The sequence below is a fragment of the Hemicordylus capensis genome, chromosome 13, assembly GCF_027244095.1.
Source record: "Hemicordylus capensis ecotype Gifberg chromosome 13, rHemCap1.1.pri, whole genome shotgun sequence".
NCBI lineage: Eukaryota > Metazoa > Chordata > Lepidosauria > Squamata > Cordylidae > Hemicordylus > Hemicordylus capensis.
This window is the reverse complement of record NC_069669.1, coordinates 6,223,755-6,800,470: the sequence shown is the minus strand read 5'-3', so window position 1 is coordinate 6,800,470 and position 576,716 is coordinate 6,223,755. Positions and strand designations below refer to the sequence as shown.

Here is a 576,716-nt window from a genome sequence, read left to right as displayed (position 1 = left end):
CCACATCTTTCATTCGTCAGGTGAGCGGGAAATGGCCCAGAAAGCAGATACACGAGAATCTAATTGCCAATTAGGAAATCGTCTAGCTCTGGCAAAACTCAATAATCTAATAGATGTCTTCAGTTTCTCACCTCTGCTATTCGAATATAAGAGCTGTTAAAACGGTTCTGCTTCTGCTTTGCATGCCTTGTTCTTTTCATAGAGGAAGGAATGCCCATGGCTATGTAATTAAGGGATGAGTAACTAAGGGAGGAGAGCTGGTCTTGTGGAAGCAAGCGTGAATTGTCCCCTTTGCTAAGCAAGGTCCACCCTGATTGCTTTTGAATGGGAGACCACATGTGTGAGCACTGCAAGATATTCCCCTTGGGGGATGCGGCCTGTAGCTCAGTGGAAGAGCATCTGCATGATGGCATAATGAAGGTTCGAAGTTCCCTCCCTGGCAGCATCTCCAAGGTAGGGCTGAGAGAGACTCCTGCCTGCAACCCAGGAGAAGCTGCTGCCAGTCTGTGTAATGATGACGATAATGATGATGTACCAAATCCAGTCAATAACATCTGGTAGACTGTGTGTAAATAGATAATAATAATAAAAATAATAATCAACTTTATTTGTTAGTCACCCCATTACAAATTGTTCTCTGGGCAGCTCACAACAGAGGATTAATACATACAATAAAAACACATAAAACATTAAAACATAACAGACAAAAAAAGTGAAAAGAAAACACAAAATACAATCCAAAGCAGCATTAAAAACTTATTTTAAAATTAATTAAAAATCAGATCAAATCTGAAAAGCCAAATTTAAAAACCCAAATTTAAAAGCCCTTGGTGAACAAAAAGGTCTTTAAAGTTGTGCTGTCGAGTCAGTGTCGACTCCTGGTGCCCGCAGAGCCCTGTGGTTGTCTTTGATAGAATACAGGAGGGGTTTACCATTGCCATCTCCCACACATTCTGAGATTATGCCTTTCAGCATCTTCCTGTATCGCTGCTGCCCAATATAGGTGTTTCCCATTGTCTGGGAAACATTCAAATTGTCTGGGAAACATACCAGCGGGGATTCGAACCAGCAACCTCTTGCTCCCTAGGCAAGTTACTTCCCCGCTGTGCCATTACCTGGCGTCTAAAAGAACAAACTGATGAAGCTGAGTATTGTCTGTGTAGACAATACTGAGCTAGATGGACCAATGGCCCGACTCATTATATAGCAGATTCCTATGTCCCTATTTTCCTAATTCGGCTGACAGCTTTGCAGCTCTGATTGTGCTCCCATTGCATTGGTTAGAGCACAAGTCACCAGCCTGGGCTTCTTCAGTTGTTGGATGACAATTCCCATCATTTCCAGATGCAACTGATTATTAGTATGAGTCTCAGAATCGTCATCCCTGGGCTTGAGGATGGTGAGAGAGCCTGGCCTTTATGGGATTGTAAGTGGGGGAAAATATATAAGGGAGGAGAGCTGGCCTTGTGGTAGCGGGCATGAATTGTTCTCCTGGCTAAGCAGGGTCTCCCTTGGTTTGCATTTGGATGAGTGGCTACATGTGAGCACTGTAAGCATCCCTTTGCGGTGTGTGGGGGGACATAGCTCGGTGGAAGAGCATCGGCTTCCATGCAGAAGATTGCTGATTCAGTTCCTGTCAGCATCTCCAGGTAGGGCTGGGAAAGACTCCTGCCTGAAACCTGCAGAAGCTACTGCCAGCTAGATGGACCAGTTGGACTTGGTATAAGACAGATTTGGTATAATGCAGCTTCCTGTGTTTCTAAAGGAGCACAACTGGTCTTGTGGTAGTGAGCATTAAGGATTTAGTCTGAAAATGGGTCATTTTGAGTGAACCTGGGGACAGGACCTTCATTTGAAGGGTGATCTGTTCCAAGCTCGGAACGGAATGACCCCATTCCGAGTCAGAATGTTTCAAGTGTTCCCAGCACCACTTTGGACTCCAAAATGGCTTTCTTTTGGCCTCTGCACACATGCAGTCACCATTTGTGTGGTCAGCACCACCATGCAAATGGCTGCCGTGCATGTGCAGAGGCCAGAAGAGCGCCATTTTGGAGTCCAAAATGGCGCTCGGAACGTTCCGAGTGTTCTGAGCTCATCGCGTCAGAACAACTGGCTCGATCGGTCGTTCCGACGGAACGTTCTGGGCATTTGCGACCCATACCAAGCTCGGAACGGAACACAAATATTGTTCCGTGCACACCCCTAGCGAGTGTGAATTGTCCCCTTTGCTAAGCAGGGTCTGCCTTGGCTTGCATTTGGACAGATGGCTAGATGTGAGCGCTGTAAGATATTACAGATATTGTAAGATAGCTCAGTGGAAGAGCATCTGCTTTGCATGCAGAAGGTCCCAGGTTCACTCCCTAGAATCTCTCCAGAGCTGGGAGAGGCTCCTTCCGGAAACTATAGAGAGCCACGGCCAGTCATTGTAAACAAAACTGAGTTATATGGACATATGGACTGACTCAGCGTAAGGCTGCTCCCCGAGTTCCTGTGAGTGTGATGGTGTCGGGATTCGCAATTGGCTCAGAGAATAAAAATGAGCTGCTCTTGGATTTTTAAAAATAACGTTGTCTGCTGAGTTCAGCTCCCAATCGATCTGTGCAGAGTTTGCTCATGACTGATCACACGACAGATTCGCATAGGGTGATCGGAGGAAAGAAAAACACCTCTAGGTATGCTGGCAAAGCTTCTCGGGGTAGCCAGAAAAACGTGAAAGCAGTGAATTATTCAACAACCCACTGACCTTTCTGATCTCATTCTTCCATAAGGAGGAGTCAGGCTTGACCAAAGGTCTCAGATCAGGCAGAGTCCATTTTTCAACACAAGACCTGCAGATTCTTCTACTTTGGTTGGAATATTAATTAGGGACAGAGGGGAAGGAAAGGTTGGCTTTAAAAAAAAACACATCCCACAGCAAAATTAAATTAGACCATGACTGGAATTCTCAGAAAATCACCCTTAACATGATGACTCAACTGGGTCTATTCAACCCTGGGTCTATTCAGCTGGTGTTTTGCTATATAAATCAGTGTGAGAACTTTTTTGCATGAAAAGAGGTGCATACTATCATCGTGTTGGACATACATGCAGCAGTATGCATCAGATCGGGGGCAGAGCTGCTCTTGTGGGAGCAAGCATGACTTGTCCCCTGTGCTAAGCAGGGTCTACCCTAGTTTGCATTTGAATGGGGTACTATATGCATGAGCACTGTAAGAGATTCCCCTTAGGGGATGGGGCCACTCTGGGAAGAGCATCTGCAGAAGGTTCCAAGTTCTTTCCCTGGCAGCATCTCCAAGAGAGGGCTGAGAGAGACTCCTGCTTGTAACCTTGGAGAAGCCACTACCAGATAATACTGAGCTAGACGGACCAATGGTCTGCATCAGTATGAGATAGCTCCCTGTGTTTTTATGTTCCGAAAATGTACTGACAGCTGAGATGTCTGGCTTCCAACCAGATTCTATTTGTACAGTGCTTCACAGAAAAAACATGTATAGAGAAGCCTAGATGTATGCACAACTGGATGAGCATCAAGCATCTGTATGAACCGATCAGAAATCTCTGAAACCCAGAAGGTGTCATTCAAAAGACCGTGGTATGTAGGTGGCAGGCATGCAATTTAATGTTGGGTTTTTTTGTTTTTTTAATTATATCCTGCTCACACAACATGTGAGGAGAACACATGTTGTGTTCTCCTCACAACAACCCTGTGAAGAAGGTTAGGCTGAGAGATATGTGACTGGCCCAGAGTCACCCCGTGAGTTTCATGACTGAACGAAGATTTGAACTCAGGTCTCCCTGGTCCCAGTCCAGCACTCTAACCACTACACCACATTGGCTCTCCATTTCTCCTCATAGACAGGGGTAAAGAAATGTTGGCCCAGTTTATCAGCCAAATAAAATATTTCACTTGTCGAGCTATGTTGGTACATTGCTCATCTGGACTTGTTTCACTTGTCAGGTATCATTTTTCACTCGTCACAGACTAGTAGACTAGTGGATTTCTGCAGCCCTGCTCATAGACATTGAAATTCAAAGTGGAAGTTCTCCCTAGATCTCCTTAACCACACCACTGCCTAGGTCAAGACCACCCTTCTCTGACATCACAGCTGGTAAGCCAATGGTTTGAGATGAGAGGTTAAATACAAGTTATACCTGTATTTACCCAAAAGAAAGAGGAGTCTGAATATAAGATGACTCCCTCTGCCCCGCAATATTTAACAGGAAACAACCAGGGGAAACTTCATCTTGGATTCAGGTAAATCTGGTACATATCATTTGTTTAACACAGATGTGTTTGTGGTGGAAAGTGATAAAATGGTTTATTCATTCTTTATCTTTGATTTCCCTTCCCTTCCCACGAGGCCTTTAAAGTTCCTGTTCTTTGCAATCAGAACTGCAAACATTTCAAATTATTTATGAAAATGACCTCCTTAGTCAGGAAAACATAAAGGGAGTCTGAGCATAAAGTAAAATTTCCCTAATTAATACCTCAGAGAAATATTTTTTGGTTAAAAAAATTAATGATTTCTTAATGCTAAACTGTCTTTAATATTATGGTAAAATATGTTAACTACTTTGCTAGTCTGGCTTGATGGATGAAAAGGAGAGAAAAGTAATCTCTCACCTGTGGTTCTCAAATGATTCTGTGCTCTGTATTTACATAATACCAAAACATTTGGCTTAGTTACTAATTGCATCAGCATCAGAAAGAGATTCATCTTCAGCCAGGTTCATCAGCATGGAGCTTCCTACACAAGAGACTGGTATAAACAAAGATGGCAACAAACGTTACCAACCCCATATTTTAAAACCAGATGTGTGGCGTCCTTGATAAATTGATTTTGGACCCGTCTGGGTTCCACATTGCTGAGTCATAGGACTGTGGTTGTTGAAGATGCGTTGGCAGAACTGTAACTGAGCGGACATGTTCCTTAAGAACATAAGAACAGCCCTGCTGGATCAGGCCCAAGGCCCATCTAATCCAGCACCCGGTTTCACACAGTGGCCCACCAGATATTCCTGGGTTAGGGTTAGGGTTAGGGTAACCCTAACCCTCTGAGGCTGGAGGTGGCCTATAGCCTTCCGACTAGTAGCTGCTGATAGACCTCTCCTCCATGAATGTATCCAAATCCCTCTTAAAGCTGTTCAGGTTGTTGGCTGTCACTACATCTTGTGGCAGAGAATTCCATAGGTTCATTATATGTTGTGTGAATTTTTTTTCCCTTTTGTAGGTCCTATATTTCTTGGCAATCAGTTTCATGGGATGACCCCCGGTTCTAAGCTTATGCGAGAGGGAGAAAAAATTATCCCTATCAACTTTCTCCACATCATGCATGGTTTTATAGACTCCATGCATGATTTTATCATGTCTCCCCTCAGTCGTCTTTTTTCTAAACTAAAAAAGCCCCAGGTGTGGTAGCCTTGCCTCATGAGGAAGGTACTCCAGGCCCCTGGTCATCTGGGTTGCCCTCTTCTGCACCTTTTCCAGTTCTACAGTCTCCTTCTTAATGTATGGTGACCAGAACTGTACACTGTCAGCGTTCTGATAAGGAGGGCGATAGCACTTTAGCCTGCCCCCTAACCTGTATCTTGAAGGCTGCGGTCACAGATATAAGGAAGTTCTTCACCAGCCTTTTGGAAGCCCAGTTCGAGGCACCAAAAGGGAGACGTGGTATTGTCTAACACACTGGGTGTGGACAAGAACACATAATTTATTTGTGTTCCCATGTAAACTGCTTTGAGAACTTTGGTTGACATATTCGTAGTAGTGGTAGGGTCAGGTGAACGAGTCTATTAAGCTATAGTTTTGATCTTATCACACAAGTGCTTCGTCAGCTGCTTCGTCGGTCTGGGCACTCCTCCGACCCTGTTTTGGGTCATGGGAACTGGCCTCATGTATAGCAATCAGTGCTGCAGAGGTGCTGGATTTCTGCCTGGACATGAACTATAGAAGGCAGCATTTGGAGGAAGCACTGTGCCTTGTGAGTTGCATTAGGCAGCACTTGAGCAGATGCCTCTTGAGCAAGTCATGGGGAAGCTGCACCTGTTGAATTTCTGCCTGACCACATCACTTCCCAGCCCAAGGTTGAGCTGAAAAACCATCGCAAAATGCAGGTGCATCGAGTGCAACTGGTAAAGCTAGAAAATTATCCATGTGAGCCCTGGAAGATTTCCCCCTGAGGGCAGTGGTGCCCAACCTGGATTCCTCCAGATATTGCTCAACTACAACTCCCATCACCCCTAGCCACAATAAATTGTAGCTGGAAATGATGGGAGTTGAAGTTCAGCAATGTCTGGAGGAACCCTGGTTGGGAACCGCAGTCTCAGGGGATGGGGCCGCTCTGGGAAGAGCACCTGCATGCCTGTATGCAGAAGGTTCCAAGAAGGTTCTCTGGCAGCATCTCCAAGATAGGGCTGAGAGAGACTCCTGCCTGTAACCTTGGAGAAGCCGCTGCCAGTCTGTGAAGACAATACTGAGCAAGATGGGCCAATGGTCTGACTCCGTTTAAGGCAGCTTCCTACGTGCCTAAAGTGTTTCTGCTTATATAGTGCAGAAGTTAAGGTAACCATCCCAAATCATCATGCTCTTCAGAACATGAATGAAAACAGTAATAACCGCCTCAACTCTCATCTGAAACCAAAAGTTTTTGTTGTTGTTTTTGAAATTCTCATCTTTTTGAATGGCATTCCTCTACTGTGATCCTTTAAAGCACTTTACAAAAATACGAACTAATCTTCCCTCCGACAATTTTGATGTTTTGATTGCATCAGGGCAGAGGAGCAGCAAGGCTGTCATAAATCTTCGTTAAAGTAAGACGCATGTCAAAATCCTTTGCAGAAACAAATTCTCTTTTTTTATGACGTCTGGGGCTGTCGTGGCATGGAATGAAGTAGCAAAAATGTGACAGGCCTTGCTGTCTGGAGAAATCTGGCAATCTTTAGCATTGCCGGAGCAAAACACCTTCAGAAAGTAAGGACTAGATTACATGTTCCTGTATCCACTCCTCAGCCAACTCCTGGCAGTGACCTTCTATCACGACCATATGAAACCACTACACCCTTTAAAAAAAAATGGCCAATTAATCCTATGAGATCTAGTCAATCAATCTAAGCAATTGATGAAATGAGCATACATTTGCAGGATGGAGGAGTCAAGTCACAATTCTAAAGCAAAGCCACATGGAAAGGCTGTTCTCATGACCCTAATCAGGATTGGAGGGGCACCCAGCTGTAGAATCCAAGGGAAAGAGCTGTGATATGGAAGGACAAGGCAGTGGACTGGAATCAGGAACATTAATAGTTTAATGAGACAGTTATTATGCACAGAGAGGCACATGCAGACTGCTTTTCCGGGCTCTTGCTGCTGGCCGTTTGTTAGCCCCACCTCTACTCCGGGACTGGAAGACAATTAATTGAAGCCCCATTCAAAAGCTGGCCCGGATCAAGGAATGGATCAACCCCAAACACCACACCAGCCAGGATAGAGAGCCATGCCCACTCCTGATTGGTGGCTGTGCATTTGCAAAGATCAAAGTGGGCAGAGGGGAGTGCGATTGGCTGGGACGCGGGAGCTGGGTAGGGCGGGCACCACCAACTGAGATTCTATCCCCAGCATTTTATTGAAGGTGGATGAAAAGCCATCTTAGCCAGCTCCCACATGATCACTTATGCCTCTTCTCACCTTGATCATTACAAACACATGGTCACCATTTTGGGAGTGTATATGACTCTCCTACCCTGGCTGGGTGCTCTGTGGATAACTCACATTTAACTAGGATAGAAAACCAGGATCTGATCCTGGTTAAATGTGCTTTAACCACAGTGGGTTTGACCAGGATTGCCCAGGAAATCGGCATTCTCACAACCAGCTCTGTGGGGTCCAGCAATCCTGGCTAATTCTTTGATCGGAATAACTGTGATTGTGAGAACCTAGCCTAAATTGAGTTAAATAAACTTGTTATGTGATCCCTGCCCCCATCAAGCTTGTTTTAAATTGTTTTAGTTTTGTTTGCTTAAAAAAAAATTATGTAAACCACCTGGAGATGCATATATTACAGTAGATGGTATAAAAAGGTGATAGACATACAAACATAGTCAGACCATTGGTCCATCTAGCTCAGTATTGTCTACACAGACTGGCAGTGGCTTCTCCAAGGCTGCAGGCGGGAGTATCTCTCAGCCCCACCTGGAGACACCAGGGAGGGAACTTGGAACCTTCTGCATGCAAGCAGGCAGGTGCTTTGCCCAGAGCGGCCCCATCCCCTAAGGGGAATCTCTTCCAATGCTCACATGTAGTCTCCCATTCAAATACAAACCAAGGCAGACCCTGCTTAGCAAAGGGGACAATTCATGCTTGCTACCTCAAGGCCAGATCTCCTCTGCAGATCAACTCTCCCGGCTGGTCTAAACCATGAGATAAGCTTGATTTTGTACCCTAATATGAACTTTGCAGAATACTCTGATTCTCTTCGAGGCTTAAAGAGTTTCCCATCACCAGTACCCAGCTCATATGTAGGATGTTGACATCTAAAGATGCTCTAAGGCTGCAATCCTGTGCCCACTTACTTGGGTGCATGCCCTGTTGAACGCAATAGAACTTACTTCTGAGTAAGTGTGGATAGCCTCAAGTTGCTCGTCTTTCACTACAGAGTGAGCAATGCACCATATTTACCCGAATAGAATATGACTCCAAATTGAAGATGATTCCCTTTAAAAATACAGATTAAATACAGGATATACCTGTATTTATCTGAAAAGAAGAGGACTCTGAATCTAAGATGACCCCCTGATTTCTAATATCAAAGAACCTGGAAGAAACCTAGTCTTGGTGAATATTCCGGTCAAGATTCAGGTTGGAAAAAACCTATTCTTGGATTCAGGTAAATAAGAGTTGACGTGTCACCTCTGCTGAAGAGATCCTCTGTTTTCGTGGCAGAGTTTTCGAAGTGGGGTGGGGTTGGGTGGGCTTAAAGCAATTCATTCTGTAAGCCTATAGTTACCATAGGGAGAAACAACAACAAAAATCTAGTGCCTAATTATACAATTAGGAATTTAGTAACCAAGAATAAATTAGGAAAATGATTCTCTTAATAGGATAAGCAACTCCCCGGGGAGCGAGGCTGATGGTGTTTAGACCTGTAAAGGATTGTGTTAGTGAACTTGGCAGATCTTGCCAGCGACAGATTGCTGGTTGCTAAGGAAAGATCCAGAAGTCAGGGGCTGAGGTCTTGTCAAGACATGCATCTGATGGCGTTAATTCTAGGGCGTGCATGAAACTCTCTGGTCTGGGCGGCTTGCAAGGAAGCATGCAGGAAACGTGCCACAATTATCCTCTAAATTTAGCCCCCTAATTATAGGAAAAACATCAAGCAGAAGAAGCTTAAGCGCTACTGGTGAAGCTCGACATTTACGTATTTTTTAAAAAGAGAGGCATGCTCATCTGATGTTTTACAGTGTGACTTGGGTGTCCAGATGCAAAAGAGATTGGCATTTAGTGCAGCTGTGGCTTTCGGCAGCTGTGGCTGATCGGGAGGAAGAAGAAACGTTCGCCGCTAAGTCACCGCAGACAGTGCCACACGTGGGATTATGGCGAAGGAATTGGCAGACGGAAGGTTCTATGTCAAGGAAGGAGCAAGTGCCTATAAGGGATGACTGTAGAAAGGCCTGCTCAACTTAGGACCTCCCCCTCCCCACAGCTGTTTTGGACTACAACTCCCATAATCCCCAGCCACAGCAGCCAAGAGCCAGGGATTATGGGAGCTGTAGGTCAACATCTGCAGGAGGGCCAAAGTTGAGCAGCCCTGCATATAGAAGAATTAGTTTACAGGAGAAATGGGGTGGCAATGAAGAGCTGGTCTTGTGGTAGCAAGCATGAATTGTCTCCTTTGCCAAGCAGGGTCTGCCTTGGTTTGGATTTGAATGGTAGACTAAATGTGAGGATGGCAAGATATTCACTTTCGGGGACGGGGCTGCTCTGGGAAGAGCATCTGCAGACTTGTGAGCAGAAGGTTCCAAGTTCCCTCCCTGGCGGCATCTCCAAGATAGGGCTGAGAGAGACTCCTGCCTGCAACCTTGGAGAAGCCACTGCCAGTCTGTGTAGTAGACAATACTGAGCTAGATGGACCAATGGTCTGACTCAGTATGTGGCAGCTGCCTATGTTCCTATGTACCATTATTAGGGGAGCATAGATTTTCCTATTCATTATATACTTATAGAGGTAAGGTAAATCATGTTGTTAGGTTATTTCTTTATTTGACGCATTTATATACTGCCCTATATAAAATCTCAGGGTGGTTTACAATCTAAACAAACATCAGCTAAATCATCAAAATCATATAAAACATTTAAATTACTGTAAATAACACTTTAGATTTTTAAAACGTCATAAACTAAAAGCCTGATGAAAACAGGTGTGTTTTCAAAGGCCATTTATAAACAGCCAGCGGTGGGGAAATTCTGACGTCATGTGGGAGGGTGTTCCAGAGCCTTGAGGCAACTCTAGTGAAGGCCTGGTTTTGGGTCACCACCAAACGAGCTGGTGGCAACCACAACGAGACCTCCCCTGATGATCTTAATAGGCGGTGGAGTTCGCTACGTTAGCATAGCATAGTGGTTATAGTGGTAGACTAGGACTGGAAAGACCCGAGTTCGAGTCCCCATTCAACCATGAAACTCACTGGGAGACTCTGGGCTGGTCATGTGTCTCTCACCCTAACCTACTTCACAGGGTTGTTGCAAGGATAAAGATAACCATGTACCACTCTGAGCTCCTTGAAGGAAGTGTGGGATACAAGTGTAAAATAAAATAATAATAATAATAATAATAATAATAATAATGAATGAAAGAAAAAGCTTCTTCTTCTACCTTATCAATGAAGCTTGCTTGACATTTTCAAATTTGTCTTTATGGACCAGATTCCTTTTAGAAAATATGTCTTTTGGATTTATTCCAATCCTCCCAGTCTGCTTTCTAGGTTAATTTCCTATTCCTGTCCAAGACCATGTGGAGTTATACTGAGTCAGACCATCGGTCCATCTTCCTCAGTAGAGCCTACACTGATGGGCAGCAGCTTTCCAAGATTTACGACAGGAGTCTCTCCCAGGTAGGGAGTCCCTGCCCTACCTGGATATGCCAGGAATTGAACCTGAGATCTTCTACATACAAAATAAATATTGTGCCACTGAGCATCTACGTGCCCCATCCCCAAAGTGGAATTTCTTATAGCAGATAGTGCTCCCAAAGACCCATCCAAATGCAAACCAACATGACCCCTGCTTAGCAAGGGGGACAATTCATGCTCGCTACCGCCAGACCGGTTCTCCGCATACCATAAGGAACCCCAGCAGGCTAATTTCACGGAGGACCTTCCACCTGTGCATTGAAGCAAAGCAGAAATCCCTGCATGCAGACAATTTGAGTTGGCTGCTAAAAGGATGCAGTGGATTAAAAATGCTGATGATGCTGTTCTAAAGGAGGCTAGAGTCATAATAGATGTAGAACAGATGGATTCTAAATGTCATAACATTGATACTGGTAGCGTGCATGTACGGCTATGGGAGGATTATTCATTCCCAAACATTGCGCACTTATAATAAACAGCAGTAGCAGACTCGTAACCATGCTGAGTTATTGCCTCTTTCATTTGCTCATTGGTTTGTCCCATAATCCAGAAAATAGGGGTGTGCACAGAAATGCATCTACTGGATTCCCTTTGCAAGCACTCGAACCAGTCAAACTGGGCTGAATCAGTTCGATCCGAACTGGGCCCGGTTCAGATTGAACTCAGCCTGGCCCCCCTTTTGGAGGGCTTGTCCAATTTGAGCTTGAACCGGTTGAACGGGACCGGTTCGACTCAAACCCGGTTCAAACCAGTTCGTACACCCCTACCAGAAAAAAGTGACCAATTGCTAAAAGGTTAGATAGATACCTATACAAGGTATTCAGGACTGGCCTGGGGGTTCAGCCCTGCTTGGGCTGCTTATTCATGGGGTCAAATGACCAGCCACGCTGCGTTGAAGCTACCGTGGGGGAGAGTTCCCAGTCTATTATGGGGGCAAAACTCTAACACTGCAGAGATGAAAAGATGCTGCTGTTCATTTGGGAATCCACTCTGAGAGCATCCCTTTTGGAAATGAATGAAGAGGCAGGCAATTTGTATTCCAGAAAGGGGCAAGCTGTTTATTGGGGGCTGAGGTGCAATGAACAAAGAAGACTGTATTTGGGGGTAGAGAATGTGCAAGCCATTTGGGGGAACAGGGGGCAGTATCAAATACTATATTTTTGCACCACTGTGCAGTACAACTGGGAAATACAGTTCAGGGATGCAGTACAACAGGGAGAGAAAGAGGCTAGTCTCACGATTGGCCAAAAGCGGGCTAAGGGAGCCTAGCCCACTTTTGGGTGAGTGTGAGACCCACCGGGCTTGCAGGTGAGCCCGGTTTCCTCAAAGCGGGTAACCCGCTTAAGTAGCTCTCCCCTTAGACAAGGTTAGCGGAGCGAGTGCTCCGCTAACCCCGTCTATTTATTATTGATTTGATTTGATTTGATTTGATGAGCCCCTGGTGGTGCAGTGGTAAAACTGCCACCCTGTAACCAGAAGGTTACAAGTTTGATCCTGACCAGGGGCTCAAGGTTGACTCAGCCTTCCATCCTTCCGAGGTCGGTAAAATGAGTACCCAGAATGTTGGGGGCAATATGCTAAATCATTGTAAACCGCTTAGAGAGCTTCCAGCTATAGAGTGGTATATAAATGTAAGTGCTATTGCTATTGCTATTGTACACCGCCCTTCCAAAATAGCTCAGGGCGGTTTATAATTAAAACAAACCACCATAACAATAAAGAGCTAAAACAAATTAAAAACAATATAACAACAATTAACAATTTAAAAACATTTTAAAACAACCATTAAACAACTACAGTGATTAAAAGCCCCAAAATCGGGTTAGAATATTAAAACCAATTTAAAAACCCTGGAAAGCCAGGCTAAACAAATACGTTTTAAGGGCTCTCCTGAAGGCTAGTAGTATTTGATCGTGTATTGCTGTGGCGTGGCTCCACACCACGGCAACACATGAGGAGACCCCTGCCACTAGGCTGAAACAAGCCTCCCGCCCCTGGGGGTCTCTCCAGGATGCCCCACGCACTCACGCGGAACATCCTGGAACTTCCAGAGGCTGCGTGGCCCCCGATCCCTGCAGCTGCTGCCGGCTCCCTCTCTCCCTGCTAACCCCATTCAGGCACCTCCCACTGCTCGTGAGAACCGCCTCAATGAATAATTGGTAGTGCTGTATTTTTGCACTTTTCATGTGCCCCTTAAGACCTGGCGCCCTAGGCAACTACCTTCGTCTGCCTATTGAATGGGCTGGCCCTGAAGATATTGGGCAATAAGACCTTGTGCTGGAAAAGAGAATGGCTGCATATGCAAATGAGTTAGGTTTTAGATGATTGATTGTACATATCCTCTGGGCAAGGAACTCAGTGGGTTTTACTACTACCGTAAGTGTGCATAGACTCGGGCTCTTAATATGAGTGGTTTAATCAAACTGATGGAAGGAGTTCAAGCCAGAAATCTTAAAAATCATACAGTGTTGCTGAGGGGGGGGGGGAATCAAATAGCACCAATCAATTATCAAGAAATGGAGAACATCATGTTCTATGGTATAGTTGTTATTTCTTGGGAGCTGCCTCAAGCCTGGTGGACTGTACATGGTTTAAATTCTACATAGTTTTGAAAGTCATTTTATGCTAGCCTCCAAATGGATAATTCCCTTTTCCAGAAGGAAAAATGGGTTGGGGGTGGGTGGGATGAAAAACAAGGCTAAATGGCCATTTGTATTTGTGATTTGTGTGACTTTGTTTCTACACATTCCAACAACCAATACATCATTTCACAGGAACGGGCAAAGCTTCTGTGCTTATAGCCCTGGATAGATGGGGAACTGAGCATGCAAAATGATGTTAGAGGCATGATTTCTCAGCCCAACTGAGCAGCTGCGGTACACTTACTTTGCACTGCAGATCAGGAGGGACTCCATGGGGTTGGAAGTAGCTAAGGTAATGTTGTGCCATCAAGTCGGTGTCGACTCCTGGCGCCCACAGAGCCCTGTGGTTGTCTTTGGTAGAATACAGGAGGGGTTGACCATTGCCTCCTCCTATGCAATATGAGACGATGCCTTTCAGCATCTTCCTATATCACTGCTTCCCAATATAGACGTTTCCCATAGTCTGGGAAACACACCAGCGGGGATTCAAACCAGCAACCTCTTGCTCCCTAGGCACGTGACTTCCCCATTAGGGGCTACCCCTCCAAAAATATGACCCACTCTCCCTTTCACTTCCCCATCCATCAGTATGGAACTTGACAACAGAGTGTCAGACAATGCAGTCCTAGTACACTCACTCACTCACTCCTTTATGATGTTCATTGACCAGGAAAAGAAATACTACTACTACATTGACAAGAAAAAGAAATAGTACAGACATAGTCTACTATGACCCCTTTAAAAAAAAAATGCTGTTGTTCAAAGCAACCTTGTCCACTCATTTCTCTGCCCCAGAATAAGCAGCAGAAGTCAGTGCAGTCAGGTAGAAAGGAGACTCCTCCAGCCTCCCAGCAGCCAGGCCAATCCCTTCGCTTCCTTCCTGGCAGGAAGTGGGTTGGGTGAAACCATGTGTGCAGGGGGTGCAGGGGCATCTCCCCTGCGGAATTCCACTGGCCTGGTACTGAGCTCTCCCCCCACCCCAGTCTTTCCTGTCACATGATCTTGGGCAGGAAGAAAAAACTAGTTTGGAAAGCAGACTGGAAGGTTTGTCCGAATAATAATAATAGTAAGACAGTAAGGTCGTTCACATAACCTTTTGCTGGGCCGTGGAGGGTGTGCCGAGGGAAGGCAGGAGAGCACCTACCTTTCCCCCAGATGCAGAGGCGTAACTATAGGGGGGGCAAGGGGGGCACGTGCCCCGGGTGCCATCTTTTTTGGTCACATGGGGGGCGCCGCCATAAAAAATTTTTTAAAAAAAAATTTTAAATTTTTTTTGTTAATACAAATGTTTCCTGCTCAGTGCAGCAGCGCTGCAGCAGTCAAGGGAGCGCGTCGGCGCCCCTCCCCCATGAGCGGTCCCTTCCGCGCCGCCCGTGCCCCCCCCATTGCTTTGCTGGCGCCTGGTGGCCAGTCAGTGGCCTAGCGTGGCGGTGGCGGCGGGCACTTGTGAGGAAAAACCTAAGTATAATGTAGTATGTTGGGGGCGCGGGGGGCGCCATTTCAATGCTTGCCCCGGGCGCCGTTTTCCCTAGTTACGCCTCTGCCCAGATGATCCGGCAGTGATCCCAGCCGCTGCTCATGCAGTGCATTTTGGGATTCCTGGAAGCCAGGACTCGTTTACCGTCCTCCTGTGATCCGCGCTGCTCAGCGCGGCATGGATCCGGCATGGATCGTGTGAGTGCATGATGGCACAATGAAGAGGAGATCATCAGTTGTGGGGTGGGGGGTAGGTTCATCCCTGCTTTGCCCCCTGCCTGCCCTATCCGCCCTCTCGTGGTCATGTGTACAACCTTAATGTGTTTTCTCTCTACCAGTGAGGCAGAAATGCATGCCTGCTGTTGTAGGAAGAAGGAGGAGCCAATACACCTTGATGAAAGAAATCTGTCCATTATCTGCTCAGTGGCGTTGAGTGTCTTGAAGCAGGGAGAGCTGAGTCAGACTGAGTCATTATGTCACTGGATCTGCCGGCACCCTTCCCTCTTTTTTGACAGCTAGTGTAAGTTTGCGAGAAAGATTCCTTAAGAAAACTGACTCCAAACAAATGGTGGTGATGCAGTTGTTGGCTTCCCAGGTCTGCTTCTTCTCTCTGTGCCCCCTTTGATCAGAGAGGACTCCATCATCATGCATACGCTCCACTGATGCATGAAATGAACATCACCCTGAACATGGAAAGATGATTTAGTTTCGTTACAAGTCCACATGTCCGAACAAATGGTCTGATTGGACTAAAACGAGGCAAATAACGAGATGGTCTCGTGAAGTGTTTGCCTTGCGAATTTGCAGCTAGGTTGCTGACTCCAGTTCAACTTACTCCTTTCTCCAGGAAAGCAAAAGTTATAACATGAGCAGTGGTTCAGCACAGAACACAATCACTCCAGCATGTTTTGATTTGGAGCATGGCTTTGGGACCAGACCATTATTCCCTGATTTCCAGATGTTGTGGACTACAACCCCCATAATCCCAGCCAAAGGCCATTGCACCCGGGGATGCTGGGAGTTGTAGTGAACAACATCTGGGAATCCCTGTTAGAGGGAACAGTGGTCCAGACTTCCTTATCATTCTGTCTGTGGTGTTTTTGGTTAATCCATTCCTTGATCCCGGCCAGCTTTTGAATGGGGCTTTAGTTACTTGTATTCCAGTCCAGGAGAAGAGGTGGGGCTAACAAACAGCCAGCAGCAAGAGCCCAGAAAAGCAGCCTGCACCTGCCTCTCTGCACATCATACCTATTTCATTAAACTATTCATATTCCTGATTCCACTCCACTGCCTTGTCCTTGCATACCACAACTCTTTCCTCTGGATTCTGCACTGTCTCTTTTGTTACGTTATCTCAGAACACCATGCAAAGCAAAGTGGGCTCCTGCTAATGGCACAGCGGGGAAATGACTTGACTAGCAAGCCAGAGGTTGCTGGTTCGAATCCCCGCTGGTATGTTTCCCAGACTATGGGAAATACCTATATAAGGCAGCTGCGATATAGGAAGATGCTGAAATGCATCATCTCATAGTGCGCGGGAGATGGTAATGATAAACCCCTCCAGTATTCTCCCCCCAAAAAACAACAGGGCTCTGTGGTTGCCAGGAGTCGAAACCGATTCAACAGCACACTTTACCTTACCTTCTTTGTCTATGAATTGAATGAGCACTGAAATTTCGCACTGAGTGAATTTTGCGGCAAATTTCAGTGTTGTGTGGAAGAAGAAATACCTAGGAGTTTTCAAGGGGGACTCAATGAGTTTCTATATGACAAGTTCAATTGCCACAAGTTTATTCTGCGACAGAGTGGACTGGCTACAATTTTGCATAGTCATCTTTAAAATAATAATTTTAAAAGGCCTCATGCTTCCGGTTACTGCTCTCAGCAGATTTCCTCCACAGCCAGTGTTGTTTTCATGGAGCACATTTGAAGGTCCTGCTTGAGACAGATAAATTCATGGAGGAGAAGTCCATCAATAGCTACTAGTCTTGATGGCCAAAGGCTACCTCCAAGTTACCTCCAAGGATGCCTGTGCGAAAAAAGAGCTGGGGAACAACATCAGGAGAGAAGCCATGCCTTCATTTCCTGCTCATGGGCTCCCCAGAGGCCCAGGAACACAGGAAACTGTCTTATACTGAGTCAGACCATTGGTCCATCAAGCTCAGTATTGTCTACACAGACTGGCAGTGGCTTCTCCAAGATTACTGGCAGGAATCACTTTAAGACCTATCTGGAGAAGCCAGGGAGGGAACCTTATCTTCTACATTTTCATTCCTCTCTTCCTGCAAGGAGACCAGAGCAGCGCACATGGTTATGTTTATCCTCACAATAACCCTGTGAGGTAGGTGAGGCTGTGACTAGCCCAGAGTCACCCAGAGAGTTCCAAGGCTGACATGAACTCGGGTCTCCCCGATCCCACTCCATCACTATTGGCTTCACCCTGCTGGCTCTCACAGGGCCAGGGGCTGCCTTCAACTGGGTCGGACCATTTGTCCATCTAGCTCAGTATTGTCTACCCAGACTGGTAGCGGCTTCTCCAAGGTTTCAGGTAGGAGTTCCTCTCAGGCCTATCTGGAGATGCCAGGGAGGGAATTGGAACCTTCTGCATTTAAGCATGTAGATGCTCTTCCCAGAGTGGCCCCACCCCCTAAGGGGAGTATCAGCATGGTGTAGTGGTTAGAGTGCTGGACTAGGACTGGGGAGACTAGAGTTCAAATCCCCATTCAGTCATGACACTTGGTGGGTAACTCTGGGCCAGTCACTTCTCTCTCAGCCTAACCTACTTCACAGGGGTGTTGTGAGGAAAAACTTAAGTACGGAGCACACCGCTTGGGGTTCCTTGAAGGAAGAGTGGGATATAAAATGTAATAAATAATAAATAATAATAATAAGAAGGCTGTGGTAGAAAAAGACCCAAATAATCCCAGTGGTAATTGGCGCCCTAGGAGCAATTCCAAAACAACTTGAAGAGCACCTCAACACCATCGGGGCCACAGAAATCACCATCAGCCAATTACAAAAAGCAACTTTACTGGGAACAGCCTATATTCTGCGACGATATCTATAATAACAGCAACAACATTGATAATAAAATTCAGCCATCCCAGGTCCTTGGGAAGGACTCGATGTCTGGATAAAACAAACCAGTCAATAACACCTGTCTGTGTAAATAAATAAATAAATAAATAAATAAATAAATAAATAACAGTACTCACACATGTAGTCCCCCATCAAATGCAAATCACGGTGGATCCTGATTAGCAAAGGGGACAACTCATGCTTGCTACCTCAAAACAATCTGGTGGGCCACTTTGGGGAACAGGATGCTGGACTAGATGGGTCTTGGGCCTGATCAAGAGGATTCTTATGTTCTCATAGGTGCTGACACATAGCTCTGTCCCCAAACTACCTTTAGGCAGAAAAATTTAAATCCATGCAGGAGACACAGTGGGTTAAAATGAGTTTCTTTTCCCAAGCCGAGGGCTGAAATGCACTTTGCGGACCCTGTTTAGATTTTCATTTTATTCACCTGCTGTGAATAATGGGTCTGTTTATCATAAACCCTTGAGAAATTGGGTTGAGAATAGCAACGGCATCTCCACCCGCTCCGGAACGACGCAGCGGCAACAATGCACAGCAGATAAGGGGAAAGAAGATTACAGGCAACATGCTGACAGCGAGGGCATCCTTAGGCACTCAGAAAGAGGACAGAGGAGTCCTGCAGCCTAAACATCACACACACACCCCCGTCCCGCTCTTTCTTCACTAATGTCCCCCTTCTTGCTTTCTTGATCAGGCCACACACATGACATGGCAGGGGGGAAAGTGTGTGTGTGTGTGTGTGTGTGTGTGTGAGAGAGAGAGAGAGAGAGAGAGAGAGAGAGAGAGAGAGAGAGAGAGAGAGAGAGAGAGAGAGATGGACACAGAAAGAAAAGAGGCGAGGAGGGAAATAAATATTTGAAGTAGAAACACTCTACGAAGTCAGACCCTTGGTCCATCTAGCTCCGTTTTATCTATCTCCGTTTTATCTATCTCCGTTTTATCTTTTATCTGGGAGAGCAGTGGCTCTCCCAGGTTTCAGGCAGGAGCCTTTCCCAGCCCTACCTGCTGATGCTGCCTGGGATTGAACCTGGCCAGAGCCTGGGACCTTCTGCAGGCAAAGCAGATACTGCACCATTGAGCTACGGCTTCTAAATGCAAAACAGATGCTCTACCCTGAGCATAAAAGCCGAGCAACTGGAGAGGTCAGTTAGGGAGGTGCAGCCCTTACAATATCTCCCTTAAATCCCAAAATTAAATACCAACTTCATGGGGGGTGGTTGACTGACTGATTGATTGATTGATTGATCGATCGATCGATCGGCTGATCGCTTGATTATAGTCCAGGACCAGAAAACAGAAGTCAAAACAAGAAAGAAAAATTTACAATTACCCAAGAATTTATACAACATAAAATTACGTTACATCAATTTACAGTTTAGCAGTTATATTAATTCAGTTCAGTACTCAAAAAGCGACACTCTCCCGAGGAATTAAGATGGATACAGATTTAATCACCCAGGGAACTTTTCCAGGGATTTAATTTTACCAGGGAATTAAGATGGTTACAGATTTAACCATCTGATTCCTAATAGAATAAGCCCTGGAATAAAAATCTGCAGCACAGAAAGCTGCAAAACCTGTTAGAATCTGAAAGGAGAGCAGTAGAGGATTTATCCAGGGTGTGTGTGCATGTGGATAATGGTGCAAGAACCTTTTAGCTCCTCTTTTATCCCATCCAGAGTCCGACATGGAAGGGAGGAGTTGAAAAAACCCACATGGGCCAAAGTGGAAGGCAAAACACAACTCACAATCAGCACCTGCCCATGGGTTCAGCCAGTACAGTTTTGTGGTCTTGTGGTAGCAAGCAAGACTTGTCCCTTTAGCTAAGCAGGGTCCACCCTGGTTGTACGTGAATGGGAGACTTGATGTGTGAGCACTGTCAGATATTCCCCTCAGGGGATGGATCCACTCTGGGAAGAGCAAAAGATTCCAAGTTCCCTCCCTGACAGCATCTCCAAGATAGGGCTGAGAGAGATTCCTGCCTGCAACCTTGGGGAAGCCGCTGCCAGTCTGTGTAGACAATACTGAGCTAGCTGGACCGATGGTCTGACTCAGCAGATGGCAGCTTCCTATGTTCCTATCTTACGGTGTTCTCATGTAGTCTCCCATTCAAATGCAAACCAAAGTGGACCCTGCTTAGCCAAGGGGACAATTCATGCCTGCTATCACAAGACCAGCTCTCGTCCCATGATGCTCCATGCTGAGCTAACTACCCCTTCTAGAAGCTTCTGCCCTCTGCCATGAGGATCTGGGATCCCCCTTGTTCACAAATGACACCCATGCACCTGTTGCTGAAAATAGCAGGCATTCACATATGTCTGCTAAAGTGCACACAGCCAAACATGAAAAAGACAACTAGAGTCGCTTTGAGGCCCAGTCAGAACGAAATGAGCCTTTCGCAAGTGCGCATTACAGTCATTCACAAGTGAACACAAGGGTGTCTTCGCAATCGCTGCTAAGAATAGGACTTGCATTTCCTGTGTTGGTAAATTAAATGAGACACTTGATTGGAATGAAAATGGATTCTCAAATGGCTCTCTTCCACTTTCAGTATCAAATTAACCACACCAAGAGGTGGCACGTTAGCGATAAAATATGTTCTCAGGAGGGATACAGGCGTTGGAGTGGTGAGCCAGTCAGTGTGGAGAGTACCGAGCTCAAGGGATCAATGGCCGGACTCGATATACGGCAGCCTCCTACATCCCACACTCACACTTCAGAAAGGAAAGCAGGGAGGGAGGGAGGGAGGGAGGAAAAGAAAAAAGGAAGGAAGGAAGGAAGGAAGGGTGGGTGAGAAAAAGGAAGGAAGGAAAATAAAGAAAGAAAGAGAAAGAAAGAAAGAAAGAGGAAGGAAGGAAAAGAAAGAGAGAGAGAGAGAGAAAGGAAAGAAGGGAGGAAAAGAAAGAAAGAAAGAAAGAAAGAGAAAGAAAGAAAGAAAGAAAGAAAGAAAGAAAGAAAGAAAGAAAGAAAGAAAGAAAGAAAGAAAGGGTTCTGTTGTTTCTGAGGTGTTCTGAGTGTGGATTCTATGATAGCAAATGAGATTTTCAATGAGACACCATGAATCCACTCTCATTTGCTATCATAGAATCTACACTCAGAACACCTCAGAAACAACAGAACCCTGTACCCCATGGGTTAGAAACCCATGGGGGTGGTTGGCACCCTATATGCACTAGACCACCACTCGCACTGGGCCACTTATGGGGCTGCTGAAAGCTCCATTATACTTTATGAGGAAAAATCTTAAAGACGTGTAAACTTCAACAATTCACCAAAAATCAGCCCTTTGCCCAATCACTCTGCAGTTGGGGTGGTAGCCTCCACCCATTAGGCACTACCACCCCACCCCACTCTTTTGGCCCAGATCCCACGTTATGCCCCCAATCTGCCCCAAAGACACTAAAACTTCAAAAATTCACCAAAAATCAGCCCTTTGCCCAATCCCTCTGCAATTGGGGTGGTAGCTTCCACCCATTAGGTACTACCACCACACCCCACTCTTTTGGCCCCAGGACCCATTTTTAATCCGAATTGATTCAGATTCGGATTAATTCAGATCCGAATCGAATCGGGGGTGATTCGGAGGGGCCAGATTCGGCTAAAAACGAATCGGAGGTGTTTCGATTCGGATCCGAATCGAAACACCGAAAATCCAAATTGCACACCCCTACCTGACACTGCATGGAGACTTTTGCAATGCTTTTAACAGGCTGAAATAGTCTACAGAACTGAGCCGTACTGAGGATCCATTCCCCACCCACCCTCATCGTGTCTCGATAACTTATGGCACTCATATTCCCACTGAAGACAAGAGGTTCCCCTCTCCACTCTTCAAACTGCCAGAGCTGCAAACTCAGCCAAGGTTATGAAAAATCCAACTGTATCCTGGCTGTTTCTTACAACCTCAGAGGTAATAAAGATTCAGTATGGAGAACCGGACTGACAATTTTGTCGCTGATGAACAAGGCAGAACAGAATTCATCTCCTTATTGCTCAGAGCTGCAGTGCTGATGGTACAAATGTGGAGCATATACACAAGGGTTGAAGACAAATTGAAAGTTGCATCCCGGAAAGGTACAGTACACACTGCTTTCCTCAGCGACCCTGGAGATGTGGCTCTTTCCCAACAGGCTGTGTAGCAATCCTTCTTACAAACTAGTCCATTATACATTTTCTTATGTTTACTGTATTTACCCACAGCTAAGACAAGTTTCTTTCGTGTTAAATATTGTGTGGAGGGGGATCTTGAATTCAGATTCCTCTTTCTTTTGGGTAAATACAGGTATAACCTCTATTTCGCCTCTATGTTTTAAGGCATTAAAACATAATCTGGATTACATTCAGATCTGACTTCTATTTTGGTAAATATGTTGTTGTTGTTGTTGTTGTTGTTAACATTTTATAACCCGCTCTTTCTCCAAGGAGCCCAGAGCAGTGTACTACATACTTAGGTTTCTCCTCACAATAACTGTGTAAAGCAGGCTCACCATCAGTTTCTCCTCACAAGAACTGTGTAAAGTAGGCTCACAACCACACAACAGGCCGCCCACCCACTGGATAGGCCGCCCACACACTGGGCGGGGGCTGGGGAGCCCTGCGTGAGCGATACTGGGGAGACCCCCCCGGAGCTGGGTCTACTCGTGAGTAGCTGCGCCGTGGAGCAGCGCCGCGGCTACTCACGATCGGGGAGCTCGGGTTTGTGGAGCACTCGCTCCGCAAACTCGGGCTTAGAGGAGGGCTACAAAAGAGGGCTAGCCACTTGTAAGCCACTGGGCTCACCTTAATGTGGTTTAAATGGGTTTTAAAAAAAAATGTTTCATTACGTGCTTTTGATTTTAATGTAAACCGTCCTGAGCCACTTTAGGAAGGACGGTATATAGAATGAATGAATGAATGAATGAAATCAGTGTTGACACTACTGAGTTAGATGGACCAGTGGTCTGGCTTATCAGGGGGGAAGAAGATACAGATGAGGTTTTCATGAAACTGCAACTCCAGACTGGACCCAACAGCCCTGCTTATGAGGATACAGAAAGCAGAAAGGGTGTGCTTCTGGTTGAAAAACAACTCCCGGAAGACAGCCCCACTCCTACAGTGTTTAAGAAGCCCTTCCCCTTTGAAAAAATGCTGCGCCGTCTTTGGAACAGTGTGTGTGAATGTGTAAAACACCCCAAGTAACACCCCTTATAACTAGGGCAAGGAGAACTTTCTCCGTTACTATGGTGATGGTGGCTGCAAAACTCTTTCGATAGATGGATGTGCAGAAGAACAAAAGACTCTCAAAAAGACTTCAGGATTTCACAGGATGGATATGGGTTACCTAGGCAGGCATCGGAAAGGCTTCAGAAAACTGTTCCAAAGTGGATAACGCTCCAAAGCAATAACATGTCTTGGCAAGTGGATGCAAATTCCTCTCCATGAGAATCGATCCGTGGGCACAGAAGTTGGGAGTCCGTCAGGAACGTGGCTCTTTCCCCATGCCATGTTAACATGCACTTCAGTCACGTATTTGTCAAAATAGGTGTCCTTTAGTGTTCGCTCTAACAGGGATTCCCAAATGTTGGTGACTACAACTCCCAGAATCCCCAGCTGCAATGGCTTTTGCTTGGGAATTCTGGGAGTTGTAGTCAACAGCATCTGGGAATCCCTGTTTGAGGGAACACTGGTGTCAAGCGCCACACATTATTTTATTTAGTTGTACCTTTATATCCCACTCTTCCTCCATGCTTTTGTACTTCCTCCGTGGTTCTCCCCAGGGCTCTGAGGCAGCGTGAAGCCCTGTCTAGGGGAGGGAGCCAGAAGCTGACACCCTCCTAGAGGGAACACGGATCGCCTCCAATCCCTTCTCTTCCCTCAGATCCTTTTCAGGCACACAGGCAGAGGGCTCACGAGAGAAGTGGGTCTTCTGTCATTTGGACTGGGAGAGGGAGTTGGTAAGAAAGCAGTGGAAGCCCTCTCCTCCTGCTGAAAAGGAATTCCTGCTTTTCTTACCTCCTCAAAAATGGCGGTGGAAACGAGACCTCTGGGGAGGAGAGCAGTGGAGCATAGAAACCTAGGAAGCTGCCATATACTGAGTCAGACCATTGGCCCAGCTAGCCCAGTATTGTCTTCACAGACTGGCAGCGGCTTCTCCAAGGTTGCAGGCAGGAATCTCTCTCAGCCCTATCTTGGATAAGCCAGGGAGAAAACTAGAAACCTTCTGCTCTTCCCAGAGCGGCTCCATCCCCTGAGGGGGATATTTTCCAGTGCTCACACTTCTAGTTTCCCATTCATATGCAACCAGGGTGGACCCTGCTTAGCTAAGGGGACCAGTCATGCTTGCTACCACAAGACCAGCTCTCCTCTCCAGTGTGGTGATGGGCATCCTGCTTGCCAGAGGGCTAGTGGCACCTGCCATTGGTGAGCTGGCAAGTGGATTTGTAGATACCCACAAGTAAAGTGTGAGGACAGCATCTAAACGATACTTTGAATAAGTTGCACAGACAGGGATTTCCATTTTCAAGCTCGAAGAAGTCCCTGGTGGTGTTTCCAGCATGTCAGCACTTTGCTAGTGTTGGGGGCCAAGAGACTAATGAAGTTTTAAAAACCTCCTCCTTCGCCTAAGCATGTTGTGATCTCCGAGATAATGGAACACAGTAATTATTGGAAGCCTCCGAGAGACTCCTCTTTGGGTGGAAGAGGTTTTAATAAAGCCATTAACTTTGCACGTGGAGTGAGCAGTCTCTCTTGCAACTCTCTTTGCTCCCAATTTATTTTGTGCGCTCTTAAAAGACAGTTTGCAAGGTGGGTCCCGGGAGTGCTTTTATGTTTTAAAATGTGCTGAGTCAAGTTATGAAACTGACTGGAAGAAGAGTCGAGCATAAGAGTGCATTTCCCCGTATACTGCAATTGCAAAGACTTCAGTCTTCCTTGGAAATTACTTTGCATCTTCAGGGGCAAAGGACACCCACCATGAGAAGGTGCAACCTTTGCAAAAGTTCAGTCATGCTCGTGCCATTCATTGATGACCTCAGGGGCGGGTGTTGCCACCCCAAGGCTTTTGAATCTGCTTCCTGCTGGTCCATATTTTGTTTTAAAATGTATACATACATACATACATACATACATACATACATCTACAGTGAGGATATGACCTCAGATATTTGGAGTGAGATCTGATCCCATGAAGGCTATAGAGGCTTTTACTACAAACATCTTACTACAAAATTTCTACAGCTTATATAATTCGGTGAATGCATCATGTATGAATTATCCGGCATTAATGGTTCTGCAGAATCAGGCTGCATCTGGAATGATATTATGTTTTTTCAATACATTGTGTATGAAATGATTTGGCAGGCAGATAATTAGTTCTCACATTATCAACAATTTATGCCTCCCCCCCACCCTTCTTTTTAAAAAGGAAAGTAGAAAAGCTGGCCAAAGTTTACAGACTGGATTCAGGTCACATTGGGATTTATGAATCAGATTATTTTCTTGCTATGTAAATGCCGTGCCAGGCTCTTGGCTGTGTTGCAAAAATTGGCAGCCCTCTCAAAGGAGACCAATAATTGCTCGCGGAGTGAGGAAAATATTGCTGGGGCCTCATCAGATGGAAGGGGGGAAGTGGTGACTCAAGCTCTGTGCTGAGGGCCAAGGTGGGCAAAGTGAGTCTTGGAAAGTTAAGTCACTAGACCTTAAGATAACGTGGCCACCAGGCCATCTGAAATCCTTCACCATGAAAACCATTCAAATCTAAAGTAGAAATGAACTTTAGATTTAGGAGGAGAGCTGGTCGGGTGGCAGCAAGCATGACTTGTCCCCTTTGCTAAGCAGGGTCTGCCCTGGTTGCATTTGAATGGGAGACTACATGTATGAGCACTGTAAGATATTCCCCTTGATGGGGCCACTCTGGGATGAATACGAATATGCCGAATATTTATATGCTGCTTTTCAACCAAAATCCCCAAAGCAGTTTACATAGATGCAAATAAAATAAATAAAAGGGCTCCCTGTCCCCACAAGGCTCACAATCTAAAAAAGAAACATAAGGTACCAGCAACAGCCACTGGAAGGATGCCGTGCTGGGGATGGATAGGGCCAGTTGCTCTCCCCTTGATAAATAAAGAGAATTGCCACTTTAAAAAGGTGCCTGTTTGCCAAGTTGCATGTTGAAATGTTTCTGCTAGTGCGTATTTGCGTAAATAGACCTGTTTTATACTCTTACATTCTTGCGAGTTCAGTTGCTGTTTGTGCCCTCAAGAACCTATGTTTTAAAAATGCTGTGTGTGTCACGTCGTGCGTGTGTGTTTGTGTCACAGTTGTGTGTGTGTGTGTGTGTGTGTGTGTGTGTGTAGGGGGGATGATGCTTAACTTGTGGGAGTGGGGGCCCTCAAATGACCTTTTCAGGCTCCAAAATTACCTAGGTGCCCCTAAGATGCTGCTGAACTTCCCCTATAAAGGTCTCCCCTGCACCCACGTCTGGTCACAACACACCCTTCTGTGTTGAAATGATTCTGAAATATGAATGGTGGGGAGGGATGGCTGAATTATTTGAAAATTGGGAAAGACACCTTGAAACTGATGAAATTGCAATCCTTCAAAGTCTTGCCACGTCAGGCTTTGAACATCCCAATCTTGCCAACTTCAGACAATTAAGATACTTCTCTGTTTTTCCCCTTTGTCCTCCAGCCTCCATTCATAAGGAACGGGTATTGTTATCAGTTCCCTCAGTTCCAGGAGAGAGGTCTTTAAGCTATCTGAACACTCTGCATGCTCCATTAGCTCACATATCGAAACTGCTGACGTGCAGCCATTCATTCAGGTGTCAGGGACACACGGCCCTGCTCTTCCTTTTAAGTGAGCTTCTTCTTTTAAGAGTCTCGCTTTCCGGGTCCAAATATTCTCACCTGCTTGAATTTCTCTACAGCAGGGTTTGACAAACGTCGATCTTGCGGGTTTGCCCAGCTGGCGAAACTAACTTCCGAGCAGAACACAGAAAGATGCGATGGGCAAAGTGATGGTCCATGGCTTGGGAGGATGTTGTTGGCTAATTCCTCTCTTGACAACATTCATAAGAACATAAGAATGTAGGAACAGCCCTGCTGGATCAGGCCCACAGCCCATCTAATCAAACATCCTGTTTCACACAGTGGCCCACCAGAAATGCCGCTGGAAGCCTACAGGCAGGAATTGAGGGCAAGCCCTCCCTCCTGCTGTTACTCCCCTGCAACTGGTATTCAGAGGCATCCTGCCTCTGAGGCTGGAGGTGGCCTATAGCCCTCCGACTAGTAGCCATTGGTAGACCTCTCCTTCATGAAGTTATCCAGACCCCTCTTAAAGCCATCCAGATTATTGGCTGACACATCTTGTGGCAGAGAATTCCACAAGTTGATTATGTGTCGTGTGAAAAAGTGCTTATGTTTGTTGGTCCCAAATGAATGTGGGATTCCAGGGCCCTCCTGCTCCTCAGAAGATCTGGTCTTATGATACAGAAATGTTCGTGGATTTTATGAGCTGCTTCAGACATCACACAGAACCTCAGTTAGAACTGGGCTCTGTGGCCACCGTCAGACGTAATGCAGAACCGTGGGTCCAATGGGCCTGTGGTTTCCGCGCCCCTCTACCCCACTCTCCCATCTGAATTCGGACGTACTGGAGAGCAATCTCTCTGATGAAGAGAGGATGGGGAGCTGATGGGCGGGCTTCCTTCTTTACTGAAGGGCAGCCCATACAGTCAATGATGCTGTGACTGGAGCTTCCTCTCTCAGCTCCAGTTCCAGGGGAAGTCACCTGCAGTTCCAAATTTGGACATACTGCAGGCGGCCTGGAACATCGGAAGTCACTGCAACCCGAAGGTTCTGATTGGAGTTCCAGATCGGAACTCTCAGTTTCATTGCTGTGCGTAACCCGAGTGACCCACATTCTGGTGTGATGTCTGCAGAACCGTAGGCCCATTTGACTGCGGTTCTGCGTTATGTGCAAATGCAGTCTTCTGCATGATGTTCATGACCCTCAAGAACATGTGCTCCCCTGTCCCATACCCACGCAATGATCTGCTTCATAAGAACAGCCGTTCTGGATCAGGCTCAAGGCTCACCTGGTCCAGCCAGATGCCTCTGGGAAGCCCACAGGCAAGAGATGAAGGCATGCCCTCTCTCCTGCTGTTGCTCCCCTGCAACTGGTATTTAGAGGCATCTTGCCTCTGAGCCTGGTGGTGTCCTATAGCCATCAGACCAGTATCCCTTGATAGCCCTGCCCTCCATGAATCTGTCTAACCCCTTTTAAAGCCATCCAAGCTAGTGGCCATCCCCACATCATGTGGCAGAGAATTCCATAGATTAATTACGCGCCATGTGAAAAAGTGCTTCCTTTTGTTGGTCCTAAATTACCTGGCCATTGGTTTCATGGGATGACACCTGGTTCGAGTGTTGCGCGAAAAGGAGAACAATTTATCTCTGTCAAGGCCAAAGGAGCTAGCCCAAAGCCAGTCGTAACTCCAGGACAATTTGGAAAAATGGTCTGCAAACAGCTCTAAATGCAATGTGGGGAAATGCTACATTCAAACATCCACAGCTTTCCTTATCATTATTCCTCGGCTACGGCAAAAGATTATTGTGGGACTAAGATACATTTTTTAAAGGGTGTTTCTTTTTTTTAATGAAAGCTTGAAGGGCTTGAAATACACACACAAACTTCCCGCTGTGCAACTGTTCAAGGCTGATTCTTTCTGGCTGGTTTCCAAGGACCACAAGCTATGAATATATTTCAATACTGAGATGGCTGCACAAGTAATCTCCCAGAATGGAGCTGTTCATCATCCAGAACTGGAATTCTCAGAATTTGTTAAACAGAGGGGCCCAAGTGACTTACTCTGCGGCAGTTGATTGAGATTCCTTCAGGGTAAACCGCATCAACAACAACAATCTCCAGACCTGAGGCCACAACCCAGGTACTGCAGAATAGGAGTGTGCACAAAACCGGAAAACCTGGCTCGGTTCGAGAAGAACTGGACTCAAACTGAAGCCGGTCCGGTTCGGTTTTGTGCACACTAGAACCAGTATCGGTCTGGCTTGAGTCCGAACCAGTTCAGGACCGACTCGGGGGGATTTTTTAAACGAAAAAGATGGCGGAATTACCGCCATTGCGAGGCCTCGGGGGATGCTGCCGTGGCCATGGTGGTGTATGTCTCTCCCCCCCCCCCCAGTCTCAAACGGCCCATTTCTGGCCACTTTTGTCCCATTCTGGGCCTCTCTGAGCAGGCGGTAGCCATTTTGGAGGCTGCTGCACATGCACACTGGCCATTTGTGTTGCCAGTTCATGACCCGGATCATGACCAGTTCGAGTGCAAGCCAGCTTCACCTCGAGCCAGCTCGTATATCCCTACTGCAGAGTAGCTCTCATCAACATGAGACAGCAAGGTTGTTCTCACGGGCAGGCAAAACTGGGCTAGCGAAGCCAAGTCTGGTCTTGCCTGCGCAAAAGACAGCGGGATCATGCCCAATCCCTGGGGTGCCTTGGTGGCAAACCCAACAGCCACCCTCTTAAATGGGTTAAAAGGAGTGAGTGCTTTCTTAACCCCGTTTTTCTGATCGTCCGCCATCCCTGGCTCCTTGCAGTCGGGGCTGGGAAACTGTGGGGCTCCCGGCCAGCATTGGAGGAATCCCCATAATGCACCGTGCACTCCATGCGGGAATCCCAGGGAGTGGGGCTACACTTCCCAGTACCCTGCCAGAGAAGGCAGCGGCACATCTGGGCATGGAATCTCCATGCCCAGAGAGCGCATCTGTGGGGGAGGTAAGCAAATCAGTTTACGGATCAGCTCACGGACCGTGAGAAAGGGCTCAGCAGCTGGCATGCCTATGCATTGCCACTATGCATGCAAGTAGCAGAAAGTGATGGCCCAATCCAAATTCGCAGGCACGTACCAAGAAGACATCAAGGAATCTGAAAAACTGGGTAACCGGAGCCCTCGCAGGAGAGAGGGAGGCAACAGCAGACTTGGGGTAATCCACAGATATGTCTAAGTGGGGCGGGGGGCAAAGCGTCCAGCCCAAACTGCCCTATGTAGCTCAGTGGAGCGGAATGTTCATGGATTCAGAGGGCACTTAACAGACCACCAAGTGGATGCAGTTGATGGGACTCGGTGAAGAGGAGCAGGGGCAAAGTAGGACTTGGACTTAAAAAAAGACCCAGGGAATTTCTCGGCTTGAATAATACTCCCTCAAGATGCTCACAACTCCTGCTTCTGAGGGGGAAAGGTATCTAAAACCTTCACCATGCAGAGGCTCAGGTAAGCACATGCAACGCCAGGGCAGGGATATACTCTTGGGGGTTTGTGTGTCCATGTTGCCACTTATTCAGCCCAAACCTCATCACACATGACTGTCTGCGTGCTGTTATGGAGTCGAAGTAGGACAACAGGTGCATTGTTGGCAATCTCCAGCCTGCAACATTTCCCCTTCATTATCCCCAAGCTTCTAATCATCTCTGTAATGGATGCTTCTCCAGTGCCAGTTTGAATCTACAAACACGTTGGCGCTCTGTATTAATATTACATTATATTAATATTACATTGAAATCAATGAGCCAAACGTCCCAGCGATTGCAATAAAACATTACTGCTTATTATTACCAGCTGTAATGAAAGCAAATGTGCCAAGGACGATTACACAGAAAACAGAGTAGCTGCCGGGATGGGTTTGATGATTATTAGCATTATTAGTATTAATTCCAAACTGATAAATAGGTCAGTAGAGATCTTCGTCGACACCAAGTTTTACCAGCAGTTTGTAAAGCAGTGATGGGGAAGGACCATGTTTCAGTGGTGGAGCACAGGAAGCCGCCTTACACTGAGTCAGGCCATTGGCCTATCTTGCTCAGCATTGCCAACACAGACTGGCAGCAGCATCTCCATTGCAGGAAGGAGTCTCTCTCAGCCCTGTCTGGAGATGCCAGGGAGGGAACTTGGAACCTTCTGCATGAATGAGGTCGTTCTCATGACCAGCTTTACCCAGATAGGACAGTGCTAGCTTGGGCAAGGCTGGTCACAAGAAGGAGAAGGCTTCCCCGCGGGGTAGCCCAGCTGTTGTACCTGAGCCAAAAGTGAGGTCAGAGGATGTGCATGCCTTAACTCTTTAACCTGGATAGTTAAGACCTGCATAGCTGATTGTGAGAAGCCAGATTTGCTGGGCAATGCTGGTCGAAGAGCGGAGTTGAGGTCATTCGCACAATCAAAAACTGGGTTCCACCTGGGTTTGGGAGCTGTGTGTGCTCACAATTTTCAGTTGTGTGGAAGCAAGGTAGGAGAGGAGAGAGGAGAGCTGGTCTTGTGGTTGCAAGCGTGACTTGTCCCCTTAGCTAAGCAGAGTCTGCCCTGGTTGCATATGAATGCGAGACTTGATGTGTGAGCGGTGTAAGATATCCCCCTGAGAGGATGGAGCCGCCACTCTGGGAATAGCAGCAGGTCCCAAGTTCCCTCCCTGGCAGCATCTCCAAGATAGGGCTGAGCGAGATTCCTGCCTGCAACCTTGGAGAAGCCGCTGCCAGTCTGTGAAGACAACACTGAGCCAGATGGACCAAAGGTCTGACTCAGTATAAGGCAGCTTCCTATGTTCCAAGGTAGGGGAAAAAGCTCCCCAGGTTTCCCTTCTCCCTTGCTTCCACACAATCACTTCTACTCAGGTTTTCCTCTCTTGCTTCCACACAACCAAAAATTGGGAGCACACACAGCCCCCAAACCTGGGTAGAACCCAGTTTTTGATTGTGTGACTGGCCTCGTTAACTGTTTAACTCCTTAACCAGGATCGCAGTGATTATGTGAACCACAGTGGCTTCTCTGTAACAACAGTGACGTTTGGATTCCGATATGTGTGTCTGCATGTAGTTTTTAGTTGGGCATGATGAGAGAAAACATTCAAGAGCGGATATAAAGCCACAGTGTTCTTTCACCAGGACCCAAATCACTTCCTGCCACATGAGGACAGAAAGTGGCCATAAGTTAGGAGTCCGCGTTAAAGGCAGTTCAGTGGGGGATATGCAGTCGGCTTTGTTGTTCTGATAGCACAGAGCTCAAAATAGCATCGCTGTGATTGACTCTAAGCATCACGCTACGGACTCCATTCATAGAATTAAGAGATCACACACATGTGAGACGTGCATAATTTAAAGACATAATAGCTGTAATCACTGCCACAGCAAAGGTCACAGGGTCCATCATTACTGCGCGTCCATTTCCCCCTCATTTCCCTCTCTTTCAGAGATCGACGTTACCACTTCAGTGCTTTGTCCACGCCTCGTTTGGAACAGTTCCGAGGCTCACTTGAATTGTTCTTCTTTTGTCTGTTCTTGTAAGAACAGAAGAACAGAAGTACAGCCCTGGTGGATCCGGCGACGGCCCAGCCAATCCAGTATCCTGCCTCACGCTGTGGCCCACCAGAACCAAGTGCATCCGGGAAGCCCACAAGCCCTTTTGCTCCTATCTCCTCCAGAATGGAGGGTGTGCAGTCACATTTCAGGCAGAAATGTGATTTACCCCAATGTCCGTGCAAGCTATCGGGGAGCATTTCACGCACGGTTCAGGTTTTTCATTGCTCATTAGAGTGTAGCCTGATTTATATCCAGGGTTAAAAAATCCACATTTTGTGTCAGTTTTTTGAGATAATTTCAAGTTTGCAGTAAAGCTGCACAGTAAACTCACGGTAAGGTCTGCTGTGTGGAGAATGCCTTGGTGTTAATCTCTGATCCTGATGGAAGTCTATGGCTACCAAGGCTAGTAGCCACTAAGAGGCCTATCCCTCCCTCTCCAAGATAGGGCTGAGAGAGAGTCCTGCCTGCAGATTGGCAGCGGCTTGGGGAAGCCGCTGCCAGTCTGTGAAGACAATACTGAGCTAGATAGACCAAGGGTCTGACTCGGTATATGGCAGCTTCCTATGTTCCTAGGGTGTATGCATCAAGAAAGGATTAAGCAATGTCATTTCATTGGGTTGTTGTGTTAATTCAACAGAAAGGTAGGTGTGTGTGGGTGTGTGTGTGTGTGTAAAGAGAGAGGAAAGGACGTAGCTCAGTGGAAAAACATCTGCTCTGCTTGCGGAAGGTCCCAGACTTCTTCTCTAGAATCTCCAGGTAGGGCTGGGAAAGACCCTCACATGATCACTCCCTGCCGACCTGAGAAGGATTGCTTCCTTCCCAAGCAATCTGTTTCCATCATGACCGGCCATCTCTAGACCTGCACAGCTCCAGAGGCAGGACTGTTTTGAGTACCTGCAGACCAGTCTCTAGACACTATTGAAGCGGTTCCGTTATCAGGTGGTAACATTCCTTTTAATAAATCAACACTTGATTTACCCTGCAGGCAATGAGGTGTCTCTGCGAAGCTGTTTGATCCTTAAACACAAAGGCGATTATGCATGTCAGTGCCCATAAAGCAAGATCAGTCCAAGGAAGAGAGAGAAAATAAAGTCTTTCCCTGAGAATTCAGTGCCTCGGCGGGTTTTGTTCATTGATGCATCTGGAGTTGATGGCAGTGCCCCAGATTGTTGACGCGAACAATGAAAATTGCCACTGAAGTTTGCCTAAAGCAATTTTCTAAAATGTGTGTAGTAACAGGAAGTGCCAGATGTTGTTGACACTCCCAGCATCCTCAGCTACAGTGGCTTTTGGCTGGGGATTATGGGAGTTGTAGTCAACAACATCTGGGAATTCCTGTTACAGGGAATACTGCTTTTGAGGTTCCTACCATGAGAAAAACACCAAAGAAATTTTCAGGAGTTAAAAAAAGAAAAGAATATTGATAAGTTGTTCTGGTAAGAACGAATCTGACTACTTTCCTTTCACTGTCCCTACAACTGGACTAAATTTGGTCCAAATTGGTAAGGCAGTTCAGAAGTTAGACAACTTGTGCCTCAAACGTTCACGTGTCTGCCATCTTGAATCGGAGTGGATGATATCATCACAAACTACACTGTTGAGGTGTCCTTATGTGTCCCTACAGCTGTAGCAAATTTGGTTCAAATCAAGCGGTTCACAAGCTAGCCCTCTTGTGCCTCAAATGTTCATGTGTCAGCCATCTTGCATGGGGTGGATGACATCATCACAAACTATGCCGTTGAGGAGTCCCTTTTTGTCACTCACTACAACTGCATCCAAATTTGGTCCGAATCGGTTAGATGATCCACAAGTTAGTCCACTTGCACCTCAAACGTGCATGCATCTGTCATCTTGAATCAGGGTGGATGGCACCATTATAAACTATGCCCTTGAACCATCCCCATGTGTCCTTACAATTGTAGCAAAAGTGGTTCAAATCGGTTTGGTGGTTCACAAGCTAGCCCACTTGCACCTCAAATGTTCACATGTGTGCCATATTGGAAGGGGGGGGAATGACATCATTACAGACTATACCATTGAGGTGTGCCTACTTCTCACTCACTCTAATTGTACCAAATTTGGCTCAAGTCAGGTGACAGTCCACAAGTTAGCCCACTTGTGCCTCAAATGTTTACACAGCTGCCACCTTGAATTGGGGTGGGTGACATCATCCACCCTATGATTGGCCATGAAGGAGCTGGAGATGGACCCAGCCATGCTGAATCAACTCCAGCTACAGAATCATAGAGTGTGCTTTGCAGAGTGGCAGATCCATGGATAGCATGTCTCTCTTGTTTCCAGGCCTATTGTGTCCCAGCGGCAGAGTACGGGAGGTAAGTGGATCCACACAACCAGAAAAGAAAGGTAAGAGAGCACTCTTCTGCTCCTACCTTGGTTAAGAGCAGGGGTCAAAAGCTGTGCTACTCTACTTTGAGCAACCTGGGCTGGTGGGATTCTTGTGAGTCTGCACAATTATGCAACCAGGATAGAATGCCTCCCACCCTGATTTTGATGACTGTATGAAGAGGCCTATTGTCACTCTTTCCTGCTTTGTTCTGCTTCTCCATGAGGTCATCTACACAATCAAAGAAGCTCTTCCCACGATCAAGTGGGAAGGGCTACCCTCTTTTGCGGGGAGGAAGCCCAAAAGCGCTTACCTCCACACAGATTATTCTCCTTCTGGGAGATCCGCTCGTCTGGGCGGATCGCCCGACCAGGCGAGTGGTGGCTCTCCTGCCGTCTGTCCACACCTCACCGGGCAGCTCTGGGGATCGGGTGAAGGGAAGCGCTGCTGCTTGGCGCCCCCCACCTGGAGACCCAGTAATGCACCGTGCAAGTTTGCAGTGCATTTCTGGGATTCCCCCCTCCCTCCCCTGAGTGTGTCCAACGTGGCTGCAAGCAAAACTAAGTTAGCAGAAAAATGAGGCATCAGAGCGCTCCGTGCCTATGTCCCTATGTTCCTAAAGGGCTGACCCTACTTACTTTACTTTACATCTGGTCTGGTGGTAGCAAGCATGAATTGCCCCCTTTGCTAAGCAGGATCCACCCTGCTTTGCTTTTGAATGGGAGGCATGAGTGAGCACTGTAAGATCTTCCCCTTAGGGGATAGGGCCGCTCTGGGAAAAGCATCAGAAGGTTCCAAGTTCCCTCCCTGGCAGCATCTCCAAGAAAAGGCTGGGAGAGACTCCTGCCTGCAACCTTAGAGAAGCCACTGCCAGTCTGGGTAGACAATCCTGAGCTAGATGGACCAATGGTCTGACTTGGTAAAAGGCAGCTTCCTATATTCCTATGCTTTCAGGGACTGAACCTTCTGCGCACAAGGCAAATTCTCTACCACTGGGCTATAATCCTAACCACCAGCTCAAATTTTCTCAAACTCTGGGTAGCCTTGGATATATTGCAAGCCCTCCAGCTAACCACCTAAAAGCCTTATTGCACAGATCAAAACCACTATCTACATGGAACAGCGCTAATGCAAGGCTAAAGAATGGCTGATTATCCACTACAGATAGATGAAGATGAACTGCATCTATAACGAATCGCTTGAAGCGATTCAGAAGTCGCCCATCAAACGGAGAAGAACGCTTCATGGTAGATGTGGAAATCGAGCTTTCCTATTCGACACTGTATTTTTTAAATCACAGCAACTTGGTTGCTAAGTTATTAAGAAAAGGCAAGGGGAGGGGAAATGAAGGGACGTCTGCTATATTGAATATGACAATTATAATCCACACAGATTTATCCATGTGAAATTTTGTATTCATGTCACATTACGCAGGGACTGGGGATTTTGGGGCACGGGCCTTATTAAAACCAAAAGCAGAGTCTTCCACTGTGTGTGTGTGTGTGTGTGTGTGTGTGTGTGTGTGTGTGTGCGCGCGCACATAGTGAAGTACATCTGAAGTCAGAGCATAAATCCCTTTCAGATGGCTCGCACCTGAGGATGCTTCAAAAGTTCTCCTTTGAAGTTTGGGAAAGTCCTTTGAAGTTGTTAAATATGCAAAGATATTCCACTTCATTAAGTGGTTTCATAAACTTAAAAAATTAATAATAATGAAAAGAGGAATGCCTTGCTTGATTATATTTTGAAGGATTTGATTGCTCGTGGGCTAATGAAGGCTCTCAACCTCTCTTGCAAAGAACCGTGGTTGCAGCTGAACCCGGATCCAGAACAGTTCTGGAGAGAATGTGTTAGGCTAGACATGGACCGTACAGAATCCAGCAGATTTTGTCACAGGTCCAGATGGGATCAAGGAACATGACTAGAGTTCACTGGACTAGAGTCCAGAAGCCTCCTGGGTCTTTCCCAGACAGCAGGATTTACCGTGGGGTGATGTGGGGTGAAGTACTGAGAGTTATGCGGTATATTGGATCTTTTCAATTAGCTCAAATAACTGATACAAAAAATGGAATTCTTTTACCCCAGGCATAAATTGGGCAAAGCTCCAGTCTGCCATGAAAAACCCGAATCGTCTATGGAGTGTTCCCCGATAGCTCACAGGGACTTTGATGTAAAGCTGGGACAATATATGAGCGCATGCCTGCCCCTCCTGTGGTGAAGGAAAGTAAAATCACAGTCTGGGATTGGCCCTGCATTGAAAGAGGGCTGGAGAGGAGGAGTGTCCAGCCAGGCTCCAAGCCCTGTGGGCGATCCCGAGAAAAGGCCACGTGTCGGCAAAGATCGCGGTAGGAGGAGGTGGGCGTGATCGCTGCTAGTTCTGATCCGGGTCGGCCGCTGGTGACCAGACCACATCGTGTACCTAGCATTGTATCGAGGGCAGAGGAAACGGACATCCTGCCCCATCATACCCAGATTGTGGCTACCACACAATTACTTCCCCCCTCTTTATACTGCTACTGCTACTATTACAACACATAGAGAAGGCCACACTACTTGGGACAGCACAAATACTACAACACTATCTTTAATTTTTCTTTAGTTATCCTAGACCCTTGGAAATGACCCAATAATTAAAGTACCAAATCCAGTCAATAACATCTGGTAGACTGTGTGTAAATGTCGTCGTCGTCATCATCATCATCATCATCATCATCATCATCATCATCATCATCTTTTTACCCCACCCCTTCAGTGTGCTGCTGCTTGGGGTGGCTTACAATATTCCTGAAACAGATACAATATAGAATAAAATAACAATAAGGTTAAAAAAAAAGTTAAAGGAGATGGCTAAAACCACAATTAAAATAACAAGGTTTAAAAACTGAAATCAAAAGTTATCAATGAAAAGCTGAACACTAAGAAAATGTCCCTATGTTCTTTAAAATAAATAAATAAAGGGAGGAGAGCCAGTCTTGTGAAGACTGAGCATGGACTGAAGCGAGCATGAATTGTCCTCTTTGCTAAGCAGGGCCCACCCTGGTTTGCATATGAATGGGAGGCTACATGTGAGCACTGTAAGGTAGTCCCTGTAGGGGATGGAGATGCTCTGGGAAGAGCATCTGGTCCCAGAGTCCCTCCTTGGCAGCATCTCCAGATAGGGCTGAGAGAGACTCCTGCCTATAACTGTGGAGAAGCAGCTGCCAGTCTGTGTCAACAATACTGAACTTGATGGACCAATGGTCTGACACAGGAGAAGGCAGCTTTCTAAGTTCCTATGATGGGGATTCTCACATCATAAATTTTAGAGCCAGCTTGGCAGAGCTTACTGCAGAGACAGAGAAGATAACTCCTGCTGCAGCCAGGGATGGTGGCTGCATTCCAGGATGACCTGTTCTTTCTTTGCATCCCCTTTTCAAAAAACGATGGATTTTCTCTGCCAGTCAATGGCCTCTGGCTTGTTTTGTGTGTGTGTTACAGTCATCTCTTCTCTTGAACTAACTTCTTAATCTTCATCTTTATTGCCAGGTAATTACATGACAGCCTTAAGCAGTGTTTAATGAACTGTTTTAGTGTTCTCTGTTCGCCATGAATCACGAAGGGTGCTGTTCTTCTCCTCTCCCCCCAGTTTGGTGTCTGAGCACACAACTGGTGTCAATACTTGGCAACGTATTCCGTCGCTCCAAAGGAAGTGGTTGTATTCTATCCAGTAATCTTTTGTGTGTTGCTTGTTTGGACATTTGTCCCAGTGGGGATCCTGTAGAGCAGGGCTGCTCAACTTTGGTCCTCCTGCAGATGTTGGCCTACAGCTCCTATAATCCCTGGCTATTGGCCACTGTGGCTGGGGATTATGGGAGGATTGAAGCCTAGCTCTCTTGGGTTTTTGTAAATAACAACAACCAAAAATTATATACCGCTTTTCAACAAAAGTTTCCAAAGCCCCTGAATTGTAAAGTGCACTAATATTCCCAAACCTCTTCTTCTTGCAAATAGCCCTTGTATTATGAATGAATTATATATTCTTTGTCATGAACCCTGCCGCCCTTTACGATCTTCTGGAGAGGTCCGGTTGTGGTTGCCACCAGCTTGTCTGGTGGTGACTTGGGACGGGGCTTTCTCTGTGGCTGCCCCGGGGCTTTGGAATATGCTCCCCACTGAAATAAGAGCATCTTCTTCTCTGTTTGTTTTCAGGAAGACCCTCAAGACTCACTCGTGCTTGCAGGCTTTTAATTAAAATCCATTCTAATAGTTTGTTTTGATAACTGTTTTGTGCTATTGTTTCTATTGTGTTTGGTGGCTCTATCTGTGACTTTTAGATTGTTCTCAATTTTGTACACCACCTAGAGATGTGTATATCAGGTGGTATAAAAATATGATAAATAAATAAATAATGTTAACCATATGGCATTAATATTCCCCAAACGTCATTATTTTATCAATAGGATTTCTGTGCCTGCAAAATCCCTATGCATGGAGAAGGCGCAGGGTCAAAAGTTCATGCTTGGTTTTCAGCAGTTTGACAGTTGATTTTTGGAGAGGGGAAAAAGAGGTTGAAAAATGGAGGGGATTTTTGTTTGTTCTGATTGAGGAACTGGTTCAGGAACTGTTGGGCCAGAAAATGATATATATGGATAGAGTTAGACATGAGCGTGGAGACATTGATCGGGACTGCGAGCAGGAACGCTGCAGCCCAGCGCACCCACATTTTTGGAGAGTGCCGGTGGGGGGAGTGGTGGGGTGGGGGCTGACAGGTAGGCAGTGCCTTCCTTGCCCCTTAAAGCAATGCCCCCGCCCTTCGAAGTGGCTCGAACGCCGGCGGACCGAACTCCAGGAAGGGAGCCCTGAACTGGTTCTGTGCACATCTCTAGTGGGCAGAGAGAAAGGGAGAATTTCTCTGAACCAGAGCCAAAGAATTACCAGCACCGGCTGAAAGAGTCAGTACTGTGGCTGCAATCAGAGCTAAAACCGAAGAAGAGCTGGATTGAGCCCCAGACCTGGATTGAGCCCCAGACCTGTGCTGTGTCCAGGACAGGGGACTGCCCAGCAAGCCAGATGCTAAGAGGAGAGAAAGTACAGAGGACTCTGGGTAGGAACTAGCATAGAGCGATATAGTAGATGCATTTCCCCAGCCTTTTATTTTCCCTGATATGCTCTTAGTAACTGTTTTGAGTTTGCATTTTTGCTGTAAAAGTTATGCTTTAATTGAACGGATTTTTTAGAAGTATACTTTCTTGTAATATAAAGATCAGAAGCTTGTCGATTTGCCTCCACCCCACGCTTCTAAGCCTTTCCACTCTATTTTTTATTATTAGAATTCAATTTCTATACCGCCCTTCCAAAAATGGCTCAGGGCAGTTTAGACAGAGAAATAGTAAATAAATAAGATGGTCTCCTCTCCCCAAAGGGCTCACAATCTAAAAGAAACATCAGATAGACACCAGCAACAGTCACTGGAGGTCCTGTGCTGGGGGTGGAGAGGGCCAGTTGCTCTCCCCCTGCTAAATAAAAGAGAATCGCCATCTTAAAAGGTGCCTCTTTGCCAAGTTAGCAGGGGTATAACTTGGTGGGTTAATCTACTGAGTAACTCTACTGAGGTGGGATTTGTTTTGGTTTTGGGTGGGGTTTTTTTTTGTAATTTTCGGATAAAGAGGAAGGGCTGTTGTAGTGGACCCAGCCATACAAAAAGGTTGCTTGGTGTCAGCAGTTGACATGTTAGGAGGAATCGGCAGCTGTGCGTCCACATGTGGTGGCGGGGGTGGGATAGAAAGCTATTCCTCCACAGAGTCGTAGTCCAAAATCAGCTAGGAGGGGCTAAGTTGAGCTGGCCTGCTGTAGAGAGTGTGGAGGAGGAGTCAGAAAGGAAAGGAGAAGGAGCAAATGGAGTTGTTGCTGAATAAACCTCTAGTTAAATCTACAGAAGATTTCTTTGCGTGTATGAGGGAAGCGGCTATAAAACAGAAGTCAAATGGCCTCTGGAAACTGCCACCCTCAAAGCAGAATGGGAGCTATTTCCTTGGATTTCTACCGTGGCTGAATCCGTAAATTTTGTTTGGATTGCGTCGCATGAGTGGAACAGCCAAACAGCACCGTTTCTCCTAACTAAAATGGTTCGCACATTTGTCACAGAGGCTCATCTGGCATGTGCCCTGAACAAAGCGGCCACCTGTTGCTTCAGAAATTATGTTTTTTCCAGACGTACCCATCACATATTTTAGTTGCACCCTCAGGTGTGTGTGCATAACAAATGCAAAAGGCACATAATGCATGCCGTTGGGGAAAGTGCAGATGCATAAATATTAGGCACAGCATTGGAACAGATCCCAGTTCCCGAGACTCCAGACTAGGGCTGGGCTATTGGAAATGAGGCAAGTAAGAGAGTGACTTCTTTGGCATGAGCCCTGTCACCTACTAAGATCATCTGGAGAGATCCGGTTACTGTTGCCACATCCGGGACCGGGCCTTCTCGGTGGCTGCCCCAGGGCTTTGGAATATCCTCCTGTCAAAATAAGAGCATCCTCTTCTGTGTTTGTTTTCAGAATGACCCTCAAGACATGCCTGTTTTCTCAGGCTTTTAACTCACTCACTCAAAACACAAACTGAAGTGTTGCAGTAAGGGAGATCGGCTACTCCAGTCACGGGTTAACATCACACACTACACTACTCATAAGCAGTCTTGTTGAAATTAAAGAGACAAGTTTATTTGTGAGCCCTTTGGGAATAGGTGACCATCTTGTTTATGCATCTACCTAAGTAAACCGCTTTGAGAACTTTGGTTGAAGAGCAGTATCTAAATATGATTATTTATTAATTATTATTGTTATTGTTATTAGTAGTAGTAGCAGCAGTAGATATTATTAGTACTACTACTAATAATAATAATAATAATTTTTAGGTTATTTCTCTGTGTAAACTGCCCTGAGCCATTTTTGGAAGGGCGGTATAGAAAGTGAATTATTATTAATAATAATAATAATAATAATAATAATAATAATAATAAGAAGAAGAAGAAGAAGAAGAAGAAGAAGAAGAAGAAAGAAACAGAGGGTTTAATACTGGCTGCACAAGAACAGGCACTAAGAACAAATGCAATAAGAGCAAAAGTAGAAAAATCAACAACAAACAGCAAGTGCCGCCTTTGTAAAGAAGCAGATGAAACAGTGGACCACCTAATCAGCTGTTGTAAAAATATCGCACAGACTGACTACAAACAAAGGCATGACAAGGTAGCAGGGATGATACACTAGAGCATCTGCAAAAAATACAAGCTACCTGTAGCCAAAAATTGGTGGGACCATAAAATTGAAAAAGTTGAAGAAAATGAAGATGCAAAAATATTATGGGACTTCCGACTACAAACAGACAAACATCTGCCACACAATACACCAGATATAACTGTAGTCGAGAAGAAAGAAAAACAAGTCAAAATAATCGACATAGCAATACCAGGGGATAGCAGAATAGAAGAAAAAGAAATAGAAAAAATCACCAAATACAAAGATCTACAAATGGAAATTGAAAGGCTGTGGCAGAAAAATACCAAAATAATCCCAGTGGTAATTGGCGCCCTGGGTGCAGTTCCAAAAGACCTTGAAGAGCACCTCAACACCATAGGGGCCACAGAAATCACCATCAGCCAATTACAAAAAGCAACTCTACTGGGAACAGCCTACATTCTGCGACGATATCTATAACAACAACAACAACATTGACAATAAAATTCAGCCACCCCAGGTCCTTGGGAAGGACTCGATGTCTGGATAAAAAAACCAGTCAATAACACTTGTCTGACTGTGTAAATAAATAAATAAATAAATAATAAAAGTTGCTTTTTGTAATTGACAGAAATCACCATCTGTCAATTACAAAAAGCAACTTTACTGGGAACAGCCTACATTTTGCAACGGTATCTATAATAATAACAACAATATTGATAATAAAATTCTGGCATCCCAGGTCCTTGAGAAGGACTCGAGGTCTGGATAAAACAAACCAGTCAATAACATCTGTCTGACTGTGTAAACAAGAAATAATAATAAAATACTTGTCAGATCTTCACCTCCATCCCTCCCCTTCTGCAGCAGACACATTGCTGAGGCCACATCGACTTCAAGATGGTGATCCTCAGATAGGGAACAAATAGTGCAGCTACAGCAAGTGGGGGGGGGGGCAAGAGGGCTCTGAGTACAGCCTGGGAGCCCTTCAGTTACCCCTTGGAATACTAGTAGCCCCTACTGGGAGCCCCTGAAAAAGTAGCACAAGAGAGACGCTGCAAGTAATTCAGTGTGGTCAATCAAGGGCTCCCATCCAGTGGTACTCCAGATGTTGCTAAAATATAACCCCCATCACCAGCAGCTAAAATGTATTGGGGCTGGAGATGATGGAAGATGCAGTTCAACAACCTCTGGAGTACCACGCTGAGAACCCACGGGGTGAATTTGACAAATGGGAGTCCCTCCGTGGAAGGCCTTCAGGTACCCCTAGGGGTACTGGTAACCCCTGTTGGGAACTCCTGCATTAGAGGGCTGTAGGATGGTAGGAGAGCTGGTCTTGTGGTCGCACACATGAATTGTCCCCTTTGCTAAGCAGGGTTTGCCCTGGTTTGCATTTGAATGGGAAACTCCATGTGTGAGTACTGTAAGATATTAGGGAATATGGCAGCTTTGGGGAAAGCATCTGCAGGCTTGCATGCAGAAGGTTCCCAGCTCCCTCCCTGGCAGCATCTCCAGACAGGGCTGGGAGAGACTCCTGCCTGCAACCTTAGAGAAGCCGCTGCCAGTCTGTGAAGACAATCCTGAGCTAGATGGACCAATGGTCTGACTCAGTATACAGCAGCTACCCCTGTTCCTACGGCTTTCTCCTGCTGTCCTCACGCACCCAACTGCTTGCATCCAGGAACATCCTGCTTTGGTATGGAAATGCCATGTGCCCAGGAGGATTCACTGAGCAAGCTGCAGCAGACAACACACAGTTTGGGCCAGGAGGCACATTCCAGGATTCTTAGAAACGCCACTTGGCTCATCGTATCACATGAAAGCGAGGGTGGCACTATAGAATCCCTTGTTTACATAACTCTTGGCTGTTTATATAAATTGCAAGGCAGGCGCATAATTGGTATAAATAGGCGTGATTGTGTAACGACCTCTCCGAAGCACTACGGAAATGATGCCTGCGACAAAAGGCAGAACAAAATCCTCCTGACACCTTGCAAAGGAGTTTTGTAGGTGGGGAGAGGCTCTGAGTGCCCCATCGACTCATTTTCGGCACAAAGTCAGTCTTGCCAGGTTCGTCACCCAGAAAACTAATCCACAGGAATCAAGGAAGCCGCCTTATACCAAGTCAGACCTTTGGTCCCTCTAGTATTGCCTATACAGACTGGCAGCAACTTCTCCAAGGTTACAGGCAGGAGTCCACACTGATTGGCAGCAGCTTCTCCAAGGTTACAGGCAGGACTCTACACTGACTGGCAGCAACTTCTTCAAAGTTACAGGAGAAGTCTACACTGACTGGCAGCAGCTTCTCCGAGGTCACATGCAGGAGTCTCTCCCAGCCTGAACTGGAGATGTCAGGGAGTAAGCCTGGAATGTTCTGCAGATGCTCTTCCACTGAGCTACGTCCCCGTCCCCTAAGGGGGGATATCTTACAGTGCTCACGTGCAGTCCCCCATTCAAATGCAAACCAGGGTAGACCCTGCTTAGGAAAGGGGACACTTGATGCTTGCTACTACAAGACCAGCTCTCCTCCTCAATGAGGTCATGTAGCTGTTGAGCCGCTAACAATCAGTGTAGACAATAATGAGCTAGATGGACCAGGGGTCTGACTCGGTATAAGGCAGCTTCCTATGTTCTGGGAAAGGGGCTGTAGCTCAGTGGCAGAGCACCTGCTTTGCATGCAGAAGGTCCCAGGTTCAATCCCTGGCAGCATCTCCAGGTAGGGCTATGAAAGACACCTGCCTGAAACCTTGCAGAGGCTCTGCCCGTCAGTGCAGAGAGCTTCCTCTGTTCCTGTGTCAATACAAAGGTGTTCAGTTGTCACCACGGTGGAAATATCTAGGATTGCTGCGTCAATGTGCAAGTGTATTTCTAGAATTCTTGCTCCATACATCTTAACAATCACCCTTCATGGTTGGCTATTAATCTTCTTGTTTTGTAGACTGCAGAACTCGCACATCCCAATCCACACAGACACAATTCAGAGTGAGGCTTTCTACACAGATCCGGACCAGATTCGAACCAACCCAGTTCAAGGATTCCCCTTACAAGCATCCCCGAACCGGCCTGCGAATCAAAACTGGGGCGGTTCAAACTCAGCCTAGCCAAACTGGTTCGATTTGAACCGCAGTACGAATCAAGCCAGCTCGCACAACGCTAGATGATGCAAAGAGAGCTCAGTGCTGAGTCGTGATAAACTTATCACACAGGTGAGCCTTGAAAGAGTTTTTGTGTCTCTCTCCGTCGGATTCCCTGCATACTGACAATGTTTTTCAGCCTTTAATTAAGGGTGGCAGAGCTGGTTGTTTATCATTACCAAATACATTAATCTCTATTTTTCTTTCGGAAGGGTAGACTGAAATTCAATAATGACACCCTTGCCTGGTAGAAGCTGGGGTGATTTATAGTCCTTTGGAAGCAATGATTTATGAGGCTGCTGCTATGAGCACAGAAAGTGACTCCAACTGTGGGTGAATTATAGCCCACGGTTTGACCACATAACATCTTAAGTGTCTGTAAAAATACAGATGACAGCTTGGAAGCGCTGATGGAAATAGAGGCCAGGAGAGATAATGCCATATAACAAGCAGAGATAGCCCAATCAGTGGAGGGGAATCAATCAGAACTGAATTGTAACATAGTATGGATTGCAAACTCAGAGCAAACTTTTTCTCCATTGTGGATTCATTGACATGAGGGTTGGTAGGTTTTCACGGCTCAAATCCAGCAGATTCAATAATGAGGGCTTTCCCTGAAGATTGAATTCTGGTTTTTGTCAAAACAAGAACTTATCATCTCTGGCTGCTTTTTAGAAGACCCTTAAGACACATCTGTTTTCTCAGGCTTCTATCTATCTATCTATCTATCTATCTATCTATCTATCTATCTATCTATCTATCTATCTATCTATCATATTTATATACCGCCTGATATGTGTAAACTCTGAGCGGTGTACACAATTTAAAACACAAAGAATATATAACACAGTGAAAAACAATGGAAACAAGTTCACAGAATAAGTAGTTAATTTCATGGGGATAAAAAAACAACGAAACCAAACAAAGCATAGCCATTGCTGTGCTGCCCTTGGCATTGTGAGCAGTGGAGGAGTCGAGTGGTTTTCAATTCCTGTCCTCCTGTCTGCCTCCCCATGCCTCGAAGAAGTTGGAGCAGCTCTGTGCTTTACCTTTTCAACAGTGTCTCTGCCTCAATTCTGGATCAGTGTGAAAATGGAGTACAAAGAGTTACGTGCAAAGGCCATGGAAATACTGACTTCCTTTGCTTGGTCCCTGCTTGTGTGAATCGGGAGTGTTCAGAGGTGCTGCCGCAACCCAAGTGAGGGAGTTCAATCTTCAAGAATGGCAGCCTTAACAATCTACTCTAACAACATATTAACAAGGGTACTCCAAAAGAGAAAAACAGGGACAGGGAGGGGGCCCAGACAAGCTCTGCTCCAATAATGGGAGCATATCGGCAGGGTGCATGTGCTATATTTTTGAATGCTTTTCTGGGGCAGCGGGGAGCTCAAAGCAGATCAGGATAGTGGCCGCATTAAACCATTACCCTGAAGTGCTAGATCACTACATCTAAGGATGAGCCTGTTCTCATGACCACAGATTCCTTGGCAGGATGGGGTTAACCCAGGAATCCATGTTTGTCTAGGGAATCGGGACACCTCCCAACCAGGTTCCCTCTAACATGGATTCCCAGATGCTGTTGACTTTGATTGATTAAGTGTCGTCAAGTCGGTGTGTCGACTCTTAGCAACCATAGAGAGCGATTCTCTCCAGGATGATCTGTCTCCAACTTAGCCTTTAAGGTCTCTTTATTGCTGTCGTCATCGAGTCCACCCAACTTGCTGCTGGTCATCCTCTTCTTCTCTTTCCTTCAACTTTTTCCAAGAGTTGTAGACAACAACTTCTGGAAATCCCTGTTAGAGTGCTCCCAACCCAGCAGCTATGACAACACTAGACACTATGTTGTTGTGTCAACACTATGACACACAACACTAGAACCAGGGGTCACTCCATGAAATTGATTGCCAGGAAGTCTAGGACCAACAAACGGAAGTACTTTTTCACACAACGCGTGATCCACTTGTGGAACTCTCTGCCACAGGATGTGGTGACAGCCAACAACCTGGATGGCTTTAAGAGGGGTTTGGATGACTTCATGGAGGAGAGGTCTATCAATGGCCGCCTCCAGCCTCAAGGGCAGGGTGCCTCTGAGTACCAGTTGCAGGGGAGTAACGGTGGGGGAGAGGGCACGCCCTCAACTCCTGTCTGTGGCTTCCAGCGGCATCTGGTGGGCCACTGTGCGAAACAGGATGCTGGACTAGATGGGCCTTGGGCCTGATCCAGCAGGGCTGTTTTTATGTACCCGGGTAGCCCAGATCTGCTACCTGAGTTAAAAGTGAGGTAGGATGAAAATGGAGCCCACCCTACTACTACTACTACCTCCTCCTCCTCTTCCTCCTCCTCCTCCTCTTCGTCAGCAGCTGCATGGTTTTAAACTCCTCCCAGGCAGCTGGCAGACATATTTATCATAGAGTCCTGTGGCTTGCAGGGCCAGGGAGAGGAGAGCTTCTGCATTACAGAAGGATGCCTCTCAGATCAGTATTGTCTTCTTCAACTGGCAACAACTCTCCACGGCTTCAGACAGGAATTTTTCTAAGCCCTGATACCAGGATTGAACCTGGGACCTTCTGCATGCAAAGCAAATGCTCCACCACTGAGCTACAGCCCTGATAAAGGTGTCAGTGGGAGTCTGATCATTCATTAACAAGTGTTCGGACTGCTCAATATATCTCCATTCTTAACGGGCTCTTGGCAGAACCCTCATCCGAAGGAGGAGAATGGAGATTTGAAAGATTTTTTTTAAAAAAGGTGTGTGTGTCATTGATGGTGGCAGTGAGAGGAGGAGATTGGAATAACTCGCTGTAGGGGGGGAAATGCTACGTGAATAATGAGCTCCAAGTTCTGAAACGTATGTTCAGCCCGTACATCAATGAGACAGATTGTGTTCTGAATAATGTATTGTATATAGCAAGGGTTCTAAATAACTCGAGTGGGGGGGGGAATGGAGCAGTGTGATGTGTGCAGGACAATTAAAAGGAGTTTTGCAAATGGCTTCTCATCTACCTCTGAATGACATGCATTATTTACAACCGAGTTCCAATCACATTAATATTTATGGGACCACACACTTGAATAGGGAAGCCAGGAGAGGCAGGGTGGCTGAGCACGGAGTGATTAAAAGGTAGCAACTGGTGTCCTGAAGCAGCCGCGCTGTGATTCCTTGTGGCAGGATTTGCTGGGAGCTGTCTCCATTGCCTTTCATGAGACTCCTCAAAAGTAAGTCACGGGAGAACTGCGTTGTTCGTGGAACTGCTATTCATGATTCACATATTCGCGAGGTGTCTAACAGACACTCATTTTTTGGTATCCGAAAGATACGAAAGGGTTAAAACACACATATCTGTGGCTCCTAGAGGGCCGGAAGTGACTGCGGAGGTCACTTCCGCCCGCCATTTTGTCTAAAGGAGCCATTTTGTGGCTTGTTTCTTTTAAAAAATGGACTTTTCCCTGTGATTTTTCATGGTTTGGGGGCATTTCATCCTTTGGGGGGGCACTCCTTGGCACATGGGGGGCACTCCTGGGCACTCTTACCAAGAGCTCCCTGAAGCTTGGTGCGGGCCGTTCTTCCTGATTCCTATGAGGCTGATGGCCATGAAATTTAGGACCAACAAAAGGAATCACTTTTTCACACTGCGTGTAATTTCATCTATGTAATTGTCATAGGATGGCCACTAGCTTGGATAGCTTTAAAACGGGCTTAGACAAAGTCATGGAGCACAAGTCTATCAATGGTTACTGGTCTGAGGGCTATAGGCCACCTCCAGCATCAGAGAGGCAGGATGCTTCTCAATCTCAGTTGCAGGGGAGCAACGGCAGGGGAGAAGGCATGCCCTTACCTCTTGCCTGTGGGCTTCCCAGAGGCATCTGGTGGGCCACTGTGGGAGACAGGATGCTGGACTAGATGGGCTGTGGGCCTGATCCAGCAGCTCTGTCCTTATACATTGAATACGGATGTGATTATATTTATATAATGCTTTTCAAGAAAAATTCCCAAAGCAGTTTACAGGGATATAAATAAATTTTAAAAATGGCTCCCTCTCCCTAAAGGGCTCACAATTGAAAAAGGGAAACCGAAGATAGACACCAGCAACAGCCACTGGAGGGATGCTGTGCTGGGGTTGGATAGGGCCAGTTGCTCTCCCCCTGTTCAATAAAGAGAATCACCACTTCTCAAAGGTGCCTCTTTGCTCAGTTAGCAGGGAACGAACTTGTGTTCTGACTGTTCTTACGGTGTTCCACTAAGAGCACAAAAGCATAAACAAGAGCACAGGTCTGTGGCTCTTAAGGACTCTTCTGACGTATGCAAAACCAGAGCAGAATGGATTTGTTGTGTCCGCTGCAGAAACGGCATCGCTCCTCAATTATGTAAGAGTCTGCACTGGTGGCAGGTGAGATCGATCATCCTGCCCACTTGAGCTTTTTTCAATCTCAATCACATTCAGTGAATAATTTTGAAAAGGACGCCAGATCTAGAATGGTGGACAGATTCCTAGGGATATTACCTTCCTTCGCCAATTAGTGCTCATTTGGCCTCTTCCCCGGCTCTTCAGCTCCTTCAATCCACTTAAACACTTGACAAAATGTTCTTCCATTGATCCGAGAGTGCCTGTTATACTTCCCCAGTGAACGCCTTGTGAGGATTCCAGCCCGTGCGTGTGGCTCAAAGCGCTATCGATCTCCTCTCGAGACCTCTGCTCCCCAGCAGACTGAATGCTCTTCCTCCAGGAGCTTTCCCAGACAACAGGTTTCACTGCGGGTTGACTGTGAGGCGTTACTGCGAGTATGACATTGCCCCCACCAACCTGATGTAAAAAGTGGATTTTACCTTGGATATAAACCGGGCTACACTCTAATGCACAATGAAAAACCTGGATTGTGTGTGAAGTACTCCCCGGAAGCTCGCAAGGATTTGGGGGTAGGTCTGGCCCAGGAGTGGAGGGAGGCCAGTTCACCCACAGCCAGGGGCCCCCTAGCCACGCTCCCTACATCTGATGTCAGGTGCGACATCTGACATCAGACAAAGGGGACGTGATTTCGCTCGCAAATGGCGCCACACGCCCCTTTTGTGAGCAAATTCCAGTCAGCGCCGCATTCAACGTGTGGCCAGGAGTAGCTCTCCCTGCTTTAAAGCAGAGAGACGCATTCCCGGCCACACTGTGAACACAGCACTGGCCGGAATTTGCTCGGAAACAGGGCGTACAGCACATTTTGAAAGCAAAACATCCCCCCCCCGTGTCTGACATCAGACACAGGGGCGTGGCTGGGGGGGCGCAAGGTGCGGCCCCTGAGTGTGGCGGCCCGGGTTCTTTGAACCCATGTGCGCAATGGTGGCTCCGCCCCTGAATTGGCTGATATGTGAATGCAGCCACTCCATTCGGGAGGAGATGCGAACTAAAAGCCGAGTGTGGAAAATTTCCATGCGGCCTTGATAAGCTGCTCAGGAAGACCTAAAACTGATTCAGTTCTGTGTGCATTTTATAAAGGAAAGCCTTAACTTGTTCACAAAGCTTTAACTTGTTCACATGACTGCCAGCAGGGTAGGGGAAGTGCCCAGCCTGGGGAAGTGAGTCAGGTGTACGCCTGAGTTCGGGCTGTGTGCTTGCAAATATTATGGGAGGAGGCAGGGGAAATGATGGTGTGCGAGGCGGCCACTGGGTAGGACAGAAAACACTGGGGACGGAATCTGGGTAGGGTGTGCTCATTGTACCCACCTGCCACCTCCCACACGATCGTTCTCCCTACCTCCTGCCTTCCATTTATTTATTTGTTTGTTTTTATTGTTAGATTTTTATACTGCCTGTCATTAAAATAATCTCAAGGTGGTTTACAAAACATTTAAAAACAATATAAAACCATAAATAACTTACACAGTAAGAATTCAAATGGAATGTAAAAATCCAAATCTAATTAAAAGTTAGAAAAAAACCCATGCACAATATAACCATAAGGTAAAAGCAACAGCGAACAAAACTCTCATTTAAAAGCCGGGGGGGGCGGGGAGGCAAGATTTTACTTGCTTTCTAAAAACTGTGATGGAGACTGGGGAGCGGAGGCCCACTGGGAGAGCATTCCAAAGTCTGGGGGCAATGACTGAGAAGGCCCTGTCCGGCATACACGACAGGCGAGCCTCCCTCATTGTCGGCCCATGGAGCCCCATGAGGGGAATATCTTCCAGTGCTCACACATGTAGTCTCCCATTCGAATGCAAACCAGGGCAAACCCTGCTTAGCAAAGTGGACACTGCATGCTTGCTACCACCAGATCAGCACTTCTCCCATTGTTGACAGCAGACACAATTGCTGATAGCAAGCAGGCCGTCTCCAATAGGGTTGACTCTGATTTACTGAAATGATTTCTCTTATTTCTACCTCGAGAAGCCTTTTCTTTCTGACTTTGAAGTCTTTGGGCTTCCCCCTCCCTTTGGTCACACGCAGCATTCCTGAACGCACCACATGCATCTGAAGCTAAAGGAACGGGGCGATGAGAACAGACACTTTAAGGTCTGCGCGAACAATGCTGATGGCACCGAGGGAAACAGATAAAGCACGACGGCAAACACAGGACTGCCCTTTGCGATTAGGAAGGAGCACTGCCCTTGTTAGAGGTTAGGATGACCTCTCTTTCTCAGCCGAAATCCCACGGAAGGGAACAGGAACCTTTCTCCCCTTCAGCTCAAGATAAACCGTTAATTCATATACAAGCGATCCAGATCAGATCAGCTTTACAAACCAGAGAAACAGACTAAAGTGAATGCTACATTCCAGGGGTCGGGGTGCCGGGGCGTGTTGCCTCTCCTTGCCTCGCCCCGTATCGCCTCGCCCCCACCCCCCACTGCTCCAACAATGCACCATGTGAGAGTACGGTGTTTTGGGGGGATCCCCCTCCCCTCACTGAGTCTTTCAGCTGCGGCCGACGCATGAGCGGCAAAATGCTAACCCCGTTCCGAGGGGAAGCTTTGTAGGCGGGCTTGCCGCCAGGATGCTGCCAGGATTGGGCCCGATCCCAGCAGTTCACATGTGTGTGCCAAACCGGGCTGGGCGCCCTTAGCCCAGTTGTGCACGCACATGTGAACAGCCTCATTCTGTAACACGTGGAAGCTAAGAAGCTGCCATATAGTGAGTCAAACCATTGGTCTATCTAGCTCAGTATTGTCTGCACAGACTGGCAGCAGCTTTTCCAAGATTGCAGGCAGGAGTCTCTCTCAGCCCTATCTCGGAGATGTTGGGGATTGAACCTGGGACCTAAGGGGAACATTGTACAGCGGACAGTGCTCATATGTAGTCACCCATCCCAGCAAGTAGACCTTGCTGATTATTATTATTTATTTATTATTTATTCGATTTCTATACAAATTTGATGTCTTAGCAAAGGGATCAATTCCGGCTCGCTACCACAAGACCAGCTCTCCTTCCATAGACCAGCTCTCATGAGGAATAAGTGGTAACCAGAACATCCCATTCACACTCCGGGAAGCAGAGTCGTACAATTGATTGGGCTACCAGAAATACCTTGTAATATATTGAAATACCCTCTAATGGCAAAGCTACCAAGGTAGGCAATGTAATCCTGCTTGATAACCCATGCTGATCCTCCTCATTTTCCTGTCCAAGTTGATAAGTTGGCCTCCTCCTACCCCCTGGGCAGTAATAATTGTAAGAGATTGAAATGGGGGATATAAATGGGGGAGCCAGCACAATGTAGTGGTTAGAGTGTTGGACTAGGACCGAGAAACCCGAGTTCGAATCCCCATTCAACCATGAAACTCACTGGGTGACTCTGGGCCAGTCATGTATCTCTCAGCCTAACCTACCTCACAGGGTGGTTGTGAGGGTAAAAATAAGCATGTGCACCAATCTGAGCTCCGCAGAGGAAGAGTGGGATATAAATGTAATAAATAAATAAATGATGATGCCTACACTCTCTGGGCTTCCTTCCTTTCTTGGCAGGCACGACATCTATTTATTGAAGTGTGTGTGTGTGTGTGTGTGTGTGTGTGTGATATTATATATATATATATATATATATATATATATATATATATATATATATATATATATATATAAAAGCAGGACATTTTGTGCAGAACTTCAAGGTTGATTTAAACTCTGAGCATGAATGGCCTGACCCTGTCCCTTTCATACTGTTCTGCTTGAGTTTGTGCTAAGTCAAATGGGAGTGACAAACAGGTACGCACAAAAATAGCCCCACTGAAGCCCTTGTGTGTATTTAATTTGTCCTGACAGGGACCTCTAGCAGTTCAACATTTGGCAAACAATAACCTAACACTAGTTCAAGGTGTGTTCGTAAGGCAGGGATCCATTTTATAAAAAAGTTTGTGCTCTGTACTTTTAGCCTACATTCTGAATGCACTCAGGCTTATGACTTCACAGTGTTGATCAATGATCTTCTCTCTCTCAAAGAAATTGTAAGTGATTTTCTGCCTTTGTTTCCCCGCAATTTTGTGATGGTGGTGATTCAGTTATCAATAGAACCTCGTGTGGATAGTGATTTTCTAAAAAAAACCACCATTCAGTTACCCTGATTTGTTTTTGTTTTTTTAAGGTGCCAAAACAGGGTCGAATCTATTCAAATTCTATTTGAATTTGAGTCGAATTTTTGGACCAGATTCAAATTTGATTCAAATTTGAATTGATTTTTTTGAATCCGATTCAAATTCACAACAGATTGAAAAATTCAGTTCTTGCACAACTCTAATAGTTAACTCCACCAATGCAGCATTCACAAGTTACTGACTGCCTGGGATTTTGAGGGACAGACAGGTGAATGTTCCATATTTCCACCCCTGACTGGGTCACCAGTCTGGGTACTCTTAGATCCTTACCTCATCAGAGGCTTCAGCTCCACCCAGATCAGGATACAGCCCTTCCTGCTGTCTAGTGGAGTACAGCAGAGACAGAAATGTAGCACCTCAGAGTGAATGGGGCCTTGAAGAATCTTAACTGATATCTACTAGCGTCTGTGAGTCTTCTCTCTAGGCATAGGTATATTGCATTCATGGAAGAGTGCCTTTCTCTTCCTTTCCTGGTCTCCTCAGAAGTAAAGCAACAGAACATTCCTCTGAACAGTCATAAACCTGCTTTACTGGCCAATCAATTTTGGAAACCAGAAGAAAAATAAATGCTTCTTTCTTGCCAAAGTTGGAGTGAGAAAATGATTTTTTATGGCCTTCCCATAAGACTAGAAAGGATTAGCATGCAACATTTCAATCTTTGTCTGCTTTGTTCCAGGGTGAATACAGCCAGACAGGACGATACCATTAAATAAATGCCCTGTTTCATAACATGGTGAAAATGTTACTTCTGGGAGAAAATACAGACAGACGTTTCTTAAGCTTTAGGGGACCTGGGTAATCATTTCTTCCATGGAAAGCAGTCTGCTTGAATACGTTTTTAGAGCTGACCACACTGTAATTCAGTTCTCCCATCTCCAGAGCTACAATGGCCACTGGACCAATTTATTTATTTAGAATATTTTTATCCTGCCTTTTCATAAAATCTGCTCCAAACAGCATATAACACAAAGTTAAAAACACTAAACATCGCCACAGCACTTAAGACAATGAAAACCAGACACATATCATCAATTAAAAAATAAAAATAGATAGAAGTTTTTAAAATAAAACAAAAACAAAGACTACTAATACTACCATGCCATTATACAAATCTATGGTTAGACCATTTGGAATAATGACTGACATAATGAGGAAGATTATTATCATACTGGTCATTGCTGCATATGGGAGGAGAACTGGTCTTGTGTTAGCAAGCGTGACTTGTCCCCTTTGCTAAGCAGGGTCCACCCTGGTTGCATCGGAATGGGAGACTACATGTATGAGCACTGTAAGACATTCCCCTCAGGGGATGGACCCGATCAGGGAAGAGCAACTGCCTGCTTGCATGCGCATGCACAAAGTTCCAAGTTCCCTCCCTGGCATCTCCAAGATAGGGCTTAAAGAAACTCATAGGAACATAGGAAGCTGCCATATACTGAGTCAGACCATTGGTTTATCTAGCTCAGTATTGTCTTCACAGGCTGGCAGCAACTTCTCCAAGGGTACAGGCAGGAATCTCTCTCAGCCCTGTCTTGGAGAAGCCAGGGAGGGAACTTGGAACCTTCTGCTTTTGCCAGAGCAGCTCCAACCCCTGAGGGGAATCTCTTACAGTGCTCATACTTCTAATTTCCCATTCAAATGCAACCAGGGTGGACCCTGCTTAGCTAAGGGAACAAGTCATGCTGGCTACCACAAGACCGACTCTCCTCTACGCTTCTCCTGCCTGCAATCTTGGAGAAGCCGCTGCCAATTTGTTCTGGTCATCACATGTCAAAAAGAATGTTATAAGGCTGCAAAAGTGCAGAAGGCCTCAACCAAAATGATCAGGGACTGGAGTACCTTCCTTAAAAGGAAAGACTACAACACCTGGCGCTTTGTAGTTTTGACAAAAAGCACCTAAGGGGTGGAACACATGGCTGAAGCTCATAGCATTATGCATGGTGTGAAGAACATGGATCAAGAAAAGTTCTTCTCTCTCTCTCACAACACGAGATCCGTTTCATTGGGGTCATCCAATCCGTTTTCATTGGGGTCATCCAATCCGTTTCATTGGGGTCAACCAATGAAACAGATTGGCAGGAGGAGAAGGAATTTCTTCTTCTCACAACACATGGGAACTGGCCTTGTGGCTTGTCCCCTTTGCTAAGCAGGATCCACCCTGGTTTGCATTTGAATGGGACACGACATGTGAGCACTGTAAGATATTCCCCTTAAGGGAACAGTACCTGCAGGCTTGCATGCAGAAGTTCCCAAGTTCCCGCCCTGGCAGCATCTCCAAGATAGGGCTGGGAGAGACTCCTGACTGCAACTTTGGAGAAGCCACTGCCAGTCTGTGTAGACAACACTGAACTAGATGGACCAGTGGTCTGATTCAGTATATGGCGGCTTCCTATATTCCTGTGTTCCACTGCTCTCCTCCCCAGAGGTCTCGTTTCCACCGTCATTTTTGAGGAGGTAAGAAAAGCAGGAATTCCTTTTCAGCAGGAGGAGAGGGCTTCCACTGCTTTCTTACCAACTCCAGGTTCCCTCCCTGGCGGCATCTCCAATTTGGGCTGAGAGACTCTCCTGAATGCAACCTTGGAGAAGCCGCTGCCAGTCTGCCTAGACAATCCTGAGCAAATGCACCAACAGGCAGCTTCCTATGTTCTTATACTTGGCCAAGGGGACAATTCATGTTTGCTGTCACAAAACCAGCTCTCCTCCTCATAGCTCCCTGGTTTATAACTGCCTTTTAACTTCTTCTTCTTCTTCGTCCTCATCCTCTCTGAAGATGCTTCTCTAAGCCACAGCTCTGCCTTTTCTTCTCCCTGCCCAAATCTAATTCCTTTTCTTTATTCATTTCTTCCCATCTGTGCTATTCGGCGTTGACAATCAGCCATGAACAAAACTTCTGCTCTCCTAGGTCCCTTTCCCAGAAATTGTCCGTCTTTGCTCTCCTTGAAACCTGACTGAATGGCCTTCTTTGGCATTTTTGTCCCCGCTGCTCTTTTCTTCATGACTGCTTCTTTCTCTCACACCCCGTCTCCCTTTAGCGGTGGTTGGCCTCCTCTTCCGCTCTTTCTGTGAGCAGCCTTTAATCCTCCCCCCCCCCACTTGCTTCTGTTCATCTTTCAATTTCCAAGCTGTTAACTTATTTCAACCTGTTAAACATGATCTTTGCTGCAATCAACTGCCCTCCCTGCTCTTTTCTCTCCAGCTTGGATTCACGTTATGCCATTTTGATCTTCCCTTCCAGGGATGGACCCAACATTGAGCGACAGGGTTCAAAGAACCTAGGCCACCAATGAAAAGGGCCACCGTAGCCCCCATGATGGAGGGAGAGGAAGGGAAATAAATGCTGCCAGTCAGCAAGTGCGGGCTGGAGATGAGTTGGAAGAGCTCGCTCAGGGCTTTCCGGAGTCCGGGCTATGCTCCTTTTTCACGTGATGTCACATATATGTGGGTGTGGCCAGGAAAGCACACAGGGCTTCGCTGGTGGGGCCGCCAGCGGGGCTGGACACAGGCCACTCTTTGGCTGGCTCTGCCACTGTTCCCTTCTCTCCCCGCTTTCATTCCGGGGAATTCTAGGGATTTTGTGACACACTCTCCATAGGAACTAGGGATGTGCATGAATCAATTTTTTCGATTCGATTTGTACCCGAATCGAATCACCTCTGATTTGTTTTGGGTCTGAATCTGGCCAGCTGGCACAGGGGCAATATGTTTTGTCCACAAATCACCCGAAACAGGTAGATTCAGGTACAAACTGTTTTGAACCCAAATCGATTGGCACAGACAGCAGGTGCAGGGAGTGATTCCCTCAACAGCAGGAAGTGGGTGGGGAGAAATATCTCTTCTCTTTTCTTCAATCAGGAAAGCAGTAACAAAAAACAGAGAATCCACTCCAGGCTGCAGGCAGACAAGGCAAAGCAAAGCTCCTCTGGCTCGCTCTCTTTCTTCTCCCACAAGGCAGGAAGGCAGAATGGTGGCTGCCTGCCTCCTTAAGTACATTTGAAAATCCCTCCTTTGAACTCTCCCACCCTCGTCCCTTCTTTGACCCTTCCCCTAGCCAATGTGGGGTCATTCACGCCTGGCAACACAAGATTTGAATGGAGACGAGCCAATCTGGAACCAGGGGGGAATCGCCAGCCAATCACTGCACGCTGTAAGTCACCAATCTGAAGCTTGGGAGGCTGGGATAATTTAAAAAAAAATCCTCACACAAAATGGAGACAGCAAGAGAGATCGCCACAAAATGGAGGTCTGAATCTACGGATTTTTCGGGTCCAAAATCTGGGTGATTTGTTTTGGATCCAAATCTGGCCAGCTAGCACAGGGGCGATTTGTTTTGTCCACAAATCTCCTGAAACATGTAGATTTGGGTACAATTTTTTTTGTACCCAAATCAATTCGCACATCCCTAATAGGAACATGGGATACAGACATGCATACAGATATCGGTCCATTTCCTGTTCTTGGCATCTCTGACCTTTGTTGGTCCAACTCAGACAGCAATGGCACAGAAAGCCACCTAATGGTGCAGTGGGGAAGCAACCTGCCTAGAGAGCAAGAGGTTGCTGGTTCGAATCCCCGCTGGTGTGTTTCCCAGACTATGGGAAACACCTATATCGGGCAGCAGCGATATAGGAAGATGCTGAAAGGCATTTTCTCACACTGTGCGGGAAATGGCAATGGTCAACCCCTCCTGTTTTTTACCAAAGACAACCACAGGACTCTGTGGTCACCAGGAGTCAACACTGACTCGACAGCACACTTTACTTTACCACAAGGCCAGATTTCCTCCCCAGATGAATTCTCCTCTATTCATCTCAGCAATCCGAATTTCAAGGGCAATGCTACCAGATCTACTTTCATTTGGATGCCACTGCACTACAGACTTTAAGTGTCTTTGTCATGTTTGTTTACAAATATATAAACAGAGCAAGGCAGAGCCGTGGAAGTAAACAGACGCCCACAGCAGGTAGCACAACCAATAATCCCTGTTTCAGATCCAAATCCCCCAATGTAAGTGACACGGTGGGTCCCTGGCAAACACTCGGGCTGCTTCCAGCACTGCTATTTGAAGCTTTCTCTGCCTCTTTATGCCAGTGGCTGGCATCCTAATAAACCCAATGCTTGCAGAAGGACATTGTGAGAGTGCAAAGCAATTATATTGTCTCTTTGTGCTTATGTTCAGTGGAGTGATGCCTTATGTTCTTATGGTGTAGGAAGCTGGCTGGCATAGGAACATAGGAAGCTGCCATATACTGAGTCAGACCATTGGTCCATTTAGCTCAGTATTGTCTACACAGACTGGCAGCGGCTTCTCCAAGGTCGCAGGCAGGAATCTCTTTCAGCCGTATCTTGGAGATGCCAGGGAGAGAACATTGAACCTTCTGCTCTTCCCAAAGCGGCTCCATCCCCTGAGGGGAATGTCTTACAGCAGGGTTTCTTAACCTTGGGCCAACAGATGTTGTTGGATGACAACTCCCAGAATCCTCAGCTGCAATGGCTTTTGCTTGGGGATTCTGGGAGTTGTAGTCCAACAACATTTGGGGGCCCAAGGTTAAGAAACCCTGTCTTACAGTACTCACACTTCCAGTCTCCCATTCATATGCAACCAGGGTGGACCCTGCTTAGCTAAAGGGACAAGTCATGCTTGCTACCTCAAGACCAGCTCTCCTCTCCGGAATAGAGAGCCACAGAACTCTCTGATAAAGATGGCAGTTGGTTGGCTGCCGGGAGCTTCTGAAAACAGCACTAGCACCCTCAGGACCAAGCTCCGGGGAAAGAGAGCTGCTATTTTCACCCGGCCTCGGTTAAGAACAAAAGTCAGGTTATGCCGCTTTGCAGGGGACAGGTTGGCAGGATTCCCCTGGCTCCACACGAGCCTGCATACCTGCATTTCCTGCCTCCTGCTCTGAAAACGATGGTCGTGAGAACAGCCATAATACTGAGCTTGATGGGACAACGGTCTGACTTGGTATAAGGCATCTTCCTATGTCTTCCTATGTATTTGCAGGCGGGGAACTTGTCAAGGAAAAATAGATGGTTATGAAAGTTGATACTGAACATCTGTTAAGCACGATCAAGGTGCAAAAAGAAAGAAAGGATCACCTTCCTTTTTCAGATCTCAAGGTATCAAATTAGTACAACAACAAAACAACATGTGCTGCTGACATATTGTGATTATGCTCAATTAAGACTTTTCTATACGTCCCCCAGACCATTGCAAGATGACACAACTTCTATTTTGGTTGTTGCTACAGACAGCGCAAATCAGACCACGCTGGTTTTTGTCTCGTCATCTGTTAAAATGGTTCATTAAAAGAATGGAAGGAATTGATTTTGTAATTTGTATGGTGCTTAACCCACGATAGGAGGTAGTATCGGGGCAGATCTATATATCAGGGATGTAGCGAGGCGTGAGTGGGCCCATGACACAACACAATAATTTGAATCTAGTTTAACTCAGTAACCAACATTAACATGATCGTGTGAACCCATGTCAAGGTGGTAATCTCAAATTTATCTCAGGACACAAACCGACACTGGTAATCTTGATGTGGGTTCACACTGCATTGCTAATATCAGCTGCTGACTTTAAATCTAGATTCAAATGATTAAGTGACCCAGGTCTGAGTCAGGCCATTGGTCCATATAGCTCAATACTGTCTACACTGACTGGCAGCAGTTCTTTGTATTAATGGAACGTTATTTAGGGTGCAATTCGCACCCGTGTTTCTATGGTTCTCTCTTCAAGATTAGTAAAGCTCCCCTAATCACCCAAAGAAAAAGATTTTGTCTAGCAGAAGCAAGGTCAAACTTCTTTACCATTTCAAAGTGTCCCTTAAGTGGATTTTTAAAGTACAGTAATTATATTCCAAGGAGGAGTATCCTAACATTTTCTACAGACAATCTTTGCAGGAGACAAGAAGTCTTCAGGCAATCGTAGTATTATTTAGACTTTAACAGGATTGGCAAGAAATCTTTGTTCTAGAGTTATTTGTGCATGAGTTACACTGAATGCCATTAATTGCACCTCATCAAGCTTTAAATTTCAGAGCCTTTGGGGTTGTCTCCCACTGCGCTAGACTGATAAAATTATTGCTCCACCTTCTGTGTACATAATTTGTCTTTAAAGTGTGGCACGCATATGGTACATGATAGTCCTACGCAGGTTTGGGAGCTGGGCACACCCTCATTTTGTGACTGTATATTCATTCATTCCATATTAGATAGGAACATAGGAAGCTGTCATATACTGAGTCAAACCATTGGTCCATCCAGCTCAGTACTGTCTGCCCAGACTGGCAGCGGCTTCTCTAAGGCTACAGGCAGGAGTCTCTCTGAGCCCCATCTGGAGAAGATGCCAGGGAGGGAACTTGGAAATGGAACCTTCTGCATGCAGGTGCTCTTCCCAGAGCGACCACATCCCCTCAGGCAAATATCTTACCAGGCTCACACATGTAGTCTCCCATGCAAATGCAAACCAGGGTGGACCTTGCTTAGCAAAGGGGACAATTCATGCTTGCTACAACAAGACCAGCTCTCCTTCATCCATACAGAATATTAGCTACAAAGGAGGCAGGGAGCTTGAGTTAAACTGTAATTGTAGGGCAGTTTATTTTATTTATTTAATAATGATTAGATTAGATTAGATTAGATTAGATTAGATTAGATTAGATTAGATATGATGTGATTCAATTTGATTCATGTTGTTACAGTCAAAGACCAGCATCAAAAATTATACAACCATACATTTAATAATAATAAACCATTTTATATCAATATGAATATCTACATCTATATATCTATATCTCTAGATTTAGATATAGATCTTGGCAATGTACATTGTTTAAAAAGACACAAAAGTAAAAATGACAGCACAAAAACAAACAGCTTTTAATAAGTGTTTGTAACTCAAAGCCTGGAAAAACAAGTGCATCGTAAAGGATTTTTTTTAAGGCAGCCAGATTTTGAGACACTCTTATTTTGACAAGGAGTGCATTCCAAAGCCCTGGGGCAGCCACAGAGAAGGCCTGGTCCTGAGTCACCACCAAATGAGGTGGTAGCCCCCCCAAAATGATCTTAATAGGTGGGGGGGCTCATGACAGAGAAGGCTCTCTCTTAAATATCCGGGACCCAAGTCATTGACTGAAGTTTGAAAATCCATTGGAAAGAAAGCCTAGAATGCAATAGCTTACTGCCTGATTTTCCTGAAAGCAGGGGTGTTGCTAGGTACTATAAAGATCCAAGGCCCAGCCCCACAACCCCACTTTTGAGCATTAAACTCACTCATATGCCACCCCCCAGAATAACTATTTTTTTTTTAAAAAAAAAATGCTCTATTATAATGCAGCCCCTATGAAGGTGGAAGCAGCAGAGAGTCAAGTGAAGCTAGGAGCTCTCTCCTGTGCTCTGTACAGGTGCCCCATTGCTGCACTTCCTTTCTGAAAGAGGTCATGGAAGAAGAAGGTGTCTGATGAGATTTGGGGCTCTGTGAGATTCAAATTTGCCCATTCCCCGTGGGCCACCCCCCCCCCCATGGTGCCCCTGTCTGAATGCAACTTGTTCCCAGTTTACCTGAAGTACTACATGTAGCACTTATTTTTTTATTCATCAGCTGTTGAAGGATCTAAAGTGAATTCAGCTTAAAGCTGTGGCATGCCACTTTCATGATTCCTTTCCTTGCCTGTTGAACCAGATATTTCACAACACTTGGAAATAATCCAAAAGCTGGTAGCCATTTCTTAAGGCAGAGGTTCCTAAGCTTGGGTCTCTGGATGTTGTTGAACTACAACTCCCATCATCCCCAGCCACAAATGTCTTCAGCTGGGGGTGATGAGAGATGTAGTCCAATGACATTTGGGGACCCAAGCTTGGGAACTCCTGCCTTAAGGCCAAGTAAGGACTGACAATCAATGTAATTAAGCAAATAAAAGATTATGAACTTAAGATGACCCCCCCTTTTAAAAAATACAGGTTATACCTATATTTACCTGAAAGGAAGAGGACTCTGAATATAGGACACTTCCCCAATTAGGGATGTGCATGAATCTCGCTCAAATCAAATTGAATTCGAATCGATTTCAAACTGATTCGAGTGGGATTCATGCGCATCCCTAATTGGGGAAGTGTCTTATATTCAGTCCTCTTTCTTCAAATTGAATTTGAATCCATTCGAGTTGGAAACCATTGAACAGAGTGGAGATTTGCTCAAATCGATTCAAATTTGCCCGAAGTCGAATTGAATGTGGTCGAACACGAACAAATTCAATTCGACTTTGGGCAAATTCGAATCAATTCAAGTGAATCTCCAGTCTCTTCAATGGTTTCAAACTCGAATTGTGCACATCCCTATCCCCAATTGCTAACTTCAAAGAACTTGTGGGGAGAAACTAGTTTTGGATTCAGGTAAATGCAGTAGGCTGGGCATCGTCTTCTCTGTCACTCCTGGAAACTTGCTTCATTAACTTCTGACAACTTCTCCCTTCTTTATTATTCCCTTTTCTTGAATGCATGTCTAACTGCTCAACAGACAAAAAGAAACAGGACTTCTGAAGAAACGATTCTGCTGCCTTTTAAATGGGCACATCAATCACTCATCTCAGATTAAGCCTACCATGTTCAACTAGCTGTTATGCTGCTGGTCTGATCAGGAAAACTGCATTATGGGCAATAACTAATGTAGCATTTATGGTTATTGATGCTGGCAAACCTTCCCAAGTTCAGGTTCAGAGTATCAACACTGGTGAGCCACTGTGTGAAACAGGATGGTGGACTAGATGGGCCTTGGGCCTGATCCAGCAGGGCTGTTCTTACATGTTTATGTAAAGAGAATCATGCTGTTTAAATCCCCCAGATTTCTTTTCTGCTCACCCATTCCCAAACCTTCAACATCATCTATCAAGAAACAGATCAGAATAAAGGGGGGGGGGATTTTCATCCAACGTTAAATATTTATATATTGCTTTTCAACAAAAGCTCCCAAAGTGGTTTACATAGATATAAATAAACAGAATGGTTCCCTGTACCCAAAGGGATCACAATCTAAAAAGGAAATGCAAGATAGACACCAGCAACAGCCGCTGGAGAGATACTGTGCTCGGGATAGATAGGGCCAGTTGCTCTCCCCGTGATAAATATGAGAATCACCACTTTTCAAAGGTGGCTCTTTGCTTAGTTGGTAGGAAGACGTGATTGGCCCAGAATCACCCAGTGAACTTCATGGCTGAATTGGGATTCGAACTCAGGTCTTCCTGGTCCTAGTCCAACACTCTAACCATTACACCATATTTACCACATAAATAATGGACATAAATAATAAACAATGGATCAAATAACCCCCTTCAAAAACTGGTTTTGTTTATCTCAAACCTTAGGTCCCTCTTTAGCTCATAAATGTTGCCTTTTATTGAGTAAGACCCTGGGTTCATCTTGCTCAGTATTGTCTATACTGACTGGCAGAGGTTTTCCAACGTTTCAGGCAGGAGTCTCTCCCAGTCATACATGGAGATGCCAGGGAGGATACTTTGCATCCCTCCTTCTGCATGCAAAGCAGATGCTCTTCCACTGATCTATAGTGTCATCTTCTAAGGGAGATATCTTACAGTGATCACATGCAGTCACCCATCCAAATACAAACCAAGGCAGACCCTGCTTAGCAAAGGGGGAAATTCATGTTCGCGGCCACAAGACCAGCTCTGCTGGACCTTATTAGTTACTTGCTTGCTTCCCCTCTTCCATATCGATGATGCAATGTGGGGAGGAGGGTGAATTCCCAGGTCAACACAGAAAGAATATGTTTGTATTAGGGATGTGCAAATCGATTCAAATTTGGATTGATTCGACTCGAATCTGGATGATTCAAGTGATTTGAATTTGAATCGAATCACCCCTTCAAAAGGCAATTTGATTTGGATTTGAATCAATTTTTTGAAAGTCAATTCAAATTCAATTCAAGAGCCATTTGGCACCTTTAAAAAACCATTCAGCCCCCCTGATTGGTTTACAAGGGTGCCAAAACAGGGTCTAATAGATCCAAATTCAAATTGAATTTTCAGACCAGGTTCGAATTTGATTCAAATTTGAAACAAATTATCAGGATTTGATTTGAATTCAAAACGAATTGAAAAATCCATTCTGTGCACATCTCTAGGCTTCAAATACTATTCTTCATTCCAAATGTGTTTTGATTTTTTTTCCCTTCAGAGGGAGAAAACCACTTATCTTTTCTTCTCCCAATACATATAATACATTCCTACAGCATGATAAGAAACCGTTCAAACATCCATTACGGCTGACACTAACACAAGCAGGCTGCCTTGTAAAAAAAAAAAAACCAAAACCAAAAACAGCTGCTTTTGTCTCTTCTTGTAAATTCTCTAGGGCCCCATCTAATTCAGAGAGCAGTCTCTCTAGGGGTCTCTTTCACCCCTTGTGCTCTGCCAGAGTCCCCCTTGAGGACTGTCGGTGGATAAGGAGAAAGAAAAATAGCTTGACAGAGGTTATTTCCTTTTCAGAAAGAGAGTGAGTTGGGGAGCTACTCGGCGCGGGGGGGGGTGTCTCTTAAAGTAAGAGGAGACGACTGCATATCCCTGGCCCATTTTTCAAGCTGGGATTCCGGATAGCCCCTGCTGCATTGCAGTGTCTAGGGACAGAGATGCCGCTTCTCGGCTGTCCTAATTCCGAGACAGTCTCGGAAACGAAGTGCAAAAGGCATCCTCGGGGTGGCAAGAGCAATAACATCCTTTGCTTGGGCTCACCTCCTTGCATCTCCCCCTATCCTTTTCCCACAGCGGAGGAAAGGACTCCAATTCCATGCAAGGAAATTAAGCCCCTGGGACCCCCCAATGCAGAAGCTGCGACCCCAAGTTCCTAATGAAAGTTCTATTACCAGGAACTACTACCAAACATTCGCTGCCTGTCTGCATCACCTGCGCACATCGGTCCCCAGAAAAGTTGGCTTCCAGTCCATCCGACAGCCCAGCCAATCAGATCCCATTCTACGCCTGTTTCCTAGGCAACCAGCACATACTGTATCTATGAGAACTCACTGCGACACTGTTTTGGGTTAAAAAAAAAAAAGAGAGATGGGGGGAAATGTTCCAGGGCTTCCCCCCCCCTCCTTTGAAACAACGTGGAAGTAGTGAAATGCATTGTTAAGAGAGCTGAGTATCGGTTGTAGGGGGGATCACAGCTTGGATCCTATTGCTTGTAACATTAATTGTCAGGCTTTGTCTTTTTTGCAAATGCAGAAGCCTTTGGTGATCTTCTCTCTTTTAGTGCAGGAACTTAGCATAGCAGATTGGTCTGGAAACCTGTTTTGGTCCAAGAACAGCATCAGCTACTGGATTTGGGCATATCTCTGTCTCCGTCTCATGGCCCTATGCAAACTCTGTAAATAGCACTTTTTAGCATCCAAGTGTCTGATTTTCTTAATGTTTGGGTGCATTACAGATCGGGGCGGGGCAGACAAGCTTGGCACCTCCAAGCTTCATGACAGAGAAGGTGCTATCTGGACCCAAGCTTAGATGTGAAATAAAGCAACTTATACCTGGTAACCAATAATTTTAAAAAGTAAATAAACAGATGCATTTGCTTTCCCCTTCTCATTCTCCCGCCTCCCCGCCCCCCCCCCCCGGCTTTTTAATTTTCTTTCCCCCAAAATTACCTTTCTCAGCACTCATGAAAGCTTTCCATGCTTTGTACAGTTAAGACTGATGTATATGAATGACTGTCAAAATGAATATTTGTCATTGTTCATTACTGGAAAATCAATAAAACCTTGTTCTTTTCTTTTTTTTAAAGCCGTTTATTCTGCCTTCCCCCCACATTCAAGGTGCCTTACCTAACCCACAACTGTTAAAACAACAATCCGAAAAGCCAAACCATTATCAAGAGGCGCATCAAAGGAAGGAGAGAGAACGGCTAGCACATTACAATGTACTTCCCAAAGCCGGCTTCACGAGCCAAGTTCTGAGCACCCTTCTCAAGGCAACGAGGGAGGCTGCCAAATGAAAAGCTCAAGTAGTTGAAAGAAATGTCACCGCTTTGCATTCGGCGTCCCAGATGTGGCTTGGCTTGCTCTGTTTACTCCTAACGATGGCGAGAGATCTCGCTGGAGAATACACTTCAACCAAACCAGTGAATGAGAAATTTCTTTCGTGGGTTCTTACTACCAAATCTCATTCTAAAAGAGGCCAACAGAGCAAAGAGACACCTTTTTAAAGCGGCAGGGGGGGAGTAACTGGCCCAGTGGTGGCCCTAGTTCGGGAGCTCTCCCTGCTAGAAAAGCCAGTCTGGGAAGCCGGTGCTGGCTAAGCTTCTGAAAAACAGAGCCAAGCGGGAACTGGCACTTTGAATTGACACCCCTGGTCTACACTGACTGGCAGTGGCTTGCCAAGGTTTCAGGTAAGAGTCTCTCCCAGGCCTACCTGGAGATGCTGCCAGGGACTGAACCTGGGGCATTTGGCATGCAAGCAAACAGATGCTCTAGGCCAGGGGTGCAGCTATAATTGAGTGGATGGGTTCAAAGAACCTGGGCCTCCAAGCTCCTGAGGGCCCCCCAGCTCATAGGAACATAGGAAACTGCCATATACTGAGTCAGATCATTGGTCTATCTAACTCAGTATTGTCTTCACAGCCTGGCAGCGGCTTCTCCAGGAGTGCAGGCAGGAATCTCTCTCAGCCCCATCTTGGAGAAGCAGCCAGAGAGGGAACTTGAAACCTAGATGCTCTTCCCAGAGAGGCTCCATCCCCTGAGGGGAATCTCTTCCAGTGTTCACACTTCCAGTCTCCCATTCATATGCAACCAGGGCAGACCCTGTTTAGCTAAGGGGACAAGTCATGCTTGCTACCACAAGACCAACTCTCCTCTCCAAGACCAGCCGCACCCCTCCCTATTTTCTTCATCATCTCCCTCACTCTGAGGGTCCGCCGGAAAGACAGATGAACACGGGCCCCTTCTCCCCTAGCTACGCCCCTGCCCAGGGCTGCTCAACCTGGCCTTTCTGTAGATGGTGGCCTACAATCCCCATAATCCCTAGCTATTGAGCGTAGCTATTGACTGTTGCTAGTGAGCCAGCGTGGTGCAGTGGTTAGAGTGCTGGAATAGGACCGGGGAGACCCAAGTTCAAATCCCCATTCAGCCATGTTACTAGCTGGGTGACTCTGGGCCAGTCACTTCTCTCTCAGCCTAACCTACTTCATAGGGTTGTTGTGAGGAGAAACTTAAGTATGGAGTACACCGCTCTGGGCTCCTTGGAGGAAGAGCGGGATATAAATGTAAAATTATTAATAATTATTATTATTATTATTATTAATATTAAAATAATAATATTATTAATTATTGATATTAATTATTAATTATTATTATTATTATTACTGGCCACTGTGGCTGGGGATTGTGGGAGTTGTACTACAAAAACAACCAGAGGGGCCAAAGTTGAGCAGGCCTTTTCTAGCCCCGTCCCCTAAGGGGGATATCTTACAGTGGTCTCCCATCCAAAGGAAAACCAAGATGGACCTTGCTTAGCTATAGGGGAGAATTCATGCCTGCTGCCACAAGACCTACTCTCCTCTCAGGGTCAGGGCCCCGTGTGAGTACAGCATACCATTCCACATGCTGTTTGCCTCCGTCCATAATTTATGTGACTACCATGGACAGAAAATTGCGTGTCTGGTCCAATAAGCATATGCTGAACATAATACAGGAATTGGCCTTAACAGACTGACTCATTGTTAAGCAGAAGTGATGAATGTGTGCAGAGGGCGCTGGGCCAAAAGGAACACACTTTTGCAACTCGCCCGCACCTTCCAATTCATCACCCACTGCTGCAGTCCATGAAATTTTAAACCAAACATTGTAGCACATTTAAAAATTCATCACTCTCTGACAGCTCTGATGGATCAGCTATGACAACAGGCAGTCGGCAGTGGGTCAGTGACAATCTCGGCTTATTTGCTGGACTGTATCTGCTTTGTGGAACGGCCATTATTGGGGCCCCAGCTGTTAGAAGGCGCTTAGGCTGAAAGGTATATTTGTACTTTGTGCGGAGGGTTGGACTAGAGGATCTTCAAGTTCCCTTAGGAAGATGCCATAGCCCTGCTGACTTAGCGAAGAAGCAGCTTTTACCGTGGTGATTCTCTTTATGTAGCAGGAGGAGAGTAACTGGCCCTATCCACCCCCAGCACAGTACCTCCAGTGACTGTTGCTGGTGTCTATCTTATGTTTTATGTTTATTTTTAGATTGTGAGCCCTTTTGGGAAAGGGAGCCATCTTATTTATTTGTTATTTCTCTGTATAAACCGCCCTGAGCCGTTTTTGGAAGGGTGGTATAGAAACTGAATTAATAATAATAATGTTTAAATGATTTTATTTGTTTAATTGCCTTAGTTCTGATTTTAAGCTGATTAAGTTATTTTAATTGTTTTTATTTGTTGTAAACTGCCCTGCGCCAATTTGGAGGGGCAGTATATAAATCAAATCAAACAAATCAAATCAAATATACTGAGTCAGACCATTGGTCCATCTCGCTCAGTATTGTCTACACTGACTGGCAGCGGCTTCTCTAAGGTTACAGGCAGGAGTCTATCTGGAAATGCTGCCAGGGAGGGAACTGGGAACCTTCTGCATGCATGGAAGCATTCCCAGAGTGTCCCCATCCCATAAGGGGAATATCTTACAGTGCTCACACATGTAGTCTGGATTTTAATCTTCAAATTTTGGCCCAAGATCCATTTCTCCCCTCTGGGGCTGATCCACCTTGTGCTGGCCGATAGGTTTCAATCCACCTGGACACAAGCACGACTGGGCAAACTGCCATCACTTGGCTTTTCTACTGAATATTTGTCATTATTAGATTACAATCAAGGAGATCCTCAAACAGAGGATCTTGGACACTGAACAACAGAATGTTTTAAGCTCCATTTCGGAGACCATCAGAGGGCACCTTGGTGACTTTAGCCGGAAACCTGCTAGCTACTTATTGTCACTTTCTGTACTGAGCCATCACAGGGTGTTTCCCAGTGCAAGATACGATGCCCTACAATCAGCAGTTTTACCTGGAAGGTGTGTGTTTTTTTTAAATTCCTTTGGCCAGTTGGGTTTGCCCTTGTGACTCAGGTGAGATCGAACCTGTCCAACATGTGCTGATGTTTTTCTCTTTTTATAATGATTGTCGGCGTAATCTTATTTCTCCCCAGGTATCACACTTTTCTGGCCAAACTGCTGGATTTTATGCCACACTCCTTCTTGCAGATAAGAAACCTTCTATCACCCACAACATTGCCAAATTTTGTGTGGCTGCTGTCAAGGTCCACCAACAGCTAACTTCTAGCCCTACATCCTACATGCCGCTACAAGAGGCTTCTACGCTGGTGTCCTCTGTATTACTGTAGTATTATTTGTTTGTATGTACATCTGATCAATGATCATCATAAAGCTATTCATTCATTCATTCATTCATTCATTGACACATGTAATCTCCCATTCAAATGCAAACCAGGGTGGATCCTGCTTAGCAAAGGGGACACTTCATGCTTGCTGCCACAAGACCAGCTCTCCTCCCTTCTAACTCTAACATTGTATGCTTCCATTATGAATTCTCCAATTGTTATGCTCCCAAAATTCTCCTCCAATTTCTACTCACATTTTGGAGTTCTGAATAGCTTCTTCCCATTTGCAAAGTGAAAATGATACATTGTTGCTCTAGAAACATAGGAAGCTGCCTTATACTGAGTCAGACCACTGTTCCATCTAGCTCAGTATTGTCTACACAGACTGGCAGCGGCTTCTCCAAGATTGAAGGCAGGAATCTCTATCTTGGAGATGCAGCCAGGGAGGGAATTTGGAACCTTCTGCATGCAAGCAGGTAGATGCTCTTCCCAGAGCGGCCCCATTCCCTAAGGGGAATATCTTACAGTGCCCACATATTGTCTCCTATTCAAATGCAAACCAGGGTGGACACTGCTTAGCAAAGAGGACAATTCATGTTTGCTACCACAAGGCAAGATCTCCTCCCTCCTCCCACTAAACAGAGGGTTGAGCTAGAAGATCTTCAAGATCCCTTCCAGCTCTAAAATTCTCTGAGGCTGTTCACACAACCAGAGATCCCTAGGTAGGAGAGAGTAAAGCCATGGGTCCATGGTGGGCTCTCTGGCGTAACTACAATAGGGCAAGAGGAGACAGTTGTCTGGGGGCCCACTGCCTTGGCTCCCCCTAGAGGCAAGTCACATGACTGCCTCCTCCAGTTGCACACCCGCCCGGGCTTACTTCATTTGTATTCATCCTCCGAAATTGATGTGGGTGTTAAGACCTGGAGCTACCAGAACAGCATGTCTTTCTTAAGTTAAATTAAATTATTTAATTTATTTATTTAAATTTATGTATTATTTATTTAACCATTAAATGACTTGCATCATCCACAATTTACAAAACCTTTAAAAAATAATTTAGGAAGTTTCAGTGTGTGTGTGGGGGGGGTTTAAAATCTTGTGTCTGGGCCCACTCCAACCTTGCTACGCCCCTGCTCTCGACCCAGCCCTCCCTGGTTAGCCCAGATTCGCTACTCAGTTTAAAAGTAAGGTGGGAGGACAACCAAGCCAGTCCTACCTTCTTCTGTGGTCGTCTGTTTGTGCGATCTGTAATAAAGGCAGCTCTGGCTGCTGGGGGCCATGTTTACCATAGAGTTGCAGGGCCAGGCAGAGCTGAGCTGCTTCAGTATTGAGGGCTGTTTCTCCACTACTCACAGAATGCATTGTGGGATACTGGAGGACCTGGCTCAGGTTTTTTCTCTTTCCTGGAGCACACAGCAACCCAGTCGTCTGGGGGTTGGGTAAGTTAATCCAACCAGGGGTTTGGGTCATCTGGGAGGCACGAGGCAGGAGCATGCCTCCCCCCCGCATCCCACCTCCACATGGAGGACGGGCTCTATCATTCTCTTAGGAATTCCCCATGGTTTCATTTTTTGATATCCTAAGTTTGACACAGCTTTCAGTTTCATCTGTTGACTGAGGTCTTTCCCTTCTTCTACTTTAACAACACCCATGTGGACTTTGGCAAGACACTGTGAAAAACACAATCACAGTTCAGGAGTATGTCAGAAGTGTTATCCTATGCAGATATAGAGCCCGTTCACAAGACCAGGAATTGGAGGATAGGAGGCAGCAAACCCAGCTAGTGCTGCACATGAGAACCCACAGGAAGCCCTCCAACTCGGCCCATTCAAATGTGGGTAGTCCACATCCTGCACCTGAGCTTTTACCGAGGTAGGATGAAGAGAGGACCCATCCGACGTCAGTGTTTGCTCGTGTGTTGGCACTTCCCTTTTTCTGCAGCTCCCAGCCACCAGCCACCATGTTTGTCAGAGAGTGCTGCAGCTAGAGGGACCAAAACTGCTGGTGAGTGCAATGCATTCTGGGACACCTCCCTCAATTCTTGGAGGACCCAGCTCCCTTTTTCCATACTGGAGACTATGGCTGCCACATTCATCTGGGTGCAGGGTTTGCAGAGCCAAACAGAGGCTCTGCTTGCCAGTCAGGAATGGAGTAGGAGATCTTCAGCCCTCTCAAACTACCTCCCGATGTTTCTGTTAAAGACCTTATTATGTAGAACCTGCACTAGTCACACATTATGTGTGAATTTTGTTTCAATGTTCAGTGCACATACATTCTGTGTACAGCGTATGCCCAGACAGCTCTGTATGCACAGACAGTTATTCACAACTTGTGCTGAATAACTGTTAAACTGTGATGCAATAACTGTGATGCAAGCGGTCTTCGTGCATGCGTGAACGTCACAAAAATGACATCTGTGCATGCAGAGAGGTCCAAACCGGGCTGCAGCCAGCCCGGGCTGTCATTTGGGAAGCCGGCGGGGGTGGGGGTGGTGAAGGAGTCCCCACCATCCCCGCTGATGTCACCCTCACAATCACCCCCGCCACCTACAGTTTAAAGGTAAAAAGGACCTTTTTCTTATCATCCCCCCACCTTAGGTTGGGGAATACCCCTGTACTGGTAAAGGGGAATCCTCGCTGGATTCCCCTTTACAAGTATACCCCCTGAGCCGGCCTATAAGCCGGCTGGGCCCGGCTCAATGGCCAAACCAGACTGGACCTGGTTTGACTAAGCCTGGACCCGAATCGGGCCAGGTCAGCTCGAATCCCGTCCGGATTCTAGCCGAACCGGCAAAACCGGTTCCGTGCACCTCCCTATTCCACACAGCAGGACTGTTTCCTCGTTACTACTAAGTCTAGTGAGGCCGTTCTTGAATCAGAAAGCATTCTTCAGTTTCGAGGGACATTTAGAAGGCATTTACAGTAGCCACCCACATGGCGCTGCTGTACAAATAATAAATAAAGAAGAAAAGTGAGCTGAATTATGCAGGCCTCTTGAGCCAATCAACGGCTTTTCAGAAAGGAGCTGATTTTGTTATTACGCCCAACAATTCTCTGCTAGGTTAATCCGAGGAAACCGCTATACATCGGTGCAAAGGCCTCTAACCTTTTATTTTCCATGTGGCATAGCTTTGATTATCTTTCCCTTTGGTACCAATGGCGCCTTTTTGCACAGTGGCAATTCATACCGTGAGCAGCGTTAAGTGTAATAGCAGGTCAGGGGATAATTACTGAGGGACAGCCAGCAGAAGCACATGCACGCCGGTGCTTTTAATGTCTAGACTGTATGAAAATATAATGTTCTTCCCGAACAAGGAGAAGAGGGAAAGTTCAGCGGGATCATCAAACTCAGAGCTAAATAAATGTACAGCCTAATTAGGATACTGTGGGAGCACGTTCAGCACTTGGCTCGGACCTCTGGGACAAGGCTGGCGGTTGAAGAGATGTCAATTTAGCTCGAACAGTTTAGGGCAACCTCAGGGGCAGCCCCTAGAGGAGGCAAAGTTAGGAGGTCACCATAAGCACCAGATTATTGGGGCACTGCTTTCCTAAAAAGAGGGAGGTGCACGCAAGGGGTGTGGGATTTGGATTCCTGCTGCTAATCAGAGCAGGAAGTACTGAGCTAGGTCAGACTCAGTCGGCAGCTTCTTGGATAGGGAAAGCATTCATTATCAATATGTACATAGGGACATAGGAAGTTGCCTTATACCAAATCAGACCATTGGTCCATCTAGCTCAGTATTGTCTACACAGACTGGCAGCGGCTTCTCCAGAGTTACAGGCAGGAGTCTCTTCCAGCCCTATCTGGAGATGCTGCCAGGGAGGAAACTTGGAACCCTCTGCATGCAAGCAGGCAGGTGCTCTTCCCAGGGTGGCCCCATCCCCAGAGGCGTATCTAGGGAAAATAGCACCTAGGGCAAGAATTGAAATTGCACCCCCTGTCCAAACATCTGACACCCATCTTTCAGATAACTTTATCATAATATCAGCTGAAAAATACAAGTCTGAAGGTCACATACAAGTCACATATCTGAATATGTGTACAGTGACTATATATATATATATAATTACCTGGGTCTGCAAAGGTCCCCCCTCCCCCCTGCTGGCCTCTAGGGCCTCACAGGGACCATTTGAGCATGTGCAGTGGCCGTTTTTTAAATTATTTATTTTTTTAAAAAAATGGCAGCTGAAAACAAAATGGCTACCATGCATGCTCAAGTGGCCTCTGTGAGGCCTGGTATGGCCTAGGGTATGGCCTAGGGCCTCACAGAGGCCATTTGAGCATGCGCGGTGGCCATTTTGTTTTTGGCAGGCTTTTAAAAAAAATTTAATTTTAAGAAATGGCGCCCTCTTCAAGTGGCGCCCGGGGCACGTGCCCTGCCTGCCCCACCCTAGATACGCCGCTGCCCATCCCCTATCTTACAGTGCTCACATATGTAGTCTCCCATTCCAGTGCAAACCAGGGTGGACCCTGACTCTTTAAATGTTTTTTTTTAAACTCCCTGGAAACCTGGTGCCAGGGGAGACCAACAGGAGGGGGATAGGGGAGCAGAGAGGGGGAGGTGAGTCCATGTTCCTCCCACTTGCTGCAGTGCCCCCCGCGGCAGTGTGCACGCTCAGCTTCAAGCACGCCCCTACTCACTCCCCCTGGGAGGGGACCCCCGAGCTCCCTCTCTCCCAGGACAGGGCTCCCACTGCTAGCCAGCACCAGCCACCTCCTTCGGCTGCAATTCTGGGTGCGTCCATCCGCCTTCCATCACCCAGGTACCCAGTTGAGGAGGGGTGCAGCAGGCCAGTGGGGCTGAAGGAGGCGGCTGGCAGTGTCCAAAACACAGCCCGAGAGATCCAACGATACAATTAGAAGAAAGGGTATAAGAAATAAAGATATAAATGGGAAGTATATTGTAGATTATCAAGCCATCTAAACATGAGGATAAAAATGGATCACGCCAGGCAAAAATGCTAACAAAACATAACCTGCTAAAGGGCAATTAATCAAAAAGGAGAACTAGGAAGTCCGTAATAGATATTAAAACGACACCACCGCAGCGATAACGCTGTTTCGGACTGCTTTATCAAGTGCCCATATGGGTATCCCATGAATGTCAATCCACTCTGCACTGAAACTTCAAAGCCATGTTGAGAGAGATGTTTGAAGATAAGAAATGAATCCTTTTCATAAAGAAACTTGAATCTTTTCTTATGATGCCACACTTCCAGAATCTTCAACAACCTTACTCTTCAAAAGTCTCTGGGATCCATTATTACCATCTTAGGAAAACAGGAAGCTGCCATATACCAAGTCAGACCATTGGTCTATCTAGCTCAGTATTGTCTTCACAGACTGGCAGCGGCTTCTCCAAGGTTGCAGGCAGGAGTCTCTCTCAACCCTCTCTTGGAGATGCTGCCAGGGAGGGAACTTGGAACCTAGATGCTCTTCCCAGAGCGGCCCTATCCCCTGAGGGCAAAATCTTACAGTGCTCACACATGTCTCCCATTCAAATGCAATCAAATGCTACCCCATGACCAGCTCCCCTCCCATGGAAAATTCTGCAAAGCCAGCAAGATACATGAAACTACAAACTCTTTACTATGTCCATGGTGTAGAAGTTAAGGTGGCCATGTTAACATCTGATTTCCACAGTTTTAAAAGCATGAACTGCCACTAAGGCACCTTAAGTTTATTTTATATATATATATATACACACACACACACACACACACACACACATTTATTTATGGTTACCGTTACTGTTATTATTTCTGTCATTATTTGGGGGAATTATTCTCCTGTCAGGAGAGGCTTTTCTGCTTGTTGTCTTTTTCTTACTATAAATAAGATCAACTGAGAGATGTTGCCATGGCGAAATGTGATAATTTGCTTCAAGGCATTGGTTGGTTACAGTTAAATACTGCTGCACTATCCTCACTTTAATGTGAATGCCGAGGACACTGGTGCTGATGGCAGGGAGTGTGGGGAGAGAAGAGAGAAACTGAAAGTATAATTTATCAAATCCATTCCTGGGTCTTCCGGCTTGCCTCTCTCATGAACGAAATACCAGAAGGCATCCAAGTTCACAGAGGCCTTGTGCACTCTAATTAATATTAAGAAGAAAATTAACAACACAGACGCAATTTCACATCTCTCCAGTCGAGCTGAGTGTTCAGAGGTCATAGGGGAGAGCTCTTCTGACTTTCGTCCGGCTTGTTTTGCAGGAACATTTCAGATTATAAAGCAATCTGGCTTAACAGGTGGGAAAGGCTGCCCTGCAGATTTCCTGAGCGTGGGAACTGCAAAGAGGGAAGGAACATCTCCCACCCAAGATGGAATATATTTGTATTTATTTGTACTTATTTTATTATTTACATTTTATATCCTGCTCTTCCTCCAAGGAGCCCAGAGCGGTGTACTACATACTTAAGTTTCTCCTCCAACAACCCTGTGAAGTAGGTTAGGCTGAGAGAGAAGTGACTGGCCCAGAGTCACCCAGCAAGTATCATAGCTGAATGGGGATTTGAACTCGGGTCTCCCCGGTCCTAGTCCAGCACTCTAACCACTACACCACGCTGGCTCTTGTGTGTGAGTAGTATGCCCAATAATTTGTGTAAATCATTATTGGTGAATTTCGGGTCAACCACAATAATTTACAGAAGGCCACTATCAAACTGCTACGAATGTTTTTAGAACATAACTGAAGAAAAGCCCTTCTGGATTCATCCCACCAACTCTAGCATCCTGCTTCACACAGTGGCCAACCAGGTGCATCTGGGAAGCCCACAGGCAGGAAAAGAGAGCAATTCCCCCACCCCAGGGTGGAGCTGTAATAGTGTCAATGGGTTCAAAGAACTCATCGTGCCCTATATCGGGGACCTTCAGCCCCACACAAATAGCGTAAAAGGGTCTGAATGAAGACTCCAAGACACAGACCCAACAGATCCAATGATACAATTAGAAGAAAAGACAAAAGAAATATATAAATATGAAGAATATTGTAGTTTATAAAGCCATATAAGTATGAAGGGAAGGGAAGCTGGTCTTGTGGTAAAGTAAAAGGTGTGCCATCAAGTTGGTGTCAAGTCCTGGTGACCGCACAGCCCCGTGGTTGTCTTTGGTAGAATACAGGAGGGGCTTACCATTGTGGTAGCAAGCACGGATGGTCCCCTTTGCTAAGCAAGGTCCACCCTGGTTTGCATTTGAATGGATGACTATATGTGTGAGCACTGGAAGATCTTCCCCTCATCGAGTAGGGCCGTTGTGGGAAGAGCATCTACACGTTTCCATGCAGAAGGTTCCAAGTTCCCACCCTGACATCACCAAGATAAGGCGGGGAGAGACTCCTGCCTACAACCTTGGAGAAGCTGCTGCCAGTCTGTGTAGACAACGCTGAGTTAGATAAGACTCATGGTCTGACTCAGTATAAGGCAGCTTCCTATGTTCATTATCGAACTGTAGTCCAACAACAGCTGCAGGGCCAAGGTTGCACAGCCTTGATCTAACTGAACAAAGTTCTTGTGCTGTTGAGCATGTTTGATGAACAGCTCTTCTGTGCTCCATTGTGAGATTAAATATTCCAAACACCCTTTGAGTTTTAAAAAAGCAAAAACTGTCACGGTCAGTTTACTCACACACTCTGCTTCCGAAGGCAGAGCAAGGCAAGTTGTTGTAGAGTGCACCATATGGCAGGAAGAGAAAAGTGTGCAGCAACTAGAAGAGGTGGAGGGACTGGGGAAAGAGGGGAAAAGAGGAGAGATTGGAAAATACGGGAAAAGATAGAGGGATTGGGAAAGATGGGAAGGATGGAGGGACTGGGGAAAGATGGGAAAGGGGGAGAGATTAGAAAAGATGGGAAAAGAGGGAGGGAATTGGAAAAGATGGAGATAGAGGGAGGTACTGGGGAAAGATGCAACAATATCCCAGTTCAGGGCTGTTAGAGGAACATAGGAGGCTGTATTATACAGAGTCAGAGCCTTGGTCCACCTGGCTCAGGATTGTCTTCACAGACTGGCAGCGGCTTCTCCAAGGGCTGGGGACAAATCCTCTTTAACATTTCATATGATTACAGAATCATACTGACAGATGACATAGTGTGTAAATAGTTTGAGAGAGTGATTTTATTTTATTTTATTAGATTGTAAGCTCTTTTGGAGGAGACAAGAGATGAAGTGAAAGTTTGTAAAAGCTTTTTAGCCCCTTTAAAAACTCAGTTTAAAAGCGGCCAATTTCCGGGTTTCCCTCTGAAATGCTCTGGTGTTACCTCGCTTCTTCTGCAATCTTCTGGTGTTATATTACATTTTTTCTGGGTTCCACACTGTAAGTATTTTCTGGTTACTTTTAAAATGTAATTGGATTTTCGGGGGGGGGGGCGTGACCTCCGACCCCAAAACTGATTCAGAACCCAATCCCGACATTCCAGAGGATCCAAAAGGACCCCGAACTGACATTTGAGAGATCGGATCCAATTAGGTCGGACCTGATCCCAACATTTGCAATTGACTACTTCCTTACGTCTTGATTTCAAAACAAACCATTCAACTCTGTTTCCTTTTGGTGTGGCTGCCCCTACCAACCATGGGAGTCACTTGCATAGAACAGCAGGAGGTGCCTTGCAGGAAGTAGTAATGAAATATTTATGAGAGATCAAAAATAGGAGGATTTTCTCCCTCCCTCCTTCCCTCTCTTTAAAGAAAATCCAGAATCCCTTTACATTTCTCTTTCATTCTCTTCCCGGGTTATACTGAAAATAAACAAAGATCTTTGTCTGAAACATGTGGGATGAATGGATAGGAGGTGGATGTAACCCTGCCAAAGCTGCTCCAGCCTCAGGATCATAGTGTGTGTTCTTCAGCCTAGAGCGACCATCAAGAACAGCCGCTGTAGCCACAGTTCTCTGTGGTTCCTGTACAGGAGAGGATGGGCTGGATGCTGGTGGCTAGCGAGAAGCAGAGTGAGGGTTTTCATAACTGGAATCAGGGTAGGCGGCCTGGTCTTGTGGTACCCAGCGTGAATTGTCCCCTTTGCTACGCAGGGTCTACCCTGGTTTGCATCTAAATGGGAGACTCCACGTGTGGAGTCTCGGAGCCGGAAATCATGTCTCCCTCCCCGCTCACCCGAAGAAACCAGGTCTCACGGATCGTGAGAGCCGGCTCACCATGTGTGAGCATTGGAAGATATTCCCCTTAGGGGATGGGGTCACTCTGGGAAGAGCATCTGCAGGCTTGCATGCAGAAGGATCAAGGTCTTTCCCTGGCAGCATCTCCAAGATAGGGCTGAGAGAGAGACTCCTGCCTGCAACCTTGGAGAAGCCACTACCAGTCTGTATAGACAATGCTGAGCTAGATGGTCTGACTTGGTAAATGAGTCTGGCCACTTTTAGATTATTAAATATTCCAATTTGCCTTAGGTTGCACTGCCATGGTATCATAGAACATTTAGATAATCACCGTCTTAAAAACACAGGAGAAATCCACCATAGGCTAATAGAAAGAGGCCATTTCTTTAAAAACAAATGGAATCATTAGACTGCAGTGTTAGCTCAAATGTCCCAGTAGACCATCTGACAATGTCAGATTGGCATGGATGCAGTTGTTTATCTCCTTGGGGTTTTCATGCACTAAAGACCTTTGGCTCCTGGTGTTTTTCTCCAGCATGCTGGTGCACGCTGGGAACATCTCCTACAAAACCATCAGCAGCCGCTGGCCTAATCAGGGCTGTGAGTCTCTGGTCCAGTGTGTGAGAAGCAGACATTTGGTTTGCCTGCGGGAAGGACAGCTTCAGGCAAATGTCCAGCTTTCTCTCCAGAAGATAAAGCTCCTTTAGCTGGAGCTTCCTCCAAGATCACACATTGGGGGGAGTAACCCGCTTTCCCTTTGCAGACATTCTTATCAGTTAAATTAAGCTGTAGCACTCCTACACTGTACAATATTAGGCCATGAGAGGCATTCAGGACTGTGTGCACGCCATGATCCTGAGGCTGTAATCGTCATCATAGCTCCCAGACATTATCAGGTTTCATTTTAAAAAAACAACTTGAGGCCTTCTGGCTGTGAAGATACACTTGATATTGTGTAGGCAGAGCCTGCTGCTATCTCACAGAAGTACAACATGAGATTTCCAGAGGTTGGGTAGACCTTCAAAATGCTGTCTTCAGTGTGCAAGCCAAACCTCATTTGGATATCTCCATCTGGATGGCACACACAACCAACACAACACAGAGCCTGTTCTCATGACTACACATTCCCAGGTAGGACGGAGATAACCCAGGAATCCGTGGTCATCTGGGGAGCTGGGAGGCCTCCTGACCATCTCTCTCTCTCTCTCTCTCTCTCTCTCTCTCTCTCTCTCTCTCACACACACACACACACACACACATATATGAATGAAACTGACTTAAAAACAAGCCTCAGTAAAAACCAAATTTAAAATTGCAAGTTAAGATGTGAGAAGTTCAAGACCCAGAGGATGCAAGTTGCAGCTAAACAGTTCAAATGAGAACTGCTGGATTAACACGTGCATGTCGCATCCCTTCTCCATCTCTTTTCCATGTCAGTCCTGCTGGAACTCTGCATTCTCTGCTCCCTGGTAGTTGCTAGGTAATCAGCTGGTTGTTAAGGTCTTCAGCAGCTCTACAAATGGGCCGAGCCTATTTATTTCTGTTTATGTTTTTTAAAAGCAGTCCTTTAAAAAAAAATCTCTTAAATGGTTGAGATCATTTTAATTATAGATGCCTCATTAAATGCCAATCATAAATAGCATCAGTGGCTTCCATGAACATTAAGGCAGGATCGGGGCCGTTCCATGTTGGATGAGGGGCCAAGGGCAAATGGGAATGCATGTGGGGCCCCAGCCACACCCCTTCATCCCAGCCACGCCCCTTGTGATGATGCTGGTATCAAGGGGTGGGGCCAGTCCACCTCTGTCATGTGCCCCTTCACCAGCCTTTCCTGACCTGCCTTGCATTTCGCAAAGCAAGTCAAACTGGAAGACGCCGATGGAGGGGAACGCGGAGGAAAACTCGGGCATCAGCAGAGGGAATCAGCTGGCCGCCTTCTCCCTGGTGCCCGTGCTCTCCTTGGCCTGCCACTCTGTCAGCCTCTCCTGACTTGCAGCCGATTCACTAGATGACGGACTTGCTTTTACGAAGTTCAGGGGAGGGGAGATGGTGCGGAACCCAGGATCGCGCCCCGGGTAATGGCGTGGGGCTCAGCCACCCAGCAAGAGGCCAGGACTGGGCAAGATACCTTTGAAAACTTGTCATGGTCCTGTGAGGTCCTCTAGGCCAAGGATTCTCAGCATTGGGTCCCCAGATGTTATTGGGACTTCAGTTCCCATAATCCCTAGCCCCAGTGGCCTTTGGTTGGGGATTATGGGAGTTGAAGTCCAATAACATCTGGCGACCCAACGCTGAGTTTCCCTGCTCTGGGCTGTTCCATGGCTGTGCGGGTAGTGTGGCTTCCGAGGAAATGCTTGGGTGGGGAGGTTGGGTCACTTTGCGTTCCCCAGCCCAGCTCCAGCTGTAACCGCTCAGTGGAGGCATGCCCTCCTCTCCCCGCCCCTCATCCCTGGCTGGCCCTCCGCTATATAGTGTTGCACTCCCAGCATTCCCTTGGAGTGGTGGGCCCAACACGACCCATGGGTGGACACTCCTTCTGGGAAGGCAGGGGATCACATTCTGGTTCACCTTGCCCATTCCCCACCTCCTCTTCCATGGTTGCCCAGTTGGTCTTGTGGCAGCCACCAATGATGGCTTGCGTCCTGCGCCTTATGAACATAGGAAGCTACCATATACCGAGTCAGACCCTTGGTCCATCTAGCTCAGTATTGTCTACACAGACTGGCAGCGGCTTCTCCAAGGTTGCAGGCTGGGATCTGATCTTGAAAAGAAAAAAAAAAAGATTTTGTTCATAACCTTGGTTAAAGAATTAAATAGATTCTATCAGGTGCTTCTGCACCTTAAAAAAAAAAAAAAACCAGAAGTCTCAATTCACAGGGTTTTCATTCCTGAGTATTCTCCTTAAGATATTCTGGAGGTCTGCTTGCCTCCAAGGAGCCATCTATAGATATGCAAATTATTCCTGTGTGCAGAAATTCATGAGGTGAGAATTTGTGAATTGGATAATTCTCCTCTTCAGCATTCTCCTCCCCTCTAGGTGAAGAATACCCAAAAACACAATGGCTGGAAAGTATTCTCATCCATGTGGGGCTTTATTTTATGACTACAACAGAAAGGTTGCTAAATGAGGAATAAGGACATTTTTTAGCTTTCCAAAACTAGCACCCCTCATCTATCATGGTTTTAAAAAATAAAAAAAAATCTTGGCTGGTGAATTATTTATTCTGATTAGAATTCCTTCTCCTTGTAATTACAGCTTCTCTCCTTACATTTCCATTCCCTTAATTTTCTTCTGAACTGATTAATGCCGTTAATTCTGTACTTGGAGTTTTAAAAAACCAACCCCCAAAACTAAAGTTCCAGTTGTTGTCCCGGAACAATGGAGTCTGCAAAGCTTTTTAAGACTTGGAGATGGGGTGAAAAGACATCATAAATATTGAAGGTTTAAGAGAATCTGTCAGACAGGAGACTTTGAACAGATGGTCAATAGAAATCGCAAGGCAGCTTTTTGAACACTCTTGCAGGTCTTAGAACGAGAGATTGGAATTTCAAAGACAACAAATCAAAAGGGAAAGGGAAAGTTATACAAGCCACTGGTTCCTGTGTCTGCTGCCCAAATAGATTTCTGATGTTGGGCACAAAATGGAAGAAGTCTTGTATATACTACTAGGGATGTGTACAGAACTGGTGGGGGCTGGTTCGACGGTGGGGGGCATGCAGCTTTAAGGGCGGGGGAGGATGCACTTACCCCTCCCCAGCTCTGTTTTCCCCACTGGCACACGGTTCCTTAAACATCCCCCGGGTTGGCAGCATACCTCCCTGCTGCCGCCTTCGCTATGTTTACCGGAAGTACCCAGAAGTAGCAGATGCGCCTGCACACAACATGCACGAGCACGCTCATGAGCAGGCACGTTGGGCGTGCGCACATGACGTGTGCTCGTGCGCAGGTGCATCCACGACTTGTGAAGGGGCAGCAAGGAGGGACACTGCTACCCCGGGGGATGTTTAAGGAACCAAGTGCCGCTGGGGGAAGGGTAAGTATATCCTCCCCTGCCCTTAAAGCTGCACCGCCTCACTGTCGAACTGGCCGAACCAGCCCCCATAAAGGGCCTCACATTGTATCTCACACAGGTTTTTATGCACCACAATTTTCAATGCAATATTTTCACACCACAATATGCTCAAGGAAAGGGATATGCTCAACCCACTGACCTGCAGATATCACATTTTGCATCGACAATCCTTCCAATACTTGCTGTGTACAGTGTGGGGGGGGGGAGATTGGGTGGGCTGCGGGTGGCCAGAGCACTCAGACGCTGCCCTCACCACAGTAACGCTCAGCCGTCCAGCACAGCGCAAGCCACCACATCACCCAGGATAGACTAAAGACGATTGGGGGGCCAGGGGCCGGGAGGCCCTGGACTTCCACCCAGAAGGGGAGAGTGCCTCTGAGCAAAGAGGTAAATGCAATTTCAGGCTACATTAATAACAATTAAAGCTTCCAAGTCCGGAGAAGTAAGAGTTCCACTTTGTTTCACATTAGTGAGACCTCATCGAGTACCGTGTCCCGTCTTGGGGCTGGGATGAAGATGAGTTGGAACAAGCTCAGAGCAGGGAAACGAAGATGGTCATGGGTCAGGCAAACAAGCCCTATTCAGGAAGGGTGGAACAAACTGGGTACGTTTAGCTGGAGAAGAGAAAAGGGAGCAGGGACATGACAACACTGACTACTCCTTACTCACTACTACTATTATATTCCGCTTTTCAACGAAGTCTCCAAAGCAGTTTACAAAGAAAAATAAAGAATAAATAAATAAGATGGCTCCCTGACCAGTGGTCCCTCTAATTTTTCTCTTCTCTGTGCAGAATGAGTTTTGTTCTGGGTGGCAGTATCAAGGCAGCATGGGGGCATGTGCATTCAGAATGGGGCCTTTCTGATTCGACTGGAGCGGGGTCTAAAACTAACGGAGCGGACATCACAAAACTTGTGAGCACACGCACATGTGCACGCCTTAGAGGGAACAGTGTCCCTGACCCCAAAGGGCTCGCAGTCTAAAAAAGAAATATAAGGTAAACACAAACAACGGCCACTGAAGGGATACTGTGCTGGGGTTGGATAGGGCCAGTTGCTCTCCCCCTGCTAAGAGAATCACCACTTTGAAAGGTGCCTCTCTTTGCTCACGTAGCAGGAACACTGATGTCGTCATGCGCTCTGGGAATGTAATCAAACCCAGGCTGGATCCTCCGGTATCCCACAATGCACTGCGCCAGCAGCGGAGAGGAAGCCTTCAGAACTGCAGCAGCTGCTCCACTCTGCCTGGCTTTTCTAGCACAGGACTCTGTGAAAAGCATGGCCACCAGGTCCAGGGAGAAGTTTAAAACAGTGCAGGAGCCCAGACAGCCAAAAGAAAAAAATAAGATGGGCTCTGCTTCTGTCCTCCTCCACTTTTAACTTGGGTAGGGCAAGGGGCAAGCCATGCAGCCCTCAGGAGCTGGGTGGCCTGGGTTCTTTGAACCCGTCTGCTAAATTATAGCTCCGCCCCTGCACATACCTAAGATGACCCTGTGAGCTGGATGAGACTGATATATTGTATACTACTACTACTACTACTACTACTACACATATTTATATATTACTTTCTGCATACCTTCTGTGTACCTTCTGCATACCATGAACCTTCTGCATGCAATTAATAATAATAATAATAATAATAATAATAATAATAATAATAATTTGATTTCTATACCGCCCTTCCAAAAATGGCTCACGGTGGTTTACATAGAGAATAATAAATAAATAAGATGGCTCCCTGTCCCCAAAGGGCTCACAATCTTAAAAGAAACATAAGAGAAACACCACCACCAGCCCCTGGAGGGATGCTGTGCTGGGGATGGATAGGGCCAGTTGCTCTCCCCCTCCTAAATAAAGAGAACCACTACTTTTAAAAGTGCCTCTTTGCCCAGTTAGCAAGCAACTAACTAACTAACTAACTAATATGGCAACTTTTCTTTTAAAATTTGGTTCTAGAGTTTGAATTTATTTTAGATTATTTTCTGGAATCTACCCTTGCTTTCTGGATGATTGAATTACATTTGAACTATTCCTCTTCTATTAAATAACAAGTATGTTGAAAGCACACATCTGTCTTTCGTTTGTGAGCTCTCAAGAGAAATAATTGCGATCTCTTTCTCTCTCTCTCCAAGCCGTACAGCATATTGAAAAGTTCAATCCAGCGAGAGTAATTAGGCATATTCTGCCATTTATCTCAATGAAATAAGAACCATCTCTGACAGTCGCGGAGTCTTGCATGGTAGCTTAAACCCACTCTATCACTAAAGGACCTTTAGTCAACTCAAAAGATTCGGCAGCTAAAAGTCCTGAAAGATGGTTTCTGTATTTATTCGGCCTTGGTCTCTTGACAGCAAATAAGAGACATTCTTTGGTCCTTCCTTACCGCACAATATTATGGTCTCCTTTCTGTACATATGTCTCACTGACAGAGCCCTTACAGGCAGGGGGAGGGGGGTCATCCTGGGCCATACACATAGAGGGGGGGCCCATCCAAAAGACAGCTCAGTATTTGAAATGATCGGATTGGTCATAGGAAAATAGGAAGCTGCCATATACCGAGTCAGAGCATTGGTCCATCTGGTTTAGTATTGTCCACACTGACTGGCAGCAGCTTTCTCAGGTTTCAGGCAGGAGTCTCTCCCAGCCCTACCTGGAGATATCGCCAGTGACTGAACATGAGAACAACTGCATGCAAGCATACTCAGTGATATTCTCCCACTGAGCTATGGCCCTGTGCCCTAAGGGAAATATCGCACTGCACTCACATGTTGTCACCCATCCAAATGCAAACCAAGTTGAGTCCTGCTTAGCAACGGGGACAAATCAGGCTTGCTACCACAAGACCAGCTCCTTTGCATTCAAGGCAGTATCAACAATCCATGAAAACCATTTTTTAAGCTAGTCATTTTTCTTTTCTTTCCTGCCTCCCAGCTAAAACACACAAAACAATTATCTAAGCCATGCATCACATAAAACTAGGCAAACCAACTACAAACCAAATTCAGCGCTATTAATCTCAAAAAGCACACGGAAAATATCAGTCACATTTTAAACCCAAATGCTTTAACCGCTCTGGCCAAGTATAAGTGGACTCAGAAATGTCAATAAAATCAAGGAAAGGAATCCACCTTCCTCAAACGTAATGGGGCTATGCACACACCTGTCAGGCGGGCAGGTGGGAAGACAGGGTTCAACCTACCTCCCCCCAGATGACCAATCACAGCCCTGAAGGCGCGCAAGCTGCAGGCCCACATGACCAGCACTATCAGTCTTGTGGAAGCAAGCATGAATTGTCCCCTTAGCTAAGCAGGGTCCACCCTGGCTTGCATTTGAATGGGAGACTAGAAGTGTGAGCACTGTAAGAGATTCCGCTAAGGGGATGGAGCCCCTCTGGGAAGAGCATCTAGGTTCTGAGTTCCCTCCCTGGCAGCATCTCCAAGATTGGGCTGAGAGAGATTCCTGCCTGCAACCTTGGGGAAGCCGCTGCCAGTCTGCGAAGACAATACTGAGCTAGATAGACCAATGTTGGTCTGACTCAATATATGGCAGCTTCCTATGTTCCTATGTAAAGAGACCCCTTTTAAAGTGGCATTCTCTTATATTTAGCAGGGGGAGAGCAACTGGCCCTCTCCAGCCCCAGCACAGCATCCTTCCAGTGACTGTTGCTGGTATCTGCCTCCTTATATTTCTTTTTAAATTGTGATCCCTTTGGGGACAGGGGACCATCTTATTTGTGAATTATTAATTTTTCGGCCACCTAATGGCACAGCAGGGAAGTCACTTGCCTAGGGAGCAAGAGGTTGTCGGTTCAAATCCCTGCTGGTATGTTTCCCAGACTATGGGAAACACCTATATCGGGCAGCAGCAATATAGGAAGATGCTGAAAGGCATCATCTCATACTGCGCGGGAGGAGGCAATGGTCAACCCCTCCTGTATTCTATCAGATAAAACCACAGGGCTCTGTGGTTGCCAGGAGTTGACACCGACACGATGGCACACTTTACCTTTAGTAGGAGGAGCAGTGTGGATGAATATCTGTGCTGCTCCCAGAAGCATGGGAAAACAGAGGCCGGGACCTGTTGTTCTGGCCTCTGGAGACCCTGCAGTGCACCATGCAACAGAGCACTTGTCCCCTGGAGAAATCTGGCTTCGCTCCCCGCACCCACAGCTCACCATGCCACTTGCTTCAGCTGCGATCATATGGACACTCAAGTGGCATGGCTGGGAAGGAGCGGCGGTCATGTGGGGGAAGGTAGGAATGATCCTCCGCAGTGCCGGGTGTAATGGTCATGTGAATGATCTTAGTTACTCCACATTTTTCTGCATTTCAGTTAGGAACATAGGAAGCTGCCATATACTGAGTCAGACCATTGGTCTATCTAGCTCAGTATTGTCTTCACAGACTGGCAGCGGCTTCTCCAAGGCTGCAGGCAGGAATCTCTCTCAGCCCTATCTTGGAGATGCTGCCAGGGAGGGAACTTGGAACCTTCTGCTCTTCCTAGAGCGGCTCCATCCCCTGAGGGGAATCTCTTCCAGTGCTCACACTTCTAGTCTCCCATTCATATGCAAGCAGGGCGGACCCTGCTTAGCTAAGGGGACGAGTCATGCTTGCTGCCACAAGACCAGCTCTCCTCTCCTATAACCTCTGCTGATCTTTGCTCCTGAGTTCTGTGCGAAGGGCAGCACAAGGGCAAAGTGGAAGACGAGGGACAACTCAAAACATTTCGGAACAGTCAGTAACAGTTCAGAGACCCTTTTCAAATGTATGCTTTAGCACGGCAATGAACATATGTTCAGAGTTTGTGCTACTCAAGTAACGTTATAGCTCAGCGCAAATCCATACTGCAAATTTAGACCGCCTGGATTTAAAATGCAGTCTCGGGGGTATTAAAACTTTGCTAATTAGCCTCATCAAGCCTTAATCTCCAAATTATTGTCATTCGGTGATTGCGCAGGCATCCTCCTCGGCCACCCAAGATTTCAAAGAGCTTTGTGCTACAAAGTTATTTCAAAGCCCCCTCATATATTGCTGGGAGCTTCTCAGAAACTTAGTTTGGGTTGGCTGCTTCAACAGCTGGTGTTTGAAACGAAAGCCAAAAGAGGAGCATGGAAAAGCCTTGTCTGAAGTACACAATGTCTTGCGTTAAAAGAAATGCAGGACCTCAAAGGGAATTTTCCATTAATAATCAAATGCGAGAAACAAAGCAATTATTAAGCCAGTGTTTGATCCTGCACAGCTTTGGAAATGGAATTTGAGAAGAAAGGCCAACTTCTAAATGAGGGCATAATAGAATTAGTGGCTGTTGAAATCTTCGAATTGATTTCCAGCCATCAATCGGCACGCTTATAGCTCACACGCTAAAGACCACTGAGCATTCATATTTCTCAGCCACGACCTGACAATGATTTGAATTTAACTAGACTACAGAGTTGGCTTTCAGCATTTGCTGCTTGAGGCTTAAGGAACCTCAAGTTGTCATTGCTTTACCACGCATTTGCCATAGGCACATAGGAAGTTGTCTTCTACTGAGTCAGATCATTGGTCCCACTTGCTCAGTATTGCCTACACTGACTGGCAGCGGCTCTTCAAGGTTTCAGACAGGAATCGCTCCCAGTCCTACCTGGAGATGCTGCCAGGGAGTGAACCTGGGGCCTTCTGCATGCAAGCAGATGCTCTGCCACTCAGCTACTATTTATTTATTTATTTATTTATTTATTTATTTATTTATTTATTTATTTATTTGAAAGATTTAATATACCGCCCACTCCAAAGACTAACATACAGAGCAAGACAGCATTAAAATTACATTCTAAATTAAGAACTAAAGTAACTAACAAAAAGGAAAAAACCAAATAGGTAAACAACAGGGTAAAAGCCTGGCGAAAAAGAAACGTCTTCACTAGAGATTTCAAAACCAATAAGGAAGGAGCTAGAAAGTGGGCAGAGAAGCACATCCCCACATAATATACAAGGTTGCCAAGTTATTCACGGCAGCATGTAATATTTACCGGGATCTTACTGCCAGCAAAAGTTAACCAGTCCCGATATAGCTCATACTTGTCCAGTCACACAGTTCTATTAGGGGTGTGCACAAACCAAAAATCACGGCTCAGTTTGAATCCGGACCAAATCTGAACCAAGCCGCCTGTCCCCAAACCGGTTCAATCGAACCAACCTTCTGGTCTGGTCCATTGGACTGAACTGGTTCGGCGGTTCGAGGGGCTATACTTGTAAAAGGGAATCTGGTGAGGATTCCCCTTTGCAAGCAAAGGGGTGGGGGAATCCGCAGAGGCTGGAATCACACCACCATGCAGACAGCTTCCTAAAGAGGGATCACTGTGTGTGCTTCAGCTGCACCAGCAGTGTGAGCAGTGGCACTAGCAGCCGTGCCAAGCCCATAAGAACTGAAAACTACTTCTCTTGCCAATGCCCCACCCTGGCCACCCTGAACTGGTCTGCCCAAAACGGGCTTGGTTGGGTTCAATCATGGCCAAGCCACCTCCGGTCCAGCATCAAACAGTTCATGCACACCCCTAAGTCCTACTGCTTTTACTGACTCTGCTTCTTAGATAGCACAGAGTATATCCTATTACTTTTATTATAGTTTATAGTCACTGTATTAGTCTAATAGCTTTTAATAGATGTTATAGCTTTTTGTGGATTCTGTAGTTTTTAATAGATTTTATAGATATAGGTTTATAGATTCTAGTTTTACAGCTTTTATGTCACTACCCTTTAATTCTACAGCTCATAGTCTCTAAGCCTAGATCCTGCTGTTTTTAATGTCAATAGTTGCTAATTTCACAGCTTTTATATCTTACCCTATGCTGGTCAAAGACTGAAATAAAGCTATTGTATTGTATTGTAGTGGACCCAAGCTTAGGAACTCCTGGTCTACAGTATTCAACTGTATGCTGCTATGAGATTCATCCTGGAGTAAAATTGTCTAATGAATATACTGGCCCTCAGGAAACCACATCTCCTTAGATAAAGGGAATGATTTATTCTCTGTAGACTGCAACAGACTGACTTCCTTTTGCTCATTTTTATTTTTATTTTTAAAAAGATGCCTCTGCATTCAGATAAAATGAATGAAACTGAGAATATTTGTATATCCTCTCCTCTTTTCACAGAAAAGAGGGCAAATAATTTAACTAATGAAAGGTTTAGATGTACTCACGCTCTCTCTCTTTCTCAGATTCTTTGTCCCAGTTTATGTTATTCAGCTTTACATTATAGCTGAGAAGATATGATTTTTTTCCTATTAACTGTGGCCATGGATCCAGAACAAAAAAAAAAAAGAGAGAGAGAGAGAGAACTGATCTTGTGGCAGCAAGCATGAATTGTCCCCTTGGCAAAGCAGGATCTGCCTTGGTCTTCATTCGACTGGGAGCCGACATGTGAGCACTGTAAGATATTCCACTTAGAGGATGGGCCATTGTTCAGTGATGGAGATCCGTTTTGCATTCAGAAAGGCCCAGGTTCAAACCCGGGCAGCATATCCAGGTAGGGTTGGGAAAGACTCCTGCCTTAAACTTTGGAGTGCTGCTGCCCAACAGTGTAAACAATACTAAGCTAGATGGACAATTGGTTTTACTTGGTATAAGGCAGCTTCCTATGTTCTTACTTTTTAAAGATCCAGGCTGAAATTGATGGGATTTAAATGTACTTAACTTTAGCTGAATTGGTGCATATTTCTTAGATGATGAGATAAATACAACAGCTGACAATGTTACATGGGTCTATAACAAAATCATGGTCCCCTCCTTCCCATCCTATCCATCCATATGCCTGTATACATTCTCTGTCAAATATGATGCATCACCTATAGCCTGGCGGTAACTTCAGACATAATCTTTCACACAGATCAACAGACAGTCCTTATGATTATATATCATGGCACCTGAGCTGTCCTGTCCTGTGGACAAGAGCCATGAAGATCTGTAAAGTGGCATTGCAATACCGGTTGCAGCACCACGGACAGCTCCACTGGACAAGTTGCTCCAACAACAGAAGTAGTTACATACCTTGGAGCTCAGGCTACCCCTCCTGGGCTCTACCTCTCTGCCTGGAGAACCAAAGCCTTAAAGGGGAAGCCCTCTGGAGTCTACTACTACTGCTGCTCCACTGTTTGATCCTGCCAGCTTATTGCTGACACGGACATGGAAATATCAAGCAGTGCAATGTGCCAGGAGTGGTCAGCTCTTCAGGGGACTCTGTTCCAAAGGGTTCAGTTTCAGGCTCTGCGGGTGTTGTTCTCAGCGAGTGGCTCCAGTTCTGTGGCTCATCCAGGCTCTGGCCCTGTGTCAACCAGCTCTAGTGCTGGTCCTGACTCCTCACAGCTAGACTCAGTGTCAGGGGCAGGACTCATGACAGCATCCAGCTTATCACACCAGCCTGCGCGCCCTACTTGGGGCAATGTATGTTTTAGAGCAGGGGTGGACAACTCAAATGCCCCAGTGGGCTGGAACCAACCAAGACATGCTGTGTGGGAGACAAGGTTAATTCGCAGCACATTAATTATGACATTAAAAGTATTATTAAAAATATTAAATGAAGCCCATTTTAGTTATTTGTCTACCCCACCCCTCTGTTAAGGGACCCATGATTTTTAACCAACGAAACAGGCCAGAAAACAGGCCTTATCCCTGCTGAGTTTAATTTGTTGGAAATGTGGACATTGTGAAGGATTCCAAGTTTTCATCCCTTATCAGTACTGTAAGTTTTGCCATCTCAGCATCTTCAAAAAATTTTATCAACCAATCTTCTTTTGAGGGCATTTCATTATCCTTCCATTTCTGCGCATATACTATTCTGGTCGCCGTGGTTGCGTACATAAAAAATGTTAAGTTTCTTCTGGAAAACTCTCCTTGCCTTATTCCCAGCAGGAAGAATTCTCTGGCCTCTTAGGAAATGTCATTTAAAATTTTTTCTTCAACTCATTATATATCATATGCCAAAAGGCCTTTGCCTTCCCGCAAGACCACCACATATGAAAAAAAGTTCCTTCACAATGTCCACATTTCCAACATTTGTTTGGAACATTTTTATACATTAATACTCTAATCTAATCACTTTCCAATGAGTGATTAGATGGGCAGGAACTGGCTCAAATGCTGTTTTAAGAAACCCTATCCCTAAGTTTCTCTATAATACAATTGCATATAACAACACAAAGTAACAAAATGGTGGCTCCAGAAGGGACGTCAAAAATTGCTGTTACTGTCCATAACACAATGGTTACCGTTCCTATTGCAGAACGTTTGTGCCCATGTGGGTCTGGGGAAGTGGAAGATTGGATCCACTTTTGTTGCAATTTCTGCAACGGTTCACATGATCTGGGAAGATCATGTACATTTATCTGGCCATTGCTTACGGTTTACCCTGGGAGATTTTTGGGGTTCTATTCAAAAATCTTCTTAGATCCTATGAAAGAATAAAAGTTGTCAGCTTTTTAGTTTCTGCCAACAAAGTATGTGGCTGTAGAATCCAGATGAGAGGGTTGTGGTATGCAAGGACAAGACAGTGGAGTTGAATCCGGAATATTAATAGTTTAATGAAAAGATAGATGTTATTTACAGAGAGGAAAGTGCAGTCCGCTTTTCAGTGCTCTTGCTGCTGGCTGCTTTTTAGTCCCGCCTCTACTCCAGGACTGGAATAAAAGTAACTAAAGCCCCATTCAAAAGCTGGTTTGGATTAAGCAAGAACACCACAGTGGCAAACTGATATAGTCTGTCTAATAGTTCTGATTTATTCAGAGTCAATGTTTCTGCTTCTGAATGTCCCGTTAATTTTTTTTAATGTCCTTTTTCTAACTGTTTAATTTTTGAATCAAAATATCTTTGTTATGGCTATGGCTAAACATGTAAATGGATAGATGGATGGATTAACCCAATGTGTAACTCAGACATGCTAAGCCAAATGGGAAAGCTAAAAAAGAGAAGCTCCAAAATTATTTCTCTATTTGTGTTCAGACTACATGTTTGGGCTGAAATATCATTGTCCTTGAATGTCTCAGCAGTATAATTCCCATTAATTAGAGTTGGTTCTATGCTACCAGCCAGAAAATAAATTCAGACAAGCATGAAGATAATGCAGCAATGGTTTGTAAATGTCTTGAGTGATAGAAAATGTTATGTCCCTATTTATTTGAACCTGGTCTTGTGGTAGCTGGTCTTGTGTTAGCAAGCATGAATTGTCCCCTTTGCTAAGCAGGGTCTGCCCTGGTCTGCATTTCAATGGGAGACGTGTATGAGCATTCTAAGATATTCTCAGGGGATGGGGCCGCTCTGGGAAGAGCATCCGCATGCTTGTGTGCAGAAGGTTCCAAATTCCCTCCCTGGCAACTGCAGGTTAGAGTTTAACGAGATTCCTGTTTGCGACCTTGGAAAAGCCACTGCCAGTCTGGGTAGATAATACTGAGCTAGATGGACCAAAGATCTGATTTGGCATAAGGCAGCTTCCTATGTTCTTATGTAACCTTGTCGTTAACAACCACAACTGGAAACATTTAATTTCTCTCTCTCCTCGAAGAGCACCGTAAATTTTTTTAAAACCAACATATCATCTTATTCCTTTTTTCCAACACTCACATTACAAATGCCTTATAATTTCCCCCCACATCGTGCAGAGCATTGTTTATAAGGAGTGCAATATTTAGTTGATTAATCCAGGGGTTCCCAACAGGGGTTACTATTAGGCCACTTGAAGGGAGGTACTCAGAGCCCTCCTGCCTCCCCATGCTGCAGCCACACTATTTGAGGATCTGATCTGAGGATCAGTGTCTAGAAGCAGATCCATCCTCAGCAATATTTCCACTGCAGAAGACCCTCCTCTGCTCCTGATTGCTCGGAAGCTTTTTAAAAAATCCGAATCGATTCGGATTCGGATTCAGAAAATCTGGGTACAAATCAAATCTGGGGTGATTCGGGGTGGACATTCAGACCCCAAACAAATTGGGGGTGATTCGTTTCGATTCGGGTACAAATCGAATCGAAAAAATCGATTCGTGCACATCCCTACTGGCTACCTGCTGAAGCTCAGCAAGCCCCTCCCCTCAGCCTGGCTGACAGGCTTCAGAAAACTAGCACTGAGGACTAATGAAATGAATCCATACTTCTTCAGTGTGGATGTGAGCCAGTGGTTGCACTAGCCAGTCTCATGACTGAAACATTTAAATGTGTGTGTGTGTGCGCGCACACACACGCGCAGACACAGACAGACAGACAGACACACACATATTCTATGACAGGGCTGCACAACTTTGACCCGCCTGTCAATGTTGGCCTACAACTTCCATCATCCATGATTAGTGGCCACTATGGCTGGGGATGATGGGATTTGTAGTCCAACAACAGCTGTGCAGCTCTGCTCTATGGGGTACCTGAGCTGAAGGTTCATGATAGAACATAAGAACAGCCCTGCTGAATCAGACTCAAGGCCCATCTAGGCCAGCATCCTGTTTCCCACAGTGGCCCACCAGATGCCTCCGAGAATCCCACAGGCCGGGGGCGATGGCTTGCCCCTTTCCTGCTGTTGCTCCCCTGCAACTGGTATTTAGTGGCATCTTGCCTTTGAGGCTGGAGGTGGCCTATAGCCTCATCCAGGCTGAGTGTACACTTAAGCTAAGTGTATACTAAGTGTACACTTAAAATAATTACACTTATTTTAAAGGGTTAGCCCTGGATTAATCCATTGGATAACCTGATTAAACATATTTCGATTGACCAAAAAGCTGAGCCAATGGATTGGTCTGCAGACTGTAACCTTTTTAGAAGCTATATTTTAATACAAGTACTTACACAGACATATGTACACTCTAACATGAGTGCATCCTCTAAAAGCAAATTAAGCATGCTTTCTTGTTAGGATGTGTTTTTCCTCTGATGCAAATGAATGCAGATTTAATTGATTACGCTTGCAATCCAATCCATGCTTTCTTGGAAGTAAATCTAATTAATCTCCGAAGTGCTTATACAATTAAACAACTGGTTTCTTTTGCTTCTGCATTACGGAACCAAAAGAGAAATCACCAGTGTTTTGAGTTAACAATGGGAAGCAAACTTGATTAAAATACAGTAACAAAGACCTAGAATGGGAATGATTGTTAACCTATTTAATTCCCATCCCCGGTGTGAGAGTTCTCCAACGTCATGAGCCTCTGCCCTGGGTAATAGCTTGGAATCTGACCTTAAAAGGAAGGAGTCGGGATGGAAGGACCAACCTTGAACCGAGTCACAAATCCTAACTCCAAGCAGGACCCTGGTCCAGCTAGGAACATACATTTATTTATTTATATGTTTATTCGATTTATTTATTCGGTTATTTGAAATATAGAAAGCTTCTGTCTGCTGAGTCAGACCATTGGTCAATCCAGCTCAGTATTGTCAACACTGACAGTCAGCAGCTCTCCGAACTGCAGCACATCCCTTTACATTGGAGGGATTACACATCCCCTTTAACATGGAGGAGAGCAGATCCATAAGTGCTCCTTCTCCACTCACCGCCACTTCTGTAATGAGAAGTAACGAGAGCCAGTGTGGTGTAGTGGTTAGAGTGCTGGACTAGGACCAGGGAGACTCAAATTCAAATCCGCATTCAGCCATGAAACTAGCTGGGTGACTCTGGGCCAGACACTTCTCTCTCAGCCTAACCTACTTCACAGGGTTGTTGTGAAAGAGAAACTCAAGTATGTAGTACACCGCTCTGGGCTCCTTGGAGGAAGAGCAGGATATGAAAATGTAAAATAAAATAAAATAAAATAAATAAATAAAATAATTGTGCCACTCCCCCCAGCTATGTTCACATGCCAGGAGTTCATCTCCCAGATGCCCCTGTGCAGTGCCAGCACACACATGACCTCCGCACATATGCAGAGGCTATTTGCATGGTCAGCAACCATGCTGACCATGCAAATGGCCACCGCGCATGTGCGGAGGCCATGTGTGTGCTGGCGTTGTGCAGGGGCAGCTGGGAGATGCCCCACCGGTGTGCTGACTAACCATGCTGACCATGCAAATGGCTGTCGCGCATGCGCTGGGGGCAGCCAGGTGATGCCCTGCTGGCATACAAGCATAGCTGGGGAGAGTGCAACAATAACGCCAGTGGCAATCAGCACTGCTCTTCTCTGTGTTAAAGGGGTCACCCCCCTGTTTTAAAGGGATGTGCCGCAATTTGGTGTGCCAATCACATTTTGTGCATATCCCTAATTCACTGGGCACAGCCAACATCGCTGTTAGTATGGGAAGAGGAGGAAGAGAGAAAGAATTGGGAGAAGGGGGTGTGGGAGGGAGGGAGCTAGGAAAACCATGGACAGTGGGTGATGGTGTTAGCAGGTACAGAAGACACTGGCTATATAAAGAAAAAAGAGTGAGAACATGCCACAGAGAAAAACAAAAAGAGGATGTCTTAAACACAAACTTTTACAAAAGAAAGAAAGAAAATTCACAAAAGCCATTTCCATGCAAGAAAACTCACGAAAATTCATGAAAGCGAAATATACCAAACCAGAAAAACCAACACAAGCTCCCACACAATCCTCCAAGCCCCATATCCCACCTCCCTACAGTCCATCAGTGCCCGGTTCTGTCCCTTCCTCACCAACACAGTACGAGTGATTTCATATGACATGTTTGTCGCGGGTCCCACTCGCGTATCCCATTTAAGGCCCTTTGGAGGCTTCAAACTGACCTTTCTGCTGTGCTTCAACCAGATCCTGCTTTGCATCTGGTGAAGAGGCCTGTCGCCCACAAAAGCTTGTGCCCTGCTATATCATTAAAGCATCTTGACAGTTAGACTGCACGGCGCGACCAGTTTCTCTCCTTGTTGTTACATGTGCAAGTGATTTGCCCAGACTAACCCTCGTTCCCGTCCAGTTCTGTTGCTTGCAGGCAGATTGCTTCAAAGCGTGAACCATCAGCCAGCATCCAAAGCACAAAAGAACCAGAGCAATGGCATAAAGGAAGCAGCAGCAAGGACCACGGGGGCTGATCATCAGGAATGTCAGCCCACTCATTTCCTCTTTTCAACCCGGATTGTGATGGCTTCAACCAGAAGTAATGCCGCATCCCAGAGAACCTTTAAACTCACTTTGCTGCCACAGCACACCACTCACTGGGCTTCTCATCTCTTGCCTGTGGATTTCCCAGAGGCATCTGGTGGGCCACTGTGGGAAACAGGACACGGGGCTAGATAGGCCTTGGGCTTGATCCAGCAGAGCTCTTCTTATGTAGTGATGTGCAAATCGATTCGAGTTTAAATCAATTTGACTCGAATCACTCAGATTTGAGTGATTCGAATTTGAATCCAATCACCCCTTAAGAGAACTGTTTGGCACCTTAAAAAAAACAACATTCAGGCCCCCTGATTGGGTTTATAAGGGCCAAAACAGGGTCAAATCGATTTCAATTTGAATTGAATTTAAATCGAATTTTCAGACCGAATTCAAATCTGACTTGAACTTGAAACAAACAGAAACATTCATTTCGTGCATATCTCTATTCTTATGTTCTTGACTGCAGTAAGAAGTGTCACAGATAAACCTTTCTTTTCAGGAGTGGGGAAGCAAAGCTTCGGTAATGCAAAAGTGTGAAAGACCGATAAGGTCTGAGTTTGAAAAACTGGAAAGAATGATGCTGCACACCCAGTGCATGCTGAGTGCAGAGTGTTGGCCCAGGAGCAGGCAGACCCAAGTTCAAATTCCTGTTCAGCCATGACTCTGGGCCAGTCACCTCTCTCTCAGCCTAACCTACCTCACAGAGTTGTTGTGAGGATAAATATAACCATGTACACCACTCTGGGCTCTTTGGAGGAAGAGTGGGATAGAAACAGAAAGATAAATAACTGTGAGGGGTCCTCACATTGGCTGATTTGCCCCAGGCCCTACACCTGCTCCCAGATCCTTGTGCCAGCAGAAGCCCTGACTCAGTCTGACAACAAGATCTCTCGCAAACATTTAAGAATGGGTTTAATTTTCACTTTAGGACTCCACAGAAGTACCTTCAAGTACATCCTAATGTCAGCAGCTTATAGAACTGTAATAAGAAGCAGTTGCCTGATACAGCTAGGCCTTCTGACATTTTCAATAACACCGTGTCTCATTTTCGGCAAGATTCTGTCAGACTTTTTGATCCTTTCCTAACTTGTCCCTGGCTTTAGGAAGAACTCTGATGGCAAGAGGGCTTCTCATTTGCTCAAATGAGAAATCTGCCAGGTTTCTATTGCTGGAGGCAGCATTTGAGAATCACATTTCTAAGCTTGAAGAAAAAATTTCCCCTCAATCCAAATAAGCCTTCATAGCAAACCAAACATTGCTCTTCCAGCTTGGTTATTAAGGGCCTTTTCGGATTATCAGCTGATGGTTTTGATGAACAATTGTGGGAACCGGTCCACTGCAGAAGCCCTGGTACCTGATGGGGAGGGGGGCAGACCGACAGAGCATCTGTCCTTGCCCACTCCGGACGGGTCAGCCCCAAAGGAAGTGCCATGGAAACCAGGTGGGTGACGGAACAGCCAGGCAAGCCTTAACAGTGTCTCCTCCGATGGCAGAGCCCAAGCTGTGTCGGGGGCTGCTGACACCCAATTACAGATCATGTGAACCTAAACATCGCTGGTAGATCTGTGAACCATTGCAGGTCTGGTGTGGGGACAGCGAGCAGGGGCATAGGGAAGTTGGCAGGGGGCAGGGGACAAAGCCTGACCGCCCCTGGGTGTTCCTTTGCACGTGCCCCAAGCCATGCCCCCTGTGTCTGATGTCAGAGGCAAGAGGGCAGGGAGTTCTCGGGCAGTGCCGAGAACTGGGCTGTGAATGCTTTCACTTCTCCTGTCAGCAGGTGGTGGAATAGCTGAAAGGGTGCTCCTTTCACAGCCCCATTCTTGGCAGTGGCCCTGCCCCCCTTTTTGATGTCAGATGCAGGGGAGGGGCCAATACCGGGGGTGGGGGGGTCCATCCCTTCCCAGCCTGTATGAAACACTGGCTGGAGAGCAGAGGGGTATGCCTCGTACTCCTAGCCAGAGTGCTTTGGTCACCAGGTGGGTGCAGGAGGGGGCACGGGGGGTGCCCTGGCCAAGGGTGAGGGGGATCCTGGGGAAAATTGTCTCCCCTTGCTTAATGGCCGCTACACTCCTGCCAGCAAGCACAATCTCAATCCTCCCCTGATGATTGTGCCATGCTTTAGAATGGTCATGCTGATTGTGCCGTGCTTTAGAATGTCTGAATCAGACTCTTACCACATTGCATCTTACAAATGCACCAAACAGCTTAAACACACCAGCATCAGTACAGGTGACTTGTGGATCATGCTAGGTTGTTTTCTTGAAGAACTCCAATTTTAAGCATCGTCAGACTTCAAAGCCTCTCTTAATCAGCCACTCAGTACAAACCTTTGATCTCCTGGAAAAAGGCTCTTACCACTATTCAGAGAACAATTGCAGATACTTTCGTTACACCCATGGTAGCCGTTTTTGAAATAGATTTTGTTTAAAGCACAAGAGACAGAGAGAGAGAGAGAGAGAAAGTGAGAGTGCAAAGATGCAAACAGTTGGCAGTTTAACACAAACCCTTAAATTAAAATGCATGCCAGGGTTGTGATTAAAGCCCACTCATCTTGTCACAGCATCTCACTCAGAGCTTGGGGAGAGCTAGGCAGTTCTGTGCTGGGGGGGGGGGGCAAGGGGACTATCCCTGCCCAAGACAAGCTGAGAACGTTAGTAAGGAGTGCTGGTGGTTATTTTCTCTTAAGCAATCATCTCAGGGAGGAGAGCTGGTCTTGTGGTAGCAAGCGTGCCCTGTCCCCTGTGCTAAGCAGGGTCCATCTTAGGTGGCATTTGGATGGGTGACTACATGTGAGCGCTGTAAGATATGGGGCAATAGCTCTGGTGAAACAGCAACTGCATGCTTGCATGCAAAGGGTTCCTAGGTTCACTCCCTGGCATTTCCAGGTAGGGCTAGGAGCGACTCCTCCCTATAACCTTGGAAAGCCGCTGCCAGTCAGTGCAGATAATGCTGAGCTTGTTTATTTATTATTATTTACTTAAAATATTTATACCCCACCCCTCCAGTGCAATACTGCTTAGGGCAGCTTACAACAATAACATAGACACAGGTACAAGAAATCAAATTAAAAATTTTTTAAAGTCAGATTGAAAACAATGATTAGGTTCAAATGAAAACTGGAAATTATAAAACGCTAAAGAAGCTAAAGAACCTACCAGATATAACAAAATGATGATATTAAAAAGCCTCCTTAGAAAGGTGTGTCTTTAGTTGTTGTTTTAAAACACTGATGGAGGGAGCATGGAGAAGCTCTTCAGGGAGGGTGTTCCAAAGCCGAGAGGCCACAACCGAAAAGGTCCTCTCTCTAGTCCCCGCCAAGCGGATCTCTGTCAGTGGCGGGGTCATGAGCAAGGCCTGAGATGTTGAGCGGAGGGCCCTGGCAGGTTCATATGGGCGAATGCGGTCCGGTCCGACAAGTTCCCCGGCTCCAAGCCGTGTAGGGATTACTGGACCAATGGCCTGACTCGGTCGGTATAAGACAGCTTCCTACTGTATGTTCTGCTTATGTTCCGTGAAATGGCAAGTGTACGTGGCAAAGGGCCTTGAACTGTGGCAATAATTCAGGGATAGAGGTCAAAGAATACCATATTTACCAGAATAGAAGGTGACTCTCAGTTTAAGACAATGAGCCCTTTCTCGTGGTCTGTGAGAAGGGCTTGGCGGGCGGGTGGGCAGGAAGGAGGTTTTATTACCTTACCTTCTCCACATATGATCCATGGAGGGTGTGTGCATCGCACACTCAGACAATCCTCCTCTACCTCTGGAAGCACAGAGGATGGGGGCTGGAACAAGTGGCTTCGCCTCCCCCAGAATTCCCACAATGCATCACATGATTATTTATTTATTTATTACTTAACACATTTCTATACCGCCCAAAACTCACGTCTCTGAGAGAATTGCGCAGTGCATTGTGGGTATTCCCCGGGTCCGGCCGGGAACCCTGCAGTCTGCCAGCCCTGGCTGCAAGCAGCCGGGCCTGGCAGGCGATTTAAAAAATGGGGCTAGTACATATCTATGTTTATCCTCGCGACAGCACTGTGAAGTGGGTGCAGCAGAGAGAGAAGTGACTACTCCAGAGTCACCCTGTGAGTTTCATGGGTGAGAAGGGATTTGAACTCGGATCCCAGGTCATCTCCCAGGTCATCTCTCAGTTCCCGTGATTTCAGAAGATTGGGTGAGATTACATGTGTTTGCTTTCAGAAAAGAAAGACAGAAAACTGCTGCTGAATCTTGTGGCGTTTGGGGTTAATCCATTCCTGGATCCAGGCCAGCTTTTGAATGGGACTTTAGTTACTTGCATTCCCATTCTGGAGTAGAGGTGGGGCTAACAAACAGCCAGCAGCAAGTGCCTGGAAGAGAAGTTTGCATTTGCCTCTCCGTAAATAATATCTATTTCAATAAACCATTAATATTCTTGATTCTACTCCACTGCCTTGTCCTTGCATACCACAACTCATTCCCTTGGATTCTACACATCTCAGTCCATCAGGTAACTTGCAGCTGTCCTCAAAACACCCAAAGAACACTCAAAGAAGCGCTGGAAACGTCACAAACAGAACCATGTAAGTGCTCCAGTATAGTCACCAGCTGTCATACAACATCTACTGTGTTCATGCAAATTTTATGCAAATCAGGTTAATTATTTACAAATAAAATAGACAGATAAGCCGCCAGCTCCAGGTCATAATATAATGTGCGCTCAACTGTGGAAAAAGTATCTAAAACTTGCTCTCGCCAGGGGGTGGTCTTCCTTGCTCTACAGATTTCTCAGGCCCTGTTGGGCTTCTTCTGATTCGCTGGAACATACATGTGCTTTCTACATTCGTTCGGGTTCTCCTCTCTGAGCAGCGAAATTTGAGTGGTCTCAGGACCTGGTCACACAAATCAATGGTGTGGCCATATGTGGAGTACTATGTACAGTTCCAGTCACCATGACTCTAAAAGGACAGGAAAGAGGACAACCAAGATGATCAGGGGCCTGGAGCACTTTCCCTATCAGGCAAGATCTATCTATCTATCAAATTTGTACACCGCCCCAAACATTCCTCTCTAGGCGGTTAACAATGACATTACAATGACATTTGAGACATTTGTAGTCTCAGAGATTATAATATTTGAGACTTTTTAGTTAGAAAAAAGGTGATTAAGGGTAGGGTGATATAAAATAATGTTTGCATTGGATCAGCTGGATTTAAATCCTCATTTAAATGGACATGATCTGGAGTAATGGTTACAACAGAAAGATTCCTTGATTGTACAGCAGATTGTGAATCAAAATAAAAGGTAAATCAAAGGTGCAGGCAAAGGGGTGTGTGTATATATATACGTATACATATACGTGTGTGTGTGTGCAAGGATCCGCTGCAGGTTATACTTGCACACAGGTTATATTGGTGAAAATCTGGGTCCCAATCCAAGTGCAAACCAAGCCAGACCCTGCTTAGCAAAGGGCAGATGTGGTTTGGGGTACACCTCATGGGAGGAGAGCTGGTCTTGTGGCAGCAAGCATGACTTGTCCCCTTAGCTAAGCAGGGTCTTCCCTGGTTGCATATGAATGGGAGACTTGATGTGTGAGCACTGGAAGAGATGCCCCTCAGGGGATGGAGTCGCTCTGGGAAGAGCATCTAGGTTCCAAGTTCCCTCCCTGGCAGCATCTCCAAGACAGGGCTGAGAGAGATTCCTGCCTGCAACCTTGGAGAAGTCGCTGCCAGTCTGTGAAGACAATACTGAGCTAGATGGACCTATGGTCTGACTTGGTATATGGCAGCTTCCTATGTTTTTTTTTTTAAGACCAGCTCTCCTCCCATAGACCAGGTCTCCTCCCATACTGAGTTAGATGGGCCAAGGATCTCACTCATTATGTGGCAACCTCCTATGTTCCTAATGTTTTTTAAAAAGTGAATTCAAAAGTCATGCAATATATTTTCCCCATGGATGGATTTCAATCTTTCTGGATTTTACTCTCTGTCAAACATATCCACCTTCTCTAGGATATGTGTCACCTCCAATCTTCCTCCTGCAAGACATGTCTGTCGCATAACATTTTGCCTAGGACTTAAAACTATTGTATAAAGTTATTCTTCACCTCAGACAATCTGTCGGACAAGAATACATTTCTGTCATCTCTAATCTCTCGTAGGACGCTGCACGGAATATTTACATTTCCAATTTTACGATTAGAACAAAATGTGGGATGTCCTTTTTATTGGCTGGGCTGGCTTCTTTGTTCCCCATAGTCTTTGACAACATTGCTGTTTTTGTTTTGTTTTTTAAGAATTTGTCTTTCTTTCTTTTTAATTTGCCTTTCACGAATGGTTGGGAGTTGGGTATTTTCTTTGGAGGAGAGAACTCTGCAGCCTCATTCTCTTCAAGGTTCTCTGTGGCCTAGTCCAAGGGATCCCCAATCGGTGGCACTCTAGATGTTGCTGAACTACAACTCCCATCATCCCCAGTCACAATAAATTGTAGCTGGGAGTGATGGGAGTTGTAGTTCAGCAACAGCTGTAGTGCCACTGGTTGGGGACCCTGGTCATAATTCAGTGGAAGAGCATGTGATTGCATGCAGAAGGTCACTGAGAAAAATTCCTGTCTGAAACCTTTTGGAGTTGCTGCCAGTCAGTATAGGCAATACTAAGACGGGTGGATCAATGGTATGACCAGGCTCGGAGGGAGGCCAGCAGTGGGCCGGGTTCTGCCACCGCTGCAGCCCCCTAGCCCTGTCCCTGTGTCTGATGTCAGATGCAGGGAGCAATTAGCCACGTCGTGGTTTAGCTCCCAAACGGGCCCCGTGGCCCCATTTGGGAGTTAGATCAGCCAGCGCTGCACTCACAGCATGGCCGGAGTGACTCTCCCTGCCTTTTAAAAGGCTGATTTAGCTCCCAAACAATGCTGCATGGCCCCATTTGGGAGCTAAATCACGCCCCCCGAGTCTGATGTCAGATGCAGGAGGCGTGTCTGGAGAACGAGGCGCGGCCCCTGAAGGGTGGTGGCCCGGGTTCTTTGAACCCGTCCGCTCAATGGTGGCTCCGCCCCTGGGTCTGACTCAGTTATATGGCAGCTTCCTATGTTTCTACATTCTTTCCTGAATGCATGCAGTTTCCAGCACAGGGAAGCACCTTTCGAATCGGAAATTCCCCCTTGTATGAAGCAGCCCTGGTACTTGAGGTCTTGAAGTTATACATGTTCACAAACAACAATCAAAAGTGCCGCTTTGACAAAGACTGAGAAAATGAAGTGGCAATTTACTCCCCCCCCCCTTTTTTTTTTTTTTGAGAAAGCCATTTCCAAGGACTCTGATGGTAATTACAGCTGCAAGGTTAGTCGTACTGATACGCAAAGATGCGGGGAGAGTAACCTTGGATTCTAAATCCCTTTTTATTTGCTTGTTTTAAACCTGAATTCGATGTTATGGAGTTCAGGATGTTCCCCAGATTCCGCACAAAATCCTCGGCTCCTTTCTGCTGAATAGACTTCTATGCCGGCTAAGATGCAGGCAATTGCTTATGAATCCACATCCAATATTTGAACACCTCGAGCTTAGAGCTCAACTTTCAGCAAAGTTCACGGAACGAAGGCCAACCTTCACAACACTGGAAGACACTCCTGGATGTGCAGTCAGCTAGGAAAACACAGAGGTGTTTCATAGGAACATAGAAAGCTGCCTTATACTGAGTCAGACCACTGGCTCATCCGGCTTAGTATTGCCCACACACAGACTGGCAGCAGCTTTTCCAAGGTTGCAGGCAGGAGTCTCTCTCAGCCCTGTCTTGGAGATGCTGCCAGGGAGGGAACTTGGAACCTAGATGCTCTTCCCAGAGCGACTCCATCCCCTGAGGGGCATCCTCCCTGGCAGCATCTTAGCTAAGCAGGGTCCACCCTGGTTTGTATTTGAATGGGAGCCTACATGTGTGAGCACTATAAGATATTCCCCTTAGGGGATGGAGCCGCTCTTGGAAGAACATCTAGGTTCCAATTTCCTTCCCTGGCAAAATCTCCAAGATAGGACTGGGAGAGACTCCTGCCTACAACCATGGAGAAGCAGCTGCCAGTCTGTGTGTGGGCAATACTAAGCCGGATGAGCCAGTGGTCTGACTCAGTATAAGGCAGTGTAGACAATACTGAGCTAGACGGACCAAGGGTCTGATTCGGTTAAGGCAGCTTCCGAAGTTCCTATGCCAATGCTTGGAGGCTCTTAAAATAGTACTAAGGGTGCTCCCTGCAGGTGGCAGTTCTGTTTCCGGTTCTTGTGAAAGCCTGACATCCCCACAGACACCTAAAATAGTTGTTAAAGGATACTTTTGGAGTATGCGGCCATTCAACTGAGATAAACGGTTATGTAAACAAGAGACACAGCAAAAGTTCTGCTGTTTGTGGTTTTGGCACTGCAGACTTAATAAAAATGATCATCCATCTTCTTCTGGGAAAAGGGCAGAGCAGCAGAAAAGGTCCGCAAAATCCTTGTTTACATCAATTAGTTTCATTTGCACGTAGAGGGGAAAGTGCATGTTTTGGAGAGTCCCTCATTGCACTCATCTGCATGGAGATCTATAACTCTTTCTTTAAAACGCTGCTCTCTGAAATAAATGCGAGTAGATCAGGCATTTACTTTAAGTACTCTGACCTAAATCCTACCCACATTTTCAGAACCATCAAGATCGGCCGTTATCAGCGAGAGAAGGAACAGAAACGGTGTTCTCTCTCTGGAGAGTAAACCTTAGGAGGGAATAAGATTCATTACATTTCATCCTGGCTTTGGAGTCTCCTCTGACATCAATCTCTTTACACATAGCTCCAGGAAGCGTGTATCTCCCAGAAGGAAGTGCCGAGGATAAGATCTGACAGCTGGTATCTATGTGTGGGAAATGGAAGAATGTTCTCCTTTGATTCCTGAACAAAACCTTCAAATATCCTTTTGTTTAAATCATCGGCTCCATGCTCAGAGGATGAGGAGTGTCCTATTTTTCAATTGCTAAGAACATGCAGAATCAGAACTGCCTGCTCATGAGAGCCAGCGTGGTGTAGTGGTTAGAGCAGTGCTGCTCAACTTCAGCACTCCTGCAAGATGCTAAGAACATGCAGAATCAGAACCGTCAACACTGACTCGAGGGCACACTTTACCTTTACACAGACTGGCAGCAGCTTCTCCAAGGTTGCAGGCAGGAGCCTCTCCCAGCCCTATCTTGGAGATTTTGCCAGGGAAGGAAATTGGAACCTAGATGTTCTTCCAAGAGCGGCTCCATCCCCTAAGGGGAATATCTTATAGTGCTCACACATGTAGTCCCCCATTCAAATACAACCAGGGAGGGCCCTGCTTAGCTAAGGGGACAAGCCATGCTTGCTACCACAAGACCAGCTCTTTTCTGCATGCTTGGTTCCCTCCCAGGTTCACTTCCACCTAGGGCAGGAAGAGCTTCCTGCCTGAAACCTTGGAGAGTCACTGCCAGTCAGTGTAGACAACAGTGAGCTAGATGGACTAATCGTCTGACTCAGAAGAAGGCAGCTTCCTATGTTCCTAAGCTGAGGATTGAACAGGAAACCTAGTGTGTGCAAGGCAGATGCTCTACCACGGAGCTACACAGCCCCACCCCTTCTCATTCATGGAGATTGTCAATGAGTCTCCTACTGTGTGTGCTTCGTTAAGGGAAACGGAGCCCTCTTGAGCCCCTACGCCATACTGGAGGGTGTGGACAGAGTGCTGGGAACAGCATAGCCCTTTCCAGCACTTTCCCCAGAGAGCTCCAAAAAGAGGATCCCGTCTCTCCTAAAGCATAGGGAGGCTGGTGGCGGCCCGTGCATGGCTGCCACCGCAACCTCCTACCCCCCCCCCCCAGTCTGATGGCAGATGCAGGGGGGCAGCTAGCCACACCCCCACATCTGACGTGAGACGCGGGGGCGTGGTCTCCCTCCCACAGCATAGCATAGCATAGTCTTTATTTTGGTCTCTGGCCAGCATTACAGCAAAACAGACAGAAATGGTTCAATCGACTCCTACAAAATAATAAGAAGTCTCTATAAAATTACTTCGTCTAATAAGTCGAAGAAGCTCGAAGTTAAAACTGTGAACATAAAACTATAGAGGAAAGCCAGTCAACACTCATAACAGAATGACACTGGGTATAAAGGCAGCAAGACAGCAAAAATTATGTAATTAATACAGAGCAGTGTTAAATCTCATACCATATTGTGTTCGATAGATACTATACTGGCAGCAACCTATCCAGCAAGTGGAGGCGACATACATATAGACATTAGAATATTGAGTTCTTAATGAGCTCTCGGCGAATTGTGCTAGCTCTAAGGGAGAACTTAGCCACATTATAGGATCTAGAGTCATTCTGATCTGCCCAGAGGAAATTTAGGTAAAAGGAATCAGTGCAGCCTGAATATGAGCTAATATATGAAGAGATGAGCTTATGCTGAATATCACGCTGATAGTGACAGTCCAAGAGTCCATGAGCCAGAGCCACAAGGCCGGTCTCCCTTAAAGGCAGGGAGAGTCACTCCGGCCGCGCTGCCAAAACAGCGCGGGCCAATTTCGGTTCCTAACAGGGCCTGTCGTAAGACATAGGGGGCATGTCTGAGGCCACACTTGTGGCCCCAGATTGGTGGTGGCCCAGGTTCTTTGAACCCCTTCACCCAGTGTTGGCTCCGCCCCCGCATAGGATGCTGCCTCATACCGAGTCAGACTATTGGTCCATCTAGCTCAGTATTGTCTACACCAGGTCCAGCTGTTCTTGAACAACTCCCATAATTCCCAGCCACAGTGGCCAAGAGCCAGGGATTATGGGAATTGTAGGCCAACATCTGCAAGATGGCCAAAGTTGGGCAGTCCTGGTCTACACAGACTGGCAGCAGCTTCTCCAAGGTTACAGTCAGGAGTCTCTCAGCCCCATCTTGGAAATGCCAGGGAGGGAACTTGGAATCTTCTGTGTAGTGGTTAGAGTGCAGGACTAGGACCGGGGAGGCCCGAGTTCAAATCCCCATTCAGTCATGATACTTGCTGGGTGACTCTGGGCCAGTTACTTCTCCCTCAGCCAAACCTACTTCACAGGGTTGTTGTGAGGAGAAACTTAAGCATGTAGTACACTGCTCTGGGCTCCTTGGAGGAAGAGCGGGATATAAAATGTAATAATAAATAAATAAATACAAGCATGCAGGTGCTCTTCCCAGAGCGGCCCCAACCCTTAAATGGAATAGCTTATTTTATTTGTTTGTTTGTTTGTTTGTTTAATGGAAATTTATAGGAATATCTTACAGTGTTCACATGTCATCTCCCATCCAAATGCAAGCCAGGGTAGACACTGCTTATCTAAGGGGACAATTCATGCTCACTACCACAAGTCCAGCTCTCCTCAAAGCCTGAGAGTTGATTAGCACAGGGGTTCCCAACCAGTGGCACTCCAGATGTTCTGAACTACAACTCCCAACATCCTGGGAGTTGAACAGCTGGGAGCTGTAGTTTAGCAACATCTGGAATAACCCCAGTTGGGGACCCCAGCTTAGCATACTGACCAAGCTTCACGCAAAGAGAGCTGGTCTTGTGGTAGCAAGCATGAATTGTCCCCCTTTGCTAAGCAGGGTCCATCCTGGTTTGCATCTGAATGGGAGACTACATGTCTGAGCACTGTAAGATATTCCCCTTAGGGGATGGGGCCACTCTGGGAAGAGCACCTGCCTGCTTGCATGCAGAAAATTCCAAGTTCCTTCCCTGGCAGCATCTCCAGATAGAGTTGCAAGAAACTCCTGCCTGTAATCTTGGAGATGCTGCTGCCAGTCAGTGCAGACCATACTGAGCCTGATGGATCAATGATCTGACTCGGTATAAGGCGGCTTCCTATGTTCCTATGAGCGGGGAAGCTATGTCAAGAAATTGAAATTACGCCAAGATTCCCACTGGACCGCACAGGATCATTCCGGAAAGGTGAAACTGAAGAGCCCCTGACGTTCGCCACCAGGTGAAGAGGAGAACAACTTGAAACAGATCGGAAGCCCAGCTTCCCCGTTCTCCGCATCTGCCGATTCTCGGCACTCCACCACACAGATACCCATCTGTATTTATATTCATAGTTTTCCATACATTGCAAGACAACGGCAGGAAATAATCAACATGCCTCTGCCGATTGCAGGCATATGCTCCTCTCCACTTCTACAGTATGCATTAGAGGTCTGAGCTCCCACCAGCTGAGGGGCTGAATCACTCGGCTCAGGAAGATCTCTTGGCTGGTGGGCACTGGAGCGGGGGCCAGAGGCAGGGGAGAACCTGGTCACCAAGGCAGAAGCCCACCCACCCACCCTTTCCTCCACGCCAGTGGGCTTGGGTATTTCCCCAAGCCTGCCAGCATTGAGGAAAACAGAAAGAGCAGGAATGCAGAGCAGAAGTAGGAAACAGAAAGGTTTCATGGGGTGGGGAGGAAGAAGGCAGAAAGCAAAAATGCCCGGGCAAAAAACAAGGAGAAAGTCAGAGAGCAGAAAGGAAAAGCAAAAGGCAGAAAGAGGGACAGAAGGGAGAAAGCAGGGATTGCATCTCGCCTCCCACCAAACAAACAAGCTAGTAATCAGCACTTATCAGCACTTACCTTATCAGCACTCAGGGAATACTCCGGAGCAGGAAGCTTCCTCCAACCCCTCTTCCTCTGCCTGAAACTTCCTCTTTTGGTCTTACTGGCTGGAACAGCTGCTACCAGCCAATCTGATTCCTAGGGGGCTCCTCTGGCCACTGCCCCGAAGAAGAAGGGAACAATTGTATTAAAAAATACACTCCCACAAGCAACCATTCTGTCCGTTCTTTCCGGGGGCAGTTCCAGGAGGAGCCCCTTAGGAATCTGATTGGCTGGAGCAGCCTGAGTAGCAGCTGTTCCATCCAGTAAGACCAATTCAAGTTACAGGCAGGGGAGGAGGGGCTAGAAGAAGCTCCTGGTCTGAAGGTTTCCCTGGCTGCTGGTACATCTGATCCTTTAGCTTGTTTGTTTTTGCTGGAGGGGGGAGGCACTGCCCCCCTGCCCTTACTGACCAGCCACCAGTGCCCCATTTAAAGCCCACTGATGCCCGGGATTTGGCATGTCAAGCCTTCCAATAGCATCTCCACCGCAGCTCCATCTGTGCTGTTCCGTTCACATCCGTACAGGGGGAAAGCACAACTCTTGGCCCTTGACAAGTATTGACAGGAGACATCGCAGCTCGTTAGCGAGACCAGCAGAACCAGCACAGAGAAGGCAGGAATTGCTCCTTCCATTCTCAAGAGGATTCAGACTGGAAGAGAGTGGTGTCTTGTCAGAGGACTCCATTGTTTTTCTTGGGCTTCCAGTCTGATGGGGTGAGAGTCAGACCTTCAGTCTATCTAGCTCAGTATTGCCTTCACAGACTGGCAGCAGCTTCTCCAAGGTTACAGGGAGGAATCTCTCTCAGCCCTGGAGATGCTGCCAGGGAGGGAACTTGGAACCTAGATGCTCTTCCCAGAGCGGCTCCATCCCCTGAAGGAAATATCTTCCAGTGCTCATACTTCTAGTCTCCCATTCATATGCAACTAGGGCAGACCCTGCTTAGCTAAGGAGACAAGTCATGCTTGCTACCACAAGGCAGGAGTCTCTCTCAGCCCTATCTGGAGATGCCAGGGAGGGAACTTGGGACCTTCTGCATGCAAGCAGGCAGGTGCTCTTCCTAGGGGGGAAAGATCTTACAGTGCTCACCCATGTATGAGTATATCTATCTATCTATCACATTTTTATACAGCCCAAAATGCGTAATCTCCCATTCAGACCAAGGTGGACCCAGCTTAGCAAAGGCTTGGTAAAACAAGACCAGCTCTCCTTCCCTTGCCGAAGGTCCCCGTTTCATCCCAGGTACTGCTGGGAGAGACTCCTGATGGAATCCTTGGGAGAGCCACTGCCAATCAGTGTAGACAATATCTTGGAGATGCCAGGGAGGGAATTTGGAACCTTCTGCTCTTCCCAGAGTGGCTCCATCCCCTGAGGGGGATCTTCCAGTGCTCACACACCAAGTCTCCCATTAATTTGCAACCAGGGTGGACCCTGCTTAGCTAGGGGGACAAGTCATGCTTGCTACTACAAGACCAGCTCTACTCTCCATAGACCAGCTCTATGGAGCTCTAACCTTGCTTCATGAAAGGGCCACCACACACACACAGGTTGCCAGATTGGCTTTTTTAAAGCCAAATTTTGGGTTGCGGCCCATTTGACCCATGAGTATACCCCTCGTCAGACACACACACACACACACACACGGACACACGGACACAGACACACCAGAGTCTCCTGAATGCTTGGCAAGTTCAAATTGCAAACTAATCCAGGCTTGACTTCACACTCTTAAACTTTGTGCTAATCTCATATTGACTTCTAGGGGATAATTCCCAATAGCCCATGGCTAAAGAATCAGCACTGGGCAAATTCTCCTCGGCTCCGTTTAGAAGCACTTGGTCTATGATTCTCAGCGAATTCTCAGAAATAGCTTGCTCCTTCAGTAAGAATCCTCTCCAAGTTCATAATATTGGCAACTAAGCACATGATATAGGCTTATAAAATGTCTGGTGGGGAGAGAGTGAATAGAGAGATGTTTTTTCTCTCTCACACACACATACAGCACAGGAACCAGGGGTCATCCCATGAAACTGATGGCCAGGAAATTTAGGACTTACAAAAGAAAGGACCTTTTCGCACAGCACATCGTTAATCTTTGGAATTCTCTGCCACAGGATGTGGTGATGGCCACTAGCTTTGGTGGCTTTAAAAAGGGCTTAGACAAATTCATGGAGGACAAGTCTATCAATGGCTACTAGTCCGTTGGCTAGAGGTCACCTCCAGCCTCAGAGGCACGATGCCTCTAAATACCAGTTGCAGGGGCACAATAGCAGGAGAGAGGGCATGACCTGACCTCCTGATTGAAGGGGGTGAAGGCATGACTGTGTGACCAGAGGCTGGCCACTGTCCACTAGACAGGCCTTGGGCCCGATCCAGCAAGGCTCTTTTTACATTCACATGTACGCTGATGGTACCACTCACAAGCTCATTGAGGTCATTCACACAATCAAAAACTGTGTTCTTCCCGACCTCAGTCTCATATTGCCCTCTAGGAATTGTTATTTAATATCACCTGTCCTATTCCTACCCCATAGCATCAGTCATGATTCAGAGATGCTGTTAGTTCCCACACTGTGAAGGTGAGTGGAACCTTTAATCTCATTGCAGTCCTGTCTCATTCGGCTGCTTCGATTAATCAAGTTATGGCCCCTTTCCTTCTAAAACTCTGTTGCCTCATGTCTTTATTACAAGGAAATCCATCCTTCTCCCCAGATCTCCAGTCTGCTCGGTTCTCCTTTTCTCGGAAACAAGAATTCATCATACTTCAAATGTCTAAGAACAATAAGCCAAAAATTAATTTAGAAAATACTACGGGCAGCTGGCAAACGATCCAGTTCTTTGTCCTCGTTATTATTCTAACACCAGACCGTTAATAGATTTGAATCTTAGCAAGTGGGTAATTCATTTTACGAAATCAGCAAACAGACGACGGACACGAGGCTAGCTAGTCCGTCATTCCCTGCGTATTTGAAACTCAAAATCTACAGGAGACAAATGTTTGAGGGATACGAGTCACATTTCTCGTGGTGTCCAACAAACGGGTAGCGATCTTACTATGATTTCTTACAACGGACGTTGCCTTGTGCTTTAAAATAGTACAAAGCAGTTACAATGACCCTGGTTTCTCCCTGAACGGTGAGAGAACAACATGTCCAGATTGTGCCTCAGCAGATCCTGTAAAAACTCTGAAAAGTATTTATACTTATTCATTTAAATTATTTATACTTCGCCATTCCGCCCACCAAGGGCTCTCACAAGTGCCGCACGCTCGCAACAGTAAAATCACAGTTAAGTGGAAAGAGGACACTTTTAGTTGGTGGCTGAATTTTTGGAATCTCCCGTCTGCTCACTGATCCTTCTATCTTGGAAACGGTTGTCATGGGTGGGTCAAGGGAAGCCGCAGTGCCTGCTTTTTCATGCTCTCTCTTCATAGGGGCATAGGCAGCTGCCACATACTGAGTGAGACCCTTGGTCCATCTAACTCAGTATTGTCTACACAGACTGGCAGCAGCATTCTCCAAGACTGTAGGCAGGGATCTCTCTCAGCCCTCTCAGTCAGGGAACTTGGAACCTTCTGCATGCAAGCAGGCAGATGCCAGGCCCAACAATTTTGGCCCATCTGTACTGGATAAATGCTCGTAGCAATTTTTGCCAATGTCTACCCACCTAGTGATGGAAAAGAGGTGATAGTGTGGTTGCCAGTAGAGTTTCCTGTGGGTTATCACTCCTTTTTTATCCCAACCCGCAAACAGTTAGTCAGTTTTGCACAGAAGAGAGGGTTAGGGCCAAAGTTCCCTCTAAGGCATGCACACGTGCGCACGCTCACAAGTTTTTTGATGTCTGCTCAGTTAATGTCAGATCCCGCTCAGGTTGAATCAAGAAGGCCCCATTCCGAATGCACATGTGCACACACTGCCTTGATACATGTTTTTGTGTATGTGTGTTTTTAGAACTTATAAATGCTTTTCAAACACCATTGCAAATTTGGCCACAGCAAGCCTGACATTTGGGACAATCAAAGCCTGAGTCTTGCAATGCTGTCACCTCTTTTCCATCTTGAGGGCTGGAGACCTTGTCAAAAAGTCGTAGTCCCCACCCCCCGCCGCCCCGATGGTATTGACCACTCCAGCTGACCCATGTACCTCTAGACTGTGAGTTCCCAAACTTCAGACCCCAAATGTTAAGAACATAAGAACAGCCCTGTTGGATCAGACCCAAGGCTCCTCTAGTCCAGCGTCCTGTTTCACACAGTGGCCCACCAGATGCTTCTGAGAAGCCCACAGGAGAGAGGTGAGGGCACGCCCTCTCTCTTGCTGTTGCTCCCCTGCCACTGGTATTGAGAGGCCTCCTTCCTCTGAGACATGTAGCCAATAAGTTGTGGTTGGACTACAACTCCCATTATCCCAAGCACCAAACATTGTGACAGGGGGTGATGGGAATTGTAGTCCAAGCTTTAGTCAGTTTCTGCAACTGTCACCCATCCCACACAAGCCTGGCTGAGATCAACGGAGCTTGTCCTTCCCAATGACCACACAGAGCTCGGTCGACTACACACAGCAGCAATAGGAGGTTCCTCGAAAACAGCTTTCCCTTCCATTTTGGGGATTTCTAAAACTAGGCAGTCACGGGGCTGCCTGCAAAGGATCTGCCTTCATGGAACCACTAATAGCAAGGCGTAAATACAATGCAAACACAATTAGCTACAGCCCAATTTATATTTAATGACAATTAGGAAAGCTCCGTTATTCCAATTAGAACTTCACTCAATAAAACAAAGGGAGGCTTTAATCAGCACTTTGCAGGATCCAGACCCTCCGAAGGCATTGCTGACTCCCTTCTCAGTGTTTGCACTATGCAGTGCTTTCTTCTTATAACCCGAGGACAAGGAAATTATTGCTTGTATTATTCATCGGCTTTATTGCAAAGTGCCTTGATAAGGAACTTTGAAGCAATTGTGTCTCACGCGGCATGAAAGATGCTGCTAAGCCTCAGCGATGATCGAGTCACACCACTTTAAGGCAAGGGTTCCCAACAGAGGGTACTTCAAGGGCTCCCAGGGAGTACTCAGAGCCCTCCGGCCTCCCCACGCTGCAGCCGCACTATTTGTTCCCCATTTGGGGGTCGCCGGCTGGAAGCTGTTGCATCTCAGCGATGTGTCCACTGCAGAAGGGGAGGCAGGAGGGTGAAGACCCTCCTCCTCTGCTCCTGATTGGCTGGCTGAGTGCTGAAGCTCACTTGCCCCTCCCCTCAGCCTGACTGACAGGGTTCAGAAAATAAGCACTGAGCTGAAATAAACGGGACAAGTACATAGGAACACAGGAAGCTGCCATATACCGAGTCAGACCATTGGTCCATCTAGCTCATTATTGTCTACACAGACTGGCAGCGGCTCCTCCAAGGTTGCAGGCAGGAGTCTCTCTCAGCCCTATCTTGGAGAAGCCAGGGAGGGAACTTGGAACCTTCTGCTCTTCCCAGAGCGGCTCCATCCCCTGAGGGGAATCTCTTACAATGCTCACACTTTTAGTCTCCCTTTCATATGCAACCAGGGCAGACCCTGCTTAGCTAAGGGGACAAGTCATGCTTGCTACCCACAAGACCAGCTAAGTAAACTTAGCTCATTAATTTCAGTGGGGGTGCTCAGTTATTTACTGACATTTGTTTATATTTATATACCACTCTTCGTCCACAAGACCCCAGGGTAGTTAACAATGAGATAAAAACAATTCAATTAAAAACAGAACAAAATGTAGCTGAACGTTTTAAAAAGAGAACGGGACAGCTCCTTGGCCAAAGTAAAGTTGTCGAGTCAGTATTGACTCTTGGGCGCTTTCCAGACGAGCCGCTCAAAAGCAGCAAAATGCTCCGTTCAGGCACATCACTTTCAAAACATAAAACCTGAAGGGGGAGCAGTCTCGCGAAAACTAACAACCCCCCCAAAAAACAACACCTATTTTACGTTGGATGAACATCATAGCACTAAGTCGTAACAATTAAATTCGAAACAAAGCATCCGACCAGCACCTTGGAGCTTTTGTTGGGACTGCAGTGTTACGACACAGGAAGTTTTGAAGAACACTTCAGAGATGTGTCGTGACCCCCATTGCAGGTTCTAGTCCCTGGCAACCACAGAGCCCTGTGGTTGTCTTTTGGTAGAATACAGGAGGGGGTGACCATTGCCTCCTCCCGCAGTCTAAGATGATGCCTTTCAACACCTTCATATATCGCTGCTGCCCGATATAGGTGTTTCCCATAGTCTGGGAAACATACCCACGGAGATTCGAACCAGCAGCCTCTTGCTCCCTAGGCAAGTTACTTCCCCACTGCGCCATTCGGTGGCTCCTTAGCCAAAAGCCTGAATAAAAAGAGCAGTCTTCACTCTCCTCCTAAAGGCTGGAAGAGAGGAGCCATGTGGCTGTCAAATGGAGGATCTGCTTCTTGCCTGGAGGAGCAATAAAGTCCATTATGTGGAAATGAGTACAAAACATGAATGAAGAAGTCCATGCCCTGTATAGCAAAAAGGAGCGATGAAGTCTATGAGCTTTGTACCTGCTTGTTCAAGATAATTTGCTAGAAGCAGTTGAAGAGTTTGCATAAGAAAGATTAGAACACTGGGGCACGTTGACCAATGTTCTTTGACAAGATCAACTTCCACTCAAAAAAGAGTTCCCAGGAGTTCCCAGGTGTCCTTTGCGCCCAAAGTGCCAGATCGGGCCGAGGCTTTGCAGAGAGAGGAGCTCTGTTTGCGAGCTCCTCTCTCCTTCTCCTATTGCGGGTCCCTGATCGGCCCTCCGTGATGTTGAGGACACGGGCAGCTGAGAGGGCGGTCGGCAGTCGCGGTGGCAGTAAGATAGCTTGGGCCGATTCGGCCCCAATCCGGGCGGGCGGCTGCGGCGGCAGGAGCTTGGGCCGATTCGGCCCCTAATCTGGACCATAAGACGCACCATCATCCCCCCCCCACTTTTTTTTGGGGGGGAAGTGCATCTTATGGTCTGAAAAATACGGTAAATGTTTTGCTTAAAGTGATGTTTAAGCAAAACATCACTTCCTGATGTCACTTCCCATCACTTGCCAAAATATCACTTGCTGACATCACTTCCCATCACTTATTTAATTTATTTATTTAATTTATTTATTTGATTTCTATACCGCCCTTCCAAAAATGGCTCAGGGCGGTTTACACAGAGAATAATAAATAAATAAGATGGCTCCCTGTCCCCAAAGGGCTCACATTCTAAAAAAACAACACATCAGCAACAGTCACTGGAGGTCCTGTGCTGGGGGTGGATAGGGCCAGTTACTCTCCCCCTGCTAAATAAAGAGAATCACCACGTTAAAAGGTGCCTCTTTGCCAAGTTGTTGACATCACTTCCCATCACTTGTTTCAGGAAAGCATCACTTGTTGATGACACTTCCCAAAACATCACTTGATGACATTATTTCCCATCACTTGTTGACGTCGCTTCCCATCACATGTTTAAGCAAAGTATCACTTGTCACACTGATGTCCATCATTTGCCCTTCTGGCTTTGCCTACCACCCACATATTCAAAACTCCTAGCCAGCGACAGAAAAGGTGGCCTAGCAAAAAAAAAGCTTTTTCGATCACCGTCTTCCTTTGTATCAGTGGAGTTCTCTCCCCTCCCCACCAAATGCCGCCAAGGTTTCAGTAGCAATTTAATTTTATTCCAATGGAAATATATGATTATATAGCTTTTTATTCATTTCCATGCCACACAACTTTGATGAGCACTGCATCTGAGGAGTGGCATTAATTTAGATAATTGCTATGCATGGATTGAGGACACTTTCAATGGCTACCACAAAAGGGAGTTTTATTTTAATGGTGTGTGGAGAGGATTAGTACTCAGATGAAAGGGGTGGGGGATATTCGATTGCCTTGCTCTGCACACATCATTATGGCTCCAGAGAATGGAGCTTCCAGCCTGTTTGAGCTGTGGGACGGATCAAGATTTGAAAAAGTCTTCTAAGAAGAACTAATGGAGCCGACTTTCCTTTCCTTGTAATGTGGTGGCTGGGAGAGGTGAGGTAGGAGGCCACATGAGCCATTCAGCCTCTTTTTTAGCCTGGGTTAAAAAAGACAGGTTACCCCGCTGAAGAGTGCCAGGATCAGGACCTATCCGGTGATCCACACAACCAGCCCTACCCAGGTATAGGGATGTGCATGGAACCAGCTTGCCCTGTTTGAACTGGCCCTTTAGAGACTAGGGGGGAGCCCCCGGAGACACATACACACATATCCTGCAGTTGCAACAGCACCCCCTGGGGCCACCAAACCCAGCCACGGTGGTGAGTCTAACTTTTTTTTAAAAAAAAAAAATTACACCAGCTAGCCCGCAAACTGGCCCCGAACTAGCCCAGGGGGTTCAGCTCGACCTCAAGCCAAGCTGAGCCCGATCCGGCTCAAGGGCAAGCCCTCGAATCGAGCTGGTTCGTGCTCGAACCGGTTTGCACATCACTACCCAGGTAGGGCTGTGCAAGCTCGGGAAGAGCTGGGGTTGTGAACGGACTTTATATCAACTCCATCTTGAATTTTGCAGCCAGGAGTATATAGCGATGAGCAATCCCTCAGCCCCACTGAAAAGCTTGAGCCCAAAGTATGCTTCGGAATGGAGCTTTCACGCCCCACTTTCCTGCTTTAACATGAGCCAGCGATGCAACTTCTTGAATGTCCTGATAGGTTTGTTCCACAGTTATTTGCAGGGGAAGGAAAGGTATGGAGTAACCTTAGCTTTTTTTTTTTCATGGGGGGCGGTGGAAAACCTGCTTTGACAGCAGTGTCATACCAATTCAGAGAGCTGCCAGCCAGCTAAACTCCTTGCATACCCTTCAGGGCTGTAATTCTAGGATGTCATTCTGAATGTGCAATTCAAGGGAAGAGCTCTTCCATTACACTCTGCAATTAACGACAGCATTAGAGGCTAAACCGTGCTAATAATAGCCCTGGCCCACCAGCAGGATCCCAGACTCTCCTCCCCAACATAAAGACCACCCTGGATTGGGGAGGGGAGCTGAAGCTAGGAAACCCAATAGCTACTGCTCTTGGCTAGGAAAGGACAGAACTACTGGGGAAGGAAATGTCTGTCCATATCCAACTGGACAAAAGGCCGCGCCCCCCGCATCTGACATCAGATTCAGGGGCATCGTTTATCTTGCAAATGGGGCTGCACAGCCCTGTTTGGGAGCAAAATCGTCCAGTGCCGCATTCGCATCACAGCCAGAATGGCTCTCCCTTGCCTTTAAAAGGTGCGAACGCAGCACTGGCCAATTTTGCTCCCCCTGCATCTGACATCAGTCAAGGAGACTGAGGAGCGGATGCCAGCCAGAAGAGCATTCCAAAGCCTGGGGGCAATGACTGAGAAGGCCCTGTCCCACATGCTCGACAAACAAGCCTCTCTCACCACCGGCACACGGAGCAGAGCCCCCTCTAATGATCTTGTCAAGTGGACAGAAACCCTTGGGTTTGGTGTTTTGTTTGTTTCCCCTAAAGATTGGCTTTAACAAGTTCCAGGATCAATATTTTCACCAGGCATTCCCAAGTGGAAAAGAAGGGGGACCGAAGGAGAACTATGATTTTCCAGGAACAAGATGTAGAAAGTAGGGGCTGATCCTGCTAAGGAGAGCTCATTGGAGCCTATGAAAGGGGACCACTGGAGTGTGTGAAATCATGTACTACATTAACATGACAGGGCAAGATTGCTGCTGGGAGGAGAGCTGGTCTGGCGGTCGCACGGGTGAATTGTCCCCTTTGCTAAGGAGGGCCCCCCTTGGTTTGCATTTGAATGGGAGACAGTGAGGCGGGTCTCACGATCAATAGAACCCGCCTTGAGAGGGTTAGCAGGGGGAGGGGGCTTAACCCGCTCTCCACACACATGAGCAGGAAAGCAGCCCTGGATGGCCGGATCGCCCGCCCACATGACTGTCGGCTCCGTTACGGAGCTGGTGGGGGCTGAGGGGATCGGAGCCGCACTGCAGCAACTCACAATCGTAGAGCCCGGGTTAGCGGATTGCTCATTCCACTAACAACAGCTTAGGGGAGGGTTCTTTAAGCAGGTTAACTGCTTGGAGGCCACTGGGCTCAACCGCGAGCCCGGTGGTTCTCACAGTCAGGCGAAATCGGGCTAGGCTCCCCTAGCCCGATTTCACCTGATCGTGAGAATAGCCTCAATATGTGTGAGCACTGTAAGATATTCCCCTTAGGGGATGGGGCCACTATGGGAAGAGTGCCTGCATATTTACATGCAGAAGGTTCCAAGTTCCTTCCCTGGCAGCATCTCCAAGATAGGGCTAAGAGAGACTCCTGCCTGCAACCTTGGAGAAGCTGTTGCTAGTCTGGGTAGACAATACTGAGCTGGATGTTCTGACACACTATAAGGCAGCTTCCTATGTTCCTAGGGAGGCTTGCTGAGAGTGAGTTGGTCCGGCCATGACTCAGCATATCCCAGAGCTAAATTGAGAGTTCAGAGCTGTAGTTACTGCTTCTGGTTACAGAGCCTGTCTGCCGAACCTACCAGGGGGCGAAGTGTGGAGAAACTACCTGGTAGCCCTCCAGGCCCATGTTTGAACTTGACAGCATCTGACGCCTTGGATTACTGCCAGCCCAGCGTCTAGGCAGCAATGCAGAAGCGCATATCAACAGAATGGTGCAAAGCTGCATTGATTATCTGTCTCTGACTGCATTGCTTTTTGCTTCTCCTGTCCCCTTGAGGACTGACCTCTTTGTTTGGATATAGTTCTCATTTGGGAGACGCGCTAATTGTCATCGAACCCTAATATGAGCTGTGTTTAATCTGCTGCCCATTAAATGCTTAAGCAGTAACCTGGTTATGCATGATTCTTGCATTGTCTAGAGGTGCAGAAGCAACCACAAGGACTTGATGAACCGGGGGCAGGGGCATAATCTTCATAGCCTTTAGATGTCCTGGCAAAATGGTTGTAGATTTTGCTTTCTATTTCCCAGTCACTTTTAGGGGTGTGCAGAACCGGATCAAATCGTACCTGGTTTGATTCAAACCTGCCTGGTTCAACCAGCTTGAGCTCAAACTGGAACAGCCAGTGAAAAGACAGCCCAAAATGGGCCCAGTTAGGACCGAACTGGTTTGACCCGATTCGACCGGTTCGACTGCATTGCTTGTGAAGAGGAATCTGGTAAGCGTTCCCTTTTATAAACAATGGGGGATTGCTATTTTAAAGGGGTTTCGGCGGGGTGAGCACCTTACTGGTTGTTGCGGTGGTGGCAGCTCTGTGGTGGCTGCGGCAGCAGCTCTTGGCCCCACCATCACTCCCCCTTGCACCATAGGCCGTCAGGCGGCCTGGTTCCACCCTCTGCACATTACCCCGCAACTGTGGCTGGGGGAGTTGGGAGTTGTAGTTCAGCAACATCTGGAGGACCACAGGTTGGGAACTCCTGCTCTAAAGTTCAGTCGAAATTCTGAACTTTATTCTCCAAAACTCTCATGAGGATCTTTTATTATTATTACTATTTTTATTATTATTTATTTAAAAACATATACCCCTCCCCTCCACTGCGCTACTGCTCAGGGCAGATTACAAAATTAATAAAATAGATACAAGAGAATAAAAGAGCAGGCTAAAATCTCAATTAAATTAAATCAAATTTTCAAAGTTTGAAATTAAAAGTTCTCAACAAAATCCAAACACCAAGAAACTTACCAGATAGAAGATGTGGATGAAATATTTAAAAGCCTCTCTAAAAACTTGCACCTTCAGCTCTTTCTTTAAAAATCAGAGGGAATTTTTGTTGGATTTTTTTCTCATGGAGAAGCTCTTCTGGGAGAACATTTCAGAGTCGAAAGGGTCACAACCAAAAAGGCCATGACTTTAGTCCCCACCAGTTGGATCTTCATTAGTGGTGGGGCCATGAGCATCTTTTTTTTCAACACAACAGCTGCCTCTCCAGAAATGACACCCCCACCCCCAGCGTGGTCCTCATTCAGGAAAAGAAAGAAAAAACAATAGTGACCAGCAGTCACCACGGGGGGCGGGGGGCGGGGGGCAAAAGCAAGGGAGACATCTTGGATTCTTGCTTGCTTCCTATCAAAGGGCAAAAGAATCACCTTGAGACAAGTGATAGAAAATGGGGGGAACCATATGTTAGAATGTGCACTGGATAAACAGTGAGAGGGCCATGCAAAAGTCTGATTTATTTTCATTTATGAACACATACTCTCAGACAAGGTTGGCGGAGTTCAATCCCTTCTTTGCCACCGATTTGTCCAATCAATGCTGACTGCTGTATCTTCACTCTCTCACTATCACATGTAATTGTAACTCATTAATGGAACATACGAAGCTGTCGTATACCGAATCATACCCTTGGTCCATCTAGCTCAGGATTGTCTACACAGACTAGCAGCGGCTTCTCCAGGGTTACAGGCAGAAATCTCTCTCAGCCCTATCTTGGAGATGCCAGGGAGGGAACTCAGAACCTTCTGCATACAAGCATGCAGATGCTCTTCCCAGAGTGGCTCCATCCTCTAAGGAAATAGCTTACAGTGCTCACACAGGTAGTACAAATACGAATACAATGAATATTTATATACCACTTTCCAACAAAAGTCCCCAAAGCGGTGGACATAGATATAAATAAGTAAGTAAGTAAGCGAGTAAATACATAAACAAAATGGCTCCCTGTTCCCAAAGGGCTCACATTCTAAAAAAGAAACATAAAATAGACACCAGCAACAGCCACTGGAGGGATGCTGTGCATGGGTTGGATAGGGCCAGTTGCTCTCCCCTTGCCAAATAAAGAGAATCACCACTTTTGAACGGTACCTCTTTGTTCAGTTGGCAGGGCGGAGTCTCCCCCTCAAATGCAAACCAGGGCAGATCCTACTTAGCAAAGGGGACAATTCATACTTGCTTGACCACGAGACCAGCTCTCCTCCCTGAAGAGCTGCCCTCGGGGCTACCCGCAACACTGATCTTGATATGGCTTCCCTCCAATTCCAAGAGCCCATAGCCAAAGCCCTTCCTCAAACATGTCTCTGCCACTGAGCATGTCGGCTTGAGATTGGCCACTCCCTGTGTGCAACAAGAATCTTTTCAGCACCATGGACAGGGCCGACCTCTGCACTAGGCAGAACCAGGCAGTCACTTAAAAAGCCAAATCTTGCGGGCGGGGCGGGGGGCTCACAGGTGCAGGAGGCACCACCAGCACCCCTAATAGTGAATAGCTGCATGACTCCTATTAGGAACTGGGGCTGTGGGGCAGCAGATTAGACCTTTTAAAATGCATAAAGTGCTTCAAGAGATTCAGGAGATCAGTTGGTAAAGTGAAAAGAACATGTTAAGTAAAGAGGGACAATTGATGCAAACCCATTTCTGAGAAGGCATGCAAGTCTGTAAACTTCAACTGAATGAGCCACTGATGAAGACTGCCAAGGTCGAAATGCATCTGGCCAATCTGTCACTAACGTTCTACCTGTGTTTTCGTTTTGAACTGTCTTCTCTCTGTTACAAACCACCTCCAGCTCTCATGATACATTTTGTGCAGATTGCTTATTAGATGCTTCATTTAATGTCATTTCTTTTTAAAAAATGTTTTATCTTTTTTTCCCCTGGTAAGATTTTACTCTGGTTTACTGGGCTTTGGTGCTTTAAAGGTAAAAAGTGTGCCATCAAGACGATTTTGACTCCTGGTGCCCACAGAGCCCTATGGTTTTATTTTGGTAGAATACAGGAGGGGTTTACTATTTATTTATTTATTTATTAGATTTATATACTGCCTTTCCAAAATGGCTCAGGAGGGTTCACAGCATGATAAAAACAAAACAATTAAAAACTATTAAAACACAATAAAACCAGTAAAACAGCTAAACGCCCCAAAAATCAGGGCAACAATTTAAAACAATTAATCATTTAAAACCCTGGAAGGCCAGGCCAAATAGGTAGGTTTTAAGGGCTCTCCTGAAGGACGGCAATGATCTCAAATTATGGATTTCTGCCAGGAGTGCATTCCATAGACCAAGAGCAGCTACAGAGAAGGCCCACCTCTGCGTCGCCACCAGACAAACCAGTGGCAACTGGAGAGGGACCTCCTCAGATGATCTTAAGGTGCGGTGGGGATCATGTAAAAGAAGGTGCTCTCTTAGATAACTCGGATACCATTATACCATTGCCTCCTCCCACATAGTATGAGATGATGCCTTTCAGCATCTTCCTATATCGCTGCTGCTCGATATAGTACCAGCGGGGGTTCGAACCGGCAACCTTCTGCTTGTTAGTCAAGCATTATTAGAATAAATATTTTTGTACATTACCACTGCTAACTGAGCAAAGAGACACCTTTTAAAGTGGTGGTTCTCTTATATTAAGCAGGGGGAGAGCAACTGGCCCTATCCAACCCCAGCACAGCATATCTCCCATGCCTGTTGCTGGTATCTGCCGTATGTTTCTTTTTAGACTGTGAGCCCTTTGGGGACAGGCAACCATTTTATTTAATTTGATTTATTTGTTTATGTATTTATGTATTTATTTCTACGTAAACTGTATTGGGAACTTTTGTTGAAAAGCAGTATATAAATATCCATAGTAGCATGTATGTATTTGTTTGTTTCAGCCCAAGGCCAGCAAACAAATACATACATGCTACTATGGATATTTATGACCAGAACTCCTCAGTTCAGAAGTGCCATTGGTATCCAGCTGTTGTCTGAAAGGTCCATTGTGTGCTCATCTCATCATGCCAAAGCTTGAAAAAGAAGCCGATAAATCAAGATCCAGAGGCAGGCAACCCCTTTGTAGCATCCACGGTCAACCCAGGCTGACACTGGACTGAAAAGAACCCTCAGATTGCTTGAGTAATCCAGACTCAAAGTCATTCTTTCTCTTGAGAGTTTCGTCTTGAGAATATTTACAGGCACGCCATGAAAACCAGGTTTGTCACCCCTTCTTTCTGCTCCAATTGTTTTCAGTGTGCTGAATTTAAAAGATGACATTGCTAACCCAGGCGGTTTTCTTTTGTGAATTCCACATTAATTTAATTAGTTTGGGCACTTAAGATACATGTGTAAATATTTTATTACTCTTGCTTAAATCGTTTTGAGTCATTAGAAATCCCCCACTCACTTCTCTGCTTTTCCCATAGAAACCAGTTCTTAATGAAAATACAAAAAGAAAAGAAAACCAGCCCAAACACACTTTAGCATTCTGAAAAGATTGTGCCAACATGCTGCCTTGACCACCGGGGAATGTGAAGCTAAGCGTCTAGCACTGGCTGGGATGGGAGGGACGCAGATTTAGGATTCTTTCTCAGGTATTTCGAGTATGTGGCCTTGTTTACCATTTCTAGTTGTTCTGATTGTGTTAGGATGGTCCTGAAAGTCACTGTGATAGCTGAGCTCAAGGTTTATATTCCAAGTTTATTCCCCAGCTGCACAAGTAACTGGCACAGCTTCCTCCCTACATCTCTAAGCACCTCCCAAACAAAGAAAAGGGAGATATTGAGGGATGGAGGGAGAGGAGAGGAGAAGAGAGGAGAGGAGAAGAGAGGAGAGAAGGAAGATGAAGATGAGTAGAGAGAGGCAGAGATGGAGAAAGTCAGGAAAGAGAAGAAAGGAAAGGAAAATAGAAGGAAAGATAAATGAGAATGAATAGAGAGAAAGGAAGAGATGGAGGAAAAACAGGAAGGAGAGCAGGAAGAGAAGGGAAATTAAAAAGGAAAGAAAAATGATAAATGAGAATGAAGAGAGAAAGGAAGAGAGAGAGAGAGATGAGAAGGAAGGAAGGAAGGAAGGAAGGAAAGAAGGAGATGTCTTGCAAAGAATGGGTGAAATTTTCTTCCTTCCCTAAATTACAGTTGAGGACAAAGAGTACTTACACACACACACACACACACACACACACACACTAACATGGGGGGCTGAATATCCCCTCCCCTGATTAAAATTCTGGTGACCACCAGATCCTCTGTGACAAGATGGCTGGCACCTGTGTGCTAGGAATCCCTTATTCTTGACTCACTTCCGTTTGTTTGAAACCACCTGTGACATTAAATGCACCCTAGCCCTAATGCGCATCGACTTTCTTGCGTAAATCGCAGCTGGATTGGAAGCATGGCAGATCCCGCTCAGTTGCCAGCTGTCAAGCGGAGGGGGAGCTCCCATTGGTGCAATCAGCTATATGTATGGAATGGATTGTATGCACGTCAAATGTAACCAGTGAATAGGTGAAATTGCTCTCTCAGGAGCTGCCAGCAAATTGCTTGCCCTCTTTTCTCTCTCAACACAAACAGCAACCCTCCCATCAAGTGGAAGTGAGTTCATGCCATCTTACCAGATTCTGATGGCTTCCTCCAACTTCTAAGGAAGTATGGATCTCTCTTATTAAAAGAGGGATGTGCAGGCCAGCAGTGATCACACCACTTGGGACAGTCTAAAGAGGATTTGGGGGTGCCCAGAAAGTGTGGAGCCGTGAAGTTCATGGGTAAGACAAGAGCACCACTGGGAGGAGCCAAGATGGTGATGAAACTGGAGTAGGTTTTTTCCTGCTCCTCCATTTTCCTTTTCTTTATGGGTCTTTGTTTTATTTAAGCCACAAGTTATAAGGTTTTTTTTAATCTTGTGGGTGGTTTCAGTTTTAGCTTCGTGTTTGTTCCCCCCCCCCCTTTTCGCTTGTTTTGGTTTTTGTTAGCTTATTGTAGACAATTTTGGATTATGTGTTAGCTTGTGGCGGATCAAATTCGGAAATTATATGACTGTTGGCAGTTGAAATCTAGCCAAGCTGAAAGCTAGCTAAAAGTATGTGGATACTTCAGTAGTTTGGTACAGGAGCAACAAGAATTAAATATACACAAAAATAAAAGATGGTTAATAACCAGCTCAGGAAATACAATGGCAAAGGGAAAACAATTAAAAATGGAGAATTTCATGTCAGCCAAGGAAATTGTAAGTACTTTGGATGATTTAAGGACTGGAAATGGATTTGCTACATTATAGGTAGAGTCTTTGTTATTCTGGGAGTCAAGTACACAAACTAATGAAATGCAATGGCAGAGGGATTTTGATTTACTAGGGCTGGAGAGCCTGCTAAAGGAAAACAATCCAACACTAGGGAAGCAAGCCAATGTTTCATCCTATGAATTATTAACAAAACAATGTCTATTAACAGCATCCACAGTCATCTGAATATATGAGAAAGTGAGGCTATTCACACGGTCTGCAAAAATCAGGCTAAGGGAGCCTAGCCTGATTTTTGCATACTATGTGAACCACCAGGCTCATCTGCGAGCCTGGTGGTTCCTGAGTGGGTAACCCACTCAAGTAACCCTCCCCTTAAACTGGGTTTGCGGAGCGAGTGCTCCACAAACCCGTTTTTTTTTGTTCGTGAGTTGCTGCAGTGCAGCTACTCATGAGTAGACCCCCAGCCAGGAGGATCAGAAGCAGCCTCCCAGCTTGGGGGTCTCTCGGGCATGCCCTGCATGGACCCCAAACTCCCCAGCCCCCGTCAGCTCCATCACAGAGCCAGCAGTCATGTGGGCGGCCGATCCAGCCGCCCCGGTAGGGCTTCCTGATCGTCTGCAGGAAGAGCGGGCTTAGCCTGCTCTCCCCGCTAACCAGGACAAAGCGGGTCTCACTGATCGTGAGGCCCGCCTCTTTGTCTCAAATGTTAACTAAAGTTGATGATCTCAAAGGAAATTTTGATTTATTGGAGTGGGGGGTGAAGACCGTCAGAACTGGAAAGGTTTGGAGACTCATTAGCTAACTGCTTTCCCTAAAAAGAAGTTTCACTTTCCTGCAGCATTTCATGGTCATAAGAAACCTTGCCAAGTTATGGCTTCAATGAGCGAGCAGGAGAAATTAACACAGATTCTTCAACCCACTCAGGTGATGCTTCAAATCAGCATGACTGAAATGAATAAGAATCACTGGATAAATTGCTATGTTATTAAAACATCTCTCTCTTACATTGCCATGCTAAGGACGTTGTCCTTAAGTCAGCAGCATTTTGCAGAAACGGATCTTACTTACATTTAGGCAAACAGTAATCCCTCTCATGCCAATTAAGATGAAACATTACCTAAGTAACTATCAAAACATTCCTGTAAGAGTCTTTAAGGACAATTTTGTGCAGCCACAGTTTCATTCTTCAAGGCAACAAGGGGTTAAGTCTAGTGCCATTCCTTCCAACAGGCGAGAAGCTGACCTTGGATATAACACTGTTAAGAAAACAACTGCAGCTGCCAAAAACCAACTCTGTGATTTGAATTTGTGCTAACCCTCTTGTCTGTGCAGCAGTTCATTAGCAAAGCACACTGGAGCTCTTATCTCTGTTTTGGACTCTACTACCCGTAAACTGAGAAAATAAAAGATGTTTTAAAAGAGCTTCAAATGGCATTGTCATCGATGCACAAAGTATTAGATCCACTGGCTGCTTGTTTACCTCCAGTCATAGCAAGTTGTAGCAGCAGAATGAAAGATGTGGTGCCTATGGAACAAGCTGGTATTACAACAAGAAATGGATATCAACACTGAGTACACCCAGAAACTTGTGGATATTACACAGGTAGAACTATCTGAGTGGCCTTCCCCTGGGAAAACTGGCTCCATCCCCTAAGGGGAATATCTTATAGTGCTCACGGATGTAGTCTCCCATTCATATGCAACCAGGGCAGATCCTGCTTAGCAAAGGGAACAAGTCATGCTTGCTACCACAAGACCAACTCTCCTCCAGTGAAGTACCAGACTCAAAAGTACAAGACTCAAATAAAAATAAAATAAATAAGTACCGGAATCAAAATCAAGTGGGAAAGGGGCAAATTTAGCATATAGCTCATGACCATTCTTCCCCAATTTAGCATTTAAATCACATACATACACCCAAAAAATGTGCTTGCGGATAGGAGGCTCGTAAATTGTCAATATAATTTTCCAAATTCATCCATTGCTTGGCATAAAGGAAGACTATATATACATTTACAAGGACAAATGAAAACTGAAGATCTTAAAAGGGTTGCTATAGCCATATGCTCCATTGATTCCAATGTTGTTGGTGTCACACGTAATTTAGTAGAGATTGACAAACTTATTCATTCATTCGATTTCTATACTGCCCTTCCAAAAATGGCCCAGGGCTGTTTATCCAGAGAAATACCTTGTTGTCCTTTAAATTAAAGGGAGGCCAGTGAGTTTCTGAGGAAGTTCCTGAGGCTATATTGAAACTGAGTTGCCGGTTTGAATCCCCACTGGTACGTTTCCCAGACTATAGGAAACACCTATATCAGGCAGCAGTGATATAGGAAGATGCTGAAAGGCATCATCTCATACTGCGTGGGAGATGGCAATGGTCAACCCCTCCTCTATTCTACCAAACACAACCACAGGGCTCTGTGGTCACCAGGAATTGACACCCATTTGACGGCAAACTTTACCTTTACCTGTTTACATCAGAAACACAGTTAACCAACTTGACTTGTATGGGGCTGTTAAAAGTGATCACCCAGCAGAGTATACCTTTTGGAGGACCCATTGTCCATCCACGCTGGATTATGTAATAGTATCTCAAGGTTTTTAAAATCATATTTACTCTGATAGGATTGAGCCCCGTTTGGACAGTGATCATTTTCCTACCTTGTTGTCCTTTAAATTGAAGGGAGGCCAGTGAGTTCCTGAGGCTAGTTTGTATATTTAAACTGAGTTAGAGCCTAAACCCCCACGAGTAAGATGCACAGTTAGAGCCCAAAATGGCTAATTTTTTTTTATTCTGAACCCTTTATGAGATTGCATTCCTTACTGGTAGCAGCAGCCTTCTTGGATTATTTTAAAGAATTTATTGTCAAGACATCCTTCACTCTTGGACTAAAAGTCAAACTGGAAAAGAATTATGGGGTCCTAATTCTCACCTCATATTTGCAGGAAGCATTATCAGCCCCCAAGGCCCATATTTCTGAATCAGAACGTGCAAATCCCAACAACATTTCTAGATTATTATTTTAGTCTCCTCTTCTGTCCTCACAACAAGCCTTTGTGGGCAGGTAAGGCTGAGAGAGAGGAGGCTATTCCCACGATAATTAACAGGGTAGGACAAGCTTCCTACCCAAGTTTGAGAACTGTGAGTGCTCCCGTTTTGTGATTGTGTAAGGGTTAAAAACAAGCATGGAGGTAGTGGAGGAAGTAATTGTGTGGGGAAGAACAGGGGTGGAGGGAGGCCAGCAGCGGCCCGGGTCCAGCCCGATGCTGCGGCCCCATAGCCTGCATCTGGCATCAGACACTAAGCCCCACCCCCTGCATCTGACGTCAGATGCAGGGGGTGGGGCTTACTTGCAAACAGGGCCGCACAGGACCACCCACAAAACCCCTCAGCCAGTGCCACACTCGCAGCACGGCTAGAGCAATTCTCCCTGCCTAAAAGGCAGGGAGGCCACTCCTAGCTATGCTGTGAACATGGCGCTAGTTTAGCTTGCAAACGGGGCCGCGTGGGCCCGCTTGTGAGCAAAAGCCCTGGCCAGCGTTGCCAGGAGCGGAGCGAGGCTGGCAGCGGCTCGTGTGCGGCCACCATCACGGCCCCCTGGCCCCGCCCCCCATGCCTGACATTAGACGCGGGGTCTGGCTAGCCACAGCCCTGCGTCTGATGTCAAATGTGGGGGCATGGTCTCCCTTCCAAACGGAGCCTGCGCTGCATTGGGCAGTGTGGGCCAGAGCGACTCTCCTTGCCTTAAAGGCAGGGAGAGCCATTCTGACCACGCTGCCAATTCAGCGTGGGCCAATCTCTCTCCTAAATGGGGCCATGCGGCCCCACCTGGGAGGGAGATCTATCGGCCCCGCTATCACTATTTCTATTCCCAATGCTCCTAGTGGTCATTAGGATGATTGGTGCAAAAGGTCGATGCACTTGAACTCCATCCCCAACAATCTATGGTATGAGGGTGTAGATAGGCCTGCAGTGCATTGGAAAATAGGAAGCCGCCTTCTACCAAGTCAGACCGTTCGTCCTTCTAAGCTCAGTCTTGTCTACCTCCAAGGTTAGAGGTCTCTCACAGCCCTCTCTGGAGGGAACTAGGAAACTTCTGCATGCAAGCAGGCAGGTGCTCTTCCCAGAGCTGCCACATCCCCTCGGGGGAATATCTTACAGTGCTCACATGTAGTGTCCCATTCAAATGCAAACCAGGGTGGCTCCTCCTTTGCAAATGGGACAATTTGTGCATGCTACCACAAGAGCAGCTCTTCTCCTTTTCAGGAGTTACTGGAAGACAATGGGAACAACCTACAGAACCAGTATAGAAATAGATCCGTGTTCTGCATAGCCTTGTGCAACATTTGGTTAATTCTGTATGAGACTGTTGGTCCTATGATACTCATAACACGGCAAGTTGTTGCTGTGACGTGTATAATACCAATGGCACTAAATGCTTTCAGATTGCATTGTGGTTGTGTGGTTGTTAGTTTGTTTGTTTTGTTTGGCCATTATCTCGAATATATCCACTCCGGGGCCTTTCAGTCCTGCTGAGACTCTCCCCACCCCTCCCTTCTGCCTGCCCCAGTCTCCAGAACATCACCCGGCTCTTGTCGCTCACTGCCTGTCGAAATAAGAAAAAGCTTCCCGGTGAAAGAGTGAAATCTCTGCTTTCTGACAGCGCCGTTGATGCCTCGTCGCTGTAAGGAACCGATGGATGGATTCTGAGCCAGTATTTATGCTTGCTTACCCTTCTTAACCCGCTTCCCACCCTCAGGTCCTGTGGCTGCCCATCCCTTCCAGAGCTTGTAACTGATGCTCTCCTTCGACACTGCTGGCAGCAACTTGGGCTCAGAAGGACGCCTGCCAAGTAGCATAAGTCATTTCCCCTGGGGAGCTGGAGTGTCGGGCGTCTTCCGTTATCCTCTCCTTGTGTGGCCTTTATAGGGAACAAGGCTAAATAAATGAGATGCTGGGTTTAATTAATACTCGCAAGCTTGATGCTTTCATGGCCAGCTTCTCTCCAGTCACATGATCGTCTTTGGACCGATGCAGTAAACACAGGATTTGGAAGAATAAGAGCCACCCTAAATCACCTGACATCTACTCCCACCCGCCCAGCTTTTATTTCCCTTAACAGATGCATTTCAGCCTACCTCAGCACAGAAGTTTCCTCACCTTTTTAAAAGTCACAACTTGCCTCCTGAATCTTACTGTGCTAACATTGAAGTGGCAGGGAAAGTTGACACTTTTGAATCAGCAGAATGGGTTCAATTGCAAGGTATTTATGGGGCAGTGAGAAGACAGTTCGGCTCAGTTTTTAGTTCATTGGAACTTAGGAACACCAGAAGCTGCCATATACAATGCCAGACCTTTGGTCCATCTAGCTCAGTATTGTCTACACCAGGGATTCTCAACCTTGGGTCCCCAGATGTTGTTGGACTTCAACTCCCATCATTCCCAACCAAAGGCCATTGGGGCTGGGGAGAGTCAGGAAAGCTATAAAAGGGAAGAAGACTTCCTTCAGAAAATGGAAGTGCTCTCAAATGAAGAGAACAGAAAGGAACATACACTCTGGCAAAAGTTATGCACGGAGACAATAAGGGATGCAAAAAGAGAGTTTGAGGAGCACATAGCTAGAAGTGTAAAGGGGAATAAAAACAAGTTATTTAAATATATTGGAAGCAGAAAATCTACCAGGGAGGTGGTTGGACCCTTAGATTATGAGGGCATGAAAGGGATTATTAAGGATTATTATTATTAGCCACGCAGGCTTCCTCCTGAACTTAGTGGTACCTTTCCTCCTTCTTGGTATATATACATTCCGACTGAGCTTCTATTATTGTGATTTTAAATAAGCTCCATGCTTTCTGGAGTGATTTGACCCTCCTGACTTTCGCCTTTAGCTTCCTTTTTACCAGTCCCCACTGTTGGGAATTCTCTCTGGTAAGAGATACACTTCTATTACAGCAGAGTGCACAGAGGCACAACACAGCGGAGTCTGCCTAGGCAAGAAAGGTGCTCTAGGCCCTTGATCATCTTGGTTGCCATCTTCTGCACCTTTTCCAGTTCTACAATGTCCTTTTTTAGATGTGGTGACCAGAATTGTACACAGTACTCCAGGTATGGCCGCACCATAGTTTTGTATAAGGGCATTATAATATAAGCAGTTTTATTTTCAATCCCCTTCCTAATGATCCCTAGCATGGAATTGGCCTTTTTCACAGCTGCAGCACATTGAGTCGACACTTTCAACGAGCTGTCCACCACGACCCCCAGATCCCTCTGCTAGTCCGTCACCGACAGCTCAGATCCCATCAGCATGTACTTGAAGTTGGGGTTCTTCGTCCTTATGTGCATCACTTTACACTTGCCAACACTGAACCACATTTGCCACTTTGTCACCCACTCACCCAGTTTGGAGAGATCCTTTTGGAGCTCTTCACAACCAGTTATGGATTTCACTACTCAAAAGAGTTTGGTATCATCTGCAAATGTGACCACCTTGCTGCTTACCCCTGCTTCTAGATCATTTATGAATAAATTAAAAAGCACCGGTCTCAGTACAGATCCCTGGGGGACCCCACTTCTTACTTCCCTCCATTGTGAAAACTCTCCATTGATCCCTACCCTCTGTTTCCTGTCTTTCAACCAGTTAGCAATCCACACATGTACTTGTCCCCTTATCCCATGACCGCTAAGTTTCCTCAGGAGTCGTTGATGAGGAACTTTGTCAAAAGCTTTTTGGAAATCCAGGTATACGATGTCAACTGGATCACCTTGATCCACACACTTGTTGACACTCTCAAAGAACTCTAAAAGGTTGATGAGGCAAGATTTACCTTTGAGGAACCCATGCTGGTTCAATCCCAGCAGGCCTGTTCTTCTATGTGCTTTACAATTTTATCCTTGAGGATGCTTTCCATCAATTTGCCTGGAACTGATGTTAAACTAACCAGCCTGTAATTTCCCGGATTATCCCTGGATCCCTTCTTGAAAATTGGTGTTGCATTTGCTACTCTCCAGTCCTCTGGTAATTCATGCTTGCTTTCACAAGACCAGTTCTCCTGACCACCGAGACTGTGGTATTACTCTGGTCTTCTCCATCCCCAGATCCTGCTAACCACTCACATGTTTGTGGAAAACTAATACTGATTATTCACATAGCTAATGTAAAGAAGTTGTTGCTCTAAATAACAGCCCTGTGCAGGGATTCTCCTGAGGATCCCTCAGATCATTAAATGTGCTCTGATTTTTGCTCAATTCTTAGAGTAGCAAGAAAACATTTGCTCATGCCAACTGAGTCAATCCCAGTAGAATCAGCTCTTGTTTCTGAAGCTTTCCTCTGGAACACACTGGAATAGCAAACAGCAATAATGAAGCAAAGGGAGCGACACAGAAGTGTTTGAAATTATACCAGCAAAGCAACTGGTTGTGCATTTAAATGATTTGCTGTGGAGGGTGGGGAACCCCTATTCTTATGGGCTCTGCTAATTAAACACCACTTTTAACAATACTTTAGTTAAATGTTCCAGCTATAGGTCTCCAAGAGTCATCTAATTGAAATGACAGTCCAGGCTTGCTACTCATGGCACACAAGATATATTTCACAAGAGGTGTGTTGGATTTAAAAAGTAGCCTTTTGCTTGGAAGACATTAAAGTCAAAGAGGATCTTTACCGTCTTAGAAAGGCAAAGCATTTGGGGAATTAAAGATGTCCTGGGGAGCATGCTGAAGGCTAGTGGCCTTATCACTTGATACTTCGTGCAGCACCACCTCGTGGAAGAAGACACACTTGCCAAATGCTCTTGTGCCACCATGGAAAGGAAGGACCTGCCAAATGCCCTTGGGACACCACAGAAAAGAAGGAGATTTTGCCACCATGGAAAAGGACCTGCTGACCTTTTGCCTATCGTTGTTTTAAATTTTAAATTGTTATCATGTTGTCATGTAACCTTTTTATTTGTTCTTATTGCATTGTTATAAACCATCCAGAGACTTGCATTTTGGGCGGTATACAAATATGTTAAATAAATAATAATAAAATAACAAACATGGACAAGAAGGACCTGCTGAATGCCCTGCCAAGACAGGAGGGGGAAAAAAAAGACTTGCTGAATGTCCAGGGCCACCATGGAAACAAACAACCTGCTTCTCCCCACACCCCGCCCCCCCCCACACACACACCCCGGTTTGTTGAAAAAGAGTTCAGTTTCTTGAGTCCCATTTTGAACTGAGCTGAGGGGAATTCATGCTTTGCTACACCAGAGAGCAACATTCCTACTTTCAAAATAGGTATTCAACGTGATTTGTCATCTAAGGACCATTGCCCCAATTTTTTTTGGGGGGGGGGATTTGGTATTCAAAGAAATCGTATATCATCTTGAATGATGCTTTAGAAGCCACCCAATGGCACAGCGGGGAAATGACTCGACTAGCAAGCCAGAGGTTGCCAGTTCAAATCCCCGCTGTTGTGTTTCCCAGACTATGGGAAACACCTCTATCGGGCAGCAGCGATATAGGAAGATGCTGAAAGGCATCATCTCATACTGTGCAGGAGATGGCAATGGTAAACCCATCCAGTATTCTACCAAAGACAACCACAGGGCTCTATGGTCTCCAGGAGTCGACATGGACTCAACGGCACACTTTGCTTTTTACTTTGTATTGCCTTAGAACTGAGATTCACAGGCTTGGGTCACCAGAGGCTGCTGGACTACAACACCCATCATCCCCTCCGGCCATTGCCATGTTGCAGATCCAACATCAACTGAGGGTCAAACTTGGGAACCTCTGATTTCAAAACACATCAGTGCTGTCACAGTTTCATTAATGGCCACAGTTCCTTATTCCACTTCCTGAAAAAAAGTGGCTGACGCCTGCCCAATTAGCAGTATTTCTTTGAAAAAATGTTTTTGCATAGGTGTTCAGAAGGAACACTGGGTGGGGGGGGAGACAGCCACTGAAAGGAAATTAAGCCTTTCCAGGTTTAATAACATACTTAGCAATACATTAAAATCAATATTGTGATAATCCACGGTGATTATGAATGCAACTTTGCACCACGTCTCCAGAGATTTGTTCCTATTATATCGTGCATTATCCACATCAACAATGTAGCCATTTCATAAATATTAAACACACTCAGTTCCCTTCTTGGCTTTATGTTATAATAAAGGGGCTGCCATTGAGACGCCGTTCAAAGTGAGTCATGATATACAGCCACAAACATAGATTAAAGGGATCAAAGGTAGAGAAATACCATTTGAAGTTCAATCCGTGGACAAAACTATTCAAGGGAGCGAGAAAACACATTGCATTAGTATTTAACCATTGCCTCGAGTTGGTAGGCTATGCATTCATCAACTTCCTAATGTATGCAGTCGGACCGCTCACTTTATCTTGTATCTAACAAAATCTGGTGCCAGATTGTCTGTTGGGCACAGATGGATTAAAAGGGCGATTGTTTAGTATGCAAAGGTGGTTTGAAGCTCATTGTTTGAAATTAGAACCATTCAGTGCCAGAAAATATTCTGAAAGTAAGGTGGTCCCCCCCACCTTAGCGGGTCCCGCAAACCCCACCATCCTCTGCCCCACCTTGGGTTTAGAGATATTGTTGGACTACTATGCCAAGATTTTCCATTTTTGTTCTTGAAAACAGAGTTCTATGGATCCTTCTGTTTAATCTTATGTCAGGGATAAAAGTGTGTGTCTGTGTGTGGGGAGGGGGGGCTTGCTCATGATTTTAGAAAGAAATGCTCAACTACTAACTTGCGAGATGGCCCATGCCTCCATACCTATTGTTTTATTGCATTTTATGACATTTCATTGTTTTCCTTTTTTCCCCTCCTTCTCTTTTTATTGCATTTTATAATTTTAAATCTGGACATTTACAATTTTATACTCCTCTTTTTATTTTTTTTCTGAGCATTTTTATAATAGAAACTGTATTACAATATTTTATCTCTTTTAGCTTTAGTAATTTTAGGTTTTTAGCTTATTTAGTTTTAACGAGTAAATGCCTAGGCATTTGTGCCTTGAGTGAGAATTCTGAATTGATTTGTTCTATGATCCATTTGTTTGTTTTCCTTGCTGTCCATGGTATCCTCAAAAATCTTCTCCAGCACCAAAGTTCAAACGTGTCAATACTTTTTCTATCTTGTTTCTTCAAAGTCCAGCTTTCACATCCATAGAGTGTCACGGGGAAAACCATGGTCCGAACAATTCTAATTTTTGTAGGTGTAGACACGTCACGGCATCTAAATATCCTTTCCAAGGCCTTCATCACAACCCTACCGAGTGCTAGTCTGCAGCATATTTCTTGTATGCTGGATCCTTTACTGTTGACGGTTGATCCTAAAAGGCAGAAGCTATCCACCACTTCCATGTCTTCATTATCAATTCTGAGGCTGGTTGCTGTACCCACTGTCATTAGTTTAGTCTTCTATAAATTTAATTGTAGTCCCATTTTTTCACTGTGCTCCTTGACTTTCATTACTAGAGCTTGCAGATCATCTGCATTCTCAGCCATCAGAGTGGTGTCATCAGCGTAGCACAAAGACCACTATAAGCATCCATCCCTCAAGATGAACCAATGGACAAAATTTGTGGGCGTGGCTCACAGACTATGATTATGTTGTGAATTTCAACTGGGGAATAAGGAATAGTTTTGTATCACCCTTATTATTCAAGTTCCCAGGCAGAGATTAAAAATTTTATATTGTATTTTTATTAATGCCTTGGTTACTGAAATAACAACTGATTTTGTGTGGGCTGCTATATGAACCATGCAAAGAATGGTCCCAAATCTCTGAATTGCATTTCTTCTGAGCGGTGTTACATTCTGAGTCATTTATGTACATGCTTTTTGTGCTGAATTATTTATTGGCTATGGATTGTTGATGTAACATATTCTGCATTGCTTTTTTGTAATGGCCTATGGCTAAACAAATAAATTATTCTCTCTTTCACACAGACATAGTGGGGGAGAAGGAGCAGTCCAAGTGTTTATCCCTAACAATTTCCCCCAAAATTTTGGGTACCATATACTTCAAATAAAAGGCTAGTTCACTATCAAAATCCATGTAGGAGGAGCACTCAGCTAGAGTAGGAGAGCTAAGACCTCTGTGAACTCTAAAATCAAGGAAGGAGAACAGGCTGGGGTGTAGCGAGGTTCCCAGCAGAGAGGAGACAAATTTAGACAGGGGGAGTACTCAAATGCGCGATTCGCACATGCATCCCAGAGCCCCAAGCCACGTCCCCTGTATATGATGGCAAATGCAAGGGGGTGGGGCAACCTCCCCCCCCCCAGCCTTCTCCTCCATTCGGTGAGTCATTCAGGCATGTGGCTGCAGCAGTACTGACTTGACGGCACGGATCAGGGTCAGGCGTGGGGACACCGGAGACGATGTCCTCTGTCCAGGGGCTACAGCAGATCAAGGCCAGGCAGCCCCTCCTCCATTAGCTCCTCCATGGTGCCCAGGCCAGGAGGCAGAGTAGCAGCAAGGGACTGGGAAGAGGAAGCACAGGAGTAAGTGCCACGTGCCCCAGCAGCAGCCTTGTAAGCCCCTTATGGACCCTCTGACCCTCCTGGCCAGGGGACATTTGCCCCCCTTGCCCAATAGATGCTACGCCCATGAGGAGAGTGAACATGTGCAAGGCAAGCAATAGGTTAGAAGGGAGCACCCTACTCAGAGCGTCTCCTCAGCATTTTACCAAGGGCTATGTTACCGTTGTGCAGGAAGACTTGTGAATGCCAGCATAAAATCAGCTGGAGGAGGAGGGAAACTATGTCTGAATTCAGCATATTGCTCTGGCAAAAAGGGGAAAAGCCTCTCCCAGAAGTCTTAACTCTGTCCTTGCTTTAGAGTACCTACCAAAGGGCATCCGAAGAGCTGCATCTTTCATCTGGAAGAGAACAATTCTGCAGGCCACATCTTCCCCCAGAGTCCCTTGCTTTTTCCATGAGACAACATGTGTGAAATCTGTCTGGCACCAAATCACTGGGAGGACAGAAAGCTTTTAATAACAGTGAAATAGTGATCCCTTATGATGCTGACAGCCATTGTTTACAGCAAAAAAGATGTATCACTAAAAGGTTTAAAGCCACTCTGGTCCAAGCAGATTTCCAGCTATATGCCAAAAGTGCAACCCCATTATTACATCGTCAAGTGCAAAAATGTGTCACACTAGGACCATAGAACTAGTAAGAGGCAAACTGGTGTTAGCTGAACTCAGAAGAGCTCACCAATTTCTTGTATTTAGTTATTTATTCATTCAATTTATACACTGCCCATCCCAGAATGGCTTGGGGAGGTTCACATCCAAAATATTTAGCATAACACAAAATAAAAAGCTTCGAATGAGACGACAAAGTGGCAAGGATATACATATATTCCCCTACTCCAGGCAAGATTTAAGACCTCTTTTGATGCGTAAATAAAACAAATAAAAAGGAAGATCTTACAAACTCGAGCAAAAGTGTTTCATTATTAAAACAGCATTGTCAATGCTCTATTTCAAACAGCCGGAGACTCTTAAGATTAAATAAAGCAACGGATGCTAAATAACCAATCCAAAAACAGGCATGCACCGAAGCCCAAACTGGGCCCAAACTGGCCCAGGCTAGTCTTCAGGAGAATGGCGGGTGGTGGTGGGGGGGGTTGAAGAAGCATCTACTGCTGCAGGTTAAAAAACCAAGAATAAATTTTAAAAACCTAAGAGACGACAGGAAAAGAGGAGGGTTTGCGTTACCAAATTTTAAGTTATATTCTGAAGCAATATGCCTAAAATGGATGAAATAATGGATTACATTAAAAAATCCAAGACTGTTAGATTTGGAAGGATTCGATATAAGATATGGTTGGCATGCATATCTATTTTATGACCAAATTTGAACCAAATTCCAAACTGGCCTAACCAGTTCTGTGCAAACCCTTAGTTGAAAAGAGTTTTATTGCAGCGGGGACAAACTGTCCATGCCTGAAATTATTAAAAGGTTGGATCACTAATGAAGTCTTATGTGCATTCTGTGAAACATAATTTCTAGGGACACACCTCCTAACTGAGGCTTGAAAAATTACAGCAAGATACTTAAAGTGTTTGACTTGTTCTAGACTGTGCCTGTTTAATGACCGATTGTGTACCTTCAGTCTCTTCCAGAACACCATTATCTTTGTTATTGTATAATTTATTTCTAAGGATTGCTCATCACAGTAACAGGCAAGCGAGCGCAAAGCTTGAGTCTCTCAAAGTCTGAGAAAGAATAACAGCATCATCTGCATAAAGAAGTACGGCAAGATGCTTATCTGCCGATTTTGGTGGATGATGGTCTGAGTTGTCTCGATGAGAAAAGAGAGTTGATGGAAAAGTTAAACAAAAACAGAGCCAAAATACAGCCCTGCCTAACTCCCCTTATCACTGAGATTTCTAGTAAGGTGTCCCTTTGCACTACAACGTACCCTTAAGCAAGAGCTTTCATGAAGTTTGACCATTAATTGTACTCTGAGAATACAGAAGAAAAGTTATTACACATTCAAGAATCCCAGAGGAAGTGATGTAACATGGAAGAATCTTCCACTTTTGCTTTTAAATTGCAGGTACAAGTAAAGCCGAAACACTTTTAAAAATTATTTATTTATTTATTTATTTATTTCTGCATTTATATACCGCCTTTCATTAAAAAGATAACCCCAAGGCAGTTAGGGTTAGGGTTAAATTAAATAAATGTATAAAAGAGGGGTGTTTTTTTAAATTAAAAAAAACTTATATAAATATAAATATAGCCTGGCAGGAGGGCAGAGAGGTTCCAGAAGGTAGCTTTTTCCTCTCCTCAGCCATGATCAGTGGGAGGGGGGGAGCAGATTTCTGCCACCATTTGGAGCTCCAAAATGCTCCAATTTTTCCCAAACGAGGTCAGAGAACTCAAGCCGAACTAGGCTTTCCTAGGTCCAGGTCAGAGTAGCCCCGACACCCTCCGACCTGGGCAAAATGGGACCATTTCCAACCTCCTCAATCTGACTTGAGCAAGCATGAATTGTCCCCTTTGCTAAGCAGAGTCTGCCCTGGTTTGTATTTGAATGGGAGACTAAATGTGAGTGCTGTGGAATGTTGGGGCCACTCTGGGAAGAGCACCTGCACATCTGCACGCATAAAGTTCCAGGTTTCCTCCCCGGTATCTCCAAGATAGGGTCGAGAGAGACTCCTGTCCTGCCAGCAACCTTGAAGAAGCCGCTGCCAGTCGAGGCAGGCAATACTGAGCTAGATGGACCAATGGTCTGACTCGGTAGAAGGCAGTTTCCTATGTTCCTATGACTTTGCACAGACCTAGCAGGGATACTCGGGGCAGGACCTCCCAAGAAGATCTCAAGGTCCGGGCAGGAACAAATGGGACAAGACACTCTCTTAGGTAACCTGGTCCCCAGCCATTTGTAGCTTTAAAAGATTAAAACCAGCATTCTGAATTCAGAGTGGAAACGGACTGGGAGCCAGTGTGGTTTCCTTTAGAGCCAGTGTAATCATTCCGTATTTCAACTATTCTAAAGCTAATGGGACTTTGGCCATTGCTTTCCATCCAGGTTTCAATTACTTTAGCCGAATGCAGACTGAGCTCTAAATGAACGTGACAAACTCAACTGAGCAGCCACACAGGGAAGAGCTCTTCCACTGATTTCCCAAGGAGTTGAACTGATAAATCATCTCTGACAAGAGCCATTTCAGCATCCAGACAAGATCTACTGAACTTACATTGCCCAACTCAGCCAAGGACAAGAGCCTGTGGTCCCCACTCAGGCAAAATTAGACCCGGGGCTTGTAAAAGACTTACAGACAGTTAAGTTGACAGACTGAACAATCCTCCTCTTCCTGGAATCTTCTATTTCCAAAAGAGCTGGGGATGTTCTGATCCCTCTGGATGCATAACCACAGCACTTGCAGGCGAGAAGGAAGTACCATTGGATTCAGGGTACTCACAGATGTCAGTTTCAGAAAAATCCAAGGGGAAAAACTAAGGGGGCCACACACACAACCCAAAAAACTGCCCAACGTAACTCAACGGAATGGAACGTTCGTGGACTTAGAAGGCAATTAACAGACAAGGCAGACATAGCTAATGGTAGTGACTGATCAGTAAAAGGTAGTTCCTACATAGGAAGGTGCCTTATACTGAGTCAGACCATTAGTCCATCTACCTAATGCTCTGACTGACATTAGCTCTCCAGAGTTTCAGATGGTCATTCCCTGCCCTACCTGGAGATGCAGCCAGAGATTGAAGCTAAGACCTTCTGCATGCCAAGCAGATGCTCTTCTCCTGAGCTGTGGTCCTTCCCCAAGGACAGTATGAGGTCGTTCGCACAACCTCATAGCTGCTGCCGGGTGCCCTGTAGAGAAGGCAAGAACCCGCCTGTCTTTCCGGGCAGACAATCAGCCGCCGCCTTCCCCTCCACCATGCTGTGTGCCCACATGAGTGGTGGCCAGCAGGGGCAGGAGCTGGGAGTGGGAAGATTTCCCCCCCTCCGCATCCCAGGGAGCCCTGGAACATGAGCAAGGTGGCTGCTCACAGTAGAGCAGCAGCTGCATTCAGTGCGGCGCCTCCTCTTCCCGGGCTCACTGCTGCAAATTGCAGCAGGCTGGGGGGTGGGGATTGTTTAACTCAGCGAACACAGCCCAGATGACCGCCAACTGGGATTCAGCGAACCAGGTTCAGCGAACTGAGATTAAACACCAGGTTAAAAACTTGGGCTTAGCACAGGGGCAGCACCTGTGGGATTGGTGCCCCCGATGCTTCACATGTGCAGCCTAACCCAGGCGGGCTGCCCTACTCTGAGCTAGGCTGCACATGTGAACAGCCTCCGTGTCTTCCATCATGTGGTCTCTCACTCACACACATACACACAGAGCACTACATTTTGCTTCCAAATTGGCAATTAAGTTCCTTGGAAACAATTACTGGTTTCTGCAGCAGGCTCATCTCATGGTATTCCAAGTTAGACTCCTGCATCTGTATTTTATGAAATGTAAATTAATTATATTTCACATTAACGGCTTGCAGAAAGTGGTTAAATGCAAACGCAGGACTAATTAATCAACATGGGTAGATTACGAAGGCTGAAGCATTTGTGCAGGAAATCAATGAGATGTACAAGCAGTGTCTGAGATACACACAGTGGTGGCTGGAAGCTCAGAATTCTAAGTATTAACAGCTGGTCTGAATTGGCTGAGGAGCAGTGCTTCGCCGGGACATTCGAAGTTCAGGGTGAGGAACGATGCAAAGGGGTTAAGGCCTCTACAGGCAGGAGAGCTGGTGTTTGGCTAGCAAGCAGGAATTGTCCCCTTTGCTAAGCAGGGTCTGTCCTGGTTTGCATTTGAATGGGAGACTACATGTGTGAGCATTGTAAGATACTCCTCTTAATGGATGGAGCCGCTCTGGGAAGAACATCTGCCTGCTTGCATGCAGAAGGCTCCAAGTTCGCTCCCTAGCATCTCCAGATAGGGCTGAGAAGGGGGCTGCCTGGAACCTAGGAAGTTGCCATATACTGAGTCAGACCATTGGTCCATCTAGCTCAGTGTGGTCTGCCCAGACTGGCAGTGGCGTCTTCAGGGTTGCAGGCAGGAGGCTCTCTCAGCCCTATCTTGGAGATGCTGCCAGGGAGGGAACTTGGAACCTTCTGCTTGTAAACCGCCCTGAGCCAATTTTGGAAGGGCGATATAAAAATTGAATGAATGAATGAATGAATAAGCAAGCAAGCAAGCAAGCAAGCAAGCAAGCATGCAGGTGCTCATCCCAGAGCAGTTCCATCCTCTAAGGGCAGGCCTACTCAACTTAGCCCCTGCCCCCCCCCCAGCTGTTTTTGGACTGCAAACCGCCCAGAGACGTAAGTTTGGGGCGGTATAAAGATCTGTTAAATAATACATAAACTCCCATAATCCCCAGCCACAGTGGCCAATAGCCAGGGATTGTGAGAGCTGTAGGCCAACCTCTGCAGGAGGGCCAAAGTTCCGCAGCCTTGCCTCAAAGGGAATATCTCACAGTGCTCACACATGTAGCCTCCCTTTCATAGGGCAGACCCTGCTTTGCAAAGCGGACAAACCATGCTTGTGACCATAAGCTCAGTTCTCCTCCTAAGGCCTGTTCTCCCCCCTGGGCCTGATCTAGCAGGGCTGTCCTGGTGAAATCAAAAGATCCTTCCACCGGCCTAAACGTTTTCCCCCGCTTCACCTACGATCCCCACCTGGATCTATGACGGCGGCTGTTGCTATCACAGCCCTGCTAAGGAGACAGACTCCCAGACTTCGGCAGCTGTCATACTCAGAGCAAAAAGGATTCTTGACAAGGAGACGGAGATGAGGGCATCGAAAAAATAAAGAGCCCTGTACAAATAGCCACTCATTATTCCCCTCATTTAGGAGGTGCCACTGACATGAAGCTGCCACTCTTCCAACACTGGACATCACTCATCGGAATCACTCTCTGGGCTGCATCGGACATGATGGATTTCCAAATGTGGTAAGGAAAGCAGCATTTGAGCCACAGGAAAGACATCCTGAGTGGTAATCATAATAGGGCTTGGTCTTGATAAGGGAGGACTGCAAGAGGTGGTGAGGAGGAGAGGGTGCTCCCCCCAAAAAATATTTCCTGCTCTGCCTTTCTTTCCCTCATCCACCAGACTGCAACTTTGCAGCAAAGTGTCAGACAATAATGTAATAGTAGATTACAGAGGCGCTCTTAGGACCGGGCCACAGGGATCTGGCCCGGTCCTCTGCCACCTGGGGAGGCCTCTGAACACTCCCCTCCAGGCATAGAGCTAGCACCGCCGTAGCGTGTGGATGGGGGTCTCAGTGGGGGTAGGTCCATGCTGCTGCTAGTGGCCATGCTGTATGTGCCAAGGAGGAAGGAATCTCTCCCAGCCCTATCTTGGAGATGCTGCCAGGGAGGGGACTTGGAACCTCGATGCTCTTCCCAGAGCAGCTCCATCCCTGAAGGGGAAGATCTTACAGTGCTCACACTTCTAGTCTCTCATTCAAATGCAACCGGGGCGGACTTCCTAATTGATTGGCTCGCCCTTACAGGATTGCCTATTATGCACAAACTGGGTGGAATCCACCAAACATCCCGACTAGAAAAACCCCGGGGGGGAGGAGAATGAATGGGAATAGGAAAGGATTAATGCTTGCTTGACTGCCTCCTAAAATGGCTAATGCAAGCATCTTCCGAAAACCCCAGCCACCAATTAAGACTCAGCATCATAGCATGTAAACAGAGAGCCAGAATTAAATGTCTCAGCAACTCTCTCTCTCTTTCTTTAAATACCTTTGCAACAATACAAATTATCAGGGCTTGGGAAGGAACAGTTGCAGGCCACAGCAAAACACAGAGGGTCGTAATGTGCTCTCCCATCCTCTTCAGGCCCTTTATCATCCCAATGGCTGATATAGGCTCTCCTTCGCCCACTGAGCACTCATTAAAACACGACAAATCTTCTGTCCTTAGTGGAAGCACAACGGACTCTTTCAGCAACGTATTTCTGTGTGTTTCAGAAACAGGTTAAATATGCTATAGAGCAGAGGTTCTCAAGCTTGAGTCTGCAGATGCTGGTGGACTACAACTCCTGTCGTTCCCTTTGGGCTACTGTGCTTGGGGATGTCCATCATATGAGGATCCAAGGTTGTCCTCAGAAGTGCAAGATAATGTTGGACATCCCCATGAACTATGGCCAAAATTGAGACCACTACAACTCGCACAATTCAGAACATAAGAACATAAGAACAGCCCTGCTGGATCAGGCCCAAGGCCCATCTAGTCCAGCATCCTGTTTCGCACAGTGAACCACCAGATGCCGCTGGAAGCCACAGGCAGGAGTTGAGGGTGTGCCCTCTCTCCTGCCATTACTCCCCTGCAACTGGTACTCAGAGGCATCCTGCCTTTGAGGCTGGAGGTGGCCCACAGCCCTCCAACTGATAGCCATTGATAGACCTCTTTGGTTACTGCCTTTTTGGTTACTGCGGCTGGGAATGATGGGAGCTGTAGTCCATTGACAACTGAGGACCAGTATTCCCTGTAATACGGATTCCCAGATATTGTTGACCACAACTCCCAGCATCCCCAGCCAAAGACCATTACAGCTGGGGATTCTGGGAGTTGTAGTCAACAACATCTGCTGGGGACCCAAACCTGAGAACTCCAGCCCTAGGGTCATCACGGCCGCTTTCAGACATAACGCCAAACAGGAGGCGAACGAGCCAGAGGTTCCATTTCACAGTCATCTGAATGCATGAAACCGCGGTTTCGTCACAAAAGCGACCCGAGGTTTTCCAGCCGAAACTGTAATCGGAACCTTCAGATTGTAGTGAGTTTCACTGCTCCAGCCTGAAGTTTGAAGGTGGCATCATCTTGTCTGAATTCTGCTTCTGTCGTAACCTGGGCTTCATACTGTGGCTGCTCCCAAAACCACAGAGAGGACAGCTCAGACCAGCCCAGAAACATACCAGCTCTATGCCTGCCATGCTTCTCGCTGGCCACCTCTCCAAGCACTTGCCCCACCCCCACTGTCTCTGCACTCCTCCAGCCGTTGCCCAGCAACAGGGACGCCACATCACCGCATCCCAAGCTTCAAAGGGGAAAGCCACACTGGGGAATGCCTGCTTTCCACTGTGTTTCATGTACCCCCTGCGGCAATTTGCAGGAAAGGCGATGGAGGGGTGTCCACAAATCAAGTAATGAAGTACTATTTGTACAAGCGTGTGGAGTCCCGGTGGTGCCATAAAGCAGGCAACCTGTTTGTTTCCCAACAATGATAACACATCAGAACACAGGAAGCTGCCATATGCTGAGTCAGACCCTTGGTCCATCTACCTCAGTATTGTCTTCACAGACTGGCAGCGGCTTCTCCAAGGTTGCAGGCAGGAGTCTCTCTCAGCCCTATCTTGGAGATGCTGCCAGGGAGGGAACTTGGAACCTTCTGCTCTTCCCAGAGCAGCTCCATCCCCGGAGGGGAAGATCTTCCAGTGCTCACACTTCTAGTCTCCCTTTCACATGCAACCAGGGTGGACCCTGCTTAGCTAAGAGGACAAGTCACGCTTGCTACCACAAGACCAGCTCTCCTCCCATTGGCATGGCCCCCTATAGTTGGATGGCCTAACTCATGAGAATGCAGTCTGACAAAGACTCGAAGCTCCTGGAGCCTCTGGTCCTCTCCAGTGGACTGGCCCTCTCACGAGACTGCTAATCACCGGCCGGCAAGCCAATATGGGGGCAGGAATGTTTTGGGGGTTCCTGGACTGCTTTGACCAGGACTGTCATCACAAGAGCATCTTTTGTCACAGTGGACCAGACCCCAGGGTCGTTTGCCCCCTCTCTTATATCTATTCTCTCCAAAAAGTCATCATGATCCCTTCCTGGAGTAACAGAAAAATAGTGTCCTCCTCCATCCCCCCATGCTTGCGCAAGACTGTTTGTCTGTGGGGCTCTTGCGAGGGTGGCAGTTCAAGAGGCATGAGGGAAAGGGTTTAAATACCCTTTCCCTGCCGAGAGCGGGCAGTCCTTGCCAAAAGGGCACAATCACATCAGGCACTCCCCTGGAAGATTGTGGCTAATGGCTGCTGCCCTGATCACATGCTGATGGCTTGGCTGCTGCCTGGTGATGCAAGCCCTACAGAGCTTGCTGGGATGAAGCCACAGCAGAGCAGGAAAAGGGAGGCACTCCTCTGCCCTGAAACCAGAGCTTGCCCCACCTGGGACGGGAGATCAGCTGCGGGACCATTCCCAGGTTCAAGAATTAACCGCAGGTTCGTCAACCCGCAGTTTCATGCTATGTCCAAAAGGGCCTTACAACATCCATCTTCCCCTTTCACCATTGTGGCTGGGCATGATGGGAGTTGTAGTTCAACAACTTCCAAGCTGGACAACTCCTGTGCTAGAGCCACAACTAAAAGTTTAGACATAAACTAACATTTACGTATTAGGGCGGCGGGCGAAAGGCCCTTCAGGTTCAAAATCAGCTTTTCTTTTGCTGAGCTTCAGGCATAAAAAACCTGCCAGTTTGCTACAAATCAGGAGACTCCAACCGCATCCGTCGCCCAGAAATGAGACATTCAAGCAACCTGACAAGCCAGATTTCAGCATGCATTGTATGCTGAAGGTCACAAACCCAATCCTGGGCATCTCCAGTTAAAGATTTGAGGCCGCAGTGCTGAGAGCAACTTTTTCTGAAGAGCTGCTGCCAGTCAGTGCAGACAATGCTAAACTGCAGATTGCCATTCCCAGCAGGAGCCGAGTCATTACAACCACCATTTCAAAATGCAGTCCTGGGGAAGCCAGGAGCTCACTTCTGCAGATGCCACCTTGGCAGCTGCCTGCAAGCACTCTGGCCAGTTTAAGTGGACTGGACACCCAACCGAGACTGCAGCACTCTCCAATACGGTCCACGTCGGAACATGCTCTCATTTCAAGGAGGGTTCAGCCCACGCCCTTGTAGAATCCAAGGGAAAGTGTAGTGGTATGCAAGGACTAAGGCAGTGGAGTGGAATCAGGAATATCAATAGTTTAATGAAAGAGATAATGAGCCCTTTCTCATGATCAGCAATCATCTGGGTAGAAAGCAGGCAGGAAGGCTGCTCCAGAGTTGCCAGAACCTAAGGGGTATACTCGTGGGTCAAATGGGCCGTAAGCCAGAATTTGGCTTTTTTAAAGCCAAATCTGGCCACCTAAGCTAGCACTTATCTCCCCGCAGACAATTCCTCTTCTCTTGCTAGGCAAGTGAATCAGCCGCCCAAATCATTGCCGGTTGCATCCAGCTGCATGGAGGGTCAGGGGCTGGAAAGAATCGCCCCATCATCCAAAACCCCCATAATGCACCATGCAAGTGTGCAGTGCATTGTGGGAATTTCCCCGACACCAGCTGAGGATCACGCAGTCTCCCAGCCCTGGTTGCAAGCAGTCAGGGCTGGCCAACAACTGAAAAAAATGAGGATAAGAGAACATTTGCTCTCTTAACCGCATTTTGAAGAAGGGCTCTGCAGGTGGGTTTGTGGCGGCCGCAACCACTTGCCTCTCACCGCTTGCCATGAGCAGCCAAAAGCAGTCTTGGCTGCCTTAGCCCTCTCTTGGCTGCTCGTGAGAACAGCCTCATTATGTACAGAGAGGCAAGTGCAGACTGCCTTTCCGGGCTCTTGCTGCTGGCTGTTTGTTAGCCCCGCCTCTACTCCGGGACTGGAAGACAAGTAACTAAAGCCCCATTCAAAAGCTGGCCTGGATCCAGGAATGGATTCACCAAAAACATCATAATCCTGACACTCAAGGAATGCGAAGGGACCCAGCCTTCTGCCCATGCAAATACACAGCAGAACAAATATTAGTCTTTAAACCAGGCCCACACATTTTGGCCACCGGTAGCATCTCAGGGGACAAATGCTCATAGTGATTTTTGCCAATGTCTCTGTGTGGCCCAGAAGAATCACCTATTTTTCCTTCTCTAGGGGACCACAATCACAAAACCGGGATGCACCCACCTCCCAAACAAGGATAGGACACCTGTCTTACCTTATTTCCAATCGTGCGAATGAGCCTGACTATTAACGTTGCCAGACCTGGGGATTGTGAAGTTACATAAGCACATCTTTTCTATCACTGGAGAAACCTTTTTATGACTATAACACAAATATTTATATACAGCTTTGCCACAAAGTTCCCAAAGCAGTTTACATAGATATAAATGAAATACATAGAATGCTCCCCTGTCGCCAAATGCTCACAATCTAAAAAGGAAACCTAAGCTAGACACCAGCAACAGCCACCAGTTGCTCTCCCCCTGCTAAATAAAGAGAATCACCATTATAAAAGGTGCCTCTCTTGTTCATTTGGCAGGTGTTATTATTAGTTTCTACTGGCAACTCCCGACATGGGAAAGAAAAGAATGCAAAAGCAAAAGTTCTCTTTTAGAAACACTCACATTGGCTATTCTGTTTAAATATGCTCTGGTGAAACCAACCATATATATATATATATTCAGTAATTTGCAAAGTAGCAAACATCCTTCCAACAAGATCATATATATATATGATCTCGTTGGAAGGATGTTTGCTACTTTGCAAATTACTGGAAAATGGATGCGTGCAAATCTACCCCAAGAAACTTCATACAAGAAAACCAAGAATGCCCCCAATTGAGATCCAAGAAGGCCCTATAGGAGAAAGAGAGAGATGGGAAGCAACAAGCATGAAAGGTCAAGGCAAGCTTAAGCCATAAGCATGCAGTCTGGCTGGATTAAGACATCCACCGAACACCACTCTGCCCTTTCCTAGACACACCATGGGCATTCTGAGAAGGGCAACATGGCAAATGACGTTAGGTTCTATTTGGCTATGAAGACATCAAGAAACCTTTTGCACTTATGCATTCGGAGTTTCAGGCGGCAATGGCCAGCAGGGGTCATACAGAGGGCTTCAGAGCCCATGCTGGCAACCCCCAGAAGTCCACACTTAAAAGGCAGGGAAAGTCACTCCAGGCCACACTGCCAAAGCAGCGTGGGCCAGTTTTGTTCCCAAAGGGGGCTGCATGGCCCTATTTGGAAGTGAATAACACTCCCCATGTCTGACATCAGATGCGAGGGGGGTGTCGGGGCCGCGAGGTGCAGCCCCTGATTGGCGGCGGCTCGGGTTTTTTGAACCCCTTCGCCCAATGGTGGCTCCGCTCCTGGTTGTAGTCAACAACTTCTGGCAATCCCTGTTATGTGGGACATGCTAAGACAGCCAAAGGGATTCACATGTTCCTTCAACAATCGCATAAAGCAACATCAACAAAATACTAAACAATCTTTTTAAAGAGCACAACTTAAACTCTGCATCTCTCAAAGACTGGTGCCATTCAGGTGTTTTTAATCTGGATTTTTTTTTGTTTTGGTTTTTTTTTTAAGAAACCACTTGCAGAAAGTTGGGCAGCATCAGCAAACAAGGAGAAAAAAATCATTTCAAGAGGTCAAATGAAAAAGAAAAAAAAAAGAATGATTGCACAAATAAGCATTTTCCGATTTGCAATTTGCCTTAAGTACATTTGGAGCCATTTCCAGTGTTTTGGTTTTTTTTAAGTATTGAGGATCCAACTAGTTCTTGCAGCACAGGAGAGGTGACTTGCTGAACCTGTAACTTCATTTACATCTTTGAGATATTCTTGGTGGTTATAAACATTAAAGGCAGCTAGAAGAGTAATCATCTGTCACTGTTATTTTGTACCAACTCCATCTTCTGGGAATCTGTAATTATTTGTGATGACGTCAAACACCATTTTTATTGCATCTGCCAGTAGAAAATGCATTGGTTTGCTTTTAAAGTTACAGCTGTCATGAAACTTTATCCTACTTTCACACACCATAACCCACCACTTTAGTCTCACCTTGCCATATTGAAGCTCAGGAAAGCTCCCTTCCCCAAAAGGAGAGGTGAATTTCCCAAGTGCTGAGAATTCTTCAGAAGTATTGCTATCACTCTGGTTTGGCTTTAGATGTCACCATTTGGCATCAGCATGAAGCCAAATCAGAGTGATGGCAGTACTCTTGCCCTCACTCTGGAGCCTCTTGGTTTTTTGTTTGTTTTTTAAGGGCAGCCAGAAATGTGACCAGCACAAACAGGACCACAAAATCATTTGAACATCAGAGCTAAATGTTTTTGGCTTTTTTAAAATAAGCCTGACTTTTTTTTCCTTTCCTTTTTTTGGGGGGGGGAGCAATCTCTTTCTGTAATAATGTAAATACTTCTTTCAAACAAAATCTTGCAAGGTACCCAGCAATAGAAATACACAATCATATAAAAAAGATCAGAAGCCTGCAAAAGATTTAATATACACCCAGATTCCACTGTCCCCCCACCCTGCTCCTGAAACACTCAAATTCATTTCTAAATTCATAAATTGGAGGGGGTATAAATTTGTTTTAATAAAGATTTTTTTAAAAAATAAATCCATTGGAGGAGGTTGAATCTATAAACTTAAATTTATAAATTGGAGGGAGTGAATTTAAATATCATCCAGCAATTTGATGAAGGAAGCAACTTGCGACATCAGATCACATAAAGATCTCAACAATATATCTGTGTCCAGGTTTGGGGTTTTTTTGCACATATAAACAACACATTATAAACTTGTCCACTACCTGAGAGATGTCTCTATAATTTCAACTTTGGCCTAACAGCCACAAACAAACTACTTTGCAAAAAAAATCCATAATACTTCCTTTTTGCAATATCACAGAGTATTCTGTAACACTTGCTCTATCTAAAGCTGTAATCCTATGCAGACTTACTTGAGAGTAAGAAGTTCAAATGAATGCTGTAGGACAGGGTAGGCAACCTTGGATCGCCAATGATTGTTGAACTACAACTCCCATCGTCCCCAGCCACAATACATTTTGGATGGGTATGATGAGAGTTGCATGTGCCAAGGTTACCTACCCTTGCAGTAGGCCTCACGTCCAAGTAAACACGCACCAGATCACATTGTACAGCTATTTCCTTCTACTGCCCTTGAAGTGAACCTCAAAACCGCAAATAAACTTTGATCTGAAGAAATGATTGGAGATACCTTTACTACAAGCAATGACAATATTTTAGAGCACAACCTAGCCAAACAGAAACAAAATCCACACTCGACCAGCATTTGACCAACTCTAATACACAAGTTTTAACCACTGTTGGATTCTATAATAAAGAAATGAGACACTCTCTTATTTCCAAAAACCTGCCTCCTGGTCTCCGAGGTCATAAGTATCTCAGACCACAACCCAGCAAAACACTGAGAAAGCACAACTCACGCAGGTTGTTTGTCGGCGGTCTCGTCTCCATGTTGTCATAATGCTGCACGTGGACAACGATGTTGAGATCTCGTTCCATATGATCCGTTGTGCAGGGAGCATCTGGCCGCATCACATCGGCAAGAGCTCTGAAGAATAGTGGGGAAAAGGAAAGAAGTAGATTCACAAAATGTCTCTACTTTACTGTAGAATGTCTCTGTATTCTACAGTAGAATATATTTCTGAATACAGTAGAATACATCTCTGTTGAATGTCGCTGGATGTCTCGGTATTCTTACAGATATTTACTGTGTAAAATATTTCTACTTTATCGTAGAATGTCTCTGTATTCTACAGTAGAATACACCTCTGAAATACAGTAGAATACATCATCATACAGCAGAATACATCTCTGTAGAATGTCTCTGAATGTCTCTGTATTCTTACAGATATTTACTGTAAAACACCTCTACTTTACTGTAGAGACATTTTCATGAACAAAAAGGTCGTTACCTGGCACCTCAAAGAATAAAGTGATGCATCCAGGCGAACCTCCCTGGGGAGGCTATTCCATAAATGGGGTGCCACCACCTAAAAGGCCCTCTCCCTAGTAGCCACCTGCCTCAACTCATTTGGCAGGGGCACTCAGACAAGAGCCTCCGAAGAATATCTTAAGGTCCAAGTCGGCACTGTTACCAGCTATGTGTATTCTACCTGGCTCCCAGGAGCCTCCCTGTTTGCAGTTGCGTCTCCAGGCTTGGAGACTACACTTTGGATATGCTCAGGAGCTGCACAGCAACATGAGCTCTCAGTTTATGGCACGCATGGGAAACAGGTCACTTAGCTGGCACTGGGCCAGTCCCCCTTAGATTTGGCTGCAAACAAAGCAAATTGGAAAGGGGATCAGATGCACACCCCTTCCCTATAGAGGGACCCCAGCTATGCAGACTCCCAGAAGTTGTCTATAGTGGGTTAATTGGCATCCAAGGCCACTCTAAGTTTAGAGTGAACCACCTTACTCCCCTCTCCTTTCACAGGAGATAACAACACACTAACCAGCCGATTATGCCCAGCAGGAAAAAAAGTAGATAAGGTAGTGAAGTTAATGGTCTCCCCATCACAAAGGAGATGAGTCAGTGATGTAAACCTTGAGGTGTATTTTATTGAAATTATTGATAGGATTACTAGAGAGCCTGTCCCGGCACAAATACTCTTTTGTGCAACTGTATGCTCGGATTTTCATCTGAAACAGCCTTACTTGCAAAAGGCCACCCTCCCATGGTTTCACGCAGGAAGAACGATCAGATATAATCCATTCTGTACAGGCCCAGCCTGGCACTCCTAATCAGGAGGAAAGGGCGAGAGGAATCTGCCCCCAAGGCATGTTTTGGGATATAAATATCCCCACTTCCATGACCCAGTGTGTTCCCTTGGGTATTTCTCTCGGGACTCCAACCGGCGATCTTCATGCACCCTCATATGCTAGACTTAGGACTCCATCGAGCACACCTTTTTCTCTCTCGCACCCTGAAAAGAGCTTGAAATCACTACCAGCTTGGGCGATCTACTGTCCACCCACATCACTACTGGGGATGTTCAGCTTTTCATGCCATCACCCAGATCAGTCCTTCTGCCGAACTCTCCAGCTTGCCTACACCCATAGGGAGCTGGACCCATGAGAAGCCCTTCTAGTCAGGGGTGTAGCAACGTTCTAGTGGGCCCGAGGACAAGATTTTAAAATGGGCCCCTCGCTGCTGATTAACAAAGGAGACTTTCAACGATGCAGCGTGATCCTATGTATGTTTTCTCAGAAATCCGAACCAGTTCCATAAAGTTTGCTTCCAGTTAAATGTGTGGTGAACTGCGGCCTCAGGCAGAAAATACAACCACATTCCATTGGTTTAGATTAGGTTTCACCGAAACTTTGTAATTTTCTGCCTTGAAACAAGCCACTTATAGGACTCATTTGATTTTTTTAAAATAAAAAAAATTAAAAGCCAACATTTTGTCCAATCCACTTCAATTTAAATATACATATTGCTTCCACCCTGCCCTATATCTCTGCTCAATAACAAAGCCCTATGCCAAGTTATTCCAGGTGCTCTAAAGCCTGGGGCAGCAAGGGGTGTGATTTTTTATGAAGGCAAAGGGCAAGTTCTTCCATATGGGTTTGGAACAATGGTCTAAGAGGCGGCTTCAGTTCCAGACATTTTTGTAACTTTCTGCCATGAAACAAGCCACTTATAGGACTTTTCTTGTTTTTTTTTTAATTTAAAAAATATATATTAAAACCCAGCAAATTCCTCACTCTATTTCAGATTAAATATTCAGTCTTCTCAATCTGCCCTACATCTCCCCCGATACCAAAGCCCCATGGCAAGACAATCCCTAAATATCCCTAAAGCCCGCACACTGGGATGCTCAAACACAACAGGGCAGTTACATTAACAGGACAAGAGAAGCAAGGCGCTCTCTCAGGTAACCCAGCCCCAAGCCTTTTAGGGCTTTAAAGGTTCAAATAGATACCACACAAAACTCATGTCTCTCAGCAGTTTACAATAAATCACAGATTAAAACAAAAATTAAGATAGCAAAACAAGTGAAAACCATGACGAAGTCTAGAAGTCTGAATAAAAAGGAGTCTTAACATCCCTTCAAAAAGCGGTCAGAGATGAGGAACCACTGACAGACCCGCCCACCCTCCTTCAAGAATTTGTCTAAGCCCCTTTTAAAGCCATCCAAGCTGGTGGCCATCACTCATCCTGTGGCAGGGAGTTCCACAGATTAATGATGCACTGTAAGGCACTTTGTGGAAAAAATGCTTCCTTTGGTTACTCCTAAATTTCCTGGGATGGCCCCCTGGTTCTAGTGTTGTGAGAGAGGTAGAGAAAGCCCCCTCTGTCCACTCTCCACACCATGCATAATTTTATAAGCCTCCACTTTCATGCTGGTTAATGCCCTGCCTAAAGCACACGGAGGGGTTGAGCTACCACTTCATCCGGGAGTAGGGAGATGAAGGCTTCCAATAATTTTGCACTCATCTTTGTAGAAAGTAACGGCAGTACTATAGATTCTACAGGGGTGTGGCATCTGCTTCTTCCTGGGCGGGCTGGGAGACAGCAACTGGGTTAGGAGCAGTTGTTTGGTACATCGCAAAAGACCACTGTTTGGTACAAATATAAGTTATATTAATCTATATTAATCAGAGATTTTACAACTCACAAGCAGCCTCCTTTGTTTCCCAGCTTTTAAAGTCTCTGTTCTGTTCAGAAAATCAGGACCCCACCTCCCGAGGAAAACCCAGATAAGTGCTTCTCCAGATTCCTTTGGAAGGGATGTTGCACCATCACACCTTTCCACTGGTCTAAGTTTCCCCCAGACATTCAGCATGACTGCCTGCGGACCCTACATATGACTCTTGGATAGCTTTCCCAGTGAGTGTGCAGGTCTTTCTTGATGTTTCTAGCTGCATATTGTCCGCCCAGACTGGCAGCGGCTTCTCCAAGGTTACAGGCAGGAGTCTCTCCCAACCCGATCTGGAGATACAAGGGAGAGGGCTTGGAACCTTCTACACGCAAGCCTGCAGATGCTCTTCCCATCCCCTAAGGGATTCCCTTTACACTGCACATACATGTAGTCTCCCATTCAAATGCAAACCAGGGCAAACCCTGCTTAGCAAAGGAGACCACTTGTTACCACAAGACCAGCTCTCCTGACAATCTACAAAAAAGCCAAAGGGGAACAAAAACACTCAATTCTGTTATATAGGAACATAGGAAGTTGTCTTATACCAAGTCAGACTATTGGTCCATCTAACTCTGTAGTGTCTACATTGACCGACCTTGGCTCTCCACAGTTTTTCAGGCATGAAAAACTCCTTCTCTGGCAGGAGTCTCTCCCAGCCCTACCTGGAGATACTGCCAGAGATTGAACCTGGGACCTTCTGCATGCAAAAGATGCTCGCCCCACTAGCTTAGGGACATTGGAAGCTGCCTTATACTATGTCAGCATTCACATGCAGGCAACTCTGGGCTGCCAAAAAAAGTCAACACTGCTGAAACCTAGGAAGCTGTTGTCTACTGAGTCCGGCAATTGGTCCATCTAGCTCAGAATTGTCTACACAGACTGGCAGCAGCTTCAGGCAGGAGTCTTTCCCAGACTGACCTGGGGATGCTGCCAGGGATTGAACCAGCAAAACAAATGCTCTATCACTGAGCCACGACCCCATCCCACTGGGACCCCATGTATACCCCACCTTTCCCAAGGTTGGTGAAATGCAAGAATCAAACTAAGGGGGAGTGGCGAGAGAGAGAATAAAAAAGCAGTTAAGAATGCTGAAACAGCAGCAATAACAATTCTTTAAAAGAGAAGCAACAGCAATAGAAGAGATGATCAAAAGTGCCCTGTTTTTTATTAGTGTTCCACTGATTCAGTAGCTGAGAACAAGTCAAAACAAAGCCGCAGTGAACCTTGGCACAAACAAAGCCCCCTACTGACATGTTTTCCCACTGGGAAAACACCATGTCATTTAGCGGGACCATGGTCCCCAGTCAGGCCAGTTTATTACTGAAGAGCAGCCTGGGAAATAGTGAGCCGGGCTCTGCTGGATGTTTGCAAGAGTCAAACATGCGGGGCAAGGAGTAAAAAGCTAGGTTTTGCTCTCAAATTGCTGGAAGTCTCCTTTGCTACACACGCCTCCATGTCTAGCTAATTATACACGACATCCAGTGATTCTTGACTGTGGGCAGTATTATGTCATTAAAATGTCGGATAGATTTCTGATTAGTTGGTTCTTTTCCCCCCCACCTTTCCCTCCAAGTGCTTGCTTGAGCCATTTAAAAATGCATTTCTCCGTTAGGAGAAGGTTGCTAGAATGGGTTAGAGTATTTGCAAAGGACACTTCGGAATTAGCGATCAACACTGTGCAATCCACCACCGCAGAGGTGGCCTACATAGGGAAGAAAAACATGTAGCTCACAAGAGATCACAAAGAGCTGTGTACATTTATAGGCTCCTAAGAGGGAAATATTATAATTCAGCCTGAAGTTATGGACGGATGCTGAATAATCTACAGAAACACACACGACACACAGATCCAGTCCATTTCGGCAACATTTCTTTGCAGAGACACATTGCCAAAGCAAAACAAGCAGTAAATGTTATATAAACATACTGGAGAGAGCTATTTACATTTAGGGGAGCAGAGGAGAAAGTGGGGCGGGAACATCAATGGCAAATCTTAGCTTCACGGTGGCCAATTAAGTGGGAGAAAAAAGAAAGTGGAGTTTGAGAGCGAGACGAAACTTAAAAGGGGAGCAGGTTTGGCATGGCGTTTTTGGTTGTCTGTGCCTAGGCGGCCTTTACATGCAGCAAAGTTAGGCAGTTAAATTAGGCAGCAGATTATTAGGACACCAGAGTGGCAGGATGTCCCCTGCCCCCCTGTTAGACCAAATAGCCCAAATAGCCACTAGCAAAAGGGAGGAAGAAGAAGGTGGTGGTGGTGAGCCTATAAACCAGTGAATGATTCCTGCCAGCCTCTGTCTTGTGATGACTGTTGGCTCATGATGGGGGTATGTGCATTCACCACACTAATGACTTTGGCACCAGGAGGGAGGAGGATACATTAGTTTGCCACACTAAACAGAGGAATTTGCAACAGGAGCAGACAGCCAAGTTCTGCCAGGACCCAAACCAGCCCCTGCCAGACTAAGAAATCATTGTAATTTGCCCCTTCCTGTCGCAAGCAGTGTGCTGTTCTTTTATTATTGACTCTAACTCTCAGATATCCCAGTCATGGATGGAAAATTCAGGGTCAATTTACAAGAGATACATTTTCTACATGGAAGTTTCTTCTGTGCAGGTGTTGTGCAGTAACCCATGTGTAGTATCTATTCCACCAGGGGCACAGCAAGGTTGGAATGGGCCCAGAGACAAGATTTTAAAATGGGCCCCCAGCCCTTCTAAATCCAGGGCCTCCACACACACCAGACCCCCAAGGATTCAAGTCTGATATTTCAAAATATGTATGCTGCCTGGAAATACATTTCACTGAATACACACACACACACTTCACAATATATAGTGATATACATTGAGTACTACATATTTGTGCTACTTTTAATGCTTAGAACACACTAGAAACACTAATGATTAAAATGGCCCCCTCACCGCAGATTAGCAAAGGAGACTTTCAATCATGCAATGTGAGCCTATGTCTGTTTTCTCAGAATTCTGAACAAATTCAGTAAAGTGTGATTCCAGGAGGTTTTGCACACGGGGCTTTTAAAGCCTTTTAACACACATCTCCTCTGGAATGGAGGTGCTGCATTCACATGTTGGCCAGATTTACCCTGAAGTCCCTGCGAGTTATTGGGGAGCAGTTCACACGCAATTCTGGTTTTTCACTGCTCGTTCAAGTGTAGCCTGATTTATATCTGGAGTTTTTAAAAAAATCCACTATTATGTGTTCATTCTTTGGGAGAACTTCAATTTCGCAGTAAAGCCTCCCAGTAAACTTGCAGTAAAGCCTGCTGTGTGTAAAAGTCCCAGGTAAGTGTGTGGAGAATTGCAGTCTCAGGTAGCAAATCTAACCACATTTAGCTGGACTTACTAGCAAGGAAAGCATGTCTACTTAAAAAATAAACTCCATTGCATTCAACTGCCTGAGATCCTTCCCTGGTAAGTGCATATAGGATTGCACATGCTCAGGGATGTAAACCAAACCAAACTAATTTGTGCTCCCAGCATATATTTTGTTCCCTATTGGAGACCAGTAAGTCCCACTGAAGCAAGGAAGATAGGTGGGGAGAAATAGAGAAAAGAGCAAGAATTAGCACCATTCCTCAGGAGGAAAAAAAGGGGGGGGGATGAGGAATCTGCCTCTTCTTGGTAAAATTTTAAGAGAGATGAGACATGCCAGGGCTCAAGGAAATCCTGAAGCTATGCCCTAGTCTGTCCTAAAAGTCATTCTCCCTGCTCCCCGGTGTGGAAGTCGTTCTGGTTGTGGTCTCTCACTGTACTGAGATAAAAACCACTCTCTGCAGGTGCTTAGAAGCAGGGTCATCCCTAGTGGGTGTGGGGCTGGGGGGCAAGTCAGCACACGCAGGGTCTCCTTCACATTTCATATCATTACAGAATCCTCCTGACTGATGGCATACAGTGTAAATAGTGTGAGTGAGGCTTTTGGACATGTCCAACCAGCTTGGCATTTCTAAAGAAAAACAAATCAAAACAAAACAAACAAAACAAAAACAAAAACAAAAACAAAAACAAAACAAAAGCACAACACTTGCTTCACAGTTCTCACTCAGACCTTCTGGGTTGCAAAACAACTCAGACATAAGTGCATTTATGAATGAATGAATGAATGAATGAATGAATGAATAAATATCAATATAATATTGTTTGTTCCATAAGCTTTTGTGATTTTCTGCCATGAAACAAGCCACTTCCAGGAGTTTTTAGATCATTTTTTTTTTTAAGCCAGCAAATTTTCCAATCTGTTTCAAATTAAATATTCAGAGACTTCTCAGTCTCCCCCCCCCACCCCATATCAAAGCCCTACAGCAAGCAAGCAGATCCCTATATATTGGGGGGGGGTGTTAACCACAAAAAGGAATTCACATCATACCTCCATTACTAAGCAGGCAAAGGCTGGTCTGTGTTGGGCAGAGGGTCTTTAGAGAGCCGTGGTGGGTGAGGGCAGCCAGAGCTGGTCACTCTGCCTCCTTCCTTCCTTCCTTGCTGCCTACTGGCCTACTCGAGTTCAGGCTTCAGGGAGGCCAGCAAGGAGGCCTCTCTGGAAGCCCCGCCCACCCACCAATCAGCTGAGAGGTGGGGAGAGAGGGAGCTCTAGCAGCTGGCAAGCTGCTTAGATTGCAGGCCAGGAGGTCTTGATCCACCACTGAACTCAACAGATCTTTTTAAAAGATCTTAACACATTTATTTAAAGAGGCTTTTTAATGTGTTTTGCTGTAGTCTGAAAGAGTTTTTTTTAAAAAAACTTAATCTGGTTTTTAAAATTTTTTTAATGCTACATTGTGTTTTATTTGTTATATTGTGTTAAATATAATATTACTTTTATTCTTTTACTGTTGTGAGTCGCCCCAAGCAGTATGGTACTGGAGGCGTGGGATATAATTATTTGAAACAAACAAATAAATAAATAAAATTTATTACAGCCATAGAACAGCAAATATTAGACATACAAGAAAAGCATTAAATGATATAGATTAGAAAATACAACCAAACTAGAAATCAATTTGAATCAAAGTGCACTAAAATAGTTGTGCCACGCACTTCTTATGTGAAATGTCAGAGTTCCCAACCGGTCATCCTCCAGATGTTGCTGGACTACAATTCCCATCATCCTCAGCCACAATAAACTGTAGCTAGAAATCATGGGAGTTGTAGTTCAGCAGCAACTGGAGGACCACAAGTTGGGAACTTCTGTGAGATGTGTATTTTGAAGTTCTTTACCCTAAATCTGGGATAGGCAATCTTGGCCTGCCAGCTGAACTACAACTCCCATCATCCCCAGCTTTTTACTAACTTTTTGTTCTAGGTGCTTTAAAACTGCTTAAAACAAAAAGCTCCTTAAGAACCTTTTTGAAAACAAGAAGCGAACAAATGTGGGTTTCCTTCTTGCTTCCCTTGGGTTTCGGGGGTTATTTTACTAGCATCACATGTTCAACTGCATTTAATTAGGCTATCATAGTCAGTATTTCTACTCCGAGAGTGCCCACAATGGCCTACTAAAAGTACAAAAGTACAATTAAATGAGAACATCAGCATTCTGTCCGCTCCTCCTCTTAGATCCTGGTTGATCTCCCTCGCCTTGTTACAGAAGCAATAAAGGAGAAGGGTCTGGATGGAGAAATAATCGAACCTGCACCAGTGTTCTCACAGGTGTCTTGAGACATTTCGGCTCTTTGCATCCATATGGACTAGAAGCTTAATATGTAAAATAATTCTGCTTACTCACTAGACTGTGAGCCTGGAAGCAGGGACTGTCTGCTCTGCATATGCATGGTTGCTCAAGGCACTTGATAAATAATCAGTATTCATCTCAGTGGAGATGCTCAGGATTAGAATTCCCTGTTCCTCCCATTCCCAAGTCCTCCGGAAAGTCAGCTGCTAAAGAGAGAGATGAGCAGAGCTCCACAACGGACAGAGGAAGGCAGCCATAGGCCATTCCCTTTTACAGGCACTCAAACTGGCAAACCAGCCTGTGGACAAACTGGGTTTGGTCCACTTCGATCACAGACCAGACCCCTTTCTCCAGAGCCAGGCCATGATCGAACCGGTTGAACCAGCCGATGATCGAACCGGTCAAACCGACCCAGTTCACTGCGGATTGGTTCAATCGCGGACAGGTTCAACACCCCCCTAAATTGCATTCACTGTTACCCTAACCCTTTCCTCTGTGCAAAAATGACTGCAATTTTACCCTAATGATTTAGGGACCAGGATAAGGAAAGGGTGATAACACAGAGAAAGCGGTAAGCACAATCATGCTGTCAATTATTTTCCATCTCTAGGGGGTTCAATATTGCCAAGAATAGCAATGAGCATCTGTCCCCTGAGACAGTACCAATGGCCCAAATTTGTGGGCCTGGCACACAGAGACTGCATGGCTTCCCTCAAAGAACCCAAACATTGTACTTTGGTGCATCTGCATTGTGTTAAAGATCCCTTGGCCCACTCATTGAAGAGCAGTTCCCAGGATTCCCTGGAAAGGAAAATAATTCTGATAGTGGTTTACAGGGGAGCTGTAGATACGACCTGCCTGTACAACCAGAAGTTTCCATCTAGCTGTTACACTGATGTTGTAAGATCCTTAAGTTAGGAACCTAGGAAGGTGCCTCCTACCGAGTCAGATCATTGGGCCATCTAGCTCAGTATTGTCTTCACAGACTGGCAGCAGCTTCTCCAAGGTTGCAGGCAGGAATCTCTCTCAGCCCGATCTTGGAGATGCTGCCAGAACCTTCTGCTCTGCCCAGAGCAGCTCCATCCCCGGAGAAGAATCTCTTACAGTGCTCATGCATCTTGTCTCCCATTCATATGCAACCAGGGTGGACCCTGCTTAGCTAAGGGGACAAGTCATGTTTGCTACCACAAGACCAGCTCTCCCCTATGTAGGAGAGGTGTGGTTTTATAGGAAATGCTTGAGTGGGGAGGTAGTATTACCTCCCCAGCTCAGCTCCGGACATAACAGCTTGCGGCTGTTTCAAGGGTCCATGAGGCAGTTCCCTGGAGGAATGCCTTCTACCTCTATTGGCCCCTCATCCCTGGCCAGCTCCAGCATGGTGTAGTGGTTAGAGTGCTGGACTAGGACCGGGGAGACCCGAGTTCAAATCCCCATTCAGCCATGTTACTTGCTGGGTAACTCTGAGCCAGTCACTTCTCTCTCAGGCTAACCTACTTCACAGGGTTGTTGTGAGGAGAAACTCAAGTATGTAGTACACCACTTTGGGCTCCTTGGAGTAAGAGCGGGATATAAAATGTAAATATTGGATTGGTCCCATGGCAGCTGCCGATGATTTTACACATCCTGCACCCTCCAAGAGCGACACAGGGTAGCAGGCAGACATGCCATGGAAGTCATATTTCATTTGTCAGGTGTGGGGACGCTGCAGGACCCAGAGATCAGGGATGCTGTGGGGCCTGAGACTCCTCCACTGGAGATGCCATGCCATACTCCTGCCCGTAACCTTGGAGAAGCCGCTGCCAGTCTGTGTAGACAATCCTGAGCTAGATGGTCCCACAGTCGGACTCGGTAGAAGGCAGCTTCCTATGTTCCTAACCCCGAGAGGTGGTGAGTCCTAAAACAAAGTTCAATATCATGCCCTCAGAACGGCAACAAATGGCCTAATCCTGTCAGATGCTGGCCGGAGGGCATTTCATGTCATCCCTTCTAAATTGAAAGGAGCAAGACAGCTTGAGAAACTTTCATCTTTCAGTCGGATGAGCAACAAGGAGACGTTATGTTTTAGGTGAGCGCCGTACAGCTTTGCTCCCTCAATGCTCGCTGAAACAAGCAAGGCACTGGCATTCGAATAACTGAAAGTGATAAGGACAAAAGGGCTCAGGCAGTATAGAAGGGATGTTGGCAGTGGGCGGGCGGGGGGGGCACCATACCATAGCTCAGTGGGAGAGTATCTGCTTTGCATGCAGAAGGTCCCAGGTTCAATCCCTGGCAGCATCTCTAGGTAGGGCTGGGAAAGACCCCTGCTTGAAACCTTGGCGAAGCTGCTGCCAGTCAGTGTAGACAATATTGAACGAAGGGGCTGACCTGGTAGAAGGCAGCTTCAAAGTGTGAAACCACAGCTCAGTGTCAGAGCATCTGCTTTGTATGCACAAAGGCCCAGGTTCCATTCCTGACTTCTCCAGGGAGGATTAGGAAAAGCCCCTGCCTGAAACCTTGGGAAGCCGCTGCCAGTCAGGGTGGACAATCCTGAGCTAGATGGACCAATGGTCTGACTCAGTAGACAAAAGCTTCCTAGGGGGGTGGAGCAGTGTCCCCTCTCACAGGGATTCCCAGATGTCGTTGACTACAACTCCCAGAATCCCCAGCTGCAATGGCTTTGGCTTGGGGATTCTGGGAGTTGTAGTCAACAACATCTGGGAATCCCTGTTGGAGAGAACTCTGAGATGGAGCCATAGCTCAGTGATAGAGCATCTGCTTTGCACTTAGAAGGCCCCAGCAGGTTCAATCCCTGTCATCATCAGGCAGGCCTGCGAGGGAAACCCCTGCCTGAAAGCATGAAAAGCTACTGCCAAGCAGTGTAGATGATCCTGAGCTAGGCTTACCAATAGCCTGACTCAGCAGACAGCAGCTTCCTATGTTTCAGCGTGGACTCCTATTGCAGCCCAGAGATGCCTACATGTGAATGCATGCTGTGCAGATCCTGATTTCATATAGATTATCCCAGAAACTACAGTTGTTTGGGGGAAGTTTCAGCCCACAGGATTCCTCATGAACAAGAATAGTCCATGCACATGACCCATTTCTAAATCTAAGCATCTTTGGGAATCCAGCAACCACCTAGCAGCTGAAAAAATGCTCTGTCAGAACTAATCAATAGGTCATAGAAAGGACCAAGAATTTAGGGGATGTGCAGTTTGAGCAATTGCATTTTCTCTCTCTCGGAAAGAGCTGGAAATCTTATGATCCTTCTGCACACATCACCAGTGCACCTGTGGGTGAGAGGAAGGTACCCACAGACTGAGGTAACCTGCAGATAAATTGACTGCACAAAAATCTGAAGAAAAGGGAAACAAGGAGGCCAACTCCCCTCAACATCCCCCCATGTAACTCAATGGAGCAGAATGTTCATAGACTCAGAGGGCAGCTAACAGACAACCGGGTGGGTGGAGCTAATGGAACTCTGTAGCGAGGATGGAGGAGGAGGAGGAGGGCTTAAACAAAAAGAGTGAGGATTTCTCCACTTGAATCCCTCAAGACAGTCACAACCCCTTCTGCTTCTGAGGGGGAAAGGTGCCTAAAACCCTCAGAATGCGCGCAGGTAACTCATGCATATAGTGCAACATTTTGTTGCAGGTCCATACTTGAAATAAGTATATCTTCACTGCCATCTATGTGCACACATAGGGACATAGGAAGGGATACAGGAAGCTGCCATATACTGAGTCAGTCCCTTGGTCCATCTTGCTCAGTATTGTCTACACAGACTGGCAACAGCTTCTCCAAGGTTGCAGGCAGGAATCTCTCTCAGCCCTATCTTGGAGATGCTGCCAGGGAGGGAACTTGGGACCTAGATGCTCTTCCCAGAGAGGCTCCATCCCCTGAGGGGAATCTCTTAACAGTGCTCACTCTTCTAGTCTCCCTTTCATATGCAACCAGGGTGGACCCTGCTTAGCTAAAGGGACAAGTCATGCTTGCTACCACAAGACCAGCTCTCTTTCCTGCAACACATGTTGCATCTCCTGCAACAACAACAACAGCAGCAGCAGTAGCAATAACAGAAGACAGCTGTCCCCATAGAATTTCCAATCTCAAGTATAGCTGTGGGGAAAGAACAAAAGGAACTGGAAGGAGGGAACGAACGAAAGCATCAACGGACTGATATAAGCAAACATGAGTGTTTAGATTCACAGGATGTTGGGAAGGGCATCATAGCAAAGGTGCATTTGGGGGGAGGAATTGGGGGGGAGAAAGAGATAGCACCCACTAGACATCCCGGGAAGGCATTTCAGACTTATGGAGCAACAAGGGAGAAGAAAGAAAATTGCCCTAAAGCTGCGATGTTTCAATATAAAATCTTTCCATGAAAAAGGAACATAGGAAGCAGCCTGAACAGGGAAGTCAGACCATGGGCCAATTTCGCTCAATATCAGCTACACTCCCTGGCAGTGGCTACGCAAGGTTTCTGTTAGGAGTCATTCCCAGCCCTTCCTGGAGATGCCAGGTAGAGAACGGGTGGGAGACCATCTGCATGCAAAGCAAGAGCTCTTCCACTGACCTACGGCCCCATCCCAATTCTGCATGGGAAGCTGCCTTTTACTGAGTCAGCCCATTTGTTCATCTAGCTCAGTATTGTCTTCACGGACTGGCAGTGGCTTCTCCGAGGTTTTTGTCCCTCCCAGACCTACCAGGACCATAGGGAGGAGAGCTGGTCTTGTGGTAGCAAGCATGAGTTAACTAAGCAAGGTCTGCCCTGGTTGCATCTGAATGGGAGACTAGAAGTGTGAGCACTGTTAAGAGATTCCACTTAGGGGATGGAGCCGCTCTGGGAAGAGCATCTGCTTGCTTGCATGCAGAAGGTTAGGAACACAGGAACATAGGAAGCTGCCATATACTGAGTCAGACCACTGGTCTATCTAGCTCAGTATTGTCTTCACAGACTGGCAGCAGCTTGCTGCCAGAAGACCAGCTCTCCTGCCAATTCCAAGTTCCCTCCCTAGCATCTCCAAGAGAGGGCTGCGAGAGACTCCTGCCTGCAACCTTGCTGCTGCCAGTCTGTGTAGACAATACTGAGCTAGATGGACCTATGATCAGACTCAGTATATGACAGCTTCCTGTGTACCTTTTCTGCATGGAAAGCAGATGCTCTACCACACTGAGCATGCCCCAACCAACGTGCTTGCCCCCAACATGCATGCCCCCAACCAATGTAAGAAACTGCCTTATACTGAGTCAGGCCATTGGTCCATCTAGCTCAATATTGCCTACACTGACTGGCAGTGGGTCTCCATGGTTACAGGCAGGATTCTATCCCAGCCCTACCTGGAGATGCCAGGATAGTACCTGGGACCTGATGCCCTTACCCTGAGCTGTGTCCCCATCCCCTAAGGGCTATATCGTATAGCACTCACATGCGGTGCAGTCTCCCATCCAAATGCAAACCTGGGCAGACCCTGCTTAGCAAAGGGGACAATTCATGCCTGCTACCCCGAGACCCAATCTCCTCCCCAGCCTTGTGACTGACTGGTTGTCCTATGAGTAAATGCAGCTGCTCTGATTTAAGAAGGGCTGAACAGCTCTGCTTCTCCTGTCTGTGTGCCATGCTATTTGCTACTGTTTTTCAGATCCACCTTTCACCGTAGTTGATTGTGTAGGTGCTACAGGAGCTGACACCGATTCCGGAAGAAGAATGGGACTAAAGCTGTGCCCGAGAGCCTAAGGACAGAGGACAGGACAGAATCACAAAACTGGCCTACCCCCTTGCCCAGAACTGAGTGGCTTTCAGGTTGTTGAGGGCAGGGGTTAGGAACATAGGCAGCTGCCATACCAAGTCTGACTATTAGTCCACCTAGCTCAGTATTGTTGTCTGCACAGACTGGCAGCGACTTCTCCAAGGTTGCAGGCGGGAGTCACTCTCAGCCCTTTCTTGGAGATGCTGCCAGGGAGGGAACTTGGAGCCTAGATGCTCTTCTCAGAGCAGCCCCATCCCCTAAGGGGGATATCTTCTACTGAATATCTTATATCTTGCCGTGCGTACTTGTGTCCCATTCAAATGCAAACCAGAATGGACCCTGCTTAGAAAAGGGGACCATTCATACTTGCTAGCCACCGAATGGTGCAGCAGGGAAATGACTTGCCTAGCGAGCAAGAGGTTGCTGGTTCGAATCCCCGCTGTTATGTTTCCCAGACTATGGGGAACACCTATATCGGGCAGCAGTGCTATAGGAAGATGCTGAAAGGCATCAGCTCATACTACGCGGGAGATGGCAATGGTCAACCCCTCCTGTATTCTACCAAAGACAACCACAGGGCTCTGTGGGCACCAGGAGTTGACACCGACTCGACAGCGCAACTTAACTTTCCTTGACCACAAAACCAGCTCTCCTATATGCAAGCACGCAGGTGCTCTCCACTGATCCATGGCCCCGTCACCTAAGACAGGTTAGACTTAGGGCCCCCAGCTGTTTTTGAACTACAACTCCCATAATCCCCGGGCCACAGTGGCCAATAGCCAGGGATTATGGGAATTGTAGGCCAACATCTGCAGGAGGGCCGAAGCTGAGCAGCCCTGCCCTAAGAGGAAGATCTTACCACGCTGACATGTAGCCACCCACCCAAATGCAAACCAAGGCAGGCTCTGCTTAGCAGAGGCAATAGTTCATGCTGCTTACTAACATAAGACCTGCTCTTGTCACCTTTGGCCACCGTGGCTGGGGGTGATGAGAGCTGTAGTCCCACAACATGGAGGAGAGCTGGTCTTGTGGTCTTGTGGCAAGCATGACTTGTCCCTTTAGCTAAGCAGGGTCCACCCTGATTACATCTGAATGGGAGACTACATGTGTGAGCACTGGAAGATATTCCTCTCAGGGGACGGAGCTGCTCCGGGAAGAGCAGAAGGTTCCACGTTCCCTCCTGGGCAGCATCTCCAAGATCGGACTGAGAGAGACTCCTGCCTGCAACCTTGGAGAAGCCACTGCCAGTCTGTGAAGACAATACTGAGCTAGATGGACCAATGGTCTGACTCAGTATATGGCAGCTTCCTAGGTTCCTAACATCTGCGGACCCAAGGCTGAGAAGTCCTGGTCTAGGGGTCCTCTTTGGCCCCCTGGTGACCAAGCTGGCCTCTTCCAGAACATCACTCGCACAGCATGTTAAGTTGCCTACAAATATTTCTGTGCTCTGCTTTCTTCTTTGGTAGTAAAAATGATCACCCATCAGGCAGTTTATAAATAGCAAATAATTGCTAGTGGAAGAACTGGTGATGCATTCTGAGACCTATTTTGGGTGTCTCAGTGCAGGGGGAGGCTGTTAATCACAAAGCATGCAGCAAGATCTTGGACAAGGAAGGTGCTCCAGGTGTTGTCTTCATCTCTAGCAGGGACTGCAGGGAAACAACGAGGAGATGAGGAAGTGAGACTCTGCCTTTAATGTACCAGAAAGGTGCCCTTTCCAACTCCAGGACTCATCTCCAAAGTTCCTCTAGATGCTGAGATCAATTTAACAGAGTGGTTTTTTTCTTTTTCTTTTTTTAAATGTTTTTATTTTATCCTCAAATGTTTTTCCCCATCTGTTTTGTTTTCATGTGTTGGGGATTAGCATAATGAATCAGACAGACTGCAAACTTGACAAATGGGTTTTGTCTTTGATTCCCTACTGTTGTCACAATCTGGGGGGTGGGGGGGGTGTTAGATTTTTCAGGGAGAGACAGTCCATTTGGAATTAGCTCCTCAGCTACGCACTTGCTCGGTCACCTGGCACAAGCCAGCGAATGGTTAGAACAGAACCCCACCCCTGAACCTGGAGTGCTGGTCTATGATCAAACAAACATTACTTGGTGGATGCAGAACATGGAACATATACATCCAGCCAAGTCCCCCAACTCAGCCCTGTTTTATTTCTAGGGTGGAATTCCTCAATGGTGCATGAAAATAGGGACCTTTTAAAACATAGGAAGCTGCCTTATACTGAGTCTGATCATTGGTCCATCCAGCTCAGTATTGTCTACACTGACTGGCAGCAGCTTTCCAAGGTTCCGGGCAGGTGTCTTCCCAACTCTACCTAAAGATGCTGCAATTGACTGGATCTGGGACCTTCTGCATACAACAAGACCCTTGATGCTGGATCTGTCCCTACAAACCTTTAGCAAAATGCAAGGGATCTTTGTATGGGGCTGTAGCTCAGGAGTAGAGCATCTGCTTTGCATGGAGAAGGTCCCACATTCAACCCCCTTCCCAGGCAGGACTGGGGGAAACCCCTGCCTGGCACCTTCAAGACCCACTGTCCCTCAATGTATAATGAGCTAGATGTACCAATGGTCCGACTGAGTATAGGGCAGTTTCCTGTGTATAAGTGGGGGTGGGCCATAGCTGGGAGGCAGAGTCCTTGCTTTGATTGCAGAAGCTCCCAGGTTTGATCTTTGGAAGCCTCTCCGAGTAGGGCTGGAAAGACCTCGGAGACCTGGAACCTCGCAGAGCTGCTGCCAGTCAGTGCAGATAATATTAAGCCAGATGGAGCAAGGATCTGACAGCTGACAGTGTTCCTATATTAAAGCAAGACACTCTGTATTGGTTCCCACCCTGCTGGCAGTGGAGCAGACACAGGAAAAAGCGTGAGAAGCAGCTCCTGAATTTGAAACATTGGGTGGGGGGGGAGGAAAGACACTTTGGGAGGGGGGAGAGATATGGGTTATTAGGTTTGGGGGTGTTCAGTAAAGGGGGGGGTCCTTAAGTGATCTGCATCCCTGCCTGCTGCCCTCTGCCTGCCTTGTGCTTCTTTTTACCCATATCTGGACTCTGATCTGTTTCCCAGGGTGAAGGGGTGCTGTCAGAAAAAAACGCACCTGGCTTGGGGGGGGGCTTGTGCAGATGTGGGCGTGTGTTTACATGCCTCTGCAGCGAAGTTTGCACCGCACCCGATGCTTGGCTTGCAACAGTTGGACCAGGAAAGCCAGCAGGCATCAGCACGCTTGCCCATTCCAACCCCCCCCCCATCAAACGCCACATTTGTTGCTAGCTGCTGCGCGTTTCTGTAGTGTGTGCGCGTGTGTCTCTCCCTCTCCCGCTTTCTGTGTTATCCCCCCCCCCACTCCCGGTCTGTTCACTCACAGGAGCTGCTGGGCCACCGCTGTGCCGAGGAATGTGTGTTAATCCCTCTGCAACCAACCAGCTGCTAAGATGCCAAAGAGCGACCCCTCTTGCTGCTGGCCCCATAAGAGGAGGGAGGAGGGCTGGGTGGCCCCAATGCACGGAGGCGATTTTGTCTGGAGTTCTTTAACAGGCTCCACCACAGGCGCATGGGTAGATGCAGATGGAGAGGTCTGGACCCTGCCTGTCCTTGGGCGCGGGCTGAGGTTGGGTTTGGGGACTCCCCGCCCGGTTCTGACCGAGTCTTACCTGGACATGTGCTCTCGCTGGGGCCGGTGTGCCTTCTCCAGACCCAGCTTGGTGAAGATGCCCACCAAGACCATTACGGCCACCACCCCACAAATGATATAGACGATGAGGTTGGTTTTGTCCCTAGTGGGGTCGTGGGACGGGTCGATGGGGCGGATGGGAGGCTTGCCCTGGGTCAGCCAGGGCGGACGCTCGTAGTTGGTGCAGATGCTCTGGTCCAAGCTGCCCTTCTGGTACTGGCAGCAGAATCGGAAGCCACAAGTGCCACAGCAGAAGGGGTACTCGCTGAGGCTGCAGTTGAAAGGAGGGTCCCACTGGCCCATCACGTCGAAGTAGCCCCTGCATTCCTCTGGGGTCGGGGGCGACTTGGAGGCGTTGACGCTCTGCCCCGGGCGGCTCTGGTTGCCTCCGGAGAGCAAGACGATGCTGCCCAAATGCTGCCCGGCTTTCTCCTGAGCCCGGCAGAGGAGACTGAGGAGGTCCGCCACCAAGTAGCCCACCAGCAGCCGGAGGAAGCCCTTCATCCTTCTCAGCGCCAGACCAGGCGGCCAGCCGAGCCTGTCGCCGCTGCCGCAATTCAAGCCGTCGCTCGACGCTGCTGCGATGCACCAAGATCTGCACATACACCGGGCTGGCTCGGGCAGCAGCGGGCTCAGAAGAAGTCTCCTTTCGGCACCACGGACAGCTCCAAGCGGCTCGGAACTGGAGCGCAGCCCACGCCGCCCTTCAGGACCATGGACAGCTCCAAGCGACTCGGGACTGGAGCGCAGCCCACGCCGCCCTTCAGCACCACGGACAGCCCCGAGCGCCAAGCGACCCCCCCCCCTCGGACCACGCCGCCTTTCAGCACCACGGACAGCTCCGAGCGGCCACGCAGCCTCTCCCGGCCGTCCCTGGTCAGCGCGCCGATCGGAGCGAATCTCCACCTTGGCCAGCCCCTTCGCCTCCTCCGAGCGAGGGGAGTGAACTGCGCGAGGCACTTGTAGAGCGTGGAGGGGAGAGGGAGAAGCAGACGCGGAGGGGAGGAGGGAGGGAAGGAGTGAGTGGCAAAAGCGGGGGGGGGAGCCAGCCAGGAGGAGGAGGAGGAGGAGGAGGAGGAAGAGAGGTGGGGGTTGGCAAGGTGCGGGGAGAGGGGTGGAGGGGCAGCGAGAAGCTGAGGCCTCTGGGGAAAGCTGGGTGGGGGCTGGAGGGCGGATCTGCAGCAGGAGGTGGTTTGGGGAGGGGGCGGGGAAGAGCGAGGGGGCTCCGGCAAGGGAGCTCGCCTCGCTCCTCAGCCGCCTGCCAGCTCCCGCTCTAGAGGGCTGGCAAAGTTCTCCAGCCGGGAAACTCTCTTGATAGGAGATACGCGCCCCCCCCTCCACTGCCAAACCACCAAGGAGGAATATGGGGCGGAGACTGCAGCTGAAGACTCTCCAACTGCATGGGTAGCGGGAGGGGAGGGCATCCATTCACACGCACGCACACCCTCATGCCCACTCCACCGTGAGAACCTTGGAAGAACCTGACTGGATCAAGCCGAAAGGTCTCTAGCAGTCCGGGGTGGGGCGGTTGTCGGGTCTCCAAACGTTGTTGGGCTGGGCGACATTTGGGGAGCCAAGGCTGGAAACCTCTAGACAAGCCTAGCAGCCTGTTTCCGAGAGGGACCAGACAGGTGTGTCTCCCCGCTCTCTGGCCGCTAAGCACACACCTGGGAAGGAACCGATTCCTCACCCAGATCGGCCGCCTGCATGCTAGCTCCGGGCATCTCCGACAGGTTCTTGGCTAGCGGTCCTTTGAAAAAACTCCCCTGTGAAACGCTCCTCTCTCGAGGATGGGGATTCTTCCTGTCCTTAAACCTGGAGCTACCTGGATGGCTACAAGCAATTGCCGGAGGAAGTGGTGCTTTCAAACAAAACAAAACAAAACCAACAAAAAACCTGGGAGAAGCAGCATTTTTGAAGCTATAGAGGGTGTGGAAGCTTTTGAGATATATATTAGCCTCCTAATTCAGCCTTTTCAAGCTGCGGCTCTCTTAGAGGGGGAACTGTAACTATTCAGCCTCAGCCCAGCCTCCCTCCTAATGATTCTGAGTCTCGCTGGTGTCCCCCTCCCCTCTTTTTTAAGATTATGTGAACCCCTTGGGACAGGGAACCATCCTCACGCACCTTTTGCTATTAAAACCACTTTGAGCACTTAAGTGTTGGAAAATAGCATGTATGTATTTTCATTATTATTACATGTTTGAGCACTGTAAGATATTCCCCCTAAGGGATGGAGACGCTCTGGGAAGAGCAGAAGGTTCCAGGTTCCCTCCCTGGCAGCATCTCCAAGATTCCTGCCTGCAACCTTGGAGAAGCCGCTGCCAGTCTGTGAAGACAATCCTGAGCTAGATAGACCAAAGGTCTGACTCAGTATATGGCAGCTTCCTATGTTCCTTTCTCTCATGCAGCCTACACTGCCTTTCAGCACCACAGATAACTCCAAGCAGCCACAACAGCCCTGCGAAGCAGGCCATTATTATTATACCCATATTGTAAGGGCTAAGTGGTAGAGCACACAATCCTTGCATGTCGAAGGGATTTTTAAATTTTATTGATTTTAACATTTATATCCCACTCTTCCTCCAAGAAGCCCAGGTGACATGGTTCTGTTTATCCTCACAGCAACCCTGTACTGTGGTACTCCAGATGTTGCTGAACTACAACTCCCATCATCACCAGCCACAATAAATTGTAGCTGGGTATGATGGGAGTTGTAGTTCAGCAACATCTGGAGTAACACAGGTTGGGAACAGCGTTTTCTGATTTATTTATTTTTAATCTTTGTGTGGAATGAGTTTTGTTCTAGGCTGCAGTATCAAGGCAGTGTTTGTGCACATGCATTCAGAGTGAGACCTTCCTGATTAAATCTGAATGGGATCAAAAATTAACTGAGTGGACAACAAAAAAATGTGTGTGAGCATGTGCACACACTCACACCTTAGAGGGAACACAGGGGACCAGTGTGGAGGGGACCCACAAAAGGAAGTACTTTTTCACTCAACACATAATTAACCTATGGAATTCCCTGCCACAAGATGTGGTGACAGCCAACAGCCTGGAGGGCTTTAAGAGAAATTCATGGAGGACAGGTCTATCAATGACTATTAGTCTGAGGGCTATAGGGCACCTCCAACTTCAGAGGCAAGATGCTTCTAAATACCAGTTGCAGGAGAGCAACAGCAGGAGAGAGGGCATGCCTACAGCTCATGGCTGTGGGCTTCCCAGAGACACTGTTGGCCAGTAGGGCTGTTCTTATGCTGGCCTGTACAAAGTCACTCAGTCAGGAGGGGTTTACCATTGCCATCTCCTGCACAGTATGAGAGGATGCCTTTCAGCATCTTCCTGTATCGCTGCTGCCCGATATAGGTTTTTCCCATAGTCTGGGAAACACGCCAGCGGGGATTCGAACCCCACCCTTCCCTGACCCCACCCTTCCCTAAGGAAGAAGGAGAGCCTCTTTTGTTCAGTTGGCATCAGGTAACTGAACAAAAATCCACTTCCCCCCTCACACGCATGCAACATTTTGTAAACTTCTATAATGCCCCACTCAGTCACCTTTTTTCTAAATTAAAACACACACATGCTTTAGCATTTCCTTGTAACCTGTACCTGGCCACAAACACCTTTCTGGACTGAAAGCTGCTACCAAATGTTGAGAAGCAAACCCCAGTCCTTGATCCTGCAAATTTATGAGTGGTGATTTCACACAGCTGGCAATCTCCAATATGACATCCGCCCCCAAAGACAATTTAAAGTTATTCATCATATAGATACACTTTCCCCCAAGCCAAACGTTTTGGCATTTTTATCAAAATAGGTCCCTGCCAGTGTTCCCTCTAACAGGGATTCCCAGATGTTGTTGACTACAACTCCCAGCATCCCCAGTGGCAATAGCCTTTGCTTGGGGATTATGGGAGTTGTAGTCAAGAACATCTGGGAATCCCTGTTAGAGATAACACTGGTCCCTGCTGTCTTCAGGTTACTGGGAGGGAGACATGTGATGGCGCAATATCACATAAAAATCCAGATCGTCATAAGTTTCTAACTGAGCTAAAGCCCCATCTCCATGCTGGCAATTGAACCTGGGACCTTCTGAATGAATGAATGAAGATGCTCTTTTCCCTTTCATGACAAACCATGAGGTCAAGATGCAGCTTACATTTAACCCAAGAGGTTGTGTTTGTGTTCCATGGGGCCAGAGCCCAATGACAGAGCATCATCTGTTTTGCCTGCAGAAAGTTTGAGGTTCAGTCCCGGGCGTCTTCAAGTAGGGCTGAAGAAGAAGACGCTTTCTTCTGCAGGGCCGCTGCCAGTCAGAGCAGACAATACTGAGCTAGCTGGAGCAAGGGTCTGACTCAGCAGACGGCAGCTTCTTGTGTTCTCATGTAGCCAACTCTACATGCAGACTTAACACCAGCCGGTCCCTCTCCCCACCGTCTTCTCTGGTGTTTAAGATCTGAATTGCTGATGCGTGTGGCTAACATCAGCCAACTTCCTCCCCGAAATCGTTAAGGAGCAGTAAATAAACAATAGGGTGAGTCAGAGGACAGGGCAGACAGTTGAAATTGGAGAGGGATGCAGTTAGCTAATTGCCAGCCTTGGCCTCTTCTTTAAAAAGAAGGCTGGAGAGGGAGCAGTGATGATTCCACTAAACATTTTGACAGCTAGACTGACATTCGAGGCCGGTGGGTGAGAAGTGAAGCCGTGGGACTCCGGAGCAGAAGAAAACAAGGTGTTCCATCCCGGCCCAGACATCCTTGGCATCAATATTTAATCCTTAAAACCATTACCTTTCCCCAGCCCTCCTCGGAGCACCTGCCTTCTCTACTCCCTGGCTGGTCCCTTTGTTTCCTTGGGCACGATTTATTATTTAACTGTGTAAAACACTTCGGGAGATGGTTAGGAATGAAGAGACTGGCACAAAAATAAACCCACAACTTGCAGCGGCCTCCTCTTGCAAGACACGTAGAGCTGTCCGTGCCACCCTAAATGGGGGTGGAGGAGTGCGTGCGTGCTCTCGATCCGCGGTCACGGGTTTGCAAAGGTCAAGGGGGGAGGAAGGGAGAGCAATTGGGTACAGGGGCATAGCTATAATTGAGCGGATGGGTTCAAAGAACCCAGCCCCCCCCCCAGCTCCAGAGGGCTCCACCCCTCCTTATTTTCGCCATTATCTCCCTAAGAACATAAGGACAGAAGTTGCAGATGTTGGACTACAGTTCCCATCATCCCTTACTACTGGCCGCTGTGGATGGGGATGATAGGAGTTGTAGGTCCAAAAACAGCTGGATGTTGTACAGCTCTGGCCTGGAGGCTGTAGCCATGTGTCACAGGAGGCAGGAGGAAGTACTTTTTCCACACAGTGCATAATTAACCTGTGGAATTCTCTGCCACAAGATGTGGTGACAGCTGCCAGCCTGGATGGCTTTAAGAAGGGTTTGGATAAAGTCATGGAGGACAGGCCTATCAGTGGCTACTGGTCTGAGGGCTATAGGCCACCGCCAGCCTCAGAGGCCTCTGAATACAGTTGCAGAGGAGCAATAGCAGGAGAGAGGGCATGCCTCCACTTCTTGCCTGTGGGCTTCTCGGAGGCCTCTGGTGGGCCACTGTGGGAAACAAGATGCTGGACTAGATAGGCCTCCTTGGGCCTGATCCAGCAGGGCTGTTCTTATGTCCTTATGAGGCTGCTCCAGAATCTGCCTGGAGATGCAAAACTGTCCGCCTGCCCAGCTCCACTTCTGAGATGCCCATAGCTAACTTCATGAATATCACGTCCATACAGCTTCCTTAAAGCACCAGCATGAATTACTCAGTATGAGCAGCAGCGACTGTTAAAGTCAGAAGGGAAGAGGGGGAGAATCAATTAAGAAATAATACTTATGAGCTGAACAGAACGCTGAGTGGAATGTAACGGCCTAAGACCCAGGATATTTGCTCCCTCGGGATGTCCTGAGTGCCAAGTGCAATCACCATCTCAGATATCTCCGTTTCAGTTTGCTTCATTTCACGACCACTCTCCTGGCTTCAAGGCATTCCCCGGAGATGATTGATTGAGGCAGGGTGAGATCCAGAAGCCCTAATTCCCTCCCAGGCAAATGCTAGTTCCCCCGAGGAATAGCGTACATCTCAATCATGATCATTAAGCGGGCTTTCTGATGCTATGATGATGACCACCACAGGAAGAAGCCAGATCCCAGATAGTATTTTTATATTGATTTCACACACATACACACTGTATACATCTGGTATGATCCAGCCCAAGTTAAGCATTTTTGCATCCCATATGGAAGCAATTTAAGCACATGATTAATATTCCCATGGAAATCAATGGGAATTTAAAATAATGGCCCTTAACTAGATCCTGGCCTTTGACCCTCCCAATGTTTTTAATTAAACACTCAAGTTCTCAAACTTCAATCCAGTGTTCCCTGAAACAGGGATTCTTAGATATTATTGACTACGGCTCCCAGCATCCCCAGACAAAGGCCATTGCAGCTGGGGATTCTGGGAGTTGTAGTCAACAAGAAGACTCCTGGGCTCCACAGATGTTGTTGAACTACAATTCCCATCGTCCCCAGCCATAATGGCCTTTGACTAGATTATGCCCTTTGAGCTTTCCAGTGTACACATGGTTTTCCATTAATACAGTTTCTCAAACTTGGGTCTCCAGATGTTATTGGACGACAACTTCCAGAACCATATCTATTTTCCAAGTCAGGTATACTGAAACTCTGCATTTAAGCAGGGATATAGAAGGTGTTTTGCTTCTACCTCAGAAATGATTATGCAAAAAAAGTAATCATAAAATTTAAATATATTGGGCCTCGTGTTTGTCAATTATCATAATACCTTTGCTCTCACTGGCCAGAAAACTGGAAAATTGGAGTCGCATAGCTACTTTATGGAAGAAGAGCTGGTCTTGTGGTAGCAAGCATGAATTGTCCCCTTTGGTAAGCAGGGTCTGTCCTGGTTTGCATTTGAATGGGAGACTACATGGGTGAGCACTGTAAGATATTCCCCATAGGGCAAGGTTTCTTAACCTTGGACCCCCAGATGTTGTTGGACTACAACTCCCAGAATCCCCAGACAGGGCCTTTGTGGCTGGGGATTCTGGGAGTTGTAGTCCAACAACATCTGGGGGCCTAAGGTTAAGAAACCGTGCTGTAGGGGATGGGCCCACTCTGTTAAGAGCATCTGCAGGCTTGCATGGAGAAAGTTCCAAGTTCTCTCCCTGGCAGCATCTCCAGATAGGGCTGAGAGAGACGCCTGCCTGCAACCTTGGAGAAGCTGCTGCCAGTCTGTGTAGACAATACTGAGTTAGTTGGACCAATGGTCTGACTCCATATATGGCAGTTTCCTGTGTTCCTATGTTCCTCCGTATACAGCTGGACAGACTGCAGCCTCGGTGCTTTTCCATGAGCAAAAATGAAAGATGAACATTCAGGAAAGGTGCCTGGAATGTTCCTGAAGAGCATCAGGCCCCAGGGCACTTTCCCCACTCCAGTTAGGGGGCTGAACCAATGTAAATGTAAGTTGTTAAGTCTAATCCTTGCAAAACTCACATGCCCTTACACAAGGACCTGTTGTTTCTTCCTGCTTAGCATACAGTCAACCCTCAGAATAGCACTCAAATTAACTCTCCACAGGTTTTGTTTAGCTGGTCTCCAAGGTGATACTGGCCTTGGAGAGAAAAAACACTGGTTGCCAGCCTGAGTGATGGGGGAAGGGTTAACAGATCAAAGTTTCCAAGGCAAAAGGAGCTTTCCACGGATGCCTTTTGTGAAGAGCCTTCCTCTTCCACATCAAGCTGGGATCTCCACCAGGCAGGGATTTGGGCAGAGACAGACAGCTCCCAAGGGAAGGCAGTCAGCACTTTGACTACCCCCGAGAAGGAAACCCACAAGAGCTGGGTCTAGCATCACAGAAGGGATGTTGCTCTAGCAGCTGCCTGGCACACACTGCTCGTTGTTGTGGCTGAAGTCAGGCAGGGCAAATTCTTTTTAATGGAACTTCACTTCATACCTGCAGGGATTCGAACCGGCAACATCTGGTTTGCTGGACAAGTCATTGCGGTGGAGAAATGACTTGTCCAGTAAACCAGATGTTGCCGGTTCGAATCCCTGCTGGTATGATTCCCAGACTATGGGAAACACCCATATCGGGCAGCAGCAATATAGGAAGATGCTGAAAGGCATCATCTCATACTGCATGGGAGATGGCAATGGTAAACCCCTCCTGTATTTTACCAAAGACAACCACAGGGCTCTGTGGTCGCCAGGAGTCGACACCAACTCGACAGCACACTTTACTTTACTGTAGGAAACTGTACTGAACTTTTCTGTAGGAAACAACAGAAGCACAATTAAAGCCTACAGAGTCTTTTGCAATGCCCTGGCTGCATGGGCGAAGGCTAGTGTTTCTTAGTTTACTTATGTGGCAGATAAACAATAATACATCAGTATCCACTGTAGTTCTATAACTGTATATATTTGCAGGTTCTTATAAGATACAAAGCAACTCAAAGTAGCTTTGCGTAGCTTTATGCCTTAAAAGAACCTGTTTTTCTGGGTGAATTCTCTCTTTAAAAAAATATTATTATTTATTAAAACAAATTTACAATGCTAAACAATGTTGATCCAAACACAAACAGCAAAACATAATACACCAAACCATAACTCATCAATCCATCCACACTCTAATATTTTCTGTGGTAGGAATACAACCATAATTTTCCCAATTTGGTAAAGAATAAAATCTGTACATAAAAGAATTATTTGTAGTCTGTTTTGCACGGAACCAAACAATTGCACAGAACCAAAGAGTTAGCTTTTCTGAGCATGTGATATGCCATAGGTTCTTATACTAGATGTCCACCAACAAGGTTTGATTTTTCCAGGGTCTGGCTATAGCTAACCTGGCAGCAGTTACATAGAAACACAGGAACATAGGAAGCTGCCATATACTGAGTCAGACCAGAGGTCCATCTAGCTCAGTATTGTCTTCACAGACCGGCAGCGGCTTCTCCCAGGTTGCAGGCAGGAGCCTCTCTCAGCCCTTTCTTGGAGATGTTGCCAGGGAGGGAACTTGGAACCTTCTGCTCTTCCCAGAGCAGCTCCAACCCCTGAGGGGGATATCTTACAGTGCTAACACTTCTAGTCTCCCATTCAAATGCAACCAGGGTGGACCTTGCTTAGCTAAGGGGACAAATCGCTTGCTACCACAAGACCAGCTCTCCTCTCAATTAGTTAGATTAAACACAATTAATAAGCACAATTAATTTGGGGGGTCTCACATCTGTATTAACCCCAGAAAATACATTTTTCTAATGCCAGCTAGGGGCATAATCCTATTTTCTGGTTTGTAATCCTGCACATGTCCATGAATACCTCTGTCCAAAAGGATAAGACCCAAGGATAGGTCCACCAAAGATAAAAATAGGTTTCCCTTCATTTTGCAACCACTCCAGCAAAGTGGAGAGCAACCAGGGCAGACCCGACTTAGGAGAGGGGACAAGTCCACAGCCCCATCCCCTAAGGGGAATATCTTACAGCACTCACATTCAGTCTCCCATCCAAATGCAAACCATGGTTGACCCTGCTTCACAAAAGAGACAATTCATGCTCACTGCCACAAGACCAGCTCTCCTGGGACAAGTTCTTTTGGGCACAATGGGCATTACTTCTGAAGAAACATGTGTAGGATTGGGCCACCCAACATCCATCACTTGTCCACAGCATTTTTTCTTAAACAGTGGAACACTCTAAGCATTGTTCTTCCCTGAAATGTCACTTTTAACAACAGATATTGTTTCTCTAAGGCACTTTTTAAATTCAGTGTGAACAGAATATAAATGTGTTGAGGGTTTTTGTGGTGTGTGTTTTTTAGATGTTCTTTTTAGAAAAAAGATCTACATGAAAAACAGCCTTCTTCATACGCAGTTCTCACAAATGGTTTATTTATTTACTTATTTGTCCCACCTTCTCTTCAAGGAGATTAGGCTGTTGTTCCCAGGCATATCTCATGTTATACAACAGCAGCTTTGTGGGGTAGGTAGGCCGAGAGAGGGAGAGAGGAACATAGGAAGCTGCCATATACTGAGTCAGACCCTTGGTCCATCTAGCTCAGGATTGTCTACACAGACTGGCAGCAGCTTCTCCAAGGTTGCAGGCAGGAGACTCTCCCAGCCCTACCTGGAGATGATGTTCTGACCGAACATTCCAGAGCTATTTTGTAAAGGCGGTCTAAAAATTGAATAAACAAACAAACAAATAATAAATTTGTGTTCCCTTTTGAGCTCGGAAAGGAATGCAAATGTCATCCCATGCACATCCCTAGTATTCACATTTATACAGAAAAACACAAATTTAAGTGTTGCAGAGAGACAGTCTACTCCAGTCACTGGCTTACATCCACCTGTTACTCATAAGCAGTCTTCTTGAAATTAAGGGGACAAGTTAGAGCTGGGCCGGGGGTGCAGCTATAATTATAATTATAATTGTTTATTTAATTTATATAGCACCTGACTCCAAAGGCTCTAGGCAGCTCAAACAAATAAACACAATGAAAACAAAATAAAACAAACTGTTAAAACAGCAACTTAAAACAATTCAAAACATTCAAAGAGGGCATTCACATGATCCAAAACTGTGTTCTCCCTGGGTTTGGGAGCTGTCTGTGCTTCCAATTTTCATTTGTGTGGAAGCAAGGTAGGAGGAAAACCTGGGTAGAAGTGATTGCGTGGAAGCAAGGTAGCGGGCAATGCTACTCAGGTCTTCCTCCTACCTTGCTTCCACACAATCACTTCTACCCGGGGTTCCCTCTTACCTTGCTTCCACACAACCAAAAATTGGGAGCACATACAGCTCCCAAACCCGGCTAGAACACAGTTTTGGATGGTGTGAATGGCCTCAAAGATTACCAAAAGCCAGGCTCAGAAAAAAATGTGTCTTAAGGGGCTCTTCTGAAGGCTGGTAAAGATGTTAAGCCATGAATGTTGTCTATGGGGAGCACATTCCACATCCCAGGAGTGACTACAGAGAAGGCCCGCTCCTGAGTCGTCACCACCAGACAAGCTGGCCAGCATCCAGAGATGGACCTCTCGATGATCTTAATGTGCAGTGGGGATCATGCAGAAGAAGGCGCTTTCTCAGGTAACCCGGTCCTCCTCGGTAACCCAGTCCTTTAATTGCACCAGCACTTTGTAATTGAGAAGATGGGTTCAAAGAACCCGGGGCCCCCAGCTCCTGAGGGTCCCCGAGCTTCATCCTTACTATTTTCTTCATTAGTCCAAGAGGCCACGGGGGAGAGGGGCAAACACAGGCCCCTTCTCCCCTAGCTAGGCCCCTAGCTGGGGCTCCACACTCCTCAGCTGGGATGTGTGGGGTGTGTGCCCAAATCAAAGTTTGCGTAGGGCGCCAAAAATTGTCATTCTTTGTTTTCTGGAGCAATAGAATATTGTATTCTGGAGCAATAGAATTCTGGAGCAATAGAATATTGTACTTTGGAGCAATAGATTTCTGGCTCAATAGGATATTGTACTCTGGAGCAATGGAACTCTGGAGCAATAGAATATTGTACTTTGGAGCAATGGATTTCTGGAGCAATAGGATATTGTAGTCTGGAGCAATAGACTATTGTGCTCTGGAGCAATAAAACTCTGGAGCAATAGAATATTGTATTCTGGAGCAATAGAACTCTGGAGCAATAGAAGATTACCCCTGCATAGTGAATTCAGGGACGGCGAGAGAGGGTCAATTCACCAAAATGATCCACCCTGTTCAAAATCCAACTGCAGAAATGCACCCGACAGCCCGAGACTGACAAATTTCAGAAGCACACCCGGGATACTCAGAGGATCTGCAGTGCTCCCAGACTTCTCGGAGCCTTTTGTTGACTAGATCACGCTGCTTCTGTCTGCACACGGCGAAGTTCCATATGCCTGCCACCATTTCACAACAATGGAAACGGCCTTGAATGCTACAAGCGCATCTGGAGAAGAGGCACTTGGGTTAATTTGTTGGATTTGATTGCCTTCTAGTAAAAGTGCAGGCTTTTCCCCTGAAAATCGATTCTCCTCCAGCAACAGTAGGCATACCACAGCAGGAAGGCAGTGAGTGAGATTTTCAGTGACAAAAACCACACCTTAAGTTGAGCAACACTTTTGTGCTCAGGAAAGGAAGGAGTTTGCAGAGGACAGAGGAGGAAGCCTGTCTGTCTTCCTGAAGATTCGGATCTGCCCAACCGGCATCGTCTTTACGCACGGACAGTGTTATGCTGGCACTCCAGTTTATTGATATGGCATGAGAAGCATATTAGGGGTGCCCCAGATAACGCTGGTTGGGGAGGTATCAGGGCCAGTGTTCCCTTTGACAGTGATTCCCAGATATTTTTGACTACAACTCCCAGCATTCCCAGCTGGAGTGGCCTTAATTTTATTTATTTATTTATTACATTTATATACTGCCCCATCCAAACGGCTCTGGGCAATGCTCCGCAGCAAAAATAAAACCCGCAAATCAGTCATTTACAAACAATCATTACATAACAATTTCAAGACAGTTTAAAGCCATTCGCAATTAAAACATTTAAAACAGTTTAAAAGCCCTGGAAGGCCAGGCCAAACGCATAGGTTTTAAGGGCTCTCTTGAAAGCCAACCATGAACTCAAGCTATGGATTTCTGCCAGGAGTGCATTCCACAGCCCAGGGGCTGCTACCGAGAAGGCCCGCCTCTGAGTCGCCACAAGACACGCCGGTGGTAACTGGAGACGGACCTCCTCAGATGAACTTAACATGTGGTGAGGATCATGCAGAGGAAGGCGCTCTCTAAAATAATCCGAAGCTGTGTGTGCTTCTAGTTCCATTATGTGGAAGCAAGGTAGGAGGAAAACCTGGGTAGCTTTTCCCCCCACCTTGCTTCCACACAATCAATTCTACCCAGGTTTTCCTCATACTTTGCTTCCACATAACTGAACTAGAAGAACACACAGCTCCCAAACCCGGGTAGAACACAGGTTTTGATTGTGTGAAAGACCTCAGTATGTACAGAGAGGCAAGTGTAGACTGCTTTTCTATGCTCTTGCTGCTGGCTGTTTGAGCTCCGCCTCTAATCCAGGACTGGAATGCAAGTCACTAAAACCCCATTCAAAAACTGGCCTGGATTAAGGAATAGATTAACCCAAAACTCCACACCATTACTCTGTGCAGGAGTAGGACCAGCTGGTTGAAATTGCAAAAGAGAAGATTCAGGATAGAAATCAGGAAGAATGGCTTAATTGTAAGAGCAATTGGACAGTGGAACAGCCTGCCTCATGCAGTGGTGGGCTCTTGTTTGCTGGAGGATTTCAAATAGAGACTGGCGAGGGGAAGCCAGCCTGCAGGCCCCCAGTTGTTGTCAGACTACAACTCCCATCATCCACAGCAGCAATAAACTGAGGCTGGGGATGATGGGAGTTGTAGGTCAACAACAGCTGGAGAGCCAGAGGCTGGCCACCTCTGCTGTAGCAGCTGCCTCCTGCGCTGTTCAAGGGGTTGGCCTAGATGACCTCTGAAGTCCCTTCCAAGTCTACCATTATTCCTGCATTTACCCAAATAGAAGACGATTCTGAATTTGAGGTGACCCCCCTTAAAAAGATAGAGGTTAAACACAGGTTATACCTGTACGTACCCCAAAAGAACAGGGCTCCGGATTTAGGGTGACACACATCCCACCCCCCCAACGGCCCGGATTTCCTAACACCAAAGAACTTAGGAAAAAAGCTAGTTTTGGATGCAGGTAAATACAGTTCTATAGATACTCAGCAGAAGAATCCTGCACTGAGCTGACCTTTGGAGTCCCTTCCAACTCCAAGATTCTATTATCAGGGAGGACTAGGGGAGGAGATCTGGCCTTGTGGTAGCAAGCAGAGATGGCCTCCTTTGCTAAACAGGGTCCACCCTGGTTTCCATTTGAATGGGAGACTACATGTGTGAGCACTGTAAGATCTTCCCCTCAGGGGATGGGGCCACTCTGGGAAGAGCACCTGCATGCCTGTGTGCAGAAGGTTCAAGTTCCCTCCCTGGCAGCATCTCCAAAATAGCTGGGCTGGGAGAGACTCCTGCCTGCAACCTTGGAGAAGTTGCTGCCAGTCTGTGTATACAATGCTGAGCTAGATGGACCACGGTCTGACACGGTATAAGGCAGCTTCCTATGTTTCTATGTAGTTGTGGAAGAGGGCCTCCTGTCTTTTTTTTTTCTGAGGAAGTCGGGAGTTAGTTCATCCTAGGATCTGAAAGGGCTTGCGTAGATATAAAAGGATCTTGAACACATGAGATGTGAGATTTCAGTATCTAAAGGATACTGAAGAGGAGAGCTGGTCTATGGGAGGAGAGCTGGTCTTGTGGTAGCAGGCATGAATGATGGTTCCCTTTGCTAAGCAGGGTCCACCCTGGTTTGCATCTGAATGGGAGACTACATGTGTGAGCAGTACAAGACCTTCCCCTTGGGGTAGGGATTGCATCTTCATGCTTGCATGCAGAAGGTTCCAGGTTCCCTCCCTGGCAGCATCTCCAAGATAGGGCTGAGAGAGATTCCTGCCTGCAACCTTGGAGGAGCCACTGCCAGTCTGTGCAGACAATACTGAGCTAGATGGACCGCTGGTCTGACTCGGTAGAAGGCAGCTTCCTTCGGTGTCTATGAGCACACGCAATTCCTGCCATGTGTTTGGAGCGCGCTCCGCGGAAGCCAGCCAGGGAGCAGCAAAAGGCTCGCTCCATTACCTCACTTCTCGTTGTTACAGTGAATCAAGGAATGCATTATAGGCTCTTCTTGAACAAATGGTGCCTGCCCACACAGAATGACTCAGATAAAAATCAATTAGCGGGGATTAGCTGTGGAAACAATCAATGCCAGTGGAGTCCACACCCTAGCAACCCAAGATCCGTTCTGACAAGCGCGCCACCTTTCACGCTAGCAGATGCAGAGCGCTCCGTGAGCCCGGCATCGTCCTGAAAGAAAAACGCACGTCAACCGGGGCCCTGTGGGGAAGGGGCTGCTTTCCCCACATCAAAGGACGGCGACTTCCCCCCTTTGGCTTGTGGTGTGTGCACATGCATGCGCATGAGCGAGCGCACCGGATCATCCACCCTGGCGAAGTGATTCATGTGCACGGTGATCATCTCAACGATGCTCGCCTATTATCTGAGGAAAGTTTTGTGCCTGCTAATACGGTTTAATTAATGCCAAATGGCTGTCACTTCTGCAAGCGGGGGGGGGCGGGTTCTTTTTAGCTTTGTATTGAGTGAAGACCTTGGCCAGATATGTACATAGGAAGCTGCGTTCCGCCGAGTCAGACCATTGGTCCCTCTAGCTCAGGATTGTCTTCACAGGCTGGCAGCATCTTCTCCAGGGTTGCAGGCAGGAATCTCTCTCAGCCCTATCTTGGAGATGCTGCCAGGGAGGGAACTTGGGACCTTCTGCTCTACCCAGATCGGCTCCATCCCTTGAGGGGAAGATCTTACAGTGCTCATACATGTAGTCTCCCATTCAAATGCAAACCAGAGTGGATCCTGCTTAGCCAAGGGGACAATTCATGCTTGCTTTACCTTTACCACAAGACCAGCTCTTTGGAAGGCTCTGGGGTATTTTTATCTATAAAGCCACATATTCAGGAAGGGAATTGCTAGTTGGCCAGACCGTATCCATTTTCTTAATTTCTGTGAGCACATCTAATCTCGACGAGGGATCCGCAACTTTGGCCATTTAGCTGCTTTTGGACTAGAACTCCCATCATCCCCAGCCACAGTGGCCAATAGTCGGGGATGATGGATGTTGCAGTCCAATGTCTGCAAGACAGCCAACGTTGTGCAGCCCTGGTCTAGATATCAGGGAGAATTTCCTAACTGTAGGCGCTGTTAGACAGTGGAACTGCCTGCCTCATGCACTGGTGAGTTCTCCTTCTCTATAGAGGTTTTTAAACAAAGGCTGGATAGTCATCTGTCAAGCATGTAGATGCTTTTCCCAGAGTGGCCCCACTCCCTGAGGGGAATAAGAAACAAACAAGGCGTTTGTGAGATTTCAGTATCTAAACGTGATACTGAAGAGGAGAGCTGGTCTATGGGAGAAGATCTGGCCTTGTGGTAGTAGGCATGAATTGTGCCCCTTGCTAAGCAGAGTCCACCCTGGTTTGCATTTGAATGGGAGACTACATGTGTAAGAACTGGAAGATTTTCCCCTTAGGGGATGGAGCCGCTCTGGGAAGAGCATCTAGGTTCCAAGATCCCTCCCTGGCAGCATCTCCAAGATAGGGCTGAGAGAGACTCCTGCCTGCAACCTTGGAGAAGCTGCTGCCAATCTGTGTTGACAATACTGAGCAGGGTGGACTGAGGGTCTGACTCAGTAGAAGGCAGCTTCCTATGTTCCTAAGGCGAAGCTAAATCCTTTTGCATATCTCTCGACTCGTGCCATGAAGCCTCCAAGAATTCAGTGAATTCCGGAGTTCCAAACTACTCACTTGTGATTATATCAAGAGCCGTATTTGGTGTGTCTTGATCTGTATGTGAGCTTTTGAGGGGAAAGTAAGATGCAATCAAGGAAACCCAGGCCTGAAATGGAGAGAAGCTCAAATGAGAGCATTTGTTGCCAGACACCTTGGATTAAGACAGGCTGTGTCACCTTGGCAAGGAAAATCTGCAGGCTGGTAAAATATTCATCTCCTGCAAACCCCAAGTATCTCTGCAGCTGGCAAATGGATCTGCGGCCGCACGGCAGCTGACACAGTTCATGTGAATGGGCTGTGTCAATACCTGCACCGAGCAGACAAACGGAATAAATATTTGAAGCCTGCCCAATGGGCTGTGATGTTTCCTGGCTTTTCTCATCAGGATCACAGGACTGTTAGGAAATAATGGAGTCCAGTGCAGGAAATGCAGGTTTGCAAGGTGGGAGGTTCATCTTAGGACATTTCCACACAGCCTTCAGAATGGAAGCTGAGCAGAACAGTTTCTTCAGAACCTTTTCCTCTCTAAATTGGGTCGGGGAGGAGGAGGGCTTGATTCAACATCCCCAGCCAAAAGGGCCAAAGATGTGGAGATTCCCCTTCCTAATGATCCCTAGCATGGAACTGGCCTTTTCCACAGCTGCCGCACATTGAGTTGACACTTTCAACGAGCTGTCCACCACGACCCCAAGATCCCTCTCCTGGTCAGCCACCGACAGCTCAGATCCCATCCGCATATACTTGAAGTTGGGGTTCTTCACCTATCTCCCTGTGCCTCTGGTTCACACACAGTAGGGCCAGTCCTAAAGTAACTCTGCCCTCGCGTTCCCAACAGTCCCATATTATATGGGAAGTCCCATATCGGAGGCAAAAATCTCTTGTCCCAAACGGGATGCTGTTTTCCCCATGTTATTGGCAGAGCCTGGGGCTTGCCCTCATCTCTCAATGCATTTGCAATGAGATCTTTGAAGTCTGGGTGAAGTCCATATGATCATGTAAAAGAAACAACACAGTTCACAAAGGAAGCCGCAGTTGCTCTGCAAACTTGCAGGAGGAATAGCTTGGTTTTCTTGGCATCTGGCAAGTTGCTAATTGTTTACTTATCACATGTCAATAGACCTACAGACTCCTGCTAACCGACTTGCCACTTCTGGCAGATTAAAAAAAAGCCTTTCAGTGAGGCTTTCAGTGGGGAAGGTGCGGGGATGTTGTGTGTGTAAACTGGGGGGTTCTCTTAACTAGGCTTGTGGCCGAAACGTTTTGGAGGCCATTGTGAAGTCCTCCAAAACGTTTCGGCGTTGGGGGTGGTTTCGGTGCCGAAACGCCGACGGGGGTAGCACTTTAAGGGCGGGGGAGGGTGTACTCACCCCTCCCGCCACATTTCCCCCGCCGGCGCGCTGTTGTTTCTAAGCCCCTCGGGGCGGCAGCGTTCCTCCCTGCCGCCCTGTTTCCCCCGTCAGCCGGAAGTGGCCGGAAGTCACGAGGGTGCATGCACCTGTCTTTGCTCTCTCCCTCTTGTGTTGCCCCCCTGACAGGGGTATATCTAGGGAAAATAGCCCCTAGGGCAAACACTGAAAGTGCTTACTTTGGCACCAGGAGGGAGGAGGATACATTAGTTTGCCACACTAGACAGAAGAATTTGCAACAGGAGCAGACAGCCAAGTTCTGCCAAGTTCTGCCAGGGCCCAAACCAGCCCCTGCTGGACTAAGAAATCATTGTAATTTGCCCCTTCCTGTCGCAAGCAGTGTGCTGTTCTTTTATTATTGACTCTAACTCTCAGATATCCCAGTCATGGATGGGAAATTCAGGGTCAATTTACAAGAGAAGAAGGAGAGAAGGACCTGCTGTGTCCCAGTTTGCAGGCTGCTCCGATTGTAGGCCGGAGGGCAAGGCAAGCAGGAGAGAAGAAGGCGAACAGGGCAAGTGGCTGAGGGGCCTTGGGGCTGGGCAATGGGGTGGGGGTGACAGGCACTGGTGTGGTGGGCGCCCCCCTCAGTGGTGCCTAGGGCGGGTGCCCTGGGTCCCACCCTCCCCCAGTTACGCCACTGCAAGTTAAGCATCATCCCCCTACACACACACACACAGTGACACATGCAGTATTTTAAACAGGAGAGTTCTTGATGGCACAAACAGCAACTGAACACCCAAGAATGTCAGGATACAAAACAGCTATATTTGTGCAAATATGCATTGGCAGAAACATTTCCACACTCAACTTAACATACTCCCCCTTCTGTCTCTCAAGCAGAGGTCATGCCGCTTGGCCATCGGGCACAGGCCAGTCGCGCCTGGCCACCCTGGGCCAGCAGTGGGGCTACCACACCGCCCTGGACAGACTAATGAGGATTTGGGGGCCCCCAGGGGGTGTGGAGGCCCTCGACTTCCATCTGGGAGTCCAGGGGGGAAAGCACCTCTGGTCAGGAGAACTGAATAAAGTTACTTTGTTAACTTACTTGAACAAACTTTAGTACCAACTACCCCTGCTACCTGAGCAAAGAGGCACCTTTTAAAGTGGCGTTTCTCTTATATTTTAGCAGGTGGGGGAGCAACTGGCCCTATCCATCCACAGCACAGCATCCCTCCAGCAGCGGCTGCTACTGCTGTCTGCCTTATGTTTCTTTTTAGATTGCGAGCCCCCTGGGGACAGGGGACCATCTCATTCACATCTTATTTATCTTTCTCTGTAAACTGCTTTGAGAACTTTGGCTGAAGGGCGGTGTATTATATAAATAGTCATAGTTGTTGTGGTAGTACTGGTAGTACTAGTTTATTTTTAGATCTTAAAGAACAAAAACAAACAAAAACTCAGAGGCGCAGAGTAGGTAACAGAGCACCAGCACCGAAGAATATTTACCCGATACAAATAGATAAATAAATAAAATCAATATCCTATGGCAATTACATATAAAGCAGAGCAGACTGTTTTAGTGCCACATTTTGATTTTCAAAAAAGATAAAAGTCAAGGTCAGAGGAGATCAGAGCTGCGGAAATCTGGACTGCAAGCTCGGTCTGTTCAGAAAGGCAACGCGACCTTTGCCATAACCGCGGGGAGAATTAAAGCGCCGGGCCACGCCCCCTCCTCGGGCCACGCCCCCCGCTCCTGAGTTCGATCCTGCTGTTTCCCAACGGCGGGAGGAGTTTCGTTCCGCCCTCTTCAGGTCGCGAAAGGGCGGCTGCTTCGGAGGCCTCAAGCGGGGTTCCCATGGCCGAAGAAAAGCAAGGGCCGCTCCTGAAAGCCCGGGACAGGACGCTGAGCGTCTTCCGCGAAGGTATCAGGATATTTCCCCCGGCTGCTCCCCTCTTCAGCTTGGCTGAGGGGAAGAGAATGCGGAACCTTTGCGCAGGGGGCACACTTTTGCCGCACGGATACTAATTAGAGTCGTACTCAGGCGCTATGGGGGAGAGGGATGGGCGGTGCACCGCAGTGGGGGATTGAAAGCAGTGGGAGGCAAAGGATTTGCTGCTTATGATTGAGCTGGGGGGAGTCTGTCTAGAGGGCTCCCATTCAGTGCAGGGGGGTACAGGCTGCGAAGACAGTGTGGTCTAGTGGCTAGAGTAGGAGTGGCCGACCTGAGAGGGTCCACAGAAGCTGCTGGACTACAGCACCCATCACCCCCCAGGCGCTGCGGAGAATAAGAGCTGTAGTCTAACAACAGCTGGGGAGCCTCAGGTTGTCCACCCCGATTTAAAGTGTTGGTCTCGGCCCGAGGAGGTCTGGGTAGCCATCCATCCCCAGCCAACCTCCAGGAATCTGCCTCGTTCTCCAGGAGATCTTCATGGTTTATTATTGTAAACGATAGATGGACAAGGGGAGGGGGGTGAAATCGCCAGGAATAGCTTCAGTCAGAGTTAGCTGCCCTAGCCACGACTATTTGGCAGTCTGTGCGTGCTGCTTCCTTTTCCTGCTGCCTGCCTGTTATGTGGTTCTGCTAATCAGGCTTTTACTGCTCTTTTTTATGACTTAATGGTTTTCAGGAATTGTTTTGAGTTGTTGTGAGCTATGTTGTAGGCTGTAAAGTCAAAAGCTGGCAAACACCTAATTAAATAAAATGAGCTCCTTCTGTGTGATCTTGGACCAGGTGCTCTCTGCCTAACCTCTTTCATAGGGTTGTCCTGAGGATAAAAGAAGAGAGCGGTGAGAGGAGAGCTGGTCTTGTGGTAGCAAGCTTGGCTTGACCGCTTAGCTAAGCAGGGTCTGCCCTGGTTGCATATGAATGGGAGACTTGATGTGTGAGCACTGTAAGATCTTCCCCTCAGGGGATGGGGCTGCTCTGGGAAGAGCAGAAGGTTCCAAGTTCCCTCCCTGGCATCGCCAAGATAGGGCTGAGAGAGTCTCCTGCCTGCAACCTTGGAGAAGCTGCTGCCACTCTGTGAAGACAATACTGAGATAGATAGATAGATAGATAGATAGATGACTCAGTATATGGCATCTTCCTATGTTCCCTCTAACATGGATTCCCAGAAGTGGAACACAACTCCCATGATCTCCAGCCAAAGGCTATTGCAGCTGGGGATGCTGGGAGTCAAAGTGAACAACATCTGGGAATCCCTGTTAGAGGGAACAGTGGATGAGAGCCATCTACAGTGCCCTGAAATTCTTGGAGGAAGGGGGGTGGCGGATATAAAAGTGAGAAGATAATGTGTTGAAGGGCATCTCTGAAGTCCAACGTGGTGTTGCATGGTAGCCTTGATGGGTTAGATAGAAAGATCAAGTTAAAGGAGGTATTGCTGGTAATCTAGTCCAACCTCTCGCTTGATACAGGAAATCCAGAGCTTGCATATCCCCAACAGATGGCTAACCTTTCCAGCAAGGAGAGTCCACCACTTTCCTAGGTAATTGATTAGAATCGGGCTTTCTCAAACTTCGGTCCCGGGAAGATGTTGGACTACAGTTGTAACTGGGGATGATGGGGGGTGTAGTCCAACATGATCTGGGGAGCCACGTTTGAGAAACCCAGGGTTAGATTGTAAGACAGCCCTGATTATTAAGTTTATTTTAATTTTCATCTCAAAACAGTTCTCATTAACTTAGGTTTAGCCCTAAATTAAGCTCTAAACCTCACCCATTAGATTTAGTCCTGCCTTCAGGTGGCTTTGGTGTGACAGCCCTTCCAATATTTGAAGAGGCTAAACATGTCCATTTCCTTCAGTCTTTGCAGACTCCTGACCATCTTCATTGCCCTCTAAATCTCTTCAAGTTTTTCTGCATACATCTAAAAAATGGCACTCAGAATTGGACATGGTACTCACTGGAACCTTTCTGTTTGAAGATGGGGCTGTAGATCAGTGGTAGGGAATCTGCTGTTCATTCAGAAAGTCTCAGGTTCAATCCCTGGGAGCATCTCCAGGTAGGGTTGGGAAAGACTCCTTTCTGAAACCTTGGAGAGCCGCTGCCAGTCAGAGCAGACAGTTCTGAGCTAGATGGACCAGTGGTCTGACTCAGTACAAGGCAGCTTCCTATGTATTCCAGATGAGGTCTGACTAGTTCAGAATAAAGTGGAACTATTACTTCTTGGGACTTGGACACTGTGGCTCTATGAAAGCAACCTAAAATCACATTAGCTTGTTTTTGCAGCTGCATTAGATATTTATCCTCCATTGATTGATTGATTAAGTGCCGTCAAGTTGGTGTTGACTCTTAGCAACCACATAGTGATTCTCTCCAGGATGACCTGTCTTCAACTTGGCCTTTAAGGTCTCTCAGTGGTGCATTCATTGCTGTTGTAATTGATTCCATCCACCTTGCTGCTGGTCATCCTCTTCTTTCCTTCAATTTTTCCCAGCATTATCAACTTCTCAAAAGAGCTGGGTTTTCACATAATGTGTCCGAAGTATGATAGTTTGAGCCTGGTCATTTTTGCTTTGAGTGAAGATTCTGGATTGATTTGTTCTATGATCCCTTTGTTTATTTTCCTGGCTGTCCATGGTATCCTCAAAAGTCTTCTCCAGAACCAAAGTTCAAACGCCTCAGTGCTTTTACTATCTTGCTTCTTAGGAAAATTTAATAAGAACTAGCTGTTCTGGGCGCAGAACATCTGCACCTCTAGTTTGGCCCAGCCGTTTTCTCCTGCCTGCCGCTGCCATGCTAGCTGCCACCAGCCGCCGCCTCCACCTGGCCGGCCCCCACTGGCACAGCTCCACCGGCTTGAACCCTCCTCCCACTGACGCGGCTTCCCTTCCTTGTTCTGCTGGCACGGTTCCACCAGCAGGCTGCCTCTGCAGGCCGCCATGGCTGTTTTCTTCCCCATCTCCGTGGCTATCTGGCTCCTCTCCAAACTCTCGCGAGAGCTGCCGTGCATGGGATTAGCCACCGGTACGTCTTAGAGAATTAAATATATAGATAGATAGAAGATAGATAGTGGACATTATATATGCAGTTTGTAGTTGTGTTCTTCTAGGTTTGTACCTAATATTAGACTATATTTGCGAAAGATTACCTTGGATGGGATTTTCTAGGAAGAGAACTAAGTTCTGCTCCATTGTTAGTGTCTCATAAACTGACATTTGAAAATCTCCAGAGGAGATGTTAAATCTGTTATGGTGAATGCAAAAAAGAATCATGTGACAACTTAAAGGCAAACAGATTTATGATGGAGTGGGCTAGAGACTGTGAAAGCTTATGCCACAATAAATCTTGAATCTTTTAAGGTACCACAAAACTCCTTGTTGTGTCTTTTGAGAATCCTGAGGGTGTTGGTGTTCAGGGAGCAATATGGTCTTTTTTGGCAATAAAGATGGACTGTGTGTTTATATCTGAACACAACTTTCCTGGGTTATAGGGAGTATGTTGAAATTGATATTTCAGAAGTGTTTAAACTTATGTATTGTCCCCTCTGCTAAGCAAGGTCTGCCTTGGTTTGCAATTGAATGGAATATTACATGTGAGCACTGTAAGATATTCCCCTTAGGGGATAGAGCTGCTCTGGGAAGAGCATCTAGGTTCCAAGTTCCCTCCCTGGCAGCATCCCCAAGATAGGGCTGAAAGAGATTCCTGCCTGCAACCTTGGAGAAGCCGCTGCCAGTCTAGGTAGACAATACTGAGCTAGATAGACCAACGGTCTGACTTAGTATAAGGCAGCTTCCTATGTTCTTTCCTAAGGTGATACATTTACATGTTATCAAACAGAATAAACCTAGTAAAATATAAACAGTCCAGCAATAGACTAGTAAATAAACATAAAAACAATATCCACAAAGTGCAAAATTTAAAAACTGATCCATATCAAAGACATAGTAAGGATCCACCAGTGGCTATCCCATATCAGTCCATGTCCCCTGCTAACTTGGCAAAGAGGCACTTTTTAATGTGGTGATTCTCTTTATTTAGCAGGGGGAGAGTAACTGGCCCTATCCACCCCCAGCACAGTACCTCCAGTGACTGTTGCTGGTGTCTATCTTATGTTTCTTTTAGAATGTGAGCCCTTTGGGGGCAGGGATCCATCTTATTTATTTATTTATTATTTCTCTGTGTTTCCCTGAGCCATTTTTTGGAAGGGTGGTATAGAAATTGAATTAATAATGATGATGATGATGATGATGAATGCAGAAGTCCAAGAATGATCCAGTGACATAATCACATTGAATATACAGAGATCCAGTAAAATGCTGTGTTCATAAGTAGCCAATAAATTGCCAAATGCATTTCAGCCAGAGTCAGGCCTCCATCAGTTGAGCTACTCCAAAGTACAGCCTGGAATACTAGCTGGTTCGGTATATCCACCAGGGCTAATTTCACTATGTTCACCAGATCAAATCAATCGTCCAGTAATAATTCCCATAATAGGAGAGAACGTCTCATGCAACCAACTCCTAAGGAGTAGCTCATTCTGTTGTATAAATGAGTCCACAGCAGAGAGCCTTTTCCATGGGACTCACAACCTTCCCAGATATTTAACACCAAATAAGAGTCTGTATTATTATCACTTCAAAATAGAAACTTTCCCAGACTCATGAGCATCCATTTCCATGGCTGGTAGTTGTATGTTTTTCTGGCTATCCAAAGCATGTTGCTTCCAAAATAAACATGACATGGGTTTTTTTAAATATTCAAAACAAAACCAAATCTCTGGATCCAGACTGTTTGAGATATTGCCACGTTGGTTCTGGCAATGGGTTGCCTACAGATGGTCTTGTCAGTTTGGAACAGAGCGCCTTCCATCCTGCAGAAGAGCTGGTGACAGATGGGGTCACCTAGTTACACAAAATCCACAGTGAAGTTTTATCACCAGGAATGTCCGGACCCAGTATAGTGTTTTGGAACTAGATTGGATGCTGGGACCAGAATGATGACATGATCATTAAAGTAGCATTAGAGCCGCAGGAAGTTAAAGAAGAGAGAGAGAGAGACCTTTCTTAACTGCTACATAATTACCCGCTCAGTCTTTACGCTGCGCAATTATTAGGGATGGTTACTGACCGGTTGTCTGGATCTCCACCTGTACAAATCAGGTCACAGCTGGTAGTAGGGATGTGCACGAACCGAGGTTCATGCACTGGTGCGGTGCCGAACCGGTTTGGATGAGGAAGTGCACTATTTGTGTTGCTAACCACACAAATGGCGCCTGTGCATAGGTTCTTGGGACGAGCGATACCCCAGCCGGAAGCTGCATGGGGCAGTGGAAAGCAGGTAAGGACTTGCTCTCTCCCTTTTTTTTAAAGCTCCCACTCACCGCTGCCCTTCCCTCAGTGCCGAACCGTTTTGGACCTCATCCAAACCGGTTTGGTGCCAAACCAGTGCACGAACCTAGCTGGTAGCAAGGATGGAGCAGAGTTAGCAGGAACCTTTCCTAGGAGTTAGCAGGAACCTTTCCACAGCAGTCATATGAGCTCTCCTCCAAAGATGTGTCCTTTTCCTGCTCTGCCGTCCCTTCCAATATATCACCTGTAAAACTAATATGTCTAATATATTACTTATCTAATGTATGGCCTATCAATCCAGTATATAACTTACCTAATAAATTACCTATTGTCGCCCTGTTTTAACAATTGAGGTACGGCAGGCCTGCTCAACTTGGGCTATTGGCCACTGTGGCTGGGGATTTGGGGAGTTGTAGTCCAAAACAGCTGGTGGGGTGGGGTGGATGGGTGGGCTGAGCTGAGCAGTCCTGAAGTAGTGGGGTGTTTGATTTGATTTTCAGGATTGCCAGGAAACTTAGGACGGACAAAAGGAAGTACTTTTTCACACAGCACATAATTAACCTGTGGGATTCGCTGCCACGGGGTATGGTGATAGCCCTCAGCTTGGGGGCTCTAAAAGGGGCTTAGAGAAATGCACAGAGGACAGCAGTGTTCTCTGTAACAATGGTTTCCAGATGTAGTCAACAACAACTCCTATCAGCTTCAGTGGCCTGTGGCTGGGAATGATGGGAGTTGTAGTCAACAACTTCTGGGAATCCCTGCTACAGGGAATGCTGGAGGACACGTCTATTGGTGGCTACTAGTTTGACGGCTATCGGTCACCTCTCGCTTTGGATTCGAGATGCCTCCGAATACCCGTTGCAGGGGAGCAACAGTAGGAGAGAGGGCATGCCTTCACCTCTTGCCTGTGAGAGGCATCTGGGGGGCCACCGTGGGAAACGATGTGCTGGCTAGATAGGCCCCAGGCCGGACCCAGCAGGGTTGTTCTTGTGTTCTTATGAATCTTCCTGTGCTCTAAGCATTTGTTCTGAGTCTTCAGGGCAGACTCGAGAGGGGTCAAGAACGGAGTCCCCAGATTCTACTGTGAGGGCTTCAGGGATCTCATGGGGGGCAGGATGGGGCTTATTTTCCCTCCCCTCTTCATCACTGAAATACTCCATCCTGATGGTTGAATCCGGGGCCCTGGTAAGCCATTCCGTCATATTTGAAACTGCCCTTCTAAAACCTGACCTGGCACGTCCCCAGACAAATTGTGTAACGCCTGCAAACCACTCTCAACTTTGTCCCCAGCGGGCTGAAGGGCTGGGAGGAATGTCTGTCCGCACTGTGGGAAGCAGGCAGCAGATGTGGAAGCAACCTTTCATGAGAAGCCCGGGTAGGGGTCAGCCTCGGCATGTTGCCCTTGCTACGTGGGCAAAGAGGCACCTTTAAAAGCTGCTATGTTTGTCAGTCCTAAGTTTCCTGGCAATCCTGAAAATTTTAAAAAGTGGTGATTCTCTTTATTTGGCAGGGGGAGGGCACCTGGCCGTATCCATCCCCCACACAGCATCCCTTCAGTGGCCGTTGCTGGTCTCTATCTTATGTTTCCTTTTTAGATTGTGACCCCTTTGGGGACAGGGAGCCATCTTATTTATTTATTTATTTATTTATTTATTTATTTATTTATTTACATTTTATATTCCGCTCTTCCTCCAAGGAGCCCAGAGCGGTGTACTACATACTTAGGTTTCTCCTCACAACAACCCTGTGACGTAGGTTAGGCTGAGAGAGAAGTGACTGGCCCAGAGTCACCCAGCAAGTCTCATGGCTGAATGGTATCGCCTGGAATCTTGGAAAGCCACTGCCATAGACCAGGCACTCCCCACCTGGGGGCCTCCAGATGTTGCTGAACAAGTTGTAGCTGGGGATTATGGGAGTTGTAGTTCAGCAACATCGGCAGTGCCACCGGTTGGGAGTCCCTGGCATAGACAATACTGAGCAAGATGGACCAATGGTCTGGCTTTGGTACAAGGCAAGTTCCCTATGCTCCCATTCTCTCCCTTATATCAGGAGGCATGTCCAGCTATGGACAGTCTCATCCTTGGGAGAGATCCGCTGTATTCCCTAGACCAGACTGGCGAGGATGGAAACTTCCAACATTCTGCCTGTGAACATTTCAGTTCCACTTTGCTATCGGGGCTAATACAAACATAGGAAGGTAGGAAGCTGGAAGGTAGGAAGTCAGACCTAAGTTACTCGTAAAGGTGATAAAAAGAAGCCCGTTTAGCGCCTCCCTCCACAAAGTCCATCACAAAGTCCAATAATTTTGTCGGGCATCTGTTGTCTGGCTCCTACATCTTTAGAACAGCAAAAACAAAACAAAAACCCCCTATGAATATTGGATTCACTATTTGCACAAAAACACAATCCAAGGGGAATATGAAGTGGATATATCAATATATTCCTAATCTTGGGGGCTGGCTGATAGTTCCAATGGACATTTGTCATGGCTTGAATTATTTTATTTATTTATTTATTTATCAAATTTATATACCGCCCAAACTCTTGTCTCTGGGCGGTTAAAACAATTAAAACACATTTATAAACACTTAAAACAATGCAACAATTTGAAATCAACTACAGAATTAAAACCAACAAATTTTTAAAAGCTGAAAAAGCGTGGGTGAAGAGATGGGTTTTCAGATTTATTTATTTTTTTAAATTGCCATTATGGTGGGTGCTTTGCTTTTGTATGGCTCCCATTTCACGCCCTCCCCCCTTTCTCTTCTTTTTAGATGTTGAGCAAGAATGGAAGACCCCTTTCTACTTCATCCAAGGAGCAGACCCTCAGTTTGGGCTCATGAAAGCGTTTGCAATTGGGGACTGTGACAGCGGCGGCGACGAATGGCAAGAAGAGCTCCGGTTAACGCAGCAAGCAGTGCAAGCCGTCAACCAGCTGGAGCCCAAGCCCAAGTTCTTTATCCTCTGCGGGGACCTTATCCATGGCATGCCAGGTGAGAGGGCTAAAACTGTGCACTGCTTAACATGTTTTGTTTTTCATAGCGCAAGGATGGACAGCCGACAGCCTGTGGATTATCTAGCTCCCAACACATGTTTGGGTGAATTGTTTTGTTAGGATAATTAAAAATCCAGCCTTGGTTTAAAAATAAAAATCTCACGTTTCTTTCCTCTGTTATTGGGGAAACATGTCTGAAAATATGATTTGTTTTCTTTTGTTTAACGTATTTATATACCTCTGGAAACTCATCTCTCTGGGTGGCTTATTTTAACAGAAACCACCCAGAGGCGTGAGTTTTGGGTGGTATATAAATACGTTGAATAAAACCAATATATATAAAAGGCTTAGGCAATACATGGCACGTGCATGTGTTGTATGCTGGAAATGCCTGGAGCGCCAGTGAGGACGGCCAAGTGACACAGCAGAGCAGGGCGGGCAGGTAGGCTGACAGACTGTGAGCGAGTGATGGGGCCGGACAGGGGAGCAGGCTGTGGGCGAGTGACAGAGCAAGCAGGTGAGCGGGCTGGAGGAGGGTCAAGTGACGGAGTGTTGAACAGAGGGCCAAGGAGGAGCTGATGTAGCTGGCTGAAAGCAGAGTGCCGGGCAGGAGGAGGGTGGGCGAGTGCCGGGCAGGAGGAGGGTGGGCGAGTGCCGGGCAGGAGGAGGGTGGGCGAGTGCCGGGCAGGAGGAGGGTGGGCTGAGGGGCTGTGACCGAGTGACGGAGCAGGTGGGTGAGTGGGCTGGAAGAAGGCCAAATGATGGAGCACAGAACAGAGGGTCATGGAGTTGCTGGTGTGGCTAGCTGAAAGTGGAGGAGGAGGATAGCCGAGTGACGGAGCAGGGTGGGCGAGCAGGTTGACAGGCTGTGGGCAAGTGATGGAGCAGGGCGTCCAAGCGGGCCGACAGGCTGTGAGGTGTCTGTGTTGGTGCCTGCTTGCTGGTAGCGGTGGTGGCGCTGCCTCAACAGAGGGCCAAGGAGGAGCTGGTGTGGCTGGCTGAAAGCAGAGTTGGGTGGGCGTGGAGCCTGGAGTGTGCTGAGGAAAGAGAAAGAGGCCGGGAGAACGTGGGAGGCAAAAGCGTTGGTGTCCTCCTGTGCCACAGTGCCAGAGTGGTGGGGAAGCGATAGGCAAGGGAAGCCGTTTGGGTGCAGAAGGCCTGCGTTGCACGGGGCGCTCACCACCGCCACCAATCTAGACAGTTGGGAAAGGGGAGCATTTCCGCTCAAAGCCAGTGCCGGTCAACTTTATGTTGGTCTCTCCCGAGTAAGGTCCTTTGACTCACTAACGATTGTATCAGCAAACCAAGAGCTCGAAAACTGTGTGCATAAAGAAACTGATGACACTGAACAATAAAAGCAGGGCTGCAGCGAGGGCAGTGGACAGCAATACAATACTAGCACACAGTATGCTCTGCGTGGGTAAAGCTAGTCTTCAATAAAACAAATTATTTAACACAGATTGAAACAAAATTAAAGCATGAGCCCAGCTGTTTTAAAGTAAAAACACAACAAAAGTCGGGGCTCCCATCACACAATCGTGTCTTGTCCCTTCCAGGGCAACGGGTGTGAGAGAATCCTGCTCTGCCTGCAGGGCTTTCCTTCCATATCTTTGTATCGCCTGTTGCTCTTTCCGGGTGAGAACAACGCTGTGTGTCTGGCATGCGGAAATGTGAAGCGGGCTTCCCCCCGCACCCCCCACTAAAAGAATTGCTCCTAAAAACTGTGTACTGTATTAGGATTCTAGCCGAGGGAAAGGAGCAGTGTAGGCAAGGAATAGGGAACAAGAGTGGCTTAGAATACCAAGTGAGATGTGGAATGCAGAACCGTCTATGGAGACCCCACAGTCAATCTAATCCTAAATGAACTTCTTTTTCCCACCAGCTTGAGCCTAGCATCCAAACTAGCATTCGAAGAAGCTGAATTCATTAGTCACCAGTTTCTTCACCTGGGCCTGGGAAAATCTGCATGGCAAACAAGCATCCTTTTCTAAAAGGATTATAGGAGCACAAGTTTGGACCCACAACAAAAGTGTTGCAGTATATCCCTGGGTACATATGTTGCCTGTGTGTGAGCATGGCGAGCATTTCCTGCTCAGAAGCAGAAGGCTTCTGAAGACTGTCTTGAGGGAGTATTCTTCAAGGTGATAAATTTATGTTCGGTTTCTGTTCAAACTCTCTTTCCCCCCTTCTGGCCATTGAGTTCCATTAGCTCCACCCATGTGATTGTCTGTTAACTGCGCCCTGAGTCCACAAGCATTCCACTCCCTTGAGTTTCATTGGGACATTTTTGGGTTGGCTTGTTTTTGCCCCCTTAGATTTTTATGAAAGCATAGTGTCTGTAGGTTACCCTGAATCTGCCGGTACCTCCCTCCCTCTTGCCTGCAGGTGCTCTGGTTGAGCATCTGTTTTGCATGCAGAAGGGCCCAGGTTCAATCTCTGGTATCTGCAGGTAGGGCTGGGGAAGACTCCTGCCTGAAGCCTTGGAGAGCCGCTGCCAGTCAGTGCAGGCAATACTGAGCTAGATGGATCAGTGGTCTGACTTGGTCTAAGACAGCTAGGAAGAACTGAAGCTACAATGCTTAGTTTGGGAGGGGGCTGCAGCTGATAGAGCATCTGCAGCAGGTAGCGCATCTACTTTGCATGGAGAAGGTCCCAGGTTCAGTCCCTGGCAGCATCTCCACATAGGGCTGGAGAAGAGAGCTGGTCTTGTGGCAGCTTGCATGAATTGTCCCCTTAGCTAAGCAGGGTCCACCCTGGGTTGCATTTGAATGGGAGACTACATGGGTGAGCCGTTGTAAGACCTTCCCCTCAGGGGATGGGGCCGCTCTGGGAAGAGCATCTGCATGCCTGCATGCAGAAAGGTTCCAAGTTCCCTCCCTGGCAGCATCTCCAAGATAGGGCTGAGAGAGATTCCTGCCTGCAACCTTGGAGAAGCCGCTGATAGTCTGTGGAGACAATACTGAGCTAAATGGACCAAGGGTCTGATTCGGTTGAAGGCAGCTAAAGACTCCTGCCTGCAACCTTGGATTGCTTCTGCCATTCAGGGTAGACCGGAGGTGCACCACCTAAGTACCCTAGTGGGCCAGAACCAATCATGACTTGGTGTGTGGTGGCCAAAGTCGATGTTTTGTTTTGTTTTTTGCTTGGGCATTCTGGGAGTTGTAGTCAACTACATCTGGGAAGCCCTGTTAGGGAGAACACTGCTGCCATGGCTCATCAGAAGGGCAGGCCAAGAGCTCCTCCTGGCTCCAGCTGTTGCCACAGGATACTCCTACCAGGAGGCCAGGAAGAAAGGCCGCTGCAGGCCAGATCCGGCCCCCAGGCCTTCTGTTGAACAGGCCTTCTGGAGAGAATCCTGTGCTAGATGGACCAGTGGCCTTACCTGGCATCAGGCAGCTTCCTAGGTTGCCTTTATTATATTAGGAATCTGGCCAGGGGGCAGAAGAGATGTAGGAAAGGGAGGCAAATCGGCTGTGATTGGTTGCATGTGGAGCCAGATCTTGTACCTCTCTTGCAAACATAGGGACAGGGATTGGACCTGGGGCCATCTGCATGCAAAGCAGGCGGTCTACCACTGGGCTCCAGCCCCATCTCCTAGGATTAGGAACATAGGAAGCTGCCTTCTACTGAGTCAGACCCTTGGTCCATCTAACTCAGTATTGTCTACACTGACTGGCAGCAGCTCTCCAAGGTTTCAGGCCGGAGTCCCTCCCAGCCCTAACTGGAGATGCCACCAGGGATTGAACCTGGGACTTTCATGCTCATGCTCTACCGCTGAGTCTAAGGCTTTCTCCCCACCATGAGGAGTTTGCACTTTGCAGTAGGACCCTCTTCCGTTCTGAAATCTGAGCGTTGCTGTCATGCTGACGTAACTCCAGGCAGGGGGGTGCATCCGTAGCTGGGATGCCAGATGGTTTTGTTGAATTCTTTTATAACATTAAGACTGACGTTTGTGTCGAGAGGCACATTTGATCTCTTCTTGCCCAGCAGTCATGCTGTGGGGAAGGTGATTGGGTGCTCACAAGCGCCACTCACTTCCTGTTGGGTATTTCCCTATTGAAATGAATAATGCAGTTGCTCGGATCAAGAGAAGATGTAATGCCGTTTTATCTCTGTAATGCTGCACCAGATTCAGAGGGGAGCCTCCAATTGCGATACGGAGCGAATCGGTGCTAGAAAGGAAACAATCAGTTTGGAATTGGAGTGGATCCGAGAGAGGGGCCCGTCGCTCCGTGGTAGAGCATCTGCCTTTCATGCAGAAGGTTCCAGGTTCGATCCCTGGCAGCATCTCCAGGTAGGGCTGGGAAAGACCCTTCCGTGAAAGCCTGGAGAGTTGATGCTAGTCAGTTTAGATCCAGGGTGTCCAATGGCAGCCCTCTATTTTTTAAAAAAATATTATTATTTATTTATTCAGTTTTATTTAACATAAAAAAAGAAAAACCCAGAATGATTACATAGTCATCTCTTGAGCTTCCAAATACAATGGTTATATATGAGTTAATATGAGTAGCAATCCAAAATTCCCCTCCCAGCCTTCTTCGTCCTCATCCTGTAACAAAAATTACGAACCTCTATAGATAATGAATAAGCCAACCCTCATGCTTAAGAAAAGCCAAACCTTGGGTGTGGATGCAAACTTTGTGCTATGCCCTCTAGCTGTTTTTGGCCTATAACTCCCTTCATCCCTGGCTACTGGCCGCTGTGGCTGGGGGTTATGGGAGTTATAGGCCAAAAACAGCTGGAAGGTTGCAGTCGGACATCCTAGATCTAAACTGACTAGCATCAACTCTCCAGGCTTTTAGAGGGGTCTTTCCCAGCCCTTCCTGGAGATGCCACCAGGAATAGAACCTGGAAGTTGAACATAAGAACAGCCCTGCTGGATCAGGCCCGAGGCCTATCTAGTCCAGCATCCTGTTTCACACAGTGGCCCACCAGATGCCTCTGGGAAGCCCACAGGCAAGAGCTGAGCAGTGTTCCTTCTAACAGGGAATCCCAGATCTTGTTGACTACAACTCCCAGAATCCCCAAGCAAAAGCCATTGTAGCTGGGGATTCTGGGAGTTGAAATCAACAACATTTGGGAATCCCTGTTAGAGGGAACACCGGAGCTGAGGGCATGCCATCTCTCTTTCTGCTACTCCCCTGCAACTGGAATCTAGAGGCATCCTGCCTCTGAAGCTGGAGGTGGCCTATAGCCCTCAGACTAGTAGCCATTGAAAGGCCTGTCCTCCGTGAGTTTATCCAAACCCCTCTTAAAGACATCCAGACTGGTGGCTGCCACCACATCTTGTGGCAGAGAATTTCACAGGTTGATTATGCGTTGTGTGAAAAAGTACTTCCTTTTGTCATTCCTAAATTTCTTCTGCATGAGTGTTTAGGTAATACTGAGCTAGATGGACCAGTAACTTGATTCAGTATAAAGCAGCTTCCTACATACAGGGAAAGGCTGTAGCTCAGTGGAAGAGCATCTGCTTTGTATGCAGAAGGTCCCCGGTTCAATCCCTTGCAGCATCTCCAGGCAAAGACTCCTGCCTGAAACCTCGGGGAGCCTCTTCCAGCCAGCGTAGACAAAAATGAACTAGAGGGATCAACTGTCTGACTCAAGGCATCTTCCTGTGAAGGTTGCAACGTAATGATGTTGACTCAGTATCAACTCAATGTGTGGCAGCTGTGAAAAAGGCCAATTCCATGCTAGGGATCATTAGGAAGGGGATCGAAAACAAAAATGCTAGTGTTATAATGCCCTTATACAAATATATGGGGAGGGGCCGCATTTGGAGTACTGTGTTCAGTTCTGGTCAACGTATCTTAAGAAGGACATTGTAGAACTGGAAAAGGTGCAGAAGAGGGCAACCCAGATGATCAGGGGCCTGGAGCACCTTCCTTATGAGGCAAGGCTGGAGCTCTTGTGTTTGGAAAAGAGGCGACAACGGGGAGAAATGATGGAGTTGTATAAAATTATGCAGTTTATAGGGTGGATAGAGAATTCCCCCCCCCCTCTCTCACAACACCAGAACCAGGGGTCACCCCATGAAACTGAAGGTCAGGAAATTCAGGACCGGCAAAAGGAAGTGCTTTTGCACATAGCGCCGCATTAACATATGGAATTCTCTGCCACGGGATGTGGTGATGGCCACTGGCTTGGATGGCTTTAAAAGGGGTTCAGACAAATACATGGAGGACAGGTCTATCAGGGGCTACAAGTCAGGTGGCTATAGGCCACATCCAGCCTCAGAGGCAAGAGGCCGCTCAATACCAGTTGCAGGGGAGCAATGGCAGGAGAGGGGGCAAGCCCTTACCCCCTGCCTGTGGGCTCCTCAGAGGCATCTGGTGGGCCACTGTGTGAAACAGGATGCTGGACTAGATGGGCCTCCTTGGGCCTGATCCAGCAGGGCTGTTCTTATGTTCTTACATTGCTGCCTGGCCTGGTGCATTTTAGGCTGAAAGGATGGAGGGAAAGGTTTGAATTGCTGTGGCTGCTACCTGGGCAGCTACTTTCTTCAGAGGAGGCTGAAGGGGAGGAGAACTGGTCCCGTGGTAGCAAGCCTGAATTGTCCTCTTTGCTAAGCAGGGTCTGCCCATGTTTGCATTTGAATGGGAGAGTATATGTGAATACTGTAAGATATTCCCCTTAGGGGACGGGGCTGCTCTGGGAAGAGCTTTTGCATGCAGAAGGTTCCAGGCTCAAGACAGTGCTGAGAGAGACTCCTGCCTGCAACTTTGGAGAAGACACTGCCAGTCTGTGTTGGCAAGTTTGAGCTAGATTCACCAATTAAACAGTCTGACTTGGTATATGGCAGCTTCCTATGTTCCTATGCTGAATAAGCCCCCGCTCCGATCCACCAATAAGTTTGATCCAGTGCTGATGCGGTGTGCATAGAATATATTGTTTTATATAGGGGACATTTTTCATTAGAATTTTATTTATTTATTTATTTTTACATTTGTATCCCGCTCTTCCTCCAAGGAGCCCAGAGCGGTGTACTACATACTTGAGTTTCTCCTCACAGCAACCCTGTGAAGTAGGTTAGGCTGAGAGAGAAGTGACTGGCCCAAAGTCACCCAGCTAGTATTTTCTAGTAGTATATAGTTAGAATTGTTTCTGGTGGGAAATGCCCTGATACGACTGGTATCGCATAGGAATCAAACATTGGTCTGATCCGATAAACAGCCTTGATCTATAGCACACCTGAATCGAGCTTTTCATTTCTCATATTTTGCAGGGTGTTTCTCCCCCCCAGCCCCAAGTTTGCCAGAATGTTACCAAATATACAATTTAGTTATACAACTGATAAAACATTAGATGGAACATATTGAACACTCGAGATCTCTCGTGTTCCGGATGATGTGTTTGCTCTGTGCTGTATAAACATTGACAGCAGCCTAACAGTGTTGCCGAGTAATAGCAAGGGAGAAAGCACAGGATGTTTTTTTGCTAATGGTCTTTCCTGCCGACATCTCAGCGATCGTTCTGTTGTCAGGAGAACTTTGGGCAGGGCTTTCCAAACTTAGGTTCTCAGATGTTGCTTGTCTACATCTCCCACGATCCCCAGCCCCAATGGTCTCTGCCAATGTGGGTTTAATTGACCCACGTTGGAGAACTCCTGACTTGTCTTAAATTCCTTCCTTCTGTGCACAGAAGCGGATTATGAAATCATGACCAGGGCAGCTCTACTTCAGCCTTCTGTCTGCTTCTGAACCACAACTGCCATAACCCCCAGCCCCAGTGGCCCACTGCCAGGGATTATGGGAGTTGTTGGCCAACATCTGCAGGAGGGCCAAAGCTGAGCAGTCCTGAATCTTAACTCAAGCTGATGGGTGGCTAAACTACATGCAACTAGGAACATAGGAAGCTGCCTTCTACTGAGCTGGATTGTTGTTCCATCTCGCTCAGCACTGTCTACACTGACTGGCAGCAGCTCTCTAGGAGGCTTTCTCAGCCCTACTCTCTGATGGCAACCTTCTTTATAACACATAAGGTTGTCAAGTTCTGCGTGGTGGCAGCCTGCAACATCCGCCGGGATCTGACTGCCAGCAAGAATTAAGCAGGCCCTACAGAGTTCGTGCCTTCACTGCCACCCCTGCGACCCAGTTCTACAATTCTCATCTCATCATATTTTAATTCTAATCGGAACTATTTTATAGTGTCTCATAGATTTTCGTTGGAGACTAAAATCTATGAGAAGCTATAGAATAGTTCAGATTAGAATTATAGAAAATTCTATCAAGATAGGAGATTCTCATAGATTTTAGTTAGAGACAATGAGCATGATTCTTAGCCTCTATGCATTTACTTTATATCATATTTTAATTATTTTAATAATTAATTTTGATTAAGTTGATTTTAGTTCAACATCAATAAGATTTTACCTTTAACTTTACAGTTACTGTCTCTACAGGCTTAGATGGCTTTTAATGCTATTGTTATGTTTTATCTTATGCTGGTCAAAGACCAAAATAAAGATATTGATTGATACCTGAAGATGCCAGGGAGGGAACTGGGAACCTTCTGCATGCAAGCAGGCAGATGCTCTTCCCAGAGAGGCCCGATCCCCTAAGGCAGGGATCCTCAGCCTTGGGCCCCCAGATGTTCTTGGACTTCAACTCCCATAATCCCCAGCCAAAGGCCACTGGGCCTGGGGATTATGGGAGTTGAAGTCCAAGAACATCTGGGGGCCCAACGTTAAGGATCCCTGCCCAAAGGGGAATACCTTAAAGTGGTATGGTATTCCCATAAAGTACCTCCAGTGAATGTGCTGGTGCCTATCATATGTTTATTTTTAGATTGTGAGCCCTCTTGGGGGCAGGGATCCATCTTATTTGTTATTATTTCTCTGTGTAAACCGCTTTGGAAACTTTTGTTTTGTTTGAGAAACGGTATATAAATATTTTTTGTTTGTTGTTTTAAAGTGTTCAACACAGTTGACTAGCCAGTATAGTGGCTTATGCCAGCCACTGCAAGGCTTTTGTTCCTTGAGCTCTCAGGCAGACATTCTACAGATGCAGCTGCTCCCAAGACAGTGTGATGAGTGTAAATAAAATAAAATAAAATCAATGTCCAAAGGTTGCATTCAGAGGCAAAGAACAGAAGCCCCATCTGTGCTGGAATCTGGCAGCCCTACCAGTTCAGGCCACCGATCTGTAGGTATCGGCTGCCCAAATAAACAGGTGTGTTTTTGCGTTGCCACTCAATATTGTTCGCTTTGGGCATCACTTCAGAAAACCGTCAAATGCTGACCAAGCTTTGCTGCCGAGACTGCATGTCCTCTGGATATACTAAAATGGGATCTGACAAGGGAAAGGACATCTGTCCCCATAGGATGCAACCTGCATTGGTATCAACGTTCAGTGCGAGCTTCTCTCCCTGAAAGCCAATTCCTATCTTCTACACCGAGGTAAAATCTTTAGTACGTGAGCCGGCTGGAGTGGTCATGCCATCTGGGAAGACAAATGCTCATTGTAATTTTGGGAAACAGGTGATACGTCAAACTCCCAGGGGACGTGGTGGGCTCCTAGCCAGCGTTCCCTCTAAGAGGGATTACCTGATGTTGACCACAACTCCCATAATCCCCAAGGAAAAGCCATTTTACATGGACTACATGGATCAGTGGTCTGTCTCGGTATAAGACAGCTTCCTATATTTCTATGACTTGATGAATCCAGATCTTCTGTGCATATCCTCTACCTCCTATAGAGAACATAGGAAGCTGCCATATACCAAGTCAGACCATTGGCCCATCTAGCTCAGTACTGTCTACACAGACTGGCAGCGGCTTCTCCAAGGTTGCAGGCAGGAGTCTCTCTCAGCTCTATCTTGAAGTTGCCAGGGAGGGAACTTGGAACCTTCTGCATGCAAATATGAAGATGCTCTTCCCAGAGTGGCTCCATCCCCTAAGGGGAATATCTTACAGTGCTCACACATGGAGCCTCCCATTCAAATGCAAACCACGGTAGATCCTGCTTAGTAAAGGGGGAGAAATCATGCTTGCTAACACAATACCAGCTCTCCTCCCATGATATTTAGTAAGGGCATATTCCCTTAATTTCCTAGAGGCTTTACCCTCAGGTCAGCCTGATCAGGTATTCTAGTATTTATAACTTTCAGTGGATCAGTCTTGTGAATTGAGCTTAGCTTTTTATTAGTAGTATTAGTATTATTTTTAAATAGCATTCTTTGTTCACTGCCTTCCAAAATTAGAATGGAGCAATGATAGGATGCAAAAATATTTCTGCCACTGATTGCAAGGAAGAAAATGACCTGATTAAGAAAATCATCACAGGAAAACTGGAATTAGTCTGTGAATACTTCCACAGTGTAGTTCCAAGGATTTGAATAAATCTTGTCTCCCGTTTCTTAGTATATTATTGCAAGGAACCCAGTAATTAAAACTGAGGGGTTTTTTTTGTTAATTCCAAAATAGATATTACCCCCAATCATTTTGCAAAATGTATTGAGTAGGACTGTGCGTCACATCGAACTAATAATCTGATTCGAGGTGACGCAAGCCCTATCGGACTATTTTTCTCCAAAAATTGAGCTGACTTCTTTGTAGAAAGAGGCTGCCTTCTGGCAGTGGCAGCAATTCAAATCGCCACCTTTCCCTCCATCTTCTACCCCACATTGCACTGGGGCAGGGAACAACATCATGATGTTGTGCTTTTTCCTGGTGCATTACCGGCAGGTGGGGGTGGCTGTGTCTGATAACTATAGGATATGGTCATTACTCTTGCCCCTAGGAGCACACCAGAAAAAGGACGCAAGGTCACGACATTGCTTCCTGCCCTGGTGCATTATGGGGCAGTACAATAGAGGGAAAGGCGGCTGCTTTCTTTCTGGATGTTTGCTCTTCTTTTAAGGCAAGTCTGCGTAACTTTGGCCTTCCTGCAGATCTTGGACTACAACTCCCATAATCCCTGACTATTGTCCACTGTGGATAGAAATGATGGAGCCTGCAATCCAAAAATAACTGGAGGGCCAATGTTGGGCAAGGAAGCCCTACTCCTTCCCAGTGCATCAAGCCAGTAACTTGCTGATTCTCCCAGCCATCTTGAAACTCTGCACCATCTACAGCAGTGTCCGGTGTTGCAAATGGCAGCTCCCATTGGCCCTAAGTATGGCTCTCTGACTCCTTGCGAAGCGGAATACTCCGCATGGCCCCCGGTACAGTTTAGAAGCCACGGTTCCCATTTAGCCATGGTGCGGCTCCTTGAATGGAAATGGAGCACACTTCATCCCCTGGACCATATTGGAAGGAACACACAGGATGCTGGGAAGTATAGTCTACAGAGCCAAGAGAAGACATAGGAACATAGGCAGCAGCCATTTTATCTATCTCTCTCTCTATCTATTTGCTACATTTTTATAGTGCCTTTCTGCATTAACAAAGGCACCCAACGCGGTTTGCAATATTAAAAGAAGCAAATTACAGAAGTTTAATAAAACGTCTCAGGCTGTTGATCTTTTCAGGAGCCGAGGAAAAAGAGCGCCCTGGCTTGGGCTCATACTTCCTTGCCTTCCGCTCAGGGTACACTGGTCTTTCCAGACTTTTGGGAAGGCGGGGGGAGGCTGCCCCAGCAGTCCTCACAGGCCGGAGCCGGTCTCTGTGGGGGCCAATGTCATGCTCTCCCCTGGCCGGGGCGCCTCCTTTCTTGCCTTCCTCTTAGGGCACACTGGTCTTTCTGTACTCCTGAGTCAGACCCTTGGTCCATCTAGCTCAGTATTGTCTTCACAGACTGGCAGCAGCTCCTCCAAGGTTACAGGCAGGAGTCTCTCCCAGCCCTATCTTGGCGATGCTGCCAGGGAGGGAACTTGGAACCTTCTGCTCTTCCCAGAGTGGCTTCATCCCCTGAGGGGAATATCTTGCAGTGCTCACATAGAGTCTCCTATTCATGTGCAACTAGGGTGGACCCTTCTTAGCAAAGGGGACAATTCGTGCTTGCTACCACAAGACCAGCTCTCCTCCTCTTGACCTTTCTCTAAGATCCAACCCCACCCCTCCAAAAAACCCCTGCAGCTGGCAGTAGAATGGGATTTAGCAGTTCACATAGCAGAATCTGCCTAGTCCCTTCTAACATGTAAATTTTTTACAAGTATGGTCCAGCAACAAAATGTTGCAGTACATCCCTGGCGCGCATGTGCTACCTGAGCTTGTGCCTGAGCATGCTAAAAGTTTTAAGCATCTTTTCCTCCTATAATGAAAGGGAGTTGTGACTAGCTTTGAGGGAGTAGTTGAGAGGAGAGCTGGTTTTGTGGAAGTAAGCATGACTTGCCCCCTTAGCTAAGCAGGGTCTGCCCTGGTTGCACATGAATAGAGACTAAGTATTCTTCAAGCTGAGAAATGTCCTGCTCTTTTTGTCCACCCATCTGGTTGTCTGTTAACTGCCCTCTTGAGTCTGCAAACATTCTGCTCCATTGAGTTACATGGGGAGGTTCTGGAATTGTTTTGGGTTGGTTTGTTTTTTGCCCTCTTGGGACACACACACACACACACACACCCGCCGGATTGTTGTGAAATCGACATCTCTGCTGGTTACCGCCAGTGCCTCCTTCTTGCCTTCGGGAGCTTCGGTTATGGGTCCATGAGGTTCGTAATATTTCCAGGTCCCTTGGAAACGGATATAAGATCAACTCGGACACAGAGTGCTAGAACTTCAGAAAGCAACTTGCAAAGCACAGCTGTTCAGAGCTGCTCTGATGTCGAGGCCTTTGAATGTGAGCACGGAGAAGTCTTAGGATTCCAACAGCTCGGGGCAATAAATAGCATCCTTATCAGCTAAACTAGGCCGCAATCAAGCAAAACACTTGGAGCCCATTAGGAGCCATTAAAAGAACTAAGTAATCAGTGGCAATGTCTCCGTACAGAGATGGTGATTAAAAGTGGTTTGTGCTTAGATTATTATTATTAGGATGTGAAGTTTTCTGCTTGATTGTGTGACCATGTATAGCTCTCCCAAGAATTGTTAACCTGCCATTGTGGAACTTAATCAAGCATTTTATAAGAGAGATATTTGCAGTGTCAAGCATTACCCCAGTATTTCTGGAATCTTCCCTCTCCCTGCAAAGTGTACTTTTCCTGTTTAGATAGTTGGCTGTAGGGATGTGCAGAACGTTTTGACTCAAAATGGTCCGTTTCGAGCTCGAAACTAAACATCCTCTTAAAAGGGGGCCTGTTTCGAGCTCGGAACAAAGCAACCCTATTTTGACTGAAATGTTTCGAGCACCATTTTCGAGGCCTGATTTTTCCCTTGCTGATTAGTTTTCTGGCACTGACTTCCAATTGGCTTGCGACCTCCTTGTTTCTTGGTTGGCTTGTTATCATACAAATCAAATGTTGTCATGGCAACTGTGCCCCCATTGGCTGGGAAGTAGGAGCGGGGAACACAATAGGAGGGAAATGTATTCAAAGGGACTGGGTGGCAGAGAGAGCCTTTATGCCTTTCTTGAAGAGGATACATCAGGAGAGGAGGAGGAGCAGGTTTGATTTTGTGGTTTTCTTTTCTCAGCACTGAGTATAATATGCTGTGCTATTGCTGCTAGAACTGTCCGGTTTCGCTGGATCTCCAATTGATAAAGGGAGAACTTCCTTGAGTTGTGGTTTGTTTTGTTTGTGAGATGGTGTTGTGGTGAGTAATAGACAATGGCATCTCTGTGTGTGTGTGTAATATTTCTTGGTGAGTGCTGTGATGAGCTCCATGTCTGGCCTTGAGACTAATTTGTGCTTCACTCACTGCTCTTGTCTGCTAAGCAGTCTGCATTGCAAGGTGTTGTGCCCAGTAAAAATGTGGCCTATTCCAGTAAGGCTGGTCTTCTGTCCTCTTGTAGACTTGAAATCTGTGAGAAGGAAGAAACATATTTTTCATAAAGCCAAAGCCACTGAGAAAAAACTTATAGCAACCTAAATACAGCAGTGGCTGTGGGAGAGGGTGTGGGTATGTCTAAATAGAAACGTAATAGCAAACAATCTGACAGCAGCATCGATTTGGGGCAACAGTACCTGGTTGTCGCAATACTAGTCTGAAATGCAGAATTGGCTTTAAGGCACTCGTCGGTGTAACACTTTCACTTAGTTTGTTTAATGAATTAATTACTAGATTTTCAGCCCACCTTCTAGGCCCAATTCATCACCCGGCGACAATGACATTAAAGGATTCCGTTAATCCTGCTAAAACAGCGTTGTAAAAGCCAACCAAAGAGCAGACGAAAACCAAAATAAATCAAAGCCTCATGAAAGAGCAGTCGCTGGCATCCTAACACTGCGCCTTGGCAATGAACAATGTGGCGCTAGCACAGGAAGCTCAAGTGGCTGGACTACGCCGTGGAGATTTCCAGAATTGCGCCAACGTTCTCCGCAAAAAGTGCGAAGTATGCCACTGGTTAAGCATCTTGCTATGTAAGCTAGCACAGCACTAGTCTGGAACGCAGCCTCCAGACCAGTGGTTCCCAACCTGGGGGCCACCAGATGCTGCTAGATTACAAAGCTCATCAGCCCCAGCTACTATTAGTTGTGGCCAGGGTTGATGGGAGTTGTTCGGCAGCATTTGGAGACTCCCAGGTTGGGAACGCCTGCTCCAGACAACTAGTAGCTCAGCAGCCTTGCTCTAGCACAGGAGTCCCCAACAAGGGGGTACTTGGGGCTCCCAGGGGGTATTCAGAGCCCTTCTGCCTCCCCATGCTGCAGCCGTGCTTTTCGTTCCCCATCTTAGGGTCGCCGGTTTGAAGCTGACATATCCTTAGAGATGTGTCTGCTGCGGAAGGGGAGGGAGGAGGGTGAAGACCCTCCTCCTCTGCTTCTGATTGGCTGGTGGCGTGCTGAAGCTCAGCATACCCCTCCCCCTCAGCCTGACTGACAGGCTTCAGAAAATCTGCACTGAGTACTCCCACTGAAATTAGTAGTACAACTTGTCCCATTAATTTCAATAAAACTGCTTATGATTAATCTGGATGTAAGTCTGTCACTGAAGCAGCCCATCCCATAACTGTACATTTTAAATTTGTATGTGTTTATGTATACTGTTCTCTCTCTCTCTCTCTCTCTCTCGGGAGACAGGCTTCTACAGGCACTGGATCACACCCATACTGTTACCCTTCAAACCAGAATTGGAAATTGGAAGAGCATCAGATGTTTGTTTATTACATTTATTTGTTTTATTTTTGTTTTACATTTATTACCCACTCTTCTTCCAAGGAGCCCAGAGCGGGTACATGGTTATCCTCACAATAACCCTGTGAGGTAGGTTAGGCTGAGAGATATGTGACTGACCCAGAGTCACCCAGTGAGTGTCATGGCTGACCCTTACTGAAACTCTTGGGCCAGTGGCCAGCCCAGCATTCAAGGGTACAAGACCCCAGGTGAAGCAATGCTGCAGTTCAACCCCACGTGGGCATCCACAGATGCTTCCTGCCCCTGCTCCAGAGGCCTCATCGTCATTTTGAGGAAGAGCCAGTATGACAAATATTTATATACCACTTTCCCACAAAAGCTTCCAAAGCGGTTTCCATAGAGAAAAATAAATAAAATAAAATGGCCCCCTGTCCCCAAAGGTCTCACAATCTAAAAAACATAAAATAGACACCATCAACAGCCACTGGAGAGATGCTGTGCTAGGGATGGATAGGGCCAGTTGCTCTCCCCACCCCCCCCACCCCCCCGCTCAACAAAGAGAATCACCACTTCTAAAAAGTGCCTCTTTGCTCAGTGAGCAGGGGACCTCAGTTACTTGTACGTATTAGAGGCCCCATGCAAGCAAAAGTAGGGCCAGATGCTAAACCAGGGATTTCCTGGTTAGGAACATCGGAAACTGCCCTATGCCAAGTCAGCACTTTGGTTCATCTAGCTCACAATTTTCCGAACTGACTCCAAGCTTTCAGGCAGGAGTCTCGGAGGCCCCACCTAGAGATGCCCAGTGGGACATGCAGATATTCTTTCACTGAGCTATGGTCCCATCCTTATGGCAGACCTGCTTAACTTAGCCCTCCCCCCCCCCCAGCTGTTTTTGAATGACAACTCCCATAATCCCCAGCCACAGTGTCCAATAACCAGGGATTATGGGAATTGTAGGCCAATATCTGCAGGAGGGCCGAAGTTGAGCAGCCCTGCCCTAAGGGAAGTATCTACAGCAGACGATGCTCCCATGTCATTTCCCATCCAGATGCAAGCCAGGGTTGACCCCAAACCGGGTCTTCTCTTTATTTTGAAAAGCTACTGCTTAGGGCAGGTGCTTCATGATATTTTATGCATTTCTCCGGCTCCACTGGATTGTCTGATTAAGTATAACTACATCTGCGTGCCATGACCTCCTCCAAGCTTCATTGATTGCCGAGTGAACTATGCCGGGGCTGTTAATGGCGTCTCCATAATGTGTATCATCAGATGGCCAACAGCCTCCTGGCTGAGCTTAGTCTGCTGCTAATGTGATAGTGGACAAAGGAGGCAAGGATTGTGTCCGAACAGCTTTCTTTTCTTTTCTTTTTCTTTTTTAAATAAATGTTTTATTAAAAAGCAAACAAAAAGAAAAAAGCTAAGAGAGAAAAGCAAATCACCATAGAAATAGTATAAAGCGACATCATCGTAATGAAAAACACTTTCCCCCCTAATTAATTACATCAGTAAAGATCAGAAAGGACATCAGAATCAAAATAACAGGAAAAAGAATTTTCAGACTCTTAAACATCTAAATCAAACAGTATAAATCAAGTCCAGAAAATGGGAGCAAGGTTTGACCCTTACGGATATTGTAATTTATAAAAGGTTCCCAAACAGACATGAATGACTCAGTAAGTATACCATGCACATAAACTGGGACTTTTGAAATTGAAGCGTAATCCCACACTTTCAGGAAACATTCATTTAAAGAAGGAATTTCTGAAACACGCCAGTTAGCAGCATATATGATCCTGGCCACTGTAATCATATATAAGAACAACTCATTTAATTTAGCAGGGATGTAAGATTTTGTCCTCCTTAAAAGGAAAATTTCTGGAAGCAAGGGAATCCTAACCTCTAGAATTTGTTCAATTTTCATATGAATTTCCCCCCAAGACATTTGGGCTTTATCACAGGTCCACTAATGTCTGAACAGCTTTCGAGGTAGGGCGGCACCTGGGTATTGCGGCTTCTTGTCCACCTTTGATAAAATGCCGGGGACAGAAAGTGGTCCAGCTGCGTCCATCATACCCAGCTTCTGGCTCCCACGCAATCACTCCGCCCTCCTGCTATCTTGATCTTTACAAACCCACCACTGGTGATCAGGAGGGTGCCCGGCACTCCTGCCCCTGCCGGCCACTCCTCCTACCCTGTTTAGGTCCGTGAGAACGGAGCACCGTACCTGCTGCCTCCTGTTTGGCTTCTAGCGGAGTTTCTCCAACTTTATGAAGCTTCAGGGGGCAGCTACTCTTTTTCTATACCCACTTCAGGGTAGGCAAACTTGGCCTTCCAGCTGTTGTTGAACTACAACTCCCATCATCCCCATTGTGGCTGGGGATGATGGGAGTTGTAGTCCATCAGCACTTATACCCTGCGGGCCGGGGAATATCTTTCAGTGCTCTCACATGTAGCCTCCCATTCAAATGCAAACTAGATTGTCCCCTGCTTAGCAAAGGGGACAATCCATGCTTGCTACCACAAGACTCACTCTTCTCCTCCCATCACACCAAGCACAAGGTGTGGCAAACTCTCTATTTCCACATGCACGATGTGTGTTCCCAGGCAGCTTCCATTCCTCAAATGCTAAACGTGGAGAAAATACCTTTTTAATAATGATTGCCATATTCCTTTAACAAAGTTGGCTTTCCGGGGAAATCAACATTGGTTGCGTTCGGCTGCCGTCGGACGTGCCGTCCGCATGCTCCCCTGCTTCCAAACCCGCCAAGATAACTTTCAAGTCCTTAATTTGCTAACTATAATGAGTATGATACGGCTCAGTAGAAATGACACAAATTGATATTTTTTAAGACACAAAAACTAGTTATACTTAAAGGAACAGAAGGCAGACGGGGGAAATTATCCTGGAGCTGACAGCTTGAAATAAAGCGGCGCAGCCCTGGACAGTCTAGTAACAGGAAACATGAGCGATTGTTATCAAGCATGACACCTTATTAGAGCTTTCATGGGTGGGATGTGATGCTCTAATCAGATGCCACGTTGGAAGCGGGGAAGCGATGGGCGGTTTTCAGCTAACCAGCAATACGGAAATATTTTTCTAAATTCTAAGTCCCCTGCTAACTGAGCAAAGAGGCAGGCACCTTTTAAAAGTGGTGATTCTCTTTATTGAGCGGTGGGGGGGGGGAGCAACTGGCCTTATCCACCCCCAGCACAACATCCCTCCAGTGGCTGTGGTTGGTGTCTATTTTGGCCCTGCCATCGATATTTTTTAGTGTGTGTGCATTTACTTTATCCAAGACTATGTTTCCCCCCAAGTTCTCTGCTGTTAGAAATCTGGGGTTTGTGGGGGATGGGGAGGTCATCTTAAATTCAGAGTCCCTTTTCTTTTCAGGTAAATGCAGCTATTTACCTGAATTTGCCTTCTATTTTTAAGGGAGCTGTCTTGAATTCAGAGACTTCTTCTGTTTGGGTGAATCCTGTATAAGGGTAGGGTGTTTGCACTTATAAGGGTAGCCTGAGCTCAGAAGTATTGAAAACCTGAGTCTGCTGCGGATTGCTGTCCTGTGGAGCTGTCTGTGGTTCTGAATTCAGTCTGTCTTCCAGACCTCGTTGGCTTTTGTCTGCAGACTGGAGCAGGACACATGTAATCCGACATCCCGAGTTCCTCTTGTTATGTTCAACTCAGATATTTGGCCCTCTGCTAGTCCTCCGTGTTGTGAAGAATCTTGCGATGCTGCAGTTTCCTAGCTTAAAGCTCATTGGCACGATCCTGAACAGGGGAGAGAGCCCAGCCAGGGTAGGAAGAGGGGAGAGTGATTGTGTGGGAGCTGGGCAAGCCGGTGTTTTCTCCACCCTCTGGAAAATGCTGGGGACAGAATCAGTGTTCCCTCTAACAGGGATTCCCAGATCTTGTTGACTACAACTCCCAGAATCCCCAGCTGCAATGGCTTTTGCTTGCGTGTTATGGGAGTTGTAGTCAACAACATCTGGGAATCCCTGTTAGAGAGAACACTGGACAGAATGTGGGTTGGGTGTTCCTCTCCTAGCCATATTCCACTTCCCACAGATTCACTCTCCCCTCCTCCTACCTTGCTCTTTGGGTTCTCACGGCCACTATTCAGGTGTGTGAATGGCTCAATTACCTTGGCTGTGTGCTCCTCCTGCTAGGGATGTCCACAAATCGCGGTTTGTAGCAAACCCCCGGCACCTAACAGAGGAGAGCAGGTGCATACCTCCTACCCTGTTTGGGGTCCTGTGAACAAGCCTTCCCTTTCAAGTCCCTTAGACGTCCTTCAGAGCATCCATTCTGAACCTGTGTGGGATGTGGTTTCAGTTTTAAGTCTTTACTACTGGGGGAAAATGTTTGGCTTCATTGTAAGCTGAACAGGTCAAGAAAATGAAGGCTATGGGGAGAGCTAACTGAGTATGTACGGAAAGCTCTGCCTCAATTCTCGGCTGTTTGGACTGGAGAGTTTCCCAGAGCATGGTCAGACCAGCCCAAAGATTGCTTAGCTCCCTTCCCTCAATGCTCCAGAGCTTCCTGGGTTTATTCACTGTTTGCTCGAAGCTTTAAAAATCCCCCTTGGGGATATTTCGTTGGCTCTGGTAGAGCTGCAATTAATGTCCAGGATATAGATGGATTTTTCAGGCAATATGATACAGTGCAAACTACATTACAGCTTGCATTAGAACTCTCTCTTTTTTTAAAAAAGAACCCTATTTCCCCCACGCATTCTCTAATGGTGCTCAGAATTGCCAACCCCCTTCTGAACTCTGTTGATGAAGTTCATGATTAATGGAGATGGGGAGCAGGTCTTGGGAGGAGAGCTGGTCTCTTGATAGCACACATGAATGGTCCCCTTTGCTAAGTAGGATCCACTGTGGTTTGCATTTGGATGGGTGACTACATGTGAGCGCTGTCCACTATAAGATATAGCCTTCAGGCGGGGTTAATAAACAATTAGGGAGTCGCTTCGGGTTGATGAGGCTGCCGCTGGGCCTTACAAATAAATCAGCTTCAGAGGGTCCTACTCTCTGTTCTGTCATTTGTTCGGGGGAGGGGCGGCGTGAAGAGGCAGGGCCTTTTCTGTAGTGGCACCTAAACTTAAGAACACCCTCCCAAAGGAGACCTGCCTGGTTCAATAACTGCATGTAGTACAGACAATTCACCAGGCTCAACAAGCATTTGGTTGCCGATTGCTGATCGGATTTTGTCTGCTGTTATCAGATGCTGCTGTGTTTGTGCCTACCATTGTTTGTTGTTTATTACTTTTTTTATATATCGCCCCATCCAAAAGGCTCTGGCAGTGCACAGGGACAAAACCCAAAGGGCTCACAATCTAAAAAGAAACATAAGATAGACACCGGCAACAGCCACTGGAGGTCCTGTGCTGGGGGTAGAGAGGGCCAGTTGCTCTCCCCCTGCCAAATAAAGAGAATCACCACGTTTAAAAGGTGCCTCTTTGCCCCGTTATCAGGGGTATAAAATTAATTAAACAATTAATTAAACAATTAAAACATTTTAAAACCCTAAAAGGCCAGACCTGTTATGTGTGTGTGTGTGTGTGTGTGTGTGTGAGATGATTTTATGCCATGCTTTATTTTGTTGTTTTGTGAGTCACTTCAATTGTTTTGTATTTTTAAAAGGGTAAAAATTAATTAGTACAGGAGCCAGCTGAATTCCCATAGTGGTTTTTTTGACAAGGTCCACACCCACTAAAGGTGCAAAAGAGGTGATAGCTTTGCAAGATCTTCCGCTTTCAGTGTGTACGCTTGTTTTTATTGTCCTGACCTTTTAAAAATCTTTTAAAAGCTTTAAAACAATCAAAAACTACGTACTATAAAATAGATGGCTTACTGATGTTGTCAGAAGAATGAAAATGAAAATTGGCAGGAGTGTTCTCCAAAGAGTACTCCATGGAGACAGTACAACAATTTCTTCATTGTTTTCCTAACCCTGACCTCACCCTGACCCTTTTCTCTGCACAAATGACTGCAATTTTACCCCAATCATTTAAGGATAGGGATAAATTGGAGGTGATAACACAGAGAAAGCTGTAACTGCGGTAATGCTATCACCTGTTTCCCATCGCTAGGCAGGTAGACATTGCCAAACATTACTACAAGTATTCGTCCCCTGAGATGGTACCAATCAATGTTCCCTCTAACAGGGATTCCCAGATGTTGTTGACTACAACTCCCAGAATTCCCAGCTGCAATGGCTTTTGCTTGGGGGTTATGGGAGTTGTAGTCAACAACATCTGGGAATCCCTGTTAGAGGAAACACTGGTAACGGTGGCCAGAGTTTGTGGTCCTCACTCATGGACTAAATTAAAATAAATTATGTTATTGCCTTTCTTTCTGCCTACCCTCCAGATGTGGGAACGCCCTTCTCAGGCAGTGGACTGCCCTCCAGATCCACTGCCAGGATTTCTATTCCCAATAAAATCTTTCTTTCTGAAGAGAGATGCAAAGATGTTGTTCCCCCAACAACAAAAAATAGCTATTGGGTCCGATTGCTCTTTCAGTGGAATCTTTTCAAGCTTGTTTTTTGCCATTTTTACGTAATTATAGCAGCTTCCTCTTAATTTTCCCGGAAAACCTCCAGACTAAAGTACCAGCAGTGCTGGACTGATATTGATCGAGTCAGCCAGAAATGGCTGAGGCACCCGTATCGGTTAGACGTGTGGAGTTGTGCTGAAACGAAGCATGGTGATTATTTTCACAGTGGTGGGCGAAAGAATAATCTGGCGAAATTGGTAGTTAAGTGGACGCCTGCCTAGTTGGCATCTAAATAGGTGGACCAAGTCTGCGATTGCTCCTGTATTCAGTGGATTCAAACTCTGAGGATATTTAGGCTGCCCAGAGGTCAGAAAGCTCAAACAGTGCAGGTGGCAGGAAGGTGAAGTTTAACGTAATTTAAGAAATGATTAGAAAAATGTATTATCGGCCAGCCCGGCTGCTGTATTTTTGCGATGTTTACTTCCCTGCAAAACGCCTGGAGGGGAATGCATTTAATTTGTGGGTCAGTTGTGTTTTCATGCAGAGAAATGCTTTTAAAGTAAGGGTTATGGTATATTATAATCAGACCTCTAATGCGATTTGCTGTTAAGTCGCCACGTTAGATTGCGCGGCTGTTCGTAATGGTAGGGGTGTGCAGAGTGTTTTTGAAGCGTTTTGGTTCCGTGCTCAAAAGCTGCGTGTGTGTGATTTGACCGCCTCCACCTAGGAATTTTGCCAGACTGGATCATTATCCATGCCAGGGATCATTAGGAAGGGCACTGAGAATAAAACTGCTAATAGCCTTACAAATATCTATGGAATCGATATAGCTATGGTATTTATCTATAGTGCGGCTACAGAGCCAGCGTGGTGTAGTGGTTAGAGTGCTGGACTAGGACCGGGGAGACCCGAGTTCAAATCTCCATTCAGCCATGAAACTAGCTGGGTGACTCTGGGCCAGTTGCTTCTCTCTCAGCCTAACCTACTTCACAGGGTTGTTGTGAAAGAGAAACTCAAGTATGTAGTACACCGCTCTGGGCTCCTTGGAGGAAGAGCAGGATATAAATGTAAAAATAATAAATAATAATAATAATTTGGAATACTGTTATCGGTTCTGGTCACTATATGGGAGGAGAGCTGGTCTTGTGGTAGCAAGCATGAACTGTCCCCTTAGATAAGCAGGGTCTGCCCTGGTTGCATATGAAAGGGAAACTAGAATTGTAAGCACGCTGAGATATTCCCCTCAAGGAATGGAGCTGCTCAGGGAAGAGCATCTAGGTTCGAAGTTCCCTCCCTCCCTAGTCGGACTCAGTATATGGCAGTTTCTTTTCGCGAGAGGGATATTGTAGAACTGGGAAAAGTGCAGAAGAGGGCAACCAAGGTGATCAGGGGCCTGGAGCACCTTCCTTACGAAGTAAAGTTATGACATTTGGGGCTTTTAACTTTGGTTGGCATGCAGAAGGTCCTAGGTCCACTCCCTGGCAGCATCTCCAGGTACGGCTGAGAGAGCCTCCTGGCTGAAACTGTCAAGGTCCACTGCCAGTCTGTGTAGACAATACTGAGCTAGAGGGACCAAGAGTCTGACTCGGTATAAGGCAGCTTCCTATGTTCCTTTGTTCAACGTAGGTAGGGCTGACAACTCCCAGGCACATGGAGTTATGGTGCCTAGAAATATAACCGTGGCACCTAGACTAGGATATTCTCATAAGAATAATCCCATAGGAAGCTTCCAGCTACTGAGTCAGACTATTGGTCCATGTAGTTCAGTGTTGCCTAGCTCTTCAAGGATTCAGGCAGGAGCCTCTCCCAGCTCCACGTGGAGATGCTGCCAGAGATTGAACCTGGGGCCTTCTTCATGCTAAGCAGATGCTCTGCCACTGAGCTTCAGCCCCAACACTATTCAGAGGTCAAGTTGTTAAGTTGAATCTTGATTGTCCCAAGCAGCTCAGTTGCTCTTCTAAGTAAAGTGTGCCGTCGAGTCAGCGTCGACTCCTGGCGCCCACAGAGCCCTGTGGTTTTCTTTGGTAGGATACAGGAGGGGTTGACCATTGTCTCCTCCCAAGCAGTATGAGATGATGTCTTTCAGCATCTTCCTATATTGCTACTGCCCGATATAGGAGTTTCTCATAGTCTGGAAAACATACCAGCAGGGATTCGAACCGGCAACCTCTGGCTTGCTAGTCAAGTCATTTCCCCGCTGCTCCAGAAGTACATTACTTATAAAGAAGATGAAGAGAAGTCCATTGTCCCTTCCACCTCCATAATGTGTCACCAAGTCTAGTAATTTTGCCAAGTGTCCATTGTTTGCATTCTAAATCTTTGGACAGGCTGCTATATCCAAAGAAAACTTGTCAAGGCCTGGCCTGAGGCAAATCTACCTCTCCCTCTCTTCCTTCCTCCCTCCCTCTTTCTTTCTTTCTTTCTTTCTTTCTTTCTTTCTTTCTTTCTTTCTTTCTTTCCACCAGTGCCCAACCTTTCTTTTCTGACATAGCCCAAATATCACTGGGCATTTCCTAGGGCTTGCTTCAATGCCCTTCCTTCGGTATAACTAACTGGAAGGTAGATTTCCGCGTATCCCTGTTTCACAGCGGCAATGCCCTGGTGGCACTGGTGAGATCGAAACAGTGGCTCATGTTCTTTTCTCTGCTGTTCCTATCACAATTTGAGATTTGATTTGATTTTACTGTTATTAGTGAAATTTCCAGGACATTTGGACAATTTTTGTGCAAAGTTTCTTTTAGAGGATAGGGATTCCTATGTCACCTATAAAGTAGCTTAAGACACATCTAGGGCATGCCATATGCTTATCTAGTCAATATGAGGAACAAAGATAGTCATTGATATTCGTATGATTTGTATAAATGCGTTTATTGTATTGTCTTGCTGGTCACTGACCGTAATGAATATTGACTCTTCCCTCCCTCCATCTTTCCTTCCTCTCTCTCTCTCTCTCTCTCTCTCTCTCTCTCTCTCTCTCTCTCTCTCTCTCTCTCTTTCTTTCTCGCTTTGTATCTCAATCTCAAGTCCTCATCTGCACTATAAGGGATAATGATTCTGACCTACCTCACAGGGTTGTTGTAATCCTTCCAAGATACTGAACCAAAAGATATTGAACCCTCTAAAGCGAGTATAAAATGTGAAGTGCCATGTGCTTCGCTCTTAGAATGCAGAGCAGGGACAGAGCCTCAGTTTCCAACACGAGGCGATACTACTCCATTCCCGACGGGTCCCTCTTGATTAAAACTCTAATACGCACCGGCAAGAGACAGGCGTAGCTGTAGGAGGTATCTGTGGCTAATGCATTATAAATGGCTCCACTTTCTAGCCACACGCCCTCTGCAGCGTGACCAAGGTCGGCGAAAAAGTGGATTATTAGCAAAGGGGTTAGCACTTGGGGAGAATAATCCGCCAATTCCACTTTTGCTGACTGCAGCAAGCTTGGGCCGAATCAGCCTGGCTCCCGTCTTGCATTTTTGGTACCTTTTTAATGAAAGGTTGGGGATGGGGCTGTAGCTCAGTGGTAGAACACCTTATTTACATGCAGAAGGTTCCGGGTTCAATCCCTGGCAGCATCTCCAGGTAGGGCTGGGAAAGATGCCTGCCTGCAACCTGGGAGAGCCACTGCCAGTCAGTGTAGACCAGGGGTTCCCAACCTTTTTAAACAAGCCTACCCCCTTGTGTCAAATATCTTCAGCTCAGTTAGCCCAGACTGCCTATGAGTAACTTAATAACTTAATTTTCTGAAGCCTGGGAGTTGTAGTTCAACATCTGCAGGAGAGCCAAAGTTGTGCAGCCCTGGTCTCGAACCTGAGCCAGCTGGCGTGGTCAGCTCTTTGTGGTTTCCAACGAGATCTACATCCCCGGAGATGGGAAAGAGATGAAAGCACTGCAAGACTTTTCAAGTCTGGCTGCCTTGGGCGGCCGCCTGCCTATCGGCCGGCCCCTGTGAGGGACCACAGGATCCGGAGTTGGATCCGCGAGATCCCGAGGTCTCGTGGGGTTTCTGACAAATGTCCGAGATCTTGCGAGACCCCTAGCGAGATCTCGGAACAATATAAGGGACTCTAGGCCAATGATGAGCAGCCAGACTGGGGAGATCAGCCTTCGGGGAAAGGGGCTCAGTGACCCAGAAACTAGGGGCAAATTGAAGCCGGCTAAGAGAGAGGTGGGTGTCCTGTGATGGTAACGGGCAGCCTATGGCCCTCTAGGAAGACCGGCTCTAGGCTCTGAGGCTGGAGGCTCACCACGGGAGTAGGCATGGGAAAGAGAGAGCACAACAATTGTCAGACGAACGGAAATGAGAATTGGCAGGAATGTCCTCCAAAGATTACTCGATCTTTGCAGAGAATACAGCAATTTGTTCACTGTTACCCTGACCTTAATCCTTCACTGTGTGCAAAAAGGACTGTAATTTGACCTTAATTGTTTGAAGAACGGGATAAGGAAGGGGTGAGAACACACAAAAAACTGTTAAGTGCAACAGTGCTATCGCCTTTCCATCTCTAGGGATGGCCGGTGGCTGAAATGTGTGGGCCTGCCTTAAGGGCTAATACAAATTCTGTACTCGGAAACCAAGTCTTCTACATTCCTATAAAGCTTGGGTGTTCCTGGAAAAACAGCCCTTAAAAAGCAGATCAAATGAATTTACAGCATCCGTCTCAGGAAGCAACAGTACCCCGCCTTAAAACCATTCAGCAATAACGCACTTATTGTTTTCTCGGCTTTCAGAGCTGCTGTCTCGCAACGTTCAAGAAACAGAGGGATATTGTTTCTTGGCCTCATAATCAAGGCCTCATAATCACGTTGTCCTGGCCTCATAATCAAGCCCTTTGCATAATTAGAGTGACTGATGTCAAAGATTACATGGTAACCAGAGCAGTCCAAGTCCTGTAAAAATAATATCCGATCCTTCTGGTTTGTAGGAACGCCTTGGCGGGAGGCTCAGGAGCGTGACCTGAAAGATGTTCTGAAGGACATCAGCGGTGACATCCCTGTGCTGTTCGTCAGTGGCAATCACGACCTGGGGAACACTCCGACACCAGAAACCATTGATGATTATTGCAAGCAGTGGGGCGATGATTACTTCAGCTTTTGGGTCGGGGGCGTCTTCTTCCTCGTGCTGAATTCCCAGCTTTTCTTCGATAGTTCGAAATGCCCAGAGTTGAAGCAGGCTCAGGCTCTTTGGCTTACCAAGCAACTTGCTGTTGCTGAGAAACGGAAGTGCAAACATGCCGTCGTCTTTCAGCACATCCCTCTGTTTCTGAAAACCCCAGATGAAGAGAACGATTACTTCAACCTCGAAAAGTCGGTGCGGCATGAGTTGCTGGAAAAGTTCTCCAAAGCAGGTATGGCTCATTTCTTCATGTTAACACAGCCCCAGTTCTCCCTCAGATAGGGCCTGGCAAATCCCAGGTGCCAGGGAGCCATGGCACCTAGAAATTTAACCGTGGGGCCTAGATTAGGGTATTTGTAAGTAGAGTTATTTCATAAAATCTGTATTTGTCCCATAAGAACAAAACATGAGAGCAGCCCTGCTGGATCAGGCCCAAGACCCATCTAGTCCAGCATCCTGTTTCCCACAGGATGTTTATGAACGATGATCCTTATGTTAAAGACTCCTGCCTGGAACCATGGAGAGCTGCTGCCCGTCAGTGTAGACAGTGCTGAGCTAGGCGAACCAGTGGTCTGACTCAGTAAAAGGCAGCTTCCTGCATTTCTATGGTTATTGTTAGCTGCCTTGAGTGTCTATGTTGGGACGTCAGGGTACAAATGCTTGTTGTTTCTGTATAAGTCTTCATACCAAAACAAAAAAACAAAAAATCCAGACGGAAAAAAAGCAGCTACCTTTCCTGAATGAGAAGAGAGCTGTGTTACAAATACTCCTTTTAATTAAACCCCGCAAAGGAGCGGTGCTGCTGAGGCAGGTCACCATACAGTAGCGTAACTAAGTGCACGATGAAATAATCCCCGATTCAGAAATGGTGAGCTTTTCCGCGGCTCAGTTTCCTTAGTAACAGAGCCCTTCTCTTTCCTTTTTTGAAAAGGGGGGGGAAATCATTTGAAGAACCTCCTTTGTGCCTGTCGACAGGATGTTGTCAATAGAGTACAAAAACAGTTATTGTGGCAGGGCAGACATACGACAATAGCGTTAGTTAGTTATTTACTGATTGTGCCTTTCTGCGGCGGCGGCGTCCCCCATAATCAATTCCAGCCCATCCCCAGTTTTGAAGTTGGAGGTCTGGCAGGCAGACAATAAATAATGAAATTTCTGCCTGCTCTCTACATTTCTTCTTCTTTAAACTCATCTGGCTTTTGCCATTTAAGAAGGTTAGCCTTCAGAGCGCTTAATATGTATTCCAATTTTCCGAATCCAATCTGAAAAAATTAGACCGGCTTTATAACGGAAAGATTATTTTCGTTCCCCTTCTGACGACTAGCCTCTCTTCCTCCTTTGCATGTGGTGATTGAAATGCTATCCAGGAAAGTGTGGCGTTGTGACCGAAAGAACTCTGCTTCAAGAGTTGGGGGGGGGAAACATCTGTCCTTGGCTTGTTGGCTTAACTGAACTGTTCATCTTCTATCTGTTTCCCAAAGAACTGGAAATGTTATTATCCTTATGGTCACATAACTGGAGCACCAACGGGCCCTAGCAGACTTGGTGTAACCTGCAGATACGCCAGTTTCACAAAAATCTGGAGTGGGTGCGGCGGGTGGGGACCCCCAAACTGTCCCAATGTAAATCAACGGAGCAGAATGTTCGCTGACTCAGAGGGCAGTTAACAGATAACTAGGTGGGAGGAGCTAATGGAATTCTGTGGTGAGGAGGGGAGGGAGGGATATTTGAACAAAAAGCGTGGGAAATTTTTCAGCTTGAATACTCCCTCAGGACAGTCCCAGCCTCCCAGAGTTAAAAGGTTTTGGCAAGCGGAAGAAAAGGAAATAACCGCCCAAAGACGAAAGTTTAATAAACTAATAAATAAATAGACAGCCAAATAAATTAAATAGTAATTAAATTTAGAGTTCAATTAATACTTCATGTAGAATTGGGGTTATTGCTTTTGTTTACTGGAAGTAATACAAGATTTGATAATAGCATTCTGTTAAGGTTTTTTGTACTGGCAGCACAAGGATTAATTGCCCATAATTGGAAAACTACTGAAAATTTGAATATCAGTAATTGGTACAAAATAATATTGGAATCTATGCTTAAGGAGTTTTTTTCAGCTTGATGTAATAATATTCAACAAAAGTTAAATAGATGTGATTTCAAGTGAGTATAGAAACAAACCTGTTATAGATAGTGTTGCAGTAAACAGGGTTTATTATAACCCGAGTAAGATTTTGGTTGAAATGATCAGGAAGATGATAAACTGAAATATCAAAAATATGTAATTGTGATTAATATACCTGCTAAAAATGGTTATACCAATTGTACATATTGTAAATGTTTAATTTTTAAAAAAATTCCTTTATTTTGATGTACCACCAATGTATTATTCGTCTTTAATAATAATAATAATAATAATAATAATAATAATAATGACAGTCCCAGCCTTTCTGCTTCTGAGGGGGAAGCTATGGGGACAAGTCATGCTTGCTACCACAAGACCAGCTCTCCTCCTTAGACCAGCTCTCCTCCCTTTTTAATTGCTTCATTCACACAATTCTCTTCCTGTATCCCCCTCCTTCAAAATAAATCCTTCTTTTAATTTTGAAACTATAAAGGTAAAGTGTGCCATCGTGTCGGTGTCAGCTCCTGGCAACCACAGAGCCCTGTGGTTGTCTTTGGTAGAATACAGGAGGGGTTGACCATTGCCTCTTCCCACGCAGTTGAGATGATGCCTTTCAGCATCTTTCCTACATCGCTGCTGCCCAATATAGGTGTTTCCCATAGTCTGTGGAACATACCAGCAGGGATTCGAACTGGCAGCCTCTGGCTTGCTAGGCAAGTCATTTCCCGTTGTGCCATTAGGTGGCTTTTGAAACTATGGGTTGTCTCAATCCAGTCATTTCTTGAGTCCAAACTGGTGTAGCTGACCTCCTTTAAGAGTTAATCCCGCCACAAAGCCTGAACATTGGGGTGCTGACCAAACACCCAGGGCCAGTTCCATTAACCAAGGGAAGAGAGCTGGTCTTGTGGTAGCAAGCAGGACTTGTCCCCATAGCTAAGCAGGGTCTGCCCTGGTTGCATATGAATGGGAGACTACATGTGTGAGCACTGTAAGATCTTCCCCTTCAGGGGATGGAGCTGCTCTGGGAAGAGCAGAAGGTTCCTAGTTCCCTCCCTGGCAGTATCTCCAAGACCGGGCTGAGAGAGATTCCTGCCAGCAACCTTGGAGAAGCCGCTACCGGTCTGTGAAGACAATAGTGAGCTAGATAGACCAATGGTCTGACTCAGTATGTGGCAGCTTCCTATGAAGTATTGACTAGCATTTGTTTTTGTTTATGGTTCTGCCTCTGGTTGGTGATCAAAATAAAGATTGATTGATTCATTCATTCATTCTTTCATTCTTTGGGGGGTGAGGGGGACCAGCAGCTTTTTTTCCAGGAAGAAAAAGGAAAAAAACAGGGTTTTTCCTAGTCTCCCCTGCCCCCAGCCTTCACCCCTCTAGTCCGGCCTCTTGCTTCTTGCTTGACCAACCAGATGCTTCCGGCAAGCCCACAAGCAGGGGTGGGAAGGCCATCGCCCTCTCCCACGGCTTCTCCCCAGCCATGGCCATCCAGAGGCATGTTGCCCTCTGAACATGGAGGTTCCATTTACCGATCATCATTCATAAACCTTGATGGAGCTGCCCACCTTGAATTTCTCCCAGTCCCTTCTTCAAGCCATCTGAGCGAGTGGCCATCGCCAGAACTTGGGGCAGTGTGTTAATGATGTGTATATACCTTTTTATTGGAACTGGTGAGTTGTTTTTTTAATGCCTAACTGTTCTTTGGAGGGTAGCCAGCCGCTGATTAGGATTAAATAAGGAAAAGCATATGCTGCCATTTCCAAGGATGCATGAGCAATTGCTCATCTTACAGCCGATCCTCATATGGCTACTTTTCGTTACCGTTTTGATGCACATTTTCAGCTGCACATGTTGCGGAGAGCGCTTCTTGTGACAGCAAAGCATGAATTGCTGCCTTTGCTAAGCACGGTTTGTCTTGGTTTGCATTTGGATGAGAGACTACATGTGAGCAGTGTTCCCTCTAAGATGTTGTTGACTACAGCTCCCATCCTCCCCAGCTGCAGTGGCCTTTGGTTGGGGATTATGGGTGTGGTAGTCAACCACATCTGGGAATCCCCATTAGAGGGGATGCTGCATGTGAGCACTGAGCATCTGCCTGCATGCAGAAGGTCCCAGTTTCACTCCCCGGCATCTCCAAGTAGGGCTGGGAGAGACTCCTGCTTGAACCCTTGGAAAGCTGCTGCCAGTCAGTGTAGAGATAGTACTGAGTGAGATGTGCCAGTGGTCTGACTCAGTAAATGGCCAGTTTCTGTGTTTCTGATTGCTTTGGGGTTGGGGATGAAACTCAGTGGCAGAGCATCGGTTTGGCATGCGGAAGGTCCCAGGTTCAGTCCCTAGCAGCATCTCCAGGTAGGGCTGGAAGAGACTCCTGCCTGAAACCTTGGAGAGACACTGCCAAACAGTGTCCTCAGTACTAAGCTGGATGGATCAGTAGTTTGACTCTGCTTAAGGCAGCTTCCTCTGTTCCTACATGCCCAAGTGCTGGACAGCAGTTGAAGAGAGTGGGTTGAATTGTTTCGAATTGTCTTCATTTCATATGTATAAAGACTGCTGTTTTTCTCATTCACCGGGTGGCATAGCACCCTTTGTGTAATCTGCTTTTATTGGATTTATCCCATTTGTTTTGCTAGGGTCTGATGACTGAATGCAAATAAAATATATACTACTACTACTACTACTACTACCACCACCAAGTGGCACATAATGTTTATTTCTTTTAAAGAGCCAGCATAGAGTAGTGGTGAGAATGTTGGACTGGGGAGACATGAGTTCAAATCCCCGTTCAGTCATGAACCTCACTGGGTGACTGGGCCAGTCACTTTTCTAGAACATAAGAACAGCCCTGCTGGATCAGGCCCAAGGCCTATCTAATCTAGCATCCTGTTTCACATGGTGGCTCACCAGATGCTTCTGAGAAGCCCACAGGCAAAAGGTGAAAGTATGCCCTCTCTTCTGCCGTTACTCCCCTGCAACTAGTATTTAGAGATATCTTGTCTCTGGGGTGGAGGTGGCCTATAGCCCTCAGACTAGTAGCCATTGATAGACTTGTCCTCCATCAATTTATCTAAACCCCTCTTAAAGTCATCCAGGGTGTTGACTGTCACCACATCTTGTGGCATAGAATTCCATAGGTCAATTACATGTTGTGTAAAAAGGTAAGCCTAGCCTATCTCACAGGTCTGTTGTGAGGATAAACAAAACCATATACACCTCTCTGGGCTCCTTGGAGGAAGAGTGGGATAGAAATGTAAAAACAAATAAGTAAATACTACCAGGTTGCAGCTAACGGCCCCAATCCTGTAGCTTTATGCATTCGCAGGAGCTCAGATGTCCCCGTGGTGTTTCATGTAGAACAGGATTTCCCTCTTCATTTCAGTGGCATGGACAGATCCATGTATGTACCCTCTTACTCCCAACAAACATGGCTGTTCCCCTTCGCTGGCTATGAGATGAGTTGCTCTGGTTTTTACTTATTATTATTATTTAATTATTTATTTGATTTGTATGCCGCCCTTCCAAAATGGCTCCGGGCGGTTTACAATTAAAGCACACCACTAAAACAGTAAAGAGAGCGAAAACAAATTAAAAAACCATATAACAATTAACAATTTAAAAACATTTTAAAACAACAAGTAAACAAATTACAGTGATTTAAAAACCCCAAAATCGGGTTTTGAATTTTAAAATAAACCAGAAATTAAAAACCCCAGAAATTAGAACCTTATCTCTATGTTCTGAGCATTTCATAAGATCCTGGTTGCTCACAGGGTTGTTTTGAGTTCTTTGGGTTGGTTGGTTTTTAGTTTAAGAGAGTAAGGGGATGGGAAGAGTCAGAGGATGTGTGCATGGGCCTGTCCTGTAGTGGTATAGTGGTTAGAGTGCTGGACTAGGACCGGGGAGACCCGAGTTCAAATCCCCATTCAGCCATGATCCTTGCTGGGTGACTCTGGGCCAGTCACTTCTCTCTCAGCCTAACCTACTTCACAGGGTTGTTGTGAGGAGAAACTTAAGTATGTAGTACACCGCTCTGGGCTCTTTGGAGGAAGAGTGGGATAAAAAATGTAAAATGTATTTATTCATTTATTTATTTTTATTTAACATATTTTTATACCGCCCAAAACTTACATCTCTGGGCGGTTTACAACAAAATAAAAAAGAGAAAGTAAAACATTAGTTAAAACAAAAAGTTTAAAACATTACAACAATTTAAATTTTTTTAAACTGCATTAAAATCATTTTAATTAAAAGCCTGGGTGAACAGATGCGTCTTTAAAGACTTTTTTAAAGCTGTCAGAGATGGGGAGGCTCTTATTTCATTAGGGAGTGCATTCCAAAGTCTCGGGGCAGCAGCGGAGAAGGCCCATCACTGAGTAGCCACCAGACGAGCCATTGGCATCAGCTCGTATAAATAAATAAATGAATAAATAAATAAATATTAGCTCCTTAGGGGATGGAGCCACTCTGGGAAGAGCAGAAGGTTTCAAGTTCCCTCCCTGGTTTCTCCAAGATAGGGCTGAGAGAGATTCCTGCCTGCAACCTTGGAGAAGCCGCTGCCAGTCTGGGTAGACAATACTGAGCTAGATGGACCGATGGTCTGACTCAGTATATGGCAGCTTCCTCTGTTCCTATGTCCTTGCCCCTCAGTGCCACTGTCTTTGCCGCATAATGGCACTCTCTTAATATGGCAAAGCAAAAAATAGAGCATACTGGAATCTATATGCATGTACCACAAAAAGAACCAAAATGATCCCCCATAAAACTGGCCAATGGAAAGAAAAGAATAACCACAATATGTTGGAAAATTGCTATATTGGAAAGTGTATTCATTATGGATCAATTAGTTGTAAATGGATGGTATATACAACAAGAAACAATAGAATTTACAGTGAAAATGACCATATAAATGATAAAGTCCATGGAATATATATATTAAAAAAAGAGCAAATGAGTCCCTAAGATGAAATTGATGGTGAAGACGTCCACACACTACGATGACCTGGTGTCTTGCACTTACTTTCACAAGAGCATTTTCTAGAAAAAGCAAGAGGTAGCACAATATTGAGTGTTTCTTCTGCTCAAATCTCTTTGAGACAAGGATGTTTCCACTAAATTTGGCAATACAACCGATCTATTATCAAGGAATTTGGATATACTGATTTATGTCAACTCACGAGATCCATGTCCACCAGCACTTGATAAAGAACCATTTCGAAATGAGTGTCACCGTAGTATATGACATCATCACCATCAATTTCATCTTAGGGACTTCATAGCATTGTTTTGATATATAGTCCATGGACTCTATTGTTCATATGGTCATTTCCACCATGGATTCTATTGTTTCTTGTTGTATATATATTTACATCTAGTTGATCCATATTGGATACACTTTCCAATATAGTAATTTCCCATCATATTGTGGCTATTCTTTTCTTTCCATTTACTCTCTTAATATGAGCACACCGTTACGTGCTTGCCTGAGCTTCTGTGGAGCAGAACAGCTACTAAACCATGCATAAGAGGCATTGCATGACCGCCTGAAATATTTGGCAGGCTACCGAAGCCAAACAAAAGCAATTAGTGCATGCAGATGGTTTCATTTCCTCCCTAACGTTGGGGCAGGGGGAGAGGCACACTCCCTAACCTCCGAAATCAAATTGTGTGGCAACCAAATTATGTCACACAGATGATGGCACTGCACAGGACCAAGGGAGAACAGGGGGTCAACAAACAGCCATCCTACTCACAGTTTACCCTTCGGCCGTATCCACCCTGATTGCAAAGTTCAAGAGAAGGTGGTGGATATGGGGTATGTACAGCCTGTAGGGGTTGTAAATGTACTCTTACTGTCAGGCACTCTCTGCCCGGCTTGTGTAGTGATGCCCAGTGTTCTTTCTACCAAGGATTCCCAGATGTTGCTGACTACAACCCCCAGAATCCCCAGCTGAAATGGCTTTTTGCTTGGGGATTCTGAGAGTTGGAGTCAACAACATCTGGGAATCCCTGGTAGAGGGGCACATTGGTGATGCCCACTGGCTCAGGTGGCTTTGAAAATGGTCCAGAGATACATTCATGGAGGAAGAGAGGTCCATTAACAAGCATGGGCGGAGAGCTGGTCTTGTGGTAGCAAGCATAAATCCCCTGCTAACTTGGCAAAGAGGCACCTTTTAATGTGGTGATTCTCTTTATTTAGCAGGGGGAGAGTAACTGGCCCTATCCACCCCCAGCACTGTACCTCCAGTGACTGTTGCTGGTGTCTATCTTATGTTTCTTTTTAGATTGTGAGCCCTTTGGGGACAGGGATCCATCTTGTTTGTTTGTTTGTTTGTTTGTTTGTTTGTTTGTTTATTATTCCTCTGTGTAAACCACCCTGAGCCATTTTTGGAAGGGCAGTATAGAAATCAATCAATCAATCAATCAAATTGTCCCCTTTGCTAAGCAGGGTCCACCCTGCTTTGCATTTGAATGGGAGACAACATGTGTGATCTTGTCCTTAGGTGATGAGTCCGCTCTAGGAAGAGCATCTGCCCTCCTGCATGCAGAAGGTTCTAGGTTCCCTCCCTGGCAGCATCTCCAAGATAGGGCTGAGAGAGACTAGAGATTATGGGAGTTGTCGTTCCAGCAACATCCGGAGTACACCAGGTTGGGGATCTCCATGGCTGAGAGAGACTCCTGCCTGCAGCCTTGGAGAAGCTGCTGCCAGTCTGTAGACAATACTGAGCTAGATGGACCAATGTTCTGACTCAGAAGGCAGCTTCCTACCTTTTTATGTTTTTATTAGCCCCAATAACAAAGTGGAACTTACATTTTCATTGGCACAATGTTGGAGGTTTCCATCCTTGCCAATAAGGTCTAAGGAATACAACAGAACTCTCTCAAGGATGAGTCTGTCCACATCTGGCCATACCACCTGATACAGCAGAGAGAATGGGACGATTCGAAGCTCCCTTATACCGAGTAAGACCATGGATCCATCTAGTTCAATATTGTCTACACCAGGGATTCTCAACATTGGGTCTCCAGATGTTATTGGACTTCAACTCCCATAATCCCCAGGCCCAGTGGCCTTTGGCTGGGGATTATGGGAGTTGGAAGTCCAATAACATCTGGGGACCCAACACTGAGAATCCCTGGTCTACACAGACTGGCAGCAGCTTCTCCAAGGTTGCAGGCAGGAGTCTCTCTCAGCCCTGGAGTTCCCCAACCTGGTGTACTCCAGATGTTGCTGGAATGACAACTCCCATCATCTCTAGCCACAATGAATAGTAGCAGTGCAGCTGAGGATGATGGGAGTTGTAGTCCAGCAGGAGACTTACGTTGGCCGCACTTGGCATAAGCTGTTCACGCACCATTCATTCATTCCGCCTCAGCAATCCTTTTCTTCTAAATTTAATGGGTGTTACTCTGTTTTGCAATTCCATATGAACGAAATGAGTTCTCCCCCCCCTGCCCCCCCCCCCCAGTTTGATTTCAGCATCCCATTCATTTTAAACCACAGCTCTGAAGCTTGAGTTGCAGAAGCTACATCTGCTGTGAAGTACTGAGTTAAATTTCTCACTTTGGAAGTGTCCCTAACAGTTGGGCTAATTAAAGATGAAATTGTGTCCTTATCATAAATATTTATAAATGGAAAATCTGGCACTTTGTAATTTCACCAAGTTAAGCCAGGAAGATAAGCATACGTTACCAAATACAAAATGCCGTATCTTACTGCTTATTACTTCATTGTCGATGTTGTTAAGTGAGAGAGGTAGGCTAAATGAACTCTTCTAAAGAAAAATCTCTTTCCCCTTGATTAGCTCGGGTGCTGCTTATAGGAACCTTTTGATTCATTTCGGAGACAAGAACTCAGAACAGACATCATGGCAAACTATGCCCAGTGATGCTTAGTGATGGTTCGATGTGATGTCTGAATTCACAAACCATGCTTTGCAATCAGCCAGCAAACCAGAAGCAGAAACTATCCCAAGTAGGTTTGCAAACCATGTCTTATGCTCACCCTCAACATAGGAAGCAGCCTTATACTGAGTCTGACCCTTGGTCCATCTAGCTCAGAACTGTCTACACTGACTGGCAGCAGCTCTCCGAGGTTTCAGGCAGGAGTCTTTCCCAGCCCTACCTGGAGAGGCCAGGAATTGAACCTGGGACATCAGATGTTCTTCTGCTGAGCTATGGTCCTGTTTATTTCTAAGTGTTGAGGTAGCTTTTAATTGCATTGAATTGCTTAAATTACATTTAATTTAGGCGCTGGGCACTTCTCAGTGATTTTTAAATCTAGCATATGATTATATATGTGTAATTATGGAAGGGTTTTGTATAGATGGATTCTGTAGGTCAGAGTTAACGTATTGGATCTCTGTGATATGAATCTTTTTTAGCGTTTACTATGCATTTACGTACTTATCCTGATTTGTTCCTGCGCTGCAGTGGTTCCAGTGTTCTTAAGTGCACCTGAATTTATTGTGTACTTCCGTTTCGTGTAACGGAGTTCCAATGTCTCCACATGTGAGAGTGGTTTTAATTTTTTAAAAATTCCCTAGGGGGTATATCTCACCGTCACAGCCACCTAATGGCGCAGTGGGGAAATGACTTGATTATCAAGCCAGAGGTTGCAGGTTCGAATCCCTGCTGGTATGTTCCCCAGACTCTGGGAAGCACCTATATCGAGCAGCAGCAATATAGGAAGGTGCTGAAAGGCATTGTCTCATACTGCTCGGGAAATGGTAATGGTAAACCCCTCCTGTATTCTACCAAAGACAACCACATGACTGTGGTCACCAGGAGTCGGCTCATCGAATGTTGTGCAGCCTGTTAGCCACCCTTTCTCAGCTTAGCCTACCTCAGAGGATTGTTGTGATGAAATCAGAGGAAGATATACCCAACCTTGCAGGAAGCATAGGATAGAAATACAATGTATAATATAGGGGAGAGATAGTCAAACGTGGCTGTCCAGCTGTTGCTGAAATACTGCAGCTGCAGTTTATAGGGATGATGGGAGTTGTAGTTCAGCAACAGCTGGACAGCCAAGGTTGACTACCCCTGGAAAAGGGGTGTTGGTTTTTTGTTTCTTTTTAATGTTTTCAGTGACAAACTTTGTACTGTGAAGCATGCAGTTATAAGTCAGCTCAGATGTTTGAACTGATTCCCGTCTTAATTGCTGCACTGCTGAAATATTAGAAGTTCAAAATTAAGCCACATCTAAGGCAGAAGTAGGAAGGAGATCAAATCAAACTCTTCAGAAAACCCAAGAGATTGAAGTTGGACTGTCAAAGAAACTGAAAGGGACATAAACACCGAGATCCAGGTCAGTCAGCGCCACTGTATCTGCCTGTCTTGATCGGAGATCTCATTCCTCAAAGCCCACGTCTCCATCTGCAATTTCTGCTTTAATCAGTCTTCCACGATAATGCATCCAAATACATTCTGCATGCCAAATTAAGTCGCCTGACTCCATTTTCCATCACGACCATCCAAGTTTCCTTTGGGAAGAGTTGATCCTGCGGTAGCGAGCATGAATGGTCCCCTTTGCTAAGCAAGGTCTGCCTTGGTTTGCATTTGGATGGGAGACTGCATGTGAATGCTGTAAGATATTGCCCTTAGAGGATGGGGCCATCGCTCAGTGGAAGGACATCATCTGCTTTGCATGCAGAAGGTCCCAGGTTCAGACCCGGCCAGCATCTCCTGATAAGGCTGGGAGAGCCTCCTTCCTACAACCTTGTAGAAACCGCTGCCAGTCTGTGCGGACAATACTGAGCTAGATGGACCAAGGGTCTGACTCAGTATATGGCAGCTTCCTATGTTCCTTAATTCTGATTCTCTTATTCTCGATTATTCTTAATGATGTCGTTATTCATGGATGCATCGTTGATGCAAGAAATAGCCATTGGTGCTTTATTCTCTGTCATCTCTGTGGGTGGGCCTTGGCATCAAAGTGGGCAGGAACTCAGGCAACAGGGGAGGGTTCCATGCAAAAAAAAGCATGGTTTGGCATTACAGGATTCAGCCTCCGGTCCATCATCATCTTTATTTATTTATTTATTCATTCATTTTAGTTTCTATACTGCCCTTCCAAAAATGGCTCAGGGCGCTTTACACAAAGAAATAATAAATAAATAAGATGGATCCCTGACCCCAAATAAATAAGATGGATCCCTGACCCCTTACAATCTAAAAAATTCCGTGCACTCTTCTACGTTTAGATTCTCTCCCTTGTGCAGAAAAACATGCCTTCACCTCTTGCTTGCAGGCTTCCCAGAGGCGTCTGCTGGGTCACTGTGTGAAACGGGGTGCTGGACCAGATGGACATGGATCCACAGCAACATAGTAAGCTGCCATATACTGAGTCAGACCATTGGTCTATCTCGCTCAGTATTGTCTACACAGACTGGCAGCTGCTTCTCCAAGGTTGCAGGCAGGAGCCTCTCTCAGCCCTATCTTGGAGATGCTGCCAGGGAGGGAACCTGGGACCTTCTGCAGGCAAGCACACAAATGCTCTTCCCAGAGTGTCCTCATCCCCCAAGAAGGGCTATAGGCTTCCTCGAGCCTCAAAGGCAAGATTCCTCTCAGGACCAGTTGCAGGGGAGTAACAGCAGGAGGGAGGGCATGTTTCAGTGCTGAGCCATCTTGACAACACTTCTGTCCTCAGTCACTTTCCCACCCACCCACCCACCCACCCTGTGCAAAATTGCAGGTGTCAAATCCTGTCTGGCAACCGAGACAGAGCTTGCTGGCCTCGTATCTCCCTAACGGATGCTCATATGCCTCGTAAATCTGCCCAGATGCAAGTCAGAGCTGTGCGCTAGCTTGTATTGCTGGGTTACGACATAAATTATAAAGCGTGGGGAACCTGCAGCAAAGCAGAGTCTGGAAGCAGAGCGCTGGAGCTTATGATAAGGCAGGCGCATTCCTTCCCTGGCAGCATCTCCAAGATAGGGCTGAGAGAGACTCCTGCCTGCAACCTTGGAGAAGCCGCTGCCAGTCCATGAAGACAATACTGAGCTAGATGGACCAAGGGTCTGACTCGTTCCACAGCAGCTTCCTATGTAGGGGAGGTGTGGCTTCAGAGGAAATGCTTGAGTGAGGAGGTAGCGTCCCCTCCCCAGCGTAGCTCCAGCCCTAACAGCTACCTGCTGTTTCAAGGGTCCCTGAGGCAGCACCCTGGACCTTCCTCCTCTACTGGCCAGCCCTCATAGAAACATAGGCAGCTGCCATGTACTGAGTCAGACCATTGGTCTATCTAGCTCAGTATTGTCTTCACAGACTGGCAGCGGCTTCTCCAAGATTGCAGGCAGGAATCTCTCTCAGCCCTGTCTGGGAGATGCTGCCGGGGAGGGAACTTGGAGCCTAGATGCCCTTCCCAGAGCAGCTCGATCCCCTAAGGGGAATATCTTTCAGTGCTCACACTTCTAGTCTCCCATTCATGTGCAACCAGGGCAGACCCTGCTTAGCTATGGGGACAAGTCATGCTTGCTACCACCAGACCAGCTCTCCTCCCTATATAGGGTATTGCACTCCCAGCATTTCCTTTGGGAGCCATGCCCAACACAACCCGTGGGTGGATGCTCCATGGGGGGGGGGGCGTCCTGGTTTGCTCTGCCCGTTCCCCACTTCTTCCTCCGCTTTTGCCTGTATTGGTCCCACGGCAGCCGCCGATGATGTCACACATCCTGCACCTTCCAAGAGTGGTGCTGCTTTCAGCTTTCTAGCCCTGAAAAAGCACAACCACTTTCTTAGAAAAGTCTGGATGGGCTTTCTAAGAGTCTAAAAGGTTTAGGGAGGAGAGCTGGTCTTTTATTTATTCTATCCTGCATTTCTATTCCGCTCTTCCTCGAAGGAACCCAGAGCAGTGTACATGGTTACTTATGTTTATCTTCACAACAACCCTGTTTGGTAGGTTAGGCTGAGAGAGATGTGACTGGCCCAGAGTCACCCAGTGAGTTTCATGGCTAAATGGGGATTTGAACTCAGATCTCCCTGGTCCTAAGTCAACACGCTGAGCCATTTTTGGAAGGGCAGTATAAAAATTGAATGAATGAATGAATGAATGAATAAAATTACACTCTAACCACTATACCACATCGGTAGCAAGCATGAATTGTCCCCTTTGCTTAATACCCTGCTTAGCAAAGGGGACAAGTCATGCTTGTGTCCACCAGACCAGCTCTATTTTAGCTGCTTTTAAATGTTTGATTGTTTGTTATTTTAATTGATCATTCTTTTTAGCCTACTTTCTAGAAGGCTCATGAGATCACCCAGCATTCCATTTGAGTGTGTGTGTGTGTGTGTGTGTGTGTGTGTCCGTCTGTCCCCTTATCAACTTCACAATGTCTGGACCAATATGAACCAAATCTGGAGCAGTTGTAGGGACACCTCAACGGCATAGTTTGTGATGATGTCATCCACCCCAGTTCAAGATGGTGGACGTGTAAACGTTTCAGGCGCAAGTTGGTTATCTTGTGGGCCGTCTAACGATTTGAACCAAATTTGGTACAGTTGTAGTGAGCGACACACAGGGACACCTCAACGGCATGGTTTGCGGTGATGTCATCCACCCCGATTCAAGATGGCAGACATGTTAATGTTTGAGGTGCAAGTGGGCTAACTTGTGAACCGCCTAATTGATTTGAACCAAATATGCTACAAGTGTAGGGACACATAGGGACAGCTCAAGGGCACAGTTTGTAATGATGCCATCCAACCTAATTCAAGATGGAGGATACGTGAACGTTTGAGGTGCACATGGGAACCGATTTGGACCAAATTTGGTTCAGTTGTAGAGACACATAGGGACGTGCATAGTTTGTGACGATATCATCCACCCCAGTTCAAGAGGGCGGACGCATGAAGGTTTGAGGCGCAAGTGGGCTAACTTGGTGAATTGCCTAACTGATTTGGACCAAATTTGGCCCAGTTGTAGGGACAGTGAAAGGAAAGTAGGCAGATTAGCTCTTACTAGAACAACTTGTTATTTGTTGTAAACTGCCCTATCTAACCTGGTGGAGCGAGTGATCTTCCCAGCACTGCCACTGGTATCTGCTTTTAAGCTTTGGAAAGGGCGTTGGGCGGTCTGGTCACACGTGTTCCACCTCACCTGTAGTCTGGTCCACTTCACATGGCTTTGATCATCATGTGGAAAGTTGTGTACTGGAGCACAAGGTCCTTCCTCTGTCTAAAAGAACAGCTTTCCAAAATCCGCATTTGATTGGCGCAGCTTTAGGCAAACATCCTGAGTGAATAAATTGCCTTTGAGTGCATTGCCCATTTTTATGAGTCTTTTTTATGTTGGAGATCAAAAAAGCAAGACCAAAGTAAATTGCTAGCTTGTCATCTCAGCGTTATTCCGCTGATTGGATTGTGCTGATGGTAATGAACAAAAAGAAGTTTGCTTCTTACTTTGTTGTGCACTGAATCGGTTCGGGCGAGGTCAGAACCGGTTTGGTGGCACCGGGTGTGTGTGTGCAGGGGGTGGAGTGACGAGTGGGACCAAAAAGGAGTTGAGCAGGTCCTTTTTTGCTCTCTGCCAGCTCATGCAGCTTCCTGCTGGGACTGCGGTCTCTGCAAGCTCCCTCTCCCACGGCACCGGCACACACATGGAAGAGCATCGGCGTGCTTGTATGAAGAAGGTCCCAGATAGGGCTAAGAGTCCTGCCTGCAACCTTGGAGAAGCCGCTGCCAGTCCGGGCAGACAATACTAAGTTAGATGGACCAATGGACTGACTCAGTATAAGGCAGCTTCCTATGTTCCTCCGTACAAAGACCTCATTTCCGTGCTGTTCATTCATTCATTCAGTCATTCATTTATTATTTTTAGATTTTATATCCCGCTCTTCCTCCAAGGAGCCCAGAGCGGTGTACTATATGCTTAGGTTTCTCCTCACAACAACCCTGTGAAGTAGGTTAGGCTGAGAGAGAAGTGACTGGCCCAGAGTCACCCAGCAAGTATCATAGCTGAATGGGGATTTGAACTCGGGTCTCCCCGGTCCTAGTCCAGCACTCTAGCCACTACACCACGCTGGCTCACTTTTCACACACACACACACACACACACACACACACACACACACACGGTACCTCCCCACTTCCTCAGGTTCCCCCCCAAAACCGCAGAGGGCCGGAAAAGCCCTCCTTTTATGCCTTAATTTCCGCCTCTGACATTTATGAAAAAGCTTCAGACCCGAACCAGAGGGTAATGGAAAAGCTGCACTTGGCCCCATCTTCCCCCCACACCTTGGCAAGGAGAAATTCTCCTGCCGAGTGGATATCTTTGGCAACATCCACCGAGCGCTACTGCTCTGAGCGCAGAAGAAAGGCAAATTTGGGGAAGAACTGAGAGTTGCCGTGGCTTTATGTTTGCAAGAAGCAGCAACGGAATATATAAAAACCCCGTAACTGGTGCAGTGAGGAGCAGTCTGGCAGGCAACATTTGTCTTCCCTCAGCCAGCTGTAAAGGACAATTTTCCTACACAACAACCCCGGACCCGAGAGACTAAGTGGGAGAGGGGGATGCCTTTTACTGGGTCAGCTTCCTTCCCATAAAAGGAGTCATCTTCACTGTTTTCTCTTGCTTGTGTTCTCTGGGGCGGCTGGTGCTTAAAACCGCCTGAAATGCATTATGATTTCAGCAGCGAATTATGGCCAATTTGGATGTCCCCAATCAAATTTGGGCGGGGGAATGTGTGGGATTCAGCGCCAGCAAGTTAGCAGATCTCTTATTCCCGATGGACCAATTCAACATGTACGGATGGATGTTATGGATGTGAACAAGGATATTAGAAAAGCCTTGTTGAAGAGCTGGTCTTGTGGTAGGAAAGGAAAGGAAAAGTTGTGCCGTCAAGTCGGTGTCGACTCCTGGCAACCACAGAGCCCTGTGGTTTTCTTGGTAGAATACAGGAGGGGTTTGCCATTGCCTTTCTCCCACGCAGTATGAGATGATGCCTTTCAGCGCCTTTTGATATCACTGTTGCTCAATAGAGGAGTTTCCCGTATTTTGGGAAACACACCACCAGGGATTCGACCCAACAGCCTCCTGATCTCTAGGCAGGTTGCTTCTCCACTGTGCCATTTGGTGGCTGTGGTCTTGTGGTAGCAAGCATGGATTGTCCCCTTTGCTAAGCAAGGTCTGCCCTGGTTTGCTTTTGAATGGGACTACATTGTTGTACACCGCCCAGAGCCTTTGGATAGGGTGGTATAGAAATGTAACAAATAAATAATATGTGAGCACTGGAAGATCTTCCCCTTAGGGGATGGGGCCGTTCTGGGAAGAGCGTCTGTGTGCTTGCATACAGAAAGTTCCAAGTTACCTCCAAGATAAGACTGAGAGAGACTCTTGCCTGCAACCTTGTAGAAGCCGCTGCCAGTCTGTGTAGACAGTACTGAACTAGATGGGCCAATAGTCTGACTCAGTAGAAGGCAGCTCTTACGTTCCTGTGGATCAGGTCCAAGGTCCATCTGGTGCAGCACCCTGTTTCCCACAGTGACCCACCTGATGCCTCTGGAAAGCCCCTAAGGAGGAGATGAAGGCATTTCCCCTCTCCTGCTTTTGCTCCTCTGCAAGGCTTTGTGGTCGCCAGGAGCTGAAACCATCTCGAGGGCACAACTTTATTAGGAGAGGAGAGCTGATCTTGTGGTAGCAAGCATAATTTGTCCTATTAGCTAAGCAGGGTCCACCCTGGTTGCATTTGAATGGGAAACCACATGTGTGAGTACTGTAAAATATTCCCCTCAGGGGATGGAGCCAATTTTCTCCCAGCCATTTGGGGATAGGGATAAACAAGGGGTGATAACACAGAGAAAGCTATTGGCACCCAGAAAAAGGTGGTTTTCATTGGTCCACCAGTGCAAGGCACCCATCTGGAGGGACTCTATTGTCAATTTTCAGTCGGCTGGATAGACCGCAACGAAAAGTTCCTAGGTGGCATTTATACTTTGTTTTTCATGCACACACATGTGCACACACACACACACACACACACACACACACACTCAATTCAATCAGCAGGCAACTGAAGTGAACTGCTTGTCATCCGGCATCCTTATGAGTGGCCCGTCTCTCTGAGTCTTCGGTAAAAGGTGTCGATAATAATTAAGAAGCCATCACAGCACGCAGGCTTGTTAGTGGGTTGACAGCATTATTGGGACATTGAAGGAAACTTGGCATTGCAAGATCTTTTCTTTTTTTTAAAAGGTATTGGATTGGCACAGCTTAGAAGAAGCAAAATAACAGCTCCTTTGAAATGGTGGCTGTGTTCTTTGGAGTGCTGTGCATGGGGTTTGTCCTGAGAAGAAAAGGCAGCCATGATTTTTATTTTTAATGGAGCTGTTCCATTCTGGGTCAGCAGCAGGTATTAAAGTGGATAATCTTGAGTGGATTATCCACGCACACAAAAAGAGGGAAAGCATTTCCCCCCTAGCCTTTGCCCCTTGTGTGGTGAGCAAGATTGTTTTAAAGGGTGCACCGTTTGCTGCGCGAAGATCCCTTCGTCTAATGGCCATTCTTACTATTTGATTTGTCTGGGTGAAGCCCGTAAGGTGGACTCCACACTGTTTAAAGTTCACAAAAGAGGCTAGAAAGAACAGAGCCCAAAGACGAAGATCTGTTCTCTGGGGAAAGGCTCTGTCAGCTCCATCCACTATGGCTATGCCCTCCACGATACTGGCAGCTCCTGGGACGAATCCTTCCAATACGGGGGCTCCTGAGCTAGATACGATGCCGAAAGGGGCTGCCAATACTCCGGTACTTTTATCGGTTCCAACTGGAGACGTTTCGCAGCACTGCATTTCGCTGGGCAGAAAAACTCACAGGGATGGCCATTGCCACTGGTGCTGGAGGAGGAGGAGGAGGGGATTAACCCTCTGATCAAACTTTTCCTGATCAAATGTAATCCTTTTCCTGCCCAAATCTCCCCTCTCCCGGACACTGCCGGGGAAAGCCTGCAGATACGACATACTGTCTAGTCTAGCTTGGCTTGGCGCCTCCTTTATTTTCTTCAGTATTGTCAACCATCTGGACCCGTCATGCTTCCAACAGAATGGGACGGCCTGGGATTAAAAAGCAGGCCAAGGGACTTGGTAATAGCCTCGTAGCCCACGGTTTGGTTCGGGAGCCTTTTCCACGCTAAATCTGTTCTGTGAAATGTGGCTCTTCTGCCCTTCGTTCCCCATCTTGGAATTGCACTGTATGCCGAGTAATTTGCATTAAGTGGAAATCCTTTCGCATTAGTGATAATTAGCTGGGGAAAGTGCATTCATCTTTAAATTACAGGCCGTGTTTATCGGCATTCCCAGAGAAAGCTATAAAGGATATTGCCTACAATAACATTTTCATATATTTCTAGATATAGGTTCATTGATTCATTCATTATGTTTTTATAACCCCCCACTCAAATGTTCTCTAGGCCGTTTACGAAACATTTAAAATCAGCAATTTAAACAATAAAAGCAAAACAGTTAAAACAATTTTAAAAATCCAACACCAAATGTCTGATTAAAAATATATGTTTTCAAGTCCCTTTATATATAGCCTTGTTATTAGGACTTCAAAGTGCATATATGTATGCCCACACATACATAAAGATATGTATATATCCCTTTACAGAGAGATATAGTGTTATTAGGGCTTTGAAGCAAATTGCCCTCAAAAAACCTACTAGCCTGATTTTTACTATTTTTCTCCTGCAGGTAGGAGCAGATTCAGTAGTATTCAGAGCACTGATAGTGTACCTGGAGGTCAGCTGCTGCCAACTGCCATCTTTTTTTACTCTACATTGAAGCAAGAAGTAATTCTGGGTCATTTCTTGCCTCATCCTGGAGTAAAAAAAAGATGGCATCCACCTCCACCTTTTTAAACTCGTCAACGAGGACGAAAATGATACATACTCACTTCCTGGCTCATTCTGGACTAAAAAAGAATAGTGACCACCACTATCTTTATAGACTCTTCAAAGAGGCAGGAAATGATGCAAGATCATTTCCTGCCTCACTTCTTGACCAAAAAACATGGTGCCCTGTACCAGCCAGCTGCTGAGAGCACAACCACTGTTTCAAGCCCTGCTGAACCCACCAAATAAAAGTGGGAGGGGAGAGAAAAGGACCACACAGTCGCTACTCTCCGTGATGTCCACTCCATTTTTAAACAGTACATTGGCAGAATGTACTGGGCAGCGGGCAGAAAGCCTGGTGAGGCCTGTCGGGCCTCCTCCATTCTTGCATTTAGGTGGATTCCAAAGACCTCCTGTTCTCCCCAGATATATGGTTTTTAAAATATTTCATCATCATCATCATTATTATTATTATTATTTACATTTTATATCCCGCTCTTCCTCCAAGGAGCCCAGAGCGGTGTACTACATACTTAAGTTTCTCCTCACAACAACCCTGTGAAGTAGGTTAGGCTGAGAGAGAAGTGACTGGCCCAGAGTCACCCAGCAAGTATCATGGCTGAATGGGGATTTGAACTCGGGTCTCCCCGTTCCTAGTCCAGCACTCTGACCACTACACCACGCTGGCTCACTTCCTTGGTGGTGATTGATGCTGATGAGCTTGTTGTTGGGTTTATTCTGTGCTAGAAGGAGGAGGAGGAGGACTCATTTCATTTGGTTTTTTGGTCATATACTGCCTTGAATACTATGCAAAAGGTAGCCTTCATACTATATACATTAAAAATCTGGTAGGAAAATAATAGTAATAAAAGTCCCTTTTAAAAACCTCAAAGTGAGCTTGGAGAACCAATAAACCGTGACCTTTGAGATTAAAAAGCCCATCCATTCTAAAAGTCCCTTTTTAAAGCCCCATCCATTAAAGTCCCATTTTAAAGTCCCAATCATTCTAAAAGTCCATTTTTAAAGTCCCTTTTAAAAACAAAGTGAGCTTGGAGAACCAATAAACCGTGACCTTTGAGATTAAAAAAAAACCCATCCATTAAACTCCTCCTCCTTAAGACACGTCATGCACCCTCTTTTTGCTGCGAATTTCGTCTAGTTTCACAAGATAAACACATTGATTATGGAGCTGAAAATGTCTTTTCATAGAAACAGGTAGGAAGTTGCCTTATACGGAGTCAGACCTTGGTCCATCTAGCTCAGTGTTGTTTACACTGACTGGCAGTAGCTTTCCAAGGTTGCAGGCAGGAGCCCTACCTGGAGATGCTGCCAGGGAGTGAACCTGGGACCTTCTACATGTGAAAACAGATGCTCTCCCACTGAGCTATGGCCCCATCCCCTATGAGGGAGATCTTACAGCGCTCACATGTAGACACCCATCCAAATGCAAACCAGGCCAGATGCTGCTTAGCAACAGGGGCGATTTTTATTTCGTACTCACGGCCACAAGACCAGTTCTCCTCCCCAGTTTTTCCCTGGCATTGGCAAGGGAGGGACGAGGCTGGTGGAAGCTGTCAGTGAGAGTTGTGAAGAATTTCGGAGCACATCCACTTTGAGGATCCACAGTTAATGATCTCCGTCGTAGGCCAAGGGAGACTTGCCCGTTTAAAACCTTTCAGGTTTCTGCTGGCCCAAATCGTCAGCTCATCATCATCTGGATTCTCGTCCGCTTTCATTTCGCTCTCCCGAGAGTGATCAGCGATGGATTTTAACTTCCGATGAAGAGCTCAAATGGAAGACAACAGGTGCTTAAGCGGCCTGGTCTGCAGACTAATGACCCGGCTCTCCTTAGTAAAGATCACAGCCATTGGCTTTTATAGTGGCGGGGGTTCAGGTTAGAGCACTGCGCCTCTGGCAAAGGACCAAGAAGGCTTGGCTGAACCCTCTCTAGGCTCGTTCACATGGCCATTGGGAGGCAGGTAGGAGATAGGTAGGAGCCCCCCAAGCCACCTAATGGCACAGCGGGGAAGTCACTTGCCTAGGGAGCAAGAGGTTGCCGAATCCCCGCAGGTATGTTTCCCAGACTATGGGAAACTCCTATATCAGGCAGCTGTGATACAGGAAGGTGCTGAAAGGCATCATCTCACACTGTGCGGGAGATGGCAATGGTCAACCCCTCCTGTATTCTACCAAAGACAACCACAGGGCCGGTGGTCCCTCTAATTTTTTTTCATCTGTGTGTGGAATGAGTTTTGTCATGAGTTTTGTCACCATAGCAAGGGGTGGACAAACTTGGTCCTCCAGTTGGTGTTGAACTACAACCTCCCATCTTCTCTAGCCACAATAAATTTGAGGGCCAAGTTTGCCCACCTCTGTGCTGTAGTATTATTGTTGCTGCTCTTTATTTTTACCCTACTTTTCTTCCAAAATGACCAAAGAAGCTTACGAATGTTAACAAAGCAACTATAAAACTACAATAAAACGGGACAAAATGTGTTTTCACAAATAAAAAATGCAGTCGAGAGCACAAAGGAAAGCAGAAGGATGATTAGATGTGCATAATAATACAGCACAAATCTTGAGTATAATGTGGGGAATGCATTGTGAAAAAGCTTTCAGGGCTGTTCACTTATCACTGGCATTACCTGATGAATACACTCAACAACAAAATTTACTAGACTACAAGTACTCTTGCAGAAGAGAGTGGGAAGGGAGCTTTTAGTGCATCCCTGGGAAATTAATTGATCGCAAGCTGAAATGGTGATCAGTACTTATGGATAGATTTTGTTTTTCCCCCCCTCCCTTAATTCAAAATTGAACTAAAGCCCTATCCAACCCTGCACAGCATCCCTCCAGTGGCTGTTGCTGGTGTCTGCCTTATGGTTTTTTTTTTTTTAGATTGTGAGCCCTTTGGGGACATCTTATTTCTGTGTTATTTATTTTTCTATGTAAACCTCTTCTGAGAACTTTGGTAGGAGGAGGGAGAAGTGATTGTGTGGGAGACGGGAGCTGGGTAGGACAGCACCACCCTACCCAGCATTCATTCCCAGCCTTTGAACAAGGTAGGAGGAAAAGCTGTCCTACCCAGCTCCCGTCTCCCACACAGTTACTTATCACTCCTCCTACCCAGTGTTTTGCTCCCACACAACCAAAAACTGGGAGCACACATAGCTCCCAGCCCTGGGTAGGACAAGGACACTTGTCCTACCCAGTTTTCGGTTGTGAGAGCATCTTCATATTTGAGCCCCTACTTCCTTCCTTCCTTGTTGTATCTTATATCTCTTTCTGAAAGAGCTGGGACTGTTATAATCTTTATGGACACATCAGCAGAGCACCTGCAGGCAAGAAGGAGGTCCTGGCAGCAGTATTCGTCTATGTGCAGAATGAGTTTTGTTCTGAGCAGCAGTATCAAGGCAGTGTGTACATGCATTCAGAGTGGGGCCTTCCTGATTCAACCTGAGTGGGATCTAAAATTAACTGAGCAGACATTTTTGAAAGTGTGAGCACATGCACACCCCTTAGAGGGAACACTGACTGGCAGACTCAAGGGAACCCAAAGATACATCAATTTCACAAAAATCTGAAGGGAAAAACTTAAAGGGGGGGAATATCCCCCCAAACTGCCTCAATGGAGCGGAATGTTCAGACTCAGAAGGCAGGTAACAGACAAGTAAGTGGGCAGAGCTAATAGAACTCGGTGGCAAGGAGGATAAGAAGGAGAGCTTGAACAAAAAGAACAGGACATTCCTCAGCCTGAATAATATTTCTTCAAGAATATTCCCTTCTGAACCCCTTCTGAGAGGGGAAAGGTCTAAAACTTTCACCATGCTCAGTCACAGGTTTAGGTAGCACATGCATACCAGGGATATATGGCAACATTTTATTGCGGGTCCAGATTTGTTTTTTTAAAAAGTTGATCTTGCCTGCCTTTAAAGATATGTTTCTTTAGCCAAACTAATGACTTTGTGTTTGACTTTTTTGTTTATGTTAAACAGGCATCAAAGCTGTGTTTTCTGGACACTACCACAGAAATGCTGGAGGATCCTACAAAGGTCTCGAAATGGTGGTTTCATCAGCCATTGGATGCCAGCTGGGCGAAGACACCCATGGGCTAAGGGTCATCGTGGTCACTGCCGAAAAAATTGTTCACAAATACTACAGTTTAAGTGAACTAAAAGACCAAGGAATAGGCAGAGATCTGATGGATTTGATGAAGTAAACTTCTTTCTTTCCTAAACATTTGACTAAAACATTTAACCAATCCAGCCAGGTTGGGTACTGAATTGAATTTCTGTGTTTTTTTAAACACACACACACACACACACACACACACACACACACACAGAAGGAAAACATTCTTTTCAGATTATCCAATAAGCAAGGACCTGATTAACAACCCAATGTCAAAAGCTGCATAGGCAGGCAGAGCTCTTAGACGTACTTCAAAGGTGTATATAAATTTAACTTGTACTATAAAAGTAATGACGGCACTATTGATTTTGTCATTAAGGGAAGATATTCTAAGAATGCATTCTTCTTGGGATCGACTACTTTATAGCCGAGTAAATCTACTCACGAACTCCAGGGGCTCAGTCTAGTTGGCAGGCATACAAACCCAATGAGGCCCCAGAGAACCAAAATGCCATATAATGAAACAATGGAAGGGTTGACCCAGAATTAGAGGCAATCACTAGATGTGCATGTACAATTGCACAGCCATTTCAATGACATCCCAATATTACTAAGCTGCTCAACTCCAGCCCTCCTTCAGATGTGGGACTACAACTCCCATCATGCCTAACTGTTGGCTGTTACCAGCGGGAAGCTAACTGACGATCACTGCAGACACTTCCTACCTTCTCTTTCCCTTGCACATGGTCACAGAACAGAAGCACTCACAGCTCCTGAAACTGGATAGGTCCAACCCAGTTTTCCATCATGTGCTTATTGTATTTTCAGTTGCTTCTGTATTGTTAGTAGTTCTCCGGTAACTTTGGACCGCTTCACATCTAAGACTTTGCCTGCACAGGTGTGTAAATGCAACTAAGGAATGTGATGTGTGAGCATCATATATCTGTCTCTTTTGCCCCAAACACGGTGCTTCCAAACACATGTCGAAGCAGCAAAACAGAAAGATGCTCAAGGTTCATGCATGTGAAGAGCAGGGTTCCCTTTAACAGGGATTTGCAGGTGTTGTTAACTACAACTCCCAGCACCCTCAGCTGCAGTGATCTTTGGCTGGGGGTTATGGGAGTTGTAGTCAACAACATCTGGAAATCCCTGTTACAGGGAACACTGGTGAAGAGTGAAGCAGTATCCCTTAAGCATGGCTGCCATGTGAACTGAACATGGTTGAGAAGTTTCCTTCCTGTAGCATATCCGCAAACATCCAGACTAAGTTAGTCATGGACTAAGTCCAATTGAAATTAATAGGACTTAACGTTAGTCATGATTAACGTGTCTCACTGGGCAGGTTCAAACATATTGTGGAACTTTTGTTAGCACCAAGCGACAGCCATCAGCCTCAGGAACATGCAGTCCCCCACACATACTTGCTTTCTAAGTTAGGAAAAACACAGCATGGTCGTGGCGTCCAAACTGACGCAGCAGAGAATGGTTGTGATGTCCAAACCAAGGAAGCAGAGATTGGTCGTGATGTCCAAACCAACAAAGCAGAGACTAGTCATGACATCCGAACCAACAAAGCAGAGACTAGTCATGACATCCGAACCGACAAAGCAGTGGCTGGTTGTGTCATCCATCCTGACAAAGCCAAGATTGGCCCTGTCATCCAAACAGGCCAATCTTGGCTTCTTCTAACTTACTTGCTTCAGAAAACCTGAGATCTGAAGCTGAGGTTTGAAGCAAGTTTCAGATCTTGGGTTCTCTGAAGCAAGCCCTAGCCAAGATTGCTGGGTTCAGACATCACAATCAATTTTGGTTTATCCTAACCTAGAAAGGAGGTAGACGCACATAGATGAGGGGGAGGACACGCCCCCAAGGCCCAAGAACCTCTGCTGAGCTCCATATGACACCTAAGCCCACCCATTCATTTCAGTAGTGCTTATTCATGACTAACGTAGTCTTGATGTTGCCCACTCATTATGTAAGTGAATATAACGGAGGTGATGAATGATACTGACAACTGGCATTTTTAGAAATGGAAGAGCCATTTTTTGTGCTTGGCAATGCCCACTTTTGGGAAACAAAATTAATATGTTTATTAACTGAGCATTTTACCAGGTGAATAGCAGGAGAATTAGAAAAACTTTCTCCAAGCAAAATGGATTGCCTAGTTATGGGGTGGGGGGGAATGCAGCGATTACAAATCATCCTACCAAGCCAGTAGTTCCATTTTAAATCTGATTCCTGTTAGTACCATCTGGAATACAAATTGTATAAATGGAATCACTGTTTGATCTGTTTTAGGGAGAATAATAAGAAACATTTATGTGTTTACACTATCTTCTATTTGTTCAGTCTTTCCTTTTGCTTATTCAGATATCATTTGGAGCAAAAAGTTTCTTTCTAGAGTTGATCTTAAACCTGCTTGGCCTCCATGGAAATCTAATAAAATATGGCAAGAAAATCTTCTGGGATCTGTGTCACAATCCATATGGTCTCCATACATAATAGAGTGCGTATGCACAGTAAAGAATTTGGAACACTTCTAAAGGTCCTGGTGATGCTCCAATGTCTCTTGCACACAGACCTTATTTTTATATGTGAGGTTCAAAACATTTTAAGCTTATTTGCAGTCTATGTGCAACTAATCTTTTAAAAGTATAAACATGTCACGGACACTCCAAATTAGATGTTTTTAAAAATTTGTTTTTACACAAAGCTATTTTCACATTCAAAACAGAATTGCCTTTTACCATCACTAAAAAAAAAATGTTGAGCTTATTGTAAAAGGATTCCCAATCCACATAAAATTAAATACATTAGCATCCAGTAAAAATTGCTTTGACTTCATCTGTAAAAGTAATTTACAAATGGCCTGACAAATTTCCAAAACTATACATAATTTTTGGCATTATATAGTTATGAAAATATAACTTTATGTTTTCATTTGGCAGGGATAAAAACCTATTTTCTAGCCACTATCCTTGGTTAAAACTGTAGATCCCTTGATGGGAGGCGGGGGGGAAGAGCCACAAGTAACAAATAATTGCTTTCCTTAATGTTTTTAATTAATTTTAATCTAATAAGGTGCTGAAAATTGACCTTGGCCCCCACACACCAAGTCACAGTTGGTTTCCAGCCCACTGGGGCATTTGAGCTGTGCGCCCTTGAACTACAGACCACGCAGGGAAATTGCCATGTTGTTCACAGTCAGTCCCATTGATTCTAGAGGAGCTTGCTCGTCAGTGCACGCCGTCGAAATAAATGAGATTGACTTCCTTCAGGATTAAGGTGTTTAGGTGCCGAACAATTAGAAATGTTAATCCCTCTTTGCAATTGATAGCTCCAATTTAGAAGCCACAGGGTACCCAATAGAATTCAGTCGCATTCAAAGGGAAGCCTGTGGCTGACATATTGTGCAATGCTACCTTTTGCATTTTAACGAAACGTGTGTGCCGTTTCGTGCGTCGTTTCGTGCACCTCGTTTGGGACATTATTGACATGTTGTCTTCCATTCAAGTGCAAAACAGGGTGGACCCAGCTTAGCAAATGGGTCCATTCATGCTGGCTACCCCAAGACCAGCTCTTTTTTGCGATACTGAAGTCCTCCCTTCCTCAACGTATGCTTGAGGGCAATCCAGGATTGGGGACTTCATAGTATTTGGGCTTCCTCCTTGGCTCTCATGCCATGTCACCTGCCATGCACTTCAGCTACCGAGTCCAAGTTGTTGGACTCCAACTCCCATCATTCCCAGCTACAGCTTGAACGCTGGGAGAGCCGCTGCCAGTTAGCGCAAGCAATACTGACCCAGATGGACCAATAGACTGACTTCCGAGAAGGCAGCTTCCTATATCACCTATGAGGCATGGCGGCTGCTCACCAGAGACCAGCAGCAGAATGGGCACTTCCTGGAAGATATGTACAGGCAGTGCAAGCAGCAGGGGGGAGGAATGTGAATGGGGAGAGTTCAGTTTTGTGAAATATCCCCCCACTGTCCGTAAGCTCTCTGTTGAAGAGTTCAAAAAGTTTTCAAAAGTGCAATTGTTAACTGATTGGATGTTTTGATTTATTTTCATTGTAAACTGCCCAGAGACCGCAGGTTTGGGATGGTATATAAATAAATTTTATTTTATTTATAATAATTTTATTTAGAAATGCAAACTTATTTATTTATTTATTTGCTTGCTTGCTTGCTTGCTTGCTTGCTTGCATTTAACACAGGAAGCTTCCTTCTGCTGAGTCAGACCATTGCTCCATCTTCGCGCTGTGCTGACTACTCTGACTGGCAGCGGCTCTCCAAGGTTTCAGGCAGGAGTCTCTCCCAGCCCGACCTGGAGATGCTGTCAGGGACCTTCTGCATGCTAAGCAGATGCTCCACCACAGAGCTAAAGCCCCATCCCCAAGTCCTCCTTACATAGGAAGCTCCCTTACTCTGAGTCAGACCCTTGCTCCATCCAGCTCAGTATCGTCTGCTCTGACTGGCAGTGGCTCTCAGGCGGGCGTCTTTCCCAGCCCTACCTGGAGAGATCAGTGTTCCCTCTCACAGGGACTCCTGAAACCGGCCCATCTGCCTCATTTGGAGGAAGGCAGGCCAAGGAAGGTGGTCTTTCGCCGCCTTCTCTCCAACTCGCTTCCTCCCTCCCTCCCTCGGCCAGTCACTCACTCACTGGGGCGGTGAGTGCTTGGCTTTCAGTCTTCAACTGCAGCACCCTCGTCCCTCCCAGCCAGAAGAGCTCAGCAGTGGCAGCCATTCATTGCACATCGTTGGGGTGGTGGGAGCGCTCTCCTCGCCGCCGCCGCCGCTCAGCGGCAACTTCAAAAGTAAAAAAATTAATACACATATTTTTTTAAAGTGGTAAAAAAAAAGCAGGAGAACTTGAGTCCCAAACGGGACAAGAATTTCTCCCCAGGAATGTGGGACAGTTGGCAACGCTAGCCGTAACTCCATGGTAGAGCATCTGCTGGGGAGGTGGGAGGGCTTTCGCTGCCGTACCGTTCTGCCACTGCTCAGCAGCAGCTTTAAAAGTATTTTAAAACTTTTAAAAAAAAAAAAAAAAAAGACAAGCCTCACCCCAAGTGGCCATGCCCCCGGTCCCGCTTGGAATGCCTGTGCCGATTTCAGCCAATGCAATGTTGGCAACCCTAGTTACAGCCCCATCCTGTTTCAGCTGCTAAAGCAATCTCTGGGCCCTGGGTTGCCCATCTGTAGTGTGGTGCAGCCAGGAGTCCGAACCTCCATCCCTTGCTAGACCAGTTCGGATCTCTTCCACTCGTCCTCCAGGAATATAGCCTATGAGTTGGGAGCATCTGTCCTTCTTTCAGGTTATCATTGTGGGTATCATCCACAAGGTAACAAAGCTCGTCCTTTTCTGCTATCTACTGTTTTTAAAAAGGTCACATTGACTTCTGCGGCAAATTTTAATATTTCCCGTCCTCGGAAACATTCATCATCGTAGTAACCTTTCAGGCCCTTTTAAAAACAAAACTCCCAAATGGGAACCGTGAGCAAGGCGCTTACTCATTTGTCATTCACTGACAGTCTTAATAAGTAGTGGGTTGTTTGCGGGGGGAGTGGGGGGGGGAGGGTGGAATTGAAGTTCCCACTTGGATAATTTTGTGGAAAACGAGCAAGCCAGTGTTTCCTTTGAAAAGAAGCTCTGAAATGGATCTGATTATCTAGATCCATTTCAGTCAGGCTTCAGGCCTGGCTTTGGGATGGAAATGGCTTTGGTCACCCTGTGGGATGACCTGTGCAGAGAGAGAGAGAGAGACGGGGCCCCGGTTCGGACGACATACGGAACCGCGGGTCCAATGGAACTGTGCCCCCCCTCCCCGCACTCCAGTCTGAGTTCAAACCTACTGCAGTTAGTGAGGCAGGGTGGCTGGTTGTGTGGCCTTCCTTATGTCCTGAAGGACAGCCCGCGCAGCCAATAGCTTAATCCCTCAACTCCAGTTTGAGTCGAGGAAAACTCCAATCCCTGGATTGGACGTAACGGGAGGCGCAACCGAAATGTAATTATCAGAGGCGTAACTCAATATAAAGCGAAGGTAACGATTGCAATTAGGGGAGGGAAACCGTGGCTCCGTTTTTGTTTTGGAACTCCAATTCCCTGGCCAAACATTCAGGTTTGGGAACCAGAGGCATAGACACCTAGGTGGCCAGATTTGGCTTTTTTAAAGCCAAATTCTGGTTTATGGCCCATATGACCCACAAGTATACTCCTTAGGTTCTGGCCACCCTGATAGACACATAGGAAGCTGCCTTATAGTGAGTCAGACCATGGGTCCATCTTGCTCAGTATTATCTACACAGACTGGCAGCAGCTTATCCAAGGTTGCAGGCAGGAGTCTCTCTCAGCCCTATCTTGGAGATGCTATGGAAGGAACTTGGAACCTAGATGCTCTTCCCAGAGTGGCACCATCCCCTAAGGGGAAGATCTTCCAGTGCTCACACTTCTAATCTCCCTTTCATATGCAACCAGGGCAGACCTGCAACCTGCTTAGCTAAGGGGACAAGTTATGCTTGCTACCACAAGACCAGCTGAAAGAGACCTCTGGTTTCCCATTAGGTCTGAACCAGCCCAGGGGAAGTACAACCCTATGAATTCTGCTGGACCTCTCATCAGCTTTCGTTATCATTGACCATGGTATCCTTTTGGATAGGTTGGCCAAGTTGTGGCTGGGAGGCACTGCTTGGAGTATAAAGGCAGCCCCACATAGAGCACATTGCAGTAGTCAAGTCTGGAGGTGACCAGTATACATACCATTGTTCTGAGGTCATTTATCTCAAGAAATGGACACAGCTGGTGTATCAGCCGAAGCTGATAGCAGGCACATCTGGCCACCGCCTCAACCTGACACCAGGGAGAGGTTTGGATCCAGAAGCACCTGCAGACCACATACTTGTTCCTTCTGGGGAAGTGTGACCCCATCCAGAACTGGCAGATCAAAATCATCTCCCAAGTCCCAACCCTGTACCTCCATCTTATCTGGATTCAGCCTCAGTTTGTTATCCCTCATCCAGCCCATTACTGCCTACAGGCAGGCATTTAGGGAGGCTATGCCTTCTCCTGATGATGATGACATGGAGAAATAGATGTGGGTGTCATCAGCATACTGATCACACCCTGCCCCAGATCTCCTGATGATCTCTCCCAGCAGTTTCACGTAGATGTTAAAAAGCATTGGACACAGCATGGAGCCCTGGGGGACACCCTATAATAATTCAGATTTTGAAGAGCAACAGTCTCCAAGGAACACCACCTGGAATCTGCCTGAGTGGTAGGAGCAGAACTGTTGAAAAGCAGTGCCTTCTACCCCCAACCCCCTCAGAAGGCTACTATGGTCCAGAAGGATTCTATGGTTGATAATACTGAGCAAACGGACCAACAGAATCACCCTCCCTCTGTCAATTCCTACTGACAGGCATAGACTGCTTTTTATGCTACCACGGTGGTTCTGTTTTAATCTTATGCTGGTCCAAGACAGAAATATATTGATTGATTAACTGGCAGGAGCTCTCCAAGGTTTCAGGCAGGAGTTTTTCCCAGCCCTACCCAGAGATGCCACCAGGGTTTGACCCTAGGACCTTCTGCCTGCAAAGGAGATGCTCTGCCATTGATCTACGGACCCATCCCCTCCTCTGAGCACTGCATGGAACAGAGTTGTGGACAGAGAGGTCTTGTTGTGTGTGTGCTCTGCCACCATGTCTTGCTGTTTACTCAGCCAAAGAAACAAACCCTTTTGCTTCCAGGAAAATAGCCTGGCTTGACACCCTAAAAGAGGAGAGCTGGTCTTGTGGTAAAGGTAAAGTGAGTCGGTGTCAACTCCTGGTGCCCATAGAGCCCTGTGGTTGTCTTTGGTAGAATATAGAAGGGGTTGACCATTGCCTCCTCCCGTGCAGTATGAGATGATGCCTTTCAGCACCTTCCTATATCGCTGCTGCCTGATATAGGTACCAGTGAGTATTCGAACCAGCAATCTCATGCTTGCTAGGCAAGTCATTTCCCACTACACCATTACGTGGCTGCTGGTCTTGTGGTAGCAAGCCTGAATTGTCCCCTTTGCTAAACAGGATCCTCCCTGGTTTGCATTTGAATGGGAGACTACATGTGAGTACTGTCAGATATGGGGCCACTCTGGGAAGAGCATCTGCATGCAGACGTTTCCAAGTTCCTTCCCTGGCATCGCCTGATAGGGCTAAGAGAGAGTCCTGCCTGCAGCCTTGGAGAAGGCTCTGAGTCAGACCACGGGTCTGATTCAGTATAAGGCAGTTTCCTATGCTCCTATGTTCCTTAGTCCGAGGAATAGAAATGGGAACCCGACCTCTGGTTGGAAATCTCAATTTCCATCAGCCAAAGTCACAACAGAAGTTTGCTTGGCTCCATTTAGTTTGCCCATCCATAATTAGCGAGCACCAAATTAATACGGATGCTTCAGCTAATCAGAAGTGGCAGAGGCCCTTGTGGTCACAGCACCTCTGTTCGTTTGTTTATGTAGACCAGAAATGGCTCACGCTGAGTTAACTTAGGAAACAGACCACCCACAAAGACGCTCTAATTATCATCAAAGGAAACCAGCCTTTGATGTGGTGAAGATGATATTTCCATGGTTCCAACAGGGCCCATAATTGTAACTACCTCTTAATGTATGAAATACTTTCTTCTTTTTTTCCACCTTCCCTTTTTAGTGCTTTGGACACTTGAAGGACTAAACTGAATGTAACGTGCATTTCTAGAAAGCTGGGGTGTGCTTTGAGAAAGAAAAAAAATAACCTCTGTGGAGGCAGAGAGAGAGAGAGAGCAGTCTGTAAGGTTTATGGAGATAGAGGTGGAGGGAAACAATGCATGGTGTGGATGAAATTGAGAGCGAGAAATGTTTCTCCCTTTCGCATAAAACCAGAACCAGGGGTCATCCCATGAAACTGATTGCCAAGAAATTTAGGACCGACAAAAGGAAGTACTTTTTCACAAGTAAATTTTCATAATTAGCCTATGGAGTTCTCTGCCACAAGATGTGGTGACAGCCAACACCTGGGATGGCTATAAGAGGGGTTTAGATAAATTCATGGAGGACAGGTCTATCAATGGCTACTAGTCTGGTGGCTATAAGCCACCTCCGAGGCAAGATGCCTCTAAATCTCATTTGGAGAGGAGCAACGGCAGGAGGGAGGGCATGCCCTCACCTCTTGCCTGTGGGTTCCCCAGAGGCATCTGGTGGGCCACTGTGTGAAACAGGATGCTGGACTCGATGGGCCTTGGGCCTGATCCAGCAGGGCTGGATCCAGCATGGCAAATGGTGAGCATACTGGACCAGGACTGGAGGGATCCAGGTTTGCCTCCCCACTCAGCCATGAAACCTATTGGGTGACCTGAGTCAGTCACACTTGTTCAACCTGACCTACTTTACAGGGTTGTGAGGGTGAATTGGAGAGAGAGAGAGAGCATGTACATCACCCTGAGTTCCTTGGAACAAAAGTTGGACCGACGACACACTAAACAGCAGCTCAAGAGCCAGTTCAGAGGAACAATGGCACCCACATGTGGTCACATCAGGGCCATGTGGAGCACACACCCACCCCGCCATCACTAAATGGCAGGTATGTAGTGATGCTGGAGAGCCAGCATAGTGTAGTGGTTAGAGAGTTGGACTACAACTGGGGAGACCCAAGTTCAAATCCCCCCATTCAGCCATGACACTCACTGGGTGAGTCTGGGCCAGTCTCAGCCTAACCGACCTCACAGCGTTGTTGTGAAGATAAAAATAAGCATGTACACCACTCTGAGCTGCCCGGAGGAAGAGCAGGATATAAATGAAATAAATAAATAAATAAAATGATGTGCCGATATGGTCTCAGCATGTCACAGGAACATAGGGAGCTGCCGTATACTGAGTCAGGCCATTGGTCCATCTAGCTCAGTATTGTCTGACTGGCAGTAACTTCTCTGAAGCTGTAGGCAACAGTCTCTCTCAGCCTTATCTGGAGATGTCAGGGAGGGGACTGGAAACTTTCTGCATGCAAGCATATAGGGGTGCATCCCAGAGCAGCCCTAGGGGCATATCTTCCAGTGCTCACACATGTCGTCTCCCATTCAAATGCAAACCAGGGTGGACCCTGCTTAGCAAAGGGGACAATCCATGCTTGCTGCCACAAGCCCTCCTCTTCAGCCCTACCTGGAGATGCTGCCAGGGACTGAACCTGGGACCTTCCACATGCCAAGCATATGCTCTGCCTCGGAGCTGCAGCCCCCTCCCAAACTAAGCATTATGGCTTCAGGTCTCCGCAGTACTGGAAGCTGCCTTCAGTAGTCAGGCCACTGAAAATGAAGATTTCAGGGGTCTGAAAAGGTTGATACAAATCAGAGGGTTCGGATGTGGGATGTTTGATTTGTCTTCTTGCGGATGTGAGTCCATATCTGTTATCAAGTTGCCACTTTTGCCTTGCTTCCTTTGAAACTTCGAAAGACATTTACATCTACTCTGCCTTGTTCTAAATGGTAGCGCTGTGTTTTCAGCTGAATGAACATTCTGTCTCTGCTGAAGTGATTTGATGGTACGCTGTGTCTTAATGCTTTTCTCCTACGTTGAGTTACGTTACAACCAATACACTTATTTACTTACTTACACATGCCGTCTCCCATTCAAATGCAAACCAGGGTGGGCCCTGCTTAGCAAAGGGGACAATCTGTGCTCGCTACCACAAGACCAGCTCTGTGGGGTGAATACCAAAGGGGGGCAGCCATGCAGTTAGGCTGCTTAAATCCCATTGATTGCCATGTTAGATTTCAACACACAGTCTAACTTTGTGTGGGACTGTAAAGATAAAGTTGTGCTGCCGAGTCGGTGTCAGCTCCTGGCGACCACAGAGCGCTGTGGTCGTCTCTGGTAGAATCCAGGAGGGGTTGGCCATTGCTTCCTCCCGCGCAGTATGAGATGATGCCTTTCAGCATCTTCCTATATCGCTGCTGCCCGATATAGGTGTTTCCCATAGTCTGGAGAACATACTAGCCTAAGGCAATGGCTTCGTGCTGGCATAGCTGCCTTCCCTTCTCCACTGTTTAGGCCTTCGTCAAGCTATTGTGAATGCCCCCAGCTTGAGCAAATGTCGTCTCTGAGTGTGTGCGTTTCGGGGCTTATGTTTCCAGATGCCTCAATCAGTGTCTTCCTTTGCTGTGAGCCATGGAAGGGGGACCCGGCTTTGTTTCCAAGGGATCTGAAAGCTGTCAATAAGCTTCTTTGGATACCCCCAGCACTAAGCTGGCTGAGTGCAGTTTGAATGCTGCAATGTAATATTAGGCATACCTTCCTTTTAATAGGGGGCAGAATGTTAATTACCAGCATGTACAGCCTGGGGACTGAAAGCAGGGAGAAATGCTGGGCAGATGTGAGCAGGCAATTAAATGTGGTTCAGACAAGTTCAGCATCAGGGGGTCAGCCACATCAGCCGTGGGCCCAGGGCCATCAAAACCAGGGATGGAGAGCATGAATTGTCCTCTTTGCTATGCAGGGTTCACTTGGGTTTGCAAAGTTTTGTGCTGTAAGATATTCCACTTAGGGCATTGGTCCCTTTAGTAAGCAGGGTCCACCCTGGGTTAGTCAGGACAAGAAAAGCTGAAATGCTTGGTATCATCTCTCTTCCTTCTCTAGGGGAGTAGACCTTGTCAAAAGGGAGGAGTGTTGGTCTTTTGGTAGCAGGCATGATTTGTCCCCTTAGCTAAGCAGGGTCTGCCCTGGTTGCATATGAATGGGAGACTAGAAGTGTGAGCACCGTAAGATCTTCCCCTGAGGGGCTGGGACCTCTCTGGGAAAAGCACCTGACTGTTTGCCTGCAAAAGGTTCCAAGTCCCCTGAGAGAGACTCCTGCCTGAAACCTTGAAGAAGCTGCTGCCAGTCAGTGTAGGAAATACTGAGAAGACGGACCCATGGTCTGACTCAGTATATAGCAGTTTCCTATATGATAATCCCAATAAGCATTTGCCCCCCAGATGGTCCCAACCCCCCTAGCTGGCTCATGTACGAACATGTAGACCTATGATTCCTTTCCTGTTCTGGCTGAAGTGGCAAAGAAGCCTCTGCTCTGCATTTCAGAAAGGAAGAAGCTAGCAAACAACCTTTCAAAAGCAGTGTTCTTCCCGCCAGGAAACCTCCTCTGGCCGTTGCCTCCTGTCATGTTGAGCAATGCAACATTTCTGAGCAACAGAACGCTCGGTGTCTTCGAGCACTTGTCCCCGTCAAGCAGCGAGATGCAGCAAGCAACGGGCATTATTATGCCTCCGGTGATGCTCGCAAGCCAGCTCGCACAAGGAGAGCTGTAATCACCGTGAAGCACACCTGTCGGGGCGTCTTCTTGTTAACACGCAATGGAAATTGCCCACACAAAACCAGAAAGCAAGGATTTGCTGAGTAAAAGACGTGCCGCCGTGCGAGAGCACCGCAAACCAGCTGGAACGTTTCGGTATCTCTGTAAATGTCTCTGTCTGTTGAGAGGGGTTGCGAGAACAGGAAGATGTTGTCCAAAGCTGGGGGGCGGGGTGTGGAGTGTTATAAGCATGTCCCAAGAGCTGCTCTTGTAGCAAGCATGAATTGTAGGGATGTGCATGGAACCAGGAAGCCCAGTCCGGTTCGAACCTGACTCGAACCGAACCGGGCACAGTTCAAGTTCAGTTCTGTGCATGTCAAGTTCAGCTTGAGGTTGAACCAGTTCGAGCCCGGTTCAGGGGGTCGGGGAATTATTATTTTTTTAAACAAAACTTACTACCCAGTCCAGCAGCCTCCATGGTCTCCAATGGTGGTCTCCAATGGTCTCCACTCTCCCTGTTGGCCTCTCCCCAGTCTTTTTAGGGCCAGTTTGGCCTTTTTACAGCCCTCTGCCTGCTCACGGCAGCCATTTTGAAGGCCGCCGTGCATGCACACTGACCATACGCAAGCCCGGGCCGTGACCTGCATGTTGGCCTACAACTGCAAGATATTCCCCTCAGGGGAGGTCCCAAGTTCCCTCCCTGGCAGCATCTCCAAGATAGGGCTGAGAAAGATTCCTGCCTGCAACTTGGGAGAAGCCGCTGCCAGTCTGTGAAGACAAGACTGAGCTAAGTGGACCAAGGGCCTGACTATATGGCAGCTTCTTATTTTCCTAAGGCAGTCCGCCATAACCATGAACATCTTTGTCTTTTCTTGTCTCTGTCCTCCACTCCCACCTAATAATCATTCTGATTCTATCTCCAGGGTTGCTGAGCAAAGGAGTTTCTCTTTCCCTTTGCATGCCTTTTGAAACCGTCTTCTGGAATCGGGTTTTTAAATATATATATATATATTTAAATATATTTTACATTTCAGACATTTTTAAATATTTAGAATAATGAACCCCCTCCAGGCCAATTTGTCAGAAGAAAGGTAAGATTCTCATGTCGTGTTCAATTCCTATGCTTGTCTTTAAAAAAAATAATGTTCAAAAGGAACCCCAAACATACAGCAGATCACTCTGGGTATGCACAGTCAGGGATCGCTTTTAAGTTCCTGTAGTGGAAACATGGTAAGAGGTTTTTCATGGAGAACATTAAAGTAATGAGTGCAAGATCTATGGAAGAGTCAGAGGAAAAGCCACGGAACCTCCCTGCTGAGGAACAAATGCATCCACAGGACGCAGGTTGACGGCTTCCAGTATCCACTCCTATTAAAGAAGAGCTACAGAAAATAAAACCCATCTGAAGTTTATTGCTCAGGCCCGGCTATTTCGACTAAGCTGACGACCAGCTGAAATGAATGACCGAATGAACAGGCGAGTGGAGAAGATGCGTATTGAGTAGATGCAGGCAGTCACTCAGTGGCAGAGCATCAGCTTTGCACGCAGAAGGTCCCAGGTTCAATCCCTGGCAGCCTCTCCTGGTAGGGCTGGGAGAGACTCCTGCCGGAAAAAGACTCCTGCCAGAGAAGCCGCTGCCAGTCAGTGTAGACAATGATAACAACAACAACAACAAATATTTATATACCACTTTTCAACAAAAGTCTCCAAAGCGGTTTACATAGAGAAATAATAATTAAATAAGATGGCTCCCTGTCCCCAAAGGGCTCCCTGTCTAAAAGAAATGTAAGATAGACTCCAGCAACGGTCACTGGAGGTACTGACAATACTAGGCAGTGTCTGTCCTGGTTTACATTGAATTGGAGCAGAGGCATTCTTATCCCTGGACTTCGGGGCCAAAGTCCAGGGCCTCCACAGCCCCTGGGCGCCCCCAAATCCTTTTTAGTCTGTCCCAGGTGGTGTGGTTGCCTGGCCGAGTATGATGATGCTTAATTTGCAGGTTAGCGGGGGCCTCCAAAGCCCTTTAGGTCCAGGCTCCAAAATTACCTGGGTGCACGTCTGAATGGGAGACTACATGTGTGAGCACTGTAAGATCTTCCCTTCAGGGGATGGGGCCACTCTGGGAAGAACACCTGCCTGCTTGTGTGCAGAAGGTTCCAAGTTCCCTCCCTGGCAGCATCTCCAAGATAGGGCTGAGAGAGACTCCTGTCTGCACAATGACTCTGTCGTTGGTAACCCACATTAAACCTGGAATCAACCGATTATGTGATCAGACCTTATAAATATTCTTCTTCTGTACTTAAAGCCAAAACCTGCTCAATATAGGTTTCCCCCTCATTTAAAACACAGAAATGCCTCTCTCCTTCCATTTCCCCTTTTTCCTAGATATTCTCTACACATTGACTTGTCTCTCATTGCCCATGACATCCTTAATTTGTTTGGAGATAGCGGAGAAGAGCGATGGTTCTTGTGTTCCACCTACTTGCCTTTCATTTGTCATGGCTAACATCTCGCACGGATGGCAAGATTCGTCTCCGATGCCAAAATGCTTCCCAAGATGTCAACACTGCAGTGACAGGTTTTTCTCATGAAAACACAACAGATGAATGCTGTAGGCTGTGAGGAAGGGGGCTGACAGAGGAGAGAACAGATGAGCTTGAAAAAGTGTAATGCTCATGAGCCCTGGGTTGGATTATCACTCGGCTCATTCCAGCATCGATGCCTAGGGGAGAAAAGAACAAGAGAAGTGATCACATGGCGGATAACTAGTCATACATTATTGTAAAATATTTATTTGTCTAGACCTTAGGTCACGGCAATGACAACAAAGAGGAACTACAACCTCAAAAACCAAATAATAAAGCATTAAGATACCCGTTATTGTGGTCTATCATAAATCTTGCCCTCTCCAAAAAAAATGCCATTTTCAGACAGCAAGCATAAAACAAGGGCCAGATTAGCTGTGGTACAGAATTGCCTCAGAGAAAGAGTGCAGGTTTAACAGCAAAAGAGATGTTTCATGGGTGAAGAGGCCATTTTCGCTGATCCCTCTTTCCCCCAGAAGCAATCTTTAACACACATGCATATGTCCCTGAGGGCTGCGCAGCCCTCTGGGACATATTTATGGGTTTTTTAAAAGCATTTCCAGGGAAAGGCGCAATTGGCCAAAATCACACCCTGTCTTCTGGGTTACGAAATGCTGCAAATGTACTTTGCATGCGGTACTTCTGTCCTGTTAGGGATTATTCTGACCAATGTTTATATATTGCTTTTCAGCAAAAAAGTTCTGAAGGTAGTTTCTGAATTCCTTGCTAACTGGGCCCAGAGGCACCGTTGAGAGAGATGATTCCCAGGGTGGAGGGAGCAATTGCCCCTATCCAGCCCCAGCACAGCATCCCTCAAGTGATAAATAAATACGGTAAATACATACGTGGCTGTTGCTGGTGACTCCCTTTTTGTTTCTTTTTAGACCTTGAGTCTCCTTGGGGACAGAGAACCATGCTCCTCCTCCTCTGTAAACTACTTTGAGGGTCCATGCTGGTTTGCAATGAATGGGAGACTACATGTGTGAGGACTGCAAGATATTCCCCTCAGGGGATGTGGCCACTCTGGGAAGAGCACCTGTCTGCTTGCATACAGAAGGCTTCTCATGCCCTCCCTGGCATCTCCAGATAGGACAAGATTTTAAAAAAATAAAAATAGGACAAGATTTTTTTTATTGAACCAACAAACTACCAAAGCATACAGTACATTGCCAGATAGGGCTGAGAGAGACTCCTGCCTGCAACCTTGAAGAAGCCGCTGCCAGTCTGTGTAGACAATACTGAGCTGGATGGACCAATGGTCTGACTCAGTATAAGGCAGCTTCCTATGTTATAATGATGACCATTTTTTTCATATTACAATATAAACGTCCACAGATTAAAATAACTTTATCAAAAAGAAAACACGGCCACTCGACTCCTTTAAAGGTGAGTTTGAATACCGAGTCTCAAAATGCATTCCTCTCTCATACCGTTTTGTCCATTACATTTCCCTCCTCCTCTTGAGCTTTTTAAAGATATTATCCTAACGTCAATATTGTTTGCATTATTCAGATGACTCGCTCTTGTCTGCCAAGAAGCAAGAAGGTTAAAGCCCAAAAGCTTAGGTGTAATCTCTCTGTATTCTCCATGTTCCCCTCTATCATCCTCCATTAAATGGGGCTTTGAAAGATCAATAGCACAGAACATTTACTGTTTAAAAGCAATCTATTTGCATGGCGTGTTTTTCCTCCCCTTCCTTCCACAAAGAGAATTTTAGATATTTTACGTGTACCATTATAAGCAATGCCTTCGGAGAAGCAATAAGGTTCTTTGCTAACTGAGCAAAGAGGCACCTTTTAAAAAGAGGTGATTCTCTTTATTGAGCTGGGGGAGCCGAGGTGCATCTAGGTAATTTTGGAGCCTGGACCTAAAGGCCTACGGAGGCTCCCCCAGCTAGAGGTGCCATGTCCCCCGGATTTTGGCTCCTCCACCCGGCTGCTAAATTCCACCCGGATTTACACAGATTTCAAATGTGCTGCCCAGATTGCCCGGATTTTACTCTGGATCTGATCGCATGGGAGGGCAGAGAAAGAGGGGGAAGTATGCAAATCTGGCAAATAAATAAATAAATAAAATGTCGATTAGTTTCCACATAATTTGCATAATATGCAAATTAGGCCACCCAGATTGGGGGAGCTTGAATATGGCAACCCTACCCCCCCCCCACCGAACCCCATTGCGAGGTCCTTGAGGGCACAAACCACACCACCCAGGACAGACTAAAGAGGATTTGGTGGTGGGGGCGTAGGTGGTATTGAGGCCCTGGACTTCAGCCCCGAAGTCCAGGGATAGGAGCGCCTCTGTGGGAGAGAGCAACTGGCCCTATCCCGCCCCAGTACAGCATCCCTCACCTCCAGAGGTTGTTGCCGGTGTCTATCTTATGTTTCTTTTTAAGATTATGAGCCCTTTGGGGACAGGGTGGGAGACATCTTCATTCATTCATTCATTTGTAACCTGCTTTGTGAACTTTGGTTGAAAAGCAGTATGACAAATAAATATTTGTCGTATTTGTCAAGCATATGGAGAAAAAACAGGAAGGAGGAGTTGTGCAAACAAAGGTGTTTACTTTGGCTCTTGAAGGTAATACAGTTAAGCATAAGATTAAAGAAGCCATGTACATTGAACAGCTGCAGTCAACAATGTTAGGGAAGGAAGGAAAGAGACAATGAAATTCCTTGGTCTATAAAAGGGTTTGTTTTTTTAAAATGTTTTTTAGACATCACCTACCCCCCCCCGCATTTTGCATTAGTTATTTAGTTTCAGTTGTGAATTTAAGATCAATAGAGTTTCCAGCTGTTCAAGATAGAGCAGGCCTGCTCAACTTCGGCCTTCCTGAAGATATTGGCCCATAACTCCCATAATCCCTGGTTATTGGCCACTATGGCTGGGGATTATGGGTGTTGTAGTCCAAAAACATCTGGGTGCGGGCAAAGTTGAACAGGCCTGAGACAGAGCATTGAGAATGATTTTTTAATTCTGAAAGGTGTTTGCTCAAATTTGGTAAGATCTTTGTTTTCAAGTTATACGCATACGCATTAAAGCAGTTTTCGGAAAAGAATGTGTGCATTCACACACCAACCAAACTTATCCCGAAGTCCCTTCAAGATCCTTGGACCCACTCCACACAGAAATCGGTCTTTGTCTTCCAAATTCTAGCATACCTCAATGTATTTCCAGGAGACAGGTACTGACATAGAATCATTAGCATGATAAGAGGGATACTCTCTTTAGAAAAGCAGATGTCGCTCTCTAGAAATCTAGATGGAAAACACAGAGCATGCCATGTGAACTTGTTTCAAAGCAAAATCCAAGAGCAGAGGGGAGGGGCTGCTTCCCTCAATGCCGCGAGTGTAATACAAAGTGGCTTCGCTCAACATTTACCCTGCAGCATGAAGCCGTGTGCGAATAACTCCCAGGAGATGCTTCCAGGGATAAAACCTGGGACCGTCTGCATGCAAAACAGAAGCTCTAGCACTGAGCTACGGACCCATCCCCTCGAGATTAACCACGTTTTCTAACTAAGGCAAGAACTATGAGCAGAAAAACTTACTACCCACCTCTTTTATATCAGAATCAAACAACAGGCATTGATGCCTGCTAGGTAGATGTGCTCATTTGGGAAAAGATGATCAAATGGAGGAATACTGGAAGCTGGCGATCTTTTAAGATTGGGTGCCAGGCAGCATTCCTAACACACATCCTCATTTGGGTGCTTTAAATTATGGCTGGAAATAGCCACTGACTTGGCTGGATCCAGCTCACAGCTAGAAAGCAGGCTGATGCTTGCTTGCCAGGAACTCCCCCCCCCTCCCCTTTTATTCTCCATTCTTCCTCCAGAGAGCCTAGAATGGTGTGCCTGGTTATGGTTCTCAGATGCGATATCCCTAAATATCCCTGAGCTATTCTGTAAGGGCGGTCTAGAAATCGAACAAATAAATAATACATAAATAAATGCCACTAAGTTCTATTTGATTGCTAGCAAAATTAGGCAACAAATACTAGCTTCCACATAGCGGGCTTAGATTGTGAAAGGGGTTCGGATTTACTCGGGATAGGATAAGTAAATTTGTGCCTTTGAGTCGGTGTCGACTCCTGGTGACCATGTGGTTTTCTTTGGTAGAAAACAGGAGCGAGTTACCATTGCCATCTCCCACACAGCATGAGATGATGCCTTCCTGTATCGCTGCTGCCCAATACAGGAGTTTCCAGCGGGGATTCAAACCAGCAGCCTCTTGCTCCCTAAGCAAGTTACTTCCTTGCTGTGCCATTAGGTGGCATAGTATAGGTAGTATAGTGTATATAGTATCTAGTATATATAGTATCTATCTATCTATCTATCTATCTATCTATCTATCGGTAATATAGTATATTTTTATTTATTTATTTATTTATTTATTTATTTATTACATTTATAAACCAGAGGCTCTTGGTACAACAACTTTTAAAAAGACATAAACACACAGAATTCAAAACACAGTGCTAAAAACAATCTAAAAACAATTCAAAAAACAATTAAAACCAATTAATATACTTTAAAAAAAAACAAAAAACACTTTACAAGCCTCGGAAGGCCCGGCCTGCAAAGATCTGCAAAGATCAAAATAGTAGGTGGAGCGAGTGATCGTGTAGGGGCCGAGAGCTGGCTAGGACAGGCACAGCCCATTTACTGAGGGGGGATGAAAAGCCACCCTACCAGCTACTGACTCCCACATGATCACTCTCCCCTCCTCCTTGAGCTTTGCAAGCACACAACTGGCGATCGGGAGATGGCCCGTCTCTCCTGACCCCCTGGCTGGTTGCTTGTCTGTCCCTGTCCAGGGTCATGAGAACAGCCTAATGAGTTTCCTGGCTGAATGGGGATTTGAACTCGGGTCTCCTGGTCCTAGTCCAGCACTCTAACCACTACGCCACACTGGCGCTGCAGTACGACTTTTCTACCAGTGACTTAACATTCCGGCTCCTTCAGAGAAGGGCTGGGTATATTTTCCGGCACAGAAAAGAAGAGCAAGTGCCAGCATAAGCAATAACTTCTACCTTTCAACAGGGATGAAAGAGCCGTAAAATATTTTTACAGCTCAGTCAGAATGAGGCCAGGCTGACGGAAACATGAAAATCAAAGGCACAGGGTGTACCATCTATATTCTAATGAGCAACTGAAAACTTTTGCCATCTTTCACTCTTGGGTTGCATCTTCACCTTCTAGCAAATTGATTGCTCCTTTTCTAAATGAATGGAATGGTTTTGGACCCACAAGAAAATGTTTCCGAATATCCAGGGCGGGGGGGTGGTGGTTAATGGTGAGTGTCGTTTATTGATTTTATTGATTTTTGTTTATTGATTTTTTAGATTTAGATTTAGATTTTTTAGATTTCTACCATTTACCTATTTAGAGGTAGTATTCTTAAAGGGGGGAGTTAAGGAGGCACCCACACACACACACCCCTATATCGGGCAGCAGCGATATAGGAAGATGCTGAAAGGCATCGCCTCATACTGCACAGGAGGAGGCAATGGCCAACCCCTCCTGTATTCTTCCAAAAGAAAACCACAGGGCTCTGTGGGCGCCAGGAGTCGAAATCGACTTGACGGCACACTTAAATGTATATGTATACAAGAGGGCTGAGGAAATCCACTAGTCTACTTGACTGTGACAAGTGAAAAATGATGCCTGACAAGTGAAAAAATATCCTGACAAGGAATGTACCAACATAGCTCAAAGAGTAAAATTTTTGTCTGGCTGGTAACAGGGCCAACATTTCTTCACCCCTGTGTGTCCTATGGTACTAGGACCAGAGTACTTTAGGACTCTCAAGTATGGGCTTATATTAAAGTACACACACACACACACACACAATCTCTGAGGGGTACCTGAACTACAAGTTTGTGACAGAAGAGGTAATCTTGTTTTTAAACTATTGGGAACCATGATGTGGGATGAGGATGATGAGGGTGATGAGGATGATATAGTGATACAGCGTTTTCTCTCCATAATAATAAATGAAGAAGACATGCCACACTTTATACACATATGCACCTTTCATAGGTGATGTGATAAGCATGTTTTGTACTATGGTACTAGGACTAGAGTACGTAAGGACTCTCAAGCATTGGCTTATATTAAAGTTTTATTCTCCTTTCTGCCTTGAATTCATTTGAAGCAGTCACTGGCCTTGGGGAATCTGCTGTGGTTTTCCTATTTGTTAAAATAACCACACACACCTGCCCAAATACAAACAAAAGAAAATTCTTCACCTGCTCAGACATGGCTTTTTCCTTCCCCAGTTGGCTCCCTAACATTTCAACATGCAAGACACCTCCATCTCTATCAGCGAAGGAAGCCTAATGATCTACAGTTCTCCTAAGTAATGAGTAAAAATGCATCTCATCAGTACATACTGGGAAACTGCGGCCTATGACTCTTTCGACTCCCTGATTCATAATGGATGAATTATACTCCCACTCTCCTCAAGGGCAACAGAGAATAATATTGTGCTTGCTGTATTTTTAAACAAAATATTTAGGTTAGTTCTTTTTCATTTTTGAGTACCTTTCCAATGCGTTTTCACCTTGGCTCTTCTGTTTGTTTGTGTTTTCTGTTTTCTGTTGCTGCAACATGGATGCTCAGTTCATTTTTCTAGCTTCCGATGCGATTGCCGAGATCTCCGTTGATTAATTGTATAAGGTTTGGCTGATTGACTCTGCACACATTTGCACAAGTAAAAGCAATTCTTCTGAAGTTGGTTTACACATATGCCTTGCAGCAAGACTCTTCAGAGGGGAGGCATTCCCTGTTGCATGAACAAAGAGAGAATGCCTCTACCAGGGATGATGGGAGTTGTAGTCCAGCAGTGCCTGGGGATGGAGCCGTAGCTCAGTGGAAGAGTATCTGCTTTGCATGCAGGAGGTCCCAGGTTCAATCCCTGGCAGCATCTCCAGGTTGGGCTGGGAGAGACTCCAGCCTGAAACCGTGAAGAGCCGCTGTCGGTCAGGGCAAGCAATACTGAGCTAGATGGACCAATGGTCTGACTCAGTATAAAGCAGCTTCCTATATAAACCCAGGGAATGGGGCCATAACTCAGTGGGAACTGGGACCTTCTGCATTCAAAGCAGATGCTCTACCACATAATTTGAACCTCTTATAACTGTCGTCTGTACCAGGGATGGGCATGAGGTAGCATGGAAGCTACTGGTAGCGCCAGAGCCCACGATCTGAAGTCTCTCTCCAGGCATTTGGTTTAGCTCCTCCCTCCCTCCCTCCTTCCCTCCCCTTTCCGCCAATACTGCAAATCTGACTGGCGGGCTGAGTGTAGCCATGGCTACACCATTTTAAATCTCTCTCTCCTAGCAATCAAAGTGGCTTTTATTATCTCGTCCATTAATTTGCCTTCAGTCTCTTTCTCCACAGAGCAGTCTCTCTTGTTCCCCTCCTATCCTGCAGCAAAATTCTGCTAGAATTCATGGGAGCTGGTGTTAAAATACCTCATTCTGTCAATGTAAATGGTTCACCGAGCCGCCATTTTGTGACAGGCTCATTTTGTGACAGGCTCGGCCTCCTCCAGTTGCCATTTTGTGACAGAATCCACCTCTCCAAGATGCCATTTTGGGGCAGACCGCCTCCCCAGGACATCATTTTGTGACAGGCTTCGTCTCCCCAAGACGCCATTTTGTGGCAGGCCCCACCCCCAAGACGCCATTTTATGACTGGCTTTTCCTCCCTAAGACACCATTTAGTGCTGGCAGCTTGACCACACACATATACAGTAGCTCCCCAAAGCCTTCAGTCTCAGCCTCTACCGGCTGTACCATTTGCTAGCCATGGAAATTTTTCTCATCAATTTTCCTTCATGGTCCTTTCTGAAGCATTCTGATCACTTGCTATGTTTAGGCCACTTAACAAGCTATTCCTGCCACCTCTGTGGCCTGGGGGGAAAGTTCCTTTTCAGTCACATCTCGCTCGGGGGGAAAGATTTACTCGTCCCTCCTGTGGGAAAAAGAAAGCTGTCCAAAGCAGCTTTGGCAGCCTCATAATGGTAACGAAAAAGGAGGAGAGGCAGCAAAGATCAGTGCTCTTCTCCAAGGCTCTCTTATGACACAAGTAGGCAGAGCAGGTTTTAAGCCACCCACATTCAATGCATATTTCATTTGTCTTGTAAATCCCCCCCCCCCCCGAAAAAAACCCCTAAGGTATATAAAAGAAGCCGGTGAAAGAAGGCCTCCTGTGGCAATGCCATTTCCCGGGTTGTGTAAAATATGATTCAGAGCTATAATTAAATATAACAAAGAGATGTACTATCTGCAGCTAGGAGAGTTACATAATGAGAGAAGAGGGCCTGGCATTATGTGTCGCTTTTCCCATTTATAAAATCTCAAGAAGACAACATGGGGGTACAAGTCCAGAATGCCGTTGGACAAGATGCCGTCTAGCCAGAATTGAATTTGTGTTTGGTTTGGTTTGGCACATTTCTATACCACCCCATATGCACATCTCTGGGTGGTTCACAATCTAAAGCACCACAACAATGACACCACCTGCTAACTTGACAAAAAGGCACCTTTTACCATGGTGATTCTCTTTATTTAGCAGGGGGAGAGCAAACGGCCCTATCCAGCCCCAGCACAGCATCCCTCCAGTGGCTGTTGCTGGTGTCTATCTTATGTTTCTTTTTAGATTGTGAGCACTTTGGGGACGGATCCATCTTATTTATTTATTATTTCTCTGTGTAAACCGCCCTGAGCCATTTCTGGAAGGGCGGTATAGAAATCGAATAATAATAAATTATTATTATTATTATTCAATTTCTATACTGCAATAATAATCACAAACACAATTAAAACCATTTAAAATCTAGATAGAACTCTAAAACTCAAAGCTATAAATTAAAAGCCTGATTAAACAGAATTCAGATTTTTCTTTAAAAACAAAAAAGAAAGAGAAGGCGAGGCTCTAATTTTGTTACGGGGTGCATTCCAAAGTCTGGAGGCAACCCTAGAAAAAAACCAGTTTTGAGTCACCACCAACTGATCTGGTGGCAACCACAACCGTACCTCCCTTGATGATCTTAATAGGCGGTGGGATTCATGAGGAAGAAGGCATTCTCTTAAACGCCTTGGGGAAAGATGTGGTGAGACAGCAGGTCTGAATTGTCTACGGCCTATGCCTCACATTAAATTTTTCGAGGGGTCCAGTATTCTAACCAAGACGCCACGCTGGCTTCTTTCAGAAATGGGTTGCTCATCCGAGCACATTTGACTGATGAGGAAAAGACTGAAAAGATGAAGTCACCACAGGAGAAAAATGACTGCAAATGTTAGAGCAATAAACCACAGTGTGTGTTCCTATTTGTTTGGAGCCAAATTCTGGAGCAAAATATGCAAATATTAGAGTAATCTAGTCAGGCCCGAAGCATTGTTGTTTCCAAACGTTTCCAAAATTAATGCCAAGCTGAGACAGATTTTGGCACAGGATATTGGCGAAATGCATCACAGCTCCATAAAAACTCACTAAAATGGGAGTTCTCAGATTTTGGGCCCCAGATGTTGCTAGACTACAACTCCCATCATTCTCAGCCACCATGGCCTTTGGTGTTGTAGTCCAACATCTGGGGGCCCATGTTTGAGAACCTCCTGCAGTGAGAGACTTCTTAAAAAGTAAAATTACTTCAGTATTATGGGTTATTACATTGACATGGAATTCAGTGGCAGGCAGACATAGAGGTCATTCACACAATCAAAAACTGAGGCTGTTCTCATGACCCGTTGAACATAGGAACATAGGAAGCTGCCACATACTGAGTCAGACCATTGGTCTATCTAACTCAGTATTGTCTTCACAAACTGGCAGTGGCTCCTCCAAGGTTGCAGGCAGGAATCTCTCTCAGCCATATCTTGGAGATGCTGCCAGGGAGGGAAATTGGAACCTAGATGCTCTTCCCAGAGCGGCTTCATCCCCTGAGGGGAATAAATTCCAGTGCTCACACTTCTAGTCTCCCTTTTGTATGCAACCAGGGCGGACCCTGCTTAGCTAAGGGGACAAGTCATGCTTGCTACCACAAGACCAGCTCTCTGGTTAGGCTGGTCGTGAGAAGTGGCATGATCCTCGCAGAGCCCCTCTATTCCACGCTCGCCTAACCCCCTTAACAAATCCAGCTTGTAGCTAAGGTTAAGGGTGCTCTCACACCCTTAATCTGGCTACCAGGTATCGTGTGACTCTTCGAGCTGTGTGCAGTCTGAGGAGTCACAGAGAGGAGTCACAGAGACGGGCTCATAGAGCTCCCATTTGAGGGGGGAATCTCCAATACAATATGCATGCTACATGTATTGAGAGATGCTCGGAGGCCAGAACAACAAGTTACGGCCCTGGATTCCTCTGTCCTACTCTGTGCTTCATGGAGCTGCACAGAGCAAGGCTGTGGGAGATGTGCCGAAGAGTAGGGATGTGCCCAGAACCAGAGACAGCTGGTTCGGCAGCAAGGGGGCACTTCTGGTTTGACACTGCCCGGGGCAGCAAGGAGGTAGGCTGCCACCTCGCGCCAGTGATTTTGCAGACAGCGCCAGTGAGGGAGACACGGAGGGAGTAAGCGCACCCTTCCTGCTCCTTAAAGGTAAACCCCTGGCCGAACCGGCGAACTTTCAAACCGGTTCGGCGGTCCACAAAAGGACTGCCGAACCGGTTCGTGCCCATCCCTACCAAAGAGGACCTGCTTGGTCATCTGGGGCGAAGCTAAAGTAAAAGCAGTCTTTCCCTCGTGCCTTCCCCACACTGTGAATCACCCCTCTGTGTTCTACTCTGGTTTGGGAGCTGTGTGTGCTCCCAGTTTTTGGTTGTGTGGAAGCAAGGTTTTCCTCCTACCTGGCTTCCACACAACCAAAAATTGGGAACACACACAGCTCCCAAACCTGGGTAGAACATAGTTTTTGATTGTGTGAATGAGGGCCCTCCATGTGTGAAAGCGAGTGCAGGGTCATCTCCCCCTGCAGATTTCAGCTCGCCTGGTCCTGATCTCTCTCCCCTTCTCAGTCTTTCTTGCCACATGATCTTGGACAGGAAGAGAAAATTTGCCTGGAGAGCAGATTGGAAGGTTTGGCCGAATCCCAAAAGACCACATTTTCTAAGATGAATCTGGCCTGTTTCTGAATACGCTTGAAAATGTCGAGCAAGCTTCATCAATAAGGTAAATTAGTATTAATTACCTGACTTCTAGAAGTATTTAATGTCGATCAAAAATCTTCACCCCCTCATAACATCCTTTGTCACCCCTTTGCTCCCCCTGACTATTTCTTCTAGACCTGCCCCTGAATGCTAAGAATATCGAGTCTTCGCTACAGAGTACTGGCATCATAAACTGCTGTAATATTGACCTTGGGTGATATTGTGCCTATCAGTTCGGAAGCGATGCAGGACTTCCCCACAAACAAGGCAGTGGTTTCTGCATACTTCATGTTGGTGATTGTCATGGTTTTATAATGCTTGAATTATGTCTGTGTGATCATGTTTTTATTTGTTTAAATGGCACATTTTGACGTCATCTGCAGTTTTATGAGAAGCATTGAGCAGTTTGGGGTAAGGCTTATCCATATTAGATTCATAAAAAATGAGCATATTCGAGCAGCAGCATGTCAAGTAATATAACACCAACAAGAACAAAAAGCGGAGCTGTTTCACTTCGGCTAGAGGGTCATCATAAACTGGTATATCCAATCAGTCTGGGGTTTCCTGGGAGTGGAGCATCCCCTGCTAACTGAACAAAAGAGGCACCTTTTAAAAAGTGGTGATTCTTTTTATTTAGCAGGGGGAGAGCAACTAGCCCTATCCATCCCCAACACTGCATCCCTCTAGTGGCTGTTGCTGGGGTCTATCTTACATTTCTTTTTAAGATCATGAGCCCTTTGGAGTCAGGGGATGGAACCGCTCAGGGAAGAGCATCTGCATGTTTGTACACAAAAAGACCCAGATTCCCTCCCCTAGCATCTCTAAGATAGGGCTGGGAGAGACTCCTGACCATTTGTTTGTTTGTTTGTTTTTACATTTATATCCTGCTCTTCCTCCAAGGAGCCCAGAGCAGTGTACTACATACTTAAGTTTCGCCTCACAACAACCCTGTGAAGTAGGTTAGGCTGAGAGAGAAGCGACTGGCCCAGAGTCACCCAGCAAGTCTCATGGCTGAATGGGGAGTTGAACTCGGGTCTCCCCGGTCCTAGTCCAGCACTCTAACCACTACACCACGCTGGCTTGTAACCTTGGAGAAGCTGCTACCAGTCTGTGTAGACAATACTGAGCTAGATGGACCAATGATCTGACTCGGTATTTGGCAGCTTCCTGTGTTCCTATGATCACTTGACAAATATTGAATAGTCAGAGAATATCTGTTGAATATTCAATGCTGAAATTTGCAGTGGAGAAATTTTGGCAGCAAAAGCATTTCGGCTCTAGGGGTTCTTATTTATTATGGCAGAGATGCCATGGCAAGGCGGTGTTTTGGGAGCTTGCTTCTTCCCCATTTCATGTGAATGATGTACTTCCCGACCAGCTCTAGCACCTGCGTGGCATTCTGTTTCTTTCTCTGTTTCCTGTCTTGCTCTTGAGGCTAGTAAGTATATACTGTCACTCTCTGACTCCTCTAATTCCTTTCTTGATAGATGGGTTGGTAACTTGCAAGCTGTCTGACAGATAGCCACCATTTGTCATGGCCAGTCATGATGGAATATGTGGAAGAGAAGGAGACACCAATTCCAAGTGCCCATTTCTAGGGCAACCCATAATAAGAGAGGCTTTCAAAGATCAGCTGCTGAGTGGTTGGTTCCCAAAGATCAAATCCCACTTGAAGAGTCCATAAAAGACGTAGGACTTGTACGATAACTCTGCGATCCCCCCCAAAATGGATTCCGTCTGATTTCACATTTCTGGACCAAGAAGAAAGATGCCGCGGTGTGTATATAGTTATGTGCATAGTTAATTCTTGAGGCGCTTGCTAGGATCTTAGGAAGCAACATGATGTATCAGATTAAAGGGATGAACATGGAGCATGGCGGAAAAATAATAGTTTAGCCAACTGACCCCCCAAATCAATACTTTCGACACAAAGAAAACCCAGAGGGAAACACAGGCAGCAGTTCTTGAAGCCTCCATAGCTATTGGCTTTGAGGACTCTGGCTTCTGTTGAGTAAAATGAGCCATCCCTCACCATTGGCTTAACTGCTGGGATGTGTAAAAGAGTTTGAAGAAGTTAATGGGCACTGATAAGAAAAATAATAGTTTAGCCAACTGATTCCCCAAATCGATAAGTTTGACAAAAGGAAACACAGGCAGCAGTTCTTGAAGTTTCCATAGCTATTGGCTTTGAGGACTCTGGCTTCTGGTGAGTAAACTGAGCCCTCCCTCACCATTGGCTTAACTGCTGGGATGCGTAAGAGTATGAAGAAGTTCATGGACACTGATAAGGGGCACACACACACACACACACACACACGGACATAGAATTTCACTTGTAAGAAATATGTGTCTGGTTAGATCAGGGCTGGGTAAACCTGGTCCTCCAGATGTTGTTGAACTACAGCTCTCATCATCCCCAGCCACAATGGCTGGGGATGATGGGAGTTGTAGTTCAACCACATCTGGAGGACCAGGTTTGCCCAGCCCTGGGTTAGATCATCATTGTTGTTAAGCTCCCAAAGATGAAAACCTCGGGGGGGGGGGAGTCACCTCACGTTTTGGTAGGGGGTGGTGTGGGTGTATTTTTATTTATTTATTTATTTATTTAAAAACTTTTTTCTGTGCCTCTGCAGGCGGCAGCAGCTTCAACAGCATCCATAACAGCACTGTGTTTTATACAGCCCTACAACTTCATGTGACAGGCTGTTCCACTGCCAAAAGGCTCTTACAGTTAGGAAGACAAAATGAACAATTTCCTCACTGTAGGAACTGTTTGACTGTGGAACAGTCTGCCTTAGGCAGTGGTGGGCTTCCCTTGGTTGGAGCTTTTCCAGCAGAGGGTGTGTGGCATCTGCCAGGGATGTTATAGCAGTTTCCTGCACAGAGGGTTGGTCTAGAAGACCTCTAGGGTCCCTTCTGACTCAAAAATTCTATAGACACAATTCTACCCAGATTCTCTTATTCTATAGGGATGCTGTAGCAGTGTCCTACATTGAGGAGGGGGGGGTCAATCTAGAAGATCTCCAAGACCCCTTCCAATTCTGAAATCCTGTCATTCTAAGCACTGGGAAATTTACTGGCCGAGGGAAAGCGCCCCTATCTCTCAGACTGGCTCCAAGGATGCTGTTCAACTCTTCTACAAGGTTTCCCACTTTTGTTGTACCCTGCATCTTCCAGGGGGTGGGGGGCGGGGGAAAGCAATTTTCAAGAAGCTGGAAGCCACCCTGGAGAGATTGTAATGGCTCTGTATTGTGAAAAATGTTGAGGGAGGGACCTTCAGGAATAGCTTCAGTCAGAGTTGGGGACTGTAAGGGGCAGATGTGTGGTGCAAACTGGTCCGATGTTGGCTTTCTGCAACAGGATCTGCAAGGGTCTGAACCCTGAAGGCAAATGATCTCATTTGAGGTAATACGTAACATGACTTACAGTCGTCTGGCCAACCCTTTTGGTCTGTTGAGGCTGAAATCTTAAGAGTCTTTGCCATTTGAAAAACATGCACTTAAAACACAGATGCTATGTGACAGTTCAGCGTGTTCACAGCTCAGATCAAACCGACCGTTCTCACCTGTCACAAACCCTTCTGCAAAATTAGCACACTGTTAAACAGTGCAATGAGGAATCTTGTGGCCTCTTTCCCCACACAGTCAGCCTGTGCCATGGGAAGTTCGACTCCCTTCTTAGTATCTAAGATGGGAAGGGGGTTGGAGCTAAGTACGTTTAGCCTGGAAGTTTTTCACATGGGGCTTTTAAAGCCCTTCAACTGGTATCTCTTCCAGAATGAAAGGGGTCCGTTCACATATCGGGTAGATTTACCCCGAACGAAGTCCCTCCGAGTTATCGGGGAGCAGTTCACACACAATTTGGGCTTTTCACTGCACATTTTAGAGTGTGGCCTGATTTATATCCGGGGTAAAAAAAATCCACGATTTGAGTCTTTTTGGGGGGACAACTTCGGGTTCGCAGTAAAGCCTCCCAGTAAATCCCCAGGAGAAGAGAATTATAAGGGAGATACGAGGGCTGTTGTCAAGTATCGGAACCGGTCTCACATCGAAGAAGGAAGCGGGTTGGAATCAATATTCCCTCTAACAGGGATTCCCAGATGTTGTTGCTACAACCAGAGGTGCTCTAACCTCTGGACTTCACACCTCCCGGGGCCCCGCCCAACTCCTCTTTTGTCTGTCCTGGGTGTTGTGGTTGCCCCTGGTCCATACTGCGCCAGGAAGCTGAGTGTGATTGTGTCCTCTGCCAGGTACTTTAAAGACAGAAGGGGGAGTGGAGAAAGAAATATGTGGGATGGGGAGACGTTAAGTTGTGTGTTGAAATGTTTCTGCGCGTGCATATTTGCATCAATAGACCAGTTTTATATTCTTACATTCTTGTGAGTTCAGTTGCTGTTTGGGCCCTCAAAAACCCATGTGTTAAAAATACTGTGTGTGTCATGGGTGTGTGTGTGTGTGTGTGTGTGTGTGTGTGTGTGTGTGTAGGGGGATGATGCTTAACTTGCAGCAGCGGGTGGGCTCCAAAGGCCTTTCGGTCCGGGTTCCAAAATTACCTAGGTGCGCCTCTGACTACAACTCCCATAATCCCCAAGCAAAAGCCATTGCAGCTGGGGATTCTGGGAGTTGTAGTCAACAACATCTGGGAACCCCTGTTAGAGGGGACACTGGTTGGAATTACAAGGAAGTAGATTTAGGTTAGACATTAGGAAGAATTTCCGGACTGCAAGGGCTGTTTGGCGATGGGACAGTCTGCCCCATGCAGTGCGGGGAGGGGGGGGTGCTCATTCACGGAAGATTTTCAAACAGAGGCTGGATAGTTGTCTGTCAAGGATGCTGTAGCAGTTTCCAGTACTGGGCTGGTCTAGAAGACCTTCAAGGTCCCTTCCACGATCGCTCCCACTAGAGTTTACAGTGTGGAAAGCCAGCCACTAAAATTTTCTCTACTCCCAGACTGGCTATTTCTCCTAGCCCAAAGAAGTTCTCATTAACAGGTTCTATAATTCATTAACTCTTCTAGCTATTTTCATCTCAGAACATATGTAAGTTAAATTACACATTTAAAAAATTTAAATCAGAACTTTTTTAGAAATGTCAGGCCCCTCCTTAGAGGAGGACATGACTCAAAATCCATAGAAAGGAAATTATAAAACCTATGGTTGTTGTTTATTCTTTGTGATATTACCTGCATTTCATTTATTTTAACTGGGTGCTTTTCAGTGTTTCAAAGCGATTTTTCTTGTGTGTCACAAAAAGAAAACAAAAGAAAACCAGAGTGAAATATGGCAGCCAACCATAAGCACAAAGCAAAATAACAATTGTTATAGCGTTGTGATTAACTTCATAAATACAATTGCATAGTAAACTAGAATTACAAAATTTAAATCGGAGAAACCAACACATTAGGGATGGATATTAACATGATAGCTATCAGCCCACAAGGCTGAAAATAAAGACCACCCCATTTTAAAATTATTTTGTACCATTGAGGTTTTGAATATGCCGTATTTATCCAAATAGAAGACAACCCTGAATTTAAGATGGCCCCCTTAAAAACACAGGTTTAATACAGGTTATATCTGTATTTACCTGAAAGGAGGAAGACTCTGACTTTAAGGACAGTGGCCATGCCAGTAATTTGGCGTTTTTCAAAACTCAATGAAGGGGATTTTACATAGGCTTTAGATATGCAGAATGGATGTAACCTGAGCTTTTGTGTCTGAATTGATTTCATTAGCCTGCAATTTTCTTCATGACAGAGATAAATCTCTGATTTCTGCTTTAAACTTCCCTGCCTCTTAAATTGTCTGGTGCATGTGTGTGGAGGGGGAAACATGAGGGCAGTCACTCACAAAGGCAAGGGTTAAGCATCCTGCTGTTGGATCCAGCTTTGGGGAACTTGTCATGCCATTCTTCTGTTCCTCCGTAGCTGTCAAACTAACAACAACAAAAAAGCTCTATCGCCTCCTCTTCTCTGTGATGTGATTTGTGACTGGTTGGAGGAAAAACCTGGAGCAAGCTGGCTGGAACACACAGGAAAAAGATCTTCCAGAGATTCCAGAGGCGACCCTACGTGGACTGTCCATTTAATCCCCCAAATTAAACATCTTGCGAATCTGCTGCGAAGCAAACTTGTGTGAATAACTCCCAGATAATCTCAATGGGCGAAGAAAACATTCTCTTAAATAAGGTATGTAAACTGCAATGCGAACTTCTTTGTTGAACAGTGGTATATAGGTAGTAGTAATACTAATAGTAGTTGTCATCGCTTTCTATGCCCTGGAGGATTGGGCCGTAAGGATAAATTCCTGCACGCAGATGCTCATGCTTCTGAAAGTGTTTGAGATTAAATGTACAAAACTGGTAGCTCTGAAGCCATCTAGTTAATATCCCAGAGGCAATTATTTTATGGGATTTTATTTTATAGCTCAGTGAGCTCCAGGTAGGGCTGGCAAACACTCCCCTCTGAATCCCTGGAGAGCTGCTGCCGGTCAGTGTAGACAATACTGGGCTAGTTGGACCAGTGGCCTGACTCAGTATGAGGCAGCAACCTCTGTTCCTATTCAGTCACTTCACTCCCCATCTCCCATGCTGTTTTGTTCAGAGACAAGATGTCTCTGGAGACTGGTTGCAGGGGGAGCAACAGCCGGAGAGAGAGCATGCCTGCCTTCCTCTCCTGCTTGTGGGCCTCTTGAAGGCATCTGTTGGGGCACTGTGGGAAACAGGATGCTGGATCAGAAAGACCTTGCTCGGATCCAGCAAGGATGTTAAATTCTTAACACTCAGTCATTCCGCTTATTCAACAGCTAATCATTCAGCAGCTCATTCTTTTGTTTTTTAAAAATAGTTTAATATTGTGTTTCTGCTACCTAAGGGCCCAGGGCAAAGTAAAACTAAAAGAAATCCAATAGTAAAATATTGCAATAAAATGATGAAATTAAAAAAGAAAGAACTAAAGAAAGCATCATTAACTCACAAATGCCTGCTAGAATAACAGTCTTAACCAGCCATGGAACCTTCCTGGAAGATGGTTCCTAAGCCAGAAATAAGGACCTTCCTTATAGATTCTGTTTGCTGATCCCAGCAGATGCTACGGCTTGTTGAGAGAAGAAGGTTTTCTCTCTTGAAGGTTTGATGAGGAGCCAGGGTATTTTGGGGCTAGGCAGTGCCTGAGTTCAGGGGCCATGACCAAGAAGGCCCTGCTCTTCACCTACAGTTGCCAACAGTCATGATGCAAGTCCTTGGCATGCACATGAGGTCCACCTCCAGCATTGGGAAGGATGTGTCAAGAGTGGGTGTGTCGTAGGAATCCACCAAACTCAAAATTATTCTACCCTACTTGTGGTACAGAGCCTGATATCTGTCCCTCACTTCAGATTGAAGTTACAGATGCCAGATTCCATATTGCAAGTAGCGTAGAACATGCCGAGATTGGTGGGTTCCTATGACACATCCAATCTTAGCATATCCTTCCTGAGACCAGTAGGACCCATGTGCATTACCGGTGCTCTGATGGCTTGGCCAAACCACTAGTTCAGTATGTTGTGCAACGTCGCCCTGTCAGGGCTGTCCCTAGGGGCTTGCGGGGCTGGGGGCAAATCAGCAGGGGGCGAGGGGCAGCGTGCTAGTGGGAGGACCAGTGAGGGAGGTGTGCATTCTGGCCTGATCTGTGTCCCTGGGTTGGGGGCCTCACTGACCACCAGAGGTGCATCTAGGTAATTTTGGAGCTTGGACCTAAAGGTCTTTGGAGGGCCCACCTTCTCTGCAAATTAAGCATCATCATGCTCAGCCGAGTGATCACATCACCCAGGACAGACTAAAGAGGATTTGGGGGCTCCCAGGGGCTGTGGAGAGCCAGGACTTCAGCCCCAAAGTCCAGGGGTAAGAACCCCTCTGCTGGCCACTGACCGCCTTGTGCTCATTGCTAATTTGAGCAGAGAGACACCTTTTAAAGTGTTGATTCTCTCATATTTAGCATAGGGAGAGCAACTGGCCGTTTCCATCCCCAGCACAGCATCCCTCCAGTGGCTGTTGCTGGTGCCTATCTTATGTTTCTTTTTTAGATTGTGAGCCCTTTGGGGACAGGGGACCATCTTATTGGTGTATGATTTATTTTTCTATATAAACCACTTTGAGAACTTTGGTTGAAGAGCGGGATATAAATACTGGTAGTCGCCGTCATAGTCGTAGTAAAGACATGGCGAAGACGGTGCAGCCCCTGCCGTCGTCAGCCAAGCATGGGGCAGGCAGCAGCTCCCAAGTCTCCAAGTTTTTCCTCAGGCGGCGTAATTCCTTCTGCTTAGGCGCAAACACTCCTCTGGCCTGAGGCGTGGGAGCCCCATGGGCCTGTGACACCTTCACCAGCGACACCCCCCTTCTGTCCCTAGGGCCCGGGGTCCCGATGAAGAGGGGGAGAGGCGTTTCTGCCAAGGCAGCCTCAGCCATGCTGGGCACTGGCTGGATGCCTTCAGAGGCCAAGAGTGTCGCCTCTATTTATTGATCGATTGATTCGATTTCTATACTGCCCTTCCAAAAATGGCTCAGGGCGGTTTACATCAAAATAAAAACCATTCAAATCAATGAACAATTACAGTCAACACTAAATCCATTAAACCATTCAAATCATTGAATCATTCACGCTGAAATCATTTAAACCCAACCTTAAAATTTTAAAACCATAAATCTAATTAAAAAACTGGGTGAATAAATGTGTCTTCAGTGTCTTTTTAAAAGTTGCCAGGGATACGGAGGCATCTTATTTCAGCAGGCCACTCGGTGTACCTGGGGGCACCTACCAGCTAGTGAGCCACCTGCTCAATTACCTGCCTGCCTGCCTTGCGCATGGCGTGGGGGGCTGGGAGGAGATCTGGCCTCTGTTAGGGTCCAAGAGCACAGGGTTGGGGGCGGTCGCCCCAGCCGCCCCGCCCTAAGGGTGGCCCTGTGCCCTGCGTGTTTGTGTACGCACATGTTGCATTGCTCCTGCCTACAACATGGTCTCTCAACCGATGCGCAGGCCACGACTTTCATTCAAAGCACAGTCAGGCCTTTCATACAGAAAACAACTGTGTTGTGCCATTGGAAGTGTTAGCCAACCAAGTGCATGGCTGGAAATCACTTTCTCTTCCCAGCAACGCTGCCGATTCAGTGAGATCAAACATTTCAAGAGGCACACTTAATAATGCACTTTTCACAAAGGCGGTGAAATATTGATCGGAGGTAGTTTCATAACATGGAGCACTTTCACAGAGCTCTGCCTGTCTGTCATTGTTACCAATGTAGTAGATCAGAAAACACTCTGGGATTCTTTGCGTAGCGCATAGTGGAACTCAAACATAAATGGGGTGTACATGTGTGGGGCACTTCCCCCTTGCTATCATAAACACAGCTTTGCAAGGAGAAAAGACTGAACTACAACTCCCATAATCCCCAGCCATAATACATTTTAGCTGGGGATTATGGGAGTTGTAGTTCAGTGACATCTGGAGTACCAGATGTTCTTTCTACTCAGAGAGAAAAAAATACTTTGTGATATTAGGATTTTGCTTGAATCCTCCACAGCTGGAGTAATTTCCAAAGAGCACAAATTTCGGGTATCAGCGAAACCAACAGAAACACCATGCCTGGAGCAACCTTATCAGAGCTGGGTTTGAAGGAGAACATTTGTCGTCTGAAAAAGCTGAGCTCCACGAAGAACCAATCTGTTTAAATTCTCCTAATGCTTTGGACAACTGTTAAATGCTTGTCCACATGTGTCAGCAAACAGACCAAAGTAATTTAGGAACATAGGAAGCTGCCATATACAGAGTCAGACCATTGGTCCATCTAGCTTAGTGTTGTCTTCACAGACTGGCAGCAGCTTCTCCAAGGTTGCAGGCAGGAATCTCTCCCAGCCCTATCTTGGAGAAGCCAGGGAGAGAACTTGGAACCTAGATGCTCTTCCCAGAGGGCAGCTCCATCCTCTTACAGTGCTCACACTTCTAGTCTCCCATTCATGTGCAACCAGAGTGGACCTTGCTTAGCTAAAGGGACAAGTCATGCTTGCTACCACAGGACCAGCTCTCCCCACTGTGGGCCACTATGTGAAACAGGATGCTGGACTAGATGGGCCTTGGGCCTGATCCAGCAGGGCTGTTCTTATGGGAGAACAACAGTGAAACACCCACCTGGGTTGCTTCTGGCTGGTCCCCACAAGGACTGAGGGGAGCTCTTGCGAGATCTTGCTCCGAGATCCCGGTCGACATCAGTGCAGTGGTTAGAGTGCTGGACTAGGACCAGGGAGACCCGAGTTCAAATCCCCATTGGCCACTGTTACCCACACCTTAGTCATGTGATGTCTGATTGATTGATTGATTGATTGACTGACTGACTGACTGATCAATTTATACACCGCTTTTCATTAAAACAATCTCAAAGCGGTTTACAATATAATTTAAACAATGCAGCATGAAGAGCCAGCATGGTGTAGTGGTTAGAGTGCTGGACTAAGACCAGGGAGACCCGAATTCAAATCCCCATTCAGCCATGATCCTTGCTGGGTGACTCTGGGCCAGTCCCTTCTCTCTCAGCCTAACCTACTTCACAGGGTTGTTGTGAGGAGAAACTCAAGTATGTAGTACACCACTTTGGGCTCCTTGGAGGAAGAGCAGGATCTAAAATGTAAAAAAATAAATACAATAAATAACTGCCCTGAATGTCAGGGGGTATATAAAGGAGGACTGGCCAGTGATGAGGGGCCAGTCCAAGAGGAGAGCTGACTCTGGAGGGACACAGACTGCACCTCAGGGCAGCATCTCCAAAAGGGGCTGGGGGATGGAACCAGCCCCTGAAACGGAGTCGCGCTCCCCGCAGGTGAAAGGCTCTGAGACACTAGAGGGCCACCATCCCAGAGAAGAGTGTGTGGCACCTTTATCAGCCGTGACTAGGCTTGTGCCCATGACTGAAGCCTGAGCAGGAGAAGCGTCCAGTTCCGGCAGCTGTGTGCGAGTTCCTCTGATGTGATAACACAGCAACAGAGATCTATATACCGCTTTTCAACCAACGTTTCCCAAGCAGTGTACATAGAGAGATAACAAAGAAATGGATAAGTCAGATGGCTCCCTGTCCTCAAAGGGTTCATAGCCTAAAAAAGAAACACAAGACAGCCACCAGCAACAGCCACTGGAGGGACTGTGCTGGGGAGGGATAGGTCCAGTCAGTGCAATGCGGGTAGGCAAGGGGGAAACGGGATAGGCAGGGGCGTAGCTAGGGGAGAGGGGGCTCGTATTCACCCCAGTCCCCGGTGGCCCCTCCGAGTGAGGGAGATAAAAAACAGGGAAGGATGGAGCTGGAGGCCCTCAGGAACTTGGGGGCCCAGGTTCTTTGAACCCATCCGCTCAATTATAGCTACACCAAGGAGAGAGCAGGTACTGACAGGCAGGGTCATATCTAGGGTGGGGCAGGCAGGGCACGTGCCCCGGGCGCCACTTGAAGGGGGGTGCCATTTCTTAAAATTAAATTTTTTTAAAGGCTGCTGAAAACAAAATGGCCACCGCGCATGCTCAAATGGCCTCTGTGAGGCCCTAGGCCATACCAGGCCTCACAGAGGCCATTTGAGCATTCGTGGTGGCCATTTTGTTTTCGGCTGCAATTTTTTTGGGAAAAAATTATTTTTAAAAATGGTCACCGCACATGCTTAAATGGTCCCTGTGAGGCCCTAGAGGCCAGCGGGAGGGGGACCTTTGCATACCCCCCCAGCCTTTAGGAAGCCCCCCAAAGGGGCTACAGGTAATTTTTAAAAATATATATATTATATAAGTCACTGTACACATATTCAGATATGTGACTTGTATGTGACCTTCAGACTTGTATTTTTCTGCTGATATTATGGTAAAGTTATCTGAAAGATGGGTGTCAGATGCTTGGACAGGGGGCGCAATTTCAATGCTTGCCCTAGGCGCTATTTTCCCTAGATACGCCTCTGCTGACAGGGATCATCTGCAAGGCTCCTGCTGTGTAGGGAGGGCTTTCCCACCTACCTCCTTCGGCAGCTGGTACAGATGCTGGGGAGGATGGAGCCCTCCCACGGAGCGAGAGGCTAGCTGACCCTCACTGCAGATGCTCCCCTACCTTGTTTTTCCTTTGCACACGATCACTTAGTGGGACCGCATACCATGCTCCTGTGGTAGCAAGCATGGGTGGTCCCCTTTGCTAAGCAGGGCCTGCCCTGGTGTGCATCTGAATGGGAGACTACATGCATAAGCACTGTAAGATATTCCCCTGAGGTTAGAGCGAGAGCTCCATGGAAGAGTATCTGCTTGCATGCAAATATCAGGGAGCCCTTTACACACACTTTGGGGTTTTTTTTGTTGCGTCTTAGAGTGTAGCCCGATTTATATCCAGGGTAAAATAATCCACTTTTGGCATCAGGGTTTTTTGGTGTTTTTTTTGCAACTTTGGACTCACAGTAAAGCCTGGCAGTAAAGCCTGCTGTGTGAAAAATGCCCTGGGCTGCAGCAGGCTAGGAAAGTTAAGTAATGCAAGAACACATTTTGAAGACCATCACCTCTACTGTTTAATATGATTTGAAAACTCAATATAAGAAATTTAATTTGGAGAGGGGAGAACGGGGGGAATTCTAGCTGACCGTGTCAGAACATTACAAATTTGCAACTGCCTCTTGCCTTAATGTTCATGGAAGCCACCGACGCTATTTACGACCAGTATTTAATGAGGCATTTATAATTAAAACAATCTCAACATTTCAAGAGGTTTTTTTAAAGACAGTTTTAAAAAATGAAACATAAACAGAAATAAACAGGCTCATCCCATTTGTAAAGCAGCTGAAGAGCTTAACAATTAGCTGATTACCTAGCAACTACCGTGGAGTAAAGGATACATGGGGAAACGGTGTCTGACTTCAGGCTTTGAAACACTACAGCAAGAGTTCTTCTGAAACAATTATTTTGTTTTTCCTTCCACCACCCTCAGCCGTGCACAGTCTGACAATCGCAGTGTTTGTCAGAGGAAATCTGGCTACCGATTGCTTCATTTCCCCCCTCGTCATTTGCAAATAGTGAGGCACAGGCGGAAATTTGCCGTCTACCAAATCAGGATTTGATGGGAAAGAACGTCCCACCGTTTATCTACTTTTCTAGATGCTGAAGGCTTGGCATTCCAGGAATCTCAGAGCTCCTGAGATTCCAGGAATCTCAGTGGAAGTCAGCTCTCTCTTTCTTCAAATAGGAACATAGGAAGCTACCTTATACCGTGTCAGACCCTTAGTCCATCTAGCTCAGCATTGTCTACACAGACTGGCAGCAGCTTCTCCAAGGTTGCAGGCAGGAGTCTCTCCCAGCCCTATCTTGGAGATGTTGCCAGGGAGGGAACTTGAACCTTCTGCATACAAGCAGGCAGGTGCCCTTCCTAGAACGGCCCCATCCCCGAAGGGGAAGATTTGGCAGTGCTCACATATAGTATCCTATTCAGATGCAAACCAGGGTGGACCCTATTTAGCAAAGGGGACCAGCTCCCCTCCCCCAGTCCTTTGAGGATGGAACATAACTGGAGCTGCCTTATGCTGAGTCAGACCATCGGTCCATCTGGCTCAGTATTGTCTACCCAGACTGGCAGCAACTTCTCCAAGATTTCAGGCAGCAGCGTCTCTCAACCCTATCTGGTGATGCTTCCAGGGAGGGAACTTGGAACCTTTTGCATGAAAGTGTGCAGGTGCTCTTCCCAGAGTGGCCCCATCCCTTAAGGGGAATATCTTACAATGCTCACATGTAGTCTCCCATTTGAATGCAAACCAGGGTGAACCATGCTTAGCAAAGGGAACAATTCATGCTTGCCACTACAAGACCTGCTCTCTTCCAAGATTTGGTCACAAAACTAAATCAAAGAATAAGTGAAATGGAGGCATTCTGATGAAACAGTTATTGGATGGCTGCACTGTCAGTGCCAGGATGAAGATGGAAGTATCTGATTTTGTATTTACAGCTTTTGATTGCTTGGTGACAATATATAACTACCATTCATCACACTAGCTTCAGGAGCAGAAAGGGGGAATTTCCTCATTGCAGGAGCCGCCAAATATATTAAGAGGGCTATAACTTCTCTGGAACACTTTGAACACAGCAAGCTTAACGAGGCCATATATCAGATATTCACTCTCTCTAGATGTCTTCATGATCATTGGAAGCCTCATGTTTTATGCATTAGCTCCTCTTCCCATCCAGCTGCCCACCCACCCACCTCTGATGCCGAGAGACAATGGAGTAAGATATTAAAGCTCAACATTTGCAATTCTTCTTTGTGAGATTCTGCAAAAAATATCGACCAAGATGATGACAGATCAGCTACAGTGCCCAACTCAGCACCAGCTGAATAACCAGAGCTTTGCAGGTGGCAGCCATAATCTCTCTGATCACTCAGAATTGCAGGACATTTTCTGCAATTTTTGGCCACACCTTCAAGACGTAAGAACATAAGAGCAGCCTTGCCGGATCAGGCCCAAGGCCTATCTAATCCAGCATTCTTTTTCCCACAGTGGCCTATGAGATGCCTCTGGGAAGCCCACATGCTAGAGATGAGGGCATGCCCTCTCTCCTGCCGTTGCTCCCCTGCAACTGGTATTTAGAGGCATCCTGGTTCTGAGGCTGGAGGTGGCCTATAGCCCTCAGACTAGTAGCCATTGGTAGACCTGTCCTCCATGAATGTATGTAAAAAACAAACAAACAAACAAAAACCCTGATCCACCTGAAACTTGGGAGTTAAAGGAATCTCACCCCTTTTTCACCACCACCACCACCACCACCACCATCTTTGTTGTTGAAGGAAATCCATTGCTTTCCTCACAGAAGGAGGGGAAGCTGCCTTCTGCTGAGTCAGACCCTTGGTCCATCAAGCTCAAGATTGTCTACACAGACTGGCAGCGGCTTCTCCAAGGTTGCAGGCAGGAGTCTCTCTCGGCCCTATCTGGAGGAGATGCCAGGGAGGGAACTTGGAACCTTCTGCTGGCGGACGTGCAAGTGCTCTTCCCAGAGTAGCCCATTCCCTAAGGTGGATTGATCCCCTGCATCTGGTATTTAGTGGCATGCTTCCTCTGCATCCGCAGGTAGCCTATAGCCAGCCGGCCTAGTAGCCATTGGTAGACCTTTCCTCCATGAATTTGTCTGAGCCCCCTTTTAAAGCCATCCAGAGAATTCCATAGACTGAATTCAGTGGGAAAGTACTTCCTTTTGTTGGTCCTAAACTTCTTGGCCTTCAGTTTCATGCGATGACAACTAGTTCTGGTGCTATGGGAGAGGGAGAAAAATTTCTATCAACCTTCTCCACTCCGTGCATGATTTCATAGACTTTTCTCATGCCTCCCCTTAGTCACCTTTGGTCTAACCTAGGCCTGCAGAACTCCAGACTTCTTGCAAAAGTTGGGCTACAATCCCCATAATCTATAACCATTGGTCACTGTGGCTGGGGGTTGATGGGAACAAAACAGTCCTGGTCTAAATGAAAAAGCCCCAGATGCTGCAGCCTGGCCTTGTACGGAAGGGGCTCCAGGCCCCTGATCATCTTGGTTGCTCTCTTCTGGACAAGGTCTTGCTTGGCTGAACTCTAGCAATGGCACGTCGGAGGTGATTATATCAATAACAATCTTTAGCGGGGAGGTGCAATTGCCCCTCTCCAGGACCAGATAGCATCTCTCCAGTAGCTCTTGCTGGTATCTCCTCTGCTAATCCAAAGGCTGTGTGTTATCCCCTTATCATCCCCTGCAAACTGAGCAAGGAGGCACCTTTCTATTCTCTTTATTGAACAGAGGGAGAGCAACTGGCTTATCCATCCCCAGCACAGCATCTCTCCAGTGGCTGTGGCTGGTGTCTATCTTGTGTTTCTTTCTAAGATTGCTAGCCCTTTGGGGACAGGGAGCCATCTATATTTATACCTACGGAAACCACTTTGGGAACTTTGGTTGAAAAGCGGTATATAAATATTCGTCTTCGTCGCCATACCACATTGCTGGGGCCGTCACCCCAGCATATGGTTGAGGCCGTCACTCAGTGATAGAGCTAGATGGACCAAGGGTCTGACTCAGTAGAAGGCAGTTCCTAGATGGAGATGGGGCCGTAGCTCAGTGGAAACGGCCGCATCTGCTTTGCACTCAGAAAGTCCCAGGTTCAATCCCTGGCAGCATCTCCAGGTAGGACTGGGAGAGACTCCTGCCTGAAACCTTGGAGAGCTGCTGCCAGTCAGAGTAGGCAATGCTGAATTAGATGGACCAAGCGTCTGACTCAGTATAAAGCAACTACCCATATAACATTTGGATCATTGGCTTGCTGGATCATCCAGTGCTGATTCTCTGCCACAAGATGTGGTGACAGCCAACAACCTGGATGGCTTTAAGAGGGGTTTGGATAACTTCATGGAGGAGAGGTCTATCAACGGCTACTAGTCGGAGGGCTATAGGCCACCTCCAGCCTCAAAGGCAGGATGCCTCTGAGTACCAGTTGCAGGGAGTAACGGCAAGAGAGAGGACATGCCCTCAACTCCTGCTGTAGGCTTCCAGTGGCATCTGGTGGGCCACTGTGTGAAACAGGACTAGATGGGCCTTGGGCCCGATCCAGCAGGGCTGTTCTTATGTCCTTATGTAAATCCAAAGGCTGTTGCAAGCACTTCTCTGCAATTCCAGGAAACACACGAAGAATCACAACCAGAGGCAAAATCTAGGCACCACTTACAGAGCCATAAAAGAATTCATTTGTTTTATGTGCCAGGGAGCAGGGGAGGGGGGTGTTGGCAACCTGAAGTGCCATACAGGTTTGACTTCCAGACAAGCCTCTTTAATCAGCAGTGCAGAAACGCTTCCATTTTAATATGATGCTCCTCCTAATAAAAGGATTGCTGACTCCAAGGAAAAATGACGGTTGGGTTTCAACAGCACACCAGGTACAGTTTGTGAACATGGCTGTGAACCGAAATTAAAAACCATTAATTACTAATTGGGGGGAAATGCACGGAAGTGGCTTGACAAACATCAGCACCTGCCTGTGTCGCAAACACACTTAACCAAGCAGAAGCATCTGCATAAAAGTATGTGCTTAAATCAGGATTCTCATTTTGGTCCCCAGATGTTGTTTGACTTCAACTCCCATAATCCAATGGCCACTGGGGCTGGGGATTATGGGAGCTGAAGTCCAACAACAACTGGAGGCCCAATTTTGAGAACCTCTAGCTTGCCTTATTCTTTCAGTCACGGCTAGATGCACAGTTAGGGCTGAAACATCTCAAGGCACAATCTATAGAAGGTGTCTCAAAAGCACATAAGAACAGCCCTGCTGGATCAGGCCCAAAGCTGCCCATCTAGTCCAGCAATCTGTTTCACACAGTGACCCACCAGATGCCTCTGGGAACCCCACAGGCAAGAGCTGAGGTCATGCCCTCCCTCCTGCTGTTACTCCCCTGCAACTGCTATTGAGTGGCATCTTGCCTCTGAGGCTGGAGGCAGCCTCTAGCCACCAGACTAGTAGCCATTCATAGACCTGTCCTCCATGACTTTGTCCAATCCTCTTTTGAAGTCATCCAAGCTAGGGGCTATCACACCGCCCCATGGCAGAGAATTCCATAGACTAATGATGCGCTGTGTGAAAAAGTGGGAAACAGGATGCTGGACTGGATGGGCCTCTTTGGGCCTGATCCAGCAGGGCTCTTCTTATGTCCTTAAAGGTAAAGTGCACCATCAAGTTGATTTCAACTCTTTGCACTCACAGAGCACTGTGGTTTTCTTTGGTAGAATACAGGAGGGGTTTACCATTGCCTCCTCCTGCACAGTCTGAGAGGATGCCTTCAGCATCTTCCTAGATCGCTGCCGCCCGATAAAGGTGTTTCCCATAGTCTGGGAAACATACCAGCAGAGATTCGAACCGGCAACCTTCTCCTTGTTATTCAAGCATTTCCCTGCTGCGCCACTTAAGGTGGTCTCTTATGTCCTTTATGAGGCTGCAAAGATGAATACTTCTCCCTGCAAACATCTGCAAGAGCAACTGACGCTTCAGAGATGTGAAGCCCTGAAATATACATTGCATACTTTAAAGGCATGCCATTTGCCTGTTTGAAGGCAAATCCAATTTCCCCTGACTTTGCTTTCGCAGTGTGGGGCTTCCAAGAGCTCACCTGTGTCTTCCCTCTGGTTTGGGCCCCGTCTCTTCCCAGGAGCAGGAGGGGCTTAATCTAATCAGGAGAGGCTCAATCTAATCAACACCCTCACAAGTTGCCATCTGGACCAGGTTGGCTGGCAGCATGCTTCAGTGGGGATTTCCAATACGGCCTGTGCTCAAAGCATCCCTTGGTTGCGGCAAACCTATTAGAGAGCAGCTCCCAGCTCGGTGGAGGCTGAGTTTCGGAGCCGGCAACAAAGTTTGTTTCCATCTGCAAGTATCACTCACACAGCAACAGCTCACTTTCGCCCAGAGGGTGGGAGCCACCTCCACAAATTCATCATGTTGCTGCATCACATCTATGAACACATCCAGAGCCCTACTGGGAAAAAAAAAGCCTATGTGCTGATTCTCCACTCCTGCAATTGAGGACACCACATATACCGGGTGAGCGTCATTCTAACATCAGGGATCCCTCTTACGGTGTTGTCTGTACCTTAAAAACCTGCACGCAAGTAACTGTGCAAAGCCTGGGGTTGAGAGGTATGTCTCTTAAGGCGTTTAGAGGAATCTTATTTGACAGATCACGTAGGTCTTTGTCAATTAATGACTCACTTGCATTTGCATAAATTTACATGTGGGTCAAAGCAAGAACGCTGAAGCAAAAAGGATTCTTTGTTCTTCGGCAAAGTGGGCATAGGATTGCCAGTTTTGACTGAAGCTATTCCTGGAGGGTCCTCCCGCACCCAATATTTTCCAACGATTTCAGCGATCAAAATCAAGAGGACTGCTTGCTTTCAAGAGGAGAGCTGGTCTTGTGGCAGCACATATGACTTGTCCCCCTTAGCTAAGCAGGGTCCATCCTGGTTGCATATGAATGGGAGACTAGAAGTGTGAGCACTGTGAGATATTCCCCTCAGGGGATGGAGCCGCTCTGGGAAGAGCAGAATTATACCCAGTCCCACCATTGGAACATCCTAGAATACTGCAATATAAGCATTTGTTAGAGGATTTGATCGTAAACTGGAAGAGATTCAGCATGTACCCAAATCTCAGTTAGGACTTCTGGTATTTGAGAAAGGTAGCCTAACCAATACATTCACTATACCATTATCATCTGCCCCACAGCTCAGTGGCAATACTGCACCTGAAACATGCTATAACTTACAGATTTGGGCTCTCTGCTCTAGGTGCTTCTGAAGTACCTGGAGTTTTATAGCATATCATTTGCACTGCTGATCTGGCTAAACCCAACAGATCCTGAGAGTGCTGGAACATGTCCTACAGTAAAAATGGCATCACTCATATCATGGAATGGGGCAGTTTTTAATTGTGTGACAGAAGAATCCTGCTTGGTTGGTTATATGTCTGGAACCTCTCCTGGGCTGTTCCCAGGTGGCAATTTTACTTTGCTTCACCTCTGAAGGGCAGGTGTGTGTTCATACATCGTCCAGATCTACATCAAAGTCCCTGTGAACTATCGGGGAACACTCAATACACAATTGGGGTTTTTCATTGCACATTGGAGCTTTGCCCGATTTATGTCCAGTGTAAAAAAAAAACCCCACTTTCCCCTCAAATTGTCTATATGCCCTGTAACTCGTATTTCACCCCTCTTAATCGCATGGTAAAGCTTGCTGTCTGGGAAAGCTCCTGGAGAAGCAGACCATGGGTGTCCCAAGCCCTACATATCACCAAGTGTATTATTTTAGTGCGTCAGAAAGATAATTTCAGCCCCTCCATTTATCAATGGATAGAAGACCTCTCTAATCTGGCAACCTTAGAACTGACAACTTTGCCTGCTGAAAACGATGACAACCAGGGTATGCTGAAAGGATTTGGAAGCACCATTGAGTTTTGTTTGCATAATTTCCTCTGCTTATTTCAAAGCAATCACTGTGTTAACCCCTCCATATTCCCCTCCCCTCCTTTTCTGTTGTTTCTGGTTTTTCCCCCTCATATCCCCACCTTTTTGTTGCAATTACTTTGTTATAACATGAAAATTTATGAATAAAACTGTTAAAGTCGGGGGGGGGGCATACCATCATCCAGATTTGCTGGATTTCATCCTTATGTTCAAGCAGATCACCAGGATGCTAGGAACCTGGAATCTCTGGCTTGGCTCCTCAGAGAAATGCTTTACCTGAGTTACGCCGCTGTCCTCTGCTTTTATAACGAGATTTTATGAGAACTGCCTGGATGAGCAGCATTGCAGGGTTTTACAAATAAAATGGTGGTCGAGGATGTTGTGCTTTATGTTGCTCTGTGCCCGTCATTCCCATGGGGGAAATTCCTGATGGGGTGATCCTTTCATGATGCCAGGTGAAGTGGATCTTCAGGAAAGATCAGTTCAGCCCCTCCATTTATCAATGGATAGAAGACCTCTCTAATCTGGCAACTTTTGAACTGACATAAGTTTGTTTGCTGAAAATGATGACAACCACCATATGCTGAAAGAGGATTGCCATACCAGGATTTGGAAGAACCAAAGGACCAAGGTGATCCTTGCAGATGTTGCAAAGAGCGCTTCTCCTCACCCTCCACGCAAAGCTTGCAAGAAGCAGGGAGATGAGGAGGGTGCTAGGAAGCTGCCTTATACCAAGTCAGACCATTGGTCCATCTAGCTCAGTATTGGCTTAACGGACTGGCAGTGGCTTCTCCCAGGTGGCAGACAGGAATCTCTCTCAGTCCTGTCTTGGAGACGCTGCCATGGAGGGAACTTGGAACCTAGATGCTCTTCCCAGAGTGGCTCCATCCCCTGAGGGGCATATCTCACAGTGCTCACACATCTAGTCTCCCATTCATATGCAAATGAGGGTGGACCCTGCTTAGCAAAGGGGACAATTCATATTTGCTACCACAAGACCAGCTCTTCTCCCATCTGAACATTTTCTATTATCTAAGGGGAGACATGATAGAGGCTTATAAATTGATGCATGGTTCAGAGGGCATGGATAGAGTGTTCGCCTTCTCTCACAACACTAGACTCAGGGGCCAACCCACTAAACTGATTGCCGGGAAGTTTAGGAGCGATGAAAGGAAGTAGTTCTGCACACCGCACATCATTAATCAATGGAACTCTCTGCCACGGGATCTGGGGCTGGCCACCAACTTGGACAGCTTTAAAAGAGGCTTAAGATGAATTCATGGAATACAGGCCCATCAGTGGCTACTAGTCTTGACAGCTATAGGCTACCTCCAGGCTTAGAGGCAGGATGCCTCTAAATACCGATTGCAGGGGAGAAACAGCAAGAGAGAGGGCATGCCCTCACCTCTTGCCTGTGGGCTTCCCAGTGGCATCTGGTGGGCCACTGTGTGAAACAGGATACTGTGCTAGATGTCTTGGGCCTGATCCAGCTGGGCTGTTCTTATGTTCAAAACTATGCAGCAGAGCACACCATCTTATTTGTGGCCAGGAAACGGAGAACTAGATGTATTGTCTATTGTAAAATTTCACTTCTGGTTCTCCCCTCCTCCCGCCCCCGGGTATTTTGTTACTGCATTTTGCTAAACGATAAAACTGACGCCAATGATGTCACCACTTGTCTTTTGCTCGCAAGGTGACCCATTCCATGTGGTCATCATGACTGTGGCCTTTTAATCGGTGCTCTTGTTATTGTTGGGTTTTTTGGTCACAAATGGTTCCAATGTTGAAAGAAACTGCTACTTCTAACGTTCACTCCTGACAAGCCATGGGCAAATGCAGATCACTTGTTTTTTCATTATAAACAGCACACACACACACACACACACACACACACACACACACAAACACACACAATGCCAGTTCTCTTTATGTCTGAAATATATGTACTGAAAATGAACATGTGCTACGTGGTGCTAACATTTTTGCAAGTAGTAACTACAGCTCAAGCGAGAAAGAGGTAGAGAGATTTGTTTCCCCTGGTGCTTTATCAAGTAAGAAAGAAAGCCCTTTAGAAGGGTTTAAGTAGCATCATAGACATTTCCAGGAGACATTGGCTGAAGTATTAGCTTGTATCTCACGTCTGGATCTGTAAGAAGATCTTTGAAGCAGCTCTCTCCCTTTATGGAGTGTGCAGACCTGAAGCACACTATCAATTCATTCTGCTAATCTTATATTTAAGGAACAGAGTTGCTCCAGTAAGTATATCGATAGAGTCAGAGCTACTCCTGAGCTACATGCTATTGTATGTCGCAGTGTGCAGAGAAAAGCATACAAAATGTTGAGGTCCAGAAGACAAATTACAGCTGGATGGGTTGAATTCCTGAAATGATAGATCTATTTTTGAAATGATAGATCTATTTCTGAAAGAGCTGGACAGTTCGGGTCCCCATATCTCAAAAGGGACGTTGTAGAAATGGGAAAAGTGCAGAAGAGGACAACCAAGATGATCAGAGACCTGGAGCACCTTCCTTATGAAGCCCCTGCTAACTTGGCAAAGAGGCACCCTTTTAACGTGGCGATTCTCTTTATTTGGCAGGGGGAGAGTAACTGGCCCTATTCAACCACAGCACAGTACCCCTAATGACTGTTGCTGGTGTCTAGCTTATGTTTCTTTTTGGATTGTGAGCCCTTTGGGGACAGGGATCCATCTTATTGATTTGTTATTTCTCTGTGTAAACCTCCCTGAGCCATTTTTGGAAGGGTGGCATAGAAATCGAATTAATGAATGAATGAAGACAACATCATCTGGGGCTTATTGGGTTAGGAAAAAAGGCAACTAAGGGGAAAGATGAGGGAGGTCTATAAAATCATGCATAGTGTGGAGTGACAGGAATTTATCTCCTTCTCACATAACACTAGAACCAGGAGTCATCCCATGAAATGGATGACCAGGAAATTTTGAACTGACAAAAGGAAGTACTTTTCCACACTGTGCATCATTAATTGATAAAATTCTCTGCCTTGGGATGTGCTGATGGCCACCAGCTTGGATGGCTTTAAAGGAGGGTATCAAATTCACAGAGGACAGGTCTGTCAATGGTTACTAGTCTGGTGGCTATAGGTTACCTCCAGCCTCAGAGGCAGGATGCCTCTAAAAACCAACTGCAGGGGAGCAACAGCAGGAGAGAGGGCATGCTCTCACCAGCGTCCTCTCAAATATTTTTCATCTGTGTGCAGAAGGAGTTTTGTTCTGTGCAGCAGTATCAAGGCAGTGTGTGCACACAGGCATTCTCCCAATTCAACCTGAGTGGGGTCTAAAATTAACCGAGCTGACATAAAAAAAAACGGTGAGTGCAGGCACATGTGCCCACCTTAGAGGGAACACTGGTTCTCACCTTTTGCCTGTGGGCTCTCGAGAGGCATCTGGTGGGCCACTGTGAGAAACAGGATGCTGTGCTAGATGGGGCTGATCCAGCAGGGCTGTTTTTATGTTCTAAATGTTATCCTTATGGATATCTAAGTGGAACACATGCAAGTGAGAGCGGGGTACAGGCAGCCTTGAGGTAACCCATAAATATATTATATTTATGCTCTTGATAACAGCCCCCCCATCCCCCTGAGAGTTGAGGGACCCTCAGATGATGGCAGAAGGAAGTGGGGTGGGGTGGGAATCAGGCAAAAATTGTTGCACGTCAAATATTCCAAAGCAAGGGGAGAGTTAGTCTGGATTCTGCTCCTTCTTATTTTAATCAATCATGCGCTTCTGGATCTTTATGCTATAAAAAATCTAGGGGAGCGGGGGAATGAAACAACATTAAGGTCAGTGGTCATTCTACTGCTAACTTGCATTTTATATTTTTTTCATTTAATTCAGGTAGAAACCATAATGAATTAATTAGCTAGCCAAAGTCTTACGGACATTGCAAAATGGGTTTTTAGAGTCACTGTCAGAATTACTGGTTGTGAGGGAAATACAAGCAGTAACTGCTTCATTGATTAGCTGCTTCATTGATGTGATTGATGCAGAAACGGATGTTAGCTGCTTGGGGTTTTTGTTTTGAGTGTTCTGCCTTGAAATGCTATGTTTTTAAAAAATGCAAACATATTCACCTCTCTCTCTCTCTCTCTCTCTCACACACACACACACACACACACACCCCTTGCACTCCTGAACACTGATCTGCGTTTCTGGTTGCTGCTGAAACCACCCCTTCCTTCAGACCTGAGTCCAAACAATCAACAGCCCAGCCCAATATTCTGTCCGGCTTGCTTTTACTCTGTGCTGGAACGCCAGCCTCAGTTACAAGGTAAACTTTAGCCCCATTTAAGAATTATGTTGTACAAGTGTACAGATGCCTGTAGAGTTGTATATGTTTTTGTGTGAATGACTATACCTGCCTTCATGTTAAAAGTAAATCTGGGTGCAGACCCCCTCAAATGCATGGTACAAAAAGGAAGTACTGTATTTACCTGAATCAAAGACTAGGTTTTTGATATTAGAAAGCGGGAGGTCATCCTAAAGTCAGAATCCTGTTCCTTTTGAGTAAATGCAGGTATAGCCTGCATTTAACCTCTGCTTTTTAAGGGGGTCCTATTAAATCCAGTGTTGCCTTTTATTCAGGTAAATATGGCATACTGTGTCCAACAGAACATGTAAATAACTGTACCCATATACTGATCTGTACCTGTGTGCACAGTACACTTTGAGTGCTGAATATATAATGTGCAAATAGGATTTCTATGTCCCGAGTTTTGATACCTATAAAAGTCTCCAGTGTCAGACTTTTTAAGTAATCCGTGGCCCCCTTCAGAATAAATTACTCCTGAACAGTCCTGTTGAAATTAAGTCATCCTCGAGAGTAACTCCTGAGTATTTCTAATGCGTAACTGAGGAAGCAATAGAATCTCATGCCAGCAACAAGATCTTGCTTAAACATACAAAATTTTGTTTATTTCCTCAGTTGCAAACTAGCATATTTTAACCAGATTTTAACAAAATTACCACAGGAGTGTCCCCCCCCCAAAAGAAATATTAATACAAGAAAGTGTTTTAGAAAATTATATATACATAGGATTTAAAATTATATAAACATAACATGGGTTAAAATAATACCATTAGTTTATAGAAGCAACTACCATATATACATACACTATTTCAGAATTAATATATTTCCTATGCTCAAAGCTCAACAAACTGAAAATCCTCTATTGCAGGCCTGTTAAGAGTGTTCTGTTGTCATTTCATTGCACTTAGAGTCATCTGGTTTTACCATTTTAGATCATTCAGTATTCACAGGAGTACATTTATGTCAGCAAATTATTATGGAATAACTGATAAATACGTCCTAGCAGTGGAATGCAGAGAAGAATCGATTACATGGAAGGACATAGACGTGGAAGAAGCAATTCTACGCAAATACAGGTGAGTCTGGCTTCTCCTTCAGTGGTATTGTAGAAAACAATTTCAGTCAATTCATGTCACTACAAGGTAAGAAAAACAAAACAGGGCTTCTTCACAGAGGAATGAAACAATATATTTTCCAGAGTTTGCCTAAAAGGGAAATGTAGAAATTAAGCTGGACAATTCCAGCTACCTCACTTTGTCGTTCACACAACCACCAGCTGGTCTGAAAGTGGAGAAAATACAGAGGATATGTTGGGATGTGGGAGAGTGCATGTGCGTGTGGTGTCTGGTTTCCGTGCTCTTCACCTGACATTTCCTCAAGATTCTCTGCCTAACTTCCAACTCTTGGGTATGGAAATTGGGAGAATGTCAAGAGAAGACTCTCAGGACTTGGGCTGGAGTGGATTCAGAAGTAGGCATACCGGGAACACGTGCTCCAGCATCCTGACATATCTTCAGTTCCAGATTGGCCAGTGGTTGTGTGAACCTGCCCTCAGTAAACTCAACCAATCTGAAGCATGTAATCAGTCATGCAAACTATTATGCGTCTCATTATGGCAGTTAGTAATCCAAACAGGTGAACCATTGCAATCACTTTAATTGAATTGGTGGGACTCAGGAAGGCAATATCCCAAAATGCATAAATAAGACTTTGAAAGGGGAATGCGCTTGTGCATCCTTGGAGATCAGGTCAGCCAGCAACAGAAGCCCTGAACTGGGAGCTCCCCTCAAGCTTTGGACTGCAGCCTGTGTGGCCTGGTTTACACAATGGTTCGAATCCAGGTTTAAAGACAGTAACTAACATTATTGTGAAACCACGCCAAGATTACCTCGGTTGGTTTGCGTCCCAAGACGAATCTGAGATTCCTGTCTAGGTGTGGGTTCACACAATCACGCCAGTGTTGGTTACCAACTTTAAACCTAGATTCAAATGATTGCATGAACCAGGCATGTGTGAATTCACCCAATTCATATGGAATCCAAGATCTTGAATTATCTACGCTTTGGCATACATCACCATCAGGTCCTACAGGGCCACACTTTAAACAACTGTAAAAGCAATAGATAGAAATACAGTAACGGTGGAATGTTTCATCAAAATGTAATCAAATATATATTTTTCACTTTAATATATGGAAGTGATATTCTAGACAGTGCACATTTCCGATGCAGCGGAGCCAGAGAAATGACTGAATGGTTACCAAGCGAATATCGGTAAAGGTGGAATAGGCCAAAAATAAACACAAATTGGAAATGAGGAAGGAGTAAATAAGTTCATTCTTCTTTCACATCACACTGAGAGAACAGAGCTTCGGAGAGTGACTCACCCAAAAGTGAGGAAGAAGGCAAGGTCTTTATTGCTCCAAAGAACTCACAGCTCCTGCCTGATGAACCCTTCAATATTTTCTATTCAGGCTTATGATCATTCCCATCAGGACAGGGCTACACAGCTTTGGCCCGCCAACTGTTGCTGGACTACAGTCCCCAAGATCCTCAGCCACAATGACCAGGGATGATGGGGATTGTAGTCCAACAGCAGCCGGAGGGCTGAAGTTGAACAGCCCCGCATTAGGAGAGCAAACGCTGATGATTTATTTTTAAAATGCACACAAAAGGCTAGGGAGGGTCTTAATTTAATCATGTTGGCCTTAATCTCATTAACCTCTTGTTGCACCTCGGTTGATTGGGATTTGCTGAAAGAGGGTTTTTCAAATATGAAATGGCGAGAAATGTAAAAATGGGGGCAGTGACAAAGCGGTTTAGATAAATTGATGGAGGACAGGTCTATCAATGACTACTAGACTGGATGGCTATAGGCCACCTCCAACCTCAGAGACAAGATATCTCTAAATACTAGTTGCAGGGAAGTAATGGCAGAAGAGACGGCATACCTTCACCTTTTGCCAGTGGGCTTCTCAGAGGCATCTGGTGAGCCACTGTGTGAAACAGGACGCTAGACTAGATAGGCCTTGGGCCTGATCCAGCAGGGCTGTTCTTATGACACAGAATCGGAGAGGGACTAAGAGATTTGAAATGAACATAATAAACAAAGCAAGTGCGGCTGAAGAGGAATGGGCGGACTCCATTAAAAGCCAACAGAAGCGGCTGGATGCATTTGAAATTGGACTACTAAAATCTCGATTGGCTAGATATCAGTGTCAGAATTTCACCCAGAACTTCTCTTGCAAGCAGCTCAAACATGCAAAGCATCAGCTGGCCTCCAGCGCAAGGAACTGCACGGGGAATTCGCCTTGTTGCACTAGGGCAAGAGGATGACTTAGCAGCACTAAAAGTGGCTGGGGACGTAGGAAGCGGCCTTATGCCAAGCCAGACCCTCGGTCCCTATAGCTCAGTACACAGGCTGGCAGCGGCTTCTCCAAGGTGGCAGGCAGGAGCCTCTCTCCTTATCTTGGAGATGCAAGCAGGCAGGCGCGCTTCCAGTGAGCTGTGGCCCCATCCCCCAAGGGGAATATCTTACAGTGCTCACATGTTTAGTCTCCCATTCAAATGCAAACCAGGGTGGACCTTGCTTAGAAAAGAGGACCATTCATGCTTGCTACCACAAGACCAGCTCTCCTCCCCAGGGAGATACTATAGCCCTCTTGCACAAAAGTTACCATTGAAATAAATGAGGCATGCCACAGGGGCACGCCAGCACAGGGATGGGGCCAGAGCTCAGTGGCAAAGCATCTGCTTTGCATGCAGCAGGGCCCAGGTTCCCTCCCTGGCAGCATCTCCAGGTAGGGCCGAGAGACACCCCTGCCTGTAACCTTGGAGGAGCTGCCGCCAGTCAGTGCAGACAATCCTGAGCTAGATGGGCCAAGGGTCTGACTCAGTAGAAGGCAGCTTCCTGTGTTCCAGCATTAGTTGGCGATGGGGCCGTAGCTGGATGGGTGACCACATGCGAGTGCTGTAAGATATCCCCCTTAGGGGGTGAGGCTAGCTCAGTGGCAGAGCATCTGCTCTGTGTGCAGAAGGTCCCAGGTTCAATCCCTGGCAGCATCTCCAGGTAGGGCTAGGAAAGACCCCTGCCTGAAATCTTGGAGAGCTGCTGCCAGACAGTGTAGACACTACTGAGTCTGACAAGCCAGGGGGCCAACTCCTTATGAGGCAGCTTTCAGGGTTCCTCTTCCACTGCACTACAGTATCCAGTGAAACCGACATGGTCAGAGAAAAGCCTTGTCAATTTCACCAACGCTTCATCATTTGGGGATGGGGCCGAAGCTTATTGAGAGAGCATCTGCTTTGTGCTCAGAAGGTCCCAGGTTCAATCCCTGGCAGCATCTCCAGGTAGGGCTGGGAGAGATTCCTGCCTGAAACCTTGGAGAGACGCTGCCAAACAGTGCAGGCAATACTGAGCTCGATGGACCAAGGGTCAGACTCAGTATGTGGCAGCTCCCTAGGCTCCTAAAAATAGTGAACTAGTTCTGCACTAGTCCAAGTCCCTCTGCAAGCAGTACATAGCTCTGGCTAGCAGCCGCTGGACAGAGCTCTGCCTTCCCTGCTTCCAGAACTGTCTCTTTTCAGAATTTCTGAATCTGGTCTCAGCCGTGCAGAATTTGCCGATCTGCAAGTAAGTTGGAATTACTTTCTTCATCATTAATGCGATGCGACAAGCAACATCTCATTAGCACCTCAGTCACTGCTGATTCCAAGACCCATTTATTACTGCCGCACAGAACCAGCCAATGCTAGCCCTTAATATGTTCCTATTCATTTTGTTTGACAGCTAACAACTAAACATTTTTTCCTATACAATGAAGCATTCATTTCATGATGGAGAACTGAACCATTGCATATGGGTTTTCTCCACCAGCCCCATTTCAAATTTACTGCCATTGTGCCTTATCTCTTCACCGCTTGCCGTACAAAACCCCATCACCGTGTTTTATGACTAGCGGTCCTTTTCTCAAAATTGACGCAATTTGTTTCTCTCGCTCTTTCTCAATGCATTCTGCAAACAGGACCGGCTTCAAAATTATTAATCATTTTAAACAAGATGTGATATAATCGACATGTTCTGTATGGATTTCATTATGCTGTCTGAGATCAATCTTGATTTTTAAAAAAATGAAATAAGAAGCTTGGCTTAATAAAAGTATTATAACCAGCTGCATAACTCTTGATATGCAAAGATGTAATAACAGGGGAAAGTTAGAGCCATTGCCACGTTGGATGGAGGGAGGAAAAGCTCTCTCCTTCTCCCAAATTTTAAGCTGCTCCTTCTCCCAAATTTTATTCTTGATCTCTTCTCTGACTCACACTTCCACCCAGAATTTCAAAAGGGTAGCTGTGGTGTGTGTTTTTTAACACTATAAAGCGTACATTAAAAAAACCCGAAAACCAGGTATATAGCTCACAAATCTCAGGGGACAAATGCTCAGAGGGATTTTTGGCACAGTCTACCCCCATAGATATGAGAAAGAGGCAATCATATTGCTGCACATACAGCTTTCTCTGTTTTATCACCCCTCCTTCATTCCTAGCCCCCAACCACCAGGGTAAAATTGCCAACCTTTTTGCAGAGGAAAGGGTTAGGGAGAAAGTTAGGGTAACCATGAACAAATTGTACTCTCTCTATGGGGCAATATTTGGCGAACAATCCTGCCAAATTTCATTTCCATTTCTCTGTCAACACTGATAATATTTTATAGGGGTGTGTGTGTGTGTGTGTGTGTGTGTGTGTGTGTGTGTGTGTGTGTGTGTTTAAAAGCTTTTAAAAGCAAATGTGGCCGCTGCAGGCCAGGCCATGAGAACACACTGCAAGCTGGAAGTCTCGCAATGCAATCCCCTCTTTTCTACCTCTCGGGGCGTAGGACTTGTCAAGGACCACGGTGAGCCTCCGTCCCCGCGGATGGTACCAACCAGCCCAGCCGGCTCATGTCCTAAGTCCGTTCAATGTCTTACTCTTTCGACAAAGCTCAAAAGGCATGTGGCCAGGCTGGTGGTGACGGGAGCCCTGTGACCCATCCAGATCTCTTCTGTGACAATGCCCCCCCCCCAAGCCAGGCGGGCTGCGCCATCTGCAAGTGGTGCGTTTGGGTGTCAAGAGCAGCAGACCACTTCCTTCATCCCAAGATTGCCCTGAGCCTGCAAACCTGGGCTGTCCTCTTAAAGGTGAGCAGGCGCAAGGTACAAAGTTGCGCTTACACAAGAAGGCTGCGGAGCAGTGCCAAGTTGTGCTCGGGGATCCTGTGCACCTGCTAGAGGAGCTCCTAAGGCTGGTTCTCACTAGGGATGGACACAGACCTGTTTGGTGTTCTATTCCTAGCAACATACCTCCCCACTGCCCCGTTGCTTCCGTGACCGGAAGTGCATTGCAGATGTATGCACAACACATGCACGGACACATGACGTAGACGTGCACACCCACGACAGAGTCCTATACCTGGAAGTGCACACAAGGCACTTCCAGGCACGGAAGCAACAGGGCGGCAGGGAGGTCTGCTGCTGCCCCGCAGGATTATTTATCTGCAGAGCACTGGAGGGGGAAGCGAACCCCCTGTCCTTAAAGCCACCCCCACCCCACCATTGGCTCGAAGGGAGCCGGTTCCGTGCACACCCCAAGTTCTCACAGCCGACAGCTGGGTGGGAGGAACGTCCAACCAGACTCCCATTTCTGGCTGTGTGAGAGCAAAAATCAGAAGAGAAGGAAGTGATCATGTGCTGGTAATGCTCTGGATAAGACTGTGGCAGCCACCCACCTTGTGGGCCCAGCCCACCATTGAGGGTGGAGCGAAATCACATCCCAGGCCCTCCTACCCAAGCCATGGCTAGCCAACGATCACTTTCCCCTCCTCCTCCCTTGATTTCTGCCGACACACAACTGGTTCTCAGGAGCGTGGGGCTTGGGGCCTGGCTGGATGCTCCTCCTATCCAGCTGTCAGTCATGAGAACCAGTCTCTTCCCTGGGATATATACACACAAGGTTGCACGACAAGCGTTGCGCAATACATATTGCACCATAGCTGTTGAGCGATGAGTGTTGCACAACCTGTGAATGTCTGCTAGGGCAAGGACTAGTCTTGAACAGGCAGCCTTTTCTTTCGCCCAGCCTTCTCGTACTATAGCCTTACGCTAGTGCAACCAAATTATGCTAGTGCAACACTAGTCTGGGATGTGAGCTTCCAGCGTAGCAGAACCTGCTTGCGCAATGCCCTGTTTCAAGCACACTGTTAGCCAGGATGGTGGCCACTCTTCCCATTCAATCGTTCTGACACGGACTGTGTTCTTCATGGGGCAGGGAGTTCCCGAGTCCTATACCTGTGTTTTTCATGGAGCAGGGAGTTCCAGAGTCTAGGCACAGAAACAGTGAAAGCCCTCTCCCACATCCCCCAAAGCCGCCCCTCCAGTGTTCTTCATTGTAAGGCCCAGTGATGGCCACGATCAACACTGTGGGTCCCTGACTAAGTGTTTACTAGGCCTGAGTGGAGCTTCGGCCCAGACTGAATACTCTGCCCAGATCTGATGGCATCATGTGGAGTGATCATTCTCACCATGCAGTACTGTGCTTTGCCCAGCATCAGGGGGCTCCTTGTTGGGAAACTGAGCCCTCTTGAGCCCCCTTGGAAAGAGTGCAGGGAGTGCTGGGAAATGGAGCCCTTCCCTTCACTTTCCCCACAGAGCTCTTAAGGGAGGGCTCCGTCTCTCTTAAAGGCCCTCCCAGCACTGAGAAAAGCCCAGTCCTGTGCAGAGGTCAGCAGAGTGGAAACGGCTCTCAGACGGAAGGATTTTTGCCAATGTGGCCCCCACTTGAAAACGAGTGAAGATCAGTGTCCTAGATACGAATCACTGGGGTTGTGGCTGCAAAGAGGAGAGCTCCACAACATGGCCCCTCCAGCTGTTTTTGGACAACTCCCATAATTCCTAGCCTGGCCAATTTTCAGAGCTGATGGGAGATGTAGTCCAACATCTGCAGGAGCTGGGCCGCTCTGACATAATGCCTGCTAACGGCTCTGAAATCTTCAGTTGCTAGAAAGTTTAATAATACTGTTATTGTCGGAACAAAGTGCATGAATAATGCGTACGCATACATCTCGGGAAACAGAGGTTTAGATCCACAGGCTACAATTTAGGATCGCGGGGGAACAAGGAGCCCAGATCTACACAGCATGACAAAGAGGAGCTGTCCCAGCAGAAAGCAGAAAGGAAGGCAGAGTTCATTTGTTATAAAACATAGATGTCTGCTGGGTGAGGCTGATTAAGGAAAGTCAGACCGCGAAGGTGTCGTTCGCTGCCTTTGGCAGCACAGTGTGTGGGTGTCGTGAACTATTTCCCAGTTAATCCACATCAGGAGCTCCATCAGCGGCAGCAAGCATTTCCCCCATTTCTGTGGCGTTTCCCGCATTCTGACGAGAAGCATTTCTGTGAAAGGTGATGCTGTGCGAGAAGAACCGCCACGAGGCGGTTTCCGCCAGTGTCGCCTTGCGTGTCTTGGGAAGTGGGGGACAGAAGGCCACCCGACTTCTATTTGTTCAGGTGCCGAAAAAGGGTTTTTATAAGACACCACCAAGGAACCGATAAAGGAGCACAGACAAAGAGCTAGGAAGGAGGTGCTCAGCGCTAGGGGGTGCAGTGGCACATGGGGGTGCAGTGGCATGTGCAGTGGCATGTTGTGCTCGCCCACCTCCGGCGGACATGGCTTCACCCACACGCTGCTCACGGGCCACCCGGCCACCCATCCTGCCCGCCTTTGCCGGCGCTGACGCAGAATAATGTCGCTGCCGCACTGGTGCCTGTTCTCGCTGGGATGGGGCTCATGTCGGTGTAATGATGTTGTGAGGCTCACAACTGGTAAAGGGAGGCAGGATGGGTGGTGGGTGAGTGGCAGATGAGAGGCAGCTGTGAAGTCAAGGGGCAGGGGCCACTTCCAAACTCACTCCAGAGTGGCGCTCAGCATTGCTGTGTGCCTGCTGGCAAGCCAGTTTTGCCTGGGTAAAAGGGTACCCCCCACGCCCACCTCACTCTCTGTCCTTAATTTCATCCATTGCCTGGAGAACAGGAATCTTGTCTCGGTGCAAGTCCCGTACAGCTTAAGCCCCAAAACACTGTGCGTGTGAATCAGTTTGTGCTTTAGATCAGGTAAAATGGGCTCCCCTGCATGATCTGGGAAGAACCGAGCAGAAACACACCACCCAGCTTTGGTGTCCCTGCCACATTTTCTCGGCTGTGGTAGAAGGAGCAGGAGCGCCATCTGGGAAATGAATCTGGCTAGGAAGAGAGTGGTTCACAGAAAAAACAGCCCTGTAATTCCAGCTGTCATTATCGCAGTGGGAAATGAGGCTGCAGTGAGCCATAAGCCTCAGGAAAGGTAAGATAGAGGGCACCACACCAAAACCAAGGAAACTCCAGCGTAGAATGGAGAGGCTAGTGTGCATCTCTTGACAACCCAAAGGAAATGTGGATTTTGTTTTCGGGTTCTAGGCCAAGAGGCCTCTGATTTGGTACATGAAACGTGACCTGTTTAATCAGAAAGGGGAGCCTGACCTTAGAGGTTTCCCCTATAGGGTATAAATTCAGTGCAGCTGTATTTCCCTTCCCTTCCCACCTCAGACTTATCTACGGCACAAGACAGAAGAAAACCAAAAGGGCAGCTTAAAGTACACGGTGCTAGTGGTCACAATTATCCGCAAAGTCAAAGGTCACCGCTTTGAGGTTCCGGATTCCGTGGCTCTCTTTGATGGCTCCGAGACAGCCGTGGGAATCGGTTCGTTCCTCGTGGGCGATTACTTCTGCCTGCAGGTTCCCCCGTTGGTTGGAAGTCACTAGAAGGAGGGGGGAAGGGGGAAGCCGTGAACAAATTAATGTTGTGCACTAAACAATATTGGGTTTTTTTTCATATATTTGCTCATAGTCACCTTGACCCTGACCCTAGCCCTTTCTTCTGTGCAAAAGTGACTGGAATTTCACCCTACTCATTTGAGGGTAGGGATAAATTGGGGGTGATAACATACAGAAAGCTTTAAGTGCAATAATGCTATCACCCACTTCCCATCTCTAAGGGACAGACGTTGCCAGAAATTGCTATGAGCATTCCTCATGATATCAATAGCTTACTGAATTGCTTACTGCTTTATTTATTTATTTATTTATTTATTTATTTATTAAATATACCGCCCTTCCAAAAATGGCTCAGGGCGCCTTCCAAAAATGGCTCATTTTTACATCAAAATAAAAATGGGACAATTAAAATCAAAATGAAATCAATGAAACAATTAAAACCATTTAAACATTAAAACCATTAATGCAAATCATTAATGATTTGCATTACTTATACAGAGAAATTAGCAAATGAATGTTAAAACACAGTACACCAAATGCATCACTCCATGGCCTGAGGTTCTGAGGCAACACTTATTAGAAACCATCCAAAGTGACAAACCATACAGGCATTTTTTCTTTTAACAATAAACTGAGGATGCTCTAGAGAACGTTTCACTAACGATGGACGGATGTATCGATAGACAATGACGCATACTAGTAATACATCCCTTTGAGCGGCTTCTCAGTCTATTTGGATCCACAATAGACTGACCTTTCAGGAACGCATCATTTGGAACCGATTCGAGAAGCAATTGTCTACCACAAACGATGATCAGTAAATGTTGCTTACCTAGCAGTCATTCACAGGCTAGAGACTTCTTGGGAAACTACAGTATAAAAGGAATAAGGTTGTACTTTTCGCTGTTTTTCAGAAGACTCTACAAGGCTTTGTTACAAACACACACACACACACACTCACAGATATCCTCTGTAAAGCTACCCAACCCTGAGACTAGGTGGGATGCAGAAGAAAATGCTTTATCCCTATCATCTGCCTCGCTATCCACCCATCCCAAATTCCAGAAGAGTTAGGCCTTAATTCTTACAAGTGATGGAAGAGACGATCAATGTGTGTGGGCTATATCCTCTGATCTGCAGGAGGGAGCTCATACGACTGAATGCTGTCCTCTACTAAATAAATAAATCTATTTTCCAAAGGATCTGGAAATGTTATGATCCTTATGGGTGCATAAGTGGAGTGCCTGTGGCCAAGAGGGGGGTGCCAGCAGACGAGATCATCCGTAGATATGTCGGTTTCACAAAAATCTGAACACACACACCCCGCACACAAATAAAATAACAAGTTGTTTGGGTCAGAACTCATCTGCCTACTTTCCTCTCCCAATAATCTTAATTACCACCCTCACAAGTTAGCTAGGGAACCTGTAATATCTAGAGAAATACTGTACATTCCCATCCCTCAAAACACTCTGAGTTCAAGCCTGCCTCCCTTGTGTAATAGTCAGGTTTACAAATTACGTTTACTGCTTTTCTTGCTTCTCAGTAAAAATCAGTCCTGGAAATACAGCCTCCCTGGCAACAGCTTTAGGTTAATGGATGACTGCTTTCGGCCTTCTCGGCTTCACAGTTTTTCATTTTTGGAATGCAGCCATGCCACCAGCAGGACTCGGCAGGATCCCGGCTCACAATTCTGGGGCCCCATCCACCCAACATGGCAGCCGTTGCTAGCAAGTCGTTCCAAAGTGTGTGGGAACTGCCACAACATCCTATGGCAAGGCTGCACAATTTTGTCCCTCCTGCAGATCTTGGACAACAACTCCCATAATCCTGGACTACTGGTCACTGTGGCAGGGGTGGACTAGAAGATCTCCAAGGTCCCATCCAGCTCTACAATTACATGATCTAGAGGGATGATTCTACAGTTCTATAGGGATGCTGTAGAAGATTCCTGCATGGAGCAGGGGTACAATAATCAGAATGGCTTTAATAAGCAATAAATATTGATTATTTATTCATTATTTACTACTACTGTTTTAAGGAACACATCATGATATATACCATGTTTCCCCAAAAATAAAACAGTGTCTTATATTAATTTTAGCCCCCAAAAATGCACTAGGGCAATTAGCGGTACATCAGAAATTACTGCTAGGTCTTACTTTCGGGGAAACAGGGTATCACGCTAAGGTCACTAATAACCCAGTTTCAACATAGACAGGTTTTTGATAGAGGTGTGCACTGGCTCGGCTGCAGCTCGGTTCTGGCTTCTGCGCATGCACGGAGGCCATTTGTGTGGCCACAGAAATGGAATGGCGGTGCAAATGGCCTCCACGCATGCACGGAAACCAGGACCGAGCCACCGCTGAATCGGATGCCGGGACTGAGCCACCGCTGAGCCGGCAGCTTGGTAAAAGGAAGGGGGGAGGCATGCTTGGAGCGGCCAGTGGCAGTGTCAGCAGATCCCCCTTTACAAGTATATCCCCAAACCGGCCCGCGAACCAGTTCGGCCCAGACTAACAGCTGAACCAGACTGGAACCGGTTCGGCTGGACCTGGAACCGAACTGGCCAAACCGGTTCTGTGCACACCCCTAGTTTTTGACATATTTTTATACTGTGGAAGTTTCAATTTATGATTATTCATACACACACTTATAAGAAATGGTTATATAATATTTTATAACATGTCTTTACAGTTGCTTCTGAAGAAGTGCATTCGTTGCTCAAAGCACATCAGGCATTATTGAATAAACCATTCATTAACATCCATTTAGCACCCTCGGGAATGTTTTGTCCTCTCTTTCTTTCTGCATCACCTTCCTCCCTGCTCTTTCTTTCCTCAGATGGATTAGAAGGCCTCCGTGGTCCCTTCCCACTTTAAAATTCTACCATTCTGCAATGGCAATCTTAGCAACTCACATGAACATTTGAAAAAGGCATTCCCAAAGGGCAAAATAAGGACAAAATTGGGACAGCGATTTAGTAGAGGGGGCACCAGAAAAGACAGCCTGTCCCTGCCAAATAGAAGTGGTTGGAACACACAATTGGAACACACCATTTAAAAAAATGGTTTCCCTCAAAAAATCCATCAACAACATTGAATTTGTTCAATGGCACCGGCTCACCCGTGAAGCCATCACAATGTTGATCTGACAGGTCAAGTAACTGGAAGATGAATTCTGAGGTAGAGTTGTGAAGATGCAGAAGCTGTACAAGATCAGAAATGACTCCCACACAAAAAGAAAGAAAAGCAGAAGGGAGTTAGCAAGGTGCCTGTGGTGAATGGGAGGATTTGGGAAACCAGATGGTGAAATGTGTTTTGCTAAAAGGAAGAAGAAGAAGAAGAAGAAGAAGAAGAAGAAGAAGAAGAAGAAGAAGAAGAAGATTATTCTGATAAGGACCAGGAAGGAAGGTCAAGACAGTCATCCAGACAAATACCAGGAAGCATTTTACTGCTCTAATGAAGCAGCAGTGTTGGTGGAGGATGGAAAATCTAGGAGGCAGAATGACTGGCAGACTACTAACTAACTAACTACTATTTATATACCGCTTTTCAACAGAAATTAAACTTCGGATGTAGTTTGGCCTTTAGATTCCTCAGTATCTTCTGCATTGGGAAAATCATAAAATACATGCATGTTCTTCAGCAAATGCTAACTTCCATACTTATACATGGTAAGAGTGGCCCTCCCCCTCGGCCATGAGAATGCCTCCGTTTCAATTTTGCCATAAGAACATAAGAACAGTCCTGCTGGATCAGGCCCAAGGAAGCCCATCTAGTCCAGCATCCTGTTTCACACAGTAGCCCACCAGATGTCTCTGGGGAGCCCACGGGCAAGAGGTATGTGCATGCCCTCTCTCCTGCTGTGGCTCCCCTGCAACTGGTTTTCAGAGGCATCATGCCTCTGGGGCTGGAGATGGCCCACAGTCACCGACTAGTAGCCACTGATAGGCCTGCCCATCATGAATCTGTCTAAGCCCCTTTGAAAGCCATCCAAGTTGGAGGCCTTCACCACATCCCATGGCAAGGAATTCCATAGATTAATTATGTGCTGTGTGAAAAAGTACTTCCTCTTGTTGGTCCTAAATCCCCCAACTTTCAGTTTCATGGGGTGACTCCTGGTTCAGAATGAGGATTATTTGCCAACAGAAAGGCCCAGATGCAGAGAAGTGGAGACATTTCTCCAAAGTTTAAATTCTCTCTGAATTTCAGGTTTTCCGGGGCTTCTTCAAGGAGAAATGTCAGGGTTTTTGGTGGGTGTTGTTGTTGTTTTAAATGAGCTCCTTATGCCACTAGCCAGCACTTCTTGGATTATGAAGGAGTTTGGTCAAGTTAGTTCAGGCAACAATGTAAGGTAGAGAATTTTCCACAGCAAGTTTTGAAAAAAGAAAAAGAATCTGGAAAATTTTCCCATGATTTCTGTGGAAAATTTTCTATTTTAAAAACTTGATAGGCCAACATCCAGACTAGCATTGAGCATGTACAGAAGTGCAAATTCCTGGCCTCCACTGCACTATCGCTGGAGCAGTCTTCCCTTTCCCCTTAAGCCCATGGTGTATCACCAAAATAGGTCCCTGAGGGCCACATTAAATATTTCAGTTCTGCTTGGCTTCATGTAAAACTTCTGAGATACAGTATGGGAAGTTAATATCGGTCAAATAACATGCCAAATCAGATCACAATCTATTTAGGGCATCAGGAAAGCTTGCATAGTAATTTTTTCGAGGAAAAAGATAAATGCAAATTTTATGCAAATGAATTTTGCATAAATCCATTTTATGCACATGTGATCCAAAATTTTCCAGAAAAGCCACATCTCTGACTTTTACCACTAGGTATTCAAATCATGTGACTTTGGAGTGCCCGGCAAGTCAAAATGGAAGGAGTGAGTGTGTGTGTGCGTGTGGAGAGAGAATAAAGTTGCACTGCTACTGCATATGATTGCCATGATTGTAGGCACAAGACACAGAATATATATCTGAAGCTCTTGTTCACCAGCCTGCCGTGCTGAATTGAAAATAAGGTTTATTTATTTTTACATTTATCTCCCGCTCTTCCTCCAAGGAGCCCAGAGCGGTGTATATGGTTTATGTTTATCCTCACAACAATCCTATAATGTAGGTTAGGCTAAGAGATAAGTGACAGGCCCAGAGTCACCCAGTGAGTTTCATGGCTGAATGAGGATTTGAACCCGGGCCTCCCTGCAACACCCTAACCACTACACCACTCTGGCTCTCACCAAGACTGTAAATCAGTGTGTGTTCAAAGGGAGCCTGGCAATCGAGAGAGAGAGAGCGTCTATACTTGCTGAAGAGCTACATGGGAGGAAAAAGTGGACGTCTCTCATACACAGCTCTATGGAATGCACCCATTTAGCTTTGGGTTGGCCAAGGATTCTTGCTGCTACAAAGCAATGCAGCATCTCTTTGTCGGGGATCCAACCCCTGCCTGTGCCTCCAGCCCCCACCTTTGCAGGACTTACCCAGAAGCCCACCGCAGAGAGAAGAGACCACGGCCCCGTCTTCTGCCGCTCACTGAGTGGCCAAACCAGAAACTGGGACAGCGAATCAGCACATGCCTGGCTCCGTGATACGTGTGTGCAGGGCAGGGATCAGACCCGCCCCACCAGCGCCATGGGCATATGGGGCCCAGTTCTGAAGACTCCCCCTAACCACCGCCAAAAAAGCATCAGCAAATGAGGCTGCAAAGTCTGGGTTTCTCTTGTGGCTGATTGAATAATAATTTAGTAGAAATAAACCAGAATCCACTGAGGTGCATGCACATTACCTCAGATATCATGGAGAGATAGAAAGTGGCCAAGGGGAATTCAGCAGAAATAACCCGCAATCCACTGGGGCAAATTGGATATCATGGAGAGACAGAGGGCCACTACTCTGACGCTCAAACCTGTTGCCTTTAGGGTTTTTTAAAAACCCCAGCAAGAACCCAGTGTGCACACAGAAGTCCTCTGAATATCTGGCTGGAGCCTGGATCCCCTCACAGTTCTTTAATACAGCAGCTCCTCCTGCTGGCAAATGCATAAAACATCCCGTCTCTTGCTCCAGAGGGAAACCACTTGCCCATTCTTTGTCCTCTGAAAAAGTGGAAGGCCAGCTCAAGCGATCTGCCATGAGGCAGAGTTGGGGTGTGTGTGTGGGGGGGGTGCTGTTTAACGGTACTTGTAAATGTCAAGTTGTCATTTTTGTAAGCAGGCTTTATGGCTTTTTGCTATATATGCAACGCATTCCTACAAATGCTTACTCAGAAGGGAAGGGAGTTCCAGTGGGCAGAACCCAGAGTACGCTAGCCATGCCCCAAGCACCATTCTGTGCTTGGTCTGCTCCCGAAATGGAGGAGGCAAAGCACAAAAGTTCATTGAAGGACAGAGAGGCAGACCAGCCGGCAGTGCTTAATGCCAGCTCAAGAACAGCACTGAAGACCAGCAATCCTTAGGAGAGCTGGTCTTGTGGTCGCAAGCATGACTGGTCCCCTTAGCTAAGCAGGGTCCACCCTGGTTGCATATGAATGGGAGACTAGAAGTAGTGCACTGGAAGATGTTCCCCTCAGGGGATGGAGCCGCTCTGGGGAGGGCAGAAGGTTCCAAGTTCCCTCCCTGGCAGCATCTCCAAGATAGGGCTGAGAGAGATTCCTGCCTGCAACCTTGGAGAAGCCACTGCTAGTCTGTGAAGACAATACAGTGGTCCCTCGACTTACGTAAATAATCCATTCCGAACGCACGTTCGGAGGTCGAAATTTTCGTAAGTCGAGGAGCGCACCACGGAAGTCTCAAAACACTCGTAATTCGAGGAAGCCGCATCTAAACATTCGTAGGTCGAGTAAGCAACTACTTCCGGTAAGCAACTACTTCCGGTCTTTTTTGTCGCTCGTAACTCGAAAAAAAACGTAAGTTGAGTAGTTCGTAGGTCGAGGGATTACTGTACTGAGATTGGACCAATGGTCTAACTCAGTATATAGCAGCTTCCTATTTCCTATGATCGCGGGGGAGAAGAGAGGTGGTGATCAGCGTGGGCTTACATATGTTCCTAAGAACAGCCCTGCTGGATCAGGCCCAAGGCCTCTCTAAGTCCAGCATCCTGTTTCCCACAGTGGCCCACCAGATGCCTCTGAGAAGCCCGCAGGCAAGAGGTATGTGCATGCCCTCTCTCCTGCTGTTGCTCCCCTGCAATTGGTATTGAGAGGCATCACCAGACTAGTATCCATTGGCAGATCTGTCCTCCATGAAACTTGTCCAAGCCCCTTTGAAAGCCACCCAAGCTAAGGGCCATCACCACATCCTGTGGCAGAGAATCCCAGTCTAGTGGTGAGTCCAGTGGTGGGGAGCATAGCCAGGGATGTGGAGGGGAGGAGCAGTGTCATCACTTGGCTGTTCAACAACAGGAGGAGGGTCAGGGCTGCCCACCGCTGCTGTAGATAGTCCATGAGCAAGGGCCACAGATTTTGGCCATCAGTACCACCTCAGGGGACAAATGCTCATCGTGATTTTTTGAAACTTCTACCAGCCAGTGTTCCTTCTACAGTGTTCCCTCTATTTCCCTCTACTTGATATTGTTGACTACAGCTGCCAGAATGCCCAGCCACTGCAATGCCACGGCAGCAGGAGATGCTGGGAGCTGTAGTCAAAGTAAGGTCTACACCCCTTAGAGTTGGAAGAGAGGTGATCACATTGGGAGACTTCCAATTTTCTGTGTGTTCTCATGCTTTGATTGTCCTGACCCTCGGACCCACAGTGGCCACAGTGGCCATGGAGTTTTAAAAGCTTGTAAAAGCTTGTAAAACACACCAAAAATGCTGCGTTGGTTTTGTCAGAGGAATGGAAATGACAATTGGCAGAATCATCCTCCAAAGATTACTCCATTGGAAGAGGACATCCATTTGTTCATTGTCATCCTAACCCTTTTCCTTTGTGAAAAAATGACTGCAATTTTTCCATAACCATTTGGGAATATAGATAAAGAAGGGGGGAGAGCACCCAGAAAGCTGTCACTGCAGCAATGTTAACATCTATTTTCCATCGGGCGGGGGTGGTGGTATATGTTGCCAAAAATCACTATTAGCATTTGTCCCGAGATGGTGATGGTACAACAACAACATTATTTATTATATTTTTATTTATTGTTAAATTTGTATACTGCACCTTTAATTACAACAATCCCAATATTTATATACCGTTTTTCAACAAAAGTTCCCAAAGTGGTTGAGAGAGAGAGAGATCCCTGAACGCAAAGGGCTCACGATCTAAAAATAAACATGACAGGCACCAGCAACAGCCACTGGAGGGATGCTGTGCTGGGGCTGGAGAAGGCCAGTTGCTCTCCCGCTACTAAATATAAGAGAATTGCCATTTTTAAAAGGTGCCTCCAAAACTGTGGCGGGGAATGATGGGAGTCGTAGTTCAGCAGCTGGAGAGCCAGGGTTGCCCACCTGTAAGCTACAGCACAGAACTGTATTAACCTGCCTGCTAATCCAACCCCTTCCCTCCCAAAGAAAACAAGACTCACAATTCAGAAACTTCCCAATGTCTAAACAGAAACTGGATTCCCAGCCAGCCCGATTTTTCTATGGAAACCGTTTCAAGCCACTGAATCACATTTTCAACTGCACGTGGCTAGATCTGCTTCCATGGAAACAAATGATACATGGGCCAAAAAAAAGAAGAAGTTAAAAGCTTTAAAATGCACACATGCCTTAGAAGGGGCGGGGGGGGGGTGAGCGAGAGACCTTGTGTTTTATCTCTCAACTCGCTCTACCTCAATTTTCTTTAGAAGCAGAAGAGGGGACGCTGTCAGCATCGGCAGCGGAACCTTTTCAATTGTCAATTGCTCCTGCAGGCTGCCCGCTGAGGAGTGAAAGCAATGGTCTGTAGACAGGCAGCAAACTGGAGGAACGGCTACAAAAAATTAATTTGTAGAAGTGGTGGGGGGGAAGGAAACCCATGCATTCCCCTTCTGGCCTCCTCTCCTTTTGACAGATGCAATAATTTCGCCTCTGACCCCTGATCCTGCAGGGTTCTCTTCACCCCTAAGCAGGACCCCCCCTCCCTGCTTGCTCAGTCAAACATCTCAGCCATACAGGATTCAGGGGTGGAGCCACAAGTGGACAGGCGGGTTCTAAGCACCCGAGCTGCCCAGCTCCTGGGGGCCGCCTGACTCATCCCTCGCCTCTCCCCCCAGCAGCTGCTTTTCCCAGCTGGTGACCAAGCCGGCTGGGAAATCAGCTCTGGAGGGCCAAACCACCCCTTCTGGGTGCTGGCCATGCCCCCTGCCTGTGCACACACAGGCAGGGTGTGTGACTGGTGCACAAGAGGGGCCACTGGGGAGAGGGGTGAACACGAGCACATTCTCCCCTAGTTGTGTGCCTGACAGGATTGCAACAACATAGGAACATAGGAAGGAACATAGGGAGCTGCCATATACTGAGTCAGACCATTGGTCTATCTAGCTCAGTATTGTCTTCACAGACTGGCAGCATCCAGCACCAGCACCAAACCCAAGTGAACAGCACCAGTACAGGCACACGTGCCTGGATTCAGTGCCTCTCCAAGGATGAGCTGGTGTAGGGCAGTGGCCAGGACTCCCTATAACCAGGGATTCCCAGATGTGGTTGCCCACAACTCCCAGCATCCCCAGACAAAGGCCAGCGCAACTGGGGGTGATGGGAGTTGTAGGCAACTGCATCTGGGAACCCCTGCTACAGGGAATAAGGGCAATGGCTAAGGGACAGAGCTACGGAGCAGAGTCCCTGGCCCAGATCTCTCCACTGTGACAAACTCACCTGCTGACTAAATTTACTCAGGCAAGAGGGATTCTAGTTTGGGGTGGAGAGGACTCCACAGGATCAGGTGTTGGAGCCGACCACAGCTCAGAAGCTGAGGATCCACTTTCCATGCAGAAGGTCCCAGCTTCCATCCCCAACATCTCCAGGTGGGGCTGATAAATGGATTCCTGCCTAAAACCTTGGAAGAAGCCACTGCTGAGCTAGACGGACCAATGGTTCGACTCCGTAGAAGGCACCTTCCTATGGGATGGGGCCATAGCTCAGTGGCAGAGCATCTGCATTGCATGCAGAAGTTCTCCGGTTCAATCCCTGGTGGCATCTCCAAGTAGAGCTGGGAAAGACTCCCATCCGCAACCTTGGAGAAGCTGCTGCCAATCTGTGTTGACAATACTGAGCTAGATGGACCATGAACTTCAGCCCTAGATCAGGCCTGCTCAACTTAGGGGGCCCCAGCTGTTTCTGAATGACAACTCCCATAATCCCTAGCCACAGTGGCCAATAGTCAGGGTTTATGGGAATTGTAGGCTGGCATCTGTAGGACGGCCAAAGTTGAGCTGCCCTGCCCTAGATGGTTTGATGTAAGGCAGCTCCCAAAGTCAAGTTCTTCTTAGTCCCTGTGCTATACCGGCTTCCTTACTGACTACAAGAGAAATGAAGGGGGCTACTAGATTCAATAGCACACTGCTCCACACCTCCTTTTTCTTCTGTTCTGCTTAGCTATGGGCAGCAAGATAACGAATACCTCCTGCCGGGCCAATCAGTTCCTTCCTCCCACCAGGCTACCATTTAAGCTCATAAGCATCCTTGATGATTATTGGTCCGGCACTTGTTTGGATTACCAGTTCTGCTTCATCTCTTTGATCATGGTGTCCTCTTCTTCCTGAGGGGTATGCAAGGCAGAGAGCTCAAGAAGGCCGTTCCCTCCCCTCCGTCCTCTGCTCTGGATCTGTGGCATCCATTCAGTGCCTGTGGCTTGCACTATTATTATTATTATTATTATTATTATTATTATTATTATTATTATTATTTCTATTCCACCGCATTCAGATGGCTCTAGGTGGTTTACTTTAATATGAAATAAACAGAAAAACAAAATGATTAACCCATTCAAAAACTGAAAAGTTTAAACCATTTCAAACTATTTAAAAAGCACCAGAGGCCAGCCTAAAGAAACAAATGTGTTCTGAGGGCTATTTGAAAGGCTATTAAAGATTTTAAGTCTCCACTTAAAGTGCACGATTCAGATTCCGGTTCAGCAAAGGTTTCACTCACACTGGTACGCCACGGTATGAAGTGGATAGAGAAGAACGGAGTGGCAAGGCGTCCACCCAACCAACACAGGGCCTCTCCACAGAAGTACTAAGTGGCCCTTATTCATTCATTCATTCATTCATTCCGTTTATATACCGCCCTCCCCAAAGTGCCTCAGGGCAGTTTCAAAAACAGTGTTTCAAAAACACATAACAAAAGAATTAAAATTAAACACACACATTTCAACCAGATTAAAATGAAAATTAAAACTAGATATCATTAAGAGCCAGGCTGAAAATATGGGTCTTGAAGGCTCTCCTGAAGGCCTCCCAGGAGGATAATCCTCTTATATCCACGGGGAGCACGTTCCACAACCCAGGGGTGACAACTGAGAAGGCCCGATCCCAGGTCACCACCAGATGCACTGGTGGCACCTGAAGACAGACACCTCCACCACCATCCCAGTCCGATGATCCTACTGAGTGGTGGGGATTGTGCAGAAGAAGGCACTCTCTCAGGTAACCCAGACATAAGCTGTTCAGGGCTATAAAGGTAATAACCAGCACTTTGTACTTTGCCTGGAAACATATCGGCAGCCAGTGCAACTGTTTCAAAACAGGCATAATATGGTCTCTCCGGGTTGGCCCAGAGACCAATCTGGCTGCCGCATTTTGAACTAACTGAAGTTTCCGAACAACGTACAAAAGCAGCCCCACGCAGAGTGCATTGCAGTAGTCAAGCCTGGAGGTTACCAGCTGGTGCACCACTGTTTTCAGGCCATTCTCCTCAAGGAATGGGCGAAGTTGTCAAATCAAACACAGCTGGTAACAAGCGCTCCTGGCCACAGCCACAACCTGAGGCACCAGGGTGAGACCCGCTGTCTTAGTCCATAGCCAATCTGCTTGATAGTAGAAGGAACAGAAGGAACACGATGAGACTGAAGAAAGACAGTGCCGTTAAAATGTTTATAGAAGCTTCTTCCCAGAAAGAATGCCTGCTCTTAAAGGCAACAACCAAAAAAGGAGGACTCGTCAAAAAGCAAAGAGGAAATGTTTCAGAAGCCACATTTCACAACGCAGTCGGTGGAAAATAGCCAGGCTTCCCCACTCCCTCTTGAGGCAAGGAAGGAAGATAAGCAATATATTTGCTCACGCAGCACATCTCTCTTTACAGGATCTCTGGAAAGTTCCAAAGTCTCCTCCGTGCTTTGAAATGAATGTGTCAGAAATGAGAGTGCCATCCATTATTAAAAATTGGCTCGTGCGCAACTCTTCCTACTGGCCAGCTGCCGATCAAATCTTTAGAAAGATTAGAAATCATGCTTCCGCCCCCCCCATCCCGCAAGCAGAGAGGGCTCAAGGAATGTGAGAAGCTGCCTTACACCGAGGCAGATCCTTGATCCATCAGGATTGTCTACACTGACTGGCAGCAGCTTCTCCAAGATTCCAGGCAGGAGTCTTTCCCAGTCCTGCTTGGAGACGCAGCCAGGGATTGAACCAGGGACCTTCTGCACCCATGAGCTGAGAATCCAAGGCCAGACCACAAATGAATACTGCACAAGTTATTTAACTGGATATGTAATTATTTAGCCTTGCAATTTTGTGTGGGACACTCTGGGGAAATGTGCATGGAGACGAGAGGCAGTTTCATATGCATATCTGAAAAGGAGTATCCCTTCTCAATCCACACAAATAGAATTATTGAACAGTGACGGTTTTCAGGAGTTCTCAGTGCTAAATTAATGTTGTCTGGGCTACCCATGAAGTCCTGCGCAACCCCAAATGAAGGGGATGTGTTGAAATAATTATAAAGAGAATATTTTCCCCCCAACTAAAATCTTTCCCAAAGAGACAGAAGGCTTCAGAAAGTTTGTTTTTGAACTGAAACATCAACTGAATCCCATCTCTTTGGCAAGCAATGCGAGAAAGTTTAATTCAAACTGAAACTGGGGGGAAATCTTTGACTGAATTGTGTAGCATCGAACGCCAAAGTCTCACTACTAGAGATGTGCACCAAGTGTTTTGGCACCTCTAATTGGAGGTGCCGAAATGCTTCAAGCTGCATTTGGGGGCAGAGTGGGCACTTTAAAAGGAGGAAGGCAGGTCTTACTTGCCCCTCCAACACCGCGCTGGCAGTATTAAATGCCACGCCGTGCGGCTGCAGGGCTGCTCCCAGCAACCCACATTGGCACATAAATGGCGTCTGTGCATGCAAAACACTTTGTGCACATGCACATCCCTTCTCACTACTCCCAAGAGACGGAAAATTAATAAAGCAAGATGAATAATGATTAATTAATCTGGAGAGGAGGACACTGATTCGCACAGAATTGTGCAAATATTCCCATCAGTGGATTTGGGGATGGATGGGGAGCATTCCTAATTTAGCTGTGCACACAAAAGCCCAGCGATGGCATGAAAAGGGCTGCCAATCTACCTGGAGGCATCCGAGGGAGGGCAGAGACAGAAGAGCCGCCTTCGTTGATTCGGCTGGGACTAACCACCAGGCAGGACTTCCCTTCCCAGAAACAACCTACTTGGTCATTATGGAAGACGACGATACGGAAAAGTTGGCACTCTGATCTGCTGATTGGCAGAGACACAAGTTTTGGGCGGTATAAAAATATATTAAACAAAACCTGTTAAATAAATCCCAAGGGTAACGGAATCACCCACTAGCCAGAGCACGTCTCCTGCTAGACGGTCCTATTGTTACAAAACCCTTCTATATTGTAGATTGTGGGCTGGTTCTCATGATCCTCATTTTAGTAAGAGGAGTGCCCAGCCAGTATAGGAGAGCTGGGTGTGCCCCCAATTGGCAGTCGTAGGAGGAGAAGATCAAGGTAGGAGGAGGGGAGGGTGATCAAGTTGGAGCTGGGTAGGACAGCATTTCATCCACCTTCGATAAAATGCTGGGGATAGAATGTGGGTTGGCTGCACTTGTCCTACCCAGCTCCCGCCTCCCACATGGCCACTCCTCCCCTCCTCCTACCTTGACCGCTGGAAACACAAGACCACCAATTGGGAGTGCCCAGAACTTTCCTACTCTGGTTGGGTGCTCCTCCTACCTACGTAAGGATCATGAGAACTAGCCTAGTAATTGAAATGTACCTAAAATACATTAGGCAATGGCATTAAAATTTTCGGGCATAGTTTCTGGTTCAGTTACTGATGAATTTTTGCACATTTCAGGAGAACCCCATTATTCGCAGGGGTTCTGTTCCATGGAGGGGGCCCACAAATAGCAAATTCGTGAATAACAGGGCATTAGGGCAATGTGGATGGGGGGAGGGTTAGGTTCCCAGATGCCAAACATCAGCCAAAAATGGCATTTTCACCCCGTTTCCCCCCAACTGCCCCCTCAGAGTCCTCTACCGTGTCCTAGTGTGCCCTACCATCACCCATGGTGCCAGAAATCAGCCCAAAATCATAGGTTTTGCCTTGTTTGTGAGCCATAAAATGGCTCCCCATCTCTCCAGCAGTCAAAATGGTGGCCGGAAATGACCTCTGAGGTCATTTCCGGCTACCCCTGACCTGCAAATATGCGGGCTTAACCCTCTTTCCTTCTATGTTTTTCCACGTATACCAAGGTTGGGTGCTAATTATCCAACCGCGGATACACAAAACTGCAAGTGCGGGACTCCCGGTTAACGAGGTCCTCCTGTATCTATAATATTTAAGGGGGTTGCTAAAATAAGATGTTCTCATGCCAGTGGGTATATATAGTATCAACCTGAAAATTTGCTTAGGGCTACAGTCACTGAAAGAGTGGCAATGTGCCTGATTCCGTTACCCTTGGAATTGTCCTTCTGGGGCCACTAAGAGGCTTTGGGGGAGGACCGTAGCTGAGTGGAAGAGAATCTGCTTTGCATGCAGAATGCCCCAGGTTCAATCCTTGGCATCTCCAGGTACGATTGGGAAGACCTCTATCTGGAACCCTGGAGAGCCAATCAGTGTCAACAATACTGAGCTACAGACGCACAATCAGTTCTTGTTAATATTCTATGTGCAGCAGAAAACTAATCTTTCAAGTGCCTTGAATGAAAATTAACTAGGCATTCAAATTCTGTGCTTGTGTAGAGCAGAGCTTGTGACAAAGTGCTGTTTGATGTTGTTTGGATCTCTGTACATGAACACTGCTTAGCATAATAAAGAATATTATTAATTTATAGAGTGCCCGTGCTTCTATTAGATTGCTTGGAATTTTTGCAGCTATAAGATGGATTTAATAGACTCAGAAGGACAACCACCAGATCTATTGAAATATATATTATAGTACCAAACAGAAATATAAGTACCAAAAATATAAGAAATATATAAGAAATGTAGTACCAAAACAGTACCCAACAATATAAGAAATATAGTACCAAACAATATAAGAAATATAGTACCAAAACAGAAGCTGAAAGGCCACAGACACTTACTTAGCATGGTTAGATTAAGAATACCATTACCAAGTTGTTTTCAGAATGTTTCCCAGACTATGGGAAACTCCTATATCAGGCAGCCGTGATATAGGAAGATGCTGAAAGGCATCATCTCATGCTGTGTGGGAGATAGCAATGGTCAACCCCTCCTGTATTCTACCAAAGACAACCACAGGGCTCTGTGGGCGCCAGGAGTCGACACCGACTCAATGGCACAACTTTACCTTAACACCCCCTAGAGATGGAAAATAGGGAGACAGCATTGCAAGAATTTTGACTTTCAGTGCATTAGAAAGCTTTTATCGACCTGACCATTGGGCCTGTGGTGGCTACATTTGCAACCATGTTTTAAAAGCTTTCAAAAGTTTTAAAAACCATGCAAATGACTCATATTTTGTCACTGCTGCCGGAGGAACGGAAATGAAAATTGGCAGGAATGTTCTCCAAAGATTACTCCATGGAGCAAGTTCAACCATTTGTTTGTTGTTAATTTAACCCTTTTCTTCTGTGCAAAAAATGTGTGCCAGTTTACCCGACTCGTTTGGGAGTGGGGATAGAGAAGGGGCGACCACACACAGAAAGCAGCAAGGGCGGCCATGCTATCACCCCTTTCCCATCTCTAGTGGGTAGACATTGCCAAAAATCATGAGGAGCATTCGTCCAATGAGCTGGTACTGATGGTCAACATTTGTGGGCCTGGCTGATGGACTAATGAAGAAGCGGCAGCAACAGCAACATCACTGTGCCACACAGTCCTTCGCCTCCACCAAAAGCTCAAGAAGGCAAGGACGTCTCTCTTCTAGGAAGCCCCCTTCCACGGCCAGGGAGGTGACATTGGAACAGAGGCATCAATATTCATGTTTGGAATCCAAGGTCTAATCCCGAGACCGGCGTTCTGAGATAAGTATAGCCGCCCTTGAGCACAGGGGCAACCCAGCCTGGCTTCTGTGGGAGTCTGGATTTGGGTCGGGAAATCCCGACACACTCTTTGCCCTTTCTGAGATAGGAGGGTACCTCAGGGAGCTTGCATGACTGATGAAAGGTGAAGGGCTGAGAAGCATCTGCTTAATCCCTGCAAGCTCTTTACAAACCTGGAGAGCGGCTTTCCCGGCTTGGCCTAGAAAGAGACTTCGAAGGGGTGCAGCTGCTCCCGTTTCATCCGTTTTCACCTTGGCCTGCATCTCTTTCCATGTTAGCTAGGTTGCCTGCTTCTCCTTCTACAGTATGTCCTCCACATTCCTCACTGGGCATATACCTGGGCCAGCCTGGCCATTCCCTGATGTCGGTAGCTGCCTTCTACTGAGTCAGGTCCTTGGTCAATCTAGCTCAATATTGTCTACACTGACTGGGAGCAGCTCTCCAAGGATTCAGGCAGGAGACTCTCCCAGCCCTTCCTGGAGATGCTGCCAGGGTTTGAACCTGGGACCTTCTGCAAGCAAGCAGGCAGATGCTTTCCCACTGAGCTGCAGCCCCACCCCCTAAGGGGAATACTTTGCAGTGCTCACATGTAGTCACTCATCCAATTGTAAACCAAGGCAAATCCTGCTTAGCAAAGGGGGCAGTTCACGCTTGCTAGTGCAAGACCAGCTCTTGACCCCGCTTGATGGATTGTGAATGGAAAGCTGTCTTCTTCTTCTTCTACTACTACTACTTCTACTACTACTTATTATTATTATTTAAATTTTATATCCCGCTCTTCCTCCAAGGAGCCCAGAGTAGTGTAAGTTTCTCTTCACAACAACCCTGTGAAGTAGGTTAGGCTGAGAGAGGAAGTGACTGGCCCAGAGTCACCCAGCAAGTATCATGGCTGAATAGGGATTTGAACTCGGGACTCCCTGGTCCTAGTCCAGCACTCTAACCACTACACCACGCTGGCTCACAGTATACTTATATACTCAATATATGTGATATATACAGCTCACCCAATAGACTTATATGTATTGCTTTTCAACAAATGTTTTCAAAGCAGTTTACAAAGAAAGGATCAGAGCAACCTCTCTACAGAGGGCAGATTCCAGGAAAACTCTTAGCGACTGCCTAGATAGATTCTCTCCAGGATGATCTGTCTTCCACTTGGCCTTTAAGGTCTCTCAGTGGTGCATTCATTGCTGTCTTAATCGAGTCCATCCACCATGCTGCAAAACCTATGGCCCCACTGGAAACACAGGAAGCTGCCTTCTACAGAGTCACAGCACTGGTCCACCTAGCATAGCATTATCTACACTGACTGGCAGCAGCTCTCCAAAGGTTCAGGCAGGAGTCTTTCCCCAACCTGCTTGGAGATGCTGCCAGGGATTGAACCTGGGTCCTTCTGCCTTGTTAGAATGTTGGCCACAAGTCCTGGGTAGGGTGGCATTGTCCTGAACCAATGCCGTCTCACAGATTATCACTCCTCTGTCCTCCTATCGGTGTTCCCTCTAACAGGGAAGGGATGCCCTGCGATATGGTCTCTCTGAGATGACCCAGGAGTTGTAGTCAACAACATCTGGGAATCCCTGTTAGAGGGAACACTGCCTCCTGCCTAGGTTTCTGCTAGCACATGGCTGAAAATCCAGGAACACTTGTGCCTCTTGTGAACGGTCTCACGGGCTTACCGCCTCTCGTTCCAGTTTGGCAAGTAACGTTGTACCCCAAATAGAACCATAGTGCCCCCAAGCTCTCCGAAATAAACCATCGATTAAGGGGAGAGAAGCCTTGTATGCCGATCCCATGATAAAACTGATTTTGGGCTGCTTGCTACTCTGCCAGGAGGCTGAGTGCTCGTATCCGCAGAAGGCGATCAATTTAAATCGCTAGCTCATTCTGAGCAACCGATGGGCGTGGAGAAGCCCTTAGCTCATTCTGAATCCCTTCAATTAAATTTCCTCATTACAACCAACTCCGCAAAAGCAGATTCCTCAAGGGCAACTGAACGGAGAGTGACTTTTTGAGATGTTTATGGCGCCACGGATAGCTGCTGAAGAGGAGAGCCTGGTTTATTGCTGGGAAAGGATGACATAATTGTATGATGGCAAATTTCCTGGCGGGACGTGGAATTCAAATCAGCAGGCCCCTTGGAAACTGGTCGGGGTCTCAAGAGCAGCTTCATTTATTTAGCCATTTATTTTATTTCGCATATCTATTTGATACCCCCCCAAACATTGCACCCCACTGGCAAGTGAACATTGGGGTGCATCTAGGAGGATTTAGTTCTATTTTTGTTTCCGCCTAAGCCACTGATCTGCACTGTTTTTCAAGCAGGGGCCATTTGCAGGGGGAGGGAAGCCAATCTGAGAGCCAGCTTTCCACTGTGCTGACTTCTGTGCTGTGCTTCTCCCAGCTCCCGGGTAGGGGAGGGGGACGGTTTTGAGAGATACAGAGCCCCATTGAGTCCGATTGCCATCTTGACTGGTGCATGCAGAAAGCTCTGGGAAGTGTAAACCGCCCAGAGATGCAAGTTTTGGGCGGTACAGAAATGTAATAAATAAATAAATAAATAAATAAAATAATAAGTGTAGTCCAGTAGTGACTGATGTCGTCCTTCTTAGCACTTTCCCCATAGAGTTCTAGTGTTAGAGTTTTGACCCCATAATAGTCTGAGAACATTCTCCCACTGTATCCTCAAACCAGTGCAGACCGGTCATTCGCTGGTCAACCACGCAGGCTGGCCATTTGACCTCGCAGCCTGCACAGCTCAAATTAAAGCCAGGGGGTGTCTTGCTTCTCAGCTGGGGGGAGAGGGGCTCCAAAATCAAACTCCGTCCAGGGTGTCAAAAACCTGAGGGCTGGCTCTGCTCATGAGAAACTAAGATGAGGCTAGCCAGAAAAGCTGGAAGAGCCGCTTCAGAGCAAGGGTGAGTGAGGCCAGTCCTAAATCTGCATAGCTCCTACTCCAAATGATAGATGAGACAAGCTCTTATACCTGACATTTTACAAATATATGTCAGACATGGGGCGGGGGCACGTTCGGACATCATGCACAATTGTAGTTTATTTCATTTAACCGTGGTTCGTTTGTATGGCTGGCTCAGACCTCATGGACCTCAGTGAATGATGAAAATATAAATAAATACACTAACTAATACATACATACATACAAGTGCTGCATAGATGCTTACTGCTATGTAACTATGACCAACATTGCCTGGTTGGTAGTCAAATGAGTTACTAGGAAGGAAAATGAGTAGACCTCCCATTCAAGTCAAGATGCTTAGGATTGGATACTTGGATTTAATTCTGCTCAAAATCAACTGTGTACCCTTTAAAAAGAAAATGCTAGCAGCAGCTTTCTGGATATTTTCTCAAGATAGTCTCCTGTGAGACTATTCCTAACTGATTTTCCCCCCTTTTCCTCAAAATAACAGATGCCTTCCAGATCTGTTGTAGTTCCCAAACTGAATTTGACATATTCTATGCAATAAGGTAAAGCTGGGAAGTGATGCCAATTCTCTCGTCTGTTCTCTAGTCGCCAGCATTAAAATTACTCTTGGCTGGTGTTTATTCAACAATTCTAAATTTAGAAAATAGTCTCCTAACACCCCCCCCCCCAATGGATTTGACTCTAAATTTTACTGCAAGCTAGTTTGGGGTGGGTGGGTGTGTGTGTGTGTGCGCGCGCGCGCCCAGTTAACTCAGGGCAAGGAAAATATCCAAGTAGCAGGGTTATTCAAGGTCCCTGTTAATAACTTTACTTGATTCCTTGGGAAGGCCTTTATAATAATTAAAAAGACCTGATGTTCTCATAAGAGTCAATTCACTCTAATAGCAGTTTAATTCCCCTTTGATTAAAGGTACTTTGCTTTGTTGCTAACTTAAGGGCTCTCCTGAAGTTTTGTGGAATATTTTCAATAACTTTAATAGGTTTCAAATTAACTTTTTCTAATTAACCCTAACTGAGAAAGTTCACTGCGTGTGTATTTTTTGGTAATAAGCAGGAAAAACCTGTAATCCTCCAAAGGCATACTCTGGAGTCCTTCTCCTTCCTTCTTATCTGCGAATCTGGTTCCAAAAAATACTACTGTGAAGAAGGCTCAGTGAAGGATTTACAACATTATTTGTTACTTTGTCCTATATATAATGGCCCAAGATCAAAATATCCTTGATGAGCTGGTATCTGGGAAGGACGACTGGTTGCCTCCACAAAAATACCTTAAAAAGATTTTTGTGTTTTTACTAACTGGGATAAGTGTTACTTAAAAAGTTGCTTGCTTTGCTGATTCCACATTACGAGCGTCAACAGTTTGTATCTGTGGATGTACTCCACTGTTTTATGGTAAATACATTTAAACATTCAAGGGAGGAAGGGAGGGAGGAAATTATTGTTTTATGGTAAATACATTTAAAAATTCGAGGGAGGGAGAGAAAGAAAAAGAAAGAGAAAAAAAAAGAGAGAGAGAGAGAGAGAGAGAGAGAGAAAGAAAGAAAGAAAGAAAGAAAGAAAGAAAGAAAGAAAGAAAGAAAGAAGTACTTTACTGTTTTATGGTAACTACATTTAAAAATTCACAAGGGAGGGAGGGGGGGAGAGAGAGAGAGTGGGAGAGAGAGAAAGAGATGTACTTTACGGGTTTATGATAAATACACTTAAAAATTCAAGGAAGGAAGGAAGTCCTTCAGTTCCATGACTTCCATTCTAAGGAATTTATTTATTAAAATATTTATATTCTGCCGTCAGCCAAAGCCTCCTCAAGGTGGCTTACAACAACACCTTTCCCGGCCCCAGCTGCAAAAAACGGATATCCCCTCATTGGCCAGGGATCCCATTCCTTGCTAATAGGTTCCCAGAGCCACCTGCGACCATAACAGACTGCATACATGTCAGAAATGTTCCATTTTAAATGAGAGAGAGAGAAAGAGCATGGCAGAAGCCTGTTTCCAAGGAAACCAGATCACTGCAGCAAGGACCCAAAACTTCAAGTGATTTCATGTTCTACTTTTGAGAGAGATTTTTTTTTTTAACCTGTTCCTAGGCTGTGGGAATGTTATGCTTATTATGGGGATAATCTGGATAGTTTACCAAAAAAACCACAAACACGCCCTTCTCTGCCAGAGGCACGGAGACTGTGGGTGCTTCAAGAGGTCTACGGGTAATGTGAAACTAGCATTCTGTGGCTATTCAATGGCTGCTATATCGGAACATAGGACGTTGCCTTACACTGAGTCAGACCCTTGGTCCACCTAGTTAACTGGCAGCACTGACTGGCAGCAGCTTCTACAAGGTTGCAGGCAGGAGTCTTTCCCAGACCTACCTGGAGATGCTGCCAGGGACTGAATCCGGGAAATACAAAGCAAATGTTCCTCCACCGAGCTATGACCGCTAAAAGTTAGAGTGCTCACATGGAGTCACCCATCCAAATGCAAACCAAGGTGAACCCTGCTGAGCAAAGGGGACAATTCATGCTCACTACCACAAGGCCAACTCGCCACTCCATTCTGTGGGAACTGGGAATTGTTCTGTCCCCATGAACTGGCAGCTCAAACACTTCTGTGTGCATGAGACAGGGTGTAAAATGTCACCCCACTGCATGCATCCTCTCTCCCCACACTTTTTTTTAGTCAGGGGGGTGGGGGGGAGGCATCTTGCTGCCTTGCTGGTGCCACAGTAACTGCTGCCTGAGGTGAGCATCTCACCTTGCCTCATGGAAGGGCTGCCCCGAACAATTCCAAGAGCAACGGAATCAGGCACGTTACCACAAAAAGAAGCTCTTATATATATCCCCGGCAAGAAAAGATCTCCTACTATACAGCCATATTCTTACAGAACCAGTGTTCCCTCTAACAGGGATTCCCAGATGTTGTTGACAGAGTTAGGACAGCCTCGGAGTCTTTAGCCAAAGGGGAGCATCAATTGTGTTTTTTGGGTCTTGTTGTTCTGCTAATGACAATGGGCACAGCAAGCAGCCTCAGAACTGATAACGAAGACACTGAAGTGGTGGAGAGCTTCTGCCTTTTAGGATTGACCATCAACAGGAAAGGATCCAGCAGTCAAGAAATATGCCTCAGACTAGCACTTGGTAGGGTTGCAATGAAGGACTTGGAAAGGATATTTAGATGCCGTGATGTGTCTACACCAACAAAGATTAGAATCGTTCGCACAATGGTTTTTGCCATGACACTCTATGGATGTGAAAGCAGGACTTTGAAGAAGCAAGATAGCAAAAGCATTGACGCTTTTGAACTTTGGTGTTGGAGAAGACTTTTGAGGATACCATGGACAGCCAGGAAAACAAACAAATGGATCATAGAACAAATCAATCCAGGATTTTCACTCAAGGCACAAATGACCAGGAGATGTCAGGACAGACTCTGACATAGAACACGCAGGGGTCCATGTTCATCTGATCCAGCCCACTGCTTACTAGGGTTGTTGGCTCTGCGAGGGCTTAGTGGCTGACAGCCAAACTAAATGCTGCTTTTGCACAATGAACAAAGTTGTGTTCATGTACAAACGTAGTGTATCTGTGCAAAATCGTGGGATGCTGAAAAAGGTTCCGTAAGAAACAGACTTCACAGCAGGACGTGCACCATCTTGTTGTACAAGCTCAGACAAGTTGGGAATGCAAGTTTCTGATTTGCACTAGTGCAACAGAATCGTGCAAGCACAGCGTTGGTCTGGATAACAGCCACTGAATTTTAGCTGCATTGAAAGGAAAATAGACCCCCGTAGATTCTCACATCACTGCCATCCTGCGTGGGGACAAAAGATCACCTGTCAAAATTCTTATTTCTCTACACATTTCTTAATGCTCAAGATCTGTAGCTGAAAGCCCTAGTGGTTACACCCTCTTCATTTTTTGACCCGGTGGGAGGAAAGAAAAATTCTTACCACCAACTGCACGGTGGATGTATTTCTAAACAAATATTGCCTTCGGTTTTCTCAAGTTTGTGCTAAACTGTGTAAATGCACAAATGTCAGCATGGCACATTTTTATATTTTTATTGCCTAATATTGTGCTCAGCAAGTCCTTCTTTCCCCCAAATGCAGCTGTTAACTCAGAGAAGGCCATAAACAGTGCTGAGTCTGAACAGCGTTCAGTTCAAGTGCCGTAGGGACTAAATTATTCAACTGCATCCCACCTTGGAAAAGGTAGCTTCTCCTACCAAGGAGCCCAGCGGAATTTACATCGTGGGAATAGATTCATGAATACCCATTTGTGAGGACTGCTGAACAATCCCCAGCAATTAACTCCATCACGCTGCGTCTTGTTGCTCTGATTTAGATGCTAATCTCATTTAAGAGCCAGGCAGTTTGAAAGCTAAGCTGATTCCAGCTTTACGGAAAGATTTAATATCAGGTTGGGATTTCATAATTCCTTCCAGTTCCACACAACAGCAATAGAAGATGCTTTCTCTGTAGAACGCCACCAAGAGCTGGAAACAGGGTTGGCCTGGCCATGGGGTTTGGGGCGCCCTAGGTGAAGTTTGGTTTTGATGCCCTCCCCACAGCCAAGAAGCGTCGAGCTCAGCTTTATTTAACCTGAGCTATCAGCATCAAAAGACTAGCCCATGCTGGTTTGAGGATCCAGTGGGAGAGAGTCCCCAATCTAATATGGGGGCAGATTTCGAACACTGCAGAGATGAAAAGATGCTGCTGTTAATTTGGAAAGCCACTCTGAGGCCATTTCTTTTTGGAAAGGGATGCTGAGGCCGGCGTTTCCTATGCAAGAGAGGGAGTGCACAAAAGCAAGGTGCACAAAACCGAACATGCCCGGCCCAGTTTGAGTCCGGTCTGGACTCAAATTGAACCTGGTTTTGTACACATTCCTATTTACGAGTTCTGGCAATGTCGTTCCCCCCCACCCCGGCTTTTAAAAGGAAGACGAATTCCAAGAAGTTAAGAAAAGGCTTCCATTGTAACAAAAACCTCACTCCTGGCCGATCAGACACGTCTCTGCAGCTTTGGTGACTTTCTGCCAGCCACGCAGGGAGGAGAGCACCCCACCTGTGAGATTTAAAAGGCATATGGAAAAGAGTTTCTAGAAGCAACGCAGAGACTCCACCGTTCTGAGGTCACTTCACAGCAGCGTCTGAAACCAGGCTGCCCTGAAGAATTCACCAAAACAAGCAGACGCTCCAGAAGCTATGGAAACTGGGCCTTCCCATGGCACTGTTGAAGCAGATGGTAAAACTCCTTGAAGGCCTGCCACGGCCAGAAACTACCCACACTCGTGTTGAAGCATAAAGCTGTCTTTTGCAATAACACTGAGAATGCTGTCTAATAAGCGGCCAAACGTGAGAAGCAGCCAGAACAAAATGTAGGGGACCTCAGATCGGACTCGTCGGATCGGTTGGATCGGTTTCTGTTCCCAGTTTCCCAAGTGTGAATATGGTAAGTGTGGACTTTACAAAAAAACCACAAGGCACAGGGAGAAGTCTCTGGCACGAGACTTAGAAATCAAAGGGGGCTCTCTCATAAGAACTTAAGTAGAGCTTTGCTGGATCAGGCCCAAGGCCCATCTAGTCCAGCATCCTATTTCCCACAGTGGCCCACCAGATGCCACTGGAAAGCTCACAAAAGAACACAAAACCTGTTTGGATCTGACAATACGGTATATCAAAACATCAAAAAAGAATCCAAATACTATATGCTAATATTTTAATACAGTAATCGTCGTAAAACTGTATGGTGGAAAAGTATCTGGCCTACATAAAAAATAAAATAAATCCAAATCTCTATGTCACGACAGGGTTCCGGCACGCCCTGCTCCCTGGCTGCAAGGCCTCAGAGTCAGGAGGGGAGGGGGGGTCGCTATCATCCGCTTCCTCCTCCTCCAGGCTGCGTGGAGTCACGGCGGCTGACTCTCGGGTTTCCGCAGAGTCCTCCATTCTCCCTGCCTGCCTCCTCATCCCAGGCAGCTCACGTCTTAAATAGTTCCTGGCAAGTCAAGCAGCCCCCGTCCTCCTTTACTGACCCCTTTCCTTGCCATCACATGCAGCTGTCTTCCATCCCTCTGCTCCCTCGCCTGGCCCCACCCATCTCCCGTCATCATCGGGAGGCGCCGTCTCCATGCCCAACCCAGGCGGCGGCTTGCCAGAGGTCTCCTGCGCTCCGTGCTCCAGGTGGCCGGTCGGATTGGGTAAGGCCGGTGCTGCCTTACCAGTCAGATGGGGTAAGGCCGTCTGGCCATCGGACACTCTATATCACAATAAAACGTGTAAAAGATCATCAGTAAGATCTCATTGAAATGGTCTATGAGTCTGTGTGTCCAACTGGAAAGACTAAGCAGATCGTTCATTTCAAAAATGTCATGTTGTCGATGAATGGGAGAAGTGTAGACAAATATTGCCATGTCATCACAGTACCGCGTTCGACTGAAATATGAAATGTCAGGTCTTAACTTTGCCAATATCTGATCAGTCTTGTAGGTTTGCCAAATGCGTTTTGACTAAGCTGTCTTCTTCAGGGGCAATTGTCTGAAAGATTCTTGCTTCTGCTAGTAGACTGCAGTCCCAACATGGGGATTAAACTGGATCTCTGGAAAGCCCACAACCAGGAGATGTAAGTCGGCCATGGGGTGGAGAGTTGGTCTTGTGGTGGCAAGCATGAATTGCCCCCTTTGTTAAGCAGGGTTTGCATTCAGATAGGTGGACTACATTTGAGTGATGGCTGCTGTATATTTCCTTTAGGGCAGGGCTGCATCAGAGTGGCCTTCCAGATGTTGGACTACAACTCTCATCATTCTTGACTATTGGCCACTGCAGCTTGGGATTGTGGGAGTTGTAGTCCAAGAAGAGCTGGAGGGCCACAGTTGTGGGGATGAGGCCATAGCTCAGTGGTAAAGTATCCGCCTGAAACCTTGGAGAGCCACTGCCAGTCAGTGTAGAGACGATACTGAGCTGGGTGGACCAATGGTCTGACTCAACAGAAGGCAGCTTCCTAGATAACCTACGTAACTTTTGGGGGAGCCACCTAATGGCTCAGCAGGGAAATGACTTGATTAGCAAGCCAGAGGTTGCCGGTTTGAATCTCTGCTGGTATGTTTCAACACTCATATCGGGCAGGAGCTATATAGGAAGGTGCCGAAAGGCATCATCTCACACTGCGTGGGAGGCAGCAATGGTAGGCCCCTCCTGTATTCTACCAAAGACGACCACAGGGCTCTGTGGTCGCCAGGAGTCGACCCCGACTCGAGGGCTCTGTGGTCGCCAGGAGTCGACCCTGACTCGAGGGCTCTGTGGTCGCCAGGAGTCGACCCCGACTCGAGGGCTCTGTGGTCGCCAGGAGTCGACCCCGACTCGAGGGCTCTGTGGTCGCCAGGAGTCGACCCCGACTCGAGGGCTCTGTGGTCGCCAGGAGTCGACCCCGACTCGAGGGCTCTGTGGTCGCCAGGAGTCGACCCCGACTCGAGGGCTCTGTGGTCGCCAGGAGTCGACCCCGACTCAACAACACACTTTACCTTTACATTACATATTACCTTTTAACCTTTGGGGGAGTGAGCCATAGCTCAAGGGTAGATTCTCTGCTTCACATGCAGAAGGTCCCAGGTTGAATCCCTGGCAGCATCTCCAGGCAGGGCTGGGAAAGACTCCTGCCTGAAACTGTGGAGAGCCGCTGCCAGTCAGTGTACACAATACTGAGCTCAATGGTATATGGCAGCTCCCCATGTTCCTAAGGCAAGGTTGCAATGTTGAGTTGATTAATCCCTCTCAATCAATCTAAACATTTGCTCCCAATTAAGCAGGCTGTGGATTTTCATCATTCCGACATTCACTTCCAACGAATTCTGAATCTGAATGTGTTGGCTGCTGTGATAAATGGGGCCAGGAGATGGTAAATTGCTGCGTCCATGCCACCGCTATAGGCAACCTTGCTGCTTCAGAGCTGAAAGCGCTTCAGCATTATACATTTAACAACCCTGTTTCCTAATCTCCAGTCATTTTGGAGCATTTGGGATGCTGAAACTCATTGTTAGCCAGACATGCCCCCAACAGAGGACTCTTGGCACTGTCTCTGCTAAATATGATAAACATGGGCAAACCACCCGCTCTCATTATCCACGGCCCCAGGGGCTCTTGGCTGCTGCTCCAGCCCTCGAAGAGTCCTGGGAGGAGAATGAGCCAAAATCAGGGCTGTTCGCTCACCAGCTCCTCTGGTGCATTAACGTGATCGTGACTCGGAAGCAGGTGGATGGAACATGCTTGGAATCTTTTCCTGGCCACGGTTATCACACACACACACAACTTTGGAACACAGGAAGGTGCCTTGTACTGAGCCAGGCCTTTGTTCCATGGAGCTCAGTATTGTCTACACCTGGGATTCTCAACGTTGGGTCCCCAGATGTTATTGGACTTCAACTCCCATAATCCCCAACCAAAGGCCACTGGGGCTGGGGATGATGGAGTCCAATAACATCTGGGGACCCAACGTTGAGAATCCCTGGTCTACACGGACTGGCAGAGGATCTCCAAGATTTCAGGCCAGGGGCTTTCCCCTCAGCATGCAAAGCAGACGCTCTACCACTGAGCTACAGCCCAATCTCCCAAATGTTATATAAGAAGCTGCCTTCTACCGAGTCAGACCATCGGGCCATCTAGCTCAGGACTGCCTACACTGACTGGCAGCAGCTCTTCAGGATTTCAGAGGAGTCTTTCCCAGTACTTCCTGGAGATGCTGCCAGGGAATGAAGCCGGGATCTTATGCATGCAAGCAGATGCTCTACTACTGAGCTACAACAGCATCTCCCAAACATTATGTCGGTTACATTAGAAGCTGCCATTATACTGAGTCACACCATTGGTCCGCTGAGCTCAGTATTGTCTGTACTGACTGGCAACACTTCTCCGGGGTCTCAGCTGAGCCTTTCCATGGACTCTGTGGACTTGCTGCCACAATATTGGATCCCCACCACCACAATAACAAAGTTGGTGCATTAAGGACATATGAAACTGCCCCATACTGAGTCAGACCTTGGCCCATCTAGCTCAGTACTGCCAACACTGACTGGCAGCAGCTCTTCAAGGTTAAGCTTAACTCTCCACTGAGTTAAAGATTCAGGGAGGAGTCTTTCCCAGCCCCACCTGGAGATGCTGCCAGGGATTGAACCTGGGTTCTCCTGCATGCAAAGCAGATGCTCTTCCACTGAGCTAAGGACTCGTCTTTAGAAGGGAAGCATCTTGAATGATCACTCCATAGAACCAGAAAGTCTCCATCACAACCAAGGAGAGAGAGAGAGAGTGTGTGTGTGTGTGTGTGTGTGTGTGTGTGTGATCTTCTGGACCTCAGCTACTGATCAGGCTGGGTTGTAGCTCAACCCATCTTGCTCACTGGTAGGGGTGTGCCCAAACTGGCTCAGGCAGCTGCAGGCGGGGTAGGGATGGGTTCCTTTAAAAAGCAGGTCTTCACCTGCTTCTCCACCACCCCACTGCTTTTCTGGGCGCGGCGCCCACTTTCCAAAAGTCCACACATGGCTGCAGTGCTGCTTCCAGCAGCCTGCGTGTGGCGTCACTGTGGCGTAGCGACACCGCGCGGGGTCTTCTGGGAGTGGCACTGCTGCCGCACATGGCCTTTTGGAAAGCAGGCACCACGCCTGGAGAAGTGGTGGAGTGGCGGAGAAGTAGGTAAGGACCTGTTTTTGAAAGGAACCGATCCCCGCTCCGCTGAACCGATTCGAATACGGGCGCCTGAGCCAGTTTGGCGCTTCCCTTAAAGAGCCGCCGAATCAGTTTGGGCATATGCCAGTTTGGGCATATGCCAGTTAGCCCACTTGGTGGTTCAAGGGGGGGTGGGGACGGAGGCAGACTGAGGCACAGCACCCTTCTCCTAGGAATGTATGAGATTTTTTGTTCCCAACGTGCCAGGATGGAGGCACTCTGTCCAGAATTTATCACGCGGCTTTCCCACCCACACACACACTATTAAAACAGAAGAGTTGGAAACCCAAATTTCTCTAAAGAATATTGTGGAAAGACAAGCATGACAAGAATATTAAGATGACAGCTCGTAAAAATTAAAGGTCAATTAAATGTCCATTTTAAGACACCAGCAATTGCTTGAGAAATAATCAAGTTGTTCTAGTAAGAACTTTTCAGCCTACTTTCCTTTCACTGTCTCTACCACTGGACTCAATTTGGTTCAAATCGAGTTAGATCTCTTGCACCTCAAAAGTTCACATGTCCACCATCTATTGGAAAGTTTGCCAAAAAGAAATCTAAGCAAATATGTTTAAAGAAAGCTCCATTCTGGAATGTATGACTTAAACATATGCCATAAACAAACAAAGAGCATAACACTGTCCCATCCCCCACTTTCCTTTCTATCAATACTTTTCACATTTTAAAATTTTTATTGGTTTTTACAACATCTTAACAATCCAATTACATTTAATTAAGTAAATATTGACTTCCCGCTTACCAGTCTGCACGGTTCATATTAGCTATACAAATGTACCATTGCTATAATAATTCAAAACATATATACTCCACATTGCAAACTCAATTTCTTTCTAACAATACTTAATATTTTCAAGGTTATCTCTCTAAATAATCCCATGCGTGGCAGCTCTCATGAGAGTTTGTGAGCAGCTGCCTGGATAGCAATGGGGACGGGGAAGAAAATGGCGGCGCTGGCCACCGGCGAGCAGGAAGGGAAAGTGCTGCCGGTGGGTGGGGAGGGAAAGCGCCGGCCAAGTTGGCCAGCAAGGGAAAGCAAACTGGGAGGGGGGAAATGGACTGGAGTTGAAGTGGGGGGAAGAGAATGGACTGGGGCTGAAGGGAGTGGGGGGGATGAAGATGGAGAGGAGAGGAGAGACAGAGAGAACTAGGGCCGCAGATGTTTTGCGCCAGATCAGCTAGTTGTTATTATTTCCTATACTTTTTTATTTTATAAGGGAGCTTGCATCTCCCTTACAGATTTCAGATGGCCTGGTCCTGACCTCTCTCTCCATCCCAGCCTTTCCTGCCTCATGGTCTTGGACAGGAAGAGGAAAGAAGCTTTGAAAGCAGACTGGAGGGTCTGGTCTGGTCTAATCCCCAAAGATAGTATTTTAAAAAGAGGAAATCTGGCCCCTTTTCTGAACAAGTCTGAAAATGTCAAGCAAGCTTCCTTAATAAGATAAACAAATTAACAACATTAATCACCTGATTAAAGTATTTAGTGCACAGAAGAACCTTGTTACTCCAGAGGTTCTGTTCCTCGCCTACTACCGTGAGTAATGGAACCACGGGTAACAAGGCGTTAGAGCTATGGTGAAAGGGGATTCCAGGGTGGAGGTGGGGATTTAAAACCCCTAAATGGCCCAGAAGTACTGTGGCATGTTCTGTGGGTCCCCCATGTGCCCAGGAATGCCCCCCAAAGGATGAAATGCCCCCCAAAACTGAAAAATTGCAGGGGAAAGTCTGTTTTTTTCAAGAAACAAGCAACAAAATGGCTCCTCCTGTCTCCTCCAGACAAAATGGCAGCCAGAAATGACCTCTGTGGTCACTTCTGGCCCTCTAGGAAACACAGATACGTAGGTTTTAACCCATTAGTATCTGCAGATACTGGAAATGGGTGTCTATTAACACCCCACGGATATGTGGAACTGTGAATAGCGGTTCCGTGAATAACGTATAGCAAAATCCTGTATAGCAAAATCCTCTCTGCCCTAATCATGTTTTTTTGACACCCCTTCAATCCCCCAAAGTTGTTCTGGGGTCATTCCTGCCACTGCTCATAGTTCTTCCCTGACAACCAGGTTCTGAAGACCAAGGTTCTTCAACAAAGCTGGGTCATCAACACAAGGAAAGCAACCTTGGATGCCAAACTGGGGAAGCAGGGGAGGGATGCATTTTGATCTCAGAATGCCAAGAAGTTAGAACGCCTTTGTGGAACTGGATGAAAAGAAAGGAAGTATTTGATTACAGCATGTTTCCCTTGCGGCATTAGGTCACTCTGGAATCACAACTCAGGAGATGAAAAGCCACTGATTGCAAAATAAATCACCTCTGAATGCAAAATTGTGGCTTCTTATATTAATTGCGTTGACCAGATGGATACTCAGAAGTCACAGCTCAATAAAACACATTTGGCAGGTTTAATCAATAAAGGGCAGATTAATTTTAAAGCTGCATACATATGATGCAATTTTCTCCCCAGTTTTTATGAAAGCATTCCAGTAAAAGGACTTATGAAAGGGAGGCAAACGGAACTGACCTTTGAAATAATAACAGTTAGAGCAAGTCAAACTTTGCTGTCCGATTAAGTTTCAGAACTTCAAATGTTAAGGAAAGAAGGCAAGGCTTCGGGTCTTGAACCCTCTGCAAATGAATTCTCGCTATTTGTGCCAGCGAATTAATGGATACCAATTAACAGTGAGGCCCAATTTGAGGATAACAATTTGAGGATATCAATTAATCTATGAAAATGATCCTTCATTAATAATTTATTAATCAATGAATGAATTCAAGGATATCAATTCACAGCGAGGCCCAATTCAGGTCTTGAATCCTCTGCAAATGGATTCTTGCTATTTGTGCCGGCGAATTAAGGGATATAAATTAACAGTGAGGCCCAATTGGAGACGTTGGAGGGCGTGATCCACCTATAGAGCTACGCCCCCATTCCTCCCCACTCCCCGCAATCCCCACCATAATAAGGTGATACTATGGAAATACAACGTAAGGAAATGCCTCGGTATGAGCCAGACCCTTGGTCCATCTAGCTCAGCGTTGTCTACCCTGACTGGCAGTGGCGCTCTCAAAGGGAGTCTCTCCCGCCCTCTCTGGAGATCCAGGGACTGAACTGGGGGTCTTCTGCACTCACAGCAGATGCTCTTCCACATGCATTTGTTAATTGTTAATTGTGTTGGAAGAATTACACTGGCTGCCGATAAGTTTCCAGGCAAAATACAAGGTACTGGTTATTACTTATAAAGCCCTTAAGCCCTGGGGATTTAAGAGAGGCCCTGGGTATTCCATGGCATCATGAGCCCCATCGCCCGTTGAGATCATCTGGAGACGTTTGTCTACGGTTGCCACCAGCTCATCTGGAGGCTACTCGGGGACAGGCCTTCTCCGTTGCTGCCCCTGGGCGTTGGAAAGCGCTCCCGGTCGAAATAAGAGGGCACTGAAGACACACTTGTTCACCCAGGCTTTTGATCAGATTTACCGTTTTTAATACTTTTAACGTTGGGTTTTACGTTGTTTAAAGGATTTTGATGGTAATCTGCTGCCCAGAGACTCACATTTTGGATGATACAGAAATACGTTAAAATAAATAAATAATAGATAAATATGCACTGGATTTTGATCTGGATTTTGCAGATTTTCAAGGACAGTCATAGGGACATAGGACGCTGCCTTGTAACAAGTCGGACCACTGGCCCACCAAGCTGAATACTGTCTACACTGACTGGCAGTGGCTCTCCAAGGTTTCATACTGAGCTAGATGTGAGAACTGTAGGGCAGGGTTTCTCAGCCTTGGGCCCCCAGATGTTGTTGGACTACAACTCCCAGAATCCTCAGCTGCAATGGCTTTTGCTTGGGGACTCTGGGAGTTGTAGTCCAACAACATTTGGGGGCCCAAGGTTAAGAAACCCTGCTGTAGGGGATGGAGCCGCTCTGGGAAGAGCAGCTGCATGCTTGCATCCAAGATCCCTCCCTGGCATCTCCAAGAGAGACTCCTGCCTGCAACCTTGGAGAAGCCGCTGCCAGTCTGGGCAGACAATCCTGAGCTAGATGGAGCAAGGGCCTGACTTGATAGAAGGCAGCTTCCAATGTTTCCTTAACTATATTGGTGTTGGGGATCCCCTGATGGGCCACAGGCTGCTGCTAGAGATCAGGCTGGCATTCGGGAACCTACTCTCCCAGTCTGGCTGGTGTTGGTCCCTCCCGGCCATGCAACCCTGGAGGTGGCTGCTTGCCCTGGCTAAGTAGCATCTGCCTGGCCCCCACAGGATAGCAGCACACTGACACTTGAAGATGGCGTGTTATTGAAGGATCGGAGGCAACTCACGCGAGATCTCAGCCTGAGTTCTCATGAGACTTGCCCCACCTGCCAAGGGATCTATAAAGCAGAGCCGGCCAGTGATGAGGGGCCAGTCCAGGAGGAGAGTGGCTAGGAGGAGGAGGAGCTCTGTGACTCCCTTGGAGATCTGGAGGCCGCAGTTCCTTGGGGCAGACTTGAAAGGAATAGATTGCCAGACAGGGGGATAGCCCTTCTCACAGTGGCCACCATTCAGAGGCCATCTGGAACCCTCTACACAGGAGGAGGTGGAACTTTACAACTGGGTTACTTCCTGCAAACAAAGAAGCTGAAGAGAAATTACCGTGAAAGAAGAACAAAGAGAATCGGAAATGACAAACCCGGGCCAAAGCGCCGTTGTTTGACATGCCTGGATTGAGACCCTCGCTACACTTTGCTTAGGGCAAATTACAATGTTGGCATTCTTCCTATTTGTAAGACCAGGCTCTGGGTAAAGCACAGATGGTTCTGCAGCAAATATCAGAAGTGAGATGTTTAGAGGCTGAAGATAAAAGCTGTCATGTCTAACTTTTTGTTTGGAAGCGAGGGTTGCTTCTGGCTTGAAAGTATAAGGCAACACCACTGAGATTTCAAGAGAATCAGCAGATTTTGAATCAATATGTCAGATGCCGTCTAAGACGCAGAGAGTACGCTCATTAAAACTTGGAAGGCATCCGTATATTTTTATGTTATCACTTCTTAAATAAAACCCTCTGGAATCAGGTACAAGCATCTTGAAATTATGGAAATTTCCCTGTCAGAGAATGACAGGCTGGATTCTACTAAGGAATATGTTTTCAGACGCAAATGTTGCTCCTTCCAACCCCCCCCCCCCCGAGTCAAAGTTCTATTTTCTACAGATCTCTGACTTGAGAAATATTATATTCTGCGTTGAAATTTCATCTACTTGAATACATTCAGTGCAGTCCAGTTAAACACATGTAAACAGGGATGTTTCCTTCCTTCCTGCTGCAATATATTAGACTTAATTGGGTCCTGGTGTTGTAAACACATCCAGATTGGTGGATTTCAATGCCTGTGAGAAACTAACCGAAAAACACGTATTCTGCAAGTGCTTGTAGCATGTACAGGATGCGGGGAAAAGTCATGAACCCCCCCCCTTGGTTTTTTTTCATAACTACAATAGATTTCATTGCCCTTTAAGAGAGACAGAGCCCTCTCCTAAGAGCTCTAGGTGGAAATCACTGGGAAGGACTACACTTCCCAGCACTCCCTGCAGGCCTTCCAAGATGGGGCAGGGGCTCAATTTCCTTTCAAGGAGCACCCACGCACCCACATACACACACACGGCCAGGCACCTTAAAGAGGGGGAGAGCAACTGGCCCTATCCAACCCCAGCACAGCATCCCACCAGTGGCTGTTGCTGGTGTCTACCTTGTGTTTCTTGTTTAGATTGTGAACCCTTTGGGGACAGGGGACCATCTTATTTATGTATTATTTATTTCCCGATGTAAAATGATGCATGGTTTGGAGGGCATGGATAGAGAATTCTCCTTCTCTCACAACACTAGACCCAGGGGCCATCCCATGAAACTGATTGCCGGGAAGTTTAGGAGCGATGAAAGGAAGTAGTTCTTCACACCGCACATCATTAATCAATGGAACTCTCTGCCACGGGATGTGAGGCTGGCCACCAACTTGGACAGCTTTAAAAGGGGCTTAAGATAAATGGAAAAACTATACAGTTTGTAAATTATAGAAGTATAAAATGCTTCTAGGCAACATCCGATGGAGGGCTGAATTGCAAGTTGCCATATTTGAATATTCATCAAATTAGTATTGGTTCTGAATTTGAACTTGATATAGAAACTTATTGTCTCTTATACATGCATTGTTTATACCGATATTTTAATTGAGATTCTTTATTAAATATTTTCTTGCCATGAATTTTCTATTGTTGCCTAGAGGTGTGTTATACTCCTAACATTTACAGGCTGTATAGTCTTTCAAGATCCATGCAAACTTTTAAATCATCATCTTTTACGCCACTATATTGTAGTGGGTTCTTTTTGGGGGTCATTTGTATACTTGGTTAAACTGGTTTTTGGTCCTCTTTAGATCTGCACCTCCACACGGTGCCATGGGGATGGTGCAGAGTAGGCCCGATAAACCATTAGCCAGGAAGTCACACCTACGATTGATGGAGTCAATCCATCACTGGGCCCCAGGGCCTTACAGTGGCGAACACCAGTATAGACCCTTAGGCTTCAAGATATGGAAAAATGGACAATTCACAAATGCTCTGCTATAGCGGAAGTCTGTTTTGGACACGGTTCCTCCCATTATGGCTGCACAAAGCGCCTCCCCAAAACGTGTCTTTCGAAAATGCATGTCCAGATTCTGTGAAGATGGCACTGTGGCACAAGCGCCCGGTAGGCCACGCTCCACCAGAACCAAGAGAAACATCGAAAACATGCGAGAGTGTGTGCCCATTGAAATCAACAAGATGACAATCTTTGCAACTTCTATTGTCCTGCAAGATCTTTAAGATGAATTCTACAGATTATTTTTATTTTTACATTTACCTCCTTTCCTCCAAGGAGCCTTTCCTCCAAGGAGCCCAGAACGGTATACATGGTTTATGTTTATCCTCACAACAACCCTGCGAGGTGGGATAGGCTGAGAGCAAAGTGACTAGCCCAGAGCCATCCAGTGAGTTTCATGGCTGAACAGGGATTTGGACTTGGGTCTCCCTAGTCCTAGTCCAGCACTCTAACCACTACATTCTGTTTTACATATACAATTCAATTAGTCCAGGAGTTGTAGCTGGTGGCAGACATTTAAATGACATATTTTTCAGTAGCTGCCTGTAAACAGTATCTCTTTGAGTTGATGCTTCTGAAAATAAGTACCAATTTGTCAAACCACCAGCAGTTTCTTATGTATCTATAAATTTAAAAATGAGCTTATGACTTTTGGCACAACTGTGGAAAGAGGGGAACAGAGAAGAACTGTGTCTGATCCAATTCCCTGGATAGCAGTAGTCACTCCACCCCCTTCCAGCTAATACAGAATTCATGGATATGAATGGACCAACCGAGGGTGTCCTCTGTTACAGCACAGGGCTATGCTGTAGCTATGTTAACATCACGTCCAAGTACTCAAACAATGCATCAAGGACACACAAGCTTTTTGCTCTGAATAAGTGATCCAAACAGACTGAAGTCTGCATGTGTTTTCCTATTGTGTCTGAATTGGTTTCCAAGATTTAGGTTTCCCAATGAGATAGCATACTTTTGGCAAATACCAGAGTAGGAGAGAAGTGGTACAGTCAGGAAAAGGCCATGGTACAGTCCCTGCTGAGAGCATACCACCACAGAGGAGGAATTATGTATTTGAATGCTCCCTTGCCTCACAAGATTCAGATTTCCAAATAAGATGGGGAAATTTTTGAAGAGTGATTTATTTATTTATTTTAGAAAAGATACCATATTGTGAGGATTTCAGAGCAGCCAGTAATATTTAAGAATTAAAGAAAGGAACGAAAAAAGATTAATATACAATGAGTGTGAGCCATCCATCTGAGAGATACTTACAGAAAAAAGGGCATCAGTTGGATGAGAGTCTCTTTTTTAGGGTTGGCAGAGAATTCGGGCAGCGTCTGGATGACCTTGTTCATCACATTTCTCAAGTAATTCTGTAGCTGCTTCCGTCGCTCCTCTACAAACTTTGCATCCTGCAGGAAGGAAAGAGAAGAAAACGGAATGGCACAGTAGAATCTAGATTATCCCTGTGTCCTACAAAAATGGAAAGCTTGCTTACTGAATCCTGGGCATCCTTGTACTTGCAAAATATGACCAGAAAGAGACACAGTCAGTGGTGTAACCACCATAGGACCGGGAGGGGTGGGCATATTGGAGAGCTGGTCTTGTGGTAGCAAGCATGAATGTCCCCTTTCCTAAGCAGGGTCTGCCCTGGTTTACATATGAATGGGAGACTACATATATGTGAGCACTGTGAGATATTCCCCCCCAGGGGATGTGGGAGCTCTGGGAAGCACAGAAGGTTTCAAGTTCCCTCCCTGGCAGCACCTCCAAGATAGGGCTGGGAGAGATTCCTGCCTGCAACCCTGGAGAAGCTGCTGTCAGTCTGCGTAGACAATACTGAGCTAGATGGACCAATGCTCTGACTCGGTATATGGCAGCTTCCTATGTCCCTGGGCCACCAGAGCATCCCCTTACCCCACCCCCAGCTGGCAAATGCTCGCCAAGTGGGAGAGTTGGATGCATGGACCATCATCCTTTCCCAGATGGCCAGTGGCTTCGTGGCTACAGGGTGCTTTCTTGCTTCAGCCAAGAGAGATGGAGAAAGCAACCAGCCAGGGCACAGTCATTCAGCATATCTAGAAATCTGACCTCTCTGTCATTACCTGACTGTGAATTTACCCACCCATTATTACAGCCCTGCCTCTCCTTGATGCCTCCCTGATTTCCTGCTGCAACTTGCAGTCACTGTCAGCGTTTTGATCTGGAAGGTGATAGCACGTCCACAGTAGCACGTTTCCTTTCAGGCCTTGTATTGTCACCCACAGGGTTTCTGTGGAGGACTCTAGTCCACCTAGGTTTTCTAGCTTGTTAGATTCTATCCCTTCTCTAACATACAGTGCTACCCCACCTCCAAGGTGCCCCTCCCTGTCCTTTCTATAGAATTTATATCTATAAAAGTTTTTATATATATGAACTTCTATAGAGTTTATATCCAGGGTTAACAGTGTCCCACTGGTTCTCACTGTTCCACCATGTTTCTATTATGACCACTATATCTATTTCTGCATTAGCAACCAAACACTCCAGCTCACCCATCTTGGCTCGGAGGCTTCTGGCATTGGCATAGAAGTACCTATACGCTGAATTTCTTCCCTGGTGTATTCTATCTTTATTTTGAGTCTTTGACCAGCTGGCAGAGCCTTCTGTCTGCTCTTTATGTGGTTCTGCTCTGTCCCCTTCTGTTTTATCTGAATCCTTTGCACCCTCGCACTTTAAAGGATGGTGTTTGCCAAACTGGATACTGCCCAGCTCCCATTGGCAATTCCCCAGGAGTCATTTTAAAAGGGCCACTGACGTCAGCCAAACTGGCTTTCAACATCCTGCACAACTATTTCCGTATGAATCAATACAACCAGCCAAGGATTATGTTTACATCGGCACAAAGTGGAGCAGCGTAACGTATTTTGAGTCTCTTCCAATTCAGCTCCTGGGGTCTCCAGTCAACAATGCATTAGAAACAACAGATCTGGATAGAAGCCCAGAAAAGGAAGTGTCAAAGAGCTCTGGAAGTCACTTAATGAAGTTTAGCAGCTCATAAGCCCACTATCTATCTGCTACTGCTTCCTGACGAGAAAATATAGTTGCCAGTTATGCAGTCAACAGCTCCAGTGGGAGGCGGGTGAACAGAAAACATTCGACGGACTGTATGCAGCCTCTTCTCCTGAAATGAACAGAGGAGCTTACTTATCCAGGAGCTCTGCTTACATATCAGGCCTTACATATCAGGCCAAAGATATCACATGTTTTTGTTCATGTGTGCCTATTCGACAGCAAGTGAGGCTTATTTGTAATCAAATTTAAAAGGCAGCCCCTTTAGGGTGCTAACTGGATCTCACCGATGGGCTAGCAAACAAGTGCCTCGGACCACCGCCAAGATCAACATCCCCTATTGCAACGGGTTTCCCAGTAGTGTGTGTTTCGGGGGATGTAAGCCTTTTACCCCTTTATCTTTCTCGGATTAAGATGACTTTTTTTCACCTTCTGTGTGTGTGTCTCCGTCTCGGACCGAAGCAAAGAACCGTACCACTGGCATGGCATCATGCTTCCCGTTAACTCACTGATTAATGCACATCAAAATCCCCAAATAGTTATTTTTGCAAGATCATTAGGTAGGTCCATAAAGGTGTTCTGTTCACTGAACAGGGACACCCCCCCTGCCCTTTGAGAATGTTTAAGCTGAGTGTTTGTTACTAATTAGCCAGGACTTATTGGTCTCCCAAGAATAATTCACAATTTGCTGCTTCAAACCTGAGATGTGGAAGTTTCTATATAAATACATCTAGAGTCATAAATCTAGCCATAAATCCTACATCTTCTGACTTTTTTGCTTTAACATGCTAAGCAATATAATTTTTTAAAAGGAGAACAGATAGCTGCAATTGTAAATATGCCAAGCCACAGGCATTTGGGTATGAACCTAATCATGTTTAATCTCAAATTTAATTGCTCTGGAATAAATGGAATCGTCATCCGATCAAATAATCGGTCAACAGAATTGAAGAGGAGAGCTGGCCTCATGGCAGCAAGCATGCATTGTCCCCTTTGCTAAGCAGGGTCTGCCTTGGTTTGGATTTGGATGGATGGCTACATGTAGGGGCTTTAAGATTTTCCCATTAAGGGATGGGTTCATAGCTAAGTGGAGGAGCATCTGCTTTGCATGCAGAAGGTCCCAGGTTCAATCCCTGGTGGCATCTCCATGTAGGGCTGGGAATAGCCCATACCTGCAGCCTTGGAGAAGCTGCTGCCAGTAGACAATACTGAGCTAGATGGACCAGGGTCTGACTCAGTATAAGGCAGCTTCCTATGTTCAGTAGGAACATAGGCTTCTTATGAGCCTATGGATAGTGAGGTGAAAACGAACTGAAACCTGGCAACCCAAGACTATAATATCCCGATACAAAGACAGATACGCCATTTTAAAAACAACTGTAGTCCAAGCAGCAATTGGGGCTGCTGCAAATCAGTTGGTCTTTAATGAACAAATATTATTATACACGGGCTGAGGCATGTCGACTAAGATGTTCCCAATATTTTTCCTCCTGCAGACTACTTGAAATGGTGTGATAGCCAGTGTCATCCAATACGCTAAACAGATCATTAAGGATGCGATATTTCCCCGAGATGGACACCCTGATTATCAGCCAGTACTGATGTCCAAAAATGACATTCATCTATAGTGTGATCATCTGCTGTTCAGGCTGGCAGAACAGGTCACGAAGGGGGCAATCCGACTCCCACAGAGGTCAACCGAAGACTTTTATTTAGTTTAATGGAAGGTGGACGAGGCCTCAAACACAGCAGGGGCAGTAATTAATGTGGAAACATGTCCATTCAAATTTTTTTTTCAGAGAAAAGGCAATCAGACATGGTCACCCTGGCTTTAAATTCCTCCAAAAGTCATCTATTAACAAATTGCCTATTACGCTGACTACTATACTGAGACCAGGACACAGCTAATGGGATGATTATGTTTTTATGGCCAAGGGAGCTTTGGATTTGTGTTTCTTGGACAGCAGCCTCTGTCCTGTGCCAGCAAACCACTTTTCGAACTGAGAAAATCTGGGTGATATGGTCTCTGCAAACTGAGCAAAGAGGCACCTTTCAAAGTAGTGAGTCTCTTGTATTCAACAGCGGGAGAGCAACTGTCCCTATCCAACCCCAGCATAGCATCCCTCCCGTGGCTGTAGCTGGTGACTACCTTGTGTTTCCTTTTAGCTTGTGAGCCCTTTGGGGACAGGTAACCATCTTATCTAATCTATCTATCTATCTATCTATCTATCTATCCTGCTTTGAGCATTTTATTGAAAAGTGGTATATAAATATTTGTAGTAATAATGTGGCATTTGGTAGGGGTAGGGGAACACAGAAACATAGGAGGCTGACTTGTACCAAGTCAGACCTTTGGTCCATCTAGCTCAGAATTGTCTACACAGACTGGCAGGGACTTCTCCAAGGCTGCAGGCAGCCCCATCTAGAGATGCCAGGAAGGGAACTTGGAACCTTCTGCACACAAGCACTCAGATATTCTTCCACTGAGCTGCAGCCCCATCTCCTAAGGAGCATCTTTCAAGTCACTTTTTTCCCTTCACCCAAGCATTTTAACTAGATTGTGGTTTTAAATTTGTTTCAAGGTTTTTATTTTGGTTTTAACTTGTTTTATGTTGCTGTAAACCGTCCAGAGACTGAAGTTTGGGATGGTGTACAAATACGAGAGAGAGAGAGAGAGAGAGAGAGAGAGAGAGAGAGAGAGAGAGAGAGAGAGAGAATTAATAAATATATCCGAAAACTGTCACATGAAAGGCTCCAATCCAAAGCATACAACGCTACATGAGTTTGTTCACAAGCTTATTCGACAGATAATAGTTCATATGAAAGGAACTTAAGAGAAAAGGTTTCTATAGCAGAGGCTGAAGACCCCAGTATAATTTCTGAACAGAATTAGAACTCTCCTCACTGAAAATACAGACCTTCTACAAATATGAGAACATTCCTTGTTCTGCATTGCTGCCTTAAAAAATGTACTCCACCAGTTGTGCTAAAAATTGATGTGCTGAAAATATTGCTACGGATGTTCTTTTTTAGAAAGCTAAAGAAAGCTCTCTCTTCTGAGCATCACCCATCCAGCAAGCACAGTTTATCTTGTTCTCCCCAATCACTTAATGGAGTCGTACACAAGTTTTTGGAATGCTCCATAGCTCATCGGGTCTTGTTTGATAACAACCATCCATCTCATTTTAGGACTTTCCCCTTCATGTTCCACCTTGCAGGAGGTGCAAGGAGAGCTGGTCTGGTGGTAGCAAGCATGACTTGTCCCCATAGCTAAGCAGGGTCTGCCCTGGTTGCATTTGAATGGGAGACTTGATGTGTGATCATTGCAAGATATTCCCCTCAGGGGATGGAGCTACTCTGGGAAGAGCAGAAGGTTCCAAGTTCCCTCCCTGGCTTCTCCAAGATAGGGCTGAGAGAGATTCCTGCCTGCAACCTTGGAAAAGCCGCTGCCAGTCTGTGAAGACAATACTGAGCTAGATAGACCAATGGTCTGACTCAGTATATGGCAGCTTCCAATGTTCCTAAGGTTTTAAATGTTATTTTTATAGAATTTTATTGTATTTTAATGTTTTGGCCATTGGCCGTAAATAAAGTATCTATCTATCTATTGTATTTTAACTTTTGTAAACCACCTTGGGATGCTTTATGAAAGGCGGTATAAAAATTAAACAATAAAAACAAACCAACACCCTTTATTCATACTGGTTGATATATGGCTGGTATGTATGTTCATACCCAATCCTAGCACTCATTGTAATACTGGTGTCGCTTTTCATGGCATATAAAGCTAATTAAAATAAATAGGCGTAAGAGTGCTTAACTCTGTGTTGTACTGGAGCTATATTCTTTCCACACAAACCCTGGCTAATTCTTGCTTTAATCCCTTGCCTCTGTTTATATCCCCTGTATTATTTAGCTTAGTGTGACTAAAAGCTCAGCACTCTCTGCTATAGTACTCTTCCCCCCCTTTAATTTTAGGAATTTAACTTTCTAAATTTTCAGTCATTAATTAGTTAGTCTATGAAAACTACAGAGACAAAGGATTTCCCCTAGCCTAAGGTATGTCCACTTAGCCTATGAAAGAGCTTCTTCCTTTTTATGTTCACTTGTTATAAGGTAACCATAAAAAGTATATAAAGATAAAGTGTGCCATCGAGTCGGTGTCGACCCATGGCACCCACAGAGCCCTGTGGTTTTTCTTTGGTAGAATACAGAAGGGGTTGACCATTGCCATCTCCCGCGCAGTTTGAGATGATGCCATTCAGCAATTTCCTATATCGTTCCTGCCCGACATAAGTGTTTCCCATAGTCTGGGAAACACATCCGCGGGGATTCGAACCAGCAACCTCTGGCTTACTAGTCAAGTCATTTCCCCGCCGTGCCATACATCGTCACAAATGTGATTGCCTGAATTCTTTAAGTGATGCTATGAATACTTCACACAGTGCACCTTCTTGGTCTCTGCTTCCATTGCTCAAGTTTTGGCTGGCTATCATATATGTGTTATCCTCTCGAAGTGATTTCACACATCCTCAAAAGTGTTCATGGCAACTCCAAAGCATGATGGCCTAGGCTGTGGCCTGACCAGCAGCCTTATTCTCACCTCCTAAAAGGCAATGACTGAAAAGGCGGAGGGAGAGTTTCGTGTTAGCAGTAAACACACCACTCTGACTTCTGAAACGTGTCCTACGTCTTGCAGGGAAGGTGCATTCTCTTGCTCTTTTCTGCAGTACGGCCATCCCTTGACAACCACAGTTTTGCCAACTGCGGTTTTGAGTATATGCGAATAGGAAATTGTGATAGGTCTTGCCAACCGTGACCCGAGTATCTGTGGTTGGCAGGGTGTTTTAGCGATGCGGGGGTTCAGCGATTTGGGGGGGTTCAGCGGTTCGATCTGCTCATTCCTCTCTGCGACCCTTGCTGAACTTGCTGTCCCCTTGCCAATTTAAAACGCCTTTGAGTGATTTGGGGGGGTTCAAAAAATTTCCAGAGGTTCGATCTGCTCATTCTTCTTGGCGACTCTTGGCAATATTAGAGGATTTTTGGTGATTTTAAAACTTTCTTTCTTGCTTTTTGGTATTTTTTCCTTTATTTTTAGGTATTTTTGCAGCCGTGCTTCCCCTGAACTCCTGTTCCCCATAGACTTCAATGCTTCACCAACGACGAATTTGCCAACGGCAGGGTTTTGCCGGAACGGATCCCTTGCGGTTGGCAAGGAATGACTGGAATACACTAGCAGCTGCATTACTGGGAGGAAAGAGGCTTTGAGCAAAAAGAGCGGGAAATTACTCTGCCTTTCCCCCCTCAGTCACAACCCCTTTTGCTTCTGAGGGGGGAAAGGTGTCTAAAAACACTTCCGTTTTCTCGCCAGCCATTCTGCAGCTTTGGGTTTCTGAGAGGGATGGGGTTTTGACAGGGGTTAACCCCCATCCCCAAAATAATATCAAAAGTGTGTGTGTGTGTGTGTGTGTGTGTGTGTGTGTGTGTGTGTGTGTGTACTCTCCTGAAGAATAGAGGGGGGAAGTTGTGCATAGAATCTGTTAATCTGCTGGTCAGTGTTCTCTCTAACATTTTTCATCTGTGCGTGGAATGAGTTTTGTTCTGGGTGGCAGCATCAAGGCAATGTGTGGTCATATCTGTATGTTTTTGTACACCGCCCAGAGTCTTCGGAGTGGGTGGTATATTAAATGTTTCAAACAAACAAACAAACAAACAAACAAACAAACAAACAAACAAACACATACATACAATATCTTATGTTTCTTTTTAGATTGTGAGCCCATTGGGGACAGGGATCCATCTTCTCTCTCTCTCTCTCTGTAAACCGCTTTAGACACTTTTGTTTAAAAGCAGTGTATAAATATTTGCTGTTGTTGCACATGTGCATTCAGAGTGGGGCCTTCCTGATTCAACCTGAGCGGGATCTAAAATTAACTGAGTAGACATCCAAAAACGTTTGGGCGCATTCACACGGGCATGCCTTAGAGGGAACACTGCAGATGATATGTGTACTCACACACTCGCACAATAAGCTAACAACATTCACCGTTGTAACCAATGTAACCAATTCCATGATCCCTTCCCCTCCTTGCAACCTCAGCAAATATTGAGGAAAACATTACACTGACCCCGCACCAGACATTAACTCTTGAAACTTTAGGAGATGGATGAATGCAAGTTGCATCGCCACAAAAAACAACAATCCTAGAAATAAAAATATGAAGTAAAAATTGTTTATGAAATACGACCTAAGTTGGAGCAGGCTCCCCCATCATTGTTGCTAACTTTTGTTTTTCCACCATGCTCAGCCACGGCCTCAGATAACACATGCACACCAGGGATATAGCGCAACATTTTGTTGTGGGGCCAGATTTGCATGACAATAATTTGTATCATCAGTCCCGGTCCCAGGTTGATCCTAGTTGATGAGGTGAATCTGTGCTTGTTTATTTATTAAAAGATTTAATATACCACCCAATCCACAGACTCAGGGCAGTGTATTGTTTTCTTTTAATACTGGGTTTGTTTTGTAGATCTATGTATGATTGTTCAAGCACCTTGAGTTCTCTGGCTAGGAAGGGAAAAGCAGGAATGCAGACTAGGAACATAGGAAGCAGCCTTCTACCGAGTCAGACCATTGGTCTATCAAGCTCAGTATTGTCTACACAGACTGGCAGCGGCTTCTCCCAGGTTGCAGGCAGGAATCTCTCTCAGCCCTCTCTTGGAGATGCTGCCAGGGAGGGAACTTGGAACCCAGATGATCTTCCCAGAGCGGCCCCATCCCCTGAGGGGAATATCTCACAGTACTCACACATGTGTTTTCCCATTCAAATGCAAACCAGGGCAGACCTTGCTTAGCGAAGGGGACAATGCATGCTTGCTACCACAAGACCAGCTCTCCTCCCAACATCCTGAAGACGTTGACTACAGTTTCCAACATCCCTCACTATACCGGCCACTTTGGCTGAGGATGATGGGAGTTGTGGTCCAACATCTACAGGAGGCCTGGGCCACCACTTTGCAGCCCTGCTCTACAAAGATGTACCAATTTTACCACAGATCCAAAGTGGCTGCATTCATAAATCAAAATGGCAGCACTGATGTGCAAATCTGACAAGGTTCAAAGTATATCTGCTTGCAAAGTCTCACGTCAATGTATTTCCTAATATGAATTAGGTGTACCTTACACCTGAGTATTCTTTTTTAAAACCCTTTAACAACTTCCATTGCTTCTGTGCAGGTTGTATACACTGAAGCCCTTTATGGTTATTTTCCTCGAGCAAGCAGAACAAAGAATTACATGAAGGTCATGGAATTCTGTCTCACTCCAGCTACTAATAAGGAAACCTTGCCCAGCAGAAGGAGATCAGTCTTTACACCGCTGAATTTGTATTATAAAAGAAACATGCAGAATGAAATTCAAATGACTTGTCTATTGAAAACTTCACCTTGACCTCTGCTTTTCAGAGCTGCTGTATCACCGGAAAAGAACACTCCAAGGGAATCGGTTTTGAATAAACACTATCAGAAAAGTTTCAATATAAAGAGCTCTGTGAAAGTGGTGTTCTGAATATTTTAGGATTATTTTATGATTTATTCAACAAAAGGTTTAGTATGCAAAGACCTTTTCAGTCTAGACTATATTTCCTTGCAGGAGAAAACACGGAGACCTCTGGTTTTTACCCCAGCCACTCAACTATCTATAAGAAGCTGGGATGAGGACCCGATCTTGCATTAGCGCGCATGACTCATCCCATTTGCTAAGCAGGGTTTGCCCTGGTTTACATTTGGATGGGTGACTATCTGTGAGCACCATCTGTTGTAAGATATTAGCAAGATTTTCCTAAAAATCAGGGTTGTCGATATTAAAACCCCTTATTCTGTCAATGTACATTTCCTGCCATTCTGCAACTGGTTCTGCCTCTTGGAGCCGCCATTTTGTGACTGGCTCCACCTCTGTGAGCTGCCATTTCATGTTGGAAGATTCCAAGACTCCAGGGAGGTGGAAGGGCCTCTCAGAAGCCTTAAGTCTGCCCTCCCCTGCTTTATAGTACATCCTTAAACTAAAGTTAACTTGGCAAAAAGGCACTTTTTAAGGTGGTGATTCTCTTTATTGAGCAGGGGGAAAGCAACTGGCCCTATCCACCCCGAGTACAGCATCCCTCCAGTGGCTGTTGATGGTGTCTATCTTATGTTTCTTTTTAGATTGTAAGCCCTTTGGGGACAGGGAGCCATCTTATTTACTTGTTATTTCTCTGTGTAAACCGCCCTGAGCCATTTTTGGAAGGGTGGTATAGAAATCAAATCAAATCAAATCAAATCAATCAATCAATCAATCAATCAATCAATCCAGCCTACCCACTCTGGTCTTACATGTAATTTCTCATACAAACAAAATGAGGCATCTCAAAGCAATGCAAAGTACTTTTGCATTCTTATTTAAACAGATATACAAAAGCAACAACAAAATCATCAAATGTGACACATTTTTTTAAAAAATGTATAAAATGTAAATAAATAAAAAATAAATAAATGTCATTGTACATTATTTAGGAAAGCAGTAGTGGTTTGAGAACTCGTGTCTCAGCCATATATTTAAAAATTTATCAGAACCGTTTTACTCCTGTTATGGAGTTTTAATCAATTATGCATTTTGCTTACAAAGAAAGCATTAAGTCTGAGAAATAACCACCACTTTGTAATTAGAGTCAGATTGTTTCTGAGGTAACAAATTGCTTTGTAATCTGGACATGCACCACATAACATGTCAAATCCACATGTTATAACCAAGTGAAATCCTATCTGCATAGAAATGGTGTGCGTGTGTGTGTGTGTGAATGGCTTTCTGCTGGATCTCTACCCCCATCACCCCAGTAGGAAAAGGATGACGTGAAATGGCCCCAATACTAGATCACCTTCTCTTAGTCTGTCATTCAACTGTTGGTCAACTGGAGTCAGTGAGGTCATTCACACGACCGGGGTGGGTGGGTGGAGGCGGAGACTTGGCTTCACTCACTGCCCCTGCAGACGACTGGCAAAAGGTTGGTGGAAGCGTTGTCTGTGCTTCCACACAATCCACTGTCGGAGAGCCAGGATGATGGGAATCCCAAAATGCCGTGTGTGCCGAGCTCAGTGCATTGGGGACTCCCCCAGGAGACAAGCACTCTAGGCACCCATCTCTGTGTGCGGCTGAGCTGGAAGCAGCTCGCTCCCTTAACCTCAGCTAAAAGCCAGGCGAAAAAGCCGGGCTAGGCAGGTGCTGCTGTGCAGCCTAGCCTGGAGTTGGCTACACGTTAGAAGAGCTTCAGTGTGGTGTAGTGATTAGAATATTGGACTAAGACCACAAAGACCCAAGTTCAAATCCCCGTTCAGCCAGGAAACACACTGGGTGACTCTGGGCCAGTCCCCTCTCTCTCAGCCTAAGCTACCTCACAGGGTTGTCGTGAGGATAAACATAGCCATGTACACCACTTTGGACTCCACGAAGATGCCTCTAAATGCCAGTTGCAGGGGAGCCACAGCAGGAGAGAGGGCATGCCCTCGCCTCTTGCCTGTGGGCTTCCCAGAGGCATCTGGTGGGCCACTGTGTGAAACAGGATGCTGGACTAGATGGGCTTCCTTGGGCCTGATCCAGCAGGGCTGTTCTTATGTTCGAAGGAAGGAAGGAAGGAAGGAAGGAAGGAAGGAAGGAAGTCCCTGCTTCATTGTAAAGGTTATTAGATGACCTTGGCCCAGTCACTCTTTCTCAGCCTAGCCAACCTCACAGGGTTGTTGTGAGGATAAAGTGTACGCAGGGGGGAAGAATCACATACACCCTGAGGGGGGAAGAGTGGGATACAAATGTCACTAATAAATAAAACAAAAGTATACATATTTACCACTCTAATTTGTAATCAGATCCAGGGAAGAATCAGTCTCATAGCTTCTCTGCTCATCTTTAAAACAGGTGACTCCGAAATCTACTTTCCTACCCAGAACCTACTTCTTTTCTTCCTGTCCAATTCTAAACTGCTGTCTTGCTGACACTTCCTCACAGATGCCTATCTCCGCTGAACACGATAGAGAGGGAGCTGTTAATCTTTCCAACAAAAGCCTTCTTGTGTCCACACTTCTCCGGCCCTGACGGAGAGATACCGTTACCTGCCTCACAACCTTGGGGCCATCGTTGTCTCCTCGCTCCTCTCCTCTCCTCATGCCAAAGCGGTGCTTTGTTCTACACCTGCATTTCCAATCAACCCCTTTCCCCGCTCTCTCTGCAACCCAATTCCCTATTAATCCCAATGCCTGGAAATGCCCACTTCTCCATATAACAGCAGCAGCAGCTTTATTTTTATAGCTGCTCCCAAACAAACTGTTCTCTGGGCAACGCGCACCTCTGCTGAGGTTCTCCACTTCACACATCCAAGGCCATCTTGACACCCTCTTCATAGACAAACACTCTGATCAGACATCTCTTTCTTCTCCTCTTCTGCATCCACATCTCGCTAGCCTGATATGCACGGAGGCTGCTTGAAATTCAATGCCATGAAGGTCGCCTTGCATCGTATCCCATTTATGTGAGGTGGCTTCCCATGCAAATTGGACATTTCCACTACACTTCGCAGAGTTGCCCATTCTGATCACACTGTCTACCTCTGGCTGTTCCCCTCCACACCACATAAATGTTTATTGTTTTTAAGCAGAGACTTTTGGATGCTGAAGGGCAATTAAGCCTAGCCAGTCTTCCAAAAGGCATATTTCTGTCCGAGCAAGTCATCCCCCTGAGACCTGCAAGCATTTAACGACACTGAAATTCAGGAGAGCAATGACCCTTGCTCGCTTTAACACACTCCCTACCACGGCACTAGATGGGAAATTTAAGAAAATATCTTATACCGCTCAGCTATGCCCTTATGGCACAGGTGCCATTGAAACAACTCCGCATATTTTGCTCTACTGTTCATTTTATACGGATACTAAAAATAGCTTTATCTCGTCTTTTTTAGTAAAGTATCCCGGCCGTACTGACATGCTTTAACCATAGCACCTTTTGTCTGATTATGATGATTTCATTTCTCTAAATGTGGCTAAATTTCACTTTATAGATTGCAAAATATGCAATAATATGCAAAAAATAAAATTACCTCCCGCAGATGTCTAGATCTTTTCATTATTTTTAAAAGGAGAGGGGGAAATAGCACACATTCACTAAGTGCAAATGTCCTCGGAAATATAATTCCTTCATTAAAATATTAACAAATTCTTAACTGTAAATTGCTTTCATTAATACTTGTTAACTGTGACTTGATCAGATGTGAAATATAAATGGCTATCTTATGTAATTCTTAAGAGTCTGAAACGAATGGATTTGAGTATTCTCTACTGATGGGCGAGATAATGTGCCAGTGGAAATATGTATTTCGTTATTTATACAGATGTGCATTATTGCCCACATAAATTTTGATACAGTTTGCTATAAATGGCATACATTTGGCAAACCCTCAGATATATTAACTTGAAAATATTTAATGAGATTTAAATGAGGCATGAATTTTAACGGGTTGAGATGATAAATTTTTCTCCTGTGTGTGGGGGAAATTAGTCGCATAGATGGACCCAAGTGTTGTCAAAAGCAGTGCAGTTTATTCAGCTTTCCCTAAGGTCTCTCTCTCTCTCTCTCAATTCAGAATCCTTCTGTTATAGGAGTCTCTCCCCTCCAGCCCTAAGGAGGGAAGAAGCTGTTGGGTGGTGGGAGATCAAAAGCCAATTCCAGCTTTCGCAAGGATGATTCCAAGGGGTAGCAGGAGCTCCCCACAAAATATTTTCCGCTCCCCCATCCACCAGACAAACTTTACAGCAAAGTCTCAGACAATACAATCATAATATATTATGGTCCTATGGCTTTAATTAATATTTTAAAGCAACCTCATTCACTCAGTCCTCTACCCTAGAAGCCAGTGCAGCCAAGGCGGTAGAGGACTCTGCAAGACTCCTCCAAATGTGAAAGTCAGGACAACGGCGATGGTAAATCCATCAGAATCTCCACAAGACACCATCCCTCAGTTATGGGTGGAAGAGCAAAAATCGAATCCGAGGCTGTGCTGACAGAATCCAAAGCAAAATGCATGAGGTGTTCCTGCAGAGGTTATTCAGGACAGCGTGTAGTAGTCATACACGCTTTACATGCAGACACGTTTCTCCTCTTCCTCCAAAGTAGGCGCACGATTTATGAAATTGTGCAGAGATATATGTGAGCGGAAGAAGCTTTCTGGAGAGAGACGTAGTCCTTTAGTAAAGTTCACAGGAGTGTAGGAACATAGGAAGCTGCCTTCTACTGAGTCAGACCTTTGGTCTATCTAGCTCAGTATTGTCTGCACACTGACTGGCAGCGGCTCTCAGCAGAGAGGAGTCTTTCCCAGCCCTACTTGGAGATGCCAGGGATTGAACCTGGGACCTTCTGCATGCAAAACAGATGCTCTTCCACAGAGCGAAGGCCCCATCCCCTAAAAGGAATAACTTACAGGGATCACCCATCCAAATGCAAACCAGGGTGGATCCTGCTGGGCCAGGGGAACAATTCATGCTCCTTACCAGAAGACCAGAGCAAGACCAGCTCTCCTCCTCTTGCTTCAGCACTAGTCTTCTCTCCTATAAGGATATCTACACCATCTGAGGAGCCTGAGGCTGTGACTCCTTATAAGCTCAGCTGCTCCTGAGATGGGGGGGAAACAGGATGTTTCACGGGAGCTTCGCCATTGCCTTTCATGGAAGATGGACAGGAACATAGGGAGCTGCCTTAATGCCATGACAGACCCTTGGTCCATTTAGCTCCGGATTGTCTACACTGACTGGCAGCGGCTTCTGCAAGTTTTCAGGCAGGAGTCTTTCTCCGCCGTACCTGGAGGTGCTGCCAGGGAGGGGTGTGCATGAACGTTTACTTGCAAACCGCTTCGCCTTGAACCGGGCCTGGTTTGGAGGTTCAACTGTGGACTGAACCGAACCAGGCCCGGTTCGGGTGAACCGGTTCAACAACAGTCAGGGGTGGCTGGGCGGGTGGAGCTAGAGAGGTAAAAAGCTCCTGATCCAGCCAGCACGGCTGCCGGCGCTGCCGCTCACCACCGCTCAACCTCCTGGCGTGGCCCCCATGCACGTTCCTCCCTCCTTTACGGAGCCGCCAACTTGGCAGCGGCTCAGTTCCGTCCTCCGCACACGCACTTGGTAAAGGAGGGAGGAAAGTGCTTGGGGCTGTTCCAGGAGGCCGAGCAGCGGCGCTGGGAGCCACGCCGACCAGGTAAGGAGCTTACTACCTTAGCTGATTACCCCAGCTGCCCCTCACATTTGAAAAAGTCCCCCACCCCTGTACTTGTAAAAGGGAATCTTCACCTTTATCTTCACCTATACTTACCCTTTACCGGTATAATGGCCACCTGAACTGCCAAACCAGGACCGGGCCGACTGGTCGGTTCAACCGAACCGGTTTCAACTGATTCAAATTTGAACCGAACCGGATTTTTGGGTTCTGTGCAAACCCCTACTGCCAGGGATTGAACCTGGGATTTCCAGCCTACTAAGCAGATGCTCTGAGCAACATCCCCAAACCCTACCCAAATCCAGCCATTTCAACCACCACTCAGTCCCGCCTGGATGATATAACTGTCAAGAACGCTCTTGGTCTGCTTTTGACAGTAGCCAAGCGCACTTCAGGGAAGCAGAATTCTCTCGCTCAGTCCAAATGAAACAGAATCACTATCACTGTGATAGGGAAGTGACAAGGATGTCAAGATCAGGAGGATTCTGTTTGCAAGAGAACTGTCAGCCTTCAAAACATTCGGAGTTTTAAAATCTTATTTCGCCCCGAGGATGAAGGTAAATGCAGCTTTTGTTGAAAACAGGAGCAAAAACAAGCACACACGGGGGTTCCTTAAAGGTAAACAGCTGGAGAAACCTGGAACAAATATGCTTCTAATAAGTGCAGCTAAAACAAGGAAAGCTCTACTAGAGTGCTGGGAAAAAGATGCAGCAGACACAACATCGCACATCTGAACTCAAGTATGTAGTACACCACTCTGGGCTCCTTGGAGGAAGAGCGGGATATAAATGTAATACTACTACTAATAATAATTATTATTATTATTATCATCATTATTATTATGCAAGCGATGAAAGACTGCCTTATACATTAAGGTTTTAAGGTCATGGGGCGGGGAATGGTGGCCTCATGGGAGCAAGCATGAATTGTCCCCTTTGCTAAGCAGGAGCTGCCCTGGTTTGCATTTGGATGCGTGACTATATATGAACATGGTCTGCTGTAAGAGAATTCAGGGGAAGCTTGCACAACCTCGGCCTTTCTGCTGGTATTGAACCATAACTCCCAGAATCCCAAACCACAGAGGCTAATAGTCAGGGATGATGGGAGTTGTGATCCAACAACAGCTAGAAGGCTGAAGTTGTGCAGCTCTCCCCTAGATGGGGATGTAGCTCAGTGGGAGAGCATCTGCTTTGCATGCAGAAGATTCCAGGTCCACTTCCTGGCAGCATCTCCAGGTAGGGCTGGGAGAGATGCCTGACTGAAGCCTTGGAGAGCTGCTGCCGGTCAGAGTTGGCAATACTGCGCTAGATGGTCCTGTGTTCCTATTATGTAAAACACAGCCACTTGTGCGATTTTAAATATATTTAGGGAAACAACTTCAGGTGGAGGCAGGCAAACTTGGATGTGGCCAAAGGGGCTACTGTTGGACCACATCCCACCACTGTGGCAAAAGCACTCTGGGAAGGGAAGCCCGTGCGTGGAGGTGCGGCCACTGACTTGATGTCTGCTTTCAAATCTCATCCACAGACTGTCTTCCACGGCTCTTCAGGGAATTGTGTTGTTTTTAGGCTGGAAAGTCACTGCTGTTCTATTTTATTGCCAATTTACGCTACCGTCGGTGGCATTTTTATTGTACTTTAATCACTGCATCCTTTGTAAGCCGCTCAGAGAGCCTGGCTGAACAGCAGCTAATTGGTGCCCAAACACACACAGATCTCAATTTAAAATATATTCAGAGAATATATTCTCGGAGAAGAAAGGCTTGCTTCATCCAAGATGGCACAGGAACCATGCACCAGATAGGTCATCGGTTTGCAGCAACAGAGCACAGATTAATAGGAACACAGGAAGCTGCCTTATACGGAGTCAGATCATTGGTCCATCTAGCTCAGTATTGTCTACACAGACTGGCAGCAGATTCTCCAAAGTTAAAGGCAGAAGTCTTCCCCAGTCCTATCTGGAGATGCTGCCAGGGAGGGGACTTGGAACCTTCTGCATGCAAGCATGCAGGTGCTCTTCCCAAAGCAGCCTATCCCCAAAGGAGAATTTCTTACAGTGCTCACACATGTAGTCTCCCATTCAAATGCAAACCAGGGCAGACCCTGCTTAGCAAAGGGGACCATTCAAATTTGCTACCACAAGACCAGCTCTCCTCTGCACCAGAGAGTAAGAATATGATATTGGATACACAGAATCGTGCTGATGCAGGTGCCTTATTTTGTTACCATATTTTATTTAAATTACTATTTTTGAGCCAGCATTTCCTTCTCTATTCTTTCTTCCCTTATAGCCTCAGATCCTATGTAGTAGAATCCTCTGCGTTGTACAGATCCATTTCAAAAAAATATTTCCAAGCAAAGAATATACATAAAAATAAAGAACCATTCATGTTATACATTAACCTTGCACATGAATCAGAAAGCAACTTAAACCTGCCAAGAGATTTTTTTTAATCATATACATGTAACAAACAAACAAACTTGGCACCTAGATTAACAACACTAAATACACTGCCAATAAATAGATCATAATAAGGGATGAGATTTAATTTTATTTCAAATTGACCCTAAAAGCACAAATGGTTGCATGTTATCTTGATTTTTATCATTCCCATACGAAATAAAAAGACTCTGCTGCAGATCCCATTTTAAACTTTTTTAAAGATAAAAAAATCAGATATGTTCTGGCCCATTTCTGAATATTAAAACAATTGCTGTACAAGCAAAGGCATTTATTTTCATTTTCTCATCTTACCAGTCTGGAGGAACTGTTCATTTCTTAAGAAGAATGTATTTACTAACATCTGCCGATATTAATAGCTTATTTTCCAAACGCATTTTTCATCTGAATGCATTCATGGTTATTTCATTCATAGTTACCTTGTTCCCAATGGCCTTCTTTGGTGGGAAGTTGAAACTCCTCACTTGGTGGTATTTTGTCTGTAGTTTGTGGTGCAGGCTTCTGAATTCTGTATATCTTCGGTAAACATTCCACTCGTCATCTCTTATCCTGATGTATACCTGTCAGAAGTAGATTGGGAAATAAATCCATTTTAATCAAAGGCACTGCAAGCCAAATTTTATTTTATTTTATTTTATTCATTAATTTTATATACCGCCCTTCCTAAAGTGGTTCAGTGTGGTTTACATTAAAATAAAAATGCATAATAAAATAATTAAAATTAAAAAAAAAATTTAAACAAGATTAAAATCTAAAATTAAAACTAGATATCATTAAAAGCCAAGCTAAAAAAAAAAAGGGGGGGGGTCTTCAAGGCTCTCCTGAAGGCCTCCAAGGAAGATAATCCTCTTATATCCACATGTTCCACAACCCAGGGGTGACAACTGAGAAGGCCTGATCCTAGGTCGCCACCAGATGAATTGGTTGCAACGGAAGACGGAACCCTTCTGAAGATATTAATGAGTTGGGGATCTTGTAGAGAAAGGTGTTCTCTCAGGTATCTCAGACCTAAGCCATTCAGGACTTTAAAGGTAATAACCGGCACTTTGTACTTTGCCTGGAAACATATCAACAACCAGTGCAACTATTTATGAGCAGTTATAATGTGGTCTCTCCGGGATACCCCAGAGACCAATCTGGCTGCCGCATTTTGAACTAACTGAAGTATCCAAACTACATTAAAGGCAGCTCTACATAGAGTGCATGGCAGTAGTCCGACCTGGAGGTTACCAGCTGGTGTACCACTGTTTTCAGGCCATTCTCCTCAAGGAATAGGCGGAATTGCCGAATCAATTGCAGCTGATAAAAAGCGCTCCTGACCACAGCCTCAACCTAAGGCACAATGGTGAGACTTGGGTCCAAGAGAACTCCCAAGCTACAAACTTCTTATTTCTGGGGGAGTGTAACCTCATCCAGAACACAAAGTTTTATCCAATCTTGCAGATTACAATCCCCAACAATAAGCACCTCCATCTTGCTTGGATTCAGCTTCAGTTTATTATCTCTCATCCAGCCCATTACTGCCTGTAGGCAGTCATTTAAGGCAGGGATTCTCAATGTGTGAGTCCCCAGATGTAATTGGACTACAACTCTCATAATCCCCAACCAAGGGCCACTGGGGCTGGGGATTATGGGAGTTGAAATCCAATAACATCTGGGGACCCACACGTTGACAAACCCTGATTTAAGGGACGAATACCATTTCCTGATATTGATCACAAGGATAAATAGATTTGGGTGCCCATCACCAGGGAATCCAGAGTGGGCTTCTTAAGAAGGGGTCTAACCACTACCTCCATCAAACAAGGTGGCATCCTGCCCTCCCTCAATAAGGCATTAATAAAATCAACTAGGCCAACTCCAACAACCTCCCTGCAAGATAAAATCAGCCATGCTGGGCAAGGACCCCCTGTAAAGGCATGCTGGCCAGCCAACACCCGATCCTCTATCCCCCACTACTACTGAAAGAGCCACCCCAGTCTCATCTAATGAGCCCCCTGCTCCATCCTTAAGAAGACAAGAGAGCCCGGACACATCCCTGTGAGCAGCCTGGCTCCAACCACTAACATTTAAAAAAAACAAAAACCCAAAAAGCTGAAACTAGAAATGGAGGACCCTGAGCATAACTTCCCCTCAGACCTCAGTTCCACACCAGAATCTCGGCACAAAAGGGCAGTCCACCAACCAGCACCTGCGCTGGCGGCTACGCCAACCAGTGTTCCCTCTAACAGGAATTCCCGGTTGGTGCTGACTACAACGCCCATAATCCCCAAGCAAACGCCACTGCAGCTGGGGATTCTGGGAGTTGTCGTCAACAACATCTGGGAGTCCCTGTTAGAGGAACCCTGACGCCAACGGCTGTGCCTCCGGCACACCCCACTCCTTTTAAGCCAAACTCTCCAGAGCCCACCTCTCACGTGGACTCTGGAGCCTGGCTGATGAAACCGGCCCTCGCAGCCCCACCTCGACAGGGCAACCAGGACAGTGGCTCAAGCCGGCCGAAGGAATCCCAGCAGCTAGATCAGGGTTCCAGTCTTTTTAAACCAGCGTGCCCCTTCTGTTGCCTGAACTGTAAACTGCCCTGGCATAACTCACTGAGGCTATTCTCACGACCAGGAGGAACCGGGCTAAGGGAGCAGCCAGCAGCAAACCCCACAAAACACCCCTCCCCTTGAACGAGGTGAGCGGAGCGAGTGATCCGCTAACCCCGTTGAGTTGATCAGGTGCCGCCACGGCCACAGCGACACACAAGTAGCCCCCCCCGACTGGAAGGCTACAACAAGCCTCCCGGCCTCGGAGGTCTCTCCAGGATGCCCCGCGCACTCGTGCGAGGCACCCTGGGGCTTCCAGGGGCCGGGCAGCCCCCGATCCCCACCGTCCCGTACCAGCTCCATGACGGAGCGGGTAAGCATGTGGGCGGACCAGGGATGGCTCCAGGCTCTCCACACTGCTTGTGTGGAGAGCCTCATGAGGGTCATTTGCACAGTGGAAAAACTGTGTTCTAACCAGCTTTGGGAGCTGTGCGTGCTCCCAGTTTTCGGTTGTGTGGAAGCAAGGTAAGAGAAAAACCTGGGTAGAAGTAATTGTGTGGAAACAAGGTAGGAGGGAAAGCGACCCAGATTTTCTGGTTTTCTGGCTGATTGCAAGCTTGTCCATCAGTTCAAATAGGAAGAGAGCTGGTCTGGTGGTAGCAAGCATGACTTGTCCCCTTAAGCTAAGCAGGGTCCACCCTGGTTGCATACAAAATAGAGACTAGAAGTGTGAGCACTGTAAGATATTCCCCTCAGGGGATGGATCCGCTCTGGGAAGAGCATCTAGGTTCCTAGTTCCCTCCCTGGCAGCTTCTCCAAGATAGGGCTGAGAGAGATTCCTGCCTGCAACCTTGGAGAAGCCGCTGCCAGTTTGTGAAGACAATACTGAGCTAGATGGACTTATAGTCTGACTCAGTATAAGGCAGCTTCCTATGTCCCTATGTTCCTTTTGTACCAAATAATGGGTTAGCCAAGGATTGATGTGATGTCGGAACTGAATCATAGAGCGACAGACAAATACTGGATCCTAAGCAAGACACATGGAAATTTTGACAAGGTTGATTGCGTAAGAAATCTTCTTAATTTGTCTCAAATTACCAAAAGGGTTGTTTTCCCACAGAGACTACTGATGTTCAGCATATTATTTCCAGATATTATCAGCCCTCCCCAGTTTCTACCTCTGACAGCCTAAATTCCCCAATTGTAGCTGACATTATCATAATCATTAAGTTTATTGTCACCAATAGGCCCATGAAACAAGAAAGCATCAAACTCAGCAAGACATCACAATCAATGCATCAGTACAGCAGCCATTAAAACAAATGATAAAATATTAAGGAAATGGCAGTAAGGCCATATAACTCAGGACATTAAAAGTATCCATTAGAAATATATAGGAAATGATTCTAAAATGCACCAGAATGACTTCTCATGTCAAGATATATGAGGAGGAGATCTGGTCAATGGAGGGGAACTAGTCTTGTGGTAACAGGCATGAATTGTCTCCTTTGCTAAGCAGGGTCTACCCTGGTTTGCATTTGAATGGGAGACTACAAGTGAGCACTGTGATATATTCCCCTCAGGGGATGGGGCACTTCTGGGAAGAGCGCCTACATGCCTTCATGTAGGGACATAGGAAGCTGCCATATTCTGAGTCAGACCATAGGTCCATCTAGCTCAGTATTGTTTTCACAGACTGGCAGCAGCTTCTCCAAGGCTGCAGGCAGGAGTGTCTCTCAGCCCTATCTTGGAGATGCCAGGGAGGGACCTTGGAACCTAGGTGCTCTTCCCAGAGTGGCTCCTTCCCCTAAGGGGATTAACTTCCAGTGCTCGCACATCAAGTCTCCCATTCCAAGGCAGCCAGGGCAAACTAGGAGTAAGAAAAAGAGTTGCACACACACTGCCCCGCCAATAAGCTGCATTTATAATTTAACAAGCAATTCCCAACACGCTGCAGCTGTCTTCATCAGAGGAATTACTCAGCAGTTAGCTAGACACAACAATGATCATCACAGTCATGTCTCTGAATACCAGTTGCAGGGGAGCAACGGCAGGAGAGAGGGCATGCCTTCATTTCCTACCGGTGGGCTTCCCAAAGGCATCCGGGGGCAGGGGGCATTGTGGGAAAAAGGGTGCTGGACTAGGTGGGCTTTGGGCCTGATCCAGCAAGGCTGATGTACATGAATCAATGGCATGCCGTAATTCAATGCCATGATCAAGTCAACAAAGTCATAGTATTGCTCAAGAAAGAAAGTACATAGTATTGCTCTGCTAAGCAGGGTCCATCCTGGTTTCCATTTGGATGGGTAACTACATGAGACCACTCTCTGCTGTAAGATATTCTCCGTAGGGGACGGGGCCGTAACATAGTGGTGGAACATCTGCTTGCATGCAGAAAGGTCCAAGTTTGACTCCCTGACATCTCCAGGTAGGGCTGGTAAAGAATCCTGCCTGAAGCCTTGGAGAGCTGCTGCCAGCCAGAGTAGACAATACTGAGCTAGAATCAGACCTGCTCAACTTAGGCCCTCCATCTGTTTTTGGACTACAGCTTCCATAATCCCCAGCCATAGTAGATAACAGACAGGGATTATGGGAGTTGTAGGCCAACATCTGCATGAGGGCCAAATCTGAGCAGCCATGAGCTAGATGGACCAATGATCTGACTCAGTAGGGGGCACCTTCATGTGTTCTTAACGCCTTTCTCTTGTCCTTCCAAAAACAAGGAAAATTTTTCTTTCCCCTTCAGAAGGCCTTAAAAAAAAAAAAATTATGTGCTGTGTGAAAACTCCACGTGGACTCTGTAGCTGGCTTCTGTACGTTTTTTCTGAGCCAGACAAATGTTAAATTTACTGAAATATTTTGTCTTGCGCCTGCTGCTTCCTCTTGAGATGACGATACTGCACTCATACTAATGGAGAAACATTTAATATTTCCCCTCACATTAAATTATATAATTTCCCATAAAACCACTCCAGCGTGAGATCCCAGTGTCTATCCTTCGGATTAGAACAGTTGCAAAGAGATCCTTTCCCCTATTTTTTTTCCTTTTTAAAGCGCAGGTAAAACCTTTAGCAAGTTACAGGAGAAATGAATAAATATTTCTGCCATCTTCTGAAATTAAATTACAGAGTATTGGGATCTTTAATTGCTTAACAACAGGTTACAGCATAATATGCAATACTGAACTACATGATTCATCAACACTGTGATTTTCTCTGTAGAGGAGCATAGAAAAAAATAGGGTCTGTGTTAAAACACCTGATTAGGGAGGAAAGAGGAACTTTGTGGGTTATTCGTCCACTGGAAAAATATAGGAAAAATAATTAGAAAAGGCATGTGTGTAAGTAAGTGAATGGCAAAAGAGGGGCAAGTATGGAATCATTTAGGTAAATCCTCAGCTTCTGCCTTTGTCAGAAATGTTGATGTCAAAAGAAATACGGGGAAAACAAGCATGGGGTCACAGCTCAATGGTAGAGCATCTGCTTTGCATGCAGAAGGTCAAGGTCATAGGAAGCTGCCATATACTGAGTCAGACCCTTGAACCATCTCGCTCAGTATTGTCTACCCAGACTGGCAGCAGCTTCTCCAAGGTTGCAGGCAGGAATCTCTCTCAGCCCTATCTTTGGAGATGTTGCCAGGGAGGGAACTTGGAACCTTCTGCATGCAAGCAGGTAGGTGCTCTTCCCAGAGCGGCTCCATCCCCTAAGGGATGGAGACCAGCTCTTCTCCCAGGTTCAGTCCCTGGGAACCTCTAGTAGAATCTAGGGAGCATCTAGTAGAGATTCCTGCTTGAAACTTTGGAGAAGCTGCTGCCAGTCTGTGTAGACAATCCTGAGTTAGATGGACCAAAGGTCTGACAGGATAGGCGGCAGCTTCCTATGTGAGCTAGTCTTGTGGTAGAGAGAGGAGAGCTGAAGGAGAGCTGGTCTGGTGGTAGCAAGCATGACTTGTCCACTTAGCTAAGCAGGGTCCACCCTGGTTGCATATGAAAGGGAGACTAGAAGTGTGAGCACTGCAAGATATTCCCCATATGGGGATGGAGGAGCCACTCTAGGAAGTGGGGTAGTTTGGCGGGTTAACTGCCTGGAGGCCACTGGGCTCGCCTGCGAGCCCGGTGGTTCTCACAGTCAGGCGAAATCGGGCTAGGCCCCCCTAGCCCGATTTCACCTGATCGTGGGAATAGCCTCAATGTCTGAAAGCACAATTATGTTTTAATCTTGCTTTGGTTCAGTAACTCCGGGAGACGTGAAGCTCGCGCGCGCAGAAGGCTTGTTGGAGCGTTTTACATTGAGCAGCAAGAAGGGGCGGCAAGGCGGTATCCTGCCGCCCCAATTTCTACAGTAATTACGAGAGCTGGAGGGGGCAAAGCGGCGGGAAGGGTAAGTAAACCCTCCCCAACCTTAAAGGAACCCCCTCCACCCGGACCAGACTGGCCAGGTCCGAACCAGTCCGGACGGTCTGGAGGCCTTTACAATGGCCTCCGGACCGGTCCGGACCCATCCCTAGAGGTCAGCAGAGTGGGAAATCGCTCTCACACTGAAGAGGGGTTTTTGGGGGGGGGGGTGACAAAGTGACCTCCGCTTCAAAAATAGCTAACATAGGAGGTCATCAGCCTTCGTGCCTTCCAAGAATGAACAGGATATGCCCCAAATTCCTCAGGAAAATACTAACTTAATGCATCTGTCAGAGAGATGGCTGTGGACCATGCCGAGGCCTTTCAGCTCCAGGCCCTTTCTCACGGCTGCCTATGACAGTGCTGAGAAGCTGCCCTCCCCCAGGCAGCCTGCCTCCCTTGGGTTTTCAAGGCTTCATGATTTCACATCACCTAAGGGGATTTTCAGCTAGCCAGCCAGCCACCATGGAAAGAGACACAGCTCCATAATTCCCGTTATCTAGGCAGTCAAACTTGCTAGCTATGCCTGACCTAGCTAGGGCTTGGGGTTTATTCTCATTAACTCACTTATTAAGCCAGTCGGTGTGGGATCTGCTGGCACACAGAACCCCAAACCTGGACTTTGGGGTTTGCAAAACTAAAGACACAGAACTGAGGCCAATCCCTGCCGAAATGCCAGCAATCATGCCTACTAATTTTGAGGATGTTTCTGGGTTGCACAAAGCCGTTATTGACCTCGCTAGCTGTTCCAGCTGTTACAAAATGCCACAGTAACACACAGTGGCAGTGCAGAATACAAAAATAAGAAGTATATAAATAACATAAAACAACAAATAATTAATGTATATATATAGAGGGGGGGGGAGAGCGCGCACGAGCACAACAGGGCTAAAAAAAATCACAATTAAGTCTCTAGAGATTGAAAATCACGTATGCACAACATTAGCATTTTAATAAGTCAACTAACAACTAAACAAAAATGAGCACTGGGGAGATGGCAGGATCTACTTAGAGCACCATCCAGTTTTGAAAAGGTGATTTTAAAAATCTGATGTGTCTTTTGGAAGTACATAGATAGAAGGAAGGAGGGAGGAGCTACAATCCAGGGAGATAGGCACGCACGCACAAACGTCTGCACAAAGGGCAGGATCCATCATGACTAAGCCCCACTGACATTAACGGGGCTTACATTAGTCATAACTAACTCCTTTCTGTAGGCTCATTCACACAATCCCCTCCTGGGTAGGAGTGCCCAGCCTGGGTAGAGGAGCCAGGTGCACTCCCGAACAGTGGTTGTGTGAACTCCAAAATCAAGGTAGGTGGAGGGGAGAGTGATCGTGTGGGAGGCGGGAGCTGGGTAGGATGGCTCTTCGCCCTCCCTTGTTAAAATACTGGGGAGATAATCTGGGTAGGAAGAGCGGTGAGTGATCGTGTGGGAGGTAGGAGTTGCGTAGGATAGACACATTCCTAACCCCATCCTATGCAGCTCCACCTACCACATGTTCACTCTTCCTCTCCTCCTACCTTGATTCTCGAGTCCACACAACCACTGATCCTACCCAGGATTGCTTGCAACACACAGTCACTTCTCAGTCCTCCGACAGCCGCATCTCGGGAGCACAAGGGGCTCCCAAATTCCGGCATGAGCCTCCTCCTCTTGTGGTCATGAGAACACGGCCCCTGGCTCATTATGATGGAGGATATTTATGAACACCTGAACGAAAGCTTCGCCCGTCATTATTCACTGCAACCCGCGCTATCCTGTGCATCTCCCAGCATAACAAAATCAGTAATCTCATTATTCGTAACATTTGATCCAAATAACACAGTTAGCTTTATTTAGGTTTACCGAGTGTTTTCAATCTCCCAAAAGCTGTTTAATGCTACAAGGAAAAAAACAGAAGACCATCAAAGCAGAATTGCAAATGCTTAGCTTGGGAGAACTACAGTCGAGTGTGACTCAGGCTAGCAAAGTCCTACTGAAACTAATCCCTCCTAATCCACTTTTGTGAAAGAAGATGAGGGCGTGGATATTCATATTTCTAAAAACCTGTAGCAGTAAGATAGTAGGGTTTTCCCTGGTTCATTTTCTGCGTGGCCACATCCAAGATGGCCGGCCGGGCTCTATCACTTGTTCCTTGTGTTCGTTCCGCTGGCTTAGATTCTCTCTCGACGTATGATGGCTAGCCTATCTTGTACTCTCTGCCCAAACAGCAGAGCAAGCAGTTCCTAATGGGCAGGCTGGCTACAAAGAGGCCAAAACTAGCCTTGCTGTTGTTGTTTTTAATGCACCACTGACAAAACAGACCCACTTTTTCTCTTCGTAATGGTGCTAATCTGATGACAATTTATATGTAAACAACAAAGAGCCATAAAACGTGGCAGAGGGCATTTCAGGATCATTTTCAGGCAATAAAGAGACACCAATAAAAAATACATCCATCTTAAAAATTTGGCAGCTCAACCAGCAGGGAAAATTAAAAGCCATTAAAGAGCTCTCTGGTCGCTAAATCCATCATTGCTGCCACGGCTTCTTCCCAGACTAAAACTCCTCTGTCGGTTTTATGGACTTGGAAGCCTCCTTTTTTCCATTTCTCTAATATTTTGGCTCAGTGGTTTCGAACCATTAAGCAAAACAAGCCGGTGATAAGCTGGAATCCTGCAAGGCAGTCCAGGAGGGCTTCATTTGGTGTTAATGAGGCTTTAACCAAGAATGTGTAAGAGGAGAGGCGGCTGTGTTCATTGTAAGCCTTCAACGGCCATTCCAAAGATGGTTGCGCCCCCCCCCCCGCCCCTTACCTGCAGTACAAAACATTTGCATGAGGTTCAGTACAAAAGGTCCCTTACCTTTCTGTACAAAATGTCCATTCACATGACATCTAGCAGGGAGGGTGCTATGCTGCTGATTTCCGGTTGTATGTTTGCAAACATCAAGGTAGGAAGAGGGGAGCGTGATGGTGTGTGAGGCGGCAGCTGGGCAGGACAGGTTTTCCTCTTACCTTGGTAAAATACTGAGGTTGTTCTCATGACCAGCGCTACATGGATCGGGCAGTGCTAGCCCAGGTAGGGTTGGCTGTGAGAACTGCTGGGATTGGTCCGGATCCCAGGAAGCCCAGGTTTTGTACCGGTTGTGTGGAACCGGTTGTGTAATGGCTTGGGCATCTAAGAGAACGCCTTCTTCATTAAGAACCCCACCATCTATTAAGATCTTCCGGGGAGGTTCGTCTGAGGATGCTGTTGGCTCATCTGGTGATAACTCAAAAGGAGAGCAGAGAACGCTACCCAGTTGCCCCAGAGGTGTGGGACGCACTTTCTACTAAGATTAAAGATGCTTCATCCCTGCAGACCAGGCCTGCTTAACTTAGGCCCCCCAGCTGTCTTTGATTAAGTGCCATCAAGTTGGTGTCGACTCTTAGCGACCACATAGAAAGATGCTCTCCAGGATGATCTTTCTCCAACTTGGCCTTGAAGGTCTCTCAGTGGTGCATTCATTGCTGTCGTGATCGAGTCCATCCACCTTGCTGCTGGTCGTCCTCTTCTTCTCTTTCCTTTCCACTTTCCCCAGCATTATGGACTTCCCAAGGGAGCTGGGTTTTCGCATAATGGGCATGGTGGCAGCGATTAGCAAGAAATTGTTAAGTTCTAAAGGAATATCCTTTGTTGAGCAAACATGGAGAGAATGAATCAGCATTTTTCTTTCCTCCATGTGGACTTGCCTTGAGACAAAGGCTGGGCTTAAATCTGCTATTCGCTACAGGGGCCACGGTGGTGGCAGAACCCAGGCTGCCGCTGGCCTCCCTCCATCCCTGCTTGGGCTGCCATGGAGCTGGGCAGAAGGAGTTCCTGGCAGTGGGGAGCTTCCCCGAGGCACTGTGCTCCTCACACAGTGCATTGTGGGATACTGGAGGACACAGCCAGGTTTCCCCATACCCTTTGTTGCTTCAGGAGCACTGGCGCACCAGCTGTGTGGGAGCACAGCGGGGCCAGGATCATGTGGGGGGAGGCAGAGAAGCCCCTGCCTTCCCCCCAGGCCCAGCCATTGTGGTCATGCAAACAACCTTAATGGGGATGGAATCTGGATATTTATTTTCATTTTATGGATTTATATACTGCCTCAACTCATGTCTCCAAGAGATTCGTACCCTAAAACAGGTGTGGGCAAATTTGGTCCTTCAGTTGTGGCTGAACGACAACTCCCACTACTCAAGAGGAAATCAAAGGGTCACTAGGAGAAGAAATCAAAGGGTCACTAGGAAATTTGAAGTCGGGGGTGGGGGTGGGGGATTCTTCTTCTAGACAACAAATCCTAAAAAGAAACACAAAGCCTATCAGCCCAAGTTTTCCCCTCATCCCCCTCACAAACACAACCCAATTAGGATGCTTTCTATCAAAAGGATGGAAACACCAAAAAAATAAATACAGCAGACTGCAGCCAGACAAAGCAAGCAGATGCAGCTTCAATTTTTCACCCAAAGAAAAAGAGACTTATAACTGTAATGGTGGAAGACCAAGGTGAATTCTCTGAAGCGGCATCAAGAAAAACAGATGCAACTTACATCTCGACACAGCTGCAAGACTGTATTTAAGGTCTCTCTGAAAATGATCTCGTTAAAAAAAAAAAAATCTGCCGTAATCATTCCACAGTAATGAAAAACAAACAGAACAACGGACCGTTTCGACTGATGAAAGAAGCTTTGTGTGGTTCCTTTCATTACATTAGCAAAGAATTAATATTAAAGAATGAGCTTTACCCTCAACAAAGCCATATTTTCACACTAGTGCAGGGATCACGAACATGGTAATTTTCAAGTTGGATTTGTTAAAGTAGATAATAAGGGATTATTATTATTATTTTAAAGGAATGCACAGGGGTGAAACAAAACTTGGAACTGAATATGGAAGGAACAAAAGTTCTACTATCCAATTAGCAAGGAACACAAGTAGCAAAGCAGCCATACAAGCAAACCTCGCTCATTGCGGCCTTGGCATCTGCGGTTTCATGTATCTGCAGTTGAGTAATTGCTACCTGACCTCAGTATATACGTCAGGCCTGCTCAACTTAGGCCCCCCAGCTGTTTTTGAACTACAACTCCCATAATCCCCAGCCACAGTGTCCAATAGCCAGGGATTATGGGAGTTGTAGGCCAACAGCTGCAGGAGGGCCAAAGATGAGCAGGCCTGGTAGATTACTTCTCCAGGTAAGGGTGCAGTTGATGATCCATCGCTTGCTTTTCATACCATTGATGGACTTCATTTAAAGGTAAAGTCAAGTGTGCCGTCGAGCCGGTGTCATTTATGAGCAGTTATTTTAGTCATTTGCGGGATCTGTACTCACGTACAGAGCTGAGAATCAGAGTGGGCCAGAACGATCGGTTAACTGATCCTATTTCTGTCTTTCTAGGCATTTAATGAGGTTAGTTTTTTGCTCCTCCATTATTTAATTTATATGTTAATTATGTGGTTAAAAAGCTGCAAGGAAGTTGCTTTTTTGCAGTTAGCCCCATGGACAAGGAATTAACAGTTCTATTATACACAGATGACATGATCTTGCTTTGCTGGAATCAAATAGCCGCAAGTGCCTTTTACAGAAATGGAAAATAGATGTTGTTATCCAATGTGATAAGTCTGAAATACAAGATACAGTAATCCCTCGACCTACGAACTACTCGATTTACGTTGTTTTCGAGTTACGAGCGACAAAAAAGACCAGAAGTAGTTGCCGGTTTAGATTCAGCTTACTCGACCTACGAATTTTTAGATGCGGCTTCCTCGAATTACGAATGTTTTCAGACTTCCGTGGTGCGCTCCTCGACTTACGAAAATTTCGACCTCCGAACATGCGTTTGGAATGGATTATTTACGTAAGTCGAGGGACCACTGTACTAGGTGTGCGCCATGCTACAGCTATTACAAGCAAAGGTTTTGATCTCCTTCTAATAATGAGAGGGAGATCTGGTGGACGTTGTAGGGGCTGCTGGAGGGTCTGAACATCTGCTGCCCACCTGAAAGGCTTGGACTGGGATCATCCTACTGGGACTGCAGAAGCTGGACCTCTTCGGTCTTGCTACCTCCTTCCTACCTGAAGCCTGCAGACTGCTCCTTTCCCTGACTGAGTGGGACATCGTGGCAGTGGGGGTGTGGCTGGCCCCACTATAAAGCCTGGCCTGGGGCAGTGGCTCCGGCTGCCAAAGGGGGCCAGCCTTTGGGGGTGGGACTGAGGGCTGGGGGCAAGGGCGGGATGTTGGGCTTCTGGATCTATCCCCAATACATTGTTGATTGTGTGAGGTCTTGCCTTGAAATGGCTTGGCCTTTCAAGATGGTTAAATATATATCATTTTTAATGTGATTTTTATTGTGACCTTGCTGGGATTTTACTATGACTTTATTGTGAGTTTGTTAATTTTTGTTATTTTGTTATGGTTTGTGCACTGCCCAGAGTTGTTGTAAGTTGGGCGGTATATAAATGTAATGTAATATGATGATGATGGTGATGGTGATGGTGATGATGATAATGGATTATTATATTCTTCTAATAAGAGTGGAGAAGGCAACACACGGACATAGGGAGCTGCCTTATACCGAGTCAGATCATTGATCCACCTAGCTCAGTATGTTCTACAAGGACTGCCAGCAGCTCTCCAAGGTTTCAATCAGGAGTCTTTCCCAGCCCTACTTGGAGATAGGAACATAGGAAGCTGCCATATAGTGAGTCAGACCACTGGCCCATCTAGCTCAGTATTGTCTTCACAGACTGGCAGCGGCTTCTCCAAGGTTGCAGGCAGGAGTCTCTCTCAGCCCTATCTTGGAGATGCTGTCAGGGAGGGCACTTGGAACCTAGATGCTCTTCCCAGAGCAGCTCCATCCCCTCAGGGGAGTATCTTAAAGTGTTCACACTTCTAGTCTCCCTTTCATATGCAGCCAGGGCGGACCTTGCTTAGCTAAGGGGACAAGTCATGCTTGCGACCACAAGACCAGCTCTCCTCTTTACCACACTGAGGCTTGAATGGGCTGCAGCCACCTGCCCGGGCTGCTATTGGGGAAGCCAGTTGGTGGTGGGCGGGGGGGGGGGAGAGGAGCTCCCTGCTGTCCCGCCACCACCGGGAAAGTACGTTCCCCTCCCCCACACTCCACCCTTAGGGAATCCCCCTTTGCTTGTAAAGGGGAATCCTCAGCGGATTCCCCTTTACAAGCATTGATCCGAACCGGCCTGCAAACCGGTTCAACGTTTGAAGTGGACTGGGCCCAGTTCAGCCGAGACTGGGCCATACCGGCTCCGTGCACATCCCTCCCTTCTGCATGCAAAGGAGATGACCCCATCCCTCAGTTGCCCTGAGAGTTGTCCCATCCCTACTCTACGCTGCGGAGGGGATTGCGTCAACCTCTTGAACACCTCGACGAGATGCAATTCTTCTGCAAAATGATCATGTCACTGTACAGATTGCCTCTTCTGTAAGATACCTTGCTTCACAAGTAAGCACACTGATTTGGGGATCATAAATTATCCTTGTTTACCTCCAGCACTCGTTTATCCTTACAACAGATTTCCTAGTAACCTCGAGCACCTTTCTGTTTAATATTTGCAATTTGTAGCCATTGCTGCTGCTGCTGTTTTTTTTTATATATAAGGCACAGCTATCTATACATTCACCCAAAGGGAGGAGAAAACATAATTAGCAGTTATATCAAACACAGGCCGAAATAACAGAACAAGATACAAATCTAGGCGCTAAACTAAAATGCCGCATGCTTTATCTTCAGATGCCTTAGTTGTCAGGAACAGCCAAAAGCATCCTATTAAAATGGATTTCTCTCCTCTGATGTTCTGGGAAAGAAGAGGAGGAAATCAATCTTCGAAAATGTTCACAGCAAAACATATATCCATGGTACAAGCTTTGCTCCTGGGGAACATGCAAAGAGCAACAAGTGACCACAAACTGGGAAGGGCCGAGGACCACAGAGGAGTGGTGACATGTCCCATATGAACTGGAAGTTCACATTTTAAAATGTTTGCCTGGTGTTAAAAAATTGTTTCGATAAATAAGCCAGTGTGGTGTAGTGGTTAGAGTGTTGGACCAGGACCGGAGACAACAGTGTTCTCTCTAGTTTTTCCCATCTGTGTGAGGAATGAGTTTTGTTCTGGGCGGCAGTATCAAGGCAGTGTGTGCGCACCTGCATTCAGAGTGGGGCCTTCCTGATTCCACCTGAGCAGGAACTAAAATTAATTGAGTGGTCATCAGAAAATATGTGAGTGCACACACACATCTTAGAGGGAACAGTGGGGGAGACCTCAGTTCAAATCCCCGTTCAGCCATGAAACACAACTGGATGACTCTGGGCCAGTCACTTCTCTCTCAGCCTAACCTACCTCACAAGGTTGTTGTGAGGACAGACATAACCATGTACACTGCTCTGGGCTCCTTGGAGTAAGAGCAGCATGTAAATGTATGAATAAATAAATAAATAAATAAATAAATAAAATATTTATCTTTATCTCCTGCATCTCAAATGTTCATGTGTCCGCCAGGTAATGGTAATGCAGGTAATGCAGTTCAATGTAAGCAAGTGTGAAGTGATGCATATTGCGGGGGTGGGGGGAATTGCGGGGGTGGGGGTCATGGTGGACAGCTCGTTGAAAGTGTCGACTCAGTGCACGGCAGCTGTGAAAAAAGCTAATTCTTTGCTAGGGGTCATTAGAAAGGGGACTGGAAATTTAAATGCTAATATCATAATGCCTTTATAGAAATCTATGGGGCAGTCACATTTGGAGAACTGTGTACAGTTCTGGTCACCATATCTTAAGAAGGACATTGAAGAACTGGAAAAGGTGCAGAAGAGGGCAACCAAGATGACCAGGGGCCTGGAACACCTTCCTCATGAGGCTAGGCTACAGCATCTGGGGCTCTTTAGTTCAGAAAACTAAACTAAACATCCAGCTTGGCGATCCATGTTAACCCTTTAACATCAGTTAAAATAGGTGAGTTCAGGGAGACATGATCGAGGTGTATAAAATTATGCATGTTGTAGAGAGAGTGGGCAGGGAGAAATTTTCCTCCCTCTCTCGCAGCACTAGAACCAGGGGTCACCCCATGAAACTGAAGGTCGGGAAATTTAGGACCGACAAAAGGAAGTACTTCTCCACACAATGCATAATTAAATTATGGAATTCTCTGCCACAGGATGTGGTGATGGCCACTAGGCTTGGATGGCTTTAAAAGGGGCTTAGAAAAAGTCATGGAGGACACATCTATCAATGGCTAGGAGTCTGGTGGCTATAAGGCCACCTTCAGCCTCAGAGGCAAGATGCCTCTCAATTCCAGTTGCGGGGGGGACGACCCTCACCTGAGCCTGTGGGCTTCTCGGAAGCATCTGGTGAGCCACTGTGTGAAACAGGATGCTGGACTAGATGGCCTTGAGCCTGATCCAGCAGGGCTCTTCTTATGTTCTGTTGAAACGCCAACAAATTCAATTTTTTCAAGATGTTGTTTCTTTCTATAAATTTGGTCCAGGATTGTGCCAGAAGTGTCTCTTCTTGCTGAATTTTGTAAAGTAACTAACTGGACTCCTTGGTTGACATAAGAAGCAGCTGCCATGTCACGTAGTGGCATCTAATTTGTAAACATGCCCTGTTCATGGACGGATCATTGCTCGGGGACTTCTGAGAGATGTTTGTCAAATGTCAGTGCACTTTCCCCACCAAACAAATTGCCCTCCATTTATCTTAATGGCCATCCATCTCTCTGAAGTGTTAAACTCCAGCTGGCTAAGGATTTTTTAATCTCACAAGGAATCCAACTTGGAAAAGCCTTTACACCATTAATATATTAAATCTAGTTTTAGCAGAAGGTGCTCAACTGATCGTGGGAGTCTGGCGAATGTTGGCTGCTCAGCACATGTGGAGCTGGATTAGGCCTATGCTGAGCTCTTTCTTCCCTAGTGATCCTCTTGAAAAGGTTACCTTGTCCAATGGAAGATTGTCTAATCTGCTCCATCTGTGGCAATTTCTGTCCAGCCGTTATCTGAATAAATGTTTAATTTAGTTGCAAAGCATCTGGACAGCTTGTCACTAGCATTCAGGCAAGCTCATGAGTAGAAGTTAGCCTTATTTTATCATTTGGTTCTTTTCCTAATAATTGGCGGTGTTTTGACGCTCTTCATTTTGCTTCGTTAGACCTAAAAATACTTTTCTGGATCTATACCACAAGCTCAGAAACCAACCCAGTGGCTGGAGAACTGGTCTTGCAGTAGCGAGCATGAATGGTCTCCTTTGCTAAGCAGAGTTCACCTTGGCTTGCATTTGGATGGGTCACTACATGGGAGCACTGCCTGCTGTACGATCTTCCCCTTGGGGGATCGGGCCATAGCTCAGTGGCGGAGCATCTGCTTTGCTTGCAGAAGGTCCCGGGTTCACTCACCGGCAGCATCTCTGGGTAGGGCTGGGAGAGACTCCTGCCAGAAGCCCTGGAGAAGCCACTGCCAATCAGTGTAGACAGTCCTGATTCAGAGAAGCAGCTTCCTCGGCAAGTTACATGACTGATCTAAGAATAGCGGGTATAGGGAAGGCTGGGAAGACCCTTGTACTTAAAGAGGCTGGGAGGAGAAGGGAAGGGGGATCAAAGTCCGTCCTCCAGAATGTACCCTCCTGAGAAGCCTCTCCACAAGCTTGCCTTCTACCTTGAGGAGGGAACAGATCGTTCACAGAGTAGGCTTATGGCAACCCAGGAATTTCTGAAGCACAGTTCAGAGGAGTGAGTGAAGTCTGGACACCAAGCCCCAGTGAAGCTCTTCCCCAGTGAAATCCCAAGTGAGACTTGGAAGGAGCCCCGGTGAAGTTTCCACACTGACCAGAGGGTTGGACTAGAACAAGGATTCTCAATGTTGGGTCTCCAGATGTTATTGGACTTCAACTCGCATAATCCCCCTCCCCAGTGGCCTTCGGTTGGGGATTATGGGAGGTGATGTCCAATAACATCTGGGGACCCAACGTTGAGAATCCCTGCACTAGAAGACCTCCAGGTTTCTTCCAAGGAATTATAAAACCCTCTGGTTCTATAGGGATTCTGGGATTCCACAAGGATGTTGTAGAAGGTTGCTGCACTGACCAAAGGAATATAGGAAGCTGCCTTTTACTGAGTCAGACCCTTGGTCCATCTAGCTCAGTATTGCCGACTGGCAGTGGCTCTCCAAGGTTGCAGGAAGGAGTCTTCCCCAGATCTACTTGGAGATGCTGCCAGGGACTGAACCTGGGACCTTCTGCATCCTAACAGATGCTCTACCACTGAACAACAGTCCCATCACCTAAGGGAAATATCTTATAGCAGACCACACTGACATGTAGTCACCCATCTAAATGCATACCAAGGTGAGTCCCACTTAGCAAAGGGGACAATTCACACTCACTACTGCAGGACCAGCTCTCCACCTTCTACACCGGGGACTTGAACAGGGCTGCACCATTTCGGCTCTCCTGAAGATGTTGGACTACAACTCCCACCATCTCTGACTATTGGCCACTGTGGCTGGGAAACATGGGAGCTGTAGTCCAAAAACAAACAAACACTGGAAGGTCAAAGCTGTGCAGCTTTAGACTAGAAGATTTGCTTGCAGCTCAAAAATTCCATGAAACTGAGGTGCTTCGAAGCCATCCCAGTGAAGCAGTACTCACTGGGCTGAGCTATCACTCCCAACAACTGTTCTGATCCCTCTTTCTCTGCTTCGGAGTGCTTCAAAAATTTCTGATTTCTCTGACCAAAGTGCGGGTTCATGGTCCATTCCCCTCTCTATTTATTTTCTTGAAGGATTGGGGGGAGAGAGGGAGGGAGGGATGGTGGGGAGAGAGAGAGAGAGAGAGATTCAAACCAACAAAGAAATGTCTTACATCTGAAAACCTTTGCAATAAATTTTTAAAAGCATGCTTGGAAATTGCCCTTGAAGGGTGACAGCCTCTCCAATTAAGATGGGCTTAATGCATCTTTTCCCGAGACCATCTCTGCCCTCGCCTCCGACAGCTTCCCTGGGAAGGAGGAGCAAGTTCCTTTTGAAGAAAAGGAATGAGGTAAGTGCACGGAAAGAGCAGCGGAGGTTTCTGAGTTTCAGTAAAACAAATAGACTCTGGAAATGGAAAGCATCGCGGAGCAATCCGGAGCCAGGTCAGAGTGTCTGCCCATCGAGCTAATGTCTGCGAGGCTGCCAGTCCCAAGAGGGAGGGGAGAGACGCTCAGCTGGATTACAAACAGGTTGGAGCAGTTCCAGGTTATGCGCAAAAGTTCTGGGAACAAAGCAATAGATAACAAACACGGTCCCTGGGGAAATATAAACAGAGGAGGCCTAAGTAGGGTTGCCAGAGTCAGATGCATCAGTGTGATCTACACACTCGGCACAATGAAGTGGCAGGATTTTGGAGAGCTGCAATGCGTTCGGAAGCTGCCTTGTACGGAGTCAGACCCTTGGTCCATCTAGCTCAGGACTGTCTGCACAGACTGGCAGTGGCTTCTCCAAGGCGGCAGGCAGGAGTCTCTCTCAGCTGTAGTTGAAGATGCTGCCAGGGATTGAACCTGCAGTCTTTTGCGTGCAAAGCGGGTGTGCTCTACGGCTGAGCTGTGACCCCATCCTCTTTATAGGAAGCTGCCTTATACTGAGTCAGACCCTGGCCCAACCAGCTCAGGACTGTCGGACACTGTCTGGCAGCAGCTTCTCCAAGGATTCAGGCAGGAGTCCCTCCCAGCCCCACCTGGAGATGCTGCCAGGGAGGGAACCTGGGACCTTCTGCATGCAAGCAAGCAGGTGCTCTTCCACTGAGTTATTTATTTTTATTTTTATTTATTGTTAAATTTATATACCGCCTTTCATTAAAACAATCACAAGGCGGTTCACATCGAAAAAGTTAAAACAAGACTATAAAAATTACACAATTAAAATATCATGCTAAAATGTAAAAACAGATCTAATTTAAAAATCTTTAAAATACATACATAAAGTTATGGCCCCATCCCCTGATACGCAGATAGATGGAAATCTGCCTTATACCAAGTCAGACCACTGGTCCATCTGGCTCAGGGTTTCTGAACCTTGGGCCCCCAGATGTTGATGGACTGCAACTCCCATCCTCCCCAGCCATGTCCATTGTGGCTGGGGGTGATGGGAGTTGTAGTCCATCAACACCTGGGGGCCCAAGGTTCAGAAACCCTCATCTAGCTCATTACTGTTTACACTGACTGGCAGCATCTCTCCAAGTTTTCAGGCAGGAGTTCTGTAGGGAGTGAACAAGGCAGCAGTTTACAAAGGTCTCGCTGTTCGTCTTAATTCCGAGCATCTTAAGTCGGAGATGGTCTGTAATGCCGCCAAACTATTATTTCTAGTGAGAGCAAAATGGAAATTAGAAGACGTCCTGTTTGTGATATACTTATTTGTCTAGTTTAAGGAAGCGTTTCAGACCGTGCTTTTCGTCTGTACAGGAATAGTGCTCTCTCTCTCATTCATATATATATATTTGGGGCGGGGAGAATATCTTAGGTGCTATTAATATATCCCACTCCCTTTGGAAGACACCAGGGAGCAATTTGGACCAGAGACGGCTCTTCTCCCTCCCACACATAAGAGGGGCATATTTTTAGCTCCTCTCAGCGAACAATTACGCTTCTGTAGAGCAGAGGTGAAAAGAGTCCAGGATTTCCACACACAGAAGCCTTCCCGTTCATTTTTGTATTTCGAATCAGATGCCGATGCACGGAGCTATGTATATAATCACTCTCTGCACAAATAAATTAACTTTGGCGGGAGAAAGCATCGTGATGCAGAGAAGGATCCAGGGACAATGAGCTTACAAAAGGATGCCTCTAGGACTGCTCTCGTGACCGTTGAGAGGGTAGGACTTGAGGGTAGGACTTGAGGGTAGGACGAGAGGGTAGGACGAGAGGGTAGGACGAGAGGGTAGGACGAGAGGGTAGGACGAGAGGGTAGGACGAGAGGGTAGGACTCCGCTTTGGGAGCTGTGCGTGTTCCTAATTTCTGCTCGAGGGCGAGTTAAAAGCTAGGTCGCAGGAGGGGGGACTGATTCGCTGAAGTGAGACATAACAGGAAACCAGCAAGAGTCAAAGGGGTTTTCATATACCAAAATCTAGACCAGGAGTTACCAACCTAGGGGGCCTCCAGATGTTGCCAAACTACAACTCCCATCAGCCCCAGCTACCATATTTGTATAATTTATTGTGGCTAGGGATGGCAGGAGTTTTAGTTCGGCAACATCTGGAGGCCCCAGGTTGGGAACTCCTGGTCTGGATCTTGGGATCTATCCATCTCATAGATACAAGAAAAGGAAGAGGGCAAAGCTGGATGCAAAGAGGCAAAGGTACAGCAGTAGCAAAATAAGGCGGAAATCCCTTCTTGGATTTCGGAAATCCCTTCTTGGAATACTAAAATTGCTTCCTACAATTCAGACACAGAGTTAATTGCAGGTGGTTCCTTTCCTCTCTGCTTCTCTGCTGCAGCAGAGATTACCAAGCCAATCTAAGCTTCGACAACGATGCCATGGAATACCCAAAGGCCCGTGATAAATTAGTTTTCCTGCATTTCTCTCTGTATTAACAAGCCCCTGTTCTCTAGGAAAATAGACTTAAGAGGAGAATATGAAACAGCTCGTTCTAAACATGCATGACTTTGAGAGAAGGGGCGGGTGGGGGGACAATTTAGTACCTTCTACCTTTGAAACATTTACTACTTCCAGAAAAATATTCAAGTTTCTGACTAGCAGAAATAATGATCCCGCAGTAAAATGGTAGCAGAGATGGAGACTGTAAAAAGTGGCACACTCATTATTTGGAAATTACGGAAATAAAAGATGCTAGCGTTCCATAGAGACTTCAACACTAGGGACAACTAAAACACATTAAGCATTTTGACAAAACAGATGCATGATTTGATTTCAGAATTCTGCTGGGAGCAACTTGATTCCCCTTACCAGCTTGCTGTTTCTTTTACAGTAAAATTTGGCATAGAAAAAAGTACAGCACCAAAATTTCACAGCAATTTACAGATATATGGCAGAAAATGAAGGTGGTCTATAATAGGGGCTCTAACTTTAGGGGCCCCCTTATTTTATTGGACTACAGTTCCCTTCCTCTCCAGACACAATAGCCAAAGGCCACGTGGCCAGGGATAATGGGAATTATAGTCCTAACATCTGGGGACCCAAATTTGAGCACCCCTGGTCTACACAATTTGCCCTTACAGCAAGCAACAGACCACGTGGCTGGGGATGATGGGAATTGTAGTCCCAACATCTGGGGACCCAAATTTGAGCACCCTGGTCTAGGCAGTTTGCCCTTAAACCAGGGGTGGGGAACCTTGGCCCGATGGGAGTTGTAGTTCAAAAACAGCTGGAGGGCCAAGGTTCCCCACCCCTTCCTTAAACCAAGCAACAGACCATGAGGCCAGGAATGATGGGAATTGTAGTCCAAACATCCAGGGACCCAAATTTGAGCACCCTGGTCTAGGCAAACTACCTATCATCAATCACTACCTAATATTACAGCAAGATAAGATAGACTGTAACTACTCCCTCTTACAAACACTACGAAATATAGTAGTGCTGCCAGTCAGTGTGTAGACAATACTGAGCTAGATGGACCAAGGGTCTGACTCAGTCGAAGGCGGCTTCCTGTGTTCCTGGTATTCGTGCACGTGCATTTAAAGATATGTGCATTAGAGTCAAGAAGAATCCACCTGACAGCTCACGGGTTTTAACTTCTACAGACCTAGGGCAGGAGCCTGAAACCTGGGGGATGGCAAATATAGCAGCTCCACACCAACAACATCTTACACAGTCATTCCCAAAAGGCAAACATAAATAGGGCCAGTGATTTGTCAAGCACCAGAGAACTGGGATGGTGGAGCACAGGGACGGCAGTATTATTAAAAAGGCTGCTCTAGTGAAGTCATCTTTTGGTTTGGGGGCACAAATACTGTGCACTCCAAGAGTGGACATTCAAGGACTTCATTTACTTCTACAGAATTCTGGATGTCCACATAACTTAGGCACATAGGAAGTTGCCTCCTACTGAGTCAGACCATTGGTCTATCTAGCTCAGTATTGTCTACACAGACTGGCAGCGGCTTCTCCAAGGTTGCAGGCAGGAATCTCTCTCAGCCCTATCTTGGAGATGCTGCCAGGGAGGGAACTGGGAACCTTCAGCCCGCAAGCAGGCAGATGCTCTTCCCAGAGTGACCCCATCCCCTAAAGGGAATATCTTAGTGCTTACACATGTAAAGACTCTTGAGTAAACTTAGCAGTCATGGGATAAGGGGACAGGTTCATGTGTGGATTGGTAACTGGTTGAAGGACAGGAAACAGAGAGCAGGAATAAATGGACAGTTTTCACAATGGAGGGAATTGGGGTCTCCCAGGGATCAATACTGGGATGAGTGCTTATTAACCTGTTCATAAATGATCTAGAGTTTGGGGAAAGCAGCAAAGTGGCCAGATTTTCAGCTGACACTTAACTATTGGTCATGAAATCTAAAAGAGATTGCGAAGAGCTGCAAAAAGATCTCTCCAAGCTGGGGGAGTGGGTGACAAAATGGCAAATGTGTTTCAATATAAGCAAGTGTAAAGTGATGCATATTGGGGCAAAAAAAACCAACTTCACATATACGCTGATGGGATCTGAGCTGTCGGTGACTGGCCAGGAGAGAGAGCTTGGGGTCATGGTGGACAGCTCATTGAAAGTGTCATCTCAGTGCACGGCAGCTGTGGCGGGGAAAATAATTCCATGCTAGGAATAATTAGGAAGGGGACTGAAAATAAAAATGCTAATATTATAATGCCCTTATACAACTCTATGGTGTGGCCATAGCTGGTGTACTGTTCTGGTCATCATGTCTTAAAAAGGGCATTCTAGAACTGGATATTCTAGAAGGACATTCTAAATGGTGCAGAAGAAGGCAACCAAGATGATCAGGGGCCTGGAGCAGCTTCCTTATGAGGCTAGGCTACGGCGTCTGGGGCGCTTTACCTTGGAAAAGAGCCGATTAAGGGGAGACATGATCGAGGTGTATAAAGTTATGCATGGAGTAGAGAAGGTGGACAGAGAGAAATTTTTCTCCCTCTCTCACAACACTTGAACCAGGGGTCATCCCATGAAACTGAAGGTCGGGAAATGTAGCACTAACAAAAGGAAGGACTTTTTCACACCACACATAATTAATCTGTGGAATTCTTTGCCATGGGATGTGGTGATGGCCACCAGCTTGGATGGCTATAAAAGGGGCCTAGACAAATTGATGGAGGACAGGTCTATCAATGGCTACTAGTCTGTTGGCCACTTTCAGCCTCAGAGGCACAACGCCTCTCAATACCAGTTGCACGGGAGCAACAGCAGGAGGGAGGGCATGGCCTCAACTCCTGCCTGTGGCTTCCAGCGGCATCTGGTGGGCCACTGTGTGAAACAGGATGCTGGACTAGATGGGCCTCCTTGGGCCTGATCCAGCAGGGTTGTTCTTATGTACCCAGGTTTTCCTCCTGCCTTGCTTCCATAAAGTGAAAATTGGGAGCACACACAGCTTCCAACCCTGGGTACAACAGTTTTTGATTATGTGAATGACCTCTTGGTCTTTTTAAAAACTTTTAAACGCTTTTAACACACTCTGCAGGACAATAATCGCATGCAAACACACTGAAAGTTGGAAGTGTTTTAGTGTTCTTGCCTGTTTTCCATCTCTAGGGGTGTAGACCTTGTCCAAACTCACAATGAACTTCCATTCTCCCAGATGGTACCAGCCAGCACTCATACAGTACTACAAGTAACTTTTGCTAACATAAATTGCTTCAAATTTGGCCATAAGCCATGGGTTTCCCAATGACACTGTTAGTGGGTGGAAATCCCAGGGTCCTTATTAGTATATAGGTAAACGCAGATTCTATGATGTATCCATCTGGCTGTTTAGAATGAAAAATGGCTTCCAATTATCTTCTTCTATTGCTTCAAAGTGGCTGAAAATCACTCTGACTTCAATGGGCATTTCAAAGAGAGATTTTTCCCGTAGAAAAATCTATTTTCTGTTAAGCTAGATGCATGATGTCATTTAATTCGCTTAGCGTTATTCTAGTTTGTGTAATGAGATTGACTTTAAGGGCCATTTATTGCAAGGGAATCTTTTTGCACAATGCAGAAGAGAAAACGACGTGCAAAGGTGGAAATGATTCCCAAATAATACCCTTAAGTTATCAGAGAGAAAACCTCTGTCATTCATTTCAGCTACAATGCACATTAGAGGGAATGAATTTTAACATTTTGGGATGGAGTGATGCTGTAAACTTCCGCTCACCTAATCTCTTCAAATGGCTTGTCAGGAGAAACGTGTCAGATTGTTGTTGTTGTTTTCCTTCTAAATGAGGAAAGAACTGAACGGTCCTTATGTTGCATATCAACTTTCTCTGAGATGCTAAATGAGCAGTTAAGTGTGGGTTTATATATATATACATACACACACACACACACACACACACACACACAGTTGTACAAACTTCGAAATGAGTAACATAGAAAGCTGCCTTATACTGAGTCAGACCTTTGGTCCATCTAACTCAGTATTGCTTACACTGACTGGCAGTGGCACTCCAAGGCTGCAGGCAGGAGTCTTCCCCAGCCCTACCTGGAGATGCTGCCAGGGAAGAGGTGATAATGCAGAAAAAGCTGCCAGTCTAGGAGAGTAAACATTGCCAGTGTGGTGTAGTGGTTAGAGTGTTGGACTAGGACTGGGGAGACCTGAGTTCAAATCTCCATTCAGCCGTGCAGCTCACTCTGGGCCAGTCACGTATCTCCCAGCCTATCCTACCTCACAGGGTTGTTGTGAGGATAAACATAACCATGTACTCTGGGCTCCTTGGAGGAAGAGTGGGAGATGAATGAAGCAAATAAATAATCACTTATGAGCATTCGTCCCCTGAGATGGTATTGATGGCCCAAACTGGGCCTGGGCTCATGGACTCAGCCTTGGACTTTGCCTGACCTGACAAGCCCCCAGCTGCGTGCTGCAACATCAGAGCATTATCGGGGATGCCATCAGGAGGGGAGGGGAAGGCAGAGAGATGAAGAAGACATAAGTCCTGGGACAGTCCAAGAGACTGCGGTGGCTGAGGGCAGGCCGCCAAATGCCGCCGTGCCCAATGACTTTGATGGCGGCCAACCCCCTTTCCAAACCCATCCTTGCTTGCAGTAGCCTCCTCTTCTCTCCTCATGCGCCTTACACGCTTTTCAAGGTGAGGAGAGGCACTCCTTGCTGTGGCAGAAGAAGACCAAAATAGTAGTACTATTACTATTGGCGCCCTAGGTGCAATTCCAAAAGACCTTGAAGAGCACCTCAACTCCATAGGGGCCACAGAAATCACCATCAGCCAATTACAAAAAGCAGCTTTACTGGGAACAGCCTATATTTTGCGACGATATCTATAATAATAACAACAATACTGATAATAAAATTCAGCCACCCCAGGTCCCTGGAAGGACTCGATGTCTAGATAAAACAAACCAGTCAATAACACCATCTCACTGTGTAAACAAGAAATAATAAGCAGTTGAAACAGGAAAATAATAAAAAATACCACCATTACCACTAACACTGCCACCACCACTACTAATGCTACTAAACTCTACAGAACAGTACCGGACCACAATTACTATTATTATTTCTACAAATATTTATATACTGCACTCAACAAAAGTTCTCAAAGCAGTTGTCATAGAAAAAATAATAATAGTCAAAGATGGATTCCTGTCCCCAAACGCACAATCTGAAAAGCAATGGAAGGTAGATTCCAGCAACAACCACCAGAGGGATGCTGTGATGGGGATGGATAGGGCCAGTTGCTCTCCCCCTGCTAAATATAAGAGAATCACCACTTTGAAAAGTGCCTCTTTCCTAAGTTAACAAGGGTAACAATCGTCCAAGCACTGGTTCCATCCCAGATAAACTACTGTAATGGATGGGCACAGTCAATCCATACTCTGTCCTCAGCATTTTATCAAAGGTTCGGGTCTTACCTGGCGTCGGGATCCCACACAACCAATCACTCTCCCCTCCTCCTGTCTTAATCTTTGCAAATACACAATCGCCCATCAGGAGCATGCACAGATCCCCTGCCTGGCTGGGCCTTCCTCTGACCTTGCTTACAACAACAATCTATACACTGCTTTTCGACAAACGTTTCCAAAGCAGTTTACATAGAGAAATAATAAATTGATCAAGAAAGATGCCTCCCTGTCCCCAAAGGGCTCCCAGTCTAAAAATAAACATTAAGACAGACACCAGCAACAGCCACTGGAGGGGTGCTGTGCTGGGGCTGGAGAGGGCCAGTTGCTCCCCCCCCCCCCCCCGCTAAACAGGGTTGTGAGAACAGCCCTTGAGTCTCTTTCATGTAATGGCAAGTCCTGCTTTGGAGCCCCATGTGCAACAACACACTGGAACGGCCCAAAGGTTTGTACATTATTCAAGAAATGCAGGTGGTCTTTAGAGTCCAGCTAACCCAAAATAAGTCTTGAAGGCTGCATACACTTACTTGATAAACATGGAATGCATTTGCCGCTTTTCCACGGAGAAAGACTGAGGGGATCCAGACATTTATGAGAGCTCGATTTGATCTGAGTTAAAAGAAGAAGGAGAAGAAGAGACACATACTTAAAACATTCAGCTTTCTAGGAAAGGGAAAAGGTGCCGTTGAGTCGGTGTCGACTCCTGGCGCCCACAGAGCCCTGTGGTTGTTTTGGTAGGATACAGGAGGGGTTTGCTATTGCCTCCTCCCGCACAGTGTGAGATGATGCCTTTCAGCATCTTCCTATATCTCTGCTTCCCAATATAGTACCAGCGGGGATTCGAACCGGCAACCTTCTGCTTGTTAGTCAAGCATTTCCCCGCTGTGCCACTTAAGGGGACTCATCTTTCCAGTACAGAATACCAAATAACTGCAATCCTGTGTGCAGGTACAAGAAATACATCCCATGGGATACAAGCATATCGGAAACAGGAAATGGGATATATACATGTAGAACTAGGAACAGAGGAAGCTGCCATATACCGAGTCAGGCCATTGGTCCATGGAGCTCAGTACTCTCTACACTGGCAGGCAGCAGCTCTCAGTTTCAGGCAGGCAACACACGCTGCCTGAAATGAGAAGGGGGGAGCTCGCTTGGGCTATCTCGAGCCCCCTTTGTGTGTGATGTCAAGCTCCTGCCTTCCCCACAGCCCAGCCGCCCTTCCCCAGCAAGGCCGTGTGCACAACCTTCATGGTTTTTTGAGTGTCCCGTGATTTTTTTTTTAATGCTATTCTTTTAACTGTCCAACTTTTGAGGCAAATATTTTTGCCATGGCTTAGCAAATAAACCGACTGAAATTGAAGAGTATGTTTACTGCGGTCACAGACCAGATTAACAAACAATAACAATTAATAACATTAATAAGAAAAGTCAAAAATGTCAAAAGTTTACAAAATCACAAACGGTTCAAATTACTAATACAGTCTTTACGGAGCTTCGATGCCACAAAACAAAACGTTGCCACATTATCTGAAATTACAGGTTTAAAGTTGGCCAGCATAATTTCCAAATAAAATTGGTCTGAGTGACCAGGATAAGTGGCTAAAATAGGAGCAATAAATTTGGTGCGAGCGTCCTTATAAAACTGGCAATAAAGAATAACATGGGTGATAGACTCTATATCCCCTGAGCCACAGGGACAACAGCGCTGATCATAAGGAAGTCATTTGAATTTACCATCAAGTACTGCCGAAGGGAGAACGTTCAATCGCACGAGGGTCAGAAATCTTTTTGGTGCCAAGATCTGGTCTAAATATTCAGCTGGTTTATAGTTAAAAGTCTGAGAACCTAAGTAAATTCCCTTGGGTAACCGTGCGGACTCCTCCTGCAAATCTATATCTCGGAGCCGTTGCTTCACAAAGCAAAGCGCTTGTTCTAATCCTCGCCCGATAAGATCTTCTTGAGACGTGCCCAAGTCATGCAATTTTAATTTCAGAGCTGATTTCCATTTGGAAACGAAACTGTCTGATAACACTAAAGGGGCAAGACCAGCCAGAAAGAAGACCAGGCTTAACCAAAATTTAATCGATTGAAATGGAACATTCTGAGATTCTCTGAGAAGTTACTCTGTGCAGCAGTAGTCATTGATCCCCATGCTTCTTTCACTCCAGCTTGCATACAAACATGCACTAGAGTTATGAAAACAATGCAGATTTGGCGGGCTGTTTCATTAATTTATTAATTACTAATTATAATTTTATTATTATTATATAATGAAAATCTAATATTGAAAATGGCAGATCTGATTGGGTGCCCCCCCCCAATTCTCTTGAAGCTCTAACAGTCAACATGGTGCAGTGGTTAGAGTGATAGGCTAGGACCAGGGAGACCCGAGTTCAAATCCCTGTTCAGCCATGGAACTTACTGGGTAATTCTGCGCCAACCACATCTCTTTCAGACTAACCTACCTCACACACTTGACATGAGAATAAACATAAATATGAACACTGCTCTGGGCTCCTTGCAGAAAGGGCAGGATAAATGTAAAAACAAACACAACAGAACGTTTCCTGCCAGCCAGGTTAAAAACTTTCTACCAACTTACATTTCAAAATCCGACAAACTCTGGTCTTCCGATGTTTGGCTCAGATCTCCAGGGACCTTGAAAGAACAGAAAACCAAAGTTAGGTTTGGAAAATGTGCTTGTTTAGTTTTCTACAATAAGTCTGATTAGCCACTCTTGTGGAAACACTATCGGGAATTCCCGGTGGCCGTTAGAAGCCTTACCGATGGGCCAATTCAGAATTCTTGAATGGAGGGAGCAGAATCTTTTCTACCCCACCGCCCAATTATTCTCCTGAAATGCTTGTAATTAAGAGAACATCTTCTTGGCCATGAGCCCCAGAGCCCATTGAGATCATCCACAGAGGTCAGTCTGCTGCTGTCACCAGCCCATCAAGTGGCCACACAGGGACCGGCCTTCTCTGTTGCTTCCTCAAGTCTCTGGAATGCATTCCCTGTTGAGATAAGAGCCTGCCCATTTTTTTAAGAGTCCTTGAGGACTTATCTTTTCACCCAAGCGTCTAAATTTAATTGTGGTTTTAAATTGTTTTAAGGTTTTTACTTTTGTGTTTTATTTTATGTTTTTGCAAATGGCCCAGAGATGGAAGCGTGGAACAGTATACAAATCTGATCGATAAATAAAACTGCTGACCCCATTTCAGATTGGACTCTGGCCTATGCATACGAATATGATGAATATTTATATACTGCTTTTCAACCAAAGTTCCCAAAGCGGTTTCTATAGATATAAAAAATAAAATAAAATGGTTCCCTGTCTCCAAAGGGCACGCCATCTAAAAAAGAAACCGAAGACAGACACCAGCAACAGCCACTGGAGGGATGCTGTGCTGGGGATAGATAGGGACAGTTGCTCTTTTCCCCTGCTCCCCCTATGACTGTGTACACAACAATAAAAACTGGATGACTGTTGGAAGTGAAGGACTTTGCACTGTCTCATGTCTCAGTGACAGAGGGGACAGACTAGTGAGTCAGAGGGCTAGAGAGGTCAAGACATTTGTCATCCCTTCTCTACCGCTCTGACACTATCCCTTTGGTATGCAGACTGCTACTCTCAGGGACTTACTTACTTCCAGCCACTTCCTCCTTCGTCCCCTTCCCTTCCTTCTCCCTTACAACATGCAAGCTTCTCTCTCCCTGCACCATGTGTGCAGAGATGCATCCACGTGCATCCAGCTAGCTAGCCAGATTAGAGATCCTATCTCTCCACTTTCCTATCTAGAATGGAGTTCACCAATAAAGACTCCTTATATTGATTTGAAATTATGAACTGGCTCCAAGTTATTTTGCTCTCAGCAGACACGCATGCCTGGGCAGACTCCACTGTGTTGTGCCTCTGTGCACTCTGCTATATTAGAAGAGTATCTCTTACCAGAGAGAATTCCCAACATGATGATCGTTGATCTGGTCAATCTATCTCTCTATCACAACAATAAATTTGTCAGTCTCTTCAAGTCACTGCAAAATTTAGTCTGTCGCAACAAAAACCAACACATACAGCTCCCCCTCTGGATTTTCTAGCCATTACTGATAGCATCCTTTTATCTTTTATTTGCAGAATGTGATTGTTGTAACGTACAGGATGGCTGAAACAATAAGCCAGTCATTAGGAGCTATTAATTACACACACAAAGATAATGTCAAAATACTGTGCTGGAATGTCAAACGTGCCACACGTCCAAGTACTGGATTCATTTCAGATAGTCGCAGAAAGCAACTTGTTTGAGATGGAAATTGTTTCAGAATGCAGCACAGAGTACAGTCTCTTTTAAAGAAAAATACACAAGTATACATCAAACATCTCTAACGGGAATGGGACCACGGTCTTAAGCAAATGCAGGTCTCTTTGATCCAAGAAGGTTTACACACGAGTTCAAGAAGAAAAGGCCATGTATGCAAAGATCCCCAAGAGGCTTCCGGAATAGCGAGACCTTTGAAACAGGGAGTCTGCAAATAAGCGACTGGAGGGAAACTTGAATAGAAGGTTTAGAGTTGGGTTAGCAAGAAAGGAATTTTTCAGTTTCATTAAACTGGCAAGAAAGTAAAATCTTAACCCACTCTTGGCTACTCCTTCAACGACCAGGACTAAGCAAGGCTGATTTTAGCTTGCATTTTGTTCCCCAACAGCTTTGGCAAGAGTTACTTCCAGAGGTCAGAATTCTTGGCTCCATACATGGGGTACCCGAACTAAAGCTTTGAGACACTGCACTTAGGAACATAGGAAGCTGCCTCATACCAAACATTGGTACAACTGGCTCAGGGCTGCTCAACTTCAGCCCTCCTGCAGATATTGGCTTGCGGTTCCCATAATCCCTGGCTATTTGCCACTGTGGCTGGGGATTATGGGAGCTGTAATTCAAAAACAGCTGGGGGGCCTAAACTGAGCAGGCTCTGATCTAGCTTGACACAATCTACACTGATTGGCAGCAGCTTTTCCAAGGAGTCTCTCTCATCCCTATCTTGGAGAGACTAGGAAGGGAACTTGGAACCGTCTGCATGCAAGCAGGCAGGTGCTTTTCCCAGAGCAGCCCCATCCCCTAAGGAGAATATCTTACAGTGTTCACACATGTCGTTTCCCTTTCAAATACAAACCATGATGGACCCTGCTTAGCAAAGGGGACAATTCATGCTTGCTACTGCAAAGCCAGCTCTGTGTCTGTGTGCCTGATGAGACATTACCACCACTCTCCAAATAGACTTTCTTGCTAACACAAGACCAGCTCTCCACCCTTAGCTACAGCTCCCAAAACTATATGGGCGCCTAATCCTCTCCTGTGCAAAGAAAGCTAGAGGAGGAAATGCACAAAACAGCCACCAAGCTCCTCTGGTGAGCACTCTTTCTAACTCCCATTTTTTTAAAAAAAGTGTTGTACCAATAGCCTTGTACTGAGTCAGACCCTTGGTCCATCTAGCTCATTATTGTCTACACAGACTGGCAGCGGCTCTCCAAGGTTTCAGGCAGGAGTCTCTCCCAGCCCTACCTGGAGATGCTGCCAGGAAGTGAGCCCAGAACCTCCTGCAAGCAAGCAAATGCTCTTCCACTGAGCTACGGCCCCATCCCCTGAGGGGCATATCTTACAGCGCTCACATGTAGTCACCCATCCAAATGCAAACAACTATGACGACTACTACTACAGGTTGAGTATCCCTTATCTGAACTGCTTGGGAGCAGAAGTGTTCCGGATTTCGGACTCTTCCGGATTTTGGAATATTTGCATACTGTAATGAGCTATCTTGGGCATGGGATCCAAGTCTAAACATGAAAGGTTACTGTACACTGTATTTTATTTTTTCAGGTTTTATTTAAAGTATAAAAACAAATAAGCATCGAATTTACAATAACTAGAGATAGCTGTAAATGTAATGAAAACGTAAAGCCCATCACACATTTGGTTTCCGGATTTTGGAGCATTCCGGACTTCGGATGTCCGGATTAGGAATACTCAACCTGTACTACTACAAATTTTATATACTGCTCTTCAACCAAACTTCTCACAGCAGTTTACATACAAAAATAAATAATACATAAATAAGGTGGCTCCCTGTCCCCACAGAGCTCACAATCCAAAAAGAAACATAAAGCAGATATACCAACAACAGCCACTGGAGAGATGCTGTGTTGGGGTTGGATAGGGCCAGTTGCTCTCCCCCTGCTAAATATAACAGAATCACTACCTAAAAAGGTGTCTTTTGCTCAGTTAAACAAAGGTGAACCCAGCTTAGCAAAGAGAACAATGCTCTCTTCCCGAAACCAGCTCTTTTTTCAAAGCTTGCTTTGACATATTTATCCACTCAAGCTTTCAACTAGATTTTATAGAATTGTGGCTTTTAAAACTGTTTTCAGTGTTCCAATGCCTGTTTTAATTTCTTCGAGGTCTGCTGTAAACTGCCCAGAGATGCGGGTTTGGGGATACAAATAAACTAAAATTAAAAGGTGGAAAACCCGTCCTGCAGCACCCGGAATTGTGTCCGATTATCCTTCCTTTTTTTTTTTTTTTTTAAAGGCAGTGGGGGGAGAATTATAAACACCACCACTGATTAAAAACTCACAATGCCCTACCAAGTCAGCACCGATTCAACCACATTTTAGGCATCAGCATCCTCAGTACCAGGCGACCTTTAAATCTGTGTCCTTCCTTCCCAATGTAGTATCCTCTGTTGTAATTATGCCCCTATTATCTGTGCCATCAAACTTGCTGATTATTTTACCTCAAGGAGTTTCCGGTTAGGGAGCTGAAAGCATTATTCATGAAGCCTCTAACCTTTGCCAGAGACATTTAGGTAATCATGACTGGTGCTAATGCGCTTCCAAGAGGGCAATCTTCCTCGGCATATTGTCCAATAATGTCTCCCTTCCTGCCCTGCCCTGCCTCTTGACTAACCCACAGTGAGGCAAAGGGACAGCAGAGGAAAACATACTGCATTTACCCCAACAGAAGACAACTCTGAGTTTAAGATGACCCCCCTTTAAAAATACAGGCTATATCTGTATTTACCCAAAAGAGCAGGGGCGTAGCAAGGATGGAGTGGACCCAGAGACAAGATTTTAAAATGCCCCTCTCCCACTTACTGAAGCTCAGTTCATGAAGCTCGCGCGCTCTCTCTCGCTCTCTCTCGTGTGCCACAATAGAGCATCATCCTAAATTATTTTTTAAAAGATTTTGTAAATTGTGGACGATGCAAGTCATTTAATGGTACTCGAGAAAGACCTGCTGTTCTGGTAGCTCCAGGTCTTAACAGTCACATCAGTTTTGGAGGATGAATACAACTGAAGGAAGCCCGGGCGGGGGCGTGGCTGGGGGAGTCAGTCATGTGACTTGCCTCTGGGGGGGCCCCCAAGGCAGTGCACCCCCAGACAACTGTCTCCCCTTGCCCTATTCTAGTTACGCCCCTACAAAAGAGGACTCTGAATTTAAGGCAACTCTACAATTTCTCACATCAAACTTGGGGGTAAAAAACCTAGTCTTTGATTCAGGTAAACAGGGTAATGGGGGGGGGGGTCAGGAACAACTCTGGAACAACTAGTCTGGGGGAGCAAAGTGGTGACAAAGAACGTTATTAGAGGGGCAGAGATTTTGCTATACATTGAAGAGGCAAGGTAGTTAATGCTGTTAGTTAATTTACCCTTCTTAATGAAACTCACTTGACGACACTTCCAAACCTATTCAGAAAATGGGCCAGATTCATCTTAAAAAATAGTAAGTTTCTTCTCACGACTGAGAATCAGTTAGGAGAAGCTGAGAGGAGAGGAGAGCTGGTCTTGTGGTAGCAAGCATGACTTGTCCCCTTAGCTAAGCAGGGTCCACCCTGGTTGCATTTGAATGGGAAACTAGAAGTGTGAGCACTACAAGAGATTGTAGTCCTACCTAAATAGCCCGCGTCGTCTGGGAGACTGGGAGGTCTCCTGACCCAGCAGCTGCAGCCCTGAGAAGCTCAGATCGACTACCTGGGCAAAAAGTGAGATGAGACAGAAAAGGAGACTATTCTACTGCACATTTTGACCATGTGCTGCATCAGGGCTTTGAAAACAGCCGCCTGGAGCGACAGCCATAGAACCCTGACAGCAGTGCGGCCAGAGAAAGAAGCCTTTCTGCTGTCCAAATGGGGCATTGTGGGATATGGGAGGACTTCCTCCTCCTGATCCCTCCTCGGGCGACCGCCACAGCGCCACTTATGTGGGCTTCCTGGCCAGGAAGGAAGCCAAGGGATAGGCCCAGCTCCTGGGAGGCTGGAGGAGTCTCCTCCCTCCCTAGCTTCACTGGCTTCTGCTGCTTGTTCTGGAGTGGAGGGGGGCGTGAATGAGGCTTCTTTAAAGTTTGAGCATAATGAATTCAAGCGACAGGGCCAAATTATACCGTGACTGTACTGTCTTGACACTTTGCTGTAAAATTCCAATCTGGTGGATGGAGCAGAAGCAGGAGTGGGAAATATTTTGCAGCCGGTGCCCAGAACCCCTTGGAGACGCCCCTGAATGGGATGGGGCTAATGTGCCTGTCGGAAAAATAAGACTTGTATAGTCCATTCATGTTGTTACCTCCCTTCTCAGTTAGTGCTTCAGTCAACGCCTCGCTGGCAGCATATGTAATTTCAGCACTTAGCGGAACAAATTGCTCAAAAATACACAATTCCTAAGGACACTTTAGTGTTTAAAAGTAGCCTGAATTTTAACACATTTAAGTGTGTGTGCGGGGAGGGGGTCCTACTTCTAGCAGATAACTCTGCTTTCAACAATCAGCAAGAGATCAGCAAGCTAACGCTTTAAGTGCCAATGAAAACGCAAGTGTTAGAACCCAGCTGACCTCCCATATCAAACAGCTAGCAGGCCCTCCCAACACTTCACAAATGAATGCAGGGACATGCTTACGTGAGCACACACACACACACAGACACGCGCGCACACACACATTTCTGCATTTACTTCACTGGTGCGGTCTATTCAAAGACTAGTTGTATGGTTTATTCAACTATGGTTTGCGTTTGTATGGTTTGCCTCCGAAGTCCAACAAACTTGAGCATTTTACAGCTTTTTATTTGGTAATTGATCAGTTCAATTTGTTAAAACCATTATTAATGCCTTTCCTCTAGCATAGGGGTTCCCAAGAGAGAGTACCAGTACACCTCGGGGTACTCGAAGGGCTCCCAGGGGGTACTCAGAGCCCTCCTGCCTCCCCACATGGTAATCACTCTTTCGGTTCCCCATCTGAGGATTGCCAGCTTGAAGCCGATGAATCCTCAGCTAAGTGAATGAATGAATGAATGAAATGTCTGCTGCAGAAGGGAAAGGAGGAGGGTTATACTCTCCTCCTCTGCTTCTGATTGGCTGGCCATGTGCTGAAGCTCAGAGTGCCCCTCCCCTCAGCCTGACTGACAGGCATCAGAAAATTAGCACCAAGAACTCCCATTGAAATTAATTTGAGAAGTAATCTTGTCCAAATAATTTCAATACTGCTCCTTATGCATAACTTAACGTGACTGTGAGTCAGTGATTGGAGTAGCCCCGTTCCCTACCTGTAGGACTTAAATTTGTATTCTTATGGAGAGAGAGAGAGAATATATCAAATGTTAGGGGACGAGTTACTGCACTGGCGTACATCATAAATGGCAGCATTCATGATAAACGCAACCTGGATCCAAAACTATGTTTACGGTTTTAATGCCAACTGAATCCTCTGCACCAGTTTTTAAAAGGAGAAAAGGGCAAAATATAGAATTGGGTAATATCTGCTTCGAAGAGTAAGATATCGGAACCAAGTCTGGTACTCTGGTTCAAGGCAACATTCTGCGCTTCAAGGTCAAACCCTGTACTTTCTATTTTTAAGGGCCAAGAAAGCTACCAAAAGAATCAAAACTATAAAGAGGTATTGGAAGATGGAACCCAACCCCAGCACAACATCTCTGCTGTGGCTGTTGCTGGTGTCTAGTATATATTTCTTTTAGATTATGAGCCCTTTGGGGACAGGGAACCATCTGGTTTGTTCTTTGTTTTTCTATGCAAACTACTTTAGAATTGCTTGGTTGAGAAGTGGTATATAAATATTGTTGTGGGTAGTAGTAGTAGTCATAGTAGTTGTAACTCTGTGTTTGGCTAGTATCATAGGTTTTCATTCATTTACTTATGCTGACTTTAAACTTGTGTGTTTCAAAACAATGCAGCTTTTTATGTTTCATTTTATCATGCTGCCTCTCTTTGGTTTTTCACTGTAGTAAGCCACACTGGACAAATATTTTGGATGTAGACGCCCTTTCCGCTCAAAGCGCCAGTTTGAGAAGAGCCTTTGCAGAGAGAGAAGCTCTGCTAGCGAGCTCCTCTTTCCTGTAGAAATGGTGGGATCGGGCAGCTGGGAGGGCGGTTCGGCGGCGGCGTCCAAGGCGGCAGGGGCCGAAGGCATTACTAGCGCCCGTTTTTCAACGGGCTAAAATTCACTTGTGTGTTCAATATTTACAGACCCAGCACAGTTTGAAAGCTGGAGAGAAGTTTTCTTTGTTTTTTTAAGATTGAGTAGTTTCACTTGTTGCTCTTTTAAAAAGGGTCACACTTTGCATTTCTCTACTCCCCCCCCGCCCCCCACTTCCAAACCATGTATATTTTAAACTGACTATATTGATGTTTAGGGTTTATTATTCAGCCTCTCTCTCCAAAAGTAGGAAACTTTTAAAAATACATTTGAAGACAGGGTTATCTGATGACTAGAAGGAACAAAATTGTCAAGTGCACTCTTTCTGCCAGAGACATTGGTGCTTGTCAACGAAAGACAGTCTGTGGGCGGATAAAAATGGGAGAGGTCATAGCTCTGGGTTGGACACATGATTGGAGTGTGGAACGAGAGCAAGGTCCCAATTGCTGGCATCTACCTGTAAACAAATGAAGGTTTCTTGAGCTTTGAGACTTGTTGTCAGTCAGCAGAAACAATACTGGCATAGATGCATCAATGTTCTGACTCAGAGTAAGTCAGAACCTCTTTATATCCTCTAGCATACTGATGCCAATTTTTTTTTTAATGGGATAGAAATGGAAAAGAAATATTGACTCATTGCAAGACCCAGAGGCTAGAGGTGGCCACATAAAAATGAAAGAATATAAGAACAGCCCTGATGGATCAGGCACAAGGCCCATCTAGTCCAGCATCCTGTATCACACAGTGGCCCACCAGGTGCCTCTGGGAAGCCCACAAGCAAGAGGCAAGGGCATGCCCTCCCTCTTGCAACTGGGATTCAGAGGCATCTTGCTTCTGAGGTTGGAGATGGCCCACAGCCACCAGACTAGTACATTGATAGCCCTGTCTAAGCCCCTTTTAAAGCCACCCAAGCTGATGGCCATCACCACATCCCATGGCAAAGAATTCCATAGATTAATTATGGGCTGTGTGAAAAGGTACTTCCTCTTGTTGGTCCTAAATTTCCTGACCTTCCGTTTCATGGGATGACCCCTGGTCCTAGTGTTGTGAGAGAGGGAGAAAAATTTCTCTCTGTCCACCCTCTCTACTCCATGCATAATGTTATACACCTCGATCATGTCTTCCTTTAGTCGCCTCTTTCCCAAGGTAAAGAGCCGCCGATGCCGTAGCCTTGCCTCATAAGGAAGGTGCTCCAGGCCCCTGATCATCTTGGTTGCCCTCTTCTGCACCTTTTAGATTGTCCTTCTGGAATATCCAGTTCTAGAATGTCCTTAACACATGGTGACCAGAACAGTACTCCAGATATGGCTGCACCATAGAGTTGTATAAGGGCATTATAATATTAGCATTTTTAATTTCAATAGTCCACCATTGACCCTAAGTGGGTGGCTTCTGGATAACTGTTAATTGGGCCTCTGTGAAGCTTTGGCTAAAGCTGAATATTCTCCACAGTCCCCAACACTAGGCTGAGATGAACTTTCTCAACACGCTGCCCTACATGTGTGGGTTGGGGGGGCTCCTTTAAGGGAAAGGGGGCCCTCATGAACCCCTGCACCACTGTGGAAGACATGCACAGAATGCTGGGAAGTGTTGCCCTTCTCAGTACTTTCCTCCTAGAGCTCTTTCTCCTCTCTCTTAAACGGCCCTCCCGGCACAATGAAAAGCACAGGACAGGACAGAGGTCAGCAGCACAGAGGGAAATGACTCTCAGACTGAAGATTTTTTTGCCAAAGTGGCCGCCGCTTGAAAAATAGCGAAGATCACTGAAATAGAACATGAAAGCCTTGCTGGATCAAGCCCATCTGATCTTGTTGGATCAGCACCCTGTTTCCCACAGTGGTTCCCCAGGTGCCGCTGGCAGGCCAATAAGTAAGAGATGAAGGCATGCCTTCTCTCCTGCCATGGCTCCCCTGAAACTTTGACAGTCAGTAGACTGATTGCGGATAATAGACCAAAACAATGTAAACAGTGGAGCACAGGAACATAGGAAGCTGCCTCCTACCAAGTCAGACCCTTGGTCCATCTAGCTCAGTATTGTCTTCACAGACTGGCAGCAGATTCTCCAAGGTTGCAGGCAGGAGTCTCTCTCAGCTCTACTTGGAGATGCTGCCAGGGATTGAATCTGGGACCTTCTGCATGCAATCAGATGCTCTGCCACTGAGTTACAGCCCCATCCACCCGCAAACACGGAATGCTTTATGTCATCCTTGCTGCAGTAGAAGCTATATAAGCGAACCAGTATTTTTTATAGAAGCTTCTTCTCTTTATAGAAGCTTCTTCTCTTGAGATCCTTTCCTTGATTAACTACAAAACCGTAAGTGCAAAAGCTTTGTAAGGAATGTGTACCCACTTAGCAGGGTCAGCTTTGGACTGGAACCTTCCACACTATAGCGTCCTGATATAGTTTACAGCCAGCCTAAATCCTGGGGTGCAAAAGGCCATCTAACCAGAGGTAATCCAGGACACTCCGCAATATAATATCACCTCTCCACCCTTCACAATGTGCTCTCCAAGTACATACGCTTTCCTTTATTGGATAGCAACATCACTAACGGGTCCTCCAGCGGGGTAAATACAAGTGGGATGACTTACTGTTCCCCTTCGGCAACTTGGCCTTTGTCTCAAGGAAAGTGCATAGTCAGCCTTTCAAGACTGCTGCAGTAGTTCTAATGCTTTGAAAGGATGCTTAGGAGAAATGAGAGAGAAAGAGAGACTCTTTGTTCGCACTGAGGGTTTGTGTATCATTGGGTTTAAGTGGCGCAGCGGGCAAATGCTCGACTAACAAGCAGAAGGTTGCCGCTTCGAATCCCCGCTGGGATGTTTCCCAGACTATGGAAAACACCTATATCGAGCAGCAGCGATATAGGAAGATGCTGAAAGGCATCCTCTCACACTGTGCAGGAGGAGGCAATGGTCAACCCCTCTTGTACTCTACCAAAGAAAAACCACAGGGCTTTGTGGGTGCCAGGAGTTGAAATTGACTGGATGGCACACTTTTGCTTAGATGGTGCGGCCCCAAAGCACATGATACAGCAACCTTGTTGAAGTTACATAGATCTGGGTCTGGTTAGTGCTCGGATGGGAAGGAGGGGGGAAGCCTTAATGCAGTTAACAGACAAGCAGCTGGCTGGCACTAATGGAACACAGTGGCAAAAGGGAAGGGGGGCTAGAACAAAAGGGGCAGGTTATTTCCTAGCTTGAAGAACACTCCCTCAAGACAGTCACAACCCTTTCTGCTTCTGAGTGGGAAAGTTGTGTAAAATTCTCTCTTCCCCACCCCACCGCCAGCCATTTTATGGGGTTTTGTGTGTGTGTCTCAAGGGGAAGAGGAATTTGAAAAGGAGTCGGGACCGAGCACTAGGGCCCCTCCCCTACAAAAACACCTAGAAGGGAGAGGGGGGGAAGTTGCATATAAAGTCAGACCCCAGTTAGGCAGGGTCTCTGTCTTTGTTGCTAATGTTTGTGTTTTCTTCGTGCTCAGCCATAGGCTCAGGAAATGGTTGCACACCAGGGATGTCCTGCTGGTCCAATCTTGTTCATTTACCCAGATGGAATCGGCATACTTTGAAAGCCTGCGATCCAGCAAGTCCGGTATATTCAGTGGTTGGACGGGAGACTGCCGACCAGCCCCAGAAGCACGACCTCAAGTCCCAAGAAGAAAGGTGGAATCTAAATGGAAGAAGTGATAATGCGATGCAAGAAAACTCTCTCGTGCTGTCGCCAGAAGTGGCCGTGGCTCTCCTCTTGGTAGACGTCCCGCTTATTTCTGTTCATCACCCCTAGCAACAGCTTCGAGGCAGGCTCACAGCCATCTCGAAGCAAACAGAGCAATTATCACTTGGGGTAAGAAATTCTTACAGGTGCTTTTGTTGTTGTTACTGTAAGGGGCAAGCTTGCCTTCTACCCTACATGATGTTCAACTCTCTGAAGATGTTTTAAACAATGCTTGAGGTTGAAGTCACTAAGAAAAAGCCAGTTTTAGAAATATAACACATAAATAGGAGAGCCTGACAAGTCAATATAGAAGAGCCTTGTTATTTGTGGGTTCCTGTCCGCGGTTCCTGGAATTCGCAGTTGGGTCATAGGGATGTGGTTTCAACGTTCGCAGGGGTAAATTCCAGCTATTTTGAACTGTGAATCAACCAATCTTGGTTTATTCTAACCAACTTTCTTCAAACAGAACACGATCTGTAGTCAAGATCTGAAATGCTTTAGAGATCGTGGTTTAGTTCAAGGAAGTCTCTTACAATAAACCAAGATGGGTTGGTTCGGACTTCATGGCCGATCCTGGCTTATTGTAACCTAAATCAGAAGCCTAAATGGCTTCAGGTTACCTGAAAGAGTGCCTGATCCCAGAGTCCCTACCCAAACCTGGAGATTCTTCTTCAGAGGCTCTGCTGCAAGTGCCCCCGCCAAAAAAGGTAGGTGGCTACCAGGGGAAGAGCCTTTTCGGTGGCGGCACCCTGTCTATGGAATAGCCTCCCCAGAGAGGCTCGCCTGGCACCATCACTATGCTCTTTTAGATGCCAGCTGAAGACCTTTCTGTTCACCCAGGCTTTTAAAATGTTTTATAAAGCTTTTGAGCCCTTTCTCACCATCGCATAAGAGGGCTTTAGGGCGGGCAGTAGGGAAGGCACCAGAAGGGATTGGACACCCTAGTGGTCCACGGCTGCCACAAGCAGTGTGGGGGTCGGGATGCGTCATCCTGGCCCCTGGAAATCCCACAATGCACCACATGAGTGCATGGTACATTGTGGGGATCGCCCCAGTGACAGATGGGTACCCGCCAGGGTTTCAGCACTGACACACAGACAAGCAAATGGGGATAAGGGAATGCCCGCTGCCTTAACCCCATTTAAGGGCTTGGCTTCATAGCGGGGTTTGCCCCCAAGTCGCCACTTGGCTCCCGGAGGTCCCCATGGGCAGCCAAGCCCAGGCTTCACTGCCCTAGCCCGGTCTTGCCAGCTCGTGAGAACAGCCTCATTGCCCTTTTAGTCATATTTGTGGGTACCTCTTTGTTTTAATTGTAGATTTTACTGCTTTTGTGAGCTGCCCAGAAAGCAAAGAGTTATGGGGTTGTCATATAAAGCTGCTTTTTTCTGTTGTTTGTTCTATCCTTCCCTAGTTTGCTGGGCCAAAGTCCCATTGTGATCATCCTCGACCCAATCCCCTACCTGTGAAGTAAGGAGAGATTAGCATCTATTAAGTGCATAAGAAGCCATTCATTCTCCCCAAGGCAAGAATGAAATCAGATGGTTAAACAAGGCGAGGAAACGGCACATGACTCATTGTGATGATGTAACTCAGAAAATTGAGTTCCTGCCTCAGAGTGAATCAACTAAAAGATATCCTCCCCCCCACCCCCCGCCGGTAGAGCACATTGGTGAATGGTGTTGTTACAAAAATATGTAGAGCAACTTCTGATGATTAAATTATCTGATGAAAAGCAAGGTCATTTCCCCATTATGCCATGACTCAGTGCCAGATTTTTGATACTTTGCCAACCTTCATGTCTTTACAACTATGCAGATTATTACAAATTCATGCTTTATTTATTTATTTATTTACATTTTATATCCCGCTCTTCCTCCAAGGAGCCCAGAGCAGTGTACTACATCCTTAAGTTGCTCCTCACAACAACCCTGTGAAGTAGGTTAGACTGAGAGAGAAGTGACTGGCCCAGAGTCACTCAGCTAGTATCATGGCTGAATGGGGATTTGAACTCGGGTCTCCCCGGTCCTAGTCTCCCCGGTCCTAGTCCAGCACTCTAACCACTACACCACGCTGGCTCTCAGAGGATGGAATGTTAGGAACATAAGGAAGTTGCTTTATACTGAGTCCATCTAACTCAGCATTGTCTACACTGACTGGCAGCAGCTCTCCAAGGTTTCAAGGCAGGAGTCTTTCCCACCTCTAGCTGGAAATGTTGCCAGGGTCTGAACCTGGAAAATCCGGCATGCTAAATAGATGCTCTTCCACTGAGCTATGGACCTTTCCCAACTGATGAGCTCCACTCGGGTTATGGGCTCTCTCTAATCTCCTTACAAATGTAGCTGCCTTATATAGAATCAGGCCATTGGTCCATCTAGCTCAGTACTATCTACACCAGGGATTCTCAAACTTGGGTCCCCGCATCTTGTTGGACTACAACTCCCATCATTCCCAACTACAATGGCATTTGTAGTTGGTTGGTGGGAATTGTAGTTCAACTATACCTGGGAACCCAAGTTTGAGAACCCCTGATCTACACTGACTGGCAACGGCTCTCCAAAGTTTCAGGCAGGAGTCTCTCGCAACTCTAAGCAACCTGCACGACAAACATAATTTGCCTGATTTCTCCAGATTAGGGATGTGTACGAAACAGAGTTCACATTTTGACTCGAGCTCGAAATGAAACACAGGTGGCTGGAACATTTTGAGTTTGTTCCATCAAAAGAACTGGCTTTGACAGAACAAACACAAAACATTTCAAGCATACCGGCCATAGAGAACAATGGGGAACTCAGAACACCCCACTGTTCCCTGTGAGTAGCTCCTTGGCATCTCTGCCACTGAGTTACAGCCCCTTCCCTCCTTTATCAATCCCTTTCTCTCTCCATCCCATGCCCTGAGCCACCTTGTCAACGGCTGAGAGTCACGCTCTGTGCCTAAAAACCACCATTTCACCACCATCTAATACCATTCGTGACAGCAGCAACGGTAGCAACAGTGACTGCCCTTCAGGCTTTGAACTCGTGGCTCACCTTGGCTATCAGTGTTCCAATTTGCTTAGCCATCAAAAAATTGTACTGGGTCGTTTCAAACGGGTTTATGTCAATCAAAGTAGTCGAGGCGGAGCTACGGTTGGGCGGACGGGTCAAAAGAACCCCGTTTCCCGCCTAGCATCCAGGAGCTGCCCGGGAGTCGCTCTGCTCCCCCTCCGGCCGGCCAGGGTGCCTGCCATTTTCACAACCCCCAGCACCTCAGCTGCTCACCTGCTGAGGACATGCACGCGACCACCTTCGCAGTGGGCTCTTGGCCGACGGAATGAAGATGGCCCTGAGAGCTGGGTGGCAGGAGGCAGGTAGCCATGACAGTGGGGGCGTTGGCAGAGTGGGCGGGCAACCAGCCAGAGGGAGGAGGTAAGTGTGGGTGGAGTGAGTGGGGACGCAGCCCTGCTCACGCGTGTGCTGCCACAGGGGGCGGCCCCACAAGGGGAGAGGCTGTCCATGTTTCCAACGTGAACACAGGCCCTCGCTACCTCCCTGGAGGTTGGCACCTTTATAATGACAACGGCGGGTATTTATATACCACTTTTCAACAAGAGTTCCCAAAGCAATTTAACTAAACATATATAAATAAAACAAAACAAATAAATTGGCTCCCTGTCCCCAAAGGGCTCGCAATCTAAAAAAGAAACAGAAGATAAGACACCAGCAACAGCCACTGGAGGGATGCTGTGCTGGGGATGGAGAGGGCCAGTTGCTCTCCCCCCTGCACAAGAAAGAAAATCAGCACTTTAAAAAAGGTGTCTCCTTCCTCAGTTTTTTATTTTTTTTTATTTATTTATTTAATATGCCGCCTGCCTCCAAAAGCTCTGAGAGGTTCACAAAAGTAAAAAAAAAACAATACAGACAAAATAAAACCACCATTAAAAGAACAATTTAAAAGAATTAAAACATCCACAGTTAGACGTTAAATAAAGGAATAAAGAGTTAAACTCTTCTAAGTCCTTATTACTTTATTTGGCCTTTTTGCTTAGTCTAGTTTGATCAGAAGGCATGTGCTCAGACACCTTTGGGTGCTGGGCATTTCTTTTGCAAATGCAAATAACTCAAACAGATTCTGCTGGAGGTGTATGCACTCAAAACCCAACACGTCTATTCATCTTCTGTGGGAGGATGTAAAGAATTCCTAGAAAGAGGAAGCCGTCTGGGGCTATCAAAGCCTCCCACAGCAATGCGTCGCATTCCTGTTTTCTCTTTCTCCACCTCCCCACTTCTTGTCCTTGCTATTTATGAAGTTTGGAAAATGGCAGAAAAACATTTATTTCAACGGCTGCTTACACAACGCATTCACACTTTGCAGTCAAAGACAGGCTAGAATCTAGATCATCTTTCTCATCTCTTTCAAAATGAGATCACCTACATCTGAGAGAGTCAATACATTTTTGAAAAGAATTCACATCAAATTTGCATTTCTGAACATCTACAGATCTGGGATATAAACTTAGAATAAATGATAAAGCAGCTAAGAAGAAAACATCGCCTTATGGAATATTTGTGGGCAGATTGAAAATACGTTTTAGAATTCTTTTCCTCAGTCTTTTTCGAACTTATCTGAGAGATACTTCCCTTTGGTGTTTGCAAAACCTGCCTGCAGGTGTCCAGCCATTGTTAATTTGGAAAGAACTTCTTTTATTTATGGTTGTATTTAATTTTAAAAGAACAAGAAGATGGATTTTAAAGAACAACTAGTACTATGGGGAGGAAAGCAAGGAAGGGATTCGTGAAGGATAGAGAGGGCCATATACAGTGAGCTCCTCGGGTCATCAGGAATGAGGTCATGTTAGTCACTGGCCGGCAGAATCACCCCACCAGTGGCTGTGGTTGGTTTCTACCTCATTCTACTTTTAAGACTGCGAGCTCTTTGGGGCAGGGAACCATCTTATTTGTTATTTATTTTTCTGTGTAAACTGCTTTGAGAACTTTTGTTGATAAGCAGTACAAAAATATCTGAAGCAGTGGCTGTAGTAGTTAAAAAAATGGGGCAAACTATTAGAAGGTTCAAGGTATTTAAGAGAGGTTCATTGGCATGAACTCTGCTGCCTACTAAGATCATCTGGAGAGATCCGTTTGCTGCCAGCTCGTTTGGTTGCAATTCGGGACCAGACTTTCTCTGTGGCTGCCCCGGGGCTTTGGAATAGACTCCCTGTTGAAATAATAGCATCTGCTCTGTTTTCAGGAAGACCCTCAAGATGTACCTGTTCTCACAAGCTTTTAATGGGAATTAATTTTAATCATTTGTTTTAGTAGATTGTTTCCATTGTGTTTTGTGGATTTATATTCTGTTTTTACTTTTTAATATTATTTTACATTTTGTGCACCACCTAGAGATGTACATATCGGGCAGTATAGAAAGATGATTGCTTGATTGATAGATTGATAAATAAATAAATAAAATGCAATACAGACAATCAAAAACTAAAACTAGACTACCTCGAGGCCGATGTTGTTTTCCGCTGTCAGGGTTAAGGTAGAATGCAAACTAAAGTAAGAAATATTTATTTATCTATCAAATTTGTATACCGCCCAAACTTTCGTCTCTGGGTGATTAACCATAGCATAAAACAAGTTAAAAACACATACAAAAAAACTAAAAACAATTTAACAATTTAAAAATAACCCAGAAATTAAAACCTAAAAAGTTAGGAAGCTGAGAAAAGATGAGCGAAAAGATGGGTTTTCAGGTATTTTTTTGGAAATTGCCAGAGATGGAAATTGCCAGAGATGAAGGACTTCTCCCATCACTTTGACATGAGAATACAGACTGCCATTAGCACAGGAACTAAAATAGCCTACCGGTCCTCTCAAGTCGATGAGTTCCTGTCTCATCTGAGAGACGAGAGCTTCCTTGGCCATCAAAGCACGGTGAAGTCTTTCATTGAACTCGATCAGCTCGCCATGCATTTCCGCCACCTGAGAAGAAACACAGGCAACATGATGGGTTGAACAGAGCCCGTGTTGAGAGATTTAAAAGACACGGCATTAAAATGCTGCTTAATTTCTATGCACTGCCAATCGAGTCAGTCGGCAGTTCAGTTTAGTTTATTACGATCATTGATCAAATACACAGATCACAGACTAGACCCAGATAAAAAGGACATTAAAGATGAGTACTGACACAGATGTAGGTGTGTGTGTGTGTGTGTTTGTAGATATAGATACACACACACACACACACACACACACACACACAATTACATAAAATTAATATAATATAAAACAGTTTGCAACAAACTAAAAGCCTGAATTAACCATTTCTAATACACCATGAGCGAATCTTAATTGCAGCCATACAAAATGTGGCTACCCGATGCAGAACATCGGTGTGTTTCTCAGAGAGAAGGCAGTCACTAGATAGATCTTTTGAATCCTGGGCTTCCTAACTAAAGCCAGGCCAAAGAAAGGGTGGTCCTGACCAAAGATAGGGAATTGTAAAAAAAAAAAAAAAAAAAAGGTTAAGACAATTACTAACAAAATGTGGTTGGACACCACCACGATGAATATTTATATACTGCTTTTCAACAAAAAGTTTCCGAAGCGGTTTACATAGATATAAATAAATAAATAAAATGGCTCCCTGTCCCCAAAGGGCTCACAATCTAAAAAAGAAACAAAAGATAGACACCAGCAACAGCCACTGGAGGGATGCTGTGCTGAGGGTGGATATGGCCAGTTGCTCTCCCCCTGCTCAATAAAGAGAATCTACACTTTTTAAAGAGTGCCTCTTTGCTCAGTTAGCAGGGGGGGGAATTATTAGCAAAAATGCCAATAAAGCTAACAGGAAAATAGGAAGGTCCATTTGGAGGCAGTGGCAATGACTGGAGACATAGAGCTGAAGAGGTCGAAGACACAGAGCTGGCCTTGCAGTAGCAAACATGAATTGTCTCCTTTACTAAGCAGGGGCCACCTCAATTTGTATTTGGATGGGTGACTACATGTGAGCACTGTGACATATTCCCCTTAGGGGATGGGGGCCATAGCTCAGTGGAAGATCACTACCTGACATTCACAGGTAGGGATGGGAAAGACTCTTGCCTGAAACCTTGGAAAGCTGCTGCCAGTCAACGTAGACAAGACTGAGCGAGATGGACCAACAGAGCAATGGTATAAGGTGGCAGCTTATGTTCCTAAACACAAGTTGTAGATAACAGTATCCAGGGAACCCCCTGTGGATGCAAGTCAGCGAGGTTGGTAAGCACTCCATACTTGTCCCTGGGTTTCCCACAGTATGTAGTAACCAGGCTACAGAACTCACATGCAAGACATTTTCAGAGGCCACACATCAAACTTTGCACAATGGGAGGAGAACTGTCTTGTGATAGCCAGCGTGAATGGCCCCCTTTCCTAAATAGAGCCTGTAGTGGGCAGCCAGCCAGCACTGATAGAGTTAACTGGCGAGAAGAAGTTGACCTTGATTGACAGACTGGAGACCTTAGTTCATGACCCAACTGGTTAACCGGTAGACAAGACTAAAGGGCTCCTGAGGGTCTTCTGTGAAGGAGAAGAAGGAAGTAGGATGAAGGAAGAAGGAGGGTGTGCCCAAGTGGGAGAGAAGCAATGGAGTCTTGCCAGATTCTCGCAGGGTTAGTTCTGCAAATCCCTGAGGGTCAGAGATTTCAGGGATTGGTCTCACCTAGGTCCTGGTGAGGTCCAAGGGAAGGAAATCAAGGCTTATGGATTGAGAAGGTTAGACTTAGGAGAAAGTGTTTTAGTAAGACTTGTGTTAGAATGTATTTCTCTTTTGTGTGTGCATTTTGCATAACCAAGCCTCTGCTTCTTGTAACTGACTATCTTCAACTCAAACCTACGGACTGATTACTTTAAGCGCTGCCTGAGAACATCTGGGCATTTTGAATACTCTTGTAACCACTAAACTAATATTAGTTGCAACAGCTACGCATGAACTTCTGAACTGGCTGTGTGTGTGTGCGCGCGCATATTTTTTTTCCATTCAATAAGTTGTTCTTTTTGTTTTTACAAGCCCCCTCAGAGTGTTTGACTGACTCTGGGAGAGGGAAGGGTGAGCCTCTAGTTCACATGCTCCCAAACAGCCGGCTACAGCCCCACTCAGGCATATATAAATAAATGGAACCACGCTTTTATATTTGCCTGTTAGCAAGGTAAAGCAAGGTTAAGCAAGGTTGGAACTGGAAATTTCATCGCTCTCTTCCAATTAGGGAAAATTACTAAGGAGTGATTGGTGGCAGCGATACAATCCACCAGAGATTCTTCTTTTCTTTTTAATTAATTTAAAACCCAGTCAGCTCGCCAGGTAACAGGGAGAGGTGACTCGGCGATAATTCCTCCCACGTGAGTTGGTTGGCTGGGTCTGTTCCTTACAGGGTCCATCCTAGTTTGCATTTGAAAGGGAGACTACATGTGAGCACTAGAAGATATTCTTCTCAGGGGATGGGACTACTCGGGGAAAAGCACATGCATGCAGAAGGTCCCAAGTTCCCTCCCTGGCAGCATCTCCAAGGTAGGGCTGAGAGAGACTCCTGCCTGCATTCTTGGAGAGGCTGCTGCCAGTCAGTATAGACAATACTGCGCTAGATGGACCAATCGTCTGACTCAGTAGAAGACAGCTTCCTATGCTCTTATGAAGTAAACCCTAGAACAGCTGTCTCTCAAAAACTGAATACATCAATCGTACTGCCTTAATGCAGCTTATGCATTTTAATCCTAAATTTGTAGTTTGTTCCCTTAATTCAGCTCTTCCTTTGTATTCTCGTTCTGCTTTCTGTTTTACTTAATTCCATTAGAGGGGCTCACTTCACAGCCTCAATTGATTTAATTAAAGACTCCCTAGTTAATTACTCTATGCTAGCTTGTTTGGATAAGATCAAACATGGTACGTCTTCCATGCTAACAATTAAAGCGTTCCACATTCCTACTGAAACTGTTCCCTGAACATCCGCTTCGGGAAGATGGCTCCAGTTCAAACATATGCAAGAAACTAGCAAACTTCAGTAAATAAGTTTGGATTCAACGTAAAAAAAATGATGTTTTAATAATGATACAATGTATGGTAGTCTCTGTAGTCACAAGGAAGGCTTGACATTTAATCAGAACTCAAAAATGAAAATATATAACACACTCTCAGTTCTGAAATTCAAATTTGCAAGAATATTCAGAATCTGAGAATCTGAATGCAGTTTGTCCCCAGAAATCATTGCAGTCCACGAGCTAGATCCACAAATTCTGGCCACCAATACGATGGTATCGATGGCCAGAATTTGTGGATCTGGCTTGTGGACTACAGTGATTTCTGTGGAAGATCAGGATGAATGCTCATACAGAGGTGCACCAACCCGCAGACTGTGGGGATCCAGTCTGGTACTCCAAGATCTGGGGAGAGGGGACCTCCAAATGGCCAGGGGGCCTCAGCAGCCACCCTGCACCTGCCCCGCCAACCTCTGCTGTTTGTTTGTTTAACTTCTTACCGCGGCCGGGGGGGGCTGTGTGGGGGGGTGCGGAGCAGTTCTTCACACATACAGGGGGGGCTTGTGGCTGGGGGTCCCAGGAGGTCTGGGCACCCACATTATCTTGGTGCACCCCTGTGCTCATAGTGATTTTTGGCAACATCTATCCCCTCAGACATGGGAAAGAGGTGATATCCAGGGGTGAAAAATGTTGGCTCAGTTTATCAGTCCAGACAAAATATTTTACTTGTCGCTATGTTGGTACATTACTCATCAGTACTTTTTTCACTCATCAGGCATCATTTTTCACTCGTCACAGACTAGTAGACTAGTGGATTTCTGCAGCTCTGGTGATAACTGACAGCTTTCTTGTGCTACCACCCCTGCTTTATCCATAACTCCCAAACCATTAGGATAAAATTGCACACATTTTTCCACAGAACAAAGGGTTAGGATTAGGGTCACAATGAACAAATTATGGTACTCACTCCATGAAATCACCTTTGGAGGATGTGCCTGCCAATTGTCATTTCCATTCCTCTGACATGGATAAAACTTTATCATCATGTTTTTGCTTTCAAAACTTTTCAAAACGTTTAAAACACTCTTGCAAATCTGAGTGGCCTGATGGTCAGGACAATCAAAGCATGATAACCAACTGAGAGCAGAAAGTCTTACAATGGTAACATCCATTTCTAAGGGTGTAGACCTATCATAAGCCAAGTTGGTCTCTGGGTCATCTCGGAGAGACCATGTTACTCCTTTACTGATGGAGCTACACTGGCTGCCAATAGGTTTCCGGACAAAATACAAAGTGCTAGTTATAGCTTATTATTAGCAGAGGGAGAGCAACTGGCCCTATCCAACCCCAGCACAGCATTCCTCAGTGGCTGTTGCTGGTGGCTGTCTTAAGTTTCTTTTTTAGACTGTGAGCCCTTTGGGGACAGGTAGCCATTTGATTGATTGATTGATTGATTTCTGTATTAAACCACTATGGGAACTTTGGTCGAAAAGCGGTGTATAAATATTTGCTGTATTCGTATTGAGTGACATCTTGCCGCTGAGGCTGGAGGTGGCCCACAGCCACCAGAATAGTAGTCATTGATACACTTGTCCTCCATGAATTTGTCTAAGCCCTTTTTAATGAGAAAATCAGCATTGTAAACCACCTAGAGAGCATTGATTTAGCCAGTATAAAAATGGGTGTGTGGGTGGGTGAATGGAAGGAAGGAAAGAAGGAAGGAAAAAAGCCTGTGCATGAAGCTTTACACCCCCTTAGAACAGGGATAGGCAAGCAATTAATTGTGGCTGGGGATGATGGGAGTTGTAGTTCCACAACAGCTGGAGAGCCAAGGTTGCCTCCCACTGCCCTAAGGATAACATTTTACAGTGCTCACATGTATTCACCCATCCAGTTGCAAACCAAAAGGAGCCCATTCATGCTCGCTACAAAACCGGCTCTGAATTTATCTGAATTCCCGAGGCCGAGTGGAAGTTCAAGTTATAAAAGTTTAGGTATCTTCTCAGGGAAGAAGAAAAACGTGATACAGGCAGAATATCTAAATCTGCCTGACATGTTGTACAACTTAATCTACCTGATTTCATACTATTGTGGTAATTATAACTCGTGAGAAGCCAAAGAGTTATACGAAGTCTGGTTTAAATTACTTGCACTGTAATTACGGAAAATTCCCCGCTGGCACCCATTTTCCCCAACCATCAATAAACTCTCATACAATCTCAACTGCTAATTTGCTAATCCTGCCAGTTTCCTTTACCTATAAGTGTCTTTAAAAAGAAAAGAAAGAAAAGAAGGGGTAACAGTTAATAGCTAATCAAATTAAGAAATACTCCAAGAATTTCTCATTTATAAAATTTTAAAAAGGATAATACAGCTTTGACTGTATGCTCGGTTGAAAGTAACTCGCTTTGTGATTCTCTTCTGTGAAATACTCAGCATCAATAAACGAAGCAGCGATTTCTGCTCCGGGCACAAAATTGGGAAATCCGAGCTCCTCTTTAGTAGCTTATAGGCCTGTAGACTTGCAGAAAAAAGGAGAAGCCATAGAACACGCTTTGCATTTAGAAGGTCCCAGTTCTAATCTTTGGGATCTCAGCTCTGCAGAAGCTAGTCTTGCCTCTTTTAAACAATTATCCAGGCAGGCCATTTGTATTTTATACTTTGCTTCTGCCCTCAGACCAAGATGCAAGCATCTCAAAGTCGCCAGGTTCTGCTCGGTGGCTTACAGCATACGCAAACAATTAGCTAACAAGGTTAATGAAAGGGATGAGGATACTTATATGGATGGGTTTTGAATGAAATAAATGCTTACACATTGGATGACTGATTATGGATGCTAGTAGGGAGTGTGGTTTGTTATTCCTCTCCCCCCCTTTCTTTCCTTGTATTTCCAAGAACCTAAAGTTATGCTGTTCGTATTGCAGGAGCTGATACGTTGATTCTTTGGTTATGACTGGTCACAGACAGGGGTTTCCAACCTGCGGTGCTCCGGACGTTGCTGAACTACAACTCCCATCATCCCCTGCTACAATTTACTGTGGCTGGGGAAGATGGAAATTGTAGTTCAGAAACATCCGGAGGGGCTGGAGACCCCACCATAAAACATTGATTGATTGGATCTCTGGCTTATCTAATTAAAATAATCTCAAGCAGAACAGTTGGGACCTTGGAGAACAACTGAAGTCAGCATAGACCAGGCAGGGCTGCACAACTTCAGTTCTCCAGCTGTTTTTGGACTACAACTCCCATCATCCCCAACCGCAGTGGCCAATAGTCAGGGATTATAGAAGTTGTGAAGTCCAACATCTGCAGGTAGGCCAAAGTTGTGCAAGTCAAAAATGCAGGGACATTTTTTGTTTGTTTTTTAAGGTAAGTAACCACTTTTGAATGCTATCCCATACCTGCACCCTGATGTGGTACAGCCGTTCTGTTGCTCCAGGACTCTACCACACTGCTCTGCTTCATGCAGAGACCAGACCTGAAAAAATGCTCACGTTCTCTCTCTCTCCCTCCCTCCCTCACGCACGCGCACACACATATACACACACGAGATAAGGGTAAAATGGACTTAAGCCAGGTAAAAATTTCATTTCTCTGCTGAACAAAATTGATTAGCATCATATTTGACTAATGACTTAGTCTTTTGAATACAAGGTGGAAAATGCAGCTAGAAAGATAATTGCTTAATAATAAAAATCCATTAGATTAAGTCAGGAAAATGCCATAATAGATTTTCAAAGGAAGGTGTTTCATCGTTCTCATCAGCAAATAAGCCATTTCTAAAACCCCAAATTGACTTGGGATCTTGGGAGCTTACAACCAAGATTTTAAGATGAGATGTCTCTCTATATAATTCTCTCTAAGACATACCCGTGGCTAATCCCATGCGTGGCAGCTCTCACGAGACCTCGCAAGCGAGGGGAGGAGGAGAGGAAAGTGTTGGTGGCGGGGAACATAAGGCCAACAGACAGGCCAGCGAACAGGCAGGAGGGTGGCCCGAGAGAGAAAGTCGCAGCGGTGAGAGAGAAAGCGCGGCGGGGGGGGGACAACAGGCAGCCAGAAAAAGCCACTGTCCAGGCGGCCGGCCAGAGAGAAAAAACATTGGAGGGGGAAGAGGAGGGGGAGGGCTAAAAATGAGGGGCCAAAAATGAGGGAGTGGGGCTGAGAACGAGGGAGAACCGGGCCAGCTAGTATCTTGTTTAAATGTTAGCTGGAGGTGAGTGAGATACAGTCAGTGAACTCCATCATACCATGGTGTGATTGTGGTACAAGGACAGGCATGCGCAGTGATGAGAAGGGCATGTAAGTTGCAGACTGTGATTGGTGGTACAAACTCTGATGTTGGAAGGAAACTGGAACCTTCTGCATGCACACAAGCATGCAGATATTCTTCCCAGAGCAGCCCCATCCTCCAGAGGAAATATCTTAGAGTGCTACTCACGTTTCTTCGTGATAATTCCATTCTGGTTCAGAGTCTTCAGACACCTGAGCTCAGCTGTGACTATAGTATGCTGTACTATTACTGCTATAACTATCTGGTTTTGCTGGATCTCAGATTGACAAAGGCAGAACTTGGGTGCCTGCCTGCCTGGAGTTGTGGTTTGTTTTGTTTGTGAGATTGTGCTGTGGCAAAAAATGAACAGTGGTAGGGGTGTGTGTGATATTTCTTGGTGATTTCTGTGATGAGCTCCCTGTCTGGCCTTGAGACTAACTTGTGCTTCACTCACCACTCTGGGCTGCACTGCAAAGTATTGTACTCAGACAAAAAATGTGGCTGAAGTTGCTCTAGTTGAACTTATGGTTATGCTTGCTGTTAAGAAAGGGTGCTGCTGTGGCAGCTGTTGCAATGCTAGGAAGTAATGTAAGGAGTCATAGTTGTGTGTGAGAAAGCAACTTGTGCAATGACGTTACTGCAGTGCAGGCACTGTGGCTGGCAGTGGATTCTGGTCAGTGATTCTTTTCTGTGTTTTGGATTGTGTTTGGCCAAGATTTTCAACAAATTTTTAACATATCCCCCCAAAAACCCATAGGATCCTGGAGGGAAGTGGTTCTGTCTTTCTTGCTGCTGGTCCTGCCTTTTTTTACAGCGGCTTCTGCCTCCATGACCCTTTCTCCCTCCGTCTATTGCTTGGCTGAGCAAGCAATAATTTCTTCCCCCGCTCCCACCCTAATAGCTAACCTTTGCTTTCCCAATGGCAATTAAATGCTGCTCTTGCTATTCCAACAGTTCGTTACATTTTATTACCTTTCTTCCTGACTTCTTTGGGGCAGCGAATCCAGACCGCTCTTCTGGATACATAACCGCATGAGATTCAAGCTCCCCAGGATTAGGAAACTCTCCTTGACTTCTTGGAACAGAACCCCACCCCTAAAACTATTGCTTCTATTTCAGTGGGGGTGTGGCGGGCGTGGCTATTGGGAATAGCTGTCAGAGTGGCTGTGGCCATGGGAGGGGTCATGGAGAATGCCTGCACTTCTGAATTTGTGACAACACCATTGGTGGTGACTGACTCCAAACAGTGCTTGAAGCTGGCTTGCCCTGAAGTCATGGTTATTTTGTGCATATGTAATGCATACTACACAAGCCACTCAATGGAGCAGCAGGAAATGACTTGACTAGCAAGCCAGAGGTTGCTGGTTCGAATCCCTGCTGGTATGTTCCCCAAACTATGGGAAACACCTATATCGGGCAGCAGCGATATAGGAAGACGCTGAAAGGCATCATCTCATACTGCGCGGGAGATGGCAATGGTAAACCCCTCCTGTATTCTACCAAAGACAACCACAGAGCTCTGTGGTTGCCAGGAGTCGACACCGATACAACAGCACACTTCACCTTTAAGCCATACTACACGGAAAGGAGTGAAACTTGCAAAAGAGCAAAGAGAAAACACACAACTTGCGAGAACTGGGCACACACACACACACACACACACACACACACACACACACACACCCTCTCTCTGTGCTTTAAGAGGGATCATTCTGCTGCCAAACATTGTTTGAGACAGAAACTTGGAGGAATAAATAAGACATGAGAGAGAGTGGGGGCCTCTCTTCGCCCGCTTCCCAGAAGAATGCTTCTGAGATGCAGATATGGCTAGAAGCACATCTGGAGGATAAAAACAGCAGCATCATAAATCACAGGTGAATTCCACCTTGCAAAAAACATGATGTTGAATTCTCTTCTCTGCTGTCTGGGCTGTAAAAACAAGATCACTACAAAGGAACAGACTTACTCTGCTCTGCATCTGTCACTTTCGGGTTGCTGTATTAAAGATACGAAGCTGCTGGTGGTTTTCTTCTCACACACTCACGACTCTGACACCTCACGGATTTCAGTGGAAGGATGAGCACACTCTTAAGTGCAAGGGGTCTCAAACGTGGCTCCCCAAATATTGGCCTACAACTCCCTTCAACCCCAGCCACCATGGCCAAAGAACCCAGTTTAGACATGCCTTTACTCAGCTCTGCTTCAGCTATGCCTACAGAACCTCTTGTGGGCAGGGATCTTCAAAGATCAGTTAATACACACCTTTGTGTTTGTGGAGGTAACAAAACTGAGGACACATAATACCATTATGGCCTGGTTCACACACATCAGCTGAATCTAGGTTTAATGTGGGCTATCAACAGTAGCATGATTGGGTGAACCGACGCCAAGGTGGGAATCTCAGATTCATTTCAGGCCATCAACTATTCAATCACACTAATGTCGGTAACCCACATTAAACCTAGGCTCAGATGATGGTGTGAACTAGGCCCATACATTAAACCGACCTCTGTATAATTCACCTATGGAACAATTAGTTTTTACTTTCCAAACACTTCTACACAGACAGATGATTTTAAGACTGGGTGGCTATTGGCAGATACCGATAAGTGTCACCTACAGGATTGTGTTGTTTGCATTAGAGGCAAGCTCTTTTTGTGCCCCCAGATTATGTCGACTCTCTGGGGGATTTCTCTAATTTAATTACAAAGAATTTCACTACAGCTTTCTTTTCACAACAGTTATGTAACCATTTTAAGCTGTTCAATTTCTCTCTCAGAAATGCCCGGCCATAAGAACATAAGAACAGCCCTGCTGGATCAGGCCCAAGGAAGCCCATTCAGTCCAGCATCCTGTTTCCCACAGTGGCTCACCAGATGCCACAGGGAGCCTACAGGCAGGAGTTGAGAGCATGCCCCCTCTCCTGCTGTTGCTCCCCTGCAACTGGTATTGAGAGGCATCATGCCTCAGAGGCTGGAGGTGGCCTGTAGCCCTCTTGACTAGAAGCCTTGTGACACATACTTGCTTATGTGTTACAGATAAACTGACTGCCTGATGCCGGCCTTTGTCCATGGCGGCTGGGAATCATGGGCATCACACACATGTTCCTGCCTGAGGCAAAGGGAGAATATGACGCTTCTCCCAACTCCAGGTGGGTTTTCAGAAGTCTCAGGCCATAGCACGTGAACACTCTCCGACGCCAGAGAGGCAGTGGCAGCTGGGGTGTTACGATCTGGTTTGCAGCTTGGGGGTTCTCCTTGGCCCAGTGCTGCCTCTAGAAAAATCAGATGGCGGTGGTGGCCAGGAGAGCATTTGCTCAACTTTGGGTGGTGCACCAGCTGAGACCCTTCCTTGACAGGCCTGCTCTGGCCTCTGTCACCCATGCCTTAGTCACATTGCATTTGGATTACTGCAACACACTCTAAATGGTGCTGCCCTTGAAAAGTATTCAGAAACTATAGATGGCGTAGAATGCGGCTGCCAGATGGATCTCTGAGACTACTCACCAGCACTGCCCTGGCTGCCAATTTGCTTCTGGGTAAGAACATAAGAATATTAAGAACAGCCCAGCTGGATCAGACCCAAGAAGGCCCATCTAGTCCAGCATCCTGCTCCATGCAGTAGCCCACCAGATGCCTCTGGGAATTCTACGGGCAAGAGATGAGGGCATGCCCTCTCCCCTGCTGCTACAATTCAAGGTGCTGGTTATTACCTTCAAAGCCCTAAGCAGCTTGGGCCTTGGGCTCCCAGCTGAATCTACCCACCTGACTAGATTGGTGCTCCGCGTGCCGACACCTACGGAGGGAGGCCCGTTTGTCAAGGACACGAAACAGCGCCTTCTCAGTGGTTGGCCCCGGGCTGTGGAACTCACTCATGGATGAGATCCGGCTGGTTCCCTCTCTCCCAGCCTTCAAGAGGAGAGTGAAGACTAGGGGTGCACACAGAACCACCTGGCCCAGTTTAGTTCAAGTTCGAACCAGACCAGAAACACACTGGGCCAGTTTGGTTCTGGCACCCTTTGAATCCCACCCACCAAGTTTGGTTGGGTGGGGGGAGGGTTAAGAACATTTTGGGGGGATTTTTTTCCTTTTATTTTTAACTTACCCCCTCCGGGGGGCTTCTCCAACATGGCAGGGGGGGTCCGAAGAGGTTCCCCCTCGCCCCACTGGCCTTTGTATTTGTAAAAAAACCACCCAGTTCGTGCATCTTTGGCCCTTTCCAGGCCTCTTCCTGAGTATGGTGGCCATTTTGGAGGCTGCCAGTTGGAGAAGCGCCCCAGAGGGGGTAAGTTAAAAAAGAAAGAAAGAAAAATTGTCTCAAAAATGTTCGACAAACCCCCAAACTGAGTGTGTGTGTGTGTGTGTGTGTGTTCAGTCCGGGGTCGAGCCAAACTGGGGGTGGTTCGGCTTGACCTCAAACTTCTCAAACTGGTTCAATATCGAACCGGTTCATATTCAAACCTCTTTGCACACCCCTAATGAAGACTACCCTTTCTAATCAGGCTTTTGGCCAATAAGCTGTCCCTGCTCTTTTTAAAATGTTCAGCTAGTTTTTATTGAACTGTTTTTATCTTGTTGTTAACCACCCTGGGGTCTTAGGATGAAGGGCGGTATAATAAATATAAACCATCAAACAAACCATGAGAGGGAGGAAAGTGGGGCAAGAAGAGGCCCGCCCTAGCAGAGTGAGAAAGGGGAAATGAACAGCATGCCCTAGTGGGGTGAGGAAGTGTAGCAGTCAGCAAGGAAGCCTGTTAGGTGGTGCCCGTTGTGGGTTTGTACAATGCTACATTGTTTTTAATGGGTTGTTTTAAAAAAAAACAAAAAACCCACAACTTCTCAGACTGTGCTTTAATTTTTACCAACGATAAATCAGTTTCATGAACACACTGCAGACTTCAATTTTCTTTGTATGTTCAATTTAAATATAAACACCACACAGGTGCCTATATCGGTCTGAAAGGCAACCCAGTTTGATAAAGACCACCTGGAGCCTATTTTTGAAACCATCTCATTCCAAAACACACTATTTAAAGCTTCTTCGGATTTTTTTCTGATCAGTATGACTAACTTCTCCTCGGAGAAGCCCAGAGTGGTGTACATAGTTCTGTCTATCCCTGAAACAATCACCCCGAGAAAGATATTTTATTTATTTGTACATTTATATCCCGCTCTTCCTCCCAAAAGCCCAGAGTGGTATACACAGTTGCGTCTATCCCCACAACACCTGCGTGAGGTTGGCTAGGCTGAGAGAAAAGCAATTAGCCCCAAGTCACCCAGTGGGTTTCACAGCTTTCCAGGAGAGGAGAGATGGTCTTGTGATAGCAAGCATGAATTGTCCCCTTTGCAGGGTCCACCCTGGTTTGCATTTGAATGGGCGACTTACATGTGAGCATTGTTAAGATATTCCCCCTTAAGAGATGATGCTTCAGCTCCATGGCAGAGCACTTGCTTGCATGCATGATTCCCTGGCATCTTCAGGAAAGGCTGAGAGACTCCTCCCTGAAACCTGTGTGACTCCTCCTCCTCCCCACATAAACCAACCAAGCAATTCTACTTCCAATTTAAGTTAGAAGTAGCCCAGATAGGCCACACAGCCCAAATCAACCAATCTGGGGTCATTCTAACCAACTTCCCTAAAATAAACTAAGATATGAATCCAAAGCTTAAAGTGGGTTTCAGACCTTGGTTTAGTTTAGCAATGGGCCAAAAAGCGATTCGGCTGTCCGAATCATGGGCACCTCCCATTAAATTCAAAGTGGCTTACACAGCCACTTTAAAGTGGAGAAGAGCAGGTTTCGACCTACACCTCCTGTGCTCGCCGCCATCCCGGCGCTCCCCGCAGCTCTGCCTGCACGCCGGAGGGTCAACTCCCAGCTGCCCCTATGCAGTGCCAGTACACACATGGCCTCTGTGCATGCATGGTTGCTGTCCACACATATGACAACCAAAGACAACCACAGGGCTCTGTGGTCACCAGGAGTCGACACCGACTCGGCGGTACACTTTACAGTTCCAAACATAGGGTATCTTGGAGAAAGGGCCTAGGAATGACTTCTGCCTAAAACACCGGAGGAAACTGGGACGAGGCCTGGGCTGTAGCTCAACGGTAGAGCATCTGTATTGCATGCAGAAAGTCCAGAGTTGAATCCCTGGCAGCATCTCCAGGTCGAGCTGGGAAAGACTCGGATTCGGCTGGTGTGACTCTGTACAAGGCAGCTTCTATGTTCCTGGGCACCACACGTCTTCTCCTTTTGCTTCCAAACAGGCATTGAAGGTGGGGCACACGGCCTGCTGTGCCAGCCCACTGTCCGAAGCGAACGATACGGCACCGCGAGATAACCTTGGATGTCTCTGTGTGTAGCAATACGAGCAAGAAGCGTCACCAGGAGATGCAACGGAGCAGAAGAATTCAAAGTGGTTGTCCTGCCCAGCAAGGACAGGCGTGAAGGCAGCAGGCCGATGTCTTTCCCTGAAGGGATTTCACCCAACACAGAAGCAGTTGTACTGGAGCACCACTAGGAGAGCCATATTTAGCTCACATTTAGCTCACAGCTTACATAATGGGATTTCTCGACTACACAGGGAACAGCAAGACGAGGATGGCCTCCATGCATGGGTGCCAGGCCTCGGCAGTGAACAGTGCAAAAGGACCACCTTGTGAAACAAAACCTCTATTCCCTCTCTGAGAACAGCATGGCAAAAAAGGTGACCTTAGTTGATGGGGACCACTGAGATCATGGGCAGTCTCCAACATTATAAGGAAACTGTTGTTATAACATAGGAAGCTGCCTTATACTGAGTCTGACCCTTGGTCTATCTAGCTCAGGACTGTCTGCACAGATTGGCAGTGGCTTCTCCAAGGTTGCAGGCAGGAGTCTCTCTCAGCCCTTTTTGAAGATGCTGTCAGGGAGGAAACTTGGAACCTTCTGTGTGCAAGTAGGCAGGTGCCCTGCCCAGAGTGGCCCCGTCCCGAGGGAAAGGAATATCTGACAGTGGTCAGACATGGAGTCTCCCATCCAAATGCAAACCAGCTTAACCAAGGGGACAATTCATGCTTGCTACCACAAAACCAGCTCTCCTCCCTGTCTTCCCTCCACAAAACTATGTGAAAGATCCCCAGTTCCTGCCTTGAAGTCTTGGGAGAATTGAGAGGAAGAGGAGGGAGAGGGAAGCTACCAAAAAAAATTATCTTAATGGAGCCCAGGACAACCTCATTGCTGTTCATTAGGCAGGGCCAATCTGGGGAGACAGGGTGGCTCCTCCCGCCGGAGAAGTTCTATATGGAAGGCCATACCTACTTGCTCCAGTGGGAGGTGCCATCCCCAACGTGAGGAATGCCCTCTGGGAGCCTCAGGAGAAAGGATCTATATTTTGCCTAAGCCAGTCGCCTTAAATGGTGCAGTGGGGAAATGCTTCCCCGCTGGGTAACATCTGCTGGTAACCTCCAGACTGGATTACTGCAATGTGCTCTGTGTGGGGCTGCCCTTGTATGTAGTCCAGAAACTCCAGTTAGTCCAGAATGCAGCAGACAGGTTGGTCTCTGGGTCATCTCAGAGAGACATATAATTCCTGTACTGAAGGAGCTACACTGGCTGCTGATATGTTTCCAGGCAGAATACAAGGTGTTGGTTATCCTATATAATAAAAGGCTAAGTGAGTGGCCGTGGCTTTGGAACGTTGGGGATCTGCGTCCCTGCCTCCCTGGGATGTTTTGGGCCTGCGCGAAGCGCAGGCCCAGAAGAGCCCAAGGGACACAGGACCTCAGACACCAGTGTTCCACAGCCACGGGCGGCCATTAGCCGGTGTGTGGCGGCGGGGGAAAGTGGCCGAGGCGGCGGCGGAGCCGCCGCCTCAGCCATGAGCTGCGGCACGGCGAGAGGAGGCCGAGGCAACCAGAAGCGGCCGCCCTGAAAAAGGCGAGGGCAATGGCGGCGGGGGAAGACCGAGACGGGGGACAGGGAAGCTGGGCGAGGTGGCGGCAAAGCCGCCAACGAGGCCCCCGCCCACTCACAGCCGCCGCCTGCTCACCCGCCCTCCCAGCTGCCCAAAATCACCTTCCCCGCTCCCCCCCCAAAAAGATTAAGGGCCAAAATGGCCCATGAGAAGGTCGCCGCCCCCGCCTATCGCCCTCCCAGCTGTTGAAGACCACCTTACCCGCTCCAGCCCGAGGGAAAAGAGAGGAGCTCACGAGCAGAGCTTCTCTCTGTGCTAAGTCACTGCTCAAACTGACGCTATGGACGCAAAGGACGCCTATTGCGTCCATTGCGACAGTATAGGCAGCAGCTTAACACAGAGAATAGCTCTGTTTCCGAGTTCCTCTCTTCTCCTTCGGGCTGGAGCGGGTAAGGTGGGCTCCGGCAGCTGGGTGCGCGGGAGGGCGATAGGCGGGGGCGGCCACCTTCTCATGGGCCATTTTGGCCGTTATTCATCCACCACCACCCCCCAAAAAAAGTAAAAGCAAAATAAGGAAGAACAAAAACAGAGACAACAACAAAACAAAAAACAAAAAGAGAGAGGGGACAAGGGGGGGGGGAAGAGACAGAAAGAGAGAGAGAGAGACAGAAAAGACGGGATAGAAAGCTAGCGCCCGTTATCATAACGGGCTTAAAAATACTAGTAACCTATAAAGCCCTAAACAGCTTGGGCCCTGGGTATTTAAGAGAACGTCTTCTTCGTCACAAACCCTACCACTCACTGAGACCAGCTGGAGAGGTCCGTCTGCATTTGCCACCGGTGGCTGGTGGCTACTCAGGGACGGGCCATCTCCGTTGCTGCCCTGAGGCTTTGGAATGCGCTCCCTAGTGAAATAAGAGCCTCCTCATCTCTGACAGCTTTTAAAAAGTCTTTAAAGACGCATCTGTCCACCCAGGCTTTTAATTAATATTGTTTTAATGGTTTCAATGCTGTTTTAAAATATTGTTTTAGAAATGTTACATTGTTGTAATGTTTTAAACTTTTCGTTTTTGTTTTAACTAATGTTTTACTTTCTGTTTTTGTTTTGTTCTAAACCGCCCAGAAATGTTACGTTTTGGGCGGTATTAAAATATGTTAAATAAAATAAATAAGTAAATAAGTAAATAAAGGAGAAGGTTGCCAGTTCAAAATCCCCGCTGGTACTATATCGGGCAGCAGCGATCTAGGAAGATGCTGAAAGGCATCATCTCTTACTGTGCGGGGGGAGGCAATGGCAAACCCCTCCTGTATTCTACCAAAGGAAAACACAAGGCTCTATGGGCGCCAGGAGTCGAAATTGACTTGAGAGTACACTTTACCTTAGGAGGTAGGCAAACTTGGCTCTCCAGCTGTTGAACTACAACTCCCATCATCCCCAGCCACACTGGGCTGGGGATGATGGGAGTTGTAGTTCAACAACAGCTGAAGCCCCTGGCCTAGACACCCCCACCCACCCACCCACACGTACACACAGAACTACACCGGCCCACCAGCCCTATTTTTGTGGGGGGGGGGAACCAGCTCCATAAGCTTCCCCATTCTAATGATGATCAGAATTGCATAATGAACCAATATCTTGTTTTTCTTTTATTCAAAAAGCATGAAATCCTTTCCACTGCACAGCTTTTAACAGCTCCCGGTCCCCACCACAGTGCTAGCGTCTTCCGCCGCACCACGAAAGGGTTCTATCGCTTTTATTTAGAGAGCAACCGTTCAAAACTGACAAGGGAAGTCCAAACACAAAGTGACATCGGAGGACAACAAAGCACAGCAGCTGGTGGATCTTGGCAGAGCAGCCTTGGCCATCAGCACTGGCGCCAGCATTCAAGCGAGAGGAACCGACAGAGACGCTTGCAAGAGAGTCGCATTCCAGGCCCGCGAAGCTGGGTTCTGTGTGAGCTGCCAAGATTTGCCCAGAAGTTGGCACCAGCTCAGAAACCACCAGGGAAGAAAGACACTTCGCGCCAGCGATGGGAGGATGCCACAGACCATGCACTGACTCCCGTTTGGTGCCAAATGACCTCTTATAACCTTCTGGTTCTTAAGATGTGTTCGAACGTGACTTGCCGTCACAACTAAGGTGAGCAACAGACAGAGAGGAGGTTCACAAGCATCCTACCCAATTTAATCCAGTACATCGCTGGCTTGAAGCCGGCGTGTCCTCAGCGATGTATCCACTGCACAAGGGGAGGGACAAGGGTGAAGGCCCTCCTCCTCTGCTCCTGATTGGCTGGCTAGGTGCTGAAGCTCAGCGTACCCCACCCCTCAGCCTGTCTGACAGGCTTCAGAAAATTAGCATTGAGTCCTGCTGCAGAAAATATTAAAAGTAAACTTGTTCAATTAATTTCGCTAGGAGTCCTCATGAGTAATTTAGTCTGGATGTAAGCCAGTGACTGGAGCAGCCTGTCGGATAACAAATATTTAAATTTGTGCGTGCATGCGGACATACACACATAGACACTCACACAAATCTCTATGGGGTGTCTGTGCATGCTCCTGATTTTTGATCGTGTGTTAGCAAAAACCTAGGTAGGAGGAGGGGAAGTGATCACCTGTGAGACAGGAACTGGGTGCAATGGCTTCCTGTCCTCCAAGTAGAATTAAACTTTTCAGCGCTTGGAAACTAAGTTTTATTTATCCATTTTCAACCTTTAAGAAGCATAATTTCACATCAAGTGCCTATCAACTACTCATTCAAAGTGAAGGGAAGGGCAGGCGTTTCTCTAAGCAGAAACTTTAACCCCTCTCTCATTTGGAGCACTCTAAATCTTACCATCCTGCTTCCACGGAAAACTGCTCTACTCGACGTTCACGCTGCCAAGGGTGGGCTGTGACCTAAATTTAAACATCTGCAGGGCTTTTCAAGCGTAGCACTAACACTCACAGTTCACAGTGTGATCGTACCTTCCCACTAAGTACCTTCAATCATTAGTTCCCAGGCTGCAAAGAGGACTGAGTTGCTAGGCACCAAGGACGATGCCAAATCACCAGCTAACTCATAGTTAGCAGCCTTCTGAAATGATTTATTTAAAAACATGAAGTTCTGGCAAGAACTAATCTGCCGTCTTTCCTTTCATTATAATCTTAATTGATAATTACCACTGGCACAAGTTTGCCCACTTGCGTCTCAAACGCATCCGCCATCTTGAATTGGGGTGGATGACATCACCACAAACTACACCGTTGAGGTGTCCCTACGTGTCACTACAACTGTACAAAATTCGGTTTGAATCAGTCCAAGCATTGCAAAATTGATACACACACACATACTCACTCACTCGCAAAGCTGAGTGATCTCATAAGCTTACTTTCCTTAAGCAAGGTAGGCTCAAAACTGTACTGGATTGAAAGTTCTTATGATTACTCTACTTAGTATTTATACATTGCTTTTCTCAACTGTTCAAAGAGCTTCACACACCTTCTCAGTAATCCTTACAGCAGTCCTGAAAACTTGGCCAGTATTATCCCCATACAAGAAGTCCTCAGACTTACAACACCATTGATTCCTGAAAACTGTGTCTTAAGCAGAAATGTCTCAAATTGGAACCGATTTTTCCCATAGGAAACAATGCTATAAATGTGGGTTTGGCTCCTGAACGAAGGCTGGATACCCTATTTTTTTTCCTGCTGCTGTCAAAGCTGGTGGTCTGTCAGTCACAAAAATGCAGTCAAGGTAAGAACCAAAGAACATAATCACAGCCCTACTGGATCAGGCCCAAGGCCTATCTAGCCCAGCAACCTGTTTCACACCGTGGCCCACCAGATGCCACCAGAAGCCCGCAGGCAAGAGTTGAGGGCATGCCTTCTAGCCTGGTGTTGCTCCCCTGCAACTGATACTTAGAGGCATCCTGCCTGTGAGGCTGGAGGTTGATGGTGGAGGTACTGAAGACGGAGGCTGAGAGAACCTGGCTTCTTTTGCAGTACCTAGTCTGTCGATAGTTGAACAGAGATACAAAACCTCATGCTCCTAAACAGGGGTCCCCAATACCCCCAGGAAAACCTGAAGGGTACCCGTGGGGTACTCAAAACCCTCTTGCCTCCCCACACTGCAACCAAGCTACTTGTTTCCTATCGGAGAATCTGTGGCTTGAAACTGACACGTCCTCAGCGATGTGTCTGCTACAGAAGGGGAGGGTGAAGATTCTCCTCCTCTGCTCTTGATTGGCTGGCTAAGTGCTGAAGCTCAGCGTGCCCCTGCCCCTCAGCCTAACAGGCTTCAGAAAAATTAGTACTAAGTACTGCCATGGAAATTAATAGCAAGAGTAAACTTGTTCCATCAATTTCACCGGGAGTACTCATGAGTAACTTAGTCGAGGATGTAAGCCGGTGACTGGAGCAGCCTGCTGCATAACTGTAACATTTAAATTTTGTGTGTGTGTGTGTGTGTGTGTGTGTGTGTGTGTGTGTGTGTGTGTGCGCACGTGCACGCACGCACACACACACACACTCATTCTATGGGGTGTCTGAGCTGAAGACTTGAAACACAGAGAGCACACTTGTTTAAAAAGGCCAGGAAACCCTGCATTATAGCAGAAAGTAGGTGGAAGTACCTGTTGGACATCTCTGCACAGTCATATACTAACTAGGTAACTTTTGGCAAGCTATTGGCCCAGTTCAGACATCCCAGCAGCTCTATGATCCTTCAAACCATGGCAAAATTATATTTTGCTTGAAACTTGCCTGAGTATTGGGCCAATGAAATTTTAGCAGGCTGTGTGATCCCTCAAGGCACACTATTGCAGTACTAATATTATCATTTGGCCAACATCAAATACTAATAATTAAGCTAACAGTTATCTTCACTCGAAGCCTTGTGGCCAATTTATTTGGTCATAAAAAACACAATATGCACTCAAAGAACGATCTCATTGCGGCATTAACTGGATCTACAGCTCAGGACAGAGAACTTTATAATTAAAATGTTAATGTTCAGTTTTAATTATTTAGTTATGCCTGTTTAAACAGTTATACGCATTGCCCATAAATACACTTAGCATGATTATTACTTACTTAGGGGTTCCTTTCTCTTCAACAAAGAGCAGACTGCAAAAAGACAGTGAAGGGATCATTTTCACACACACACATGCAGAGAGAAATGTGTTCATGTGGATGTGTGTAAACTCAAAGACAATACTCTAATTCCTCTAGTATACAAGCCGGCAAGGGTGGTCAGTAGCCTCTGAAGAAAGAAATGCTCATTCTGATTCTGGACACGCCTAGAGATGGAAAATAGGTGATGACACTGCAGGTATGTAAATATGTTTTTTGCGGTCAGACCAGAACACACAACCATCATAGATGCAACAGAAGATATGGCAGCAGAAACCAGCAGCAGAACATAAATACAAAACATATGAGCCACAATAACCCCCCATCTTTGGCCATGAGACAGTCCTTCCATCAACAATTCACAAGCTGCTTTCTCGTTCTTATCTCAACTGACAGCAAGTTATCCACAGTTAAGAGTCACCCCTGGCATTTGGTCCATCAACAAATCTTTGACATCAAATTGTGTGGCTCTACCTGGCAACGCAGTCGGTATAGGTGCCATCAACTGCTGGCAGGCTCCAGTATAAAAATCGCAAAACGAAAGAACGTGCTCAAGTTATATGAAATTTAACACAATGAAACTAATCAACACACAATGGAGAATAAGAACAATTGAAACAAACCAAATTAAAATTAAAAGCCCACCAGGCTGTAGTAAAACATTAAAAAGCCTCTCTGAACAATTAGGTTTTTAAATCTGGTTTTTTTTAAAAAAAACAACCCTAAGGGAGTGAGCATGGCGACGCTCTTCTGGGAGGGCATTCCAGAGCAAAGGGGCCACAACTGAAAAGGCACTATATCCATTGTTTCCAAGATGTGCATCAGTCCAGCTGCATCTATAAAGAATATTACAGAAAACTAGCTGCACAGATCCAGGGGAGGGGGGAGGGAGTACACAAGATCAGACAAGGTGATGAATGGATTCATCCAGAGCAGGAGTATTCATTTGTAAGGTCTGGGGGCCAGTGGCAGCCCCCGTCAACCCTAAGAGCAGCTCTCTGACTCATTGTTCATTGTGCTCAAATGGAATGTTCTGCAGAGTCTCCCTGGCACCAAGAGGAGATGACTCTTCCCACTGTCCCATCCGATGTTTAGGGTTGCCGCATTCAAGCGCTCCAAATCCGGGCACTCTAATTTGCATGCTATGCAAATCAGCTTGCAAATAATTCGCATATTGTGAAAATCAACTGGTGCACTGTCCAGGGGAGTTGCATTTGCTCTGGATATCTACCAACAATTATCGGGGAGGCTCTCTTGATCTGACCATTTGCCTGAGCATTAAACGCCCAGACCAGAGGAAATGTCCCCACTGCCAGAGCAGGGGCCACACAGCCAGCTGCAGAGCAGGTTGAAGGCGGCCACACTGGCACGTCCTGATGACGGACGGACGCCCGCAACCAGGATGGGGAGCAATAACCTGTCTAGCGATGAAGGAAAAACAGCTTTTGGCAGGTCCTGGCCTGTGCACATACTAGTTGGAAGTGCTGTTATGAATGAAATAACCATATCTGGGTTATTCCTTTTGCACACGGTTAATATGCTGCTGTATTCAATGAGACTGTGAACTAGTTCCCCGATTGGCCATGGATGCTGTGCTCTGTGATTGGACCAACTACCTCTCTTCATGTTATTTTTGCCTTATGACATCAGTGTTATTATATTCGTTACTGTAGCCTCCTTTTTGGTGTGCCTCCCTTTTGAGAGTCCCGACGTGTCGTCAAACAAATCAAGTTCTTCTCTGAATTTCCAGTAAATGGTGTAAAGGCCTCCACTCATTAAACAGATGTCCAGTGGGTTTTCCCACTTCACCAGTCCAGCCCCAAACAGAGGAGGGGGCAGAGGCAGTCTGGGGAGACTGTTGGCCAGGGTAAGCAGGAGCACGGGAGGAAAGGTGGATATTTTGCAACTTAAGAAAGCCTATATTGCAACTTAATCAAGGCATGAGTGATGGGAAGGGACAGCATTTGGGCAGGAAACTATGGGGAGCAGGGCTGAGGAAACCCACTAGTCTACTAGTCTGTGACGAGTGAAAAATGATGCCTGGAGTGAACGAAGTCCTGATGAGTAATGTACCAACACAGCTTGAGGAACCATTTCCCGAGTAAAATATTTTGGCTGATAAACTGAGCCAACCTCTCTTTGCCCCTGATAGGGAGCTTCCCGATTTTAAATGGTGGTGGCCAAGGGCTGTGGAGAGTGTGGAGCTTGGGACCTCCGAGGAGGGGCCAAGCCGTGAAACCAGCAGACCCCTTGGTGTGGGTGAGCTAACTCTAGCCAGGGGCACTCTGAGGGCATCCTAACAGCTCAAATGGACTCAAAAAGGAGTCCGCCCTAGGACCAAAGAGCTGCAAGGCGGACATTTTTATTTGTTTTCCCCCCAAAGTTCCCCCAAAGCTTCGAAAACAGTGAAGATCCCCAATTCACAGCAAGTGCTGTATGTTACACACACAAGGCACAGACTCCTGTCCACTCTCACGATGGGACTTATGGTTTTCTTTCTTCTGGGGACAGCTGGCGCTTGCCTGAACTTGACTTCGGAGAGAAACACGAAGCTATTAATTGCCTACTGCATTCCAATACACACACACACACCCCAAATTTCCTTTGTAATTATACAGCTTTGGATATTCTGGCCTGGAACTGATTTATGTAAAACTCCTGATTGGACCAGGAACATGTATTGCCCTTTGCGGCATTATTATGATTAACACATTTTGCAACTATTTATCTATTGTTCTGCAGGCCAACACGCTTCAGTTGTGGCAGCTGCAGATCTGATATTTTTGTGCGGTTAATTATAAAGCTTTCTGCAAGAGCATATATAGATAGAGTGGCAGAAAAACAGGAAATCTGGGTATTCATTACTGTATGCAGAAGACTGCTAAAGCAGTCTTATCCTGCTGACTGCAAATGGCCAGGGCTTGGTCTTTTCTCAGTCAGAGTCCCATTGTTTTCCTTGAAAGATGATGGCTGGAGAGACCTATAATTTCCTGGATTTCATAAATAAAAGCAAATGTAAAAAGGAAAGGGGGGGGGTCTAAATCTCAACAGCCAGTTTTCTAAACTAAACTTCTGAGAATCGTAAAAGGCATTCAGATTTAAAGTAAAAGGTAAAGAGAGGATCAAAAGGTAAGAGAGGACCAGGTCATCGGAAGACAGGAAGCTGCCTTATACCAAGTCAGACCAGTGGTCCATCTAGCTCAATATCGTCTACACCAGGGGTGGGCAAACTTGGCCTTCAAGCTGCTGTTGAACTACAACTCCCATCATGCCCAGCCACAATTTATTGGGAGTTGTCGTTCAACAACAGCTGCAGGGGAAAGTGTGCCCATCCCGATCTACACTGAGTGGCAGCAGTAGTCTCCCATTCAAATGCAACTAGGGCAGACCCTGCTTATCAGAGGGGACAATTTGTGCTTACTACCACAAGGGGAAATGACTTGCCTAGGAAGCCAGAGGTCGCAAGTTCGAATCCCCACTGGTATGTTTCCCAGACTATGGGAAACACCTATGTCGGGCAGCAGCAATATAGGAAGGTGCTGAAAGGCATCATCTCATACTGTGCGGGAGGAGGCAATGGTCAACCCCTCCTGTATTCTACCAAAGACAACCACAGGGCTCTGTGGGCACCAGGAGTCGAAACTAACTCGACGCCACACTTTATCTTTACCACAATACCAGATTTCCTCCTGTGGTGCTCTTCCCAGAACGGCCCCATCCCCTAAGGGGAATACCTCATGTAGCCTTCCATTCAAATGTAAACTAGGGTGGACCCTGCTTAGCAAAGGGGGCAATTCATGCTTGCTGCCAGAAGACCAGCTCTGTACTATTTTGGAAAGGGTTCTTCCAGTTCTACACAGATGAGCATGAATTGCTCACTTCCTACGTCAAAGGCACAACAAAGAGATCTGGAAAGTCCCGAAGAATTATTTCTACCAAAAAAACCCATGACGTCGAATTTGTTTGAATTTTAAAAATTCACCTCCTGATAGGTAGGAATTAGGAGTCTTGTACAGTCACATCCACCTGTCCATCTTTCTGGCTATTCTAAGCCAAGAAGACAACATCTGCATGCACAATGCCTCTCCCAATTTGCAGTATTAGAAAGTGTCAAATTTGCAGCACTGCCTCTTGTCTCGATTTCATGTCCAAAGGCAAAAACACAGAAATATCTCCCAATTTCAGTAGCTGACAGGATGCGGAACATAGGAAACTGCCTTATACCAAGACCACTGGTCTATCTAGATCAGTATTGTCTACACTGACTGGCAGCATCCCCCCAAGGTTTCAGGCAGGAGTCTCTCCCAGCTCTACCCAGAGACTCAACCTGGAACCTTCCATGATAAAACAGATGTTCTGTCACTGAGCTACGGCCCCATCCTGCAAACGAAACACCTATCAGCGCTCAGATATAGTTTCCCATCCACATGCAAACCAAGTCAGACTCTGCTTAGCGAAGGGGACCATTCATGTTCAGACTAGCTCCATTTCCCTTGGGGACAGTCTTCGGAGAACTGGAAGCTGCCATATACAGAGTCAGACCACCGGTCCCTCTAGCTCAGTATTGTCTACACCGACTGGCAGCCGCTCTCCAAGGATTCGGGCAAGAAGCTTTTCCCAGCTCGACCTGGAGACGTGTTTTATTCTATCCAGTAACCTTTTGCTGTTTGTTTGTTTGGACATTTGTCCCAGAGGAGGGATCCTGTAGAGAGTGTGGGGAAGGAGTCAGAAAGAAAAGGGGAGGAAAAGGAAAAGGAGAAAAATGGGTAGCTTTGGGATTCCCCCCCCCCTACACACACACACTTTAAATAAATGTTTCCAGCTTTCCCTAAAGCACCGGAGGGGGCGGGGGGGGCCTCCAAAGCCCTTTAGGTCCGGGCTGCCAAATTGCCTAGCTGTGCCACTGGCTGAGCTCTCCCTTGCGAGAAGCCTCCAAGCAGGCTCTAGGTAGCCATCTGCTGGCAATGCTCTCCTTCTGGGGTTCCCTGCAGCCAGCAGGATGCTTCCAAGCCTCCCTCTAACTCCAGGATGGTATGATTAATAAGTACAAGGCAACTTAGCAAATATTAGCATACAGTGGGAAGGAGGAAAACCACTTCTTTGTACGGCTGACTCTGTACGAAGACAGAACAGCTGTAAAGAGAGATTAAACATGAAAATAAGATCTGCCCAATATATATATATCCACCCTTGAATTAATCTGTCGCACACAAGCCTCTGAAGATATTGTCTCGTGTACTTCAGAGAAGGAGAGTTGAAGAGAGCGGTACAATTTGCCAAACGGTTCAAACGCCCAATTTGACCTTCTTCCAACAGGTGGAGCCTCACACATACAGAAACATCAGCAATGCGCAGAATGTTCCGAGGCGAAACATTCCGAACCCGAGGCGGGCCGTTTCAAGGGTTCCGAGCTCGGTACAGAACACCTCTAAGCAGGGGGTCCTGTTCCGAGCTCAGAATGGAACAAGCCCTTTCCATTTGGAATGTTCCGAGTGTTCTGGCTTTAAAAAGAAAAAGAAAAAAGTAAAGATAGTGAGAGGGCAGCACTGGGGCGCAGCAAAAGGTACCTTTGACATTAAATTAATCCAAGTGCTTCCAAGTACCTTTAAGATAAATTAACTGAAGCTCTCTCACAGGTATCTTTAACATTAAAGTCATCAAAGCTCTTTGTAGTTACCAGCCCTACTGTGTTGGGTTGCACTAGCGCAGAGGCCAGGTGAACTCTGAAGATACGCCGCCACACGGGATGCTGGCCAGAGCGACACGGCGAATCGCAGTGCCGGCCGGCACATTACTGCTGGTAACTAACAAGAGTTTCTAGAACTTCAGTGTTAAAAGGTACCCGTGAGAGCGATTTGGTTCATTTCAATGTACCTGTTAGCGCTTGGATGACTTTAATGTTAAAGGTACCTCTCACCACCTCCCCAGCTCCGCCCTCTCACTATCTTGGGTTTTTAAAAATAATTTTTAAAAAGCTAGAACACTCAAATTCAGAACTGAAGAGGCTGTTCCGTGGAAACACCGAGTTGCCGATTTGGAGCACTCCACTTGGAACATTTGGGCCATTTTGCATTCTGTTCCAACCCTGGAACAGAACGCAAAATCCGTTCCATGCACACCCCTAATAAATATTCATAGCCAAACTCCATGAATGCCTGTTTGAATACAGTAATTCAAATACTTTGTCTATATGACCGCTCTGGGAAGAGCACCTGCAGGCTTGCATGCGGAAGGTTCCAGGTTCCCTTGCTGGCAGCATCTCCAAGATCGGGCTGAGAGAGGCTCCTGCCTGCAACCATGGAGAAGCTGCTGCCAGTCTGTGAAGACAATACTGAGCTAGATGGACCAAGGGTCTGACTCAGTATAAGGCAGCTTCCAGCTTTCTATGTCCGTGTAAGAGAAACAGGGGAAGAGAGCAGGTTTTGTGGTAGCAAGCATAGATTGTCTCATATGCTAAGCAAGGTCTGCCGTGGTTTGCATGGGAGATTACACGTGAGTGCTGTAAGGTATTTCCCTTGGGAGATGTGGCCGTAGCTCAGAGATAGAGAATCTACTTTTGCATGCAGAAGACCCCAAGCTGAATCCCTGGCAGCATCTCCAGATAGACTTTTCAGACTTTGTCTTTTATATATTAGTCTGACACGGGGGATTTCTTCGTCTTTAGCATCTCCAGATAGGCCTGGGAAAGACCTGCCTGGAAACGGGAGAAGCTTCTGCCAGTTAGTGTGGACAATACCAAGATAGATGAACCAAGGGTCTGACGCCGTATAAGGCAGCCTCCTCTGTTCCTCAAGTCATTGATTGCGGCATTCCTGCATCTACAACTCCCATCATCCCTGGCTACAGGCCACTGTGGCTGAGGATCATGGGAGTTGCAGTTCAACAACAACTGGAGAGCCGAGGTTGCCCACTCCTGATTTAGTGCAGAAGGTCTTCCGGATTCTCTCGTTCTGCATCCTTCTCCATCTTTGTTCTCTACACCAAGATAAAAAGGAGCAAAATCCTTTCCAGAAAGCCTAATTAGTTTCTGCCACTCTGGTCATAATATGTATTAGCGACATCTCAAGGATCAGCTTGGATTAAACACATGGTTTAAGCCAGTGAACTCTGAGTTTATGCCATAAATAAAAGCACGCCGTGAACAGGATCCTAATTTGCACAGGACTGAGAACTGCAAGGAAAGTTGAATTCCATTCTCTCATTAAAGAGTTCTTTTTCAGAGTGGCCCAGTGTTTCAAATCCTGCTCCCGGCCCCAGCCCCGTTCCATTTCAGGAAGCGATCGTTATTCGTAGAAAAGGGCAATGTGAATAATATGAGTCCCTGACACATATCAACCCCAGCACAAGTATCCTCTCGGACAGGCAAACAGATCATCACATGCAGCTGCTTGGAATCTTGCTTTGTTAACTAAGCTTGCTTTGCCACGACAGCCAATAGGAACACAGGAAGCTGACCTATACCGAGCCAGACTACTGGTCCATCAAGCTCAGTATAGTCTACTCTGACTGGCAGTGGCTCTCCAAGCTTTCAAGGCAGGAGTCTCTCCCTGCCATCTCTGGAAATGCTGCCAGGGACAGAACCTGGGACCCTCTGCATGAAAAGCAGATGCTCCACCCCACTAAGCTATGGCTTCATCCCCATAATCTATTCCCCCAAACCCTTCTGATGTGGCTCAGGGTGCTCTTTGGCAGCTATGCGGGCCGTGGACACCACCATCTTCTCCCCCGCCCCCACAATGCAATGCTCCTGATGACGCAGCAACTATGAACTGCAGACAGTTCTGCTGCAACTAAGGGATGAGTCACCAATTCACAGGGACCATCGGATGCTGACTGGGTCAGACTATGCCACATGGCAAACCACTTTTGAAATGGAGAAGGCTTTGAACTTCCAGGGAGAGGAAGTTCTGGGGAAAGAGCTGGTCCTGTGGCGGCAAGCATGAATTGTCCCCTTTGCTAAGCAGGGTGCACCCTGGTTTGCATTTGAATGGGAGGCAACATGTGTGAGCACTAGAAGATCTTCCCCGTAGGGGATGGGGCTGCTCTGGGAAGAGCATCTTGTATTCTGCTTGCATGCAGAAGGATCAAAGTTCTTTCCCTGGCATCTCCAAGATAGAGCGGAGAGAGCCTCCTGCCTGCAACCTTGGAGAAGTCGCTGCCAGTCTGGGTAGACAATACCAAACTAGACGTAGCAAGGATCTGACTCAGTAGAAGGCAGGTTCCTATGGAGGTCTCCCCCAACCAACACCAAAAAAAGTGAAAAATACCACAGAGTACACCCAAGCCCTTTCAGTGGAGTTCTTCGTATGCCAGGGACTTTGTCTCCAGATGCAGGTTGGGGTGGGGAACCTATTTTCTCAGATTTCACAAGCTGAAACTAGCAAATACAAGCAAGTTCCTAAAAACAATTAACACATCAGCTTTAAATGTATGAAGAAAATTAAATGGTTGTCAAAGAATAGGACTACACAATTTCTTTCAGCTTCCAGAATACAAGTTATTATTACAACTTTCCCTTACTACATAATAAAACATTCTTACCTCAATCAGCTTTCTTTCATAGGAGTTTGCCAATTCCTCATTATTTTCCACTTGCTTTTGCTCAGGAATGGTAAGTTCACTCTCCACATTCCAAAGATTTGGCAATCCTGAGTCAAAAGCAAAAAACACAGAGCACCGAATTAGACTAGAAATTAATTACACTGAAAATCTAATCATTTTCAGAGATTTAAAAAAAAGCACCCCAAGTTATTGGAGCATTAAGAACACAATGAATAGATGATAGAATAGAAGTTTCCCTGCTAACTTGGCAAAGAGGCACCTTTTAACATGGTGATTCTTTTTATTTAGCAGGGGGAGAGTTACTGGCCCTATCCAGCCCCGTTGCCACCGTCTTTTAAGCAAGCAGCACAGCATTTGCCAAGCAACACATATTGCTTACAAGCCTCTACAAAGCAAATACAAAGCCAATAAAAACAGGACAAAAATCAAAGCCATTGAATGGCGCCTTTGATCAGAGCACTTCAATTCGATCAACCGAGGCCAGCATTAAAGGGTCCTGCTGAGATCACAACAGCAGCCAAGTCCTCGTCTCCTGGGTCCTCCTCTCCTAATATTAGGAAAGCATAAAGCGACAATCCCCTCTCCCCCAAGCAGGAGTGACAGTCACCTCAAAGGTGCCCAGAGGTGATGGCAAGGGAAGAGTCCCAGCGGACTTTTGGATACATATTTTGTCGGCTTCAGGAGGAGTGAGTACAATTTAAGTTCATCGGCGATACAGAAGGAATGTAAACCTAGTTCAGGCATTATGCTGTACGAGTACACTTGTATGTGTGTTTGTGTGAATGACTGCACCTGTTTGGGGGGCTGCCCCAGGCCCACTCTTAATCCCCATTAAAATTAACTGGAAGGGGGCCCCACACAGGCTGATTTGCCCCAGGCCCTGCACTCCACCAGGCCCCTCCAAGGAGAGCCCTGACTGTGATCATTTTAAAAGTGGACCTGGATACAGGCCCTTCAAATGCATCCTACAGAAAGGAACTGTGGCACCTGTACATAGGGACATAGGAAGTTGCCTTCTACTGAGTCAGACCATTGGTCCATCTAGCTCAGTACTGTCTTCACAGACTGGCAGCGGCTTCTCCAAGGTGAAGAGAGGAGAGACGGTTGCTCTTTGAAATGGGAGCTATTATATAGAGTCCCTCAGGGCTCCATTCTGTCACCAATGCTTAACATCCACATGAAATCGCTGGGTGAGGTCATCAAAAGATTTGGTGCAGGGTTTTATCAGTATGCTGATGACACCCAAATCTATTTCTCATCATCATCATCAGGAAGTGGCATTCACTCCCTAAATGCCTGCCTACAGGCAGTAATGTGCTGGATGAGGGATAACAAATTGAAGCTGAATCCAAGCAAGATGGAGGTGCTCATTGTGGGGGATCAGAATTTGAGGGATGTTAGATCTTCCTGTGCTGGATGGGGTTACACTCCCCCAGAAGAAACAGGTATGCAGCTTGGGAGTGCTCTTAGATCCAGGCCTCACCCTGATATCTTAGGTGGAGGCTATGGCCAGGAGTGCTCTCCATCAACTTCAGCTGATTCGCCAGCTGCATCCATTCCTTGAAGAGAATGATCTCAAAGCAGTGGTGCATCAGCTGGTAACCTTCAGGCTTGACTACTGCAATGTGCTCTACATGGGGCTGCCTTTGCACGTAATCCGGGAAACTTCAGTAAGTTCAAAATGCAGCAGTCAGATTGGTCTCTGGGGTAACCCGGAGCGACTATATCATGCCTGCTTTAAAACAGTTGCACTGGCTGCTGATATGTTTCCAGGCAAAATACAAAGTACTGGTTATTACCTTTAAAGCCCTGAACGACTTGGGTCCTGACTACCTTAGAAAGCACCTTCTTCTGCATGATCCCAGTCACATGCTGAGGTCATCTGGAGAGGTCCATCTCCAGTTACCACCAGTACGTCTGGTGGTGACAGTAGCTGCTGGCCTATGGAATGCACTCCCAGCAGATATCCACAGTTTAGGCTTGCTGTTGACCTTTAAAAGAGCCCTAAAAACTTACTTGTTTGGCCTGGCCTTCCAAGGTTTTTACATTGTTAAGTATTTTAATGGGTTTTGAATGGTTCTGAATTGTTTTTAAGTGCCATCCTGTGGCAGAGAATTCCATAGATTAATTATGTACAGTGTGAAAAAGATTTCCGGGCAATCCATTTCACGGGATGACCCCTGGGTCCAGTGCTGTGACAGAGGGTTAAGAAGAACCTCTCCCTAGTCACTCTCTCCACACCATGCATAATTTTATAGACCTCTACCGTCTCTCCCCTTAATTGCCTTTTTCTAAACTAAAAAAGCCCCAAATGATGTAGCCTTGCCTCATAAGGAAGACCAAAAAGCCTCAGATGCGGACCTGCCTCAAAAGGAAGGTGCTCCAGCCCCCCAGTCATCTGGGTTGCCCTCTTCTGCACCTTTTCCCATTCTACAATATGCTTTTTGAGATACGGGGACCAGAACCACACACACAGGATTCTATGTGGACACACCACAGATTTGTAATGACACACCAAGTCGCCACAACGCAAGGAGGTCTCGTCAAAAGGTTTCTGCCACCACGAGGCACCGCCTGCAATTGACCGGGGTGAGAATCTCTGGCTGTCCTCCATGGGAGAGGATGTGTCAGATCTGCGGAAACATTTTCCTTCCCAATTAGCCAAAGTCCAACTGACATTAAAGAGGGGGGGGAATTGATTTAACGAGCAAGTGCGCCGTTGCGCCACAGACAGCAGTCGCGCTTGCCAAAAATACACGCAATTTGCACTTGGCACGCTCTTCTCCTTCACCAGCACTTGTCGGAAGTGACAGGATTCAAAAGAACTGCCATCGACAGGGAGGCACTGAGCCGAGCGTGTTGATTCACGGCTAAAAAAAAATAAAAAAATAAAAAAATTCTGACTGCACTGTAAATCACTCTCTAAATGTTGGTGCCCAAGCAATGGCTCAAGGTAAGAAGCGCTTTCTAAACGGCGCTAAAGTGGATTTGACAAGCAATTAGCCAGCTGGAGGAGGCAGGTGGCCTGTCAGTCTTGCGGTTCGGGCGGGCGCACCGTTGGCGGAATGAGCTGGCGCTCGGCTTGGCAGCCCGGCGTCCGGCTGCAGACAGAAATCGCACCCCGGTGTGTGGTTCACATTGTTATTCCAGCAACCTGGCCCCAAAGGAATGAGCCATCGGAGCCAATTAGGCATTATCTGCATTTTTGACACTTCTCGGTTCGTGCTGGCAGCCATTAGCTCGAAGTGGGTCAGCTCCAGCCCCCTCCCCTCCTCGGAAATGATTGTCCTAATAAGCACATTGTTGGAGCTAATATAGTAAAGACCATGAGCCCGGCCACATGAATGCTCCAATGCCTGATTGCCCCAGGCAAGTGAATGCGGCATCTGGGCAACCAAGATGTTGTACCAGCTTTCCTATTAAAAATAGGGAAGAATCCAGAGCTCAGTGGTAGATGGCTTGCATGCAGACGTTCTCGGGTTCAATCCCTAGCGGCATCTCTGGGCAGGGCTAGGAGAGACTCTGGTCTGAAACTTTGGAGAGCTGCTGCCAGTCAGTGAAGACAATACTGAGTTAAATTGACCGATGGTCTGACTCAGTCAATGGCAGCTTCCTATGTATGATTGGGGAAGGGGGCATAGCTCATGGCTGGCATCTCCAGGTAAGGCTGGGAAAGATTCCTACCTGAAATCTGGGAAACTATCAGTCCCTCTGGCTCAGCATTGTCGACACTGATAGTTACACTCCAAAGTTTCAGACAAGGGTCTTTCCCAGCCCATTCCCTAAATGCCTGGGAATTTGGGCTGGAGAGCCCGTCTTGTGGTAGTGAGCATGATTTGCCCCCTCTGCTAAGCAGGGTTCACCTTGTTTTGTATACAGATGGGTGACTACAGGTGAGCACTGACTGCTTTCAGTATCCCCCTTGAGGATGGGGCCGTGGCTCCATGGGAGAGCATCTGCTTCCCTCGCAGAAGGGCCCAGGTCCAACCCCTGACGGGAAAGACTCCTGCCTGAAACCTTGGAGAGCAGCTGCCAGTCAGTGCAGACAATGCTGAATTGGATGGACTAAGGGCCTGACTCCCCTTCAAGTGGTATTTGAAAGCAGCCTGCCTCTGCACACGGAAGTAGCCTATCGCCATAAGGACCAGGAGCCATGGATAGGCCTGTCCATCATGAATATGTCTAAGCATATTCATGATGGATGTAAACTGCCCTCAGCCGTTTTTGGAAGGGCGGTGTATAAGTCAAATAAATAAAATAACAAGCCCCACTTAAAGCCATCTAAGCTGGGGGTCATCAGCACATCCCATGGCAAGAACTCCATCAATTAATTATACACTGTGTTTCTTTTTTAAAATTTGACGGTGAATGAATGTTCAGTCATTGAAGAAAATACTGAGCTAGATGGACCAATGGTCTGATATATATTATTTACTAGGTGTGAAGTGATTGTTATTGGACAATGTGAACAGATAATTATTTTTAAAATAACACTGGTCACAAGTACATAGGATCAGGCTCCCTGCTGGATCAGGCCCAAGGAAGCCCATCTAGTCCAGCATCCTGTCTCCCACAGTGGCCCACCAGATGCCTCTGAAAAGCCCACAGACAAGAGGTGAGGACATGCCCTCTCTCTTGCTGTGTCTCCCCTGCAATTGGTTTTTAGAGGCATCCTGCCTCTGAGGCTGGAGGTGGCCTCACTCCTGGACTTAAGCATATTGCTGCAGACTGTTGTAGCACAGAAGGAGTTAATACATATTTCCAAAGGAAGCAGGGAGGTAAAATCAGGGCTTTTATTTGCAATGGAGTTCAAGTCAGCTGTGCTACATGGAGAGGAGAAACAGAAAGAAATCACTAAGATGCTGGTCAAAAGCTGCCAAAGAATCGTTTGCCCCATAAGGAAGACGGGGATGAGATGCATACATCCGCCAGCCAACTCACACAGTTCAGTTGTGCAGACCCAACAGCTGGACAAGTCCTAAGAGGAAGGGAATCAAAATCTCCCCAGGCAATCTGGTGCACAACTGATAACGTGACTGGCAGCAAAAAGGACACACAGCTCAGTGGATGTTCTGATAACCATTGTGTCTCATTATTGCACAGGCCTATGCCGATGTTTGGTTGGGTTTTTTAAAAAAGGCTATCCAGCAAACACACACAACCTACAAGTTTTATACTAAATACATAAACAAATCTCCCCCTTCCAGCATGGAAACCGCACAAGAATTCATGCTATTTGGATTTTAAGAACACTGCGTTATTTGTCCTTAAACTCTGAAAGAAGGAAATGTGTTTGTTTGGTATATGCTTTATTGAATATATATGTAGAGTCCCATCCCCACCGTTGGGTGGTAACCATTTTACAGAGAATTTTGTATTTCCTCACTTGACCAAGGTTTGCAAGTCACAGAAATTAGTGTGATTAATCAAACAATTTTTTTAAAAAAACTCCTCAAATTCAATTATGACACCAATTAACTGGTGGAGCTAGCAGTAAGAAACACTTCTAAGGGAGAAGAGCGGGTCTTGTGGCAGCAAGCATGATTGCCCCCTTTGCTAAACAGGGTCCACCCTGGTTTGCATTTGAATGGGAGGCTACATGTGAGCTGTGTAGGATATTCCCATAAGGGATGGGGCCATTCTGGGAAGAGCACCTACACACTTGTATGCAGAAGGTTCCCTGGCAGCATCTCCAAGATAGGGCTGAGACACACTCCTGCCCGTAACCTTGGAGGAGCCGCTGCCCGTCTGGGTGGACAATACTGAGCTAGATGGACCAATGGTCTGACTCAGTACAAGGCAGCTTCCTATGTTTCATCTGTTGAGGATGCTCTAGCTCTGAATTTCCTGCATCGAGCAAGGGGTTGGACTAGATGCCTTACAAGACTACCCCCAACTCTACGATTCTATCATCAGAGCTACATCTGGATAGTCATGGAAGTAAACCAAGAAAGCCTTGTTGACTTCTGTAGATCAGGCAGCTGGCCAGGAATTTCTTGCTCCGCTCCTCATCCATAAATGGCACTCAGGTTGGAGATCTTATCAAACCAGATTACTTGGCCAGCCTCAGCGGGTGAACAGTATCCTTGATCTTACTCGGGTCAATTTCTCCCCCTCCCTCTCTCTGCAGCAACAAGGCTTGTTGCAAATTATTTTCCCTTCTAGCCCAAACACCCAGATATTGGTAATCTGATTTATTCTGAGCCATTCCCTGCAACTTCACATTAAATTCTAAATGCACAGTGTTCTAAGGCCGGTTTAACAAGACTTTTCTTTGGATAATGCAAGAGGATAAAGAAGATTACTCATCACTAACGTATTAATTATGATGGAGGAGGACGACGACTGCAAATGAAAATCTCTAGGCCAGAGTGGCAACGTCCCTGATGGATACAGCCTTTTTGCCAGAATGTCAAGATGAGAGATCCTGGAAAGCTTCCAGGTTTCAAAGCGCAGACTTCCACTGCCCCATCTGTCCATACCTTTGTTGCTTAAAAGAAAGGTCGCCACTGTATTAACCTCCAACTGAAGAGCAGCTATATTAAACACACAAAGGGGTATGGGAGACCCATTTTAAAAGGATCTAGTTTTGAACAACAAAAGGAAAGGTAATTAGGAGGTCAATTTTGCTTTATACCATCATTCCTTGTCATTTGCAAAAAGCTTTCAGGACAGAGTTCTGCAATCATTTGGCAAATCAGCACAAATTAAGGGCAGAGTGATTTGCCGTGTTCTGTAATTACAATTTCGTTGGACTTTTAACAGTTTTTATGCAGCTAATCATGGCCTGACCAGAGCATGTCCCTTAGCCTTATATTACACAGAAAATGCCAAGATAAGGGAACACAAAGAGGGCTCACTTCATTTGTCCTTGAATGCAGCTAAGTTCCAAAAGGCTGAGGGAGGTACTGTAGGGGGAAGAGGGAAGCATCCCGTTCATGGAGACCTGCCTTTAGCACCAAGCCGGCTGATCACTGCCAACCCTTCATTACCCCTAAATATCGTAGAGCATTTGCACTGGCCCACTTTGACGTATTGCCATCAATGGTTTTATATGGTAGATATGGTGGGATTCCTTATTCTGAACGCTACTATCCATGTGATGTACAGGCCATAGAGGATGTGGGTCATGTTTGGTTATACTGTTATTTTTATAGGGACTTTTGTGAGTTGTTAATTTTATTATTTTTTATTAAAAAATTTATACCGCCCTTCCAAAAGGCTCAGGGCAGCTTACATTAAATTTTACCCTTGATGAAGGACATACCAGGCAGAGGAGATCAAGTATATATTTAAGAACACAAGAACAGCCCTGCTGGATCAGGCCCAAGGTCCATCTAGTCCAGCATCCTGTTTTGCACAGTGGCCCACCAGATGCCCCTGAGAAGCCCACTGGCAAGAGATGAAGGCATGCCCTCCCTCCTGCTGTCGCTCCCCTCCAACTGGAATTGAGAGGCATCTTCCCTCTGAGGCTGGAGGTGGCCCACAGCCCTCCGACTAGTAGCCATTGATAGACCTCTCCTCCATGAAGTTATCCAAACCCTTCTTAAAGCCATCCAGGTTGTTGGCCATCACCACATCTTGTGGCCACATCTTGTTTCATTTCTCTTGTCAGACCATCAAGCCAATGTTACTTACAACGTGGCCAAGTTCTGATTAATATCAATGAACATACAATGGCATCTAATGACTAAAGTAGTGGAGTAATTTACTATGTCACTGTACATTCATAAAGTTATGTTGTTGCTATATTGTTGTATGGGTGTGACACTTGTGGTTTTCATGCTTCTGTACTGGTCAAAGACTGTAATAAAGTCTATTTTAACTCATGTCCAGATAGGAACAGAGGAAGCTGCCTTCTACCGAGACATACCACTGTAGACCAGGGGTAGGCAACCTTGGGACATTGTGGCTGAGAATGATGGGAGTTGTAGTTCAATAGCTGTGGGAGAGGCAAGGTTGCCTACCCCTGGTGTAGACAATACTGAGCTGGATGGACCAATGGTCTGATAGGCTGAATCTGAGCACCTAGCCAACCAGTCACATGGAGAGGAGGAGGGAGGTGCTGCCTGATACTCCTCTCCCTCCTGAGTCAACGGTGTAGCACCCAAGTGAGTTAAAGAGACGGGAGGGTTCTGTGTATCCTGCACGAGGCTTCAAAGTGCCCTCAGCCAGGGGTTCAAGTAACCCTGTTTGAAAATCCCTGGCCTAGTGCATGCCTAGTGGGATTTTTTTGTCTTAACTTGGAAGTGACAGTACCACAGACTTTGCTTTGGAATATCTCCCCAGTTTCAAGAGTGGCTTGCCGTGTCCGGGCCGGAAAGAGGTCAGGGCCATAGATCAGTGGCAGAGCATCTGCTTTGCATGCAGAAGAACCCAGGTTCAATCCCCGACAGCACCTCCAGGTAGGGCTGGGAGAGACTCCTGCCCCAAACCTTGGGAAAGTCGCTGCAAATCAGTGCTGGCAATACTGGATGGATGGACCAATGGTCTGTCTCGGCATTAGGCTGCTTCCTATTAAGGGAATGGGGAATATGGTTCAGGAAAAACAAGCCCAAAAGCTTTGGATTTACTGTGCAGTTCTTTGAATCCTCACCCAAGTACTTTTCAGCATCAATCAAAACTGCCCTGAGCCACTTTAGGAAAGGTGGTATATAAATCAAATTTCAACAAACAAACAAACAAATGAATGCCCAACCCCAGATTAAACCCTTAATTCATACCTCAAGGAGGTTTGTCATAATATAGCCATTTCCTTACATAAGCCGGCATCGTACAAAATATCCTTTCAATAATATGAATTATAAAACATATCCAGCTCAAGTTTATTCTTAGTATCCATGATGGAAATTTAACCCACAGCTGATGAAAGACAGCCAGGAGGCATGGCGCAGAACCGTCCATTTTTAGCAACTTTGCTCTCGTTCCTTCACCACCCACGTTTTCTTCTATAAAACCTGACCATCCCACTCAGTTGCTATTCTTATCACTCCTTCATTTACATAATTGTAACACCACAAAATATAGCCAGCCAAGATTCCCACCCCCCTTTATAATTACACTAGTCACCAAAACTGTCAGAATCTAATGAAGGATAATTTATCTGATTATAAGCAGCTTCAAAATATCCTCTCCCTGAATAATCTTTAATACAAATCATTAAATGGAAACAACCAGATGTATATGCTTGAAAACATTTCTTTAATGAAGAACCTAGTCTAAAAGTCAGCCAGGTATAGGATAATCAAGTCACTTCTGCAAAGAAAAAGGGAAATAACCTACTAAAACTATTCAGTCAGATATTTACCCTATACAAGGAGGGTTCACATGGAGTGACAAATCTCAGATTCAGGGGAGGTGCCATAGAAACATAGGAAGCTGCCTTATACTGAGTCAGATGATTGGTCCACCTAGCTCAGTATTGTATACACAGACTGGCAGCAGCTTCTCCAAGGTTGCAGGCAGGAGTTTCTCTCAGCCCTGTCTTGGAGATGCTGCCAGGGAGGGAACCTGGAACCTTCTGCATGCAAGCATGCAGGTGCTCTTCTCAGAGCAGCCCTATATATCTCATAGTACTCACATGTAATCTCCCATTAAATGCAACCAGGGAGGACCCTGCTTAGCAAAAGGGACAATTCATTCTTGCTGCCATAAGACCAGTTCTCCTCCCTGGCAACACACACACACCCTATTTCCAGCCTCGGGAAAGATACGCCAAGATTCAGCATCTGGTACAAACCTAAGCTCGCCATATTCTAACCCTACTTGTGATACGGAACCCGACATCCTTCCCTCACTTCAAATCCACCAATAGGTGGGTGTTCATACGACTCATCCAATCACAGAATATCCTTCCCAAGGGCAGAAGTAGGGCACGCACACATTTCTGAGGCTCTGGCAGTTCCCCAAACCTGAAGGGCAGTGCTACGTGTGAGCCCACCCATCGACTGCAATCTGAAGGACACTTAGATATCTCCCGCCGAGAAGCAACTGCGCTTAAGTTCAAGGAAATATGATAAAGACTGAGGTGACAGTAGAAAATGCATGTTGACTTCTTCAACATTCAAAGTGAACAAACAAATAAAAGAATGGTGTTCAAGAGGTCCTACTCTACAACCTGTATTACAAAGCACTTTGCATTTTGCCACTCCCTTTAAAAAGGGCTGTGGGGATTGAGATGGGGCTTCGATTTGATTGCCATTCCAACAGCTCAGGCTTCCAAGGAGATACTGCATGGCAGTGTTTTCGACAAATTATTTAATTTAAATATTCATATCTTGCCCCTCCCGCACAGTGCTGCTCAGAGCAGTTCAGAATCACAAAAAAGGAATGCACAACTAAATGCTGTCTAAGAATGCACAATCTTATATCTATTTTCAGAGGAGCTGGAAATATTATCCTTATTATGCATAACTAGAGCACCTGCAAGCAAGAAAGGAGTACCAGCAGACTCAGGGTAATCCACGGATACGGTGGTTCTGAAGAACTTCAAAAACCTGAACTACTCCTCTAAGTGGGCAAAAAACTACCCCAATCTAACTCAATGGAGTGGAATGTCCACAGATTGGGCGGAGCTAATAGAACTCAGGTGGGTGGAGCTAATAGAACTCCGTGACGAGGAGCAGGGAAGGAGGGCTTGAACAAAAAGAGCAGGAAATGCATCAGCCTGAAGAACGATCCCTCAAGACGGTCACAACCTTTGGCTTCTGAAGACGAAAGATGCCTCAAACCTTTACCAGGCTCAATATACTGCAAGATTTTGCTGCAGGCCCATACTTGTTTTCTCCCGGGAGACCACAAAGATCCATGAAAAAGAAACACACTCACTCAAACAGAAGTTTGGTTTAAAGAAATCACTCCTCACATTCGCTGTTGAAAGAGGTGCCTCTCCAAGCATAAGAGGGATTTATTGAAGGGTAGACTTTGGCGGCTGTATGGATCTAAAGGAATAGCGACGGCAATTGTCATATAAATAACAGACACACAAAAAGAAGGCTGCCTTATCACTTGTGCACAATACACACAGGACTGGCAAGCACAAACCATCAATTGCTCTTTTGTCAAGGCTTATTGAGAAAATACAAGAATGATAATAGCCTCTCTCGTCATCTGAAATTACTGGATAAAAATGTTCCGCGCTAACCAATGGGGAGTATCTATTTTCCAGGATTGTATTTGGCCATGAGTCATTAGCAGTAAATTTTGCCCTGGCAAACAGGAGCTGCGTCAATAATGCCACACAACACGCTGTGTGTCTTCCGTGCACATTTTACACTCACCTTCCAGAGTCTGACCTTCCCGTTTCAGCATTTGGACAGCTCCGACATATTTCTTTAGCTGCACCTTAAGCACCTCGTTTTCTCTGCAAGAACAGGAACAGCCACACATAATATTGCTTTTTCATCAAAAACAGAGCAGGGAAACATGTGCTCTGAAACAAATTATAAAATTAAAAAATCGAACACTGGTATCTAGTACTTTATACACTGGAGCTATAATCACTCAACAGCATCCAGACTACCACCATACATGCAACAATTTCTCCCCCGATTCCACCTTTCTTCTGCTGCCCCAATACCCACCCACCCCCAAAAAAGTGTCCCTGAGGGCTGGGGGACCCTTAGGGACTTACATCAGGGGCAGCAGAGGCATTGGGAGGAATTGTTGCACATGGGCAACATTACAACATGAGGGCAGCATTAATCTGGATGGTCCTCACTGGGATAAAATTCTGATTTCATGTAACTGGGTACTGCAAAATAATTGCCTGTCCAGCTAAGAAGGGTGCAAGTGCCAGGGCAGCTAAGAAGCTATCTGTAAACAAGTACAGAGCCTGAAAGAGAGGGAAGCATCATTTTGATTGCATTCTTTTGAACCCTTTCCAGTTCCTTTTTGAGATACAGTGACCAGAACTGTACACAGCACTCCAAATGTGGCCACAGGAAGCTGCTTTCTACTGAGTCAGACCCTTGGTCCATCTAGCTCAGGATTGTCTACCCAGACTGGCAGCAGCTTCTCCAAGGTTGCAGGCAGGAGTCTCTCTCAGCCCTCTCTTGGAGATGCTGTCAGGGAGGGAACTGGGAACCTTCTGCATGCAAGCAGGCAGGTGCTCTTCCCAGAGCGGCTCCATGCCCTAACTCACAGTGCTCACATAGGTAGTCTCCCATTAAAATGCAAACCAGAGTGGGCCCTACTTAGCAAATGGGGCAATTCATGTTTGCTTCCACAAGACCAGATCTCCTCCCCCTTTGCACCATATATTCGTATAAAGGCATTACAATATTCATTTTATTTTCAATCCTTTTCCTACTGCTCACTAGCATGGAATTTGTGTTTTTCACCACTGCCGCACACTGAGCTGACATCTTCAGTGAACTGTCCACCACTACTCCAAGATCCCTCTCCTTGTCAGTCCTCAACAGCTCAGACCCCATCAGTGAATAGGTGAAGTTGGGGTTTTTTGCCTCAATGTGCATCACTTTAGACTTACTTCAACTGAACCGCATTTGACATTCTGTTGTCCACTCACCCAGTTTGGAGTGATCCTTTTAAATATATTCACAATCTGCTTTGGATGTCACTAACCTAAATATTTTAGTGTAATCTGCAAGTCTGGCCACCTCACTGCTCATGGAATGAAGAACCGTAGCTAGGAGACAGCCCAAAACTTTAGAAGCCAAACAAAGGACGTTTTACAAAATTACCAGACTTAACAATGGATAACATGGGCAGGGAGATAAGAGTAAGTGTCAGGGCTGCTCATCTTCGGCGCTTCTCCAGATGTTGGCCTACAACTCCCATAATCCCTGGCTATTGGCCATTGTGACTAGGGATTATGGGAGTTGTAGTCCAAAAACAGCTAGGGAGACAAAGTTCAGTAGGCCTGGTAAGAGTGCTTCTTCTTATCCCCTTAACAAGTAACAGAGCAGAAACAGGACTGCCTGAGACAAATAAGCATTTTATTTATTGACTACCTCTAAATATCCTAATTTAGGCACCACAGTTAAATTTCTAATGCTCCAGGGCTCCCAGGCGCCTGGGATTTGTTAAGCCCTGTTCTATTGATACGATCCTGGACCCTGGAACCCCACCAGGTGATGGATGGAGAGTTCAGAAAAAGAAATCAAAATCGGAGACATCAGTGAACCAGGCACAAGGTGACCCCACACCACCAGCACCCTACGGATACACAGATGGCAACTTCCACATTTGTAGAACTCAAAGAAGGCATCAGCTCCCCAAAAGGCTGGACAATATTTACACTCAGTTTCCCTGAAGAAATCAAACAATTTTACAGCCTGACTTGAGCAGGGACATACCTAATAAGCTGAAGTTAAAACTAGCTAGAGAGCTACTACTTCTGGGAACAGCAGCCTTCAAAGTCCTCTTCATTATCTCCACTTCCCAAGTTACATTATAAAAGGATAAAAGACTTGACTTTCAGATGCCACCATGAAGATCATCCCAATTCATCTGTGTATCTTAATATTACCTTTAGGTACTTAAAGGCTTCTTCAAAGCAGTCTTTATGAATTGCCTTGACAGAGAAGCTTATTTTTTCATTATTATTTTCTTAGCTAATCATCTCATTCTCCAAAATGAACCCAGCTAGCAAGTGCTGGCGGAAGATTGTCATGTACTCATGAGAATAAGAAAGGTGGTTTTTTTCTGTTGATTTAATCTTGTCCTTTGAACTTTTAAAAAGATATCCATATTTATACACCTCATTGCAAGGAGATAAATATCATGCTCATTGGTGCCACTGGAGATGACCCTCTTTGGGTGGAAATGGGTCTGGCTTCATTTGATTCCTTGATTATCTCCTTCTTGAGCACTGACATTTGCTTGATTTGAATCTCCGAGAACTTCCATAGCACTCTTGGGACTGGTCTCATCCTCTCCATTTTGAGATTTGGGACATTTATTCCCATGGATTGGATCGTGATTTTTAAAGAAATATTTGAACTGAGCTCATATTTGTTTTAGAATTCATTGTATATTTTGATGGTTTTTGTAAATGCCTTTGAGAATTATAATACATTCCTATTATTATTATTATTTACTTGTTGGTTTGGCCTCTTTGGTGGCTTCTGTTCACTTCTGATTCTCTTCTTGCAGCCCTTTGGGGACAGGGGACCATCTTATTTTTTTCTTTTTCTATGTAAACCATTTTGAGAACTTATGCTTAAAAGCAGTGTATAAAGAAGTAGTTTCTGGGGAAGCTGCCGCCTGAAGGCAAGGACGTTACAGGGTCCAATTCCCATCTCACAACATCACTGTGAGGTTGGTAATTTAAACAGAGGACAGCTGATAGTCACTTCCCAGCCACAGGTTGGTAGCCAAGCTGTCCCCCAAATGAGTCCAAAGGTCTTTGGTGGCCAATCAGCCCAAGGAAGGGCAATGGCCAGGCTTTCACAGCAGCAAACAGGAACAGGAAATCCACATCACTTCCTTTCCTACCTTGCCAAGGCCTGGATCTTCACAGTGTAGCGCTCCTCCTGTTCTGAAACTTTCTTTTTCAGGTTGTCCATTTCTTGACGTAGCCCTGCAGAATGTTCCATCTCTCCATCAAGGAGGTTCCTCAGAGACCTGAGGAAAGGGAGTTTGGCAATATGGGCATTGAAGCAGGAAATCATATCATTCAGGAAGGTTTCTTGCTTCCCCCCACACACACCCTTTTCCTGGTGAGCAGAAGCTCTTTCACAGCCTGTTCTCAACACCCAGCAACACACTTCAAGGGGTGAAGGTAGAGCCCCTATCACTGCCCCATCAGCACAGATATAACCACATGTCTGGGGAAACACCTCTGCAGAGGTGCAATCAAACCATTCTCATCACAGACGCATATCTGACCACATAAGCTTGCAAGCCCCATGAAATCAGCTCCAAATCAGTTTAGGGCAGGCCTGCTCAACTTAGGCCCCCCAGCTGTTCTTGGACTAAAGGTAAAGTTGTGCCCTCGAGTCGGTGTTGACTCCAATCTCTAGCCACAGCAGCCAATAGCAAGCGATTATGGGAGTTGTAGGCCAACAACTACAAGAGGGCCAAAGTTGAGCAGCCCTGGGAAGATCATGAGGTTTCACAGACTCTGCATCACTGACATGGTTATCCCAAAATTAAAGAAAATGATGCAGATTTAGCTTCTTTGGAATCCATCCTAACATGAAGCTGTTGGTGAAATGACCTTATCCCTCTTACCGGCTCTGCTCTTCCAGTTCATGCTTCCGGTTCATCATGGCCACAATGGCTTGCCGAAGTTCAACTAAGGAGGAGGAGAAGAAGAAAATATGGACTACAAAGGTCTACAATTCTTTTAGACTCGGCACCCAACATGGGGGTACCAATACCTCCAGGGGTATCTGAAGAGCTCCCAAGGGATACTCAGAGCCCGCATGTGAGAGCCACACCATTTGTTCCACATCTGAGGATCACCGGCTTGAAGCCAACGTATGCCCAGCAAAGTGTCCACTGTACAAGAGGAAGGAAGAGGGTGAAGGCTCTCTCCTCTCCTCCTGATTGCCTGGCTAGATACTGAAGCTCAACATACCCTTACCCTCAGCTGGGCTTCATAGGAACATAGGAATCTGGCATATACCGAGTCAGGCCATTGGTCCATCTCGCTCAGTACTGTCTACACAGACTGGCAGCGGCTTCTCCAAGGTTCCAGGCAGGAATCTCTCTCAGCCCTATCTTGGAGAAGCCAGGGAGGGAACTTGGAACCTTCTGCTCTTCCCAGAGTGCTGATGACCAGATGAGGAGAGCTGGTCTTGAGGTAGCAAGCTTGATTTGTTCTCTTTGCTAAGCAGGATCTGCCCTGGTTGCATATGAATGGGAGACTACATGTGTTTGAGCATTGTATGGCATTCCCTTTAGGGAGTGGAGCTACTCTGAGAAGAGCATCTCTGTGCTTGATTGAGGAAGGTTCCAAGTTCCCTCCCTGGCAGCATCTCCAAGATAGGGCTGAGAGAGATTCCTGCCTGCAACCTTGGAGAAGCCGCTGCCAGTCTGTGTAGACAATACTGAGCTCGAAGGACCAATGGTCTGACTCAGTATATGGCAGCTTCCTACGTCCCTCTGAACCACAACCACTCTCAATACAGATCCAAGTCTCCGAATGTGCATCTGGGAACTACGAGTATGAATTATCTCTACTTGCTGATGTCAAGCTTTGTTATAATTCCCAGTAAGCAGCCAGATCACTGGAGAAAATGGACTGTCTGAACACATCCCTATCAAATAACATTTTACTAGTTGTGTTTGACAAGTTTAGCCGAGAACGTGGAATACAAACAGAAGATCGTGAGCTCAGGAATAGACATCTTTGATGTGCCTCAACATCTCTCTGGGGAAAGTTGTTAATTTAGAACACTTCCACTGGCTAGTCAAGGATTAGTTAAGGAGAGTTCACAAGCATCTCTTGAGGATAAGCTGTAAAAGCGAAATCACCTGTCAGTATCTATGTAGAGATACTCTCATCCAGAACCTATTCACAGACAGTTTTGGAGCAGAGTGCAACTCTCAATGCCGGAAACAGCATTTTTTATTTCTCTTCTTAGAAGAAAATACTAATTTATTAATGTAAATATCTCTTTCCAAAAGAGATCGAAATGTTATCCTTATGGAGACATCACCAGAGGACCTGCCGGTGAAATGAAGACATCAGCAGACTCAAAGTAACCCACAGGTAGTCAATTTCACAAAAATCTAAAGGGGAAAAGCCTCCCAAGGCAAAAAAGAAAAGAAAAGAAAGAACAAAAAAACCCCAAACTGTCCCAGTGTAATTCAATGGAGCACAATGTTTGTGAACTCAGATGGCAGCTGACAGACAACTAGGAGGGTGGAGTTAATGGAAGGGGACAATTCAGGCTTGCTATCACAAGAGCAGCTCTCCTCTGGTGCCTGGTTTTTCAGGGAGATAAGGAAATCTTCTCTTTGGGGAGGAGAGCAGGTCCTGTGATAGTGAGCATGAATTGTTCTCTTTGCCAAGCAGGGTCTACCCTGATTTGTATTTGGATGGGTGACTACATGTGAGCTCTGTAAGCTATTCCTCTTAGAGGATGGGGCAGTAGTTCAGTGGCAGAGCATCTGCTTTGCATGCAGAGGGTCCCAGGTTCACTCACTGGCAGCCAGGGTAAGCCTGGGAGAGACTCCTGCCTGAAACCTTGGAGAGCCAATGCCAGTCAGTGTAGACCAGGGGTTCTCAACCTTGGGTCCCCAGATGGTGATGGACTTCAGCTCCCATAATCCCCAGCCAAAGGCCATTGGGGCTGGCAATTATGGGAATTGAAGTCCAAGAGCATCTGGGGACCCAAGGTTGAGAATCCCTGCTCTGCACCAAGAGCCTCTCCCAGCCCTACCTGGAGATGCTGCCCGAGATTGAACCTGGGACCTTCTGCATGCTAAGCAGACGCTCTCCCACTAAGTTATGGCTCCATCCCCCTTCAACGAATCTCCTTGGGATGCTTTCCTGGAGGTCATCTGCTCCTCAGTCTGCATCACAGCTCTTACAAAGCAAATGAAGCCTTGGCTTTTTACCCAGGCTTTTATTGGAGTGTTGTCTTTGTTGTTGCTGCTCTGTTTTTCATGGTCCGATTGTATATGGTGTTTTGTTTTGTTTTTTAAACTACTTTGAAATAGACTTGCATTTTAATTTTCCAATTTTTATATTTTCATTGAGTAACCGGTAGAGTCTTATATTGTTTTAAATGTTTTGCAAGCCACCTTAGGGTTGCTTTAATGAAAGGCGGTATATAAATTTGATGATAAATAAATCAACAGAACATTACGGGGCTCACAGGCAGTCTCCTTATCCAAGTGAAAACCAGGGCAGGCCCTGCTTAGCAAGGGGACAATTCTTGCTCACTCTCCCAGGACCAGCAAGGAAAACAAGAACAAAGTTCTTTTTTCAGCCCACACATGTTGTAACTGCCATCTTTAAAGAACAAAAACTGCTGAAAACTACCTGTTGCTGAGGGCCCTGTGGCTTTTATCACATTATCCTTCATTCTTCACACCTGCCACATGTTAATAGGGTTGCTATGCAACCAGCCAGAAGCCACAATGTGCAGAAGCTATTCCCCTAATAATAGAAGGGCAGAAAGCCATCCATTAAAAGATTTTTTTATATATATAATTTTATTTTTTAATCATGTTGTTCACCTCTCTCCCTACAGAATTCCATTAACACTTTTAAGATCTACAAGTAGGTGCCAGTGTGACGGAAATATCTGATTTGAAAACAAGCTCTAAAGGATACTTGGTTTGGCACTAAGGCTTATAAATGGCAAGCCCAGCCTCAGAAAGGTGACACACCCAAGGGGTTGGAATCAAGGACACACAGACAACCAAACAAGCAAATAAAAATGAACATAAGAACAGCCCTGCTGGATCAGGCCCAAGGCCTATCTCGTCCAGCATCCTGTTTCAGACAGTGGCCCACCAGATGCCTCTGAGAAGCCCATAGGCAAGAGTTGAGGGCATGCCCTCTCTCCTGCTGGAATTCAGAGCCTCCTGCCAAGATTGGTAGCCATTGATAGGCCCGTCCTCCATGAATTTTTCTAAGTCCTTTTTAAAGCCATTCAAGGTGGTGGCCATCATCACATCTTGTGGCAGAGAATTCCACAGACTAATTATACGCTGTGTGAAAGACGGCTTCCATTTGTCCTAAATTTCCTGGCTAGTTTCACAGGAAGACCCCTGGTTCTAGTGTTGTGAGAAAGGGAGAAAAACCTCTCTCCCTCCACACCATCCATAATTTTATAGACCTCCATCACGAAATATACAAGGAAGAAGCATGGAGTCAACCACCTCCAATTTCTCCCAAAGCATCTCTGGAAGAAAATAATCTTAACCGTCTTATTTAATTTAATTAATTTAATCTTAATTAAAAATAATTCAGGAAAACAGGAAGCTGCCTCATACCGAGTCAGACCATTGGTCCATCCAGCTCAGTACTGTATGTTGACTGGCAGCAGCTTCTCCAAAGTTTCAGACAGCAATTCCCTGCTGCTGTGTCTGACCCTTGGGTCCATCTAGTGTAGGTACTGTCTACACCACAACACCACAACTTCAGCCCTCCAGCTATTTTTTGACTACAACTCCCATCATCCCAGCCACAATGGCCAATAGTTAGGGAAGATGGGAATTTTAGTCCAACATCTGTAGGAGGGCTGAAGTTATGCAGCCATGATTTACACTGACTGGCGGCAGCTTCGCCAAGGTTTCAGGCAGAGGTTTTTCCTAGTCCTATCTGGAGACAGAATCTATCTATGCGGTCACTAAGAGTCAACACTGACTTAAAGGCACTTAATCAATCAATCAATCAATCAATCAATCAATCAGGAGATGCCACCAGGATTGTACCTGGGCCCTTCTGCATGCAAAGCAGATGCTCTACCACTGAGCTATGGTCCCATCCCCGATACATAGGACGCTGCCTTAGATCACAGGAAATGAGAAGAGGCAGGACCCGAAACAACCACGACACAGCAAAACAAACCAAGATTTGGTGATTTTCAGTGGCAGCAGTACAGGTTTGTTAAACAAACCTTAGATCCATGTGATGTCTGAACCTGTCCTCACTACAGGCACCAAGTAAGTACCCAATGGGTGAAGTAGAAACTATGGGGCATATCTTACTTGTGTGTTTTATTGCAATATACAAGGTAAATCGACAGTCCTCTTTCTGTCTCGCATATCGGGTACGTTAGAGAGCTTTTACAATTCTTATCTTCTCTCTGGAAAAAGTGTACATGTAACCTCAAGTACTGCCACATTTTGCACTATTGCACATAAAGTTAGTCAAGAAATTGTTAAGGTTTTCCCTGTTCTAGCAGATGGAGACTGTAAAAGTAAAGCAAGTTGCTTATGCTATTTGGTTTATTTTGCTGTAGAAGACTGACTTATCAGACTGATAATGTTTTAGAGTGAAATAGATAGATAATTGGATGGATGGTGATGGGTTTAATTGTGATGTACTGGTCAATGACTGTAATAAGGATCTGATTCCGATTCTGTGCCCAGTTACTAGGCTGAATTAGCTCTGATTTTTCTGTTCCGCATTGTTCCGTTCATTATATATTGTATAGTTCCCAGAACAATATATAGCAAGCTGTTCCCATACCAGCTTCAAGCAATGTTCTCTTCTCAAAAGCAAACCATTGTCATTAATTTATTTAGCATCGATAATGTTTATGTTTAAATCTACTTCCAGCATACCTGCAAATCAAGTAAACAATCACCTGCTGATATACATAACTTGATCTAGTATAAAAAGTTTAAAGCAACAATAACTGACCAGCAGAACACAGTATGTGAATGCAAAGCAATTGCGCCCCCTATTGGCTAACAAGATTTTAACACCGCACACCTGTCCTGTTTAAAAGTCCACTTTTTATTGTTTAATTACTATTATAAAGACATTAGAAGGGATTTTTTACTTTCACAACTGGTGATCTCCATGCAGGTTTCATTTTTAAAAAGAAATGCTTAAAAAGCAAGCTCCAGCTATTATAGCTTTCTTCTAAGTCATACACTCAACTTCAGCGTAGGGATGAGCATGACACACAATTCGAGCTCCAAATCGCAGCACACTCCCCGCACCTTTAACAGGGAGGAGAGAAGGTCCATACGTGCTTCTCCTCCACTCGCCTCAACAGGAAGTTTGGCTGAGCTCCCCACAGCTAAGATTGCGCACCGGTGGGGCATCTCCCAGCTGACCTGGCACAACAATGGCTGCCACGCATGCGCGGAGGCCATGTGTGTGCCGATGTCACTCAAGGGCAGCTGGGAGATGCCCAGCCAGCACACAATCTTAGCTGGAGGGAGCACTGCCAAACTTCCTGTGGTGGCAAGTATGGATCTGCTCTCCTCCCTGTTAAAAGTGCGGAGAACGTGCCACAATTTGGAGCTCGAATCGTATTTCGTGCACATCTCTACTTCAGCACATAGAAATATTTTGCTAAATTTGAAAAATATTTGAAAGCTGCCTAGTGGGAGATATGGAATATATATACAAGGAAATTTTAATAGTTAAATTATGTCCTATTTCAAAAGCTCATGGCACATTACTATTAAGATGAAATTTACAACTCCAAGAACTTAACAAAAACTAAACACTGAAAGAATGTTAAAAATACATATATAAGGAGCTGAGCCAGAGTATTGACTGTGACTTAAGTAATATTATCCATGAAAGGAAGATTTAAGTCAGATGCTTGAACACGTTTTGAAAGTATTTAGCAGCTGTCCACAGAATACAACAGAGAAGAGTCCACCAAGAGTCCACCAAGAGAAGAGTGCCAGTGTGGTGGTGTGCGGTTAGAGTGTTGGATGAGGACTGGGGAGATCCGAGTTCAAAGCCCCACCCAGGAAATAGATGCTCATGCAAGGATGAGAGAGAGGAGCACACACTCTGGAGGCTGAGGTCAGCTTCAATCAAAGTTCCACGTAACGTCTGAACGGCCCAATGCTGAAATAATGGACATTCAGTCTGATCTAAGAAGGCTCTTATGTTACATAGTTTGCTTCTACTGCTGCAGTGCAACCCGGCTGTTGGACTACATACAGGCCGAACTCCTGAAATTTGAGTCAGAAATTGATAGCAAGCCTTGCCAAGGTTGCACAAAGAGCTAGGACTTGTCCCGGGCAATTATTTGCATGGATCGAACTGGAAAATATATCTTTTTTTAAAAAAAAAAATCAATCTCCCAAATCTGGTTCAGCAGATACTTACCAACTGTCATGGATTCTGGCATAGTAGCAGACGGCAGGAGATCATTTAAAGTGTTCTCTTGGGCAGGGGGACTAGCTTCTATCCTGTCATTTTAAAAAAAGAAGAAGAATGTCATTGACAGATATTGGGTCCTTGGAACACTCTCCTAAGAGGGATGCCAGACGCGCCATGCTTGCCAATTTTAGATGGCAAGACCCTTCGGTTTCATAAGGCTTTTAGTGATGACTGTTACGAGTGTTTATATACTGTTTTCCAACAAATGTGTTCAAAGCTATTTAGGCAGGCAGAGAGGCAGAAAAGGAAGGTCACCCATCCTAAAAGGGCTTAAGGTCTAAGAGAAAATAGACAGTAGACATCCGCAAGCCCCACTGGAGGAGTGCTTTGCTGGTGTTTAATAGGGGGAGTTGCTCTCCCCGCTGCTAAACAGAGCATAAGGACGTAAGAGCAGCCTTAGTGGATGGACCCAAGGCCCACCCAGTCCAGCATTCTGTATCACATGGTGGCCCAGCGGATGCCTTGAAGAACCACACCACCGGGAGATGAAGTCAGCCCATGGCTGCTCCTCTGCAACTGGTATTTGGAGGCATCCTCCCTCTGAGCCTGGAGGTAGCCTACAGCCAAACAGGATTAGTAGCCACTGATGGACCTGGGCGACATTGATTTGTCTAAGCCGGGACTGCTCAACTTCGGCCTTCCTGCAGATGTCGGCCTACAGTTCCCATAATCCCTGGCGATGGGCCACTGAGGCTGGGGATTCTGGGAGTTGTAGTTCAAACACAGCTGGAGGGCCAAAGCTGAGCAGCTCTGGTCTAAGCCCTGCCTAAAGCCATCCAAACTGGCAGCCATTGCCAAAAATAAGAGAATCGCCACTTAACATTAGGACTTTATCCATGCTCAGGTATTATAAAAAGTGGGGGTGCCACACTCACATACAGCATCGCAACCCAAGAGGGTTGTTCAGAACCTTCGCCTAGCACTGTCCACTGTTGCATCATTTGTCTGCAGAGACAGCTCCTTCCTCATTTCCCTGTTTGTGCAAACCATAGTTTACCAGCAACAAACAGTAAACCATAGTTTGAATGTCGTTTCCAATATTTATTTCTCAAATGTGTAGGCCGCCCCAAACTTCCATCTCTAGGCAGTTTTCAACATAGAACCAGTTAAAATGGAAACTTTAACACAATTTAAAACCATAGACAAATTTAAAAACTTGGCTGGAAAAAATGAGTCCTTAGGGACTCATTTTTTAGTGATGCAATATGGCGGTGCATAGCCACGGAAGAATCATTGGATCTGATTTGATACAAGCCCTATTGGCAATATTTTCAGTATATCAATTATGATCTAACATTATTAATAGTGGCACTGTTTGATATGATGCTTTCTGTGTCGCATTGGGCTGCACTGAACTCTATCCAACAAGTGGATCAAGTTTTCATGCTGCTTCTCTATGCTGCTTGTCGCTGAATCTGGCGGTGTGCCATGTATGCAAAACTGTAGGGCAGCAGGAGAGCAGTTACATGATCGACATCACTGCTTGAAATCAGTGCCTCTTCAGGTTTGCTGCTGCTCAAAGCACAGCAGACTTCTGCAAGAAATGGGGGTGGGGTATCAAGCCCTAAAGAAGGATCCACCATTGGCTCTACCACACCTGAACATCACATTCCGACTTACAATAATATTTTTATAGACACTTCAGTGATTTCCCATTACATCCTAAAGGCCACCGCATCGACCCGATACTGATAGACCATTTGATCCAGGTTGGTACAATTATCGGTTGCATGATTCAACAATAATATTTTTATAAATAGTCCGATGAATCCCCATTACATCCTGTAGGCCAACACATCAACCCAATACCAATACATCAAACAATTCAATCCTGGTTAGTACAATTATCAGTTGCACGATTCGATAATCACTTACATCGTATCAGAATAGGGTCTGATCATTTTGTCCCAGCACAGCCCTAGTTTCCAGTTCTGGTTTGTGCAAAAGAGGAAGAGAACTGAAGCATGCAAAGAAGGAGCATACAAGTATGCAAAGTCAAACCATGGTTTGCCCTTAAGTGTGAACAGAATCAGGCAGAAAGACACTGAAGTTAACTGGCTTAGTTTCAAGATTAGTCATTCTAATTAGTTATAATACCTGTAGTGCGGATCGGCATTTTCCGGAGCCAATTCTTCCACAAAATCAGCACTTTCGTGCCCATCACCATTCTCCAGGTTAACTAAAACGACACATAGATAAATGTATCAGATGAAACAAAGTTCTGGATCATGTTGGTCTTTTTCAGGATCTGTTCCACATTCCATTTTGTATGCAATTCTGTTAACTTTCCTTCCTCTAATTCAGCTGTGCAAGAAAACCCCTTCGGGATGATAATCATATCTAATTTTGAAGTGGAGAGAAATGATACACTAAATTAAATAGTGTAATCAAGGGAGCTAGTCAGTCTGGAGGTTGAAATCCACTGATTATTCAACATCTTCATCTCAGACTGACAACCTTCGTGCTAAGATTCAGACATCGAAAGTCACACTTTGTGAATAAGTACAGTTTTTAGATGTTTTTATAGTCTGCAAACAAAAAGAAAAATTCTGGAACCAGGAGAGATTATGGAAATGTAGGCAATTATTCAGTTCTACAATCACTCCCAATGTCAAAGTGCTTCATCATTTTTATCAGGTTTGTCTTGTACCAACTGTGCGAGGCAACTTTTACTGACGTTTTGCAGAGAGTAACTTGACCAGGGTCACTCAAATGTATTATGTGCTTTCAACAGCATTTCAACCCCAATCTCCCACAATGAAGTTAAACCTCATCTACTGAAGCACAGTGGTGTAGGGCAATGAAATGAAATCAACATCACACAAAAAAGACTTCTATAGTGCTTCTCAAAAAAAGTTCTCAAAGTAAATTGAATAGCAAAAGAAAATAGAAAAGGGTCCCATGTCCCAAAGAAGCTCACAGTCTAAATATTAATTATCTGATCTGGAGGCTTAAGTGGGTTTTCCATTGAAAGTGAGGTTACATAGAAAGCTGCTGCATACCAAGTCAAACCATTGGTCCATCTAGCTCAGTATTGTCTACACCAGGGATTCTCAACGTTGTGTCCCCAGATGTTATTGGACTTCAATGCCCAAAATCCCCAACCAAAGGCCACTGGGGCTTGGAATTATGGGAGTTGAAGCCCAATAACATCTGGGGACCCAACGTTGAGAATCCCTGGTCTACACTGAGAGGCAGTAGCTCTGAGGTTGCAGGCAGGAGTCTTTCCCAGCCCTACCTGGAGATGTTGCCAGGAAATGAACCTGGGACCTTCTATATGCAAGGCAGATGTTCTACCACTAAGCTACAGCCCGAACCCCAGATATGCTTAGGAAGCTGCCTTCTACTGAGTCAGACCCATGGTCCATTTAGCTCAGTATTGTCTACACTGACTGGCAGCAGCTCTCCAAGGTTGCATGCAGGAATCTCTCTCAGTCCTATCTTGAAGATGCCAGGGAGGGAACTTGGACCCTTCTGCATGCAAGCAGGCAGATCCTCTTCCCAGAGCGGCCCCATCCCCTAAGGGGAACGTCTTACAGTGCTCCCACATACAATGAATATTTATATACTGCTTTTCAACAGAAGTTCCCAAAGCGGTTTACACAGACATAAATAAATAAATAAATAAATAAATAAAATGGCTCCCCGTCCCCAAAGGGCTCGCAATCTAAAAAAGAAACATAAGACGGACACCACCCACAGCCACTGGAGGAATGCTATGCTAGGGATGGGGCCACACACTCTCCCATTCACTGTAAACCAGGACAGACTCTGATTAGCAAAAGGGACCATTCATACTTGCTACTACAAGGCCAGCTCTCCTCCCTAAACCTACCAGAAGGCTCATCCAGACTTTTCTGAGAAAGCAGTCGTGCTTTTTCAGGGCCGGAAATGTGATCTTTTCTTTCAGCTGTAAGCCTACCCAACCTCATCCCTTCAAGGTCACAACTTGCCCCACATCTGCTTCGGATGGCCTAAAATAGGGGTCCCCATTCTTGGGTCCCCAGATGTTGCTGAGCTGCAACAAGTGTTCCCTCTAACAGGGATTCCCAGATGTTGTTGGCTACAACTCCCAGAATTCCCAAGAAAAAGCCATTGCAGCTGGGGATTCTGGGAGTTGTAGCCAACAACATCTGGGAATCCCTGTTAAAGGGAACACCGACTGTAACTCCCATCATCTCCAGCCACAACAGTCAAGGGTGCAGAGCCCATCTTCCAATAACAAGTATGAACTAGATGGGCTGGGCACAGAGCATCTGCGCCTCTAGTTCTCCCCCGCCTTCTCCCACTGCCATAACTTTCTTCCCCCTCACCTGCCTGCCCGCCCCCACTGTCATTTTCTCCACCCGCTCCTGCTGTTTTCTTCTTCCCCCGCCCACACGCACGCCTGTCTGGCGGCGCCACTTTCCTCTCCTCCTGCCAGCAGCTCGCTCACGAACTCTCGCAAGAGCTGCCACACATGGGATTAGCGACAGGTACACCTTAGAGAAATATATAGATAGATTGTCCTCTTTGCTAAGCAGGATTCACCTTGGTTTTCATTTGGAGAGGCAACTACACATCAGCACTGTCTGCTGTAAGATATTCCTCTTAGGGGATGGGGCCATGGCTCAGTGGAAGAGCACCTGCTTTGCATGCAGAAGGTCCCAGTAAACCTGTCATCTCCTGATACAGCTGGGAGAGACTCCTGCCTAAAAACGTTGGAGAAGCCGCTGCCAGTCTGGGTAGACAATACTGAGCTAGATGGACCAAGGGGCTGACTTGGTAGAAGGTGGCTTCCTATGTTCACATTACACATTTCCATACAGGAAATTTGGACTCTCTGTATTAAACATAAACAGCACTGAATCGAACTTTTGTTGAATCATCTCTCTAGTTGGAACCAGGAATACATAACCCATGATACACATTTCCATACCTTTAATGTTACGGGCACATTGATCAATATGCTTCAGCAGTGCGATGCAGCTATACAATGCCCCCAAAATGTCAGGATTTAGGAAAGAGGAGGCGGACTTCTTAAAGAAGCACAGAGAAGCCTCTGTCATTCACATTGTTGCTCAACTGGCTCCCAGGCACCTGAATTTTGAGCCTATCTAGGACATCTCAAGATATACTAAGACCTGATATGTCTTGACACTTCCTTGAAGCACTGTAACATGGACAGAAGTTTTAAAAAAAAGTGTCCTTAGCATCTAACGAAGGCTGGGGGTTCCAAGGTTCACAGAAGTCTCTATAAACCAAGCAAGATTTCAAACCTCCTCAGCAAGTGTGACCACAGGGGTGGGGAGTAAGGCCAGTTGAAATCTGCAGAAGAGATGGCCCTGCGCGCACACACACACACGGTCTCAGCCAGCCCAATTCCTGGCCAAGAAGGGGTTGGCATGGGTCCTGGGAGGCGGGAGGAGTCTCGCATGAGCTTCTGCTGCTTGTTCTGGGGTGGAGGGCTAAGTGAATGAGGCTTCTTTTGAACAATGGAGATCTTTGAAACTAATTCATTCAAGCTATAGGACTATAATGGACTATAACTGTATTGTCTGACACTTTGCTTCAAAGTTCCATTCAGGTCGATGGGGAAGGGGGCAGTGGGAAATATTTGGGGGCACCCACTCGCCCTGTAGTTCTCCCTGTCCACATGAGATCTGAACCAACCCACTGCTGTCTTCCTCTGCTTGGGGCTTCCTAGAAGTATCTGGCTGGGGGACCAACTTCTGGTCTCCTCTAGGGATATGCACGGAAGGGGATTTGCGTTCTGTTCCGAGCTTGGAATGGAATGCAAATGCCCCAAAACGTTATGTTGGAACAACCTGTTGAGCTGGTTGTTCCAAAGGAACAAGTTTGGAATGCTTGGAATATTTTGAGCGTTCCCAGCACCGTGAGAGTAGCCAGAGGAAGGGGGTGGTGAGAGGAGGCAGGAGGTACTTTTAAAGATAGATACTGGCCCTATCCACCCACAGCACAGTATCTCTCCAGTGACTGTTGCTGGTGTCTATCTTATGTTTCTTTTTAGATTGAGAGCCACTCAGGGACAGGGAGCCATCTTTTATTTAAAAAAAGCATGGGTCTGAGGTATTTAAGAGAGCACCTTCTTCTTCATCAACTCCAACACCTCTTAAGATCATCTGTGGGCGAAAAGTTGCGGTTGCCACCGCCTCAGCTGGTGGCAACTTGAAACCGGGCTGTTTCGTTGCACTGGGACTCTAGAACGCACTTCCTAATGAAATTAGAGTTTCCCCTAAGGACCTAAAAACATACCTGTTTAGTCAGACTTTTAGTTTATAGTTTTAAAGCTTTGGTTTTAGAGTTTTTATTGTATTTTTATTGTATTTTTAATCGTTTCAGTTATGTTAATGGTTTTATATTGTGAACCGCCCACGGACTTTTTAAAATATGAGGTGGTATATAAATGTACTAAATAAACAAATAAATAACTGAGTATTGCTCTGGTTGAATATGAATAGTAAAATTGATGTGTGAGCACTGTAAGATATTCCCCTCAGGGATGGAGCTGCTCTGGGAAGAGCATCTAGGTTCCAAGTTCCCTCCCTGGCATCTCCAACAGAGAGCTGAGAGAAACTCCTGCCTGCAACCGTGGAGAAGCCGCTGCCAGTCTGTGAAGACCATACTGAGCTAAATAGAGCAATGGTCTGACTCAGTATATGGCAGTTTCCTATGTAAATTATTTATTTATTTATTTATGTGAACCACTTCGGAAACTTTTGTTGAAAAGCGGTATATAAATATTTGTCGTCAAAATCACTGCCTGGTTACCACTGGCACCTGTGAGCAGCAGCGCCCTGCCAAACACCTCACACCGAGGCTGCCCCACCTATGGCATTCTTCTTACCTCTGTGCAGGCACAAAAGCCATGCATGGATAGAAGAGCACCGTAGGTGGAGAAGCCTTGGTGCGAGATGCCGGGCAGGGCGCTGCTGCTCACAGTGCCAGTGGTAACAAGGTAATGATTTCAAAAGATACCTCCTGCCACCCTCAAGGCGCTCGGAACACTTGAAACACTCCGACTCCAAATGAGGTCATTCTGTTCTGAGCTCGGAACACTCGAAACAGCCCGTTCCGAGCTCGGAACATTCTGCACATCCCTAGTCTCCTCTTAAGCCAACGTTGTGACTCAATTAAAGACAAGTCCTTGCCTCATGACTTTGCCACATGCTGTCATTAATCATACTCCTGAGACACAAGGAAGGGAAAAAAAAGAGAACGTGAGAATTGGAAAGAGAGACTGAGAGCCAACAAGAACGCATCTGTGGGATGGGTGATTGATGGTGTTCTCTCACGCAGCCAGGTTTTGAAGAGGCACACTTTTCCGCTTGGGCATTCAGCGGGACAGGAACGTCCAGCCATGCGTTTCCAGAGGCCGTGTTCAAACTGCACGCCAGTCTTCTCGGAACCTCGAAGGAATGTTCCATTTATCATTGTTTCCCTGACCTCGGGATTCGCATGTTTGCGGTTCAAGAACGCTGAGGAAAGAAATGGCGAGGCCTGACCCTTAAGGCTACCCCTCATGCGCACCAGAGGAACAAAGCAACTTGAAAGAGGGCTCGTCTGGCAGTAGCCAGCATGAAAGGTCCCTTTTGCTAAGCAGGGTTTGCCTTGGTTTGCATTTGTATGGGCGAGTACATGTGAGCACTGCAAGGTATTCTCCTTAGGGAATGGGGTTCCCAGTCTATTTTTCACAAGTGCACCCCTCAGGTACCCCATAGGGATTTTTTTTTTTTAAAGAGTGACAGTGATGGGGGGAGAGGGAGAACACACATACACTCCAGTCACTAGTTTACATCCAGACTACGTTACTCATGAGTACTCACATTGAAATTACTTCAAAGGGACTACTCAGCGTTTTTTTTCTAAAGACTGTCAGTCAGGCTGGGGGGAGGGATATGCTGAGCTTCAGCATGTAGCCAGCCAATCAGGAGCAGAGGAGGAGTCTCTTCACCCTCCTCCCTCCACATCCTCAATCCCCACAGACACATCGCTGAGGCCGCGTCAGCTTCAAGCCAGTGATCCTCCAATGGGGAACAAATAGCGCGGCTGCAGGGCCGGGAAGCAGGATGGTGCTGAGTGCCTCTTGAGAACCCTTCAAGTATCCCCAGGGGAAGTCGTACCCCCTATTGGGAAGCCCTGCCTTAGGGGATTGGACTGTTGCTCAGTGGCAGAGGATCTGCTTTGCAAGCAGAAGGTCCCAGGTTCAATTCCTGGCAGCGTCTCCAGGCAGGGCTGGGAACCTTTGGAGAGCTGCTGCCAGTCAGTGTTGACAATAATGAGCTAGATGGACCAAGGTCTGACTCAGTGTAAGGCAGCTTCCTAAGTGGAATATGGGGCAAGTCAGCGCAGTATTAGAGCATCTGCTTTGCATGCAGAACTCACTGGTACCATCTCCAGGCAGGGCTGGGAAAGATGCCTGCCCGAACCCTTGGAGAGCTGCTGCCAGTCAATGTCAACAATCCTGAGCAAGACTGACCAATGGTCTGACTCAGTAGGCAGCTTGCTAAGTCCCTGTGCTTGAATAGCTTTATTTTGCTCTTCCTCCTCCCCGCAGAACACACAGCGGGACACCTAGGGTTCCACCCAACTGTTAATTTGTCTGAACTTCTTTCCCCCAGAATGAATTGTGTAGCCACATTAATCTTCTCGGCCTTTAACTTCAGCAGGAAGGTATGCGTGCAATTTGGCATTTGGAAATGGCTTTGTTAAAGAGGCTTTGATGGATGGTGTGTAAGCCTTCCCACATTTCCCACCATGTTAGAGTAAGCTCCTAGGTGGTCAGCTTGCACAGAGCAGTTAACCCTTATAAGCCCTGTCAAGAGAGAAGAGGCAAGGAGTGCAATGCAGCAGGGCGGGGGTTCTCCAGCGGAAATGCACAAGCAAGCGTGAGTGGTCCCCTTGGCTAAGCAGGGTCTGCCCCGGTTTGCATGTGAATGGGAGACCACATGTCTGAGCACTGCAAGATATTCCCCTTCTTGGGGGATGGAGCCGCTCTAAGAAGAGCATCTTGCATTCTGCTTGCAGGCAGAAGGTTCCCAGTTCCCTCCCTGGCAGCATCTCCAAGATAGGGCTGAGAGAGACTCCTGCCTGCAACCTTGGAGAAGCCGCTGCTAGTCTGTGTACACAGTACTGCGCTAGGTGGACCAAGGGTCTGACTAGGTAGAAGGAAGCTTCGTATGTTCCTAAGAGCACGGGTGACTTCGGGAAAGTGCAGACAGTGGATGCAACACAGATCCTGAGGTTCGAGCAACCTCCCTCAGCCCTGAGAGCACCCCTCCACCTCAATCCCCACACACAGGCCCACCTACTTAGGAACATAGGAAGCTATATAGACCACTGGCCCACGCAGTTTAGTATTGTCTACACTGACTGGCAGCAGCTCTCCAAGGTTTCAGGCAGGAGTCTTTCCCAGTCCTATCTGGAGACACTGCCAGGGATTCAATCTGGGACCGACATACAAAGCAGATGCGCTTTCATTGACCTAGGGTCCCACCCCCTAAGGAGAATATCTTACTCGCTGCCATCAAACCAGCTCTCCTGCTTGTTCTAGGGCAGGGGTTCCCAACCGGGGCTATTAGTACCCCTAGAAGGGCTAGTACCCCTTGAAAGACTCCCGGGGGTACTCAGAGCCCTTCTGCCTCCCCACGCTGCAGCCAAGCAATTTGTCCCTCACCTGAGGATCACTGACTTGAAGCTGACACATCCTCAGTGATGTGCCCACTGCAGAAGAGGAGGGAGGAGGTGAAGACGCACCTCCTCTGCTCCCGATTGGCTGGCTACATGCTGAAGCTCAGCGTACCCTATCCCCTCAGTCTGACTGACAGGCTTCAGAAAATCAGGTGGTGATTTGGTGGTGGCAGGGGGGTGGCATGTGCTTTGGGGGCCGAGGGAGGTCACATGAACCTCAGTTTCCACGTTAGGTCTGAACCTGCCCGGGGGCATTCTTCCACACCACTGGCTTATTGCACACGTTCTGTTAAGCAACAGCTTTCTCCATCGGAAGCATGAGTGAGAAAAGGGTTTTTTTAAAAAAAAAAAACAACAATGAAAGCAAGCAAATCTGTCTTTCAGATGATTTGACATTTATTCTACACTCATAGGAGCTCATGGTTAATGGATAAGATGCCATCACATATTAAAGGTTCCAGGAACTCAACATAAAAACCCAGCCCGACTGGTTATTAATTGGGTTGGTATTAATAATTTTTATTCTACACTGGATTTTATTGTGTTAAATTGTATACAGTATTACTTGCACTCTTTTACTGTTGTGAGCCGCCTAGGGCAGTATTGGACTGGAGGGGTGGGATATAAATATTTTAAATAAATCAAACAAACTAACACAGAGAGATCATTTGCTTGAGAGATTGCTGCCCTCCCTTTCTCATCCTCAAGCTGGAAAAGTCAACTCTTGCACCATCAACGTGCGAGAGAACGGAAACCTCTGTCTTCTTGTTTTCTCATCTTCCACAAAAACAACACAGCACTATCGATTCATCAAATTACTCGACAAACCTCAAAGAAGGCAAAAACCAAACAATTCACAGCAACGGGGCAGAGAAGGGAACTTCAGACTCAAAACAAAGTATGGTCCTGCATTCACAGGAATGCTGGTTCCCGAAGGAACCAAACCTTCTGCTTTATAATCAAACCTTTCTTCCGTGCATTTCTGCCACCCGTATTGGCTTTTCCCCACCACCACCTCAGCAAGTGTGACCACAGACGTGCTCATTGATAAATACCCACCATTCTGGGAGAACGGGCCTACGGCACCGACCGGGAACAACACATCAGAATCGGTGTTCAGGACTTGGAGAGGAGACCAAGAACAATCCAGCGAACTGCTCACGACACCCTCAGACGGTCTAAATAATGGGGGAGGAAGATGAAGACAACAGATGTACCAGGTTAGCTACACCAGTTTGCTTTTCCACTCGCCTACTTGGCAAGAGCATCCAAATGGCAGGCACACGCTCTCTCTATTTTATTTATTTTATGTTTACATTTATATCCAGTTCTTCCTCCAAGGAGCCCAGAGAAGTGTACATAAGAACATAAGAGCCATTTTGGAAGTTGTAGCCCAGCAACAGTTGGAGAGGCAAGCTTGCCTTTTCCGCCGGAAGCAATTAGCAGCAAGGCTGAACTATGCCCACTGATTTGGCCCTGTACATTTTCCAAAGAGCTCCAGAATGCATGCGTATATTCATGCGAACTGGACAAGCTAGACAGAAGTCTGCTGTCTTTTTCAGACTGCTGCGAAGACAGTTTCCAGAAGACGAAAGCCAGAAGCAACACTTGCACCTGGGGCCCTTTGGTCTGCAGATACCTATCAGAGGAGCACAGGAACACGGCAAAGAGGGTTCCCTGTAGCAGGAATTCCCAGATGTTATATAGCAGGGATTCTCAACGTTGGGTCCCCAGATGTTATTGGACTGCAACTCCCATAATCCCCAGCAGCCTTTGGTTGGGGATTATGGTCTGGCGACCCAACGTTGAGAATCTCTGTTATACAGGAAGCTGCCTTCCACTAAGTCAGACCATTGGTCCTTCTAGGTGAGTACACTGGCTGGCAGCGACTCTCCAAAGCTTCAGGCAGGAGCCTCTCCCAGCCCTACCTGGAGATACTATCCAGGGATTGAACCTGGGACCTTCTGCATGCAAAGCAGATACTCTACCACTGAGCTACAGCCCCATCCCCTAAGGGGAATACCTTACAGCACTTGCATGCGGTCTACCATCCAAATACAAACCAAGGTAGACCCAGCAAAAAGGAAAATTCATGCAGAAGACCAGGCCAGCTAATGGCGCAGCGGGGAAATGACTTGACTAGCAAGCCAGATGTTGCTGGTTCGAATTTCCATTGGTATGTTTCCAAGACTATGGGAATGCATGAGTATATTCCCAGATTATGGGAAACACCTGTATCGGGCAGCACTGATATAGGGCGATGCGGAAAGGCATTATCTCAGACTGCGCAGGAGATGGCAATGGTGAACCCCTCCTGTATTCCACCAAAGACAACCACAGGGCTCTGTGGGCACCAGGAGTCGACACCGACTCGACGGCACACTTTACAGAGGCCATTGCAGCTGGGGATGCTGGGAGATGTAGTCGACGCCATCTGAAAATCGTTGTCGCAGGGAACATCAAGGGCAACATTCTGCTCTTGGGCCTTTCCGGATACAGTACTCACCTTCCGCCAGAGTCTGTGTCCTCCGCCACGTTGTGGTGTCCTAGCGTTTTGCTAAAGCCCTCCTCATTTTCATCCACGTCTTCGTCATCGATGCTTTTCACATCCAGCTTCTGGAAGGAGCTGTCCCCATTGAGATATCTGGAGTCGTTTTTCAGCAAAGGCACCCTCTGGCTCCCATGCCGCTTCGCCAACAGGGCTTCCAAGGGAGGCGCAACGACGAAGGCAGGAGACCTGCCCAGGTTCTCTTCGGAGCAATCCTCTGCAGCCGTGGCCCTTAAGATGTCCCCCAAGTTCTGTTCGTCGTCAAACGAAATGATGTTTGTGACTTTCTTCTTTTTCTTTGCCATTCGCTCTTTCCTGCATTTTAGATCTGGAGGATACCAAGAGACAAAAATGGGGGAAAATGAGCTTATATCAGCCTGTATTTGGATATAATCCAATACCTTGGATTCGAAAATATATAATATAAAATATATAGAATATCCAATACCTTGGATTGTTTTTAACCTCCAGATGTTGCTGAACTACAACTCCCATCATCTCCAGCTACAACTGATGGTGGCTGGGGATGATGGGAGTTGTAGTTCAGCAACATCCCGAGTACCCCAGGTTGGGAACCCCTGGCTTATATGAATGGACACAGCTTATATGGTTCAGCTACACTGAACCTTTCCCAGTCCTACCTGGAGATGCAGCCAGGGATTAAAAACTTCTACATGCAAGCAGATCCTCTTCCACTGAACTATGGTCCCCACTCTTACGGGAAATATCTTACAGCAGGGTTTCTTAACCTTGGGCCCCCAGATGTTGTTGGACTACAACTCCCAGAATCCTCAGCAGCAATGGTTTTTGCTTGGGGATTATGGGAGTTGTAGTCCAACAACATCTGGAGGCCCAAGGTTAAGAAACCCTGTCTTACATGACTCACATGTGGACTCCCATCCAAACACAAACAAAAGCAGATCCTGCTTAGCAAAGAAGACCATTCTTACAAGTTGTCCGGACTGGCCCATACGGAGTTAGGTTTCCTCCCCAGAAAGTAACAAATGAACAGGCCCAGGGAGATTGCCAGCTATCACCACAGCATCTCGCCCTGACAAGCCACATTTTAAAGCCATTAAGATTTAAAAGTGCAGTTTGGGGTGCATGAGTGAACACAGTGCTGGGTTTAAAGGGACAGGAAGAACTCCAAATCAGAGGCAGCGTGAGTGTGTCTTCTATGCCACAAAAAAAAAAAAAAACCCACATAGAGAAGATAATGTCCAGAAGACACTGCTGCTTCATCAGCACTTCAATTCCTCCAAGGTAACAGCCTCCATCTATCCAAGCCCGTTCTCTCTGATACACAAGCTTCGCTTTTTATGATCGTAATCATCTCAGTAGCACTCACCACCACTAACGCTCTTCGACAGAACTGGCAATGGGTCGGCATCTTGGTCAGATTTGATCAAAATGGAAACAGGAGAAGAGGCTGTGATTTCCCTGAGAAGGCTGCTAACCCCCTGGGTAGATTCCTTCAACATGGAGGTGACATTCTGCGTGGATTCTTTGAGGAGGTCGGATACGGTGGGCGGGCATTTGTTTTGCCCATTTAAATCGTTGTTATCGATGTTGATTGCAAAAAGAATGGAGTTCAGCCCTTTAGGTAAAGCCAGAGAGAGCCGTGATGAAGCATAACTCAGTCTACAACACCCTCAGGGCATGGAGTTTATCATCATATCAAGAATTATGGATTCTGCATACATGGGAAACTACAAAAAGGATTATTATACTGTACTGGAAGGACAAATTTACCCCTGAATAGCAACTTTAGATAACTGATAGGTGTTCCTTATCATCTGAACTGCTTTTCCCCCCACAACAGGATGGTAAAAAGAAGGAATTTTCAGTGATTTCCAATTCAGTTGTAATGAATTGTTCATGCTTTGAAGAAATATACCCTCTGAAAAAGGGAGTAAAGAAGAGGAATGTTCAGCAATTTGGTCTAATTTGAATGAATTGTTCATGCTTTGAAGAAGTACATCTTCAGAAGAAGGTGGTGGGTTTGTGATCTTTTAAATATGTGCATATTTATTTAGCACATTTTTATATAACTGGTAACCAAGGTCTCAAGGGGAGTTCACAACTAATTAAAGCCTCTAAAAAGAAAGATAAAGGTAAAGTGTGCCATCAAGTTGATTCCGACTCCTGGTACCCAGAGAGCCCTGTGGTTTTCTTTGGTAGAATACAGGAGGGGTTTACCACGGCCTCCTCCCACACAGTGTGAGATGATGCCTTTCAGCATCTTCCTACATCGCGGCTGCCCAATATAGTAGCAGCGGGGATTCAAACTGGCAACCTTCTGCTTGTTAGTCAAGCATCTCTGCGCTGCACCACCTAAGGTGACACAATTAAAACCTCTACAAATTTTAAAATCAACCGTTAACACAAATTTAAAAAATTAAAATTTAATATCAGGTTTAAAAATCATATTATGTTAATGATCATGGGATTTTTATGGGTTTTCTTCCTTTTTTCTAATTTCATTTTTCTTATCCTTGATTATATCATATTATATATGGCATTATATTTATTATGTATTCTATTCTATTTGACATTGTATTATATTAATATATATTACAATTCAAGGCAGTGAGTTTTAACATTGAAATAAAAAAGCAAAACAGAACAGCTCAGCACACAAGCCACAGTAAAAATGTGCCTCCACCCAGAGAACAACTGCTAATTCAACGATCACCATATTAACAAGGTTAATCCAACACTTCCTATAGAGATTGGCAAGGCAGTAAAAACATTCCTCCCAACAGCTATCCCTTATCAAAAGTTAGGCATAAGTTGTACCAGAACACTGGATGATGCTCACCAGCTGCCATGGTGGGGATCATACTAGAGCGTTCTTCGTCTATCATGAAGGACCAGTCTTCATAGAAGACACTATACACGGGGAAGAGAAAGGAATCACAGTCAAGCTTTTGCTTTACTTGTTGAAGACTGGAATATCAAAATTGCTGCCATACTCTCACAACAAAAAGAAAGCTGGGAACATAGGAAGCTGCCATATACCGAGTCAGACCACTGGTCTATCTAGCTCAGTATTGTCTTCACAGACTGGTAGAGGCTTCTCCAAAGTTGCAGGCAGGAGTCTCTCTCAGCCCTATCTTGGAGATGCTGCCAGGGAGGGAATATGTAACCTTCAGCATGCAAGCATGCAGATGCTTTTCCCAGAGTGGCCCCATCCCCTGAGGGGAAGATCTTCCAGTGCTCACACATGGAATCTCTCATTCATATGCAACCTGGTTTGGATTTGAATGGGAGACTATGTGTGTCAGCACTATAAGATACTGTATTCCTCTCTATATTCCTCCTCTAGTGGTTCACTAGGGCAGGCCTGCTCAACTTTGCCCCCCGAGCTGTTTTTGGACTACAACTCCCATAATCCCCAGCCACGATGACCAACAGTCAGGGATTAGAGGAGTTGTAGGCCAACATCTGCAGGAGGGCTGAAGTTGAGCAGCCTTGCCTTAGGGGATGGAGCCGCTCTGGGAAGCAAACCTACCTGCTTCCCTGCAGAAGGTTTCAAGTTCCCTCCCTGCCATCTCCAGATAGGGCTGAAAGAGATTCCTGCCTGCAACCTTGAAAAAGCTGTTGCCAGTCAGAGTAGGCAATACTGAGCTAGATGGACCAAGGGCCTGACTCAGCAGAAGGCAACTTCCTATGTTCCTATGGAACTTGGGTGCCTAGATGGTGTTGGACTGCCATCCCCAGCAGGAATGGCCATGGTGGCTGGAGATGGTAAGTCTGGAGACGCAAACTGGAGAACTCTTGCATTTGGAATCTTGACAGGGGCATCTAGCAATCTGAGCAGGGGGTGAGTGGAGCTGGAGAAGATGTTTACATTCATTTACATCCCATTCTTCTCAGCCTAGAAGGAGCCCAGAACAGTGTACATGATTATGTTGATCCTCACAACAACCCTGTGAGGTAGGTGAGGCTAAGAGAGAGAAGTGACCGGCCCCGAGTCGCCCAGTAGGTTTTGTGGCTTAACAGGAATTTGAACTCGGGTCTCGCCAGTCCTCATCCAACCCTCTAACCTAGTGGTTCCCAACCAGGGTTCTCCAGACTTGCTGAACTACAACTCCCATCATCCCCAGCGACAATTTATTGTAGTTCAGCCACATCAGGAGGAACCCTGGTTGGGACCCACTGCTCTAACCACTAAAATGTCAGGCATCCGGTGCAGTAGGAGCAAACCAGTTTATATAACAAACCTAAAACACACCCAGCTAACTAAGAGGAGGTGTAATACTAATGCCTAGAATCCTGAAAGCTTTAAAGGATGGTCAACACACCATATGAGAAATTAGTCAGTTTGAGTTAACATGCAGTTTGGACTTAGACATTTGAGTCAATTCCTGCCGTCTCAGGTGCCCCGTGAGGCTCTCTCAGATTACACAAACGTAAAAAAGGTAAAGTGTGCCATCAAGTCAATGTCAACTCCTGGCACCCACAGAGCCCTGTGGTTTTTCTTTGGTAGTATACAGGAGGGGTTGACCATTGCCTCTTCCCGCACAGTAGAAAATGATGCCTTTCAGCATCTTCCTATATCATTCCTGCCCAACATAGGTGTTTCTCATTGTCTGGGGAACATACCAGCATGGATTCAAACCAGCAACCTCTGGCTTGCTAAACAAGTCATTTCCCCACTACGCCTTTAGGTGGCTTAACACAAACATACCCATCATGAAAGCATTCAGTGGAAGTTACCTAAGCCGCGTCTTGTCCGCAAGCAACATGTGGAAGTATCTTTCTAAGGAATGCTCATTCAGCGCACAGCGCAGCCAGGCACGACTCCGGCCAACATCCGTCGTGATGTTCTTCAGCGAGTAGAAGCGTTGCAGTTCATGTTTATTAAGAACTTCTTTCACGTAATACCAGAACACAGGCTCTGAAAGAAATGCATACTGTCAGGGGGCTTAAGGTACTGTCTTCTACACCAATCAAGAATTCCAACCCACTGGAAGCACAGGAAGCTGTCCGATACCCAGCCAGACCGCAGGCTCACCTAGGACAGCACCACCTACAGGGACTGACAGTGGCTCCCCATAGTTTTCCGGCAGGAGTCTCTCTCAGCCCTCTCTGGAAATGCCAGGGATTGAACTGGGAACCTTATGCATGCAAAGCAGATGCTCTGCTGATGAGCTACGACCCCAACCCTCAAAACTAAGAACACAGGAAGCTGCCTTCTACCAAGTCAGACCTTTGGTCCATCGAACTCAAGATTATCTGCACCAGGGATTCTCAATGTTGGGTCCCCAGATGTTTTTGGACTTCCAACTCCCATAATTCCCAACCCAAGGCCAAAAATATCTGGGGACTCAACACTGAGAATCCCTGGTCTACACCAAGCCTGCTCAATTTTGGACCCCCAGCTGTTTTTGGACTACAACTCCCATAATCCCTAGCCACAGTGACCAATAGCCAGGGATTATGGTAGGCCAACATCTGCAGGCGGGCCGAAGTTGAGCAGGCCTAAGACTGGCAGCGGCTCTGAGGTTTCAACGCAGGAGTCTTTCCCAGCCCAGCCTGGAGATGCTGCCAGGGAATGAACCATGGGATCTTCTGTATGCCAAGCAGAGGTTCTCCCACTGAGCTGCGGTTCCCCCTAGAAACACAGGACACGGGCCTTATATGGATTCAGACCCATTGGCCCATCTAGCTCAGTACTGTCTACACCAGGAGTTCTCAACATTGGGTCCCCAGATGTTTTTAGACTTCAACTCCCATAATCCCCAATCCCAGTGGCCTTTGGTTGGGGATTATGGGAGTTGAAGTCCAACAACATCTGGGGACCCAACGTTGAGAATCCCTGCTCTACACCAGGGGTTCCTAGCCAGAATGTGGCTGAACTACAACTCCCAGCATCGTCAGCTACAATAAATTGTAGCTGGGGGCAATGGGAGTTGTAGTTCAGCAACATCTGGAGGAACCCTGGTGGGAACTACTGGTCTACACTGACTGGCAGCAGGTCTCCAAGGTTTCGGGCAGGGGTCTTTCTCAGCCCTACCTAGGGATGCTACCGAGGACTGAACCCGAGACCTTCTGCACACAAAGCAGATGCTCTGACTGATGGCCTTATCCCCATCGCCTTTCCCAAGCTCACAATCCCTATTACAATTCCCCCTATAACAACTTTTTGATAACATGCTTTTTAATCTCAACCCTGTCTCACTGGGTGTTCAAGCACAATAGTTTTATATTCCTTTTTTTTAAAAAAAAAAAAAATAACAAAAAACTTGCTGGCCTACTATTTCTGAAAACAGAATTAATTTTCCAGATGGTTGAACTGGTAACCCGTCACTATATCAACTTGCATGGAAATTGCTTTGAAGCTATTCACAGCCAATCACGGAAGATTTCAATTTTTACTGCCGGACCTAATGCCCTGCATCTAAAGGTCATCTGGTCCACCATTTAATTATCACAGTGTAGCCATACTTAAGGGAGTGCATTTCTGGCTGCTGATCTTGAGTGAAATTTTAATTAACAGGCAGTTCTAAGGATAAGTGCCTGTTCTTTAACCAGAATATTAAAAACAGACTCCCAGAAATTTAAAAGGCTATGGAAACTGAAAAGACCTGGAGCTCCTGCTGGGGAACCTACAGTCACTACCCATAACAATTGAGGTGAAACATTCCTATCACTCAATCTTCCGGATAGAACAAACTTTACCTGCCTAATTTTCCTCATGCCAGGCTGTTAAAACACACAATAGCAGGGGTGGGGGCGGGGAGAAGAGGAGGCAACCTTACTTTAAGGAGAGGAGAGCTGGTCTTGTGGTCGCAAGCATGACTTGTCCCCTTAGCTAAGCAGGGTCTGCCCCGGTTGCATTTGAATGGGAGACTAGAAGTGTGAGCACTGTAAGATCTTCCCCTTATGGGATGGGGCTGCTCTGGGAAGAGCATCAGAAGGTTCCAGGTTCCCTGCTTGGCAGCATCTCCAAGAGAGGGCTGAGAGAGATTCCTGCCTGCAACCTTGGAGAAGCCGCTGCCACTCTGTGAAGACAATACTGAGCTAGCTAGACCAGTGGTCTGACTCAGGATTTAGCAGCTTCCTATGTACTTGTCTGCTCCCAACCTGTTATGTTTCTAGGATCTGCATCAAGTGGCATAATGCACTCCAAGACTCCAATCCCAGAAGCCCAAGGGTTCCCCCAGCACTGCATGGGCTTCCCAGGGAGCAGTTCCACGCTCCCTGCCCACCACCACCTCAAACTCCCAAGGAAATCTGCACTGCCCAGCCACCCCCGCACCAGTGCCAGGCGGCAAATTAAAGGGCCCTCGCCATCAAAATCCCCGCTAGTATGTTTCCCAGACTATGGGAAACACCTACCGTATTTTATGGACTATAAGACTCACTTTTTTCCTTGAAAAATATCCGCCAAAATTCAGGAGCGTCTTATATGTTTTAGCAGTTTAATATGTTAAAACTCTGAAAAACTGGATTAAAATTAAGCTGCGTCTTATAGTCCGTAGCGTCTTATAGTCCGTAAAATACGGTATATTGGGGAGCAGTGATATAGGAAGATGCTGAAAAGCATCATCTCCTACTGCGTGGGAAATGTAACAACAGGGTTGTTACAAAGAATGGATCAGAGCGTCCCAGTTTTCCTCTACCAGATCTTAAAGAGTACACTTGCGATTTCTGAGAGTGAACCAGTTCTTCAGTCCTGAATTACTCATACGCAAGCCTTAAGCATGATTTGTCCTCGATTTCAACAACACTGCTGCAATTAGATCGACTGCCAGCTGTTGAAGCACAGATAGACCTGATGGAATACATGTGACTTGAAAGATACGCGTATCGGGAGCCCGAATTACCCGTTTCCGTTTTGTTGGAGAAGCCGGCTGCCTGCTTGATTGCTGCCGCCGTTAATGCTAGTCCCCGGGTCCTCTTCAAACCATGCTGAAGCACAGATTCAAACTGAGCACAAAGGCACGTAACTCTGTCAAAAAAAATGAAAAAAAATCAAGCAATTTTGTGCGAAATGCTGTGTGAAAAACGACACACACACACACACAAGGAACAAACTTTGAATGCAGTATGTGCCAACTAGCTCAGGTCAATGCCAAGTTATACACTCATTATTATTATTTATTTATTATTACATTTAGAAACCGCTCCATCCAGAGGCTCTGGGCGGTGTACTCATGTCCCAATTCTGCTGAAGACTGCAATTAAAAGACTCAGATCTTTGCCCCACTGCTCACCTGCAAGCGACATAAGCAAATCTTTTCAGCCGTACCCATGCACAAGTGGTATACAGGTACCATAAATAAACTGGAATCCACATGGTAAACAAGTACTAGAAACCATCTGCTATTTCACAAGTACCCTGGGCACCCAAACCACGTTTATACCTGGTTGCTGCTCTCGGATGAAGACCCAGCCTTCACGCATAACACCGCCAAGTTCTGCATGGCAGCATGGCAGATCCACCGGGGCGTGATTGCTCGGTCATTTCCTTACATCAGCTCTGCATAGTTTTAAGCTGCTGATTATAGAATTATTTTTAGGGTTCCTATTTTATATGTTTTAGATGCTGGTTTTTGCCTTTTATATATTCCACATTTTACACGCTTATAATTTTAAGCATTTTATAGCTACCCTCCTTTTTGAGGGTAGCAGCCTTTTAGTATTATATTACAGCTTTGTAGTATTAGAGTAGTGGGCTCTCCTTCACTGGATGTTTCCAACCCGAGGGCGGACAGTCATCGGAGAGGGATAGGGTTCCCTCTAACAGGGATTCCCAGATGTTGTTGACCTCAACTCCCAGATTCCCCAGCCAAAAGCCACTGCAGCTGGGGATGCTGGGAGTTGTAGTGAACAACATCTGGGAATCCCTGTTAGAGGGAACCCTGGAAAGGGGTGCTAGAGAAGAGCTTGCACTGCACAGAGGGGTCAGACTAGATCAGGGATTCTCCCCAGATGTTATTGGACTTCAACTCCCATAATCCCCAAAGTTCACTGGGGCTGGGGATTATGGGAGCTGAAGTCCAATGACATCTGGGCACCCAACATTGAGAATCCCTGGACTAGAAAACCTCCAGGCTTCCTTCCAACAATGACATGCTATGATTCCATGGAGTAAGGGGGATGGGAGGAGGGCTGGCCTTGTGGGAGTGAGCATGACTTGTCCCCTTTGCTAAGCAGGGTCTGCCCTAGTTTGCATTTGAAAGGGAGGCCCAATGTGTGAACACACAGAGAGATATTCCCCTCAGGGGATGGGGCCACTCTGGGAAGAGCATCTTCATACTTGCATGCAGAAGGTTCCAAGTTCCCTTCCTGGCAACTCCAGATATGGCTGGGAGAGGCTCCTGACTGCAAAGGCGAAGCCGCTGCCAGTCTGCGTGTATGTAGACAATACGGAGCTAGATGGACCAATGTCAATGATTCAGTATAAGGCAGCTTCCTATGTTCCCAATAGGGATGTGCACACAACCATGGCAGGGAGGCTCGAAGGCGGCAGGGGTCTCTCTTTAAGAGCAGGGGAGGGTGCACTTACCCCTCCCGCCACTTCCCCCCCCCCCCCGGACGTCTGTGTTTTGCAAAGCCGATCGGGGTGACAGTGTATCTCCCTGCCGCACCGTTGCCCTCGTCTTCACCTGCACATCGGCAACTTCCGGTCATATCTGGAAGACAAGGGCAACAGGGCGGCAGGGAGGTACGCTGTCACCCCGATCGGAGTGCACCCTCCCACGCTCTTAAAGGGAGACCTCTGTTTGACCTTTGATTGATTGACCTATTGATTGATTGATTGTATTTGTTTATTTCAGCCCAAGGCCAGCATGATTGATTGATTGACCTCCGCCACCTTCAAAGTGGCGGAACCACCAGTTCCATGCACATCCCTAGTTCCTAACCATTCTCACCCACCCAGTGACAACACACACCACCGTAAGCCACTAAAATGGTCAGAACAGAGGAACATAGGAAGCTGCCATATACTGAGTCAAACCATAGATCCATCTTGCTCAGTATTGTCTACACAGACTGGCAGCGGCTTCTCCAAGGTTGCAGGCAGGAATCTCTCTCAGCCCTCTCTTGGAGATGCTGCCAGGGAAGGAACTTGGAGCCTAGATGCTCTTCCAAGAGCAGCTCCCTCCCCTAAGGGGAAGATCTTACAGCGCTCACACTTCTAGTCTCCCTTTCGTATGCAACCAGGGTGGATCCTGCTTAGCTTAAGGGGACAAGTCATGCTTGCTTCCACAAGACCAGCTCTCTTCCCAAAATTCACAACCCCTCCCTCCCGTATAACAAACTAACTTTAGTGGCACTGGCTCCATTCAGCTAGATTTTATTCATTTTAGCCATAACAAGAAAATGCCAGAGCAAATCAATTCATCTAAGCGATCATGGGGCAGAAACATAAAGAACAGCTTTAAACCATACGAAGTAATTCACCCAAAGCCAGGAAGTTATTTGAGAGCGTGTGTCTCCATTACAACCCACGACATGCAAGTCAAAGGAGATTTATTGGCGGGCGGGGGGGGGGGGGCATTGTAGCTGTCAGGTCAGCAGTTTTCACAGTTCACGGAACATCCTTGCTTCCTTGGCAACAGGAAATTGCGATCTCTGCTGTGTAGACAAAGGTTTGCAGTCCTGCAGTAACTTAGGAAGAAGCCTGATCCTTACCTTGTCTGAACCAAGACTGCTGTAGCGGAAAATAATTTTCCTCTCTTGGTAAATGCTAGGGCTGTGCATCGGAATTTCTGATTCTGACAGACGTGTGCTAACCTGTCCACGCCCTGCCACGACCACTGGCCCAGTGGCACAAGGGGGAAGGTACTCCTGACATGGTCAGCTCCACAATACCTGCCATTTCCAGGACTGGGGGCAGCTTTTCTGTTACCCCTGCTCACTGAGCCAAGAGACACCTTTTAAAGGGGTGATTTTCTTCCATTTAGCAGGGGGAGAGCTACTGGCCCTATCCAACCCCAGCACAGCATCCCTCCAGTGGCTGCCGCTGATTATCTTATGTTTCTGTTTTAGACTGTGAGGCATTTGGGGACAGGGGACCATCTTATTTGTGTATTATTTATTTGTCTATGTAAACTACTTTGATAAACCGTGGTAGTAGTGGCAGCAGAAGAGTTGTCACTGGAGGCCACAAAGGGGGTGTGTAGGAAATGTAGTTTCCCATTCCAGTGCTATCCTGTGAGGGCTCTGCAAGGCAGGCCAAGGGAGAGCACAACACTGGCCCCCAAAGAGACCAGCTCTGGCTTATAAGGACCGTCGGGGCAGGACCCCACCTTTTCAGGAGTACGGAAAGACCCATGTGCCCTGAAAGGAAGGCAAGAAAGGAGGCACCCAGGCTAGGGAGCTCTTGTCCTCAGCTCCTGAGAAGACCAACAGCCTGAGACAACCACGCTTTATTAATCTTCTGTAATTTGATTCTTTTAATCTTGTAAACCGCTTTGGGTGCCTTTGTCAAGGCAGAAAGGCAGTATTAAAATGTGGTAAATAATAACAACAACTATCCCCCAGGGATAGCACTGGATTGAGGAACTACAGTTTCCTGTGTGAAAATGTTGAAAGATTAGTCTCTAAGACGTATAAGTTGCTGCTTTTGGAGGAGACAAGAGATGAAGTGGTTAAAACGACTATGATAAAATGGGCTCAGGCTGTGGGTCATAATATAGAAAAGGCTGCTTGGGAAAAATTATGGAAAACTGATTTAAAGTTAACTGCATGTTATACTTTAAAAGAAAATTATTATAAGATGATGTATAGGTGGTATCTGATACCGAAAAAAATAGCAATAATGTATAAAAATGTTTCAAACAAATGTTGGAAATGTGGACAATGTGAAGGAACTTTTTTTCATAAGTGGTAGTCATGCGGGAAGGCAAAGGCTTTTTTGGGATATGATATATAATGAGCTGAAGAAAATTTTTAAAATGCCAGAATCTTTCCTACTGGGAATAACTCAAGGAGAGTTCTCCAGAAGAAATTTAAAAAATTTTATGTATGCAACCAAAGCAGCTAGAATAGTATCAATAATCATTGATAAAAATTTTGGAATATGCTCAGATGGCAAAGCTTACAGCACTTATAAGAGATGAAAAATTGAAATGTTTCAAAGAAGATTGGGAACCATTTTTACTTTACTTAAAGAATCATTTTTCTAATATGGACCTTTCAGCAGGATTTGAAATATAGTAATAACAGCAGGTTGGGTTAGGTAAAATCGAGTAGTAATGTGGAGTATGTATGTTTTGAATTATAGCAGCAATGGTTTATATGTATAGTTAACATGAACCGTGCAGACAGGTAAATGGGAAGTCAATATTTACTTAAATAAATGAATGTAATTTGATTGTGAAGCTATTGTAAAAACCAATAAAATTTTAAGATGCAAGTAACTACAGTTCCCAGGTGTCCCCTTTGCAGCCTCCAGTTCCCTCCACAAAGAGGTGTAGTCCACTCCTGTACTATCCCCATGGGGATAGCGCTGGGATGGGGAACCGCAGTTCCCAGATGTCCCCTCCACGGCCTCCAATTCCTCTGAAAAGCCATCCACTGCACCAGAAATGGCAGCTATATGGGAGAGGAGAGCAGATCTGGTGGTAGCAAGCATGACTTTATTTATTTATTCATTCAAAACACTTATATACCGCCCAAACATCTCTGGGTGGTTTACAACAGAACAATACAAAACAGATAAAAAGATTAAAACATTACAACAATTAAAATGTGAAATGTTAAGACTATTAGAAACACAATTAAAACAATATCTAATTAAAAGGCTGGGTGAACAAATGCCTTTCAAGGGTCCTGACTGCCCTTTCAAATGTTGTAAGAGATAGGGAGGCTCTTGTTTCAGCAGGAAGTGTGTTCCAAAGCCTAGAGACAGCAACAGAGAAGGCCTGTCCCTGAGTAGCCACCAGATAGCCGGTGGCAACTGCAGACAAACCCTCCAGATGATCTCAATGGGCAGTGTGATTCATAGCAAAGACGGTCCCTTAGATGTCTCCTTAGCTAACAGGGTCCGCCCTGGTTGCATATGAATGGGAGACTTGATGTGTGAGCCCTGTAAGATATTCCCCTTAGGGGGATGGAGCTGCTCTGGGAAGAGCATCCAGGTTCCAAGTTCCCTCCCTGGCATCTCCAAAATAGGGATGATAGAGCGACTCCTGCCTGCAACCTTGGAGAAACCGCTGCAAGTCTGTGTAGACAATGCTGAGCTAGATGGACCTATGGTCTGACTCACTATATAGCTCAGTATATCCTATGTTGCACCCGCCGAGTTGCACGAGCAGCAAGAAGATGGTATACATTTTTCGGAATCAAAGATTCCAACACACCACCCAACTCATTTATTTACGGTCAATGACCAAAACAACAACACACCACCCTAATAAATACAATTACACATGTTAAAGGGCATATTTCACCCTCATCCTGCAGAGAATCTATCTATGTGGTCGCTAAGAGTCGACTCCGACTTGACGGCACATAATCAATCAATCCTCATCCAAGGATGCCATTCACCTCCTGAGCCGTATTAACACTATCAATCACAGACCTGGTCAGAAATCCCCTGACAGAAGTCAAATTAACTTTAGTAAGCACTATAAATATGGCCCAAATGAGAGAAGAGGAACTCAGAAATGTGGAAGTTCATCAGTTTCTTATTCCTCATAATAAGCTTGAGACTTTATTCCTCATAATAAGCTTCCCCACCAAGTTACCACATTCTAAGAAAACAACCAGAAATACATTCATAAGAAATAACCACTTCCTTGTAAACAATAAACTCTAAAACAGTGTTCTTTACTAAAGCTTCGGCCAAAGCTGAAGACTCTGCACAGTCATAGGAGCATAGGAAGCTGCCATATACTGAGACAAGCCATAGGTCCATCTAGCTCAGTACTGACTTCACAGACTGGCAGCAGTTTCTCTAAGGTTGCAGGCAGGAGTCTCCCTCAGCCCTATCTTGGAGATGCTGCCAGGGAGGGAACTTGGAGCCTTCTGCACACAAGCATGCAGGTGCTGTTCCCAGAGTGGCCCCATCCCCTAAGGGGAATATCTTCCAGGGCTCACACATGTAGTCTCCCATTCAAATGTAACCAGAGTGGAAACTGCTTAGCAAAGGGGACAGCCTATGCTTGCTACCACAAGGCCAGCTCTCCTCCCCATCAGGGTCTGAAATCTGAACAAAAAAATGTAAGGGGGCAAAAATCCTCAAAACCACCCCAATCTAACTCAATGGAGAGGAGTGTTCGGTGACTCAGAGGGCAGTTAACAGACAACCAGGAGGGTGGAGTTAATGGAACTCAGTGGGAAGAAAGGGAAGAAGGGCTTGGACAGAAAGAACAGCAATTTCTCAGCTTGAGGAATACTCCCTCATAGGAACATAGGAAGCTGCCATATACTGAGTCAGACCACAGGTCCATCTAGCTCAGTATTGTCTACAGACAGGCAGTGGCTTCTCCAAGGTTGCAGGCAGGAATCTCTCTCAGCCCTATCTTGGAGATGCTGCCAGGGAGAGGACTTGGAACCTAGATGCTCTTCCCAGAGCGGCTCCATCCCCTGAGGGGAATCTCTTCCAGTGCTCACACTTCTAGTCTCCCATTCATATGTAATCAGGGCAGACTCTGCTTAGCTAAGGGGACAAGTCATGCGTGCTACCACCAGACTAGCTCAAGATAGTCACAGCCCCTTCTGCTTCCGAGAGGAAAAGGTGCCTAAAACTTTCACCATGTTTAGGCACAGGCTCAGGTAACACGCGCACACACCAGGGACGTACGCCAGCGTTTTGCTGCGGGTCCATACTTGTTTCTCCTAATGCTCAGCTGAAACCTAGCCTCCGGTCAATAAGCCCATCAAATTAGTCCTGCTCTGTGGAACAGCAGAGAGCAAGTCAGCCATGTGGCAGCCCTTCAGGCATCTGGTTATGCTCCTCTTCAGATTTCTCTTCCCGTTGCCCCAACACAAGGCCGAGAACTCATTTGTCCATCTTCCTGTCCACTGCTGCTGCACACAAACAGCGCTAAGTGGGAACTCCCTGCCTTTGGAGCTGGCTTGCTCCCTTATGAACCTGGAGGGCAGCAACCCTCCTGCTGCATGATGGGTCGAGTTAGCTCCTTTATGCACTAGGAGGGATACATCCTTCCCAGTGCATTATGGGGCAAGCCAGCTCCAAAAGCAGGACGTTTCGACACCCTGCTTTTGGAGATGACTGAGAGAGGGTGAGTGGGGCGCACTGGCCAGTGTCCTGGGGCACACAGCACGTCCCGGCACACTGGTTGAGAAGCACACCTTACAGGATGAACACACGGGTGACTCTGGGCCAGTCACGTCTCTCTCAGCCTAACCTACTTCACAGGGCTGTTGTGAGGAGAAACTCAAGTATGTAGTACACCGCTCTGGGCTCCTTGGAGGAAGAGCAGGATAGAAAATGTTTTAAAAAGAATAAATAAAATAAATGTCCCTTAAAACTTACCTGCTGTCCAAATCGGAAGCAATCTCTTTTCTTCCTCCAAATCTGATCTGGCACTGTAAGATAACGACATTAAATTCAATCGACGAGTTGCAGAAAACTCCTTCAAACAGCAAAAAGATTCAGAAAGGGAGATTCCATTTCCTGTAGGGCAGGGGTTCCTGGACCCCTCTTGCCTCCCAAAGTGCAGCTGCGCTATTTGTTCCCCATCCGAGGATCACCAGCTTGAAGCCAAGGCATCCTTAGCAATGTCCCCACTGCAGAAGGGGAGGGGGTGGATGAAGACCTTCCTCCTCTGCCCCGATTGGCTGAAGGTCAGTGTACCCCACCCCTCAGCCTGAAAGGCTTCAGAAAAATAGCACTGAGTATTGGGACAGGTTTTGTCCCATTAATTTCAGTAAGATTGCTTATGAGCAACTTAATGGGGAAGTGAGTCAGTGACTGGAGTAGCCTGTCTCCCTAACTGTAACACATAAATTTGTGGTTTTATGGATGGGTGGGTGTGGGTGTGGGTGTGGGTGGGTGGTGTGTGTGTGTGTGTGTGTGTGTGTGTGTGTGTGTGTGTGTGTGTATACACATTCACTCTTAAGTGTTTCAGTTATGAGGTAGGCTATTTCAGTCACTGGCTCACATCCACATTAGGTTACTCAGAAGCAGTCTTACTGAAGTTAAAATAGCCAGCTAACTTGTTCCCATTAATTTTTAGCAGGGATACTCATGAGTAACTTGATCTGGATGTAAGACAGTGACCGAAGCACTAAAAATCTCCATGGGGCACCTGAGCTGAGGACAAGCACAGAAGGGGCACACTTGTTCAAAAAGGTTGGGACCCCCTCAGCTTCTGTGAACCGCCTAAAGCCTTGGGAGTCAGGCGGTATATAACATAAATTAAAATAAATAAATATGGGGGAACTCTGTGAGCTCTTTGGGGCCGGCTGTTCCCCCCACCCCTCCCTCCCGCCCCAGTCTCTCTTGCCCGTCCTGCCCACTTCAGACCCAGGCTCTCTTGCCCTCCTCACCACCACCTGCACAGAACATCTCCAACCAGTGCCGCGGCTGCTCCTCACGGGGCAGCAGGCGGCCAAAAAGGGCCCCGCCGCCGCCGTTCCTCCTCGCTGGCAGCGAACAGGGAAGCCCCGCCACCCGTTTCCCTCCCGCCTCAGCCTCCAAAAGGTGTTTCCCTCCCGCCCCAGGCTGCAACAGGCACGGGGACTTAACCCTACCACCTGTTCCCCACTCACCCCCGCCGGTGCCGCCCGGGCCAGTCCGCCCCACTGCCTCCCGCCTCCTCCCAGCCCAGGCTGCGGCCACGGCCACGGCCACGGCCAGACTAGGCCTGCTGCCACTGCCGCTGCCGCCGCAGTCTCCTCACAGCAGCCGGGCCAATCAGGCGCCTCCGCCCAGCCAAGCAGCAGGGGCGGGGCTTGCCAAACATCCCCACGCAGTTCTCTACTCGGTCGGCCACAAGAGAATTAAATATATAGGTGGGGGAACTCCCTCTCTTACGTGTAGCTCCAACTTCGTACCTGTTTAACCGCATCCAGTAATCTCTCCAGAAGAAACTGTCTTTTGGCAACATGATTCTGCAACCCTAGAATTCAAGAAAGCATAAACGACTTTATGTATTCAACACGTTTCAAAGTATTAAAAATTTTAATACTTTTAATGTTGGGTTTTAAATGATCTTATTGTTTTAATCATTTCTGATTTTGTTCAATCTGTTTTTGGTGCAACACCCAGAGACGGATGTTTTGGGAAGTATATAAATATTATAAATAAATAAATAAATAAATAAATAAATGTTTTCCCCCATTATAGGGGGAAGAAGAGCTCTCCTTTTCACACCCAGTTCATCTTCAGAAGTATGCCTAAATTCTATGGAAGTTCACAACCATTCTTTTTCATAAAGGAGGGCAAGGTATGACAGTCACCATCAGGAAAACTTGAAAAATACCATTGAATGAAACAAGATCCACTCAATGAACATTACTCAGTCGCGGCACACTCAGAAAGGCATCTCTCTATAGCCTGACATACATTTCCCATTCAGATTTTCAAAAGGACAGCTAGACGTCGCAAAATCCATTCAACGATTTTACAAGGGCAGGTTAACTTCTCTGATTTAATTCTCCATGGGATGACAAAGAAGTTTTATAATCCCAGATCAGGGTCTCCCCTGCCCCCATTTCATCTTTATTTAGCACCATCTGTATTTGGGGTAGAAAAAGGGAGCATTACTCTGATGGTATGTGCACCCCGCCGCCTGCATCCCTCCTCAAACTGATAAGAGGCAACCTTCAATTTGTCAGGTGATTTAGGAGCAACAAAAGGAAGTACTTTTTCACACAGCATGTACTTATGGAATTCTCTGCCATGGGGTGTGGTGATGGGCGGTGATGGTTGTAGACAATACTGACCTAGATGGACCAAGGGTCTGACACAGCATAAGGCAGCTCCATATGTTCCTAATCCCCTTTTAGATCGGTTGTTATCATCACATCCCCAAGGAATCAAACAAGGGCTGTGGCAGATGGGATCCTAAGTCCAAAGGATCACCAAGTTCCTCAAGTAATAATTAACCATGAGAGGAGAGACTAGAGATATCTGGAAACAAAGAGGGAGATGTCCAAAGATCCACCTGCACTGGAGCAAGGAAGTGCTAAGCTTCACGAATATTAAGCAGAAATAAGTAGCCTCAAACCATCTTGCAAGCTTTGGCTATAACATAGGAACACCAGAAGCTGCCTTCTACCGAGTCAGACCCTTGGTCCATCTAGCTCAGCATTGCCTACACATACTGGCAGCAGCATCTCCAAGGTTGCAGGCGGGAGTCTCTCTCAGCCCTATCATGGAGATGCTGCCAGGGAATGAACCTGGAACCTTTTGCATGCAAAGCAGATGCTCTACCACTGAGCTACAGCTCCATCCCCTATGGGGACTATCTTACAGCACTCACATATAGTCACCCATCCAAATACAAAGCAGGGCAGACCCTGCTTGGCCAAGGGGATAATTCATGCTCGCAACCCCAAGACCATCTCTCCTTCCTTAACATTCGCAACAGACCTTGACAAACGTTCTTTGGATCCAAGAGCCAGACCCAAAATTTAGGAGCCAGAATATGGACAACTGCACAAATTACCAGACTTTGTAACAGACACCACAGAAGATAAGGTAAATGGGCTTCTCTTTATCCCCTTTACAGGAAATGTACTTAGACCAGAAACCAGACTGCCTGGGACAAAGAAAGATTTGATTAAATAACTCTCCCGCTGAATATCCTAGTCTGGGAACCATGCTTAAATTTCTACACACCATGGCTCCCTGGCGGCTGGCATTTAGCAAGCCCCGAGTTTGGGGTCCTCTCAATCTACATAGCCTTAGGCATTCTAAGGATTACATTTCCAAGGAAGTAACTTTCTCTAACCAGAGGCATAGCTATGTTAGTCCATGATAGCAGATTTGGTATCAGCAGGCTTGAATCCATGCAGGCTTCTATCACAATGAAATTGACAGTTTCCACTATAGCGAATAGGAAAAATAGTACCTGGTATCTTCCAAAACCTTATTTGTTACTCCACACTATTACTTCTTTTAGCCAGCAACATTAACACACAACACCTCAAAACAAAGCGTCATAAAATTAGCCATGAATTCCAAAGTCAATATTTGCCCAACAGAGGAATCCAATCATATTCGTTTCCATACAAAGTGAAACTGAAGGAAGTTGAATTAGTCTTAGTAAAAAACAGTCAGTGATCAAGAAAAGAATTATTTGTGTAACTTTGCAACTAGTAGATTTGAGTTATCTTACAAACTGGAACCAAAGCTCCACAGGCACCTCTGACTTACACATAAGTAAACCTAATCTTTGATGGGTTTATTTCTCCATGAGAATACATCCCAAAAATATGCAGCAGCAACACTCCTAACAAAGAACCATCAGTGTTCCCTCTAACAGGGACTCCCAGATGTTGTTGACTACAACTCCCAGAATCCCCAGCTGCAATGGCTTTTGCTTGGGGGTTATGGGAGTTGTAGTCAACAACATTTGGGAATCCCTGTTAGAGGGAACACTGGTTCTGTAAGAATATGGCTGTACAGTAGGAGATCTTTTTTGCTGGGGATATATATAAGATCTGCTTTTGGTGGTAACATGCCTGATTCCGTTACTCTCGGAATTGCTCGGGGCAGCCCTTCCATGAGGTAAGGTGAGATGCTCACCTCAGGCAGCAATTACTGTGGCACCAGCAAGGCAGCAAGATGCCTTCCCCCCGTCCATCCCCCTAGCTAGAAAAAAGTGAGGGGAGGGAGGATGCATGCAGGGACTCCCAGAGGTTGTTGACTACAACTCCCAGAATCCCCAACTGCAGTGAGTTTTGTGTGGAGGTTCTGGGAGTTGTAATCAATATCATCTGGGAATCGTCGTTAGAGGGAACACTGATAACTGGCTCCAGTTATCTGCAGACTGGAGCCACACAGGAAGGTGGCTTACAAAACGAGTCAGACCACTGGGTCATCTAGCTCAGTATTTTTAATACTGAACAGAACCAACTTTGCAGGGTTTCAGAAAGGGATTTTTCCCAGCCCTACCTAGAGATGCCAAGAATTGAGCCTGGGACCTTCTGAATGCTCTGCCAATGAGCTACAGCCCCATGCCTAAAAGCCTTTTGACATAGGAAGCTGCCTTTTGCTGGATCAGACCTTTGGTCTGATCTACATTAACATTGCCTACACTGACTAGCAACAGCTCTCTGAGGTTTCAGGCAGGAGTCTTTCCCAGCCCTACGAGGAGATGCCAAAAACTGAACCTGGGACTTTTGCATGCAAAGCAGATGCACTATCACAGGGTTTCTTAACCGTGGGCCCCCAGATGTTGTTGGACTACAGCTCCCAGCATCCCCAGACATGGCCTTTGTGGCTGAGGATGATGGGAGTTGTAGTCCAACAACATCTGGGGGACCAAGGTTAAGAAACCCTGCTCTATCACAGAAGGGCTGCAAACTCCCACAGTGCAGAAAACACCCTGGGGATTGAGACAAAAGGGCCGACACACATTGACTAGGAGAGATAGAAGAAAACCCAGAGACACAATTAATGGGGTGGATGCAGGAAGAAAGGAATATGCAGCTGAGCCCAAAGTGTCACACACAAATCTCAACAGTAGAAATGGGAAGTTTGTACTACTATTGCAAATATTTACTGCTTATCAGCAAAAGTTCTCAAAACAATTTACCTTAAAATATCACAGAAATAAATATGATGCTTTCCCTGTCCCTAAAGGTTTCACAATTCAAAAAATCAGGCGCCAGCAACGACCACTGGAGGAATGCCAATCAGTGTAGACAATGTTATGATGAGTATTTATACACCACTTTTTCCAAACAAATGTTTTCAAAACAGTTTACATATGAAATTGAACACCAAATAAACAATACGGCTCCCTTTCCTAAAAGGGCTCTTAATCGAAGAGGAAATTCAAAGTACGACACCAACAACAGCCATCAAATCCCCCTTCAGACACGAAACTTACTGGGTGACTCTGGGCCGGTTACATCTCTCTCAGCCTAACCTACCTCACAGGGTTATTGTGAAGCTAAGAATAACCATGTACAGCACTCTGGGCTCCTTGGAGAAAGAGCAGAATATAAATGGAAAAAACACACACGCCCCAAACAACCGTGGGAGGGAAGCTGTGCTGGGATTGGAGAGGGCCAGTTGCTCTCCCCCTACTAAATATAAGACTGCCCCCACTTGGAAAGGTACCTTTTGGTCCAAATTATGAGGGGGACATGTGTTGCAAACCCACCTTAAGTGGCACAGCGGGGAAATGCTTTGACTAACAAGCAGAAGGTTGCTTGTTGTAATCCCCACTGGTACTAAGTCGGGCAAGTGTGATATATGAAGATGCTGAAAGGCATCATCTCATAATGCACGGGAGATGGCAATGGTAAACCCCTCCTGGATTCTACCAAAAGACAACCACAGGGCTCTGTGGGCGCCAGGAGTTGAAATCGACTCGACGGCACCCTTTACCTTACAAGCGACGCCCTGCCTGCCCCAAAGGGGCTAACCCTCTATAAGGAAACACAAGGGAGACACCAGCGGCAGCCCCTGGGAGGGGCTCTATGCTGGGCTGGAGAAGACCAGCCGCTCTCCCTCTGCCCAAGAGTGCAGTGCCCCCACCCGCACTTTAAAAGGCTCAGTGAGCAAAGCTGCGCCAGAACGCTATGACCCGGGAGGCTGGAGAACTGGCGCGCCTCTGAGCATGTGCAGAGTGCCAGCCCATGCGGGGGATTCAGGAAGGGAGCGGGCTGCCTGCCAGACAGGGAAGCCTGAGCCCCAGTGCCTCTCTCCTTCGGGGTGGAGACAGCGCTCACCGCACCTCCCTTCCCTTCCCTTCCGCTGCCCAGCCGGGCTCGCTCACCGCTCATGGTGCTCCCTCGCCCCAGCGGACTAGCTCCCCTCCGCGCCGGGCAAGGAAGCCAAGCCCAGCCCGACCCGGCTCCCTCCGCCCCGCCCCGCGACAGGGACTTCACGGGAGATTCCAAACCGGAAGCGATCTTTCGTCACCCGGAAGCAAAACACGCGGGGCCCGGAAATCCGCAGTTCGAGGGGCTGTAGCTGGTGGGCGCGGGGGCAGGCGAGCACAGTGTTCCCCCCGTAGCTGGGATTCTCGCGGGCCTGGTTGACTACATCTCCCAGCTGCTTTGGCTGGGGATGATGGGAGTTGTAGTCAACCACGTCACGCTGGGAAGCCCTGTTAGGGGGAGCCCTGGTTCGCTGCTCTGTTAGGCTGCGGCGGGGTTCTCGCCGTAAACAGGGCTTCCCAGAGACGTGGTGGACAACAACAACTCCCATCATCCCCAGCTGCAAGGGCCTTTGGCTGGGGACGATGGGAGTTGTAGTCAACGGACAGGCCCAGTGGTCTCATTGACCAGCACCGGGAGTGGGGAGGTGAGCCTGCTCTGCTCACCCCCCAGCCACCACCCCTCGGCCGTGCACATGGCAGCTTAGATTATGCAAAAAGAAAGCAGAGGTTCGGCACGGCGGGCACAGGGTGGCTGCAGGAGCCCCCCCCCAAAAAAGTAGGTTTTGGGGGCCTCATAGCGGGGGCGGTCCAGACACCCCAATTACTTAGGTGCACCCCTGAGCATTCCTGAGGCTGTCACTTACCCACCCAGGCACCCCCCCGAACAAACCAAAACACCCTTTTCCAAAAGAAGTTGGCCCTGACAGCATCATCAACAAGAAGGGCAAGCCCACTGAAACAGGTGAGCAGAATATTTGCACGCAGGTAAATGTTATGGGTTTAATTACAAGGCTGATACAGAGTAGACCCACCACAGGCCCTTATCAGAGAACAAAAGACAGGTTGTGTCATTTTATTTTTCTTTGTTGTTAAATTTGTATTCTGCCTTTCATTAAAACAATCTCAAGGCGGTTCACACGAAAGTTAAAACAAGACTATACAAATTACAGAATTAAAATAGCAAGCTAGAAAAATACAAAGCTGATTAAGAGATTAAAAACAAGCACAATATAATCATTAGAAATACAAAGCAGCAGCAATAGAAACAATCATATAAAAGCCTGGGTAAAAAGCCAAGATTTCACTTGCTTTCTAAAAACTGTGATGGAAACTTCATTGATCATTGGAACGCTTTCTCATTCCAGCAGCAAAACTATCCTCGCAAAAGTTTGCATTCCACTTATTAAGTACAGAACCTCTTCCTTCTTTCAGCAATTATGGTGTCAGTCTATACATCTTGACCAAATCTGTTCAAAATCTGTCACTGAACATTTGGAAGATCAGTTTGGGATTGTCTCCAATACCCGACTACCAACATTTTAGCAGCTGTCAAGCAATTCAAAACCACTTCAGAAATAACAGCTTTTTTTCTTTCTTTATTCAGGGCTACATATGTACAGGCACGTGCCCGGAGTTGGATCAGTGCCTGGGGATGTAGGAGGTAGTGAGGAATATTTTTGCTTTTATTTCTATACCTCTAACGCTGCAATCCTGTGCACATAAAGTCCCATTGAAATCACTTGCACTGACTTGTGAGCAAACATGCTTGAGCAGTATAAATCGTGATCTAAATCTTCAAATAATAACAAATAAAAGAAAATTTCAACTAGTGTCTGGTTTGGAGTGGATTGAAGCCTCTCACTAATATCATGTCAAACCACTCTTCTGTGTGATTGTGGTGAAGGGAAACACAGGAAGCTGCCTCCTGTGAAGTCAGACCATTGGTCAATCTCGCTCAGTATTGTCTACACTGACTGGCAGCAGCTGACCCAGGTTTCAGGCAGGAGTCATTCCCAACCCTACCTGGAGGTGCTGCCAGGGATAAACCTGGGATTGTCTGCATGCAAAGCAGATGCTCTACCAAGTATTAGTGGGAGAGGGGAGGAGCTGGAAACAGGATTTACCAAAGACCTTAGGCACATTCACACGTTATGTTCAACACTCGTGCGAGTGTACATTGTACACAGGTACAGTCATTCACATGTTATGATGAATGCAGGTACGGAAGTACACTTCCTGTCTGTGTCATGCATTTGAAGGGCCTGTATCCAGGTTCACTTTTAAACTGAACACGGGTACAGTCATTCTCACAAACACACGTACAAGTGTACAGACATCTGTACACTTGTACAGCAAAATGTCTGAATGGGGATCTTGTTGATCCACTTAGTACAACAAAGTTCCCAAAAAAGTAAAATGAACAGATACCCCATGCAAACAGCAACCCACTTCTCACAATTATTTTTTATTAATATTTTTGAAATCCAGATAAAGCAGGGAGGAATCCGGAGTCATATACTCTAATACAGTTTTTAAAACAATTGAAAAGAAATTGGGTGTAATCTACAAAGAGTTGGTCTTTCAAACGCAAATAATTAGTGCTATTCCGTGACAGCATTACTCTAGCAAAATGCATATGCTATAATTAAACCCATCTGTAAAATATAGTTCCTAAATTCATTCTCCTGATAATCTTGCGTACAGAGATTTTACATTGTGGAATTAATGGCATTACAAATTAATACATATACCAAAGCCCCAAATTAATTTTTCCCCTACACAAATCTGCCTTTCAAAGTATTATGGATTTAAGAGTGACACCCAGTGACAATTTTGGGAAATGTTTTGGGTTTTTTTTTTAATTTATAAAGCAACTAACCCTATATCTGATGGATAAAAAACCTCTACAGTAAAAAGCAAGGCAGCAATTGTTTTATGGTTTTTAAACCACACATTCCCCCCCCCATATAAATCAGTCTTTGTCAAGACTGAATGATCATGATTACTGATTACATTGTAATGGGAGTTCTTTTGTTCTGCGATCAGGGAGACCTAAGTTCAAATCCCCATTCAGCCATGAAAACTACCTGGGTGGCTCTGGGCCAGTCACTTCTCTCTCAGCCAAACCTACTTCACAGGGCTGTTGTGAAAGAGAAACTCAAAGTATGTAGTATACCGCTCTGGGCTCCTTGGAGGAAGAGCGGGATATAAATGTAATAATAATAATAATAATAAATTAATGGTATTGATGTGAGCCAGATTTTAATTCTTTGCTTTGTAAATTCTGGTACACTTTGTGCTAACCTTTGGCTAAAACAATGAATCTAGACTGTTTGCATACTTCAGGCCAAACTAGATATCATGAGGGACATGATATCAGGTTGCCAGATTTGGCTTTTTAAAAGCCAAATTCTGGGTTACGGCTCTTACTTCACACAAGTATACCCGCCAAATTCTGGGTTACGGCCCTTGTTTCACTCGAGTATACCCCTCAGGTTCTGGCGCCACCCATTAGGAAACAGAATGCCAGACCAGAGGGAGCACACATCTCTTGCCCTGCCCACAAGTGATGTTTGTTTTTATTTATTTGTTTTTACATTTATATCCTGCTCTTCCTGCTGAGGAGCCCAGGGCAGTGTGGGGACATAAGAACATAAGAAGTTGCCTTCTACTGAGTCACACCCTTGGGTACATCTAGCTCAGTATTGTCTCCACAGACTGGCAGCGGCTTCTCCAAGGCTGCAGGCAGGAGTCTCTCTCAGCCCGATCTTGGAGATGCTGCCAGAGTCATCCAGTGAGTCCCATGGCGGAACAGGGATTTGTACTCAGGTCTCCCTGGTCCTAGACCCAACACTCTAACCACTAGAGCATGCCGGCTCTTCAAAAGTCCATTACCTTTTCATTTCGTTAAAATGTTCATTTCTGAAGCCCTGTAAGTTTTTGCCATTTACCCGTGGCAAATCACTGGCCTCCGTGTAGAAGCCTTGGCCTTCATCCAGGCCACATCTCCTGCATGGTGTTGTCCGATTATGTCCCAGTCCAGGCTTTTGCCTAGCAGTGTCTAGTGACAAGTATCCACTCAAAGCCTCCTGTAACGTGAAACCAAACTCATTCGTTCACTGGCATGCAACACAGGCCAGGCCTGCCCACTTGCCTTTGGTTCACTAGGGTGTCTTATCTTTCTGTACACAGAGCTCTGCCTGCTGAAGGGCTGACTGGCCACCTAGACGGTGTTTCTGCATCCTGATCTGTGCACTTCCCAGGGGCGGAGCCACCATTGGACAAACAGGTTCAAAGAACCCAGGCTGCTACCCCTAGAAACATAGCCCGCATCTGACACCAGACATGGGGGTCGTTATTTCACTACCAAACAGTGCCGTGCGGCCCCCATTGGGGACCAAAATCGGCCCTCACTGCATTGGGCCGATCTTCCTCCCAAATCTCCCCCCCACCGCCACAAATGGGGCAAATCTGGCCCACACTGCCCAATGCAGTGCCGGCTGATCTCCCTCCCAAACGGGGCTGCACAGCGGAAAATCTTTTTCGCGTTTTGCACTCGCTGCAGTTTCCGAATATTCTTCAAGGGCAGCCTCACGCCCTTGATTAAGTGCCGTCAAGTTGGGGTCAACTCTTAGCGACCACATAGATAGATTCTCAGTCCAGGATGATCCGTCTTCAACTTGGCCTTGAAGGTCTCTGTGGTGCATTCATCACTGTCCTAATCAAGTCCATCCACCTTGCTGCTGGTGGCCATTTCATGAAATTAAAATGATACCCCAAATAAAAGCTTTGTGTTCACTGGCATGGCACCTGAGCTTCATAAAGCTTTTCTTTCTCTTCTTTTAAAATAAAAGCAACTCTCCAGGAAGTGGGTGCCTGAAAAGTGAAAACTGTCTGTGGCAAGGTGAATTATGTGCAATCTTGCACCACGTGGCAGCCTTTTCCTAGCAGTGCGAGGTCTTATTAGCCACTCCGCTTCCACCTGGGGAGCAGCCAGCACAGCCTTGTCTTTCTAACGTCCCTCGTTTGTGCGGGAGCGGCGTGGGTGTGGGGCGAATCCACACTGTCTTTCTGTTATAAAATTCATCGCGGAGACTGCAGCACCGGCTTTTTTCTACAATGAACTACAACTCCCACCGTCTTCCTGGGCCTAGCGTCACATTCCCACCGATACGCTGGAGCGCAAAGCTCGCTGGGATTCCTAGTCCGTTTGCTGAGCGGTGGCACGGCCGCCCACGACGTCCACACCAAGGGCGGTGCGGAGAAGGCGGTTGGGGGTGAGGGGAGAACGTCTCGCGCAAAGGCTGCCGGGAGCCGTGGTTCCTGTCTGTGCTGGAGAGAGGAGGGAGCGGGAAGCGTGTGTTTCCCATGGTCCTCCGCGGAGCGCTGGCTCGCTCGCGCGCGGCCTCCCGGGAAGCGTAGTCCGCCTCCCTTCGGCCGGCCGTTCTGCTGAGTCTTGGCGGCGGTGGGGAAGGACTACCAAGATGGCCACCGGCGACGGCGCCTGCGGGGAAAGCCGCGTACGGCAGCTCGGGGAGGCCACACTGCGCACGGGCGTCGGGCGTCGGGGCACACGCGGAGCGAGCGGCTGAGTCGGTGCCGCCGGCGCGGCTCCCCACCCCCTCCACCCGCAGGACGCCGGGAGAGGCTTCGGGCAGCGGCGCAGAGGAGGCTCGCGCAGGGGCGCGGCGCAAGATGGAGGCGAACGGCGGCAGTAGCAGCAGCGGCAGCAGCAGCAGCGACTCGGCGCCGGACTGCTGGGACCAGGCGGACCTCGAGCCCGGCAGCGGCGGAGGAGGAGGAGGAGGAGGCCCGGCTGGCTCAGCCCCGGACGCCGACGAGGCGCCCAGCCCGGCCCTGCTCGACGCCGCCGCCGCTGCGGACGAGGAGCAGCAGCAGGAAGAGCAGCAGCAGCTGGGCGCGGCCTTCAGCCGGCACCTCAACGTCAACGCCAAGCCCTTCGTGCCCAATGTCCACGCGGCCGTCTTCGTGCCGGCCTTCCAGAGGAGCGGGCCGGGCCCGGCCTCCGCGCCCGCCCCGGGCCTGCCGACGCCGCCTTCGCCCCCGCCGCCGGGCCTGCCGACGCCGGCCACGACGCCCCACGGTGAGGGGAGGGCGAGAGGGGTGGGTGGGGGTCGCCGCTCTCCAGCCGCAGCCTCCGGGGCCTGGGCGGGCGCCTCCCCGCCAGCTTCTCTCTGCCCCTCGCGGGCGTCGCGCTGCCGCGTCGGCCCTGAAGGGTGGGGGAGGCCTCCCACCCTCGAGCACGCCCAGGCGGCGGCTTCTCTTTCTCCCTCTGCTGAGCCCTGCCAGGTAGGCCAGGCGGAGAAAGAGAGTCGATCCAGCCGGGAGAGAAGCGTTCCTAGGTAGCCTTCCAAGTAGTTTGTTTCCTCCTACTGAAGTTTGTCTTCACAGTAGCCCTGCGAGGTAGGCCAGGCGAAGCGGGGATCGTGCCTGTGTAGTCTTCTCTTCTCCTCCCCCTCTCGTTTCCCCCCACCCTTGCTCCTGCTTTGCCCTGCGAGGTAAATCAAGCTGGGCAAGAATGGTGTAGCCTTCTCTCTCTCCCCTTCTCCTTTTGCTTCCTTCTGCTTAGTGTGTCCTCACAATAGTCTTGGGAGATAGGTCAGGCTGAGAGAGAATCGTGCCTTCTTTTTCTCTGCTTTCCTCTACACTACTCTTACAACAGCCCTGTGAGGTAGGTCAAGCCAAGAGTGAACCGCACCACCCACCCCTTTCTCTCTCTTGCTTTCCTCTATGCTACTCGAACAGCCCTGCAAGGTAGATCAGGCCAAGACAGAATGGTGACTGCTCCCCAGATGACCCCGTCGCCTTTATGGCCAAGTGGGTTGGGAGGGATTTGAACCTGAGTCTCTCCAGTTCAAGTGCGGTGAACTAAGTGCTCTGCCACCTTTGTTGCAGGGGAGAGGGCAGAAAAATTAAGGGGCTGGGGGTGGGACTGAGGTGAGGTTAGGCTCGGGCTTGACCTCAGGTGCCATAGGTGCACGGTACCTAGAAAGTGAACTGTAGAGCCTAGATCTGCCCTTGGGCCAGGTGGCCCTGTTTCTGCTCTTAGTAAGTTACTTGTATGGGGGATAAAGGGAAGCCCCTTAGTTCTCCCTTCCACAAATGTTTTTTGTCTGGTAATTTTGTCAAGAATCTGTTGTCTGTCGAGGGAACACGGTCAAGATTTGTTGGATGGCTTTTCTGTGTTCTGAAGACACCTGTTAAAATGTAATGAAGTAGATCTCCAGAGAGGTGAATGTGGGGGACCCACATGGACACCAAAAACCAGTTGCAGGAGAGCATCAGTAGGAGAGGGGGCTTGTGGGCTTCCCAGAGGGATCTGGTGGGCCAATGTGGGAAACAGGGTGCTGGACTAGATAGGCTTTGATCCTGACCCAGCAAGGTTCTTCTTCTGTTATATCTTCCCCCCACCCCGTTCCTGGTCACAACAACTCTGGGAAGTAGGCTACAAGTTGGGAAATATTGAGTGGTCTTGAGTCAGTCCTTGAGGTTCAAGGCTGAAGATTTGAGCCTTGGTCTTCTCAGTCCTAGCCTGACACTCCATCCAATCCACTGTCCTGGCTTGCTTCTAATTCCAAACCTTCACAGGCAGTATACATGAAGCACATTTAAGTATAGGAAAAGGAGTGTGGTAAATTGTAGAAACCAGAGGCATTGATCTGCCTGTTAATATGTGTGCATTTATGAATTATGATAGCTTAAAACAATTCCATTTCTCCTGTGGTCCTCATGTGGGGAAAGCCAGGATGGCAGGAATTTTGTTGTTTTTTGTCATCAATGGATTCTTGTGGACTCTGCAAAGAGTCCATTATGATCAGTTAATCCATATGCATTAACCAGTGGCTAGCCGAAGCCCTAGTGGAGTAGCTGGGCTTCAGATGTTACACTTGAGCACCTTTTTTGCTGGATAGAGCTTGACTTTTTATTTAAGTTTGGCTTTTGGGCAACAAGATTCATGTTGACATGTGCTTTGTAGGTGAATCGTGGATTTATTCATAGGTGTAATGCCAGCTGTTGCTTTGTTCTGCCATGATACTGTTGTTGGTTTTTACTTTGAATCTTGGCATTTTCTGCAGTGGGTACTTGAGACACTGTAACATTCCCACCCCCAGGAAGGGTGGAGAAGATAATAGGCATGATGTGCTTCAAGGTCATGCAGTGAATCCTGGATAGTGATGCAAGATGTTTTGGGAACGTAGTAACTGGTTTCTGAGGCTTGTTGTTTCCTAATACCTGTTTCAGGGTTATAACCTTTAGATCGAGATTGCTTGAGTGTAAATTATTCCACCTTCTTGAAAATGTCCTGCTTTTCTTGGCAGGAGAATAATTTGTGTCGTCCTGAAAGAGCGGTGCACAAGGTTCTTGGGCCGTTTCCATTTAGATACTGACTACTGAGATTTGCTTAAGTGTAAATTTGCCCTTTGATCTAAAAATCATTCACATTTTGCCAACACGAGTTAACCTTCAGAGCTGCAGAACAACGGCTCTCCTACAGCGACTGACTTACAGATCCCATCATCCCTCACTATTGGCCACTGTGGCTGAGGGTGATGGGAGTTGTAGTTTAGAAACAGCTGGAGGGCCAAAGTTGTGCAGCCCTATTGGCTGTGGTAATTGGGACTTGGTTATGAATAGTTGAAGTTATGAACAGTTGCAATACTGAAGTTATGAATAACTTGCAATCAATTTGGGGACAAGGATCTATCTTATTTATTTGTTGTTTCTCTGTGTAAACCGCCCTGAGCCATTTTGGAAGGGCGGTATAGAAATTGAATTAATATAATTAATAATAATTTATAGTGACCCCTTGATCAATCACTCACAATCCAGTTATGAATAGTTATGAAGTTATAGTTATGTTTGAAGAGTTGGTGTTTAGGCCATTATCTGCCTGTGTTGAGATTTGCAGTCCGTATGCAGAGAAATCTTGTGTTTCTTTATTCCACAGTAAGTCTCATTGAGTGCATTCCAGTGATAGCTGCTGGGGGTGAATTTTCCTTTTGCATCTAGCTCCAGAATAATGTTTCTTAAAATGAGATGCAGTCTTCTCTAGCTAGTATAGCCAGTTACTAAGACTAGAGGAGTCTGAGCTTTTTTTGGTCTTGAGTTGGTCTTGTGGTAGCAAGCATGAATTGACCCATTTGCTAAGCAGAGTCCACCTTGGTTTTCATTGGATGGGAGAAAGCATGTGAGCACTGTAGGATATTCCCCTTAGGGGGTGGGGCCAGAGCTCAGTGGCAGAGCATCTGCTTTGCATGCTGAAGGTCTCAGGTTCAATCCCTGGCAGCATCTCCAGGTAGGGCTGGGAAAGACACCCGCCTGAACCCTTGGAGAGCCGCTTCCAGGCTGTGAAGACTAGGAGTACGCAGCCTTGGTTCTCCAGCTGTTTTTGAACTACAACTCCCATCATCCCCATTACAATTGTGTTTGGAGGTGGTGGGAGTTGTAGTTTAACACAGGGATCCTCAACGTTGGGCCCCCAGGTGTTCTTGGACTTCAACTCCCATAATCCCCAGGCCCAGTGGCCTTTGGCTGGGGATTATGGGAGTTGAAGTCCAAGAACATCTGGGGGCCCAATGTTGAGGATCCCTGGTTTAACAGCTGGATAGCTAAGGTTGCCTACCCCTGGGGTAGACAATACCTATCTGGATGGACCAATGGTCTGACTCAGCAGAAGGCAGCTTCCTATGTTCCTATTAGTCCGGATGGCTACAGACTGGCTACAGGCTACCTCCATGTTCAGAGGCAGAACTTAGAAGAGCAGCAGCAGGAGACATAAACTATGTATTCAGGAAGCTGAATGTGATGTGCAGTGGTACTCTAAATACTCGTTGCAGGGGGCCAAGGTCAGGAGAAAGGGCATGCCTTCATCTCCTGGTTGTGTGGCTTCCCAAGGCATCTGGTGACCTTGGTGTGAAACAGGGTGCTGAGCCAGATGGGTCTGGAGCATCACTCCACTAGATAAGAGCAAAGCCATGCGGGTGTTCAAGAGAGCCTCACTTTCTGTCACAAGTCTGGGATTCGAATGAGGGGACATGCTTTTGCAGACCTTTGTTCTGAAGTCCCTCTCCCTATTCTGTTGTGCTTGCTCGTTATTCTTTCTTCTGAAGGCCTGTACAGAGAGCTTAGTGGATGATTATGCAGCAGTCTGCCCTGTTCAGCAAACAGGAGAGTGTTCCCTGCCTCAAAGAGCTTACAGCCTGAATAGGCTCAGCAAAGGTTTGTCGGGAGGAGTTGAATTGGGTTGTAGGCATAAAATGTCAGAAGTGTGAAGGAACTTGAGGATTTCAAGGTAGGGTGCTCATGCACGTTCTCTCTCTTTTGAGGAGCTGCATGGTATGAAAGTGAGGCAAGCTAGAGATATACACGTGGGGAGGGAGCATAGCTGGATGCAGTGTTCCCTCTAAGGCGTCCGCACATGCCTGTGCTCACACGTTTTTTGGTGTCCACTCAGTTAATTTTAGATCCCACTCAGGTTGTATCAGGAAGGCCCCATTCTGAATGCAGGTGCACACACACACAGCCTTGATGCTGCTGCCCAGAACAAAACTCATTCCACACACAGATGGAAAAAACTAGAGAGAACACTGACTGGATGGTAATGCGCTGGTTTCCTGCTGCCGAGCAACATTTTTACTCAGAGCTCCCCTGTTCGTCCTAAATCTGATGGATCCCCAACCCAGATGTCCTAGGTTTTCCCATCGAGCTTGGGGAGTTGTTTGGCTTAGCCAGACAGACTGGGATTTACAACAGCTGAGGCTTGGGGGAGAAGGCAGGCTGGAATGACCCATTCTTCAGTGGGTTTGAGGTCTCAGGATTTTGTTTCTGACACAGGTCCAACTGTTCTACAGTCTACCTGCTGCATTTGTCGGCGTGCTTGCCCATGGTGCTTAGAGCAGCACTTCATTCAGTAACTAACCATTCATCCTTTCCTTGGAAGCAGCTCCCCTTTATAGATCAGCCATCCCGTCCCCTGTGTGTTCTTTGCAATGGGAAGGCTGAATAGTGTCCAAGGTGCTGGTGCAATTCCTGCTCAGCCAGGGCTGCTGAGCTCCTTGCTTTGGAAGAAGGCAAAGTTTTGTCTCCTTTCTTCTCCACCCCCATTTGTGTTACAGTGATTAAACATTTCATAGTCTGTACTTGTCCCCTCCTGAAGCTGACAGAAGAAGTCATTTTAATTCTTACTTAGTCTGCTAAGTGTTCAGAGGGAAGTCCAGGAGGTTATACCTGCAAGCTGTAGGCAACCCACTTGCTTAAGATTTAATCCTTTGGCTTATGGAATGAACTTTCAGTAGAGGGGGTTACAAATAAGAGCAAAAGTATATTGTAAGTACGGCAGGTTTTGTCTTGTTTAATGTTCTGACCACATTGTACCAAGATCCAACCAAGGAATCAAATGCATGTTTCACTGGACTGCCGAAAGAGTGGATTCTTACAGCATACAGTAAATTGTTCGAGCAAAGACTTAGGCACCAAGCTGGACCTGCTATATCTGAAGTGAATTCTCCTCAAAGCATGTGCAGAGTGCATTTACCTCCTCACTGAGTAATGACAGTCAAGCCCCACCCATTGGGGGCTACTGAGCACCACTAGTGGAGCTGCAACTTCATAAAGGAAGAACTTGGAAGCAAGCGTAGCACACAGCCTTCAAGTTCTTCTTGGTGTGTCCTAGATGAGTTTTTATGGTGTTCTTACCACTGGAATCTAAACAGGGCTGAAAATACTAAAACTTTGTTGTGGGTGTCTACTAAATTGGATGCATTTCAACTCTTAGTAGGGTTTGTTCCAAAGAACTTGAGCCTTTCCAAGTCTGACTCCTAAGTCTTTGGGATGGGCTCCCTTTTTGCTCTTTCAAAGGGGAAAAATTGCCTTGGCTTTCTGGAAATGTATCCTTTCTGGGATGTCAGTACACTGCTACTTTCTCCTTTATTTTTAATCTCCTGGTTGGAGGGTTTGCTTCTGTCAGATTCACCTCCTCCTGTATGTGACACATACAGTGGCTAATGTGACTTGGTCTGGTTTGAATGCCTTGAAAACTAATCTGGAATGCAGAGCTCAGCTGTAACCGCAGTCCCACATTATTTTCCACAAAATGCTTTTTATTAAGCATAACAAATGAAGTGTTGCAGTCAGAAGCCACTTCAGAATGACATCTGAAGTAGTATGGTTGAGCACTTTGAATCAGAAATGGCATATTAAAGCCTTTTCATTGGAACAGGAGTACAGGTCTAATCTCAGAAATCGGTTTAATGCCACTGTCATGGGGTTTAAAGTTTCATAGCCACAATACTTTGCATAATACCTGGAAGGATATAAAATATTATTGATCCTTTTTAATGGGATGTGTTGCATAAATGTATAAGGCCAGAACAAAAGTGGACCATTATTTCTCAGTCTTTACCTTTGTTGCTGCTGAGATAAATGTGCTTTAAATTTAGAATAGGAGCCTGGTTTTTAAGCTCTGTCTTACAACTGAAGACATAGAAGTGTGAGCACTGTAAGGTATTCCCCTTAGGGGATGGAGCCTAGATGCCCAGAGTGGCTCCCAGTTCCCTCCCTGGCAGCATCTCCAAGACATCTCCTATCTTGGAGATGCTGCCAGGGAGGGAACTTGAAACCTTCTGCTCTTCCCAGAGCGGCTCCATCCCCTACTGAGGGGAATATCTTCCAGTGCTCACACTTCTAGTCTCCCATTCAGATGCAACCAGGGCAGACCCTGCTTAGCTATGGGGACAAGTCATGCTTGCTACCACCAGACCAGCTCTGCTACAGCATTGAAGGGGACATTTAAAAGACATTAGGGTGTGTGCTGAGGAGTGCTGACCCCTTCCCCCTGCTGTGCTCCTCTGCTCCCAAGCCAGTTCTGCACTGGCTTTTCTCCGAGTGGGGCTCAGGCCTGAAGAAGCCCCTGCCGAGAGAGAAATAGCTAAGGCAAAACAGCTGGGGTGAGTGGGAAGCACAGAGCTGTCGTCCAGTTCTGCCTGTCTGAGCAGCACTTTAAATCTATCTCCATGATCTAAATTGAACTGTGAGGCCAGCACAGCTAGTTTGGCCAGTCCTAAAAGAGTTGAAGGCTACCTTCTGAGGTTGGGAAGGAAGCCGCCTTATAAAATACCCAGAATACAAGAAGGCTCAAGTGCCTGCTTGCTTCTCCTGGGATGTAACTACTTAAGCATAAGAATCTGATGCTGAGTCCTCACTATTGAGGCTGACACCTGAGGATTTCAAATGACTCGGAGCTGGGGAAATGCATTAAATAAGTCAAAGTGTATAAATTGTATTTTGTGTTTAAATGCCTCTAAAGTGGGCTTCCTTCCCCTTAAACTGTTGTCAAATCATTTTTATCATGTGAAAACTTCCTTGGAACAGCTCTGGCCCTTTTAGCCATAACCTGATAGGACTGCTGGACTAGAGAGACCTTGGAGGCCTGATCCAGAAGGGCTGTTCTTATGACTGTGCTTTACCTAAGCTAAGCTTCTAGTCGTCTACTTTAGGCTCCGAGTCTTCAGCTTCTGTGTTTAAATAAGATCTTAATCTTGTCCCTGGTTTAATTTTCCTGTTTGTTTACATCCTTTTTTTTTAAATGGTTAAACATCTGCACTAGTTGCATAAGAACAGCAGATGCCCTGTTTGTAAACACAGGCCTGGATCCAAAGAACTGTGCCGCTAGTTGTGTATATGCAAGCAGAATGGTGGCTTGAGTTTCTCGAACAGCAGTGGCCCCAGTGCCATGTGGCAAATCACTTCTGAAAAAAAGCAGATTGTGATGAGAAATGGGTATCTGCTCTTCAAAGTTTAAAAAAACCAACCAAAAAAACACTGCTGGACATTCCAAGCCCTTAGATGTCCCTAATGTATGTCTTTAGGTCCCTGTACTGCAGGAGCCTGCTGGGGTGGTTGCTGCTATCTGGCAGACAAATGCTTATTGTGATTTTTGACAAGGCCTGTGCCCCTAGAGATGGAAAAGAGGTGAGGGCATTGCAAGACTTTCAGTGAGTTAATGACCTCACTTTCGGCCCACAGTGGCCACATCTGCAATGGTCTTCTAAAAGCTTTTTAAAGTGTTAGAAGGACAAAAGCAACTATCTTTTATTAAATGGAAATTGGCAGGCATGTTCTCCAGAGGTTGCTACCCGGAGAGAGAGAGAGAGAGAGAGAGAGAGAGAGAGAGAGAGAACAACTTATTCATTGTCAGCTTAATCCTGACCATAACCCCTTGACTCTGTGCAAAAATGATGGCAATTTTGTTCTAATTGTTTGAGGGTAGGGATAAAGGAGTGATAACACAGAGAAAGCTATCAGGGCAACAAAGCTATCGCCTATCTTCCATCTCTAGGGGCGTAAACATTGCCAGAAATCACCATGAGCATTTGTCTCCTTGAAATGGTACCAGTGGTCCAGATTTGTGGGCATGGCCCATGGGCTGCTATGCAGGGTTCTTGGATTAGTTATTCATTGACATTCACAGGAATTAGCGGGCTATGATCTTTGTAAGGTGGTTCAGTTTGTGTTCCTGCACATCTCAAGCATTTCTCCCTTCTCTCTCTCTCTCTCTGAAGGGATTCTTGGACTTGTAATGCTCTTAGGGTAAAAGGGAGAACATGATTGACAAAGAAGCCCTTAGCAAAGGAAAAAATAGCTGCTGGTGGCAGTGAATCCACAGAGACCAATCAAGAGAGTGGGGGACATGACGAAGGGTTACCCAGATGTCAAGAACAAAAAGAGCTTTTTTAGAAAGTTCCCCTGGTATTATTCTTACACCAAATGTTGGTGTCTTGCTCACTGCTTTGCTTTTGGATTAAGGGAGATCAAGAAGTCAAAGCAACTTGAGTAAATAATCTAATATTTGTCTTGAGGGAGGATCTGTAAAAGGAAGGTAAGAAACAGGCATAACTCTTCAGAGAGCTTGTCCTTGGTGTGTTGAGGATGAGGGGTTGCCCGTCAAGAAGAGAAAAGATTCCAGGCCCATTCTCCTAAAACACTTGTTCAGAGGCAAGTACATCAGGCCTTCCCCCCCCCCTCAATCTTGGAAACAGCCCCAAAGTTGGGGAAGCAGACAGTGGACACTTGACAGAATTACCGGACTTAGTAATGGACATTGTGGAGAGGGAAGATAAGTCGGATTCTCTTTATCCCCTTTACAAGGAACAGAACCAGGGCTGCCTGGGACAAAGGAAGGTTTTATTAAATAACTCTACCTCTGAATATCCTAGTCTAGGCATCACAGTTAAATTTCTAGATGCTATGATTCCCTGGCGCCTAGGATTTGTCAAGCCATGAACTACTTTCATGTGTCATTTACTGAGCTCAACTTCTTTACACAACTCAGTGCAACCAGTTAAAAAAAAACAACCTGAAGTTTGTACTTCAGCAAATGGAGGATATTCTCAATGCAGCTCTTTTTTTTCCTCAGCCCCGAGTCTTGACCAAGTTATGTTTCTAAAAATGATGGCCAATATATGAGGCCTCTCTGAAAATTTTTATTTATTTTCACTTCTGTGCTGCTCATCCAAAAATGGCTCAGGGTGGCTCACAATCAAAATAACACCCTTTAAAATATCAAACGATGCTAATTAAAAAACCATTATAACCACTTCAGTATTAATAAAAGCCAAGCTGCAGAGGTAGGTCTTCATGGCTATCTTGAAGGCCTCCAGGGATGATAACCCTCTCATACCCATGGGGAGCACCCCTAGGGGTGACGACTGAAAGGGCCCAATCCCAAATTTCTCCCGGATGAGCTGATGGCACCTGACAGACCTCTTCATTTTATGCAGCCAGTCTCCTAGGAAATATGTATTCTATCTCTTTCTCCCGACATGGTACAAAACAGAAGTTATCTCCTCCACTGGTTCCACAGGCTATGAGCAAAATAGTATCTCCCTTTAGCAGTGCTGCCTCACTCAGTGCAGACACGCCCTCTCCCTAAGAACCACAGGAGCCTGAAGCAATGGGGAAGGAAACATGTGCATGAAGGGTTTTTAAAGTAGATTACTTGGTGAATGCCCTGCCATAACTTGTCCAAACTTGCGGTCTGTTATTTCTTTAAGCCCTGCCTAGGCATTGGCATCATGTTAAATTGTAAGGCTCTCTTTCTATGCCCCAATTTCATGCAAGCACAGAAAATGTGTGTAATGAGGTGCTGAATTCAGATCTCTGAGAATCTGCTTTCTTAAGGAAATGTGTAGCCCTGATGGCGTAAGGATCTCCTTGAAATCCTTGATACTGGGAGTTGTAGTTGGCAACAGCAGACGTTTTAGTAAACTTATGTAATTTCCTTGTTTTCAAGGCAGGAAAGTGGTATAAAAGTGCAACAAATAATAAATAATAAACATCTGGAAATCCTGTTACAGGGAGCAGTGTCCAGTTCTGTTTTTGACTATAGAGTTGGACTCCTTAGGATATTTTCCTGTGCACAACTTACCTGGGAGTAAGCTTCATTTAAAGGAGGATGCTTCTGAATAAGCATGTGTAAGCTGAGGCTGTGAAATACCATTGATTGAAGCAAAACTCAGTGCAGTACAACCTTTGGATGTCTAACAAGAATGGATTTCTAAAGACTTCCTTTGAGTTGGATGCTGTATCTAGAAATGCAGGGAAATGTCTTGCTCTGCATGATTCTCTCTGCCTTTTCCTGCTTCCCTCTGTCCATCTCACTCTCTCTGATCTGCCCCTTCCCTGTCAAGTCCCTTTCCAGTCATGGGACTTGCAGTTTGTATTTAACCTCTGGAATCCCTGCAAGCTCTGATTACAAAGATAAGAGAATTGTTCCCTTCAGAGTGACTTGGCCAGCTTTCTGCATCTTTAGCATTTTATCCAGGTCAACAGTAGTTCTTAAAACTTGCCAGAATGAGCATGAGGGAGGATGCTTTGGATACTTTTAATAGTTCTCATTCCCTGTTAAAGTAACTCTTCAGAACTAAATAGTCTCAGAAAGTAAGTAGTTGCCCATAATTTTCAGCCCCACCAATTAAATCAGCTAAAATTAATCGGCTCTAGAGATAACTGGTTATAGTAGGTTGATCTACAAGAAAATCTTGTGCAATTCACCCTTAAAGTTCTGCACAATTCACTTAATTCAGAATTATGTTTTACTGGCTTCATTCATCCTGGTTGTAGAAATTGATGTTTGCTCCTGAATACTACTAACCCTGTCAAAATCTAGGTCAGAAAATAAAAGGATTACTTTTAAGTCAATCATGATAGCAAGGAATTTTGTAGCTTATATAAACCAAGTGAGAGAGCAAGTGGAGCCAGTAATCGTGAGCAATAATTAAAGAGAACAGAGCAGCTAAACATGTAGTGCATTTAAAACGCTGTGGCAACGCATTCAATTAGGTGAGTATGATATTGACTCAGTCATGATTCATGCCAAAAGAGTGACTGTAGCTTGCCATGGAAGTAACTCCTGCAGACACTGAAGTGAACCTTGAGGCACTTCTTCCGTTTTAGAAGCCAGATAATCTCCCATTCAGAAATATGCATGAAACGTTTGGTCAGACGGCTAATAGACGAAGTAATGTATTAAAGAAACGAGAGAAAGATGAGTTAAATTGTTGTTGAAGCTAATGTTTGTAAACTGTCCATTTAATAGTGGTTAGAAGAGGTTTGGGGAACAAACAACTTTGTCCAAAAACCAGGAATTGATTTATTTTACTTATTTATTTAACATATTTTTATACTGCCTAAAACTTGCATCTCTGGGCGGTTTACAAGAAGATAAAAACAAAAGTAAAACATTAATATAAACAAAAACAAGAAATTAAAAAACAACAATATTAAAATTTTAAAACAATATTCTAAAAACAACATTAAAAGACTCAAAACACTTTATGAGAAATAGGTCCTTAGCCGCGTTGCTTATTGGATCTGGAAGCGCTTTCGTGTCCCATCTCACAACTCTTCCTGCCATGTTGAACACAGAGCATCCTGTCCTGAATAATGGTATCTTGAGTGGCAAACGCCTCAGTGACTGTGTGCAAAACCCTTTTGACAGTGTCGCGCGGCGATCTTCACTGTTTTTTCCAAGCAGCAGCCACTTTGGCAAGTAACATTCAACCTGAGAGCCATTTCCCACTGTGCACAGTTCTTCCGGACAGTTCTGCACTCTTTTCAGTGCTGGGGGGCCCCTTCAGAGAGATGGCGGAACCCACCCACCCCCCCGCCATAACAGCACTAGGAGGAAAGCACTGGGTAGGGGTTCCCTTTCCAATGCTCTGTGCACACCTTCCAAGATGGAGCAGGGGCTCAAGAGGGCTGCATTTCCTTAAAAAGGGCCCGGGCAGAGCAGGTTGAAAGGCTTGCTTCAGCCTGATGCCAGGAGGACCGCGCAGAGTATTGAGCTTTGACGGAAGCTTCACACAGGACCCAATAATCAGATAGTCAGGGAGCAGCACTTAGGGTTGTTGGAGGGCCTCATTGGCCCCCAGGCCTTGCAGTGGTGTAGCAAATCTTTCTAAATATTCACGACAGCAAAACCTTGAAGCCGGAGTTGTCTGGTGCTGGGAAACACCGTTTGCATTGTCCTCTATAGGAAGGAACATAGGAAGCTGCCATATACTGAGTCAGAGCATAGGTCCATCTGGCTCAGTATTGTCTTCACAGACTGGCAGCGGCTTCTCCAAGGTTGCAGGCAGGAATCTCTCTCAGCCCTACCTTGGAGATGCTGCCAGGGAGGGAACTTGGAGCCTAGATGCTCTTCCCAGAGCAGCTCCATCCCCTGAGGGGAATATCTTACAGTGCTCACACTTCTAGTCTCCCTTTCGTATGCAACCAGGGCAGATCCTGCTTAGCTTAAGGGGACAAGTCATGCCTGCTATGACAAGACCAGCCGATGTGGTCTTGCGAACCAGTTAAAAACGCATAACGGACCAGTTTCAGAATCACTGCCTTAATTTGTTGAGTATGTCCTCACGCCACCCCTTCCTACATTGCAGCTCCGTACTCTGTCCAGTGTTGCTTGGTGTTTCTGATTATTGCCCCGGAGGGGGTGTCGCTCTCACAGTTGCCTCTATGTCGCTTCCCACCGTTCTGCTCCACTTGACCTGCATTCACCCTGCCTGCACGCTTGGGATATTGGCTCTTTGCCAGCACGGCCTGAACTGCTTGTTCACCCGCTGGAGCCTGCAGTGCAAGCAGAACTAGCTGAGAGCCTCCTTCCTGTATTGGTAGGGACACGCTGTAAGTTTGACTGTGCAAGCACATTGTAGCCTGGCAAACGGAATTGCTGCCAGATGCCGGGCAAGACACAACCGGGCATCTGATCCTCCCTCTCCTCTTCAAAGCTTGCAATGGGCAGTTCCAGGGATAACAGAATCAGGCATGGTACCACTTTTTCCAATGGCTTTAGCCATAAGCACATTTTCAAGTTGCTATTATATAAACCTGCCGTCAAGAGAGCTCTAAGGCCGTGTTTTTACAAAAATATTAATGTCCGAAACGTGCAAAATATGTTGGTAAGGCAATTTCCAAAAGTTCTGATTCTGTTACTAACTGACTTTGTACATTTCAGATGCTATAATATTTAAGGGTTTTGTTAAAGAAAAGGGCCTTATAGTAGATGTTCTCCTGCCTGTGGGGGCGGGGGGGGGGGGGAGAGAGATAGTATCAGCTTGAAAATTTGCTTATGACTGCAGTTGTTAAAGTGGTAACATGTCTGATTCCATTACTCAACTGCCTAAACAAGCTGTAAGTACTATTTTGCGAATGCATTGTAGCCTGACAAGCTGAAGAGCTGCCAGATGCAGGACCAGACATAAATGTTAGGGGTGTGCACAGAACCAGTTTTGCTGGTTCGGTTCAAATCTGAAGCGGATTTGAACCGATCCACCCCGGTCCAGTTTGGCCACCAGATCAGTTCAAACCATTTCATGGAGCAGTTCAAGGTTCTACTGGGAGTTTGGGGGTCTGCTCCCTTTACCAGTAAAGTGGCAGGTCTTCCCTAAGGCTAGAGAGGGGCCGGAGGCAAGTCAGGGGTTCTTAACTCAATTTTTGGCAGCAACGGCTCCCCCAGAGTAGCCCGGGCTGGCGGTGGTCCTTTTGGGGCCTTCTCCAGCCCATTCTAGTGATCTCCGCACATGTGCAGTGGTCATTAGAATGGGCTGGAGAACGCTGCCTGTCCCTTTATTGGTAAAGGGGAATCTTCACCGGACTCCCCTTTACCAGTAGACGTCCAAACTGGTCCGGTTCAAACCAGGGCTGGTCCATTTCAAACTTGGACCAGCACCCTCCTTTTGAGGTCTGGTTCAAACTTGGACCGGCTGACCCAGGCGTGTTTGATTCAAACTGCGATTCAAATTAAGCTGTCCCACACATCCCTAATACACTTGTATCTCATTCTCCCCACTCCATAAGAGAGTTTTTTATCTTAACCAGTGTTGACCAAACAGGGTTAGCTTTATGGCTTCTGGAATTTGCTTTCTCGTTCAGGGGTTGGTGGTGTTCTGACGCGAGGTGCCTTATGTAGTTGATGCACAGCTGTTGCTCTGTTGCAGGGATTCTGAATCTGGGGTCTCTGGACCCCCAGGGGCCCATGAGGTGGATCTAGGTAGTCCATGGAAGATCTTTGCTGCACTGTATTTAATTTGCTTCCTGTTAGCCAGAACAAAGTTCTTGAAAATAACCAGTGTTCCCTCTAACAGGGATTCCCAGATGTTGTTGACTACAACTCCCAGCATCCCCCATCCAGAGACCACTGCAGCTGGGAATCCCTGTTGGAGGGAACTGTGTAAACAACTATCCTGAGTTCTTTTCTCTAACTCTGATATTTATATATTAAAGGGCTTGACAGGTTTTATTTGGTTTTAGAAGCCAGCCCAAAAATTTACGAGCCAGGCGCTGGACACCTGGCAAAATTGCTGGGCTTAGTGATGGACATTGTCAGCAGGGAGGATGTAAATAAGCTTATCCTCATACAAATAATGTACTTAGAACAGAAACAGGGCTGCCTGGGACAAAGTTTTGATTAAATAACTCAGCCTCTAAATAGCCTAGTCTAGACACCACCATTAAATTTCTAGGTGTCCTAGTTCCCTGGTGCCTAGGATTTGCCAAGGCCTAATACTATATCGATGAAAATGGGGTGGGGATTCATGGGGTAATACTTGAGGATTTGGGTCACCCATAGGTTAACCCCAGTTCTGTCTTCTCCATATTTTTGTTGAGGCTTGCTTCCACATGTGTGAATGCTCAGAACAGAATCTGATCTTGCCAGATTTAAATAATGCAGTTTTTAATGTGATGGATGTTGTTTCTTAACTCTGCAAAATTAATCTTTAAATGAAAATTCAGGGCTGGGAAAATAGTTCAAATTCCTAGTGGTCAAGATAACACACACAATCTGGGAAATCAAGTACCAGATGTGCCTTCTGCATTTCCATTCTGTGAAAATATTACTTGGTAGATCGCTCTTAGCTCTTATGGTGCTTTGGTGTTATCACTTATTTTCAAAGTACCTTTCCTCTGCTGGGTTAAAAATAGAATGGTTGTAGAATTGTATCTGACAGAACACAACTCACATTGTGAACAAGAAGACTTTTTTTGAAGGTGGCAAATTGGGCTGTAAAGATAAGAACTTGAACAGAAATTGTCCATATAGGCTGAATGGACAAAATACATGGTCAGAATTCATGTTTACAGATGCCGTTAGTGCCGGCCGTCTGCAGAAATTCAAGGAATTAAAAAAACAAAAAAAACACCTCTGATCCAAAATAAAAAGCCGTTACCTTTTGTTTTGGATTTAGTGGCTCATGGTTCTTGAACTTGCATTGCAGTTTCTTTCCTATGTTTCAATCTTAAATCTCTTTATTTGTTCAAGGGGCATCTGTAGAATCTCCACAAGAAGAACAGCGGCTGTCTTGTGAAGGTAATAGTTTCTGTTGGCAGATTGGTCATCGAGCTAATTTCATGTGATTGTGAAGAATACTGTTAAAGCTTTTCCCAAATTGTCGTGTGCTCGATAGGCATGTTTAACTGGGCCCTCAAGTTCATCTTCAGTGTGTAACATTTTCGATTCTCTTCCTCTAGGGTCAAATGCTGCCGTCAGTATGGATATCTCAGAACCCGTTGGTAAGAGTGAAGCTATGTAGTACAGCTCAAATTGCTTCTTGATGGCACTTGCCTTTGCTCTGTTATAGTCTTCATTAACTGAAATGTTTCCTAATTGGGTGTCTGTACCCAAAATGCAGTATTGCTGCTTTGTACATGGTTTAATTGGGCACAAAAAGAATCACTGTGTTAAATCCTTGAATGGTTCTAAAACACATCAAGGTATTCAAGTCACGTTTCAAGTGACAGCATGGTATTGTGTTTACACAAATGGCGTAAATGGATCTGAAGCTAAGAACCCAAAACACAGCCCAACAGATCCAATGATACAATTGGAAAAAAGGACATAAGGAATGGATATCTAAATCTAAACCATATTGTAAATTATAAAGTCATACAAACATAGTGGTAATGATAGATCATGTGAGGCAGAAATGGTAATAAAACAAAATATTAAACAACTGATTAAAAAAAACTAGGTAGTGCATAATAGATATTACGACAACACGGCAGTGATAAACTGTTTAGAACTATTTTGTCAGGTGTCCTTATGAGTTCATATTGTCTCCCATGAATATCAATCAAAACTTCATTTGAACTTCAAAGCCATGTTGAAAAAGACGTTTGAAGTTATGAAATAAATGTTCTTCATAAGGAACCTCAAATCTTTTCCTGTGATGTGACACTTCCTATGAAATATACATATATCTGCCTATATACATGAAATTTTGATTGTGTCCTTTTTTCCAATTGTATCATTGAATCTCTTCTCTCATGGGAGGAGAGCTGGTCTTGTGGTAGCATGCATAACTTGTCCCTTTGCTAAACAGGGTCCACCTTGATTGCATATGAATGGGAGACTCTATGTTTGGGCACTGTAATATATTCCCCTTAGGGGATGGGGCCGCTCTGGGAAGAGCATCTAGGTTGTTCCAAGTTCCCTCTCTGGCAGCATCTCCAAGATAGGGGTGAGAGAAATTGCTGCCTGAAACCCTGGAGAAGCCGCTGCCAGTCTGGGTAGACATAGGTTGCAGGCAGGAATCTCTATCTTGGAGATGCCACCAGGGAGGGCACCTGGAACCTTAGATGCTCTTCCCAGACCGGCTTCATCCCCTGAGGGGAAGATCTTCCAGTGCTCACACGTCTAGTCTCTTATTCATATGCAAGCAGGGTGGGACCCTGCTTATCTAAGGGGGCAGGTCATGCTTGCTACCACAAGACCATCTCTCTTCCTCTCACTCCTTCTTAGAAGTGAACTACCTGGATCTGAACTACTGCTAAGCTTTCCTGGTGCGGGGGGAGCAAGAACGTTTTCTTCATTCAAATCCACACCCTCTGTTCAATTCTAGTAGAAAACGGAGAAACGGAAATGTCCCCCGAAGAATCGTGGGACCACAAAGAAGAAGCCATTGAACCTGAATTAGCCAGTGGACCTTCTGGAGACGCCGGGCCTACTGAGGAGGGTGCCCAGGAAATGATGGAGGAGGAGGAGGAGATACCAAAACCTAAATCCATGGTTGCACCGCCAGGTGCTCCCAAAAAAGAACATGTAAATGTAGTATTCATCGGGCATGTAGGTAAGTTGCAGACCACTGCCGGCAAAGGTGGGTGCATCTTGTCTGGGCTCGGCGCAGTGGGCAAGCACTAGTGAGCTGAGCCTCAACTTGTGGGTCCCTGCTGATGATTTGACTTGGACAAATCGGGCAGTGCTGAGCAGGGAGTAGAGCATCCTGATAGCTGACTACCCTGTCAGTCATGTGCACACAATATTTTGTGTGATTTAGGATGGAGAGAGTTATGCAGCATGTTTGTTGTGAGTCCCTGGGAGCAATGTAACTCTTGGAGGGGAAGCAAATATGGTAAAGGCTTGTTCAGGAGAAGCAGGTCAGGGCAGACCGTGGGAACTGCCTCTTTTGAAATGGCTTGGCTAGGCAGAGCTGGTTATACACACTCAAAACCCACCTGGGCAAGCAGAACCAGTTGCGCAGTTCTGGGGATCCTGTCCTGGGTCTTGGAAAGAATTGGCCTCTGGGCCACCTATGAGTGCCTTGGACAAAAGGATAGGGTGGTGGTGGTGGTGGTGGTGGTGGGGAAATCGGACATTTACCATGGAATGGGTTAAGTCCGTGAGCTTCACTGCTATCAAGCAAAAGGGCTCCTTCGGCCGAACAACACACAAACCCTTCCCTGTATTTCCCACTGTGCTGACCTCCACACAGGACTGCACTTTTCTTAGTGCTGGGAGGGCCTCTTCAGAGAGATGGAGCCCCCTCTCAACAGCTCTCGGAGGGAAGCACGGAGCAGGGCTTCCCTTCACAGTGAAGAACACGGGGTTGAGTAATCTAGTGGGTTGTGCAGTGCTAATTTGGAAGCTCTAGTTCTCTTCGCAATTAATCTCTCTCTCCATCTTTGTTAGATGCCGGCAAATCAACAATTGGAGGACAAATAATGTAAGCAAGCTAATTCTCCCCGCCCCCCGCAAGCTGCTAAAATAGTCAGCACTTAAATCTGACCTCTCCTTAAATCTATTAAAAATCTTGTTGCTTATGAGCACTGGTGAATGCCCGTAATAAAGTCTGTCTATCTTGTTGCTTTACTCTGTATATGCTGACCTTGATTAAAGTTGCTCTGAAGCTTTCTTTGGGGTTTATGCATGCAGATATCTATAGAAGTAGGATTTTGTTGAAATGAGGCGTGTTCTATAAAAGTGTGTGTTCATCATTTGTAAGCATTCTAAAAATCCTTTAGATTAATGCCTCTGGGTTTTTACTATAGTTTTACCATGTAGAACAGGGCTGAAAAACTACCATCCTCCAGCAGATGTTGGACTGTGACTCCAATGATCCCTGATTGTTGGACACTGGCAGGGGACAATGGGAGTTGTAGTCTCACAACCTGGTGGGTCAGAGTTGTGCAGCCCTGATCTTGAATAGAGTATAGAAGTGCCAGCTACAGAACTGAACACTGCATTCCATTCAATCTCGGTCTCTCTTGCAAATCTGCTCTTGAAGCAATATGACGAGATATACATTGTTTCATTTGGGCTGCTTTTTTATCCACTTAAAATTATGGATTATGGATTCCAGCCATAATCACTGGAACAGCTTTGGTAGATAGCCACTTTATTGTTACTAAACTTCAAAACTCTCTTTCCAGGTACTTGACAGGCATGGTTGATAAAAGAACGCTTGAGAAATACGAAAGAGAAGCTAAAGAAAAAAACAGAGAAACTTGGTATGAAGCCTACATGTTAAGATTCGCGGGCTTTGAATGACTTAAACTGCCTTTTGGGATTCAGAGCTCTCGCTACTGCGTTTAATCCTGTTCTGAGTCAGTTTCCTCAGAGAGATCAAATATGGTACACACTACATCTGCTCCAATAGAGTGTCTCCGTCCACTTCTCTCTCTTACTGGTTGTAATTTAGTCCTGTTCTGACAGAATTGGGGGTGGTGGGTACAGGACGTGGGTTGGGTGGGGGGGGGGGAACACTCCCAAATTAATGTACCACTGGGCTACAACTTAAACATCTCACACGGCCGGAGCTGTTGCATAGAGCAGAGGTGACCAACTCAGTGAACTTCAGGTATTGTTGGACTACAACATCCATCACCCCCTGTCATTTTATTGCAGCTGGGGATTATGGGAGTTGTAGTCCCAACTGTTGAAGCGCCTCAGGTTGGCCGTCCCTGGCATAAGGTTGAGATCCACATAAGCTATGCACTCTCTCGACAGTGCTCCTTTTTTTTTTTTAATAGTAGGGGTGTATCCTATAAAAGTTTCCCTCCCAGTCACATGCTTAATGCTGAACTTGTTGCGGGACCAGCTTCTATGCAAAATGGGCTGGAAAAGGCCCTTGACTAGTTGTTAACTGTGAATATTCAGAGACTTCTTTGCATATGGGCTTCCAAATCCTCTCCGGTCACTAACAGCTGGTGTCTTTCTGCACGGTGTGGTTGGTGGTAGGTACCTCTCCTGGGCCTTGGACACAAACCAGGAAGAACGGGACAAAGGCAAAACGGTGGAAGTGGGCCGTGCCTATTTCGAAACGGAGAAGAAACACTTCACCATCCTAGACGCTCCAGGACACAAGAGCTTTGTCCCCAATATGATCGGGGGTGCTTCTCAAGCTGACCTGGCTGTGTTGGTAAGTGGCCGCGGCATCCTGCTGGTTTCTGAAGAGTCCCCTGCAGATATGCCGCTGCTTATCTGTCCCAGGCGATCCTGCCTGCTGAGTGGCTGCTGCCGTGCTGTTCTTGTGGCTGGGGCTGCTGCCTGGGAGCGAGGGAACATAGGAAGCGGCCTTCTACCAAGTCAGACCATCGGTCCGTGTCGCCCACTCTTGGGAGGAGAGCTGGGCTTGTGGCAGCAGGCATGACCGGTCCCCTTTGCTAAGCAGGGTCTGCCCAGGTTTGCATTCAAATGGGAGATCTGAGCACTGTGAGAGATTCCCCTTGGGGGATGGGGCCACTCTGGGAAGGGCATCTGAATGCTTGCATGTAAAAGGTTCCGAGTTCCCTCCCCGGCATCTACAGATAGGACTGAGAGAGACTCCTGCCTGCAACCTTGGAGAAGCCGCTGCCAGTCAGTGTAGACAGTACTGAGCTAGATGGACCAAGGGTCTGACTCAGTAGAACACAGCTTCCAATGTTCCTACTCTTGACTGGCAGCAGCTATCCCAGGTTCCAGGCAGGAGGCTCTTCTAGAAGATAAAGCCCCTCTTGTGATGGAAGGGCCTCCCCAAGAGGAGCTCGTGTAACCCCATCTCTGTTCATGTATTGTTGTGGATTGAAGATATGCCTTGTTCAGAAGGGCTTTCATGCTGGTCTGCTGCCTTGGCTACTGTAGTCTTATTCTGTCATCGTTTCGATTGAATTAATTTCTAGTGTTAGCTTTGATTTTTTCAAAAAACATTCCCAATTTTCATAGCCATTTTCATAGTCTTCAGACACTTCTCAGACGGTTGATCGAAGCTGGGCTCTGGAGTGCGCTCCTTGATGAAATAAGATCCCCCTCCCATCTGAAAACTTTTTAAAAGGACTTAAAACCTGTCTCTTCACCCAAACTTCTTAATTTGACTGTGGCTTTAAATTGTGTTAAGGCTTTTATTTTCTATGTTAACTTGTTTTAGAATGTGTTAAACCGCCCAGAGGCGGAAGTTTGGGGCAGTAAACAAATTTGATAGATAAATAATAAATACGTACATATAGACCACTCTGCAAGGCCTACAATTGTGATCTCACCTTGTTATTTGTGCCCTAGGACAGGGCTGCCCAGTTTTGGCCACCGTACAGATGCTGGACTTCAACTCCCAGCATATCTGGCTATTGACCACAGTGGCTGAGGATGATGGGAGTTGTAGTCCAGAAACTGCTGGGGTGTTGAAGTTGGGCAGCTCTACTCGTGGTGAACTGGGAAGGCTGCCGTTGTTTAATACTTGAAACATCATCTGACTTGATTTCATCAGGTTATTTCTGCCAGAAAAGGAGAATTTGAAACTGGTTTTGAGAAAGGGGGACAAACAAGAGAGCATGCCATGTTAGCAAAAACGGCCGGTGTGAAACACTTAATAGTTCTTATTAATAAAATGGACGATCCAACCGTAAACTGGAGCAATGAAAGGTGAGTGCTTCTATTAAATATTTCTATTTAAATTTGGGAGGAACAACTGTTTTGATTTGCTGTGCATTCCTTGTTATATGTGCCCCTGAATTGGTACCCATATTTACCATAATAGAAGACAACCCTGAATTTAAGACAATCCCCGTTTAAAGAAAAAAGAGGTGAAATACAGGCTATATCTGTATTTACCCAAAAGGAACAGCATTCTGAATTGAAGACACACACACACACACTATTTCTAATATCAAAGAACTTGGGGAAAACCAGTCTTGGGTGCAGGTAAATGCAGTGTGTGCATGTACCACTGTGGGAAACAGGGTGTGCTGGACTAGGTGGGCCTTGGGCCTGATCCAGCAGGGCGCTTCTCACACGGCACATCTGGGCCCAGCATCCTGCCCCCGTGTCTTTGCCGTGACTGTTCAAACTGCAGACATCGACTCTCTAAATCTGTAAGAGATTTTCTTCTGTTTGGCCAACCTCTTAGGTATGAAGAATGTAAAGAGAAGCTGGTGCCATTCTTGAAGAAAGTGGGCTTCAACCCCAAAAAGGATATTCACTTCATGCCCTGTTCAGGACTGACCGGAGCAAATCTCAAGGAGCCATCGGACTTTTGTCCTTGGTATACGTACGTAACACTTATGGATTGAGAACCCTCCGTGCGTGCGCGTGTGCTGCTTCTCAGAGTATAAGAGAGGCCCCTGTTGGGACTGTAAGGAGCTAAAATGTGCGGGGTGGGAGGTGCATTTATTTGAACTGCACATACGGCTTAGTTACAGCAAGGTGTGGGGCTAAGGGTGGTGTTGGGGGCTTCGCAGAATGAATCTGAAGGAAATGAGGCCATTAGTGTTGCTGAGAATTTAAGCCAGGAGTTCCCAACCTTGGGTGCCCAGAAGTCGCTGGACGACTCTTCCCTTGGCCATTGTGCCTGGGGTTGATGAGAATTGTCCTCCAGCAACACCTGATTTAAGGAGGAATTTGTGAGAAATTTAACTCTCACGATTGAGAGCCAGTGGCTTTAGGTATCTGTAAAAGACAAAAACCAACTCTTCACTGATGGGATCCCCTGGTTTAGGTTTAGCTCACTAGCCAACCATCATCTGTGGTCGCCACCAATCCCCTCTCTTCCTTCAGATCCTTTTCTGGCATGCAAGGAGAGAGCTCAGAAGGGAAGCAGGTCTCCCATTTGCACTGGGATGTGGAGATGTTAAGAAGCAGTGGGAGCCTTCTCCTCCTGCTCAGAAGGGATTTATCCCGTCCCTTACCTTCTCCGATGGCTGTAGAGATGAGACCTCTGGGGGATCTGTCTGGTGCCTTGCTCGCCAGAGGGCTGGGGGCACTCACCAGAGGCAAGTGGATCTCACAGAGTGCCTGTCTACAGCAAACTGTAAACCTGTGCAGCTTTCCCTTTCTGATTTAAATCTGATTAGCTAGAGATGGGATTTCAGGTTTATGCTAAGCTCGGCTACTATGCTGGCGCTGTTGAAACATCCAGGGTCACGTGGTGGGTGGTGTTCTGCTGTAGGCTTTCAAAGGCTGGATGACTGTCCATCAGGGACGCTCTAGCATTTTGCTGCCAAGACCTCCAAGGTGCGTTCCAGCTCTGAAAGCAGTATAATTCTGACGTTCAACTAGACCCATGCTAAAGAAGACACCTAAGTGCATCTTAATGGATGGAATATCTTCTTGGACTAAGGCTTTAATGCAGGCCTGCTCATCTTTATCCCTCCAGTTGCTTTTGCGCTACAACTCCCATAACCCCCTGCCCACTGAGCAAAGAGGCATCTTTTAAAAGTGGCGATTCTCTTTATTGAGCAGGAGGAGAGCAACTGGCCCTCTCCGTCCCCAACACAGCATCCCTCCGGTGGCTATTGCTGGTGTCTATCTTACATTTGATTTTTTCTTTTCGTTTCAGACTGTGAGCTCTTTGGGGGACAGGGAACCATTTTATTTATTTTTTATATCTGTGTAAGCCACTTTGGAAACTTTAGTTGAAAAGCGGTATATAAATATTTGTTGTATTGTATTTCGTTGTATAATCCCCAGCCACAGTAGCCAGGGATTATGGGGGTTGTAGGCCAACATCTGCAGGAGAGCCAAAGTTGAGCCGCCCTGCTTTAACGTTTAATAGGGCTGCAGTGTGCCATAGATGTGATGCAGACGTGGTCTCAGAAGGATGCCACTGACTCGGAAGCTAGCTGCATGCAGGCACAATTATAAATGGAAACCTTGTCTCAACGAAGCATACTGCTTTGGCTGTCTTTATTTGTTTTTTAAACAGAGAAGTATTGTAGATGGGTATAATATTCTCCTGCTCCCCTCTTCTCTTCTCAGTGGACTACCATTTATTCCATATCTGGACAACTTGCCAAATTTCAACAGATCAGTGGATGGACCAATCAGGCTGCCAATTGTTGATAAATATAAGGTACGAAAATAACTGCTTCCTGAATAGATACAGTTTCCACAAGCTCAGTTTTTCCTGTTGTACTCAGGCTGTATGTTCAGTGCTTCGTGCATCACCCCCACTCCACCCTCAGAGACGGTCCACATTCAGCCATTAGGGCTACAATGCACATACTCTATTTGCAGTGTTCTTTTGTGATCTACAGGTGGCCCTTGTTACACACAGTTTCAACAACTGTGGTTTCCGTGGACGGGTCTTGATACATGGTATACAAAAGCGCTAAAATTAGCTTTGAGTGGTTCCAAATGACTTCCTGGTTGGCAAGGGATGACTGTATATGTGAACTAGTCCTTGGACAAATGTTGCTTCCTGTTTTGGATTAGAAGTCACTTGGTCTGCCAAGTAAAGCAGGGCTTACCTCCCACCTGGTTTTTTTAACATGTGTCTTCTCTTCCTGTGAAGGATATGGGCACGGTGGTTCTGGGAAAGCTGGAATCGGGCTCTATTTGCAAAGGACAGCAGCTTGTGATGATGCCAAACAAGGTATTGCCGGTTTTCTCCTATAAAAGTTTGCTTATCCTTAGCTTAGTTGATGTAACCATGAACAGTGCACACCGCTTCATAATGCCTGAAAAATATTTGTGTGTTCTGCAGATCAAAATGAATTGCTAGCTAACGATGTAATTAAGATTTTTTTTTTTTTTGGTTTGTAGGATAGTACTAAATAAGTGTCAGTGACTCTGTCACTAATGTGTTCTGATTTGTGTTGATAGACGCCATTTAGCATACAAGCTATTTGGATTTGCAAACCCTAAATCAGAGGGGACATGCTAGCATTTAAATCCCAGATGCTAGGGAACACCAACGGGGGGGGGGGCATTTGTCCCCTCCGCCCACATGTGGGCTCCCCAGACGCACCTGATTGGCCACTATATGAAGCAGGATGCTGGACTGGATGGGCCTTTGGCCTAATTCTAGATAAAGGGCGGGGGGGGGATGCAGTGAACCAGGAAGTGACAGAAATATGTTAGAATGTATTTTGATAACTGAGCAATAGTGTTGTTCTGACACTTTATGTTGACTCAAAAACTCAGAGTGTGTCATTTGCAGCTGGCAAATACCCCAGCAGGCTTGTATGCTTTTGGGGGGTAGCATGAGCTACCAAAACATGAATGTTTTATGTCGTAGACGGACTGGGGTTGTCTTTCTCTTTTAAGCACAACGTGGAAGTTCTCGGAATCCTTTCTGATGACGTAGAAACCGAAGCTGTAGCTCCAGGTGAAAATCTGAAAATCCGCCTGAAAGGAATTGAAGAGGAGGAAATCCTCCCAGGATTTATCCTCTGCGATCTTAATAACCTGTGTCATTCAGGACGCACTTTTGATGCTCAGGTATGCATGTTGAAATAGGTTTGGTCTTCAGCTGATAAACTGATACTGAAATTGAGTTGGTTTAACACCTTGACTAATATAACTTGGTTTCAAGATTAACCTTTGGGTTAATCAGATGTAGGCTTTCCAGAAAACTGAATTGGAAAAAATTTTGGACAAATTTCCCATGCAAATTTCCTCCATTCACATACAATTTGCATTCTTTTCTCAAAAAAAAACTTACTATACTTTCCCCCCCCCCCCCGGTACTCTAAAGAGATTGTGTTCTGATTTGGCATGTTTAACTATTTATGTAGTTTTAAAAAAAATCTCCCATATTAATTTCCCCTCACCATTTCAAAGAAGCCAAGTAGAAATTGAAACTTGTCAACAGAAAAATAAAGTATGGCGAAAATATCCACCTGACATTTCTGGGGTTGATATCTGTATGATCTGACTATGCACACAAGAATAAACTAGTTCTACCTTAAGGTCATAGCAGTAATTAAATTTTGTCCTTTCACTTAATTATACTAGCATATGTTTGTACTGAAGTCTTATCTTGAAAGGAATTTGGGGAAACTATTCAGTAGCCATAAGAAACCTGTTTTTTTCTACAGCATTCAGTCTTCTTGTTTATTACAGATAGTGATAATTGAGCACAAATCCATCATCTGCCCAGGTTACAACGCAGTGCTGCACATTCACACTTGTATTGAAGAAGTTGAGATCACAGTGAGTGCTAAATTCTTGCCAGCTTGTATCTTCCACAGAGCAGTAATAGCCCATGGCAACAATCTCTTGGGATGGGGTGACTCCTAACTGCACAGGCGACGTCTTGGTCTAATGCAGGGATTGCCATTACTTTTTCAAGAGGGCCAAAAGTCTTCAGTCTTAAGACCCATTCCCCACTGTGCTGACATCCACACAGTGCTGTGCTTTCCCCAGTGCCAGCAAGGCCCTTGAAGAGAAACAGAGCCCTGTCAATTCTAGGGCCATCTAGGAAGGTGTGCCGAGCACTGGGAAGGGATCCTTGTCCTTCCCGGTGCTTTCTCCATAGAATTATGCTAGGGAAGTGCTGGGCGGGACTGCTGTATTTACCCAAATCCAAGGCTAAGTTCTTCCCCTGCCCCCTAAGTTCTTTGATGATAGAAATCACGGGGTCGTCCTAAATTCAGAGTCATGGGAACATGGGAAGCTGCCTTCTACTGAGTCAGACCCTTGGTCCATCTAACTCAGTATTGTCTACACCAGGGATTCTCAACGTTGGGTCCCCAGATGTTATTGGACTTCAACTCCCGTAATCCCCAGCCAAAGGCCACTGGGGCAAGGGATTCTGGGAGTTGAAGTCCAATAACATCTGGAGACCCAACGTTGAGAACCCCTGGTCTACACAGACTGGCAGCGGCTTCTCCAAGGTTGCAGGCAGGAGTCTCTCTCAGCCCTGTCTTGGAGATGCTGCCAGGGAGGGGACTTGGGACCTTCTGAGTGCAAGCAGACAGGTGCTCTTCCCCTCAGCTACGTTCCCATCCCCTCAGGGGAAGATGTTAACAGTGCTCATGCATGTCATCTCCCATTCAAGTGCAAGCCAGGGTGGACCTTGTTTAGCAAAGGGGACAATTCATGCTTACTACCACAAGACCAGCTCTCCTCCTCTTCCTTTGGGATGAATACAGATATTACCTGTATTTATTTATTATATTTATTTTTACACTTGTATCCCGCTCTTCCTCCGAGGAGCTCAGAGTACGTGTTTATTGTTCTCCTCACAACAGCCCTGTGAGCGAGGTTAGGCTGAGAGATGCATGGCTGGCCCATACATGACTGGCTCAGACTCCTTTTAAGTGTTAAATCCAGAGTAGTCTTCTCTTTGTGCACAGCTTCCAAGATGGCACGGAGACCTTTTTCTTGGAGGATCCCAACTGGCTCTGGGCACAGCACAGCACTGCACCATGGGAACAGTTGCCCCTGCACAGTCCCAAGGGGGCCTATGTGGAACAATCAGCTTCTGCCCAAGCTATGCACAGGCCTCACTAACTATTACTTTTACGCTTGTGTTCTAATTTAGTATAATTTTTAATCAGATTTGTTTTTATACTTTTTAGCTCAATATTTTAATGTGTCTTTTGTATAATCATGTTTTTAATTTTTATTGTGAGCCGCCTTGAAATTTACTTAATGAAAGGCGGGGTAGAAATTTAACAATAAATAAAATAAGATACTTGGGTGGCCGCATTTAGTGTCAGTGGGAGCTGTTCCTGGCTTCCCAGGCCTTGCAGTGAAGAACCCTGGTCTAAAATCTTAGCGGGTTTTTTTGCATCTAATAATCTTTGCTACAGTCTTTAGGTGGGATTGATTTGAATATCCGTTGGTTTAATTTTGCATTTATATGCCGCTTTTCAGGAGAACCTCCCAGAGTGGTATACAAAAAACTTGAGTAAAGAACAATATATCAAGGCACACGTCTACATCTTGACATGGGCCTTCCTCTCACTCCTTTCTGCTCTCTTCCCCTCAGAGCAAGATGGTTCCTGGTGGCATTTGGGGGAGGGGAGGAGCCACTTCATCTGGGACAAAGGAGCTGGATGGTGGCAGCTTCCCCCTCTCTCAATCCCTCTCTTAATCTCTCGAATCTCAATGTGTCTCAGGCCGATAATTAGTTATAATTCATCATCTGTAGTCTCTGGACTATCCTTCTAGCTAACTGGCCCAGTTTGTATGTGCATGTGCTAGAGCATCTGTCCCTGGATTCTTCCCAATTTCCTTTGAGGGGAAACTGATGGTCCTTGATCCTGGTGCCATATATAATATTTGAGGGTCCCCATCTCATTGCAAGCCATTATGGCAGGGATGACTGGGAACTAGTTTGCTTTGCTGCTGCTTTTGAAGAAGTTAATCTAATAGTGTTGCTGGTCAAAGACGATGGCATTCTTTAGTTTCCAGTTATCCCTGCCATAATGGCTTGCGATGAGATGGGGACCGTCAAATATTATATATGGCACCAGGATCGAGGACCGTCACTTTCCATAGTTCTTCTCTATTTATGATGGCGGCAGGGGGGTAGGATTCTGTTGCCTGCATCCTGGCTTGGCGGGGTCCAAGGCAAGGGGTCCAGCTTCTTTAAGAGGCTCGTGTGATTTAAAAACAAAAATAAAACTGTGGCAAGTTAGCTTGTTCTCCCTCTGTTACCATAGTGTGAGCCTTCCCTGCCATGTGGCTGCTAGACACCAGGGCTACGACCCTAAAAACCGCCCTGAGCCATTTTTGGAAGGGCGGTATAGAAATCGAATTAATCATAATAATAATATTTATCTGTACCATCTTTCTCATGCAGGCCTTAATCTGTCTGGTAGACAAAAAGTCAGGAGAGAAGAGCAAGACACGGCCCCGTTTTGTGAAACAAGATCAAGTCTGCATTGCCCGTTTGCGGACGGCAGGAACCATCTGCCTTGAGACGTTCAAAGACTTCCCTCAGATGGGCCGCTTCACCTTGAGAGATGAGGGTAAGAGGACCTGAACGCTCAGTGTGGGTGAACCCGAGACGTCTGCCTGGTGTTCTGGGGGTGTGAGTCCATTCATGCATTCAGGCCCTATAGGATGAGACTCCTCGCAAATAATTGGCACCTTCCAGATTGTAGGGTTAGAAAGGTTCCAGGAGCATTTACTCAGCATCTCGCCACAGATTAGGCAGCTGAAGCTTTTACTAGTATTTGCAATTTGTACTCCTTTCCAGGTGTATTCATACTTTGAAGAAAATTTCCCCTTCACAACTCAGTTGTCTTAGATCAGGGGGCACTAATAATCCCTTGGGGTACTCGAAGGACCTTCCAGGGGGTGCGTAGAGCCCTCCTGCCTCCCCACGCTGCAGCCATGCTGTTTGCTCCCCATCTGAGGATCGCGGCTTGAAGCTGATGCGCCCACTCCCACAGGGGAGGGTGAAGACAAGGGATGTGTTCAGAGTGTTTCGGCACTTCTGTTTCAAGGCACCGAGACACTTTGAGCTGCCCCAGCCAAATCATTTTGTTGGGGAAGGGGGGTGAGTGAACACTTTAAAAGGAGGGACAAGTCTTACCTGCCCCTCCCTTGCTCCTCTGCCACTGACACACACCCACACACCAGTACTGTTTGTATTCAGCGGCAGGGCTCTCTCTTTGCCTGGCTGCATCTTGCTGGGACCAGGAAGTTCCCTGTTCCTAGCAGGAGGAAATGGTGTCTGAGCATGTGCGGATGCCATCTTGAGTTTTCTGTGTTGCTGAACACTCTAAATGGCATCCACACATTTCCTCCCTGATGCTGCCTAAAGGCTGTTGGGAACTTCCTGTTCCCAGCAAGATGTGGCTGGGCAAACAAGAGAGCCCGGCTGGAGAATGCAAACTGCTCCTGGGGGGTGCGGGCAGCAGAGGAGCAAGGGAGGGGCAGGTAAAACCTGCCTTCCTCCCTTTAAAGTGCCCACTTTCTGCCCCGCGGGGCCCCGCTCCAATGTGCGCAAAATGCTTTGTGCACATCCCTAGTGAAGACCCTCCTCCTCTGCTCCTGATTGGCTTTCTTTGTGCTGGAGCTCAGTGTACTCCTACCTTCAGCTTGACAGGCTTCAGAAAATCAGCACAGAGTACTCTTTATGGGGGGATCTGAGCTGAAGGTTTGTGACAGAAGGGGGACACTTCTTGGTTTTTTTTAAAGGAGGTTGGGAAACCCCTGCCTTAAGATGTCCTGGCATTGCTGATTTTGATTCTGGAAGGCCCTGGATATGGAATTCCACACTGTGGGTACTCCATATCACTGCATGTCGGCTCCCATTTCATTGGTTATCCAGACACCATTGAGTGGCCATCATATCTAACCATCAGAATCCAGAGGAACTCCTTTGGATCAAGCTGGTGTTGATTCTGCACAACTTGGGCCCTCCAGCTGGTGTTGGACTAGGACGCCACAGTGGCCAATAGTCAGGGATGGCGGTTGCTGGAGGGCCCCAGTTGTGCAGTGCTGCGTCTAGTACAGAAGGAAATTGAAAGCCCCTTCCCTGTTGGGAGCACACTTCTTGGAGGAGGAAGCTTTCAGGAAGAAGATACACGAATTGCCGCTGAAGTTAAACCTGCATGGCCATTTCCTCCTCTGCATTCAGATGTGTGACGAGCTTCCAAAGACCATGAATTGATTCTCTCACTGCCCTTTCTGTCTTTTGCTTAGGTAAGACCATTGCAATTGGCAAAGTTCTGAAACTGGTTCCGGAGAAGGACTAAGCATTGTTTTTGACAAGCCTGCACAAATACTGTGAGGGGGAAACAAAATTGACTCTGCAAAAGCCTACTTCACTTCGCCGCCTTCTTTTCTTCCCATTGATAATCTCCTCCCTCTATTTTGCAAAGACAAATTCCACAGCAAAGGTCCACATTATGTCAGCTTTCTCATATTGAGAGCTCTGCTATGCCACTGTTGAATTCTCCCCAAAGTGTTTTTTTTTTTTTCTCCCCCTCCTCCTAAATTCTGCTTCCTTGGAAAGATTTGGCAATAGCTTTGTAAGTGATGTGGACATAATTGCCTAGAATTATGAAAAATCTATAGGATTTATGTTCCCCCCCCCCACCTCCCAGCATATTAAGATCATTTGGTGTGTGCGAGCGTGCGTGCACATGTTACAAAGACAATTACCATGTTAATAAACTATTCAATTTGAAATCCTTTTTGGTATCTTAATTGCTTTTGAAATAATGTGTCTATCCAAATGTAACACTGGTGCGTTTGCTTTTAACCTGCCGAGTAATCTGACGATTCAGTTACTTTGGCTTCTCTAAACTCCCAAAGTCGTCCCTTTGCTGACCCCCTCCCCCGCCAAATATTAAATGAAGCAATTAGACAATTGACATAAAGAATTGTACTAAAGAGATTTTCTTTTGCCCTTTCCTTATGGTGGTTAAAGGCTTAAAATTAAATATATTCCTGCAAGTATGGTACTATTTAATTAGTGTTGCGTCACTTTATATCTACAAGAGTTAAGTCGACTTAACATGATTGTTTAAGTGCAGGAGGGAGTTAGATCTACCAGTTATGTCTGCTGAAATCTAACATCTGTGTCGCCATCAGCCACCCACCCCCAGCAGAAAAGGCTAACCAGCAAAATTAGTAGGACTGTTACATAACAACTCTGGCAATAATGCTGGTATGCAACGTTTGGTCTGAGAACGGAGTTCAAGTACCAGTTTATGATCTTTATGATCTGTTCTGTCTTTTTAACTTGGGGGACTGGCAAATCCTTGGGTTGTTTTTTTTTTAAATTGAAACTAGCCAAATGAAACAGGCTGACAATGAATAACATTCAGCTTGTAGCAGCTGGCTGAGGACTCACTCAATGAATACCACTTATTTAATCCAAAAGGTTTGTTCATTTAAAATTTTGAGAGTAGAATCAAGCACAGTCTATAAATATATTATTATTATTATTATTATTTTGCATATCAAAGCCCTTGGAGCTATAGGAAAGCAGAAGTGAATAAGTTTCGTGGTTGGCAAGTTGAAGGAACAGAGTAGCAAACGTATACTTTATTCTTGGCTGTAAACAGAATGTAGATTCTATATTACCGTTGCTATAAAGAAGAGAGCAGAAAGGGGGTACAATTGTAACCAAAGGCTTTAATGGCAGCCTCTTGTATTGGGTTCCTTTTTAGAAAGCAGATCAGAGATGGTTCAAAACACTTCTCCGTCAGTTAAATTCTTTGCGGTTGTATGTTCCAATAGTCACACGCCCTTACCCCCTTCTCCGAAAGTCAACAGTCATGTGACTGTCATTTTCCACCAAACTCTAAATTTTAAAATGTTTGGCCTTCTTTGGTTTCTTTGTAACTCTGGAATTTTCATCCATTTCACTTAAGGCTATATTGTATGGACGGAGCTAAGTTGATTGTCCTTCAATTTCATATGACTACACTTGTAGCTACCGTAATGCATGAAATTTAAATAAATTTTATTATGTCTGCAAAATTCTGAGCTTCTATTTTTCTGGGATTTGGAAATCTCAAGTCAGAATAACTTTTTAAAACCAAGCTACAAGAACTTGATTTTCCTTCAGTGTAAACACTGGCGAAAGATCTTGGACAGGCTATCCGCATTTTCAGGTGTGTAAGATTCTTTGTTTCTCAAATGTCCCCCTCCCGTTGGGAGAGCTTTCAAAAATGAAATTGATGAAGGATCCTTTTCTTCTTGGTATAATAGAAAATGCTTGCAAGCAGAGAACTGCAACAAAAGCTGCTGACAGTAGCTGAAATGAATCTTTCTCTTGAGTTAAACACTGCTCTGAGGAGTTGCAGAACTTCAGGTCATGGATGGGAAATGAAAACCATCTGCACTGACATCTACAACCGTGCAGGACTACGGCACATGGATGACAATTCCCGGCTTAGTGTTGCAGTGTAAAAATAACAGGGTAGTGCATTGATTATGAAATGCAGTTAAAGTTGTGATAGTGAATGCATTTATTTGGGATCTAGTTGACGTGGACAACTTTTTCTTGAAAAGTAGGGGTTGGGGACTTGTGTCATTGAACATGCAGAACCAAAGGCTGTGAAACAGAGCTGTTCAGTACACAGGCACAAGTTATTCTGGTTTACTATATTAAATCAGGGGTTCCCAGCATGGGATGCTACTACCCCAGGGCTACTAGAAGGGCTCGCGGAGGGGGCCCTGCCTACCTGCACTGCAGCACGCTTTCTGTTTTCCATCTGAGGCTCACTGGCTTGAAGCCACAATATCCTCGGCGACTCTTGGTCTTTGATATGCTGAGCTTCCAAGTTCCAAAGAAGGAGAGAGGATTTTGTAGCTGTGCTGCAAGCTTATTTTTCCCTCTGGTGTTAAAACTGCGGCTCTTGTGGCGACAAGCATGAATTGTCATCTTTGCTAAGCAGGGTCTCCCCTGGTTCCAGAATATCTTGCCTGTAGCAAGGTATCCACAGCTGTCCTATGGCTGTGTCTGCGGCAGTCCTGAAATGTTTCATCGGTTCCCTCCTTTCCTAGCCTGGTTTGTTTTGGTATACCTACTCCTTTGAATAAATGGCCAAATAAAAGATGCTAAAACCTCTCTGGTGCCTAAAGCAACTCCTTTCAAAACTCAGTACTGATGGTTGGTCACTTGCCAAAAAAATGTGGGGTCAAAGATCGCCCATGTATTTAAAGCAGGCATTTCTACTCCCAACAGTCGATCAGCTCCTTGGCAGTATCTGCTGTCCTCTTGTGTGTTTAATGCAGAGATGTCTTCCTGTCTCTCCAGTAACCTTTTGTGTTCTTGGTGGATGTAGAATGAAGCGTTGGCACTTACCTGAAAGGTCATTCTCCTCAAAAGTATGGGTTGTATGACCTCGGAGACTTCTCCTCCCTTAGGAGGGCGGGGCGATCCCCTGGATTGCTGACGTTGCTTTTCCCCGCCCCGCCCCCCTTGAAACATTTCAAGAAGGGATGATAGTTTACTATCTCTGCCAACTTCCTTACTGTCCTTGATAACGTATTTTAAATGTTCAGATATCAGATACATATTATTATTATGCTGTCTACACACACAGTCAACCAGATGTTATTGACTGGATTTGGTACTTTAATTATCGGGCCTTTTCCAAGGGTCTAGGATAACTAAAGAAGAATTAAAGATAGCATCGTAGTATTCGTGCTGTCCCCAATAGTGTGGCCTTCTATAGTTGATGTGTTGTAATTTTATTGATGCCCAAGGGGTCAAGATGGTGTTCAAGTTCTTTTGGTACTGCACCAAGGGCACCCACAATTATCGGCACCACTATTGTTTTCTTCCTCCAGAGCCACTCAATTTCAGTCTGAAGAACCTTGTATTTAGTTATTTTCTCCAATTGTTTTTCGTCAACTCTATCCCTTGAGATTGCAATATCCATTATCCCGATTCTTCTTGATGATTGCAAGATCTGGCATATTGTGCACTAAATGTCTGCCTGCCTATCCATCTATCATCATCATCATCACTATTAATTATCTTTAAAATACTTAGCAGGGTCAAGTATCGTATACTAATTCCATGGTGGTCTAGTGGCTAGGATTTGGCACTCTTATGACCACAGCCTGGGTTTGATTCCCACTCGAAGTCAAATTCATCACTGTAGCCCAGTGGAAGAGCATCTGCTTTGCATACAGGACATCCCAGGTTAAATCTCTGGTGGCTGAGAGAGACCCCTCTCTGTCTAAAATCTTGGGGAGGAGAGCTGGTCTTGCGGTAACAAGCAGGAATTGTCCCCTTTGCTAAGCAAGGTCAGTCCTGGTTTGCATTTGAATGGGAGACAACATATGTGAGAACTGGAAGTTATTCCCCTTAGAGGATGGGGATGCTCCTGATCCAACCCCACTTCTCTCGTTTCCTCCCCATGTGACTGGCTGGCTAGCAGCAAATGAGCATCAGCCAAAGTTTTCCTCACTGATGAGCCTGTCAGTCAGGCTAAGAGAGGGGTGGGCTGAGCCTGAACACCTAGCCAGTAGGTCATGGGGAGAGGAGGGAACGGTGTTGCCTGATACCCCTCCCCTTCTTCTCCAGAAGAGGACTATCCTTCTTTCTAGAGCCAAAAGTGTCGCATGCATGTGAGTCAGGACGGCCGGTGGTCCCTACAAGACTTGAAAGTATCCCTGGTTGAAAACAGTGTTCCCTTTTAACAGGGATTTCCAGATGTTGTTGACTACAACTCCCATAATCCCCAAGCAAAGGCCATTGCAGCTGGGGATTCTGGGAGTTGTAGTCAACAACATCTGGGAATCGCAGTTAAAGGGAACGCTGGTTGAAAATCCCTAATCTAACGCTCTCCCCCAAGCCCTCTTACCTAGTAGCCGTGGTGTTTTGGGTTAACCAGTTCCTGGATCCAGGCCAGGTTTTGAATGGTGCTTTCGTTACTTTTATTCCAGTCCTGCAGTAGAGGTGGGGCTAACAAGCAGCCAGCAGCAAGAGCCTTTGAAGGCAGATTGCCCTTGCCTCTCTCTAAATAATGTCTCATTAAACTGTTCATATCCTGATTCAGCTCCACCGTTCCCTCCTTGTATACCATGACGCTTTCTGCTGGATTCTCGTTCCCTTTAAGGCGTACAAGCTTTTGGAGGTCCGCACAGTTCATTTTCAATCCCATTCAGCTTGAATCAGGAAGGCCCCATTCTGAATGCACGTGCCCGCACACACAGCCTTGATGCTGCCACCCAGAACAAAACTCATTCTGCACGGAGAGGAAAATAATTAGAAGGACCACTGGCCCTCACCCTGTCTTGTGGGAGTCGGTTCCATCAGCCAATGATGCCCTGTGAGAAGAAGCACTCCCTCTCCCCTTTCATCACAATCTATGCTCACAGACTGGGAGCTTTGGGGGAGCGGCTGTAAACCCAGTGTGCCTGTTTGAGCATCCAGGTTCAATCTCCAGCATCTGGAAGGGGCTGAGACCAACCCCTGCCTGAAATGGTGGAGGCAGAGCAGCCTCAGGGCCACCACCTGTAATCCTCATTTCCCCGGAACATATCCATAGGAACATCCACAGTTGGGAATGCTTGATATTTAACCCTGTACATCCCAGGTGGAGAAACAAAGGCTTCCCACCGCAAAAAGAATGGACAGCCACTATCAAAAGTCCCTGCCAAGGACCTACCTGAGGGCTGTTTTGGCACCCAGCGGCCTCCAGAGGTCGCTGTGTCCCCTACAAGCAGTGCAGAGGAGATGGGATGGATGCAGAGGAAAGCCCATAGAGACAGAAAAAGTCCAGATGCACACAATCAGAGTCCTCATTGCCTCTATCACTAGTATTGTGAACTGCCCGGAACCTTTTTGTATGGGGTGGTATATAACTGTACTAAATAATTAAGAAAGTAACTTCCTCTTCACCCCCCACTTTAGCTCAACTTGGCCTTTAAGGTCTCTCAGTGGTGCATTCATTGCTGTCCATTCACTTTGCTGCTGGTCGTCTTCCTCTTCTTCTTTTTCCTTCATCTTTCCCCAGCATTATGGACTTCTCAAGAGAGCTGGGTCTCTGCATAATGTGTCCAAAGTATGATAGTTTGAGCCTGGTCATTTGTGCTTCGAGTGAAAATTCTGGATTGATTTGTTCTATGATCCATTGGTTTGTTTTCCTGGCTGTCCTTGGTATCCTCAAAGATCTTCTCCAGCACCAAAGTTCAAAAGTGTCAATGTTTGTTCTATCTTGTTTCTTCAAAGTCCAGCTTTCGCATCCATAGAGTGTCACAGGGAAAACCATGGTCTGAACTATTGTAATCTCTGTAGGTGTAGACACATCACAGCATCTAAATATCCTTTCCTAGGCCTTCATTGCAACCCTACCAAGTGCTAGTCTGAGGCATATTTCTTGACTGCTGGATCCTTTCCTGTTGATGGTCAATCCTAAAAGGCAGAAGGTTTCCACCACTTCACTGTCTTCATTGTCAATTCTGAGGCTGTTTGCTGTGCCCATTGACATCAGTTTAGTCTTCTTTACATTTAGTCGTCGTCCCATTTTTTCACTGTGCTCCTTGACTTCCACTACTAGAGCTTGCAGATCATATGCATTCTCAGCTATCAAAATGGTGTCATCAGCGTAGCACAAGTTATTGATGTTTCTTCCTCCAGCTTTAAAACCACACTCATCTTCTTCCAATCCAGCTTCTCTCAGTATATGTTCATCATATAAGTTGAATAAATATACACCTCTTTTTAACCCGCAAAAAAATCATGGGGGCTTCCCAATATTTTTAACCAGCAGTTATGTGGTGTGTCACTCTAGGCTTTTCCTATCTCTATGGAAAAGCCGCTCCTCTTCATACTACACCGTTCTTACACCAATCGCCGGGGCGGGTTTCTAACTACGTCACTAAGCCGCGACGCGCAGGCAGTCTCTGTGCCACGTGAGGATCGGCGAGGAAGCATGGCTGAGTTCGTGGTGGATCTCGGGCTGGATCGTGAGCAAGTAAGCGTTATCTCCTGCTTTTAAAAAAATACTTCTGATTAATGCAAAGAAAGAAAAGTGCATGCTGTTTATGGGGATATTTAATGGGGATATTTAAACAGTTAAAAATAAACAGTTAAAAACTATCAAAATCGCCATACGGTGAGTACTTCACATTATATAGAGATGATGAATATTGTGCTGAGTATTTAGTATCAAAAAACTTGTGAGCATGCGCACATGTGCAAGCCTTGGAGGGAACACTGGTCCCAGGGCCCACAGCCTTCAGTAATTTGTAGTAGTGAAGAGGATGAATAGCCCAGGTAGTCAGCCTTGGTGCAAAAATACAGATGTTAGTAGTATGCAATAGTGTCCTAATTGTCACTAGTGAAACATTGGAAGGTATGAACAGGTGACTTATATGGACGTTATAGCTGTGTGAGCTGTGAGAAGTGTAATCATACCTGTCTGTTTCTGCCCCATGGGCATGCCTGATGTTCATACACCTGCAGGGGTTTGCATTCGTTCAGCTTTGAATTGTGCAGTCTGTCCCTGAGTCCCGGGCTCAGACGTGAGAAACTAGTGTTCAGATTGCTACTTTCCTGTAAAGTTTAGGTAGGTAGGAAGCTGCTTTCGACGCAATCAAGCCCTTGGTCCATCTAGCTTAGGCCTGCCCAACTTTGCCCCCCTCCCTAGCCCCTGCTGTTTTTGGACTACAACTCCCATAATCCCCAGCTACAGTGGCCAGTAGCCAGGGGTTATGGGAGTTATAGGTCAACATCTGCAGGAGGGCCAAAGTTGCAGGCCTGATCGAGCTCAATATTGTCTGATTGGCAGTGGCTCTTCAAGGGTTCAGGCAGGAGTCTTTCCCAGCCCTACCTTGAGAAGCCAGGGATTGATTGATTGATTGATTGATTTATAAATTTTAATGTATTTTTACACTTGTATCCCGCTCTTCCTCCGAGGAGCTCAGAGCAGTGTACATGGTTGTTTTTATCTTCACAACGACCCTGTGAGGTTGGTTAGGCTGAGAGATACATGATTGGCCCAGAGTCACCCAGTGAGTTTTATCATTGAAAGGGGATTCGAACTTGGGTCTTCCCGGTCCAAGTCCAACACTCTAACCACTATGCTATGGGATCCTTTTGCGTGCCAAGCAAATGCACTGCCCTTGAGTTGTTGCCCTGTCCAAAGTTACTGGATGTGCTTGGGGTCAAGTTGTTCTCTCTAAGCGCAGCTTGGCTCCCAGTAGAAGGCTAAAATGATGCTCTGAGCATTTTGGAGAATAAATAGGTAACCATAATAATCCTGACTCTTTCCTCTCTCAGATTCGAAAGGCTGTTCTAGCCCTGCTTGTCCACCACAAAACCAGGCAGAAAACAACGGAGAAGCAGCTGCTGAGTGAGGAACAGAATGTCTTTTTGTCAGTCACTGTATGGAAAATCCCCAAACAGGAACAAATCATCAAAATGTAAGGCTGCGTCCGTGTGATCTGAATGTTGCACGCCTGCTGCGATGCATTGACTCTGAGGCTTTCACCTTAACTGAGGAACATAGGAAGCTGCCCTATGCTGAGTCAGGCCCTTGGTCCACCTAGCTCAGGATTGTCTACACAGACTGGCAATGGCCTCTCCAAGGTTGCAGGCAGGAGTCTTTCTTAGCCCTATTTTGGAGATGCTGCCAGGGAAGGAACTTGGGGCTTTTCAGTGTGATGTTGTGAATGGAGGTGCTGTGGTGAGACTTCCGCCATCTTGTATTTTTCTCATATACCACATAGCCTTGCTTGCTCTTGGGCAACTTGGAGACCAGTCTCAAAGATGCAAGTAGGGTGTGCTGAAGGCATAGTCGGTTTTGGGTTAGCCTCCACCAGGGACTCCATCTTTGATTCCTCAAAATCTGTTGGTTCTTTTTGTTCCAGAGTACTCCCTCACGGTATTCTGAAGGAGACATCTGAGGTCTGCCTCTTCACCAAGGATGAGCCAGGTCTGACAGCCGAACAGACGGAAAACCTGTACAAAAAACTGTTGTCCCAACATGGGATCACAAACATCGCTGAGGTACAAAGTCACCTTGCTTCGTCAAGAGATAACCTGTCTTTCTCTTTAGGTGTGCTACCTGTCTTTGCAGGCAGAACAAGTCTCCATAAGATGAATCGTTTTTCTTTTTTGAAGCCTGCTGTTCTGATGATCATTTAGAACTTTAAGGATCTCTCGTCCGAGTCATGTATTACGTTCAACGTCTGTACATTGTGTAACAGCATACACTCATACTGATCTGTACATATAGTACATTGATTGATTGATTGATTTGATTTCTATACTTCCCTTACAAAAATGGCTCAGGGTGGTTTACATTAAAACAAAAATGATTAAAATCAATTAACAGTTAAAATCAAAAACTGGAAAAAACAATATAAAACCAATTAACAATTAAAACATTTAAAACTTTTTTAAAACCCTGGAAAACCAAGCCAAACACAGTTTAAAAGCAGTTTTTAAAACCCTGGAAGGCCAGGTCAAACGGATAGATTTTAAGGGCTCTCCTGAAAGCCAATAACAAGTTCAGATTACAGATTTCTTCTGGGAGTGTATTCCACAGCCCAGGGGCAACTACAGAGAAGGCCCACCTCTGAGTCGCAACCAGACGCACTGGTGGTAACTGGAGACGGACCTCCTCAGATGGCCTTAACGTGCAGTGGGGATCATGTAGAAGATTGTTGGAGATTCTGTATATAATTTTTGATTATTGAAAAGCATTTTGGCAGTATCTGTTGATTTGAGAATTGCTAACTTAACTAAACTCTAGTGCTGGTGTTCTCTAAGATGCTCGGCCATGTTTTTTCCTGCTTTTGCCTGGAATTGCTTTGCAGTTAGGAGCTGTTACGTGAAAAAAAGGTAGTTGGGTATTGGAACCTTTCAACATGGAGCCAAAAAAGCAGTAAACAAGTGACCGCAAACATTCAGTACCCTGACATGGCATATACATTATTGGGGGGCTGGTCATGTAATGTGTGTTAAGCATGTAAAGATCCAATCAGAAAGCAGTAAACAACAATCGTCATTAAAACTTCTACAGTTAATTATGTTGGGTGGTACGAGGTCCTTGCACAGGTCGTCCTACAGAAGCGTGTCTGGTCCCTCATACCGGTTGAGTTGACCGTTCTTGTGGCTTCAACTCTGGTCAACTCTGAAATAAAGACTTGTTCTCAAGTCAGACTTTGTCTCTGCCTGAGGTTGTGAAGGAAATCTATGCCTCAAACTTAGAAACTAACTTCTGCTGGTGATGCTTCTCATTGAGTCTAGGTCAAGCTCAGTGTGAACCATCCCAATAGGAATAATCAAACGCTTTCAAAATGAGCCATTGTGTTTTTTGACAAGAGATGGAAAAGAGGTGATAGCATTACAAGGCTTTCAGTGTGCTTGCATGCTTTTACTGTCAACAGGGGTTGCCAGCATAGTGTAGTGGTTAGTCTTGGACTAGGACCAGGGAGACCCGAGTTCAAATCCCCATTCAGCCATGATACTTGCTGGGTGACTCTGGGCCAGTCACTTCTCTCTCAGCTGAACCTATTTCACAGGGTTGTTGTGAGGAGAAACTTAAGTATGTAGTACACCACTCTGGGCTCCTTGGAGGAAGAGCGAGATATAACATGTAAAAAATAAAAATAAATAAATAAATAGTGGGCAGTATACAAATATGTCAAACAGACAAATAAAGAGCAGGATGTAAAATGTAAAAAATAACTTGGACCAGCTAGCAGGATTAAGTAACAAAGGCTGATGATGCATTGGAAGCTGCCATATACTGAGTCAGACCCTTGGTCCATCTAGCTCTGGATTCTCTGCCCAGACTGGCAGCGGCTTCTCCATGGTTGCAGGCAGGAATCTCTCTCAGCCCTATCTTGGAGATGCCGCCAGGGAGGGAACTTGGAACCTTCTGCTCTTCCCAGAGCAGCTCCATCCCCTAAGGGGAATATCTTACAGATGCATCTTGCATCTGGTTTTGATAAGGGCTCTGTCTTCTGTATTTGAAGGTTATCTCCTACAAGACACTCAAGAATGAATATAAGCCCTACGAAGCAAAGCGTCGTCTTCTGAACCGATTCACCCTCTTCCTGTCTGATGACCGTATTAGACGGCTGCTACCCTCGCATATAGGGAAACACTTCTATGCGAGTAAAAAGTAAGCATTCTCACATGGGTACGTTCACGTGTACAAGGTTCCCTTTGACCACTCAGCTGTTTTTCCTGAAATCTCTGATTTCTCTTTAGGGTTCCTCAGTCTGTGAACCTGAAAGCAAAGAATCTGGCGAAGGAGATAAACAAACATATCCAAGGAACTAAACTTCCAATCTCCAACAAGGGTTGTTACTAGTAGGTGTTATTTTGCCTTTTGCACAATAGTGTTGTTAATATTATTAATATTAATATTAGAACAATGGAAGCTGCTTTGTACTGAGTCAGAGCATTGGTCCATATAGCTCAGTATTGTCTACACTGACTGGCAGCAGCTCTCCAAGGTTGCAGGCAGGAGTCTCTCCCAGCCCTACCTGGAGATGCTGCCAGGGATTGAATCTGGAATCTTCTGCATGTGAAGCAGGTGCTCTATTGCTGAGTTACAGCTCCATCCCCAAGTGGGTATTAGGGGTGTGTCCGAACCGGTCTGGAGGCCATTCTAAAGGCCTCCGAACTTCCAGACCGGTTCGGACTTGGCCGGTCCGGGTCCGGGTGGGGGGTCTTCCTTTAAGGGCGGGAGGGCTTGCTTACCCCTCCCGCCTCTTTGCCCCCTCCAGCGCCTGTATTCTATAGTATAATTGGGGTGCTGGAAACCAGCCGCCTCCGCCCCCCCCCCCCCACGAGCGGATTAGGGGCAAAGAAAAGCTACTGCCGCCCCCCCGCCCTCCCTCCCACCCACCCGCCCCCCCCCCCCGAGTGCTCACCACGTTTGCTGAAAAATAGAGAGGAGCTCACGCAGAGCTCCTCTCTTGCCAAAGTCTCCGGCCAAACTGGGGCCTTGGGCGCGCGCACGCGCAATAGAATTCCTTAACTAATAGAACTTTCGCCGGAGGCCCGGTCTACCCGCCGGGAGGAAGCCAGGTAGACCGGGCCTCCGGCGATCTTCTGAATTTGCAACTGCACACGCACATACAGAGAGTTGAGAGAGTGAGAAGATGAACTCAAGAATGGATGTTTGGCTGGGTATAAATTGTAGATCTTCCTTTTCAGTTCAGCACGCATCGGTCATACTGGAATGAAAGTTGGCGACATATTGGAAAACGTTGTCGCTGCAGCTAGGGCAGTGGCCACTAAAGCACCAAAGGTATTGATGCTTGATCAGGTGGTGGGGTTAAGGCCCCAGGCCTACGCTTGCTTATCTAGGAATGTTGTTGTACAACATTGGATGGACCAATCTGTTTCTGGTTTGCAGCTTTGCATAACTGATATGAGTTCACTACAGCATTAGGTTTTGTTCTGGCAAAATGGTAAAGAAGAGGCAGTTTCCGCAGTTTGACTTGACTTCAGTTAATTGTTTAATTTTGGAAAATGATCTTCCTCCTCCAATTACCATTACTTATATATTAATGATTAAACGTCCCTTTTTAAAAGTTTTTCTTCTGCTTTTGTGTGTTACATGTTTCATCCTTGATTATATTATCATTTATGCTGTTGTGTTTTTTCCTTCGATTGAACTAAAAGAAAAACTAAAAAACATAATACTTGCCCAGGAGTAAATCCTGTTGTTCTCAGTGGTGATTACTTCCAGGTTGATACACATAGACTTGGGCTGTGTGTCTAAAAGTGCTGTTTGGTATGTATCAACCTTCCTTCATTTTTCTTCTTTTTCTTTAAAATAAATAAATAAATAAATAATTCTGCAGATCTGGAATAGTGTTAAAATTCTTCACCTGAAGATGGACAGATCTGTTGCTCTACCAATCTTTACCCGGTGTGATTCCAATTCTGATGTCATTCAGAAACAGCCCAGCACTGAAGTCAAACAGGTAAGATCCAACCCAATATTATTGTTAGTAAAGCACACTATACAATGAAAAAGTGTATGGTTTCCTAAACTTACACTGTGTCAGCCAAAATGCCAGGCCAAATATAGCCTTGTTTTGCTTCCAGAAAACACGCACAAATGCAAAAAAGAAAGCAAAGAAAAGGAAACGTAAGACGACACCTAAAGAGCATCCTTCAGATGAAGCCAGAGAGGCTGTTGAAGTCAGCGACGTGTCTGCTGCCGGAACTGAAACGAAGGAAACGGCCGAGATCTCTTCTGTTGCAGAACTGGAGGAAGCGGATGAGACGATTCCACAGCTGGTTCCAATTGAAACGGTAATAAAGTTTGGACAGTGTGCCATGGGAGATGGTCTTCCCCGTTCTCTTGCTGAGTTGAAATCAGAGCTTTCACCAAAGAGATTCTGTTCCTTTTATCAGCTTCAGCTGATATGCCAACTGCGTCCTTTTCTGGAAGAGGGCAACCTGAAGCTGTTAGACAGGGAGCCACCCTAAGGTTTAATGGGAGCAGTCACTGGCTCTTGGGCCTTACAATGAAACTCTGTTGCATTTGGAATTGGAGGCAGTGGGGTGAGGGGCAAGCAGGCAGGGTGTGGAACGTAGGCAGCTGCCACATACTGAGTCAGACCATAGGTCCATCTAGCTCAGTATTGTCTGCACGGACTGGCAGCGGCTTCTCCAAGGTTGCAGGCAGGAATCTCTCTCAGCCCTATCTTGGAGATGCTGCCAGGGAGAGAACTTGGAACTTCGATGCTCTTCCCAGAGCGGCTCCATCCCCCAAGAAGGGGAATATCTTCCAGTGCTCACACTTCTAGTCTCCCATTCATATGCAACCAGGGCAGACCCTGCTTAACTAAGGGGACATGCTTGCTACTACAAGAGGTGTGAACACCATTCATCATTACCATTTAAAAACAAACTCTGTTTGCTCCTGGCAGGCATCTTTATTCTCTTGCTTTCTTCCTTAAATATAGCTGGCAGAGCCTAGCCCTGCAGCAAGGGTAAGCGTTAAGAGAGAGACAGCAGCTCTCCGTGCCAAGAGGAAGAAGACATCTCTCTCCCCAGAGGTGCCTGTAATGAAACCAGAATTGCCTGAAGATGGATCAAGTTTGCAGACACCAAAGCTGCTCAAGCAAGGCAAGAAACCCAAGACCCCAAAGGCAAGAGCCCCGGAAAAAGAGACGACAAAGTCTCCCCAGACACCAGAAGCAAAGTCCTCTTCTGTGACAGCTAAAATGGAAAAAACGATCAAATCGGCTAAGAAAGCTCCTAAAACACCCACACGAGAACTCAGGAAAAGGAAAGCACCACCACAGTCGGTGTGACCCACTGACTGTGAATATTGCACAGTTTTAACATAAATTTAGTGAACATCTTGCAGAGAAGAGTCACACCTTGAGTCAAGTGTGTGTTTATTATACCAGCCTTTCTTAGAAACCTTTAACTGTGTTTGCTGTGGTTCCCAGGTACCAGCAATAGCACTGCAATATAAGCTTGCTTTATTCTAATTAATAAAGTCAAACTACTTTCAGTACATGCATTTCATTCTCTTTGAGGCTGTACTTAATTCTCTATCATCACTGTTCTTTCTACGGTGTGCGTGCACTCACAGGTTTCCTGATGTTTTCTCAGTTAATTTTAGATCCCACTCAGGTTGAATTAGGAAGGCCCTACTCTGAATGCAGGTGCGCACACAGCGCCTTGATATTGCCACCCTGAACAAAACTCATTCCGCACAGAAATTGGGATGCATAAAGATGGCAGCGTGGAGGACTTTTTCCCCCTTGGAAAGCAGTGTATAAATATTCTCTATAATAATACACTAAAGTATGTGGCAAGCCCCGCCCACACAGTGCTTTACCAATGTAACAGAACAGAAGCACCATGGTGATTGGCAAGTGGGGATTCCATATTCAGATAAGGAAGAGGAGTGGGTTGGGGCTAGTGAGCAGGTGGGTGGGTGAGCGAGTGAGCAGCAGGGAGGAGTGAGTGAGCAGGTGGGGAGGGGCGAGTGAGTGAGCAGGAGGGGGGTGAATGAGTGAGCAGCAGGGAGGGACTAGTGAGCAGGTGGGGAGGGGGCAAGTGTGCAGGTGGGGAGGGGGATGAGCAAGTGAGCAGCAGGGAGGAGTGGGTGAGTGGTGGGGAGGGGGCAAGAGAGGGAGTGGGTGTCTGACACTGAGCAATAAAGCAGGGGCTGTCACGGGTGGGCAGTGGGAGAAGGAGAGCAACAAAGTCCTAGCACACAGATGACCTGTGCAGGTTCAGCTAGTTCTTAAAATAATAAAACTAATGTGGCTACTTAGAGCTGGCTTTGAGTGTGTTGCATACAAAGGGTCCAGAAGGGGATGAGGAGGAGACCTGGCCTTTGTGGTAGTGAGTGTGCATTGTCACACCCTTTGCTAAGCAGGGTTTTCCTGCTAAGATGGGTAACCACAAATCCACCCCCTCTGCTGTAAGGTGTTCACAGGGGATGGGGCCCTAGCTCTGTAGAAGAGCATCTGCTTTTCATGCAGAAGGTCCCAGGTTCAATCCCGGGCAGCATCTCCAGATAGAACTGGGAGAGATGCCTGCCGGAACCCTTGAAGAAGCCGCTGCCAGTCAGTGTGTAGACAATACAGAGCTAGATGGACCAATGGTCTGACTCTGCACAAGGCAGTTTCCTGTATTCCAATGACTACATTCATACATATGGGAGAAAGTAAAGCAGTGCAGTCAGAAACAAAACTTGCAAAAGGAATTAGTTACAAAGCTAATCTTATCGAGGGGAGACAAATATGCACCTGGTTGGATGCTATTTAGTCCCTGGTAGGAATCTAGAAAACACAATTAATTATATAGTCACAACAAGCAGGTGTGAGAAGCGTGCTTCAGGGATGATGAGTTGCGTGTCTCCCCCAGGTGAGGCAGAGACTTCCGCCCAGGGGCATGCAGCCTCTCAGGTACGAGGGGTGTGTCACTCTGCAGGTCCAGAGTCTGCAGTCACCCGCAGGTATACAAGTGCTTCAGGTATGAGATGCGTGTTTCCCTCAGGTGAGGCAGAGACTGTCGCCCAGCGGGGAGAGCATCCTCTGTCCCTGCAGCCCCTCAGGGGAATGCGGCGTGTCGCCCTGCAGGTGCACAAGTGCTTCAGCTACGAGGTGCGTGTTTCTCTCAGATGAGGCAGAGACTTCCGCCCAGGGGTGTGCATGCATCCCCTGTCTCGGCAGCCCCTCAGGTGAGTGGGGCGTGTCAGGTACACACAAGTGCTTCAGGTACGAGGCGCGTGTCTTACGGGGCGGGGGGGGGGAGAGGCTTCCGCCCAGCCGCGCCGCGAGGGAGGAGCGCGGCCGTCTCAGGTGCGAGCTGCGGGCGTGTCGCCTCGCAGCAGCGGCTCAGGTGTGTCGCGGGCGTGTCCCTTCCTCCTGCGGGCGCAGGTGGTGCCAGGCGGCGGCCCCCGAGCAGCCTGCCTCCCTGCCTGCCTGCCGCATGGCACTACCGCTGGGCCGGTGCGCGGGCTCCTTCTGGCTGGCGCTGGCCTTCGACGGGGCGGGCTTGGCGCTGCTGCTGTGCGGCGTCTTCGCCGACCTCTTCTTCGCCGACATGCTCCTCTACGGCGGCGGGCTGATCCTCTTCCTCAGCCTCGTCTGGTGGGTCTTCTGGTACGTGGGCAACCTGGAGGTGCCGCTGGACCAGCTGCTGCAGCAGGACGACGCCGGCCAGCCCCCGAAGACGCCGGCGGGGCTGGTGCGCTCACTCAGCCAGCGCCTTTCGGCGGCCTTCGGCTCCGTCTCCCGCGCCGCTTCTGCTTCTGCCCGCCGCCGCCCCGCAGGTGTTTCCTCGACGACGGGCTCCAACGCCAACATCATGGAGATGCAGCCCGTCTGAGGGCAGGGAGGCTGCTGCTGCTGCTGCACCCCAGGAGGAGGGAGGTGGGTGCTGCGGCTTGCTGGTGCTTGCACGTAAGGCGCTGCCTACTGGGTCTGGTCCTTGGTTCCTCCAGGTTAGCGCTGTCTGTCCTGATTGGCAGCCGCTCTCCAGGATTCCAAGCCAGAGTCTTCTCCCTCAGCAGCCCTGCCTGAACAGGCCTGGCACTGGACGGGGGCCTTCTGCATGCAAAGCAAGTGCATCCATTCTTTCTTTCTTTCTTTTTTCCTTTGATGGGATGGCGTGGATCTGAAAAGGTAGAAAACGCTGCTTGCAAAGAGGTGTTTTTTTAAAAAAGTGGTGATTCTCTTTATTGAGCGGGGGGGAGCAACTGGTCCTCTCCATCCCCAGTACAGCATCCCTCCAGTGGCTGCTGCTTGTGGCTGCCTTATGTTCCTTTTTTGGATTGTGAGCCCTCTGGGGGACAGGGAGCCACTTTGTTTATTTATTTATATCTGTGTAAACCGCTTTGGGAACGTTGGTTGAAAAGCGGCATATAAACTATCTGTTGTATCGTATTGTTTTGTACTTGCATTAAAACGAAAAGTTTGCGGAAGGGCGTGGACCTTCTGCCTGCAAAACGAGCTATGGAGCCCACCCCACCCCAGTAGATGAACCTGCTGTCCACTGAGTCAAAACCACTAGTCCGTGATATTGCCAGCTCTGACTGGCAGCAGCATCTCCAAGGTTTCAGGCAGGAGCAGGGGTGTAGTGGAGGGGAGATGTGCAGGGGCGGTGGGCATGGCCAGAGGGGCTGTCATGCAGAGGGTCTTCCCTTCTGGACTTGCAACTACATCACTAGGCAGGTGTATTTCCCAGCCCTACCTCTCGACTGCCTGCAACCTTGGAGAAGCTGCTGCCAGTCTGTGTAGACCAGGGTTTCTCAATGTTGGGTCCCCAGATGTTATTGGACTTCAGCTCCCATAATCCCTAGCTCCAGTGGCCTTTGGTTGGGGTTTATGGGAGTTGAAGTCCAATAAAATCTGGGGACCCAACATTGAGAATCCCTGGTGTAGACAATACTAAGCTAGATGGATCAAAGGTCTGACACTGTATAAGGCAGCTTCTGATGTTCCTTTGAGATGCTAGGGATTGAACCTGGGGCCTTATGCATGCAGAACAGATGCTGTATCACTGGGCTACGGCCCTTTCCCCCAACTGATGAACTCTGCCCAGACCAAGGGCTCTCTGCAGTCTCCCGACATAGGAAACTGCTTTGTACGGAGTGAGACATCTAGAGTAGATGCTTTACCACTGAGCTGAGGAAAGGGGATCTCAGACTGAGGCAGTAGGCCCTTCCTGTCTGGCCACCAGATCTCACTCAAGGCTACCAGTCCTCCGGGGTCAGCTCAGGAAAGGCACCAGCCCCCAGAATTATTTATTTTATTTATTTATTGCTAGGCGTTTATACTGCCTTTCATCAAAACAATCTCAAGGCGGTTGACAAAGCATTTAGAACCATATAAAACTATGAAACGCTACACAATTAAAATAGTAAACTGGAATATAAAAATACAAGTCTAAATAAAAGTTCTGTGCAGGCACTTTGGACCTGAACATTCCTGCTTACTTTATCCACTAGGTTATAGAACTTGGTGGAGTACCTTGAAAGATAAGTAATGAACTATTACTTACCGTATCTTTAAAAGATAAGTCGGTTGAAAGTCCATTATGAACATGAATTCAACTTCTTTAGTATATGGCTGTGATTCCTCTCTAACCTTCCATTTTAATTAAAGTAGAGTTTTCTGCCTTTTCAGATCCAAGCCATCCCATTAAAAAATAATTGGTGCTTTTGGGACTTCTTACTAATGCTAGGTTACCTTGGGTCTCCAGATGTTGTTGGACTACAACCCCCATCTTCCCTGCCACAATGGCCCCATTATGAGAGATGTAGTCCAACACCACTGAACAGTAGGGCATCAGTAAACTTCTTTCACTAGGTCAGGTTTTATAGTTTTACTTGTCTGAGTGACTGTGCTACAGGCTGTCAATCTGCAAGCTTCAGGCTACTGAGAGATACTACTTGGAGTATGGTATTGCCATAAATAAGATGGTATTCTCTGGCTCTTTATTTCAGTTGCATGGTTGAAGGAGTGACAGTGATAATCTGATTCAATGAATGGAGGTTGCTAGGGGCTTACCTAAAACCTGGGGGTGGTGGGGAGGGGATATTGCCTATATCCAGGAGATATTATCTCTCCCAGACAAATTTTTTAAAAAGGTTCATAGGGCTAAGCAGATCCTGAAAATTTACTGACTATGAAAGGGCTGGCTTGCTGATGTTTGATAATAGCTTCATTATCATTATTATTCTACTAGTAGGTGAGGTCCTTGGTTGACCTAGAAGTCATTTTGCGTAGATTACAATTATAGGCAAATTCAGGAAATTGAATATATGTAATTGAATGTTTTACTTAATGTGCTGGGGAAGGAAAAGTAAGAGAACATTTTGAAATCTGTAGGACTTCCATCTCAAACATTCATTTTACAGTTTACCATAAATGGTAAATTTGAATCTGAGTAAGATCTTCTGCTTCTCTTGGATATGATCTTGTGTTTGAATTGATCTGGGTATTGAGTGAGAAATTTGTTCAGAAAAACAGTTAAAATCTGAGGATTATATTCTGAACGCATTTTAAGAAAATAAAAACAAACAAACAAACCTTTCCCTCTAGCATATTCCAGTGTAAAAAGTAGTTCATTCAGCTATTTGGTATCTATAGGTAATCGGGAAGTATTACTTTCTTTCGACAAATACACCCACAAACACCCAACAACCTGGATGGCTTTAAGAGGGGCTTGGATAACTTCATGGAGGAGAAGTCTATCATCGGCTAGTTGGAGGGCTATAGGCCACCTTCAGCCTCAGAGGCAGGATGCCTCTGAGTACCAGTTGCAGGGGAGTAACAGCAGGAGGGAGGGCATGTCCTCAGCTCCTGCCTGTGGCTTCCAGCAGCATCTGGTGGGCCACTGTGCGAAACAGGATGCTGGACTAGATGGGCCTCCTTGGGCCTGATCCAGGAAGGTTGTTCTTATGTTCTTATATAATAGATTCTAGTCTGATTAAACTAATCAATGAAGGGCTGCTTTTGTGGATCTTAATTAAGGGACTAATAATAATAAAAATAATAAGTTGCTTTTTGTAATTGGCTGATAGTGATTTCTGTAACACCATAGGGGCCACAGAAATCACCATCAGCCAATTACAAAAAAAGCAACTTTACTGGGAACAGCCTATATTCTGCGACGATATCTATAATAACAGCAACAACATTGATAATAAAATTCAGCCACCCCAGGTCCTTGGGAAGGACTCAGTGTCTGGATAAAACAAATCAGTCAATAACACCTATCCTGTGTAAACAACAATAATAAATAATTAAGGGACCTATGAAGACCATTCAGAGCACATTTTGCTTATGCTATACAGCTGCTTCTGTTTAGTTGAGAAGTATGTTTCCATCTATTCAAAAGGAGCTGTACTAGAAATAACCTGTTGTCTTATCTGTATTTATTTTTCCCTTCAGGATTTATTGAAAAATGTTACTCGTTGTTACTGCCACATGTTGGAAAAGGAATGTGAGCATCATCTTGGTCATCAGATTATGGGGGAAATTATAAAAATGGCTTGTTTCCTTCACGGCAAAATCTCAACAGCCTTCCCAGAATCTGCACAATGTACTGGAACCACACTTTTGCCAAATATGCTTCAGTTGTACACAGTTGTGTTGCCTGTATCTCAAGCAATGTCAGAGGATTTATGTTCAGTTATTTACATTTAAAATAGTTTATGGGCAACTGGATCTACATCTTTACTCAAAAAAAAAGATTTTGGGGGCGGGGGGACGGACCTTAGCACTTATACGCTTGAGCCTTTATCCTGCAAACAGCTGCTTATGAAAGTGATTAAAACTTAGAGTTTAGAAGTACAGTATTCACAGGACTAAGACCTTGGACAGGAAACTTTAGCACCTTGAAACCAAAGACTGGAAATTCTTAAAAGTGCCATGAGCACATCTTATTAATAAGATCACTCTGTGAAGAAGTTTTGCAAATGATTGTTGACATTAATTACAGTCACTTTGTGCATTTTTTATGTTATACTTGATATCCAGTCTCAATGTCAATACTCAGATTTTTTTTTTTTAAGCTTTAAAAAATTTAATTTAATGCTGCAATTTTAAAAGGATGACATATCCTAACTTGTTTTCTCAGGAAAATTGAATAAATGCACTAGATTTTTACTACTATGTGAAATATGTGAAAATGATTGATTACAGTAATTTATAAAAATGTAAGTTATGTTTCTGAAAATGTGGAGTTGTGAAAACAATGGAAAGGCTCGTACCTACCTCACTCAATAAACATTGACACTGTGATTCATCCCTGCCACTGGCAAATGGATCATTAGTAAGATTGTGTTGGCTGCCTGCGTGATCATTTCTGAATGCTGCTAAATTCACAGAGGGAAGAAACTAGGAGGTAGTTGACTCTGCCAGATTCTTGGTTGAAGAAATCTGTCCCTAAAAGTATATCATTTGGGTTTTTAGACTTTGTTTTCTTTTTCATTTTCTTTTCTTTTTTTTTTTTTTACAACCTGCTTTTCCTCTGAGGAGCTCAGGGTAGTGTTCATGCTTATTTTATCCTCACAACAACCCTGTGAAGTAGGCTAAACTGAGAGATACATGACTAGCCCAGAGTTACCCAGTGAGTTTCATGGTTGAATGGGGATTCAAACTCAGGTCTTCCCAGTCCTGGTTCAACACTCTATGCTATGCTGGCTCTGTTTCATGCAATTTGACTTTAAATGTATGATTGGTGTTGGGAAAATTTTGTGATTTATGTAAATGTAAGACCAAAAGTGGTGGAGGGAGGAGACTTTGTAGTACGTAACTAACTTCCGTTCTGCCTCATTAATTTCAGTGCTGAGTCTGTCTGCAGCCTGGCTATTGTGAAGCAGGATTCAGGCTGAGTCCTAAGTTAGTCAGGGAAATTAACAGGACTTAAGTTACTTATTTATTCATTCCCCCACTTCAGCCCTGAAATTCACTGGGTGTCATGGGCCAAAATCAGAGTGAGTTTCATGGCTGAATCAGGATTCGAACTCACGTCTCCCCGGCCCTAGGCCAGCCCTCTAACCACTACACCACACTGCTCTTAGCCTCACTTAGCCTCGATCCTGCCTATCATCATCTCCATCTCAATATTTTATTAATACATTAGTGTTTATTACTATTTTATCATTTTATTAATAATGGCACCACTTCATCATATTAATATTGATATTTCATCAATACTATTGCATTAGTGTTTGTTTAGTAATATTTTATTATGTTGTTAATAATCGCATGACTACTACCAATAATCATCACCACCACCATCATCATATAAGATCAATATTGATTGACTGATTAAGTGCTGTCAAGTCGGTATCGACTCTTAGTGACCACATAGAAAGATTCTCGAGATACACATATACATTATTCATACACATTATGAATATATATTGATTATGAGTATATATTGAGATATGCATTATGTATGTGTGTGTGTGTGTATACACATACACACACATTGAGTATATATTGATATACAGATATCAATATACAAATTAAGATATATTAATATCAATATTTTATTAATACTTTGACATTGATTAAGTGCCATCAAGTTGGTGTCGACTCTTAGCGACCACATTAGTGGTAGTTTATTAGTGACATTCTTTTTATTAATGATGGCATGACTACTACTACTAATAATAATAATACATAATTAATAATAAATAGACAATGACAGTGGTAGTTTATTAGCAACATTCTTTTTATGAATGATGGCATGTCTTATTATTATTATCATTATTATTATTAAAAGACAATGACATTAGTTGTAGTTTATTAGTGATTTATTCTTTCTTTTTTTTTGAATGATGGCATTAGTACTACTAATAACCAAAATAGCAGTCATGTCATCGTCATCTGATGGTGCCTTTTTCCGGGTTCTGTTTTACGCTATTGCCCCTGACGTGGTCAACTGGAAACCTGAAGTGCCGTGGTGGCTTCACTGATTTGTGGCCCACGGGGGTGAGGGCAGGGCTGGAATGGGCGGGGCGGGCAAGGCAAGGCAAGGCAGAGCGGCACGTCACTTCCGGCTCCCCCGTGGCGTGCCTGGCCTGTGCGGTGCGTTGCTGCTGCTGCGTTCTGCTGGCATGGAGCAGGGCGAGCTAGTGGCGTCGCCGGAGACGGAGCGGCAGGAGCGGCTTGGCGGCCGGCGGAGACCCTGAGCGGGCAGCCGGAAGAGAGAAGGTGGGGAGAGAGCTGCGCTGGGCAAGGAGGGAGGGAGGGAGGCCGGCTAGTTGGGCTTGGGCTGGCCCGGCCCGGGCCCAGGGGCAGAGAGGCACGCACTCGGCAGCTGCGGGGCTGGTCTGCCTCTGGCACGTCCAGGCATTAGAAGAGCTAGGGCTGCGCAACTTTGGTCCTCCAGCTGTCACTGGACTACAATCCCCATCATCCCCTGCCACAGTGACCAGTAGTCGGGAATGATGGGGGTTGTAGTCCGAAACCTAGCAGGAGGGCCAGAGTTTTGCACCCTGATCCACCCATCCACACACATGCTGATGTGTTTATATACATGTTTGTATCTCTGTTTATCTAGATATTAGACACAGAAAGACAGAAGTACCTCTCTCTAGATGGATGTATAACTATATGCTTTTAGAGATGTTGGACAGAGAGAAAAATTTCTCCCACTCCCACAAGGCTAGAACAGGGGTCATCTCATGAAACTGATGGCCAGGAAATTTGGGACCTGCAAAAGGAAAAACTTTTTCACACTGCGCATAATTAATCTTTGGAATTCTCTGACACGGGGATGTGTTGGATCCACTAGCTTGGTTGGCTTTTGCTTGGACAGATTCATGGAGGACAGGGCTAGCAATGGGTACTAGTCTGGTGGCTAATATAGGCCACCTCCTGCTTCAAATGCAAGATGCCTCTCAATACCAGTTGCAGGGGAGCAACAGCAGGAGAGAGGGCATGCCTTCATCTCTTGCCTTTGAGCTTCCCAGAGCATCTGGTGGGCCATTGTGTGAAACAGGATGCTGGTCTAGATGGGTTTCCTTGGGCCTGATCCAGCGGGGCTGTTCTTAGGTTCTTAGAGGTACAGACACACACTCTTGTATGTTTCCCTTCAGGTCGTCCTGAGCTCAGAGACAGAAGCACACGCTTGGCAGCTCCCCACAGGAGAGCCTGGGGTCTCCCCTCTGGCACCTCCAGCTATTATACCAGGATAGATCTTTAGCAGGGGTTGGCAGCCTTTCAGAAGTGGTGTGCCAAGTTGACGCCGAATATTTATATACCACTTTTCAACAAAAGTTCCCAAAGCTTTTCAGCAAAAGTTCCCGTGTGTGTGTGTGTCCCCGTCCCTAAAAGGCTCACATTCTGAAAAAAGGAACACAAGATGGACTGTGCTGGGGATGAATAAGGCTTGTTGCTCTCCCCCTGCTAAATAAAGAGAATCACCACGTTAAAAGGTGCCTCTTTTGTTCAGGTAGCAGGGGAAATCTTCATTCACTTACTCTTGTGTAAAGGTTTAGCATGCCAGGAATATATCTTTAAAAAGAAAGTCTCTTGTTTGTAAAAATGCAAATCTTAACAGTTTGCTAGTTTAGTTGTTCCTGAACAAGCAGAATTGCTCCCACTAATAATGTCCATCCGGGCATATAATAGTGGAGAAATTCCTGTGTCATTTTCCAGACTGTGCCACGGGATGTGTTTACTCCAGTGCCAGGGGGGAAATGATCTAGAACAGGGAAACTGGATCCTGCTATGTTCAGTGGTACAGCTTCCTCTCAGGAGTCAGCGTGAGTGCCACTCAAAATCATTTTCTGTGCCACTTTGGGCACCTGTGCCATAAGACCCCTTATCTATAGTTATCTATAGACTAGGCTATTTGGAGGTAATAAAACCTGTATTGTCCCAGGCTGCCCTGTTTCTGTCCTGTTACATGTTTGAGCTGATTCCTTGATCCAGAGGAAAAAGTGTGTCAAGGCCTAGGTTATGCTTTTCGTTCACGTAGGAGGTAAAAAAAATCACCCCCAAACTGTCTACAAAGCTTGTCAATTTCCCTCAGTCTTGTGTTTTATTTCATCATTTAGAATCCTAGCCATGTTGGCTGCAGATGAATTTCTGAGTTCGCCACCAAGAAAGACAGTCCGGTTTGGTGGGACCTTGACAGAGATCCTGCTAAAATACCAAAAGGTAACACTGTTGTGCATTATTATCTGGAAGCATGTTTGAAAAGTGTTAATAGGATCGATAGCATTTCTTGACGGTCATAGGAACATAGGAAGCTGCCATGTACTGAGTCAGAGCGTTGGTCTATCTAGCTCAGTATTGTCTACACAGACTGGCAGCGGCTTCTCCAAGGTTGCAGAACCTCTGCCAGCCGTATCTTGGAGATGCTGCCAGGGAGGGAACTTGGAACCTTCTGCTCTTCCCAGAGTGGCTTCATCCCCTAAGGAGAATATCTTATTCGTTTTTAGATCTGGCTAGATCTGGATTGTTTTTAGATCTGGGAAGTTCAGCCTTAAAAGACTGACCTGTAGAGTTTTTCCTCTTTCTGCCTGGTAATACACAATTTGCACTAATTGTAGTGGAGTTGTTGGGGGGGGGGATCTGAAAGCAGATTTTTGGGGGAACACAGGATTCAAGTTACTACATGTGCTGCAAGCCTCCTGCCCCCCATTATGTTAAAAGGGGGGCTATTTCCTACTCAAAAAGTTTGATTGCATCCCAATTCTCTGCAAGAGTAGCATTGAGTTAAATGAGAATGTTAAAAAATCAGTGTAAAACCCCCAGAGGAGAGGATGAGGACTGCCTAAACATAAACCTATTAATGTTTGGGGTGATTGCACGGAGGTTAATCTTGCCCTCCTAAAGCCCCAGTGTGGTGGTAAGACAGTCCATCCAGTGAGAGGGGGAAATGGGGTGCTGGGCAGTTGGGTGGCAGTGGCGGGTGCAACCCACCAGAAACTGCTGTGCAGGGGCCTGGGGGTGGGTGTGCGCATGCGCACCTTAGAGGGAACACTGCTTCTGAGTATAATTTGTGATTAGAGACTAAGCTCTTGATATGAGGTAATGTGGCTTGTCAGGATATAAATACTTGTCTTTCTCTTTTAGGGTGAGACCACGGACTTTGATTTGTTGAAACATCAGCTCTTGGATCCAGATATAAAAGTAAGGAATTTCCACTGCTGTTGCTGTAAGTTAAGAATAAAAGAGGAGCCCCCCGCTGGATCGTAGGCCCATCTGGTCTAGCATCCTGTTTCCCACAGGAACCAAGCAAATGTTTCTGGGAAGACCACCAGTAGGGCATAAAGACAATTGCCCTCTTTCCACTGCCTCCAAGCAACTGGCATTCAGTGTCATAGGGCTGCAGCTCATGGCAGAGTATCTGCTTTGCATGCAGAGGGTCCCAAGTTCAATCCCTGGCAGCATCTCCAGGTAGGGCTGGGAGAGACTCCTGCCTGGAACCTCGGAGAGGTTATCCCTGCGAAAAAAGCAAAGAAACGCCTTTTAAAGTGGTGATCTTATATCTAGCAGGGGGAGAGCAACTGGCCTTATCCATCCCCAGCACAGCATCCCTCCAGTGGCTGTTGCTGGTGTCTGCCTTATGTTTCTTCTAGATTGTGAGCCCTTTGGGGACAGGGGACCATCTTATTTCTGTTTTATTTATTTTTCTATGTAAACCTCTTTGAGAACTTTGGCTGAAGAGCGTTATATAAACAGTACTGGTAGTAGAACTGCTGCCAGCCAGTGTAGACAGTCCTGAGCGAGATGGGCCAAGGGTCTGACTCGGTATAAGGCGGCTCTCTATGTTGCTAATGTTTGGGTATCCAAAGTTGGGAAACTCTGCTTTAGGCCAGTGTTATTTATGCATTGCATGCCAAAGGTCCCAAATTTGACCCCTGGCATCTCCAGGTAAGGCTGGGAGATGCTTTGTATATTACCTGCCCTTTCCCCTCTTCCAAATAAGTTGCCTAAAGAGGAATGTAACCCACCTTTTGTAATTCAACAACAAATAGTTGCTGCTGTTATTCGGGGCAGGTCCTGCCCTGGTTTGCAGGGTGGGATATTGCATGTGAGCGCTGCAAGCAATTCGCTTCAGGGGGATGGAGCCGTAACTCAGTGGCAGAGCAGCTGCTTGCATGCAGAAGGTCCCAGGTATAACCCCGGGCATCTCCAGGCAGGGGTGGGAGAGACTCCTGCCTGAAACCACTGAGAGCTGCTGCCAGTCAGAGTAGACTCCTGCTGGATCAGGCCCAAGGCCTATTAACACCACCAACAACTATTTGTTGGACTAGGACCGGGGAGACCCGAGTTCAAATCCCCATTCAGCCATGAAACTAGCTGGGTGACTCTGGGCCAGTCACTTCCTCTCTCAGCCTAACCTACTTCACAGGGTTGTTGTGAAAGAGAAACTCAAGTACTATGTAATACACCACTCTGGGCTCCTTGGAGGAAGAGCGGGATATAAATGTAGTAGTAGTAGTAGTAGTAGTAGTAGTAATAATAATAAAAGCTCCCAAAGTGGTTTACATAGAGAATATAAATAAATAAGATGGCTCCCTGTCCCCTAAGGGCTCGCAATCTAAAAAGAAACATAAAATAGATACCAGCAACAGTCACTGGAGTTAATGTACTGGGGGGTGGATAGGGCCAGTTGCTCTCCCCCTGTAAAATAAAAAGAATCACCCCGTTAAAAAGGTGCCTCTTTGCCCAGTTAACAGTTGTTCAGTTATGGAAGAATACTCTTTTTTTTCGTTCTCTCTCCTTTAAGGATGGCCAGCTTATTAACTGGCTCCATGAATTCCGGTCTTCCGTTACATACTTGACGAAAGAGTTTGAGCAGCTTGTCAACGTCTTGTTGGTAAGTGTGCGCTGTTTGCACCGGACATTCGGCAGGCCAGTTGGTATTCAGACTGGAGTGCGTGAGTCCTAACTGCTCCTGTCTGTAACCATGCAGAAGGTGCCGTGGGTCGGAAGAAGCCCGCTTGTGGTGGAAGAGTATTTGGCTCTGCTGAGCAATCTGGTATCCGCCCAGACCATCTACCTTCGGCCATGCCTGGCTATGATCGTCTCGCACTTCGTACCCCGTGAGTTTTGCCTGTCCCCGTCATCGGCGTCGTTCCCTGAGAAATTGAACTAGGCTGTCTTGGGCTGCAGAGATGAGGGTTTCATGATGTTTGCAGAGTTGGTGTGCTCAGGTCCCTTTTCCAAACGGTGAGGTCTTGCCAGAAACATCTGCAAGAATGGAGGAGTTATCAGAATCATCAAGCATGTACATCAATACAGATAAAAGATTTATAATTTTAACCCTAACCTTAACCCCTGCTAACTGGGCAAAGAGGCACCTTTTAACGTGGTGATTCTCTGTATTTAGCAGGGGGAGAGTAACTGGCCCTATCCACCCCCAGCACAGGACCTCCAGTGACTGTTGCTGGTGTCTATCTTATGTTTCTTTTTAGATTGTGAGCCCTTTGGGGACAGGGATCCATCTTGTGTGTTTGTTATTTCTCTGTGTAAACCGCCCTGAGCCATTTTTGGAAGAGCGGTCTAGAAATCGAATAAATAATAATAATAAATAATATTCATTGGTGAAGACTCTAGTGAGTAGCAGTAGAGTCTTCAGGAAGTGTCTTAGGCAGGGGGAGGAGAAATGGGGGTGCTTGACCAGGGTCTGCGTCAGTATTCCCTCTAACAGGGATTCCCAGATGTTGTAGACTACAACTTCCATTACCCCCAGCCAAAGGCCATTGTAGCTCTGGATGCTGGGAGTAGTAGTCAACAACATCTGGGAATTCCTTTTGCAGGGAGCATAGGTCTGGATTCGAGAGGAGCCTTGACTACCCACTTCCCTTTTCTCATAAAGTTTCTGTGTCAGAGGGAGACTGTATTGTGATGCTTCTGATTATTAAGTTCTGGCCATAGACCGTCCTAAAGGTTGACTTGACTTTTATCATTGTTATCAAGTTATAAGATAACTTTTGCATGACTTAAATTTTTGAACTGCACAGATGTTCTTTTAGAGCAGGGATTCTCAACGTTGGGTCCCCAGATGTTATTGGACTTCAACTCCCATAATCCCCAACCAATGGCCACTGGGACTGGGGATTATGGGAGTTGAAGTCCAATAACATCTGGGGACCCAATGCTGAGAATCCCTGTTTTAGAGCAAGAGGAGGAGAGCTGGTCTTGTGGGAGTGTGGATTGTCCTCTTTGCTAAGTGGGGTCCACCTTGGCTTGCATTTGTATGGGTGACTACATGTGAGCACTCTAAGATACTTCCCTTAAGGGATAGGGGCACTGCTCAGTGGAGGAACATTTGCACACTTCCACACAGAAGGTTCCAGGTTCAATCTAGGTCCAGATCTTTATGTATACAGAGGTACTGACTAAACAAAACCCTTCTTGACAAAAGGTATCCCTTTTAAAGTCCCTTGAGTCCCAGCTGAATATTAGTTTAAAGGGAGAGACTAATCATGTTACATGAGGAATCTTCACTACCTCTTAATTGGAATATATTATCAATTGTAACTTGTGCTTTGGCAGGTGGGGATCCTTCAGTGTAAATATAGTTTTGAATCTGGTTTTCAGTGTGACTGTCACTTTAAGTAGTGTATGCTCTTCCTTCCTAGCTCGCATTACGATACGAGAGAATGACATGGACGTATCGGATACAGATGATGATGATGAAAGTGAGTAACATTACTCAGCTCTCAGAAAAATGTGTGATGTTTGTGCATATTGCTTTAGTTTTAATCCATTGACACAGCTGTTGCAGAACTCATTAGCAATCACTGGTTAATGTGTTTAGGTCTTAAGGGGTCAGAGTGAAATGTTTATAGGTAAAGATTAATGGTTGAACAATATCCCTAGAAGCAAAACTATATCGGATCACATGGGAATGCCCTGATGGAATCTAAAATTATAAATCTTTTATATGTATTGATGTACATGCTTGATGATTCTGATAACCCTTCCATTCTTGCAGATGTTTCTGGAGGATTTAACACCTGCCACAGAGCGTTACAGACGATTGCGAAATATGTTCCTTTGTAAGTATATCATACTTGGTTTTGTATGTCACCTAAAGTGGGGGTTCTCAAACTTGGGTCTCCCAATTTTGTTGTAGTACTACCCATAGTATTTCCCCTTTCTAAAACATATTTTAAAACATGTGTCATGGGTAGAAAATAATACGCAGATATGATGTCCCTCTTTTATGTTCCACACCCCAATAAAATCCATAACGATGGAATATAGGAACATAGGAAGCTGCTGTATATTGAGTCAGACCATTAGTCTATCTAGCTCGATATTGTCTACACAGACTGGCAGCGGCTTCTCCAAGGCTGCAGGCAGGAATCTCTCCCAGCCCTATCTTGGAGATGCCAGAGAGAGAACTTGAAGCCTTCTGCTCTTCCCAGAGTGGCTCCATCCTCTAAGGGGAATATCTTACAGTGCTCATATGTGGTCTCCCATTTAAATACAACCAGGGTAGACCCTGCTTAGTTAGGGGGACAAGTCTTGCTTGCTACCACAAGACCAGCTCTCCTCTCTGACTTCTTTACTGCTTGTATGGTGGCCGGCTTGCTGTCGCAAAGAAGTCCCAAGGAAAGCTGGTGTCCACTAACCATAGAGACCCTGAGATGCCTGATGGGAACCCTTGAAAGGGAACCAGTGGTTCCCTGATAGGAACCATTGATGGCTGTTTAAGGCTTCACTGCTCAAGGAGCTGTCCGAGATCTGCCCACTGTTCACATGTTGCAAAGATTCCATTCTGTTCTGTATTGCAGGACACCACAGTTTCTCATGCCAGTGCTGGTTGAAAAATTTCCCTTTGCAAATAAATCGGAGAGAACCCTGGTAAGAGCACTGCCTTCCTTGTTATGGTTCCTCCCCACCCTACCCTTCCATGCATGTGGTATTGGTGCAAATGAGAGCTAACCCTTTGGGAAACCCCTTTGTAATGGCCTGTAGTGCTTGCTAGCTCTGAGACACCATGGTGGAGACAGTAGCACAAAGTTTTGCTCGGTCTCTTGTGGTTTAAACCAGGGTTCCCAGCCCCTGGTACTTCAGATGTTGCTGAACTTCATACTTCTAGCTACAACACTTCTTATTAAGAAGTGTTTAGATAAATTCATGGAGGACAGGTGTATCAATGGGCACTCGATTTAAGAAAAAGGAGCAGGGATAGAGATGGACCCAGCGAGGGGCAAACCTTCATATTACCTGAGCTTCTACTGGCACAGAAACCTCGGGGCTGCCTGAACAACTGAGGGACCTGGTCTGGCTACTAGTCTGGTGGCTGTGAGCCATCTCCAGCCTCAGAGGCACGATGCCTCTCAATACCAGCTGCAGGGGAGCAACAGCAACGGAGAGAGGGCATGCCCTCCCCTCTTGCCCGTGGGCTTCCCAGAGGCATCTAGTGGGCCACTGTGCGAAACAGGATGCTGGACTAGATGGGCCTCCTTGGGCCTGATCCAGCAGGGCTGTTCTACAATTTATTGTGGCTGGGGATGATGGGAGTTGTAGTTTCAGCAACATCTGGAGTACTACAAGTTGGAAACCCCTGGTTTAAATGTTATGGGCAGCATGGAGCCTAAAGGGCTGTGTCTTATGCATTTTAAAACATGGGTTTACAACCATTTTTTTAAAAAAAGACTTTCTCTCTCTTTCTCTTTCATTTACAACCCCTTTGGGAAAACCCCATTCCAGCAATGTTACGTGCACAACGTGCTGCGAATTAGTGGATACATCCCAACACTGAGACATGACATTTTGGAGTTGGTGATTGAGAAGTTATTAAAGATTGATGTAAGTATGGAGCGTGTTAAGTTTGCTGTTTTCTAAAGCGCCCTCTTCTAGCCTTTTTCGAATGGCATTTTTACATGAAGAGCCATTTCTAGTTTGGATGTTCGTTTCCATGCAATATGTTTGCTGCTGCTGTTAATTGACTTTGGTCTGTCTTCCTTGGTTTGTCCCTTCTTGTTTGATGTGAGTGCGAAAATGTACGTAAAATCAATCTCCTGCTGCTTACAAACAGGTGAGTGCACCAAGAAAAGATATCGAAGCTGCAGAAGAGGCAGAAAGAGAGGATACCGCAGAAGAAGGACTCTTTGAGATGGTAAACATCCTTTCTTTGCAACATAGCTGTTAAAATAAGTGCATTTTGGTGGAGTTCTATACTTAACTTTGGAGCATTTGTGGGAATGTGGACGTGCCACACACAAATGTGTGGCCTTCCATCTGTTCTCTTGACCTTTGTTTGACATGGCTTATGCTCTCAGACAGGGGGGTTATATACACCCTGGCTTTCTTGTGGCCTTTCTCGAAAGTGCTGCATTAGAACTCTTTAATTGGCATCTTATTTTAACAGGATGAGGATGGAGAGAACCCAGAGAAGGATGACATGATGGCTCATCCCATTGCAGAACGTCTAGACATCCTGATGATCGTGCTGTTTTCCTACATTAAAGACATCTGCCATGTAAATGGTAAACTTCCACAGTCCACACACACCTCTCTCTCTCGTTGTAGCTCATTGGCAGAGCATCTGCTTTGCATACAGAGGGTTCCAGGTTCATTTCCTGGCAGCATCTGCAGATAGGGCTGAGAGAGAGACTCCTACCTGTAACCTTGGAGAAGCCACTGCCAGTCAGTGTAGACAATACTGAGCTAGATGAACCAATGGTCTGACTTGGTATATGGCAGCTTCCTCTCTTCTCTCTGGGACCGATAGTGAGGACTGCAGAGTTGCCAGAACCTAAGGGGTATACTCGTGGGTCAAATGGGCCGTAAGCCAGAATTTGGCTTTTTAAAAGCCAAATCTGGCCACCTAGGTGAGGAGGAGTAGGGTGTAATCTACAGGACCCCTTGCTTGCCGATTCCATGAGGATTGGAGGAAGGGTTTGGACTTCAGTGGGAAGATGTTCATGTAGAAGGCATGGGGACATTACAGCAAAAGCGGTTAGTGCGTTTTATGGCTTTTACTATATGAAGTTTTAAGCTTCCACTTCTGGTGAATATGGACTTGTCCATCTTGCTTATCTTGAGCATTCTGTAGGTATTGGAGAAAGTGCCCGAGAAAGGGACCACTAATAAAGAATCCTTGTTGACTGAACATCCAAGCAAAATGTAGCAACCCAGCAAGCATAGAAATGCATGCTCTGCCGTTGGTTGAGTCATCTTCTATGTGGGAAATCTCTCAGCAGTTACAGAACACTTTCTTGTCCCTGGTCTACACCATCATTTGGATCTAGGTTTAATTTGGGTGGCTGACCTTGGCATGATTGTGTTAACCAGCGTGGTGTAGTGGTTAAGAGTGCTGGACTAGGACCGGGGAGACCCGGGTTCAAATCCCCATTCAGCCATGAGACTTGCTGGGTGACTCTGGGCCAGTCACCTCTCTCTCAGCCTAACCTACTTCACAGGGTTGTTGTGAGGAGAAACTTAAGTATGTAGTACACCGCTCTGGGCTCCTTGGAGGAAGAGCGGGATATAAAATGTAAAATTTTAAAAGAACCCATGCCAAAGTGGAAATCTCAGATTCATCTTGGGCCACAAACCACCTTGGCATGGGTTCACACAACCAAACTAGTGCCGAGAACCTGCATTAAACCTAGGTTCAAACAACTGTGAACCAGGCCTTCATCAAAACAGCATAACCTCTTTTTAAAAAATATTTTTTAAAAATAAAGTCAATTAAAAAAAAATGCATGCCTTGTCTGTCTTGGCACCATCCACACAGATTTTTGTTCCTTAGGGAAACTAGATATTGGCAACACGAAGGACCTATATCGAGACCTGGTGGCAATATTTGACAAGCTCATCTTAACCACCCATGGCTCATGCCACGTGCAGTATGTCATCTTCTATCTCTGTAGCTTCAAACTGGTGCGTATTGTCAAACCCTTTTGCCACATGTCCCCCTCTATCGCTTGCCTAAGTTCTGCAGGCAAAGCACAGTGGTTTATTTTCTCATAAAAGTGGGAAATTCTCTTTTGGTGCCACAAGGCACTCTCTCGCCCTCTAAAAAGAGGCCCAGGGAACTTCCGGAAAAGACAAAAGGCCACCTGCTAACCGGGCAAAGAGGCACCTTTAAAAAATAAGTGGTGATTCTCTTGTATTTAGCAAGGGGAGACCAACTGATAGACATGATGGAGGTCTATAAAATCATGCTGATGGAGAGACATTTTTCTCCCTCTCACAAAACACTAGAACCAGGGGTCACCCCATGGAACTGATTGCCAAGAAATTTAGGGCCGGCAAAAGGAAGCTCTTTTTCACACAGTGCATCATTCATCTATGGAATTCTCTGCCACAGGATGTGGTGACAGCCAGTAGCCTGGATGGCTTTAAGAAGGGTTTAGATAAGTCCATGGAGGAGAGGTCTATCAATGGCTACTAGCCTGAGGGCTATAGGCCACCTCCAACCTCAGAGGGAAGATGCCTCTGAATACCAGTTGCAGGGGAGCAACAGCAAGAGGGAGGGCATGTCCTCAGCTCTTGCCTGTGGGCTTCTCAGAGGCATCGGGTGGGCCACTGTGGGAAAGAGGGAGCTGGACTAGATGGGCCTTGGGTCCGATCCAGCAGGGCTGTTCTTATAAGAACATCCAGCCCCTGCCCAGCATCCCTCAAGTGGCTGTTACTGGTGTCTAGCTTGTGTATCTTTTGGGATTGTGTAAAAATAGTTGTGATAGGCTGTGTTAGTCAACAACATAGAGCAAAAAAAAGGATAAGGTAGCAGCTTTTAGACTGACTGACATTTTAATGCATGAGCTTTCGTCGGTTATGATCCATTTCTTCAGATGCAGAGTTTAAGAAGTGGGTTATAACCCGCTGAGGCTCATGTTTTAAAACATCAGTTAGTCTAAAAGGTGCTACCTTATTCTCTCGTTGTGTTCGTTTTAGGTTGTGAGCCCTTTGGCGACATGGAACCATCTTACTTATTTATCATGTATTTTTCTATGCAAACCACTTTGGGAACTTTGGTTGGAAAGTGGTACATAAATCATTGTAGCAGCAGTCATGCCAGGAAAGAGCGATGCAGTCGTCGTCCTAAGCCCTGCTGCCCCAGTCTGAGGAATGGAGACACGTGTTCTAAATCTGCTGTTTGTTGAGTCAGTCGCCGAAAAATGAACATGTTGCATTCACATTGTTTCTCCTAGGGGATTGCGGAAGCCTTTGTGGAGCATGTCTGGAAAAAGTTGCAGAACCCCAACACGCCAGCAGTGATTCGACAGGCTGCTGCGAGTTACATCGGCAGCTTTTTGGCACGGGCTAAATTCGTCCCTGTTGTGTAAGTAGTCTGGCAAAATCCTTCATACCTCGAGTCCTCAACCGGTGGCCTTGCAGATGTTGCTGAACTACAACCCCCTTCATCCCCAGCCACAATAAATTGTAACTAAGGATGATGGGAGTTGTAGTTCAGCAGCATCTGGAAGACCACCAATTGGGAATCCCTGCTTTAGACTAATCCAAGGCTGCTCAACTTCAGTCCTCCTACAGATGTTGGCCTACAACTTCCATAATCCTTGGCTATTGGCCACTGTGGCTGGGGATTATGGGAGTTGTAGTCCAAAAAAACCCAACAAAAACCCCCTGGTGGGGCCTAAGTTGAGCAGACCTGGACTAACCCATTGGCTGCGTAGGACCAGAAATGGAGAATGGGGAGGAAGCAATAAAATGCTTTGATATCATAGAGCTTGCTTGTCTTGGAAAGTTAAAATGCTTACCCCTACAAGGAGCATGGAGTGTTTTCTGGGAGACATGCCTTCTTTGGGACGGAGATGCGGCCTCCTTGACCACCCAGGCAGACTAGGCTGCTGCCCAGAAAGGTCGATTTTAAGGGGTACGCACCATACTGGGAAATGGTCTGAATCCACACATTTATGCAGTTTTCAGCATGGCTGATTTTGCCAGGTCTGTACCCAGAAATGTTACTTGGATGAGGACCTGAAAGCACCCTGAGGGAATCCATTCTAACGTGGAGTGCAACAGAAAAGGCTTAAATATATCCAATACATCTAAGAACATAAGAACAGCCCTGCTGGATCAGGCCCAAGGAGGCTCATCTAGTCCAGCATCCTGTTTCACACTGTGGCCCACCGGCTGCTGCCAGGAGCCTACAGGCAGGAGCTGAGGGCATACCAGGTTGTTGGCTGTCACCACATCTTGTGGCAGAGAATTCCACATCTAGAGTTACTGGACATATGTATTTTAATTTGGGGTGAGTGATGTATCCTTAAGTTGATTTCGTCTTCAAGTGTCAAAATGCTAAACCAAAAGTGAAACTACAGAAAAACAAGAATGAACCTTTGATACGTGAAGATAATTGCCTGTGAAGGAACGAGGCCTAGACCTCTTGCGTTTCTGCAAATAAGCCCCTGTATTATATTGTGTACAACAACAACAAATATTTATATACCGCTTTTCAACAAATGTTTCCAAAGGTTCATTCTTGTTTTTCTGTAGTTTCACTTTTGGTTTAGCAATTTGATGGTTGATTTTTGGAGGGAAAGGAGATTTCAAGAAATGGAGGGAATTTTTTATCCCAATTGGCTGGGCTGAGGAACTGAAGGGCCAGAGAAACTGTATATATTGGGAGTGTTTTGAGAGGGAAGTCAGAGTCCTGAGACAGAGTCCGGGAAGGAGGTGTCTGGAGAGAGTCAGAGCTGAATGTTGAAGAAGACAGAGAGTCTGGAAAGTCATAGGAACATAGGAAGCTGCCATATACTGAGTCAAACCATTGGTGTATCTAGCTCAGTATTGTCTGCACAGACTGGCAGCAGCTTCTCCAAGGTTGCAGGCAGGAGGCTCTTTCAGCCCTCTCTTGGAGATGCTGCCAGGGAGGGAACTTGGAACCTACAGGTGAAACTTGGAAAATTAGAATATCGTGCAAAAGTCCATTAATTTCAGTAATGCAAATTAAAAGGTGAAACTGATATATGAGACAGATGCATTACATGCAAAGCGAGATAAGTCAAGCCTTAATTTGTTATAATTGTGATGATCATGGCGTACAGCTCATGAAAACCCCAAATCCACAATCTCAGAAAATTAGAATATTACATGGAACCAAGAAGACAAGACTTTTTGATTGTCTCCACCTGATGCCTCTAAGCCTTTCCACACTCCTGAGTGCCCCCACGCCCACCCCCCAAGGGCTGTTGTAGTGGACCCAGCCATACCAAAAGTCCTCTTGGTGGCAGGGGGAGAAAGGTTGGGAGAAATAGAGGGCTCTTCCTCCACACGTGGTGCCAGCGGTGGGATAGCTGTTCCTCCACGTGGCCGAAATCAAGTTGGACCCCTATTTGTCCCCTTGCAGCACAGTGAAAGCGTGCCTGGACCTGCTGGTCAACTGGCTCCATCTGTACATCGACAACCAGGGCACGGGGTCGAAAGCCTTTTGCGACGTTGCGCTCCACGGGCCCTTCTACGCGGCGTGCCAGGCCGTCTTGTACGTGGTCGTGTTCCGCCATAAGCAGATCTTGGACGAAAACCTAAAGAAAGGTGAGCGCATGACGGTAATATTCCAGCCGAATATGTTGGCGGAACTTGTTTGAATAATGATTAATTCCCAAGTGGTCTTTCTGATGGGGCCATAACTCAGTGGTAAGGCATCTGCTTTGCATGCAGAAGGTCTCAGATTCAATTCCCAATATCTGCAGGTAGGGCAAGGAAAGGCCCCTCTCTGCAAACCTGGAGTGCCGCTACCAGCCAGAGTAGGCGATCCTGAGCTAGACAGACCAATGGCCTGACTCGATATAAGGCCGTTTCCTGTGTACCTATGACTCTCAACATCTGAATCGGCCCCAAGTACCATTGATTGTAGGAAGGCTTCAACAGCTTTTTCCTCTGGACTGAACCAATGTTCCCTTGAACAGGGATTCCCAGATGTTGTTGACTACAACTCCTAGAATCCCCAGCGGCAATGGCTTTTGCTTGGGAATTATGGGAGTTGTAGTCAACATCTGGGAACTCCCTGTTAGAGGGAACATGGGACTGAACCCAGGCTTGGCTGGCTCTTGAGTTACGATTCATGTTTCACATTCTTGGGTTTGTTTGTTTCCTCTTCATTTTGGAACTCTTAGCTGGGGAGGCATCAGTAAGTTATAGAATGGGATAAACATTGTGGAGGACCATTTAGTTGGCTTAGAAACTTCTTGTTTAGAACTAGTGATAGACCAATCAAATATTATTTCACTGTTTATTATTTGTCATTTATTTACCACCCATCTCAGAACAACGGAGGATCCATCAAAAATTCCAACCATTTTAAAACATAAAACACAAACTTAAAGCCATTGGAATATTAATATAAAACTCACTTTAAAAAACTGTTTTATAAAAGCATTCTCTCTTTGAGAGAAATAACTCTCTTCTTGGTGTCTCATATTACTCCTCCCAGTACAATCACCCCCGAGATCTGTTTCAGGCTCACATGAAAACACAAGGGGGAGAAGCAGATGTACTGCATAGGAACTGCCTCCTACTGAGTCAGACCATTGGTCTATCTAGCTCAGTATTGCCCTGCACAGACTGGCAGTGGCTTTTCCAAGGTTACAGGCACGGGTCTCTCCCAGCCCTACCTGGAGATGCCAGGACTGAACCTGAGACCTTCTGCCTGCAAAACAGATGCTCTTCCCCTGAACTATGGTCCCATCCCCTAAGGAGAATATCTCATAGTGCTTACATGTAGTCTGCCATTCAAATGCAAACCAGAGCTGACCCTGCTTAGCGAAGAGGACAATTCAATTCATTGTAGTTTCAACGTTTAGGGAAAGGGTTGCTTATGACAGGGGTTCTCATCATTGAGCGGAGTCTCTCAGCCTTATCTGGAGACACCAGCAAGGGTATATGGAACCTTCTGCAAGGAAGCTCTTCCCAGGGCAGCCCCATCCCCTAAGGGGAATATCTTACGGCGCTCACACATGTCATTTCCCATCCAAATGCAAACCAGGATGGACCCTACTTAGCAAAGGGGACCATTCATGATTGCTACCACACGTCCAGCTCTCCTCCTGTGGTGATTGTACCAGAATGCACACAGCCAGGGTCAGGAAGCCGTCCTTGGTTAAGACCACCGTTCCCTCTAACGGGGAATCCCAGATGTGTTTGACTACAACTCCCATATTTCCCAGCCAAAGGCCTTTGCAGCTGGGGATGCTGGGAGTTGTAGTCAACAACATCTGGAATTCTCTATTAGAGGGACAGCTGGTCAGGATTCCCCACAACATGTGTTTCTTTCTTAATAGCCAGCATTTGTCTACAGTGTGAGAGCAGCTCTCAGAGGATTCGAGGCTTTGTGAGAAATCGGAAAGCTACACCACTTCGGACACTTGCTGAACCCAAATCATTCGTTAATCTTTTTGTTTTGAAGGGTTGGCGTTCCTGCAGAAGTTGAACTTCGAACGCATTGTTATGTGTCAGTTAAACCCTCTGATGGTTTGCTTGCCTTCAATTGTAAACTTTTTTGCGGCCATTACCAGGTAAGTGTCTTTGTTTTTCCCTCCCAGGTTGTGCTGGGGGTGGGAGAGGGTGACTTCAAAAGTAACCTCCGCTTGCCTTCCTCACTTCCTGCTAGGAAATACCAGGTTGCATTCTGCGACACCATTATTGAGAGGAACAGGAGGCAAGTTTTGCCCGTTGTGAGGAGCAGTGGTGGGGGCGACTCTGTGGAGATGTGCACCAACCCCCTGGACAGTTTTTTCCCTTTTGATCCTTGTATTCTCAAAAGGTATCTCTTTCCAGAATATTCCGAATCTCTTCTTTTGTTTATATTGAAAGGGACTGTTCAGTGTTTCAGTTAAAGCACACCTTGTTCATTTTCAGGAGATGCGGTGTGTGTGTGTGTGTCCTGCTGAAGCTCCAGAATCAGTTAAAAACTGTATCCTGGAGAATCACTGTAGATGGGAGAGAGAAAAATGTGGTTTTTTTCTCTGCTGTGTTAGTGGCATTCATTGAACAGGCCAACAGCCTAGAGCGAGGGGGGAGGACTCAGAAGATCTTGAAATGCCAGCAGAAAAACTTGCAGGAATTAGATAGGAGTGCTTGCTGCTGTAGGCAGTGTTGTGATGTTGAAAATCAGGGATGTCTCTCCCCGCTGCCTCCAACTTTTGTATGCTGCTCTCTGAGCATTTTGGATGTAGAGGTCTTCCACACCCCTGCTCAATCTCAGGGTGGAGATTTTCTCTGGCACAAGAGGTTGGACACCTTGCCAATTTGCATACGCAGGGAGAGAGGTCGGGGGACGTGCACAAAACTGGAAAACCGGTTCGGCTCGACACAAACCAGGTTCAGCCTGGTTTTGTACACACTTGAACTGAGCCTGGTTTGGTGGGGGGTTCGGCGCTCCTGGTGAAGGGGATTCCGGTAAGGATTCCTCTTTACCAGTAAAGGGGAAGGGGGGAACCAGTGGGCTTCATTATAGCAAATGGGGGTTGGAGGCAGTCTTCCCTCTAAGGAGTGCGCAGGTGTGTGCAAACAGGTTTTTTTTTAAATCTCTGCTCAGTTAATTTTCATTCCTGCTCAGGTTGAATCAAGAAGGGCCGCATTCTGCATATATATGAGCACACACTGCCTTGATATTGCCGCCCAGAACAAAACTCATTCCGCACAGAGATGGAAAAAATTAGAGGGACCACTGACACACATGCAGAGGACCGAAACAGTCCTAAACTGGCCCTGCATGCTCCAGCAGGTGTGGGAGCCCCCACCACCCACCCCGGAGGGTGCCACAGCTGGCGGCATGTTTAAGCTTAAAAAAAATCACTCCCCTCCTGCCCCAGTTAGCTATAACGAAGCCCCCTGGTCTCCCCCTCCCCTTTACCAGTAAGTTTTGAGTTGGTTTGAGAAAAACAGGGCCCAGGTCCGGGCGAAGTCAACCAGCTCGCACATCCCTAGAGAGAGGTTTTCTTTATAGCTACCCTGGAAAAAAATTCAGAAGGGAGTTAGAGCTTTGATCAGCTGCTTTAAAAGGCAACTGATCTAAATGTCCTTCATCCTTCGACTTATTTTGATTGCATCTGTATGTGTGGTTTTTGCTTGCTGTTGAAAGCATCTTTGGTTTATCCACACATAAAGCCCCACCGGCCCATCCTCATTTTCTACAATTTTGCAATGTGCTTTGCAGATCAAAGAACATAATTAATCCATTGTATCAGTTTTGGGAAGAGCAGGATGCTGAAAATCTCAGAGAGGATACAGGCGTGGTTAATGAGGTGAGTAGCTTTTGACAAACATTCTGACCTACTCTTGTTTCCGATGCATCATTTCAGCCTTCCTTGGATGATTTTTGTAATTCTGACTTTTCTCCCCAGTGAAAAATCCCGTAGGCCAGAGGTTTTAAAACTTGGGTCCCCACAAGAACATAGGAAGCTGCCTTGCACTGAGTCAGACCGTTGGTCCATTTAGCTCAGTATTACCTACACTAGGGATGTGGAAAATGTTCCAAACTCGGAACGTTCCAACTCGAAATGGGCCGGTTCAAGTGTTCCAAGCTCAGAAGAGTGCCCTTCAAATAAAGGGCCTGTTCCAATCTCCGAACGGAACAACCCTGTTCCGAGTGTCCCAAGCACCATTTTAGACTCCAAAATGGGGCTCTCCTGGCCTCTGCGCGTGTGTGTCAGCCATTTGCATAGTCAGCACCACCACACAAGTGTCTGCTACGCATGCACAGAGGCCAGAAGACCATCATCTTGGAATCCAAAATGGCACTTGGCATGTTTCGACTTGGAACGGGATCATTCCGACTCGGAACAACTGGCTTGAATTGTTGTTTCAGTGGAACGTTCCAGGGATTTTGCGTTCCGTTCGGAGCTCAGAATGGAGTGCAAAGTCCATTTTCTGCACATCTCTAGTCTATACTGACTGGCAGCGACTCTCCCAAGGATTCAGGCAGGAGTCTTTCCCAGTCCTTCCTTGAGATGCTGCCAAAGACTGAACCTGGGACCTTCCACATGCAAACAGATGCTCTACCAATGAGTTACGGCCCCATTCCCTAAGAGATAGATCATACAGCAGACAGCGCTCACATGTAGTCACCCATCCAAATGCAAACCAAGGTGAATCATGCTCAGCAAAGGGGACAATTCGCGCTCACTACTGCAGCTCTTACCACAGTTGCAGATGTTGTTGGACTACAACTCCCATCATCCCCAGCCACAGTGAATGATGGGGTTTGATGCCCAACAACATCTGGGGACCCAAGTTTGAGATCCCCTACATAAACCACAGAGTTGGGGAAATGAGTTAACTGAAAAGCAGTGCTGGATAATATTGCAAGGGATTTTTAAAAAGTGTTGCATTTCTTTGCGTAGTGCAAAGGTGAAGAGGAAGATGACTTTTTGAAAGGCGAACCTCCTCAGAATGATGGCTTCATTGACATGACTTCGGGCTCCTTCGACTCCACCCTTCAGAGTCCAAAAAGTTGCATAGGGTCACCGCCAGTACCATCTCTCTAGCCGTAGCTCTGAACTTCGAGACCAAGGGCGGAAAATCTTCAGGCACCTGTTGTTTTGGAAAGAGACCTTTTGGACAGCTTCTGATTCCGTGAACATTTTTGATAGGAGAACGTCAAATGCGTTTGATGGACGCCAAATGATCACCACCCACAATTCCCACTTGGAAATACATCCGGAGATTTTCAGACTGGAGACTTGTTTAACACACAAGGCGGCTGCATTTTAATGTCTTAGAAAATTATATTTTGGTAGAGGTGGCTTGTTTGCTTGGAAAAGATGCTCCCCATGACTTCTCTGAAATCTAAAGGCTTACTCCTTGGATTTATACAGCCTTGGTGGTCCATCATAGCTAGTGTTTCCCAATAAAATTGGAATAGGAGGGTGATTTGGGTGCAAAACTGGATCCAAATGCTTGGGAACAAAACTGGGGACTGGTGCTTAAATATCAGTTTGCAGAAACGTAAGAGGTGCAATATAGACTGGGGTAGGCAACCTTGGATCTGCAATGTTGAACTACAACTCCCATCATCCCCTGCCCCAATAAATTGAGCCTGGGGGTGATGGGTGTTGTAGTCCAACAACAGCTGCAGAGCCAAAGTTGCCGCCTCCTCATATTAAAATGTTTTGCTGATAGTATCAAACACCATTAAGGTTTCATGTAGCTTACAGGCCTCATAACCTCAGCGCTAGAAAGGTTGCAGCCGGGTGTGGCTGTGATGGAAAAGACCCACGATTGTGGCAAAGAGGGAGACAAGCACGGTCAGAAATGCTGACTTCAATACTTGGTCATACACAATGATTTCTGATCAATCTCTTTGACCAAGAGTTGGCCTTCCGTGGTTTGAAAGTGTGTGGATGATAGCAAATATTTGCATTTCATGTTTTTGGTAGCCAGCCAGCCAGCCAGCTAAGGAGTATTGGTTTGTTAAAACATGGGAAGTGGCTGTAATTCAGAATTGCCTGTCCCAAATTAGAGGGGCAAAAACCCTCTTTCTTTTTGTCATGTATGGAGGTCTTATTTCCCTCCAAAGTATAAATACATTCTTTGTGTGGTTGCCATTAATGTTTCCATTTCCAGATGCTGTTGATCATATGAATCCAGATCCTGTCAACTCCTGTTTTTGTGATAGATAATTTATTTTGTCCAGTTGCATTCACTGTACCACCCCGCCCCCCAAAAGTGAAAATCTTAAAATACACAAGGAGAACTACATAAGGATGTTCACCTCCCTGAGTATAATGCCACGTCTCTCGTCCCGTTGCTGGTGCAGCAACAGCTATTATGGTCATTGCAATAGTTGTTTGTGTATCTTCCTAATACTAGACTTTGGGGGAACCATTGCAGATTTACCGGGGAGTAAGCCTTGTTGAACTCAGTGGATAACAA

At 46.3% G+C, this 576,716-nt stretch overlaps 7 protein-coding genes, 2 long non-coding RNA genes and 1 other non-coding gene across 18 annotated transcripts in view; 8 read left to right on the top strand and 2 right to left on the bottom strand.

Moving 5' to 3' along the window:
* Positions 1-172,248, bottom strand: part of SHISA9 (shisa family member 9) — a 212,700-nt gene extending 40,452 nt beyond the window's left edge. Inside the window, exons 1-2 of one of the 2 annotated variants that reach the window (XM_053276675.1) lie at positions 171,174-172,248; positions 152,877-153,004 (exon numbers count right to left, since the gene is read on the bottom strand). In XM_053276675.1, coding sequence (XP_053132650.1) covers positions 152,877-153,004; positions 171,174-171,796 — 751 coding nt within the window. In that variant the 5' untranslated portion in view covers positions 171,797-172,248. The remainder of the gene's footprint in view (positions 1-152,876; positions 153,005-171,173) is intronic. The other variant, XM_053276674.1, reaches the window with a different exon arrangement.
* Positions 172,249-190,752: 18,504 nt separating this feature from the next.
* On the top strand, positions 190,753-252,537 carry CPPED1 (calcineurin like phosphoesterase domain containing 1). Of its 3 annotated transcripts, XM_053277138.1 has the most exons (5): positions 191,070-191,335; positions 192,428-192,498; positions 199,077-199,295; positions 225,821-226,243; positions 249,942-252,537. In XM_053277138.1, the coding sequence occupies exons 3-5, from the start codon at positions 199,142-199,144 to the stop codon at positions 250,163-250,165; spliced, it is 801 nt and encodes a 266-aa protein (XP_053133113.1). In that variant the 5' UTR covers positions 191,070-191,335; positions 192,428-192,498; positions 199,077-199,141; the 3' UTR covers positions 250,166-252,537. The 3 variants fall into 3 exon arrangements, with proteins under 3 accessions (XP_053133112.1, XP_053133113.1, XP_053133111.1); XM_053277137.1 differs by lacking the exons at positions 191,070-191,335; positions 192,428-192,498 and adding an exon at positions 190,753-190,934; XM_053277136.1 differs by lacking the exons at positions 191,070-191,335; positions 192,428-192,498 and adding an exon at positions 193,857-193,978.
* Positions 252,538-275,889: 23,352 nt separating this feature from the next.
* On the top strand, positions 275,890-282,281 carry LOC128336672 (uncharacterized). The gene is made up of 5 exons (XR_008312035.1): positions 275,890-276,126; positions 276,240-276,398; positions 277,592-277,880; positions 279,074-279,247; positions 282,030-282,281. It is a non-coding gene; the product is annotated as an uncharacterized LOC128336672 (long non-coding RNA).
* An 18,734-nt stretch (positions 282,282-301,015) lies between these two features.
* Positions 301,016-496,780, bottom strand: SNX29 (sorting nexin 29). Of its 5 annotated transcripts, none has more exons than XM_053275828.1 (22): positions 496,628-496,779; positions 491,727-491,791; positions 490,204-490,256; positions 482,576-482,700; positions 479,463-479,643; positions 477,562-477,632; positions 476,089-476,337; positions 474,699-475,068; positions 473,252-473,370; positions 464,600-464,681; positions 462,449-462,531; positions 455,914-455,977; positions 455,176-455,304; positions 451,995-452,077; positions 440,695-440,801; positions 411,730-411,846; positions 394,300-394,355; positions 392,222-392,303; positions 365,169-365,309; positions 347,223-347,362; positions 310,101-310,261; positions 301,016-301,573 (listed from the first exon to the last, which is right to left on the bottom strand). In XM_053275828.1, the coding sequence occupies exons 1-21, from the start codon at positions 496,632-496,634 to the stop codon at positions 310,132-310,134; spliced, it is 2,454 nt and encodes an 817-aa protein (XP_053131803.1). In that variant the 5' UTR covers positions 496,635-496,779; the 3' UTR covers positions 301,016-301,573; positions 310,101-310,131. The 5 variants fall into 5 exon arrangements, with proteins under 5 accessions (XP_053131803.1, XP_053131804.1, XP_053131807.1 ...); XM_053275829.1 differs by having other exon boundaries at positions 310,143-310,261; XM_053275831.1 differs by lacking the exon at positions 301,016-301,573 and adding an exon at positions 311,110-311,146 and having other exon boundaries at positions 310,129-310,261.
* Positions 304,427-304,505, top strand: TRNAT-UGU (transfer RNA threonine (anticodon UGU)). The gene has a single exon. It is a non-coding gene; the product is annotated as a tRNA-Thr (tRNA).
* Positions 496,781-496,998: 218 nt separating the features above from the next.
* On the top strand, positions 496,999-498,336 carry LOC128336368 (uncharacterized). The gene is made up of 3 exons (XR_008311935.1): positions 496,999-497,288; positions 497,385-497,474; positions 498,117-498,336. It is a non-coding gene; the product is annotated as an uncharacterized LOC128336368 (long non-coding RNA).
* Positions 498,337-501,805: 3,469 nt separating this feature from the next.
* On the top strand, positions 501,806-534,947 carry GSPT1 (G1 to S phase transition 1). 2 transcript variants are annotated; one of them, XM_053275835.1, is made up of 15 exons: positions 501,806-502,616; positions 518,349-518,396; positions 518,558-518,599; positions 519,931-520,155; positions 520,995-521,028; positions 521,735-521,812; positions 522,543-522,723; positions 524,044-524,198; positions 524,683-524,823; positions 526,530-526,623; positions 527,065-527,145; positions 527,820-527,993; positions 528,618-528,707; positions 531,307-531,475; positions 533,160-534,947. In XM_053275835.1, exons 1-15 carry the CDS (start codon positions 502,208-502,210, stop codon positions 533,210-533,212), a joined length of 1,974 nt encoding a protein of 657 aa, XP_053131810.1. In that variant the 5' UTR covers positions 501,806-502,207; the 3' UTR covers positions 533,213-534,947. The 2 variants fall into 2 exon arrangements, with proteins under 2 accessions (XP_053131810.1, XP_053131809.1); XM_053275834.1 differs by having other exon boundaries at positions 501,807-502,616; positions 519,928-520,155.
* Positions 534,948-539,719: 4,772 nt separating this feature from the next.
* RSL1D1 (ribosomal L1 domain containing 1) lies at positions 539,720-547,438 on the top strand. Its single transcript, XM_053275836.1, has 9 exons — positions 539,720-539,902; positions 541,210-541,352; positions 541,800-541,938; positions 543,915-544,063; positions 544,153-544,254; positions 545,107-545,200; positions 545,760-545,882; positions 546,007-546,216; positions 546,873-547,438. Exons 1-9 carry the CDS (start codon positions 539,735-539,737, stop codon positions 547,221-547,223), a joined length of 1,479 nt encoding a protein of 492 aa, XP_053131811.1. The 5' UTR covers positions 539,720-539,734; the 3' UTR covers positions 547,224-547,438.
* Positions 547,439-548,911: 1,473 nt separating this feature from the next.
* Positions 548,912-554,223, top strand: LOC128336576 (transmembrane protein 238-like). The gene is made up of 3 exons (XM_053276453.1): positions 548,912-548,928; positions 549,105-549,806; positions 553,332-554,223. Exons 1-2 carry the CDS (start codon positions 548,912-548,914, stop codon positions 549,760-549,762), a joined length of 675 nt encoding a protein of 224 aa, XP_053132428.1. The 3' UTR covers positions 549,763-549,806; positions 553,332-554,223.
* A 1,716-nt stretch (positions 554,224-555,939) lies between these two features.
* On the top strand, positions 555,940-576,441 carry RRN3 (RRN3 homolog, RNA polymerase I transcription factor). The gene is made up of 18 exons (XM_053276613.1): positions 555,940-556,106; positions 557,957-558,059; positions 558,981-559,037; positions 560,641-560,730; positions 560,827-560,956; positions 562,499-562,558; positions 562,855-562,918; positions 563,660-563,729; positions 564,582-564,680; positions 564,910-564,990; positions 565,243-565,360; positions 566,629-566,759; positions 568,034-568,164; positions 570,193-570,377; positions 572,248-572,356; positions 572,452-572,604; positions 574,000-574,087; positions 575,186-576,441. Exons 2-18 carry the CDS (start codon positions 557,967-557,969, stop codon positions 575,327-575,329), a joined length of 1,803 nt encoding a protein of 600 aa, XP_053132588.1. The 5' UTR covers positions 555,940-556,106; positions 557,957-557,966; the 3' UTR covers positions 575,330-576,441.
* Positions 576,442-576,716: the final 275 nt, after the last annotated feature.

What these genes read in the sequence shown, in the direction of transcription:
- RRN3 (XM_053276613.1), top strand. Translation starts at nt 557,967, where the DNA reads ATGTTGGCTGCAGATGAATTTCTGAGTTCGCCACCAAGAAAGACAGTC. An exon ending in AAGAAGGACTCTTTGAGATG is followed by an intron (nt 564,991 to 565,242) that starts GTAAACATCCTT and finishes TTATTTTAACAG; the next exon opens with GATGAGGATGGAGAGAACCC. An exon ending in GGACGAAAACCTAAAGAAAG is followed by an intron (nt 570,378 to 572,247) that starts GTGAGCGCATGA and finishes TTTGTTTTGAAG; the next exon opens with GGTTGGCGTTCCTGCAGAAG.
- CPPED1 (XM_053277136.1), top strand. Translation starts at nt 193,894, where the DNA reads ATGGCTGTTTTCTTCCCCATCTCCGTGGCTATCTGGCTCCTCTCCAAA. An exon ending in GTGCATGGGATTAGCCACCG is followed by an intron (nt 193,979 to 199,076) that starts GTACGTCTTAGA and finishes TCTTCTTTTTAG; the next exon opens with ATGTTGAGCAAGAATGGAAG. An exon ending in CCTTATCCATGGCATGCCAG is followed by an intron (nt 199,296 to 225,820) that starts GTGAGAGGGCTA and finishes TCTGGTTTGTAG; the next exon opens with GAACGCCTTGGCGGGAGGCT.
- RSL1D1 (XM_053275836.1), top strand. Translation starts at nt 539,735, where the DNA reads ATGGAAAAGCCGCTCCTCTTCATACTACACCGTTCTTACACCAATCGC. An exon ending in CAGGAACAAATCATCAAAAT is followed by an intron (nt 541,353 to 541,799) that starts GTAAGGCTGCGT and finishes TTTTTGTTCCAG; the next exon opens with AGTACTCCCTCACGGTATTC. An exon ending in TCCAACAAGGGTTGTTACTA is followed by an intron (nt 544,255 to 545,106) that starts GTAGGTGTTATT and finishes CTTCCTTTTCAG; the next exon opens with TTCAGCACGCATCGGTCATA.
- SNX29 (XM_053275828.1), bottom strand. An exon ending in TACTGGATGCGGTTAAACAG is followed by an intron (nt 490,257 to 491,726) that starts GTACGAAGTTGG and finishes GTTATCTTACAG; the next exon opens with TGCCAGATCAGATTTGGAGG. An exon ending in TCATCGACTTGAGAGGACCG is followed by an intron (nt 394,356 to 411,729) that starts GTAGGCTATTTT and finishes TGTTCTTTCAAG; the next exon opens with GTCCCTGGAGATCTGAGCCA.
- GSPT1 (XM_053275834.1), top strand. Translation starts at nt 502,208, where the DNA reads ATGGAGGCGAACGGCGGCAGTAGCAGCAGCGGCAGCAGCAGCAGCGAC. An exon ending in CAATTGTTGATAAATATAAG is followed by an intron (nt 526,624 to 527,064) that starts GTACGAAAATAA and finishes CTTCCTGTGAAG; the next exon opens with GATATGGGCACGGTGGTTCT. An exon ending in GACGCACTTTTGATGCTCAG is followed by an intron (nt 527,994 to 528,617) that starts GTATGCATGTTG and finishes TGTTTATTACAG; the next exon opens with ATAGTGATAATTGAGCACAA.